This window comes from Arvicola amphibius, chromosome 7 (genome assembly GCF_903992535.2).
Source record: "Arvicola amphibius chromosome 7, mArvAmp1.2, whole genome shotgun sequence".
In the NCBI taxonomy this organism is placed as follows: domain Eukaryota; kingdom Metazoa; phylum Chordata; class Mammalia; order Rodentia; family Cricetidae; genus Arvicola; species Arvicola amphibius.
The window spans coordinates 81071380-81648095 of NC_052053.1; the positions used below are offsets into that span (position 1 = coordinate 81071380).

General features: G+C 45.9%; 1 protein-coding gene across 13 annotated transcripts; it reads left to right on the plus strand.

Annotated features, from left to right (window-relative positions):
- Positions 1-10204: 10204 nt before the first annotated feature.
- On the plus strand, positions 10205-385610 carry Foxn3 (forkhead box N3). 13 transcript variants are annotated; one of them, XM_038338239.1, is made up of 10 exons: positions 10206-10392; positions 23263-23422; positions 119449-119542; positions 181512-181638; positions 181795-182351; positions 232164-232276; positions 286052-286116; positions 358882-358947; positions 367478-367583; positions 378948-385610. In XM_038338239.1, the coding sequence occupies exons 5-10, from the start codon at positions 181809-181811 to the stop codon at positions 379492-379494; spliced, it is 1440 nt and encodes a 479-aa protein (XP_038194167.1). In that variant the 5' UTR covers positions 10206-10392; positions 23263-23422; positions 119449-119542; positions 181512-181638; positions 181795-181808; the 3' UTR covers positions 379495-385610. The 13 variants fall into 13 exon arrangements, with proteins under 13 accessions (XP_038194175.1, XP_038194167.1, XP_038194165.1 ...); XM_038338237.1 differs by lacking the exon at positions 23263-23422 and adding an exon at positions 81611-81675; XM_038338247.1 differs by lacking the exon at positions 23263-23422 and having other exon boundaries at positions 10205-10392; positions 358882-358944.
- Positions 385611-576716: the final 191106 nt, after the last annotated feature.

Sequence of the window (576716 nt, forward strand, 5' to 3'; positions counted from 1 at the left end):
TCCCTTTTGTTTTCCTTCTTGGCCATAACCAGACAGCAGCCAACTGACCCAGGATTCTGGGACATCTACATGGGCAAAAGTAGCTTCAGCAACTCAGAGAAGAAAGCATTTGAGAATGGATCAGATGACAACTGTCCCCAAGACAGGGACAATTAGCACTCAGCGTAGGGCACTAAGGACATTTGTGCTAGTGAGTTTTTATCAACTTGACACAAACCAGAGTCACCTGGGAGGAGGGACCCTCAGTTGAAGAATTGCCTCCATTAGAATGGTCTGTGGGCATATCTGTGGGTCTTTTTTTTTTTCTCATGGTTTATTTTTTTTTTATAAATTTAAAAATTTCCATCTCCTTCCCTCCTCCTCCCCCCTCCCTCCCCTCCTCCTCCCCCTTCCCTCCCCTCCTTCTCCCCCTTCCCTCCCCTCCCCTCCACCCATACCTCCCCTCCCTCCCTTCAAGGCCAAGGAGCCATCAGGGTTCCCCATTCTATGCTAAGACCAGGGTCCTCCCAACTCCCCCCTGGTCCAGGAAGGTGATCGACCAAGCTGAGAAGGCTCCCACAGAGCCCGTCCATGCAGAAGAATCAGAGCCCAGAGCCATTGTCCTTTGCTTCTCAGTCAGCCCCCGCTGTTGGCCACATTCAGAGAGACGGGTTTGGTCGCATGATCCATCAGTCCCATTCCAACTGGAGTTGGTGATCTCCCATTAGTTCTGTCCCACCGTCTCCATGAGTGAACGCACCCCTCTCGTTCCTGACTTTCTCCCTCATGTTCTCGCTCCTTCTGCTCCTCATCAGGACCTTGGGAGCTCAGTCCAGTGCTCCAATGTGGGGCTCAGTCACCTTCCCCATCTGTCGCCAGCTGGAGGTTCCCTCACGGTCCTGACTTTCTTTCTCATGTTCTCTCTCCTTCTGCTCCTCATCAGGACCTTGGGAGCTCAGTCCGGTGCTCCAATGTGGGGCTCTGTCATTTTCTTCATCTATCGTCAGGTGGAGGTTCTTCTTATTATCTTCTCAAGGATCCCAAATTTATAGGCTCGATGTCCTTTAATTATGGCTAGAAACCGATTATGAGTGAGTTCATCCCATGTTCATCTTTTTGGGTCTGGGTTACCTCACTCAGAATAGTGTTTTCTATTTCCATCCATTTGCCTGCAAAATTCAAGATGTCATTGTTTTTTACCGCTGAGTAGTATTCTAGCATGTATATATTCCACAGTTTCTTCATCCATTCTTCCACTGAAGGGCATCTAGGTTGTTTCCAGGATCTGGCTATTACAAATAATGCTGCTATGAACATAGATGAGCATATGCTTTTGTTGTATGATTGGGCATCTCTTGGGTAGATTCCCAATAGTGGAATTGCTGGGTCCTGGGGTAGGTTGATCCCGAATTTCCTGAGAAACCGCCACACTGCTTTCCAAAGTGGTTGCACAAGTGTGCATTCCCACCAGCAATGGATGAGTGTACCCCTTACCCCACAACCTCTCCAGCAAAGGTTATTATTGGTGTTTTGGATTTTAGCCAATCTGACAGGTGTAAGATGATATCTCAAAGTTGTTTTGATTTGCATTTCTCTGATAGCTAGGGAGGTTGAGCATGACCTTAAGTGTCTTTTGGCCATTCGAACTTCTTCTGTTGAGAATTCTCTGTTCAGTTCAGTGCCCCATTTTTTAATTGGGTTAATTGGCATTTTACCGTCTAGTCTCTTGAGTTCCTTATATATTTTAGAGATCAGACCTTTGTCAGTTGCAGGGTTGGTGAAAATCTTTTCCCAGTCAGTAGGCTGCCTTTGTGTCTTAGTGACAATGTCCTTTGCTTTACAGAAACTGCTCAACTTCAGGAGGTCCCATTTATTCAATGTTGCCCTTAAAGTCTGTGCAGCTGGGGTTATGTGTAGGAAACGGTTCCCTGTGCCCATTTGTTGTAGAGTACTTCCCACTTTCTCCTCTATCAAGCTCAATGTGTTCAAATTACTATTGAGGTCTTTAATCCATTTGGACTTGAGTTTTGTGCATGGTGATAGATATGGATCTACTTTCATTCTTCTACAGGTTGACATCCAGTTATGCCAGCACCATTTGTTGAAGATGCCCTCTTTCTTCCATTGTGTACTTTTGGCTCCTTTATCAAAAATCAGGTGTTCATAGGTTTGTGGTTTAAGATCCGGGTCTTCTATACGATTCCATTGGTCAACTTCTCTGTTTTTATGCCAATACCAAGCTGTTTTCAATACTGTAGCTTTGTAATAGAGTTTGAAGTCAGGGATGGTAATGCCTCCAGAAGAACCTTTATTGTATAAGATTTTTTTGGCTATCCTGGGTTTCTTGTTTTTCCATATAAAGTTGATTATTGTCCTCTCAATCTCTGTGAAGAATTTTAATGGGACCTTGATTGGGATTGCATTGAATCTATAGATTGCTTTTGGTAGAATTGCCATTTTTACTATGTTGATCCTCCCAATCCACGAGCAGGGGAGATCCTTCCATTTTCTGGTATCCTCTTCAATTTCTTTCTTCAAAGACTTAAAGTTCTTGTCAAATAAATCCTTCACTTCCTTGGTTAGCGATACTCCCAGATATCTTATGCTATTTGTGGCTATTGTGAAAGGTGATACTTCTTTGATTTCCCTCTCTGCTTCCTTATCCTTTGTGTATAGGAGGGCGACTGATTTTTTGGAGTTGATCTTGTAACCTGCCACGTTACTGAAGGAGTTTATCAGCTGTAAGAGTTCTTTGGTGGAGTTTTTGGGGTCGCTTATGTATACTATCATATCATCTGCAAATAATGAAAGTTTAACTTCTTCCTTTCCAAATTGAATCCCCTTGATTCCCTTATGTTGTCTTATTGCTATTGCTAGAACTTCAAGCACTATATTGAAGAGATAAGGAGAGAGTGGACAGCCTTGTCGTGTTCCTGAATTTAGTGGGATAGCCTTGAGTTTCTCTCCGTTTAGTTTGATGTTAGCTGTCGGCTTGCTGTAAATAGCTTTTATTATATTTAGGAATGACCCTTGTATCCCTAATCTCTCCAAGACCTTTATCATAAAAGGGTGCTGAATTTTGTGAAATGGTTTTTCAGCATCTAATGAGATGACCATATGATTTTTTTCCTTCAGTTTATTTATATGATGGATTACATTGATAGATTTTCGTATGTTGAACCAGCCCTGCATCTCTGGGATGAAGCCTACTTGATCGTAATGGATAATTTTTCTAATGTGTTCTTGGATTCTGTTTGCCAGTATTTTATTGAGAATTTTTGCGTCAATGTTCATGAGTGAGATTGGCCTGTAATTCTCTTTCTTGGTTGAGTCTTTGTGTGGTTTAGGTATCAGGGTGACTGTAGCTTCATAGAAGGAATTTGGCAGTGACTCTTGTGTTTCTATATTATGAAATACCTTAAGGAGTATAGGTATTAGGTCTTCTTGGAAGTTCTGGTAGAATTCCGCATTGAAACCATCTGGTCCTGGGCTCTTTTTGGTAGGGAGGTTTCTGATAACAGTTTCTAATTCTTCGCGACTGACAGGACTATTTAGAGCATTTACCTGGTCCTGGTTTAACTTTGGTATATGGTATTTATCTAAAAAACTGTCCATTTCTTTTACATTTTCCAATTTTGTGGCATACAGGCTTTTGTAGTAAGATCTAATGATTCTCTGAATTTCCTCTGTGTCTGTGGTTATGTCCCCCTTTTCATTTCTGATCTTATTAATTTGCGTGTTCTCCCTCTGCCGTTTGATTATTTTGGCCAAGGGTTTGTCAATCTTGTTGATTTTCTCCAAGAACCAGCTTCTTGTTTCATTGATTCTTTGGATTGTTTTCTGTGTTTCTATTTTGTTGATTTCTGCCCTCAGTTTGATTATTTCCAGTCTTCTACTTCTCCTAGGTGAGTCTGCTTCTTTTTTTTCCAGAGCTTTCAGGTGTGCTGTTAAGTCACCAATGAGTGCTTTCTCCGTTTTCTTTAAGTGGGCACTTAGTGCTATGAACTTTCCTCTTAGCACTGCTTTCATTGTGTCCCATAGGTTTGAGTATGTTGTGTCTTTGTTTTCATTAAATTCAAGAAAGACTTTAATTTCTTTCTTTATTTCTTCCTTGACCCAGGTGTGGGTCAGTAGTTGACTGTTCAGTTTCCATGAGTTTGTGGGCTTTTTGGGGGTAGCATTGTTGTTGAATTCTAATTTTAATCCATGGTGATCCGATAAGACACAGGTGGTTACTAATATTTTTTTGTAACTGTGGAAGTTTGATTTGTTACCAAGTATATGGTCAATTTTCGAAAAGGTTCCATGAGCCGCAGAGAAGAAGGTATATTCTTTCCTATTTGGGTGGAATGTTCTATAGATGTCTGTTAAGTCCATTTGGTTCATTACCTCCATTAAGTCTTTCAATTCTCTGTTAGGTTTCTGTCTGACTGACCTGTCCATTGGTGAGAGAGGAGTGTTGAAGTCTCCAACTATTAGTGTGTGTGGTTTGATGGCTGCCTTGAGTTCTAGAAGTGTTTCTTTTACATAAGTGGGAGCTTTTATATTAGGGGCATAGATATTCAGGATTGAGACTTCATTCTGATGGATTTTTCCTGTTATGAGTATAAAGTGTCCCTTTCCATCTCTTCTGATTGATTTTAGTTTAAAGTCAACTTTGTTGGAAATTAGTATGGCCACACCCGCTTGTTTCTTAGGGCCATTTGCTTGATAAACCTTTTCCCAACCCTTTACTCTGAGTAGGTGTCTGTCTTTGTGGTTGAGGTGTGTTTCTTGTAAACAGCAAAATGTTGGATTCTGTTTTCGTATCCAGTCTCTTAGCCTGTGCCTTTTTATAGGTGAATTGAGTCCATTGATATTAAGTGATATTAATGACCAGTGGTTGTTAACTTCAGTCATTTTTAGTAGTAGAGTTTGTGTGTTTCCCTTCTTCTAGTTGTGCTGGTGAAGGGTCGCTAGAAGCCTGAGTTATTGTGGGCGTTGTTGGACTCCTTGATTTGTGATTTTCCTTCTATTACTTTCTGCAAGGCTGGATTTGTGGCTGCGTATTGTTTAAATCTGTTTTTGTCCTGGAATATCTTGTTTTCTCCATCAATGGTGAATGCAAGCTTTGCTGGGTATAATAGTCTAGGCTTGCATCCATGTTCCCTTAGTGTCTGTAGCACATCTATCCAAGCTCTTCTGGCTTTCATGGTTTCCATTGAGAAATCAGGTGTAATTCTGATAGGTTTCCCTTTATATGTTAATTGACCTTTTTCCTTTGCAGCTCTTAATATCTGTTCTTTATTCTGTATGTTTTGTGTTTTGATTATTATATGGCGTGGGGATGCTTTCTTTTGATCCAGTCTATTTGGTGTTCTGTAGGCTTCTTGTACCTTCATAGGAACATCCTTCTTTAGGTTGGGGAAGTTTTCTTCTATAATTTTGTTGAATATGTTTTCTGGGCCTTTGAGTTGTAATTCTTCTCCTTCTTCTACCCCAATTATTCTTAGGTTTGGTCTTTTCATGGTGTCCCATATTTCCTGAATGTTTTGTGTTAAGAATTTGTTAGATTTGTTTAGTTCTTTAATCTGTGAGTTTATTTCCTCTATTGTATCTTCAGAGTCCGAGATTCTTTCTTCCATCTCTTGTATTCGGTTGGAAATACTTGTCTCTGAAGTTTCTGTTCGTTTACTCAGAGTTTCCATTTCCAGTCGTCCCTCAGATTGTGTTTTCTTCAATACCTCCATTTCATTTATCAGGTCTTGTACTGTTTCCCTTACCTGCTTGATTGCTTTTTCTTGTCTTTCTTGTTTTTCTTGGGTATCTTTGAGAGATTTATTTATTTCCTCTACCTTTTTGTTTGTCATCTCCATTTCTTTATGGCAGTTTTTTACCTCCTGTTTAAGGTCCTCTATTATTTTCATAAAGTACTGTTTAAGGTCGGTTTCTTCTATATCTTCTGAGGTAGGGTATTCAATTCTTGTTGTTTCGGGATGTCTGGCTTGTGGTGATGTCATGTTGCCTTTCATGTTGTTGGAGGAGCTCCTGCATTGGCGCCTGCCCATCTCTTCCTTCAAAAGGAGCCTGGAGGCGTTTGGTGTCCTAGACCAATCTTTGCTGTGACTGAAACTGGTTGGATCTCCCCAGTGCCAGAGGAGGACCTATTCCTTGCGTCACAATCTGAAGAAGCCCGCACTCCCTTGCAGGAATCCTCAGACCTGCCTGGAGGCCAGAGTCTGACTCCTCCGGGTGGATGGCCTTAGAACAGAAGCAGGACACCTGAGAACACTAGGGAAAGCTTGGGAGACACAAGCCTGCAGAGGGAAGTGGGGATAGGGGGTCTGTGCTCTCTTCCAGGGCAGGTTGCCCCAAGGTCCGCATTCACTCACCAGTTCAGATGGAATGTCAGGGCACAGGATCAGGGATTCCAGGCAGCCCAGGGTTGCAGCCCAGACAAAAGGGCCAAGGTGGGGGCAGGGCGGGATGGAATACCACACAGCAAACCTGGCAGCACAATCTGAAGGAGCCCGCACCCCTCCGCAGGAATCCTCAGACCTGCCTGGAGGCCAGAGTCTGACCCCTTTGGGTGGATGGCCTTAGAACAGAAGCAGGACACCTGAGAACACTAGGGAAAGCTTGGGAGACACAAGCCTGCAGAGGGAAGTGGGGGTAGGGGGTCTGTGCTCTCTTCCAGGGCAGGTTGCCCCAGGGTCCGCATTCACTCACCAGTTCAGATGGAATGTCAGGGCACAGGATCAGGGATTCCAGGCAGCCCAGGGTTGCAGCCCAGACAAAAGGGCCAAGGTGGGGGCAGCGCGGGATGGAATACCACACAGCGAACCTGGGAGCACAATCTGAAGGAGCCCGCACCCCTCCGCAGGAATCCTCAGACCTGCCTGGAGGCCAGAGTCTGACCCCTTTGGGTGGATGGCCTTAGAACAGAAGCAGGACACCTGAGAACACTAGGGAAAGCTTGGGAGACACAAGCCTGCAGAGGGAAGTGGGGGTAGGGGGTCTGTGCTCTCTTCCAGGGCAGGTTGCCCCAAGGTCCGCATTCACTCACCAGTTCAGATGGATTGTCAGGGCACAGGATCAGGGATTCCCATATCTGTGGGTCTTTAGGGAAAAAAAAAAGCTGACTGATGTGGGAGGACCCACAATGCCCATTGTGGGCAACACCATCCCTGAGCATGTAGGTATGGCTACATATATATAGTAACTGAGCAAGCCAGAAAGTAGTGTTCCTCTGGTCTCAGCTTCAGTTCCTGCCTCCCAGTTCCTGCCTGACTTCTCAGTGATGGATTAGGGCCTGAGAACTGTAAAGTGAAACCAAAAGCTCTTCTGCAAGCTGCTTTTGGCCAGCGTTCAGTCGCAACCACAGAAAGGCCGACTAGGACCCGATCATTTTCATCCCACAGCCTAGAGTGACGCCTGGCTCAAAGCTGGATCCAGTCACAACTGGACGAATGAGTGAAGTTGAGAATGAATGAATGGATGGATGACAGTTTCTTATCACTGATACCTCTCCTGGTTTGCTTCAGCCTTGCCCTTTGCTTAGTACGGGGGCTGCCTTGCGGCATCACACCGTTTCCTGCCAGTGCTAATGTGGTTTGGATCCAAGCGTTCACACCACTTTAAGGCCACACGGATGGTATAACTATAGAATCGTAAGAGTGTTTCTACAAAGAGGCCAAATAAACCTGTCAAGTGAACTTGACACAAATCCTCCCAAGCAGTCACACCTTCCCATGTCCCTGCCCTGACTAGCACCTTCCTCAGCAAATGGACTCCCTTTTTTTTTTTTTTTTTTTTTTTTTTTTTTTTTTTTTTTTTTTTTTTTTTTTTTTGGTTTTTCGAGACAGGGTTTCTCTGTGGCTTTGGAGCCTGTCCTGGAACTAGCTCTTGTAGACCAGGCTGGTCTCGAACTCACAGAGATCCGCCTGCCTCTGCCTCCCGAGTGCTGGGATTAAAGGCGTGCGCCACCGCCGCCCGGCTAATGGACTCCCTTTTTTTTTTTTTTTTTTTTTTTTTTTTTTTTTTTTTTTTTTTGCTTTTTTTCGAGACAGGGTTTCCCTGTAGTTTCTAGAGCCTGTCCTGGAACTAGCTCTTGTAGACCAGGCTGGCCTCGAACTCAGAGATCCGCCTGCCTCTGCCTCCCGAGTGCTGGGATTAAAGGCGTGCGCCACCATCGCCCGGCTTGGACTCCCTTTTTGATGCTGCTGTCTGTCAGGCTTGAAGTCACTCGGCTATTCACCTGGTTAGCAACAGGTTGGCAGGCATCATCAGGAGTGACAGAGAGGAGGAAGTGGAAAGCCACAACAGATCTGTCTGCTGGCTTCCCCACAGGTGCAGGAGAGCTGAGATGTGACTCCCAGAAGGCCTGTTAGACTCCAGGTGCCACTTAGGTCTGCACCAGGGCATCCTGGATCACATTAATGATCCACCTTATCTAAGATACTACTTGACTCCTTGGGGTTTACAAAGTCTTTCAGAGGGACACTAGAAAGCGATCAGTTTCCACTGAGGAAATGTGCCCCGTGGGTCAACTGGAGTTAGTTCTGTCCCCAACACAGAGCAAAACAGTGCGCGTGGGTGACCGTGGCACTGCCCAGCCTTGAGCTGGAAGCCCCAGGAGGAAAATCTGAACAGCATAGGTTCTGCCAACAAAACATCTCAGCAGAGACTAAAATATTCTCAAGCAGCTTCATGTGGCCCTGCTGTAGGCTGGGGCTCTGCTGTAGGTAGGAAAGGAGGAGGCCATAAACCTACCTGCATTCCCACAGCATTTGCAGAGAAGTAGTTGATGGGGGCAGATGTTTGCTCAGAAGAATAGGACTTGCTGAAAGTGTGGGAGGCTTGACACCGGCATTCCAGCTGCGCTGCTCAGCAGCTGGGTGGCTTCGGATGGGTCCTTACCTGGCCCTCCATTGCCTTCTTCGAAAGCTGGGAATTATGTGTTTTCTATTGGAGATATGGTAAAGGTCACAGAAGTACCTTGAAGATGGATGAAGGTACCATATTACAACAGTAGGCATGAGAAGAGGCGCCTGTGATGTTTAGTTAATAATGTTTAAAAAATCTTTCATTCTATTTAGCTAGCCACCGTCAGAAAGGTGAGGGCAACAACACTTTTCAAAGGGATGCTTTCTGCTCTGAAATTAGAAGTCAGAAGGCACGGTTTTAATTTTCTTCTTGGTGGAAACCATGGCACCATTGCTATTAGCAGTCTGGACAGAATCATGACCTTATAACGGGGTGGTATTGAAGACTGAAAGAATACGTTCAGTTACCAAACCTTTCAAACCGGTTTCCCCAACTAAAGCACTGTTACCGCGAATTGGGAGCTAATGGAATTGTCTTCAAGGAGCACCTGCAAGATTTAAGGTACCTTCCCGGTGGGCCACAGTCAATGCAGAACCAAAGGCTGCTAGAGAGCCCCCAAAGGGGGGAAGAAGGGTGGGGGTGGGACTGGGAACAGAGGTTGGGTGAACTCCTGCAAAGGAACAGCTTTCTCCTGTTGAGAAAGAAAACTAGAATTTTTAGTCCCCCTGATGGCACATGAGCTGATCTGTGAATCAATCTAGGATCATAATTTACTTTTGGTTTATGGGATTTGTGAATTTTCGCATTTGTTTTAATTTGTAATTAAGTTTTCTCTACGAGGCACACCATATGCCACCATTAATTCTCTCTTGTTGATTTCTTAGGAGATACATGAGTGCATATTTTGATGTAATTTTGGAGGTCTTTTGAAAATCAGATGACTACGTGGTGAGCCATATGGGGCTTTGTTATTTAAAACACAAATTATAAAGCTCGAGAAAGCAAAAGAAAAAAAACTGTTAACGGGGAAAAGATTGGGGAAAACTGGTTTCAAGCGCACGAACTGTTCACTTTTCCCCCCTAATATTCTGAAATCTCCGAGGATCCCGCGATGCCTCTTACCTTCTGTGAGCGCACTCTATACCACAGGTGCACGGAGCAAACCTCCCCGGCCACGTTTGTGCTTTCCACCCGGGCTGCAGATTCTAGCATCTGCCTTCTGGGAGTTCGGCTGAAGCCAGCGTCTTTCTTTGCACACCCAGGCTTTGGCACTGAACTCGGTTTTCTCCACACCCACGGCGGCTCGGCTTTCCCACTAGTGCTTTCCCGGGGCTCCCCCTCCCCGGCCGCCCCACAGTACGTGCAGGCTGCAGAGCGGGCCGCGGCCCGGACGGCGAGCGCTAGGACCCAGCAGGACTCCGGGCCCGGGTGGGAGCCGAGCCGCCGACCCCGGGCGGGCGCCGGGCGCTGGAGCCGGGTGTTCCGGCCGCGGTCGGTGCAGCTCGGCTGGGAGACGGCGCGACCCGGCGGCGGGGCCCCCGCGAGTCCAGCGCCGCCGCAGCCCCCCAATGCAGCCGCGAGAAGCAGCGGGGGGGCAGGCGATCGAAGGTAACGAAAATGCGGCTTGCTGGCTGCCTAGCGAGCCTCTGCCCGGGTTAGCATTGTCACCCCGAGCCTCGCTGCCCAGCCTGCCCGCATTTGGGGGGCACTCTTGGCTTTTTATCTTAAGGTGTCCGCCCCCATCTGTGCACCTAGTTTCGGATTGATTTATAGCGTGCAGCCCAGAATGTGAAGGAGCCGGGGATGGCGAGTTGCTTATTTTCATTAGTTTTTGTCTCAGAAGTAAGTTCATTTAAAAAAAAGAAGAAAGAAAGAAAAAGAAAGAAAAGTTTCCTCCCCCCCCCGGAATGTGTAGATAACTGGTTTTACATTTATATTTTAAAAATTGCAGACAATGGATATTTATAAAAATTACCGAATAATTGATGTAATTCTGTTAATGACTTCGGAGGGTGGCGGCTTTGGAGGGGTCCCCAGGCATGACTTGTATTTTCAAGGAACTAACGTGTTCAATGTGGAGTTTGGCTGGGGCAGAGTTACAACACCGCTGTCGTAACTGTTTTGCTATCAATTATAAACAGAGTGTCGGATCTGTGGGCAGTTTAAACCTCTTTTTCAAATACCGGAGCTGTATATCCCGGTGTGACATGGTCAAACCAGAGTATCCGTTGAAGGAAGCAGGAATGTTCCTGGTTTTGGAGAAAAACGTTGCTTTGAGGAGAAAAACCCAGATTCCTAGCCTGGGAGACTATTTTTCATGCTTTGTTTATAGTCTGGGAATGACATTTGGGGAACGGGAACGCGGTCTTTCTTGGGAGCTTTTAATCGTGGGGGTTATTAATTTATTTAATTTATTAGTTTCAATTGGTTGGGCTCCGGGAGCCTTCCGTCACCAGGTTGTGCTAGCGTCGGGACACATGATTGCAAAGACGAAACTGCCAGCTCAGAAAGGACTGGACTCGGCTGGTGGAAGCTCCCCCGTGGCGCTGTCGTAGGCTGGGTGCTACTGGCTCATTGAGGAAAAAGGGAATGGCTTTCCGAGCTGAGGAAGACATCAGTATTTCCCTTTTGTTCCCTGTTTTTCCATTGATCGCCGGCGCTGCCTGAGCCAGGCTGAGCAGCTCTGAGGGTGCAGAGCCCTGAAGACGGCACGAATGTCTGGAGCCCGCTCTAACTCTCACACTGATTGGTCAGTTAGGTGGAGACTTAGGAAAACAGTCACCCGAAACCTTCTTTTAAGACCTCGCTGTAATTTCTGATCTGTCTTCATGTGCATGGGTTTCTGCGAGATTGCTTTTTGATCTGGGTGCATCTGGCTCGCTCGGGGTGTCTTTATGTTTAATTTTTTGTTGTTGTTTCTATCCAGATAAAGTAGGCCATTTTGGGTGACAAATTTCGTTGCAGATGTCAGCTTCTAGCTCGCACTGATAGATGGGGAACTTCACAATACAGTCTCAATGATTTCTGTTCCTAAGTTGTAGAATGCAAAGTTGTTCAACTTGGTATTAATTTTTTCCTAATTTCTTTTTCATCTGAGCATTTAAATAGCAACCCCAGCAGATGGATGCTTAACTGTATCATTACTTTGATAATTTAAGTGCCTTGCGAATTAGCATGTTTCTTGAGCTAAATCTGTCTTTAGACGGTGAAAGAGAAAACAGACAATGAAGAGCAAGCAATCATGACCCGCATGCACACTGCTGCCAGAAATCGTGGCGTCTGTTTGGAGCAGAGCACATTCACATCCAAGGAAAAGGGTGGTTTGTCTTTCCACAGGAGACTGAATTAGTGTGCATGATGACAGGGGACCACTCTAAGACAGCGAGACCCCTGTGGACATCTTCATTTGAGCTCATTAAAGAAGCTGGGCTCCAGAAGTTGTTAACTGTATAAACACTTTTCTGATTGGTTTAAACATTTAGACACAGGAAGTAGATGGTGTCTAGTAACCCAGGAATGGAGACATGGTTGTCATAGAAACTGAGAAGTGTCACCCCCACCCCACCCCCACCACATATGCATTTACTACCATGACCACACTTAAAAAAACAACAAGGACAATAACAAAAAAACCCTGCATATCATCACAGATGCTCCGAGAACATGCTGGCTTCTGTGAGCCTTTCCCCAACATCTGTTGAAACCTGAGACCATGCCTGTCAAACCAAGGTCATTTTACAACATCAACCAAACTGCGCTCTCCTGGATTTCATAACTGTATTTTTATTGAAAATAGTTCAGGGGAAAGCCTGAAAGCCAGGATGTGCGTTCATGCTTACTTAGCATTTTGCAACCTCTGAGTTGTGCAAGGGGAAGGCTGAAAAGAATACATTTGAGCCATTAATTGTGGAATTGTGTGTCTACTATTAGATGTGTGTATCTACCGCTAGAACAAGTCTTTTTAGAGACTTTGAGACCAGAGCACTGCCTATGGAGAAAGGGTCATCTGGGGAAGGCATAATGAAGTCTTTTCCTGCTTGCAAGCGGGTTCCAGGTTGAGCTGAGGCATTTGATCCTGAAGGTCTGTGGTGTTTTGAACAGATTCTCTCGGGCTGCCTGAGCAGAAACACAGACCGCCTGATGCTGGGGGTGGGGTGGGGGGAGAGCAAAGGGCGGGGTGTGCTTGGTAGCTGAGCAGGGAGAGGAAGCACTCCTAAGTGGCCGGGGGACTGTTTCCAGGCTGCCAAGATGACTGCCCAGTTGATTTAGAAACATTTCCTCTCTTGTGAATGGAGAATGGTGCTTTCATTTTGAGGCTATTTTAGAGGTGTCTCCCCTACCCCCGCCACTGCCCCAAACCACCAGCACCTAAGTCAGCTAAATCTGACTCATGGTGAGGAATACCAAGGAGAGAGATTTAGCCCTCTCCCCCATACCCCTATTTTGTTTATTTGCTGGGTGGAAAATAACCACGCATGTGTCTCCCAAATTTTGACTTTGAAGCTCTCCAGTAAAACTTGTCAGTGTAAAAATCAACACATTTGCTAGACTTTGACTCATCTTGTCGATGGCAATCTTGAAATTGTAAGGGTTTTCTTTTTTAAATATTTATTTTATTATGATTAGTTATGTGTATGTGTTTTCTGCATGTGGGTATGGGCACATGAGTGACCATGCCCAGCAAGACCAGAAGGATCCTTTGGAGCTGGCGTTACAGACTGATGTGGGCGCTGGGGATATAACTCAGGTCCTCTGGGAGAGACCTTTTGACTACTGAGCCATCTCTCCAGACCCCTAAATTTTACGTTCTTTATATCTGTGTAGAAGTAACTTCCCTCCATACATGGTGTATTTCGCACTGCACTGGGCTTTCTTAAAACAGTTTGGTCCTTCCAAAAAAAAAAGAAAGAAAGAAAGAAAGAAAGAAAGAAAGAAAGAAAGAAAGAAAGAAAGAAAGAAAGAAAATCACATCTCCCTTGCATTCCCTCAAATGATTGCCTCAAGGAGAGGGAGAGACAGAAGAGCTTCTAAATATGTTTTAATGCTTATTTAATATCCTGCGTCGATGGGGTAGCAAGCAGCTTAGAGCCATGTAGTGTCTATCATTTGATTTTGGATATATTTTCGTGATCCCACACTATCAAATAGTTAGTTCTCCAGGATAGCAAGTTTAGTTTAATGGCACGATTGATCTCTCTCAGCAAAGGATTTCCTGTTGAGAACTTTCTTATCTGCAAGTACGGCAAGGGGCCATTGGCAGGAAACCTGTCAGTTGCTTGTTTTTACAAACTGAAGGAAATGAATGAGACTTGCTGGTTTCTAGAATTTGCCCCTGTTCTCCATAGCCTGCCCTGAAGCTTGCTCGGAACACCTCAAAGAAGGTGACTTTGGGGTCGCACGATGAATTCGCTTCAATTGTTGATGCGTCTGTGAATTTCTTTTTTGACTTTAGAAATTAGAAAAAAAAATTAATCCTTCCAGTGTTGTGTAAGGCTTATTTCACCGATACAAATGAACATGCTGTTCAATAAGGTCCTAACTCATTTTCAGATGTCAGGAAGTCACTCACGTAATTATTGAAGCTGGCTTTTTTTTTTTTTTGATGGCTGTGCCAAATTTTTAACAGTCATTCCAGAATACCAACCAAATGCCAGTCTTAATTTTGGATTAGTGCAGAGAGGTAAAGGAAAGAGAGAGAGAGAGAGGGAGAGGGAGAGAGAGAGCGAGAGAGAGAAACTTCCCTTCTTGCTTGTGAGGGGAAAATGGTTCATGAAGAACAAGCCAGGTATGTGCCAACCTCACAGGTAGCAGAGCGCCAAAGCTAGGGTTGGGTCTGTGAAAGGCACGTGGGAGAAAAACACACCAGAGCTTTGAAAGCATTAACTATCTGAGAGGATTATTTGTTTAATTTTTTTTGACATTGGATATGCATGTGTTTAATTGTTTCATGCGTTGTCTTTAATTGATTCTATTCGTGGATATTTCCAAATTCTGGAAAGGCGGGAGGAAGGGCGAGCCTCTTTATAGGCTGTAAGGATGTAGACGGCCCTCCCATAAGAGAACCATTTATTGGAATGGGCCTCACACAGTTTTGTACACCATTGCTGTTTTATATTTAGCGCCAAGTAGAATCTTACACAAGGCCCTCATACCTGAGTGGAATCAAAGCAGAGATGGCTACTCTAGAGGCACCAGGAGCCCAGGGGTGGTGACTGCCCTCTAGGCAGCACCTGGAGCTAGCCCTAGAGCCCAGAAGTCTGCCAACATAGATGCAAACCTACTGCTTTTAAAATGCCCCCAATATTCCCCTAAGGAGGCCCGAGAATTGCCTTTGGGATCCTGTGTTGGCTCAGCCAAAGAGAACTTTTGCCTTGACAATTTTAGAGGACCCTTGTTCGCAGGGCGTGGAGGGGGAAATGGTAGTAATTAGTTATGCCTTATAACCCAGAGAAACTACCAGGGACACAGAGAAAGGTCTGACCCATCACTGTATGAAGAGTCCTAGGCCCAACGATAATGAGAGAGGCAAAAGGCTGTTCTTAAGGGTGTACACATGGAGGCCTCCCTTATAAGTTACGGGAAAGTCATGTGACATGTCCAAGATGCTAGGAGGCTTGGCGTCAGTCTCTGTGGGTGTTGTCCTATCAGGGGTGGAGATGGCTCATACAGTGTCACCTGTGAAGGGAAGCCTTGCCAAGCTGTGGACGTTGGCTTGGCAGACGCAGGAATGTGGAGTAAAATGATAGCACACAGATGATGTTTGAATATCATCAAATAGACTCAATTATCTCCTCTACTATGAGAATGTTCTAGAACAGCAGCATGAAGGGTGTGCCCAGTTCCCCCTTGTGTTCCAGATGCAACGGGTGTTGAGGACTTTTAGGTATGCCAGACAGGGAAATCCCCTTCTTTCTTGGGTTTTTAATTTTTTTCTTTATTATTATTATTATTATTCGTTATTATTATGTGTGATGTGTGTAATTGCAGCTGTGATTGTGTGGGTCAGAAGACAACTTTTGAGAGTGGAGAGAGAGTTCTAGGTATTGATTCCTGTTTTATATCTAGCACCAAGTAGGACTTTATGCAGGCACTTGCGCCCACTGAACCATCTTGCCAGCCCCACCCTTGATTTTCACAAGTCTGTGAGCTGAGCCAGGGGTCCGGAGAAATCAGCAGAGACCTGGGCAAGCTGGCGGTAGTAGGAATTGTGCTTCTGCGGGGACACAGCCAGACTCTCGGCAGTGATCCTGGGAGGCTGCCCAGCTGGGGAGTCCAGAAGAAGAAAGGCCACCTAGCTCCTACTCCACTTTCTCCCATTACTTGCATTGTGCTGGCCGTGTTCCTACTGTCTGCGTGGGGCTGGAGATCATGATTAAAATAATCAGTGTTTGAGGAAGCCACAGTGCTTCCAACCATTTTTTTAAAGAAAGCATTTCCTCTAAAAGACGAAACTAGGAGAGAGCACAAAATTGTCGGCCGCCGTAGTGGTTGGAAATGATTGTGGGTAACTTTCAGTTATTGAATTGCGCTGAATAAAGCTTTTCATGGGTAGGCTGTTTAAGGCCTCCTGCCTCCTCCCACCTGCGCTTCAAGGAAGAAGTCTGTAGAGGCCTGGAAAACCAGCCAAACCTTCCAAGGCCATTCACCATGACAGAGCCAGTCTGCTTTGAAGCCGAGCGCTGCATCTCAATATTCTTGGTACTCGTTGTTGGCTTTCAATAGTTTGTTCCGTTGTTTTGATTTTGCGACAGGGGCTCATGTATCCTAGGATGTCCTGGCACTTGCTATGTAGTCCAGGATGGGCTTGAACTCTTGACCCAGCTGCGTGGTTACAGGTGGGCACCCTCATGCTTGCTTTGTGTGGCAAGGGCATCGAACCCAGGGTTCTGTGCATGCTAGGCAAGCACTCTATCAAATGAACTGCATACTTAGCCCAGGGGCTTGCTTTTTATGTGGAATGATGTCCACCAGTTACCAGGGTGCTTCTGCGGTTGTCCCTGAAGGGCTTTTCCAAATGTGGTCCAGTGTGTGCCCAGCACAGAAGCATAGATCTCAAGTGGGCAAGTTCTGCTTGGGAAGGGGACTTTAGCATGCCATACTAGGTTGATTCTGGAACCCAGAAAGATTGACATGTTCTGATTCAGCACACTTAATAGTTGTATAGCTTTCGAATGAAATCGGCTACAGAGAGTGAGCTGTCCTCTAGAGCACTGTGCGCATGGAAACTGTGTGGGTACTGGAACTCTTGGCCCCTGGCTCAGGACCACTCTCAGGAGACTCAGATCCTAGCACTCATGGTCTTCACCTAACCTGGCAGAGCAAGCATTACCTGCAGAAGGTACTTGGGTCTGGGCGCTTTTTGAAGGTGGCACTGCCATGCACTGGGATGTCAGGCACAGAGGGGACAAGGACAGGGTCTTAGCAGCTTTCACTGTCACTCTGTATTCATCAGCTCCTTCCCCGCTCTTAGAACTGTTGTGTGTGTGTGTGCGTGCGTGCACATGCACACAAGCACATATGTGCTCATATTCATAGAGACCAGATGTTGGTATCAGGTGTCTACCTCAGTTGCTTTCCACCTTATATTTTGAGATATGGTTTCTCACCAAACCTAGAACTCTTGTTTTTGACTAGACTGGCCGGCCAGCAAGCCCCAGGGATCCTCCTGTCTCTGCCTCCTCGTACCCAGCTTTTCACTTGGGCGGAACAAACTTAGGTCGTCATGTTTTGCACAGCAAGCACTGCAGTGACTGAACCATTCCCTACCCCTGATAGGTGTCTCTTTAGCTACCTTGTGAACTTGTGAATAAGTGACTGTCCCTAGAGAGCAGGACTGTGGTGTGAAGAGTGGGGCTAAGGGATGGGGGCATACGGTTCAGAGTGTTAACATTTCTGCACAAATCTCCAGGAAGGAGGTGTGTCAGTTTTCTCTTCTGTTCCATCCCATTCCTTTCTATTTTTCTGTCTGTCACAACCATGCTCCTCGTTTTCCAGGTTAGGACACTGGGACTTCATGTCTACCACAAGCCTCTGATTTATCCCCCAGGGCTCTGGTGCTGTCTCTGGATTCCCCTTGTCTTGAGTTCTGGTACTTCATTCCATGAATCCCCCAGGTAACCCCAGAGAGGCTCTGTTCGGCTAACTTCTTCCCTTCCTTTGCTCTTGAAGCCTACTACCCCTAAACCACTCTACAGGTCTGCATTTTGAAGTTAGACTTTCTTTTCTGACTTATTTTCTCTATCTCAGCTATGTGCATTGGGAGAGTCACTTAACCTTAGACTCCGGTCTTGGCTACTGTTTCCTTAAGTAACATGGGAATCCTAAAAGGATTATTGGGGATGCCAAATCCTAGAGTCCTTGCAAAGGACTTGTCACGGAGCTTGGCATGTAGTCACCACTCAAATTATTGAGCTAGATTTGTTGTTGTTTTGTTAATGTTACTACAGTCTCTGTTGTCTACTAAGAACCTGCCTGGGCTCCATAATGCCCACAGTGGTGGTTTGAGTGTATGTGACCCCCATAAGCTCATAGGAAGGGGCACTATTAGGAGGTGTGACTTTTTGGAGTAGGTGTGGCCTTGTTAGAAGAAATATGTCACTGTGGGGGAGGGCTTTAAGGTTCCTATGCTCAGGGTACCGCCCAATGAATCAGTCGACTTCCTGTTGCCTCTGAGTCAAGATGTAGGACTCTCAGCTCCAGCACCACATCTGTCTGCATGCAGCCATGCTCTGTGGACTGAACCTCTGAAACTGTAAGCGAGCCCCCTCAATTAAATGTTTCCATTTGTAAGAGTTGCCGTGGTCATAGTGTCTCTTCACAGCGATAATAGCCCTCACTAAGACACATACCTTATCAAACCTGTCCTCTGCCAGACTTTGGGTTCCTTCTGCAATCAGTCCTTACCCATTACTGCTTAGAGAAGGGCCTGGGGTCTTGTTTATTCGACCTCTCTGGGTCCACTGTCACTGTGCTGTCGTGCCCTGGCCACAGCCTTTTTCATTTCCTATGCTGTAGACTGTCTTTTTCATTCACTTAAAACCTCCAGCGTGCAGAGAGAAACAACTCCTTTCTCTTGTCTGGGCAACCGTCCTCTCAGCACACACCCAAGGGTCAAGAGGAACCTTTGATTGCACCCACTTTACAGCTCAGTTGGATCTGATAGTTCCAAAAGTGCCCCCATGCTTAACCTCCCACGTTTTTGCCTGTGATGGCATGTTTGAGAATTGATGTGGAACTTGCTTGTTTTTTTTTTCTTCTTCTCTTGGAGGCAGAGTCAACTCAGGGTCCTGAAGCTGAGTGACCTTGGCTCTCAACCTTGAGTTCACCCAGAACTTTTCTGTGTGATATGAAGAATGCAGGTTCATTTTTCATGCAGCATACATGTACACATACCAGCGATAGTATATAGTAGAATATGTATCTAAATATTGCATCTGCATACCTTATAAATACATATAACTATTGTGCGTCTTACAGCTGTGCCTACAGTTACATCTGTTTTTAGGAGAGCTATAGCCCACCTTTACAGCTGCGGTTCTTTCTATGTTTTTATTTATGGACCTTTATGTTATATACTTAATTGAATTATTCAATTCTTAATTGAATTATACATGTAAATAAGGGCGTAGATCTCTAGCTTGATTTTTTTTAAGTGAACATGCCCACATAACATTTAGACCAACAAATTGAACATTAACTACATCTAAGAATTTAGATGCCCTAAATCACCCTCCCTTGCAAGACGATCCCTTCCCTAATTTTGAGCATCACTGGTTAGTTTTGTCTGTGTGTGAATTTTATATAAAAACCACCAGGTCCATGAGATGGCTTAGTGGGTGTCTTAGGGTTTTACCGCTGTGGAGAGACACCATGCCCATGGCAACTCTTAAGAAGGAAAACATTTAGTTGGGGCTGGTTTACAGTTCAGGATTTTAGTCTGTCATGGTGTGAGTGGCGTGCAGACATGCTGCTGGAGAGGAGCTGAGAGTTCTACATCCAGACAGGCAGGCAGCAGGAAGAGAGAGTATGCCTGAGCCTGGCTTAAGCTTCTGAAACCCCAAAGCCCACCCCCAGTGACACACTTCCTCCTACAAGGCCACACCTCCTAGTAATGCCACTCCCTGTGAGCCTATGGGGGCCATTTTCATTTAAACTCCCCAGTAGGTAAAGGAAGTTGCCACTAAACCTGACAACCGGAGTTCAATTTCCAGGGCCTACATGGTGGAGTGAGTTGTCCGTGATCTACATGCACATGCACACAAACACACATCAAATGATTAAATAAAATGTAACGTAACTTTACAAACCGTGTAGTGTACGATCTTTTGTGTTTGGTTTTCCTCATTATTTAGTTTCTGAGACTTCACGTGGGACCAATGGTTACACATAGCGATCATGTGCTCGTTTATCGCTGTATATGTTTATGGTTTTAGAAATAGTGCCGACACAATCTGTCACACATGATTTTTAGTTAGCATGTGCTGCATTTATGCCTAAGAGCTACTTGCTATGTCCAAGGTTCAGTACCTAGAAATATTAAGTTTATTAATTCTATTGTGTATTGCAAATTCTTTTTAAATATTTTATAGGTAATCAATCACATCATGTGCAAATGGTATCTGTGTTCCTTGCCAGACTTTGTAGCTGTGGTTTCTTTTCCTTGTGCACTGGCTAGATGCCCTCACAGTGTACTGAGGTCGAGAAGTCTCTGCCGGTCCCAATGTCGTGTTGGTGACTTTACCCAGAATGTGCTCACTGTCCTACTCAGAGGGACAGTGTTGATGGGGTGTGTTGTAGACTCCATTGTCCAGTGCAAAAGTTATTCTTACTTTCTGATTTTTAATTTATTTCTTACATCTTGGATAGATGTCAGATTATTTTTCTGCATTCTTTGTGATAGTTATATGTTTTCCCTTTAATACGATGAATTTCGCTAGTTGATTTATAAGATATTAAATTAACCTTACTTTTCTGGAATAAGATCATTGTTTTACATCTTCTGTGTGCACTGATAATATTGATTTGATGGTAATTCTTAGGGTCTTATGGCTGTGTTCAGTTCTATAGTTCTGTCTCTTTTTTTAAACATTTTTATTTTATGTTTCTGAGTGTTTTGCTGCATGTGTGTCTGTGTGTATGCCTACCTAGTGCTTGCCATCTCTCCAGCCCTCGCCTTCTTTTCTTACCGAGTTTTGGCATCGCTATTTTGTGTTTTGGGTTGGTCTTCCCTCTAGAATAAGATCAAGTCCCCTTTTCTGTACTTGGGACTCATTTTCGTAAGATTAACCGATCGTATTTTTTCCTCCTCGTATCTCTAGAGGATCTGCTCCCTAAAAGTGACCTGACTCCATATCCTTTATAGGAAGGCTATTCTGCTATATTCTTTCTTCTTGATTCCATTTTAACAATTCATGACTGTTAAGATCTTTTAGTTACCATACAGAATAATTTGTTTCATCTTGACATACTCATGAGTGTGTGTGTGTGTGCGCGCGCGCGCGCGCGCGCGGCGTGCACGCGTGCTGTGCTCATCCCTGTCCTGTCACCTCCCCCTCCCTCACTCCCACCCCTTGCTGGCCCTTTTCTTCCTGTCCACTTTCATATTACTTATAGTCTTAAATCTCAGTTCTGCTTATGGGAGAAAACCTGTGACTGTCTTTCTCAGTCTGGCTTCCTTCTCTTCACATGGTGGTCCATTTAGTTCCATCCATGTCCCCAGCAAAGAGCATGGTTTCATTCTTTGCAGCCGCATGAAGCTCTCTTGTGTTCTTGTTCTTGTACCACATTTCCTTCTGAGAATTCCTTCATCTTAGCTTGGGCATTTTAGGATATAGTGATTCTGTATAATGTCTGATAGTGTTTTAAACCTTTATGATATCACAATTTATATTCATTCCTAAAATATCACTTGTATGTTTATTTGCTTTTTCTTGATCAATATCACCAAATTTGTTGTTATTATGAGCCTTTCAAAAACAAACAAACAAACAAACAAGCAAGCAAGCAAACAATCTCTTAGCATCTTGCATCTTCTGTATGGTGTCTCTGTTTAGTTTTTGCCTGTGTTTTTATTCTTTTTAATCTTGGAGTTTATTGTTTTGTTACTTTTGCAACTTCCAAATGTTACAGTTTAGTTCATTAACTTTTGAAGTTTTTTTGAACATAAAAACCTAATCTATCAATTAGATTCTTAGAGCTAAATTAGCTTTCAGAAGTTTTAATATGTTTAGCTCTAAATAACTTCTAAGTTTATTATTACATTTCTTTGTTCAATAAGTTACTAAAAAGTTTTTTTTTAGATTTATGGGAATCCCTCCTTTCCTCCCTCCCTTCCTCCCTCCCTCCCTCCCTCCCTTACTCCCTCCCTCCCTCCCTCCCTCCCTCCCTCCCTCCCTCCTTTCCTTCCTTCCTTCCTTCCTTCCTTCCTTCCTTCCTTCCTTCCTTCCTTCCTTATTCTTTGAGACAGGCCCTTTTATTAATAGCTAGGATGCCTGGAATTCACTATACAGTCAGGATATTCTTTGAACTCATGGCAGTCCTCCTGACTCAGTTTACCTAGGGCTGGGATTATGGGCTTAAATCACTATGCCCAGCAGGTATTTATTAGTGGTGTACGTGTTTGTTTGGGGGATGAGGGTTGAGTCTTAAATGCCAGGGCTTACATGTAGAGGTCACAGAGGGACAGCTTTCCAGAGTTGGTTCTGCTCTCCCACTGTGGGATCTGGGGATCAAACTTACCTCATCAGGTTTGAGCATCAAGTGGTTTTACTCAGTCAGCCATCCTGCTGGCACCTGGTAGGTATTTTTTGAAGTTGTATTTCTAAGAAAGGATTTATTTTTATTATTTTAATTGTGTATGGATGTGCGTGCTTACATGTTGGAATACATACGTGTGTGAAGTGCGCATGAAAGCCAGAGGCATCTGATTCCCGAGAGCTGGAGTTACAGGTAGTTGTGAACCACCTGACATGGGTGCTGGGAACTGAACTTGGATCCTCTGGAAGAGCAGCCAGTGCTCTGAATTGCTGAGCTATCTCTCCGTCCCTTGAGTTATCTTTTTGTTAATAATTTAAACAATCGGATTTTGGTTGAAGGTGTGGTGTCCTGTTATTTTCTGGTATCTGCCACTGCTGAGAAATGGTTAAGTCTAACTTTCATTTGTGGTGAACATGCTTCAAGAATACTAGTTTTAGGGCTGGAGAGATGGCTCAGAGGTTAAGAAAACTGACTGCTGTTCTGGAGGTCCTGAGTTCAATTCCCAGCAACCACATGGCAGCTCACACCCATCTATAATGAGATCTGGTGCATAGAACACTATATATGTAATAAATAAATTAAAGAAAAATGAATACTAGTTTTAAATATATCCTGCTTTACTGACTTTAAATATATTCTCTTTATTTAAGTTTGTACAGTTTTATTATAAAGAACCTTGGTGTGAAGGTTTTATTTCTTTTATTTTATTTTTATTTGAGGCAGGGTCTCATGTAGCCCGGATTGGTCTTGAACTTGCTGTGTAGCTGAAGCTGCCTTGACCTCCTGTTCCTCCTACTTTGACAGCACTGGGATCATAGGTGTGCACCCCTGTGACCAGCTACAGTGTTTTTAACATGTATTTTCACTTGGGATTTCCAGAATGGTAAGTTGACTCCCCCCCCCCCCCCACCCCGCATTGGTTCCGGAAGATTTACAGACCATTGTCTTTATGCTGTATTCTTTCTATGCTGGGTCCACTGAACGTCTCTGCTTCTCTGCGTTTTCATTCATCCTCTCTGCTAAGATGCAGAGAGTTCTCCAGTCCTTTTCAGTCTCGTTGATCTTCGTGTTTATTATTTTGTTATTGTTCTAGCTTACTAAGGTTGCTATGTAGTTCAATTATTTTGAAGTTTTTTTTTTCAAATATGAGAGTGTAATCTATCAATTAGATTCCAAGTACAATCTATAATTTATTCTATGTCTTATCTAATCTTGCCTACGGATATTGAACATCATTTAATTGAACACTTATTTTCTATTTCATGTCTGATCGCTGTAAAGTTTGAAGCCTGTGGCTTCAGTTCTGCCCTGCATTGTCTGTGCCGATTGTTGATGGTGCTTTGTTTCCTGGGACATGTTGTATTGTCTGTTGTTTCCTGGGACATGTTGTATTGTCTGTTGTTTCCTGGGACATGTTGTATTGTCTGTTGTTTCCTGGGACATGTTGTATTGTCTGTTGTTTCCTGGGACATGTTGTATTGTCTGTTGTTTCCTGGGACATGTTGTATTGTCTGTTGTTTTGTTTTGTTCTGTTTTCCTGTGATTTTATTATTTATTATTTATTTATTTTTGGAGGCTATCCATGTGAATTCTTTGAATCAAATATGTGTTTCTCTAGCTACAATATTTTCTTTTGCCCATTTGCTGGGATCAGTCTTTAGGATCTAAACCAACCACCCATTCATCTTGAAACCTTTCTTGTGGCTACACATTTTTAGCATAAACCTTTCCCCTCCTACTTCATACTAATTTTTACAACAGGTTCTTGGGCTCTTTCCTCTGGAGTCCTCCTCAGCTCAATGCCTCCTGTCAGCCTCTGTTCTTTGGTGCGTCCTGGATTCATTAATGACACCGAGCTTATCCCCTGGGCCCAGCTACATTATGAAAACAGTTCAAATTCTTCGTGTTTGTTAAATGCCTTCAGGGCAAAAAATAATAATAATACACATGTTCTCTTCTGAGTGTGTCTTAAGATTTTCTTGTTGGTTCACAAATACATGTCAAATTATTTGTGAGGAATTCTTAGCAAAATACGTTTGGGTTATTTTCAACAGGGAGACTGGCCAGGTGCTTGTTCAGCTGGAGAAGAGAGCCCCAGCCTCTTCCTCTTGTGTTCCTGCTTTAGTAGCATTACCGTTCCTCTGGGCAGAGGCCATCTATGGTCTACTAATGACTGTATACAGAAAACAAGAAAGAAGAAACACTGGGCTGGGGGGTTGAGCGTTAAGTGGTAGAGTGCTTGCTTAGACTGCACAAAGCCCGGGGTTCGATCCCCAGCACCTCATAAAACTAAGTGTATCATCGATACTGCCTGTAATCCCCTCAACCGGAGGGAGGACCTGGGGGAAGACAGGTGCAAAAGGATCAGAAGTGTAAGGCTCCTGACTACATAGTGAGTTCACAGTGGGTCCTATAAGACCGGGAGGGGGGGTTGGGGGGAGAGCAAGAAAGAATGCACAGCAAGTATTTTCAAAGCATCACTTCCTTCCACACATCTTCAGGGATATTTTAAGCTCAAACTGATATTTATTTTGGTACAATTTGCTGCTTCAGCAAATGCAAAGCCGTGCAATGAATCAAAACAATAGGAGTTCGTTTCATACCAATCGAAAAGTGGGGGGACCTGGTTAGTAGATGCCTCTCTCTCTAACTGATGATTTAAAGCACTTTTCTTTGAAAAGTACTGCCACTTTCAGCCCTAGGTCACCATGTCTGTTTGGATCCCATCAGCAGGGACAAGAACGTGGTGACCCCTGAATGACTAGCCTTTATTGGCCAGGCCTACATACAGTGCAACCCACTTCCTCCCATTCTATTAGCCATATTTAATAAGATGGCCATATTCAACTGCCAAATGGATTTCTGGGAAATGTAGTCCATTCATTACCCAGGAAGAGGAGAAACAGGTTGTATATATCCTATTTCTTCACTAAACTTCAGCTCCACTTGATTTCTCAGTTCTTTGAACCTGTATTCTACTTGTAATTAGTACCATTTGAGTGTATAATATAATTGCCCCAAATTAGTTAATGTTTGCACAGTCTAAAGCACAAACTGTGTAATATATTCCCTTAAGGGATGACTTCTATTCCCCAGCTTCGTGTAGCCTGGCTGGCTTTGAACTCACTGCGAAACTGAGGATGACCCTGAACTACTGACTCTCACCTGCCCTCCCTAGTACGAGGCTTACAGGTGTCCACCTTCATGCCTGCTCTGTATGGTGCTGTGGCTTGGACCTGGGGATCCATACATTCTAGGTAAACCCGCTACCAACTGAGCCCTGCCCCAGCCAGCATGTGCTAGCCTATTGAACATGTCTTTCACCACTAAGTTTTGAACATACAGGGTGCTCGTAAAAAGCAAAATTTCTCCATGATAGAGAATATTTTTCTTCTTTGGAGATGACTGCTATCGTATTTAAGACTATAGAATTATAGTCACAACTTATTCTCTTATTCCTTCAAGTTTTGTTGAGGCTTAAAATGGGTCAGAATAAGAACCTGGGGGAACGCTAAATCCTTGACGTCTGGAGAGAGTTCTGCAAATCACAGGGGCCCAAATCTGTTTCTGTGGTTTCTTCTTGAGTGCTGTGTTGAAGTGCTGTGCTCTGCTTCCTCTGGATTGCTCTAAGAATTGATCCCTCAGCTGCCAGCATTGGTTGAGGTCTCTGAATGTTGGCACCGTTGAGAAGCAGGACTTGGGAGAGATGAGCTGTCCTGATACAGCCCCGCTAGAGGGAGAGTTAGATAAGGGAGTGTAGGCAGGCCGGCGGCTCCGGGTGTGGAAAGACCTTTGCAGTTGACTTGGATTGAGATCCTGTTGGTCAGACTCTGGGTTGTTTGTAGGACATAAAGGAAAAAGCAGGTGGGCAGAGATGTCGCAGCAGGTAAAAGCAGTAGCTGCTGTGTGAGCCTGGAGCACACGAAGAAGCCGGATGTGGTCCTGTGCATCTGTCGTCCCAACATTCTCAATGGGAGAGGGGAGGCAGAGAGGAAAATCTGCCCGAAACTCACAGGCTGGCGAGCCTGCACGATGCGGCTCAGCAGAAATAAGAGGCCGTGCCTCAACAAGGAGGTAGCAGAGGTCCAGTCCCTGAGGGTCGTTCTCTGACCTCCACACACAGGTACACTGGCACCCACAAACCACACATGGGTGCACATATATGCACACACTAAGTAGAAGAGAGCTAGGCACTGTTTCCGTCTCTTAGAAACCCTGTATCCCTTCACCCTTTTGACTTTAGGCTTTACTTAAGGGGCAAACCTCTGTTGAGGCCAGAGCTGAGCAGATCCACAACAGGACCTTAGCTCATGATTATTCCCCCAGGGACACAGGACGAACTGGCCCCGAGGCTGCTGGCCTCAGGGCTCCCCTGTCCTTGAGTTAACTCATTACTTTGTTGTTAGCCTCAGTGTTTCCAATGCTTCATTTTTATTTTCTGTTGCTTAGTAAATGACAATGGCGTATGGGCCGGAGTTAAATTTTTGGAATCGTGTTCTGTTTTCTTTCCGCTGAGTGGTTTTCTTTTCGCCACTGCCGTGTACTATGGACGGGAAAGTCCCCTGACATCGCTGTACCGCTGATCTATTACCCACCTGCTAGGATGTAAACACCATGCATGTGGCAAATCACTTGATATGCCAATAAAGCCTGTGTTTTGGAAAAAATGTTGGACTGTTTGTATCCAAAACATTGTTTGGAATCAAGTCATCTAAAATACACAGATTAAGAATAGGAAGTAATATCCTGAATAGCATCATTAAAATTCCAGGAAAGGACAGGCTGCAAAATACAAGATGTGGCGAGGCTATAATTAGGCAGCCACACCGCTGTGTCTGATTGAGAATAATACCACTTCTCCTCGGACTCCGTTCCAGTCCAGCCTAGAAGAGTTCTCTGAAAACGATCCAAGAGGCAGGGCTAGCCTCCTCAAAGGCCAGTACACCAGACCCTGCACTACTGTGTTTTCCTTCATGGAATGGGGGATAGAATTTTGTACAGAAGAACAAAATATAATATTTTTAATTATAGAGGAAGAAAAGAGGACACTGGGGCTGGCCATATCCGGATAATCAGTTTCCTCTCAACTCTAAAATTTCACATACGTACATTGGTACACACACACACACACACACACACACACACACACACACACACACACACACACGCTAGCTCACAAGTTCTGTCTTATTTACCAAATCATCTCAGGCATTCATGAAATGCAGGACTCAGGATCTGACAGACTGGTATCATAGTGGGTTCCATCTGCTGATGCGGCAAGGCTCTAGGGAGTCTCTTCCCCAGTGAGTGTTTGCTCATTTTTCTCTTTAATACCACACAACGCAAAGGGAAGAGACAAGAACTCATATGTCTCCCATGGCCACCGTGGTCTTTAACTGTTTATGTTTAGCAGACTCCATTCCTGTCAGTAGCCAGACAGTCTGATTTGTTTGTGGCGATTATGGCCTGTGCCCACAGATGGAGTGAAGACCCCAAGAATTCCTGTTTTCATCTTCAGAGGTGTCCTCGTTTGCACGGTAACGTTTGGTCACCTGGTTTGCGTTGGCTGTCAGTGTCTGACATTAGCAGGTTAGTTTGTTCAGGTCTTTTCTTCCACTGAGAAAAAGTTGCTTAAAATTAGAAGGAAAAAAAACCAAAGAAACAATCCAGAACTCAGTTTGGAGTCCAGGCGCTCCATCAAGGCAGCGAGGAACTGTGGAAACACGGTCGAAGGGGAAATCCAGAGAAGTGAGTTTTTGCGCCTGCCTCCTGTGATTGGTGTGACTTTGTTAATCAATATCTATAATTCCTATGTCCTGAGGGTTAAAAGGTAAGACGAGCAATTGTTCAAAGAACTGAAAGGTAAAAAGAAGAACCAAAGTTACCTGTTAGAATACTTACTGCTGCTAAATCCCAAGGGAGAGAGCTTTTAGGGGTGGTAGAAATGGCCTTGGATTTGATTTGGCGATGCCTATGGTTGTGTGACTGAACTCATTAAAACCTGTAAATGAATACTTGCAGTTGGTGGCTTTAATGGTGTGTGAATGGCATCTTTAAGGGTGTGTAAGTGGTACCCTTAAGGAAGCTGTTTCAAAGACTAAATGGATGGATTCAATTAAAGGAGGTGCCAATGAAGAGAGAATTGGTGAATTAGAAGATAGAGCAGAAGAAAATAAGCCCCGAGGCTGGCGTGTAGTTCTGCGAAGAAGACAAAGAAAAGGAGACAGAAGAAATAATTGGAAGGGGGGGGGAAGGAGATCTGAAAGATTTTGTTGTTTCTGTTTTGTTTTGAGAGAAGTTCTCACTTTGTAGCCCTGGCTGGCCTAGAATTCTCTATGTACGACAGACAAGCTGGATTGAATTCACGGAGATCCAGCTGTCTCTGCCCCCCAAATGCTGAGGTTCAGCACACAAGTCACCATGCCCAGCTCAAAGGTTTCATAACCCTCTTTTATTGCGGGTGTGTATGTGTGTAGGTGCACATGCTGTGATCTGTGTGTGGAAGCTGGAGGAGAGCTTGTGAGAATTGGTTGTCCTTGACCATCTGGGCCCTTAGGATTGAACTAAAGTCGTCAGGCTTGGCAATGTGCAGCCTTATCTGCTGAACCATTCCACGGGCCCAGAGAGTGGCTGAGAAGCTCTAGAATATAGAGCAATGTAAGTAATAATAATTTTAAAAAATCCAACATAGCAACCTTTTTGAAAACAAAACAAAAAGCAAACAGCAGTTAGGATCAGAGAGTCAGACAATCCTTTGCCTTAAGGGAATAGCAGGAAGACTGAGGGCCAACTCTTTAATGGAAGAATAGACATCAGAAGGAAATGGAGCCACTCTCTCTGATTGCTGAGCGAAAACAACTGCTTATCATGTTTTGTATCTAAATTTTTCAAGAATGAAAAAAAATCAATGGTATTAAAGGGTGATTGTGCACTAATCTGTACTAGGGACATAGGAACTGAAGGGTGTCTGTTCCATAGAAGGAATATTGTTCCAGACGAATGCTCAGAGAGGCAGGAAGGAATGAAAGCAACAGAAACTACCATTACTTAAGTAGATATTGACTACATAAATAATGATAATTGAGCCCCATGGAGCTTAAAATAGACAGAGAATAAGATAAATGATCAAGGAGGAAGGAAGTGAGCTCCTTATAGAGGGAGTGATGAAGAACTAATTTGTATTAGCCATTGATAAGGATGCATATTTTAAACTCTAGATAATCATTAAAAGAATGATGAACAAACCTATAAACAACAAGATGAGAGAGAGTGAATAACTAGGTAATTCAAAAGGAGGTTGAGAATGGGAATAGAGTAGGTGATTACAAATTTTCAAGAGGATATATTTAGAACGAAGTATGCCAGAGATTGCCTTAAGTATAAGTAGACTAAATTGCCAGCTGAAAGTCAGAAGATTATCAAATTGGACTTAACTTGGTACTCTGCATTCTGTGACTTATGGAGATACAGAGGGTCAGGGGTAAAGGATGTAGAAACATGTATCACACAAAATAAACCAAAAGGAAGACTATAAAGCTGTGTGATACCAAATGGATTCCCAGTTAAGGCACCTGTAGATATGACGATGTTCCATATAAAAGAATACAATTCACTTTTTAAATGCACACACACATTGAGCTGTAAGACCTACAGGGATAATTAAGGGTATCCATAGAGTTAGAAATTTGAACATCTCTCTCTTGTTGACTGATGTAATCGACAATTAAAAAAAAGCAGTAAGGCTAGACACAGCTTGAACAAAGCTAATTCGCAAATATCATCTAATTATAGCATCTTGCAATGAATAAATGTACACGTTTGTTTCAAGCGCACATAGAATATCTACCAGCATCTTTCACATGCTGAGTCATCAAGCAATTTTTACATTTCAAAGGGTAGAAATCGCAGTCTGTTTCCCAACCATGGCCACTGCTACCGGTCTGCAACAGTTAAAGCGGAAAAGCATCCCGGAATGTTTAGGAATTTAAGTGAGGCTGAAGCCACGCCTCAGAGGCTAGACCAGGTGCTGCTCTCATAGAGGCCAGGGTTCAGTTCCCAGCACCCACATCAAGTAGCTAACGAAGGCCTGTAACTCTAGTCCCAGTGATCTTGATGACCTCTTTCCGCCTCTACATACCCCTTCACACATGAGGTGTGCATAAACTCACACAGGCACACACATGTGAACATAAAAAGGCTTTCTGCGAAGAGAAATGTAAATGATCGTGGATCAAAGGAAGACATGCCAGAGACTGGAAGCTTGTGACAGTGGAGACTGTGACATCAAAATCTGTGAAATACACCTTTAAAAATCTTTATATCCTCAACTGCATATGTGTTAGAAAGGGAGAGAGAGAAAATAAGTCAGCATTCTCCACATTAATTTCAGTAAGTTTAAAAAGGAAAAAAAGCCCCAGCTGGGTCTGGTGGCATGCGCCTATTGTCCCAGCTACTCGTGAGGCTGAGGCAGGGGAATCTTAAGTTAGAGGCTTTCCTGGGCTTACAGAGTTCAAGCTCAGCCTTGTCTCGAGATTGAAAAGTAAGATGGGGACGGGGGAGATAGCTCAGTGATGTGGTTACTTACAACCAGCAATTAAAAAAATACCATAAAACAACATTCCTTGAATTTTTTTTAAAAAATAGGTGGAAGGAAGGATATAAAAGGCAGGAAGTGTGAGAGAGAGCAGACACCAGAACCGAAGAACTAATAAGAACGAGGAAGTCATGATGGTGCCAGTCAAGAAATAGCACCAGCAACGAATGTGCGAGAAGATCAAGAAGACAGGAATGGAGTGTCATGAATAACCCATAGTAATATATTTGAAATTTTAGAAGTAATTGACAATTTTTTTAAATGCTACTTATCCAAACGCGTATAAGAAAAATAACAGTCTGAGTGGTTCCATATCTCCTCGTATGAATATGTAATTAAAAACTTTCCCATAAGGAAAACTTCAGAGCCAGATGGTTTTACTGTTGAATTCACCAAATATTTAAGGAAGAAATAACACACATTTTCCACCAACTCTTCCAGAGAATAGAAAAAGCAGGAATACTCCCAACTTGTTTTAAGAAGCCCACAGCATTTTGATTCTAAAACCTGACAAAATGTTATAAGAAAGGAATATTTCAGGTCAGCTTTTCTTATGTATGTCGATTTCAAACTCTGAATTGGAGAGCACTAGAGAATGGCTTGGCCGTTAACAGCACTTACTGCTCTTGCCGAGGACTGGTTCCCAACAACTACAGCAGGCAGGTCACAACCACCTGGAATTCCAGTTCTGGGGATCTGACACCCTCTTCTGGCCTTCATGAGCATCTGCACTCATGTGATGTGCATACACTCACAAAGGTATCACACATACACAGTGAAAAAATTTGATTTTAGCCACGCAGTGGTGGCACGCGCCTTTAGTTCCAGTACTAATGGGGCAGAGGCAGGTGGCTCTCTGTGAGTTTGAGGCCAGCCTGGTCTACAGAGAGAGTTCTAGGACAGCCAGCTCTACATAGAGGGACCCTGTCTCAAATCCCAAGTAGAATACTAGCCATATGAATGCAGCAAGAGAGTGCTGTACAAAGATCAAGTTGACTGTCTTTTGGAAATACAAACTAATTGTGATTATTTGACTCAGTCAGTGTAGCTATAAACATTAACAGAATGAAGAAAACAACAATATGGTCAGTAGAAAACATAGGTGACATAGTCCAACATTTATTTCTGTTTATTGAAAAAGGAAAATTCTTAGCAATTCTTAGCAACTAGTAGTAGCTTTTTACTCCTAGGAGAAAATCCATGGAGCTGTTTTGAGTTGTTGAAAGGTCGGATGCATCATACTTAGTTGATGACGTGTTAAAACTCTCTGAGACAGAGAGGCGACAGGCACGCTTGCACAGGCGGGTACTCTCCCCACTTCTAATTGTGATCGAGTGGAAACCCTGGCTAGTGTAGTGAGACAAGGAAGAGACAGAACGGCTTTCGGATTAGAAAGAAATGAGTAAGACCGGAGTGACTGTGAGATTAAATTACTGCATATAAAGAAAGCACAGGAGAAACTTTAGTTAAACTGTTAGGGCTGAGAGTGAGTTAGCATGCTTCTAGTTTCGTCGTAAACATGAACAAGTCAGCGGAAGTTTGGCTTTTCACTAATTAATAGAAAATAAATTTATGCTGGAGTTTACACTGGAGGAGAAACGATCAAGTACCTAGGGATAAGTCTAAGACACAAAGACTTGTCTATTAAAGACTCTTAGCTATTATCAAGATTAATTAAAGAAATGGCAGGATGCTTATGAAATGGAAGACACATGTCTTAAAAGATGTCAGTTGATCTTAAACTGATGTAGAGTCTGTAATCCCATCAAAATTTAAAAAGAGTTTGGTGTCTGTGAAAATATATGATAATCCTAAAAGTTAGATGGGAACACAACTCCAAGAATAGACCAGACATTCTTGAAATAGAATAAGAAAGTTTTATTTTCACAGATATTCAAATTCACCATTATGCCTGAATAACTGAAAGAAAGGTGGGATTGGCCCAAAGCTAGACAACACTAGACCAGTGAGAATATACAATCCTAGGGTCAACTTGGGCACATAGGACGCAGTGCTATGACAAACATGGCCCCGCAGGAGAGAACGATGTGATGTCGTTTATCTATTTTTATTTATATGCCTATATGAGACATGTGCACCGTGCGTGTGCAGGTGCCCCAGAGACCAGAGGAGGGTATCAGAGCTTTTGGAAGTAGAGTTATAGGTGGGTGTGAGCTGCCATGTGGATGTTGGGAACTGGCCTTCCACAAGAACAGTAAGTGTTCTTAACTGCGGAGCCATCTCTCCAGCTCAGGACAGTCTTTTAAAGAAATAACCCTGTGATGGTTTGTTATAAGTATAGAAAAATAATACATTTTGACCATGCCTAGATCCATCCCAGCTAAATGTTATATACAAGTGTGAAGAATAAAGAATTAAAACCTTCAGCATTTAATTTAGGATAGTGTAGTCATAATTTTGGTTGGAATGAATTTACAGGATCCAATAAGGCCAAATAAAAGGAAAAATCAGTTAACACTTAATTAATAAGAAGGAAGAATTTAGTCCATCAAAACACAATGAAGACAGTGAAAGGCAAATTAGAGATAGCTTCAGCATGTATATATAAGAGAAAGTTAGATGCCAAGTAGAAAAATGAGGAGGTAGGGGCTGGAGAGATGGCTTGGTGGTTAAGAGCACTTGCTGCTCTTCTAAAAGACCTGGGTTGGATTCTCAGCATCTACATGGCAGCTCACAACCATCTGGAACTCTGGCTCCATGGGGATCTGATGCCGTTTTCTGGCCTCTGTGGGCACTGCACTCGCATGGTACACATGCATGAAAGCAAAATACTTACACACAAAACAAATCTTCGCGAAACATGGGCAAGTGGATTATACAGGGACTACACAGAGAAGGCTGGAAAAGTTCATTAAGCGCAGAAAAAGGTGCTTATGTTTATAAATCTTTAAGGAAATATAATTAAGAAATCACATACAGCTGGGTGGTGGTACACACTTTTAATCCCAGCACTGGGGAGGCAGAGGCATGTTTGAAGCTAACCTGCTGTACAGAACAGAGAAAGAGAGAGAGAGAGAGAGAGAGAGAGAGAGAGAGAGAGGGAGGGAGAGGGAGAGGGAGAGGGAGAGGGAGAGGGGAAAGAGAAAGAAAGAAAGAAAGAAAGAAAGAAAGAAAGAAAGAAAGAAAGAAAGAAAGAAAGAAAGAAAGAAAGAAAAAGAAGTCACAGGCAATGTGACTCAGTGTCTGCCACGATGGCTTCAGACAGGCAGGTTTCAAACCTGCTCTACAGAACAAAGACTCCTCGTCCACTGGTGTTGGCAATGTGCTCTGGTGGCACCACTTTAGAAAATCAGTTGCTACGAGTGAGCAGTTCTGTCCTGGCGCAGACTCAGTGAATAACTGAATGGGAATCTGCCCCAAATTATAGACAGACATGCTCTTAGTAGCCTAAATAGAACATTATCCAGTGTCCATCTGAGTCTAATAAAATGTGAACCTGTGTGCACAACTTTTATGGTATAGTTTTGACAATGAAAATGATATGTCAAACTCACGTCTTTTTTTTTTAAAGATTTATTTATTTATTATGTATACAGTGTTCTGGCATTTAACACTCCAGAAGAATGAACCAAATCTCATTACAGGTGGTTGCGAGCCACCATGTGGTTGCTGGGAATTGAACTCTAGACCTTTGGAAGAGCAGCCAGTGCTCTTAACCTCTGAGCCATCTCTCCAGCCCCTAAACTCATTTCTTATGTGTGCAACCCATATGGGTTTTGCTGGCTTCTGTGTGTGAAAAGTACTCTCCCATAAATATGTTAGGTATACATGCACCTCAGAAGCCAGACAGAATGGAGCTGTGGCTTGCAGACAGCTTGCTTGTTTAGGTTTTGAAGACAGGGTCAGCTGTAAAAGGGAGGGCAGTGCTTTGGAGGGCAGTGTGCTAAGTGGAAAGGGAATGGCCAGGGCCTCAGGGTGCTGGCACCCCATCTTTTTTCTTGCATGATCACATGGGTGTTGGTTTTGCAAGAGGCCATTAAGCTAAGCTTTTCTGTCTTGTGTGCTTTTCCTTTTTATTTATTGTGTAACACAACTATTTATTGTGTAATAAATAGTTCACAGGGGAAACATTTTTAAAAAGAAGAAAGAAAATAACCCAATTTGAAGAGTCTTAATCTAAAATTGTCCATTGATTTTTCTATTCTGAGAGCTTACACCTTTCCCCCTTCTTTTGAATTCACATTCTCATATTATGAGGTGATTTTTACTGATTATAAATCCTATCTTTCTTAGCAAACATTATACTTTGTGGGTTGTGTATACATAAACTCCTTTGTTCCTTCCTTCCTTCTCTGCCTTCTTCCCTCCCTCTCCCTTTCTCCCTGATTTCCCCTGGGCCTCAGACTGATTCTCAGACCAGTTCCACTTTTGTCCAGCTATGTCAGATCATGCATTACTGCCACCTTCTCTGGCTCTTATTTGGCCTGGTTCTGCTCTCATCCTGTTACAGAGCAGCTTTCATGAAGGGATTTATTTTTTTCACATGTCTCTTATGTTTCTCCTGTTTCCTGGATCCTATTTCTTTTTCTGTTTGTTTTCTTTTTGCTTGCCGCCTTTGGTGGCATGCATCCACTGTTAGTGTCTTAAGTGCTGTGGTTTGGAAACCGTTTGCCCTACAGAGGTTCATGTGCTGGTCCCCAGTAGGAACAACACTGAGGTGGGTGGACCTTTAACAGGCCTATCAGAACATGACTAGCTTATGTGACACAGCCAATAGTTGGTGTCGATACCCAGGGAGTGGGTTGAGTCTAATGAGAGTGTGCTGTTATAAAGCAAGGTCACTCATATACTTGGTCTCTTCTGTACCCAGCCTGTTCTTTTCTGTTCCTTTGTCATGCTGCACTGTCACCAGGCCGTTCTTACTAGAAGGCCAGTCCCCTGTTTGGCCCCCTCAGTCCCTCATGAGTCAAATGCCATCTGTAATAAACTATGCAGCCTTGAGTTGTTTTGCTATATTATAGCATGAAGCAGACCAAGATATTACTCATAGGAGTTAAGATTTCCAAGAACTTAATCTCTGATGCCATCGTTAGTCCCTATTAGTTGATTCTCTGTGATAAAACACAATGACCAAAGGCAGCTAGAGGAAGGGAGAGTTTGTTTTGGCTAACAGTTCCAGGGGATAGGGTCCATCGTGATGGGGAAAACATGGCGTGTGAGCAGGGGCAGGAAGCTCCATTGTAAGGGGGAAAATATGGTGTGTGAGCAGGGGCAGGAAGCTCCGTCGTGAGGGGGAAAGAAAACAGAGCGAGAGCAGGAAGTTGGGGTAAGGCTACACACCTTCAACGTTTGTCTTCCCCACTCTCCAATGACATATTTCTTTTGACAAAGCTCCACCTCCTAAAGATTCTATGACCTCCCCACAGTGCTATGACCTGAGGTCCACGTGTTCAAATAAATGCATCTCTCGGGGACATTTCTCATTCTAGCCACCTTAGTCTCTTTTCATAGATGATAATATGTGGAACATCATTTTTGGACCTGCTGAGTCTGAAGTGGCTCTGGTGTTGGCTGGAAAAGACATGTAGCAGGCAGTTGAGAATAGAGACGAGAGAGCATGATTGGAAAGAATAATCCAGACACCTCTCACAGAAAGACAACCTTTGGGACTGTGAGAGCCGCGGATAGCCCGAGCATGGAGAATATGCGGTGTGACACTTGATGAGTGTGTTAGCGTCTTTAGTCTCATTGCCCAGGGCACCCAGAAGAATCTGTTTTCTTTCTTCTGTCCCAAGACACGAGTGGGATGTTTGCGTTCTTGCCTCAGAGAGTTTTTGTGTTTTCCTTGTGACCAAGAGCTGAATGTCAGCTTCAGACAACTAGAAGTCCCCCACACTGATTTTGTTAGGAAACTGTATGATAGTTGGGGGTGTGAGGAAGGAAGATGTTCAGAGTCAGAGACACAAAGTGGCTTTATAGTAATGATGGGAGGTTGATAAAGTGTTCTGATTTTTTTTTTTTTTTTTTTTTTTTTGTCAACTTGACACTAACTACATACAGTTTTCTGGAAAGAGGAACCTGTTGAGAAAATGCCTCTTTCAGATTACAGTAGGTAAGTCTGTGGGACATCTGCTAGACTGCTAATTGATAAGAGGCAGACCCAGCCCTGTGGAGAGTGTGTGAAGTCCTAAGTGAATGGGTCCTGTTGGCTTGAGCATACCCATATCAAGGACCCCAATACCTCAGACCCATGGGAATGGCAGGACTTTCCGCTGCTCTGTGGACCGGTGCTGACAGTGTGAACAGAAAGTATCAGTCAATCACAGTTTCCTCCTCCTGGGTGACTACAGCCTGAGACTGTCCCCTTCCAGAGACCTCCTACCCAGATTAGCTAACCTGCCTCCTCCTTCAGCTGTCTGTGTTATAAAACCCACCCCCTCCTCATTCCTCTGCATATAATAAACAAGGCCAGTTTCTGAGCTGCTAGTGTGTCTCTGTCAAGCACATGGCCCACCCAATCCCAGCTTTTTTGTGTGTCTGTCATTTCTTTATCCCACCACCCTAGTCAGTTCAGTCCCAAAGCATGCAGGCTGTGACACAACCGGCTGAGCATGGTGCCACCTCCGGGCAGGTGGTCCGGCACAGTCTAAAAGAGCAAGCTGAGCAAGCCATGGGAGGCAAGCCAGTAAGCAACACCCCTCCATGACTTCTCCTTCAGTGCCTGCCTCTAGGTTCCTGCCTTGAGTTCCTGCCTGGACTTCTCTTAGAGATGGACCATTACTTGAAGGTATAAGATGAAGGATGCTCTTAACTCCTCCCCAAGTTGTTTTTGGTCATGGTCTTGATCACAGCAACAGAAAAGTAACTAATGCAGAGGCACCGTGGAGCTTCTTTGTATCTAAGAGGGGGAAATGGGGATTTAGAGGAATCTAAAGGGAACAGCAAATGCCGGTGCAGCTGCTGTCCTGTATCATACAGGCATATGCCCTACTCTGTGGTGGAGATCCTGGAGGGACTTAGCCTCAGGTACCATAGCCCTGGAAGCTACACCCAAGGGCAGATCTTGCAGATGACTTATTTTTACTGGTAACTCGGTTGCTCCAGAATAAGGGATAATTAGGGGAGAGATGTCTTGATTCTGAGGAATGCCCCAGATGTTGAAATAGAATCATACAGTTGGGGTTTAGCTAATGGGCAACCGTCTAGAAATCATCTGTTTCCTTCTCTTGCCAAAAAGAAGGTTGGTGTATCTCTTTAAGGGTTTAAGGAAGTAGAATCTGTATTTCAGACTATTGTGGGGTCCTTAGCTCTTAGGCTATTTTGTGGAGTTACTTAGTTTAATTGAGATTCCTGCACTGTGGTTTCCTTTGAGCACAGGAGAGATTTGGGTTAGAGACACTTAATATGTAGTAGTGAAGGTTTACAATGTACTAGGCACTGGACAAAAGTCATTTCTCTTCGGCCTCTCTGTTAGAGACTCACTTTGTTCACTCATGATTCAGGTGAGGATGTAGTTGAAGAAGAGATTCTGAGCCTAAAAGAAGACCCAGGCAACTTGTCCCAGGGGGAAAAAAATCTTAAGAGTAGATTTCCCTCTCTTGACTGATTTTTCTAGACTCTGGAGAAACACTGATTTGGTGTTTGGAAAGATGGATGTCTGAGTCACGTGGGTTGTTCAGTTCAAATTGTGACTTTGTTCTCATGTCCTTTACTCCCTGGATCTTCAATCTTTTTTTTCTTCAAAATAGAGATAACGTATCTCAGGTTAGGAAAAAAATTAAAAGAAAATAGATTTATTTCTGTATGCTGATTGAGTTAAATATTGTTAGGTGTTAGGTGTGTATTCTACAGCAAGGAAAACTATAGTCAGAGTTCTTACTACCATTCGGTTGAAGGGATAGGAAAGCAATGAAAAGCTAAATAGGTAAACATGGCAAGGTTTGTCCATCTTAACTATGATAACATGCAAGGTTCTTCCACGGGTGCAGTAGCCGTGCAGTGTTAAATGACGATGACCACATTGGCTAAAACCAAAGAAGGGTCCTCTGGATCTAAGGGCTCAGCTGGAGAACATGGCATATGCCAAGGGGTGGGTTGGTGGAGTCAAGGGACAGCCTGTGCTTGAGATACCCTTTGTACATGGTCAGAGGGCAGCTGGGTATTTTCTTCCAGGGCTTGGATGGAGAGTCATGGAATTTGAAAGCCCTCACTCTCAAGTGGTGTCTACAGCTATAATAATTGGGTGAAGTCATCCAGAGAGATGGGGTGGGGAGAATAGAAGGGCCTCCAATGCCTGGAGCTAGTATTTACAAGGCTGGACCAAGGACACACTGGCAGAAACAACAAAGGCATTCTCACTGACACCCAGAGATTCGGGCTTGGAGTGTAATGATGAGAAGAATCACATGGCCCAGCCCGTGCTGTGTGCACAGTAGACACTCAGTGAGTATTAATTAGCCTCTCCTTTAATGGAAATAGCATCATTCATTCCTGGTAGGGCTTTTGAACTTTTCATCCTTGTGTAAATTCAGTGTACTGACACCCCTCCCCATTATGTCTTTCAAGATTCAAATATAGAGCCCTTGAAGAGTAGGGTGGGTTCCCCTTCTTTGAATTCTACCATCACCAGCTTGCAAGTCCACCCCAGAAAGATTCCTCTTTTTTCTTTTTAAGTTCACATGATTTAATTTGCCTGAGTAACCTGCTGTCAGGTTCTTGTAGCATCCTGACATCTAACTGAGTAATGAATGCTTTAGGCTTTTAGGAACCATTTCAGGTTTTTATTAATCACTGTTATGATTGCATATATGAATTATGAAGGAGTTATTTTGGTAGTTGGATTTCCTCCTCAAATTTTTTTTTATTTATTCATCACAGGCTGATACCCCAAAGAGAGAAATGGAGGCTGCTCTCCTTGTCCTGGGAAGACACTCCACGATGAGCGTGGGTCACCTCCTAATGCCACCAGTGTGGACGTTTGAAGTTAGCAGTGAATGTTTTTCTCTTTACTCCCTACAGTCTAACTAGAAACTATTCATGCTCCACATTGATGAATTAATGGGAACCACTTAAAGGTGGGGGACCTTCAGAAGGAATTTGTGGGTGTTTGATTCCCCCCTCCATGATTCCCATCATTGGTGGTATCATTCCTAGGATGGCCTCCTGGATAAATGTGTTGGTCTTTTGGAGTTGAACCATCTTAACACCTGGAAAGAGATAGAAACTTAACCCATAAACATCTCAGAAAAGAAAATGTTATGGACTTCCAAAATGGTATGGTTGTTGGAGTCCAGAACAGAATATAGGATGGAGTGCATGCTGTCTGGTCCTTAGGAGTTCATCAAACAGTGAAAATTCAACAGTGTTTTGTTAGCGGCTCCTTCCCAGGGGCCATCCCCAGACTCCTCAGACAGTCACAGGTTCTCTGCATGAAATGTTGGGGGTCCTGCTTTGCCATTTTCCTGGGGCTGAAGGTAGATGTAGACCTCCCTTGCATTACAGAAAATTTTACTCCAAGCTTTTTGTTTTTTGTTTTTTGGTTTTTGGTTTTTTGAGACAGGGTTTCTCTATAGCTTTGGAGCCTGTCCTGGAACTAGCTTTTGTAGACCAGGTTTTCCTCGAACTCAGAGAGATCCACCTGCCTCTGCCTCCCAAGTGGTGGTATTAGAGGCGTGCACCACCACCGCCCAGCCAAAGCTTTTTACAGCTGACAGAAGACTGACTACTTCATCCACTGCCCCCGGCACACTAGGGCAAGATGGATATACTCTTCTATGATTCTTCTACAGGTGGGGAAAGGCTTCCGAGACTGGGACTAAAAGGCAAGGTTCTTAATAAGAAAGGAGGCAGCCAATCAGCTAGGGTCTAGTGCCTTGACAATTGAGTGTTCTTGGTCTCCCAGCCATTTTTAGCCTTCCTAAGTGGCTGGGGGCTGGTGCAGGGAGGTAAAGGGGAAGGTGGGTCGGCCAGGAGGAGGTCCATTTACAGAATCAAGAGCTGAAGGCTCCGGGCCCAGCTGGCACCCGAGCTGACTTTCGAGTGCTCATGGGTGGCGGGCTCAGTACCCAGCAGATGGGCCACTCTTCTCATTTTGCAGTCTTTCCCCACAGACTTCTAATCTGATGGTATTTTGTTTTAATTTACTTGCAACCTGGTTTTCTTCTTGTTGTAACAGCATCCCCGACAAAGGTGATAAAATGGCTTAAGTTAGCATTCAGATCCCCTCCTTGTGTGAGTGTTATATAATTATATATACATTCGGGCTCAAAGGTCCCAGTCTAGCAAATTCCCTTCGCAGGAGTACCATTTGAGGGCCCGTTCTCTCATTAATTTTATTTGACATTTATGTCAACATTACATTCCTAGCCTAAAAAGAGAAATCGCATGAGTACGCAGGGGTGTGCTTTAAAGTGGAGTATTTAGTTTGGCAGTGAAAAGCATCTAGCTCAGTCTGCTGTGGCAAAATGTTCTAAATTAGTCAATAGAAAGTGGTCTAAATGCACTCAAGCTAGATTGTTCTACGAAGTGCTAAATGCCAGAGCACGTGGCTGTTTTGGTATTTCTAAGATCTCCCCCCCTCACCCCAATCTGGGCTCCCAGAGTTGACTGAAATGGGTGTCTGGGAAATTAGCTTGGGAGCCATCAGAGGCGTGAGGAACACACTGAAAATAAGAGTCTTAGGGCATCCGGGGTGCAGTCGTCTTCCGTGAGACTTGGTGAAGAAATCAAAGTCCCGGTTCTTCTGTTTGCTCCACTTCAGAGTCGGGGTCTGGTGAGGCAAACGGAAACAGGTCCCCGTTCCAGGTCTACTAAGGAAGAATTTTCCACACACTGCTGATAAGGGCTGAGGCAGGTTTGAACCCCACCCAAACATCCAAAACGGTGCTGTTTCTCTGCCCATTTGATCCTATGTTCACAACATTGCCTAGGGTTTCCAAAAGTAGACAGAAGCCAGAGCTGGGGGGCTTCTGAACCCCGAGTAAGAACTTACCATTAGTTAACAGTGCTTTTCTCCACATCAGTGTGAAGTCCCAACGTGCCAGGAGAGAAGGAGGAGCTGCTTCTGCTTGGCCCCATGCCAAGGACAGCCATTCCTCAGTGCTGAGTGCTGATTGCCGCATGGCTTGCGATCCCTGTCTCTGGAGCTCTGTGTGTTATTTGGCTCCACCATGAGTTGCATGCTAGGCATTTGCCCTGCAGATTTCACCAGTGCTGGCAAGGAGCTGCCTTTGCCAAATGTGGGGAGTAGACCCCTCCTCACATTCTCTCTCTTATTCCAGAATTTTTATATCTGCTTCCTAAGACTCCCTCTCCCTTCAACCCCCCTCCCCACCTCTAGCTTGGGCCAGACAAGCCTTCCAGTTCTCTTTATGCTTCCTTCAATGGGAAACTGAAAGGTCACGTGGTTGGTCACCAGCTGACCTCTGAGCCCATCCAGATGGCAAGGTCCCTCAGCGTCTTCACTGGAGCGGTTTTTAACGGTGGCCTTCTGGAGTCAGCATCTCTTGGGACCCCTCCGTGGGCTGGTGGAGAGGGAAGGTTTTATCTGAGATGACAGAGGGGGAAGGGTAATATGCTTCATGAAGAAGAAACCGAGTCTCGCTTAGCCTTTTTCCAAGATGGCTCCGACACCTACATCAGCACCTCCCTTTGGCCTTTGAGGCTCCATTCTCCTTGCCTCATCTAAGCTGCTCCAGCTTTTTGGGACTATGTGTATCATTCAATCCGGCTGCCCAAGCTTTTTGGGACTGTGTGTATCATCCAATCCGGCTGCCCAAGCTTTTTGGGACTGTGTATATCATCCAATCCGCTGCCCAATCCTGCTGCCCAAGCTTTTTGGGACTGTATGTATCATCCGATCCAGTTGCCCAAGCTCCTGGCTAGCTATGCTTGTTTGTCTTGTCATCTTGTGTATAGATGCTACTGGTGGGAGGGCATTTTGGTCCTGGATACCCTTCCTGCACTGAAAAGGCAATGCTCAATTTTCTGGGGAAGGACTTTGGAGCTGGGAGAGCCTGGGGCTACCTCACATACATACCTGGGTCCAGGAGGGTAAGAATCAGGTCTCCTGACATGGGTTTATTGGAGAAGCTTCTTTTGGAGATGTAAGTAAAAAGGAGACAGATAGGAAGTCTCCCTGTTGAGAGCCGAAAGCAGGTGTGGGCTCGCCCTGTTGAACAGAAGGGCCTCCTGTGGAGTGCCAATCCTGGGGCTGTAGCTTGGGTTGGCGGAGCTGGAACTGGCAAATGCCTCTCTCCAGACCCTCGTTCACGTGTCCCCTCTGCCCTTTCTGGTAGATGATTGGGGGTGCTCAGAGTTCTCACCCACCAGATACAATCCTATCAGGCTCTTGTCATCTCAAGAGCAACCCCAAAGCTTCACAGGGCTTGTCAGCCTTGCTGCTGATCTGACTGTGTGGAGCCTTGCCTTTGCTGTGAGCTCTGTCCAGTGAAACACATAGTCAGGTGGGGGTCCCAATTCGTTCTTCATCTGTATTGCCTAGGTATGTGGCATATGGTGTCCTGGCTGGAGGAAACCAGAGGAGGGCATGAGTGTCCTCATCTGTCACTCTCTGCCTTCCTCCCTTGAGATAGGGTCTCTGACTGAACCTGGAGCTAGGCTGGGGCCAGCATGCCCCAGTGATCCTCCTGTGGCTGTTCCCAGGCAGGGTTGAAGTTAAAGGGGTATGCATCCATGCCCAGCTTTTTATCTGGGTGCTAGGGATTCGAACCGGCATCCTCACGCTTGCCCACAGAGCACTGTCCCCACTGAATCATCTCTCTAGCTCCTAGGATTCCAAATTCTGGTCTTAGTCCTCACACCTGTGGCATCTGGCATGTTGCCCAGATCGAATGGGGACTCAGGTAACATCTGCACATACTTTCTTTCCTAGGATGATTTAGAAATTGCTTGTGGACTAGCTTCAGGGGCTGAGGGTCCTGTCCCTGCTTTAAGGGACTTCTGGGATGGCCACAAGCACAGCAGGCTTCCTGAACAAGCTTTATTGGCATCTAGCTCTTGCAATATGTTTTTAATATACCATGCATGCTGTATCTGAGTAAATCAGTAAGTATGTTTTGAAATTAAATATTTGCTAAGGGCCAGGCTCTTCTTGTGTTAAATTATTGATAACAAACTTCACAGACACTATATGAGACTTGATGATATATGATTTTTGAGTGACCTGCCATTTATTAGACTTTATCTACCCATGAAATCCATTTCCAATTCCGACCCTATCTACTCTGGGATTGCTTGCCAGGAGCCTATTCCCAAGTTTCTCCTTATTTCTCTGAAATATCTCGGGCTCAGCACCTTTCTCAAGGCGCCTGATCTAATCAGGTCCCGATCACTTATCGCTGCTCATTTCCTTTGGCAGGACCTGTCAGACTGCAGGTGCATCTCAGGGACACTCAGAAGCACACGGAACCACCTCCTCCCACTTCCTGCATGGCAGGAGGTGGAGAGAGGTGACTCCCCCAACCAGAGCCCCTTGTTTAGGGTCAGTAAGCAGAGACAGGAACACCCCAGAAGCAGAAGAAGAAGGGTTCGCTGCCTACCTTCCCTCCCACCGTGGGGAGGGGGTGGGTTATTGGGCATCTCGCCACTTGACCTCTATGCAGTGACCCCTCAGCAATTAGAACCCATTTGCATGGTCCCTGAACTGAGCCCTGGGATCTTTGCAGCTCCCCCTTCCTCCCTGGCTTTTCTGCAGATAGGTCCCTGCTCCTCGCTTCTGCAAGGGCCAGCTGGCTGGAGGGCTCTGACTTCTCACTGCAGAAATAAAATTCGTCACCCCTGCGTTCCCAACCTCGGTTCTTTCATGTTTAAGCGGCACTCTAAATCTTTATAAACATGTCAGCGTTTCTATTTTTATTTCCTAATTAATTCAGAAAAGGAGCAGGAGACCCAAATGAACGGAAAGAATAGGGAGAGGTAGGATGGAGGGTGCATTTGTATTTCAGTTGGAGGAGGCAGCTGAGAGACTGGGAATACCTAGGATTGGAGGAATGACCTGATGCTCTCCAGAGGCTGGGGGATTCCTGAGCTCTTTGTTTTGTTCTGTGGGTTTTAAAAATTATATGTGCACAAACATTAGGCTGCGTGTATGTGTGTACACGGCATGTGTAACAGCTGAGGCTGACATGGAACCCATGGTGTAGCCCAGGCTGGCCCAGAACTTGCAGATATCCTCCTGTAGAATCGCAGGTGTGAACCATGTCAGCTCTTTAGCTGGCCGGGAGATGGTCAGAGTTTATGAATAGAACCAAACTCACCACCAATGTGGCAAGCTTATATTTCTGTCCTAATGGACAGTGTCGCCTCGCTTTCCCACCCATGATAGAGAATGTGAATATCCATAGGTCGGTGACATCGCAACAGGTAAGCGTTCTTGCTGCCAAACCTGATGACCTGAGTTCGATCCTTGGAGCCCACATGATGGAAAGAGACAACTGACTTCTGCAGGTTGCCCTCTGACCTCGACAGGTGCACTATGGCATGTGTGTCTCACCCCCATGCAAAATAAGTCTAAAAAATGGTTTTAAATAGAACTTCCATATATGTTAATTTTAAATTATATTCTGGGTTTATTGGAACTAATTTAACCTTTGTCTTGATCATCTTTACAAACATCTAGAATGATATACATCGATGAGTTCAGAAGCTCAGCAGTCTCAAGGGTGTGTGGTATTGTACTTAAATGGGCTCTTCTATTGTTACAGAAAGGGCTAAGATCACAGACATGGGCAGTCAGGACCCTCGTTCTGATTGTTTAATCGTTAGTTGTGTAATCAATCATTAGCGTCCTGCCTACGCTGTCTGAGAATTCATTTCTTCACCTTGAAGATGAGGATGTCTGTCATCTACGAGGATGAAGATGCTCTGTAATGTCTCCATGAATTCTTCACTTAGATATGGTTGGGACAGTGGTTAAGAGCTCTCAGTGCTCTTGCAGAGGACCCTGGTTCAGTGCTCTTGCAGAGGACCCTGGCTCAGTTCCCAGAAGCCTACGTCTGCCTCACAACCACCCGTAACTTCAGCTCCTAGGATCCTGGCCCTCTTCTGGTCTCAGAGGAACCTGCACTCACTTGTGCAAACACAGACACATACATCAGATTAAAAGGCTGGGGGAATGGAACTATCTATTTAGTATCTGTCTTTAGAGAAAGGGTTTGGAGACATGTGCTTTGCTCTTCCAGGCTCAGTTTTATCACTTTTAATTGCAGCTGCTCGCCCTCCAAAATCTGCTGTAACTTACTATGCCTGCTCATCTAGAACACAAAGATTCAGACATTGAGGGTACTTAGAATTACTCTAGGACAACACGAAGGGATAGTCTTGGGGCCTGGGGACTGAGTATGCGAGCTCGCCGAAATGTCCAGGTCCTTCTTGTTTGAATTTCTGGGTTGTTGAAATCATCATATTTTGAAATTTCTAGAAGCAGTTGTTTTGACTTTGCTGAGAGAATGGATTAAGAGTTTGCTGTGATATATACACCTCGCATGTGGTTCCTTTCTACCAATGAACGAAAGTGGAAGTCAGAAGACACGGGCTTAGACCTTAGAGGTCAGATGACCTCAGATAAGTGGCCCTTCATCTTCCCGAGATGGTTTCTCCATCATTAAAGCAGGGCGTGTTGGGTTTGCTCTTACAGTTCCAGGTGCTTTGGCTTCAACTGTCCTCCACGCCACGGGGCTGGAGCAGTGGGGAGAGTGATCCAAACAGGGAGTGGTGGGCAAAATCCCAACACCTTCCAAGTTACCCGCTGACCCACATGCCTTCTTCCTTCACTGTGGCCAGGCAAGGAAGCCTTATCCAGGGTTGACCTCTGTCTGTTTTGTTGTTGTTGTTTGTTTTGTCTGGTTTGGTTTCAGGTAGCCTTGACTGGCCTCAGACATGGAATTGAAGCTGGCCTTGAACTTCTGGACTTCCTGCTTTACCTGCCCAGTGCTGGGCTTATGGATTTGTGTCACACACACACACACACACACACACACACACACACAACTGTACACCCGTTTGTACAGAGCTGGCGATAGAACCCAGGGCTTCATGATGGCTTGGCAGGCACACCCAAGCTCTAGCCTCAGCCCCTTGACTCTGTTCTTGATAAAGTCAGTCTGGTTTCTTTTAGGTCCCTTAGGTACAGGTCTCTGAGTGCTAAGGGGGGCACTCAGGGTGGTGGATGATGGGACGATGTAGGTGTTCACGGGCTCCTTGTTGGAACTGCACTGTCTTCAATTCCTATCAGTTATGGGTGATAGTGCCATGCGGTAGGTGTGGATTTAAGTCATCTGCATTGGTAGTCTCTGAGTCCCTTTGAGGCAGCAGCAACTTTTAAATTTAATTGCAACTCTCCGATGGCCGGACCAAGACCTGGGTTCAGCTATGTGCTGAATTAATTTGTCATGACTAAGGTTTTGAGGTGACATCGGGGTCCCTTTGAGGTTGAGTGTCCGGGTTAAGCACTTTAATTACTTCTTGTGCTCAGCTTGGAGACACAGCCCACAGAGGAAGCTGTGCTTCCTGGGGAGATGAGATCACAGGGTGGCTCGTGCTGCTTGGCTGAGGGAGGCTGACACTCAGAGGAAGACTTGTCGCAGCTGCCCTGCATCCAAGACCACCCTGACTTCCAAGACCCTACAGCCTCTCCTTTGAGTACAGAGCCCCGCCCCCTCACACCCAGGCTTCTTCTCCCTCTGCCACCAGTAAGGAATTCAGATTATAGTGGGGTTGGGGCAGGTGGTGAAACAAGAGATGATGTCTTTCAGAGAGTATGCAGCTCACTTTGCAGGTTGTCTAGGAAACAGCCAGGTCTGCTTGTTGATACGGCTTGTCTGCCCGTGTTCACGTCTGGGAAGCTAGATCTTCAACATAACAGTGTCTAAGGCGGAAGAGACTTGGCGAAGGCCCTCAGGCCATGACCCTGGGAGGCCCACGTGACTAGGACCCACATCATGCTGTTCTCGATTCTAAGCTACCGAAACCATGAGCAGAAGAACCTCTTTATGTTATAGCTTATTCGGTCTCAGGTGCTTTGTTATAGCAACACAAAACAGACTTAAGAAATCTGTGATTCCATTCTGTGTAAATGCATATAGTAGTCTTTTTTCCCCCTGTTGTTTATGCTTCTTTGGACAATGAATAACAAAACATTCATTCACTTTTTAAAATTGAATTTTCTCAATTGGAGCCAGATATTGTGCTAGTTGTCGGGTTCGCAGTACTTCAGAGGGGCGAAGGGCCCTTGTCAGTGAGGAGATGCTACATAATTAGTAAATAAACAAGAAAGGGTGTGGATTAAGAAGAGCACAAATACTAGTGGCCAGCTTTGAGGACACATATGCAGCCTTACACTTTCAGCAGCTCCCTGTGCAGGTGGCAGAAAGAGGAACTTCTGCCCTGTGAACACAGCAAGCTCAAAGGCCATAGCCAGAGGCATGGGGAGGGATGAGGGACTTAGCCTGTCGATGTGTCTTGAGTGACACAAGAAGTGGGGGACTGTGAACATGGGGTGAGACCACAGAGGTGAGCAGCTCGGCTGGTGCTGGGGGACTTTGGATTTGTTCTGGTTCCCGTGGAAGCCCCCTGGCCAGTTATAGGCACGGGAATGACATGGTCAGGCTTCCTCCTTCAGAGCATCCCTTGGCTGGGCTGCCTTGTGTAGAACGGTTCGGAAGGAGGCTAGACTGTAGTCATGGAGGCCGGAAAACAATGTCCCTAGACTAGAGTTAGGGACAGGGGAACAGCTGAAGTGGGGAAGAGAAAGAGAGCTTCCTAGTAGGCTGGAATGGGAAATGGAGCCTGGGGTGCTGGCATTTAGAAGGCAAATGTTTACTGAGGTGGAAGAAATGAAGACAGGAGGAAGTAGAAGGCAGGTTTGGGTGGGGACAGGTCTCAAGTTCCCTTTGAAATCAGGCTTCTTGGTGGCTCAGAACATCTTTTGGCCCAGCAATCAGGGACCACCTTCGTCATCATGTCCTGCTACCTAGAATTACTCCAAGTCCTGAGAAGTGGCCAGCTTTCTGGCTGTGTAGACATTTGGGCCCCACTCTGTGTCCAGGTCTGTGTGGAGCAGGACCTCAGGAGTAAGCACCGTCGCTTGCTCGCTTGTGCTGCTTAAAAGTCAACAGCTGCCGCTTGTCTGTACCCAGTGTCCCCAGTTTAGCAAAGAGCAGAACTCTGTAGCAGGGAAGAAGGGGCGGGTGGAGTCCTGAAGGGTTTCTAGCCTTGCGCATTTGTAACTCCACAATCTAGACCTAGATGCAGGCAGATCAAGAGTTCAAGGCTAGCTTGGGCTACGTGAAATCCTGTCTCAACAAAATAAAACACAAAATAGAGAAATTTTGCGGAGGTTTTCTTTTCTTGGAGCATTCATGAAATGGCATTTTTTTTTTTTTGTAACAAGAAAGGAAAATGTCCAATTATAAGGAAGGAATTAAAGATGAAAGAGGACCAGAGATAGTTCAGCAGTGAAGAGCAATCCTATGCTGGCAGAGGGCCTGGGTTTAGTTCCCAGAATCCTCATCAGACCAGCACTACCTGTGAGTGCAGCTCAGAGGGTCTGCTGACCCTTTCTGGACATGTGCACACATACTGTCTCCCATATACGTAAGAGGATAACACAGATCTTGGAAGATGAAAGACGCACTCGTTTTAGAGAACATACCCAGATACATGGCCTTTTGACTGCCATGTACTCAGACCTGGCTAACTATTGATTGGCAGTCATATATACATGCCTGCCTTCATCATCCCGCCCCTTTTCCTAATGGAGGGAACTTGGCAAGTTTGTAGGAGGTGAAAATGAGAAGGAAGTGGAGGGGAGCAGAGCTGTCCAGTTCACTCGAAAATCCTGGGGACAGGACTTTGGGGAAGGTCACTATTGTCACAGACATTAATAGGTCCCAAATAACGTCATCTCTCCAAACTAGCACACTCAATAGAATTTTCATGCCATGGTTTCAGTGTGGCAACATTGGAGCTGACACCCCCTGTGACATGCCCATGTCCTGAACCAGCCACTTTTGACAAAGCAAAAATACCAAAGGCGGTGTCTTGTAAGGCTAAAAGCGAAGCGTTTGTTGCTTTTTTTTTTTTTTTCAAATTTAAGTTATTTCTTCCCTGTAGGAAAGTAAAGAAATCATGCTAAAATAATAATTAAATGCTGACAGGACTACGTTTCTCCCCAGCGTGAGCTGGCAGCAGTTTCCTACCACAACATTAGGTCATTTAAAGAAAAAAAAATCTGATTAAATACTTTTGTAGGCTTTTCTGATTAGCCGCTTTTAAATGAACCAGCGACAGAAATGAAAGGGTGCAATTTGACAGCCACAATTTACTTTAGGGGAAAGAAAGGTAAAACGGTAGCCTGTGTCTGCATGAGGTTTGTACGGGGCGGGGTGGGGGGGCTCCTGTTGCTGCTTTGCTAGTGTAGGTTTGTTTACTAGGCTCGAGCTTCTGGACACCCGAGCAATCTTCAGTGGGGAGTGAGCGTGGGTGTCCCCATGCTGGCTGAGCTGGAGGTTGAATTTCAAGGCCAGTCCTTTCTCTCTTTCTTTCTTTCTTTCTTTCTTTCTTTCTTTCTTTCTTTCTTTCTTTCTTTCTTCTCTCTTTCTCCCCCCTTTCTCTGTGCAGGGTCTTTCATCTTTCTCGGATTAAATGACCTTGGACTGTAGCAGGTTTAGGAAAGGAGTGTCCTTGCACGTAGCTCCTCCTCTGCACCCCTCAGCAGTCATTTTCTGCATCTGGCGGCTCCCTGCGTCTCTTTGTATTAACTCGCTGTGGCATGAGGCCTGGAGGCCAGATTTGACGTGAAGATGGAGCTGTTATGTGGCATATGGTAAATGAAGACAGCATTGCTAATTATGCTTTCTTTGCTCTTTCTCCTTGAATTCTGCTGCTTGACCGTGGGTTTCTGGAGCTTGAACCCCATGTCCTTTTTTTTTTCTTTTCTTTTTTTCTTTTTTTTTTTTTTTTTGGCTTTGAGATGATCCCAACTTCAGTGGATATGGAAAAGAGAGGTGTCATTGTCTCCAAAGTGAGAAAACTACAGAGTTTCAACTTCAGGGCTCATGCAGCCCAAATCCTTCATTTCAAAGGTCGGGATGTTGGATCTCAAAGGCTGTTTTTGGAAGGGACTTGCAGAATGAAGCTCAAAGTTCAACTCACCCAAGTATCAGGTGAGCCCAGATTTAGCCTTTAATGCCGCGCTTTGCACAGGTGTGGAGTAATTCATCTCCTAGCACTGCCAGGATAAAGCACTCAGACTGATGGGTATGAACAGTTCAGGAGCCAGAAGCCTAAAGCTAAAGAGCTGGCAGGGTTGCACAGGTGACGAGGGTCCCGTGGAGAATGTTCCGTGCCTCTCTGCATCTGGTTTGGTCAGCAACTCTAGTTTCCTGGGACCCAAATAGGACAACTTAATGAAGGGAAGGCTGGAGTTTCTGGAGGTTTATTCCATGGTCTCGTGTCCCTGTGTCTTGGACAGAGCATCATGGCAGTGAGATTGAGTGGCAGAGGCTGTCCTTTCCTTATTGATGGAAGGGAAGTGGAGAGCAAGGCAGGAGCCCAGGTCGGCTGTAAGCTTCAATGCTCTCCTGAACTGTGACCTATTTCCTTCAGCTGTGTCCAGCCTGAATCTTCCCATCTGTCCCATGTGGGCCAACCATTTAAGTGTAGCGTCCTGCAGGGAACACATTGCGCTCAAACCATAACTCCTCGGCATCCTGTGGCTAATCACTTTGTCCTCCAGTCCCTCCCTTGGTCATCACACGCCCCTCTCCATGTGTGGCTTCTTTTCTCGGAAGGATGCTAAGCATGCAACACTCAGGGCACACCTTACTCCATACGGTCTCACTTCAAGCACATCTCTATGAGCCTGTCGGAAAGCTCACCTTCTGAAGCTCTCCTGTAAGCCTTTGACATAAGCTCTAGGGGAGAGAGAATTCACTTCGTAGCAGCTGGGATCGGTGGAGTCTTTCCATAGAGGGATTTTGGAGACATTTAACCGCAATGAATCATTATCACCTTCAATCGTTCTTTGAGAGAGTGTGTTCTCTCTATAAGCTTTTCCTGTCAAGTGAGGAACCTGAGTCCTTCCATTTATTATTAATGACCGTGATAGGTAGCTTTCCCTTTTAGCACTGAGGGAAAAGTATGTGAGTCAGTCTAGAATTGGCCATTAAAAGAGAAAAAGCTAGATGCATCTCAGAGACCAGATTTGCATTGTGAACCTGTATTGATAGCAATTCCCTGGGTCCTTAGAGAAGCATTTAAGGCCCTTCAATTTGGAGAGTCCATTCTCTCCACTTTTATATTTTTTCTACAGTTGTTTAGAACTTATAATAATTTTGACTATAGAACAATGTATTCTATATTACTTATTCTATAATAACGTATTCAGCAATTAATCAGATCTTATCTTTCTATTAAACTGTTTCTTCCCCTTTAACTCTCATTATGCTAAATCCTGACTGTGCTCAGAGTCCACCAGGCTACCCATCCTTGCCATTTCTGCCTCCCACCGTTGCCAAACTGAGTCTCCCACAGTTCTGTTTCCTAGCCCCTCCACTACATGAGACCTCATACCTGAGTACCCCAGCTCCAGGCTTGCACCTCACACCCTTCCTTCATGGCTTCCCAACAACCCACACAGGAAACCAGCACCTCTGTGCTAGCCTGCTCTAGAACGCCCCAGCACCTCTGTGCTAGCCTGTTCTAGAACGCCCCAGCACCTCTGTGCTAGCCTGCTCTAGAGCGCCCCAGCACCTCTGTGCTAGCCTGCTCTAGAACGCCCCAGCACCTCTGTGCTAGCCTGCTCTAGAACGCCCCAGCACCTCTGTGCTAGCCTGATCTAGAACGCCCCAGCATCTCTGTGCTAGCCTGCTCTAGAGCGCCCCAGCACCTCTGTGCTAGCCTGCTCTAGAGCGCCCCAGCACCTCTGTGCTAGCCTGCTCTAGAACGCCCCAGCACCTCTGTGCTAGCCTGATCTAGAACGCCCAACCAGTGCCTTATTCAAATGTGTAGGCCCTCATGTTTAAACACTCCCTGTCAAAGCAGTGGAGCTGCCTTGTACTCAGGATTCTACCATGGCCGTTTTGTGTGGGATCTTGCCTGGCTCACTGTGGTTCTGAGACTCATTTATGAGAAGTGCTATGAATATGTTTATTATTTCATGTGCCTCCATTTGCCTACCTGTAAAATGGACCTATTCGTCATAGTAACTGGTGAGGGTGAATTAAGTCCCATAGGGCAGTACCTGGCTAATAATGCAGCATCACTAATGGCTCACCTTCTCATAGCTGCAGCAGCATCACCATCAGTATCTTTGTAGATGGGACCAGAAGGCCCTGGAGGACTAGGGTTATGCTTCTGAGTCTCCTCCACGTTGGGGATCCTGATAGGCCTGCTCCATGCAGTACATGCTGGAGACATCCATGTTTCCATTATTGTGTTTTGTCTGTGTCTTTGTCTGTGTGTGTCTGCCTGTCTGTGTGTATGTGTATCTGTGTCTGTCTGTGTCTGTGTCTGTCTGTATGTGTCTGTATGTCTGTGTCTGTGTGTGTATGTCTGTCTGTCTATGTCTGTGTGTGTATCTGTCTGTGTGTGTCTGTCTGTGTCTATGTCTGTGTCAGTCTGTATATCTGTGTCTGTGTGTCTGTCTGTCTGTCTCTGTGTCTGTCTGTCTCTGTGTGTTTGTCTGCCTGTGTCTGTGTGCATGTCTGTGTGTCTGTTTGTCTGTGTCTGTGTGTGTCTCTGTGTGTCTGTCTGTTTCTGTATCTGTCTGTGTCTATGTCTGTCTTCCCCTACCTTATCCTTTTTCCTAAGACCTTAAAATTCCTACTGACTATCCTAGTCTGGAATTCCCTAAATGACTAGCAACAAGCTCTCTGACAGCAGTGTTGATTTTGACTCTCCACCTAATGAGTGTGATAAGTGAATCTCCATGGCGATGCAAATGTCATCACTCAAAAGTGGTCCAAACTCATTTTACTTTGATGCCTCCTCATCAGGATGGAACATAGACATGTTTTCAAATAGAGTATCCTCTCTTAGGTTCATTGAGCCTCTTTTGACAGCTTCAGGGTTTGTGCCATGTCCTTGCAATGACCCCTGGAAGGGCCAGACATGTGCATGTTTTATGGGGTAGAAAATTTCCAAGCTAACTTTCTGTCCCACCATCCTGTGGAGGGGAGCTTACTGAGGGAGTGCAGAGAGGTGAGAAGGGACAGGGCTGCTATCCATGTGACAACTGAAAGTCTAGTGTCAGCACGTGACTTCAAATGATGAGAAGGGAGTAGAAGGCTGTGCCCGTCTTTGCAGTCCTATAATTCCAACTACTCAGGATGCTGAGGCAGGACAGTTACAACTTCAGGACCTGCCTGGGCTCTACCTGCTCTTGTTACAGAGTGAGTTCACCATCAGTTTGGGCAACTTAGTAAGATCTTGCTCAAAAGCAACTTTATTTTTCAGACAAGGGTCTGACTTTGTAGTCCTGACTGTCCTGGAACTCACCTATGTAGAGCACACTAGCCTTAGCCTCGAAGAGATCTTGCCTTTGCATGTGCCTCCCAAGCACTGGGATTAAAGGCATGGGCCACTATGCCGGACTGAAGCCAGTTTTTAATTTACCCAATTTTAAAAACTGGGATGATGGCTCGGTCTTCAGTGTGCTTGCAGACCTGTGTTCTTTCCTTGGACCCCATGTTAAAAGACACAAGTCTGGTGTCATGGCATGTGCTGTGGGTGTGAAAGGAGGTATGACTTTGGCACTCGCTGGCCAACCAACCTTGCCTACTTGGTGAGTTCCAGACTAGTGAAGAGATTCGGTCTTTAAAAAAGAAAAAGTGACCATGTCCGGCACCTGAGGAATGACGTCAGGTTATTCTCTGGACTCCACACAGGAGTGAATACACACGCCGCATCTTCACAGGTGCACATTGAGCTGAGCTCAGTGGGAGAGCACTTTCCCAGCTTGTGTGACACCCTGCATTCAATTCCCAGAACCTCCAGGAAAGACAAGGAAGTAGAAACTCCTAAGCTATGAACAGGCATTGGTAGAAAAAGCTCAAAAAGCTCTTCTTAGGGAGCTTGAGAAGATACTTGTTCTTGCTGAAGAGATCTAAACAGACATCTCTATCCATCACGTTGATGGAACTCAAATACCTGCTGGAGCACTGGTGAGTGAAGCAGGAGACAGAATCGGGGTTTTGCTGATGAGTGCGGTGACCACAACCTCTCTGAAGACCAAACTGACAATGTTAGATGAAATAGAAGTACATGCATCTTGGGTCAAGCAATTCCATTATCAGAGTTTACCCTGCAGATGTATTTACACTTGTATTTTCTTACGTGTATTTGTTTGCTTGTGTATGTGTAGGCGCACACGTGCATGCAGGGAGTCAGCTCTTTCCTTCCACCTTGTGCCTGGAATCAAACTCAGGTTATCAAGCTCAATGACAGACTCCTTTTCCTGATGAGCCTACCACTCAAGAACATTTCTTTAAACAAATAAGAAATGTTTGTCTATAAAAACCAAAAAGGGGGGGGGGAGTGAGTGTGCTGTGGCAGCAGATCTCTGTGAGTTTGAGGCCAGACTCGTCTACATAAGCTTCAGGAGAGCAATGGCTTTGTCCCAACAAACAAGCAACAACAAAACCAATGCTAAAGAAGTGCTGAGAAAGCAGAGGGAGTGGAAGGTGGACCCTGGGCTCGCTGGGCAGCCAGGCTTGGCTACCCGATGAGCAACAGGCCAGTGAAACACCTGTTTCAGAAACCAGGTGTGTTGATGCGTTGTGGGATATTTAACTAGGCCTAGATGTGTTACATTTGTTTATGCCGCTTTTGTTGAATGGTGAAAAGACGCCTTGCTTTGCCTGCCTAAGGCACCTGATTGGTCTAATAAGAAACTGAACGGCCAATAGCTAGACCATAGAGGGATAGGTAGGGCTGCCAGACACAGAATCGGGAGGAATCTAGGCTCTGGAGGATGAGTGAGAAGATTCTCTAATGAGCGAGAAAGAGAGGGAGGTGCTCGGGGCCAGCCAGACACAGAGCAAGCATTGAAAGTAGGACATGCAGAAAGAAAGGTAAAAAATCCCGAGGCAAAATGCAGAAACAGGTTAAGTAAGTTATGAGAGCTAGCAAGAAACGAGCCTGAGCTAAGGCCAAGCATTCATAACTAATAGGTTTCTGTGTCATGATTTGGGAGCTGGTTGGTGGCCCAAAAGAAAGCTTGCTACAGTAATGTCCTAAAGAACTAGGCATGAGGTTGTCCTCTGTCTCAACATGCCTCAACACTTGTAGACATGTTCATGAGCACTCTCTCACACAACCACACACACATATACACACACACTCACACGAATGAGTAAAAATGGAAGGACAAAGGCTACTTACAGATGACTAGTCTGCTCTTTTCTCTCTATTTTCTAGACCGTGTGACTTCTGTTGGTCTCTTTGCTTGTTCAAGTTTTCCCTTCTCCATTTGAGCACGGGAAACATGACGAGCTGGCTCCTTACAGCCGCCGAAAGCGATCTTGTTGCCGTCCTAATGAACCTACCTGCCTTCACCCTGGTCTGCCAGTCTTGATTTCTGAGACCTGGGTAGCCCCTTGAAAAGTTCTGAGCCTGGAACCTACAGGCAATGTTCACGTCCCCTGATTCCCCAGGGAGTGCAGCGCTAAGGTGTTCCGGGTCTGCTGCACAGAGGGTGAGATTCCTGGTAATTAGGTGGCTGTCCTGGGCCAGGGTACCCAACAGGGGTGTTGAACAGTGAGCCGTCACGCCTGCCTTTCTAGGCTATTAGAAACAAAAGCTCCATGTTTGCTCATTTGCCTCATGAGTTTTGCTTTCTAAATTTGTTTTACTTTTGTTTGTACTTTCCTATTGTTTAAGCAGAGGGCGATTTTAATTATGTGTGTCTTTTAACTCAGCTCACAAGCACCACTTGATCGTTCCTTTTCCCAAATTGCCCCTTTTGGGGAAATCCGTGTGGCCTTTTTTGCTATGAAGAGCCAATGCAGTATCTCTACCCTGCCCCCTCAGACTAGTGTGGCTTCCCAGAGATTTCCACATCCAGGGGGCCTCGGAACAGATGCCAAATGGGCTATTTGAAAGCACCCCTTCACGTTGGTTCAGCATTGCCATGCATTAAGAGAATTTACCCCAGTTCCTGTGGAAATGCCCTCCAGCTCCCAGAAGAGAGCTTGCTGTGTAGTGTGGATATATGCAGTTCGGTGTGCACTAAACCAAGGGCTATGTGTGTGTTTCCGTGGTGAACTCACATCCTTTGTTTGAATGGGGTTCAACTTGTCCATTATCCATACACACAGCCGTGTCACATGTGAACCGAGGGCTCGTGTTTGCTGGTAGGGTCTTGAGTTTAACTAATATTTTCAGATGTTTCCCTAAGTACAGTTTCATTTACACAAATGAATGCTTACATCCTTCACAAAATAAACACGCATTCCCGAAAAGCTTTTGTCTCTTTGTGAGGTGCTAGGGGTCAGAGCCAGGGCCTTGCACATGCTGGCAAGTGCTGTGGATCTGAGCTACAGCCCCACTGCTGTGGGTTTCAGACGTACCTTACAGTGCATCACGTACTTTAGAAGTAGCAGTTGAGATGTTTTTTGATGGAAACCGGTAAGTCTCAAGGCAACAGATTTCCTTCTATTTTTATTCACGTGGCTAGCTCCAGCACAGTAATTAATTTTACAGGGATGACTACATTGTAATAACGACCGTTTTCTTAGGTGACTGCCATTGGGCCCTCAATGTTTCCCGATTCCCAGCTCTTTGGGAAGGTGTTGTATTTGGAAACAAATAACACTGGAGAACGCTGCAGGGAGACTTTTACTGCCTGGGGCTGAAAGTCGTGGGGGTTCTAGAAGGAGTGCACCTGTAGATGACTTGGAGACACAGGACCATCACAGGAATAGACACAAGAAAGATGGCCTGAAGACTGGCCTGCGTGGAGGTCATTGCTGGGACAACATCCCCTCATTTCCCCATCTGTGGGAAACCCCGGCGTCACAGAGTCCTGCTTGAGGCACAGCAGTGGAAGGGGCCGAATATGGTGTGCTTGGCGTAGCATGTGAGGCGGAGCATGTGAGGCAGAGCACGTGAGGCGAGCCATAGAGAAGTCATGGCGATGGTGGGAAGGATCGGTGTCGGCAAGGATGGGTATGGATGCAACAGGTGTAAGGACAGATGTCGGTACAACAAATCTTAGAAGGGCACATAGCCAGATGTTGGTAAGAGGGACTGGTGTTTGTAGCACAAATCCCAGCAGGACAGGTGTCGGCAGGACAAGTGTTGATCAGAAACGTAGGTCTTACTAGGAAGGAGAGTTGCTGACGGTGTGAGTCTCAGTAGTCAGGATACATGTTACTAAGGACAGGTGTTGACAGGAAGAATGGTGTTCATAGACAGGACATGCTGGCAGGAAGGACAAGGATTGGCAGAAAGGACACATGTCGGCAGGAAGGACACATGTTGGTAGGGAGGATATATACCGGCAGGAAGGACACGGGTTGTTGGTAGGAAGGCCAAAGGTTGACAGGAAAGACACGGGTTGGTAGGAAAGACACCTGGCAGGAAGGACACAGGTTGTTGGTAGGAAGAACACTTGGCAGACAGGGTTGTTGGTAGGAAGGACACATGTTGGCAGGAAGGGCAGGGGTTGGCATGGCAGGCTGTGTGGAAAAGTTAGAGAAGTTAGGTGTGGGCACACCTGAACTGCTTTCTGTAAGCTGAATGTTCAGAGGACCAAAAAGAAAAGATGGACCTATCCTTCTGTCCCCCTTCTCACAAAGGGCATCTTGTGTATTGGATGTTCCCCCACCTGACCATTGTATCGTTTGCCATTAAAAAAATATCTGTCTTGTGCTGTAGAAAAAAAAATCATTTCTTCAGTTCTTAGTAAGTAAATGGAGTCTTCAAGCTTAAACCTTTGCCCTGGGTAAGGAACCAAAGGATGTCATTGTACATAACTTCAAAGACAGATGTGATGTTTAAGGTCTCTGCTCTCTGAAGGAATTTCTTTTAAGGCCCTCCAGAAACATTCGTGTGTCCATGTCCCTCCAGTGTACCAAGGAACAGCAGAAGACTTAGTCCGCGCCTTGTCCACCCTTCCCTCAGAGGATGTGCTCTGTCTCTGTCTCATACATACTGTGTAGCGTCATAGATCATGGGTGGTCTCTAATGATATTAATACAGTAGTGGGGCTGGGTAGTTCAGTGGTCTTGCTCTTGCCTGCTGGGCAAGAGGCCCTAGGTTTAATCCTCAGCTAAATATGCACGTGCACAACACACACACACACACATCACAGAAACAGACAGACACACAGAGAGAGTGGTATTATTCTCATTTAGGGAAACTGAACTCAATTATACCATCTTTGTGTTTGTATGGGGCAGTCACCTATGACTTCAAGAATTCTTGAGTGTGTGTGTGTGTGTGTGTGTGTGTGTGTGTGTGTGTCGGGGTTATGACTTGTAATGAAATGAACTGATTTCTACCCATCTCTGATCATGAATCCTTTTATGTCTTTGGGTGATAGGTCACACAGGTATAGTATATTGCAGCTGTTGATTAAAGATTCCCACACACACACACCTCTCTTTTCCTTTCCCCAGATTTGGCACAGTGGATGTCCTCTACCTATAGAGGTTTTTCAGTGAATTGTCTAGAAATCAGAGAAATGCTAGTGAGCTGCCCAAATGCTTGCTGCTGACTTGAAATGCCTCCTGGCTACATCCTAATCTTGAACATTTTTATTTTGGAAATGAAGACCTGTGTTGTCAAATCTAGGAGGAACAGACCAAAGGAATAGACAGGTATGGGGTCCTTGGAAAGATTCCATTTACTCCAGACCTGGGCTCGGGACATGGATGCTTTTATAGCCCAAGACTGTGGAGCTTGCCTTCTTCCTAGAAGCCCATGGAGTGCCAGAAATGCCAGTGGGCTGTGGTGCTTTTTTATTGTTCTTTGTCCTTTACCTGAGTCCCTCCTGGTCTAGAGGTCAGAGACACAGGCTCTGGTCCTTCCTTGGGATGCTTGTTTACTTGCTATGGCTCCTGGGAGTCCTCTTGCTGCATTTCACGCAAGGAGCACTAACTAGCCTGCCAGTGGAAAAAAGTAACCACATATAGACTGGGAACCTGACAGTCTGAAGCTCCCATCCTTGCATTCCAAACCTATGCCCTCGGGCAGGCTGGAGATAGCTTAATGCAAGCATATTTGTAACATTCTGGTTCCACCCAGATCAAAAGGCATTGAGCTTACCCGGGCTGCAGCCTCTGAGATGAACACTGGCCCCTGGAAGAGAGTCGATCATGCCTTGACTCCAAAAGGAAATGCCAGCTCTGTTATGGATGTTTGAGCCAACACAGGGACACTTTGAAGTCTCTTTGCCTGTGATGAAACAGTGTCCATCCTTCCTCTGCTCCTGTCTTGTGCTAATGTAAGGTTTGTGAATCCTTCTACAGTGGTGCTTCCATAAGGCTGTGGAGGAATGGAAGTGAAGACACTTCCAAGCTAATACATTTTGGGGGACCAGGAAGGACTTAAGGTGGATGTTTTGATGCCAGTGGGGTTGGAATTGCTTAACGTGAATGGGAGCCTCTGGCATTTATGTGGCCTTGATTAGCTTCCTTCAGAGTTTTAGCTTCGAAAAATAAATTCTTTGTGTGCATGCGTGCGTGTGTGCATGCGTGCGTGTGTGTGTGTGTGTGTGTGTTATTTTAAGGGCTGGGAATGTGCTTTAGCTGGCAGAGTGCTTGCTCTGATTCTCAGCACTGTCTAGACGAGGTGTGGTGGCCCAAGCCTGTAATATCAGCAATCTCATATGTATGTATACACAGCAATACATATGTATGTATACACACTCACACATATATTTTTGTATATCAAGATGATTTCTCTGTATAGCCATGGCTGTCCTGGAACTTGCTCTGTAGATCGAGCTGGCCTCCAACTCACAGAGATCTACCTGCCTCTGCCTCTCCTCCAGAGTGCTGGAATTAGAGGTATTTACCACAATGGGTCATCAGGAGTTTTTTGATTGTTTTGTTTTGTTTTTCAAGACAGAGTCTCACTATGTAGCCCTGACTGTTCCGAAACTCACTATGTAGACCAGACTGGCTTCAAACTGTTATCATTCTAATTTTATAAAACAAAGGACTGGTAATACAGACTTTAAAAATCAGGTAAGCATTTAATAGCAGACTAAAGAAGTCTTTTGAATTAGATAGATAGATAGATGATAGATAGATAGATAGATAGATAGATAGATAGATAGATAGATGAGAGATAGATGGATAGATAGATAGATGATAGATAGATAGATAGATAGATGAGAGATAGATGGATAGATAGATGATAGATAGATAGATAGATAGATAGATAGATAGATAGATAGATAGATGAGAGATAGATGGATAGATAGATAGATAGGTAGATAGATAGGTAGATAGATAGATAGATGAGAGATAGATAATAAAGTGAGCGAGAGGGTAAGCTGAGGCCTGAGATATGGCTCCTTTGGTAGGTTGCTTACCTAACATGTATGAAGGCCTGGGTTAATCCCAAGTACCATAGCACACAGCTGTGATGGTAGCACTCCAGACTCAGAGGCAGGAGATCTGATACCTCCCTGTGCTATGTAGTAGGTTCCTGACTAGTGCTACATGGAAAAAATACTCTCTAAACAAAACAAGGCAATAAAGAAAAACATGTCTATAATCTGGGCATGGTGGCTTATGCCTGTAATCTCCGCCTTCAGGAGGCTGAGGCAGAAGATGACTTTTGAGTTCTAGACTTAGGCTAAGGCCCTGTCTTAGAAAAAGGCAAACCAATTAAACAACCCCTTCTGGTATTTCTCATTTTGAAAGCCTTTGTCACTGATCAGTATTGGGCTGTGATCAAACATTTATAACAATAATGTTAGGTTATGTAGCTTACATCATACATACATCCATATATATACATATAAATTTAAGAGAAAATTATAATTATTATGGCAGTTACATTTACATTAGGCTTTTAATTACAGAATGCTTTTACATACATTATCCCGTGTGATCAGTTAGCACATGCCTTCAAAACATAAATTAGCCTTAATAGCCTAAGCTAAATAGAATTAAGAACAGAAGGGAAGTAGGTCTAGTGTTTAAATAAACTCATGGTGTCTTAGAGTCAAATATGAATAATTTAAAAAATTATCTACTGCTTTGGTTTTTCTTGTCTTGATTACCCTACTACATTAGCAAAAGTCAATAAATATACCATAAGGATATAGATACATCTTTATAGTCATATATATATAGCATAGTTGAGTACTTACCATGCTTTTTCTGAATACAAAATCAGAACATATTTTTGCCATGTGTAAGTCTGTGTATATTAAGTATACAGGAATAATAAGTGAAAATCATTAAAATATAGTAGGAGAAAATCTTAGGGCTGTGAAGGACAGAGAGAAAGGGTAGAGGATGTGTGCACCAGAGAAGAAGCTATTGTGACTTCTTCCATGAGTGCAAATTTGCAACCATTGGATCTCAAAGGAAAGAGAATTTTTACTCTCAGTGAATAGGTGTGTCTCTTGTCCCAAACTTGTAACTTTTTATTCTACCTATCTGTGTGTGTGGTGGTTAGTTATTGTCAACTTGACATAAACCTGGGCATGTCTGGGAAGACAGAGCATCAATTGAGTAATTGCCTCTATTAGAGGCTGTGAATCATTTTCTTAATTGTTCATTGATATAGGAGGGCTCAGGCCACTACGGGTGGTCCCATCCCTAGGTATGTGAGCCTGCACTACAAAAGAAAGGAAGTTGAGCACACCAGAGAAAGCATCCCAGTAAGATGTGCTTCCGTGGTTCATGTCTTCAGGTTGCTGCCTTGAGTTCATGCCCTGACTTCCTTGATGATAAACCGTTCTTTGGCTGTATAAGATGAACTAAATCCTTTTTTTTCTTTTGGTTATGGTGTTTATCATAGTAACAGAAAGAATGGGAGAGGGCAAAGATGCCTGTTCCTGGCACATGTGTAGAAGTCAGAGGACAGCTTGTGGGAGTGGGTTTCTCTCTTTCCATCATGTGGATGCTGGGGATTGAACTCAGGTCTACAGGCTTGGTGGCAGTTGCCTTTACCTACTGAGCTACCTTGATGGCCCATCTAAACTTACATCTTAAAACACACATGATAAGCCAGATGTAGTACATACCTCGAATCTTACTTGGTAGGTGGAGGCACGAGGATCAGAAGTTCAAGGCCATCCTAGGCTCCATGAGATCCTATCACAAACAAACCCTAACCAGCCAACTAACAAAAGCCTATACATGTATGTTTGACTTCAGCTCAAGTGTTTTTATCATGACTCTTTTCATATACATATATTTCATTTAGAATGTTCTTTTTGAACAAGATAAAAATCTTTTCTCTTTTCTAGCTCCTCATTCCTCCTCTTCAATAGAAATAAAGGGTAGCTCCTAGCTCATGTAGTTTCCCCAAAGAGACCATGCTTCAATATTTGAACTGGTAACTGTTTCTCTAAAGAAGAAGTAAAAAGAATCTATGGAGGATCAGTAGCTTAGTTCTAAATCTCAAGCCATGTTTTGAAGCCTTCGAACAAGATAGAGCTTCAATCAAGCATTAAATCATTAATTAGGGAACGTAGGCTGTGATCATTGTACGAATGTTTACTGTGTGTCTCATTCATGTATATGTTGGGGCTAGGCAGTGGGACTATGGTGGTGTTGAGAGCAACAGTTCTTATCCTTGGGGAGCTCAGAGGCTTTTAGGGAGACAGGTACTCTATGTAGTAACAGATAATCACAAATACAGATGAGTTCTGGATACAATACAAATGGATGCTATCATCAACTAACCCAATAGAAGCAACCTTGCAAACTCAAAGAGAACGTCCATTTGAGCAACAATTGACAATTGATATATGTCTCTATGTGTGTATGGATATGATTAGGTGCGTATTTATTTATACATGTATATGTAATAAGGGCAAAAGTTATACAATAAGTATTGCTTTTGTAATACAAACCACATTTTAAGAAAGGAAGCCTCAGGGGAAGATCATCAATTTTCTTGTGGCCTCTTCATACTGAGTACTTCCTGTACAGAAGCATCATCAACAGCTGGGCATGGTAGTGTGCATTTGTAATCTCAGTGCTTGGGAGCAGAGGAAGGAGAAGCAGCAGTTCAGAGCCAGTTTTGGCTACAGGGTGAATTTGAGGATAACTTAGGCTACGTGAGACCCTGCCTTAAACAACAGAAATCATGCAAAACACATCATCCGCAAGAGTATTTAGAGAAAGCCAAACTTCCTTCAAGAGAAAGAGAAAAGACAGTGTTGGTTGGACTGACCTAAAGTTCTTTGGGGCCAAAGAATCTTTTCTCTATGTTATGGAGCAAGTGATTTTAGCCAGACATTCCAGATTGTCTATAAACATACAATCAGAATTTGTTTTTAGGGCTCCCATTGTCATGCATTTTGTTGTCTTCCTTTGAAAGCAACAGTACTCTAATGCAGAGACTCCACCTTCCCAATGAGGTCCTGGCCTTACACACACCTGGGTGCACAAGCCTGGTGGGAGGAAAAGTAGTGAAAAGCAAAGAATTAGTAGAAAGTAGAAAATATTCCATGTTGAGGCTAAGCCACAGGTAATGGGGAGATTAGTTTGGGAATGGGAGAGTTGTCTCAGTAAAGGGTTTCTGGGGTGTCTCTTGAGCTAGACCTTAAAGCATGGGCAAGCCATGGTCTTGAGACTGGTGGTGTCTCTCAGCCACCCTCATAAGCTTATGGGGCTCTTTTGTATGGGAACTCACCACCGTTTGTTTCCTGGGGGTATGTGTCTCGTTAGAGAACAATAATACAAGTCACATTTTATCATCCTAATGGCTCCAAAAAAGCTACTTTTAGCTCCCGCCGTGCATTTTAATGTGTCACAAAAGCATGGAAATTTGCTGGAGACGTAATGGACACACAATAGATGAGGAGCAGGCAGAGCCACGGAAGGCGATGTGTTATGGCTGGAGCATGCAAGTGTTCTCCTGAATGTGTCAACATCCTCTGTATTCGGAGGAGCCGGGGTGCAATTTGCTTTCATTAAACAGCCCTGGGAGATGTGCGGCTAGGATGGATTTTCTTCCTCCGTCTGATTGCATTTGCCTCCTTCCCTCGTCCTGTGGCTCTTGGCCCCAGTAATGATCCTGTGTTCAGGATTGCATGAGAAGAGGAAGTGCTTTTCAGTGCAGGTGTGTGCAGCTTGCCGAAGCTGATGATACATTATGTATGCTGAGAAAGATGTTTTACTTCAAGGGAAGTTGAAGAACAAGGAAGAATGTGGTTTATGACATCCACACCCTGGTAGGTAGGCCTGCTTTATTTGAGAGACCTGGAGAGGGACAGTAGTGACACTGAGCTGTTGACTGAGATTTCTGTCCTGCCCCATCCTGCAGCCATTCAGTCCCAAAGAAACACACAGAAGCTTGCATTAATTATAAATTGGTTGATCTATTAGCTCAGGCTTCTTATTAATTAACTCTTACATCTTAACCCATAACTCTTGTTTGTGTTAGCCACGTGGCTTGGTACCTTATATCAGCGAGGCATTCTTATCTTGCTTCCTCTGTGTCTGGGTGACAACTGTAGACTGAGCCTTTCCTCTTCCCAGAATTCTCCTATTCTTCTCGCCCCACCTATACTTCCTGCCTGGCTATTGGCCAATAAGCATTTTATTAAACCAGTACAAGTGACAAATCTTTACAGGGTTACAGGGTACAAGACCATTGTCCCTCAGCACTTAGCTGTCAACCCACTGTTTTCTGAGTCTTACCTGGTATGGGGTCTATATATATATTGGAAGCAGTTTTCACAAATGAACATAGCCAATGCCAACTGGGTCTTTTGAGGAAAAACTTGGTAAAAAGCAGCCATCTTCCTTTATGTCTTAATACTAGGCAGACCTGACCCGAAGTCATATATTATGTGTGTCCATGTAATTGTGTGCTTGCCAGGTGCCCACAGAAGCCAGAAGAGGGCATCGGATCTCCTGGGACTGGAGCTGGAGACAGTTGTGAGCCTTCATGTGGGTGCTGGGACTTGAACCTGGGTCCTCTGGAAGAGGAAACAGTGTTCTTAACCACCAAACAATCTCTCCAGTCACACTCTTTGGTTTGTTGAGATGGGATCTTGCTAAATATTCCTGGTTGGTCTGGAACTCGCTATGTAGACCAGTCTGGCCTCAGCCTCCTGAATACTGTGACTGCAGGTGAGCACCACCATAGCTGGCTTACTGAACTATTTTTTTTTTTTTTGTCTTCATCGCTTTAGAATATTCTGACCTTAGAATGGCAGGGAATTTATCATCCTGTAGAGCGAACTTCAGTGTATCCTAGTATTTCCGTAAGTTCATCTTTGGCTGGGATTTGGGTATTTTCTGTTCTTCCCTGATTCCTGCATTTGGAATTGAGCACATTACGGTACATTTTGATTCCATTTTAATCCATCAAAATCAAGTTAGTTGTGAGTGATGGAAGAGCTTACTTTGTGGAGTCCGAGCTGCCTGGAGACATCAGCCACATTGCCAAAAGCTTGCTCGTTGCCTGGCAACCTTGCTGGAGGAATAGATTTTGTGCCACTGGCTCCCTTTTTAGTCGAGGCAGAATCTATTAACACTACTGTTCTAGTCCAGAGAGCCAGAGCACACGTTAACAGAAAAGAATAGTTGGAGGGGTTCTTTGTTGTTTGTTTTGTATTGTATTGTTATTGAGTACCCTGCACCATGTTTCTGGCTCCTAAACCCTACTACTAATTTCACTGAGTCCTGCGTAAAGACTAGAAGCATATGAATCACTTACTATTGTTGAAGCAGGAATGATCTCTCTCGCGCATCCTTGGCGCCTAAGGAAGCCCATTGTTTCATTTCCCTTAGAGACTACCGCACAGGGAACGGAGGCTGACCTTGAGTGTCCACGTTGACTGTGGAACACATCAGAGTAGCCCATTTGCTCCCAAACTTTCATTCCCCAGCAGGTATACTTGCTGGCTTGGGCTTTTCTGAGGCAGACTTATCTGCGATATCTTCCAAGGTACCTGCTTTAAACTCTGATTGAAAAGCGCCTGTGTATGCCTTCCTCTTATCCTTCAATCAAAGAATGTCTTTTCCTCTTTTGTAGCTAAATACTTCAGCGACTGGATTGATGGTTTCCATCTACCAGGGGAGTTCACGTCGCTGTCAGACCCATTGTTTTTTTTTTTTTCCTCCTGCTCTTAATGTAATAGCTTTGGGTTGTACTGAGGCAAGATGATGCCGAAGATCCGCATCAGGTGGCTGGAGTTATTTGCTGCCGCGGAAATGCAATTTGAATAATGGACTATATCAGCTGAGTGTGTCTCCCTGCCCCTCTGTAAAACAAAGGACCATCTCAGAGCATTAACCCATGGGAGGCAGGAAAGATCAGAATCCCCTCAGAAAGTCTCAGGAGACGGGAGGGTTGTGCCTTTCAGAGTGAATGGATACTGGCCACTTTCATCAATAAAAGTGTGATTTGTGATGTGGTAAAGAAATCAGTTAGTTGGCAATGCCGTGACTTGGAAAATAATGTCAGAAAACACCTGTTTACTGGTGTTGATTCTTCTGAATTTTGTTAAGTACGATAACTCATGAATTTTGGTACCACCAAAGCTTAGAATATTCCGTATGCAATGGATTTTAGAGATTGTAGTTTAAGTGTCCTGTTTTACAAATAAATAAAAAAAAAAAAAGGTTTGTTCAAGGATACATGGGAGGGAGCCCAAAATGTGAACCCCATTTTCGGAACCATATGTTACAAGAAGCCCACCAGAGATAACCACTCAAGACACAGTCTATAGCCAGTTGAAAGTCTTTATTCCAGCTGTCTGGGACTATGCTTGAGTATTTGGGACCCACGTTTTTTAAAGGTAAAAAAATCATGTGGTGGTATCTTGGTCAACAGGAGGTTTTGTGCAAGCAAAGAGTTTAACAGAAGCTAAAGTAAGCAGTTAGCTGAAGAGGGAAGTTTGCACAAATAGCAAGTTTAACAGAGCATAAGATAAGTAGCTGGGGTGTCTCAAGCTACCTGGGGTTCCTAGAATAGAGTTGGGTAATTTTCCATGGGGTCCTCCATCAAGGAGATCAAACTCTCGTTAAACCTAAACTGGCCTTAGCAAGGACGGAGGAACCTCTGCATTGTCTCGCCCTGTCACACATAGTTCCACCAAAACTAGGGGTTTGCAGTGCACCAAGAAGAGGGAAGTACCTGTTTCCCCCAAATAGGTTCTATTGCTGTCCAACAAATATGGCACACACACCTATGTGGGGACTAGGAACAAGTGAGGTCTGTATTTCCGTGAAGTGATGTTGTTAAAGGTAGGAAGGTCCCCACAGCCCAGCAACAAAGCACGAGCAATACGGTAAGCTACAAGGTGAGCAGAGGCCCATTAGAGACCGTTAGATGACGAAGTTTCATCTGCTGAAGGATGGCCATTACCTCGGGAATGGCTGCATTCTTGCTGCTAACAGAAAACATGCCGAGAAACCAGAAAGTCTGACCCGTTGCTACCAACTGAGCTGTTTTGTAGTTGAGAGACCCGCCTGGTGAGGTGGTGGGCGTTACCTGGCTAAGATCTACCCAGAATCTAGATGGAGGCCTACAAAGGTGTGAAAAGGGTGTGGTCTGAACTCCTGTAACAGAAGGCAGGATTGGGAAAGTGTGATAGGTTGATTTAATCAACATTTTATGTGGCATGGTCACCTTCAGACATGAAGGTGTGGGGGCCCAGGGGAAACCCTCTGTTTCTATGCTGAGAGACACAAAGTGTGGACAGACAGAAATGTAACTGGAAAAACAATATGACCTCAAGGTAATGCCAGGGAGGGGACACCCCTCAGATTCTTAGCTTCTGCCACATTCCTTTCTCCTGGTCCAGGGCAGGATAAAGGTCTTGTGAACAACTATGAGACAAAGCAGGTCAGAGCATTTTTTTTACTGACTATCTCCTACACAGAATATGGAGGTAATATTTTTTAGGTTTTATGGCGGGCTCTGAGAGAAGGATTCTAACTTCTGGGTTTGGTTTGTGCTTTTTTAACCATAGGAAATAGAATATATGGGGGAAGAAGAGGGGCTGGAGGGTCAGGAAAGGGTCAGAAAGAAACTGTGGTCTGAGGCCCTTGCTGTAGCCTGGAGTTCAAAGTGCTCGCCTGCCGAAGAACCGCACTTGGGGTCTTAGCACTCTTGCAGGGCGCAGACACTGACTGGACCGCTTTGCTCGGTCATTTGTTCTTTCATGTACTCTTTGAGTTACTTCACATTATCAAAACTTAGTTCTTCTTATCATCAAAACTCTCTGTATAACATCCCCCCCCCCAAGACCCTGTCTGATTCCCTTACACAGAGAAATGTCCTGGCCGGCCTCTGCATGTAGAAGCATTGTTTGGACACATTCGCCTCCCCAAATTTGATTTTCAAAGGCAGAGGCCTCTTTCGTTCCTTCTAACTGGTTTCTTTAGATTTTCAGGCATCTCTGTATACAAGATTATTTCTCAGTGTGTACTGTGAAAGTCTGGCATGAGGATTTGCTTGAGTTTCAGCTCTGAATTAAAGCATATATTCTAGAAGACAGTGGTAAAATTGATTTGCTTGGTTGGGGCAGCGTCTGTTGCCAGGTCATGATCTAACCACATACCCCACTTTCACGTCTTCCCTGCCTTGGCATCTATCTGATTGTATTTGTTCAGAAGTATCCAAGCTCTTAAAAGCATCACTCACTCACTAACTCTCTCTCACACACACACACACACACACTCACATGTAAACACACACACGCATACTCACACATACATACACACACACACACACACACACACACACACACACACGTGCATGCACGCAGATTTGAGTTTGTGAAGGGGTGGAGCCAGAAAAAGAATTCAAAGTATCCTGCTGTTCTTTGCATTTTCTTTCTTCTGCTGATGCATTGTGATATTTGGATATCAGATTTCATAGAAAAGTACAAACAACCCAGGGCCCTGTTTTTGTAATTTCATATTAATCTCATTTCCTTGGAAATCTGGCTGGAGGGACTTTTCCTACAACCTTTCTTCCATTTTGGCAGGATCTTTTTTTTTCTTTTCCCACTTGGCCAAGTTGCTTGTATTTTTATTTTATTATAAGAATGGGACCTGCAGTGGACTAACCATGGCGGCTCTCCCAGTCCCTGGCGTCGCATGCCACAGTTCCAGAACATGTGGGATGATTTAACTTGCTTCTCTCAGTAAATACACTCACCTTCAGGGCCTGGATATTGCTGTTATTCCCACTTGACAGATAGGGAAACTAAGGCTGATGTTAAACACACCCCTAAATTGTGCTCCCATGACTTCAAGGGCTCCCTGCTGTGAACGGGAGCTACAGTACCCCCTTTATTCTCCATGATAGGAGTCCCCATTGTCTTTTAAGCTGTGACCAAGTCCTCAAAATAACAAGGGAGTGAGTGATTTATATGTTATTTTCACTAGACCAATATTATCTCTGCGTTCGAGAAAGATGCTCCTAAAGGCATAGAAGTTGTTAAATGAGTTCGACCAAACTGTGCATTGTACATCTTTCTAATCCTCACTGTAACATATTAAGGGACCAGTGGTGTCACTGCATGTGCACACACGCATGTATGTAAACATATACATGCACATACTCACACATAGAGAGACACATAGGTACACACAGAGACAGACACACATGCACATACAGAGATACATGCGTGCATACATAGAAACATATAGACACACATACACAGTCACACATATACACACACACTGAGAAACATGTGTATGCACATGCACACAGAGAGAGACAGATATAGATACACATATATATAAACACATATACACAACTGATTTAAATTTTACTATAATACTTTAATTAAATTTTTTCCCCTAATTTCCATGTGACAGAAACTATTCTCTCATCTTAATGCATTTGAAAGCACCATTTCGGGGAGTGGGATGTAACTTCGGGCTAGAGCACTTGCCTAGCATGAGCTAAGGTCTTGGGTTTGTGGCTATAGCTTAGAAAAAAAAAGCTATGAAAGTATAATTTGGAAAAGTCTCAGCTAAAAGTCAAATGAAGAGCTTGGTGCATTCTACTATACAACTAGAAAGAGATTTTTAAAAAAAGAAGAAGGAAAGCAATATTCTCTGGCCTGGGAAGATGACAGCTTCCTGTATCACCATCTTCACTGTATCACCTGAGTTATTATTATTTTATTTATTTTTTGTGGAGTTTTGCTTTTGTTTCTTTTGAGATAGATAGGGTCTCATTCTTTAGCCCATACTACTCTGAAACTCACTGTGTTGTCCGAACTACCATTGTACTTATGGCAATCCTCCTGCATCAGCCTCCCAAATCTTGAGATTATAAGTGTAAGCCACTACAGCAAGCCTCTACTTTAAAACTAATTCCTGCAAGACCTCCTATTCCCCTTAGGTTTTGGGCAGACCATGACTGGATTCCTTACACCTATAGGTGTCTCCATCTTCCTGGGTCCACGGAACACCTCGAATGGGAAAACTGAGCCTGAATGTCTCTGTGGCCTTTTAGTGGCTCACACATTCACACACTGCATAAATGAGCAAGAGCGTCACTCAGACCTGTTTTTCTGGGTTAATTCTAGCCAAGTAAATGACCCCCTCTTTGGGCGGCAGTGAGAAACTGGAGAAGCTGCAGTAACTCATTTATATCACTAGGGTTCCATTTGGAAAATGATACCTCCTGTTGTCTAATTTAATTAGTAATTGCATTTTCCGTTCCAATTGAAAACCTCGGAAGAAAGGATGGTAATAAACTTGGTCTATGGTATTATTATTGTTATCTAATTATATTTACCATTGTGACAGTTTTAGATTAAGGTACCTTTCATAAAGGAACTTCACAGACCTAGCTAATAGATTTTTCGCTTATTCCTCAGTCAGGTGTCTTAGAATCTGGTATTAAACAGGAGCCCAAATTAATGACTCTAGCTTTGGGTTGTTTGCTTTTACACATATGTCTGAAGGCTGTATGGCAGGCCATCTTGGATGCAGAGACTTCATCACCAGTATTTTCTGAGGTGTCACCCATAGCCCAGAAGAGGTAGTGGAGGGCTCTATGGAACATGGCTTAACCAAGAGGTGGAAGGTAATGCAATCTGCCTTGGTTCAGTTGCTGCTTGTTTCATGACTATGGACCATAGCCATCAATCTATCCATCCATGCATCCATCCATCCACCTATCCACCCATCCATCCACCCATCCATCCATCCACCCACCCACCCATCCATCCATCCATCCACCCATCCATCCACCTATCCATCCACCTATCCACCCATCCATCCATCCATCCATCCATCCACCCATCCACCTATCCACCCATCCATCCATGCATCCATCCATCCACCCATCCATCCATGCATCCATCCATCCACTTATCCATCCATCCATCCATCCATCCATCCATCCACCTATCCATCCACCTATCCATCCATCCATCCATCCATCCATCCATCCATCCATCCATCCATCTGTCCACCAAGATTTTAGAGTCTACTGTGTGTTGGGGCATCATTGTCTCTCTTCTTGCCTCTTTTTAAGGACAACATTTGGTGCGTGGAGTCAGACACATGAACAAACACCCTTAGGGAAGTACTTTCTCATACTTTGATAGGAGTGTGTCTGGGCAGAGTGGACCCCAGAGAAGGAAGAGGCACCCTCTGGCTCCTCAGAAAGACTTTATGGGAAAATCAACTCTGTATTAAATGTGAAGGTAGGGAGAACCAAAACTATCAACAAAGGATTAGATCATAATAAAGAGTTTGGTTTAATGCTTGTTTGTGATTCCCTGGTGATGGGAACCACTGGGAAATTTTAAACTGGGAAAGGGCAGCCTTTTTGTATTTCAAATAAAGAAAGCTCAGCTTAATCCCTCTGCGCATGTGTAAAACAGACACCAGTAATACTCCTCTTTCTCCTGGATTTGTTTGGCTGCAGTGTCTCTTTAAAATCCCCTTGGAGCTAGGCATGGCGATACATGCTTTTATTTCCAGCTACTCAGCGAGCTGAGGCAGAAGCTTGGCTTGACTCTGGGAGTTCAAGACCAGCCTGAGCTGGTCCCCACCATACACCAAAAAAAAAAAATTAGTAAATGAATGGTCAAGATCAATTGGAATAATGTGTGTATTCAGTGGCCACTTTGTTCCTCGTGTGTGTGTGTGTGTGTGTGTGCATGTGTGTGCACATGTGTGTGTGTGGTCCTTTTTCCATTTGTTTTTTGAGACGGGGTCTCTCACCAAGCCCAGAGCTTGCCAGTTGGCTCCTTCTGAACCTGCCTCCCCAGCGCCAACGCTTGGGGTTCCAGGCACATACTGTCACAGTGACCATTTCACTTGGGTGCTGAGTACTCAAACTGAAGTCCTCACACTTGGATGGCAGTTACTGTGCCAGCTGAGCCCCACTTCTGCCCCCGCTACTTCACTGCTTTCTAAGTACTTTAATCTTCAGGACCCATGAAAAGCCACCATTACTAGTTACATTTAGCTATTTGACTAATTACAGAGACTATCTGACGCTGACATGAGGAGACAATCAAGGGTTGGGTGATCTTGGGGCCCCACACCATGCTGTGAAATGCCTGGCAGATGTTTGTATCTGTTGGACATTTCCTATCTGAAGTACACTGGCTGGTGGCTGCCCTTTGTCTCTGATGACCTTGGCAAAGACTGTTAATGTATCAGGAAGACATAGGAATAGCTGCAAACACGTGTGTGTGTGTGTGTGTGTGTGTGTGTGTGTGTGTGTGTTTTACAACTCTTTAACCTTCGGCTTTAATGATGTGGTCCTTTATCACAAACACCCAGAATTGTGGAGTAGGGTATGTGACTTGAATTCTTTTGTACTAATAGGTTGTAATAGATAGTGTATGTTTCTAAGGACATGAACATAAATCTACTGGCAATAATCATGATTCCAATTCCATTTGAGGGCTGGGGAGCAGTTCCTTTTGAAGACCCATATTGTGGATAGGGAAAAGGAAAACACATGAGTATTAGAACAGAGAAAAATCTGGAATGGGGTTGGCTGGCTAAGAGGACTTACCAAACAGCAGGGCAGAGGTAGAGAAGGGACTTGGCAAACTCAGCAAGCTGTGTTTGTCGCAAGGCAGCCTGGAAACTTCTAGGAGTTTTGAGCAAAGATGAGTTAACAGCGGGTCTTTCGCCAAGACTTTATTGCTGTATTTTCCCTGTCCGTGCATAATGGAAAAGGCTGTGTTAGCCACTGAGAGTGAGCATTCTGGAGGCTCAGGAATTAAAATGAAATGTTCTTCCGTGTCTTGGGCTCTTCTCAGCCTGCCAAAAAGTAGTCCTGGGTTACGCATTCTGTGGCTTGGGAGGAGCGATCTGATCAGCTTCAGCTGCCATAAAAAGAGAAATACTGTGTTTTTACCGGGACCGCTTTTAGAAAGGTTTTTTTCAGAATGGATTTCCAGCTGTATTGTCACCCCACTTTTAAAAGACAAAAACCAAAATCGGGGAAGCAAAGAAAAGCTGTGCCAGACTCAACACGGTAGTCATGTCATGCCGGAGGAAAGGGGTGGAATCATACAGAAGGAATGTGTCTGAGCCAAAAGTACCGTTCTCCAGCCTGGGCTGGCATGTAATTCCTCTCCTCTTTTCAGGTTGTACTTTAATGGGAAGGGAGTGAGACAGAATTTCTTCATTAAGTAGCAGAGCATTGCCAACAGTGCATCCTGGATCAAAACGACTGTTTTAGATGAGCGAACTCTGGCTGTGGATGAAAACCCCCGAGAGTCCACTCCCCTCTGTGTAGGGAGAGTGTGAATGTTGGGTGAGTGGAGCCATGGGTGGGCGGGGCCTCAAGGCGTCTCTGTGAAGGTGAGTGGTTCTCCAGCTTGGGTATGCACTGGCATCACCTGAAGAGCCTAGAAAAGGGTGATCTCTCTCCTTGTAACACAGCGGAGGGTCTGGCCAAAGAACAGGAGTTTAAAGAAGCTCCCCAGAGGATTTCAATATATAGAAAACTTAGAGAAGTGCTTACCTAAAAGATAATAATGGCTTTCTCTTTATATGTTCTTTATGCTAGGGAAGTTAGAGGAAGCAGATTAGATTGGAAGAGTTGTTCTGCATATACTAGAAGAATGTGGAACAGAAGCCTTTAATTAAATTTATTTACTTACGTATTTATTGATACAGGGTCTCATTGTGTAGCCCTGGGTAGCCTGGAACTCCCATGTAGACCAGGCTGGTCTCCAACTCACAAAATCCACTTGCTTCTGCCTTCTCACTTGAATTAAAGGCAAGTGTCACCACACCCAACCCGACAGAAGCCCTTTAAACACAGACTCAGGGAACTCTTAAGTAAGATTACTTGGATGGTTTCCTCTGTTTAAGGATTAAGAAATAAAGTTCTAGGGGTGCCTTGACAATTGAGCCGGAATTGTTTTCTTTTCTTTTTTTTTCCATTGCAGAGAAAGCATTAAGTGCACGCATACCTTGGAAATATCGTGGGTTCCACTTCAGGGCACCACAATGAAGAACACATTGCAGTGGAATGAGTCACGTGGCATTTTCTTGGTTTTCGCAATGGATATAGAAGTGCTTATGTGCACTATAGTCATCAGCTATGCCCTAGTTTTATGTCTAATAACAACAACAAAATAAAATGCATGAACATGTTCTAGTTTGGACCTGGGGTGTCCCTTAGACACGTGTATGGAGGTATAGTCCCAACTGTTAGTGCTATTGCTAGGTGATTGCATGTGAGTGTGATAGCAACAATAGCTAACCCATTTAGGAGCTCATGGCAGAAAGGTCTCTTAGGATGTGGGACCAAGTTGAAGGATGATCACTCAGGTCATGTCTTTGAGAGTTCTATCTTGACCCTAGAATCAATCTTTCCCCCTCTCCTCTCTCTCTCTCTCTCTCGCTCTCTTCTCTCTCTCTCTCTCTCTCTCTCTCTCTCTCTCTCTCCCCTCTCTCTCTCTCCCCCTCTCTCTCCCTCTCTCTCTCTCGCCACGAGGTGCACAGATTTGCTCTGCCATGCCATCTCTGCTGAGATTCCCTGCCTTACCACAGACCCAGTAACAATAGAGCCACGTGATCATGGGCTCAAACCTCTGAAGCCCTGAACCGAAACAATTGTCTCCTGATTTTGGGGGGTATTTGTCACCGTGATGGAAAGCTGCCATGACACTATAATCAGACACCTCGCTAAGGATGCTAGCCATCAGGCTCGGGAGGTGGTTCAACAGGGAACGCACTTGCTGTGCAAGCATGAAGGCCCCAGTCAGAGCCACAGCCCTCATGTGCAAAAGTGAGGCATGCTAATCCCAGCACTGTGAAGCAGAGGCAGACAGATCTGGGGAGTCTGCTGGCCAGCCTACCTGCACAATCAGAGCGCTCCAGGGTCAGTGAGGGACCCTGTCTTCAGTCGGTGTTCTGTTGCTCTGAAGAGACACCATGACCACGGCAACACTCAGAAGAGGAAACATTTCATTGGGGCTGGCTTACAATTTCAGAGGTTTAATCTATTACCGTCATGACAGGGAGCTTCGTGGCATGCAGGCAAATGTGGTGCCACAGAAGTAGCTGACGGTTCTACTTCTGGATGGGCAGGTGTGGGCTTCTGATACCTCAAAGCCTACTCCCAACGACACTTCCTCCAACAAGGCCCTACCTCCTCCAACAAGGCCACGCCTCCCAATCCTTTCCAAGCAGTGCCACTCTCTGTTGACTAACCATTCAGATATATGAGCCTATGGTGAGCATTCTTATTCAAACCACCACAGGCCCTTTCTGGGGGATAAGGGAGGGGGGAGAGGAGAGGGATGGAGTGATGGCTTAGTGGTTAATAGCACTTGTTTTTGCAGAGGACTTGGGTTCAGTTCCTATCACCCACAACTCTCTCTAAGACCAATTCCAGAGGTCTGAGTCTCTCTTCTGACCCCCACTGGCTTGTGAAACATATACACACATTCATGCAAAGTATTAATATACATAAAATAGAAATGAATAAATATGTTTTTAAAGTAGGGTAGAGAATGTCAGAGTAAGACAGTGTTGATCACTGGTCCTCACATGTACAGAATGGGTGTCTACACCCACACATATGCACACATGCACACACTCACATGTGCATACACACATACACGCATGCATGCATGCATACACACACACATACTCCTCTCCCAGAAGAATGCTAGTGATCCCTGATCCTTTGGTAAGCTATCATCCTTTTGCTGTGAGAGGGACTGACCTTCATACTGATGGCTGCCAACAGAAGCCTGGGGTCAGAAGCAGTGTCTTCAAGGAAAACAGCAATGAAGTTTGTCCCCTTTGTCAACTCCTCCTCTCTTCTTGTGTGCATGTTCTCTGGAGTAGACCTCTGATTCCCTTCCAGAACTTTTCTTTTGCCTTCACGTCTGGCACAAGTAGCCCGGCTTCGGACCTGCCTGCGTTTTTATGTGCCTGTCTCCCTGACCTGAATCATTTCTTGCTTCTCACTGAAATCGAGACACACGACTCACTTCAGCGTGTCTCAGACATTACCCAGCTATTAACGGGCCTGACGTCAGTGCGGTTGTATCTCAGAGAGTAGGGAGCCCTGAGAGAGAGATGGAGGACGCTGGTGGGTGGATCAGTGAGGACACACATGGCATCTGTGGAGCACAGGTGCAGTCCAGGGTGACAGCTACAACAGTGACATCACAGATACGGCTGTAGGTCCCCAGAGTGAATACAACAGCAATGAAAAAAGTTGCAAATATCAAACTGAATGATCAAAGTGTAAGAGTCATGAAGCGGGGCATGCTTTGTGGGAAATGCTGACGACAGGCTTGCAATCTGCTGAAAAAGGACCCCATCTATAAAGCACAGCACAGCAGAGAGTGGTGGAGGGGTCTTCATTGTGTCTTTTATGGTTAACGCTTTTGGTTAGTACGCACAGCAGTGGGTCTTGTGACATGCTCGCAGATGTCTGTCATGCCTTGCTCATCTTTACCCACTCACCCTACCCATCTCCCTTCATTGCCCTTAATCAGTATGGACATTCTGCAGGAAGAAGAGAGAAAAGAGAAAAAACTGTCTACATATAGGCAAAGGAGGGGTCAGGTGCAGGGTCTTGGGGAATGTGAGTCTTGACCCTAACTTACTGCTGTTAAAGGAAAAACTGAGGTGTAGGAGAGAACAAAGGAACGAGGAAAGGAGAGTGCATGGGGAGAACGTTAAACTTATATAAGAACAAACTTATGAAACTATTGCTATTTACAGTGAGTCTATACGCTGATAAAAACCTGAAAACCAGGGCTGCTGAAATGGCGCGGTAGACGAAATGCTTGTTGTACAACCTGAGGACCAGAGTTCCGATCCGCAGAGCCCATGTAAATGCTGGGTGGGCTTGGTGGTCCATCTCTCACTCCAGTGCTGGGAAGGTGGAGATGGGATCCTCAGAGCAGGCCAGCTAGGCTAACCTGTGCTCCTGGACTCTGTGTTCAAATGAGAGACCCTCAGTGAATATGGGGGTGTAGACCAAGGAAGACTCCCGAGGCCAAGACACACACACGCACACACACAAAAGCACATACAGGCACACAACCACATACGTGCACACACTCGCGCACACATGTGCGCACACACACAGGCATGCACACACTCGAACACATATATAGACACACATTCATACTGCACACAAATATAAGAAATGCAAAAACCCACAATCGAATTATTAAAAAGTAAGTTGTGAATAGAGAATAGACTGTCAGAGTCACGTCCTCCACTTTCCCTGGAAGTTTTCCTCTTTCAGGGTTCCCAGGTGGCATGACATGGCCTAACGAAAAAGGAACACTCCTTTTAGTTAAGTCCTTTGCTAACAGTAAGCTTTGCTCTTAAATATTTTGACTTAACTTTTGTTTCCCCCCTCACAGTCTATAAAATAGGAGAAATTCTAAGCCATTCATCCTCTTGTCCAAACTAAGAATGCAGTCGAGGACATTCAGCCATTCGCGCAGAGTGTCTTCATGAGTCCATACGTCAGTCTGGGGTGATCGCGAGTGGACACTCCACCTAAGTGCAAACTCCCACAAAGTGGTAAAGCAGAACCGCAGGGGAGGCTCATGGATTGGAAGACCAGACAGCAAGCCAAAGTCGTGCGGCAGGCGGCTTATAGCCAGAAGACAGGTCTGGGCAGCTTCTCTGACACTCAGCAATGCGGGCGTGTCTCCTGGAGATGCTGCTGTGGTTCTGATTCAATAGCCGAGCCTGGGAGAGTCTGTGTTTGCTGCAAAGTGCCTCTCCACAAGGTGCTGCCCTGAACCCGTGCTGCCCTGAACCCGTGCTGCCCTGAACCCCTTGCTGTGTTTGCCTGGCCATTTTGTAACATTTTCAAGCATTATTTTCAGTGTGCAAAGCTTTGGATGTAGCTTTTCTGCCTTCTCAGTGATGGGTGGGGTTGCTGAGGGAGGGTGGCTTACAAAAATTGCTGTCATGTGTTTGTTGTAAACAGTGAAGATGGAGCTTGTGACTGTGTGGTGTACATTGTACTTGGTCAACAAGAATGCTCTCCTGTTTCTGTAGTGTGGTATGTTCTTTCTGGGGGAAAAAATGAAATTAGAGCTGATGAAGTCTCTTGGAACGCATAAACACATTGTGGTTTAAAATAGCCTAGTGTAACCAGGCTTCCTCCTGACGTCTCCACGGTTTTTTCTTAGACCTTTTGAAATCTGCTTCTCCCCAGCTGTGCTCAGGTAGTCCCCTCTGAGCCAGCCATTCTGGGGTGTGCTGGTATCAGAACCACCTGGAGGACCAGTCTACCAGCGGATGGCTTGGCTACCCCTACCGGGAGGGAGTTCTGATTCAGAAAGTGTGTATAGGGTCCTGTATTAATTGCTTTCTCATTGCTGTGGCAAAGCAAACAACAAACAAAAGCTGGCAGAAGCAGCCTAAGAATGGGAGAATTTATTTTGGCTTGTGGTTTGAGTTTCTCGTCCAGTGGGTCCTCAGTCTGGGGTCATGGCCCCTTTGGGATTGCCTAAGACCACAGCAAACACGGATGGCCAGGAGCCATCCCCAGCAGTGGACAGGTCCCAGCAGAGACTGTAAGGAGTCGGCGGGGGACGAGTGAGCCAAGCATGATGGTCGGGAGGATCCTTCAGCTTCGAATGACTAGCAGCCAGAGTGCTTTCTTATTTATACAAAATTTAGTCAGCAGGGATAGATTCATGTTGTTCCAAAACATAGATCGTATCGTTTTTGGTTTTGGGTACGTGTTTCACTTTTTCTTGCTCGCCTTTTAGTTATCACTAATAAATTATAACAGAACAGAGTTATCATTTTCCCTCAAGTTTTGACATCATTGACGAACAGAGTTATCATTTTCCCTCGTTAACCCCATAACCCAATTTTTAAGAATCTCGAGGTAAGACAGCCTGCTCTCGGGCTGGTAGCTTTGGTTGCTTCAAGGATGCTAGACCAAAACAGAATCTTCAAGCCAGCTTGGGCTTATTGCCATGTCCCAAGCAGTGTGTTTTTATTACCTCTTAAAGGTCAGCGTGCCTAAGAAAAGTCTCAGGCCAAAGCGGCTGCAGTTATTATTCAAATTCTGGTGCAGTAACTTCAGCTAATCTAACTTTGTTGCTGTGTCTGTCACGTAATTGAGTGTATAGTAGGAAGTCTCCCAGGCATGCAACAGGTGGAGATGAAATCAAAGGTGGCACGGCAACCATCATGTGGCTCAGCTTCGCTGGACCCTTGTCAAACAGCTGTGCTGGCTTTGTGATTTTTGCCGTTCCCATCAGATATGGCTGTGCTGACAGATGTTTACATTATGATGCATAACAGTAGCAAAATTACAGTTATGAAGTAGCAATGAAAATAATTTTATGGTTGGGGGGGGTCCCCACAGCATGCGGAACTGTAGTAAAGGGTCGCAGTGTTAGGAAGGTTGAGAACCTCTAGGCTAGTCCACCATGGCAGGAAGTCATGTAGGAGGAGCTTGAGGCCTCTGTAGTCAGGTCATATCACATCTGGAAGCAGAGTTGATGCATGTGGGTACTCTGCTTGTTTTCTGCATGGTGCCAGCCCATGCAATGGTGTCCCCAGCACCATAGTCAGGGTAGATCGCTCACCTCAGTTAACTCCGTCTAGAAACTCCTTCACATACATGCCCCCGAGGTTTGTCTCCTAGGCAACCGTATGCCTTGTCAGGCTGACAGTCAGGGGGGCCCCCAAACTCAAATGCCTCCCAAGTTCCCAAGGTGAAAAGGAGGAAGGGGAGGGGGAGAAGAGGCTGTGCGGGACTGCGGGGAGTGCTGGTGGGATTTGTAGCTGTGCCGCTGAGAAGCCTCTGGGTAGTGAAGCTGCCATCAGGAGGCGCTGTGGAGCAGGCACTTGCTGACCAGATCAATGACCTGTGTTCACTCTCTAGAACCCACGCAGTGAGAGAACCAGCTCCTCGGCCTTGCCCTCTGACCTCCACACACGTGTGTTGTGGTACGTACTTGCCCAAGGAATAAAGAAGTGTGGCACAATTTTAAAAAAGGAAGTCTCAAAGAAAACCGGGTGCATCTTGTATCCATTTGTGTGTGTGCTTGGTATGTGTGTTTGCGTGTGCACACACTGTGTTTCTTGTGTGTGTGGCACTGTTTAAGTGGTAGTATTAGACACTATTATACAGTTAAGACAACACAGCTCATCTGTGGCTAGGAAATAATGTATAGTTTCAGGACACGGCATGTGATTTAAAGGAATTTGGGATCTGTCACTGGCAGTTTATGGGTTCTACAACCAGGCTCCCAGGATTTGACCACCTCCCCCATTTCTTTCATCCAGAGTACAGAAAGATTTGTAAGAGAGTTTAAGGTGCATGTCCATCTCTTAAGATAGCAGGAGTTTTTTAAAGTTTTGTTCTGTCTCCTGGCAGTGAGCTGGGCGGTAGGTAGAGTACCACATCTCATTTTTAGCTCCTTTTTCCTTTTTTTCTAAAATACCACTGCCAGGCTCTAATTGATACAGAATATGCTACACACCTTCAGCGTGTCCATTGGTAATTTTGAACATATGCACACACACCTGTGAATCCTCATAACCGTTAAGGTGAAGAAGCGCCCATCACCCGTGATAAATACAAGGTTGCAAAGGGTCCCTGATGTTGCACAGGACACCTGCACTGGGCCTGGCTGAACACAGCAACAAAGCTTTGGCATGTTCCAGGATTCTTTGTAGCCAGTCAGGTGAACTATTACCAATTGACTGGATGATGAACTAGACCAAGCGCTGGTTTCCAGGTCCCCACGTCTGTGTTTTCTGCAAATGCTGGAGTTTTCAGAGTTAGCCCTGCTTCTGGGAGCTGGCTCAGTGCACGAATGATGTTTTATTTTGTTCAAATACACTGTACTAAGTTCAGCCGGTCTAGTGAACGTTCCTCCTTAATGCATACAGGAGCTTCTTCATTCTATTCTGTCGTCTCTACTTTGTTCTCCTCTGTCCTGAGGTTGGCAAGAGTCAGCAAACCTCCTCTGTCACACAGATTGCTCTGTAGAGTCTAGAATTTCCTGTAAATAGAATCACGCGCTATGTGCTTTTCTGACTGGAGTGTGGATGGCTTCTTTTACTTGGCATAATTATTTTAAGATTCGCCCAGGCTTTAGCATGAGTTAATACTCCCAGCCTCTTTCGCTGAGTGGTATTCCATTGTAGAGACATAAGGCAAGCCATCCATTCACCCGTTGATGGACATTTGAGTTGTTTTCAGATTATGGCTATCCCAAATAAAGCTTCTGGGAGCATTTGTGTACAAATTCCTACATAGACATACGCTTCATTTCCTTTGGATAAACACATAAAAATTGGAATGGCTGGGCCATACAGTAGGCGTATGTTTAACTTTTTTAGAAGCTGCCAGAATGTTGTAATAAAGATTTTTTTTACAACTGTACATTTCTAACCACAGTGGAAAAGAGTTTCCCTAGCTTCATAGCCTCACCCTAATGTGACGCGATCAATCGTGTGTGTACATATGTGTGCAGATGCACATGCCTGTGTATTGGCATGTGGAGGACAGAGGTTGACATTGGGTATTATTTACTGCTTGATTTTTTTTTTTGAGGCAAGGTCTCCCACTGAACCTGGGGCTCATGCTGTACCTAGTGGGAAGTAAACTCTGCCATCGATGTGTATATATGGGGAAACTGTAGTATATGTAGAACTGGGTTTGAGACATCCACTGGGGTCTCAGAACATCTCCCATAGATAGACTACTGTATTATACTTTCAAATATATGGGCATTTTCCAAATATTCTGTTCTTGCAGTGTGATTCGGTTTTATTGTAGTCACAGATGCTTTATAGGACTTGAATCCTTTTCTATGGTAAATGTATTTCATTATTATTTAGATGTTTGAGCTCTTGCACTCGTTTTTTGTAAGCCAGTGAACACTGACAAATTATTTCTCCCACAGAACTGTTTCCAGACAGTGTGCGTGTGTATGTACGTGTGTCATGTATGTGTGGTTGAACTAATTAACACACACCACCATTTCATTGGTTACATAATAAAGCAAATTAGCAAGTATCCAAGTGTTAAGTTACGCAGATCAAAGGCTTCTGGAATATTAGACGTTAGCTCAGTGCCTTCGCAGAAACCTATTTCCCTTTTCACAGAGAGGCTGGGCAGAGGAGAATCATAATTCAAACACAAAATGAATAATCACAGTTCAAACTTTGGTAGGTCTACAAAAAAAAGGACAAGAATTTCAGAAACTTTAATAATTGCCTAGCTCTAAAAGAGCATTGCTATCTCTTAAACATATTGGCTAAATTAAAGAGCATATTTTATGTGGTCTGCAACAGACAAAACATTTTCCTAAAATATTTACAAGCTTCTCCCATTCTTTATTCAGATGCCCCCTCCACTAAGTAGCAACCCCAAGTGCAAACCCTAAATTAACGCTAAGGTTTTTGTTGTTGTTGTTGTTGTTGTTGTTGTTGTTTTGAGGCGGGAATTATCAAAGGCAAGTTTTGCAACTGTAGATTTTCAAAATGGAGATTTCATCTAACAGCACAAAGTGAGAGTAGAAAGACATTAAGTAATCTTAAGACTTGGTAAAAAATTAAAAACAAATCACGGATAAGCAGAGCTGACATGTATGGTAGGAGGGTGGGTGAGGTCGCAACTGGCAAGTTGCTGCAGAAGCCTTGCAGGGCTTGAAGTGACTGGGGACTAGCCACAGATCTAGTTTCTTAGCGTGACATTTGGGTTCCGTGTGACACTAATATACTGGCATTGTGCTAGGTATTTGGGAACCCAGTCGTTCTAAATTCCCCGTACAAGATTTTGGCACAAGAGTAAATTTAAAGACTTAATAGCCTCCTGAGTGATGTTAAAAATGGCTCGTTGGTAGAGAGTAAACACACTTGAGATGCTAGGCAGCGAGAATCCTTTGCTAACTGTCCGCCTCGCTTGATGTGAGTCCGTCACAGAGGCTGCATTCTGTCCGCTTACGGCCTGGGAAAGCCCACTTCGCGGCACTCTGTGGAGGCTTCGTCAAGCCGCAGGTTGGCTAGTTGCACCTGACAAGTTAGGTCCCGTCTCAGGCTTTGCTTCCCCAGGCGGTAGTCCTGGGACCCTCAGGTTTACTGGATGCGGTTGTTTCTGTGGTCATTGGAAACGTCGAAGAGTAGCCCCGATTTAGGGAAAAGACTTTTCCGGATACAAAAGCTACTTGCTGTGGAAAGTTCCATGTGCTTTCCCTCATGAATGGGATGGCATCTCCATCTCCCACTTGAGCTTCCAGCCCTGCCGGGTGATCTCCCGGGGCCTGCAACTCCACGCACAGCAATACGAAAGCCGAGATCTTTGTGATGCTTGCTCGTCATAAGACTCAGCCTGTCCCCTGTGATCGGTTGGTTGGTGGCATGCGGTCCGTGGTCAGGAGGTCAGCGGAGGATACGGTGCCTTATTCCCTGTGAAGGAGGCATCAGAGTTCTCTATGGGCTCCCTCGTCCTAGTTCCCTCTCTGGGGTTCTGATAAAATACTCTGACAAAAAGTAAAAATACTCTTTCATAGTGATGAAAGGTTTTCTTTTAGCTCACAGCTCTAGGATACAGTCCACGTCAGCCGCGCGGTCAGGATACAGTCCACGCCAGCTGCGCACGCGTCTCACTCGGGGTCAAAAGCAGAGAGAAATGGAAGCCTTCATGCTCACTGCTCAGCTTTCTCTGCTGCTAGCCGCTCTAGGGCCCCAAACCAAGGAGTTGTGTCCCCCACTTTCAGCTAGCGTCTTCTCACATCACTCAAGATGATGACGACAACACTCGCAGACCTACCCAAGGGTCGGCATGCCTAGGCAGCCCCTCAGTGGGGCTCTTCTGAGGCGGTGGTAAACCGTGGCAACGTGACCGTCAAAATTAACCACCGTGCTCCTCTATTTCATTCAGAGTGCGCTGGTTGGACCGCGTATGAAAGAGGTGTCTGGTGCTCTCGTACATGACCTCCACAGGAGCAGGGCGGTCCGTTCCAGCCACGTTAATTTAGTTTGAAAACACCCAGCAGTGTTATGAGAGAGTTGGAAAGTTGAATACAGAAATGATGAAAAAAGAAAAAATGTCCTCCGGGGCCCTCGAGGCTCTGAGTGTGAAATTGGGAGAAATGGGAAATGAAATGAAATCCCTAGCTAGACGCTTCAAATCGTTAGTTTGGAAACACTGACGCAATGCAAAGGAAGTGACTTTCACCCCACCCCCACCCCCTCACCCCTTCCCCCCCCACCCCTGCTCACGAAATGTTCCTCAGTTTTCAGTTCAGCACATCGGTGACCAGGCCACTCATCTTTTGCACGGCGGTCCTGGTGGAGCAATGGCTTTCTCCGGGTCAGTCAACTACATGGGTAGGGTCTGTTTTAGTTTGGTTTCTGTTGCTGTGGTAAACACCAGAACCAAAGGCAACTTGGGGAGGAAAGGCTTTACTTAGCTTACTGCTTAGTATAGTCCATCCTCGATGGAAGCCAAGACAGGAACTCAAGGCAGGAACTTGACGCCCAGGCCACAGAGAAACATTGCTTATTGGCTTGTTCCCAGGGTCATGTTCACCTACCTTTCTCACGTAGCTAAGGCCAATCCCGCTGTGGATGGCACAATGGTTGTGTCTTAGCGATTAATAAAATGTCCCGCAGACATGCACACACATGAGGGAGGCTGTTCCTCCGCTGAGGTCCCTCTTTCCAGGTGTGTCAGGGTAACAGCTGACACCAACCATACACCTGGGCCAGCTGCATGGAGTTCTAGCAGCCAGCTCCACCACCCTGCAGAAACATCATTAATCTGTGCCTTAGAGCACCGCAGAAGGAATGTGACTTTATCATTGCAGGTTATAGTCATACCCCTGAAGTTCTGGTCCTAAGGGCAGAGCCAAGAATGCTGGTGTTGTCTTGGGGTGGGATGGCTGCAGGGTACCAGTCTACCATGCAGTGAGCAACTCTGAGGAGAGCGCATTGCCTAGCTGTCCTATGCCCTGGGGAGCCAGTAGGTGCCCTCGAGACTGAGTTCTTTTGCACTTAGTGAAAATTGTTTTATGGCCTGGAGTGATCTCTCTCAGTTCGATGCTCATGTGTATTTAAACATGCGGTCTTCTGTTGAGTGTGTGTTTTTAGCAATAGATCACTTTGGTGCATAGTGTTCAAGCCCTCTGTGCCTTTCCTGATTCTCCTGTCTGAAATCTCAGGCTGTTACTGTGGACTGGCCTGTTTTCCTTGCAGTCCTAGCGGTTTTCCTCATTGTATTGGAGATGTTGTTGGTATCGCGGTATCTGTGATTATTGTATTTGTTTTAGTTTTGGTGCTGGGAATGGAAGCCTGTGCCGTGAAAGCTCTCTGTCACCGAGCCGTAGCCCCAGCTTTTGGTTTCAGAGACAGGATCTTACATAGTTCACGCTGGCCTTGAACATTCGATTCTCTTGCTTTTGCCTCCAGAGATCTGAGTTGCTATGTTCCTATAACTATGTGACGCTTCTGTTATCATGGAATTATCCCCACCACTACAGCAATGCTCTTCAATTTGGAATACGGTTTGACATTAGTGACACCGGTCCAGGTTCCTTTCCTCCCTTCTTCCCTCCCTCCCTCCCTCCCTCCCCCCTTCCCTCCCTCCCTCCCTCCCTCCCCCTTCCCTCCCTCCCTCTCTCCCTCCCTCCTTCCCTCCCTCTTTCCTTCCCTTCCTCCCTCCTTCCCTCCCTTCCTCCCTCCTTCCCTCTCTCCTTTCCTCCCTCCCTCCCTCCCTCCTTCCTTCCCTTCCTCTCTCCTTCCCTCCCTCCCTCCCTCCCTCCCTCCATCCTTCCCTCCCTTCCTCCTTCCCTCCCTCCCTTCCTCCCTCCTTCCCTCCCTTCCTCCCTCCCTTCCTCTCTCCTTCCCTCCTTCCCTCCCTCCTTCCTTCCCTTCCTCTCTCCTTCCCTCCCTTCCTTCCTCCCTCCTTCCCTCCCTCTCTTCCTTCCTTCCTTCCTTCCTTCCTTCCTTTCTTCCTTCCTTCCTTCCCTCCTTCCTTCCATTTCTTTATCTTTTTTTCCTTTTCTTTTTAAAACCTAAATTATTTTAAGTGAGCGGTTGTCTTACCTTCATGGATGTCTGTGCACCACAGGCATGCCAAGTGCTGGAGGAGGCCAGAACGGGAGTAAAGGAGCTACCCTGTGGCTGGGAGTTGAACCTGAGACCCCTGGAAGAGGAGCAAGTATTCTCAGCCACAGAGCCATCTTCCCTACTCCCCCTTCTTCCTGGCTCCCACCAGCACCCCCAGAGTCTCCCCTTCTGCTTTCCTGTCATGTGGAATTCGGAATTCGTCCCTCTGCCTCATCCTCTCTCCTACCCCCATCACTCAAGAGCTTTCCCTCCCATCTCCATCTCCACTCCACTTTTGTGATGTAAAGCCTCATAGGAAAGATTTGCCTTTCTGGGTCTGACTTGTCTCATTTGACATAACAATAGCCAGTTCCTTCCATTTTTTTCTTCAAATATCACGATTTAATTTTTCTTTACAGCTGAGTAAAATTCCCATCATGTGGGCCGGAGAGATGGCTGAAGGGTTAAGGGCACTTGTTGCTCTCGCAGAGGACCCACCTTCTCTTCCCAGCATTCATATGGTGGGTCACAGCCATTGGAGCTGCCGCTCCGGGCTGCAGTGCTCTCTTCGGACCTCTGTGGTCCTCGCACACACTTGGTGCACACACATACATGCAGGCAAAACACTCACACATAAAATGAAAATGAATAAATATAATTAAAAAATATAAACTATAAAGTATTTTTCAAACATCCATTGTGTATTTGTAGCATGTTTTCTATATCCATTCTTTCATAGTTATTGTGAATAGTGGACCCGTAAACATGCATGTCCAAGTGTTGTGCTATGTTGACTTACAGTTTATTTGGCATTGGAGTTACAGTGTAGCCAGCGATAGCTGGTACGTATGTTTAGTCTCCTTTCAGGTTTCTGGTTTTTTCTTTCTTTGTTTTGTTTTTTTTATTTTTATTTTTTTTCAAGACAGGCTTTCTCTGTGTAGCCCTGACCATCCTGGAACTCAGTCTGAAGACTCAGAGATCCTCCTCCCTCTGCCTCGTGAGCACTGGGATTAAACACGGGTGCCACCACTACCTCGTTTCTCTTAGATTTCTTGTGGGATAGCCACACTGGCTTCCATAGTGGCAATACCAGTCCGTCCCCACCAGCAGTGTCACAAGGTCCCTCTTCCCTCACATTTTTGACAAATGTGTTGCTGTTTGCTCTCCTAATGAAACATTATGAACTGGACAGGATGGAATCACAAAGTAGTTTTAATTTTCATTTCCCTAATGGCTAAGGTTGTTGAATACATTTTCAAATATGTATTGACTAAATGTTTCTTCTTTTGAGAACATTTTAGTTAATTAGTTCATTTATTGATTGGATGATTTGGTTTTGCCATTTAATTTTTTAAAGATATTAATTTATTTTCTGGGTTTGGGTGTTTTGCCTACAAGTATGTCTGTACACCCTTTGTGTGCCTGGTGCCCTTGGAAGCCAGAAGAAGGTCTTGGAGTCCCTGGAAATGGAGCTATTAATTGTCGTGAGCTGCCATGTGAGTGCTGAAAATTGAGCCTGAAGAACAATCAGTGTTCTTACCCACTGAGCTTTCTCTCCAAGTCCCCAGTTTCAAGTCTTACATTAGGACTTTGAACCATTTTATATTGCTCTGTGTGTGTGTGTGTGTGTGTGTGTGTGTGTGTGTGTGTGTGTGTAAGTTTCTAGCTGGGATTTTGATGGGTTCCATTAAATCTATAGATCACCATAGCCATTGTTACCCTATTGATACTGCCAGGGTATGAGCATGGAAAGTCTTCCAATTTTATTTTTTTTTCTTGGGCGTCTTAACACGTTCATTGTAGAGATCTTTCACTTTCTTGATAGGTTTATTCCTACGTATTTTACTTTCCTTAAAGCTATTGTGAAATGGGGTTATTTTTCTTGATTTCTTCCTGTACAAATTCATTACTTGTTTACAGAAATGCTACTGGTTCTTTTATGCTGTATCTATGTTGATTTTGTATCTTACTTTATCTGATGTGTTTTCAGAACTAAGAGTTTTCTGGAAAAGAGCACACATTTTGCCTTGTTCCTGATTTTAGAAAAAGGTGTTTCTTTTTTTTTTTTTTTTTTCCATTTAGTATTATGTTGGCCATAGGGTCACTGTATATCACCCTTTTTATGTTAAGGTGTATCCTTCTACTCCTAGTTTCTTTGGGGGCTTTTACTGGAAAAGGAAGTTTAACTTTGTCTTTGTCTGTTGAGATGATCATATAATTGAGTCTGCTTATTTGTTGTTATTTATTGGCTTGCATATATTGAGCAATCTTCTATCACTGTAGTAAAAACAACTTGGTCACGATGCACAATCTTCTTAATGTTTCTTGAATTTAATTTACAAGAATTCTACTGAGAAATTTTTGCACCTATCTTTATGACAGAAAAATGGCCTCTAGTGTGTGTGTGTGTGTGTGTGTGTGTGTGTGGTCAGGATAATACTGGATTCATAGAGTGACTTTGGCACTGCACTTTGCTGTTTTGTAGAACAGTTTGAAGTGTATAGCTGTTCATTACAGGTTTGGTAGAATGCAGCAGTGACTCTTACCTGGCTCTGGACTTTCTTGTGGGAGCCTGTCACTATATATAACTGCTGTAATCACATCGCTTGGTAAGGTTCTCTTGAAGCTGTTTATATCTTTTTTGTTCCGTTTTGATAGGTCATATATGTGTAACAATTCATTCATTCTGGAGTTCCTTGTTTTCTGGAATTTACATTTCAGCATATCCCCAAGTCATTATCTGGATTTCCAGTGGAATACATCATCTCCTTTCTTCATGTCGAATTTTACTAATTTGCTATTTTCTCTCTTTTTCTTTGGGTTAGTTTGACTATGGGTTTGTCAATCTTTCTTGTCTTCCAAGAACCATTTTTTTTAGATAGTCCTATATCCCAAGGTGACCTTGGCCTCACTATGTAGTCAGGGATAGCCCTGAGCTCCTCATCATCTTGCCTCCAACTTTGAAGGGCTGGGTACAGTACCACCATGCCAATAGAACCAACTGGTTCAGTTGTTTGATGGATTGATATATTGATCAGAAGAACCAGCCCTTTGTTTGATTCTATACATTTATTTTCTTTTAGTCTTCATTTCAAAAATGTCTGCCCTGCTATTTATTATTTCTTACTGCCCATTATTTTTGGGATTTGGCTTGTTCTTGATTTTATGAAACCTTACATTGTATCATTAAACTGTTTCTTTGAGAACTTCCTGGTTTTTGTTTAAACTATAAGCAGTTATGGCTATGAACTTACGCTTAGAACTTCTATATCTGTCTCCCAAAGGACCTGGTAAGTCTTGCTTTTATTTCCATTTGAGTCTAGGGATCAAAAAAACTTCCTCCCTGCTTTGTTCAGTGTGTGTCGTTCACGTGTGTGTTGTTCAGTCACTAAGTATTGAATAGTTTCTCTTCCTGTTGATTCCTAATTTTCGTCCACTATAACCTAATAAGCTCCAAGAAATGACTCTGACTCTTTTGTTTTCTTAGACTTGTGTTGTTTTTCTTTAACCAAAAATGCAGTTTGTTTAAGAGAAGGTGTCATGGATGCTGAGAAAAAAAATGTGTGTTCTATTTATTTTGGATGTTATTTCTGTCACTATCTACCAGGTCCATTTGATTGATGGTGTAATTTAACTCTGAGGTTTCTTTGTTGATTTTTTTTTGTTTTGTTTTAGATGACCTACCTAAAGATAAAAGTGGCGTACTGAAGTCACTCACAACTGCTGTAATAGGACCTAGGGTTTCTATCCTGTGATAAAACACCATGACCAACAGCAAGTTGGCGTGGAAGGGGTTTATTTCATTTTACGCTTTCAGGTAACATTCCATCGCTGAAGAAGTAAGGGCAGGAACTCACGCAGGGCAGGAACCTGGAGTCAGGAACTGAAGCAGAAGCCATGGAGGAGTGGTGTTTACTTCCTTATGCTTGTTCTGCCTCTTTTCTCATCGCTCCCAGTACCGCCAGCTCAGGGGTAGCACTGCCCTCGGTGAGCTGGCCTTCCCACATTGATCTTAATCAAGATATGCTCAACAGGCTTGCTTACAGGCTGTTCTCATGGGGATGTTTTCTAAATTGAGATTCTGTCATCTCCAAAGACTCTAGACTGTGTCAGGTTGACAAAAAACAAAAACAAAACGAAACAAAAAGCCAACCAAACACCAATGTTTATTAGTGTTTCTTTTGTGAAACTTGGAACAACTGCATTTGATGCACATGTACAATGGATCCCTTTATGACTATGTAGTCACCTTTTTTGTCTCTTGCTTGAAGTCTACTTTATCTGATATCAGCTGTCAGAATAGCTACACCAACTGTCTTCTGCTTTCATTCACTTAATAGATCGCCTTCCTTCCTTCCTTTGATTCTCAGTCTATTGGTATCTTTACCAGAGAGGTGTGTTCATTAAAGAGAGCTGATAGTGGATTTAGGCTTTTATGTTGTTTTGTTTTTTAATAGAATAAGGAATTTCCTGAGGCATTCAGTTCCAGGACATCATGGTGGGGATCATGTCAGCAGGCCAGCATGGTGCCCGAGGAGTAGCTGAGAACTTACATGTTTTGATCTGGGAGAGGGAGAGAGAATGAACTAACCGGGAATGGGGTGGATTTTTGAAAGCCCACCATCAGTAACACCTTTCTCCAACAAGTACACAGCTCTAAATCCTTCCCAAATAGTTTCATCAACTGGGGACCAAGCATTCAAACATATGAACCTATGAGGGCCATTCTCATTCAGTCCCTCCCATTCCACTCCCTGGCTCACTTAGGCTTGTGGCCATATCATAATGCAAGAAAATATACATAAGTCTAACCTCAAAAATCCCATAGTCTTTCAGAGTTTCAACATAGTTTAAAAGTCTAAAGTCTTTTCAGAGACTCAAGGTAATCTCTTAATTGTAACCCCTGTAAAGTCAGAAGGCAAGTTACATCTATCGTACATACAATGACACAGAATATACATTACCATTCCAAAAGAGAGGAGAGGCATAGCGAGGAAATACTGGACCGAATCAAGATGGATTTAGTTTTTAATGTAGCCAGTTAGCCTTTGTCCCTTTGGTGACGAGTAAAGGGTGTTTATATTTAAGGTTAGTACTGAGAGATGTTTATTAACATCTGTGACTTCATTCACTGTTTTTCTGGTTGGTTAAATTGCTGCCCTTTTTTTTTTTTCTTCTTTCCCTATTAGTATTAGGGGTTTGCTTGTTTACAGTGTTAGACAAGGTACCGGGTTCCTTCCAAGGTCTCCATTGGGGTTTTCTTCTTGCAGTGTTAAACGTGGTAGGTTCCTTCCAGAGTCTCTACTGCTCATCTTTTCTCATGAAGTTTATTCTTCCCCGTCCTCTCGCCGGCCAGCCAACCTAACCAAAGGAACGCATTCCGGGTTCAGTGAGAGAGCCAATCTCACTCTCGCCGGCCAGCCAACCTAACCAAAGGAGCGAATTCCGGGTTCAGTGAGAGAGCCAGTCTCACTCTCGCCGGCCAGCCAACCTAACCAAAGGAGCGCATTCCGGGTTCAGTGAGAGAGCCAATCTCACTCTCGCCGGCCAGCCAACCTAACCAAAGGAACGCATTCCGGGTTCAGTGAGAGAGCCAATCATCATCTCAAACACTGAAGTAGAGCGTACAAGTGAGGAAGACGTCCAGTGTTGACCTCTGCTTTCCACACGTGTCTGTCGTGTGTTCACAGACAGACGTCACACGAAATTCTAGAAATGTCAGTAAGAAGGGAAAAAAAAAAAGCTTTAAAAAGCCCAACGACAAGGTCAGCGGCGAGCGCCACCCTTCTGAAAATACAGCAGGGGGCCGGGGAGAAAGCACAGGGGACCAGAGAGGAAAGAAATGGTAGTGAAATGCAAGAGGACTGGCTAGTAATGAAAAACGTGGCAACGGAATTCGATGAGTATATGAAGACAGAAAACAAAGCAGGTGGCAGCGAGGCGGCGGAGTAATAAAGATGCCGCCGGCTTCCCCAAGCACCTTAGTAGAGCCTGGCACTTCTGAGCATGCCAGCGCCTGGCCCTCCTCCCAACACCCGCCTCCCTGGGCCTCCCTTACCCCAGGGCTGTAACAGGCTCTCCTCAGCATCACTGCGGTTCTTCTCATTTTTTCCATCCTCATGGTGTCTCAGTTTCAAACGCTAGGTCTCTCTCAAGATGCTGACTGACGCTTGCCTGCCCTCCAAGTCATACAGAGTGGCAACATGGGACCCTTCTCTACTGCCGTGACTTCCTGTCAGAGGAATCACTGTGTAAAGCTCACAACTGGTTTGGAGGCTTTTGAGGCTGTGAGCCTGTCCCTAAGGATTCCCTGTCTCCTTCCCTAAGGCTACCTGGTTTGCCTTCTGGAGAAGTGTTCTGCTTCCCTTCTGCAGTCTCAGGCTCCCCGGCAGCTGAGCTGTGTTGGCTCCGCTCCCTGGCCCGCCGAGAGCCACCTTTTTAGGTATCCGACCTCTCCATGTATGGGTTTAGGACTTTCCTCTCTCTCTGTGGAGTGGAGTCTACTTTTCTCTCCCTCTGATTCTTCTTCACCAGTTACATGAGGTATCTTCTAGTTATGCCAGGAAGTCCAGAAATCACTCTTTAAGCTTCAACTCTGGTCCCTCATTCCCTTGCTAGGCCATATCCTCAGCTCTTTTGGAGGGTGGGGTGTGTGTGTGTGTGTGCATGTGTGTGTGTGGATGCCTATAGTATATGCACACGTGTGCACAGATGCATGTACCCGTGCATATGCACGGATCCCATCTGCTCAATGTCCTCATCTGTCACTGTGTGTCTTGTGCATTAAGACTTGGTCTCTAAAAGAACCAGGAGCAGGGCTGGCACCCAGCAAGCCTCAGGCATCCTCTCTGTCACCTCTGTGCTTTGTGTTGCAGGCACACATACTGCCTGCCTGTCCTTCTACTCATACACTGGGGATTCAAAGTCCGCTCATTGTGCCTACACGGGAAGCATACCTACTCCCTCAACCATCTTTCCCACCACGCCCTAGCCATTTGTTTTAAATTTTTTATTTTGAAACGGTGTCTTGTGAAGCTACCTGGGCTGGCTTTGAACTTATGACTTTTCTGTTTTCACCTTCCAAATGACTGTGGTAGTGGTTGAAATTTGTCTTCCCTGGGCTGAGTCCTTTTTATTTATGTTTAAAAGTGGTTAACATGGCTTCATTGCAAGCAACATAGACCTCCTCCCCCCAAATGAACTTAGTGTTCTTGTCAAGAGTAGGTAGGCAGGAAGGAGAACGTAGCATAAGGATACCTCGGTTTCTGACTTATTGCTTCCCACTGTCTAAACTATGTTCCCACAGAAGTAGTTTGATTGGTCTGGTTCTAGCCCTTCCATTAGTCCATCCGTCAATCAACCTTGCTAGGAAAGCAGTCATGTGACTCTAAACACAGTGGCCGGATAGAGGGTGTTCAAGGGATTTGGGACTGATAAAATAACAAGGTAGGACTGGCAAGAGGAAGGGCACACAGAAACTTTGTTGGGCAACACTGAAAGGATTTCAGACATTCAAGCTCCTTAGGGCATGGATCTGTGGAGGAGGAGGGAAAAGGAATGAACGGGGAAGGGGATCCCAGAGGAGGGTCTCTGCGTCAAGTTGCCTCCAAAGCAGTGGGTGCTTAGGGTCTTAGAACCATCTCTACCTCAGTGACCTCAGCAGCTGCCCGATGGCATTTTATGGACATGCAGACTAGGTAGGCTCAAAATGGCTAGGAATCTGCGTGGTTTGGTTGATTGAAAACTAAGTGGCTATGAAAGCAAGTTGAGTTTGATACCATCAAGTTTTAAGCGCCTTCAATGGGACATCTTTGACTCCTATAGGATGTTGACAGTCACCCCCCCCCGGCCCTCCCACCCCCACCTCTCCTCTTCCATTCCATTCTCCCACCAGTTGAAAGCAGATAGTTTTCAAAGGTTGGTGGAACTCCTACCGAGGCCCTTTAAGTTCAGAGGTGTGGGCAAGCTCACCAAGTCTGGCAAACTCCTTGATTACTTACCTCAGTATTACCTAATGTACCTCATACCTTAGCTGTGAAAATGTGACCGTTAAGTGCTGGCTGGCTGGCTGGCTGGCTGGCTGGGAAGATGGATAATGGTTGTGATTCTCCTCTCTGGAGGGTTTGCGTCTGTCTTCAGTTGACATAGACAACAAATCTCCCTGTGACGCTTCCCGTCTCCCTCCCTGTATCATTCCTTTCGTTTTGCTATCTCATGCAGCAATGGTTGTGGCCCAACCAAGGCACTTAGCTTCTGGAAGGCTCAGCACGTGACAGCTTTTTTTCAACATCCCACACCTTGCATGAAGAGTGTGGAACACTAGCCCATTGGTTTTCAGAGGCTGAATGGAAGGATCATGGACCTCGGGTGGAACAGAAAGGGCAGAGTCAAGACCTACTGTTACTAAAAGCCTTGCCAATGACCAAGATACAACTGAATGTGACCAGTCCTAGCGACAGTGCCAGAGAGATCAAGGGAGGACTACGGGGAATGAAGAGAGAACCCCAGCCCCTGGACAGCTAGGTCAAGGTGTGGAACTCGCAGCCGATGTTAAGGAGTAATGACTGACCAGAGCATTTTTTCCAAAGGAAGCCTGGCGCGGTGCCCAGAAGAGCCTCGCCTGAACTGGGGAAGTCACTAAATATTATACGGAGTCCTAAGGGGCATCTTAATCACAGAAGTCAGAACTTACACCACAGAGAGCACTAAATGTCTGCTTATCCATGAAACTTCATCGGTTTCTCTACTTCTAGATCTTCAAAGAATGGGGGCTTCCGTTTCCATGGTCTGTGCGCAGATGTAAAAGATTAAAGTAACCGAGAGCACAGGGAGAAGAGAAACTTTAGCCAGATTCCATTTTTCTTAAAGCTCAAAGTCCCCGCAGCATTTATCTGCACAAATAGCCATCTAAGAACGTACGGTATCTATCTAAAAATCAAATGCTCTTCTGAGGCTTCTTAAGAAATGATACTATGTGTTCCGGGTTCCCATGTTTCACTCGTGGGTATAACAAACCAGTCCTCAACAATTTGAATACTTAATTGCTATTTTTTTAAAAAAAAAAAACTGGATAGCATTTTGAAAATCTACAGCCATTTCAAGTTGTGTGGCTGTTGACCAAGACTCTGGTGGAGATGAGAAACACACCTGCTACTGGGTCCCAGAGGCAACCTTTGTGCACGCCTGAGGCTCCCAGGACTTCAGGAGGGGTCCAGCCTGCAGCTTGGCACCTTGGCATCCATTATTCAGCCGTCTAAAAGCCGGGCTTTCGACTCCTCATTACGTGTGTTATTTTAACAATTGTTCACAATTGAATGCAGTCCAACTGTTTGGTTTCCGCCTAAGCAGTCGGAAGTGTATTTAAGACACTTCTGAAAAGGAAACCCTCCTTTTGTAGATGCCAGTGCATGCCTTAATTGGCAATGGTGGCCTTATTCTTAGTGGCTTGCAAGCCTGGAAGAAACTTTGCCTTTGCCCTTGCTGGAAGTGGGCTGTCGATCTAGACCTGGACCATCGGGAGAAGTCAGGGCCGTCTCTGAACCGTCAACGTGATAAACAGATGGGGATCAGTCTGCATGCCTGGACGTCTCCTCTTCTGGTGAGGACCATGCAACAGATAGAAACCTAGGAGCTGCTGAATGAAGAGGAGCGAGTGGAATGGCAGGAACACAGATGGAGGGACTCTGAAGTTCCTAGAAAGCGCACGCTCAATGTGTGATGAACTAAAATTAAGTGTAGTCGTGCGAGCCAACGCGAGTTGCAGAGAGAGTGTTGTCCTGACAACTGGCACAAGCTTAGTTCCTATGGATGCCAGTGACCTTGACCCATCTTTTGAACTTCATTGTTCGTATCCAGAAAGTCTGATGTCTGTAGAAAGGTGATGTCTGTTTCTGAGGTCTGGGTCTAGGGCTCTGAAATGAAGCGATAAGACAGGTTCCCTGGCAATTTCATTGCATTTAATTGAGGTAACATTGCTGTTGTCTTGGCATGTGATTTACACCACGGCTCACCCGGGGAGCAAGTGAGGACAGCCTTCGGTTTACAGTTGCAGACTCTCAGGTCTTCATTGTAATTGATACAGAGGCCAAGGGTAAACCCATTTACAATGGCTGGTTGCCTTTGAGACCTAAGGCAAGAGAATATACCAGGAGCAAGGAATATACCATTGTTCCAGTGGGCTCTAGCCCTAGCGGTGGGAACTGAGTGCTTGGGGCTTGGTGGCCCAGCCTCTCTCCTCCTCTCTTTCTCTCTCCTTATGCACCCTTATTCTCTGTACGACACCTCCCTCCACCACCCCACTATGTCCTCTTAGTACTGTCTTCTCTCCAAAGATTGGTGTCATTCACTGGTTATAGTCACTGTCTCTCTGTCTGTCTTTCTTTGTATCTATGTGTGTGTCTCAGAGAGAGATTGTATAATAATGGGAAGAGAGCTGGGAATGGAACTTAGTTGTGCTGTATAAAAGCATTAGTATCAAAGCAAATGTGTGCTCCTTCTCTCTTATTGACCTGCCCTTCATCTACTCAGGTCAAAGAGGGCAGAACCTAAAGAAAACGAGTACACACCTAGGCAGCCATTCAGTAGTCCCTCACCGTGGCTTCCACCCTCCTACGAAGACTGGTAGACAAAGTTGTCTCCTTCATGGTAAGCATAAGAGGAGGGAGCCAATCATAAAAGGAGCCACAGCTGTCCTTTTGCGAGTCTACACTGTCATTTCCAGGAAAGCTAAACTTCTTCCTGACTGGGCTAGGACTTCAGTTGTAGTGCTGGTCACTGACCGTGAACTTGGATCTTGCCCACAGCAGTCCTGCTTGTACGTGCCCTGCAGGCGGCCATGGCCAAGCAGAGTGTTGTGTGTCCTGTGTAAGTCTGGGACTCGGCTGCCCTCTAGTCAGGCTCCATGGCAAGCTGCACTTGGAGTGAATAAAAGTTGAACTATGAAATATAAACTAAGCAGGACTTTGTTTTTGAGCCAGACTGGTCTCAAACTTGTTAGGTAGCAAAAGATAAACTTCTGATTACCCGTCCTCCATCTCCTGAGTGTTGGGATTAAACATGTGTGCCACCATGTTTGGGCTTATGCAGTTCTGGAGGTTAAACCCAGGGCATCGTGCGTCCTGGGCAAACACTCCATCAAGCACACCCACTACAGCCTACCAAGAAGAACCCTTGATGATGGGTGTTGTGTGCCCAGTTAGGGTAGAATGGGGACAGGTAGGGGGTGATAGACTTGGTAACTCATTCCCATGAGCTGGGATAGTGCCTCAATGCTTGTGCTCCCGGTTCCAGGGGGGGTAAAGGTGTTGCACCCCACACCCCATGTTGCTCTCATGTGTACCTGGAGATATGTGCAGCCAGTGGAGTAGGAACTAAACCTGAGGTGCTGAACCAGACACACTGCCCTCCTGACTTGATGTAGCTGCTTTCTGGGATGATCCAAACTTCTCCGATTCTGTGAGTGCCATGAGACCTAACTCAGGACCGCTGTCCTGAGTTTTGTAGCTGAAGCCATTCTCCATTCAGATGCAGAGTGACCAAAGAGAAGCCAATGAAGAGTATACGCTACAGGAAGCATGGACTGGCGCCAGCCCTCCAATCAGTTGGCAGTGGGACCCTGGGTGGGTCCCATACACCATGAGGAAATCCCCATCCTGCATCCTGCTTGTCTCTTTGTGTAGCAATGGGAAACCCTCTTGTGGGAGTCCTGCCTGTCAATCTGGATCTGCTTCTCATCTGTGTCGGTCCCCAGAGGGGGAGGAGGAGGAATCACTTCAGGCGGATGGTGAATGAAGAGCTGGGAAACATGGGGAAAGCCTCTCTTCACGAAGCCCAGGCTTGCACGACAGGATAAAAATATCTCCTGCAATCTGCAACACTGAATTCTTTTGAAATCTTGAAGAAGTCGTTTAAAAACAAAACAAAAAAATACCACTCACGTTGGGTGTATGCGAGCAATTCCTCGGAGTCTTTCAAGGTGATGGCTAACTCTTTAAAATATTAATTATAACTCAAATTCTTTCTTCATCCAGCTTATATTCATATGTCAGTGAGGAGCCAGTGAATGGGACACAGAATGCTTGGCCTCTGGGTGGTGAAGTAGGAGTGAGGAGTAGGGAGGTAGGGTGCTAAACAAAATATGATATAATCTTCAGGTGCTGTGGAGAGAGGTAGAGATGGGGTACAGGAGATGTAAGGGGTGCTGAACTATAGAACAGGGGCAGGTGTGGCTTCTCACCGCAGGCAAGAGAGAATGGTGGTAGGTGAATGTTCAGGAAATGGTTCTTCAGGTAGAGGAGACAGCAACTGTGATGTGGCTCCATCTTGGAAAAGCAGGGAAGCCAGGGGAGGTGGCCCAGGGCGATCAAGAGAACTAGGTAGGGAGAAAGAGAGAGAATGGTATAAATGGTGGTTGTGGGTACTGGAGGATGTCACTGTGGGATGCTTTGAAGGATGCGTTATCTCAGGGTAAAGCCCCTTCACAGTGATAGTTTTGTTCTTTGCCATGGGCAAAACCTGCCATATGGAAGGAGGAAAACCTGGAGTCACAGGAGCCCTAACACTGGGATGCTCTAGATTTCGCTTCTCAGAGTGTGGTCTATGGGCCAACAACATTGGCACCCCTGCTCTGCCTGAGCCCTGCTGAAGCAGAGGGTGCCTCTCCTCGGGCCTGTGCATGATCCATGGGCTCACGACTGTCTGAGAACTGCTCGTCTGGAGCGGGGGCTTTGGGCATCAGAAGCCTTAGGGGTTGCCCGAAGCTTGCACACTTGGGGTCCAGCTGCCTTCAGTTGCCTCGTCAGTTTCCCTGCAAGTAGGGTAGGTAGGATGATGTTCACAATCTCTGCTGAGTCCGGGGCCATTTGTTTTTCTATGGGAGTGACTTCCAACACCACTAGAGCAGATTGTTCCTGGGGTTGTGTAGACCGGGAAGGAGCAACCAGCAGCTGATATTCTGGGCTCCGTGGAATCTCCAGGCTGTCTTTCTTCAGTATGCTCAGAAAAGATTCACTTCCCTTTAGCCAAGCATTTTAGATAGATCACGTCTGACCCACAATGGACCTGCTTACTCTGTGCACACATCCCATAATAGCCCTCCCTCTACAGAGGGTATATGCTTTGAACTGCACACCTAGGCATCCACCTAAGCAAGTGCCCATTATCGTCTTGTGGGCTCCTTTATGGGCCTAATAGTAGGCACGCTGGTTGCCTTTGAGGACATGTGACTATCATAATAAGCATAGGTGTTTGGTGGAACTGACTGGTCCATGCTAGGATCAGGCGTCATCTACTTACCTTACCCTCCCCAGATGAAGCGCACGGCTCCGCGGCCTGGGTACAGAGCCTGGAGTCTTACAGTTCTAATTCTGACAACTGTTATTAACACCTGAGGGATTTGAATCTACAAATCACTGCACTGCGTACTGATAAAATGGGAATATAATATGTTTCTTATTTTCACAGGTAGGTTGCTGCAGCTTCATTATCTAAATGCTTTCGAAAGCTATTCTTGAATGTGGTGTGATTCCAAGTTCACGTCACTATATGCTAGCGTAGCTTTGTGTGTGGGCGTATGGATGTATGCACGTGAACATTCATGTGAATGAACGCGGCTGCGTGGGTGGGTGTGTGCCACACTGAGCATGTCGGGGCCAGAGGACAGCCTTGGGTGTGTATTATGCTACTCGCCGATTAGCGGGAGCAGAGGCACTGGCAAAGCACTGGCCTTTCCCTGCAGTTTCTGAATTAGCCACAGCCATCCCATTTATTTGTGTATGTCAGCAGCCTGACCTAAATAAAGTTAGAGTTGATCTCTTTCAGAATGTGTTTAGAATTTCCCCTTACAGTAAAGTTAAGACAAGGTGATGTGTGGTTTATAATCCAATAGAAAGGCCTTTCCGGCAAAGCACTCAGTCCACTCTTGAGTGATTACTGAGCCTTGGTTTCTAGATGTGGTCAAATTCTCCAATTTCTCAAGTGTTTCCTGGCTTGCTAAGGACTGTCGCAGAAGGCGGTCCTCATTTGTCACTGCCGTCTTTCTGCTGGTGGGGCAACTTGATAGTTCTTTCCCTTGCCCAACGGCTTCCTACCTTAACACCCCGAATTCCACAGGAGCTGGCTGTGGTCTGGCATGCTTCATAATCTCACCACTGTGCTTTTCAGGGAGGCCTTCTGGGGTCACCCTGCCGGCTGCTGCATCAGCCACTGCCCAGGCTGCTTGAGGCAGATGGATTTGGGGGGGCAGGGTTTGGTTAAGTGACCCAGACACCAGCAAACACACCATCACAGCAAGAACAGCCTTGGCCGTGCTCTGTTGGGCTGCAGAGAAGAGATCTGGCTATCACCACCCAGCGGGGCCGAAACTCTGCAGGAAGCTAATTCATGCATCACACATCTTCCCCATACCTTATGTTGTGTTCCACTGCCTGAGAAGGAGACCATTCCAGACCTGAGGCTGCCGTCCTGGCAAGGAAGTGCGAGCTTTACCACAAGCTCATTTGTCTGCTTCAGCAGCTCTTGGAGCACTTGGGTGCTGGCTCCAAGAGAGGGACTCTGGGTCAGGAGCCCGAGAAGTCACATGGATTCCTGGCTACAGAGCTATTGGAAAGATAATGCTTTGGTGGGAGTGGCAGGATTCTCATGTGTCATCTTAGGAAAGGGACACACCAAGTGGTCTCTGGGAAACCACAGCTCCCAGACTCCTTCCAGACATGAGGTTCTGGTTAGTTTCAGATGTGGACTGGGGTCAAGGGAAGCAATGTAGTAACCGTTGGTGGCTAGACAGGACCAAAGCAGACATGCCTGCCTTCTCACGTGGAGTTGTGGTCCTGGAATTGTTCTCGTTCATACTTCGGGGATGGAGGTGTTTGCCCACCGAGAACTGTGGCCAAATCAGATCCAAAGCCAATACTATAGCACATTCTTCCTCCTCGTCAACTTGGTGGTCAGGTTGCTTGCCTCTGTCATGAGTCTGCATCCACTTCCTTTCCCAATGCATAGGAGGTAATGCTCAGTGTTTGGACGCACTTTGGTGATGTTGCCAGCCTGTACTTGTTGGTTTGGGTCTCTGACGTGTGGCATGGTTAGTGAGCCAGCATAATGCCATGGAGTTTGCTCTCCTGTGAGTCAGTGTCCTCTGCAAGCACGGAAACGGATTAGCAGTGCACACGACCACATTCTTTTGTGTGTTCTCTGACGGAATGACCCAGTTAGAAGCTTGGCCCGGGGACAGAATGACAAGGCTGATGAGCTCTGTCAGGGAACCGGCCTAGGTCTGTTTTGGGGGTTCCTCCCATCCCTCTCAGGGTGCAAACAAGTGTCAGAGCCAGGGGGAAGAGTCCCTGCCGTGGGCTTGGCTCTGTTCATTTCCTTTGTGGCTGTTCAGATAAACAGAAAGCAGCAAGCAGCGAATCCGATGGGCGTGATAGGAGAGATGATTGATTTCACAGAATTGCTGGTCTTTTTGGAGGCAGCCATTGTGAGTGGTCCTGCAGCTTTTCCTCTATGTTCACCAAACTTGAAGATGACTGAGAAAAATCTCTTCTATGTAAATCACCCAGTGTGGCCAGAGCCACTATCCCTCCCTCAGCAGTGACCAAGAGAACTGCCCAGTTATCTGTCCAGTGACCTGGTGAGACTCACACTTGAACTAACCAGGCTGTGATGGAAGGCCAACCTCTGACTTCCTCCTGCAATTGTCTCACACACGGGGAAGCGGCTCGGTCGCTAAGACGTGTGGTTGCTATGAATGACCGCTGTCGATAAGGAGAACTGGAAGCCATCTCTTTTCTAGATTACCTTTCAAATATTCAGATCCGTGCACTAGCAGCATATGACTAGAATTCCCCCCCCCCCCCGCCAGCGCCCCGCCGCTCAGATGTCTTCCAATGTGCTTCAATGAATTCCAAAACCACATCAGGTTTGCATTTTGAAAATGCCAACTGTATACTAACTGAATGTGAGAGATGAAGAAAACGTTCATAAATGTTGTTGTTTTAAAGAAATGGTGTTCTGTGTTCAGATAGAAACTGGCTGTATGGATTTCTTTCTTTCCCTCCCTCCGTCCCTCCCTCCCTCCCTCCCTCCGTTCCTTCCATCCTTCCGTCTTTCCTTTATTTTTAATCATCGTGGTTCATTTACATTTTGATAATATTGAGGAGATGGTGTTACTGAGGGGTTCTTAGCTAATTTCCATAAGGCAGACCCAAGGCCGCACATGTCAGCCATGAAAGGAAAGATGATACTGGCTGTCTTGGTCGTCTCCCCTGATGGGCAGGACCGTGGCTGAGCTGATGGGTAAGGGAACAACCATGTGTTCCTAGAGGGTGGTATCATGCCACACCCTCTCAGCCTACTCAAATTTGGCTCTAGAAATACAACTTCTTCCTTTTTTTTGGTTGTTCGAGACAGGATTTCTCTAATGTAACTCTGGCTGTCCTGGAACTCACTCTGTAGACCAGGCTGGCCTAGAGCTCAGAGATCCTGCCTGCCTCTGCCTCCTGAGTGCTGGGATTAAAAGTGTGTGCCACTACCTGCAGGACTGCAACTCCATTTTTTTTTTTTTTTTGCTGCTACTGGAGGTTGGGCTTCATTTGTGGGTGCTTAATTTTGTTTCTTGCTGGCTGTATTAATTGCTTTCCTTGTCTCTTGACAAAATACCTCGTGAAAGTAACTTAGGGCAAGAAAGTTTTATTGCAGCTCATGGTTTGAGAGTACAGTCCATTATACTGGGAAAGGCATGAGGGTATGCACAGGTTTAATTGTGGCAGCAGGAATGTGAGGCAACTGGTCACACCGCATCTGTAGTCAGCATACAGAGAGATGGGTGCCGGTGCTCGGCCTTCTTTCTCCTTTTTATTTGGTCTGAGACCCCAGTATTAGTCAGTCTGGGACCCCAGCCCGTGGAGTGGTGCCACTCTTATTCAGGGTAGGTCATCCCTTCTCCGTTAAACCTTTCTGGAAATACCCTCAGAAGCTATATGCCCAGATGTGTGTTTCCATGGTGATTCTAAATCCAGTCAAATTGACAATGAAGAGCAACCATCATGCTGGGTAGATTTCTGAGCATTTTAGAAGGAATAAAAGGAGGCTTTTATCGGATGAATTTTCCTAAGGTTCAGAGGAAGTGAGCCTGAATGAGTCTATTTAGAATGACCTCGGCCAGAGGCATGGACACAGTAAATGTAACCACCTTGACTGTAAGCTGGACCCAGGGAGGGTTTCACCAGGTCACTGGCAGCTCTGAGGGTTTCTTAGACCTTGGGATGCTCTCTTGTGGGGCATTGCCATCCTCAGGTCCCCTCTCCATAGCTCACGTGTTTGCATATATTATTGATATAATGTCTTTGAATCTAAGTCTTTGCCTGTTGTAACATGTAGCAGTCTTGGGTACTGCTGAAGACAAAGAGCTGCTAAGGAATCAGAGGCGCTCATTTCAGAGTTCTTAGCAGGATGTGTATTTCCAGTTGATGGAATACATTTTGGCAGTGCACTGAGTTGCAGGAGGGCAGTTGAGATAGTGCTGAATTTTGCTCCGTTTTAACATGTGGTCTTTCTGACGGAGAGGAGGCAGAGCATGCGTGTCTCTGCCATGCAACTTTGTCAAAGCTCAACTTGCTGCTATGCTTGCCGCAAATAGTTTTGAAGATGTATTTTTAGTTTCTGTGTGTGCGTGTTGTACCTGAACAGATGTCTGTGAACCATACACTTGCACAGTGCCCAAGGAGGCTAGAAGAGGGTATCAGATCTCCTAGAACTGGAGGTACAGAAAGTTGTGAACTGTCATGTGGATGCTGGAAGCCAAGCCCGGGGTCTTCTGCTAGAGCAGCGAGTATGCTTAAACCCGGAGCCTTCTTTCCAGCCTCTGCCTCAAATGCTGTTAGAAAGTAAAACATAGGAAAATACGACCACCAATCCCTGCAGTCTCCTGCCCCCATTGCCAATGCTCCTTGTGCCCTATGGGACCATGCTCCTGAATGCGATGCTCATTGTCTCTGTGGACTTTTATTTGTTTGTTTGTTTTTGAGACAGACTCTCCTATGCTCCGGGCTGGTCTTGAATTCAGAGCTTGGATTCTTCTGATCTTCCTTTCTCCACCTCTCCAGTGCTGGGATTGCAGGTGTGCACCACCACACCTAGTTTACACAAAGCTGAGGGTGGAGCCCAGGGCATTCTGCACGCTAGGCAAGCCTTCCACCCCCTGAGCTCCGTCCCCAGCCCTCATTCTATCTTTGAAGCACACACTTGATATACTTACTGCTAATTGTTCCCTGTGTGCAGCCTCTGCCTTCTCTTTTCACTAGCAGAACCCGCGAGCTTTAAGTGGCCAACTCCTGGTAATGCCAAAGAGATTTTACCTGCTACATGATGAATGGACATGGGAGACATGGGTACAACCTCTGGATTACACCTTGAAGGAGCAAGTTGTTCACATTCCCTTTCCATCCTGCGCTTACTGAGACCAAGGGCCAGCCCTGACTCAGAACAGGAGGGAACTATGGGAACCAGGTAGCTCCACACAAGCTACCTGTAACCATGCGGATATGGGAGATGGCCAGCGGGTTAGTACCTTTGCAGGGCAGAAACTCCTTGATTCCTTCCTTGTCCTAGTGTCCTACATCCCTGAGACTGCCCATCCAGCAGGGCTCATGGGCCAGAAGTAATCATGCACACATTGTGATCTGAGCTGGTACTATTTGGCCTCTATTAAAACATCTCCCAGGCACCTGTGGGAGACACTTTATTTGGTAAGGTGCTTTCTGCACACGTATGACGACCTGAGTTTATCTCCAGCACCCATGTAAAATGACAGATATGGTGGCCTGCTCTTAGGATTCCCACCACTAGAGAGAGGAGACAGGGGGATCTCTAAGGCCTGGCAGCCATCCAGGCTAACCAAATCAGCGAGCCCTAGATCCCAGCGAGAGACCTTTGCTCAAAGACTCAATACGGACAGTGCCGCAAGACACCTGAGGCTGATCTCCGTATGTACACATACACGTGTGCTTGTGTGCTTGCACACATGTGTGCCTCTGTACACCCATGAACGCACGCATCTGCACACACACAAAATCCCATCCATAAAAGCTTCAGAAACCATAAATTAATAAACGGAACAGCTCCGCAAGTGGTCTAACTAACACAGATGGTTAGCGTTGTGAGCTTGCCGGTGGTTCGCTGCCTGGCCCTCTCCATAAGTTGCCTTCATGCTGAAAAGAAATGGCCACAGGAAGCAACGTGACCTCCCTAGTGGCGGCCAGAACTGCAGCTGTGACTGTCCTGTGCTGCCACCAAACAAGAGGAAAGATGTGACACGAGAGTCTGTGTATCCTCGTGTGACTAAATTTCACTTTTTGTGACAGTTTTCACAATCCCCCAAATAAAAACGAGATGTAATAGACCCCTCAAAAGCAGCTGTCGTTTGGGTTTGCCTGTGAAGCAATCCACTGGAAATCCACTTTCAGTGTGAGTGGTTGTGCTTTCAGTGTTGGTATTATCTAAGGGGGAAAAGTGAATTTAGCTCAAATTCTAAGCAAAAACTGAAATTTGAAAACAACCTGGCGTGCCTACAAATGCCAAAGAGACAAGAGGAGAAAAACAAACAAACCAACCAAAATCACTGGCAGACCATTCAAAATAGAGACCATCCAAAAGGCTTAAAAGTACAGCCCAGTTTTACCAGGCAGTGGTGGCATATGCCTTTAATCCCAGCACTTAGGAGGCAGAGAAAGACCAGTCTCCAAGTTCGAAGCTAGCCTGATCTACAGAATGATTTCCAGGACAATCAGGGCTACACCAAGAAGCCCTGTCTCAAAAATAAAATTTAAAAAAATGCTGGCTGATTTCATAGTAAGAGCTGGCTTTAGGCTACTGACCTAGCGTTGGCAGCAGCCAGAAGTCCCAACTTGCATGCACAGAGACACTTCTCAGACCCAGAGTCATCTTTTTTTTTTTTTTTTTTACTCAGCTCCATTATTTGGTTTCTCAGCCCCTGGCATATTAGGTGTGGATCAGAAGAGGAGAGAACCATGGGAGCCAGGCCACTCTGCACAATGACAAGGGCAGCTGAGATTCTGGCAGCCAGTGAAGAGTGAGAGAAACCCCGGGAAAAGGATAGTGTAAAAGGGAGGGCTTCGGAGTCCCCTTGTGGGGCCCTGTCCCTCAGAGTGACTCTTCCACACCCCTTGCTATTTTGTAGATTCTAGGAACACACCTCGGTCTCTGTCAGTATGGAGAGGTTCATGATCCAGCCAAGTCCTGAGCCGTCTTTGTAACAGGCTGACTCAAGAGCCTGACTCCTGATTCTTTTCTGCACTCTCCATTGTCATGGAGGATCCAGGGACTGACCTAGACTGGGGCATCCTTGTGAAGACACCAGGTCTCCACCAGTATCGTGCGTTTCTTCCCGGAATATTACCCATAACCATAACTCTGCTGCTTCATGGACTGACTGACTCAGAAACAGCTCTGTGACCTTCTAAGGAAGGATGCTTGCCACATAAAAATGGCATGGCCAAATCCAGTTGGTAGTTGATGCCCAGGGCAATGTAGTAATGAGTAACCCCATTCATAAGGAAACAGGCTTTTTAGGGTCTGGTGGCCGTGAGTATAGGAAAGAAGCAACCAAGTTAGAAGTCACCCAAGGGACGGGACACACCTGCGGAGCATAGGAAGAGAGGAAAGACCCAGAATATAGAGAGAGCTCTCCAAACTCAGCAACCACAGCAAACTATCTGATTCAAAAAACGGGACTAGTGCCTGGTGAGATCATTCCACGGGGACAGGCATCTGCCAGCAAGCCTGGGTAAATTGAGTTCAATCTCCAGGTCCACATAGATTTTCCCTCCAAGACCCATAACTCCAACATGTTGTCCTCTGACCTAGACATATGAGCCATGAGATGTACAGACACAACACATACATATAAAAATATGGACCTAGTGCATGAGTAGACAGTTCTTCTGAGATATGTAAATAGCCAATAAACACGTGAAAAGGTACAAACGGGGAAATGCAAATCAAAACTCTTAATGCTGGGGCTGGAGAGATGGCTCAGCAGTTAAGAGCACTGACTGCTCTTCCAGAAGACCCGGGTTCAATTCCCAGCACCCACATGGCAGCTCACAACTGTCTGAAAATGCAGTTCCACGAGATCTGACACCTTCACACCAATGTACATAAAGTTAAATAAATCATTTTAAAAAATTTAAAACTTAAAAAAAAAACTCTTAATGCTACCTAACTAACCCCATTAGGGTAGCTACTATTAATGGAACAAAATAAAAATAACTCCAGAGAACAGACACTATCGAATACTGGTGGGGGCATGGCCAGATTAGAGAGCCCTTATGCATTGTTGATGGGGTTATAAAATGGTATAGCTGCCATGGAAAATAAGATAGTGATTGTTCAAAAAAGTGGCAATAGATTTACTATATCAATTTTATTTCTATTATATATCCCAAAGAACTGAAAGCGGGGTCTGAGGAAGATACTTGCATACCCATATGCATACCAGCATGGTCCATAATAATGAGAATGTGGGAGCAACCTAATGTCTACTGACATATAAATTAGTAAGCAAAATGTGGTATGTCCATATGAGGAAATCTTACTCAGTCTTTGAAAGTAGAAGTTCCTGACATTATCTATTTCAGTGGTTCGCACCTTGTGGATTGTAACCCCTTTAGGGGAGGGAGTCTTAGCAACTCTTTCACGGGGGGTCGCACATTAGATATTTACAACACAGTTCATAACAGTAGCAAAATTACAATGATGAAGTAGCAACAAAACAATTTTATGGTTGGCGGTCACCATACATGAGGAGCTTTATTAAAGGGCTGTAGCATTAGGAAGGTTGAGAGCCACTGGTCTACAATATAAACCTAGAATGACATCCCTTTGGGAGCCTGACTGATTCTTCGCTGTTGCTTATTGTCAACCCTCCCTTTGTCTTCATGGTTCCAGGGGTCCCCAAGGCCTTCTCTGAGGACTGGTGTTGGTTCTGAGACTGGCACTCCTGGGAAAGAAGGATTGAAGTTGAGAGCAGACAGAAACTGATTTGCTTAGGTCGGGGAGTACTGTACTCAGCCAATAGCTGAGCCCTATTCCCCAACCCTTAGGGGATGAGAATGGATGAGTAAGGGCCAAGAAGAGTTGAACCTTAACCACCAGCCCCAGGTGACCCCAAATCATTTCATGTGACGCTTGGTATCTCTCCCCCCTTAAAGAGTGTTCCTGTGGCTGTTCTAAGTCTTTCACAACCAACTGCCTGGTTACTGCACTTGGGGCTGCATGACCACGGAGAGAGCATTCGATTAGGTCAGAGAAGATCTAACTAGCTCATGGTCACCTAGGGTATCCCAGACAAAGATGCTTGCTGAGGTCAGAGGAACAGGGACAGCAGTTGCATGGATGTCAGAGGACGATGCTGCTGATTCGTGACTTCTACCTTCTTTGGAGGTAGGATTTCTCTGTTTCTGCCATTTCACCATGTCTTCCAGGCCAGCTGGGCTGTGAGCGTCTGGCTGGTTTTTCTCTTTCTGCTTCCCATCTCACTTACAGATGTGAGCTGCCCCATCTGTCTCTCTCTCTCTCTCTGTGCACTCGGGCTCAGACTCAGGTTTCTGGGCTCACGTAGAAAGTGCTTTTACCCAATGAGCCGTCTCCCCACACCCTTCTTCCCAACATCATCTTAAGATTGCTTTTTTAAAAGTGACATATTCCCTTAACTGGTAAGGTGTATGTATCTGTATCTGTTTTCTGCTTTGCTTTTTATCTTAGGGATGAGTTGATCATTATTATCATAGTAAACAGCCAAGAATGATTCAATTTAGGGAAGTAATGGGAAAATTTGCTCATCTTTTATGGGACCATTTTACCATAATCCCTGCCGATAAAGTAGTGGTTTCTTTCAAATATGCCAGTTCAGGGTCAGGGAGCTACGCTCTTAAAGCCTCCAATTGATTGTTTAGTGAGGAAATGGTATTCAAGTGAGGCGCATCAGCATGCAAATCTAAAATGTGGCCATTTTCATCTAGATTGAATATTATTAACTAGCCCAAGGGATAGGATGTAATTAAGATTTTCAACAGCTTATTTTTGTCTACCGTGATGAGAATAACCCCAATATTTAAAGCAACTGGCCCATTTGAATAATAGGATGGCGGCTCCATGTCCATTTTGGCTTCTAGGTGTAATGAAAGTGTGGGCTTTTTCTCCACGGGTCTGAGCATTGATAAGGACAGGGGTCTGAACCTAAAGCAAGTGAGAGAACTCTCCGATTCCAGGACCATCCCAGCCCGTCGTTTGGGTGACAGGGTTCCAGCTCCTCACGGTCGCCAGTCGCTCTCGTACCTTCTCGCCCGGATTTGGGAACAAAGACTCACCGGAACTAATGAAGTCATTGTCGAGAGTGTCTGCTTTTGCCTAATTAGAACGATGGGACTTAGAGCCTGTTTGTACAAGTTTAGTCAAGGACTATCACTCTTCATTTGAATCTACTTCAGAAAGTTTGCAAGGTCTCGGGGCTGGGGATGTAGCTCACGGGTAGAGTGTTTGCTGCGTGTGTACAAGGCCCTGGGGGTCAATCCCTGATGCTGGGGGGGAAAAGGTGGAAAGAAAGTTTGTGAGGCGTGACACCATCTGACACCCAACTGACCAGACAGGCAAATCTGGTGATATCTTCATTCTAGTACAGTCCCTCAGTCACTGTTTTTAGGTGAAACAAGAGACTCACCCCCACCCCTCACCCCGTGTCATTATAAAAGAAAGAGAAAGTTCCCCTTTCCTCCCAGGAGAAGTGAGGGAAGCGCGGCACCACCTTCGGCAGACACCGGGCAGTCTGGGTTGGTCCCAGGGCTCATTTCAGCCACCCGTATTTCCAGGTGTGCCGTGTGTGTTTAGTACATCATTTGATAATGCCGAAAAAATATATTAAAGCAGTGTGAGACGGCAGGAGAAAGAAGATGAATGTTAGCATTCCCCTGGGGTTCATGGGTGAAGGAATTAACACAGCGTGGCACTCTACCCTAGCTGTGTTTGTTTCCATGGCAACAGCTACGTACATGTTTCAGACTATCTACAGTGACACAGTTGCAGAAATAGTAGCTTGCAGGTTTCTGATATCGCATCGGCGGACAGGCGGGCACGCACTATATTAAGGAAGTGTAAAAGAATTTAAAATATAGGGGGTGGATTCAGACATGTAGAGCTCAGCTGAGCAGCGTGTCAGGGGTTCCGGCTTCTCCCTCTGGCGCGACAGCAAAGTTGAAAGTTGCAGAATCCCAGTCAAACAATTGCCCTTGCATGGGCAAATACCATCCAAGGAAACAAATGTGAGTTCCAGAGGTAAGGCAATGGCTCGGGTGGGTGGTGTGGAAGGATGTGGACACTGAGATGAATACTCTGGAGGGAGGGTGACGTGAGGGCAAGAGTGACAGGCTTGTTTGAAAATAGCTGAGTCTTTAAGCAGACCCGATGGACGACAGATTTTTAGCAGCTGCTGAGTTTACAGCAACTGAGGTCTTGGAACGTCTGGTTGTGGAAATTGCTTTTATATAAAAATGATCAGGTGGGGAGCAGGACGCCTAATCAGAGGTACAGCTAAAGGAAGGTTGGGGCTCCATTGTCTTTCCAGCGTGCTTATATAAAATATCCCTGTTCCTCCCTGGATGATCCTGGCTTGCCTTTGACATTCCCTGTTACTTCTTGGTTCCTTTTGCTGGCTCCTGCGTTTACGTTTACATTATGCTGCCACATTGTAGCCTGAGATGACTCCGGTGCTAGAGAGCAGCCAAGCACAGAAGGGAGACTTTGTGAGCCTGCGACTTTGCGACCAAATTGTACGGTAATTTAGGAGGAGTGTTGGAATGGCCATTTATTTACATCGCCGGAAACCTACTTTTGAATAGCAGCCCAGGTGTTAGGTTAATGGATTTCAGTGTGCACGTTATGGTTACAGGAGCTTTCAAGTACGTTATAGCTAATTTATACTGAATTTTTGATGTCAAAATATTTTCCTCCATGCTAGTTATTCTGCTTAAACTCGCGTTTACCTTATAGAGTAGTTTTATTAATCTTGCATCAGTGGAGAGAAAGCAAAACAGGACGGTCATGTGAGATAATGTATTCATTTGAAGGTTAGTATTCTGACCTGAGGTGGGCTTTTTTAAAAAGTAAAACATTGATGTGTTGGGTCTATATAAGACCTTTTTTTTTTTTTTAATGTTCACAGGAAATGATCTACAGCCCCTACTGCCTGTTATCCCTCTTAGTAATTATTTGAATAGATGCTAAGAGACCACCTCTGGGGGGTTCCCGAGCTTCTGAACACCTGGGCGTGTGGAGAGCTGGGACAGGTTTTGAATTACAAACTAGGGATTTGAAGCCTGGAATGAGCAGCATCCTAGTGAACAGAGAGAGAGGCCTCACCGGCTTAGGCTCCTGAATGGAATGAGTACCAAAGCTGGGTGTGCTCACGCACAGTCTCAGCAGCCCCGAGTGGGAAGGGATGTTCGTGTCTTTCATGGGGAAACTTTTCCACGGTGGTTCGCAGCCCAGGCAGGTTGGCTCTTGCATCAGCCTTCTGCCCGCTCACAGTCTCGCTGAAGTCAAGGATTGCCACACCGCCTGGCTAGGGCGCTGACTTGAGGCTGATTTACCAGGCACTGGGTCTTGAACCATCTCCTTGTGATAGGTGCAGGACACCACTCGCCAGAGGGACTGAATGCCGTTGGTCTGATAGGTCACGTGAGGTTCTGCCTTTGGGTGCGTTCAGTCACTGCGACTCAGAGGTTGCAGATGAACAAAGTCTCAGAGAATAACTTGGGATGACCAGCTCAGTTTTTGTTTGGGAGGAACAGAGCAGACCCATCTAGCATGCGGCGCGGTTACTTTATTTTTAAATCACCTGGAAATATTTATGTAGTATAGAAATTTTTTTAAAAAATATCTATGTCACTTTGTTCTAACTCTTTCATAATAATGTGGAGACACAACCCAGGCATAGTAATTACATGCCTGTAATCCCCAGCTAACGGTTCTCAGGAGGCAGGACAATCAGAAGTTCAAGGTCAGCCTGAGTAACACAGAAATCCATCCCCCCCCTCCCCCGCCCCAGACAGAATTTCTCTGTGGCGTTAGAGCCTGTCCTGGAACTAGCTCTTTTAGACCGGGCTGGCCTCGAACTCACAGAGATCCGCCTGCCTCTGCCTTCCGAGTGCTGGGATTAAAGGCATGCGCCAACACCGCTCGGCTAGAAGGATTTTTGAATGCATTACTTTTCTCTTCGTGGGTACCAGGTGCCCAACAAGAAGGAACCTGAAGGAAATGTGTTTCTGCTCATTGTTTGACAAGGCACAGCCTGTCGCGGCGGGCAAGACAGGAAGGCAGGTAGTTCCACGGTAGTGAGAACTGCTACTTGGATCCCTCATCTGCTCACATCTTCCTGAAAGAGGAAGCAAGAGCGGGCTACAAGCAGGAATGGGCTACTGATCTCGTCTCCCCTTTACTTCCCAGCGACCTCCATCTACGCCCCACCTCCTAAGGGTACTATAACGTCTCCGAAGAGCACCCGCAGCTGGGGACCAAATGTTCAAACACATGCACCTATGGGGGACATTGTGCATTCAACCCCAACAGCATCAGGCCCTTCCGTTACAGCCTGTTGAAAGCCCTGCCTTAACCTACGCTGGCAGGTTTTGCAGTGCCTAGATCCGTATTTCAAACTTTTGCGTTGAACTGAGTTCTTACAACTTAAAGCCGTGCTTCGTGAGACCATCTCCAAGTGCTTGTGTTCTTTGATCAAAGTGAGAATGCCGAACACCAAGGCTCCGTCAGCCTCAGCACCAAGCATCTGGACCCATTTGTTCAAGTTCAGATAATTAGAAATTCCCTACTGCTTGGCTCCAGCTAAACATAGTAACAAGTGGCTGGTCGTTTCTCTTCTTTTCATAAAATCCGAAGACTATAGAGATAAAAGGCCTTCATAGGACAACATTCTTCCTATGAGAGCAGAGAACATTATTTTCTGCTGCTGCTGCTGCTGCTGCTGCTGCTGCTGCTGCTGCTTCTTCTTCTTCTTCTTCTTCTTCTTCTTCTTCTTCTTCTTCTTCTTCTTCTTCTTCTTCTTCTTCTTCTTCTTCTTCTTTTTTGTTGGAGTAGTGACTCACTATGTTGTCCAGACTGACCTTGACCTGATGAGTTTCCTGCCTCTGCCTCTAAGTCCTGGGGTTATAAGTAGGTGTCACCATGCCAGAAGCAGAGAAAAGAATATTCAGCCAAGGCGTTAAGAGAATTTTCCCCAGTAGCAGGGTTCATCAGAGCCCAGCTGACAAGATTCTATCTGTGGAGCCTTTGAAAATGTGGCTTTGGGTTCCATCATGCACTGCGAGTGATTTCTGCATCTGGATTGGCTCCCTCTGCAAACACTGCCATCCAGTTATAACGTTAGTCAACTCTATGCTGAAGGCTGGTATCATTAGGTTAAAATTTAAAACAACAGAAATGAGCCAAGGGGAACAGTCAACATAAGTCCCCTCCATAAGGACACAGCAGCTGTAGGGTTTGGTCAAGTTCAGACCCTTAAAAAGAGTGGAAAAAAGAAAACTCGTACTTCCCAGAGCCTGGGCACTGCTGTGCCAACCAGCTGGGCACAGTGTCATGGCAAAAAAGAGGTTTTCAGTTTCAGAAATCTGAGACCCCGACCTTGCAAACAGGGAGGGACACAAGGTTACCACTGGTGCTGATTGTGGCATTTGGTTTGTTTCTGGGCTTGTGTCTGCCCGTAGTTACATCAGACTTTGCTGCCCTGTGAAGCCCATAAGACTCAAAGAGCCAGGCTTCCAGGTGAACAGGAGTGAGCTGCCTTGGGAAGGGCATGTGTGTGTGTGTGTGTGTGTGTGTGTGTGTGTGTGTGGTGTGTGGTGTGCAGGTATGTATCAACAGCTTTTAAGGAAAATGCTCTGTTTAAACGTGAGTTTCCTCTTGTGCAGTTAGCCTGTTCAGGGAATAGAGCACAATTCAGGTTTCTGAGTTGGAAGCCTGATTAATCTCTCTGTCAGTTACATATGGAAATAAATTAGTAAATGGTCCATCTGGGACCAAAGTACTGCAGAGGCGATAAATTATCACCATCATATATGTCGGTGTTGCTCAAGGCCTGGCTGTGCTCTCAGGAGCTGCTGAAAGATAACTGGATACTTAGCTGTGGTCAGAGGGATAACATTAGTTGGGAAAAAAATTCCTAGGGAAGAATTTACCTTGAAATGTTTCTAGGGGGAATGGCGTGGTTGGTGCCAAGTCTGTTCCTCAGATCTGCTATATCTGCAAACATTTAAAGAGTCTTGGGGGCATATGGAAGATTCAAGCTTTATATTTTCAAAGGCTTGTATAATACCACATTGTTAATTAATACCCAAGGTCTCAATAAAGAGTAGAATTCCACGTGTCTGTGTGAGATTGTGTGCTATGCACCACCAACAGCTCAATCTCTGGTTTTTTTTTTTTTTTTTTTTTTTTTTAATCTCAATTTCAACAAAGGCGGGTCAGGTCAGTGTCTCTCTTTTTTCTTTTTTTAAAAAAATTGTTTGTTTGGCATGTATGTATGTCACAGGACATATCTAGAGGTCAGAGGGCAACTTCCCAGGAGTCAGTTCTCTCCTTCCACCTTGTTTCTGCAGCTGGCTGCCGACTGCTGACTCACTGCCTTCCCATCTCCCTGCAGGAGTGCTGGCCGCATAGGCCTATGCCACCACAGCCGGCTATTTTATGTGGGCTCTCCAGATTGAATTTGTCAGGCTTGGGTGACAAGTGCTTTATCTGCTAATCCTTCTGCCTCAGCTTCCCAGAATTATAAGAGTAAGCCACCACATCCTTCCTAACGCTCTTTTATATAAAAATAAAAAGTGAAGCTTAGGGGATCAGATCTTGCTCATAGCAATTTGCATGGCTAGAAGGATGACTTTTAATGGGCAAGAAGATATTGTTAATTCTGATTTTGAAATTTCAATGGAAGCCTTGGTGTGACATCAAGATCCCACCATTAATAACCAACATCAAGAAATGAAGACACGACACATTCTACTTATGTCCATGTCCTAGAAGCAAGAACAGTATTGGGCATCGAAGTCCCATTTCTCCAATTGGAGAGGCTGGATATAACTTTGCTTTGGCGAAGACATATGGCACACCACAGTCAATCTGAGATATCTTATAATGAATGTTAAAACCAAGAAAGTGTCAGGGCTTTGAGGTGTGCTAATATATTTTGCCCCTTTGCAAAACCGCCCAGGGCTGCAGTGGCATCCAGACTGTTGTACCTGCTGTAACATTTTCTTTTGTGTTCTTCCTCCTGGGCGGACTGTGAGTTGTGAATCCTTAAAGCAGCTGAGAGTCTTCCCTGTGGAAAATGCAGAATAACACATATAAAAAGTAAAATCTAAAAAGTAAGCTGGGTGCAGAAATCTTTAGGTGTCGTGTTCAAAGGATGTGGATTTCTAAGTGCAGGGTATAGGCTGAGTAGCCTTTACACAGGAGTTAGAAGCCATGGTCCCTGTGATCTCACCCCTCAGTATTTGGGATTGACCTTGACCCACTCAGACCATCAAGTTTCTCCTATCAGCCAAACCCGGTTCCTCTGTCTCTCAAACAAGGCTCAGTTAGAGCTTTGCTTGCTTTGACCTGTCCCAATCTAGTTTTCTTTTTTTTTTAATTTAGTTAATTTATTTCTTTGAGACAGAGTCTCATGTATTCCAGGCTAGCCTACAACTTGATATATAGCTAAGGATGACCTTAAAATTCTGGTCTTCTTATGTCGACTTTTTAAGTGTTAGGATTGCAGGTGTGGTCCACCACGTCTGGTTTTACACAGGCAAATACTCTACCCACTGTGCTAACAACCCAGCACCCTGATTCTAATAGTTCAAAAAATATTTATTTGATATTTGTGTGTGTATCTGTGTGCATGCATGTATAGGTGTACGTGTGTACATGGGTGTGTGTGTGGCATAAGTCAAAGAACATTTTTCTGGAGTTGGTTCTTGCCTTTCACCTCTGTTTGTTTGTATCTGTGTGCATGCATGTATAGGTGTACGTGTGTACATGGGTGTGTGTGTGGCATAAGTCAAAGAACATTTTTCTGGAGTTGGTTCTTGCCTTTCACCTCTGTTTGTTTGTTTGTTTGTTTTGAGTCAGGCTTTTACTCTGTAGCCCTGTCCTGGAACTCAAAATGTAGAACAGGCTGGCCTCGAACTCACAATAGATCCTCCTGCCTCTGCCTCCCAAGTGCTGGGACTAAAGGCCTGGGATACCATCACCCAGCTGCCTTAAGGCAGGTTCTCTCTTGTTTCTGCTGTTGTGCTGCCCCACTACAGTCTCCCCAGCCTAAGAGCTGCTGGAGAGGTCTGCTCTCCTGCTTCCATGTCTTAGGAGTGCTGGGAGCACAGATGCCCACCACTGCTTCCTTCTTTTTACATAGATCCTTGCTCTTTACCTGAACTCAGGGCCCCATACTCAAACAGGGGCTCATCAGCCCTCTGAACCATCCCCTGCCACCCACTCTCCTTCTAATCTTAAGGTACAGTTATTATTGTCATTGTCTTAATGATCAATCTGTGACTTCGTCCTAACCCCAATTAGAAACAGATGTCTTCCCTGGAGCCCTCTATCCAACAGAAATAACATTCTAGGGGTATCATGCTTGTGTCTTCCCAAGTGGGTTATGTATTTCGAAGAACCTCCAACCCTTTCTTCTTCCTTCCTCTCCAGTCCCTCCTCAGTGTTCTGCCTTTAATTATGTTTTAAGCATGAAATAGAGTAGGGTAAGGTTTTGGTTTATGACTGGATCAATGTCTTTGTATGAATGACTGAAGGATGGTCTGAGAGCAGAGGCCCTTGAGGGCTCGTGGAAGCCCTGTCCTGTGCCCATCTCCTCCCTGAAGTCCAAGTCTGTGGAACCTGGAGCAGAGCTAAGAGTTCTGTCTTTCTAGCAAAGACCTCAGCTGCTGCTGTTCCAACGCCTGGTTGAGAGCCACTGCTGTAACGACCGTTTCCTAACATACTCACACCAACCCCAACGGGATAATAGCTTTCTTTTCTTAGAGAATCTATTGATTTGTCATTCTTAAGGCCTTCGATGCCAAAAATTATCTTCCAGCAGAAATCATTATGCAGTCTGCCTCATGTGCCAACTTTTCTATTGTCCAGCGTTATTAACCGTGACCCACTAACTTGTGAGTTAAGTGATGTAGAGAGACTGCATCTCACAGCGCCGCCTTGGACTTTGCAGCCTGAACACTGAGTCCACGTGGTAGACGGAGGATGGCCTTGAACTCTCGGTGGCCTCTAGCGCTGAGACAGGTGTTTCAGAAGTAGCTATGGTAAAGGAAAATGATCTCAGGAATGAATGTCTGGGTGGCTTTTCTAGTGAACCAAATAATCTCACAATGTCAATGGCATCTATTTTCAAATCTCTGGGCCCTCTTGTCCCCAGAAGCAGTTTCAAAATCTCTCCATCCTTCCCTGCGTGAGACCTGAGAGGCACTATGGTAACTGGCTTTTCACTGAAATGTGTAGTTTTCAGGGTCGGGCCGGAGAGGGCATGTGCTGTCTGTGAGGGTTGTCTACTGCTTTACCCTAACCCTGGTCCCTTCTGCTCTCCTCCAGCAGCCTCTAGAAGAGTCGTCTAGTGACTATGAAGACACCTCTGTCCTTTCTGGAGCGATGCTGACCTCCGTTTCCTGGACCCATTCTGACTCAGGTAATTGCCCTTCCCCAACCACCAAACCTTTGCAGATTGCCTGGAAATCAATGAAATACCGAAGCTGTATTTAAATGCAAATACAAAGTTGATTGCTTCCCCCCCCTCGGTTGTTACCCTTCCCCCAACCTTCTTAATGATCAATTCATGCAGCTGACCCGACTGACAATGTGGCCAATCCAATTTAGACATTAAGATGATTGGAAAAAAATCTTGATTCACACCTTTATTTAAAATTGACCCTCCAAGGCACCTGAACATTGCTGGGAATTTTCATATGGAGACACACTAGTCCCTAACTAGTGCCACCACATTGCCTTCTTTCCCAGAATGCCTTGCGTAATTGTCGTCATCCTTAGGATGTTGCGCCCCTTGGTTGTGTTCAGAGGAGACTATTGAGTGTCTGTTTTGTGCACTTGAGACGGATGGTGGTGAAGAAATACAAGGCTGTTTTCTATGCGCAGAGATCTTTTGGGATTGCCAGGTTCATGACTCCATCATGAGAGGATGGCAGGCGGTGGGGCTCGGTGTCAAGTTGGGAGCGTTGGCCCCTGCCCCTTGCACCTATCCCAGCCCCCTGGCCTGGTCTGGACTCCAAATCCCAGCAGGCCAGGTCCTGACCCCTACCTGGGGGTGGGGTCAGGACCACTTTCCCCAGGGTGTTTAAGTGATCCCCAAAAGAGGAACACGTGGTCTTCCTTTCTTCCTCCTGGGGGTCGCGTTTCAGTGGCTTCCCGGTTCCCCCTCAGGGCCACCCAAGAGCGCAGAACTCCCTTTAAACCTGGATATTTTTTAATTTGGCTTGTTTTGATTTGGCTTGATTTGGAATTTTTGTGTCGGTGGGGACACAAAATATTAAGAAATATTCCTAACACTCAGTGTGGGGGAGGGGGCTGGGCACTAAGTGTAGGGCTCTGCTTTAGGAAATCCATAGGCTTCCAGATTTGATGTTAAAATAGTTACTGAGGAATTTGTGAACCTAGAGGGGTTTCAGGTAGCTTCATCTCTGAGGTTCTCTTGGGTAGGCCAAGCCAAGAGAGTGACCTAACAGGAAGATGGAACTGAGCCCTCAGTGAGCGCTGTCTCATTCCTGATCCTCTGTCCCAACCAAAGTCAGGCTCCTCCTCAAGGCTCGAGTTGCTTAAGATCCTAGCGTAGAGCCACACGGGGAAACCCCCACCCTGTGACAGAGGGGGCTGGTCTGGCATCATCTCTCCCAGGACCGCGGCCACCATTGCACAGCTCTGGCATGGTGGCCTCTCTGCTTCTCTGTCTGTGTGTATTATTATTTATTCTTCTCTCGCAAACTCACCCCTCCATCCCCCAAGTGCTTGGGGTACCCACAGCTTGATGAGACCCTGGGTGAAATAGACACTGTACGAGGCCAGGGCCTGACCGGCAGAGGTGCCATTTGGAGCTAAGAAGTGAAACGGAGGGGTAGGAAATACAAGGGAAGAACACGAACTTATAACACCTTGGGGGAAGTCTTTAGATGACTCTGAATTCGAGGGCAATCTCAAGGTCAAAATGGGAGCCACAGCTAGGAATGGCGAACCAGATGCCCCAGGTAATGCATGGATTGTGCAATAGGTATGACCCGCGTTCAGATCTTTGCCAGTGCTGCTTGTTTTCCAGATTGAGCCATGGTGTATTTACTACCCTGATGAATTCCTAAGGGTGCCCCTGGGAGCTGCCAACCAAGGTACCTGTTCTTCTACAGAAACACCCGGGTCACCCTGGACCTGCTGAGGTGCACAAGTACCCAGGCCCTGGGTGATGAGGAGCTCCAACCCCCTGGAATCACGGCCAAAATCCGCAGCCAGTGGGACTGAGAAGGGACAAAAGCAGCAGATTTTGTGTCCTCTCTCGGCTGCACTGAACCAGTGGAAGTGACCTTTCTCTGCTCCGCTATGATCCAAAGAAGCTTACTGTGGTGTAGGTTAGACAAGCTAAGAGAGGTTTTCACAGTTTGTGTGATTCCAAAGAAAATAGAAGCAGGCTAAACTCTGTGCCTTATAAGAATGTCATGAAGGACTGGGGGGTATGACTCCGTTAATAGAATGTGTGCCTAGCATACACTAAGCCCTGAGCTCCATCCCTAACACTGCTAACAAGAAGTATGGTGGCCCATGCTGGGAATCCCAGCACCTGGGTGTGGAGAGAGGAGGTCAGAAGTCTAAGATCATTCTCCTTTACATAGCTAATTCGAGGCCAGCTCGCGTTGACACGCTAGTGTCTCTAAGTAGGGTTTTGTTGGGAGCACAGCTCAGTTTGTTCATCTCTGCATGATGAAGAAAGTTTTCGCGCTATGGTAAAAAAGAAAAAAATTGGACAGGGAGGGCAAACACCATAAGGTATTTACCCTCCGATCTTTTGCAGAAGTGTGCCATCTCCTGACCTAAATAATGGTGTGACATACGCATTTGCAAAATTTGAGAGGTGGGACTCCTCCTCCATTGAGAAAATCTGGTCATGAAATGAGTTGATTCAAGTAGGGAAGAGAGGGTGAAAGGAGCTGTCTAGATAGAGACTCTGAGTCAGTCTCACTCTGGTTGGATTTTCCAGGCATCTCTGTAATGTCAGTTAAGCCTAAATACATCATTGAAGCCATTTCACCACGGGAACCTACATGCACTATTAGTCCGGTTTTCAAATAAGGCACCAGGCTTCCTGGAATACCCTAAAACGTTCCACTACATGGGCACCAACCTAAAGCCAACCTTGCATTTGAGATTTTTTTTCTTTTTCTTTGGCACCAGATATCAGCTATTTTATCTTAAAGCAAATAGATATTTGGTTTTAAATCAAGTACGTGGTGTTGGCTTACCACGAGTTAGCTGGTTCATCTTGTCAAATGTTTTCCCAAGCTGGTAGGATTGCACGATACTGGAGTTAAAGTTGCAGATGTGAGCTCCTATCTTACTGGCTGGCTGAGCCAGGGAAGGCTGTAGTGTAGTAAGATTAAAGAGTTGGTTCCTGTGGGGCTTACAAGACGGCTTAGTGGGTAAAGGCACTTGCTGCCAAATGATGTAAGCCCGATGACCCAAATTCAACCCCCAGAACCCAAGGAAGGATGGGAGGAAATACCTGACTCTGCAAAGTTGTTCTGTGCTGCATGCTGTGGGCACAGCCACTCTGCCTCACCTCCACATGCATGCACTAATAGCAACAGCAGCAGCAACAACAACAACAATAATATATGTTTAGCTATGTTGGTGCTAGGGAAATACATGGTTAAGAGCACTTATTGGAGCTAGGTGGCAGTGGCGCACACCTTTAATCCTAGTACTTGGTAGGCAGAGGCGGGTGGATCTCTGTGAGTTCAAGGCCAGCTTGGTCCACAGAGAAAGCCTGGGCTACACAGAGAAACCCTGTCTTGAAGAAAAAAAAAATAAAAACAAGCAAACAAAAAAGAGCACTTACCACTCTTGAACAGAACCTGAATTTGATCTCAACTCCCACATGAAAGCTTGTAATGGCCTATAATTCCAGTTCTGAGGACCTGGATTCGGTTTGCAGCTCCTACATGGAGGTTTATAACAGCCTATAATTCCAGTTCTTTTGCCTCGACATCCTATTCTGACTTCCTGGCTTCTGCACACATATGCACAGACTCTCATGCAGGTTCATACACATGCAAAAGTTTTTTTTTTTCTTAAAACTTTTTTAATGATAAATAAATAAAATGAAAAAGTAGGTCGGGGTGGAGATGCAGCTTGGTTGGTTGAGTGTCTGCCTGACGTGTGCAGTCTTAAATTCAATCTGAAGCTCGCATCAAACTGGGCCTTCTCCTTGGCTACACAGCAAGTTCAAAGCCAGCTTGGACTACAGGAGACCCTATCTGAAAAACAAAGACAAAACCTAATGACAGTCAACATAGACCAAATAGCCTGTAGAATACTGTTGGTCAGAATGTTGCCTATTTGCAAGACTATGTGGTCATTTCCCTGGGTCCTGCCTCACCAGTGTTCAGAACCAAACGCATGGACTCAGAAGGGCCAGGAGCTGGAAAACAAGCTACATGTCTTATATTGCTTGCTTCAAGAAACCCACCCCCAGAAAATCACACATGGGCTTTGTAAATGCACAAAGAAAAAGAAGGACCTCCCATTCTAAAAGACAAATTAGGTAGAAATTTCTAATCTTGTCTCATAAACAATATAGAAATAACTTTAAAATATTCCACTTTAAGCATGCATTTAATTTGTGCTCTGGGAACCAAATAGTGTTGCCAAGATAGAACATTCTAATAATGATTTATGTAAATTTATTTGTACAAAGTAATGGTGTAGTTGCCTATAGCAAATTGCTTAGAATATGAAATGACATTTATGGAGTTTTTTTCCCTCCCTCCCTCCCTCTCTCTCTGAATGAATACAATGGAAAAATGAGAGAGTCCAGAAAGCAAAAAAAAAAAAAAAAAGGAAACTCAAGTTCAAAATGGAGTCTGCTGCCCCAAGAAACAGAAATGGCTGGCCAGGTTACAGGGTGTAAGAGTTGTATCTGGGTGGTTCTCTGTGATATGCTTATTATTGGAGTCGTTTTTAAAGACAAGAGTGAGTTAGGAGGTCAGAGCCCTATGTGTTGGGGATGGTAAAGTATACAGACACCAAAACTCTTAGAACAGTGACAAATCCCTTTCCCTGGTTAGTGCTGGTGGCTAGCTTACAACATGTGGCATGCAAAGCAAATGCAATTAAAATGGGCAATTAATCTTAGCTGCTAGTTACTGATTACCAGAGAAAGTCATGCTTTAGTCATAAGTGGAGCCCACATATTATGAAACGAAAACCAAGCAACAGAACTCCCGCAAGATCCAATCATTGGACTTCTAGGCATGTGCTGCTGTCTGCCCTGTTTGCGCCATTGATGATGGCTCCTGGTGTTCCCTGGGAACATGTGATCAGTAAGAGCCATACACACACCAAACAGTGTCTGGGTGCTTGGACCTGGTGAATCCCCACTACGGTTTCCATGCCCTGCACTGTTTAGAAGAATGAATTGAGCATCATTACTCTGGAAGGTATTTAATTTGCTCAGAAAGTCCTTTTCCTGTTTTACTTGCTGGTCTCAATCACTTGTCAGCCGATTTCAATCAAAGCCCTGGCTTTTGACTTACCCCAGGCGTTTTAGAATTGTGCTCATACTCGGGAGAGGACAGGTAGAGCAGAATGACCAGGCAGTGTGGTCCTCAGCGTTCTGGAGCCACAGGCTGATGACTGACAAGATTAAAGGCCAAGCAGGATCGTCAGCCTAAAAGAAAAGAACCCCAACTTCAAGAAAGGAGGGGATGGCTGAGTTTGAGTGATGTTCCTAACAAATGCAGATCGTGTTTGTTTGTTTGTTTGTTTGTTTTTTCAAGATACAGGTTTTTTTTTTATCACTCCGGTGTTCTGGAACTCACTCTGTAGACCAGACTGGCCTCAAACTCACAGAGATTCACCTGCTTCTGCCTCCTGAGTACTGGTATTAAAGGTGTGTGCCACCACCACTGGGCACAAATGTAGATCTTAAAAGTTGTGCCAAGGGGCTGGAGAGATGGCTCAGGAGTTAAAAGCACTGGCTGCTCTTGTAGAGGTCCTGAGTTTAATTCTGGGCACCTACATGGTAGCTCCCAGCCATCTATAATAAGATCTGATGCCCACTTCTGGCCTGCAGGTGTACATGCAGAACACTCAGACATAAAATATAAATAAATAAGTAGATAAATAAATAGGTAAAAAATAAAATAGGTTGTGCTGAGGTTGGTTTTAATGAATGGTCCCAAGAACCCAGCACTGAGGCAGTGGATTCAGACACAACCCTTAGCTGTTATTCCCTGTGATGACTAATCTAGATTTAGAATCACCATAGAAACCAACCTCTGGTCCTGTCTTCCAGGAAGGTTCTCCATGAGGTTAATTGATGGGGGATAAATATGGAGGATACCATTTTAAGCGCAGGGATGGGGGTGGGGAAGCTGAACAGCAGCATTCTCCTCTCTGCTTCCTGATGTAACTGCGCTCCTGCCCTGGATACAATGTAGCAGTGCTCCTGATGCATGACGTCCATTCCTAAATGGGCTGTGCCCCCACACTGCTAGTGAGATAAATCCTTCCTTCCTTCAGTTACCTTTGCCAGGTATTTTGTCATAGCAACAGACAAGTAACTAATACATCTGCGACTCATCCCTTCTGTTCCCTCCCCCGCCAAATGACATTGGGTACAATTTTCGCAACTTGTTTACTTTATGGAGGCGATAGGAGAATTAAACAACTCTTTAAAGCTTTGGCACTAAATTCTTAGTTTATGGTGACTCCTAAAATTCTTCTAGTTGGGATGACTTGACAGTGTATGGGTCAGACTGAAAATTGTGAGATTAAATATTTATTTAATTTAAATGTGACCTGCTCTAAAAGATGTCGACACCAGTTGTGTGTATGTACAGAAAGATAGCAAATCAAACATGAGAATTCTTTCACGTATTCATTTAACGAATAGCTCTTAGTGTTAAAATTCCTTCTTTGTACGCTGTTTCCAAGGACGGAGAGACCAGATAGCCTGCTCTCAAGCAATAAGGGAGTTCGATTGTTTTCTTTAATATTGTCATAAAGAATGGACTAGATAGCTATTCTCACATGATAAGTGGGCCTGGTGCAGCCACTCCAGTGCACATGGTCTTTATCCAAGAATTTGGAAATTAAGCTGACCCACATCCTCCTTTGTTGTTACAAGTCCTGATTCTGGCAAGGAGCCTGCAAGTTGTTTCCCTTCAGTAGTCCTGGCTAGCTGCGGAGTGGATGAAGACGAATGGATGGGAAGTCTGACTTTTGGCTCTGCTACTGCTGCCTGCAAAAGAAGCCATTGTTTCTCTTTGCTGAAAGGTTCTCAGGCCCTGTTTATATAGAACTAATTTTCATTGGACTTTATAGGGTACATGTTTATCAAGGGTGGAAATGAAATGAATCCTTGGTAAAAAAAATGTGTTGATTTCTGTGTCTTTTGAATGGCTTTGTAACACCCCAGAAAACCCATTTCACAAAAGATTCTCTGGGGGAAAAGAAGGTAAGGAAATATGAGGTCTGAGATTCCTTTTTAGTTTTTTGAGGCATGGTTTTACTAGCCCTGGCTAGCCTGGAACTCAATATTCCAGGTTGGCCTCGAACTCATGGAGTACCACCTGCCTCTACCTCCAGAGAACTAGGGCTAAAAGTTATGTGCTACCACAGCCACAAGGATTCCTTTCTTGTTTGTTTGGTTTTGGTTTTCAAGACAGGGTTTCTCTGTGTATCCCTGGCTGTCGTGGATCTCTTCTGTGGACCAGGCTGACCTCAAACTCAATGAGATCCACCTGCTTCTGCCTCCCCAGTGCTGGGATTAAAGGGGTGTGTCACTACTGCCCAGCTTCCACAACGATTCTGAAGTGAAAGGAGAAATAAATAATAAACCTAACGAGTCTGGGAGTGTATGTAGCTCAGTGGCGAAGCAGTTGAAGAGCATGTGAAAGACCCAAGGAATGATCTCCCAACCCCCCCCCCAAAAAAAGAAACAAGCAGAGAAAAGACACTTCCAAGATCAGATAGCTCATCTTGTCCCAGACACTAGGAGCCTCCTGTGCTGCAAGTAGAGGGAATCTTAAGAGGTCCTGCTTGAGCGAACAGTCCAACAGAAAATAGACTTTGACATACATGCACAGAGTGCTGGAGATAGCCCAGAGGCTAAGAGCACTGGTTGTTCTCGCAGAGGACCCAGGTTTCATTTCCAGCGCCTACAGGGCATCTCACAACTGTTTATACCTCCAGTTCCAGATTATCCGATGCCCTCTTCTAGGCCTCTTGGGTACTGCATGCACATGGTACATAGACATACACGCAAGCGAAGCATCCATAAAAAAATTAAAAATTAAAAAATACATGCATAGAGGTGTTCAAGTATGAGCTCCCTCCTGCCCTGAGGCATCGTGAGAAGAATAAACCCACGATGGTCGAGCTCATTGTCCTTGGTTGGCATAATAAAAAGGTGGTGACTTACACCTGTCCCCTTGACTGTACTCATGTGCTACCTAGTGGCATCTTGGCCACGATGGATTGCCTGTCCCAGAAGGTTATAGTAAAGCTAAGAAGCCTGTTGTCTCTTTTTTTACTGTACTCTTTTAGCTACCTCACATGTATGCAGACTGCTGTGTTGTGCCTGTCTTCAGTGGGACAGCTTCAAGGTTTTCCCCTTATGACCCCTTTTATGGCCTGAGAAACATTATAGCACCCCGGGTATGTAGGCAAACTAAATCAAATCAAACATTTACTGTTCATAAGTCATAAAATTTATTTCAAAATAATTCCTTGGTTATAAGTGGGATTTATCACCTATTAAAGACAAAAGCAGTTTGCATAGTAATTAGAAGGATATGCTTATTTATTTTTATATAACGCATTAAATCTTAGCCAAAAAGAAAAAGAAATTATTGAAAATTCTGCCCTAATCCCAAGGTAAACTCACTTAATATTTTCCCCCTGAAACGCAAGCCAGAAACACAGGCATCAATTTGGAAAGTCAAACATTCTAACTCAGTCCTTCTAGAGGTATAATGATTTGATGCTTAATGCATAAAGCCATGATGGTAGGAAAATATTCAGTCTTTGTTTCCTAGTTAAGCCATTATGTGTCTGCAGTTTAGAGCATCCAGTAGCCTCAAATCCGAGCCGGGACATTGTTTATGGTCTCCATGTGATATGTGATAGTGTGTGAGCTACAAACTGCCTGTTGTGTGTCAGAACCAAGGCTGCACCGAAGTCCTGTGAAACAACAGGGTCCAGCAGTGTCAGGCACACCTTCAATTCACCTTTTACAGTTACCACATTCTCTCCACCCCACCCCACCCCACACACACTTATACAACCTCATATGGAGTCACAGCCTACAGCTTAAGTCGCTGTGGCTTACAGTGTACAGTGTGGCAACGTTCTGTATAGGACTGTAGTGTAGGAATGAGAAGCTAGGCTAGGTGTGTGGCAGGGTGTACCATGTAGGCTTGTGCAGTAACGCTGTGCATGCGTGCGTGCGTGCGTGTGTGTGTATGTGTGTGTGTGTGTACAGAAATGCCCTCCAATGAATGTATTTCTGACGTCAGTCCACGGCTGCCGCTGCGCTTGCCATCTCATTGCTGTGTGAAACCTACATCTGGGGACCCTTGGCTCTTCTCTTGCTTCTACTTCTTGATGCTGCTTTTGTCTCCTCCTCTAGCCTCCTTTTTGTCTCATATTACTGTTTACTGGAGACCCAAAGCCCAGGGTTTATCCTTATTAAAAAGAAGATTAGCAAGTATTAGAGACATACCAGCAATTAAGACTTTCTTCCTGGCTTCAGGAGAGCGGGGAGCATTTGGGAAGACGAGTTGGCATCTGTTCCTAGCACTCTGGGTTAAGACCACGCAGTCACGTGTTTATCTCCCAGGTGACATGTGGACAACCCAGCCTCTGCAGAGGCAGAGAGAAGCTGTTCCTCTGATTGCCGTGAGCAGCGTGATACTGAGCCTGCCGCTCTGTGTTGAACCTGCTACCCTCCTGTGTCCTCGTGTGTCGTTATCCTCACTCTATCTCGTGTGAATGCACACGAAGGCCCCTAGTGGATAATGGAGTCTTAATCTTGGATTGAGTCCTTTGGGCCCAAGCTCAGGACTATGTTCAGTGCTTGGAACTTCACCGATGATGACGTCAACATAGTAAAAGTAAGAACATCTGGAGCTGGGCCTAGAGTTTGACTGGTAGAGTGCTTGCCCAGTGTACAGGGTACCGTGGTTTAGTCACCAACACCACGTAAACCAGCCGTGGCGATGCACGCCTGTAATCCCAGCACTTGGGGAGTAGAAGCGGGAAGGGCAGGAGTTCAAGGTCATTCATGACTGCATAGGAAGACATTCACTGGCCTGAGCTACATGTGATCCTATCTCAAAAAAAATACAACTTGGGTTTAGTAGGGGCACAATTGCAAATCAGAGTGGGGATGTCTTCCTGGGAGTCTGAGTCTTTTTGAAGTAGCCTCCTGTTGCTAGAGAGTGGCCTTCAAACTGACCTGCTTAATATGACAGACAGACCATGGAAGAGGTGAGAGGCATTTGCAAAAGCCTGTCTCCCCAGAACCTAGGTCCAATGGCGTCTGAACAGTTGGACTTTTGACAGTCAGACCCTAGTCCAAAATGTGTTTGCTTGTGAGATCAGCACACTGATAGCAACGAGGGTAAACCCGTTTATCAACTCGGCTCTATTTGTGCTGGAAGCTCAAGGAATTGAACTGCTTTCGGCTGCACCCACCCCCAGTGTCACTGTCTTCGGGTGACATGTAATTTTCCAGGTGAACAAAGAGAGGCAGGGAATTGGTCCAAATAGACACCAAAGGGCTGAATTACTCCCTGGCGATTTGTTGGATCTGACGAATGGGACACGCTATCTCCTTGCCCAGCTCTGGTAAACTGGGAGAGAATGAGGCAGGACTCAGTTCTGTTGGAAGACTAGGTGGTTCTTGAGGGTTCCGTCGGAGCCTGTTTCAGGTAAATAAGGAAATGAGCTGCTGACTCCTCGCCGTGAGTGGCTGTATCATATGTAGCAAGGTGTTTAATAATGACCTCTAACTCCCGAAGACATTGTTTTATTTTTGGAGTTTGCTCTCTTGTGGCCCAGGCAAGAGAACTCACAATGTGGTGAGGGTGACCTTCTGATCAGCCTGCTTCTCCTTCTCAAGTGCTGGGATTGCATGCACCACCACACCCGTTTTATGGGGTGCTAGGGATCAAACTTAGGGCTTTCTGCATGATAGGGAAACATTGTACCAACTGAGTATGTCCCCAGCCTCAGGCTTATTATTATCACATTAAATAACACTATCCCCAATATGAATATAATGGAAGTATTATTACTATTTATTTTAGCTTTCTGATACATGTGAAAATTCATGTAATGTATGTGCATGTAGTACTAGATATTTCTACATGAGTATATATGCATGTGTCCATTAAATAAATGTTATTTTTCAATCTGGGGTACTTTATACCATGCCCAGTCTTCTCTGGATTGGGATATCGCTAAATTAGCACCATCATAACTACATTGTCTTGTATCATCCTATCTCCGTGTCTTTCTCAGTTCTACCTGGGATATAGACTATGTGCTTAACTGAACAAAAATGCCAACAAGCTGCTATTTATTTTATTAAACGGCTCGAGCAGAGATGTTCGGTCTGATTGCTGAAAATTGTTAGCTTATCCCTGAACTGCCCTGATGGTTCTTATTATTCAATTTGCATTGCTTACAATAATAATTATTACTACATAAACGAGCATGGTGCTTTTATTTGTACAGTTCTTTCATTAATAATTTAACTGGCTATTACACACAACATTATCTTGACATATGTCAAGATGCTTAGAGGTCAGCCCTGAGCATCTTCAGGCGTCGGAATACAGGTGTGAGTTGTGCAGTTTGGAGTCGGGATGAGGGTAGGAAGGTCACTCACTGGCCTTGATGTTCAGTTGCCGACACACCTCTCCCTTCTTTGTATTTCTTCCTGAACATTTTAGTGTTTTAGCAATTGTGACTCTGACCTGGTCTTTTTAACACTCCGAGAGAACAGATCACACACAGTGTTGATATTTTGTTGACAAAAATGGTTGACTTGTACTGATTTACAAATGGAAAAAAAAAGTAACAATGGCTAAAACAGTGAATCTGACCCAGACTAGTTGAACCGGTGGGTTTGTAAATAGCCTGTGTATCCAAGAGAAATGTCGGATGTTCTAGAAATGTTCTAGAGAGATGGTGAAGATTTTTCCAGTCACCGCTTAGCTGTCCCCCACCCCATGCATCAGAACTTTATAAAGTATAGATGTTTTATTAATCCATGCTGTATAGAACTGCAGTTTGTGGCCCTTTTTAGTCTAGGCAAATCCTATAGGCCTTGCCTTTTTTAAAACTCATATTTTATATATTAAATAAATCAGTAACTTGAGCTATGCCTCTTGAGGTATGAGATCACAATGCAGGTATGAAGGGTGACCCACCATGAAGGTCAAAGACTCCAGTTTCAAACTGGGTTAAATGGGGGAAAATCAAGCAAATGAATGGTTGCCGTTTGGTCAGCCCAGCCTGCTTTCTGGGTCAAGAGTGTCATGGAGGGTCAGGCGTGATGGTGCACACCTGTAACCACAGCACTGGGGAGGCAGAGGCAGGAGGATCCTGAATTTAAGGCCAACCTGGGCTACATAGCTAGAAAAGAAAGGGACTAGGAGAGGAAGGGAGAGAGAGAGGTGAGGAGGGAGGGAGAGAAGGAGGGAAGGGAAAGAAAGATCCCGTGGAGGAAACCTGCCCTGTCAGAATTGGAGTTTACAAGAGTTACGCTCTTTCTTCCATGAGTGGCCCATGCTTTCCAAGCAGGTTCTGATGAGTGGTCTTTCCCTGGGCCGAGTGCTTGCTCAGCTCAGTAACGAAGTTTCACAAGAGGTATTGGGAGTTTCTGGTATCAGGAGTTTTTCTAGAGCCTCATTTCACGAGCTACCTTTTAAAACAAGTTGAACTGTTCCTAATTAAAATTACACTCACACCTTAAATGAACAGCCGAGACGTTGGCACTGCGAACCCTGGGGGTACATAATCCATATTAATGCCGCTGAGCATATAACAAGGAACTGGTCATTAGAAGAAGGTCACTTCCTGACGGCCGAGTTGTGCATATGCACAGCTCAAGCTTGGCTAGGTCATGAGGTGACAGGCGATGCCCCAAACTCAGTGGGATAAGATAAAAGTTTCCTGCCTTGCACATTCTACTTGTGTGCAATGGTCAAGAATCATCACTTAGAGTTATTCTTTTATTTTTATATTTGTAGAAGGAACGGCGGGCTGTGTCCCGCCACCCGGCTAGCTTTACCCAAAATAATTACACGGAAACTGTATTCATTTAAATACTGCCTGGCCCATTATCTGTAGCCTCTTATTGGCTAATTCTCACATCTTCCTTTAACCCATATTTAGTAATCCGTGTAGCACCACGAGGTGGTAGCTTACCAGGAGAGATCTCAACCTGCGTCCATCTCAGAGAGGAGAAGCATGGAGACTCACTATGGCAACTGCCTGAAGCGTCTCCCCACTCCTGCTACGCAGAATTCTGTTCTGTCTACTCCACCTACATAATTTTCTGTCTCTTAAAGGGCCAAGACAGTTTTCTTTATTAATTAACCAATGAAAGTAACATAGACAGATAACTCTCCTCCATCATATATTTATTTATTTATTTATTATGTATACACTATTCTGTCTGTGTGTATGCCTGCAGGCCAGAAGAGGGCACCAGACCTCATTACAGATGGTTGTGAGCCACCATGTGGTTGCTGGGAATTGAACTCAGGACCTTTGGAAGAGCAGGCAATGCTCTTAACCGCTGAGCCATCTCTCCAGCCCACTTAGAGTTATTCTTAATCTCGGTCCTAGAGCAAGACTTCCTAGCTAGTTTTTACTGACAATTTAACACAACCAAGAGTTGTGGAGGAAGAGGGAGTCTTAATTGAGGGGTTGGCCATGTGAGATTGGCCTGTGGCCAGATGTGGGGGGTATGCCTTGATGGTTGGCTGATGTGGGAGGCCCCAGCCCTCTGTGGACAGGACCACCACTGACGAGGTGGTCCTAGTTGTATAAGAAAGCTGGATGAGCATGGACCAGAGAGAACAAGCCAGTAAGCAGAGTTCTCCCATGGTTCCTGCCTCCGGGTTGTTGCCTTGCATTCCTGTCTGACATTTCTTGAAGGTGGCCTGTGACCTGGAAGTGTAAGATGTGATCAACCCTTTCCTCCTCAAGTTACTCTTGATTACTGTGTCTAAGGCCTGTAGGACAGTCCTCACTAGCGAAGTCTGGTGCTTCTGAAAGTTAGCCGTCTAGTAGTGACAGGCCACTTCCACTCACATTTCACTGATCAAAGCTAGCCGCATGGGCTGACTTAATTTCAGGTAGGGGGAGAAATGTAAGACAACTGAATGCTTTAAGAAAGAGAGAGAGAGAGCTGAAGCCGGGCTGTGGTGGTGCACACCTTAATCCCAGCACTTGGGAAGGCAGAGGCAGGTGGATCTCTGTGATTTTGAGGTCAGCCGGGTCTACAGAATGAGTTCCAGGATGGCCAGAGCTACACAGAGAAACCATGGAGAGAGAGAGAGAGAGAGAGAGAGAGAGAGAGAGAGAGAGAGAGAGAGAGGAGAGGGGGGGAGAGGTATTTCTGAATTCACTTGTGATGACCACAATCTAGGCCTTCAGTGCTCTGCACAGAACTACCTAGAAGGCAATTACAAACTACTCGGAGAACATAGAACAGGGAACCAGCAAGGATCAGCTGAAGTATAGTACAGATGACTGTTCAGTCCCCTGAGACCTCAACCCGCCCCTGGCTATGTTGTAGGTGACCGAATCTTCTGGTGAGGTAAGACCTTCCTGTATAGACAAAAAACCGGTTAGAATTGATGAGAGACTTTGCTGTATCCTTCCAGAGAAAATGGACTAGGTACTTCACTTTTCTGGCACTGCTCTTTCCAAGAATTGAATCAAGGGGTAACCCAGGACTCATCTCTCACACAGGTGTAAGCGCTGAGGTGAGCATGTGGTGTGTTCTGTAACCACATGAAACATCATATGGAGCCCTTTGGCCTTCCCCTTTCAGCCAGCTAGACCGTCCCTCTAAGCTCTGCAGTTCCTCAGTCTCCCCTTGTGAATATCCATGGTGGACTGTCCTGGTGTTTAGTTTTTATACATCTTTTCTGTTTTGTTTTCCTGAGTGGACTTCTCTATATTCCTTTATTTAAGAACAAGCTCCATTTGGCTTGGGAATCAATCAGTCTGTGCTTAATACAGTTGAGTTATGTAGGAGGCTCCGTGAAGTGCCCATCTTCTTATCTCGGTTCCCTTCCTCTCACAGTCCCTTGTATTCCATTTCAGAGGATTGAACCCAGATTTTCACGCACACGTGTCAATCATTGTACCACTGAGGTATATCCCCAGCAATTCTAGCCCCCGTTTCTTTTTGGATGATAGAACCCAGGGCCTTAGTGCACTAGACAATACTCTCCCCTTGTGCCATACCCCTGGCTCAGGTCTGTGAGTTCATGTTCCTCCCAGGCCCTTGGCAAAGTGCCTTGGTTAGGACAGGATGCTTGGGTCTCAGTTCATGTTGCTGGCATAATGAGTTCTATCAAGCCTTTAGTTCTGTCCTTCAAAGGCCTCAAAAGAATTCTGTCCACATAAAATGGCTTTACTTTGACAACTGAGTCTGTCATCATCTAGAAGGAGGCCTGGATTTGGATTAGAAACACAGGGGCCGGGCATGGTGTTATGCACCTTTAATCCCAGAATTGGTAAGCAGGTGGATCTCTGGGTTCAAGGTTAGTCTGGTCTACAGAATAAGTTCCATGACAGTCAGGGATACACTCAGGAACCCTGCTTCAAACAACAACAAGAAAGGAGGGAAGGAAAGAAGGAAGGAAGGAGGGAGGGGAAGGGGAGAGGGAGGGAGGGAGGGAGGGAGGAGGAGGGAAAGAAAGAAGGAAGGGAGGAAAGGAGGGAGGGAGGGAAGCAGAGAATGAGGGAGGAAGGGAGGGAGAGAAAGGAAGGAAGGGGGAGGGAAGGAGGGAGAGAGGGAAGGATGGAGGGTGGAAGGGAGGGATAGAGGGAGGGAGGGAAGGCCCTAGTAGATGCTCTCTGGCTTGGCATTCTTAGGGTAGCCACATCACTAAGTGTTTCCTTTGTAGATGAGAACACCAAACCCAGGGAGCTAAAATCATCTGCCTACAGTCTCAAAGCACAAGTGGTAGAACAGGGACCTTGTGCAGGTGGTGGGACAGTCAGAGAGCAGCGGTTTCTGTGAGCGGAGCAAGGTCTAGCAGCATTTAAGGTGTACTTTCCACAATGTGGTGGAGAAGTGGGTCATAACCGTAGGATGATGTTGAGTTCTAGTGTGTGCCTTGTTTGGTTGTGAAATCCCACTAGGTAGGCCAGCACTTCCTGCTTCTGCCAAGTGAATAAGGAGTTGCAGAATTGGCTGAGATGGTGTGTAAATAGATGCTTGTGAAATGCATTTTACACAATTGAGATAAGCCCACAACTTGTCTGTGTCACGATGATCAATTTGATTCTGGTAATGTTCCTGTAGAAGGTAGATGACCTCAGACCAGGGCAGGCCTCACCTGCATGGCTGAAGATGCAGCTCGAAGCAGGACCAGTCCTGCATGGCAGCCAGTGGCCACCATCACTGGTATTTACTGTGGCTATCCATTTGGTCTGCACTTTACAGTTTATATAGGGCACTTTCATGTGCTCACCAGCCTGGCTCAGAAGAGTCCTGCAGGTACATACAGCAAGGCAGGTGCTACTGTGGTTTGACGTTTTGATCTTTGCCCTTCGCTTTGTTTGATTCGGGATCTTCTTGTTTCTTGTTGTGTATACCAGGCTGGCTGGCCTGAAAGCATCCAAAGATTTTTTTCTGTCTCTGCCTTCTATCATCAAGTGAAGCCAGGCTTATGAATGCACACTGCCATGCCCAGCTTCTCCATGGGTTCTAAGGATGCAGACTCAAGCTCTCATGCTTATGCAGCCAGTGTCTTGCCCACCAAGCCTTCTCTACAGCCTTCGCCAGCCTCCTCTTTTGTACACGCTTGCATTTTCGATTTCCACTGTCATATTATCCCCAGCTACCACCACTGTACTTTTGGCTTTCCCAGCCTCCAGAAACTTGGACGAGAATAAAACTCTATTGCTAAGACAGCACACAGCCTTGGTTACTCTTTCCTTACTGCAGAGACAGACCAGGTACCATTTCCACCACTTAGGAGGAGACAGCGAGTTGTTGGTGAATTTACTTGAGGCCATGGTGCCTTGAGCAGAGAACACTGTAGTCCTTGAGACAGTGCGCGTGCGCGCTCTCGCTCTCTCTCTCTCTCTCTCTCTCTCTCTCTCTCTCTCTCTCTCTCTCTCCCTCTCCCTCTCCCTCTCCCTCTCCCTCTCCCTCTCCCTCTCCCTCTCCCTCTCCCTCTCCCTCTCCCTCTCCCTCTCCCTCTCCTTTCCAGTGCTTCTGTAAACTCCGGCACCACTCACAGCCAGGGAGTAGTTAGAGACCACACTGCAGGTTCTTTACTGTAAGGAACCTTCCTTCCCACTTAGAAAAGTCTAGATTCCCCACAGAGAGGATGAAGAGGAAAGGGAGCCCTCGCCCTTGCCCTCATTCATGGGAGCCACTTGGCTGGGAGTCCAAGTGGAGACCAGATAACAGAAGCAGGAGGAAAATGACCTTGAACCTCCTGCAGTTGGGAGGCAAGGCTTTCTTTATCTGATATCTGCAGAAAGCAACTTTGCTGTCCGGAGGCCCCACAGCCTGGCTTTCTGGGTCAAGGACAGCCTGAGACTTCTAGTTTCCTGGGATTCTGGTGCCTTGGGAGATGGTTGCCTGAACCTGGGCAGAGAAGAACTCCAGGCTTACCCAGCAGGGATGCACCCTGGAGTTAGGAAGAGGATGGGTTAGCTGATGGTCTTTGCTGAGTGGACTCTGGACCTCAATTTTTTTATTACCTGAAAATTAAAAATAAAAAATACCATTTTTTACTTCTTTGAAATTTTTGAGACTATCTAGTTTTCTGGGGGGTGGGGGAGCTGTGGAATGGACCCCCTTACTCAGTACTTGCCGTGGGGCATGCCAGTGAAGTGCCTGGGGCGTGCACACCTACCAGAGTTTATGTTGCACAGGTTCAGCAAGCTCACTCACCCTTAGAGACATACACTATGGATTTTTTCCAAATAAGGTAGTAAGAACTGATGAACGATGTTATCTTAATATTATTTGTAAGAGTGATGGCAAGTGGATGTGGTCTCAGTCTCCATCCGTAGGGACAGCTCAGCTCAGAGCATGGTGCTTTGTCGTGGTCCACTGGGTAGCATTTAGAAGGACAAGATGGAAAGGGTACAAAGACGTAACAGCAATAAATACGAATACTGATCTGCTGACTGCCGTTTATATTCTAAAAATCTTATGTATTGTGTTAGCCGGCATTCCATTACTATAAGAAATCTTTAAGATGTGCTGGGATTTAACTCATTGGAGGAACATTTGCCTGGCATGCGTGAGACCCTGCATGCAGTAACCCCCAGTGCCTGCCAAGAAGGAAATACATGAATATGTAAAAAAAAAAAATGCTTAAGAGAATCAAGTTAGAAAGAAGAAGGTTTTATTTTGGCTCACAGTTTTGGAGGTTGTAATCCATGGTCCATTTGCCATGTTGCTTTTTGTCTGTGGCGAGATGGCATATCACTGTGGGACTGCATGGAGAGGAAGGAAGAGAGAACAAGGGTAGGGTCCCACTGCCTTCCTTCAAGGGCCCTTTCCCAATAGCCTCACTTTCTTCTACTCAGTCCAGCTCTTAAAGGTTCTACCAGCTGTCACTGGTGCCAAGGTCTGGCCATTAGGACATGCTCTTCAAGCCGGGCAGTAGTGGTGCACACCTTTAATCCCAGCACTTGGGAGGCAGAGACAGGCAGATCTCTGTGAGTTCGAGGCCAGCCTGGTCTACAAAGTAAGTTCCAGGACAGCCAGGGCTGTTGCACAGAGAAACCCTGTCTCGAAAATCACCCCTGCCTTCCTCCCCCCAAAAAAGTCACTGAGTTACAGGAGGTTGGAACCGGCCCATTGTGGGTGCTGGGCACTGAACTCAAGTTCTTAGATGTGTTCTTAACTGCAGAGCAATACCATCAGCCTTCTCCTCGTGTGTTTAATGATTATTATTAATGGCAAGGTTCAAGATAGAAAAAGTGGGGCTGAGAGTGTGACTTAGTCTTTAGAATGCTTGCCTAGTACACACAAAACCAGGTATGGTATATAACCCTGTAATCCCAGGACTCTAGAGGTGGAGTCGGAGAATCAGGAGTTCAAGCTCATCTCTAGCTACTGCGGTCCTTTGAATGAAAAACGTATCACCTAGGCTCAGGTACTGAATACTTGGTAGCACTGTTTGTAGAGTCTATGGAGCCATTAAGAGGTAGACCTTGCTAGAGGAAGTTCCTCATGGCCACAGGCTTTGAGAGTCGTAGCCTTGCCCAGTTCTAGTCCATTCTTGAAGCTCTGTGTTTGCGGTTGAAGACGTGTCTCTCGGCTTCCTGCTCTGGGTGCCCGTTGTCACACCTCACCTCTCCCATCATTATGGGCTCTACCTCTGGAGCCCTGAGCCAAAATAAGCTCCTCCTCCTGTAAGTAGCCTTCATTGGTCATGGTATTCGATGAGAGCAGCCAAAAGTAGCTGAAAGAGCCACATGGACAGTTCCAGACCAGCTAAGTTATGACAGACCCTGCGGTAAAAAGGAAGGGGGCATAAGAGGGACTCAGAATTCAAGGCAGGAGGGAAGGAAATCTTTCACACCTTCCTGGCGATGCCCCTTAGTCTAAGGCTGTATGCGTCACTCTTTATTAGACATTGGCATGAGTCTGGTGTTCTTGGACAGTGGGATCAAGGTCTATCAGAACTCACTTTTAATTTTTTTTTGGTTTTAAAAATTATAAGTAAATAATAGTTTTTTGCTTCTTTTTTTTTTTTTTTTAAAGAGATAACGTTGAACATACCCTTCTCAAAGAACTGTTACATGTTAGATGTTCCTCATTGTATTTCTGGAGCATGCACCCAACCCTCTTTCTTATATGATGTAGAATAAAGTCATGTTCCCTGGCCAGTCGGCCCTTGTCATTAGCCCTGGTGTTATATGTACCCAACACCGGCATAACATTGTAACCACACCCTCCTCTGTTGGAAGGTGTCATGTCTCCATGGCTCCCTCTTCACTTACTTCCCCAACACAGTCCTGTCTACATCAGGAGAAGGGAGAGCCAGCCAGAGGAGGAGCAGGTGATGGTTGTCTGTGCTCAGAAGTCCCGAGCAGGCTGCAGAGGGCTCCACCTGGACTCGGTCTTTCTAAACTCATGGTCATTACAGTCACCAGCAATGATGTGTACCGAGTATGAAAGCTAATGCTAATGTGTGCTTTGTGTTGGACTCTGTGCTATGGCTTGGATAGGTTGTATCCCTCCCTTGTGAGGTGGCTTTGACAGCACGAGCCTAGACATACTTGACCTTGGACAACCACTAGTCAACCCTGCTGTGAGAAGGAAGAACGATTTGGCTTCTACCATAATGGGGCTCTCAGTGTGGCAAACCCTGCCTATCCCTTAAAGTCTGCTTTTTGGTATGTTTTATTTAATTTTTACTTTGTTCATTTAGTTAGTTAAAAATAGGATCTCATGTATCCTTAAACTGGCTATTTAGTTAAGTATGGCCTAGATTTTGTCTGTCTGTCTGTTTGTCTGAGAGAGGACCTCACTGTGTGGTCCTAGCTGTCTTAGAACTCATTGTGTAGACCAGGGTGGTCACCAAGTCACAGAAATCAGCCTGCCTCTGTTCTTCTGCTGCTGGGACTAAAGATGTGAGCCCCCATGCCTGTCACCAAGCTCAGCCAAAGGTGCCCTTGATCTGATTGTCCTGCGCCTACCTCCTGAGGGCTGGGATTACAGACATGCGCTACCGTGCCCAATCTGATTAATTTTTAGATAGCCTTCCAACTGTCTAGACTTTCCTCCAGTGATCAAGAATACAGAGTTTCAGCCGGGCGGTGGTGGCGCACGCCTTTAATCCCAGCACTCGGGAGGCAGAGGCAGGCGGATCTCTGTGAGTTCGAGACCAGCCTGGTCTACAAGAGCTAGTTCCAGGACAGGCTCCAAAGCCACAGAGAAACCCTGTCTCGAAAAACCAAAAAAAAAAAAAAAGAATACAGAGTTTCCCACTATATTATCAGGAAACATTTATGAATCCAAACGTTAATGTTTATAACTTTTATTGCACTAGCCAGAAAGCTGGTTACCAGAACTAGTGTCTCATAGGTGTGGGGCACCCTCTGATTCAGTGCTGTGACCCCAGTACCCCGTACCACGCTGGTCACCAGTTTCCTAGGGTTGCAGACATTGTGTGTTACCAGAGTTTCCTGTGTGCTGTCAGCCTCTCATTCCTCTGCCTTAGTACTTCCTCCGTCTAAACTTGACCCACGTTTCAGGGTCTATCCAGACAGCTGCCACGGCACAATCCTTTGATTGCATCAGTATTGGGATGTCACCTTCTCCACCACCTACTCCGGGTACCGGTGTAGGTTTCACACAATTTCCTACCATTCAGAGATAATGAATGATATCAGCGCCACCATCAGTGTTCAGCTGCACTTTCTTTATGATATATCATTAACACATTTGTGATTCATTCCAAAAGTATCTCCGAATCGCTGTGGCCCAAGACATGGTTCCCTGATGTATATCCTGGTGCTGGGGATACGATCGGCTGAGGTCACGATTGGCAGAGGTCACTGTCGCATGGTGTATCGTCAAAGACAGCCAGCAGGTCTCTGGTTGTGACTGGCAGACTGTGGTAGGCAAATAAACCTTGGAGGTGGTTCTTGGTCTGGGAGCTGGTGGTCTGAGAAGACATCCCAGGGTAGGGGGCACACTTCAGTGGAGACCCGAGGAAAGGAGGGTTTGGGAAAGGAAGCATGGTAAATAACCCTACCCCAGAGCGTTCTGGGCAGTGTGGAAACATGAAGATATGGCTAGATGCTCCTCACCTCAGCTATTCCTTTAGTGCTGGGACATCTTGCATTCTTTGTGTGTGTGTATGTGTGTGTGTGTGTGTGTGTGTGTGTGTGTGTGTGTGTTGGTGTTGCTGCTGCTGCTGCTGCTGTTTGTTTTTGAGGCAGGGTAAAGAGACCTGGTCAGTCGTCCTCATCAATTTAGATCATGAAACCTAATATGGACAAGTTCAACAGAACCACCATGTACGGGCTGCCCATGCATGCGTCAGCATTGCCAGGGCATACATTTCATTTCATTCATTTCTCACTATGTGACCCTGGCTAGCCTGGAACTCACTCTGTAGACCAGGCTGGCCTTTAACTCGTAGAGGTCCACCTGCCTCTGCCTCTCGAGTGCTGGGGTTAAAGGTGTGCACTACCACAGCTGGCTTGCCTTCTTTTTGAGAGCATCACATGCAGCCCGGGCTTGAAATTCACTGTGTAGTCAAGGATGACTCTGATCCTCTTGGTTTTACCTTTCAATATCTATCGAGATGTAAATACATGAATACACAGTTCCTTGTATCTTCCACATATTTTTCTGAAATGTTGAACTTTGATCCAGAAGCTCCAAAGACAGCACAGGAGTGCCCCGGTACCCTTCCTCCAGCTTCCTGCAAGGCTAACATCTTATATGACTTTGGTCAGATCCTGAGGCTGACCTTGCTATTCTACTGTGACTAGACTGGAGGCCTATTCTGAGTTTGCCAGTTCTGTCCTTCTAAGCAGTATAGGCAGTGCCCACCTACTATGTGTAGGTCTGCTCTAGGAATGACCCTAGGGCCTAGCTGGGCACTTTTCTCCTCACAGACAGGAGCATGTCCAAAAGCAAGAAGAGGGAAGCCTGGTTTGGCTGTACAGTATCTGTGCTTGCACAGCACTGGCATTTGTTAGGTAAGGAAAATCTAGGTGTGGGGTGCTATTTAGAGCAGGGGTAGGTCAAGACAACCTACTTTGGGGGTCAAACAACCCTTTCAGAGAGGTAGTATATCAGATATCTTGCATATCAGATATTTACATTATGATTCATAACAGTAGAAAAATTTATGGTTATAAAGTAGCAACAAGAATAATTTTGGGGTTTGGGGAACTGTATTAAAGGGTCACAGCATTAGGAAGATTGAGAAACACTGGTTTAGAGCTTCTTTTCAAGTAGCTGAAGAGGGAGTGGGATTTTTATGGGTGTCCAGATCCCAGAAAGACTTGAGCATTCTCAGTCACTAAAAGAGGAATGTTCACTTTTAAGCCCTGTCCACTCTGCCATTTTGGGGCTGCAGCCTGTTGGACCAGTCAATGAAGTTTTCTTGAATGCTTGGGAAAGCAGGTGGCTCTAGATGCCTCTGTCTTTTAGAAAAAAAAAAAAAAAAAAAAAAAAAAACAAGAAAAGAAACCCTCACCTCTTTCCCTACAGAGTAGTGGCCTGTGGTTTTTTTTTTTTTTTTTTTTTTTTTTTGGTTTTTCGAGACAGGGTTTCTCTGTAGCTTTGGAGCCTGTCCTGGAACTAGCTCTTGTAGACCAGGCTGGTCTCGAACTCACAGAGATCCTCCTGCCTCTGCCTCCCGAGAGCTGGGATTAAAGGCGTGAGCCACCGCCGCCTGGCTGTGGCCTGTGTTTTTAAAGGCAAGATTTTACTTTGTATCTTGGCTGGCCTTGAATTCTTAGAGATCCATCTGCCTCCCAAATTTTATCTCTCAGTTTAAAAGTGTGTGTCACCATGCCAAACTAGCCTCCCCTCCTCTCCCCTCCCATCCCCTCCCTTCCCCTCCCCTCCTCTCCTCTCCCCTCCCCTCCTCTCCTCTCCCCTCCTCTCCTCTCCCCTCCTCTCCTCACCTCTCCCCTCCCCTTTCTTCCCCTTCTCTCCTCTCCCCTCCCCTCACCTCCCCTTCTCTTCTCTTTGCTCTTCTCTTGTCTCCTCTCTTGTCCTCCCCTCCCCTCTCCTCATTTCTATCTCTCTCTCTTTCTCTTACCCATCCTCTCTCTCTTGTTTTTCTAGACAGGGTTTCTCTATGTAGTCCTGGATGTCCTGGAACTTGCTCTGTAGACCAGGCTGGCCTCGAACTCAGAGAGCTATCCACCTGCCTCTGCCTCCTGAGTGCTGGGATTAAATAGCCTGGCTTTCTAAAAAAGAAAGAAAGAAAGAAAGAAAGAAAGAAAGAAAGAAAGAAAGAAAGAAAGAAAGAAAGAAAGAAAGGAAAAAAGAAAAGAAAAAAGAAAGAAAAGAAAAGAAGAGAAAGCTGGGAGGCAGAGATAGGCAGATCTCAGTGAGTTTGAGGCCAACCCGGTCCATGTAGAGAGTACAAAGGCAGACAGAGCTAGAGAGACCATGTCTAAAAAAAAAGAGTGGTGGCCTGCTATAATAGTATATAATATAATATAATATAGTATAATAATATATATAACATAGTTTATAATCCCAGCACTTGGGAGACAGAGGCAGGAGGGTCAGGAGTTCAAGGTTATCCTCAGCTACATAGTAAATTTGAGTGGATTATGTGAGACTGTTTAAAATGCACATACACACACATGTACACATACATACACATGCTCGGAATTCAAAAGAATGGAAGGAAAAAGGCATGCCAGGATGTTGCCTAGCAACTGCCAGGCAGACTATGTACAGTCTTCCCCTCCTGCTACAGAGCTAGCTAGCCGTCGTGAGTCATTGTCATCCCAGGCAGATGTGTGCCATGTAGCTCTCTTGAGCTGATAGGCTTTCCTAGCATGGGGTTCCCAATGCATGACTTGGACGGCCTTGCTTTTAGGTGAGCCAAAGTTCCTTCTCACTCCCATATGCTGTCATAGTACCTGAAAAATTACTGGTTTGGGTTACACCTTCCTTTATTTTTAATTTATAAAAATATTTTTTAATTTATGTGTATGAGTGTTTTACCTGCACATATGTGCACCACACATGTTTCTGTGGCTGTCAAAAGAGGACATCCGATCCTCGGCAACTGGTGTTGCAAATTCTTGTGAGCTGCCAAGTGGGTGCTGGGAACTGAACCTAGTTCCTCTGCCAGAGTAGCAAACGCTCTGCTCCTGGGTTGCAGTTTTAAATTCACGTTGACTCTAATAACTTATCATGAATGTGCTCGTTAGTGGGCTGCTAGGTGTGTGATCTTCAGATTCTGAGGCCCCCAATCTTCACTTCTTTGAAACAGTGGTGTCATAACACTGTTATGTTCGTTCATTAGAAAGTCCTTTACACTCTAACTTTAAAGCCCTCTGAGATTTGAAATTTGGAGACCAGTGTGCAGAGGGAGCCTTCTGTGCGGGAGTATTCTAGCTTTCTTAGCCTTCTAGGACAGCAGGCTGTTTTGCTAGGCTCTTTAGAGAGCTAGCGAAAGCATTTGTTGTTTCCTTTTGTTCTGTTCCACTCGGCAAATATCGACTTTGACTTTTGCCTGTGAATGGAGCCGGCCCTAGCGTGGCTAATCTGTACTTAAGGGCTTTATCTTCTCTGGGGCCAGGTCAGCCAAAACCTGTTGCCATCATCCTTGCTGGAATCTGTAGGAGTTTTGACTGCTCCATTGGCTTCCGTGGAAGTAGCCAACCAGGCATCACACCTGGGGCTAAGCAGCTGACAAAGTCTGGACTTGCTCTCCTTGCAACCAGGCTGCCTTTGCAACCTAGATTTTTCACAAACATGACAGCCAACTCCTGGCTAACTAACTGCCTCTCCCTGAGAAGGAATGGGGCCATTTCCTTGAGACATACATTGTAAAAAATACGTGGTTTAGGGGAAGCATTGAGGTGGTATGGTCCATGGCTTACTCCTATGACATTTGGGGGGAATAAAAATATATTCATACATAAAGAATAAAAACATCATTTAGAGCCAGGCAGTGGTGGCTCATGCCTTTATTCCCAGCACTCGGGAGGCAGAGGCAGGCGGATCTCCGTGAGTTTAAGGCCAGCCTGGTCTACAAAGTGAGTTCCAGGATAGCCAGGGCTGTTACACAGAGAAACCCTACATTACAAAACAAACAAAAAAAAAAACAAAAAAGAAAAGTCAGTTAACAGAATGCCTATAACTCATAGGATGGGCCACTCTGTGGTTTTCTCCAAAAGCATACCAGTTTTTCCTGTCATAAGGATAAGGCTTGTGAAGCTGAGCCTACAAAGCCCAGAGAGCCTCGGGTAAGATGGAGGGAAAGATTCAGATGACAGGTGACAATGATAATGATGGATCTTTCCTGGAGGGGAAAAGCGCAGAGGGCTTGGGCGGCAGACACACAGGAGCCACCGTTTACCCTCTCATCTGATATCTGACCAGGATGCCTTCCTCCTCAAACCTCTTCATCACTCTGGCATCGAGAGTGATGTTCACACAAGACAGCTATCCCGATTTATTGCCTCCGGCTCTACGAGGTCACTCAGATCCACTTGCTATTTCTCCCACATTTCTCCAGTAATGAATAAAATGGAAAGAAGGTTCCCCAGAAAAAAATCTTCTTGGTAGGGTTCCTGCGTGTAAACCAACCTGCTTCCATTTCTGCCCACAAAGCAAAAGAAATACAATCTCCTCTACTTTTCTCCATTCCTGGGCTGGGGACTGTTGCTCTGTTCTGTCCATCCAAACAAACACATTGAGGTTTAAGGTGGAGGGATGGCTACTTTTTCAAAGGACCCAGGTTCAATTCCCAGTGTTCACTTGGCAATCCACAACTATTTGTAATTCTGGTTCCAGAGGATCCAGTGCCTTTTTCTGGTCTCTGGGAGCACTACATGTGGGTGATATACCTACATACATAGAGGCAAATACTTGCACAGTCTAAAAAAAAAGGCCCAAACAAACAAACAAAAACAAATAACCCTGGGATTATAGGACATGCATGGACCAGTGTGAATTTGAATATACGTGGGATACATACATACATTCAGATAAGACAGTTATATGCATAAAAATAAAATACATCTATTTTAATGTTTAAAAAAAACAAATTGCATGAGTAATACAAAATTAAATATACAGCCAGAGTTCCGCAAACCAAACATTTGGAAGCTGCACAGTTCAAGATCAAGGTCCTGGTTTGTTGGCTATTTAATGAGGATTCTCACCTTGCTCTGCAGTGGCTGCATAAGTCCTCATGTGGCTGAAAGAGAGGAAGAAGGACACTAATGCCATCACAGGGTCCCCACCCTATCACCCATGTCATCTAAATAGAGTTAACCTCCTGAAGATTGTATATGTAGACACATCTTTACCCTGGGATTAGATCTCAGGGTAGGAATTTGGGGGATCCTAAACAGTCAGGCTATAGCAATGTGCTTCTATACAGGGATTCTACTAGGGTCAAAGCCAGTGGGAGTGATATATTTTAATAGATGCTGCCAAATATATGATGTGAGTCCCAAGATATTCTCATCAATACTGAAGAAGAGCAACTCTATCTTTTGTACTTTTTTTCATTTGGAAATCTGTTTGGTTAGTTTTTGAAACAGGATCTTGCTAGATAAGGCTGTGATGGTCCCCCTGCCCTAGCTGTGAGTGTCAGGATACAGGCACAAACCATCTTGCTGTCCAAATGCATCTTAATTGCTTGTTTGCTTCTTTTCTTTAAGACAGGGTCTCACTGTGTTTACTTGGAACTTGCTGTGGAGACCAGACTGGTCTTGAACTCGTAGAAGTCCATCTGCTTCTGCCTCCCCAGTGGATAGGATTCAAGGTGCGCCACACCAAGCCCGGCTAAGCCCGCCTTTTTTTTTTTCTTCTTCTTCCATTTTTACTCACACTGGATTTTACCATGTTAGAAAAGTTTTCAGCTAAGTGTGTGTGTGCGTGTGTGTATGTGTCTGTTCCTGTGGATACAATGCATATGTGTGCATGTAGATGCCAGAGGTTAATCTCTGTTATCATTTTTTCCCCAGACCCTTCTTTGAGATGGAGTCTTTCACTTGCTGGAGCTTGTTGAGTAAGCTAGTGTTTGGGCAGTGGGTCCTCTGCTTCCATCTCTTCAGTGCTGTAATTACAATCAACACTACACCCAGCATTTTACATGGGTGCTGATGATCAAACTCAGGTTCTCAGACTTGCAAGCTCTGGTTTCCTACCTTCCTTTCTTTTCTTCCTTTGTTCCTTCTGTTCTTCCTCCCTCCCTCCCTCCCTCCTCTCTCTCTCTCTCACTTCTTTTTTCTTTCTCCTTTCCTTTCTTTCTTTTATTTCTCTTTTTTTTTCTTTTTTTTTTGGAGATAGGGCTCTCACGTAGCCCAGGCATGCCTAAAACTCTCTATTAACTAAAACTGGCCTTGGACCCCTCCCAAGTGCTGGGATTAGAGGTGTATACCTTCTTTGTTGTTGTTGTTGTTTTGGCAGGGCTTACATAGCTAAGGATTTTTATTTTATTTTTTTTAATATTTTATTTATTTATTATGTATACAACATTCCTTCCATGTATGGTTGCATGCCAGAAGAGGGCACCAGATCTCATTATAGATGGCTGTGAGCCACCATGTGGTTGCTGGGAATTGAACTCAGGACCTCTGGAAGAACAGTCAGTGCTCTTAACCTCTGAGCCATCTCTCCAGCCCAGCTAAGGATTTTTAAAGAGACAGCATTGCCACTCCGTACAACTCAAGTTCTTTAAAATTCTCGCTGATGCTTACAAGAAGGTGCAGAGTGGTTTGGCGTTCTGGCGGTTGTGTTTTAAATAGGACTTTCTTGGAAAGTTTTTATTTCTGGTTTCTATTTCCAGGTTTTTGGAATGCTGAGTATGCAGGCTAGTCCCTTCCTGTGGCCTTCCAGAGCCTTCCTGGAGCCTTTCTGGACCTTTGGCCGCGGGCTATTGAGTGAGGACAGTATTGAGTGAGTCAGTAGTTACTAAGCCCTGTTGTCTCCGGGGCAGGGAGGGAGATAACTAACTGGCTGCCTGAAACAGCTCCAGTCAGAACAGGCATTCCCAGCAGGCCTTAGAGCTCTGGTTCCTGACCAGATGGCCTCTGACCTGGATACCTAGGCTGCAGCCTGCCCCAACTGAGGCTGCTTTAGTCCGATCCCTGTGGGCAGAATCAGGTTGCTGGTTCCAGCTTTCTCCCACCCCCAGCCTGCTCAGGACTGACTGGGCAAGGAAACCTTCTGCTGAGGCGCCACCCAGGGCAAGACAGATGGTCATCTTTCCTTGGAAGACAGACCCAGCCGAAGAGAGCCCTTGCTTCAAGACCAGAACAGGGGCTCCAAGATGGCTGCTGGTGAAGCCACTTGCCACCAAGCCTGACAACTTGAGTTCCGCACATGGTAGAAAGAGAGAACAGATTCCTGCTAGCATTATACGCTCTCTCTACCTGCAGGCACATGTATGTATGTATGTATGTATGGATGGATGGATGGATGGATGGATGGATGGGTGGATGGATGGGTGGATGGATGGATGGATTAATGAATGAATGTAACCATTTTTAAAGGACCAGATTAGGAAGAAGCAAGATGGGCTCCAGGGAAGATGGCTGCAGTGGCCTCTTTGTTCTCTCTCCCTTCCTGTCTTTTAGGACACACCTCATAGCCCACTTTGACATTATGGGGTATAGGGCTCCCTGTTTTCTCCTACTCTGGTATAGGGAATGACTCCACTATCTGTTATCTGCACAGTAGTATAAATGCAAAATGCTGGACCTTAGACTGGAACGTAGGAGGTGAGGATTGAGCACGATTGAGCTTCAGATAGGACCTTTTTTCTCATTCGGTGCCGGGTTTAGAGCCCAAAATCCTGTGCACCGAGTTACAGTCCCCTCTAGGAACTTTTAAGCCGTGGCCCTTCTCTTTGCGACATCACCATTTGATGCTCTAGAGCATGTGGGGCATTTGGACAGAGTGGAGAGAAAGGGATGGAGAGAGAAGGGCCGTGCTTATGTCTAGAGTTAGAATCCTTCTGTGCACAGAGCAAGGCTCACAAGTTAAAGTATCTAATCTACATCTATTTTGTAGATTAAATTTTTAGTGTGGGGGGGGCATACAAAGAACACACATGCTACATTGCACATGTGGAGGTCAGAGGATAACTTTAAGAAACTGGTCTTGGGCTGGAGAGATGGCTCAGCAGTTAAGAGCACTGATTGTTCTTCCAGAGGACCTGGGTTCAATTCCCAGCAACCACATCGTGGCTCACAACCACCTGTAATAAGACCTGGTGTCAACATGCAGGCAGAATATTGTATACATAATAAATAAATAAATAAATCTTTAAAAAAAAAAAAAAAGAAACTGGTCTTGCCTTTCCCAATAACTTCCAGCTATCAAACTCAGCTGTCTGGCTCACACAGCAAGCTCCTTCACCCGCTGAGCCGTCTTGCTGTCCCATGCCTTTTAAAAGCCTTTTCCACCCAACCCATAAATACACACACACAAGCCTTTGAAATTTTTCAAATTGGTAGTGAGTACAGACAAAGATTTTTTTTTTTTAAGCCAGGCAGGTAGAGTGATGAAGATGCAGCCAGTGGCACTCTCACCCTTGAGCCACACTAATTCTGTAGAATGAACACAGAGACCCGGCAGCATCCCATTCATCCTGGCCGGTTCTCGGGCTGACATCTCAAGGTGACAAGTTACTGACAGGTAACATGAAAAACTGAAAACTTATCAATCCAGGGCCAGCCCAGGGGAAAGCCTGCCCGGTTTCATCATGGTCCGTAGACTCCATCTTGAGGGTTTTGACGAAGGAGTGGTGTGCCCCTGGCCAGCCATCCTATTTCGGCCTAGGACCCACCAAAGAAAATTACATTTCCTGACAGTGAGACGGGATATTCCAGGCATCGTATTAGAAGACTGTTGTTAGCCTTACCTGAAGGCCACCCAGGGCAGGATTCCCCACAGAGAACTGGGTGGCTTGCCCCACACATCTACAGACTTCCCTTTCAGGGAATTGACTCCGTACCAGTCATTTACATTGTATGTCTTTTTTTTTTCCTCAGCTATTATGTGATTCAAAATTCAATCAACACTGGCATCTCGTTCTTCTGCTAGCCCTTGTGGGTTAGCTTGAGGTCTCTGACTGCAGAATCCTGCATCCTTCACTCTGAAAGAGACCTGAACAATTCCACCGTGTGCCTCACTGATAGCAAGCAGGGAACCACCCGAGCCCGTCATTCTTTAAGTGGATGCTGTGAGGGAGGGTACTGTTTCATGGATACCTAGGAGGCAAAGGTCAGCCCTCGGGAGCATCCCTGGTGTGACACACATCCCAGAGGAGTGTATCCAATGAGCCTTGAACATTAATTCTATCTAAGGCCCAAGAAGCATGGTTATAAGAAGCCGAGGTGGACAATGTAGTTTTCTGATCTGGAAGAGACTGTGGAGAAATGCTATCTCTCCCTGTCCTTGATGAAGAAACCCAGGGGCAGAGTGTTTCCAGGGGCACACGAGGGCCCTGCGTTTTAAGGCAGACTCAGCATAGGTCACAGTGAGTCTGTCCTGGAACTTCCTCAGGTGGGAGCAGAGGATAGTAACTCTCCTGGCACAATGGGCTCCTTCCACCAGTCCTGTGGTTCAGGAATCTACAAGTGGGGAGGTCAGAGTTGTCCTGAAGAAGTGGAAAGGAAGTGGGCAGGGGCTATTGGCTCTGCTCCTCGTGTGGAGGCTAGGAACAAGGTGTGTGACTGTGTGACTCAGTGGCAGAGATACCCTTGTGTTGGCTTTATGGTGTGTTCTTGCTAGCCACAGGTTCTTAGCTCTGTGTCCCTCCACCCTCACCTCCTACTCTCAACTGGTCTGTTAATCTGGCCTTTAGATCACCTGGGCAGACTTTCTGGCTCTCCCTATGAGCCTTTAGGTTCCTGAACAAGACTGTCTGGACCCCCACCCCTCCCCGGCACCGCCCCCAAAGGGGAGCTGTCTGACTTGCGTGCATGTGGACTACAGATCTGGCAAATTCCCTAGCCACCCCTCCAGAGGAGAGTACAGAATGTCCTAGGAGCTGATCTCCTGTCCTCATGAATGTGGCAACTCCAGATGTTACCTTGGCATTTTCCTCTCAAATAAATTCTGTATTGTTCATATCATAAGAAACCTTGATGTGTGGGCTTGGGGACTTCTGTGTTGCCGCTCTGATTTCTCTGTCTCCTAGGGATTTCCTAGTAACATGCTGAATCATCATCAGCGTTCACTGTAGACTTTTTATGGGTGACTATGAACAAGGGCTTTGAGATGTGTATGCCTTCAGCTATTAGAGACCAGACATTTGTTTTGAATCAAAAAAAGAATTTGGACCTCTGTGTTATGGGTATATATAGGAAAAGAATAGAAAGTTAAGAATAACTAATATTGATTAATTTTGAAGAGCTATGTGGATTTTTTTTAAAATATTTATTTATTTATTATGGATACAATATTCTGTCTGTGTGTATGCCTGCTGGCCAGAAGAGGGCACCAGACCTCATTACAGATGGTGGTGAGCCACCATGTGGTTGCTGGGAATTGAACTCAGGACCTTTGGAAGAGCAGGCAATGCTCTTAACCTCTGAGCCATTTCTCCAGCCCGTGGATTTTTTTTTTTTTAAATGCAGGGTTCAAAGGTTAGCTGTTCTGACTACATTAGAAACAGGTATGGAGAAGATCTGGTTAGAAAAATGGGGTCTGAGCCGGGTGGGGGTGGTACATAGCTTTAATCCCAGCACTCGGGAGGCAGAGGGAGACAGCTCTCTGTGAGTTCGAGGCCAGTCTGGTCTACAAGAGCTAGTTCCAGGACAGGCTCCAAAGCTTCAGAGACATCCTGTCTTGAAAAACAAACAAATGAGCAAGAGAGAGAGAGAGAGAGAGAGAGAGAGAGAGAGAGAGAGAGAGAGAGAGAGAGAGAGAGGGAGGGAGGGAGGGAGGGAGGGAGGGAGGGAGGGAGGGAGGGAGAGAGGGAGAGAGGGAGAGAGAGAGAGAGAGAGAGAGAGGAAATAAAAAAACTGAGTTTGGACTGGTGCCGATAACACATGCCTTTAATTCTAGCACTGCGGGGGGGGGGGTGCGAGGCAGAGGCAGGAGGATCTCTGAGTTCAAGGCTAACCTCGTCTACAAAGTGAGTTCCAGGATAGCCAGGGCTACACAGAGAAATCCTGTCTCAAAAAAAAGAAGAGGAGGAGGAGGAGGAGAAGGAGGAGGAGGAGGAGGAGGAGGAGGAGGAGGAGGAGGAGGAGGAGGAGGAAAAGAAAGAAAGAAAGGAAGAAAGAAAGAAAGAAAGAAAAGAAAAGAAAAGAAAATTGAAAATGGAAAACTGGGTCTGATCCATAAGGCAAGAAAGCAGGTGTGCTGACAGAGGAGGACCTTGAACTTGGTTCCTTGAAGAACAGGAAGGTCCTTATGGTCTAGCTCCTTAGCTCTGTGTGTGTCTTGCAGAGCACACAGGGCAGTGCAGGGGCCACCTCATTTGGGTTCCTGAGAAGCGGAAGCAGAAGGCAACCTCGACAAAGTCATCTGGGGACAGAGACGGGATTTGAGTTCAGGCTTTCATCTGCAAAGGATATGAGTGATTCTGCATCCTTCCCCTCTGACAAGGCCTTGCAGACAAGCTAGTGGTTTCCCTGGGTGCGCAACTCTCAGCCTTGTGAGGGGACCGAGAGAAGGAGACACGAACTCGTTACATCATATCATGAGTGTTTTAGGGTACGGTGGGGTGGGGTGTAAGGAGAGGCTGTGCATCTGGATAATGCCGCACCTGGTCACCAGTGAGCTCTTTGATTGACATGGAAAAGTCAGTGGAGACACCCATTTGGAATTTAACTTGCTGGTAGAATGTTAAGGGGAATTCTATTCAAGAAAGCAAATGTAAAACATGTGTTTTTGAGGCTAACATTGTATACTTAATGTATGCATGTATGTTTAAAAAAAAGTGTGGAGAATCCACTCTGGACATTGACTTTGAAGTACAGGTATTTATAGACAAGTCAAACCAAACAGACTTGGTGCCAGAGAGACACAGATTTGGTGTGGGCTGCTGTTTGCAGGGACAGAGCTGGCTTTCCATGCTGGACCTAGCAGCTCCTGGGACGTGGGGTGTGTTTCCTCGCACAGTACATTTGGGAAGTGGGAGTTGGTAATTCTCCTCGTGGCTGTGTCAGGTGTCCCCAGTGTTGTGCAAAAGGGAACAGAGGGATGCTGGCAAAGGTGCTTTCTTATATGCTGGGGATTGTTCCACGGCAGACGTCCAGGCCTCCGTTCATCACTAAAGCACCCACTGGAAGGCTACCATCTTCCCCATGACTCAAACTCATAGGGAGCCGGAGCTCTCGGCTGTCCACTGTGCTGGATCGCCCGCGTGGGACATCGAAGAACTGCCAGGCAGCAGTTCCAAGTTGCAAGGCCTTCCTTATTTTCTCAGTGTTATTTCTGTTGCTGTGATGAAATACCCGGGTGCACAGCAACTTAGAGAAGAAAGAGTTCATTTCGGCTCAGCAGCCCAGGATGCAGTCCATCCCTTCAAGGATGTCACTGTGGCAGGAGCTTGAGAGAGCTGTTCGCATCACATCCATGGGCAGGGGCAGAGGAAAATGAAAATGCTTGCTTGCTGGTGGTACCTCACTTTCTCTATTCTGTTTTCCTTAAGAGGACTTAAAAGGATTCAACCAAACCCTATGTGTAAACTCAAAGCAAATAGGAAGTAAATATTCAATAAGTTTAGGTTTACTATTTTTTATTTTTCAATTTATTTATTTGCATGCCACATCCTTTAATGAATCTTTATTATTTTATTTATTTACATCCCACATCCTTTAACGAATCAAAACAATCCCTCAGTCATACCCACGACCCGATCTAGGCAATTCCTCACTGGGAATCTCATCCTACCTGACTTTAGATCATGTCACGTTTATGGCTAACGCTGATCATCATGCCTATGCATACTCACTGGCCCGGCAGCTCCTCCTCCAGGGTTCATTGTGGGGAAATGATGATCTCTGTGTGTGGGGGTTGGGTCATTCATCTGAGTGTGTTGACGGTAGAGACAATTGGAGCTAACGTAAGTACCCGTATGAGAGAAAGAGGTGAAGTCGTTGGCTATTGCTTGTGGCACTGTGCAACTGGCACTCACTGTATGATTGTTTATAGAGGGCCTACTATGTGGTGGGTATAGAGTAGGTGGGAAGCGTATGTACCATTAAGACCGATGCAATCGCCAGGCGGCGGTGGTGCACGCCTTTAGTCTCAGGTCTCTGGAGGCAGAGGCAGGCAGATCTCTGTGAGTTTGAGGCCAGCCTGGTCTACAAGAGCTAACTCCAGGACAGGCTCCAAAGCTACAGAGAAACCCTGTCTCGAAAAAACAAAAATCAAAACAAAACAGAAAAAGACCAATGCAATCTGAACCCTCTCGGAGCTCAGAGTTTTGTCATAGAGACAGATTCTATACCATGGGAAGCAGGTAAAGCAGGCCCAGCATGCTTGTGGTCCACCATCATGTTAAATGCATGGAAAGTCCAGGAAGTTTGAATCCCTCCAAGGGATTTAGAGACCCTGCACGATAGAATATGACTGTCCCTTTGTCTACATTGTGTATGTGGTTTTAAGTATTCCACGATGACCATTATATTGTTGGACTAGAAAAGGGAATTTCTGGGCTGGTGAGATGGCTTGCTAACCTCAGTTTGAGGCTTGAGACACACACGGTAGGACAGCCCTGCCTCCCGCAAGCTGTACTCTGATCTCCACATGTGGACACACACACACACACACACACACACAATAACTGTGGAAAAAATTAGAAGGGTGGCATTCTAGGAAGAAAAGACAGCCGTGAAACTCAAGTTCTAGACCCCATTCTTCCCTTGAATCTTCTAGGAGGCCTTGACTTGGGTGTGAGGGAGAGAGGGCAGGGAGATGCCTGAATCTCCCCTGGCATGACCAACGGACTAGGGGCTGCCAGCTCAGAGTTTCAAGGTTTCTCGCCCTTCCAGTGGTCACTGGGGAACTCTCCCACAGGTTCCATGAAATATAGCTGTAGCCAGGCTACAGTGCTGACATCTGGGTCCCTGAGCACTTTTAGTCTTTAGAGTTGATCCTCTGGGAATCTGCTGATGTAATCTGATGGGAGGAAAAACAGTTTCTGCATTGGGTATATGATAATTAAATTAGGGAAGTGCCTTTTGCCCAGCAAGACTGGTTTCCCTTGAGCAACTCAGCCAGATCTCAGTACAACCCAATAAAGCCAGCTGGCAGCAACTCCATAGAGTTCTACACAGGTGCCTAGCCCTGTAGTCAAGCACTTTGCAGATATCTTTCAGGTGAAGGCTCATGTCACACATACGCGTTTACCATTCCCAGGGTTTGCTTCTGACCCTGAGCTCAGAAGTTGGAAAGCCAGAGCTAGTCACCCATGGTGGTTCACACTGGGGCAGAGACTCCAGACTGTCTACTCGAGAGGCAGTTTTTCAACCTCTGCTCTGTGCTGCCTCCCACTCCGACAAGCCAGCCTGAGCCTGGAAAGCCTGGTGTCAGAAGCCAGGAGTCTGGGGGATTGAGGAGGCCATCAAGCGGGAGAAGGCCGGGAGCCTGGAGAAGGCAGAACAGAGGTGATTTTTACAGGGGAAGAGAGGAGCAAACCCCTTCGTGCTGTAATGGCCATTCTCCTCTGTGGGCAGTCAAAGGGCAGGTCCTCCAGCGTTCCTACACGTGTCTCCCAGAAGAGTAATACTTACACAAAGGCCTGACCTTTACTTCTCTTTTAATCTGAAATATTCTCCTTGTTGGATTCCAGTTTTACTTATTTGTCAGATATTAATATATAAGACACGGGGAAGCATCAAGGATACACAAGGATACCGTAAAGTGAAGACCAAAGTCTTTTCTTTCCATTATTGAAACAGTGCCCCAGTGTGACAGCTACCGTGTTCTTTAAGTCCAATTCCGTAACAGTTCACTTTCTTCCAGTTCTTCCTCTATATTAGTGACCAGATTTATCTTCCGAAGATACTGCTATCATTACGTTCTATCTGTAGAATATTCCTCGGCTCCCCATTGTCCAGGTGAAACCCAAACTTGTAGGTTAGGACTCCAGATTCTTCATGGTCTGGCTCTAACCTTACATTCCCACTGCCCTTCTATGACTCCCTGAATGACTCTTTGCTCAGATACACCAGCCTGTCCCCTGGGCCCCTGTGCTCTTGGCTGCTTAACTCTCAGCGTTTCTTGTCCCCTCTGCCCCTTTCCTTTCTCTGAAGTTCGTTTCCTTCTGGGTACTATTCCTTTGCCCAGGACCTCTATGCTCGGCAGGCACTCTACCACTGAGCTACCGTACCCCGGGCCCTCAACTGAGGATGGAGCTTAGCTGCCTAGAATGTGTGATGTTCTGGGTTTCAACATCAGCACCACATAAGACTATAGGCACAGTGGGGTATGGTGGTGCACACCTTTAACACCAGCACCCAAGAGACAGAGATAGGCAGATCTCTGTGAGTTCAAGGTCTGCATAGAGGCCTATATTGTGAGTCAAGAACTCTACTGAACTACATTCCCATCCTTCTTTGTAAGCTCCCAGCTCTTGTCTTAGGATTATCTTTTTGTTTTAAAATGTATTATTTTTAGTGGTGTGTGTATATGTTTTGTGTGTGCGCGCATGCCCATGCTGATGTACATGCCACAACACACCTGTGGGTCTCTGACTTCTGAGGATGAGCTCAGGCCACCATGATTCCAGGGCAAGAACTTTAGTAGCTGAGCCATCTCATCTGCCACCTTCTAAATCTTTTTAGTTTTGCCATGATCATAGAAAGTGCTAGGATAGCATTTACCAGGTGGAATGCGTTCATTTGGGGTACTTCAAGCAGGGTTTCAATCCTCCGTGTGGTTTCCCTGGGTAGACTGTACAATATTCCCACTTTACAGGTAGCAGCACTAAGCAGCAGAGAGGTCACATGACTTCCCTAAGCCCTGACCGTCCAGCAAGGGCTACCCAGCTGCCTTGACTAGACTTCTTGTCAGTCCTGTGTCTTCTATTTGATTTTGCTTTGAGTGAGAGGTAGCGTCTCCTGTAACCTAGGCTGGCCCCCCTCGAACTTCCTGTGTAGGCAAGGACAGCCTTGACCTTGTGATCCTCCTGCCTCCACCTCCTGAATGCTAGGATTACAGCTGTGTGCCACCTGTGTTTCAATTATGGGATGCTGGGAAATGAACCCAGGGCTTTATGGATAGGCAAGCGCTATACCAAGAGAGTCATAGCCATATTGCCAGCCGTGGTATTTTAAATAGGTGAAATGTCGGTAAAAAAAAAAAAAAAAGTTAAAAGTTGAAGTTGTTGCGTTTGGTGGGGAAGCCATTGGGGGCAGAAGATTTGAGAGTTCAAAGACACCCATAATTAGGTAGGGATACCCTGTCCCCAAACACAAGCGACTGATGTAGCTCAGGAGTAGATCACTTACTTAGAGTGTTTATGTTCCAATCTTGTGCTTGTGAAAATGTCTGGTGCTTCTTCAGTCATCTCAAATGACACTTTGGCTTCCCCATGGTCACTATGGCGAGTGGGGGCAGGGAGGGAGACTTCCTGTGGTCTTCATCTTCACGTCCGGATTTCAGCTCAGAGAGCAGACCCATTGTTTCGTTTCTCAAACCTTGGTTGAGCCGAGGGGCTCATGGTAGTTAATCAAAAGCCTGAGTGTAAATCTACAGTGAGAAACCCAGCTTAGAGAACTGGGAAGGGAAGCAGAGAGCCACAGGAAAAGCCAGCTAGCCTCTGGTCACTGCGTGCACTGTTCAATGTCAATAGCAGGTTTACTGATCTCAAGGTACTAGACAAGACTTGGAAGATTCCCCCACCCCCATCTCCTGTGATCCCAACCCTCAATTCACTGCTACCTCACCTCCGGTTTCAAGGGGACTCTTTAATTCCTTAGAGATGCTAACTCCGCTCTCCCAGCTGGCTGGGAGCCGGGTGGGTTTCCCCCACCTCCACACTTTGCATATCTATACACCATCCTGTACCCAAGGTTTAACTAGGAGCACATTCCAGGGTTGGTAGGCGGAGTGTCTGGGAAGCAGAGCTAGCCCCTGAAGGTTGGTCAGAATGATGAAGTCCAAGGCGAGGTGGCCACTAAGCTCCCTGCTCTACTAACCACCATTCTAAAAAGGTAAGGCACAAACTGCTTTTCAATGTTATCACTGGGAACAAAGTAAATCATGGTGGGGAAAGGAGGCAGGGACCGGGTTCTGCAGGGAGGGTGGATCACACAGAGTATCGGGACTGTGTGAATACTCCATTGACTGGGAGTTTTATGCAGATATAGTGGAAGTGTGAAGGACCAAAGAGCCCGGCAAGCCAGGGAAGTGCAAAGATCCCTGAAGACCAGTCTGGCTACCTGGAATGAGCCCCCTTGGAGGGGGAGGGGCAGGGCCAGGGGAAAAGGATAGCCACACCAGGCTGACTTTAAAGGTTTCACTTTCTGTGTGCCCTCAGGGCTGATCCTCTCTCATAAGTCCTTGAGAGGGCAACCTTCAGGTCCCAGTGTGACCTGAACTTGCACACATACTGTCCCTGTAGTGCCTGTCTTGTTGTAGCCCATAATAATCCCGAAAGAGAGAGTCTACCACCCTGAAAGATGACATGTGAGAGGCTGAACCTTCTGTTCAGAGTGGAAGTGGAAGTAAGACTGTTCTTGCTGGGTCTGAGAGTTCCCTTTACTCCTCTGCCTGCTACCTGAAAAGAACCAATCAGAGAAGGCTGCTCCTTCCCATCTTTAGGGATGGCGAGCTAAGCTAATCACACCTGAGAGCCTGCTGCTCCGTCTCCCTCACTTGAGGCCCAGGTCCCTCATCATAAACTGTACATACTTTGGCAGTCTTACCTAAAGCAATCTACAGATTCAACGCAATGCCCATCAAAATCCCAGCAAAATTCTTTCGAGTACTCAACTTCATATGGAAAAGCAAAAAACCCAGCATAGCCAAAACAATCCTGTACAATAAAAGAACTTCTGGAGGCATCACAATCCCTGACTTCAAACTTTACTACAGAGCTACAGTATTGAAAACAGCCTGGTATTGGCATAAGAACAGACGGGAGGACCAATGGAACCGAATAGAAGACCTGGATATCAACCCACACGTCTTCGAATACCTGACCTCTGACAATGAAGCAAAAAAAAAAATCAAATGGAAAAAAGAAAACATATTTAACAAGTGGTTCTGGTATAACTGGATATCAACATGTAGAAGAATGAAAATAGACCCATATCTATCACCATGCACAAAACTCAAGTCCAAATGGATCAAAGACCTCAGCATAAAGCCAGCCACATTGAACCTTATAGAAAAGAAAATGGAAAGTACACTTGAACGCATTGGCAGTGAATCACTTCCTAAATATAACCAGCAGCACAGACACTGAGAGAAACAATTAATAAATGGGACCTCCTGAAACTGAAAAGCTTCTGTAGGGCTGGAGAGATGGCTCAGTAGTTAAGAGCACTGTCTGCTCTTCCAGAGGTCCTGAATTCAATTCCCAGCAACCACATGGTGGCTCACAAACATCTGTAATGAGATCTGGTACCCTCTTCTGGTGTGCGGGCATACATGGAGGCAGAATGTTGTATACATAATAAATAAATAAAAAATAAATAAAAAAGCTTCTGTAAAGCAAAGGACACGGTCAACAAGATAAAACGACAGTCTACAGAATGGGAAAAGATCTTCACTAACCCCACATCAGACAGAAGTCTGATCTCCAAAATATACAAAGAACTCAAGAAATTGGACACCAAAAGATCACATAATCCAATTTAAAAAAATGAAGTACAGACCTAAACAGAGAACTCTCAACAGAGGAATCTAAAATGGCTAAAAGACGCTTAAGGAAATGTTCAACATCCTTAGTCTTCAGAGAAATGCAAATCAAAACAACTCTGAGATTCCATCTTACACCTGTAAGAATGGCCAAGATGAAAAACACTGATGACAACTTATGCTGTAGAGGATGTGGGGAAAAGGGAACACTTCTGCATTGCTGGTGGGAGTGCAAACTGATACAGCCCCTTTGGATATCAGTGTGGCAATTTCTCAGAAAATTAGGAAACAACCTTCCTCAAGACCCAGTAATACTTTTGGGTGTATATCCAAAGGATACTCAGTTGTGCTACAAGGACATGTGCTCAACTATGTTCATAACAGCTTTGTTTGTCATAGCCAGAACCTGGAAACAACCTAAATGCCCCTCGATCAAAAAATGGATAAGGAAAATGTGGTACATTTACACAACAAAGTACTACACAGCACAAGGTAGGGACTCCTGAGTGTAGTGCTATTTTGTTTATGTTTCAACAAATAAAGTTTGCCTGAAGATCAGAATGCAGAGCTGAAGACCAGGGAGTGGTGGTACACACCTTTAATCTCAGGACTCAGGCAGACTGAGAGGGAACTCCGTTGGTTCAAGGCCACAGTGGGCTACACAAGATTAAATTAGTCTAAAAGGGAAACAGAGTTCACAAAAAGGCAGTTCCAGCATTTGGGATCCTATGCCTTTAATCCCAGCACTAAGGAGGTGGAGACAGGAGTGTGTGGCTGGGTGGAGAGAGGAATATAAGGCGGGAGGAGACAGGAGCCCACAGCAGTCTGAGGTTTGGTACAGACAAAAGGAATCTGGAGACGCAGTCTGAGGATAGGATCGTCCCCTCTGTGTGAGCATCGGTAGAGGTAAAAGAACTCTCTAGTGGCTGGCCTCTCCGCTTCTCTGATCTTTAGCATTAACCCTATGTCTAACTCTGGGTTTTTATTATTGAGACCAACTAGAATTCATGCTACACCTGAGTGATGTGGACTTTGTATGGCTCAAGATCAGTTCAGCTTGGAGAGACCTTCTTCAAGGAAAGAGTGTAAACCGGGTGGTGGTGTCACAGGCCTTTAATCCCAGTACCCGAGAAGTGGAGGCAGGCAGATCTCTGAGTTTGAGGCCAACCTGGTTGGTCTACAGAGAGTTCCAGGAAAGCCAGGGCTACACAGAAAGACCCTGTCTCAGAAAACAAAACAAAAAAACAACAAAAAAAACCTGTTATGCCCAAATCTGCAAAGTCTCCCAAAGTCAATAAGGAGACTGAGTCCCGTATGTAAAAGCAAAAGAACCTTTATGCAAGTCTGCAAACTCGGACTCTCCGCATGTCCAACGTATTGGAGTAAACAGAGAGCCTCGAGCTCAGTTAGAGTTGTTTTTTTTTTTTTTTTTTAAATAGTAGTAAAGGTGGGGGTGAGGGGTTTCTTAGGTTCAGGACCCCTGATTGGCTGATATTTGTCTAGGGGTGTCCTGGTGTGTGTGTGTGTGTGTGTGTGTGTGTGTGTGTGTGTGTGTGCTGGCAGGTGATCCTATCTACACAGCGGTTGGAACCTTAGTCATTTCCTTTGGATGGTCTGTTCTTGGGTGGTGCTCAGGTAATCTTAGTTTATGGTCCTTTCTGCAACCAGGTATTGCTTCAGGGTAAACTGCTGAGACTCAGGCCTCTATTAAACTTATCGATGGCTGAGTCCCACACTGGCAGGTGATAATGGTTGGAAGTAAAGAACTTCCTTTGGGTGGTCTGTTCATATTTAGCTTATCATGGGTGGGTCTTACAAAAACAGCAACAAACAAAAAGTCAAGAGTGTAAAATACCGACAGGAAAGGCGTGGAGCAGTGGAGGAGGGCTTCCTAGAGACTCTCAGGTCTTGGGTTCAATGCGCAATGTGCAGCACCAAAAACCCAAAACAACAAATAAAAACCACAGCAAAGTAGAAGGGTGAGCACTTATTTCAAATGATGAAAGAAAACAAAAAAGTATATGCTTAAAGGCCTGACAGTTGAACTATTGAAAAAAGCCAGACAATAACATGCTATTACCTAATTACCTCCGCATTGGGCTCTGGCATTGCTTTCTCGTGCACATCGTCCTGGACTGTGAACTCTAATTATTTCTCCGTAGACCCTGATTTTGGAATACTATTTTCTGCATGGAGAACTAGGAAGATAATTTGTTCATTGCCCTGACGTGGTTGGTTGGGACATTTTGTTGTTGTTTGAACAACAATAGCTTAGAAAAACATTAAGCATCATAACAGATTATTGCTAATGCCATGTAAGCTTTTAAGGAAACGGTGTCAGTTTTGGCAAAATTTCTTTTTTTTTTTTTTTACAGCACTTTTAAGATGATTTTTTTTTTGTATAGTGACTTGTTTGAAACACAGAAAGCTGAGAGCTTTCTCTGACAGAAAACAGATAAAATGCATAGCACAGTGTCTGTCATGAGTAACTGCTCAGTGAACAGCCATGTGGCTGTCCTCATTTCTTCTTGATCACTGGCCTTAGACTGTATGCTTCAGGGTGCCTGTCTGAGACATTGTGTTCTCCCTTGCCCCCCAGGAATGAGCTCCCTTCCAGTTAAACTGTAGACCTCAGTGAGGGGTCATGCTCACCTCTGGTTAAATGCACAGATGTCTTCTGTTATCCGTGGATTCCCTACAATTCATTTCCCATTTATAATTCCCCAGACCTTGAAAGTGCTTGGTAAAGTTTGCAATTTGGATTTTTTTCTCTTAAGCCATTTTAATCTTAACAAGTCTTGTCGCTAAACCTGTCCAAATGTCATTTTTTTTATTTTATTCTGTTGAAAAGTTTTATTGTAGAAATTTCTATGGGTAGGCAATGAGACGCCATCGATCACTAACTCCGTATGGGTGTCTGTCAAGGTACTTCTGGTCACAAGCAACAGAAAAGTCATGTCAGACTTCTAACCACAGAGATCTGTTGGCTCCTGTATTGAGTTTTCCATCAGGATGGTTCATTCTTAGTTATCTTAGAGCCTTTGTAGTTGATGGTGGGGCTGGATTTTCCTACCCACAGGGCTTGTAGATATCATTTTCTTCTAACATTAGTAGTAGTTTGTTTTGAGGTGGTATATGTGCATGCATGTGCACGCGCGTGCACGTGTGTATGTGTGTGTGTGTGTGTGTGTGTGTGTGCGTGTGTGTGTGTGTGTGTGTGTTTTGAGACAGAGTCACCCCACAGTCCCTCAGACTCAATGCAATTCTCCTACCTCAGCCTTCTAACTCTAGGATTACACAGGTAATCCAGGAGTCACTGAAAATGACCTTATACCCTTCCCCAGGACAATGCCCCCAGTGACCTAAGGATGTGCCGCAAAGCCCTGTCCTTAGCTTCCCATCAGCTCACACCATACCACATTAGGGACTCAGGTTCTAACATGGAGCCACATTTATTTTTTTATATTTTGTCCGTGTGCACCACGTGGCTACAATGCCCACTGAGGATAGAAGAAAGTGTTGGCTTCCCTGGATCAGAGGTGAAGATGGGTGTGAGCTGAGTGCTGGGGTTCAAAGCCTGGTCCTCCAGAAGAGCAGCCAATAGTCTTGACTGCTGAGCTCTAGGCCAGGGTCTTAGCTTTTTATCTTATCCCTTCTCTACCTATGAGAAGTCACTTGACTTCTCTTTAGCCTCAGTGACTGTCCTCTGTCCACAGAGATGGCGGGACCTTCCTCGTGAAAGATGGGCAGTAAACGATGAATTAATAATGCAGGGAGGGTTGCTGGCACAGAGCCTGGCCCGCAGGGAACGCGGAGAGCGGTGCAGCCAGAGCAGCTCTTCCAGCGATTGATTCCTTGGATGGCGTCCTTGAGGACTTGCTCGCCATTGTTTTGACGGCTGTTGTTCTGAAGCACTAACTGTCTTCAGGCAAAACTGACATTGTTCGTGGTTCACCCCAGGGAAACTAGGAGCGGGGGTGGTGTTTAGACAGTCTACCAACACGCCAGGTTTCTCACCAATGGTGGATTGTGTCTGTCAGCTATGCTGCCAGGGGAGACGGCAGGTGAGGCTCGCTTTCGAAGTATAGTTTCCACCCACACCCTTCCACAGAGATGCCCCAGGAGGAGAGCTGTGGAGCAGCTGGCCCTCCAGTGGGACCCTGTTCAGACCTTTCCATTTATTTGGTTGGAATTGGAGTTTTGCATTGTGATGTTAGATTTTTCAAAAGCCTTACGCCATGGACAACAAGATGGCTCATCTCATAAAGGTGCTTGCTGCCAATTGCCGTGACCCAAGTCTGATGCCTGGGACCCGTGTAGTGGAAGAATAGAACTAAATCCTACATGTTGTACTCTGACCTCCACACGTGTCCTCGTATTGTATCACGTGGGAACAGAACTGCTCTGTGAAGTCGGTTGTGTCAGTGCACACCTTCAATCCCAGCACTGGAGAGGCAGAAATGGGTGGATCTCTGTGAGTTTAAGGCCAGCCTGATCTGCATAGGGAGTTTGAAGCCAGCCTGGTCTACATAGTGAGATCCTGTCTCAAAAAAACCCAAAACAAACCTAAGAAGTAAAATTGACCAAAAACTAAAGAAAAGAGACCCAAAGCAACTTCCGGAACTCTGGGGTGGGGGTGTCTTAAAGTTAATAATTCCTGGTAGATCCAGAACCATGGATAAAGCCGTGATAAACACGACAAGGCCCACAGATTGCTATTGGTAGGTGGCAATGGCCTTGCCTGTCAATATTGCCGGACTGCCCTTTCTCCATATGAAACAAAAAACATTTTTTTTTTTTTTGCATCTCAGACAACAGAAATGGTGGACAAGGTATTCATTTAGTTTATGCAAGAAGCTGAAAATATGAAAGATTTTCCTTAAATGGAGACCGGGAACGGCCGGGGCCCAGAGTAAAGCGGACTCGCGTCTTGTCTGTGTTTCTCATTCATCCCCGCAGTGAGCCAGAACCCGAGCATCCAACTTTCCTGCTTTCACTTTTGATTAGTTAGAGCCTCCGTCTGCCCCTCTTTGAGCATGCGTCTTTCCTGTGGCTTCTTTTCAAAGGATCCAAAGCAGTTTAAAACTACATAATGTTCAGATCTCTGACCAGGCTCTAATATGAAGTACTTGTTTGGGGACTTAAAGAGAAATCCCTCAGACAGATTTGAAACTCTAAACTCCTACAATGTCTTGAAAATGATAGTCGGATAAACACAAAGAGAAAGGGGGACCACTTAGCCGCCGTCATCGGGCTTTTAGTGCGGCGGCGGCAGCAAATAGTTCGGTTTGTAAAAACAGAAGAGCGACAATTCTCTATTTAATGTTAAACAGGAAACCGAAAGCAATCTGTAACACTGTGGTGAGTTCGAAGGGACCTGCTCTTTATCAGGGCTGGAAAAAGCCAGCAGACGGTTCATCTATTTGCTTAAGATGATAATGTCTTCGTGAAAACCTGAGCCCAGACCTGACCGCTGGAAGCAGGGTCTGCAGCATCGGGTTTCAAGGCAACCTGTCCACTCCAGGACCAATGGCCATTTAGAAGCAAACTGCAGAGCTCCCCAAGATGGTGCGGGTCACTCGTCCACCATGTGCGTATGAATATTCTTTCTGAAGACCTGGGCTTCATTTTAAGGTCAGCCTTCGGTTTCTAGAGAATATAATTTGCTGTTATTTTTAGGGCTTCATGATTGCTCGTAATAACTAATGAAAAAAATACAGCAGAGAAATAAATGTGTAACAGCTGTGTCTGCTTAACTTGATTAAAGGCAGTAAAAAAAAAAGTAAACAGAAGACGAATGTGACAATAGACAACAGGGACAAGTATCCCTGTCATTCTGAGAAGTCTTACAGACAAAACTTGCCGCACGTTGGAAGGCTGGCCGGGTCTGTGTTTAAAGTTTACTTTACTGTTTGTCTTGAGTGGGATCAGTGTTGTAGTGAATAATTTATAGCCAGCATGAATGAGCTCATTAGTCACCTTTTCAGACTTTAAATGAGTTTTGTGGTTGTCATTACTCGAGCCTTCTGTTCAGCCGCCGAGCAAAATGACAGCTTGGCAGTTGGCTGCCTTGTCGTAGGGGGCCGCCTGTTCCCCTTCAGGTCTGTGCTGGCTTTTGTGTTTCATTGAAACCTTGCCTTTCTTGCCCTGTGCCGGGCCAGAGACTCTCACATTTCAGGGCCTTGAAGGCTCAGAGAGAAGTTTGGAAGGAATTTTTTTTTTAAAAAAATGTTTTGGTGGTATCTGCCAGAGATACTGAAATGGTTGGAAGGCATCCCTTCCCTCCACCCCTGTGTGTGTGCATAGGTGTGCTGTGTGTGCATGTGTGTGTTTCTTTAGCCACTAGTGTGTAGTATTCCCTCTGTGTTTGATGTGATGGTTGAGTTCTTCATAAGCAGAGCGAACTAGAGAGTGTTTTGTAGCAGCTGAGCTGGGCTCTGACCTGGCAGGCATTTTAGGTGGGGGTTGTGGTTGGAGTTTAGGGAGAGAGGTTGTATTGTCTTGTTCCAGTTCTGAATATGAAGGTGGTCTGGATAAAGAACCTTGGCACACAGCAAAGCTACTGTTTTGGATAAGCAGGGGTAATTGAACCTGTATTGTTTCTATGGAGGGGTTGACAGGAAGACCTGTTGAGATCCCAGGAAGGAGCTGGGGAGATGGGTTAATCCTAAAGTGCTTGAAAGCATGAAGAGCTGAGTTGGGATCTCTAGCACAGTTAGGATCTTTGTAACTGGGATACAAAGTTAGGTGTGGTAACACCTATCTGTAATTCCAGTGCTGGGGAGGCAGAGGCAGGCAGATCCCTAGAGTTCACACACACACACACACACACACACACACACACAGACACACACAGAGCTCCCAGGCAACATACAGGCCCAGGAGGATCAGCAGTGACCACCGTTTCTTCCGCAGAACACACCGATAAGAGAAAGTGAACCGTGGAGTTTGCCTTCTTGCCATGCCATTTGAGATATTCTTGCGAGGTTGGTGTGTGTGCAAGCCTAGCCTGGGTATGCAGTGGTAGTGGGGTTTTGAATCAAATATCACAGGCCCGTTTCTCTCCATTTGAACTTGTCCCAGGCAGCTTCTATGGGCTCTGATGGCTCTGATGTCCACTCATTCCCAGACTTGAACTCTACCCTGACTCCAGGACACTGTGATATGTATACATTGGTCTTTGGGTGGCCCCTGCCGGCCAAGAGCCTAGACCCCTGTTCTGAACACACTTTGACATTTCCTCTGAGCAATGAACACTAGTGGCTGCCCTGAGCAGTTTGGGCAGCACCCCTTTCTGGGATCCATATTGTTGGCTCACTGACCCAGCCCTATGTGAGGCACACAGATGCTCGGTGTTCTCTTTGGAAGGAACGCCAACTTAAAAAGGATGTCTGGTTGTTTAGAGGCCAAATCTTTGAAACCAGTCACAGTCACATGACTTGAGTACAGAGATGTGGGGTGCTGTTACCCCCAGACACAGTGGGGTGTTGTTGAACGCACCCCCAGACACAGTGAGCAGGCTGTGTGGTTACTTCCTTCCCAGCCTCCACCGGCTGAGATGAGGTACTACACATGCTGTCGTACCTCACGGTTTATGGGCACCTTTTGCTTGTGCTGACTCACAAGATTAACGGCATGGGGAAGGTTGTGGGTGGCTCGGTGTAAAACACTTGCCTGGCATCCATCAGTTTCTGAAGCGAAAATCCCAGCACCACAGGCAGAAAAGGATCTTAGTGGCATAAAATAGCTAAGAAGATAGATCATTCATGATGTCGTGAATTTTATCCCCAGGACCCCACTCCTTTTAAAGTCAGGTGTGGTAGCACCTGCTTGCAATTCCAGTGCTGGGCAGTAGAGACAGGGGGATCCCTGGGGTTTGCAGGCCAGCCAGTTGAGCTTACTTGGCAGACTAGTGAGAGACCCTGCTTCAAAAAATAGTGTTTGATACCAAAGGAATAGACTATCCTTTGGCCTCCACACACATGTATACACAAGTGCATACCCACCCCCGACACACACACACACACACACACACACACACACACAGGCACAAGAGGCAGCAGGGGGTTCAAAATAGAAAGTATTATTGAACTTCACCATGCAGCAGAGATGGCAGATTTGGATGTTGTGGCAATCTGAGGAAGTCACTAGTCTCTGGTAGGGACTTTGACTGTGGGAGATATGTTGGCTAGTATTTTAAGCTATGTGCCATTTCCCAGAAATCCCACCTGCTTTAGTGTTTTTGCTTTCCTTTAGAGAGAACGTGGTGGATAGAGGAACTGCTTTCTCTCGTATCCCTTTGTAAAAGTAAGGGAGAAGGCATGCCACCCCTTGGGGATGACCAGGCTTGGGAGTGAGCTACAGCAGCCATGTACTCACCAGAGAGAACAGCAAAGGTGCCCATGAGCACCTGAGGAGGGAGGGCCAATGAGGCTGCTTGTCATGGTAGAGCTGGCAGATGAGAGACTAGACACAGGGATATGGTGAAATTTGCTTTTTGCAAGGGAATTGATTAAAATTTCCGAGTAAATTGTGCCACGTGCCGTCTGTCTGTTAGTCAAAGGATTTACAGTCTGTTTGACATTTGGTATCTGTTTATTTATTTACTTTTTAAAAAGATTTATTTATTTAATATATATGTGTGTATGTTTCGGCATACATATTTGCTCTGTGGGCATACAGGTGTCCACAGAGGTCAGAAGAGGGCATCCGATCCCCTGGAACTAGAGTGACAGACAGTTGTGAACCATGCTGGGTACTGGGAACTGAACCCAGACCATCTGAGAGCATCAAGTATTCTTAACCACTGAGCCGTCTCTTCAGTCCCTGGTTGATTGTGTGTGTGTGTGTGTGTGTGTGTGTGTGTGTGTGTGTGTGTGTGTGTGTGAGAGAGAGAGAGAGAGAGAGAGAGAGAGAGAGAGAGAGAGAGAGAGAGAGAGAGAGAGAAACAGAGAAACAGAGAAACAGACTACTATCCTGGGACTCAGCAAGTGAGCTTTCTTTTTGGTTTTGTTTTGTAAGTACTGTCTCTTTTGGTTAAAGGTCCCCTTATTGGTGTTGGTGCACACTTTCAATCCCAGCCTTTGGAGGTAGGGGCAGGCAGTATGATTTCAAGGCTAGCTTGGTCCATAGAGCGATTTTCAGGACAGCCAGGGCTACACAGAGAAACCCTGACTCTAAAAAGCCCCCTTATTTGCTTTTGCTTTGTGTTCTCATCACGAATGTTCTCTCTTTGCCTTCATAGCTTCTGTCTCCTCATGTCCCTCCCCTAGGAAGGTCCCTGAGAACAAGCTAGGTAGTCTGGGTTTCTCTGATGCAGCTTGGATTCCTCTGAATTCTGCAGTCTGTATTGGTTCCCATAGATCCCTTACCAGCTGTATGACCTTGGGTAGGTGGCCAAACCTTTCTGCAACTTGAGGTCTTCATTTAGAAAATAAAATCATATAACTCCTCATATGACTGATATGAGATTAATTTTTTTTTGTGGGAGGGATGTTTTTGAGACAGGGTTCCTCTGTGTAACATTTCTGGCTGTCCTGGAACTCAGTCTGTAGACCAAGTTGGCCTTGACCTCACAGAGATAGTCTGCCCCTGCCTCTCAGGTGCTGTGATTAAAGGCTTGCACCACCAACTGGTTTACTAAAATGATTATTGCAAAGTCTTTGTGTTGGCTAGACTTTTTGTCCCTTTGATTAATCCTTGATAGATAAAATACAATTTGAGAGGAAGCAATCTTTCCAAGTTTACAATCAGAAGGCTTCAGTCCATGGTTACCTGGCTGGAGAGCAGAGCTTCTAACATCCTGGTGGCCAGGAAGCAGACAGGAAAGAGGAAAAAGTGTGTCCCAATTCCTAAAGTTTCCACCACCCTCAAATAGTGCCACCAGCTGGGACTGTACTTGCATCATGAACCTATGGGCACAGTTTCTGCACCGAAGATTCCAATCTTAGGATATGATCTGGCACTGGCTAGTCGCTTCATAAGTATTTGTTGAAAACAGTCAGTTCTCATCGGTGAGTCTGTCCACTTGTCAAACTGCGTTTGTAACCCCTAAATTAATAGTTGGGTATGCTTGTTCATGCTCATTTTCAGATACATGGGGGACAGTGAACAATTTGAGTTCTCAGTTATGCCCGTCCCTGGCTGATTTTGGGGTGATATGCAAACAGGTGTCCTTTTTGTGGTCTATCTAGTATCACAGTTTTTGCACTTTTGTATTTTTGGTTGGTAATTTTGCTGTTTAAAGTCGTGCCAAGGCCGGGTGGTGGTGGCGCACACCTTTAATCCCAGCACTCCCGAGGCAGATCTCTGTGAGTTCGAGGCCTGCCTCGTCTACAGAGCTAGATCCAGGACAAGGCACCCAAGAGGGCAAGCTGGCTGTGATGTGTCTTATGGACAAATGTACTGAGGAGGCACCTTTCAGATGTGCCTCGTGGAGTCTTCAACCTGGAGCTAATCAATAATCAGCTCTTAGCTACTCACTCTTAGGTTTCTTTAAATGGGAACACAAATAATAAGGCCAAGTGTTGATGGAAATATTGTGGCCAGATCTTGCAGGCCCCTAACCATTGCCCCTAGGAACAATGGTTAAGTGTTCCTGCTATTTTGTCCATCATCATGTTCACAAAGAGGACAATCAACAGTAGATAAAGGTGGCCCCAAACCTCAGGATGGACAGCCTCCTGCAGGGCAAGCTCTCAGCTGTAGGCTGCATCCCAGGAGGGTAGGGGAAGCCACTGTCCCACTCCTTTGGTGTGCTTCAGCTCATGCAGAGTACCCTGGGTTTGGGGTTGGAGGGGGGCTCACACATCTCATTTCTTGTAACAACAACAACAATAATAACAAATGTAGAAGAATCCTACAAGTAGATGTTGTCCCTCCCCAACAAATGCACAAGGCTTTGGAACTCTTGGATCTTCACAGAGAAAGTTTGCTACTCAAAGGGCTTAACCTGAGCCCTGGAGGGTAGACTGATCCCATAACTCAGAATAGAGGGTTTGTAACAGGCAGCCGTTCCATTGGCTCCTAGTGCCAGCTTTTGAAAACGGGATCATTTTATTACTGCCCCCCTCATTGAAAAGCTCATGAGATACTTTAGTTTGGGAAAAGCTTTGCCAACATATTTACACTCCTCAACTCCTACATTATGAGCTGTTGGTAAATTGTTTTACATAGTCAATGAAAATATGAAACTCATTAAGGAGAGGGAAAGCCTTGAAAGACTGTTTAAAACTACCAGGAAGATGAGAATCCAAGGGAGCAAAGGGGCCACAGGGCCCAGCTGGTTTATGGATTAATAATACGTCTCCAGCATCCTATTTCCACAATTTCTAAGTTTTCATGATTTTTTTTTCTTTTTTGGTTTTTAAGACAGGGATCCTCTGTATAGCCATGGCTATCCTGGAACCCTGGCTATAGTCCAGGCTAGTCTCGAACTCACAGAGATCCACCTGCCTCTGCTGGGATTAAAGGCATGCACCACTGCCATCAGGCATTTTTCATGATTTTGGATGCACCGCGGGAGCCTTTGGTCCAGCTGTTGGTGCTGGTGCCTGGGACCTCCGGTCATAAGTGTTTACTCTGGAATGCAGCAGCTGGGTGCCAGTGACGCCTGCTTTTCTGGAATTTACCGCCTCGGGGACCAGGAAGTCTGGTGGAATGGAAGTGCCCAGAGACATCCCTATCAGCTGGCAATCTAGGATCAATGGCAGGGCTCCGCAAACACATTTTCTTTTCTCTTTTAAGGTGGCCCTGTCCCGCAGTTATGAGGCCATCTTTCCATCCACACCTGCACCCCTGTTTACACTCTGACGGATGAGCTACTTACAGTTGCTATAGTGTGTGTTTCTTTGACATCACTGAAGTTTAGCCTCTTCATGCGGATGGTACCATTTTTGTTTTTCTTATTTTGTGAATTGGCCCCTTTGATTAAGATGAGTTTTTTTTTTTCCTTTTTAAGTTATAAGAGAGTTGTAAATTGAATACATTGAGCCAGCTGTGGTGGCACATACCTGTAATCCCAGCCTTTGGGAGACATAGCCAGAAGGATCATGAATCCTAGGCCAGTCTAGGCTATATGCCAGACCTGTTATTAAAAAAAAGTATGCTCACATACAAGATTATATATTTGCATATATAGATATTAACTCCCCTTTGTTACTGAAGCTCAGGTAGCCTAACCTCCCTATGTTGTTCAGAATGACCTTTAGCCCTGATCTTTCTGCCTTCACCTCTAGTGCTGGGATTCTAGGCATGCACCATCACGCCCAGTTTCCTCTTTTTATATATAGCAAATATTTACTCTCTTTTTGTCTTTTACAATCCCTGACATAGCATACAAATTATAAATTGTTATGCAAATATGTCAGTGTGAAAACTAAACCTTTCTTTTGATTTATTTACTTAACCAAAATCCTGTACTACATACCTGGCTTCCACTATACATTCCTTACAAATATTAGTTCATTTAACTGTCATTGCAACTCAATCAAAGGCTACTACAGGCTGGGCCTCTCCCAAAGGCTCTTGTATTATAGCGTGGTCCCTAGGGTGGTGGTACGATTGGGAGGTGGAGTCTTTAAGATGTGGAGCCTAGGGGGAAGTCTGGGTCATTGGAGGCACGCCTCCCAGAGGACTGTGGGAAACTGGACTGTGACCTTCCAGTTTCTCTTTAGCTTCCAGGCATGAGGTGGTAACTTGTCCCAGCACATACACTCACCATGATGCATACCTCACCACAGACCCAAAACAACATGGCCGCTGAAGGATAGGAACCTCCAAAACTCAGAGCCAAAAAATGTGGGTTTTCTCTTTATAAATTAATCATTCTGTAATAGTGACCCAAAGCTGGTGTAATTAGTTATTACAATCCCATTGCCCCTTTAAGTTTTATTATTTATTATTATTTGTATGTGTAATACTGTGTGTGTGAGAGAGAGGGGGGGGGGTCAGGATAACACCTAGTTCAGTCCTACCACTGTGTGTTCTGAGGCTCTACCGTGGGTTGTCAGGCCTACCCGGCCAGCTCTTTCACCAGCGTCCTCTTGTCAACCTCCACCCACCCCCAGTCCTTCTTTTTTAAGATAAGGAAACTAGATGGAGGGAAAGGGGATCTGTCCCTCGCCTGGGGTTATCTAGCTGGGAAGTCCTAGCGTGTGTCTGTTTGGCTGCACTTTCTGGTCTTGGCATTAGGCTCGGTATGTTTGTATATTTATGGTTTGCTCTCCAGGGAACAGTAGTTAGGTGCGCTGCTCTTGCAGAGGACCCAGGTTTGGTTCTCAGCACTTACGTGGCAGCTCATAACCATCTACAACCCCAGTTCCAGGGGATCCGATCCAAGGCCTTCATCTGAACACCAAAGGTACCAGGCACATAGGTGATCTGAAGACATACATGCAGGCATAACACCCATGTACATAAAATAAAGTGATTAAAAAAAAACCCTCTACGATAATGTTCATCAGGTCTCCTCCTGTCTTTATGGCTGGTGCCACATGTATTTTTCCTGGGACCATTTTCAAGTCCTCGACAGTCAGCAAAGGGTATGGAGGTGATAGGTATTTAAAGCAAATTCTTGTTGACTGAATGAGTTGACTGACCCTGGTTTCTAGATCACCCATCGCTTTACCTTTTTATTTATGGTTACAGAGGAGCTGAGAGGTTTTATACTTTCATTTTGCCTCTAGCAGGTGACTTCATAGGCTCAGGGTTGGCCGGGGAGCCTGGGCTAATGAATCCCACTCCACCCATCACCTGTACTTTTCCTGATCCCTCACTCCTCCTTCCTTCCTCAACTTAGTCCCCTGGTCTACTCACTCCTGAAGAAATACTAAGAAGCCTTTCCCAGGCTCCACCCTCAAGGTTCTGCCTGGCAAACCTGTGAGGGATTGCACAGACGTTGACAAATGGTGACTAAGTCTTCCACTTCACCTAGGAACTTCCCGGCCTTCCAGCTGAGGGTCTCCTCTCCACAGAAGGGAAAAAAGAGAGGGTTTTTTTTGGGGGGGGGGGAATTATAAACAGTGTACTCATGTGTTATGACTAAGGGATTGTCTCTACCCATGCACTCCTCCTACTCAAAGGACAAACATTCCTTGTCTTTTGGTGACTTTTATAATGACCTCCTCACCCCACCCCCAACCCCATCTGATGTCTGATAGATTCTTCTGGAATTCAGTGATTCTCATAGTGTGGTTCCAAAAGGATGGTTCTTAGGCCCGCGGTGCTTTTTAGGTATGCAAAGATCCCAGGTCTAGCGTAGACCTCTGGAGCCAGAAATTATGGGTGTGGGGAAACAGCTGGCAGCATTTAAATTAGCCCTCTAGGTAATTCTGATGCACACTCAAATAAGAGGAGCACTCTCCTCTTGGAAGCACAGAACACGGCAAATGTAATGGGTATTCCTTACAGAAAACAGAAAATGCAAGTAGAGAAGAAGCCCCAAACCAAAAGTTACTTGTTCTCAGAGGGAACCACTTAGTATTTCCCCCCTAATTAAAAAGAAAGATTTATTCACTTCATGGGCATGTGTGTGTGGTCGAGTGAATGCATGTGTACCATGTGTACATATGCCCACGGAGGCCAGAAAAGGGCACTGGATCCCCTGGAACTAGAATTACAGGCATTGTGTGTTGCTGGATGAGGCTCTAGGAACTGAACCCAAGTCCTACAAGTGCTTCCAACTGCTGAGTCATGTCTCTAGCCCTCTTCCTAAATCTGTAAAACACATTTTTACAAAGTAGTCTTCCTTCCCTTTGTTTCTGGGGCTGGGGATGGGACCCAGGGCTCTATGTATGTTCACGCGTGCTGCAGCACTGAGATACACTCTCAGGTCGGTGACAGTGATTTCTAGCCTGCCTCTGCCAGCGTTTGGTTTTCTGTTTTCTTCTTCCCTCTTGTTTCCAACATCCCATTCATCTTTTGAATCCCGTTTCCCCATAATGCAACTTCTGGGTTGTAAATTGCTAGCTATTTCCCTTACTCTAAGGACAGAGCAAAGGAAACACACCGATATTCCATGAGTGTTGTTATGATGCGTCCACACTTGTTTCCTAATATATAAACCCCGTAGGAACAAGACTTTGGCCCCCTGGCACCTAACACAATGCTCGGTAAATATTTGCTCAACAAACAAGGGCCTTTTGAATACAATCAAGTCATACTCGATAAATCTGCTTGCACCTTTTACGACTCCTGCATGTAGTAGAGGTGGTCAGCTTATCATTCGATGGGGGCTTTTGTCTGCAGCTTTTGGAGCCTGTCTTGGAACTCTCTTTGTAGACCCAGGCTGGCCTCAAACTCACAGAGACCCGCCTATCTCTGCCTCCCTCCTGAGTGCCACCATCGCCCAGCCTGCCTGTGATTTCTTGGCACCCAATCTACAAGAGTATATTTGAAAACCACATGAGGAAAATTGAGCTTGAGGCTATTCCTAAAGGAATTTGGCCCTGCATGCTAATGTCAAGGATACGTGTCCCAGAGCCAGGGATCTGTGTGATCATAGTTGAAAGAGGGCACACCAAGTTCTCTCTGGCTCACAGCAGAGGTCTTACACATCAGATAAGGTCCGCCCACCACTCTGTCTCCAGGATGGCACCACCTGACGTCTCTTAGCACAACTGTAATGGAAAAGGGAAATTAGAAATCAAGTTATGGGGCTGGAGAGATGGTAAAGAGAGATGGTTGAGGGCACCGGCTGCTCTTCCAGAGAGGTCGTGAGTTCAAGTCTTAGCAACCACATGGTGACTCAAACCATCTGTAATGGGATCTGATGCCCTCTTCTGGCATGCAAGGCATACATGCAGACAGAGGACTGGGGAGGCAGAGGCAGACAGATCTCTGAGTTCAAGTCCAGCATGGTCTACAGAGTGAGTTCCAAGACAGCCAGGGCTGTTACACAGAGAAACCCTGTCTCAAAAAACCACCCCTGCCTCCCAAAAAGTCACAAAGTTTGTTGTGCCTTTTATGTCTCCTGCCTGAATTAGAGGTTGTTGGACACCATCTAAGCTATTAGGACTTAGGAGTGGGTTCCCAGGTGGTTCTCATGAACTCCAGACAAGCAACTCAGGTCTGAGAATATAAAACTAAAAACCCTCAGAGGGAAAGGCAAGAAAGGCAAGGCAAGCTCATTAAAGGCAGCTTGCCTCACTCACTGCGCTCCACCCTCCACTGATGGCTTCTTAGAGCCTAAACTAGTTATGTTTGTTCAAATTTTTGTTCATTTGGCATGACCAGCTCACACACTTGGAGGCTAACAGTTGGCCCCGAGTTTTAAGAATGACATGGTTTGGACGTAATCACCTGGGGCTCACATCCTTCTTTCTAGATATAGGAAGAAGGGCTGGGGAGAAAAGAAGGTGTTCTGCCTGTAAAGAGATGCCTAGCTAGAGTGTGAGAGGGGTTGGGAGGGATCGCAGGAGCAGCGGCTGATGGTAGGAGAGCCTGAAAAGTACAGCTTCCCTGAGGTCAGTTCTAACTTGATTCTCTGATGGAGAGTAAACACTGTCAACTGACCTGCTGTTGGAGGCATGGGACCCGCCCTATCCGAGCCACAGGTGACTGACCTTCTCTTGTCCTCTTGTGGTGACCAGTACTGGTCCTCAGGATCACTGGTGTGGGACGCTAGAGATGATCTAATATGTCTGCCACGGGTACCTTCTGCTTAGTCACATTATGTGCTCAATAACATCGGAGGTGGGGCTGGATGACCTCAGGCTACCTTGCAGCCTGCTTCTCCAAGTCTTCTAGTTGCTGGCAAGTAGCAAGGTCTCAGGGAGTCTGAATTGCTGAAGGTTGCCTGCCACCTACCTACTCTTGGAGTTTAGTTAAGGGGGGAGGACTGAATCTCAAATTGTTTGAGTTTTCTTCTTCTCATTTTAAACAAAAACTTCTCAGGAGCATATGGTATTTCACCTTTCTCCCTTCCTGTCCCTGGTCTGGCTAGGTTAAAAGTTAATGCCCGGCTGGAGGGTTTTCAGCCCAGATCTGGTCTGAACAGCTGTCCACTGTTGAGGTGGGCGTGGGAGGATGGCTTTGGGCTTCTCTTTGTAGAACCTGCTCGCCTAGCTACCTGAGAGTGGTGCGCAATCCTATTTTTATTTATGTCACCAGCAGGGTGTCCTGTTGGACTCTGCTTTCATCCTCTCCAAAGGCAGCCGACTGGTGTGTCTTTAGCAGTGGGTGGCCCTTCTCTGGAGGTGCCTGGGGACTGGAGAAGTGGCGGCGCAGTTCCCGGGGGAGGGGGGTTTGCAAATTATCATTTTAATTTATGAAGCTGGAAGTGTGAAGGAGGGGAGACTTGTTTTCCTTCCAGATGTGAAGTCGGATGGGGAACCCACTGACGTTGCATTTGGGGTGTACCTCTCCCTCCGTGGTGGCGGCCATCCTCCCGCCCTCCGCAGCCAAGGCAACCTAGGCTGGAGGTTGGGGATCAGTTTTTCGTCCTCGGCAGGAGGTGCATGGTGGTGGAGGATTGGACCGGCCTCGGGAGTGCTGCAGTAGTAGTTGGAGAAAAGTGGAATCTTCTCTCCTCACCCTCAGAAGCCTCGCTCGCGTCGTAATTCTTTTTATTTTTACTTTCGAGCCTTGTAAGGCAGGCGGCCGGGGTAAAAGCGCTGCGGCGACACGTTGCCAGCTGCGCAGCACCACTCATGTGGCCTGAAGCAGGGGAGGGGGGCCAGCCACGCGCCACCTGCCCTGGTCCCCTCGGTCCTCGGGTGTTGCAGAGGAGCCCAGGGGCCCAGCCTGGCCGAAGGGCCTCCCTAAGGGCCCGCGCCGCAGCCCGGGGTCGCCCGGCCCACGTTTTCCGTCTCTCCCGCTCCCTCCGCCCCTCCCTCCCCGCGCTTCCCCTCCTCCTGCCTGGTCATGTGTCGCCTTTTTTTGTTTGCAGTGGAAACAATTTCTCGCCGCTCGGCGCGCCCCGGACCCGACGCGCCGCAGCGGAGGCGAGCGGGAGGCGGGACGGGGCGTGGAGAGCGGCTGGGCCGGCGGGAGGACGCGGCGCCCGCGGACGCTCGCACGGGGCCCATGCCGCGCCGCCCCCTGCACCCCTGTCGTCCGCATCCGCGGCCGCCCCCCACCGCCCGCCCAGGGCTCGAGCGTCCGCAGCGGGGCCCCGAGCGATGCCCGCTGGGCGCCCGCGAAACTTTGTCGGCTGCACTGAAGGCAGCGGCGGCCCCGCGCCGCGCTTGGCCAGGTGAGTCCGTGCCCTCGTCCTCTCGCGCCACCCAGGCTGGGGTCCTCGCCGGAGAGCCGTCGTGGTGGCCCGCAGCGGTCAGGACTAGGCTCACAGTGCGGGGCGCGGGCCAAGCTGGACCCGGAGTGGGGAGACCCCCCCCCCAGCCCTGAGCCTAGAAGTTACCCGACCAGGAGTTTCCTCCACCGACGAGCTGGCTGCATTCTCGTGCCTCGGTTTCCCCCACAGACCCGGTGAGCGACAGAGTTGGTATTGTTTGCGAAGAAGGCATCCCTAGCAATCCGGGTCGGTCAGAGGGTGCCGATTAACTGGAGACCCCAAGACCGCGAACGGGCGCCTAACAAAGATCCCCTCCCTAACCGAGCACGCTCAGCACCGGCCGCGAGCATCCCGAGACCCGCGGGGCCCTACTCCTCCGCACCCCGATTCTTTGCAAGCCTTTCTGGGCCCCCATGTGAGTTGGGGGAGCGGTGGGTGCTTATTGATTTGTTTTTCGGCTCGCCATGCTGCGGCCAATAAAAGGTTTATGACATCTGACCGGCAGTGAAGGTATGCGAGCTCCCAATTGCCCTGTGTACGCGGAGAAGAGCAGTTTTCTCGTTGCCTGGCAACGCCGCTGATTGATGGAGGGCACAGCCAATCGCTGCTCTCGTTGGTCCCCTTGAAATGTTTTTGACAAGTACAGTAAAAGGGAGTGGAGCGCGTGCGTGTGTGCGCGCGCAAGGAGGGGGAGGTTCCCGGTCCCCCAAACTCGCGAGTGCCCAGCTTCGGTTGAGGAAGATTTCTCAACTTTTTAAAAAGTTCACCGCTAACATCTCTTCAGACCTGGGCCATAATGGCATTGTCAGTTATTTGGAGACGTTCTGCTATTAGCAAAAAAAGTAAGATTTCCTGCTTCATTTTTCTGCGTTGAAAGAAAGAAAGGAAGATAAAACACAGGAAGTCATAAAAAAAGGAGGGTGTGTGAAACGTAACCAATAACTTGAAAAATTTAAAGCGGTCACTGGTGGATAACTATTCAAAGCAACGTTATTAGCAGCAGATTAAGAACATTTGCTTGACTGCAAGCTCCCACTCCCACCCCTCTAAAAGAAGAAAAAGAAGGGAAAAGAGATTTGGAAAATTTCGTAGTTAGGGATAATAATGGAAAAATCCTCAGCTGTGGTTGTTTTAACATAGAAGTACAGTGCTCAGGAGCTTTCCATCCTGTTAAAAAGCGTGGGATTTATAGGGGTGCAGTTAGTAGAGAGTTTGGGGAAGCAAATAATCCAGGGTTTAGGGATTCCTTCAGGCCACCTCTTCTTGGCATTAGCCTTTAGGATTTTTTCTTGCAGGGCCACGTTGCCGGCAGTGTTTGTTGAAAACAAAAGAAAACATGGAGAATAGCATGTTAGTTCCTTGGGGAAGCTGCTGACAAATAAGCAAATTAAAAAGAAAGAGAGCAGTGTGTTGTCATAGCAACAGTGCAATGAAATTACTTTACTGTCAGCCATGATATAATTTTCCTGTTTGGAAGCTCAGGAGACATAAAACTTTCATTTGGGGCTAAAGTTGACTTAACTGGCTGGGTAGTTCTCTTTTGTGTGGCTATGCTGGCAGTTAGACCCTTTTCTAGGGGACTCCGAGAAAGCTCTGAGACAGGCTGGCCCTGATTTTTTTTTTCATGAGGAAGTTAAAAGCAGTATCAGGCTGGATTCAGTAACATCTCCAAAACTGAAGATACAAGCTAATTTTTTTATGACATAGATTAGCTCCCTTATTTGATAGAAATATTTCCGTGGATGAATTGGATTCTTCTCGACTGCCTTGCGTTGTTTGGGCTGTGAAGCCCTGTGGCGATTTTTTTTTCTCTTTAGCGTTTGCATCTTGCATCCACTTAGGAGCTTTGGCCCTTGCATCTCTGTCCAGCTGGTAGGCGAGTGCTGCAGCATGCTGGCACCTTGCCTGGTGTTTGCAGCTCTGCATCATGCTTTCTAGAAGGCAGTTCTAGAACTTCCTGCACTGAAACTTCCTGTGCTGTGTTAGTGGATAGTTAGAGGCTTGGAACGACCGACCATTTGTCTGCCTTCAGTGTATTAATTCTTCTGTAGAAGAATTAATCCCTCACTGAGCCAAAAGAGAGATGCTATATTCTTAAACGAAGGCTGTAGCTGTAGCTCTGCACACATGGAGTGAAAGACCCGTTGTCCTTTTTATCTTGTGTTGTGTTCCAGAGGGTTGTGTCTGTGGGGTTGTTCTGTTTGTGAAGCTGCCATCTCCTTGTATTTTCTTGTCAGATATAGTTTTTCTATCTGTTCTAGGTCACTGATAGGGGATGCTGATGGTGGGGGGAGAGTCTGCTACGTTTTCTGTTGAATTCGCTTTTCTGTTTTGAAGTTTCTAATTGCTCTCTCAACTTTTTCTGCACGAATTCTAGTTCTAGTTAATGTCGTATACTGCCCGAAGTTAGGTGCTTTTTCTGTCTAGGTGTGATGTCCTTAAATTGAAAGTACTTCCTCAAGTTGTAGTCTGAAGAATTCCTTGTTGTCCTTGTTTATACTTTTCAAAAGTAATTAAAGTTGCAGTTTTTCCTTATGATTTTTTTGTAGGACAAAAATAAAACCAACCAATCAAACCAATGGCTTCTGGTTACAGTTTTACCTCCAAGACCCTGAGGTGGGTTTTTTTATGGGATTGGAAGTAATTCTCTTTGCCTTCCCTCCCATCTCTATTATTCTATTATTATACATTGGAAAAGATCACATTTATTATATATGTGCACACGTGTGAATGTATATATGTATATACATATGTGTATGTATGCACATGCATGTTTGTATGTATATATGGGAGTGCGTGATTGCCACAGTGCACACGTGGAACTCAGAGGACAAATTGCTGGAGTTCTCTCTTTGCATCCTGTAGGTCTGGGAGCTTAACCTCAGGCCATCGGGCTCAGCAGCAAGGGCCTTCACCTGCTAAGCTGTCTTGTCAGCACTTTTTTCTCTTTTTGAGACTGGATCTCACATAGCCCAGCTTGGCCTTGAACTCTCAATCTTCCTTTTTGATTTTTCAAGACAGGCTTCCTTCTGTAGCTTTTGAGCCTGGAACTAGCTCTTATAGACTGGCCTGGCCTCGAGCTCACAGAGATCCGCCTGCCTCTGACTCCTAAGTGCTGGGATTAAAAGCGTGTGCCATCCCGCCCAGCTGAACTCTCAAACCTCTTGCCGTAGCCTCCTTGCAGGTGTGCTGGGATTACAGTTGAGCGAACACCTTCAGACGTGGCATTTCTATTTTTCTTTCTGAGGAGGATAAACAATGAGACTGAAAATACAAAACCACAGTAATTGTCTATTACACATATTTTGTTGGGTTTATCATGAGTCTTTAAAGAAATCTGTATGTTATGGATGTGTGTACATTATAATAGAGGATCAGAGATGCCAAATAGTAATGTTCCCTCTCCTCTGGTCACAGGGAGCAATTATAGACCCAAGGAGAAGCTGCTTATGATGAATTTGCGCATTAAAGTCCCACCTATGTCTCCAGTTGTCACCATGCTGCTAACATACTGAGCTCATTTTTCTTCATTGTGTAACTAACGGTATGGTGGGCTTGTGTGACTCCCATGTGGGTGACCTATGAGGCCATCACCATGTAACTGAGACCCGGATGGGGGAGAGGGAGTTAGGCGGGACCTGACTCTGATTTCTGTTCTGCATTTCTCCAGCTCCTCACTTCTCTTTGCTGTCCTTCCTAGGAGCCTTCACGTAAATGGGTCCAGTCATGCCTGCCAGTAAGAAGCCGGAGAGCTCAGGAATCAGTGTGTCCAGTGGACTGAGTCACTGTTACCGGGGCAGCGGATTCTCCAAGGCCCTCCAGGAAGATGATGACCTGGACTTCCCTCTGCCTGACATAAGATTAGAGGAGGGGACCATGGAAGATGAAGAGCTGACCAATCTGAACTGGCTGCATGAGAGCAAGAACTTGCTGAAGAGCTTCGGGGAGTCGGTCCTCAGGAGTGTCAGTCCCGTCCAGGACCTGGATGATGACACTCCCCCCTCCCCCGCCCACTCGGACATGCCCTATGATGCCAGGCAGAACCCCAACTGCAAGCCCCCTTACTCCTTTAGCTGCCTCATATTTATGGCCATTGAGGACTCTCCGACCAAGCGCCTGCCAGTGAAGGATATCTACAACTGGATCTTGGAACATTTCCCGTATTTTGCGAACGCACCTACTGGGTGGAAAAACTCAGTGAGACATAATTTGTCGTTGAATAAGTGTTTCAAGAAAGTGGACAAAGAGAGGAGTCAGGTATGTTGCCTGGGTCACCTGGAACTGGATTTATTTTTTGTTTTAACCTCAAAAGTTTTTTTTTTGGCATTAAAAATGGATGCATAGTCACCATGCTGAAGTAGTTATGAGTGGATAATTTGACACCTTAGATAGTTGTGAAAATCTGTCTTTTCTTACATGTATTGGTTAATGCTTTTTTTTTTTGTTCTTGGGGGATCAGTTTCTTGAGAGGGTCCTGTGATACAATTTCACATAATCTTAGAACTGAGGTTTGTAATTTTACAATTCATTGTCTTCATGTCTTCCTTCCATGTGGTTGGGTCAGTTTGGTTTTAAAGTTCAGAGATTTATGTGGCATTACACAGTCTGTTAATTGGGGGGGGGCTTTATTTAAGGAAAATTAACTCTTTCTGAATATTGGAAAAAGACAGTTTCTCAGGCTTCTGGAATAAGTGGAAGATGATGCATTTTTGAGACTTGAATATACTTATTTATTCTAAGACCAATCAGAGACTGGAGGTTTGGGTGACTTTTATGAAATCCAGTGTGTATGTAAGTGTTTGGCAACATAGAAACTCTACTAGTATGAGTTCTGGCTTCAGTTGAGGTTCCCATTAGAGACTGGCTTTAAAACGTTTGAAGTTTTTGTTTGTTTGTTTGTTTGTTTTTACTTTGTGTGTGCCTGTCTACGAACGTGTACAGAAGAGCAGGGGCTTTCAGAGGCCAGAGGTATCTGAAGTACTTAGCGCTCGATATACAGTTGGTCATGAGCCATTCAGTGTGGGTCCTGGGAACTGAACTTGGGTCTGCTGCCAGGCTGTGGGCAGACCATGGGCACTCTTAACTGCCGAGCCATTGGTCACAATACCAGTGATGTCGGGGTGTGCTCGTCTCTATATTCATGCGCTGCCTTCTTTTCTGGGGCCTCAGCTTTATGTGTATCTGTGATGATCAAGGTGCCTCTCCTATAGTGAAATCTGTTACCCTTGGGAACTCAGTCTCTCCTTTTTCTAAGTGTTTGGAAACCAGTCCCAGTACTTGACTGGGTTCCATTCTTTCAGATAATTTTAAAAACTTAAAAAACTGCTCTCCTTCAAAGAGCCAGGCTGTGACATTAAACACATTTGTTAGGTTACTTGTTAGAGGCAAGAGCAGGAGAGCCTGAACCAACAACAGTTCTAGGCTTAGAATGTGGACCAGGAAGTGCTCAGCAGGCCCCGGGAGCCGCGTGCCACTGAAGAAACCGTGAAAGGGGCCTTTAGCTCCATGTTGTCCTTTCTGCAGGTTACAGCAGCCTGCCTCTCCGTGTTTGACATAGCGCCACTGCACATAAAAGTAATTCAGCTAGTGCGTGCGCAGTCTGAAATGTTACACAGGACCAGCTCTAAGTGTGCAGTGAGACTCGCAAAGACTAGCAAGCACTGGATGGTGTCTGCAGAGCTTACCAGGAGGGTCTGCCGAGCCCCGACGGGATTCTGGGAGACTCATTTTTCCAGGGGTGTTGGCTGTCAGTCTGGGCAGATGCTGATACCTGTTGACAGGGAGTGTTTTGAAGGACCGGAGATTGTTAATCTTCCAAATTGTTGAGTTCTGGCTTTGCAGCCCAGGTGCTGACCTGTATTGACATGTTTTTGATCAAATGCCAGTCAGTTTTGTGGCTGAGAGTTGGTTCCCAGCGTTTTGATGCTGTTAAAACAAAGCTACAGTTGTGAGTTGCTCCCCCAACCCCTGCCAACCTCCCCCACCCCAACTTCTCTTTCCTCGGGTGAGCAGGAGGCCTCTGGTGACTGACTGTTCAAGTGTCAGGCGTACTCAGTACTGCTGGGCCCTAGCCCTGGCCTGTTTCCTGGGGGTTTTCTCCTGGATTTGCTGAGTAAAAGGGAAGGCATCCTTGCTGATACACTGCCCAGTGAGAGTCCCCTGGGCTCTGTAGATACACTTGCTCTATTCTCAGGGAGTTGTACTTTGGCACAAGGTTCAACCTCAGCACAAATGGCTGAGCACACCCAAATGTTTGTGAGGAACTCAGTAGATGAAGGTGAGGCTAGAAGCCAGGCGCATAACGCCCGCCCAGTTAGCCGAGGCACCTTCCTTTCTGTTTGTTTGTTTTTATGTTTTGATATGTTTTGGAAACTGGAGAACACAGTTTTAAGCTTGGCATAGCAGTGGGAATGTGGAATCCAGTGTGATCCTCGTCCCTGTGGGCTTGGACAACTGTTTGGCTGGGCCCCTGGAGCAGGAAGGAACAGAGATTGCATCAGTCACCGAAGGCACTTCAAACTGTTACCATTTCTCAGGCCCCTCCCTGGAGATTTGGTTCTGAGTCTGGGAAAGTTGGTTGTTCTGAGGCTTCCTAGGTGACTTCTCTTAACTTGGGAGGGTAGTTGGGAGCCTAGGTAAGGCCCCTGAACCTGGGAGGGGTCTTTCAGGGCTCACTTTTCACTTGCTGGTTTGTTTGTTTGTTTTTGTTTGTCTTGGGACAGGAACACTAATAGCCTAGGCTGGACTTGAATTCAGCTATGGGTGACCTTGAATCGACCCTTTTGCCAAGTGCTGGGATTACAGGCCTGTGTTTGTTTGTTTGCTTGCTTTTTCTAAGTACTCAGATTTTATCAGGACCCTTGTCCCACAATAAAGTCAAGAGACAATACAGCTTTGCTTCCGTTTTGTTTCTCAGAGTGCTTCAAAAGACACATTAAATTAGTTGTTGTTTAATCATGGATTTCTAGCTGGCAGAGTGGATAGAATAATATGAATTTGTGTTACTGTCACCCCATGATCCATGGCTAGAGTTAGTGTTTAAAGAGAATTGTCTGGTTTCATTCCTTTTCGTTGCTGTTGCTACTACTGAAATACTTTGAAGACAACTGAGATTGTGAGTCATTTTATTTCAACAGGCTATAGTGTGCAGGAGACTAAGCCATAGTTCGTTCCATAGTCGCAATGGTAGTGTGTCTGTCTTGTCCTCATTCCTCCATCCCAGGCTCCCAACTACCCTCCCAGGTATTCAAATATCCAAGATGGTTAAGTGTTTGAATTAGGATCCCAACATGGTTTATGCATGGTTCCACTGGCTGGGATGTTTTGTTCGGGTTTTCATTGGTTTGTTTGATTCTGTTGCACCACCCATTATTTCTTTCCCTGTTTTTGTTTTGTTTTTTTGAGATAGGGTTTCTCTGTGTAGCCTTGGCTGTACCGGAACTCAGGGATCCGCCTGTCTCTGCCTCCAAAGTGCTGGGAATAAAAAAGCCTGGGCCATCACCACCCACCTCTCCCTCCCTCCTGTGTCAAAGACCCCCATCTCTTGGTCTTCAGTGCATCTTGCATCCTGCCTACCTCCTTTTGGTGTCCTTGAATTTGTCTCCATTCTACTGGGAGGGAAGTGAACTCAGACTGTCTGCTGACTCCCAGGCTCCTTCCCTGGGAACTCTGTAGAGGAAGGTCCGTACCCCTGAAACCTGCTTAACTTGCTTGGAGGACGCCGCCGTCAAGCCTGGTTCATGTGGGTTGGCTGTTGCCTGTTCTGTGAACTTCCACATCTGTCTTTCATCCTTCCAGGTTATCAATGGGTGATCTTTGCTCAGATCAATCGAGGTCATATTGTTGTTCTTTTAAAAGTCTGGGATCATGTTCTTTTTTTTTTTTTTCCTTTTTGTTACAAGCTTTAGGACTTGTACTTAGCACGCACTGACTTCTCTGGGGACTTGAAAATGAGAAGTAAAAATGCAGTTAATTTTTATAGATGAGACGAGAATGGAGCAGGTATGTGCGTTTCTGTTTCCGTGCTTTTTATTTGTTTCCCTTCTTGCTGTTTTAACAAAAAAATACTGTCGTCACCAGAAGGTTTATAAAGGAAACACAGTGGTTTATAAACACAGAAGTTTATAAAGGAGTACACAGTGTGCTTGTAATGTATGAGGCTGACTGATTTGAATACAGCTTTGGCCTACAGAGGTGGCTACGTGGCATCGCTGAACAGGACGGAGGAGGGAACAGGACTCGGATTCTGGTGTTGGTGGTTGGCGGTGCCTGGACATCTTGGTACCTCAGTTTTCTTGTGTGTAGAGGCAGTCGTTGGAAGTAGCTCAGTGTTGTTTAACCTTGGGGTCTTTGACGTCTGAGGCACTGTTGATGAATTCATTGGCAACATATTAAGTGCTAATGAATACTGTGTTTATCTAGGGAGATTTCTTTAGATTTTGCTTAGGTCCTTCCCCCCCCCCCCCCCCCCCCCCCGATTCCTTTTCCCTCTGTCTTTCATTCGATTGAGCGTGCTAAGCAAGGTCATCATAATCACAGTGGCATAGCCATACAATGCCTGGAGGGAACACTCGTGCCATTGCATAGGAGACAGGTATAGTCCCGATTAATTCTGGGAATGCAGCATAAAGAACTATAATAGAGTGAGTGTAGAGACTATCTTTTTGTACTCTTGATGGAGCAAATGCTGTCTTTCCCAGTAGATGCAGAGACTTGCCTTTGTACCAAGCATACTGCCTCTTGGCTACTGGTCTCAGTCTGTGTTCCAGCTCCCTTGCCTTTCAAGACCCCTGTATTGGGGTTGGGCCTCCTTAGCCCCCCTGCCTATGTAGGAAGCTTGCATACATACTCTCCTCTTGTCCTTGTCTCTGTGATTATTCTGTCCTCTGAGCACCTCCTAGTGGATATGATTCTTTTGTTTTGTTTTGTTTTTGATTTTTTTTGAGACAGGGTTTCTCTGTGCAGCCCTGGCTGTCCTAGAACACATTCTATAGACCAGGCTGGCCCGCCTGCCCCTGCTTCCTGATTGCTGCGATTAAAGGCATGCAACACCATGAGCTAACACTTAGGATGGTTTCCTTTATGCATAGTGACCTCTTATTTTTGCCTTCTTTTGGAACCCAGAATATTTCTGTTTCCTATGACACTGGTTAGTATATCTGTTTAACTAGTGATCCCTTTAGGAGGAAGACTGCCCAGCCCTGCCTTGCCCTTACTTGCCGTGCCTTCTCTTGCCCTTACTTGCCATGCCCTCCCTTGCCTTGATCTGCCTCTCTTCTTTCTTTGCTCACAGTGCTTTTTGAAGGACAGCATAGACCGGCCCTTACTCATTAGCCGCATTGTCCATTGGAATATGGAGAAATGGGAGGCAGTGTGGGAGATGCTTGTGGAGCCAGTGACGGCCCATCAGTGCCTGTGAGGGGCTGCTATTTCCTGTTGGCTGTCTGATGGAGGTTTTGGCTTGTGAATGTACCATTCTTGCTCAGGACTCTCCTCAGCTCCCTGATCCATGAGTTCTTGATTGAGCTCAGATGAGAGGTGCCGAGTGTTGTTCTTCTTTTCTGGCGTGGGGTGTATCGCGGAGCCGGAGGAAGGGAGACCCAGGACGCGACCACGTGCGTGGGAGAATTATTTATTAAGGGAAGGGTGTGCTCGACAGTGCGGGTCAAGGGAGGGAGGAACAAGAGAGAGAGAGAGAGAAAGAGAGAAAGAGAGAGAGAGAGAGAGAGCAAGAGAACACATGGCGGGGGATTTAAAACTTTTAAAGGGGTACAGTGTTCTTGGGAAATGTAGTTTTTGGGTCCGGCGGGGTGAAACTGCGATCTGCGCTTGCGCGCAGGGGCCTTCTGCTCACAAAGGCCTTCTGGGAGGTGTAGTCCTCATCCCATGAGAATCACACCGAGGATAGTGTAGAAGATAGGTAGAATTTATTTCAGAGTAAAGTGGGGTACCCTCAGGAGTTGAAAGTGGACACTGACCAAAGGTGCCATCACATAGGGAGTAGAGTGGACAATAGCCAGAGAGACCATTGTGCTGAATAAATGGACGATTGTGCACTTTTGGAAGATAATTGAATGTACTTATTTACTCGAAGACCAGTCAGACTCTTCCATGAAATCTGGTGTATTATGGGTTGAGGTAGACTATGCTATTTCTTAGTGTCTGGAGCTGATGGTGTTCCTGGTGGGTATTTCTTCCTAGGCAATTGATAGGCCCATTTGAGTTAAGCGTGTGTGTGTGTGTGTGTGTGTCTGTCCTTCTGTCTTACTTACTGTCTAGCCCTGACTGGTCTTAAAGATGTGTGCCACTGCATCTGACTACATTATTTTTAATTATGTCTGAGTGTGTGCGTATGACTGCAGATGCTGGAGGAGACCAACATCTGATTTCCAGAACCGGAGTTACAGACAGTTGTGAGCTACCCAATAAAGATTCTGGTAACTGAACTCTTTGCAAGAGTGGTATTTGTTCTCTGGAGTCATCTCTCCAACCCCCATTTGGATTAACTCTTAAGGGACAATACTGTGTCTTTGTTCTTTACCGGATGGTCTCTGCCACACTGGAGCCTAGGGATCTTTTAGGCAGTTTGGAATATCACACCAAGTGAGAGATCTTCTTTTTGGATATTAAGTCATGCATGGGACAAAGTAGATTAAAAAATAGGGAAAGAAAATGTAGACCCTTTGAAGTCTGGCCACACTGAAGGAAATATTAACAGCCCTGACCAAAACCATATCTCTCTCCTCGCTGCCATATTTTTTTTTTAAATTGATTTGTGTTTTTTGAGACAGGATCTCACCATGTACCTCTGGCTAGCTCGGAGCTCCCCATATAGACCAGGCTGACCTTGAACTCTGAGAACTCTGCCTCCCTAGTGCCAGGGTGGAAGCCGTGTGCCACCGCACAGCCCTCGCATGGCATTTGACATCTATAGGAGCTGCAGTTACAGTGCCTCCTCCTTTCAGTGGGTGCTTGGCAAGTTTTAAAGGGTACTTTCGGATTCTCTGTAGAGACTGTGATACTCTCCCTTTCTTAAGTCTTCCTCGGCAGGGTGACAGGAGTTGGGGTCCAAAGCTGTTTGTGAAGGAGGAGGGGTGGTCTGTCAGCAACCTCGCGACCTCAGGGAAAGGATGGTTAGTATCTGAAATTGGGAGAAAGTAAACTTAGAGCTCAGAAGCAGGCAGGCCACATGGTAGGGGCCTCTGGACAGCCGTATGAGGGAGGCCTTCTAGTAAGGGTTAGTATAGTACTTCATCAAAGGGATAATTATTCTTCCCCTAGCCTTAGCATATCTTCAGGTGAATCAGCTCCGCTGGGGGTGTGGGTGGAGTAGAGGAGGTGTGGCCAGGTGACTGACAGTCTAGTAGCCAGCTTAGGTGTGTTGGTTAGTTTTCTTTCATCAACCTGGCACAAGCTGAAGTTACCTGAGAAGACGGAGTGACAGCCGAGAAAACATCCCATTAAGAGTCTCTTGTTAGCAAGCCTTTGGGGGCATTTTCTTGATCGCTGATTTGATATGAGAGGTCCAGCCTACTGTGGTCAGTGTCATCCTTGGGCAAGTGGTCCCGGGCTGTATAAGAACTCAGCCTGAGCAAGCCAGGAGGAGCAGGCAGTAAGCAGCATCCCTCCATGTGCTCTGATTCGGCTCCTGCCTGGGCTTCCCCCATGAGGAACTATAACCTATAGGTCAGATGCCCCTCCCTCCCCAAGTTGCTTTGATTTTAGTGTTTATCACAGCAATAGAAAACGAACTAGGACTGGAGGGGATAATAGTAGATAATGCTCTGCTCTACTCTTTGGAGCAGATGAGAAAGTCATGTCTCCACCCGGGGCCATAGTATTTCATTCTTGTGCGCTCCTGGCGTGGAAGGGGCAGTTTCAGTGCTTTCCTGTTACCAGGGCAACAGGAGGCAAAGTCCAAGCAGAACATGAGGGAGAGATCTGTCTTCATTTGCTTCCAAGACTGCCAATCCCTTTCTAGCTATCTCACAGAAATCTTTTTTTTCTTTATATAAAAATTTTGTTATTATTTTATGTGTATAGTGTTTTGTCTGCACACATGTCTGTGCGCCACCCGCATGCCTGGCCCTGAAGGTCAGAAGAAGTTGCTGGATCCCTTGAAACTTGAGTTAAAGGCAGAGGTGAGGCACCATGTGGGTACTGGAAATGAAACCTAAGTCTTCCAGAAGAGCAGCCAGTGCTCTTGATCGCTGAGACGGTGCCCCATTCTCTGATGGAATCTCCAGGCTAGCATCCTCTGTGGTCCCTCCAAATCATCGACTCCTTCTGGCCGTGTTTCCTGGCTGATCCTGTCCATATGTTCCTTCCGTTCCCTGATGGGCTCCTTCCTCATCCTCTGTATAGCACGTGAAGACACATACCTACCTGTTATCCCTCTCAAGTCTAGCTGTTTGTCTGCTTGCTCGCTCGCTCGCTCGCTCGCTCGCTCACTCACCCGCCCACCTGCCCATCCGTCCGTCTGTCTGTCCGTCCGTCCGTCCGTCCATCCATCCATCCATCCATCCATCCATCCAGTAAACTTCAAAGTCCCCAGTTTTCCTTTTTGAAGTCCAATAACTCCAGAGGTATAAAGTGAAATCTATTGTTATTACAGGGGAATTGTACCTTTTTGTGAGTTATTAGCCTCACAAGTAAAATAATTTAGCTGGGATTGTAGCTCAGTAGTATCGCACTTGACCATCATGCATGAAATTCTAGGTTCAACCCCTAGGGGGAGGGGACTTTAGAAAACGCCATCTTAGAAGGAAGCTCAGGGGTAGCTTTATTAGCGTTTGAGAGGACAAGAACAGGGCAGGCAAGTTGTATATCACGGTAGCTGCTGGGGGGCAGGAGATGGGTAGGAGAAAAGAGACATGCCTTGTGAATTAGGGTCCAAGTAAGTAGGAAGGCTCAGCAGTGAGGTTAGTAAGCAACTACACGGGGAAGAGAGAGAGAGAAAAAAAAAATCCAAACTCAGGGCAAGAATGTTTAGGACTTTGACCCATTTCTGAAGAAGAGACAGAAAGGGAAAAGAAAAAGTTGGGCTCTTTGAGTAGAACTTAGAAGAGCAGTCAATCTTGGCAGTGAGGGTGTGTGTAATCGACTGGATGGGGACGGGGCTTCTTGGGCACACATACGTTATCTCATTAAGGGAGTAATTATTTCCGCCACCGTAGTTTGTCTTCGGCTGAATCAGCTTCCCGTGATCTCCTGTCCAGGTGATGGGCAGGCCCTCTTGGATTACCTCTTAAAGGAGTTAATATATAGTATGCAATATTCGGGACAGCCTGGAATGTCGTTTCTGTCCAGAGCCAGAAGCTGCATTCTGTTCTTTTGACCTGGAGGAGGTAGCTGTCCCTTAGTGGGCCTCAACAAAGGCCCCCAAAATCCATCTTTTCATATGGTGTCTTGAATTCTAAGGAGGGGCAAAGCTGATACTCCTCTTTCTATGTTGCCAGGAAACAAGGAAGTGGGGTCCAAAGCTCATTGTGTCTATCCTCAGTGGGCTCGGAGCCTGCTGCCTGCCCAGCTACTGACAATAGTGAGCCCTGCTCACAGGGGTTCCTGGCTTTATGAACTCTACCTACAGAACAGAGCCTTTTAGCTGGTGAAACTTCTCCAGGAAAGCCCTTGGTCTATAATTTCAGTGCTCCATCTCCCTTTAACTCTCTGTGTCCTGCTTGTTCCATTTTCACTTTCCTGGGTCCTCTGTACATGTTCTGTGGGTCCCGCAGTGACCAGGAAGATTCTGATGTCCCCTGGGAAACTTGCCTCTCTTGGGCCGAGGGCCCCATCAGTCTGTATACCAGCATCCCCGACTCCTGGTTGTGGAGAATCAAGGCTTTCTCGAGTCTGAGGCTTCTCCTCAGCAGACTGCCGACAGATTGCTTTTCTGCCCTTCCCTGTCAAGCTGAAAATGCCTTGGGGTTTTTCCCTTTGAAATCATTTTAGCTGCAGGATAGTTCTCACAGTAAGTAATAGGAGGCCAGCACACCTGAAAGGCCTGCGGTTTGCTTCTTTCAAAAGAAGTGATGAGTGCTTAGATTAATCTGTGCTCTTAGATTTCGTGTGATGCTGGGGCTGTACTTGCTCTGTCTGTCGCCGGCCGTGCCCACCCGACTCTCCACTCCGTCATACAAGTCCTGCTCATTTGAATGCTGGCGAGATGGTGGGCAGTGGTAGCCTTCATGGAAAGTTCCACTGCTTTTGACACTTGAAACAGAAAATTTAAAAACCCTTTAAAGGTTGGCCAGGCGCTGTGGGTGTACACCCATAGGCCCAGCACCTGGGAGGTGCAGGCTGGAAGGTCAGCACTGGGAGGGGGGAGAGCAGCCTCTGGTGTGTGGCAAGCTTGGACGCAGCCCAGAGCACTTGAAACCCGGTCTTCAAACAAGACAGAAAGGTCCCCCCCCCCAGCAGAAATATGGAGCACGTGCTGCTACTGTAATGCGCATCTCGTTGCCAGTGGGTTTGTGGGCAGTTTGGCATCACCAGTTTTAATTTATTTGTGATTTCTCTCAGTGCATAATAAATATCTTGACTAGTCAGTCCTTTGTATTTCCTCCCACACTGGCCTCTTTCAGACCGGCAGTGTGTCTTCCAGTTCTACCTTCATGACAACAGGCCATCAGTGTCCTGCATCTTAGTAGCATCTTCAGGAGAAATTATTTGGTGGTGTTGAAGGGCCGGGGAAAAAGTGAGGTTTTGATTCTTGTTGTAGGCACTAACATTCCAAGGAGACAGAATTGTAGAATCAAAATGCACAAGCCACCGGTAGTCCCAGAAGCGTGCTGGACCAGCGCCTGATTGGTGTCAGGCTAAGGCAGCCAGGGAGGTTTTCCTTCGCAGAGCGTGGCCTTAGGAGGTCAGGAAACGTGATGATGGGCAAGTTAATACTCCAGGAGGAAGGAAACAAACGCTCCTGTTGTTAGCAGAGCAGCCCTAGTGTGCCCTGTGATAGGAGCAGATAGGACGAGGCATGGCTGTTAGAGAAAAGGCAAATGCAAGCTAGCCAAGTGTTCCTCTGTCACAGGGACGAGTCTCCTGCTGTTATTTTTAGCGCGTTGCTGGTTTCTGTTCAAGTCTTTCATGGTCCAAGACGGCACCAGCTTGCACAGAGATGAAGGGAAAGACAAAGGGGGTCCTTTGGAATCAGCAGTTGTTAGGGACTTTTCCCATAATGTTGCTTTTTTATCTCATTGGCTATGTTTTGCTCACGTGATCTCTTTTAGCTACAAGGAAGGCTGGGAAATGTAGTTTTGTTGTGACCGTCTTCTCCCCCCCCCCCACGCCCTCATTGATTCTATTTCTAAGGCATATGAGGTCGTCTGTAACAAGGTCTGGATTCTGAGACGCATGCTGCTGGACAAGAGATTTGTTGGGACAGTGTCAGCATGAAAGGAAAGAGTGGCTGGAAGTTTCTGTAAATAACAGTGGGGACGTAGTGGAAGGGTGCAGGTGCAGGGGCTACTTAAAGACGCCAGTGTTTCTTTAAATGGTCCAGTTAACTAGAGTTTTACGTCAAGATATTCTGGTTCAATTGCGTTGACTATCTTCATAAGCAGTAACCTAAGAGAGGTGAAGATGGTAAGTGTGCCAGGATGGCTAAGAAGGAAAGCAAGGAAGTCATCGTTGAGGATGGAGTCATGCCTAACGTCGTTCTTTAATAATAACTTGATGGTTTGCTTCACGAGATTACAGGCAGTTTCCAGAACAGAGTGCAGCCTTTGATTCTGAGCTTGCTCTCCCGCCTGGGCTTGTTTGAGTACCCGCGCCTTGAACTCAGCAGGAGGCAGTAAATACAGGCGGAGCTGCTGGCTGCTCTTGCTTCTCTCCCCTTAGTGCTAGCTCCTAGGGTGTGTGGGCTCTCCTCTGGACCCTAGGGGCTCTAGTCCAGTGTTCCTCTCCACTTACTGGAGCTCTTTGAAGTGTCTCTTGGAAGGCTGTGTCTGTCCTCCTCTAGGGACAAGACCTCTAAGTGACTTAACTAATGTCATTAGCTGGAAGACACCCAGGTAGCAGAACCTTTGTATGTGCTGTTTTTAGACAGAAAGGTCAGATCATGTGAGTGCTGACTTCAGGCTGCCTGGCACAGAGCCAGGATGTAGAGCACCCCCCCCCCCCCCACACACACTGCTGGTATAAGTCCTGAGATGCCGGGTGAATCAGCTGTAGATGATGTCATATAAGGCCATAGATAGTGTTTGCAGCTAAGCTCCGAGGACCTCAAAGAACACTTAGTTTGCAAAGTGAAAATTAGGCTTTGTGTCTGCCAAGGAAAGTAGCCTCCTTCATTTTAGCAATGGTTCAGGCGTGGTTCATGCTGGTGAACTGTCAGGTGCTGGGTGATGAATAACCGGGTGACCTAGACTGTCCCCAGAATGGGGTGGAGACAGGGAGTGTGTGGTAGACAGCGCTTCCGTGTTGTGGGCCAGGCAGGTTGTGTGTCAGGTGAGGACAGCTGAAGAGGCTAGTGCAGTAGAAGGGGGCAGGAAGGAGGGAGTGGGGAGACTCTCCCAAGGAACTGACTGGGCATATGTTGGATGACAAGAGAACGAAAACCCTGCAAAGGTTCCGGGGCAGGAACAGCTGAGATGGCCAAAGAGCAGCAGGAAGGCTTCAGGGAGTGTATTAGAAATAGGAGAATCGGGCATGTAAAGGGACGGGAGCAGAGAATTACCTTTAGAGGCTTCTGAGTGCTCGCTCAGTTGTTCTGGCTTGTTGCAACATCAGAATCTGTAGGCGCAGGTATAGGGAGACACTTGGGTGGGGAGGTGGGGGAGGAGTTTGACAGTGCTCAGTCTGAGATAGGGTTTTGTTGTCAGAAATAGTCTTACCATGTAAACCCTAGCTAGTCTTCACAGCTCACAGAAACCCATCTGCCTCGGCATCCCGAGTGCTGGGATTAAAGGCGTACACTGCCATGCCCAGTGTCAATGTTTGTCTCTCTCTCTTTTTGTCTGTCTGTCTCTCCCTGCCCCGCCTCTCGATAGTTTTTAGATATCTAAGTAGAGCTATCAAGTTGAAAGTTTGATATGTGTACTTGAAGCTCAGTGAGAAGTTGGAGGACTCATTAATGTATAGGTAATGGAAATGAGAATTCCTGGATTACCTCTTTTTTTTTTTTTTTTTTTTTTTTTTTTGGTTTTTCGAGACAGGGTTTCTCTGCAGCTTTTTTAGAGCCTGTCCTGGAACTAGCTCTTGTAGACCAGGCTGGCCTCGAACTCACAGAGATCCGCCTGCCTCTGCCTCCCTAGTACTGGGATTAAAGGCGTGCGCCACCACCGCCCGGCTCCTGGATTACCTCTCAATCAGGAAAAAAAAAGGCAGACCTCTGTTTCAGCTCTTTGCTTTCTGCAGTAAGGATGTGACTTCTTAATGTGTCTAGAGGAGTCCCGTATCTCCGACATGATGAGAAAATGCACTCCAGTACACACCTATTTAGCATCCCATTTAGCAAAGTCCCGTGCCCTAAGACTTCTGTGTTCCCTGGCCAGAGAAGGATTATTCTTGTATACGTGTCTCCATAGCAACGAGTTTGCAGTTGATATGGAAAGTAAGCAGTCGTCCTAGCAACGGAGTTACTGATGTGGTAGCTCCCTTGCTTTCCTGGAGTGGAGGGTGAGCTGACCAAACTAGCACAAATGCATTATGAAAGGCTACACAGACGGGGCCCTACTGGTGTGAAAACCAGCCTAGCTTTAATAGAGATCGCAGCCCTCTCCTCTTCCGGAGGAAGGGCGCTCTTGTAATAAATCAGCCAAAAGTAGTTGCTGAAATCAGACAAAAGCAGTTGCTGTCAGTTGAACTAGATTATAAGAGTTTTCCTAGAGGAGTGGTTTTGTTTGCTTTGACAGAATGCTATAGTCAGAGCCTATTTGGTTGCGATGAAAAGAGAGCCACCTCAGTTGGCTTAAGTAAAAGAACTTCTATCCCAGGGATATAATAATCAGTCCAGCAGCCAGAACCCGAGGGCAGCACAGCTCCCCTCAGGTCTTGTGTGGCTGGAACTGCTGTCCTTCTGTGACCACACGGACACTGTGCACTGCCTCGTCTTTGTGTGGTGCGCTTGTTGTCAGCTCAGATACCACTGAGACTTCCTGTTCTCCTCCTGGGCAGAACAGGGGCAAGTCTATGGACTCAGGATCACTGCTGGGAAGGCCGCCTTTCTGGGGCTCCATAGAGTGAGGCCTGGTATGGTGACACACATTTGTCATGCCAGCCATGAACTCTGGAGGATAAGGCAGGTATCATTTTCGAGGGCTAGCCTGGGCTACAAAGTAAGACCTTATTTCCAAAACCAACCAACCAACCAACCAACCAACCAACAGCAGAACACTCACTCTGCGGCATTAGTGCTCAGGACTTTGGCAGGTGGTAGATATTAGCACACCAGGGTAGGACTGCCCTAAGGACTCCCCTTCTGCTCCTTTACCATTCAGTGATGGTTAGATTTAGTGGTCGGTTTGACAAGATTCAGAAACACATGGGAAGAGAGCCCCAGGAATAGACTGTCTAGTTCAGGTTGCCTATGGGCTTGTGTCTGTGGATTGTCTCGATTACACTCACCCACGGTGGGTGGCACCATTCCCTGGGCTTGGGGTCTGGGGGTTAGACAAAAAGGAGAAGAAAGCTAACTGAACACTCACCCATAGTGGGTGGCGCCATTCCCTGGGCTCGGGGTCTGGGGGTTAGACAAAAAGGAGAAGAAAGCTAACTGAACACTCACCCATAGTGGGTGGCGCCATTCCCTGGGCTCGGGGTCTGGGGGTTAGACGAAAAGGAGAAAGCTAGCTGAACACTCACCCAACATCCGCTCTGTGCTCTTGACTCGGGGTCCCTGTAACAATGGACTGTGACCTGGAATTGGATGGCATGGACCCCCTTCCCCAAAGCCCTTTTCCTCCAATCGTTTAATCACAGCTCCTGGAAAGGAAACTAAGTCACATGCCCATGATGCTGCCACTTCTCTGTCACCCGTTTACGTAGACCCGCGGTGGCTGTCCCCCAGCAACCACAGCTTTCTTTGGTGTCTCCTTCCTCCTGCCAGCTGCCCTCAAATGTCCTAGAGTCACGGGGAACTCGGGGCCTCTGATCCAGGGAGCAGTAAGTGCCAGCTGTCTTAATACACATTGTCCTAATTTTCCAGATCAAGAGATTGAGCAATTGTCTGACCACTGTGTACCAACCCATGTCATCATACTGTTTTCAAAATGGGGAGAAAAGTGATTGATTATTCTCTGCCAGGGACGAGTGATAGAGAAATTTCACAAAAACTCTGGTAGCCAAGACTGGGTGAAAATTAAAACAGACCGGGAAGGCACTGGGCGATTGCCAAGGGGTTGGCCAGTGGCCAGAGTTATGTGGGTTGGTGCTTTGGAGGAGCAAATGGCCCATCCTGGATAGCAGTGTCATTGGAGGGGCCCGAGGAGAAGAAAGGGCTGCATGAGCTGCTGTCTTCTGAGGGTCAGCGCTTGGGGCTGGTGACAGAAGGAGGATGTCCCTCAGGCCATCAGCAGCGGCTTAGCCATAGAGGTGGAAATGACACAGAGTGTGACATGGGAACAGAAATCTCCACAGGGTTTGTTGGGGGCTCTTTGGAACGGTGAGAGCCGTTTGTATTTAGGGTCTCTCAGCTTCCCAGCAACTGCAAATTAGCTAGCGCAGGCTTTCTACACAGGGAGTTGGAGGTTCCGAGAGCATCAGTGACTTGGCCAGGCTCTGGGCCACCATCTGAGACTTTCTTCAGTTTTGAGGCAGATGGTTCCTGTGGGAAAGGAGCCAAAATAGAACCTCTTGAAGGATGTACTGAGGAGCTGGGACGGACTCTATCCTGAAGGGCTGGGACAGGCTCATTGCGGAGCCCATGGCTGTTCCTGAGTGCAGAGTAATGATGGTGATTCTCTGGTGCCTTAGCTACTTCTTCTCCATCAACAGTTTCTATTGCCCAGAAATGCATGGAGAAAAAGACCACAGCTGCCCTGATTGCTGCTGTCCCATCGAGTTAACCAGTATGGACCAGATTTCTTTTCTTTTTTTTCTCTCCTTCCTTCCTTCCTTCCTTCCTTCCTTCCTTCCTTCCTTCCTTCCTTCCTTCCTTCCTTCCTTCCTCCTTTCCTTTCCTTTGCTTTCCTTTCCTTTCTCTCTTCTTCTTCTTCTTCTTCTTCTTCTTCTTCTTCTTCTTCTTCTTCTTCTTCTTCTTCTTCTTCCTCTTCCTCTTCCTCCTCCTCCTCCTCCTCCTCCTCTCCTCCCCTTCCTTCCTTCCTTCCTTCCTTCCTTCCTTCCTTCCTTCCTTCCTTCCTTCCTTCCTTCCTTCCTTCCTTCCTTCCTTCCTTCCTTCTTTCTTCTTCTTGTAAGCTATTTTCCTTCTATTGAAAACAGATTTTTCTCCCACACAACACATCTCCATCAGTCTCCTCTCCTGCCTCCACCCCCTCCAGTCCCTCTCCACCTCCTCTCCCATCGGATCCACTCCTCTTCTGTCTCTCATCAGAAAACAAACAGGCCTCCAAAGGATAATATAAACTACAATAAGATAAAACAAAAAACTAACACATCAGAATTGGGTAGAGCAAGCAAACAGAAGGAAAAGGGAACAAGAGAAGGCTCAGGAAACAAAGACGTACTCATTCATTCACACACCCAGGAAGCCCACAGAAACACCAACTGGAAACTGTGATATGTACACAAACCCTGGAGGGTAAAAGGGGAGAAGGAAAAAATATAAATAAAATAAAATGAAAATACAAAAAATAATAAAGTAATTTAAAAAATGGAAAATTCCTGACATGACATTATGAGACAAAGAACCTCCAAAGATGCCCTTGAGTTTGTTTTCTTAAGAGAAGTTTGTTTCCCTAGTGAGACTCTCATGAGGGAAATCAGATTTTCATGTGTGAGCAGCCTTTGATTGGAGTGGCTTCTGGGTTAGGGGTGGGGCATGTGTCCACTTCTCCTTTCAGCTAGGGCCCCATCTGGTGCAGACCCATGCAGGCCCTGAGCATGCAGCCTCAGCCTCCGTGAGCTGACATGCACGTCAGTCCTGCTGATTTAGACAGCCTTGTTGACTTGGTGTCCTCCGTCTCGTCTGGCTTTTACGCTGTTTTTTGCCTCCTCTTCGAGAGTCTCTGAGCCCCGAGGGAAGGGATTTAATGGCGACATTACATTTTGGGCTGAGCGAATGGACCAGATTTCTATTCAAACAAGGGAAAAGTCTTGGGGAGCTGGTTTCTCATTTTAAATGTCTCGTTCTTAGTTCTCTTTAATGATTCTGTTTTGATGGTTGTGGATTTGTACTGTTGGTGTGAGCCTGTCAACATCCTGACTGCTTTGCTTTTTCTGTGATCTATGGAGCAGTGGAATGAGCCCCTCTCAGCACCGCCGCTGGGTTTAGTAGCTTGTAGGTTCAGGGGTTGGTTTCCTTTGGCATCGTAGGCGAGTACAGTGGCGATAACCATCTTGTTCTTTGGGATTCAACCATGTTTACTGAGCTCTTAGAATATGGAGGTTTTTGTGCTGAGTACTGTGGAGTACACACAGTATGTGACCTGGGTCCCTGTGGGATGCTTTGGGGTGACCTTGGATGCTTCTCTCTTCAGTTCCACAGCTGATCACTGCCACTGCCCTCTGAGTGGCTCTCCATCCAACATCCCTAGTACACCATCTCTCATCTCTTGTTCTTCAAAGCTTGTGTTCTCTGTTGCCTGCAGGGATATGTCTTATACGTCTTGGATCACCAGCTTTTAGAGTAATAGAGCACTGGGATAATCCAGGAAGGCAGGATTCATGGACTTAGGAACTGGAGCTGTTGTGTGGGAATTGAGCATTTTCTGTGTGCGTGCGCTTGAGTGGAGGCCAGAAGTTGACTTCAGGTGTCTTTGACAATTGCTGTCCTACTGTGTTTTGAGACAAGGCCTTTCCCTGAACCTGGAGCTTGCTGGTTCAGCCTACTGGAGAGCCCCAAGGGTCCTCTTGTCTCTGCCTCTGTGATGTAGGGATCACAGACTCATGCCACGCCATCCCTTTTTAACATGGGTGCTGTGGAACTGAACGTGGGTCCTTATGCTTGTGCAGTAAGTGCTTTAGTGACTGAACCACTCCCTGGCCCTAGTGATCTATTTTATAAGCCCCTCAAACGATCACGCTGAAGTTTGAAGAATAAGGAGAAGCTTCAGGGGTTCTGAGTTCTGTCTTTTCACTTTAATTAGGTAAGATTTTAATGATGCACAGGGAGCTGTAAAGTACAGTGTAACTCTCTAAGGATTAATGTGAATATCATATGTATCATCCGCTGTAAGCTATGTGGTTTTACTCGGACTCTCTCGCCCCTCCTCAGCATCATAGTTAGGTTATTTTACAACAAATCAGAGACATCCTGTCCCTGTGTCACAAGCATCTATACCACTAGGGGACTTGGGACTTAAAGACACATGTAGCTTGCAACACCCACCTCCATTCCTGTTTATGACACGAAAGCTTAGTGTCAGAACGTACCCGATCTTTAACAAGCACAAAATACTCAATGCTAAGTTCTTCTGTGGCATTTGATGGATGAGCCTCTTCATCTCTTGCTGGTCAGTGTCCCTTGCTTGCCCCCAGCCCTTGAAGGAAACTTAGCTTCCTGCATGTCTTTCCCAGTCCTTTAGATTTTCCAGGGCTTCTGCTGTGATCAGGTCTCCACAGACACTGACTTCTGGCTGCACTTGCTCTCTCTTGCCTGGGCGTTCTCCCTCCCTTTTCTCCATTGGATGCCATGTCTCTGGAACACTCAGCTGATCCCACACCTCGGCCAGATCTTGCTTAGACCCAGTTTATTTAAGGTTCATTTTATTTTTATTTGTGTGTATGTGTGCATGTATGTAATTACATGTGTGTGTGGCTGTCCGGAAGTCAGAAGAGGCTGTTGGATTCCTTGGAACTGGAGTTACAGGCTTTTGTGAACCCCTGTGGGTACTGGGAACTGAACTCAGGCCTTCTGCAAGAGCAGCGAGTGCTCTCAAGTGCTGAGCCTGCACTCCAGTCCTTGTCTCCCATGCCTGATTTAATCGCTTCCTGCGCAGCCTGTCCATTATTTTGCAGTGAGTTCTCTGTCCCTTCCTGGTACTTCTCTCCCCACCCGAGACTGAGGGTAGGAAATGCATCTGGTTTGGGTCCCTCTTGTGTACGAGACCAAGTATGAAACCTGACACGGTAGGTCCTCATGAAATATGACATCACGGGGAAACTACAGCAGTTAATTCGGGCATTTTCTAAAACCTAAGATGAGCTCTGGAACACTTGAGCGTTGACTGTCACACGGAGGGGTCGGAGGGCTCTGTAGGAGTTTGCTTCCCCTACACAGAACACTGCACCGTTGCCGCTGATCCTGTGGGTCTGCCCAAATCACCTGCCTTTTCCGTCTCGGATGGCCGACAGACACCTTCCTTCCTCTTGCTTCCATTACTGCCACAGCACTGCGTGTGCTGCCGTGAGAGCTTTTTCCTGGTTGGAGAGAAGAGACAGTACACACAGAACTGGCCCTTCCGTGCGCCAGTTTCTTATGTCTGCCCCTTAGAGTGCACTGGTGTGCAGCAAACTCTCTTGGCCGATGACGTTCTCTGTGAGGCTCTATGGAGCTTTGCTGGGCTCCTGGAGGGTGATGTGGGCCAACAGATGCAGAGTCAAGGTCTGTGGAGGAAAAGCAGGTGCTCAGCACCAGCATAGCCGTGCACAGGACCTGCTCGCCTGTCTCAGTCTGATCTTCTCTTCCTTGCTCTAAGGACTCTGATTAACTGGGAAAGGACACGGCCTTATTTTTCCTTTTGTTTGTTTTCCTTTGTATGTCTTTTCATGGAATCGTCAAATGGACTCTTGTTGTAAGTGATTTATCATTTCTGCTGTGACCTCTGAGACTGCTCAAACTTGGGTGACTGTTTGTTTCACTAATTGTACAGAATGTTCCTGGAAGGTTAGTCTTTGGCCCAGTCTGTGTGTGGTGTCATGTCACCTGTGAATTGGCACTTAGGTCCGTACTGTGAGCACAGGGCGTGTTTGTTTCTTCTGATATAAGTGAAGAGTTCTAAAGTTTCTCAGAAGGTAAGGCAAGTGTGACCCATGGAAGCATTTTATTGTTGGTTGTTGTTTTTAAGTTTTACCTAAATATCTGTTTTTATGAAGTCTGTGTTCATTACTTTTGGTCTTTGGCATATTTTTAAGGATTTCCTCCATCTTACATTTGAGAAGATTTCTTCCCTGAAATGAGATTAATAAGTAATAGTACTGGCATCACTCCTAAGTGATACTCTAAACGTCTTAGAATTCATTCATTCACTCATTCATTCAGCCAGTGTGGATCTAATGCACTAGAACAGGCTCATATCAGGCCCAGCGGAGGAAGATGAGGGCATAGACCCTGCCTCAAGAAAACTCCAGCCTGGTAGGAGAGCCCAGTTGGAGGTGGTAGTTGTGTAAGGAATGACGGCCGCCTCTGGGTCTTCATGCAGGCCCGTGAGAGGAAAAGTATAGGCGACTCAGTGTGCTGGCCTGGTGTCCGGAGATCCGGTTCTGGAGCTGACTCAGTGGGACCAGCTAGCTCACTGATCTTGGGCTAGTCCTTGGGGCCACCTTGCTCTCCCGTTGCCTGTGTTGCTCAGTCGGGATGTGGGAGCCAGCTCTTCTGAACTCAAGGTCTTAAGGGACTTCCTTAGATAAGGGTAGACACCAAGTACCTTCCTCTTTTCCTGCTGGGGTTCTAAGGCCAGCCGTCACCACGCAGGCACCATAGCACGCACACACATCTGGCCAGATGTTGTAGTCCTATACATAGACCAACGGCTATGATTTTTGTCATTTCTGCCCCCTCCACTTTCTCTGTACTTCTTAGTGGTGTCTCCCTTATCACAGGTCTGAGGCACGCTAGAGCTAGATAAAGTTCGGCCTCCAAAAGTTCCTGGTCTAGTCAGGTTGGACCCCTGGATTGTCCTTTTGGTAGTTGTCAGTCTGTCCTCCCTGCCTCTCTGAGGCTTTTGTCTCAGCAGGTGTGGTTGACTGGCAGGTGGCTGTTGTGTTACCTACCTTGAGTCTTCTGAAGGCAGTTCTGGCCTATCTCCCCGCTGGGTGAAATCCTTGGCTGATAAGCTTTGTGCTGTCTATTTGCCCTGGAATGGAGGGGTGGAGGCTTGTTGGGGGAGCTCCACCAATGTCAGATGGGCAAAGTCCTGTGCCTCTGGGCCATGGCAGATCACGGGCGACACTTATCCTTCGCATTTTGGAGACAGCCACAGGGGATTACGAATCACATATTCAGGCAGGAGGCTAGTCACGTGATCTCATTGTTGGCGTTCCCAGGGTGCTTTGCATTTATTTTCCTAAGTGGGACTTAAGGGCTAAGTTGAGTTCCTCAGCAAGATGTACTTACTGCCTTCCAAGTCTCTGGTCCCTGTGAATGCGGCCTTCTTTGGAAATAGATCTTCAAAGACGTAATCAAGCTTAAGTGGATTGGGATGGTCCCTACTTGTGTGTAGAGGAGAGACACCTGGATACACGGGGGAATGCCATGGGAGGTTGGGGCAAGCGTCTAGAACTATCAGAAAATGCACCTGAGTAGCCTTGATACCCGGCCTTGGCAGTCTTGTGTGGCTGTGGCCCTAGGAAGCAAATACAGTAGCAAGGTTAAGGTAAGCACAAAGAATCCCCTTCAGGAAAGCTCCTTAGACTTGAAGCCGGTGGGCTTCACAGTAGATGGGAGACCCAGGCTTCGTAGCTTCACAGTGTGACTGGTGGTAGATGTGGGTCTGGACCTCCGTCTGTCTCCTGAGCTTAGATCTTATCCGACTCTTCACACTCTCCACTCAAGGGAGTACATTTGGAACCTGACTGCCTTTGCAGCCATAGAGGGAGGGGCAGAGGGCTTGGGTGTGTTTTCCACAGGCACTGGTGATGAGCAGGGAGGGCTGGAGGGTTCCATTGTACCTGGTGCAAGGTGCACGGTTGTCAGGTTGCTTGGGACCCTTGCTTATATGCCAAGCACTTAAACTGCCCTTTCATTATTGTAAGTGATTTTTCCAGAGTGCTGGCATGCTTTCTTCCTATGTCCTATCCTGTGTCCCCCTTCCGTCCCCCCACCGTGTTCCTCCCTTGCTTTCCTCAAACGAAAGCAGCATTTTTAAAAGACTTTTTTTTAAAGGGCAAGATAGTGGGGGAATAGCTTGTTTTTTGTTTTTGTTTTTTGATTGGTTTGCAGTTTTTAAAAGGAGTTGTCTTATTTTTAAAAACTCAGAAAATTACCTTGCCAAAGTCCAGTGCACTGAATCCTTGGGAAGGAGCCTTTTCACTGTGTACTCACTATGCCCTGGGGTGCTTCTGGGGAGCTTCTAGGCCAAGCTTTGACCTCTGTAGGCATTAGTGCCCCAGAGTGCACTTGCTGCCGGGCATCTGACGAGGTGAATTAATAAGTGTGCCTTGTGTGGAGTCGGGGCAGCGCTGGTTTGGGGAGCATCTTCTTCCAGAGACGATCCTTTTGGTGGGAGTCATGAAGTCATGAGACCCAGCTCTCACAACCGTGAAAGCCGGAGTCAGATGGACTCTTGGTACGGAGTGGAGAGCCTGGCGAGAGTCCTCTGGAGTTTTGAATGTATTGATTACTTTGTTCTTGATGATACAATGTTTGCATGACCTCAGTTTACTGGACATCTGAAGGCGCTTTTGTTGAGTTTAGTAATAGCTTGTTATTTCTGAGAGGTACTTGTGCTCTGGACCCCAGGCTGCCTTTGGAGGATGGGGCTCATTCCTGCCTCGAAGAGGCAAGGCCCAGGCAGAGCTGGGAAGCTGGGGTAAGTTCAGTGTGACCTTGTTAGGTCCCAAACCCAGGACAAATGGCTACTGGCATGCCTATTGACACATCACAGCTGACCTAGCCTCCAGCTTCTCCCAGCACCCCTTAGTCCTTACCTGTCACAGGTCTGCCTGGCTGGCATGCCCCACCCTCTCCTCTGGTCAGCAGCCCCGTTCTTGCTCTTCCTGCTTCTCTCTGCTCTCATGACCTGGCCGCAGTCACCTCGCTCATCCAGTTCTCTCCCTCATCCTCCTCCGCCATTCCTAGGAGCAGCCAGGTCCTTCTTGTTAATTTCTTATTTTTTTTCATTCATGACTCCTTTCTCTTGGGTTTTTTTCTTTTTCTTTTCATTTTTGTTTTTTTTTTCTCAGTTGTGGAGAAGTGTCCCAAAAGACTGAGCATAAGTCAGTACAATTTCCTCCGTACCACCCCCTGGAATATGGCAGCCTGGGTCCGTTGTTCACCCTGAGGGCTGGGGAGAGAACTTTCTGGAAGCAGTGGCGACTTGGGCTCAGCCATTGGGAAGCGTTTGAAGTAGTGAGTACAGGGACTGCTGAGAGCCGCTGGCTCCAGAGGTCTGGATCGGCCGGTGAGAGGGCCCGCTTGCTTCCTCCGCTCGGCTGGCTCGCAGCCTTCAGGTGTCACCTCTCGAAGCAGCACTGAAGGCCCGGGACTCAGGCGGTTTCTAGAGATTTGGTCATGGGAACTGATTCAATTACTCTGGCGCTTCTTTGGACCGTTTTTATTTTCTTTAATACCTGGTGTTTTATTTTGCTAGGCTTTCCCCCTAGAATAAAGGTACATTCAATAATAAGAATTCTCTACCACCTAATACAAAATGATACCACTTGTCAGTTTGAAGAAAAAGCAAATTGTCTGCTCGGTGTTTTGGGATTTCCTCTTTTTTTTTTCTCCTCAAAAAGGAAAAAGAAAAAAAAGCAGCTTAGAGAAAATCCCTGAGCATAGTCTCCCAATTGAAAAATATATTAGTGGATCTCACTGCTCTGTCATTTTCTGTGGTAACAGTTTCCTCATTTACGAGAAAAAAGCAATACCAGAACAGATTTTTTTTTTAGGGTTTACAAATTGGGAAAAGAAATATTATTTTATAAAATTGTATCACTGGAAAGAACTTTGCTTGGACGAGAGCCTCAGCTTGGGTCGCTCTGGGGTCTCTTGTGCGAAGCTTCCATGGCGGATTTGCTGAGGTCGCACACTGATGCTTCAAGCTACACCTGTGTGGCAGAGTTGGCTGTGTCATCAGCAATACCCCTCTACACCTGCCTCCCTTCCCCTTCACCTCGCCCCCCCCCAAAATACCGCATTCTGCCTTGATTCTTGTTTCTCCATAGGAGCCACTGAAGCAGGCAGGTGAGGCCTGGCTCTGCCCCGCAGAGTTCGCCATGTTTACATGGCTTTCCTAGGCCTGACCCCACTCTCCATTCTGTCTGTCCAGGTCATGTCTGTCCTGTGGGCCCCATGTAGAGCTCATCTCTAATCTGTTTCCAGTCTTAAATTCTTTGGAGCTCTGACATTGATCATTGGCTGATCAGTCTGTGACATGCTTTGTCACACGCCACTACCAGACTAAAAGAACATCGCAGATGAGTTTGCGGCAGGCGGACATTTGAGTGCGAGATCGAAGTCTGAATCCTTGGCCCCTTGGTAACTGCGTCCTTGAGCAAGATGGCTGTTTTGCATTTGTGTCTGTGATACAGGGGTGATGATTCTCTCCCATGGTTGTTTAAAGAGTGGCACAATAGTCCAGTCCCTGCACAGCCATAGACATAGTAAGTACCACACTGGTGGCCATTTGTGTATGTGCGTGCTGGTGCTATGGGCCAAATTGTGTCCTTCCAAAGTTTATATGGAGGGTCCCTAAGCTCCTATGTGCATTTGAGGTGGGGCTTTTAGAGGTTAGGTCAAATGAGGCCACAAGAATGGCTGGACTGGTTTTGTAAGAGGTGAGACAACGAAGACTAGTTTCCTTATAAAAAGAGCGAGAGAGAGGGTTCCCTCTCGCCTGTATGGCCTTGTGTGTATACACAGGTAAAGGCCATGTGAGGACAGGAAAATGGCAGGCAGCTGTCTGGGTGTCAGGGCGAGTGTTCTTATCAGCAAGTGGATCCGCCCGCTGGACTTCAGCTTCCAGAAGGGTGAGAAATGCCTGTTGTGTGATCCACCCAGTTAGTCTGTGGCATTTTGTTATGGCAGCCGATATAGTACGACTCACCTTTGCCCGAGTTAGAGGCCGTTTTGTTGAGGTGACTGTTGTCAGGTCTGCATTCTACCAGGGAGCAGGTGACTCCCGATGCCTCAGGGATGCCATCAGTTTCTCCCCTGTGGCCTCAGTGAGAGTTACTTTCATAGGAAACAGCTAAAAGATAAGTCTGGGGTTGGTTATCCCTCCCACACACTCTGCATTTGGAGATCTGAGTGTTTGGCTTGCTCTCAGTGTTGCCTGAAGCTTTCGGGTGGCCAGGGTGTTTTCATGTGAGTCTATAGAAAGGATGGAAGGATATGATTTTCAGTGTTGGGTGTTTGAGCCTCCTTTGAAAAAGACCAGCTATGAGGTTCCAGGTGATAGGATTATAGCTTTTAGACCCAGATCCCTGCATATAGACATTGGCCAATATTCCTGATAGCATGCTTATTACTTTATATTTTATTTCCTTTTATATCTATCGGTCTCTCTCTGTGTGTGTGTGTGTGTGTGTGTGTGTGTGTGTGAGAGAGAGAGAGAGAGAGAGAGAGAGAAAGAGAGGGGAGAAGAGAGGGGGGGTCAACCCTGGATGTTGGTCCTTAACCTTCCACCTTGTTTGAGAAGGTCCCTGTTGTGTGTCTGCTGGGCTGTGTCAGCTAGGGTAGCTGTGTACTTTAGGGTAGCTGTCTCTTAGGCATCCACGGGCTCTCTGTCACTGCCTCCTATCTTCCTGTAGGAGCACTGTGATTACAGATGCTGACACTACACTGCACATCTGGCTTTTACACGGGTTACGGGGATTTGAATTCAGGTCCCCATACGTGCACAGTGCGTGCCTTTTACAAAACCCTTGGGCCATCTCTCCAGTTCTCTACCTCCTTTTAATAAGGATTCCCACATGACATAAAATAAATTGCAAATGGGCCATTGAAAATAGGCAAACCCTATAGAGACAAGGGAAAGCAATGTTCCAGATTCTTAGAAATGGCTTATTTGTTGAGATTGAACATCTTGCCAACCAAGGCAAAGTACGAAGTCATCTTCCCTGGCAAAATGCATGGAATTCACTAATATTTCACAGCTCTCACGGTGCCTTCACTGTTCAGGAAGCGATCAACACCGCCGTTCAGCCGGCCTTGTCCTCTGTCTCTGTGGACCCAGACACAGGCACCTTGTCTGAGAAGCTCCCTGCCCGGGCAGGACTCTGTGCACAGTGGGACCATGGACTGTCTTCCCCTTGTCTCCGTGCCTCCACATTGTCCACACTGTCATTTACAGCTAGGTGAAGCCATTCTGAACTCTTCCTGCCCGGTGCTAGGGGTGTGGCTAATGTTCCTGAAAGGCCGGTTGGTTTGTTTGCTTTGTGCTTTTTAAATCAAGATTAGAAAATGGTTTTCTAAGAGGTCGCATCCTGTTTGTCTAGATGGGAACCTTCAGCTAGTTTTTAGAGTCTGCTCACTACCACTGGCTTGTGTGTAATGAGAGATAGCTGCCCATCTCATGGTACCAGCGGGCAGGGCTGCTCGTCTGGTTTGGCTTAGGAAGACTTGAGTTCTAACCCTGATTCCTCTGCTAGATAGAGGTCTCTGCCTTGAACCCTTGAGAGTCTATTTCTTCATTTGTAAAGTGGACAAATCAGGGAGTGTGAATTGATAGAGTTCATCTCCAGTCCTGCATCCCATTCCCTGTCGGACATCCGTCATAACTCATGAGCCCCTTCTCTTGAGTCTCATTCCTGGGAGCCACCAGTGGTCCTTTAAGATTGGTTTCAGAGAGAAAAAGCATTTGATAGCAGTACAAAGCCTTTGTGGCTCTTTTAGCTTTGATGACTATAGCAATTTTTCAGGTTTTCCTCGACTGTCACTATAGTGGGCTGAGGGGTCACCCACGTCCAACTTCAAATCCACCTGGTGGCTCAGAACGTGTGACCTAATTTCATGAGGTCTTTGCTGATAATGATCAGTTAAAATGAATTAGACTGGGCCCTAAGTTCAATGACTGGTGTTTTTACAAGGCAAAGAAGGCTGACAAGATAACTCGGGGTTAAAAGCATCTGCTGATAAACGACCCAGTTAGATGCCTACAAACCACATGGTGGAAGGAGAGACCCTCCCAGCTCCTCCTCTGACCTATGCACTGCGGTGTGCTTCCTACCCCCAATACATATGTGTAATGGACACAGTGGAAGGTGATGCCACCCACAGAAGGTACAGCCACACATGGAACATCAAGTCTTACAGAGGGCCATCAAGAGCTAGGGACTGTCCAGAAAGACAGGAACATGGCCCTAATGGCTCCCTGATTTCAGATTTCTAGCCTTTGAGAAAGCAAATGTCTGGTTTTAAGCCTCTGAGTTAACACTAATCAGTTACCAAAGTCTACAGAATTCATACATTCAACCTGTATTTTTACATAAAATCCATCATCCCCTTTCCTCTCTGAGGCTCATATGTCACTCCACACATCATCTAGAAAAGCCCCACATGTCTGATGATGTCGTCACTGGGCCACGCATCATGGAAAGAGCACAGCATTTCTCTCACTGTTCGTAAAAATTTAGACATTGATAAAAAAGCCCGCTTTCCCAATTAATAGATGAAAGCTTATGAATCACTTTATGTTTTTGTGAGACATATGTTTAGCTTTGACTCCCTGAGGTCTTATTGAAGTCATCGGGAACCTGGCCTCTGCAGTGTAATTTCACAGATGGCGCGGATTCCAGCCAAAAAAATGAGGAAGAAGGGAGAAAGACAGCATGCTGCACTTACCAGCAATAGGGTGTTCCCAGCAATAGGGCGTTGAGGGGACATTTGGGTGGGCACTGCCAGAACACCTACCCCCACTTCTCCTCTCCTAGACCCAGCAGGCACCTGCCTTTCTCGTGGCAGACTCCCTTTAGCAGCCTTAGATGAATCTTGTTCAAGGTGACCTCTAAGATTTTGCTCATGTTTTCTCTGCAGCAGATGCTGCCATCTTTGTCAGGCATTTCTCCTGTTATTTCCCTTCCCACAAAGTGGGTGATTATTGTCTCACTTTATACACAAAAGAGACTGATGGGGTAATCTGTCACGTGGAAGCTGAACTCCTTCGAAGGCGCAGTGTGCCTCCAGTCCAGCTCCAGAGAACAGCCGTGTCGAGACAGCGGCTTGATCTGAAAGCGCAGATGGACAGAGAGAGATGCCTCCTAGAGAAATAACTGGTGGGAGAGGGAAGGGAAAAGCTTGAAAGAGAATAGGAAAGGTGGAAGGTGCCCTGCTGGGGGAATGGCTCTATTGACATCCAGGCCTGCAATGTTAGGGTATTTTCTGGAAGAGCTTTTGAAAGTCTAGAGCATGAACAGGAATGGAAGGTGGCGGGGTGGTGGTTGGACCATTAGGAAGCCCACGACTGGTTAAGAGTCCAGCTATGGCCAGCGACTCCGTTGATTGTATTAGTAGCTGTGGGGAGGGGCAGGTGGTTTCACCTGCCTTTATAGAGGTTGATGTCCCGGGTGCTGTTGGTGGGGTGGGCAGACAGGGAAGAGGAAGAACGTAGGACCCAGTCTTCTGGTGTGGGTGAGAGTGAGGACACATGGGAGGGAGCAGGAAGAACGTGTTGTGTTCATTTAGGGGGCTCCAGGGAAAGGTGAGGGGTGTGGCTTGGTTGTGGTCAACCAGAACACTAAAGAGGATGACTAAGAGCTAGCAAGGTGTGTGGAAGCTGAGACATACCAGGGAAGGCTTTGGAAATAATGAGGACCATGGAAAGGACTGGATGGAGCTGATTTGACTTTTATTTATGCACGTTTGCAGACTGCGTGTGTCAGCTACACATGTCACATGGTTGGGGTGCTGGGCAGTTGGGGAAAACTGTCTGGTCATGTATGAGATGTTTTGGGGAATGCTTCATGAAGCTAAAAGCAAATATGTTATCTATGTGGCTGTAGGCCTGCAAGGGGCCTGTTCCTTCATCAGTTACCTCAGGACCAAATCATGAGACCCCTGAGAACTGCTACACAGCAGTGTGTCGCGGTGGCAACTCAGATAAGTTTTTGTGATGAGTTCCACAGAAAGGGGGCTTTCTCCTATGGCCGCCAAGTTTGAGTCCAGGCAGGCGTTTGGGGAAATTGGGCAACACTGAAAGTGATTCGGAGGATTAAGGAGGTCCATGATCCTCGGTTGGAGAGCTGTAGAGGAAAGGTGGACAACCTAAGCATGTAGGCTTGTAGGAGCAGGTGACCACCCTGCAGTTCCCAGGAGAGGACAAAGGAAGGGTTTAGTGTGTCACCATAGCATTGGGCACACCAGGGGACAGATGTGTGGATCACTGGGCAGTCTGTCACCAAAGAGCTGTCTGACATTTGTCAGATATTCTCAGGAAGGCTGACCGCTTTCCAGTGCCAGTGTGAGTTTGGAGTTGAGGGTGTTAGTCAGCTCTGTGCCACTGTAACAAATAGCCAAGGAAAGCGTTATCTTGATTGACCATTGGAAGTGTTCGCTCACGATTGCCTGAACCCATTGCTCAGGGTCTGTGGTGAGTGAGGTAGCACCTCTCGCAGCAGGAGTGTGTTGAGATCAAGACTACTCAGAAGGAAGAAAGAAGGAGTCTCCGCCCCCACTCCCAGGGCATGACTTAGTCACCTGACCTCTTACCTGGCACCACCTGTTAAAGATCCTCCAATTTCCCCAGTAACATTGTTCTGAGAGCAAGCTTCAATACCCAGGCCTTAGGGGGAGAGGGGCCGGTATTTAAGATCTAAAAATAAGCCCTTAATGAAGTGCTTTGGTATTCTTGGAAAAATCAGACTTATCCAGAGGGATAGGCTACTGAGAGGAGCCTCAGTTATGTGAGGGGTGTGGAAACAGTGCCGCTCTGCCCTGGAAGTGAGCTGTGATCTGTGTGCAAGTTCCCCTCGCTGCAGAACTGCCTATGCAGTGGCTTCTGCCCTCTTCCGTGCTGTGGAGCAGCTCTTCTTCATGGAAGGTGATCTTGTATCCTGGGACACTTGGGCTGCACAAACGACCACATACTCTTGGGGCAAGCGCTTCCCAGATGGGCTTAGTGCCTTTAAATACCAGGTAGGAAGGCACCTGGGGGATCTGCAAGACCCTCCCCGCCAGTCGCCTTCCCAGAGTCTCTCAGGATGTCGGCATGGTCCCAGTGATGTGAGAAAAGCCAGGGCCTCACTTCTGTGTTGTCCTTACCAGTTTTGTCTTTATTTTCTCCCATTCTCCAAAGGTAGAGCTCTCATGGCATTAAAGAAAGATTCAGCTGGTCCCTCTTCAGTGATAAGCGCGAGAATGCTTCTTTTATTTCAAGAAGAAACGACTTGCGTCTGAAAGGTTGCACTGCAGTGCTGGAAATCTGATGCTGTCTGATCACTCAACAGCAGACAGATTGGTGTGTTTTAAGTGTCTCTCCCAGGATTCCTCCCAGGCTGCTAGGGATGTCCCCAGACATGTCTGGCTCTCAGAGGAGTCCTGTGGGTACACGAGAGGGAGTCTGTAATTGCAGAAGTTGGGGCACTCCCCAGCTAAAGTAGCAGACGTGTTGGCATCCTGCTGGAGTAGCTGTCTCAGCTCCCACCTACAGTGCACACCACACTAGTCGTATCCTGGAGACTCGTGGTAGTCTGTATCAGTGGGTGGATGATGTCACAAGGGAGCTGAGACTGTCCCTCTATTTGTGTCAGGGGCCAGTTCTCTGCTTTGACCTGAAACTCTTTCTTGTTGGTGAGAAAAGAATACTCTTGGTGCCGAACAAAAGAACAAACAGACAATGCTCAAGTAATTTAGCAGGGTGATTTCTTTTTGCAAAAGTGGTGTGCTAGAACCCAGACTGGTTTAGCAAGCAAACACACTCACCAAAATGGCTTCCGTCTTTTCCCCCAATGTAGGTGGTGACTGCCTCTTATCTGGATGGTGGGAGCTCAACTTCACAGTCCAGTGTGGCTGGCTAATTGGCACAAAAGGAAGTGAATTGGTTTCAAGAGATTCAGGGCCCTTCAGATAACCATTTCTCTCGTTATTGTCCAGTTGATTAGGGCGAGCACAGCAAGGTACCCCAAATTGGATGACTTAAACATTAGTTTACACATTTTCCTGTGTGTGTACACATTTTCCTGTGTGTGTACAGTGTCTGAAAGCCAGAGGTTTCCTTTCCTCGGGAACCATCCGTCCGTCTCATGTTTTGAAACAGGATCTCCCACTGGCGTGGGGTTTGCCAGTATGCTGGTCTGGATGGGCAGCAAGCCCCACATGTATGTTTGTACCTCCCTAGGGCTGGGATTGCATGTGTGTGCTTGTGTGTCTCTACAACTGGGTCCTGGGGATGAACTTAGGTCCTCATTGTTGTTTGGTTAATAGCTTTGCCAGCTGAACTATCGTCCCCTTTTTATTATGATAAAAATTTAGATACATAAAAATTTGGAAGAATGACTTCACCCTTAAAAGCTCAGCATGGATATCAGTAACAGATATGTTATGTTGCTCTACTTAACAAGAGCACTCCTGTCCACTCAGGGAAGTTTAAAGTAATTCCACATATGATCTCACCTACATCGTGTTCAGGTTTCTGTAGGTGTCTTCCAAAGTCTTCGATAACTTTCTGTTGGTGTGTGTGTGTTGAATGCCACATGCAAGTGTAGCTGTTTTCTTACATTGTTGAACTTGGCCCTGTGTTCTCTGGAAATCCCAGGTCCCGTTGATTTTGTTTACGTGGTTGACAGGCAGTGCCAGGTGCTAGCCAACCCACCGGATCTCTCTCTGCTGTCCCCACTGGACGATTTGCTTTGCCCTTTACCGTGAGTGTGCACACCACAGGGACCTGACTTGGGACCATGCAGGCAACCATCGAACCACTGCCGAACCATTTCAGTAGCTGCAAGATGGCAACTCAGTGATTCTCTCGCTAGCTGATAGTTCTTAACAAGGCACTGTAATGAGCAGTTTTTACAGAAAAGGGTTAGCGCAATAATTGCTCCTAATGGTGGGAGATGAATCCTTCTCTGTGACTGGGATTGTGGACCCATGGGGCTTTCCTCAGTCAGTGTTTTATAATCAATTGCAACCATTATTTTGATGCTCAGATTATCCCAAATTTGGCCCATGAGACCCTTTCAAGCTGTAGCTTGTGCCCTTTGAACATCCCCCTTTTAGTCTTTAACTACTTCCTTGTGGCCCGAGCTTCTCTTACATTTTCTGTTTCAAGACTTGAAATTGTTCCTTTTCCTAATAAGTCTTGGCTTTTTTTGTTTGTTTGTTTGTTTTTAAAGAAATGTTTCATGTAGCCAAGCTGGTCTTGAACTTCTGATTCTGGGATTATAGGTGTGTGCCACCACACCAGGCTTCATGACTTCATACTCTTAACCACCAAGCCAGCTCTCTAGCCTCTAAAGTTAAAAAAAAAATCACATTGGATTTTGTTGTTCATTTTTTAAATATCACTCTGTTGCGACATAATTTGCATACATATAATTAAGTTACACTCAGGGGAGATGTTTTGACTTAGGCTGGAGAGATGGCTCAGAGGGTAAAGAAGCCTCCCACCAAAGCCTGAGAAAGAGCTCAATTCTGGGACTCACAGACCTGGTGGAAGGAGAAATTAACTCCTGAAAACTGTCCCGTGTGCTCCACAGTATGCGCACGCATGCGCACACTATTTAAACAAAAGAGACTAATAAGGCTACCATGTGTACCTGCAACACCGAACCCTCCTTCGCTCTCCTTCTCCCAGCATTCCTTTTCCCAAATGGCAAATGTTGCCGTGTGGACTTAGAGTTGAGCTCTGCACTTGCCGAGGACTCTGCTTATGCACATATTATGATTCGCCTATCTGCTCACCTCTTGGTAGATCCTGAATTATTTCCAGTTTTAAGATATTATAAGCCGGGCTGGAGAGATGGCTCAGAGGTTAAGAGCACTGATTGCTCTTCCAGAGGTCCTGAGTTCAATTCCCAGCAACCACATGGTGGCTCACAACCATCTGTAATGAGATCTGGTGCCCTCTTCTGGCATGCAAGCATACACGGAAGGAATGTTGTATACATAATAAAAAATATATCTTTAAAAAAATTTCTATAAAAAAAAGATATTATAAGCCAAGCTTCTTGGAGCATTCTTGACCGCGTCTCTCTGTAGACTATGATTTTACTCCCTTGAGGAGGGCCGTAGGGATCTGTTAGGTGGCCCGTGTAGTGAGTATATGTGTAGCTGTTTATGAAATTGGCAGACTTGTTCATAAGCGAGTACATAGCTTTGTGTACTCATTCATTGCTTCATGTCCTGACCAGAGCTTACTGTCAGTAAATACTCATTGTGTCTTATTACCTTCATTTGTGTTGCTTTTCTTTGACTTTCTCTATGGTTTGACTAGTCATACATTTGTGTGTCAAAGTCAAAACATCTTTACCAGGTTTTTATTTCCTTCAGTTCTGCTCTCGAGTATGTGATTTAACTGATTAGAGTCTCTATTACACACCTGCTGTGTGCTAGACTTGGGGCTCACCTGCTACTGTTTATGAGCAAAAATGAAATGGGTGCTAGAGAGATGGCTCAGTGGATAAGAGGCGTAGTCACAAGGACCCAAGTTCAGGTTCCCAGTACCCATCTTAAAAAACCAGGCATGCTCACCTGAGCCTATAACCCCAGTGCAGCAAGGGAGGAGACAGAGGAATGGCCACGCCTTGCTGGCCACCAGCATGGCTCCTGTTTCAGGAAAGAAAAGCCAGCGAGTGATAGAGGAGGGCATCCAGCATCCCTCACCACACACACACACACACACACACACACACACACACACACACACACACACACACACCTGGGGGAAGAAAAGGGAAACCGTTTTCATGAGGCTACAGGTGAGTTGAAGGGATGGTGAGCAATGTCCACACATGGTGTGTCCCTACAGGGAGGCTGTAGGAGGCTAAGGCTGTCCTAAATAGATCTCACCTTGCTTTCCTAAGACAAGCATTCTGCGAACATGCTCCTTCTCTTCATACTGGTTGCAAAATACTTGGGTGTAAAATGCTGTAACTTCAGGGCTTGTACCAACAGGCTCAACCCTGGGAAGCTAACACCACCCACTGCGGGAACCCAGGGTTCCCAGGAAGCCTGCGATAAGCCTGCACTTGATTGTTTGGCTTTAGGTGAAATCTCAGTGCCTTGGTCCTTACAAAGCCGTGACTGAATCATGCCTTCAGTGTCTAAAAAGGAAGCTGGATGTGGTGGTGCATACCTCTATAATCCCAGCCCTGGGGAGGCTGAGACAGGAGGATTGTGGAGAGGGACTGAAGAATATCAGTGCAGGGCTAGAGTGTACCACTCAGTGCTAGAGTATTAGCTTGGCATGCATGTCTCTAGGCACCATTCTTTGCACTGCCAAACAGAACATAAACATATGTTAAGTACCCTCCATAGCTCTTACAGCTTTTATACTCCTTAGAGATACACACACACACACACACACACACACACACACACACACACACACACACCATGAGACAGCTCATACTACTAAACTTAGAGATTTTAGTCTTGTTCCAAGTTCCTGCCAGTTCCCTGACCTGCAGCAGAGCACCCGTGATCTTCAGGATGAGGTGACCAGGTGTTGCAAAGTATTATTGAACACTGGTCTTGTGAAGTATGCTTGAAAAGTGTTTGGCTTCAGGTAAGCTGCCCCGTCAGTGGCTGCCATAGAGTCCCACGCTTGGCTGTTGTGCACTTTGCAGCGTGTTCCCAGCGAGCTCTTTATATGCATTTAGAGCGACTCCGAACCGTAGTAGCGATGGGTGATGCCCTTAGAAAGGAATCCTGTGGAATATTTTTAGCAACAGCATACTTCTTCAATTCTGTAATCGAGTTCTGTGCTCTGCAGCTTACTTCACTTTATAAGAAGACGGTTCTGCTCTTCCAAGGTATGCCGTGTAGTAAATTATTACAGAAGTATGGATGACCTATTTTCCCGCCTGCCCATGACTTAAAGAAATCGCATCGGAATTACTCTGTACCTATTGTGACATGTAGCTTCTCTGAGAAAAACTTGAGGGTAATCAATTCTGTTTTTAGCTTGTCAGTCACAGTCCTGGCAGGAGATTGATGGCTCCCTAAAGTGAAGTAACTGAGGAGAATTTGATAAAGACTGGTTCACAGCTGTGGGCAAGCATATCGGAAAGCAGCTCGGGGTGGCGCGCTCACCCTGGAGGGAAGTGGATGGAGGCTCTGCCAGGGCATGTTCTTACCCTGTGGGTCTGAAGGTATAAAAAAGAAAGGAGTTGGTCTTAGAAACTGGAAGAGACAAAGTAGCTGAGCTTCCCAGTGCTTGCAAGGCACCATAGCTTGGAGAAGCAGATGCAACTAACCCGCTGTATCCAGTAGGACCAAGTATGGGATAATGTCCTGCTTCCTGCCTCCTCCCTTCTCCCACGGCTAATTGGTGCTTTCCTTTAGAGGGGCCAGAGAGGAAGACTCTCAGTGAGAGTGAAAAAGGGAGCCTGTGCGTGGATCATCTTAATGTCAGCTTGGTGAGGGAAGGGAGCCAGTGGCTCTGCTGGGCTCTTTGAGTAAGTTCAGCACAGATGCATCATGGGGGCACGTGGCCACATCCACTGCAGTGGTCCCCATATGCCTTGAGCACTTGGTCACAAGTACAAGTGGGATGAGCGTGGCTCCCAGTGGGCCTTGGTAGGAGGCTTGTAAATATCTAAAGGTCTTTCCTTCATCCATGGTGCTATAGCTCAATTGGTAGAGTGCTCGCCTAGTATACATGAAGCCTCAGGTTTAATCCCTAGCACTATAAACCAGGCATGGTGGTGCACATCTATATTCATGGAGACAGGAGACAAGAGGGTTAAGAGTTCAAAGTCATCATCATCCACATAGCAAGTTCAACCTTTGACTATATGACTATAACACACACACACACACACACACACACACACACAAGCTGCAGAACCCCAAACTCTTTTCAGGTAAGTTCTGATGGTCTTTATTTTTAAACAGTTGATAATTACCTTTCCATGCTTGGAGAGGGTACAAAAATGAGAAGGATCTCTCCCAGAGAAGGGCATCCTGCTCTTCCTTCCTTGCAGGGCCAGCTTTGTAGAGGAAGAGGACAGAGCTAACGTTTGAGAGACATGGGCATCTTACACTCTAGGACGAACTTTCTTGTGCTAGATGACCCTGATCTTGGCTAATATTGGTTGCCAACTTGACAGGATCTCGAACCACTTAGGAGACACACCTCTAGACAGGCCTGTGAGGACCGTCCAGATTGGATGAATCGAGATGAGAAGATTTATCTTAACCGTTGATACGTGTTCCTGGGCTGGGTCTCTGGGCTGCCTGAGGAGAAAGGGAGTTGTTGGCACAGGCATTCCTTCCCTGCTCCCGGACTGTGGTTGCTGTGTGACCTGCCGCCTCAGGTCTCCGCTATGATGACTTTCCCAGCCAATCTAAGTCCCTCCTTCTTTTAGGAAGTATTTCATCCTGGCAATGCATAAAGTAACTAATCCAGACCCTGTCAAATCACCAAGATGAACTGGTCAAAGCAAGCTTTTCTTAATATGGTAAGAAAACTGCATTCCATCCTGGAGTATACCACGTGCTGACGGTTGTTCTCAGGGCTGCCTCGGGAGGAAAAGTCTCCTGAAGTCCACTTGCTATGCTGTTGTTGACGTGGGGGGTTAAGCTGCACAGCCAGGGCACTCCCAGGGTGTTTCTGTCTTTCGTCTTCATACAAGATTGAGAACTGTGCTTCACATACGTAGGCATGTATAAGTGCTGAATTTGTATGTATGAACACTTAAATTGTCATTCCTGTCCTCACTATTGTGCGTGGACTCTGGCTCTGGGTGTGTGTGTGTGTGTATGGTGTGTAGTGTATGTGGGGGGTGTTCAGTGTGTGGTGTGTGTGTGTGTGTGTGTGTACAGTATGTGGGATGTGTCGTGTCGAGTGTATGTGGGGAGTGTTTGGGGGTGTTTGTGTAGTGTGTGTGTGGTGTGTAGTGTATGTGGGTGGAGGTGTTTGGTGTGTGGTATGTGTGTGTGTGTGCACATGCGTGTGCAGGTAAGATGTTAGAGGAGGATGTCAGGTGTCATGTCTATCACTCTCTATCTCAGTCCTTTAAGTCAGGGTCTTCGCTAAACCTCAGGCTGGATGAGCGGACAGCGAAAGCCCCCGTGAGTCTCCTGTCTTCCGCACCCACACCCCAGAGCTGGCCCTGCCTCCCAGCACTAGAATTGTGCTTTGTATGTGGCTGCTGAGGATCAAACGCCGACCTTCATGCTTTGACAGCAAGTATTTTACATCCAGAGCCCCCTCCTCAGCCAATCAGATCTGGTTTAAACAGTTCTAGGTATTTTTGTTGGACTCCCCCTCCCTCCTTTTTTGAGGCAGGCTTTCACGTAGCCTAGGCTAGCCTTAAATTTGATATGTAGCTGAGGATATCTTTGAACTCTTGGTCTTCTAGCTTCTGCCTCCCTAATGTTGATATTACAGGTGAGTTCCACCACCTGTGGTTAGTCTAGATAATTCTGAAATTACCATTGGGCTCTGGCTTCTTTCTCTGGGTATTGCTTTTTTTTTTTTTTTTTTTTTTTTTTTGTAGCACACATTTTTATAAGACATCTTCTTGCCAAGAGAATACAGAAAGCTTGCATCAGGGCAGATGTATACAAGCTGTTCCTACCTTCAGGGATGTGGTTTATCTTGGTTTTGCCCTTTATGCAAATGTGAAGACCTTGGGAACGATATACACATAATTGGAAATGGTTGTGGCAAGGCTGGGTTTTCTCACATTGCTAACCTGGGGGTTGCTGGTTTGAACCCTGTCACTGCCTCTTGCTGACCGTAATCTGGAACCAGGTTTCCCTCCTTACAGAGCCTGACTTTTATGACTATAAATGCTTCAAAAATGTTCTCAGGTTTGCTTCCTGGAGTCCTTGAGGTTCACCTGAGGTATGCAATCACTGTTCAGAGTTTGTCCTCTAAGAGGAGAGGTGACGTTTCTGCAGATAGATGGTCACATGCCAGCAATACAAATAGAATACAGCAGCGAGGAGTAGAATCTTAGGAATTTCTCTTCTCTCTCTCTCTCTCTCTCTCTCTCTCTCTCTCTCTCTCTCTCTCTCTCTCTCTCTCTCTCTGTCTGTCTCTCTCTGTACATGTACCACATAATATAATGGACTTGCGTGACACTCCTATTCTGGGATGTCCATTGTCGATTTGAAAATTAGCTGATTTTAAAATGTGGGGTGCATTTGCAGTGCAGCTCTCTCCTGCCTGACTGTGGTGTCCGCCACAGTGTGTTTTGGTGGGGAGGGTCCACTTCTTGTTACCTACATTGACCTCAGGCGAGTTTGTTAGCCTGTCTGAGCCTTAGTCTCCTTATCCCGTTCCTCCCACCCTCTAGGCTGACGGGGGAATTAAGTAAAATAACCACAGTCAGATGCTTGAGCGCGCTGGGCACACGGGCAGTTAATGTTAATGGAATCGCAGCTGCTGTTCCTTTGAAGCCCCTTTGCCACCCTCATTGAAAGTGTGCGCCTCTGAGTTGGAAGCAGGGCTGAAATTTACTCAGCTTGGCAATCTGCTGAGTGCCTTCAGTATTCTTTGCCTCAAATTCTTTAGACAATCTGAAATGTGGGCCGAGTTTTGGAAACCTTTCTCACCAGCCTTCCATTGGGGCAGCCAGAGTGATTGCCCCCTGTCAGTCAAAGGGATGCACCTGCCTGCAGGACTCTGTTCTTTGTGCCTCAGGTTGCTCTGACAAACTAACTGGCGTGCTGTCCAGCTGGTCTGGCTGTGTGAGGACCTTACGGATTGCACGCCTGTAGTCTAGGGGAATCTCCATGTGACCGGTATGGTTTTCACACCCAACGCTCCCTAAGCATTGGTGCTGGTAGCCCTCAGCAGCACCCACAGGAGTAGCATCTGTGAGAAGGCAAGGGGGTTGTTAATACTGTCAGCTTCCTTGGATCTAATCTCACCTAGAAGACATGCCTCCTGGTACACCCGTGTGAATGTTTAGATTAGGTTAGCCCCGGGGCAAGTTTGTGGGGGATTTCTATCTTTTTGCGTGTTTGTTGTTTGTTTTTAAAGACAGGGTTTCTCCAGGTTGCTCTGGCTGTCCTGGAACTCTCTCTGTAGACCAGGCTGGCCTCAAACTCAGAGAGTCGTCTGCCTCTGCCTCCCTACTTCTGGGGTTAAAGGTGTGTGCCAACACCACCCAGCTGGGGTTATTATCTTGATTAGATTAACGTAGTGGGAAACCCCACCCTGAAAGAGTCAGGCTCTTATAAAAGAGAGGCACCATTTCTAGGAATTGGGTCCTGAATGCTTGAAAAGAAGAAACCAAGCTGGACTCAAATATTCATGGGGCTCTGCTTCCAGACTGTGGACGCAATGTGACAAGCTGCTTCAGACTAATGTGCCCGCCTTGTCTGCTGTCGTGGGTTGTACCCTCAACTGTGAGCCCAGTTTGCCCTGTCTCCTTTAAGTTACTTTTCTCAGAGTATTTTATCACAGGCAAAAGAAAAGTGACTAAAATACTAGGGGCTGTGGCCTATTTGCCCTTTAAGTCCTCCAAAATGGGCCTCTAAGAGAGAAAGCATGCCCCAGACAGAGGAGGTGTCTTTTAAGTCACTGGGTGTAGAAACTCTAGCTAGCTTCTACGCATGGTCACTGCATGGTGAGCTGTTTTAGAGCCACGTGGAGTGGTGTTCTGGGTAGACACTGCCCTTACCATAGAGTTCATCCATTCTCTTCCGTTTCCTTCACCTGTTGGCCATAGATGAGGTTCATGTTCCCCTTGAAGTTTGGGACTGGCTGTTTGCCCCCCTTGGTCTCTGCGTTGGCAGCTCACTCCTTTTTTTGACTTGCCTGTTATTTACCGCTTCAGCTGTTCTCTACTTGGGTCCTGGGTGATTTCAGATCTTTTTGTACAACGTGGTGCTGCACAGGGGAGGGCCATATGCAGACACTGTATTAAATAAAGGCTGTCCTTCACTGTTGGAGTGCCTGGCGTGGAACTTAAAGTCATTCATTGGAAAGGCAGTTTCTCCTTAAAAGTGGGATTAGGAGTTTAGCAGGATGCTGTGGCTGAGAGCTGGATCTCTGCAGAGCTCAGGAAGGTCTTGGCAGAGGTGATGGAGGATGTGTCTGTCTGTGGTTACCAGTGGGCCATGGCCACTCCCTGAAGACAAGCACACAGCCTGATGACTTTGATTCAGAGCTCAGATCCTGTGATTTTATTTATTTATTTATTTTTAAAGCAAAAGGCGCTAAGTGTCCTGCTTCTCCTACCTTGCACGCCCGTCACTGGCCTTCGAACCTGGCCAGGTGCCGCCAGCAACTTTTAGTTTTGGAAATAAGGTGATCAAATTATATGTGCCAATTAGATACGATCACACTGGAACGTTTAAAAATAAATGAGTAACTATGGGTAACCAAAAGATAAAGTGGCCCCGGGAGGGTTAGTTGTAATCTATCCAGGGGTGTCTGTGTTATCCAGGGGTGTCTGTATGTCAGACTCCAGCCGCGGTAATTGCCCTCATAAAATATTATTGCTGTTTCTGAGTCACCTGTAAGCTGGTGGAGGTGCAGGAAAGAGTGCAGTCAGCCAGAGCCCAGCCCCTTCCCACTCCGCTTCATCCGGCTTCGTTATAACATCCCTTCCTGGGTCTCTAAGTTCTAAAATTAGCCAAGAGTTTTATAAGTAAATGGGGCGAGTGCTTATTTACTCTTTGCGTCTCTTAGCCTTAAGTCAGTTTACCTTTTAAGCTGTTAAAAAAAAGCATGAAAAAAGGCAGTCAAATACAGGACTTAAATTTTTTTTGTAGAGCTTATTATTTTATATGTATGTGATATGTGGATGTGTGCGTGCACGTGTATACGTGTTTGTGCGTGTGTGTGTCACAGTGCATGTGTAGAGGTCAGTGAACAGCTTTGTAAGAGTTGGCTCTCTCCTTTTTCTATTTTCAAGGCAGGGTTTCCCTGTGCAGCCTTGGCTTTCCTGGGACTTACTTTGTAGACCAGACTGGTCTCAAACTCAGACATTCAACTGCCTCCACCTCCCAAGTGCTGGGGTTAAAGCCACGTGCAACACCACCATCTGGGTCTGATTGGTTCTCTCCTTTGTGTGTCTTCTGTGGCTTCACTCCATGGTCAACAGGCTTGGGAAGCAAGCCCCTCACTCGCTGACATCGAACAGCCCTCAAACATAATTCCATTCCACCGTGTGTCCTCTTTGTAATTTGCTTGTGGGTTTGAGGCCAGCCTGAGCTACATAGTAAGAAGAACTGTTAAATTTAGTACTGACCAATTTTATTACAAAAGAGAACACCCATACATAGAACAGAACAGTCCATAAAATGTGCATTTTATTACATTTATTTATTGTACACGCATGTGTTGTATGTGAAGGTCAGAGGACACCAAGAGGGAGTCAGTTCTCTCCTTCTACCATGGAGACCCAGGGGTTGAGCTCCGTGTATCAGGTGTGTCAGGAACTACCTTTACCTGTGGAGCCAGCTTGCCAATCTTGATTATTATTATTATTTTATAATTCATTATTGTGTGTGTGTGTGTGTGTGTGTCCGTCCGTTCGTCCGTCCGTCCATCCATGTGTGCAGATGCAGACATGATCTCATAGGTCTGATGTTATTCTGTGGCAGTGACATTCATTGATGGTTGGTAGAGAAATGGCAGGGTGGGATGGGTTCTTGCTAGAGATTAATTTGATTTTAGTCAAATCTTTAAATTATTTTGATGTTACTTAAGTGTTAATACAAGGACACACACACACACACACAACTTCACTAAAGATGAAGAGTTTTCAGTCATCATACTGGGCATGTAAAAGAATTCTTACCCCACCTCTCTCACATAGCCAGGTATGCAGTGAACAGGCGTCCTTTCGGGCTTGAGTGAGCCTCTAAGAGAGCTAGGAGCTAGAGTCTCGCGGAGCTAGCTAGAGGTGATTTCCATCTAAAGTCATGGCATGTCTATTGGCAGGAGTGGCAGCATTTCTTTTCTGCTACCTAGAGGATGCGTGGCCTGACAGTTTGGAATATCCTGCCCTGGGGCTGTCTGCGACCAGATCTCCTGCTTCCCTTGCTGAGAGACAGGTCTTCCCTGCCTACAGAAATATCCTGGCTCTCAGGACAGTGTGTTGAGTGTGAAGAGAGTATTTCTCTTTTTTATCCCTCTGTTTTTGGTTTTAAAAAAAAATACGAACCTCTCCAAACTATTAGAAAGTTTAGATGAATGCTCAAGGGATCTTTGCTTTGCTTTCCTCCCTCTTCCTTTCCTCCCCGTCTCCTCCCTCCCTCCCTCCCTCCCTCCCTCCCTCCCTCCCTCCCTCCCTCCCTCCCTCCCTCCCTCCCTTTTATTCGCCAGAGTCTCTCCACGTAACTATGGCTGCCCTAGAACTTGTTATGTAGACCAGGCTGGTCTCAAACTCAGAGAGTTCCACTTGCTTCTCTGAGTAAAGGTGTGACCCGCTACACTTAGCTGGAATATTTCATCTTTTTTCTTCTGCTTCTAGAACATGAGGGTTTGTTACAGGAAGGGACACTGACTTCAAGAAGAAAATTCTCTGCGGTCATTGTTTTTCTTCCTCCCTCTTTCATGTATTTGCCTAATTTCTGAGAATGGCTTTGAAGTGTAAAGGTTTTCCCCAGCGTCTTGACTACGGCCAGTAGAACTGCAGGTTGACCAAATGCTCCTGGTAGTGCCCCGTGCTGAGTTTTATCTTGGTTCTCCTCTACTCTCTTGAGGCCCACATCTCCATATTATGGCCATTTGTTAGAATGACCTTTCTCTGTTCTACCCCCACCCTCTTCCCCAGTATTGTGTAACTTCTCCTGGCACCGGAGAGGTTAAATGGACTTGCTGCCTCTTATGGGCTGGGTGCGGTTCTTTGTATGCCTTCATAACATTTAGGATCAGGGAAACTATCTCTGAGATGCAGATGAAGAGATGGAATCCAAGAGGACAAATGGTGTCCCCCCCCAACCTCCACCCCGAGTAACCCGGCATATTAACAGCATGGACAGGAACCACACAGGTGTATCCCCTTGCTGTTGGGAGCCTCCTTTCTGGAATGTTCTCCAGAGAAGCTTTGGCCTCACTTTTGGTCCCCTTTTGTGGACCTCTCAGCCTCTTGGAAGATTGTTTCAGCCTCAGAGCTACACTCCATGCTGCAGAGATGTAGTCAGGACATCAATGCTTTGGGGGCAGGGGCTGTGGGTAGCCAGCATTTCACAGGAGGAGTGGGCTGCGCGTGTGCACATGCTCTGTGCATCTTTTCCCTGCTTGATGGGCCTGTAGCCTCCTTTGGCCAGCACAGGCAATCCTTTATGTTTATCGCCTGCCTTTCTCTGGAGGTCCTGCGCTAGGAAAATGGATTCCTCCTTAGGGTCTACACCTTGCCCAGCATCTCCTGCCCTGTTGTCCTGTACAAACCATGTTAAATGTTCTGCTTCCAAAGGAGTCCAAGAAAAACCCACTTTTCTCAGGCCATGGAAGTGTGCGTGCTGGGGATGCGGTTCACTAAAATCCAGATGCAGCGGCAAGCTTGAGTTATGTGGGTTATGGGCTCTGAAGGTACCGCTTCCACCCTCTCACCCCTTCTCCTCCTCGAGTATGAGCTGGGCTGTATGTGAGGGGGGAAGCAGGAGTTGGGGAGAGGCAGCTTCTGGGAAGCTGTCCCCAGAGGTTAGTTAGCTACCAGGATAAAGGGCGCTGAACTGGCCCAGAAGAGAAGACTTTTAGCCGCCGAACCTGGGCAGAGTTTGTGCGTGCTGTAGGGTGTGTCAGCCGATGCCCCTCCAGAAAGTCGAGTGTTCCTTGGTGACAAATGAGTGGACTTTGTGGTTTCCAACTTCTGTGTAAGAACAGAGCCACCCACCTCTACCCTAACCCCTGGCTCTGCCGCCCTTCTCACCTCTTCCCTCTGCGTTATCCTCTGAGACAGGCTTCTCCTCACCCTGTCCAGGAGGGGGTCCTCACGGCCACTCTTGGGAGCAGAGACCTCTGAACTCCCACATGGTCGCCGGGCCCCAAGGATGCATGGCGACAGAGCTTGAGTTCTTTAAAGAACTCGGAACTCCTGACTGTCCTGACTGTGGCTGACTGGTGTTTACGTCTCTTCTACATCGATCGATCCATTTATATTCCCCTCCATCTTCTTAAACACAGTGCTTCTGATAGGCTGATGGAGAGTAACATCAGACAGCTACGTGTGATTGCGTCTTATTTCTCGTGTTTATGTGGATGTGTGTTATGCATGTTGGGATGTGTGTTTGCATATGTTATTTCGTAGTTTTGTTAATTTTTTTTTTTTATTTTATTTTGAGACAGGGTTTCTCTGTGGCTTTGGAGCCTGTCCTGGAACTAGCTCCTGTAGATCAGGCTGGCCTCGAACTTACAGAGATCCGCCTGCCTCTGCCTCCCAAGTGCTAGGATTAAAGGCATACGCCACCACCACCGCCTGGCTTTATTTTACAGTTTTAACAATTGCCTGCTCCTTTTGGGAAGTGTGTTTTTGGAGCACAGTGTTGACAAGATGGTCATTTAGCTTTGCATTGCCTTCCTAGTAACAGGAGCTGATAATTGTTGTGCTGTTGCTACGTGCCAAGCCCTGTATTATCTCATTCATCCTTAACCACAGCCCCTAGAAGCAGATGCTGTTATAGCAGTCCCATTTATAGACCAGGAAATTGAAGCTCAGAGTAGTTAAGTATCTTGCCCAGGGTCACCCAGCTGAGAAGTTGATATAAACTTGGACTCCAGTCTTCAGGACTCCAGTTTCCATGCCAACCAAACTTAAGGGCTACGGAGTGGTTTGTTTCTCACTAACTATGGATCCATGGCCCAGAGAAACCAGTCTTAGTAGTGGCCCTACATGTAACACAAACACAAAACCCAGGGTGATAGGCCCTGTGGGGGACTCAGTTGATCAGCAAGGAGTGGCGATTGCACCATTACACACTGTACACAGTGCAAGGTACAGCCCACTAATGATACGTGGTATCATTACTGACGAACATGACTTTTAGTGTGTGTCTGTACACCTCCCTTCTTTCTCCTCCTTGCAGGTACCCCGTTTTCCTGTCTCGGAGCACCTGACCAATGATTCCCATTGTCCTCCCTCCCCCAAATCCAGAACCTCAGCAGCCCCTCACCTGGGCCTTTCTCTTTCCAGAGCTATAGAGCTTTGAACCTGAATACAAGTCTGGGACTCTTGGGCAGCGGGCAGTCAGCTGTGCGCTGTGGCTTTGCTGTGACTTTGCGCACAAAGCCTCCTGGAAGCATAGCCACTCTTGATGGTTACATCTCTGCTTGCTTTTGTGTTGTCATGGTTGCCAGGGTGGAGCCGCGTTGTCAACAACAGAGACCGTGGACTTCAAAGATGGAAAGATTTCCTCTGGCCCTTTAAGAAAGTTTACCAAGCCCTATTGCAGAGAAGCCAGTTGGCAATATGAACCTCAAAAGCCAGATCACTTCAGACCTGCCTTCTGTGGTCATGGCTTCAGCTACAGAAGTTGGGTCAGTGAGGGTACAGCAGAGGGACGATAGGTGGCTCTTTCCACCTCCTTCCTGCCCTCCCTGCCTTCTGCTCTGTGAGGCGGCCTTTTGTAGCTGTGCTGGTCTCAAGCTTCACCTCCCAGAGCTGGGGTCACAGGTGTGCAGCACCACACCTGCTCTATTTAGTACAGGGGATTGAACCCAGGGCTTCATGAAATCACGAACAAATGTGAGAGACCTCGAAAGCATTCAAGGTCACCGAGCATGCTCAGTTCCCTGACATTATAAAAGCAGGGTCTCTGACCATGCTGTCCAGGCTCAGCCTCCGATACCACATTAAGTATGTCTGTTACTACTGCTAGGAGAGGCCTTTACCCTGGAAAGGGATGAAAAGGACAGAAAATTCCCTGCTGCTGCTGTCTTAGACCCATGTTAGCTGAATGCTGTTGGCCAGCTCCCAGCTAGACCTTTGTATTACCTTGTGACGTAACACACATATGCATTGAACATATATGTACACACAAATCTCTCGCAGCATGTTACTACAGATATTTCTATTCTTTTCTGTTTGATTCCATTCTATTTCTTTAAAACAATCCTAGTTATGACCCGTTACATTGGTTTCATGACCTGTTAAAGCATTGTTGATTACAGTTTGAGAAAACAAACTTTAAAACATGGTGCTCTGGTGCTAGGGAGATGGCCCTGCTGGTCAGAGTATGAAGACCCAAGGTTGTGTCCCCAGCCTGCACGTAAAGATGCTGTGCCTGTGCCCACCAGTGAGCCTGGCTCTGTGGGAATGGAGGAAGGCGGAGCCCTGGGGCTTGCCGACCAATTGCCAGTCTTGATGCTCTGTCTTAGCCCAATGAGGCAGAGTGACTGAGCAGAAGCCTGGCATCCTTGTTCCTTTCTGTCCTCTTTTCACATGCATGTGCTTTTACATATCCTCCCTATCTAGCAACTTGAACCTGAGAAGATGGATCTCAGGCTGACTAAGTGCATTTTACGGATCTGTGGGATGTGTGGTGATGATAAGCTTGCAGAGAAGGTCCCTCCATCCGTCCTTCTCCAGAGATCTGGGGGAGAATGGACTTTTCCTTGTAAATTTCATTCGTTTCCCCCCAAAAATATTTTTGCTTTTCCTGTATGCTGATTTTTTATTGTTATCAATAGAGTTATCAGTGACTCCTCAGATACTTTTAATTAAAAAAAGATATAAAAACTTTATCTTATCCCCCTATTGTTTGTACGTTATTTTTCTCTTGGGTGGGTATGATGTGTATGTGTGTGTATGAGATGGCTCAGATGCTCAGAGCATGCATGCACACACACACACAGATATACACACAATCACATATATATATGCACATGTGTGTATATATATATATAATGAAAATGCATACCTATGTGACATGTCTTATTGTTTTGAATTTTTTAACATTTCATGGTGTATGACCCTCACAGTTATTTCCATTAGGAAGCTCTGCATTCTTGTCTTCAGATGACTTGCAGAGATTTCCACAAATGCTCTGACTCTTATTACACAATATAATCAAATCACATCCCCTTCTGCATGAGGCATTTGGTATAATTTCTCCTGGCCTTCGAAACTTGAGTGCTCTATCCCCTGTACATTTCCGTTTCAGAAGTTTTTAGCTAAAGCACCTGAGTCATCATCACATGAAACCTAAAAGAAGGCGTGGAAATGAGGTGTGCTGTCCTTTCCCACTGCCCTGAACCCCAAGGCCTGTGCTTTTACCCTAAAACCATTAGAGGCTTTCACAGGGGCATACCCAAGCAGCAGTGCATCGAGCTCTTCCTCTTTTGAGTGCCTGCAGTTCTCGGTGTAGGGCACACTGCCTTTTAGCGCACCCTACTCTTCAGTCAGTGCCTGTTTGGTCAGAAAACCAACGACAAAACCTCCTAACCTCTAATGTGCGGAGTTCAAAGGATCCTTACGATTTCTTAGGAACCAAAGCCTGAGATAGTTAATGAGTACTAGTATATGTACTGACTAAATTTGGAAGTGTCAGTTTGATGATCATGATTCTTTTCGCAAAAGGAAAGTTCTAGAAGCTGGTTGTCAGTGGTGTCGGCTTCCAGAATAAAGAAGTTACAGTGGTTAGAGCTTGGTGTATGGGGTGCCTGGGGAGCAGATAGAGTCGTGAACGGGCTTTTGTTAGAATACTAAGACTCTTACCAACATGCTGTTCAGCCAAGTCACGTGAAGATTTTCAATTTTCAAAAACTCCTCCCATGCCAGCATTGGGCTAACAAAACCATCAGATTTAAGGTAGTGAGACATGTCTAGTCAGGTATGTTTTCTCTGTTAGGATCTATTCACTTCTTTCTTGGGTACCTGCAGGCATGGCTTCTGTGTTAGGGTTTGATGTCACACCATCCCTGGGTTTGCCCGTCTCTCTCCAGGCACCATGCTTGTCCATGGCCACACAGGCGTGGTTATGTGGCTGCAGACTGCCCAGTCTCACTTTTCAGCCTTCCTCTCAGGAGCTGGATCACTTACTGGGGGATTGTTCGGCACAGATCTGGGGTTTATTCCATCTCATCTTTAAATAGCATCACAGCCTCATAAACAGGATACTTGAGTTGGGGTTGGGAGAACCACATTCTTGGCATTTGCTTGCTTACCCCAGAAGGCTGGTTGCTCTTTGTTGAGGGTTTTTTCAGGTGAAAGATTAAACTGTCCCTGCCTTGAAAGCCATCTTGATGAGAACAGAGGCCCTTAGGCTCCTGCTGCTGGGATCATCTCCTTGCAGAAGTGTTTCTTCTCTTGCGTGTTGACTATGGCCTTCCCTACACCTGTGCTGGTCCCCTGGCCAAGGGCTTAACTGAGAGAGAGCCTTTGATGAAGAGGGTCAGGCCAGTCCTCCCACCGCAGAAGAGTATAGCTATGTATTTGCTTTTTTTATGTCAGCATAGTTTGGTAACTCATTGTCCTCCCAGCCCTCCCCACACCTCCCCACACCTCACCTTCCTTTAAAGTACACCAGGCAGCTTTTTCCATAGGAAGAGATGGAGGATCGAGGACCCACTCTGCTTGGAAAGGCTGGGTCAAGTCCTTCAAACTCTATCAGACTTAAAATTGTGAGCATGGAAAGAAAGGCTGGGGAAAGCTGATGACTTTCAGGTCTTTACTTGCCCAGGTGATTAAACCCTGCGCGTATGTCTTTAGCATAAATGTTCCGGAACCTGGCGACTGGGCTGGTTCCTGTGGCCTTTGACCATGGCTTTGTAGGCCTCTCCTGTCCCCAGTACACTAGAAAGAGTTCATTCTAGTTGCTCTGATGTTCCTGAGGCTTGAGAATTATTTTAACACACACCATGAATGCACAAGGCTTGTAAGAGAGCTATTCGGTGAAGTGACAACTGAAATACAGAACTAAAAAAAAAACTCTTCAAAGATTTCTGGACTGGCTTGGTTCTTGTGTTAGTTAAAAGGTTTTCTTGTTTGCTTTTCTAAACATTGGAAGACACCACCAGGCTTCCTGGAGGAGAGCAGTGAGGGAAACTCTAAGGGAGGCAGGGTTGGGTGGCTCATTCAGCTTTTTTTCTTTTCAAATCAGCAAATATTTAGAAGTGACCTCATCAAATGATTTGGGTACCCTGGCCCACTTGGAAGCAGGGCAGTGAAAGAGCTGTTCCAGGCACCACTTAAGCCCCCCCCCCCCAACCACTTTTAAAGCAAAATGCTGATCTTTAACCAGTTGTCTCCAGCCCGCCCAAAAGTGGCCTTCAGGGCAGACGCTTCCTTTCCTCCACAGGGAACAGCTTTAGCCAATTGGCACTTTTTAAAGTGTGACCTCTTCTAAAGATTCCTAGAGACTGGAGCAAATTGCTGTGAATGGAAGTGTTCCCCCCCCCCCATTGTCCCTCAGTCCCGTGCCCCCCCTCCCCACCACCCCCAAATAAAAATATAAAAATACATTGGATTCTGGATTAGGTTTGCTTTTGTTGCCTGAAGTCTTTTGTTTCTTGGGGGAAGGAAATTATGAATTCCATTGCAAGCATAAATGTTCTTTTGTGAGCAAGTTTGGGGGGGGGTAAAAACAATGAGTGGCTTACTTTTCTGTTCTTGTAAGATCACGCCAGTGTACTGTGGTTGAAAACAGCTGGGAGCAGAAGAGCAGAGATGGAGCGTGGAGGTCGTCTCAGTGCTCCTAACGTGAATGCCAGCCAAATTATAGAATTTGGAAGAGAATATGTATTTTCTTCCAAATTTATACTGAAAAATAAGAGATTCTTGTATTTGGGTAGTTCAGATGTGGAAATTGTGCTGTTGTATCAGCATGGTCTGGTAGCAACATGTTTCTCTGGTTTGTCCAACTCAGTGAGAAGAAGGTACGAGCCCTTTATGGTGTCCTATTGTCAGAGGACAACATTTACGCCTGGGAAATTGTTAATAAATAACAGGAGGCTTTTAAGAGTAACTATAGTATAGCTATGTATTTGTCTACTACAAAATACCCTGTGCTGTGTTGGTATAATTAATAATATTGTATTAATATGTTTTCATTTTAATTTTTCTTTGCAGAGTATCGGGAAAGGGTCATTGTGGTGCATAGACCCAGAGTATAGACAAAACCTAATTCAGGCTTTGAAAAAGACACCCTACCACCCACCTCCCACCCCTCAGGCTTATCAAAGGTAAGTAAATTGGACTATCTGATTTTTTTTTTTTCAAGTCTCCTGGAATTGTGTTAGTCTAAAGGAGTCAGGCTCTAAAACTAATTTAGTAGGCTGTGTGAGATTTTTAAAAATAACTGCAATAAATGAGAAAAAATATAAGTATGATTAGGAGGTACATCCATTGATGTATTTCCTTCAAACCTTACCCTGTCTCTGCTCCAGGGAGTGTGTCTCCAGGCTTCCCGGTAGGTAGAATAATGTCTTCCTCGGTAGAGACATTTACAGAGGAACGCTGACAGCTTCCATGTTTCTGTATGTCACATTTTGTTGGGGTACAAGCGGCAAGGCATACAGGTGATCCCACCTTTCCACAGCCTGACCATGCAGATGTTGAGAGAGAAGGCTCACTCGCTTGTTGTCACCCCGTTTCCATGTAGACAGGTTCCTGAGTGATGGGTTTGTTGTGGTTACTAAGTGTTTGCCTTGAGAGCGGTGGCCACTTTTCCTCCTCACGTGCCTGTTGTCATGGGATTGGGGTCATGAGTGCATTTTTACAAATAAATATAAAAAGGGGGGTGGTGAAGTAAATTGTCACGGTTTGAAGAAGCCTGTTAATACGAGATTAGAAGAAAAGGCCATACAGAACAAAGAACCAGATTTCAAAGTGTGGCGCCTTAGCTATTCTTGGTGCTTGGATTTGTCATCAACCCTACCAAAAAAGTTTTTGAAATTTATTTTGTTTATTCATGTATATGTGTCTGCGTTTATGTCTGTGTAGCATTTGTGTGCTTGCTGTCTGGAGTCTGGAGGCGGACACTGCATCCTCTGGAACTGGAGTTACAGATGGTTTGAGCCACCGTGTCAGTGCTGGGAATTGAACTTGGGTCCTCTGGAAGAGCAGCTATGCTCTTAATCAGTGATCCATCTTTCTAGTCCCCTACCAAGAAGTTCTAAAAGACATGCAGCAACGTTCCTTTTGTAACTATCCAGTTAAAAGAAATTGCCCCTGGAGTAGACATTATGTTAATTGGCAATGGCCTGATGTCAGAAGCCTGGGGAATTTTACAGTCCACTTGCAGATTTTTCTGTTCTGATGTTTGTTCTGCAGGAGGGCACACAAAGTGAGCCTCTGACGTGGCATTAATGAAGTTCTTGTGCATTCCATCACAGGCCCTAGACAATCAGTCTCCGGCAAGAGACAGGAGAAGCAGCTGGGCTCTATGAGAAGACTGCTGTATGTCTGCCTTTGCTAGGCGATTAGCGTGATGGTAGCCATAGCAACTGGAGTGTCTCCATAGTAACACGTAGCCGAGACAGGTGCACTTGCATCACAAGGCTGTTTGTTGCCTGGCAAAAGGACAGGCCATTAGTACTTAGATATACGCTGTTGCCTTAGAAACAAATAACCCTCCATAGCAACTACAGTTGGTTCACAGGGGTATTTTTTAGGGGCTGGGATGGGGGGGGTTGGACACCAAGGTTGTAGCAGCTTTTGTCTGTGTTCATAAAAATCAGTGGAAGCATCCCTTATTTGAAATGACAACTTGAGGTCATATAGCCGTAGGAGGAAAAAATGGGATTTTCCAGAACATCCTATCTTACATTGTAGAAATGTCCAGAAGGACAGAGCCATATGCTCGGCTTTCTGCTTGTGGTTGTAACCACTCCTGAAATGTAAACTGGGATTGGAGTAGAGAATTGCTCCTCTCTGGTATTGGTGGCGAGCCTAGCACTAATTATTGAAATATTTTCCATATTCACAGTCTCTGATTCCCACTCCACTTGTTTCTCTAGATTCCACCCAAGACGTATGTCACACTCGCTTGCTTCTAGCAGGTTAAAAAATGTGTTATTCACTGGGTCGTTTCATTTGTTCATTTAGGCCAGTGTCTTGTTGCCAAATGTGACCCCAAGGGACACACTGCAATTATTTAATAATATGAAGGATCATAACAGAGTTCTGGGGCTTGCAAGTAGAATATTCTCAGGCCAGAGGTATCGTGATCTGGGCATAGCCTAATGGCTTCACTTGAGTTTTAATAGGGGCATAAAAATGCAGATGAACCAGAGTTTTTATAGTAAAAATAATTTCCCTTTCTCCCAGTTAACTGAGGATAGAGGGCACAGTTACTTTCTGTTAGTTACCCATGCATGGGCTGAGATTTCAAGTCCATCGAGGTCACTGGATGCGGAATGAGGTGACAGGTGAGATTCCTGCCTGTCTCTTCCATGTTTTGATTTCAGAGAGCACCTTGCTCTCTCCATGCCCTTGAGTTTGCTGGAGGAGTCTGGGGTGTGTGAAGTCATACTGAGGCTGCTCCATACCTGACTGGCAAGGGATTTCTATGCACCAGGCTGCTTGTTGATATGACTTTGGGAAGATGGGGTGGGAGCGCCAGTCATAAACAGATACCACAATGCCGAATTCACCTGATCCGGCCAGGTCCACTGTGAGACTCACGGGATCATTTCCCGCCCTGTGTGGAGTCACTGTGAAGGACACCTGAGAAGTGTTTGCCTTCCCCGGAGCTGGTACATGGCATGCTGGGGAGATAGTGATTATACAAGAAGGGCACCATTGCTCTGGCACGCAGGTGTGCTTGGCAGCAGCAGTGGACTGTGCTGCAGGTGGCAGCTTTGTGAGGAAATCAAGGCATCGGAAAACACTGCCCCCAACCTTGTTCACACCCAAATGTAATGCTAAACATTGCATTATGTCGGCTTGCACCTGCTTTCCAAGATTTTGTTAGAATGTTCTACACCCGCTTTCTTTCTTATTTCTAAATACCGTTTTTAACTGAAACGCAGAGAGCTCGGTGATGTTAGCCTTTGTATTAGCTTGCGTAGGCCACCACGACAAAGAGCCACAGCTGAGTGAGTCAGACAGCATAAACGGACTGCCTCAGAGACCTAGCTGCAGGCGTCTAAGGTGTTAGCAGGGCTGGGTTCTTCTGGAGCTGTGGGGGAAGATCTGCCGGCCTTTGCCCTGGTTCTGGTGGCTTCCTGACTCGCGTTAGCAGGACTGGGATCTTCTGGAGCTGTGGGGGAGATCTGCCGGCCTTTGCCCTGGTTCTGGTGGCTTCCTGACTCGCCGTTAGCAGGACTGGGTTCTTCTGGAGCTGTGGGGGGAGATCTGCCGGCCTTTGCCCTGGTTCTGGTGGCTTCCTGACTCACAATGACATTTTGTGACTTGTAGGAGCGTCGACCCCATCTTTGTCTTATACTTCACATGATTTCCTCTAAATCTGTTCGTCTTAGGAGGGACTAAGCATTTTTGATTAAGAGCCCACCTTATTCCAGTGTGACTTTTAACTTCCTCAATGATACAAATTTGAAATATGGTCAATTTCTGAGATACTAGGGCCTAGCACTCTGCAAACAGGAATTTTAGGAAGGTATAGTTCAACCCTTAACATTCTGGAGAAGCAGAAAGTATGGGGTGTGTTGAAAACGCAAAGATGGGTGTGTTTCAGGACACTGGTACCATCCAAAAATTACTTCTGTGAACCAGCTGGGACAATTGGAACAGTGGACTAAATGGTGTTAATTGCATTGTAAACAAAATATAAAACAAGTGTCTGTGATCTTGGATTAATAGAAAAAAATGAGCTAAATTTCTCATAGAGAAAAATCCCATGTCATTGATTGGAATAGTTCTTCATAAGAACTTGTTGCAATGAGTAGGCTATAGAGAGTGGCCCTAAAAGATGTTTATAGTGCGAAAACCTGACAAATGCTACCTGTCAATCAGAGCTCCTCATCTAGGGCCAGAGAGATGGCTCACCAGTTAAGACCACTGGCTGATCTTCCAGAGGACCCAGGTTCACTTCCCAGCAGCTCTCTGGCCTCTGTGGGCACCGAGCACACACGTTGCACAGATATACATGCAGGCATAAACCCATATACATAAAAGTCAATAATTTTTGAACTCCTCTTCCGTGGCAGAAGATAGCAGGCATGCCTAACATGATATCATGTTGTGCGGCCAGTCTCCTGCCTCCGTGACAATACCTCAAGTGAATAAAGGCATAAAAGATGGTTTTGGCTCGCAGTTTCTGTTCGTGTCCCTTGGCCCTATTACTTTATGAAAGTGGCCGCTCATGCACACGTGTGGCAGGAATGCGCGTGTTAGCGGAGGCTGCTTTCCTCACGACAGTAGGGCAGCAGAGTGGGCGAGAAGAGAAAAGACCAAGTTAAGTGCTTGGGTTCCAATAACCCCTTCAAGATGGTGCTCCTCTCCCCCACACCCCTGCCAGTTACCCAACTTCCTTCTAGTGGGCCCCACATCCACTATCTCCCAGCCTCAAGCTAGTGGCTAACCCTTCAGCATGTGGGTCTTTGGGGGTGTAGGGGATGTATAAATTCAAGTGGCGGTCTTCCTGCTGAAACCTGTAAGCTGTTTTAAGCTCAGGGGAAACTCAGCCATCAGCTCTGTCCTCCATCAGGATGGCATTCCTCACAGCTGCTGAGGTCATCAGAAACAAGGGATCTCTAAGAAACCTGTACAGCCAGAGCAGGCTGGGGGGGGGTTGGGGGGACATGGTGACTACACGACTCTGCAGCAGAAAGGGACATCAGACAGAGAAAGTGAATGAATACCAGTTACCTGTGCTCATGTTGATGTCTTAGTCGTGACAGATGTGTCATAGGAATGTAGGATGTTGACATGGCGGGACACCAAATGGGGATATGGGAACTCCCCAAGTTGTAGATCAAAGAACCAGTTCCCCAAACACAGACTAGTTGAATTAGCTCCTTATTTTACACCCAAATCATTCTTGCCATAAGAGGGTGAACTATCCTCGCCTGATCAAGCAGTTGCCCAAGGACTCCTCTGTCATTGTCACGGTATCATTGAAGAGCTGACCATCCGTCAGGGCTTTTACTTCCTCCCACTCCTTGTAGGATCTGCTGAGCCATAAGAGGGATGTCATGTCATTTAGCGTTCGTTCTTGGCCCTTTCTCATTTCAGCTATGGCTTTTTAAAAAATTTGTTTTGGTTTTTCGAGACAGGGTTTCTCTGTTGATTTGGAGCCTGTCCTGGAACTAGCTCTTGTAGACCAGCCTGGCCTCAAACTCACAGAGATCCCCCTGCCTCTGCCTCTTGAGGGTTGGAATTAAAGGTGTGCGCCACCACCGCCCCTGCTTCAGCTGTGCTTTGTAGAGTCCCTGTGGCTGAGTTCAGAGACTAAGGCCAAAGCTTGCATAAGGACTCCACGCTTTTGCCAAGGTCAGGTGCAAGCATGGACTTCAGAGGAGGGAGGACTGGTATTTTTTGGATATCTTGCCTTTTATTCTGGAAAGCACAGTGGACTGATTGTATGGCTACCCTTCCTAAACGGGGCCTTCTCGTGGGAGCATAGGTGCGCTTTTCATGGATGCTGCCAGAGGCCTTCTGAAGCTATACTCTGTGTTCCCACCAACTTTAATTACATTTGCTTATTTTGTGTTTAGCTGTTCATACACGTAGGGGGTCTGAGGACAACTTGCGGGATTCCTTCTACCTATGGCTCCTGGGAATTGAACTCAGGTCCAATTGGTCCAATTGGTGACAAGTGTCTTTCTTTGTCTGTTGAGCCATCTTTTCAGCTTCCTATCAACTTTTAAGTGATATTCCCATTTTTTTCTTTTTGCCTTTCTCCATGTCTGATGGTGAAATTAAAAGGTAGTTCCCCAGTAGAAGAACTAAGTTTTGTCATTTGAGGACCATGTCAGGTGGCATTTAACTGTCTCATTACTAAGTTGATATCCTAGAACCTGTTGACACCGTTAGCCACAGTGTTTGTGACAGCAGATTGCTGTAGCAAGTTCTGTCTGCTATAGTGTTTTTATTAGTAGAGGCATCAGTCCAAACAGTCTGCAGGAAAGTGCTGTGTCCGCCTTCGGCACAGATGAGGAACAGGTTGTGGGATGCACCAGGAAGGCTTAGCGAGTTTCCTGCATGGTCAGTTGTTACAGAATGGAGGTGATTGTTTGTGAGCCAGGCTTAGTGAGCTTGGTAGGGTTTTCTGGTGGATCTACAGAAATCCCTGAGTCTCAGCCATACCGGGCCACTGTGACAGATTGGCCATGTGAGAGTTCTAAGTGGTCAGGAGCATGGATCGAGGGGGCTCCTTGTTTCCCATCAGGCCTCCTGTGGCTTCTTAAGAAACCATCACTTTGAGAAGAATGGCTTCGTATGTTATCATTTGTTTTCATGTAGTGTTTAGAAAACACTTCAAGACATTTTTAGTCTTACTTTAAAAATACATTAAAGAAGCCAGGTGGTGGTGGCATACACCTTTAATCCTAGTACCAGGGAAGCAGAGGCAGGTAGATCTCTGTGAGTTCGTGATCATCCTGGTTTACAGAGTGAGTTTCAAGACAGCCAAGATTACACAGAGAAACCCTGTCTGAACCTGTGTGTGTGTGTGTGTGTGTGTATGTACGTTTGTATATGTAACCCCAGACATGCTCTTTATGTTCTCTCTCTCTCTCTCTCTCTCTCTCTCTCTCTCTCTCTGTCTCTGCAGAAATTTAATTTGGAGCCACCAGTAGGACATTAGTGGCCTTTTCTAAGAATTTGGCTTTTCTGATATTAAGGTCTGTAGTGAAAATGGTTGTTTTAATGTTAACTCAGCAGAGTTTTAGTGGCTCCTTCCTGCTGCCGTGTTCACATGCTTTGTAATTCTTTAGACAGAGTAACCTTGCCAAGTGTGTGGTCATTGTATATCTACCTCAACGTTCATCCATCTGAATATCCCTGACAGGGCCCACCAGGCAAATAGCCTTAGCCTCTGGGGTGAGACTTCACACTGGTAAGGGCTCCTTGGGAAAAGCCTGGGGAAGGGGAAAAAAGCTATTGAGGTGCTTGGGAAACTTATCCTTTTAGACAATTAAGAGATCAGTAGATCCTTAAAATGTTAAGCTTGTTAACACAACAGTGTTAATTCCTCTACTTGAAATGCTGACTTTGCACACAGCAAAAATAGCTTATTCATTGCTTGGATCGGATGATACTGCCCTCCCCCTACCACACACACAACGTCTTTCCTTCCAATTCTGTAAAATATTGTGTGATAGAAGAACCACAAAGCTACCGTGAAACCAGGCTTAACTTTGCAGTGAGGGCATTTGTTAGATGACTGTGCCATTTTGTGTTTGAGTTTGGTCAAGTATCAAGAGCATGGGAAGACTTGGGTAGTGGCTGCAGCATTACCCTTGTATTTCATAGTAAGCACCATACCTGATGGAAATCATAATAATTCTTTGAATGCCCTTTGTTGTCAACACACATATTTGTATTAACTTTATTTTAATGGGTGAGATATTACATATTTGGAAAGATATTTAAACTGATACTTTTTTCTTAGAATCATTTTTAAAGGTATATTAAAAAACAGAAAATCAGTATGAAGCCTCATTGTGCTAAACTGGTGGGCGAGTGTGCTAAGTTAATGTAAAATAGATACGGGATCGGACTGCCGAGTTCTCTGCGCTGGTACTCGAGATGTACATCTCGTTTTGTCAGAAAAATCAGAGCAGAAAGCATTTCAAATATAGGAGTACTCTTTATTTCTAAGAGTTATGCTGCCCAGTATAAGCTTTAAAATCCATTAGTTGACTATAATTTCATTTTCATATCAAATCTCATTATCTGTTGACTTCTGCTATGTTCTGTGAGTTGGTCTCGTAGAATATCTTCGACCTCAGCATTTTGCCTCGGGTGTGCTGTGTGTTGTACATTTCATTCTCATTCAGCGCGGCGGCGTTTTATTTACTTGGAAAACAGCCCGTGCTACCGTGGAGCAGTTAGATTCTAGGTGGATCTCATGAATACTGGGTCCATTCATCGCATCTCATTCTGTCCGTTCATACTTGGAAGTTGAATGTGTAAGCCGTGTGGCTGAGGATGTCTATTTTACTCAGGTACTGAATAAAATTCCTGGCCCAGAGAGCCAAGCTAGTTGGAGTGACTCTCATCTCTGCGCTCTTGGGGACCTGCGGAGCCTGTTAGGAGTCTGCTGAGTTTCTCCTGCTCTGACTCCTGAGCGAGGGAAAACAGAGATGCAGTGTGCTTTTGATGCCTCCCGAGAAGAAAGCTGAGGTGTGGATGGAGCCCGGAGGGGGGCTGGAGTCTTTTCATATTTGCTTAGAGTCTATTTGCTTCTCCTGACAGCCCAGCTGAGGGCCTGGCAGCTTTCGCATCTGAGCACCTGAGGCTTTCAAGTAGGGAGGAGATGACCGCAGATGGGGCTGGCTTCATGGCGGTCGTCAGACCTTTCACTCTCAAAGAGTAAGAGAGGGATCTGTGCTAGAAATGGGAAGCAACTCTAAAGAGAAACATTGCACGAAAACAAATGATACATATATAATACAAAGAAAGACGGCATTTTCTTTGTTTTTACTACAGTGTAACATGAGAAATGATAATCTTCATAAATACAAAACAAACAAAAGAAAAGCTCTCAACCGCTGCCACACCCAAGCCTGCTCTTTCTCCAGCTTCTGGTTACAGCAGTGTTTGGGATGTTAGAGATTGAAAGAGAGGATGAGGACCCGTGAGAATGATGGTTCAGGCGCTGAGGCCCTTGCTGTGGAAGCCTGACCCAAATTCAGTCACCAGAGGCTACATAAAGATGGAAGGAGAGGATCATTTTGAAAGTCGTCCCCTTACCTTCCCATGTGTGGCACACACAGCCGCACACACAACAGTGAAAAGTGAAATATGGAGCAGGGGGGGTGGCTCTTTCTGCTCAAGTGTGAGGGACCTAAATTAGGGTCCCGTCCCCCCCCCCCCCCCCGCGCCGCAAGTAAAAAGCAATGTGTAGTGTCATGTGTCTGTAATTCTAGCACCAGAGAGGAGGAGCCTAGAAGATCCCTGGAGCTCACAGGCCGTGCCAAATATGTTCGCTCCAGATTCAGTGCAAAACCCCCATCTCAGAAATCCAGGGGAGAGTGATGGGGAAGGATGCATGATGTCAGTTTTAGTACCCCCGCATTTATATATGTGAGACATACAGACACAGACAGACAGACAGGCATGCACACACACACACACATGCACACGAGATGGGGCAGTGGGACGCATGGTGCCTAGGAGAACTGAGGAACTTAGGAGAAGGTTTCTTTACTGTATGCAGCAGCGGACTGTGCCAGTCAGAATGGTAGTGAGGTGTAGTCAGTGATCTTAATAAATGCGAAGTGTCTGTGCTGACCTGCTCATCCCCACCACTATCGTCAAAGGCCTCTCTAGGAGATTTCTGCCCATATGGGAGGGGTCCTTTAAGAGAATAGGAAGGCACTGGCTGGGAGATTCTTTGTGACAGCCAGAAATCTGTCAGATGAAGGTGAATATAGCAGCCACCTGTACCAGCAATACAGAGGGATTTGGATCCAAGAGGCAGCCATAATACACAGAACGATCTGGGCTCAAATTTGGAAGAATGGTCTCCTGTCAGAACAGACATATCAAAAGCCGGGTGGATGCTTGGGTTACAGTGCGGATGGATGGACGGAATGGGTGAAGTGACCCTGATGCTGCTGCACAGAGCTGCACAGCTGCCTGGGTCATGCCAAAGGGCTTTGCCATCACTGGAGAACCCATGTCTCCCCTTCTAGATTGAGATCTTAGATCTGCTGAGCTGCCTGTGACGTGCAGTGGGGCGCTATATACTTTCTTGGCATGATGTTTACAGCTGTCCAAAGCCTACCGTGGGAAGCGCAAACCAAACATCAGGCCGGTAGGCTTGCCCTTGCTCCTCAGAAGTGAGGGGTTATGTTTTCTCCTGGGAGTAAGTCCAGCTTTCAGGCCCACAGTGGACCTGAGTCCGTTACTCTTCGTTCCACGTCATCCCGTCCTTTGATTCCTGCCCTGCGGTTACCTCCCCTGTGTAGTGACACTTGCTTCCGTGTGAACAAGATTAGCTTTGCAGTGTTTTGCTAAGCAGAAGATCATTTTCAAAAGCTGTCTATCAAATCATGCAGACCTTCCCCCCATTGTCTATGCCGTGAACTAATGAGAACACCACCCACCCTTTATAGAAATCTTCTCGAAGGAGTCAAACTGCTGTTCTTGCCCCACAGGGTCTTGTGGTTTTTTTTTGTTCGAAGTCTCTGATCACATTCTTTAGCCTCTGGTGTTTTTCAGACACCAAGTTCTGCTCATATTATCTATCAAACCATCTTCAAGACTCTGCAAAACGTCAGGAATTCCAAAGCCCTCGCCAACTGGAGGTGATGCTCCTGTCGTCTGGAGAAAAGCACCCATCAGTCACCAGACATGCCTTCTAATCTTATCTCTGTTTTTTGAGAGCATGTTGCTAATCACAGCAAACCAGGTTGAGACTTGTCGTGTGTTTACTTTGACGTGGAAAGTTCTGGTGGCGATCTGTTCACCAGCTGCTCACTGTACCCTGTGCCTCCGAGGAACTGAGCAGGCCCCTCCCTGGTGGCAGTGCTCTTGAAGAGTAAAGGTGGACACAAAATCCAATCAGAGAAAAAGTCCTCTGTGTTTTGTAGCTTTGCCCACCCCGCTTTGCTCTGCCTTTGTCTTCCTCCTCCCCTTTTGCCCCCTCTTCTCCTTTTCCCCTCTTCCCTCTCCAATTGTGAGCAAAAGGACTTTTGTTTTTAACTATGAGGAAAGTGGCGTTTCCTCCCCCCCAATCTCTGAACTAAAATTATTCCCCCACCTACCTTTTCTTTAAAACCTTTGGGGAAACTGACGCACGTAGATTGGCTTTGCCTCCCTTCACTTTGCAGCAGAGCCTGTAGGACAATGGGCTAGCCTGACCGCAGCCGGTCTGCCCCAGCCCCAGCCCCCAGCCGCAGCACTTGCTGTGGAGGGGACCTGAATTGGGCCTGCAGATGGATGGGCCATCCTCGTTGGGAAGGAACACGGGAGCAGGGAAATGAAAATGATCTAAAGATGTCAAGCTGTCAAGGGGTGAGAGCTGGGTGACAGTGGCCTCCACCAGTGCTGCCCCTTCGTAGGCCAGCAGTCGGAAGCAGGACTCCATCTTGGTCCTACAGCCAGTCAACATGATGTCTTGGCTACTTTGTCAACACATGATGGAGCCCAGGCTGCCTGCTGCCTACTGACAGAGTCTGCCCGCCAGGCTCCCTCCCAGCTTCTGAACGCAGATCTGGGCCAGATTTGGTCTCAGAAAGTGACTCTTGCTTGGTCACTCCATCAGTAAGTGAACGTGGGCCGTCTCAGGCCTAAGGCACCTAACACACATTTGCCCCTCCTATGGCAGCTGCAGAGGCCTATACCGAGAGTATCTGGTACTCACCTCTCTGAGCCTCCCTCTTGTCGTTGCTGCTGTGGTTTAAGACTACCTGTCTCACATGAGAACTTTGGGGATGTTACATCAAATTAATGCATCGGACGCTCAGCTCTCGTGTCTAGTCCTAGAAGGAGCATAGGATTTCTCTTTTTTCGATAATCACGTGGTCTTGTTTTTGCCTGCACTAGGTTTTGGTTGGTTTTGTGTCACCAAGTGTCTTTTTATACTTCAGAATCTGTGCACTCTGCTGGGTTTAAGATCCATGGAAACCGGGGCTCATTGTAAGTGCTCTCTGTTCCTTGGGTATTTAAACAAAGGTTTACATAGAGGTTCTTTGGGAGATATTTACTGGCAGGTGGCTACTCTTACGATGGCCAGCACACATTATGCAAATACCTCAAAGTATTTTCAGCCCCAAGTCCAGCTGTCTTTGGAGGGAAATGAGGAGCTGGCCTCTGCATTTCTTTTTTCTGAGGTACCTGGGTGATTTTGGCAAAGTAGATGTTTCTGCCTCCTGGCCCTGCTGTGCTCTTGTGAGTACTCTTTGGATACTCCTATTTCTGAAGCCCAGGAGACCTGTTACGCTGCCTCTGTGTGGAAGGTTCTTATTTCCAGGCTGTTGACCCCACGGTACCAGATACTCTCAGGGAATAGGCTTGTGCAGCTGCCATAGGAGGGACAAATGTGTGTTAGGTGCCTTAGGCCTAAGATGGCCCAGCCTTGTGGCTTTCCTGTGCCCTTGCTAAGAAGCCTCCCTCTGACGCCTGCTGTGCTGCTGACAGGCACTTGTAAGGTAAGGGCCCTAGCTCCCACCCCCAGCCCCTCATCTTAATGGGAAAAGCTTCCAGTCTATGCTGGCCAAGCTGTCAATTGTGCTCTTTCTCCAGCAGACCCTTAATCCTCCTTACATCTCTCCTCGGTGACTCATTAGCTTCCCCCTCCACTCTTTTCCTCTTTGATGAGAACAAAGCTGGTTCCTCCCTGCTCTCCTGCTTTTCCTTCCCAGGGAATTGCCCTAGCAAGAAAGCCCTCGGAATGGTGTCTGTCCTACCTGCCAACAGAGGGAGCACCTCGTTCCCAGCATTTAAACCTTCTTGTCCCTGGTGCTGCAGACCCTGGATTCTGTTGCTCTGTGTGTGTGTGTGTGTGTGTGTTCGTTCGGGGGGGGGGGTCGTCATCCTCTTCAGTACTGAAGGCCCCTCACTCAGCAGCAGCGCCTCAGCTTTTTAGAGGAAAGAACAGTTGCACATACCACGTTAATGCCGATGGAATTTTATTCTTACTAAAACCCTTTGAAGTCCCTTCTTCTGCCACTGCCCCTCTTGCCCTCAGCTCTTAGATGTGGTGTGCTCTGTCATCGGGTTGGGGAAGTCAAAGTTGCAGGAGAACCATCTGAATTTCTCTAATACAACTCTTTGATGTTGAGTGAAACAAAAATCTATTTCTACTCAATGCCTTAGACGTCTGCGAGATGAACTCTGGACGTCAGCTCTTTTAGCACGGTTAGAATTTCAGATTGACATCCTCTTCTCTTCTGAACCCAAACTGTTCTAAATGTAGGGCAAGAGCACACAAAAAGGCACTGAATGAGCACCTACTGTGTGCCGGGTCCCTCCCAAGAACCAAGTGAGCTAGGCTTTGCTGCGTTTTCCATTTGAGAGGGCTGAGAGGAAGGTTAGCCATGTGCCACAGATGGCTGAGTTGGGACCTTGCCAGCTTGATTGCACTTTTTCTTTCTCCACCGCGATTTGCCACCCCATGGTGGAAACATTGTCCAACGTGTAGAGTTGATGTCATTCTTGGCGAGGAGGAATGGTATAGGAGATGGTTAATATTGTTAACTCGACAGGCTGAGAATCAGCTAGGAGACAAACCTCCAGGCCTGTCTCTAAGGTATTCTCTATATTAGCCTAATTGAATTGAGAACTCCTGCCCTAAAAGTGAGCGGGCCCCATTTCCTGGGCTGGATGTGTCAGACTGAATAAAAAGGAGAAAAATAGGGGCTTGGGAGGTGGCTTGGCTGATAAGAGTCCAAGCTGTACAAGCCTGAGAACCTGAGCTTGACTCCAGGAAGCCATGTAAAAAGCCAGCGATGACAAAGGAAACCATAGCCTCAGCAATCCTAAGGCCAGATGGAAGCCTGGGGCCAGCTAGCCTTATGCAGCACAGCAGGGACAAGAGGGACCCTGCCTCAAAACAAGCTGGATTGAGAGAACTGCCCCCCGCCCCGTCTTTGACATCTATACATGTGCCTGCACATCATACATGCATACATGTTGGACACATATACATGTGTAATGATAATAATAATAAAACAGCCAAACATTTTAATGGGAAAAGGGAGGAATAAGCTGAGCACTGGCCTCAGTCTCTGCTTCCTGACCATGGATGCAGTGCGCCCAAAGCCTGAAGCTCTGTCACTGGGACTTCACCATGGTGGACTGTATGCTGAACTCTGAGCCAAAAATAAGCTCTCCGTTCCTGAAGATACTTTGATCAGGTATTCCGTAGCCAGGATGAGAAAAGTAACTGAGTTAGCATCCTTTTGAAAGGGGGCTGAGGGTGTGAGGCATAGCGAGGGGAGTGGAGACTGGTTTGGACAGCCCAAATGGGGTGGAGCTAAGGGAACAGAAGTACGGGAAGGGAGCCTTGTGAGTCTGTTGGGAAGAGGCCTGAGGAAAGGTGGCAAAGGGATTGTTGAGGGCAAGGGGGAGGGGAGGACAAGCCTCCTTGGTGAGTGGTAGGTGTGCTCATCCAGGAGGGTGGCTTCCAGTTTAGAAAAGATAGGTAGATGCACACGGAGTCAGAACAGAACATACAATATTTTCTCAAACTGATCATTTTGGTTTTATGACCTGCGAGTTACTTGTACTGACTTTAGTAAGAGAAAAAGAATCAAAGTTCACCACATCCAAAGGATTCCTTATCCTTGAACGCCACCATTGGAATCCAGCTTCTTTTCTTCATCCTGGCGAATGAATGTTCATAATTTCTTCTTAAAATTGTATGTGTATGGAAAGCTGATGACAACTAACCACCTTTTGGTTTGGATGAATTTTCTTTTAGAATCGTGGTAGCTAAAGCAATGAGTTTTGTCTACATTCATCAAGAAAGAGTCTTTAGCATGAGTTTGTGAGTCTCCAAACTCAAAAACCACCACAACAACCAAAAAAACCACACAAAAATAAGAAGGCACAAAGCCTCTTCCTGTGCTTTCTATTGGAAGCTCAGGTACAGTGTTCTAGGTCTCTATTGGGTTTGATACTCTTCATTTTATTTTGTTCTGAATATAAATTTGTTCTTAAAATGAAACCGATTAATTTTTAAGCTGTAGGTTGGATTGGATGTTGTGTATCTTATGGGAGCTGTGTTTACTATTTTCACTGTTTGTGTTTCATGCAAAGGAAAGCCCATGTTGAGAATTTCTGTCCCACACCATAGAGTACTGTATTGAAGGGACCTTATAGTCATCCAGTGCAGAGGTCCCTGAATGGCTTGAGGGAACGGTGTTCAGTTGGGATTTTACTTTTGACTGTATATGAAATTTTTCATGGTCAAAAATTTGGGGGGGAATACAGATCACAATAACTTGTTTGTGGTAAGCACATAAAGAATTTTCCACTTTTTATGAAATTGATATTTTAAAAGTGGTGACACGCTGGTGATTAGCATATTTCTAAGGGATACCAATTTAGAGGGGGTGGGGAAATACCTAAAATAGTGTCTCCTGTGTAAGCTCTTACTCAGTGGTGGCAGTGAAATCAATTTAGTGATTGGAACTCTTTCTCTTTCCGAGAAATAGTAGTCGATAGAAGGTGCTGGAGTGATTTATGGGGGAGGGGGGCGCGACTGTTTGTGCAACTTAAGTTTCAGTTACGTCTGTGTGCTTGTGTGAAGTCAGTCAGAACGAAACGTCTATTTCTTACTACAGAGGACAGCCAAAGTTTCTGGAGAATGCTAGTCTAATTCACTTCCTCTTTACAAGTAAAAACACTTAAGTCTCGTATGGGGGTGATGATAACACGCAGAGGTTCGTGGCGGAGTCCGAGACTTTTATCTTCCTTCCCTCACGTCAACACACTGCTAAATACACTTAGCACCTTGTGGTTTTTTTTTTTTTTTTTTTAAATTCGGTGCTTGTGCAAACCACCCAGACGTCCGTCTGCAGGTGGTTAAACAGAACGTGCACAAGGAAGTATTATTTGGCCTTCAAAAGGAATGGCGTTCTGCACGAGCCGTGAGGACGTTACGCTAAGCAGCATCAGTACAGCAGTACAGAAAGCATCTGTACTAATTTTCTATGTGGGATGACAAAAGAGCACTGGACACAGATGGGGCAGAATCGATTAAGCAATAGGAATGTCCCAAATGGCGCTGACGGTAGTTTTGTGTTATGTATATTTTAGCATTCTGCCCAGACTAGGCACAGAAGAAAGGTGAAATGCTTTGTGCATTCTTATTTTTGTGGGGAGCACATTTATTCCGCACTGTAGCATGCGTTCTTTCCTTTGGTTCTGCCCTCTTAGGGGTCAGGTCTGGACAGGAGGACCTAGAGGCAGACAAGACAGGCCCTTTGCTCTGCAGAGCCGTGGCAGCACAGTGGCCAACGGCGGGCTTAGGGCTGGACCACTTTGATCACTTCCACGGCCTGTCAAACCGAGCTGCGGTCTCTGTGGGCTGACAGTCCCGACTTCTTGGTTTCACCCCATCTTCCAGTTGCTGTCTCACCCTACCCTGTAGACAACCAGCCTTAATCTTTTCAGTCTTCCTTCACAAGACTCGAAGGCTCTCAGCAAATCACAGTTTCAGTGACAGGCTGCTCCGCCTGAGCTGGTTGAAGTGATTCACAGGATCCAGCTCTGCTTTTGCCTCACTTTTAGTTTAAGAATCAAAATACCTGGGTTGACCAGAAAGGAGGCAGTGCGGGGAGGCTCATGGAGGTTGGGTGTGTGTCGTTCTTGGAACTGAGTAAGATCTTTGAAACTCTAGTGCAAAGCAGTTTCTGTGTATATAAAGACGCAACAGATTGGAGTCACCTACTGGTTTGAGGACTTTGGCTATTTCTTTTTTGGGGGGTAGGAGGAGTGTTTCTAGACAGGGGTTTCTCTGTGTAGCCCTGGCTGTCCTGGAACCCGCTTTCTAGACCAGGCTGGTCTTGATTGCACTCAGAGATCTCTGCCTCCTGAGTGCTGGCATTAAAGGTGTGCGCCGCCATTTGGATATCCATCATTGCAAGCGCTTCTTTGCTTTTGAGCCCTCCACTGGTGAAGCCAGCCAGATGTGTGCTTCTGGCCATCCTGTCAGAGCCTCTGTGGCTGTCAGAGCTGTGGCCCCAGATCTTCATCCTTAAGGAAATACGGAGAACCTACCTCTGGCTCTGCCAGTGGAAGTATTTGCTGGTAGCCAAGGGGCTTCAGACGTAAGTTGTTATATTGAAATTTCTAGGGGTAAAAGGGGAGTAAAGAGGGCTAGTAGACACTCTGGATTGGGTCAGTTTGTCATGATAGTGACTTTGACTCTTAGCCTGCCTGTTGGGGGTATTGGGCCATCCCTGGTCCTGTCTGCTGTAACACTCAGCCTTTGAAGCTGGAGCATTCTCTAACCTGTTGTGCGTTGTAGGACATTTACAAGCATATGTGGTTTCCACCCATGAGATGCCAGTTGTACTCTTCAAGGTACAGTGATCAAAAGGGTTGTGGGCAGTGGCTCGTGTGCCCAGGAAGACAAAGTCACCCCGATTGAGAACCACTGGGAAACCACACAGCCCTTCTTCATTCTGAGTTGTATTGAACACTTCATCAGTTGTTGTATTTAGGGAAAAAATAAAAGCAAAGGCTCTAGGGTTTTATCTTGAATTTAATTTGTTTAATCCCCACTGCATTCATACAAAATCAACTCTTTAGAGGGCATATACAGTATGGTTTGGGGGAACCAGCCTCCCAACCGTGTCCGGATGATTCCTTTATCCTGTGCTGGGCCTGCCATGTGCACAATGGCGCTCAGTCTTGTCTCCATGATGTGGTTTCTGGTTGGATCTCTATGCTGGAGGATTATATCATAGGGAGGGTTTGTGTCCCCTTTCCTGTTTTGATGGTGTGATTATGAATTGAACAGTATCTGCTAGCTAGATGAATTCTGTATAGGAACACCTAGTAGTACTGTCGACTTCTCTTCCCGCCTGATCCAGCCTCATGGTCACTTGATATGGGGAAGCTATTTGTTTTCATGCCCCATGCTCTCTCTTCCATGTCTGAAAGAGAGTAAAGCCTGCCCTTCCTCTTAAGTGGGTGGCAACGGTACAACCAGACTGACCCATGATTCGTATGTATTGGGATGTAGCATCAGTCACATATTTTAGAATATGTTTTAGATATTTTAGAATCCGTTATGGTGTGGCTACTTCCTCTACAGTCTTAGTGAAATCCCACATGCCACCTTGTAGAAACCAAATCCTCCCGCCCTCCTCCTAGGCTGGGCTAGCAGCGGTGTTTCTTCGTGCATCGGTCCTATGTTTCTGGAGCTCCAGTGAGCCGTTCTTTGTGCGGGTCCCTGGAGAATGTACATGACTAAACCAGGTTTCCTTTTGATCATCAAAGTGCTTACCCCATTAGGAAGATGGACATGCAAATCTCAATCAGATCAACTGAATTGGGGTTAGCTTTCATGGCTGTTTGGAGGTCTGCAAAGCAGGGTGACATTGTAGAAGGCATTAACAATTGTTTTTGGGGAATTCTGCTGGGGATCGGAAAGCTAGGTGTTTTGTGTTGATGCTAGGTAAACTCCAGGCACTTCATCTCAGAACTCAGTTCCTTGCTTTGTAAACTTGAGTGGCTGGGCAGGGCCATCTCTACAGCCCCTTGGACTCTGGGAAACTATGCATGCACTATTGACAGCAAGCAAACTCATGTTTGTCAGGCTTGTGAGGAATTCAAAAGTGGCATCCTTAATCACTTAGAAAACTCTCTGAGTGGTAGGCCCATTGGAGTGGTAGGCCAGTAGTTGGGAGAAGTGAACCTAATGTCTTGCCCTGAAAACCTCCCTAGAGGTATTTTATCTGTAACAGGCCCGTCAATTCCACCATCTATAGTACTGCATCAACCCATTGAGTGAAAGTTACACATTCTACTCTACAAGCCAGGGGTAAGTTGACAGTATAGTGTGAACTTTGACACCATACCTCTTATTTCAATTTCATAAGCTGTGTTATATTCATAAGCTGTATTACAGTGTTCCAGGGTTGGTAATCCCAAAGATGGGCAGTACCCAAGCTCATTGCAGGGGTTCCTAGACAGGGGGCAAGACCTCTAGTTGTGAAGCACGTCATGTATGAAACGAGAGGGAAATATTCAGAGCACCCTTCTTTCTTTCCTCTTGCAACTGAGCATTCCACCTGCTGTTGGGGTTGTTTTGTATGTAGTTTCCCCTGCAAGATCCCATCCTAAGAGCTCACTGCCTGTCGGGTTCAACTTCTCGGTCCACCAGGGCGATTCTTGTCATTGTAGACTTTCTTGTGATCCTCTGAATGGGTCGTTTCTCTTCCAAGTGATTGAGCTCAGCCACTGGAAAGCCCTCCCTGGCGTTGGTCACACTGCCCACACCTCATCTGTGTGTGTACTGAGTGTGCACGGAGTGTTATCGAAGGAGTGTCAGAAGTTGGAGACATTCAGTGTTGAATTGGATCCAGTGCTCGTGGTTAAATATTTCATGGTTCCGCATTCTTCCTTCTTTGTGCCGTTTGTTGTGGGTTCGCGGATGAGCTGGGTTGTGTGCTTTGACGGACGGTACTAAGTGCTTACTGGTTATCTGTTGTTTTACAGCTCTGACTTTTTAGAAAAGCAATGTTTACTATTTCTGGCCATTATGTACACTAATATAAAATTTTAATTAGAGTCTTTCTTTTCAATTAATTATTATAGCCTTGTTTGTTTGCTCTCTCGACAGAGCTTACATTATGGGAACAAGCGAGATCAATTTTCTATCAGAGAATTCATTACTTTTGACTATAGTCCAGTGCGCTGCTGAGTGTGTATCTCACACTCTTGGTGACTTCCCCAGCAGCTGGAGGATTGTGGGATGTGACAAAGATGGGTATTCAGGGGGCCTTAGTGGGAGGACCGTTTGGGACTGAGAAGAATTCTGATAACTGTCCTTCTCAGATCATTATATGAGTGAAGACAAAATTGTGTGATCCCAAACGTGGAAAACCCTTGCGTTTTTTTTTTTTTTTATTATTCCTGTTTGTTTTATGCTCTCCAGACAGTTGAAAATAGGTATGGGCTGATAAAGATTTTACCATTATGGAAATTGTTCCTTTTGACTGCATCCACTAAAGAAGGTGTATTGTTTCAGAAAGTAGGGGCCTGACATTGTACTCACCTCCAGGGTCCACACTGTACCTGGTAGCTGTTGAATGAGACGGCATGGCCTAAACAGCAAGTGTTGCTTTGTATCATTGGTAAGAATGTTTTCTGGATTAAAGATGGTCTGTGCCCATGCCTGTGGTGATTTTTCTATGAGTCATGTCTTAGATATGTCTGGCTTCAGTGCCATATGGTACATGATAGGTGGGCGTGGTTGTTGAATGATGCAGCTATTACCTAGCACAATTCTCGTAGCGCTCAAGGGCAGAGTGTAAACTAGAGTCACCCACACGTACCTGGTGCCGAGCCGCCTACCACTGTAACTAGCCATATGACATTGGGATCTATGATGTCACCTATCTTGCTCTATGTCACCAATCCACCATACAAGGCCAGGAATGCCTGCCACCCAGTGAAGTGACAACTGATATGTCCTAGATCAGTGATTCTCAACCTGTGGGTTATGTCATGACCCCTGTAGTGGTCACATATCAGATATCCTATCTATCAGATATTTATATTATGATTCATAATAGTAACAAAACTACAGTTATGACGTAGCAGTGAAATAGTTTTTTGGCTGAAGGTCACCACAACATGAGAAACTGTATTAAAGGGTCACAGAATTGGGAAGGTTGAGAACCACTGCCCTAGACCAAGATAGTTCAATAAGTGGTGCTGTTTACAAGTGTTTTATGGTCTAGTTTAGCCACACACAGTAACCACACAGACACACAGACACACTTTGAGATATTTGCTACCAAATGTATATGTATGCTGAGGTTCTCTTGATGTGTCCCGCGCAGGGGCTATTTAATAGCCCAGCATCATATGTAGTGTTTTCTCTGCATGAAATTAGAGATGCCCTGTCACCTCCTGACTCCTCCTTCCGTCCCCTGTTCCCTGTCCCCCGTGGTGACGGTTCACTTCCATATCTTGTCTCTGCGGTGGTCTCTAAAGGACTTTGTTAAGCTGCATCTGAGGAACTGTCAAGGGCAGTATGAGAAAATGAGCTACAAAACCCCTTCTGGAACATTCCAAGCTCCTCTAAACCAGGCCCAAGGTCATAGTATTTGTGAGTTGGAACTTGAACACTGGCAGCGTGGTCAAGATACATCTATGTGTCTTCATTCGTGCCTGTATTCGTCCTCTGTCTCTGATGTCTGTTGCGCTGGCCCTAGGGGTGTCTGCCTTCATCACCGTGAAAGACCCCTTTTCAGGTCTTTGCTCAGATTCATCTCCTCATAAATACCTTCCTTGTCTGCCCCATCTAGAAGAGAGACCTTCTGACCCTCTCTCCTTTCTTCCCGTGGCCCCTCTTTGCATTTCTCTTTAGCTTTTGTTACCGCACGCATCTTAGGTATTTCTTTTGTGTGAGTCCCTTGACTGCGCAGGCTTTGTTTTGTTCAGGGCTGTGCTCTTGAGTGCATCCTTTGCTGCTGTATCTTGGGTTTAGAGTGGTACCTGGCCCATTGTTCCACAAAGTATGGCTCATTTTGACTGAATGAGCGAGGGACTTACTACACTCCCAGTGAGCATCCAGCTGATGGTCCTTTCCTTTCCGAGCACCTGTGTGCTCCGATAGTTGCAGGTGGAGACTTCCATTCCATGTTAGGGACTCCTGACTACCAGGCACCCCCTTCTTAGTCCGCTTTTGAATCTTACTGGGATGCTCTTCATTTTTTTGAGTTATACATATCGATCACTTTTCTGGCCTTCCTGTGTCACCTCTTCCAGTTCAGAACACTAGTACTGGATGCGCCCCAGCATCTGTCCTGGCGCTCACACTGGTGGCCACCTTTCCTCAGCAGAGTTTAAACCGAGTGAGGACGGAAACCGTGCCTCTCTTCTCCCCATCCCACCTCCCCTTTAGGCTTGGCATTTATCAGAGAAGAGGCAGGAACACCTTATCGCTAGATGAATGAAGCCAGTTAATGCTATGGTTAGGCCCACTAGAGTACGTTGGAACCGTCTCACCCTGGAATTAAGTGTTTCTTTGGCACTGTGAGATCTTAGTTACTCAAGCTGTGAGATTTAAAGGCAAAATGCTTCCTGTTAATTATTAACAGTTGCCCCGTAAGAACAAAGTCATTATGGGGCCCTGAACCCTGGCAACGTGCCCCCTCCCAGCAGCAAACAATGCCACAGAGTAGGAGGAAAAGCAAAAGCCACTGCAGGCCTGGTGCCCGCCAGACCTCAGATTACCCAAAGAGGATTGCAGTGTCAGGGTCAAAAGAATAGGGGGTGGGTCAAAGGATTTGGAATGAGATTATAGCACCTAAAAGATCCTTGCTTTTGTTCAAGAAATAATTTAGTGTTTCTTGTCAGGACAGCGAGACAATCCAGTTGAGGGCCTGGAGTGTAGATCAGTGTCCTGTGGCTCGTCAGATACGGAGCATAGTTGATCCGAGGTTGAGGGCCTGGAGTGTAGATCAGTGTCCTGTGGCTCGTCAGATACGGAGCATAGTTGATCCGTGGTTGCACTTGTTGTTTCTTGTTGGGGGGAGGAAGAAGAAATGCAGGAATTGAGAGAAAGAAGCTCATGACTGGCTCTGAACGAGTGAACTTGGACATGAGATCTGTTGGGAGAGTGCAGAGGTTTTTTTTAAAGACCCTCTTGTTCTGTCAGTGAATCTTCAAGCCAGAGTCTAGAAAGGGAGTGGGTGGTGTGACCCGAATACAGTTTCATTTTCATCTTGAGGAGAATCCATTTCCCTTGACCCTGACTCCTGCATGTCAGGCTGTTCATAAAAGCTCTGTAAGGACAGTGTCTCGTGTGTGTGTGTGTGTGTGTGTTCCTTTTTTTAAAAAAATTAATTTGTTCTGTGTGTGTGAGTATTTGCCTGTGTGCATGTATGTGAACCGTGTGTGTGTGTGTGTGTGTGTGTGCCTGGTACCTGCAGAGGGCAGAAGATGGGGTCAGAGCCCCTGTAACTGGAATTGTGAATGGTTGTGAGCTACCATGTGGGTGTGGGAACTGAACCCTGTGCGCTCTATATGAGCAGCAAGTGCTCTTAACCAGTGAGCCATCTTTCCAGCCCTTAGAATTTATTTTAAAGATGTATTTTTAAGTCACATATACGTGTGCATATGGGTGTGAGTTTGGTTAAATGCATATGATTGCGGCTGCCTACAGAGACGGGGGCGGGTGGTGGCAGGGGTGTGTTTGACCCCCTGGAACTGAAGTTGCAGGTACTTCTGAGCTACCTGATATGGGTACTGGAAACCGGAACTCTGGTCCTCTGCCAGAGCTTCACTGATGAGCAACTCTCTATCATCCTTTGATGGGTTTATACCTGGCAGTAACAGCTCACCCATTCTCCCAGGTCTCTTTATGTGTAGTAGGTCCTGGAGGGATATCTTGTTTACTCTTAACCCTAGGTCTCAGTTATCATCTTCCGTATGTTAGTGACTGCTCTGTGTGCACGCCCTCTCCTCCCCCCTTGTTTTAATTAATATTAGATCAGGACTTCAGTTCTATCTAAGAGGAGCCCCGAGAGGGAAGTGTCTTACTGCTGACAACAGTTGGATCAGATTCTTATGTGATGGTTGTGTGTTAGTTAACTCACTGAAGTTGTATGAAAACCCACTCAAAAAAACAACCAGGTTTAGAGGCTGGAGAGATGGCTCAGTAGTTAAAATGCTCGCTGGGCAATCATACAGGCCGGCCTTTGGCTCTCAGCACTCACAAACAAGCCAAACATGCCGCAAATGCCTATACTTTCAGCTCCAAGGGATCCAGCATGCCTTTCTGGCTTCCATGTGCATAGTCATGAGGACCGACATACAACACGTGTGTATACACTTGTAGATAGATACACACACATAAAAGTAAATAGGTCTTTAGAAGATGAATACCAGGTTTATTCCATTTGTTGCATTGCATTACTGAGATCTCAGTACCCAACAGACACGACTAAGAAAGGAAAGAAGTTTCAGACCATCATGGTGGGCAAGGATAGAGTAGTCCGTGGCCGTGGGAGGGTGTAGCAGGGGCTGTTTACATGATGGATGACTAGGACCCTAGATCACTAATAATTCCTATAGTAGGAACCTTTTGTTAGTGATTCACACTTCTGCCAGCTGATGCCACTTCCTAAAGGCTCCCCAGCTTCTGCAGCTGGGGTACAAACATTTCAAAATATGAGCCTTTGAGGGACATTTTAGGTTCAGTGACATAAGAGGACTCAGTTTGTGGGTAATCCTGAGATTTCCCATCCCATAAAGCCTTGAGATAACAGAAGGTTTATTATAAACCTACTACCAAATCTTTCGTTTGCCATGGATTTGTCTTCTGTTAGTAGAGAGTGTCTGCTGAGTGATCGAGTGAGACCTGGTGGAGGGGACTTGACTGTACTGGTCACTTTGTGGTTATGATGACGTAAAAATGTACCTACCCTTGGGAGGCTCTAGAAGTTGTTGTTTTTTAATATATTTCTGTTTGGAGGCTCTGTCTTGTTCTTTTCTCTTAAAAATCAGGACTGAGAAGATGACTCACAGTCCCCTGCTGTACAAGTGCCAGGATCTGAATTTGAATCCCCAGCATCTATATAAAAAGCCAGCGGTGACTCTGTGTACCTGAACTAGTGGTTTTTTTGAGGGGCAGAGGAAGGAGGATTGCTGGGACTTTCTGGCTCCCTGCCGAGCCCCTGGTTTCCAGGAGAGCACAGGTAGAGCATCCTCTTGTAGTCTCCGCTCGCCTCAGACACAAGAGCAACAAGGGAAGTAACCCGTCTAAAAATGAAGTGACCTCTACCCTCTTCTTATCCATTCCCTGAAAATGTTTTTTATTTGAAGATGGGGCTGCTTGAGTTTGAGTTAATTAAAGCTTTAATTGTGTTTGATTCTGGAGCAGACCTAATGTTGACTTATCTAAATAATGAAATGCAGATTGCCATCTTCCCAGGGATTCCTTTCTAGGATAGTGAGTAACTGGTAGCAACCTTAAAACCTGCTGGCCCTGCTCTGAGATGTATTTGTGTGTATGTTTGGCAATCTGTTTGGACTGTCATCCCAATGTGACTGAGAACTGCTGTCAGTGGGTAAGTTGAGCACTTGTGTGTTGGACATAAGATGTCACTTTATAACACAAACTCTTCTTAATCTTTGAAGCAATATTATGTAGCAGCCTGAAGCTGTCCATGTCAGAGCTAGCCAACTGGCCTTACAGGGCTGGCCCTGGGCTGGTGTCTGCAAACATGGCATATGGGAAGAGTTCCCCCACCTTTCCAAAACACTAAGAGTAGCTGTCTGTGTCCACACTGTTGTCTATACAGTGTGGTTGATGGAAGCCGTTTGGAATTTTGATGTACTCTGGTGGAGGGCACCTGTGTGAGTTGCCTCCAGTATAACCTGTGGGCTCTGTGCATGACACACCTCTGTGTAGGCGGTATCAACACCTTCCATGTGTTGCCAGGATTTGTTGCTAGAAGGAAAGAGCTCTCCCTGTACGTTCCATGTAGAGAGGACTCTCGGTAGATAGCACCGCAGTTAGTGGTGAACTTGACCTTATGAGCTTCTGCATTGTCTGACTTTGATCTGTGACCTTTTGCTGTGAGCTCTGTGAGTCTTCCTAGTGACTTATTGAACCTGGAAACCCCTTAAATTCCCCGACCACTATATATTCCACTATATTTCAGGCCTGTTCTGCCTTTGAATTGTCTCTCCCTGACTCCCAGTATCCAGAGACACCAACCTGTTGATTTTGCACCGAAAGTGTCTCTGGAATCCAGGTTTCCTGTGACATTGTCTGTCCTGATTCCCCCCACCTTGCCTCTGGATTTACTGCAGTAGCCTGTTTTTAATTGGCTCATTTTCCCTTCTTTCCACCTTAAAATCATTTTGCCTAAAACTGAGCCACCATAGAACCTGGCTAGTGAAATAAAACCCAGATCCATCAGTTCAACAACCCTGTCTATGTTCAGCTCCATCTGGCAGCTGTATGACAGTGTGACAGGTTTGAATCTCAGCTCTGCTCACTATGTAGCACATTCTATTAGCTGTGTGTGTAACATCCTTCAGTCAGTACATCCTAATATTCTTAGCATGTTTGTCACATAGTGCTTCATGTCTCAGTGTCTACTGAGGTTTATGACTGGGTATGACTCTTAAAGAATGAATGAATGAATGAATGAATGAATGAATGGGAATGAGTGAGAAACAGACAGTTGGTTAAGCATAGTTCACTCATACAGTGAACTTAATGGTTTAGTTGTGAGGCTCTAAGACACCCTAACTGGATAAACAGTAGAAGAGATGCCTGGGTCAACTAGTATCAAGCTGAATAGAGGGACCTCTGAATGATATGGAAAAGGAGGTTGACCAGATGGCTGTATCAGAGTTTCCCAGCTCAGGCTTGTCATCTCAGACACATTAAAGAAAGGGGGTAGGGAACTATCGGGATCTGTTGTGCTGCTAAGAAACAATCATAGGTGTGAAGTCTGCCCTCGGGACCCTTAGATTCTATCCCTGCTGAAGCTAGCCTTTTTCCCCAGTGACATTTCAAGCTACTTAATGCAGAGCAGGCACTTTCAAGAGAACAACCATGGTGTAATGGCTTGTGAGCAACTCTCCAGGGTGTCTAGGTTTCCTCCGGTTCCTGTACATGGAAGGAACTCACAGGGAGGAAAACACAGCTCTGTTCTAGAGCTAACTCAGACTGCTGAGGCAGCGGGTAGGACTTCAGGGAGAATTACCAAGTCTTATATATTCCTTAGGCGATAGGAAGGCTTAGGACGGCTGCTGCTGGTAGAAAGTGACTGTGCCATTTGCCACATGCAGACAGCCTTGTCCAAGGAGTTTCGTTAGTAATGCCTACAGGCTTTTGCTGTTTAATATTTAAACAGTAGATAGATGCCCACTAAAACCTCCACATGAAACCTCCCACTAAAACCTATATCTTGAGAATTGCAGTCTTGGGACCATGCTTTTGGGGCATGTTTTTATGAGATAGAACAGTATATTAGTTACCATCTCCTGCATAACAAACACCACAAATGAAGTAATTTACCCTTTGTTTGGTGTGCTGGTAGGCTGGCCTAGGCTCAACTGGAATGTGTATTACTGGTTTCTGTGATTTTTTTTGACTGGGCTCACTTGTGTACTTAGGGTTCTTTGGGGGGTAACTGGAGCCCCTCCAAGGGATCTGAAATCTTTTGAAAAACTACCTCAAGCTTATTTGCGAGGAATTTCCACTAGGGAATAAACAAGCCTGAATATTTAAGGATATCCAGTTTTGGTGTTGTATTTGCTCATATGCCATTGGCCACAATGTCTTCTAGCCAAGCTAGACTCCATGTTGGTATATACCCAGGAGGGTATAGAGGTGGGAGCCTGGTTCAGGTAGTCCATTGCTGCAGTGAATTACAAGCTCATCTAGAGTCTTTCCAAAAACCAAGTTGGCAGAATAATGGCAGTCCCCCTTCGCTGTTGTCCCTCAGACTGAAGGTCAGAGCCAGGGTCTGCCTGGGCCCCTTTAGCACTCCTTCCCTTCCACCTCAGAGATTGATAGGAATCCTTAGTCCCCGAGGGGCCACCAGATGAACGCGCCCAGATTAACCCAAATCTTGTGCTGATGGTCGAAGAGGAGCTCCGGGCTGCTGGCAAGTGGTAGCTCACATGAAGCGTTGTGACAACGTGACATCTCCAGCCCCCTGCGGTTTCTGAGCCTGTCTAAGCCTGGGCTGCGTCTTCACTCCATTCTCGTGCATATATCAGTTCTCCGAGGCCAACAGTTCTGGATCTGCCAGTCGTAAACCGTGTGTGGAAAGCTGTGTCCGGTAGATACGCAGACAGCAGAGCCGTGGCGCACAACTGGGGAAGGAGGAGATACAGAGAAATCTGGGGCCCAGGTTCTCCAGTTGGGTCTGCTTCTTGTTAGCGTTGACATTTGGCAGGTAAAATGGCTGGACTAGATAACATCTGCTTTTATCTGACTTGTAGTAGTTTTATAGTCTATGTATTGGGGAATGTTGATGTTAAATATCTTTGGCAATTAACTGTGCTGCCTCATTAGAACTGTTGTCTTGGGCCCCACTGAGAGACCGAATTGAGGAAAAAGCATCGTACTTAGTTGATATTTAATTAGAGAGCCCACAGTGAGTAGGTGGGGAAGGAGTAAGAAGAGTGGAAAGAAAGCTAGTCTGTGAGGCTTAGGATAAGGCCAGGCATTGGGCGAGCCATGTTTATCATCCCCTCCTTATTTGTCAAAGCCAGATGATGGGGTTAGGGTGGGATGGGTTGGTATCAAGTCCACCAAGGGAAATAACTGAAGGAGATGGCTAGGCCGGCTCCCAGATGTGGTTCCGCCAGGGGACTGTTGGAGGGGTGGCATCTCACCCAAGTAGAGAGGAAGGATCAAATTGGAACAAGAAAGAAATTCTGTCTTTTAGTCTGAGATGATGGCTGTTTCAGGTGGACCACATTTCCTTGCCATGGTACTTAGAAGTCCCTCATTATGGTGCGGTGACACTGGCTCGAGGTGGACTACAGTGTCATCAAATGTGAGATGATTGCAGAAACTGTCAGTCCATGTCTTTGTTTGGGTTGTGTGTATTTGAGGCTTTGCATAGAGCCAGGGCAGTCCCACAGCATCCTGTTCACCTTGGGTCTATCTTACCAGGTACATGGGATCCAGGAACTGACCTTATCCTGGCTACCATGTGTCCCCTATTTTTTTTTTTTTTTTTGCATTGACAAGTATTTTTTAAGAACCTAAGGATAGTTATTGAATGAACAAATTAAGAAAATTTAGGCAGATATCTGAGTGTATAACTTGGTTGTAGAGTACTTACCTACCTAGTGTAGGAAAGAATCTAGGTCCAGCCCCCAGTTGTGGGGGGAAGAGATTTAGAAGGTCTGGGCAAGGATTTATGTTTAAGCATCTTCTCTTGGTAGTTTTTGCGGAGTTAACCTGGGTCACAGAGCAGTGACTGTTGAGTTATTTTGTTGAAGCTCAAGAATTTTGTTTTTAGCCGGGCAGTGGTGGCGCACGCCTTTAATCCCAGCACTAGGGAGGCAGAGGCAGGAGGATCTCTGAGTTCGAGGCCAGCCTGGTCTACAAGAGCTAGTTCCAGGACAGGCTCTAGAAACTACAGGGAAACCCTGTCTCAAAAAAAAACAAAAAACAAAAAACAAAAAAAGAATTTTGTTTTATAAAAAGGAATGAGCTGAGAAGCCCAGACCCACTTATTCTTAAACAAAAGCACCCATGGCGTGCCCCTACCTCCAACCCCAAGCACTAAGGTACTGAGTTTCTTACCCTAGTATAGCCAGACACTGTATTTCTAATCTCCCAGAAATAACATAGATTCACCAAATGGTCTGATCGGTAAGTTAGTGTACACCATGTTAGCAGATTTCATTTCTTTGAGAAATATCTGAAAGAAATAACCCACGAGGATAAATGGTTGCTGATTGTTTTGGCATATCCAGTCCCAGGACTCAGACTTAAGGAGGTCCTGAGTTCAAGGCCAGCATGGACCACTACATAGGAAAACGTAATGGAGGTTCTTCTCATGGCTTCAGAAGTTCCTGTCCATGATAGTTGATTCTGCTGTTTCTGGGCCATGGTCAGGCCAAATATCACACCAAGGGTGTGGTCCGGCATATGCTTACCCCATAGCCAGGAACTGGAGAGGAAGGGTCAGAAAGAGTAGGGGTAAGATAAGTTTTCTCTTTTGGGGTATGCCCCCAGTGATCTACTTTCTCCAGCTAGCCCCCGCCTCCTGAAGTTTCCACCATCTCTCAAAAGAATGCCATTAGCTAAGGACCAGAGTCAACACTTGAGTCTTGGGGAGACATGCTGGAATGGTCAGACGGAAGAACTCTAAAGCTACCCCCATTTCCATGTTGTTTAACATCGCAGAAAAAAATCTGTTAATATCTCCTTATTTTTAAATTGTGGTCGAATAATATATAATAGAATGTGCCATAATCACTTGTGATGATGATGATAATGATGATAATTTTGAGATCAGGTGTCAGATCTTAGCCTGAGTTGGTGTGAGACTCTCTCCAAAGCAGACACTCATAACCTTTATCCTCTGGCTTTTTTTCCCTTTCAAGTGTGGGGATCACGGGTGGAAAACTACCATGTCTGGCTACCTTGGTCATCTGTACCATGTATAGATCTGTCATGTTCAGGGTATTTACAGTATTGTTGACTTTAATCTCCAGAACCTTCCCACTTTTCAGAACTGATGCCATCTAGTTGAGATAGCCACCATTCTGTTTTCTACTTCTGTGACTTTGACCCCAGCAGGCCTCTCGTTGGATCAGACAGTGCTTGCTCTCTCATGCCTGGCTGCTGTCCACTTGCTGTCCCTGAGATCTGACCATGAGATCTGCTGTCCACTTGCTGTCCCTGAGATCTGACCATGCTGTAGCAGCCAGGTGTCAGAATGTCCTTCGCTCTCAAGGCTGATGTTTCCTTGTATGTGTGTTCCGTTTATTTGGTGAGGAACACTCCTTGGGCTGCTCCTGGCTCCAGATAACAGTGATACTAGGGACATGGGTTGTCCCATTGCTGTGAAGAAACTCCGTGACCAAGGCAACTTACAGTTGAAAGCATTTAATTGAGGACTTGCTTACACTTTCAAAGAATTAACAATATACCTGCAGGCATGGTGCTGGAGAAGTAGCTGAGAGTTTATCATCCTGATCTGCAGGTGGGGGGGGTGCAGGAGGGGTGGTGGGCAGCGCATGGGCTTTTGAAACCTCAAGCCTGCCCCTAGCAACATTCTTCCTAATTCTTCCAAAAGAGTTTCACTAACTGGTGTTCAGCTATTGAAACATATGGACCTATGGGGGCCCTTCTCGTCCAAACCAGCACATGGATGTTGGAGTGAGCACCTTTTGTTTTTGAGGCAGGGTCTCTTTAAGTTACCCAGGCTGGCCTTGGACTCGCAGCTTCCTTCCTCAGCCTGCTGGAGTATTGGGAATGCAGGCCTGTGTTACCACACCCAACCTGGACTACTTCTTGACAGGTTCCTGTGCCTATACAGATTTGTTCATGCATTTGATTATATTGTAGGTGGCGCTTTATCATGAGACTATTTCCCTCAGCACCATGCCATGCGCGCCTTCTCTCACCCCCAATATTAATATGCAAGATGCTCTTTTTTTGCACCATGTTTGACGTCCCCTTGTGTAGTTCCAGGTTGCTCTTCATTTCTTGATAATATAGCTGTTCCTTAGTAAACATGCCGAGACTTAGACTTTGGCATCGTCGCCTGATTAAAAAAAGAATCATTACAGTTGGATCTGGGGGTGGATTTTCTAGGAGCAGAGCCTGAGTGGGATTTGCATGTGAGAGATTTGCTGAGGGAGCACGGGGGGGGGGGGGGCAGGGAGGAGTGGGGAACCCCCGCAGATAAGGAGAGACCAAGCAAAGAAGGCCTTAAGTCGAGCTTTGGCCTGACTGGAGTATAATCACACCTCCACGTTCCCCCTTGGAAGCAGGAGGCCAAGCTTTCATACTGTCAACCCTTTTTCTCGGAGCTCCCAGGTCTCTTGGAATCTTCAGCCGAGAGCAGTTTGGTAGAAAGCTGGTGATGTGAGCAGTTAGCCCGCAGGGCAGCTGAGGGGCAGACTGTGGGCCCTGGTACAGAGCATCCTGGCAGATAGCTGCCGCATGTATGCTAGTAACATACATGATCCTGACTTTAAGCTCCGTGCTGTACTAAGTATGTAAATGAAATGTTAACAGTCTTGTGGTCCAGAAGCTGGTGTCTCGGTTGTGCAGGTGAAATAGAAAAGCTGTCTTGGTGTCCTAGGAGCAAGGGGAGCGGTGAGACAGCCTTTGGTGGACTTCAAAGCCTGGGTTCGTTATGGACAAGCTGTGGAAGAGAAACGTTAATTCTTAAAGCTGAGCTGGAGGGTCACAGGTTCGGGCGTGCGTGCGTGCGTGCGTGCGTGCGTGCGTGCGTGCGTGCGTGTGTGTTCTCTACCATCCACCAGATCTAGTCAGTCTCAGGTATCTAGGTAATCTATTTGGTGGGGACTGTTGAGATGCGCTGCTTCCCTGTCATCTTTGCTGGGACTGAGAACCTTCCTCGAGTTTTCCAGCCAGCAGTAATCTTTCACCCTCTCCACAGTCTTTCCCACAAGGGTGTGAACTGCCTGGATGCTGTCACAGTGTAAACTCTGCGCCTGTAGTCTGACTGCTTTACACCAAGGCCTCTTGCTGTTTTCAACTAGGTTTAAACTGCACACCCACAGGAAGCCATCTCCAGACCCATCCCCACCCCTCCCGGCTCAAGTGTGACTCCTTCCTTCCCAGCCTTAAACCAGTTAATGAAGCTTTTTAATTCCTTTTCCATTACCTAAAGCATAGATTGTGTCATGAAATCTGCACACACTCGCACGTGTGCCTACACACACCACACATGCACATGTGTACACACACACACACACTCTCTTTTTTTAATTAAATATTTTTTTAATTTGCCACCAGTATCACCTGTGTGATGGAAAAAGCAGTGTCCTGGATTTTGGTCTTCCCTGCTTCTGTCCCGTGTAGGGAGGGCTGTGGTGAGTCCCAGGACAAATGGAACATGCTAGAGGACTTCCAAAGGACAGAATTGGGGTTCTAGAGCATTGATCCCACAAGGGCTACAGAGCAGTCCCAACCCGCTCACATGGGAGAGACCCAGTGAAGTAGAATGGCCTGATGGGGTGGGGGGCGCAAACCTGGTTTTGAAGTTTGGATTCTTCTGTAAAAAAAAAAAAAGCATATACATATCATAAAGAAAAGAATAGTAAACAGGGTTTGTATATTCATCAGTGAGATTTCTCTCTCTCTCTCTCTCTTTCTCTCTCTCTCTCTCTCTCTCTCTCTCACACACACACACACACACACACACACACACACACACGCACACACACAGTTACAGCTAGGGAACAGGGATCCAGAAACCGCTCAGGTTCCTGTGGCCCCTCAGGGAGTTCAGATACCTGCTCTTGTGTGTCTGTCTTCACCATTTGTCTCCTTACAAGCCAGCCTCTCTGCTTTCACCCAGCTTCCTTCCCACTTCCTTCAGCCTGTTCATGCACACATCCTTTTCCCATCCTGACTGCCTTCTGGCCTCCCAGTGGTCTCTGCTCACCCTGCTTCTTCCTCAGAGTCATGGGAGATGATTGGTCTTCAGCGTTACCTGGTAGGCGGACTCATTCACACACCCACTGTAATTAATCCCGTATTCTTCTCAGCCCTGAAAACAGCACGCGTGTTTTGATTGTAACCATCAGAATTATTCCCATTTAAAGACTGGTGTAGATTTACATAGATGATCTGAGGAGCCCCCCCCCCCCCCGATCATTCCATTCATAACAGCAGCGAGGAGAGAGACAGTTGAAGCAAAAACAGTTTGAATTTGTGTGTGTGGAGGTGGAGAGAGGGTTGAGTTAGCTGAAAGGAGATGGGTTCCAAGTCATAATTATGAAATTTAATAGCAATGACATTAGCATTCCACGGGGACTGTTTTCTGGGAATTCTGGTAGTGCAGTCACTGAATAATCCATTCTCAGAGCAGCCCAGACCCGAGGCCTCACAGTGGCAAATGGGTTATTTGCTGTGTTTCAGTTGTTATGTTTAAAGTTCATCGGAAATCAATTTCTGTCTCCAAGACCTGGCACTTCCCCTCACTGTAGGCTTCTGCAGGCTTTTTCTGTAAAGGGAAAAATAGTAAATGTTTAGCACAAAATTAACACATATATAAATAAACAAGTTTATTGTATCCTGGTAAAGTATTATTTCTGGATACTGAAAATTTAATCTTGTGTAATCTGCAAATACTATTAAATAATGATGTTTTTTTAAAATCTACACTCTGAATCACTGCAAGCCGTCCTTACTTCCTAAGCTGTATAAGATGTCACTGTTGACAGGGGTTTCTGTTCCGCAGTCGTTAAGTCCCAAAGAAATCACACAGAGGTCTACATTAATTATAAACTGATTGGCCTAGTAGCTCAGGCTTCTTATTAACTCTTATAACTTATATTAGCTCATAATATTTGTATGTGTTAGTCAAATGGCTTGGTATCTTTTGGCAAGACTGTCACATCTTGCTTGCTCTGTGTCTGGGTGATGACTGCAGATTGAAACTTCCCTCTTCCAAGAATTCATGTTGCCCTGCCTCTACTTCCTGCCTGGCTACTGGCCAATTCACGTTTATTTAAAATACAAGTGACAGGGTACAGACCATTGTCCCACAGCATTCCCCCCCCCTTTAAACAAGAACTCTGAATCGAATCTTCTTTGTTTAGCTTTTCTACTGACCATTATCCATAACAACTTGTAACCAACATTCTAAACAAAAACAAACATCCATAATCCAGTTTTTTTGGAATGTCGGTGTAGTTTTCCATGCTACTTCCTGTTGATTGGGGGTGCTGATAATCTTATGGGGACCTAAAGAAAATTTAGAATTATGATCAAGTCCTTACTGGAATATTCTGTGCAGCTTGATCATCTCAGACAGCAGTCTTTGGACTGTTCTAGATGTAGAACTCAGAAATCTGGGCCACTCCTTCTATTGGAGATTTTTCAGGGGTCTTCCTTGGTCAAACCTGATTATTCTTAACTCAGAATGAATCCACAGTCCCTCATTTCCTGTGGAAACAAAATCAAAATCTCTTCTCCAAAGTAATATATCTTTTGACTTCAATTTTGAAGTCAAGGTATTTTCAAAATACCTATCTTGGATAAATTTAGCAGCATTTATAAGCAATTTTTTTTAGCAGCTCTTGCTCCTTCCTTAGCCATCAAACTATTTAAAGAAAACACAATAACATACAGTATCCAGACTCTGTATTTTTCATCTTTACATTGCTTTATTTTAAACTCTTATTTTTATTTTTATTTTTTTATTTTTTGGCCTTTTGAGACAGAGTTTCTCAGTGTATCTTTGGCTGCCCTGGAATTTACTCTGTAGACCAGTTGTCCTTGAACTCACAGAGATCTGCCTGCCTCTGCCTCCCAAGTGCTGGGATTAAAGGTGTGTGCCAGCACACCTAACTACTCTCTTTTTCTTCTGTTTTCTTTTAAGGACTTTGTCTTTTTTTTTCCTCCCAAGCCTAAATATATTTTTAAACACACTGTTAATGGTTTAGAGGTGTTCTTTGTCTTTGAGTCTACTGTATCTCTCTCTTTTTCTGATCATATGAGTCCTTAATTTGCTAAGTAATGTGGCTAGAATTAAAGCCATGGTTTTGATGGCTGGATCTAGCCCATTCTTTAGCTTTTTTTTCTGAGAGTCTAGCCTCATGGCAGAGGTACTGGCCAGAGCCACGTTTATTGCCACATCTCTATGGTGTTTCATGGTTCCCGCCACCACCAAATCAACACCATTTAAGTGTTCTGTGGCAGGACCTCTTAAAAGAGCTGCAAGGTTTTGCAGCTAAAGCTGATTCAGGAAGCCTCTCTTAAATGAGAGCTCTTGCCTCTAGCAAGCAGAGCCCACCTGAGAAATTGCTGCTATCAAGAAGCCATGCTTAACTCTATTCTTTTCTATCTAGAATAACTTCCCAAACTCTCTCAGGCTTTTAAGTGGATTTGGTCAGCCCCATGATGGGCACCAGATGATTGTGGAAAATACAAAATAATCCCACACTAGTTCAGAATTACATATAATAAAGGGTTATTTATTTAGGGGAGACTTACAGATCACTGTCCTAGATCACAATCCTGTGCACCAATGGGGAACAGGAACAGAGTCTAGCAGCCAGAAGTGAGAACTAGAAGTGAGAGAGAGCGCAGGCTTTACAGCTTCATTTATAGTATAAGAGACCACGCCCAAGTGGGCTGGTAACTTCAAGGCTATTGGATGAAGGAGTGGAAGGAGCTTCCACAGCAGTATGACTCAGTAGTTTACCAGCTTTGAACATGAATAGTCCCTACCCCAGTTTGGAGAGAACACTATATATTTGCATGGGAAAAGGAGCTGGACTCTGTGTGTGCACAGGCACACACATGCACACAGTCTTCTCAACTCCCCTCATGAAGTTGAAGTGTGTTCTCTAGACCAAGAATGCAGAGAAAGAGAGACTCTGCTCATAAAGCTGCTGAGGTTTGTAAGAGTCATGAAAATGGTAGCACTGGCTCCTGGTTTCTCTGAGCACCATCAGGACTCGCATTCTTTGGCTTCTATGTCCTCACATTTGTCCATCTAGAGAGGGAGGGGGAGTCTATCCTGGTTGCCTCCTGAACATGTACAGACCTTTTCTCTTGTCATTTTTTCCTAAGCATTATGGTATGGTGATCGTTTCCATAGTGTTTGCATTGCATTTGATAACCCAGAGGTGACCACATCCGTGCATGTACTATTGCCGTCTTGTTTAAGGGATGCTGAGCACCTGTGAATTTTAGTGAGTGATCTTGGAACAGGAACCCAGACATACCCAGGGTGACTGTATGCATTTCAAATGCTTGGGTCTCTCGGGTTCTTTTTTTTTTTTTTTCTCACCTTGATTCTTAGAAAAACAGACAAAACGTGTTTCTATGGAAACACAGGTGCAGGGCTAGAGGTGGCTCAGCAGTTGAGCACTTGCTGCTCTTTCAGGGGACCTGACTTTGGTTCCCATGACTCATATTCGGGTTGTTCACAACCACCTCTAACTCCAGCTCCAAGGAACTGATGTCCTCTTCTAGCTCCCTCAAGCACCTACACACATAAGTACATACTAATGTGGTCACACACACACACAGACAGTTTTAAAAATACAGATGCATGGTTTGTTTAGTATAATATTTGTAGGAGTCAGATAGTCACAGAAATTTCTAGGTTTCTAAACCATTCTGTTGCAGCCTGTGATCATAATCCAAAGGCAAATCCACATCGTCAATCTATCTAATATGAATCAGTTTTTCCAGGATTCTCCATCCCAAATCCTTGACAAACATAAAAATTTAAATATTTGTCCATTTTGGAATTAGTCTAGATCTAGCAGTGGCCCTTCCTGGGAGGAAGCTTGCTTGACTGTTGCCAGGCAACAGCTCATCCTGGTGTTGGCTGCCAGCAAGCTGTTTGCAGTAAGTGTAAATTTTTTTGTCTTGTTAACAAAAAATTTAGTGTAAAAAATGCAGTAGTGTATCATGTGCAACTGCTATTCAAATGTCTATGCTATAGGTGATTACTTCCACACTCACATGACCGTGTTGATACTAAGAGTGTGCTAGCCAGCCTGCTCACCCACGTGCTCATGTCGTCAGCTGATAGTCATAAGGGTCGTGGGGGTCACTGCTGTATACGGGTGCAGTTTCCACAAGGTTTCTTCTGAGAAACTAAGGTTTTTGTTAAGTTAGGGTTGTGAAGTGTGTTTTACTCACTGTTCTATTGCTGTGAAAAGGTACCATGACCAAGGCAGCTCATCAAAGAAAGCATTTAATTGAGGGGTTACGGTTTCAGAGGGTTCGCCCATAACCATGATGTTGGGAAACATGGTAGCAGACAGACAGGCGTGGTGCTATAGCTGTGGCTGAGAGCTTATATTGTATCCTCAAGCAGAGTGCAAGGAGGGAGGGAGGGAGGGAGCGAGGGAGGGAGAATGTCATGGACTTTGAAATGGCACAGCCCCCTCCCCCCCCTCCCGCACCCCAGTGACACACCTCCTCCACCAAGGCCACATCTCCTAATCCTCCCAAAACAGTTCCATCACCTGGAGACCAAACATTCAAATATATGAGCCTATGGCGTCATTCTTATTCAAACTACCGCACCATATATGCTAGCTAGCAGTTCATATCTTAAATGTGAGGCCCAGACTCATGAATAGGGCCCACCCCTGGGGTGAGTAAATGTGGTAAATTGTCACCAAGGGATAAGTCCTACTGTAGGCAGGCAGGCCGCTTGTTCCTCCCCTCTTTGGCTCAGCCAGGCACAGCACAAGTTTTTCTAGGACAGAACATCATAGAACAAAATTCTTATTTCCTTGGCAAATGTGATGTGAGTCATCTTGTACCCGCATAGAATTAAGAAGAAAAACATACTGTTTACTTGGTAGGTGCTCTAAGAAACTGCACTGTTGCCAAGTTGTAGTGATGGCACATGCTTTTAATCCCAGCTCTTAGGAGGCAGAGGCAGGCAGATCTTTGTGAGTTCAAGGCCAACCTGTTCTACAGAGACTCCAAAGGATAGGCTCCAAAAAGGTACAGAGAAACCCTCGGAAAAAGAAAGAAAGAAACTATACTGTCTTCCAGACTTGTCCCTGGATGGCGGTCAGCATTTTTTCTCTCAATTACATGTATCGAGAGGACACGTGGGGCCACATAGAGCATCAGACACTTCAGATTATACGTTGTCTAGGTGGCCTCCTCCTTGCAGTTTGGGAGGCGCCAGTGCTCGTACCTTGCAGAAGGTCAGAGGAAGGCAGTGGGTGGACAGCCCCGGTTCCTGGAGACTCCTCTCTGATTCTCTAGCTGCTTTAGCTTCAGTTGGGACCCACTTCGCAGAAGACACCCAGAGTTTTCTAATTGTTCAGTCCTTACATATAAGGCAGCAGATGAGTGGCCAAAATGATGAATGGGCTTGTTGTTGTTGTTGTTGTTTGAGTTTCTATAAACAGCTTTTTTGGTTGCTTTCAATAGGACTTTTAAAGAACCCGGTACCCCTGTTTACAAGTCTTTCTAAGTAATCACTTTTTGTCACCCCTGCTAGCCCTCTCCCAGGCAGTCAGAAATCTCAGCTCTCAGGAATTGTTCCTGGGATCTTCATGACAGCTGTACTCACAGCTGAGGTTCTCAGTCTGGTCTCAAACAGAAGAGACAGACATGACGGTAGTTAAGGCTGCAGACCTGGCACTGTGACTCTGTCCCTTCGTGGTTTTTGTTCGTGTGTTGTCTTGTCTTTTGTGTTTTGCTGTAGGTACACAACTCCTTCAGCACCGTGTAAGCACGTGAGGGAATGTTCACAGCTGCCTGTCTTTCAGGGTTGAACCAGCTCGGACTAAAATGGGATCCGCTTTCAGGTTCTGCTCAAGTTTCCACGCAACAGAATTAGGGCTATTTTTAGTGGAGTGACCACCAGGAAGAGCTGAAAACAGCTGCATTCAGCAGCCGTCAGGGAGGGGGAGGGAGGGAGGGAGGGAGGGAAAGAGAGAGAGAGGGGGGGGGGGAGAAAAATGAGAGCACATGGCTCGAGCCTGTTGATGTGGGAGACAAAGGGGTGTGGCAATCTGGGAATCTGTTCTTCAGAGTTAGGTAGGCATCCCCTGTTCAGAGCCCTTGAACCTTTGCAGCGATGGCTCTGTTAATTTAGTGCTTGACTGCCCTGGCTGAGTCCAGCCGGATGCCGTGATACAAGCAGATCGCAAGACCATCCGTCAGAGTGCCCGTTCCGAAAAGACAGCAGCTCCTTCTCACTCAGAAACAGCTACCAGACTTTTCTATGTGTTTGAGTCATTGCCTTAGGTTTCTTTTCCTTTCTGTAGATGACAAAAGTCAACGGATATTGGGAACTGGGAGGTGTGCATGTGTCTGTGTGTCTGTGTCTTGAGTCCTTTACTAGCTATTCATTCCTGTTAGACACTTTTAAGTGACTTCATCATTTTGAACAAAGTGCACTTAGCAATAAAAAGAGGGTTTTGATAACAGGTCTGTACACCTCATAGAACTAGTTAGCTTTCTTTCTTTTTATGTATTTATTATTTCTTGTTTGTTTTTTGAGGCAGGGTCTTTACATATTCCTGGCTTCTCTGGGACTTAATATGTAGACCAGGCTGACCTCAAACTCACAGAGATCTACCTCAGGAGAGCTGAGGTAAAAAAGTGCACCACACCTGGCCTCTCTCCCCACCCTCCCTCCCTCCCTCCCTCCCTCCCTCCCTCCCTCCCTCCTTCCTTCCTTCATTCTTTCTTTCAGAGGCATTTGCTATACACCTGCAGTTGCCAGCAACTTGGAATGCTTTGATGTGTATAAAGACAGAATCTACTTTGTACACGGAGTGTACAAAGGAGATAGCCTGGAGGGGCAGCATTTTCTAGACTGTACCGAGTTTGCATAAAGGCTGGGGAAGGAAGCTGTCCTGGATGGGGTATCTGCCTAGAGCATTTGCCTGTACCCTGGAGACCCCCTGCAGCTTGGTATCCTGAGAGTAACAGAGCACCAAGTGAGGATGACAGAGGAGGAAAGTAGAGCAGGTGAGGAGCTAAGCAACTTGGAAGTGACACAGATCACAGGGAGCCAGGGGCCAGTGCTTTTTATCACGTGTTAGACTGGACTATATAAAAAGCAAAGACATTGCCAAGTGCGTGCATCCTTGCATAAACATGTGTAAAGTTCAACAGTTCCATGCAATTAAGTAGTGTCTTCCCTGGGAAAGCTAAGGCCAGTGGAGCTGCCCTCAAACTGAGGGGCAGGTGACTCCTTTGGACAGTGCCCATGATGAAGGCAGAAGTGGGTGGAGAGGGAGGGCTGGAGGGCGGGCGGGCCACACCCTGCAGGATCAGTCACAGCAGGGGACACAACAAGAAGGACACATTGCACAGGTGGTTAGTAGCCGAGGCAGAGTCTACTCAACCTGTGCCCAGAAGCAGTCTGTGAAAGGAGCTGCAGGAAGCTAAGGTTTTCCGGAATATGTTGAAGGCTTTAATTATGTGGACTTTGATGCCACAGGAATTAGGCAGTTCTGTGGGCAAAATAACTTTAACGTTCTGCGCACAGTAGAGGAACTGTGATTGACAACAATTAATTGTATGCTTCAAAATAGTAGGGAGGATTTTGACTGTTCCCAACACAAAGAAATGATAATGTGTGAGGTGATGGATATGCCAATTACCTGGATATAATCTTTGCATGTTGTATTTACACATATAAAAATGCATATGTATCACAGTTATAATATATTAATTGAAAGACAGTCAGTCAAAATTGAGGAAGCAGAGTAGAATGTTCAAACCACAGTTTTATTCACACCTAGGAGGAAATGTCTGGGAAAATGTTCATTGTAGAGTCCAACCCATGACCTCGTAAACCTCTGGACATAAGCCAAGCTATAGGCAGGTGCTCTTCCACTGGGCTTTGCATAGAGCCCCCCTTCTCTGTAACCCAGACAGACTTGACCCAGACAGATTTGACAGACTTTGAAGTTACCATCCTCTTGCCTCAGAATTCCAAACCTGCGGCCTCCAAGGCTCAGTTACCATCCTCCTGCCTCAGAATTCCAAGCCCATGCCCCCAGGGCTCAGCTGACTTGACTTTTTTGAATGTTAGTTTTGAGTTTTCTAATGCCATGGAAAAGTAGCAATATCGTCCTCTTGCTTTTCCCTCGGGAGCGACATGATGATTCTCTGTGTTCTCCCTGGGAGAGTCAAATGTGGTTAGGACTGAGGTACACAAGAGTCTTGACCTCACCCCGCGTAACGTTGGATGGGGACCAGTGACTTGGAATCCTCAGGTCTGTTTCCATTTGTTTCCCTCTGCTAAACACCTGGTGTGGGACTGAGAGGCACACCTGAGGCATCTGGGGAAAGAGTTGCAATTGAAGCACTTGTGAGAGTGGCCTGTGAGGAACCAGCCGGAGAGAGAACAGCTGGAGAGGGAAGACAAGAGGGAGGCAGCTCTGGATGTGCAATGGGAGGTATCCAGACAAAGGCAGGTGCCAGTCACAAGTGTTACGCTGGCAGACATCAGAGACTACTTTTGGGGAATTTAAAATAGCTTCGTCCTGCTTTCAATCCAGCTTATAAGAAAGTCTGCTAAGCCATGGAGATGAGCCTCTGCATCTGGTCCTCAGGAATCCACTCTGCAGAGCCTGGACTCTCTTTCCTTGACAAAGACACATTTAGACAGGTCTCCTGCTGTGTCACCAACTTCCCCCAAATGAGCATTTTAATTTCCCTTTTATCTTTGGTGGGGTGTGGAGTAGGAGTGACTTCCAAAGGAAGAATAGGCTGTTTTCTCATCTGACTGGTGTCCGGTATCATGAGGAACACCCAGGGGTATGACAGGTATTAGAGTTCTGGTCTCTTCAGGACTCTGCAGATAGGTGGTAGTGGCTTCTGATGACAAAGTCACTTCTTCCAAGGGGCACATGAAGTGGTGGCACTAATAGTCACATCCAGCATGTCATTGCTTCAAAGTGGTGCTACTGTCAAATCATAGACAGCACCTCTTGCTTCTTAGTTCTAGGACTGGCTCAAGGACTTAGAAAACCCATTGCGGTCAATCAGGGGTGTAACTGTTTGGTGTCTAAAGCCTTGGGCTCTGTCATTCCCCGCCCCACCCCCACCACCATACACAGAAGACTGAACCCTGCCCTTGGATTATTTCCATGCAACAGGCATCTCCTCTTAAAGGGGCGGCGTTTCAGCCACAGCTTTGCTGCTGTCACTTGTGCCTAAGCATTCCCACCCCAGTGACATTGTCAGGAAAACCCAGCTGGTTCCCCTTGGAACCATTGCCAGTATCTCTGTGAGGCCATGGTAGAGAAAGGAGAAGTGTTGAGCTCTTTCCATCCTTCTGGGGTCATAGCGGCCTGTGTGGGAGACATGGGACTGCTCTCTCCATTCCAGGAACTTGGAGCATTTGACAAACGTGCCCATCCTATCCTCTGTGTTTGTGGTTACCGGGGTTTGGCCAAGTGTGTCCATATAGGCACCTCTGTTAAAGGCCTGGTCCCTAGCAGGGTGCCGTTAGGTGAGGTGGTGATACTGGAAGGTAGTGTTCATGAGTAGAATTGATTTAAAAGCCAGAGATCGGTCCCACTAAGCGCTCTCTGCTCTGGTTTGAGATGTAATAGAAAGCTGCCGTTGCCGTTTATACCATGACACAGAATAGCTAAGGGTTGGCACATCCCATTTGGACTTTCAGCCTCACGAACAACGGGCTGACGGTTAGCTGCCTCTGTCTCTCTTCGTCGTGGTTGGTTGTAAGCTGACCACTCCAGTGCTTTATCAGCACAGTATAGAGAGTATGTTGAGGGGCTTCTACTTGGGGTTGTGACAGTAAACCAGAATTTACCAAGCATGTGATGGGGACCAGGCCTGTGCTGAGTACCCAGTGAGGGCGCTGACAGCTTTGCAGCTTCCATAGTATCTCGGGTGGGAGTGAGGGCTTGCAACCAGAGAATGGCTGGGCAGGTGGCATTTGAAATCTGGTGACAACAGCAAAATGGTTGGGGCTCGGAGGAGAGGCCCATGAGGGAAGCTTCAGGTGGAAGGGTTCTTAGTGGCTTCTGCCATACAGAAGAAACAGCCTCGTCATCAAGGGATCTAGAAGCGACAGTCCTTCCAAGCATTCAGAGGTGTCTGCCATTCTTGACACATCTTAGAGTCCCCGATTCTATATATCTGTTTGTGGGACATGTCCACATTCAGTGTAAGGAGATGTTTGGTTCGTGAATGATGAGCAATTGAAGACAGTGTGGAATAGGTCTCATTTCCAGAGCCTAGCAATAGCGGAGCAAAGCTGCCGGCCTTCTTAGGAAGTGGCTGCTTCATTATTTATTGCCTTTTCCCACTATAACAAACAACTTGAAATAATCAGCGTATCAAGAGAGAAGGTTTATTTTGGTTTGGTTTGTGCTTTTATAGGTTCCAGTTCAAGACTGATAGGCCCCTTGCTTTCAGGCCCGAGGAAAGGTAGGGGACAAGTGGCAGAGCAAAAGTTGTCACCTTTGGGCCACGAAGTAGAAAGGACCCCAGGGTTCCATAATTCCAGTGAAGGCACACCGTCACACAGCTCCCTCCTTTAAAGGCTTTGCTAGCCTTCCAAATAGACTCTGGGAACCAAGCCTCTTTGGGGGAGCTGCTCAAGATGTAAATTGTGTCTACCCATCTTCCACTTACCTATCCGTCTAGCTCTGTTCATCTGTCCGTCTGTGTTTACCTTGTATCATCCATCGTCCATCTCTGCCTATCATTGTTTATCTGTAATCTATCATTTGTCATCTATTGAAGCATGGCCAAGTGCACACCGTGTCACGTGACCATCGTGACAGTTTGTAGCTGCTCACTGCTGTGCTGTCATTAGCCGTCTTCTGCCTCTGGAATTACTGTCCCCAGATAGAACTGAAACAGTGGCCACGAACAGCCACTCCCCAGGGCTCTTCCACCTGTCTCCCTTCAGCCAACTGCCATTCCACTTTCTGTCCCTGAATTTGATGACTCCAGGCACCTCAGATACACAGACTCATACAGAATCTGTCTTTCATGTAACTGGTTCATTGCACTTAACAGAATGTCCTCAGGGTTTATCTGTGTTACAGAATGACCTTCCCTTTTCAGACTGAAGATTATTTCTTCATGTATCTACTGCACTTCACTTTTTCATTCATGCATTAGTAAACTTGTCCGTCACCCCCAACTCCCCACTCCCCCCACACACCCCAGGTTACAGGCTCATCTGTCCATAACTGGTGTTTTCCTGGAGTGATGGGGATCCAAACTCAGGCTCTCAATGGCCCTTTCCCCATCGAGCCACCTCCCTAGCCTTTGATTCTTTGAGGAACCCCATGCTGTGTCCATTGTTTTGGACGTGTTAGGAGTGAGACCCACAGGCTGTCTGGAGGCTTTGGTAATAACGTAAACCTTCTTTACCTGTGTGGACCTCGCCTTTTCTCTGTGCTTCCCCTTGGTGTGTTGACATGGATGGGCCTGGCCACATGTGCACAGTGGACTCGCAGAATCTCTTGTCTCTTTTGGAAAACATGGAGTTGATCCCCAAAGTCTGCAGACACATGTCTTCTGGGGGAAATCCCAGGCTGCCCCAGAGCTTAAGCTGGAACCAACTGGCCTTAGACTTGGAGTTCTAGGAACAGCTGCTCCGCTCTCCTCTGCCACCATTTCAGTTGTGATTAGTAGGTTCATTTGCATCTAAAAGGAGTAGTTTTCTTATCAGCACCATTGAGTTGGGAACCAGTGTACTCCATTTATGTAGAGTGGCCCATTTAAACGGGGCCCATTAAGCAGTAAAAGTAAATGTGGGTGTTTTACAAATGCAAATACATCATGCAAATAATGCGCTTTCTGCTGAATGATGCCATGGTTTTCATATGTAAAATTAGAAACGTGTAGCTCTAAGATAATGATAAACACCTTTGCTACTGCTCAGTAAGATGTACACTGAGCTGGCGCTTCTGAAACCTGGCCTCCTGTTTAGACAGGACTTCTTCAGGACGCCCAAACAGGCCTTCCGTATTACCCAAAATATACATGCTCTTATCTAGTTATTTATATATTCCTTAGGTAATCAAGAAATCACAGAAAAGACGAGTTCAAGATCATCTCACTCATTACTTTACCATCAGTGATGAGGTTTATAATTTTCTTTCCGTTTTTCAAAGAATGTTTCTATGACCGTCGGGGAAGAAGACATAGTCTAGGCATGATCCTTTGTAAAAGATTTAATGATAGCACCACTAGAGATTTGTTTTTAATTCTTAAAGTCTGACCATTGTGTTAGGGAGATGCAAGCAGCATTCCTGTTTCCCTTTGTAGCTGTCTTCTGTGTGCAGTGCCCCTAGCCTACCTCTAGGTGGGGAATCACTGTTGGATGATGAGCACACACCTGAAGAGTGAATGAAAGGTATAAAGAAGAGAGACAGTAGGAACTGTGGATTATTCCCTGAGGGGCGGGATAGACTTTTAGTGCCAGAAGAGTTCAGAGAGATTATCTAACGGGTAGAAGTCGTTGGAAAATACCTTGCCGGGGTCTGAGATTGGTTGATCCCTAAAAGGCAAGGGAGCCCTACTGAGAACACAGGACAAGGGCAGACAGAAAAGAAGATGGGCTCGGATGAGTCCTAGATATGGTCTGTGTGCTTTAAAGACCCGCCCAGGCAGCATCTGAAGAATGGCGGAAGATGTTGGGGAAGGATGGCAGGGCTTCTGAGTGGCAGCAGGACACAGCGCTGATGGCACCTCTTGTTTCTGTGTGCACTGAAGTTTTCAGATGAAAAATTACATAGCAATTCATTATATAGAAGACGCACGAAAATGAAATGCCTGTTGACATGAAGCAGGAGTTTTGGGGTGAGAGTGTGCCCACTTGGCTTGGCGAGGATAAGGAGGAGTTTTGGGGTGAGAGTGTGCCCACTTGGCTTGGCGAGGATATAGAAGAGTTATGCAGAGCAAGTGGCTGTGAGGGAGAGCCTGGTGGGGAGGCCTTCTTACTGTTATGGAGAACTTCTCAGGGACACGGAATCATGGGGCTGCAAAGGCAGAGGAAGTGCAGGAGACTTTGGGGAGAGTCGACGGGGTGGGCAGAGGAGACAGTGTCAGACTCCAGGGGTGTGGCCCGGAACATTTCTTAAATAGTCACCAGATGCAGATTTTACTTTCTTCTCTTTTGTTATATGAGGCATGCAGACTTCAAGCTTAAAGTTTCAGCCCCTTAGCCAATATCTGAGTCACCAGCCGAGTTCTCAGTGTTGTAGTGACTCCGTAAAGATTCAAGGCAAGAAAAGCACAAGTGTGCTGTGTTTGGGCGGTGAAGATACCACGTGAAGAACAGCGACAGATCCACAGATTAATGTTCTAACCTTCTAGTCCCTCAGGATATGACTTGGTTTAAGATGAAATTAGCTGTCATGAGGTCCTGTTAGAGTAGGGTAGACCACTAATCCAATGTGGTTGGTGTCCTCACACTCGAGAGGGTTTGGAACAGACATGGAAGTGTGGGGACCTGCTATGTGAACATGAAGGCCGAGGTCACGAGGACACTTCCAGAAGCCAAGGACAACCCGGGGTTCCTAGCAGAGTACCAGAAGACGGCAGAAAGGACTGGAAAGAAAAGGGCTGAGAGTGTTCTGAGGCTAAATTTTAAAGCGACAATGCCCCAGACAGTGGAGAGGTTACATAACCAGAGGCAGAGTGCTGTTAGGTGAGGGATGGGGAAGGAGGGTGGACGGCGGCTGGTTTCCATTTTCTTCCCCTCTCTGAACTGCTCCCACAGAATCTCCTAAGCTAGGCAATTCCAAAACAATAGAAATTTAATTCCAGAGCCCAAAAACCCCAAGAGCAAGGTTTGGGAGATTTCTCTCCTGGTCCCTTGGAACACAGATTCTCACGGTGCCCCAAATAGCATGTTTCAGTGTGGCAGAAGTCTGATGAAGTCATCATAGCAAGACGCTTTTTAAAACATTGGTGGGAATATCAGGGAGGCACATTCCAGCAAACCCTGCTAAGGTCTTAGATGCTACCCACCAAGATTCTGAGACTTTGGGTTGCTGGAAGCAAGTGTTCAGTCTGTTCTTTCCGAAAGGATTTATCAAATAGAAGGGGTCTGACAAGGGATAGCCACTAAGGGACTAAAGAACCAAGAGAATTTGGCTACAGACCTGTAACATCCCAGCTCTCTACCGTCACCAAATCTCTAGTCCATCCATCTGATAGAACTTTAATACAGTGTATCGCCCATCGTCCCTCCCTCCCTCCCTCCCTCCCTCCCTCCCTCCCTCCCTCCCTCCCTCCCTCCCTCCCTCTCTTCTTCTTTCCTCCCCACACCCCCCAAAAAAACCAAAACAAAAAAAAAAAAACCCTTTAATTGATAATCGTGAGCAGGCCGGCCACTGCTGATATAAAAAAAAATGAGAGTTCATCTGGCCCAGGGCCACTGTCACCTGTTGTCATATGAGGGCATGGGCAGTCATGGCACACGGGGCCATCTGTAGGCTGGTCTGTGATGACATTTGCTTAGGTTATAAAGTGATCGGTGCTTTGCCCTCGGAGAATCTTGCTACTCTGTGGCTTATGCTTTCTGGGGTCCCAGATGGTGCTTGTCTGACCACTTCAGTGACTGCGCCCTGACAGTTGTCAACCTCGGAAGACTCACCAGCCCTGGGAGGTCTCCACCTGTCCTGTTTTAAGTTTCTTTGGAGGAGGAGGTGTCTCTCAAGCAGTTCCTATAGCCATCGATATTTTAAAACCATGGGTTGTATCTGGACTAGCATACCAGTTGCATTTGGGAACTCTCAAAACATCCTTCAGGAAGAGAAGAGAAGCGCCCGCATCTGTCACAGGATTGCAGAAAAGAGCCAAATTCAGAGAGCCCAGGGTGCTTGAGGAAGCGTGGGCACCAAGCCACAGCTGTCTCATGTGTCACTGTGTGGCCTTGTGTGGCCTCGAGTGTGTCAGGACACTTCTCCAAACTGCAGATTTCTTGGAATCAGGATGACAGTGGGGACCGCTGTGGTTTACAGAGCCCCTCTCTTTGACGCCTCATCCTGTTTCATTCTTAGATGCTGCAGGTGATCACTTGCCCCATATTTCACAAGCAGACAGTTGAGGCTTGGGCAGGTTAGGAGATCTGCAGGGGCACTTGTCCCCCTGCCCTGCTCACTCCGCCTTAGATAGGACCAGCTGCCTGCCTCGACTCCTTTTAATGTCCAGACACGCCCATTTGATTTACTTTTTTTAGGTTATGTTTCAGTGACTTTACTTTTCTTAAAATCTTTTATTGTTTGATAATTTCTTACATGCATATAAAGTGTTTTTGATTAAGCTTCCTCCCCCATCTCCTTCTTCCAGCTCCTCTTGTATGCTCCCCCCATTTTCCACTCTCCGTCCTGACTTCTTGTGCTCTTTGTTTTTGTTTCCCCCACTGAGCCTGCTCACTTCGTGCTGCCTGCATGCACGGGGTACAGGACTACTGGAGCCTCTCTTGAGGCCACATCTCTGAAGAAAATTGACTCTCTGTACCCCAGTAGCCATCATTGCCTTTCCGTTAGAAGTGGGACTTCATGTGCCCCTCCCTGACCCATCCTGGCACTTTGGCTGGCTTGACCTTGCACACGCAGCCAAGCTGCTGTGAGTCCATGTGTAACAGACCTGTCATGTCCAGCAAATAGTTTTCCTGCAGCTGTCCACTACCTGTGGCTCTTACTAGCTTTCCTCCTATTCTTCTGTGATGACTCCTGAGGCTCCTGTTTTTTATTTTTTACTATTTATTTATTTTCTTCTTCTTCTTCTTCTTCTTCTTCTTCTTCTTCTTATTATTATTATTATTATTATTATTATTATTATTATTAATTATTATTATTTTTGTTTTTCGAGACAGGGTTTCCCTGTAGCTCTGAAGCCTGACCTGAAACTTGCTCTTGTAGACCAGGCTGGCCTGGAACTCACAGAGATCCGCCTATCTCTACCTTCCAATTGCTGGGATTAAAGGCATGTACCAGCACCACCTGGCTGAGGCTCCTGGTTTATAACGAGATATTATAAAGTGTGGAGGGTGCTCTGAGGCTTGTAGACATTTGCGTATGCTTCAAGTGACGATTCTCTGACAGTTGGGGTGATTTTATCCCCAACTTCTGTGTCTGTATCTCTGCCTAGGTCCTCCTAATGACTACGTCATACATTTCAGGTACATCACATCCTTCCCTCAGGGGTTGTGTTAGGGTCTGAACCAGCCTGCCTGCCTGCCTGCCTGCCTGCCTGCCTGCCTGCCTGCCTCCCTCCCTCCCTCCCTCCCTCCCTCCCTCCCTCCCTCCCTCCCTCCCTCCCTCCCTCCCTCCCTCCATTCCTGTCCCCTCCCCCCTTCTTTCTCCTCAGGTAGGTTTGACCTAGCGCATTGCCTGCGCTGGTGTCCCCCTGTATACAACTAATGAATTGTGTGTGTGTGTGTGTGTGTGTACACTCTTGACTCCCCCCCCCCCCAAGGCATTCAATGGAGGATGCACAAACCCTGCGAGTTCTTTCACACGCCCTTCCCAGTGCTGACATCGAGTAGGCATCACTGCTAAGGTGTTTGATGAGCAGGCAAGCTCAGGCCATCATGAGGACTAAAGCTGAGCCGGCCTTTCAGTGTGCTGTGCGCCATTTTGGTGAACAGCACGGGAAGGTCAAACAGAGTGTGAATTACCCTGTCTTCCTGCCCACACGCCAGGCTTCTGGTCAGTCACCCATCCTGGAGCCCCTCTGTGTCCCTCCACATGCCTGGTGTTCTTGCTCTAGCTCCCGTGACTTTTGTACATCAGTTTCTGCAACCTCCAGTAAAGCAGGTGTTGGCATGATGCACCTTCCAGCTTACCCAGTTTTAAGTGTGCGGCACTGTAGTGTTAAGAGTGCTGGAGCCATTGTGTGCTCAGTCTCCAGAACTTTTACCCTGCAAGACCAAAACTCTGCCTATTAAATAACCACAGTCCACACCCCTGGCAACCCACTTCCTGCTCTGTCTCTGAGTGACCGCTCTGAGGACATCACGGAAGCACACTCTCTGCAGTGTTGGTCCTCTTTGCTGGCTTCATTCATTTAACGTTCCTTCGCATTTCCTCCATGGTGAAGCATCCTGTTCTTCGCAGTCGATCATGCTTGGCATCGGGACCTTAGAAGAGCAGGCTTCTCAGTCTGCTTGCCATTGGGCACATAAAAAGCCCGGACTGGTGAATGCAGTGGTGGGTCCTATCAGAGCTGCTTGAGCTTTGGGTTTATAAGATACCCCAGTTTCACAGTGATTGAAGCTCATGTGTGTAGGGCAGATTCCAAGAACTACACCTCAGGGCTCTATCACTGTGGACTCCCAGCATCCTCTTGGGGGTACATAAAAGAACACGAGGTCCAGAAGTGATTGAATACTGTGGGCCTCTGGGGGATACATGGTGTGCTGTTGGGGAGCTGTTGGGCCTCTCTTGGGTTTTGTTGGTTTAGCACCAGGCTCAACATTCAGCAGAACAGTGTTCTGAAATGCTAGTTCAGAGACAGACTTTCTGGCTGGCAGGCAAGGCCCTTCTTAACCTGTTGGCCTGCTTCCTTTGTCACCGGGTTGGTAAGGCTGATAGTGCTGAAGGTCACTGTTTGCACATTATTGAAATGAGACATTTGCAGTGCGGGCTTTGTATTGTTTCTGCTAATAGGAACCCACTGTCTTCCACATATGGTTAGTCAGATTGCTTTTTCTAGCCCGGGCCTTTGCCTGGGAGAGATTCCTAACAAAAGACCTTCCATGGGGAAGGATGGCTAAGACTTCTATGTGGGAAGGTACAAAGCTGGAGGATGAGCAAGGGAGCGAGGCAGACACCGGAAGCCCAGGTCTGCTCTTGTGCTAACCCCGGCTTACAGTCCCTTGAGTCCCAGGACTGTGGTCACTCCCATACGGAAGGTGATCTCCGTTTTGCCCACCACACGGAAAAGTTGGCCACTTGCTATTCCAGTGATCAGCAGTGTGGAAACCATGGTGAGACAATTAGAATTCCCCAAGTTATGGGCCCTTCCTGGCCATTTTGCGTGGCAGCGACATTCGGCAGTCACTTGTATTTACAGGACAAGGTTCAGGAGCCTGTTTTTATCATGTGTGTATCACTCTTCCCCCCACTCTTGATTTGGAAAAGGGGGGTGAGAGGGCACAGCCCCTCACAGATATCACACCACTATTTTCTGTGAATGCTTGCTGTTAATATGCATTTTTAAGTAATTTCATTTGGATGTATTTTTAACTAACTTTGAGCTCTAAAGGCCAATCAGCCAGGGATGTCTCCAGCTGCAGGAATAAAAATCAAGTTTGTGCTTTGCCAGCCTGCAGCTGGAGCCAGGGCCATTAGCTTTCCTACAGGCGTTCCCAGTCTCTCTAGATGGCATCAGAGGGACATATGACAGTTAAGTTCTTAGAGGTCACAGATAGGAGTTTCATTAGGCTTTTTGTTCTTTTCCTTAGCCCTTTGTAACAACAAACACAGCTCTCAATGGGTACTAGACAAACCCTCAAATCCCTAGCAATCATAAAGGGGCCTGTGGAATATGGCACTGGGGAATGCCCAGCTTACTTAACTGCTGGTAATACACACACACACACACACACCGCCTACCTTTTGAATGCACCAGGTACTGACAGCAAGGGGCCACTGCAGGCATTATGCTGGGCCAGACCTCCCTCCACCTCCTGAGGACGACCCAGAAGGACAGCAGAGCCAGTGGCCACAGAATCCCCATCAGTGATTTAAGGTGTTGGAAGAGTGCTATAGAAATCCTCCGGGAGATTTCCATCATACAGCGAATTTTCCTTATCTAAAACCACTGGGTTTATCTGACCTCAGCTCCCCATATTTCCTCTGTCCTGCGTATCTACTCAGTTTTCAGGCAAATCAAGGTCAGGATAAAAAGGAGATTTGGGTGGCAGTAAGCTGGATCTTCAGGCTTCTGCAGTAATACTCAATTATTGAATTCTCCAGAAGCAATGAACTCCTCCATATAATGAAGTCCTCAGTTTTTAAATATCTTTATGGAGCAGCCAGTTCAGTGTTGGCTGCAGCCAGCTTGCTGTTTCCTGCTTTATTATATCTTTATAATAAAGCAGGTGGTGGGTTCTGGGAACTCGCCGGCGTTGCTAAAGGCCAGCTTAAACATTTTAACGCACCTTGTTCGCCCTGACTGAGCCTTAAAAGGCCCCCAAATGCCATAAGAAAGGAATCGCATGGGAGAAAAATCAGCTTGCCATGATGGTCCTGCAGCCCCGTGTCCCCAGCTGGATCTGCTACTGTCCAGTCCACCCCCTTGTGACCCAAAAGCCCCGCCTGCCAGGGCTGACAATCTGGACTGGAGGAAACACACTACTTCTGATTGTTTTTAGTATAGAGGATCCAAAGCAAAATAAAAGAGAAAGGTCTGTGAGCATTCAGGTTTCTGGGCCATGCACTCCTCAGGTCTGCAGGTTCCACTTAGGCCTCCACAGTAAAGCAGGCGCTGCGCTAGAGCCCCAGTGCATATACACGTTAGGTTCATACTGCATATGTGCAGTCAGTTATGTTTGCAGTATTGCTACAGATAGATGTACAAACCTCAATTTAAAGTTCCTTTGTTGCTAAAGAGGCCAAGGATCATTGGAACAGAGGACAGCAGTCCTGATCCAGTCGCTCCACATGGTGCGCAGACCTGTAATTCATTTCAAAAGGAAAACAAAACAAACAGCAACCCGGAGCTTAGCAAGGCGTGCGAAAGTGAAGCGCAGTGAAACAGGAAGTGCCCATGTTTGCAAGCACGTCTGACATTATCATGCTCTTTAATAGCCTTCTTATGTGGTAGCTTTTTTCTCTTTCCTAACTCCTCCTCAATCATGCCCCGTGTCCCTATAGCTATGACAATATTTGTACCTCTGGTAATGAAATTCTGGCAGGCAGAATGCCACTGGCATCTCCTGTCCTTGTTAACAGTATTGTATCCCTTGCAATCAGACTCCAACTGACTACTGAAGCGTTCTTGTATTTATTCAGGGGTGTGTGTGTGTGTGTGTGTGTGTGTGTGTGTGTGTGTATGCGCGCGGGCACACATGTGTGGGATGATGAACTTACAAATGTATTTCTCTGGCCAATTTTAATTTGTTAAATGTTGAATATGATTGATGCTGCTTTAAACAACATCATTTGCCATATACTGTTTTGGTGAGAGTAATTTAAATTGCCCCTTGGCCTGCATGTCTAGCATTGTGAACCGAGGGCTTTCTAACATTAATCTTAAGCTAGTCCTTGATTGAGGATAACCCCTTTCCACTCGAAGGGTTTTTTTACTAAGATTGGGTGGCTATAAAGTTTTTCACTGACTGTCTTTAGACAGTGAAAATGCCCCTCTAGAAATGCAGTGAGCGCCTTAGTGATATATTGATTTCGTTCATGTTCTTGCCTCTGCTGTCACCAGAATGTGGGTGGCAGCGCATCTGCAGAGTGTTTTATGGGGTATGGAGTGCAACATTTTAAGCCAAGAAATTGAAAACAAGATGCAAAACAACAGAAGGGAGGGCAGGAGTGGATCAAAGTCACATCTGTGTGGAGAGAATTTGGTAGGGGAGATGGCAAGAAAAGCCACTGCGGGTATATTGCCGGCCAGTTCTGATGTATAACCAGGAAGCCAGCAGCCATGCTCAGTCACGAGACATGGACAAGGCTTGTTTGCCACGGGCATCCATGGGCACCCATGGGCTCATGAGCAGACACCAACAAGCTTACTGATATCACTAAATCAAATCCCCAACCACATGCATTTGCCGGTGGCCTGTAGATGCTCTCTCAATGGCCAGTTGTGACCCTGTCCAAGACGATAACCAGAACATTTGCACAGATGGTTTTGCTGTGGGGAAAGAAAGCTCGTTTTTAACCTAATTATTTTTAAAGCATGCCTGGGGAAAGGTTCCAAGGCCGCCATGTGTGAAGTTTGGAGAAGGGGCCGCCAAGGAGAGGGCCCCCCCCCCCCCGGGGAGTGAGGTGGATCCTGGTTCTCAAACCTCATGCACATCTGTGTTTTCTTCCAGCACATCAGGTCCACCCATCTGGCCAGGCAGTACCTTCTTCAAGAGAAACGGAGCCCTTCTGCAAGGTAGGTGTCTAGGAACAGCACATCCTGTTCCCTCGTCTCCTTCCCTCCTTCTTTGTGCACGGTGCCTGTCGGGGCGCTCACTTCTGGTTAGTAGTGGCTCTCTGGAGAGGTGTGTGACTGTACCCCGGGTCTGAATGCCTACTTCTTAGTTCTTCCTGCTCAAGTGTCTCGGTGGCTGGGAATTGTGAGTTTGAAACCAGGCCTCTATCCCAGGGCTGTTTCTTTGGTGGAGTTAGAACAGTGACAGTTGGATGTGTCGGTAGTGCACAGTAGTGCACATCAGGTTGATAAAAGCAAACTCTCATGTGTTTCTGATACCTGGGACGATCCCAGCTGGTTTGGGTATATTGACACTTCTGTCGTCATGGAGATACATTTGTTCCCCGTTGTCTCCTAACATTGCCTGCGTACCTGGAAGGTTGGCTGCAGTTTGTTCTGATGCTCTGGGGACAGTTGGTCATCTAGTGTCATCGACCGGGGAACTGTGTTCCAACCTATCCTCAAATGTGGTCTAGATCCTGTCAAGGAATCCAAACTGTCTTTCACCTCCAGTTTTGCTGTGAAATTGCTTTGCACTGTCCAAGTTGGAGAAGGGATGGTTGAAAACGGATGATGTATGCCTGCTTCTTTTAGACGTTACTTTTGGGTTATGGCTGTTGTGGGTGTCTGCTCTGTGTGTAAACTAGGCAGTCCTTGTTGACTATCCCACCCCAACTCATGCAGGAATTGTGGACGAGAGGGAAGCACAGACAGGGAAAGTGAGTAGACTGGTGTGCGCCAAGAGCTTCAGAGCTGTGCCGTTGCAGGATGGGGGATTTGATGCCTTTGGCGGCTGTTCAGCCTGTCTGCGAAAGCGTACACTGAAGCGAGCCTCGTATATGAAGGGGTCAGACACTCCTGTGGTTAAGAAGAGGCGTCTACCATTGATTTTTCTGGAGTAGTTCTAACAATGGTGGGAGATACAGTTCTTGTTTCATGGGCCACACAGCTTTAGGCTTTTCAATAGCACATGAAACTAGGATCCGGAGGGTTTGGGGGTATTTTTCTTAATACAGATACAGTTGAGTAAATTTTACTTTTGTAACCATCATAGGTGCCCTAAATGACTAAGAAAAGGGAAGGAATTGACACACAATTGCTAAGATTAGGAGCAATGGTTGGGCCACCCTTTGGGTTTTTTTCAAGTGAAGTTCACTGTAACCGGTGTCTCTCCTTTTAATGTAGAGCTAAAGTAATTGCATGGGTATCATTAACCTTTGGGTTATTTTTAGAGGTGGGGTTTTGTTTGCTTGGAGCTTTTTCTTACAGGATTCAGTCTGTTCTGTTCCACATTAGGTAAGCTTACTCTGTGGGGATCAGGTTTTTTGATTTGTATCTATGACACAAAACCACGGAGAGGGTCGGTAATGCCTGATAGAGCGTAGTGGGTTCTGTTGCATGGGCGGATGTATCTTCCTGTTTTCTCTTGATGATTTAAAAATGCCCTTATTCCTATATAAACTGGGAATTAAACCACTACAGGTTTCAGATGTACATGGGATCTACATTCAGTTGAATATAATGTGTGCATGTGTTCTATATTGTGCATTTGAAAACCATAAGAATCTTTGTAAATTTGGGGTTGTGGGCAGTGATGTGCTAACATCTTTGTTTCTGTGATGGTTTTACCATTTTGCCCTCTCATCTAGAGTTCTTGAGACCCCCTCTACTCTAAAAGAGTTCTTTCAGACTTTAAGGGAATCTTCCCAAATGATCTTTGTTTTAAAGTTGCTAATGCCAGCAAGTTTACACCTAAAGATACAGGGATGCAAAGAAGTTAGAACCGTGCCCGGCCATGGTGCTGCTTTCTCAGCCATGTGCACACATTTTCCCTCTTCTTTCCATATCAGACCAGGAAGGAATCCAGGCTCAGAGATTCTGTGTAGCCAGGGTGGTGGGTGAGGGACAGGATGCAGGACCCTGAAGACAGGCAGTTGGATCACGTGGAGAAGAGGAGGCTCACTTTTTGGCAGGAAGTGTGTAGAAGAGGGGGCATCACTTCCTTGGGGAAGTGACATTTCAGCAAGGCCTAAACCAGAAAGAGGTGTGCGTGTGTGCGTGCGTGTGCGTGCGTACGTGTGTGTCTGTATGATTCACAGATGTGGCATTTCCAGAGAGGGAAATCCCGAAGGGCAGCACAGTGGGAACATGGTACTGGACATGTGGCACGTCAGGTGCTCCTTGACCATATTCAAATCAACTACTGTAAGGAGGAAATAGCACAGGAATTCACCTAATGCTGTGCGTGCTTGCCAGCACAAGTCACTGTGAAGTGACAGTGGCTTGTCCTTGTGAATATGTGGCCAGTGGCAGCTGCACAGTCATCAGTGCCCAGTGTCATAGTCAAGGCCCTAACCCCCTCGTCTAGAAAGAGTTTCTTTTTCTTTTTTCCTTACGTAGTGTCATGTAGCTCAGGCTAGCTCAAACTTGGTCAGGGACTTAGGTTGCTCTACGGGGGAATAGCTGGGAGTGAGAGCCTGAAGGGATGCTGAAGACTAAACCGACATCACAGTTACGGCAGGGAACCAGCCGCCTTCGGTTGCTTAGCAGTTGTTTGGCTTGTGAGCCGTTGAGCAGTTTATTGGTATTTTCTAGCATAAAACTAATAGGAAGAATTAGCCAGAAGTGCTCAAGGTCTTCCTTGGACCTCGAGTGTGGCACCGTCTTTTGGCTCACAAATCGCAGGCAGTCTGGGCTGTCGAGTCACCTCCCAGTTTGAGGATAATGGGGGAAGATTTGGTTTGGATTACACCAGGCAGGGCTACTTCACATAATTGGTCATTTCATCAATTCACAGTGTTTATTCTGAATGCCATTTAGGCTGCGAGAAATGATTTCAGTGTTCTAGCAGTTTCGACGGACTGGAGAGCCCTTCAGCTTTTGTACAATAGAAACCAAGCAGAGCCGCACAAGGGGACAAGTCTGTTGTCTAACAAGGGACCTGGGGCACATCTAAACACAAGTGGGTCTTGTTCGGAGGCTTGCAGGAGTGGCCAGCTGGCAGGTGTCTCCAAGAGCCTGTATCTAAGTTCCCATGTTACAGTCTGTATGTGTTTGAATTAAAAAAAAAATTAACTTAGAGATGTCTTCTTTTCTTAATAAGCAGAATAAAGTCTTGTTAGAGGTTTCTCCTTTTCCACCCCACCCCAAACACTGCAAGCTTAGATTTAGTTTCTTTCATTTAAATGTCACCATAGCTTGAATTATTTTCATGAGTCTGTGTTTCGTAATTAAGGATATTTCTCACTCTGGTCTGCCCCTTATTCTGGCCTCTGATGTTTTTGCCCTAAGAGGACATAAGACACATCCCCCTCCACCGCCTTTAGCTTCTTGCCTTCTGCTACAACTTGGTACAAGCTGGGCCTGACCTTCCCTGCTGCCATTTCTGTTCCTTTGTCCCTTCTTGAGCCTCATAGCTCCTGAACTTGCCAGAGTTTTGTTCAGGGAGAAGCTGCTGACTTTACAGTTGCACCCAGCTGATCACCCTGGCTTGCTTTAGCGCCGCGTGTCCTTGGAGAAGCGCCTCCTACGCCCGTCCACACACACCCCACGATCTGTGAGCTTCTCTTTTCAGTTTTGTGTCTGGCTAAAGCTGCCCAGGGGAGGCCCAGGGCCTGTCTCAGCCACTCAGCCTATCTAGAGAAGAAGCCAGCAGCTGTCAGCACCGACAAGAACTCCTTCTCAAACTTCCTCTAGCAACAGCTGATACCCTGCCTCCTCTGGTTTCCCCTCACCTTCCTTCTTCAATCTAATAGTGGGTCGCTATTACTATTATTATTATTATCATCAAATATTATTATTATTATTACTACTTCTGTGTCCCTAGCATGCAGTGAATGAAGCAAAGTAAATTCTGTCACACACCGCAGGTTTTTCTTTCCGTTGGCTGCTGACAGCCCACAGGATAAGTTAGTGCAATGGCAAGAAGTCCTTAGAGGCATTTTCAGTGCACGGATCAGGATTAAGCTGCCACAAGCCCAACAGCCAATGGGGAGAAGAGACTGGTTCCCTCGCTGTCAGATGCCTGCTGTGTCTGGGTGTGCACAAGGGCATGTGCCATTAGTAAACCATGCATGAGGACGATCTGCGGGCACTGGAATTTGTCCCGTTCTGTGTTGGCTTCGTGCACGTCTTCCCACCCATCCCACAGCCTTCATCTGCTGCTGTCGCTCCGCCGTGTGTTTTACTGCTGTATCCATGAGGGAGTTCCCATTTGATCTTATCTCATGGCACAAAAGGCGCAGGGGTGACTTACTCAGAAAACTCAGGTTCTGAGTCACATCCCCAGGCTCTGGTCCTCAGTAAACGCCATGGTTTTAGTCAAGACGAAACCCAGACTCCATTTTTCTCTACTGTAGGTTCAGGAACATCCCTCTGGACCAGCTCTGATCTGTCCTAGCCACTTGTCCTGTAAACAATAGATTAAAGTGAACCATGGAAGAAGTGTCTCCCTTGGCCAGACGTCTTCTGTGGGTCCTAGAAGATGGGCACAGTGTGCTTTCAGGCTGCCTGGAGAGTCAGTCATCCAACAACACAGATTTCAAAGCTCTCCCAGCTTGTCAGGAAGCAGTATGGTATAGATTCAGACAACCTGGAAAGACGTCCTGGCTTGGCCTCCTAAGAAAGTAGGCTTAACCCTCATATTAGACCGATTTCTGTTGTTAAAGCAAAATAACCAAGGAAGGCTAAATCAGAGAGAGAGAGAGAGAGAGGGAGGGAGGGAGGGAGGGAGGGAGGGAGAGAGAGAGAGAGAGAGAGAGAGAGAGAGAGAGAGAGAGAGAGAGAGATTGCCCACAACCTCAATCAAAGTCTCAACGTCTCGTGATCCCGCCTTGACAAGGGCTTCGTGACAGTGGTGGCACAGTGATAGGAACACACCATGGAGAAATAAAAACCAGAAAAAGACATTTTCAATTTTACTTGTATGGTGTTTTGCCTGCATGGTATATGTGTACCACATATGTGCAGTGCCCACAGAGGCCAGAAGAGGGTATCCCCTGTAACTGGAGTTACAGATGGTTGTGAGCCACCCTGTTCGTGCTGGGATCAAACCCGGGTCCTGTGTAAGAGCTGCCTTTGCTCTTAACCACCTTTCCACCTTTCCACCACCACTACCACCCCTGAGGGGCTTGTTGTGTTCACCCTTGGCAGCTCTCTCTCCTGTGAACTCACTCTTCAAGACCAGCATCAATCCCTTCCTAGGCCGCTGTCTTTAATGATAGAGCCACCTGCCTGTTGCCTCTGTCTCCCATGGGTTCACTCTCTCCATCCTCAAGGAGAAACATTCTTACAATCAACTCCAGACACTCTACTGCATTTCCATGCTGAGCGCCAGCCTCGCCAGCATCTCCTTCTGCACCCAGGAGGATTTGGGGACCATTTGGTCCAGGGCACTGAGTTCTGTCATTCAAGGGTCCACATCTCAGGTTTTGTCTGGTCCTCCGCCCCCATCACTTTCCCAGCCCTGGGCTTACTGATGTCTTTCATCTCTTCCACAGGCTGACTCTTTAGTTCACAGAGCAAAGGAGGAATTCACCTCTCGAATAAATCTGCTTCTTGCCCCCAGGCACACCCATTAAAAAATCTCCACTCCAACAGAAAGGGGGGCCGGCCCCTCTACATTTGCCCTCCAGTGCTCGCTGCCTTCTGTCCTCTTTGGCCCAGGATAGACTTGGGTTTGGAGGAGGAAGCCCTTTGTTTCTTGGCATTGTTTGTCTTTTGTTCTGTAGTGAGTAAAGATTTTTATGGAGCAGCAGTGATAGTCTGTGGCTGTCCTGCTTAGAGGTGGGGTTAAAGGGGTGCTCTGTGGTGCCCCTAGTTTTTTGTGTATGCTTTAGAGCGTGCTTTTACACTCAGTAAAAAAAACACAAGGAAGTTCCATTTTTCCAAGAGTCTGTTAGTCCATTTTGACCTGCGCCGTTCCCTTTATTTATTTATTCTGGGATGAAGGCTCTTATGCATCCCAGGTCTACCTCAAACACACCGCGTATCTGAGGATGACCTTGAACTTCTAGTCTTTACCCTTTACCCAATCTTGGGATTACAGGTTTGTGTTAGCACGTCCAGTTGATGTGGTGATGCGGACTGAAGGCTCTGTGCACGCTAGGCAGGAGCCGAGCTGTTCGCCCACACCGGATTCCAGTTATTCCAGCTTCCCCAGTGTCTGTAGCCTGTCATGGAATCTAAGACACCTTGAGTTATATATCCTGTATTTTCCTGCTTGACCCTAGCTTTAGCTACTCTCTGACCTCTGTCTCTAATAATTGTCTGCATGGAAATCTCATATTGCTCCTGAAAAAGCAGCCCTGTGAGCAGACAGCAGGGCTAGAAGTTGCTGCCCTCGAGGCCGAGGACATGAAATGGCTGCTGCTGCTGCGTGTGTGTGTGTGTGTGTGTGTGTGTGTGAGTGCGCACACGCTCTCTCCCCCTCCCCCTCTCCCTCCCCCTCCCCCTTCCCCTCCCTCTCCCTCTCCCTCTCCCTCCGTCCCTCCCTCCCTTCCCCTCTCCCCTATGCTATGACCCAAGCTTGAGTGTCAGAGGACAACCGCCATTTTTGATTCTCATTGTTGGCCTTTTTGGGGACAGGGTCTCATTTTCACACAGATACTCTAGATGAACTGGCCTGGGAGTGTTCAGGAATCCTCCTGCCTCTGCTTCTCCTCCCAGTAGGAGCATGTAGTTGCAAACATTTGTGCTAGGCAGCTGACTTGTTGGACTCCTGGGGTTTGAACTCAGATCTCTACACTTGCACAGGAATGACTTTACCCACTGAGCCAACTCCCCAACACACCCTTTATGATTTTAAAGATCGAATAGAGCAGAGGAAACCCTGTTGTTAGCCCCTGAAAGGTTAACACATGAGCAGCACCTACTACTGTGCAATGATTGTACTTGATGTGAATTTTTATGGATGTGTGTTTAATAGGAATGTTTCTTTAGAGCTCTCATAGCATTTAGAAATGTTTTTCGAACTTATTAAATTTTATCTATAACAAGATTATGAAAAGTAGAGATGAAACAACTTTGGATCCTATTGCCATGCATAACATGTGTCTATCAAAGAGCCCGGGCTTTAAGTACAATTGGAAAGGAGAAGCCATTCCCCTTGAAGCTCTATGGAACTGCTTGGTGGTGGTCTAGAAATATTTCTATAAAATTGCCAAAAGGCTTACCAATAATGGAGCTTTTAGGATGTGTTCTGAGCAGGCTGATCATGGGATGCTCTCAGAGCTGGGCTTCACATCACCCACTGTAAGCTTCTGAAGCCAAGTTTGTGTTCTTTCTGCTCGCTGTGCTTTCCTTCCTAAGCCTTTGCCAAGAGATGGGCCTTTGGGTTTTCACATCTGTGCCTTCATGCACACCATTGGGATGTGTGCATACGTTTATGTGCACGTGTCTATGGCCCAGGCGCTTAAGTGTAATGACCGTGTAGGGATCATTACCCTCAGTGGCTCCTGCAGCCTCTAAAAGAATTCCCAACAATCTCTCCCTAGCGTTTGCGTCCACCCAGCTCTCTTCCAGTTGGCTTTATTAAAGGACAGTGTGCACTCCTCCAAAATGAAGAAGCAATAGTCTTGCTAGACTACTGCCCTATGGAAGGGGACTGACGATGATGTGCGTAGCCTCCCTGGTGCTTAGGAGGTGCTCCAAGTGTAGGTACCTGTGCTCCTGGCCTCACTGCAGAGAGTGGAACCTTGGAATTAGCCAAGGCCAATCCTCAGCCACAACCCTCAAGCTGCTCACCTGTCTGATGTGCACCTCCCCTTCCTGCCCAGTCTAAAAAGCAAGAGTCCCAACTTCATGAAATTGGTGAGAATTACAAGGCAGTGTGTGTACGCGCGCGCGCGCCGAGAATTCATTCTGTTCAGGATGACATCTGTGCAGAGTCCTGCAGTTTCGTAAGGTGGCCAGTACCTTCCCCCTCGAGCTACAACAAATAAATAGCAGCAGCAACAAGACCTCTCCCCCAGTTCAGCGGTAGCTCCGCCTTCAGGGATGTTTAAGGCCATTTCAGGCTCTGGTGCATCGAGGCTGGGAAAGACGCAGGCTCTCCTCCTTCCCGAGGACGTTTCATACCATTCTTGCTGTGAAAGACCGTGATCCTGCAGAAATGTAACCAAGGGAAGTCCACTGGGCTGGGATGGAGTTGCCTGTGATGCATATGTCTTGTTCTTCCATGTAGTCTCCTGGTTATGCCAGAATAAAACCAGATTCCCAACACTTGCAGGGATGGGATGGATGGGTGGTGGCAGCTAGCCAGTGTGTGTGTGGTGGTAAGGAACTTAACACTTAAGGCCATCCCCGAAGACCAGGCCCCTCCCCAACAGTTACTGTTCTTCTTGGCCTTTGGATTGTTTGTTTTTGTTTTAGGGGGTTTGGACTGCTTATGTAGCCAAGGCAGGACCGAAACTTCTGAGCCTCTCAAGCCCTGGAATTCCTGCTGTGTGCCATTGTGCCTAGTTCAAACTAAGAGTCTTTATGGGGTGTGCTCAGGTAATCTGATTCTGCTAATTGGACACCAATTACAGGCATGAATTAAGAGGTGCATGTCTCTGCTGTGGTGACATTTGCCACAAGAGACTGTAGTCAGCATCTTAATCATCCTGAGCAAGATTGCGACAGGGTCTTAATAAAGACCAGGAGTGTGAGACCTATGCAGGGGGACGAGTTGATCATGGAGTCATGTTCCAGTTGTGGTCTATGTCAGCTGACTCACAGATGTCACTAGATGCCTACTAGTAATCAGACCGGGACCCATTTCTCCTCCTGTGGGGCCACTGTGTGCATCTACGGCCTACATCAGATTCTTTTGGACACTCTCTGGCCTTGATGACAGGTCGAAGGTGGCCACTTGGCCCAGTCCGGGCCCGGCTTCTCCACTGTGCCTTTTTTCTTGGGTTCTGAATCTCTATAGGATATGCTGGCATCACTCGCAAACCATCCTGGCGTCCTCTGCACTCCAGTTTAGAACCTACCAGTGTGAGAGGAATGGACCCACCCTCCCTGCTCCTGCGTGCATGGTGCCTCTGTTTTACCTAGGCCAGCACAAAGGGAGCTTTTCTTGTGTTCAACCAAAGGGCCTGACCAATCAGGCGCCTGCCTCTAAATCAGTATCCGTTCAACTAATTCATATATGTCACCGATGGCTTCTGCGTGTCATGTTTTGATTATCACCTAGAGTACAACTTAAGCTAGTAGTGCCAGGACCTTTGTCATTTTAATGATGTCTAACATCTGCTAGAGCCGCAGAGCCATTGGTTTGCGCACTCATTCATTGTTTTAGGTACTGTTTACCTGCTCTCACAGATGGAGAGAAACAAGCCCGAATGAAGTATTTGGCCAAAACTTGTTGTGTATGTGTATAACTGAATATGTAGCTGCAGGTATATGCCGGTGTATCGATGCTTAAATGTGTGTGTGTGTGCGTGTGTGTGTGTGTGTGTTTTGAATGATTGCCAAGTTCAAGCCTACTTTTCCAGCAGACTCTGTTCTCTTTCGAGTTCATTCATTGACTACATGTCCGGCAAACGCCATTTGTGGTTGGATGAGCGTTTGTAAGCGAGAGCTATAGCAACCCTCCGCAGACAGGCATGTGAGACGGAACCCATCTTCTCATTTAGCATCTTTTCTTCCCCTTATTGCCATCTGAATTCATTGAGAACACTTTTGAGTCTCATTAGAGGAGTCTTAATTTAAAAATTAAGTTGGGAACTAGCAAGTGAGATTGAAGGGGCAATGCCTTTGGTTCTGAACTGGATTTTCATTACTCAGTTACTCTTCAAATTATACTGATTTCAAGTGTGACTTTTTTCCCTAAATAGATTGGGAAGCCCAAAGCCTTTTTTTTTTTTTTTTTTTTTTAAATCTGCAGCTCCATTTGTCTCATCCTCCTGACCCCAGGGGCACCTCACCTCCACCTGCTGCTTGGTCTCTCTGAAAGTCTCTGCCCACATCCTTGTGGTCCCACTGTCCTTTCCCTCTTCAAGTCCCAGTGAGCACTGCAGTTCAGGTGGGGTGGCCCTGGCAGCCTCTGTGGCCACACCATACAGCAGTTGTCACTGTGTTCCCCGCAGTGTATCTGCGCCCCGCGTGAATTGCCTGTCCACCCCTCTCTGCTCCTGGGACCAAACCACTCACCATGCCCTTGTTCCCTTCTGGGATCGCACTGCTGTCTGCTCTCCTTGACTCCCTCCCTGTGAGGAGTAACGACAGCTCTCTTTTAAAAGGCCAGCGATGTTTCCTGTCCTAGTTCATGGTTTTTGTCTTTGCTTTCCAAGACACACACATGCACGCACACTTGCATGCACACACGTGGTGCTGTGGTCCTAGAGTTTGGTAGGGACTCCTTTACTTTGTGAAATTGGCTAAATGCCTGGTTTTACCATTTCAGCCATCAAAGAAGGATCCATTTTGTTTGGAAACCTGAAGTGCTATTGTGATTGAAATGTGCACCCTTGAACTCGCCCTGCACCTCATGCCCTGCTCCTTGGGAGGGTGGATTTAGGAGATGTGGAGACGCCAACCTCTGCCAAGTCTTGCCTGATCATTCCCTTCTTCTCCAAAACCCACAAAAGGCCCCTTGCCCTCCCATATCTTTCTCCAGCTGGACGATAATCTATTCAAGGCTGGAGGGTTTCTTAGCTCTGTCCCAAGTACCTCCCAGGGAACATTGATTAGAAAAGAAATCACAAGTATTTGTGAAACATGCGTGTGTGTGTAGAGAGAGAGAGAGAGAGAGAGAGAGAGAGAGGAACTGTAGGAACCCCACCTCCGTTCATGTTGAAGCCCCACCTCCAGTGGGGTCTGCATTTGGGTATAGAGCCTTTAAAGAGGCGATTGAAGTTCAGTAAGAGTAAAGGTGAAGACCGTCCAGTAGGACTGATGTCTTTATAAAAAGAGAGAGAGACAGCAGGGCCGTCCTGTGCTGCCTACCTGCAAGCCCCTTGGACTTAGACTTCCGGTGCCCAGGTCTTTGTGCAGCCGAGTTCCTGCTTGCATCACGACATCTGCGGTGTTTGAGTAGTTAATACAGCCACCAGCTGTCCACTACCTTGTTCTGTAAGACTGGAAATCTAAGAATACAATTCAGTGCTCAAGCTTCCCATTTAATGTTAATCCTCAGCAATGGACAGCTGAATTCTAGCCCCCTTCTCCCTTTTATCAGGAAGCAGGGAGCGTGTCCAGATCTCTCTCTCTCTCTCTCTCTCTCTCTCTCTCTCTCTCTCTCTCTCTCTCTCTCTCTCACTCACTCACACACACACACACACACACACACACACACACACCTTGGGAGGGAGAGTAAATGTTCTTTTCTAAGTTCTGGGCCCCTGGGAAATTATCTTAGCCTGACCGACACCATATGACCCTGATGGTTCTGTCTTCTCATAAATAACTGCAATTATCACAAAGGGGACAAAGCGGGAGGAGCCTTGGTAATCTGCATGCTGGCCTTGGACCTTCTGCTGACTAGCTGGGTTTGCTTGCATGTGTAACCTGACCTTTGTGTGCCCATGGCTATGTTTCTCAAAATATCTGTGTTGCTGTAATGGGCAGTTACTTTTTCCTTTCTCAGAAACTGACCCAGACTTGCAAGTGGAAAGACCGTGTCGTGTGTCCCCCCCACCCCCGCTCCCAACTAGCCATCTATGTACTTCTAGGTAATGACTCATTCAACCCTTCCTGTCCTGGCTCCAGTGACCATTCCAGGTGTGCATGTGAATGGGGCTAGTACTGTCACTGTGATTCTTGACCCTTGGTCTTTGTTCATTTGGTTGGTTGGTTGGGGAAGGTTGGGGTGCTTGGGTTTTTTTTTTTTTTTTTTTTTTTGCTTGGTGGTGGTTTTGTTTTGTTTTTGGCATTGGGGAAGGACTAGGTTCAAAGCTAGCAGGTAGACGGAGTGGTGTGGATGGAATACAGAATATCCCCAAAAGGGTCATGTGTTTGTGTACGCATAACTCTCCTCTGGCTGTGCTGTATCTGATGGTCACTGAGCCTTTAGGAGGTGGAGCCGTACTGGAGAAAGTGGGTAGTAGAGGTAAGGTTGAGGTTCTCGACCCCAGCCCTGCTCCCTGTCCTCTCTCTGCTTCCTGTCCAGTCAAGATGTGAGGAGTTCCAAATGAATCCTCCCCCTCTAGTCACATCTTCTCCCGTCCACCATGGGCTATGATCCTCATATAGCCCATAGCGAAGACGAGCCTTTCCTCCTTTTCAGTGGCTTCTTGTCAGGCATTCAGTCACGGCAGCAAGGAAAGCAGCGATTACAGAGAGTTGTTCGAGTCATTTTCACCAGAGATGAGTGAGTATGAAGGACAGGGCCTTCAGGAGACACCACTGGCCGTGGTTTCCCCGTGCTGCCAAGCCATATATCTCCCCATTTTTATGTGTGTGCGTGAGTGCGTGTGCATGTTGTGTGTGTGTACACACTCAGGAGTGAGTGTGTGCAGGTGCACATCTGTGCACATGCTTATAAAGGCCAGGGGTATTGCTCCTCAGATACCATCTCCCTTGTTTTGAGGCAAGGTCTGTCACTGGCCTGAGTCACAAAGTAGGGCTAGCATGGCTGGCTGCTCAGTGAACTCCAGGGCTCTGCCTCCTGACAGCTGACATTAGAAGCACATTATTTCCTCCTAGCTTTCTTTACATGGGTTCTGAAGGTGGAACTCTGGTCTTTGTGTTTGCAAGTCCAAATGCAAGACTGGTCCATCTCGACCCAGACCTTGCAATTCAATTTTAAAGTGTACTCAGTAACACAGAGACCCTGGTGTGCAGTGTGAACTCAGGCAGTTATTTAGAAACCCACTAACTTAGTAGGTAGGCTCTATAGCAGACTCTAAGGACCATAGTTCTGTGTCACTTTCTACACAGTGGCCAAATAGAAGCTGTTGCCATCATCTGTTGTGGGCTTTTTTGTGAGATTGCCCCTGCTCCCCCATAGTCACAGACCTTTGAATATTTGGTCCTCAGCTGGTGGCCCTGTTTGGGGAGATTTAGGAGGTGCTACTTTGATGGAGAAGGTGTGTCATTGGAGGCAGGCTTTGAAAGTTTAAAGATGCACATTGTTTTGAGTTCACACTCTACTTCATGCTTGTGGTTTAAGATAGGAGTCGGCAGCTTCTGCTCCAGCTGCCACACCTGCCTGCTTCCTTACTATGGCGGTAATGGACTCTAATTAGAACTATAAGCCCAAATAACCCCTTCCTTCTATAATACCCTAGCCATGGCTTTTTTATTGCAGTAATAGAAAACTAACCCATCATCATTGATGGGAGTTGTACCATTCTCAGGAGGGTAAGGAAGAGAAGTCTTTGATTGACGTTTTAGGCTTAGGTCCATACCTGTGTGCGTCCTGTTAAGGGAAACACCTTCTGTTTGGGATGTTGAGCACTGGTCTCCTCATGGTTTCAATGGCCCTGGTTTGCTGCAATTGTACAGGGCACACAGCGCCAGTTGTCTGGCTGGACGCTCATGGGGACCCCTTGGCTTGTGAGCCCACCAGTTTTCATCTGATTGTTTCGGCTTGGTGTTGACCACAGCCAGGGTTGGTGTAGAAAGACAAGCCAGGGTTTGGTTAGTTCCGGAGCGCAAGGTAATGTCTGGAGAGACAGAAGATGGGTTCCCCGGGTGCTGGCAGCCTTCTGAGTACTTGGGGCAGTCTCCCCGAATCCATCCATGTATGGCCCATGCTGAGTGTATGCTGCTTCAGGGGATCCCTGTGCAGACCTGGCTTTGTGTACGCTACATCAGAGGGAAATGCTCAGCAATGAATAGCAGCATCCATTTCATTACACTTATTTGATTTTGGTTTTCTATTACACACATGGAGTGAACCTCAGAATTCTCCCATGATTAAAAAATAGGTCTCACAAAGATTTTGTTGAATCAATGTTAATTTAGAGCTGGGAGAAACACAAACTCACAAGAATTTCTTTGACAATTCAAGCATGTTTTAGGTAGGCCCTCTGAACTTGCTTGTATTGATATCATTAGTGTGATATTTAGACTCCATCTTGAACAGGCCCGCTGAGCTGACAAAGATTACAAAAATGTCAGTCTCTCCCCCGGGTAGTTTTTTTTTTTTTCATAACCAGAAAGTTCATTCACAAATGTAGGTTAAGATGAACGTATATGATTATAAATTAATTTTGGCAGAGAAAAAAGTTTATAGCAGAAACTTTGGAAATGTCTGTGCTAAAGCGCATCCCATGGTCTATGTAGACAGAAGCAGTTACCTACCCATCTTGATGGGTCATGGTTGGCAAAGTAATTGGCTTAGAAATTACGATTCAAAACACACCAGGCATTTTGCTACTGAAGAAAACATAGTGCTTGCAAACTTCCAGGATTTTGAAAACACACAGGCCTGATTCACTGGGACTTCTAATTTGCAGCACCATACAGGATAACTGATGTCGTCTTCAGCCAAAGGTAGGGCTAATCACGCTCACACCCTTGGAGGCTGTCAGGAGAAAGAGCATCCTTCCTTTGCAGGTTTTCTCAAAGAGATGTAGGCCAGATCAATGGACCATTTATTATCTTGAATTAAACCAAGGGCTTCCATACCTCAGCCTTTGGTTAATGCTACCGCTTATGTTTTCATATTTCTTAAGAGTGCGTTGCGATTAAAAACAAAAACCTATTATTCTTAAATGATTAAACACGAAGCAATATAACTACCCGTTCCCCAAATTGGGAATATTCTAAAATATGAAACTTTTTGAGTACTTCTCTGCACACCCCCAAGTGGAAGCTCCCACACCTCCGCTCCTAGGTGGTTGGATCCAGTATACTGAAGGCATTGTTCAAAATTACCTTTAGGCTACATGTATAAGAAACATGTTTCCTGTTCAGATCCGTAGTTCATGCTCAAGATAGCTCATTATATATCTGGAAAATTAAAAAAGGGGCAAGCTTTCTTTCTATAATTTCCAGGTAAATGAAACTCAGCCTATATATGGAAGTGGATTTAGTGTTGGGTGTCCTTGGATGTAGATTCTGAAACTGTCTCATTCAGAGATGTTTTCCCAGAAGAACAAACAACATTGCCATCTGTTACAGTTAGGTACCCGAGATCTACACTATGTCTTCTTCCTTAGCCAGCTCTCTCTGTGTTTAGGGTTCGGATCTAACCAGAAGCATTGGCTTTCCTATACCAAGCTCATTTAAACAACATTTCTGATACATATGGGATAATGGTTCTGGTGGCGATGTACCACATGTTACCCTGGCTTCGTGTGTGTGTGTGTGTGTGTGTGTGTGTGTGTGTGAGAGAGAGAGAGAGAGAGAGAGAGAGAGAGAGAGAGAGAGAGAGAGAGAGAGAGAGAGATGCATGTGTTTAGGCATTGACTAATCACAGTCTGAGTAAGGAAAGCCTTCAAGCCCCTGACCATCTACATCCTCAGTGGACAAGCAAGAAAACTGGGCCAGGTATCACACCTTGTCTGCCAAGACAATTTCTCTCCAAGACAATCCAGCCCTCCTTTTCTTCCTTCCTTTCTCGATGGAGCCATCTTCCCTTGTTGTCTTAGTTAGGGCTTCTATTGCTGTGAGGAGACACAATGACCATGGTAACTCTTACAAAGGAAAAGATTTAATTGAGGCGACTTACAGTTTCAGAGATTTAGTTCATTATCATCATAGTGGAACACAGTGGCCTACAGGCAGACATGGTGCTGGAGAAAGAGCTGAGAGTTCTACATATTTTTATTTATTTTTATTTTTTTGAAGCAAGGTTTCACTGTGTGTAGCTCTGGCTGTCTTAGAACTTGCTCTGCTTAAACTGCAGGGTGGGGTGTTGTTATCATACTGTTTATGCCGTTTGGACTATCCAAGACTGTCAACAATTTTATGCCAACAATAATCAGAAAACTCTAGATCTGAAATTCAAACTTACAGGACTTCATTAGTGAGAATTATGTGTTGACTCTTTGTTTCTTACAGAAAATATTTTCTGCAGGTCATATGTAGACAGTGTAAGTGTCACATTATTGAGTTTGGTGTTCATGGATCCTGTCACTACAGCAGGTGTCTCACAATGTATATGCACAAATCCTCAAATCTGAAAAACATGCAGTCATGACCCCTCGTTGTCCCCACATTTTCAGGTAAGGAATATTTAATTCATGTCCATTTTAAACAATGGAAATTGTGATCCAGGTACAGTGTCTGTTGCATCAGACTGCAGGCTTCCAGCCTCTGGTTACTTCTGTATATGAGGTCTGAAGAGCAGCCTAAGAAATTGCCAAAAGCAATACCATTTAAGAAGTTTAGTGGGGCTAGAGAGAGATGGCTCAGAGATGAAGAGCACTGGCTGTTCTCCTAGAGGTCCTGAGTTCAATTCCCAGCAACTACATGGTGACTCGCAACCATCCATAATGAGATCTGGTGCCCTCTTCTGCCTGCAGGCACACATGCAGACAGAACACTGTATACCACTATAAGCAGAAACTGCTCGTTTGTTTCCTGACCACCCACACCCGAATAATAACACAAAACTATATTAATTACAATACTGTTTGGCCTATTAGTTCAGGCTTCTTATTAACTAACTCTTACATCTTAAATTAACCCTTTCTATTAATGTATGTATCACCATGAGGCTGTGGCTTGCTATTAAGGATCTGGCGTCTGTCTCCTTCAGCAGCTACATGGCATCTCCCTGACTCCACCTACTCTCTCTATTTATCTCTGTTCAGATTTCCCACCTGGCTTTACTCTGCTAAGCCATTGGTCGAATCAGCTTTATTTATCAACCAATAAAAGCAACACATATATACAGCAGGACACCTCACATCATACCACTGTATACATAATAAATCTTTAAAGAAATAAATAGAAGAAAAAAAGCTCGGTGTGTGGGTCTGCTGGACTGAGTTACAAGTAGATGCAGAATTGACTGTCACTCCTGACTTGGAATGTATGAGGCTGTCTTTGTGCTTACTTTAAAAGTACTTAACATGCAGGTCACACAGGCTTCCAGATGTTCCATGACAACTGGAGCCGAAAGAAAATGCTTTTGGTGGAGAATTGACCCCAAAGTGGAAAAGTTTCCCAGAGCCCTTGCCTCGACTTTGGCATTTCTTACCATCTGCTTGGCAGCCATTGCTGCAGAGGGCTGCGTGTTGATGACCGGTTTATTAATTTGTCTAACGCATCTCACCATGCTCCCAATAGTATTTGCAGTAGCTTACAAAAAAATGCCTAGAGGTTTTTCACAGAGGAAACATAGAAACCGTAATGAAGGGAGAGAGGAAGCAGGGAACTAAGAGAGCACGGAGGTAGCATGAATATGTAAGATTGATATGTAAGTTCCTTGTATTGGTTCAGAAGACATGCTGGTGTGTTGGTTATGTCCTTTGGCGACAACAAATACCTGGCTTAGCAATTCAAGGATAGGTAGGATTTATTTCGGCTCACAGTTCGAGGGTACTGTCTGTCAAGGTGAGGGCGGCATGGTGCAGGAGCCTGAGGCAGCTGTCACATAACATCTCGGTCAGCTTGCCTATTTTTTTTTAATATAGTCTAGGAGTTCAACCCATGGAGTGATGCCACTTTTGTTAAGATGCGTCTTCCTAGTTTAATTAACCCACTGTAGAGACTCCTAACAGACATCAGGTGTGATTCCACGGAGACTCTAAATCCCATCGAGTTGAAAATCAAGATTACCTATATCAAGGACACTCAGTCACAGATTGAGTTCCAGCCTGCTTATAACTAGGACAACAAAAGAACGTCATCATTTGTATAGTTTAACTGTTGAGACGATTAAAACCGACTCGACGCTAAAATGAGACAAAAGAGGTGCCTTGCTGTAAGACCTGAGAGACATTTGTCCTTTTGCTGCAGAGAGGGTGGGACGGTGACTGGAGGCAACTCTGTCCATCAAATAAGTGAAAGGGTTTGTGTGTGTGGTTTGGTAGGAAGTTCCTGTACCGGTCCTAAGCAGAGCCATGGCCACTTCATTAATAGCTCCGACATTATCCACCTGAGTCTGCCCAGAGGGTCATGGAATCTGGAGCTGATTCGTCTGTACAGACACACAGGGGGACTGCTGCTTCAGGCAGCGAGGAACACACACCCCTCTCCTAGCTAAACTATATGGTGGCCACCCCATGGAGTACTCAGCTGGGATGTTAGTGGGGCACAGGTTACCCGAGTGTGTGCAAGGGTGGGAGAGTGGGGTTCACAGTGATGAGGTGGTTCATTCCCATTGGGGATGCTTCCTACCCTTCACCCCTTTCACGGCGGAGTTTTTAGAAAATGAGATCGTGTAACAGGAAAAAGTGTCATGGGAATGAGACGGCTGAAATGAAGTCTGTTGCATTGATCTTGAAATTATTACTTGGCTATGAAAAGTTGATGAAAGTTGCTTGCATTGTAAAAAGTAGGATTTAGTCAAGTGTTTTCAAGGCTTTTAGGGCCCCCTGCCTTTAACCCAGGATCTGCTGGTGGTGACTCTTGCCCTGAATGCCAGGCCATGCTCCTGGCAGTGTCCTGATTGCTACCACTGTCATTATCCCTGCCTGATTCCAGAAGAAATCACGAACTTAGCACTGCATTGTGAACCACGCTTTCTCTTCTCTTCCTGTCTCCTGAAACCTCCCAAAGGACAGAAATGGCAAAGAACACAATGAATTGTTCTCAGTTCTGGAGGCCAAAGGCATCTGGGGACCAAGACTCACGTAGTTCTCCTTGTCAACCGCAGCAAGGCCATGGAAACACAGCTACCCCCATCTTGCTGCCTCTCCATGCAATGGCCTACAGGGAATCTGTGATGATCTTTAACTTGTGTGTGTGTGTATGTGTGTGTGCGTGCGTGTGCATGTGTGTGCACACACATGCATGCTCATGCATATGTTATATTCATGTTGTGAGATGTTACCGATTTTGGTGGTGCATGGGAGAACAATCTTGATCTCGTTCTTCATGGTGGCTTCTTCACTTCTCCAGATGAGAAAGACAAGCGGAATGCTCTCCCGCACCATTGGGTTCAGTGTCTGAGGTTGGGGACAATTGCACGTACTCTGGGCTTTCCACAGGTGTGTTCTGACGCTCCCAGACCTCTGTCTTCTGTGATATTAGTGGAGAGCTGGACAGCTCACCCCGGGCCCTCAAGCCACAGCCAGCCATCGCATTTCAGACCTCGTAATGACGCTTCACCTGGGAGGGCAGCCCTGCAAGGACCTAGAGAAACACCCTCCCCTGGTGTCTTCCAGGAACATCAGAGTCTACACAGATTGGTAGGGAGGTCGTTTGTTCTTCAACAGTTTCTTCGAAGGAGAATTCTTCAGTAATGAGCTTCAGGTGAAAATTTCTGAGAGTAGTTTCTTCTGCTGCCTTTGAGACTCTTAATGGTTTAAAATCAGTTTCCTTTATCTCTGTCTCCTGCAAAGAGTAAAACAAGTAACCAGCGAAAGCATCCGTTCCCTGCATCTTCGTCTACCACACTGGCAGTGTCCCCTGGACTCTGCATCCTAGGCACTACGGTCACATCCCCTAGCAATGGATGGGTGTGGCTGGTGGCAGTAGCTGACAGAGAGCACCTCCATCTGCCTTCCCTCCGGGAATTGAAGAACACTACATACAAGATGGGTGGCTACCAAGGGGTTCAGTTTTCAAATATTTGTTTCTCAAAAATAAACTAATTTTTTTTTTTTTTGGCCATGATCAAACCTTTGCCATCAAAGCCACTTGGTTTTTTTTTCTTTTCCATTTTCTTTTTCTTTTTGCTAAGTTTCTACGCAGGCAGACATAATCTGTTCTTCAGAAGGACTAGTGTGAAAGTGAGCAGCCTGTAGAGTGGAAATACACAGCTTTGTTTGGGGTCTGACTCTTTGAAGGGTAGACTCGGGGGTCCCACCTGCTCAGGCTCCTGTTGACAGGATACCAACCTCTGGTCTTATGGCCAGATTTTCACTGAATAATGAATGAGCCAGCACCAAGCAGGTCAGAAATAGAAATCAATAAAGATAAACTCTACCAAGAAGAGAGCTGCGCACGAGACTGATGGAGCACAGTGGGGCTGGCGGATGCCAAACACACGAACACAGATGCTTCTATTCTCACAGATAAGGGAATGGAAAAGGAAACCTGTGGCTTAGTTAGGGAAGAGCCGCAAGGACCAGGGCCGATGTGGCTGCCTCCCATGGTTAGAATGAGGAAGAATGAGCGAATAGCCAGACGTTCTGCTCCTTAATGGCTGGTACAGCAGTTGCTTGCTTCTCTCCGCTCCTGGGAGCCAGGCGCCAAGCATCTCCATCAATCATACGTTTGCAGCTGTGTGACCAAAATAGCTCTCCACGCAGCTTGTTTGTCCTGGCCTCGTAGAACGCGACAGGACCACGAGGTCACCGAAGAAGGCTGATTCCTGTCCTGCTTCCCTCATTTTTCGGACTGCCCGTCAGGTCCACCTGCCTGTTTAGGTCTAACTCGCCCCTTTGATCTCTGGCGACACTGTCTTGCCAGCTGATTGATTTTCGTTTGCGGGAGATTGAAGGGCATTATGTGAGAGCCCTCTTTATGCCAATGGTTCCACGAGAAACGCTCTATTTCCCCATTGGAAAGGACAGCAGGTGTCCTTTAAAAGGCAGTGTGGTGTGCGGGAAGGACAGGCTGTTTTCCTAGCCGATGGCAGGACATTGGAGGAAGTGTGTTTATTAAGGACTTCTCAAACGTATGCCTAGGGGAGCAGTTACCTTATCTTCCACGTGGGACTCTGAAGAACTGGTTTCCTTAGGTGTCTTGGGACTCCTTTTTTTTCCCCTGTAAATGAATCATTTGAGACTGCTTTTAGAAGGATGGAGGAATTACTCTGTATAGTGTCACTTCTGTCTTTGATTTCCCCAGAGGCCCCTTTCTTGATAAGAAAATAAAAATGGTGGGTATGCCTGGGGTGTGTTTTGAAAATCAAAGATGACTGACCTCTGTCCGGGCCCAAGGGACTCCTCTAGGTCTCGTTAATGGTCGAGTTAGAATCCTGTTTGTACAGCAGACTTTGAGACGTGCACAGAGCGAGGGTTATGCAGTTGGTGAGGAGCTGCGTGGGCCACACAAGGAAGGCAGCTTTGATGGGACCCTTTCTTAAGCCCACTCTGGGAAGGGGCCAAGGTGGGGAGATGACTCATTTGGTAAAATGCTGCAAACATGAAGCCCGAGTTTGGATACTGAGGTACTTACTCCACACTGAAAACAGATCCAGGAACAGCAATGTAATCTGAGCACTAGGAATGGGTGACGGAGGAGGATCCTGGGAACTCATTGGCCAGCCAGCTGAATCACTAGGCTCCAGGTTCAGTAAGAGAGCCTGTCTCTAAAGGGGTGGTGCGGGGTGTGTGTGTGTGTGTGTGTGTGTGTGTGTGTGTGTGTGTGTGTGCGCGCGCGCGCGTGTGTGTAAGTTCCTGACTTTGACCTTAGGCCTGCACACATGGACCTCCCCCACATCCAACACACGTATATTCACACACAGAAAGACTCCAGCCAGCCTCTGTGTGAGGGAATAGACTTTTGTCCAAAGGCTTTTTACACTTAAAGTTTTCCCCACCCTTAGGATCTAGTGCCCTGTCTGATGTGGAGAGGGAGGGTGGGTGGGGCTCACCTTCAAAGGCAGCCTGTGCCGGGTAGAAACACAGCCCTTGGTCTTCCTGTGTCCAGCTTGAATCTGCACTGGCAGAAACTCAGACTCTGGTAGAATCACCACATTTGTGGAAATGAAAGCAAAACGCAGCAGTGTGGATTTGTTTGTGGCTAGTGACGAAAGTGTCAGTGTGTGAATTTCTTGAGAGATGCTTAACAGTACACTGTGTCCTTAGCTGTCCGTGCCCTCAGGAGGCTCTGATAGGGAGTCACTTGCTTGTCTGGATGCCAGGCAAGTGTTGTGGAGAAGTCTCTGGCCTCCAGAAACTTGGCCCCTGAGGATCTCAACTGCCCCAGATGAGCCAGTGTGGGAAATTCACCTGGGGATAACGGAGTTTCATTGATCCCCACGTGTCAATAGAGCACTCTCGCCGTCTCCGCTAAGTGCCTCTAAGTGCTCATCAGTGGGCGCTGGTCTGCAGAGGGCTGCGTGGGGCTGTGGAGGCCAGGGTGTGATCAGCAAAGGTGGCCTTGGGGGACGCCGGCTCTGAGAAGGTGAGCGGGACACAGCGTTCTTCTGGACACTGGAGGGGCAGTGCATGCTCAGACGTGGAAGTTTCTTGTTCTTTAGTTTGTTCTCTTGAAACACTTTTCATAACCCCGCTTGGCCTCACCCTGGCCTTGAACTCCTGATCTTTCTCCGCTACCTCCTGTACTGGAATTACAGGTGTGTGCCATCATGGCAGGCTCCAGAAGCAGAACGGGGATCCTGCACGCTGGGTGGGGTGCATAGGCTGATAGGGGGGTGGGCAACACTGGGACACTGAAACACAGGTGGCTTTTGTTGACCGGGCAGATTGGTTTTGAAATTTTGAGTTCAGGAAATTTCACAGATACTGGCACGTGTTCCAGAGCAGCTGCAGGCAGATGTGAGCAGCCCCTGCACTATTGCCCAGGTGCCCCGCTTTCCTCAGCCTGCCCACGTCACCGTATCCCCAGTTCACTCAGACCTCTGGGCTGGAATGCTGAGTGGGGAGTGTGCTGGCTGCACTGTGAGTCCTTCCAGGTTTGTGTGGTCAGGCAGTGCCATAGAAAGTCTGATGGCATGAGTCATGGGACCGTGCTGGGAAGTGGCTCTCCCTAGCCCAGACTCGGTTCTCGGCACCTCGGCTCGCTTTTCTCTCCATCCCTGCAAATCCTGGGGAGGGGGTGCTATCAGGACTTTGCTTCCCAGCTGGAGAAACTGAGCAGCCCAAGTTCTATAAGGGCTAGTGAGTGAGTGGCCATGTCATGCAGATCAGCAGGTGACACCCCCGAGGGAAGCAGCCGGCTCCCTTAACTGACACTATAGGGCTGGCACGCTAACAAGTGCTAAGATATTGATGCCCAGAATACCGAGATGGCAGTGCTGGATGCTTTGAGGGGGCTATGACCTTGGATCATTGCAGCCGGCATGGATCCAAACTCAGATACAGAATTTGGCCAGGATAGCTTTTGCTGGGGAATGGAACCAGAGCCTACATGAGGACAGCAGAATCAGGAAGTGGCCAGATTAGGGGTTCCACACTATTGGCTGGCAAGAGAGTACAGAGAAGTTGGTGGGGGTGATGGCAAATATTTCTATTATTTATTAATATTTGGAGGCCTTAGTTGAATGTTGATTCTCTTCTATTCATTGGCAAGTTGGCTTGGTGCTCCAGCCCAAAGGAATTTGTTCCCACTAGCCAGACTTTTTGGACATGACCCTGAGAATAAATATCACACACATACCATTTTTTCCCACCCTGCACTTTAAAAAGAAAGTTATTTTCCTTTTTTTTTTTTTTTTTTTTTGCCTAGGTATGCTAGGGAAGAGTCCTTTATTTTCCCTCCTTGGGGACAACATCTAGCAAAAGGGAGACCATGCCTAACAAGTGATTTGAACTTGACCCAAATCTCCACCTTGAAGCATTGCAAAGATGTGCCGACCTTTGGGAGCCTTCCTTGAAGAAGTCCTCAGGATCACTTGCTTAACAAACCCTAGGCCCAGAGGGAATCCTTAGATCCCTGTTGGAGGCCCTTTCTCCATGCCCATGAATCTTGTGCAGACAGGCTAAAGATGCCGCCAGACGTGCACTCCCCTTGGCCTGTATTCTCCAGACCTAGGGCAGCTTCCATTCTGCCTTTGATGAATACTGACAGCAAGGAAGCCATTCATAGTTGAACTGGTGGCTTCAGGCAGTCCCTGGCTCAGTGCTGCAGGTGCACAGTGCCCTTGATAAACCCACGTAAGCCCTGTCAGCCGTCTGCCTTCCCATTGCTGAACAGAAGCCACCTGTCCTCAGTAAACCTGCTCATCCCGGTGCCTCAGATCTATCCACATGCTAGATAGTGCTGTTTTCCCTCACCCCATGCAAATGCCAAATTCCAGTTTGTATTGTGTCTATTTAGGTAGGCTTTTTTGAGTCAGGGTCTCCTGTAGCCTTAGACTCGGTATGTTCTAGGGGAGAGCCTTGAGCTAGTGTTCCCGCCTCCGTGCTATGATCATAGGTGTGTGCCACCATGCCGGGCTTGTATGTTTTAATGCAACAGTATTTCTGCTTATTTTTCAGTCTTTATCTCCAGAGGTTCGTGGAAAGCTGAGGCTTGGATCAGTGTAGCTGTCAGGCTCCCTGGGTACCTCCACACACCCTAAGGTAGCATGGTTTCCTTCCAGAAGTTGGCGTAACAAAGATTGTCCTAGGCTCTATGCTCCAGGGTTTCCCTGTTGTTTAACTGAATTATTATCCGAGTCAGTTCTTAACCTCTTCATCTGTTGAGTGGGCATTAAGAATCACTCAAAATTAATTTAATTTTGGGTTTGTTATATGCATCCCTCCCTCTCCCCCTCCCACGATGCGCACTTTCTCTCCACGTAAGTGCTTCAAGGTCGTGGACCCTTTGTAAATGATTGCCTTTCATTTCCTACAGCGCGTGGGAAAGGAGTAGCCCATGTGTTGTCTGGACATGGAAATGTTATCGCAGATGCCGAGAAGCATGCTGTATTGTGGGGTATAAAAGGAATAGAATAGCAATGAAGACATAACTTAATAAAGGAGAGAGGGCGAACGTGATATTCATGGGGAAAGACTCTACGATGATTAACTCGATGTGCACTTTATATACACCATGCCGTGTCCTGGTGAACCAAGTAAAGGCCATCCCACAGTCTTCTGTGTAAACTGTGTAGATATTGAGTTGCTCTTGACTAGTTAAGTGTCATGTTCAGACACACGTAACTGAGCTCCTATTTAAAGTATGCACAGTGCTTTGGGAATGAGTTTTGTAGGCCAGTCTTTGAGCCTTCATAGACTGGAAATCTTGGCTTCCCGGGCCTGAGAAGTTGGGGACCTGATAGTGACTCAGGCAGCACAGAGAAGTACTGCATACAGTAAAGGAAGGGGTTTGTGATGTAAGCCAGGCCGCCTGTGGTGATGTCTCACGGACCCGTGAGACCATCAGCGATTACTGTACTGTTCTAGGGGAAGGCGGGACTCTCTGGAGATGGAGGGCAGACAGGGTTGGAGGCCACATGGAGACATGGTGGCTTCAGGGTGACTGTTGCTCATAAGCAGGAGTTTTGTTTGGTTTCCCTTTTGATTAAAGATTTAAACATAAACCCAGAACTTTCTGTCTTGGTCCTGTTTTTTCCCCGTCTAGGCATTTCTGGGTCAACAGCATTTCTTCAGCCAGTGAGCTGAAGTTTTTCTCTCTGACTGCCCCCTTCTCCATGGCCTAAAGGAAACATTTGGCATCTCGAGTCCAGGTTCTTCTCTGTAAAATGGAGACATCAAAGAGCATTTGCCTTTTTAACCAGCAGTTTTTATGGGCTCTCTCTAGAGTGTTCTGTCACTAATTATCACACAGTAAACTGGAGGTTAAATGGTTTCTTATGCATTTATATCCCACTTTGAAAAATGAAACCCCAAGCTTCAGTCGTGTTCTGCTGTATTAATCCAAGGATACACATGCGTGCCTTTTCTGGGAAAGGCCGCCTGGCAAGTGTTGTAGCTTTTCCATGTCATACAATGGCTTTATTCTGCTGCAGCCCGAATTTGTTCAGCCACAGATTAAATGAGCATTAATGATCATGACTCAGTCCAAAAACAATCTTTATTTATGGACATTGATATTTGGATTTCATATAATGTTCATGTGTCGGGAAATATTTTTCTTTTTGATTTTTTTTTCCAAGCAATAAAAATACGTTCAGACCATCAGAAGCTCTGGCTAGGGAAGAACATGCAGGTTTGGCCCATGGGCTGTAATAGGATCGTATCCAAAATTCCTCTTGGAATCCTACACGCTGCTGTGTCTTTGATGGCATTGTCCCATGGCTGGCTTGTGTCTGTTTCTCCTGAATGAACAGGGACCATGAGCCCCTTCTCAGTAGCCAGCGTCCCCGGTGTATAATAGGTGCTTGCTGAATGCCTTCCAAATGAGCAGTGTAGCAATTATCCCCCTTGCAGCATGACCGTGTCTACACGAAAAATTTTGGAAATGATCGTCTCTTTCCTAGAATGCTGTGTCTGTTTGGGTAGATTCATTCCGGAAGGTGTGCCGCTGTGAATACCTGGCGCCACCTTCCAGCACTTCAAAGACTGCGGCAGGTGCTTGCAGAAAGATCCTCTTTCCTGACAGCCTTTGCCCTCAGAGGCCCACCTGAGCCGTAAGGATTGTGTTCCACGAAAGGGAAAGATGGTGACAGTCCTTTCCTGCAGTGGGTGATCCGTGAACATACCATGTGACTCCAGGACTTCCTAGAAGGTTCCTCTCCACTGCTGGCAAGCTTTAGCGAGTAGACCATATCTATGAAGTCCAGACTCTCGGGAGACTCATGTCAACATGCCCCTGAAATACCCCATTTACCCCGTGTTTGTATTTTTAAGATGAGAGCTTTTTATAATTTCAATTATGGAATGATGTTTGGTATTCAGATGGGTTGGTGTTTGTATTGGCCCCGTGGTTTCCCATGAGAGGCTCAAGGTCCTGGGGGAAGATAGCCATGCAGAGTCGGCTATGTGGGAGACACAATGCCAGGACACACAAAGAAGAAATTACAACCATTTGCTTGTGTATTATTTTCTCAATTTGAAGCACTTGAATTCCAGAGCTCTCAAATCAAGAGGTTGAATTCCTGGCATTTTAAAGTATTCCACTCGAATAAGCTGCTTAAACCATTCAAATGGCTTTTTGAAAAATGTTACATACCCCCCCCCCCATTGCCTGTTTCTTAGATCATTTGCTCTTGAGATTACTTAATTGAAGTTTTGCCTTTTCTTTTTACTTCAAATCAAAATCATTTCTGTAGTCAAAGAAGTTTTTATTGTGTTCTTGAGAGCTGTGTGGATTTCATGTTGACTCTGTTTCCTGACAGGTGAAGGGGATTTGCATAGACCTCCTGTAGTGTGTGCGCATGCACGTGTGCGTGTGTGTTTGTACATGCATGTGTTTATCTTACCTTCCAGAAGAAATCCTCCAGCTCTGACAGTCTCTCATTAGAGTCTCTTATCTGTAAATACACCACCACCCACATTTCTCAGGTCTCGGGTCCAGTTAGACTAAATCTAGCCAAGGGAGAAGGGGAGGAGAAGGTATCCCCTGAGTCTGCAGACAGCCCCGCCACACCCTTAACCCCCAGATCACCGGCCTAGCTGCAAGAATGTGAAGAGCAGAACTGAACTGGTAATCGTCAGTTTGCCTTTTTGAAACTATCTGCCAAGAAACTGTGGGCAGGTGGCGAGGTCTTTACCTTGGTGTCATTTCCTATGGCATGAACAGAGCATTGAACATATAATTTGGTTTAGATCTGGCCGGGTGCCCAAAACAAAGAACCAAGTGAGGTAAAGTTCAGATTCTGGTGAGGGTAACGTGTTCGTTTTAGACCAAGTAGCTCAGGAAGGCCTTTTTGAAGAACTGACACAAAGTCCAAAATGTGCTACCGTTGTCAGGGGAAGCTCTGTGAGCAGAGGGCGAATGCCAAGGCCCTGTGGCTGGCTGAAATAGCAGCAGAGGGCTGGACTGGTGGCACACCATTAGTCCCAGCACTCAGGAGGCAAAGGCAGGTGCTCCGAGTTCAAAGACAGCCAGGGCTACACAGGGATACCCTGCCTCAAAACAAACAAACAAACAAACAAGAAATAACCCAACCCAGAGTCAGAGCAATGAGCAACCAGAATGGAAATACAGGGTTTTGGTCTAATTGTGATGGGAAACAGCTAGAAGGGATTGAGATGACTGGAAATATTCTGTCAAATTATAAAAATGTCTTAGCAAGGTAGAAGGGAGACGGGCGGAAGGCTGCTGTCATAATCTAGATAAGGATCATGAGGGGTTTTTTTGTCGTTGTTGTTGTTTGGTTTGCACGTGTTTGTGTGTGTGTGTGTGTGTGTGTGTGTGTGTGTGTTTGTTTGTTTTGAGAGTAGAGATCTACTGGATGGCTGGAAGGATGGATGATGAGTGGAGGGAAGATGTGTGGCTGGCTGGGTGGATAGATGTTTGGATGAATGAATGGATAGATGGTGGGTAGGTGAGTGGGTGGGAGAAGGGAGGATGGACAGGTAGATGGGTGAGTGGATGGCCAGGTAATTGGGTAGATGAATATTCATTAAGAGGAAAGGAAGAAGGAGACGAACCTCTCCCTCACCCCTGTCTTCACATTGGAACAGTGGCTTGGGAGAGGGATTGTTTATTGCTGATTTGATTTGATTTGATTTTCTCTGTAAGATCTGAACTTTTTCAGCTGTGTCCTGGGAAAAGAGGTGTAGAAACTGAGGTTGGGCCTCCAGGACTGGGAGCTCATGGAGGAGCCATTGTCTCAGGCTCTGGGTATTCAACCCCAGCTGGTAGGCCTTTAAGCTGCTGCAGGCCAGGCGCCCAGGTTTGGATGAAGCCCTGTTCCTAAGAAAATGGATCTTTTAATCTACAACCCTGCACTGCAAATGTCAACAGTTTCCTCAGCCTGGCCTCCCCAGTGAGGATAATGTAACGAGAAAGGCCACTGATATTTTAGGGTTGACAGAAACAGTGACTTCAGGGATAATGCTTTATTGAGTTACATTTCACAAATGTGCATGCCGTGTGGTTCACTCATGTGAGCTGCAAACCTGGGGGACCTCAGTAGCATCACGGAGCAGCTGGGCTGGCATTGCCATAATCAATTTGAGAGTATTTTCATCATATCATGGGGGAGGGGAGCTATAAACGACTCAATGAATGGAATTTTGCAAGTCCCACTGGACTGTGAGCCCTGATTCTCCATAGCCTGGGAGGACAACCCAGGCTATGTTCTAGCTGCTGGCATGGGAAGCAGGAGCTCCCATTTAGAGAGTGTCACGTGGAGGTACCACCTCTTTCTTCTGTGTATATTCAGGAGTCTGTCTGTCTGGTTATTTCCAAGGCCATGTACGGAGCACGAACAGAAGCACTCCGCTTCATTAAGGTCAGAGAACTGTGCCGCAAAACATCGCGGTCTGTCTCTGCCGGCTACGGAAATCCCTTCCTGCCCACGGAACCATAGTTCCACATGGCGGTCCTAGTAAGCAGACCTTTATTTTGTGTCATAAATCGTCTATAGCCCAGAGGCTGAGGATCTGGGGTGGGGGCAGGCTATACTGCAAGAAATACTTTTAAAAGGACCCGGCCAAACCAAGCTCTTAATCACCACCCCAGCAAAAGCCAAGGAATTTTAAAATGAGAACCCTAGAGTGAAATGGTTCTCATTTTCAAATAAAACATTTGCTCTGGGAAATTTTCTGCCCAGAAAAGACTTCGTTGTTTGAAGTTCAAGGGTGAGAATGGTGGGCTAGGTCAGTAGACGAGAGGAGGGGCAGGACACAGCGGCTCCCACCGGGTCTCGAATGCACTTCCAACGTTATGATTAGGACTATCCCTCCCACTCGGCTTCTCTTTGTCTTTGTTCCCAGTGTAGCATTTCCTCATCAGGAACAGTAGCAAAGCCCCTGCCTGGTGCCCGCCCCTAGCTGCAAACTCTGGTCCACCTGTTGGTGGGTTTTGTTCAGTGGCATGCACTGCCACAGCGCCTTCCCACAGTGTGGCGACACAGTGCCACTGTTTTCCATACCATCCCCCAGAGTGAAAGCCAGAGGGCAGGGACTTTCACCTTCTTTCCATTGCTCTCTGTGGTATGTGATGTTCTTGCGTGATAGGCATTGAAGACAGGATTCGCACAAAGGTGTCGGGCAGTGCGGACCCCAAAGCTCTTACAGCTCATCGTCCACCCGGGAGCAGATGGGGGCTGATGTGCCTTTGTGTGCCTATGTTTCCCCTTCCCAACGGTCTCCTGAAGCGTGGGGAATCTTCATTCTTGTAGCTGTGTGATGGCAAGGTTAAGTGGCTTTTCTTTAGACTCTTAATGAAAATAAACTTTTTAATTCGCATCTTCTCTTAAAGGGCAAATTTATTTTTGTGCGTACATTCCAGCTTACGTCTTAGCACCGACATGCAGGGAATCAGACAACAGATTTTTTTTTTTTTTTTTTTATGTGCTAGCTTTAGTCTTTTGCTCCCGTCACAAATCACAGGTTTTCATGGCAGTCGGCAGGTGAACCTGGCACACTGTAGCCACAGTCAGATCCCCACACCTCTTTGCTTACTGAGGAGACACTAGAAGGACTGAAGATGACATTTGGCGGTCTGAGTTAGACAGGAGGGACTATCTGAAGATTCCTGGGCTATTTGGGGAACTTGCCTAGGGTTCCATTGTATTATAATGTCACATGTAAAGACAAGAAAGGCCATTTCCAATATTCTTTGGTTATGTCTAAGAAAATACTTGGTTGCTCGAAGAAACTTGATTTTGCTAGGGAAAGAACACTGAATCCACAGGTTCTGGGGTCAACCCCAACCCCGTAAGGAAGCAAATAATGTTTTTTGGGGGAGGATGGAGGGCACTTGGCTTCTCAGGGTGATTTTGCCTCCCTTTCATATAAAAGGCGTTCTAGATAGCTAACATTAAGAGTGTTTGGATTGATGACTGTTGACTTAACCTGTTGACTGTGGATTAAGTTTTTGGGGTGTATTGGTCCATTTTAGCTTTTCTCTCCAGGAGCTTGATTGCCACAAGTGTTGAGAGGCTTTTCCTGTGTAACCCGGACTGAATATACCCAGACTGTGTTCATTCTCCTGTTAGGTGGAATTCGGGGGAGTCCTTCTGAGAACTGATGCATCCTGGGGGAAAGCTCACACGGTTCCCCAGGCTGATGCAGTGCTAACAGTGTTAGCAGTGTTAGCTGTTTTAGCTGTGTTCCTCAGACATGCCACGCGCCCGTCCATGGCATTGGCTCACCTCCACAGGTCATAGAAAGCGGCAAAATAGGGCAGTTGGGGTAATTTGTTTGAAGCCCCATTACTGTAGCTGGCACTGTCATTGGCTGCTTCAGTTATACTTGGTGATGTCAGATTTGCAGTGCTTACCCACAGGAGAAGGAAAATGAGTCTTCTTCAGAGATAAAGGGGCAGCAGCCATGAACTCGTCATATGCCCGGTGACTGTTGGGGTAGCGAACACAGTGTGCTCTTGTGAACTAATACAGCAAAGCTGATGGGTAGGCGGAAAAGGCTTTCCAAAACCACGTCTAAGTTAACGGCTGCCCTTTCTCAGCCCCGCTTAAAGGGAGGGGCAATTACATCCAAGACTGGTCTTGCACGGCTCACATTGGATACCTTCTGAATGATGGGTTAGCTCCTTAAGAAGAATTTTATAAAATAAAACTCATGTCGTAAAACCCGACTTAGCCAACAGGGACAGTGGGCTGTTGTAAGTGAGTGACCGGGTCCTAAGGCTTTTGACTGACTTCCTCTTGGCTGTAAGATGTTTACCTATCTGGCTTGTGCAGATTTTTTTAATTCAGTGTTCTGGATAAGAGTGTATATGCAGGCTCCATAATACCCCTTGGCAGGCTCTTTGAAGACAGGAGTGCCCACCTTCCTGGAGGTCTAGATTGTCTATGATCCTTTCCGAGTTGGCCCTTAAGAGTACTGCCAGATTCTGGCTTCCTGCCTGGACTGTTCCTTTTTCTATCTGCCACCAGGCTCGAAGAAACTCTTGCGTAAAGAAGAAACTGTACCTTAATAAAACTGATAATCTCACCCCCCCCCCCCAGGGACCCTAATTAATGGCCTCTGTCACTGTTAAGCGAAGTGATTTTTAAAAATAGCTGTTTGGCTAGAGTGTTTTGGTTTGAAGTGTGTGCCGCTGGGTTGTTATCTTTACACATAGCAGGGATAGGCAAATGCGGAGCTCTTATCATAACACATGCAATGTTTAGATTGGATCCCTGTCCTCCTGCCCGACACTGATTTCCTGCCTCTTGCCTTTGCCTTTTTCTGATGCTTTTGCATCAAGATTGGGGCATTTTCCCAGAGTAATTGTTGATTAAGTGCTGAACATCCTGCCATGATTATGAGATTACTGTATTCAGCTTTTAATCTTGTGAGTATCAAATATTTTACTTTAATGACATCTTCATTATTATTATTATCATCCACAGCTCTTCCTATTTGAGTAATGTAATCAGGCAAAATAAAGGTTTTGCTGCAGGTTTGACTTTTCCTCCATCACTCTTTGTCTTGAAATGGAAAGTGCCCTCTGCAGGTTGTCTCAACATGCTGTTCAGCTAGGAAAACTCAAGGTTTCCTCTGGTTGCAAGTAGTTGAAGAAGAATAGATAGACTGCCTTGTCGAAGGTAATATCCAGGGCCAGGCATCAGCCGGAAGTCAGCAGGTCTGTCGAGGTGAGTTAGAGCAGCTCCCATGTTTTGTGAGTGTCCTTGTTTTCTATGATGGCACACCCAGAGTGTACTTACTCCATGGTCAGCCCTTAGCTTTGAAGCTAACTCTCTTCACGGGCTGTCTGCCAGCAGAAAGCAATTGGAATAGCACGAGTCAGGCTCATGTCATGGAGGAAGAGCGTCCGCAACAATAGTGTAGTGCCAGTTGTCCAGTTGGATGGAAGAACGAATGTCTCCAGATACAGCCAAGTCTCTGGTTCTCTCCTGAGGTACAGATGACTCCACTTCGTGTATGAGCAAATAAATATGTGATCACCTGACGTCACACAGCCAGAGAACGGAAGCTGGAGCAGCCTGCCGTGGTAGTTCTGGATTGATTGCCCCTTAGTCATCTTGGTATATGTGATAGTGGAGAGTTATAGTTTATAGTTGAGAGTTGGCCTGAGGTGAGACAGCTGATGGAGTCAGTCAACAGACTGAGTGGGATTTGGACTCAAGCTTTGCATGAACTCGCAAAAACCATCTGAATGTATCGAACCAGATTGTCTAACCCTTTGGCGTTTCTGGACCACAATGTTACCTGCAAGGTTTGTGCTTGAGAGCCATGCATTTGAGTTCAACAACAACAATAACAACAACAACAACAACAACAGTATTTTTCAGTGTCTTAAGTGAGTTTACAGTTTTGTGGTGGGCTACAGTCATAGCTGTTTTGAGCTGAGGGTGGTGGTGACCCAGGGCCACAGGCTTGTCCCCTAGTCATTGACCATCAGGGAGCAGTGCTGTTGTTGCCCCGTGGGGAGCTCAACCATCTTCCTCCATCACTCAGAACACTAGTGTCAGTGATAGGGATCGTGGTGCTAATTGGAAAATCGGAGCTTATCAGAATTGTTGTTCATACGCCAAATCGTGGAGCCACGGAGATTCGGCAGTTCTTCCAAGAGTACCTGTGCTACTAAGCAAGGACAGAAGAAAGACAATCAGACGCTCTGCACGCATGCTGCAGAAGTGGAAAGAGCTCCCGGCCAGAAGGCAGGAATCCCAGGAGCCAGCCTACCTTACCTGGCCCCTGTGGCACTCCAGGCATGTCGTGCTGACCTACTCCACTCTGGTCACCTCTGTGTTTCTTTTAGTGTGCTCAAAACCAAACCACCACCAAGTACAGAAACAAACATAGCAGCACACCCGGGGAAAGGCGTGTACATTGACCCTGTGGCACCTATCACATGTGGTGTTCACACCCTTTTTTATTACGAAGATTACTGTCTGTCTTGTTCATCCTTTTAGTCAACACCTGGAGTATTTTATAATCTGTATTAAAGCAATTCTATAATGGGCCATGAACGTGATCATGCCCAAGTGTTTCTGGACGGGTCTCCTCATCAGGCTTGCCTATCTAAAAGTTGAGCAAGTCTGAAAGTCTATTGTGTTTCTCATATTCTCTGCTCATGTCCTATGCCTCATTGCTAATTGCTCTTTTCAGGCCATATCTCATTTTTAAAAAAAGAGATCTAGGTGCTGGCGGGTTCTGCTTTCTCATTGGAGGAGACTGGTGTGTAGATGTTACCTAGGAAGTCTGGGCTCCACACCAGCTACTGCAGCTGCCTAGCTTTGCCACTTGTCACCTCCGTGGAGCTGGGGGTGTGCCAGCTACTCGGTCTTTTGATACCTGTTGGAAATGCCCATGCTCCATTGAGTGGGGATTTGACCAACTTTTGCTGGTTGGGCAAAAGGGAGATCAGGGCCTCATGAATGTGTCTTTGGGGTCTAGACAGAGGTCTCTAGATGTAAGTCTGAGTTTAAGTCCTCTGACTCTGGAATTAGGAACCATGTGACTTTCTCTAGACCCAGTTTCCTCTAAGTGGGATTGATAGTGGTGGACAGTTGAAGGAGCTTACGTTTAAGATAGCCATCCCATAATAGGTCCTTAGCACCATTGCTGCTATTACCGTTGCCGTAGCATAAATCAGATGAATGTTGGCAGGGGTATGAACCAGGCTGCATCCTTGCAGCAGAAGCTGGTCTGCACCCTGAGCCTTGTAGCAAGTCTTCCCTCAGATCCCACAGGACAACACACAGAGAGACTTTTCTTAATTATGAAAGCTCACCCTTTAGCTGAGGCTCATCTTAACTAGCTGTTATAACTTCAATTAACCCATTTATATTAATCTACGTTCTGCCATGTGGCATTACCTCTCTTCCATCTTGTACCTCCTTTTCCCTCTCCAGGTCTCCTGGTGTCTTTCGCACCTAAATTCTCCTCCTCTTCCTCTCTCTGCCCAGAAGAACCACCTATACCTCCTGCCTAGCTATTGGCCATTTAGCTCGCTATCACCAGTCAGAGCAATACACCTTCACACAGTGCACAAATATCCCACAACCCTCCTAGTTTTCTTTCAGGCCTTAAGTCCCAACCAGTTCCTGACTGTAGAAAAGCAGAGAGACTCGAAAGTACTCACTTGAATTCAGAAACTCCACTTGCGGTCCCCCCCCCCCCCCACCCCGCCTACTGCAGGACATCTGAGGGACAAAATACAGGTCTTTCACTCTGGGTCCCTTGAACCCCACTTTTGAGATGAACAAAGGAAGAAAGATGAACTCAAGACTCTCAAAGAAGAGATAGGAACCTCCTAATTGATTCTTACAAAGCGACTGGTTATTTACAACTAGGAAAATTGCCTGCTTGGAGATACCAATTCAGCTCTGTGGATCCGCTGGCTCCACAGGAGACAGACATTCTCTGCACTTCCTGAAAACACTCTTCGGGAGGTGATGCCCAGAGGGAATCATGCCTAGCTGGTGAACACCGGCTCATTCATAGGTTCCTGATCCACCCCGCAGCTGATCATGCAGTCTCTTTCCGTGTGTAATTGTTCATTTTCAAATCTCGTGTTTGCTGTAGCTGGGTGTGTGTTAATTACAGGCAGACAGCAATTATGCTGTCCGTTTGTCACTAGTGTGGCGGCAAGGGTGCGACGCTCGCGTTCTGCCAATAGCAAGAGTTTTGATTTATAATCTCCAGAGCCACGGAGAAATCCACGTTTCATCCACACTGTTGATGAGGTGAGTCAGTGCATTGATGATATTACTGTCATTTTCAGGTTTTAGCCAAGAAATGCCACTGTGCTGAGAGAGATACTCAGTATTTGGGTTTATCCGTTGAATTTACAGCTAGATGGTTAGGTGCCCGATAAATATAAGATATTTGTAATAGATGTCTGAAAGAGTCACAGATAAACATCTGGCAGTTCCTGTAGCTTACAGGACAATCCAGGTGACCTTCAATGCCACTGTCTTCTGAGCGACTTGGATTCATGAGGTTGTCAAACACTCATCAATTGCCATAGTGTAACGATGAGGACTGGTGGGAAGAACCTAGAACTGCTGACAATTAAAGTTATTAGATCACAGTCAAACCCCAATGATATTGTCAGGGAGGCACACTTGGAATGCATATTAATAACAACAAGATACCGGGTTGATCCTAGATGTCTGGGATATGTGTGCAAATTCAAGGCACATCCAAATGATCCAGGCAGGAAGCAGGGCTGGGATCAGAAGACGTGTTCTTGAATGCATAAGGCCTCAAAGGGTGCGTCCAGGGTCCCAAGGCTGCCTCAGTGGTTCACGGCAGTGATCTTTGGAGTTGGGCTCAGTTCTGGTGCTCAAGTACAGAGGGACACAATACCCAGCTCCAGCCACATCTGTTTAAAGTATGTGTATGTATGCATAGCCTTCCATTAATTCTTTTACACATCTATAAAAGAAAATAAGGCTTTTATACAGCCTTAATTACTCTAACCGTGTAAGTCTTGCAATTGGATAAACTGATTCAGAACTTTCAAAATTCATTTATCAAAATTAACTTCTGGTTCCCTTGCCTTCCCATGTAAACATGTGCATTTCAAGGTGGTCTCTTCTGTGTCTCGATAAACACCTTCCTGGGGTTTTGACAGGAATTGCATTATACCTCCAGATCATTGTGAGGAACAACTAACATTGATTGTTGAATTCATCGGCATGGTTCCCTCCCTCTTCCTTTATCTGTCTCTTACTTGATTTTTTTCTTTTGTTAGCACGTAAGCTTTAAACCTGCAAACCTTGTGTATATTTTGTTAGATTTACACTGAGTATTTTATTTTCCTTGAAATGTGTATATATTTTTACTTTTGGTGCCCATCTGTTCATTGCTAGTCTATGGGAATACAACTGATTTTTACTCAGTTCCCTGAGACACTGATAAGTGGGCTTATCAGTTCTGGGGGTTTTGTGACTTCTTTGACATTCCCTACATGAACAGTTTCCAAATGAGAGAAGTTTGTCTCTTCCTCTTAATCTTCGGGCCTTTAATGTATTTTCCTGCTTTATTGCATTGGCTTGAACTTTGAGTACCATATTGAGTAAGACTGGTGAGAGCAACCATCCTTTCTCCACCTTAGGACAAACAGTCTTTTCTCCACCTGGATATTAAATACAGTCATTTTTAATGTTCTTGTGTAAGCTAAGTAGGGTTCCTTCTGTTCCATTTTTATGAGCATCTTTTTAAACAGTGATTGCATATTAGATTTATCCACTGGTTTTTCATCTTCTGTAACTTGATGGCAGCTAACACCACCATCCATATTAAGTGATTCCTAAATATTAAACTTATCTTGGAATAAGTCTAGCTTGTTCATGGTGTTTATTTCTATTTGTATGTTTCTGGATTATATTTGATAATGTTGTCTTAAAGATTTTCATGTATATTTTTGGTTGAGACGGGATCTCTCCGTGTAGCCTTGGCTGTCCTGGAACTCGCTCTGCAGACCAAGCTGACCTCAAACTCACAGAAATCCACCTGCCTCTGCCTCCCGAGTGCTGGGATTAAAGGTGTGTGCCACCACCACCTGGCTTTATGTTTATACTTTTAAGGAATATTTATCTGGAGGGCTCCTTTTGTTCTGTCTTTACTTGTCTGATTTCTGCCCATCTTTAACAGTCTTCTCTCTGTGTGTGTGTCACATGGAAAGCTAAAGTTTTTAGCTGTACTTGGTGGAAAAAGTAGGGGAATACGCATTTGCTTCATTTTCTAGAAACAAGTGTCCTTATGGGTGGTCCGTTTTCAGGTGTGTGTGTGTGTGTGTGTGTGTGTGTGTGTGTGTGTGTGTGTGTGTGTGTGCACGCGCGCATGCGCGCGCGAGCATGCATGTTTGCACATGAGTTTGGATGCCTGTGGAAGCCCATAGTAGGATATCATCAACTCCACTGGATCTGCAGTCACAGGCAGTTGTGAGCCACCCAACATGGGTGCTGATATCCCAAATTCTGGACCTCTGCAAGTTCTCTTAATTGCTCGTCTATCTCTTCAATTCTTGTCTTCAAGTATATTTTTAAGGAATTCTAGAATCAATTTCCAAAAGAAAAACCTGAAATTGAAGTTTCAATAAATTTTAAAAAACAAACTAAATGCCAGGTTATTTATTGCTAAAGCAAGTAAAGCAAAGAAATGTAACTGTGCCCCGTGCTGAGGCTCACCCGCTGAGCTTCCTAGGAGGGGAAAGACTCTCTGTTAAGGTCAGCACAATGTCAGGGGCACTGGGTAGGCCCTTATCTCAGCCGATCATCACGTTCAGCTAGAAACCTTTCACCGAATTCATTCTCCTGCTATGCCAACAGCATTCTTTGACACTTTGACATTTAAGCTGGTACTACCTCAGACACATACAGGACCTCCTAACCACTGATGCAGGCTCTCTGTTGCCTAACAGTTTGCCACCTGACTGTGTGCCTTGGAGGCTAGAAACTTAAGCAAAGGGAGACTTTTCTTTTCTTTTTTTTTTTTTCATGTAGATAGATGGCAGTCAGAGTAGAGAAGGTGGGTTCTCAGATGGCCAATGAGAATCTCTTTCAGGGCTAGAACTGTTTATGATCAGTGGGGGTGGTGTGGCTACAATTTCTGTCTGTTTTAGGAATAAAATGTGGAGTGCTGGAGAGATAACTCAGTGACTGAGAGCCCTAGCTGCTCTTGTAGGGGATCCAGGATCAGTTCCCAGCACCCACATTGTGATTCACAGCTGGTAACTCCAGTTCCAGGGGAGCCCATACACTCTTCTGGCCTCTGCAGGCACTGCAAACACATGCTGCACACCCTCATATTTAAAATAAAAATTTGGTCAACAGGATCATCACAAGGTTGAACTTCTTAAAGGCTCATAACTCTTTGTCCACTGAGTGCACCAGATCAGAAACCAGAATCTGCACACATCCCAAAGCTGCAGCATCAGGGTAATCGAAGGCTTGACCTCTGATCAGTACATACAAATTGGAGACAGATGGGTGGTGTTGCATTGACTTTTCCCGGGGAAGTGTGAACAAGGGTCTATTCACCAGTAACAGACCAAAGTAGTGGTTCTGTCAAACCCCAACTTGATAAACCAGTGAGTTTATTGGGCTTGTTTATAGGGCATGGGTGAGGGGCTACTTACAGGTGATCAAGTGAGCTTCCCAAAACTGTATCACCACAAAGTCCCACTTTATCATGGATGATGAGCACATGGAAGCTGTATCATGGGGTTCCTCTTTCAGTTATTTATATTGAATACTGGAGCATTTCTCAAGATCACAGGTGGCTGGGAGAAGGCAGAGGGGAGTGATGGATGGATCCTGGGTGACATTCCCACAACCTTCTCTTCACTCCACATACTAGGTGGTATCAGTAGCTCTATTACCATAGACCTACTGTATGGCTCTCCACAGTAGTTCCTGAACTTGTCTCCTCCAAAATGACAATGGACCAACTGCCTTATGTCTAGAAAAAGAAAGTCATACTGCAGCAGTGGGAGTCTCTGTCTTCTGTTTGACTGCGACCTCTCTGTGGCTCCTTGGCAGATGTCGGGTCTCTCTGAAGTTTCACTGACAGTGGATGTGCTGGCCACTACTCTCAAGGATTCATGCCATTCCCTGTGTCCTGTCATTCATGTGACCATGGCCAGTCAATAAAGACAGTTTCCAGAGTGGGACACTAGTCCATGATCCTTGTTCTTCTTCCCCTTGCCTGACAGCTAGATCCTCGTGACTCCTAAAGAATGCATCATGCATCAGAAGCATGGATGATAGACCATCCGTTAGTGATACCCTGCCTTTCCTAAGCTCTGTGACCTGGGGCAGAGGACCTGTTGTCCACTGCAGATTCTCCATCTGAAAGAACGGGTGACCAGTATATTCATCACAGCGTGCTATATAATCTAATGTTGTTGCAAGTCCTGCAGGAGAGGCTCTGAGCATCCTTGGGAAGATAGCATTCCTGCTCCAGTCAAGATTTACTGCATGTCCAAAGATCTGGCGACCACTTCACGTTATCATCTAACAGAAACTTCTGGTCACAGTAGTTGATGGCTTCCAAGAGCCGCTGGTGCCCAATGGTGGGGCTTACCTTTTGGATCTTATGTTTTCAAAGAAATATAGCAGAGGGATGGAGGTCACTGGATTCAGTGGGAAAGGACAGAGCACAAGGTTCTAGCAGCCCTTGGTTTCAAAGGTCCCTTGTGGTGACGTTTTCAACATAGCGGTACTTCTTTCTATTTTTATCTTCCTGCCAGTTGACTTCAGCCAGTGTTTACGAGCACCTGCAGGAGACCCAGGAGTAGAGTAAGCAGTAGGCCGTGCTCCCAGGGGGTGGTCTGTAGAGAGAGAAAGAGAGCAAAAATGACCAAAGTTCAAGGCACAAAGTAGATAAAATGCCATTGAAGATCAGAGGCGGGTGACCTCGTGTCTAGCTGGGTGAATGGGAGGCAGTAAGACGGGCTTGAAATTGGATTAGAAAGCTAGAGAGTGAGTAGGATTTCAGTAGCTGAGGTCGGGTTGGTGCTACTACACAGGTAGTAGAAGGTAGGCATGCTGAAGATGATCACAGTCGGGGGCGTGTGAGCCCTTGCTTGGAAAGGGGTGGCCACCATCTCTCATACGTGCCCATCCCATGAAACCGGAGCACCTTCTTCCTCAAACCATAGTGTTCCTCCATTCAAATCCTTCCTTTACCATGGTGAACTCTGGTCACCATTGTGTATCCGTGCATATCTGTTTTGTCTTCAGGGTGTGGTTGCCTAGTATTACGTGTTTATTTATATCCATTGAAATAGCACATTGAATCCATGAAGAAGACTTTATTTGAAAATAGGGTTTTTGCACAGAAAGTCAAGATATGTTTGTATAGGCCCCAATACCAAAGGATTGATGTCCTTGTAAGATTTCCAAGTTGGAACAAGACACAGTGACTGTCGGAGCAGAGACTGTATAACTGCAAGCTAAGGGATGCTGGAGTGGGGCAAGGACGGCTTCTCCACGGGTTACAGGTGGAGCGCAGCCCTGTCAGCACCTTGACTCTATTCCTCTGGCCACTGCAATCATGAGGCAATAAGTCAGCGGTGTCACCTGATCTGTGTGCTGTGTGTGTGCAGCTGTGGGATACACACACCCGTGGTGCATAGGATGCTTGTGGAGGTAAAATTGATTCTACCCAGAGGGCCTTGTTTCTTGGGGCAGACTGGGTATGCCACTAACATTACACAAATGGCGATTAGCTGATCTTGGTCGGTAGTCTGGTCATCGTCTGTACATCTTGGCTTTCTGAGCAGAGTGAACAAGCCCAGCCTCTCTTGGTGCCTCCAGGAATCCCCCAGCACAGCCAGCTATGGTATGATTCCTGTTACAAAATGGGGGGTCACCCTGGGGTTCCAAGGGTTCTAGGCCAAGCAGCTTTAGCTCATTTATTCTAGTCCATTCTCTTGACAAATGGCAGATTGTGCCATCAAACGTTGTGTGACTGAGCCTTGTGATCCTTGTCACTTCGCCTGAAGCATCTGAACTTGAACTCAAGTCTTCGTTCTTCTTTCTTTTTGAATTAATTTTAGTAGAGTCGGGACAAAGCCTTAACAATATTTATTTTATAAGTGTGTGTGTGTGTGTGTGTGTGTTTACACAGGCATGTTTGTACCTTGTACAGATGTGGAGGTCAGAGGACAATATGTAGGAGCTGGTCTGCCCTTCCATTCTATGGCTCCCAAGATCAAACTCAGGTCATCAGGCATGGCAATGAGAGCCTTCACCCACTGAGCCATCTTGCCTGCCCTTGACCTCAAATACTGAATCTTGCATCCAGACGTCTGGAATTTCTAGGGACTCTCAAGGCAGAGAGTATTAACTTGAACTAGCCAAGACTTCTGCATTTGAGGAGTGGGATGAGCAGAGGAGTTATTAAAGAGACAAAACGTGGGGCACGGTGACCCCCGGAAGGGATTTGGAAGAACGACAAGTGCATGGCATTTAGATCACCGTGCGTGATTAGGAAACAGTTGCAGTGAACAATACCTTCCTCCTTCCCGCTTCCATCATTGGCCCATCACACCCGGAGACTATAAATTATAGCATTGATAGCACCGGCAGCCGTCATGTGGTCTCAGATATCACCAAGGCGTCGCTTTGGCCCTGTTCTAGTTTTCCAGCCTTCTTCGGTGGGAAGTAGAGCGGCTAATGTACTCGGATCGGATTTTGGTTTTTCCGACTGTCTTGACATTGTGAATGCGAGCCCATTATGGCAGCAGCAAGGCATCCATGGCATCGTGGTGCCTATAAATCAATATCTCCCCTGCAGGTTCCAAAGAGTGTCATCTACAAGGCTTATAGCCTGCATGTGCATCCTTTGTGTTGGGTGCCCTCAGATGTGCTTTCTGTCGGCAAGACATAAAGGAGACCCAAGGAGGGGTCATTTTGCTTGGCAGCACATACTGAAAGCGGAAGAGAGGCGGTTATTTTTTCTTGTTGTTGTTATTACTGTTATTGTTTCATGGGTTCCTCCGACAAAGAAATGCTGTGTAGTACAAATGCCTCCCTCCCATCATCAGTCATCAGTGTCCTGCCATTTTGAAATGGCAGAGGTGGCTTTAGCGCATGATGCAGTTATTGTCACCGTGCTGGATGCTGGAACCCGCATCCTTACAGAGATTGACATGGTGGTTTTCTCCCCTCGCGCGTGTGCTGCGATTGCTGGCACACTGTCACTTTAACAAACTGTCGCCCTGAGATGGGGCTGCCCCATCCAGTGCTGTGGAAAAGCGAGGTCAAAAGTGCGGGAGACTCATGTGGATGGCGAATCACTAGGATTAGTTAAGCCAGTATTGAAAGAATGCTTGGCACAGCTCTGATGGGCTGTGTTTCTGCAGAGATGTGTTCTTTCGGTCCCCTTAGCACACATGCAGTCAGAGCCACACCAGGACCTCTGTTACGTAACTCTTCCTGGTTATATAATTAAGGGTCCTGTCTTCTCTTGCCCTGGTTTATATCTGTTGAAATGGGAATAGAAGGTACAACAGTTCATAGTCATGTGTACTAACCAAAGTAGTAATTTCATTGATTAAAGTACACGGGGCTCTTCTGATTATAAGTAGTACTGTATACAGCATAACTATGTGCATAGTTTATGCTTATAGGATATAGAAGAGTTTTAGATATATATATGTCATCCGACAGAGCAGTTAAAAAAATAACCGTCATACTTTGGTTTATATGACCCTCCTTATTGCCTTCAGTGCTAGCTAGGTCGAAATCCTGAGTCACAGATACAGAAATGTGTGATCAAGCAGAGCGTTTTATGGTCGCCATGAGGTCACTCCTATAACTTTCCCGAGTCTTGACCCAGACACAATTAGGAAACAGTAATCCCTCAGGACAGGTGGCATACTCAATACTCAGGGCTGTGCTGTGCTGCAAGACTTGAGTCCCCCAGCTCTGCATTGGACGCTGCCTACACCTGCTCCCTCTTAGACCCTTGCAGCTCTTGCAGATGCCAACTGGTAGCCGCAGCGTGCTGCTGTGCCCAGTCTCACTTAGAAACTGTTTACCCCTGTGTTTCCATTGGCCTCGTTATGGAAGCATAGGCACATGTGTCTGTGCTCCAGAGGCCTTCTGGAAAGGCAGACCCTAGCCAGGAGGCCAGTAGCATAGGGCAGCCGTGAAACTGCATGTCCTTTTTTTGTTCCAGATGCGAAGGTTCCATGATTAACTCTTGCAGGACTCTTGGGTCCCTGGCTTGGACCTTCTCAAGAACCAGGTGTAACTAAACAGAGTCCTCAGAGCTGTGGAGGTCACCTCTCTGTGTTTCCTTTTGTACCACCAGTGGATCAGATTAGCCTTCATCTCTGCCTGTCCCAAGTTCTTGGCTTGTTTGTTCCTGTCAGCCCCTTCTCTCCTCAGGCCTGGACTGCTCTGGGCTCTTGGAATTTCCAGTGTGGCCAACGAGCCAATTGACACTTCTTTTGGCAAATTATGTTAATTGGAGCAAATAAAGACATAGTTCCGCCTCTCTGGTGGGGTTTCATCTTGGTAAACTTGTCATAAGCCGAAGATGCCAGGATCTGAAAATGCATTGAGTTTTCCTAGCGCCCTTACTATCTTAGCTTAGCCACACTGCACATTGGAGAGCCAAGTTCTCCCGGTCACAGCTACAGCCCAGGACTGTGAAGGAAGACTGAACCACTGGAGAAGCTTCAAAAAATGTGGCGTCTAGCTGAACGCACGTCACAGTCACATCATCCTATGGTGGGACATGTCAAGTCAACCCATTGTAAGTCAGGGGCCATCTGCAGTGGGACATGTCAAGTCAAACCATTGCAAGCCTATATACTATGTAAAGCAATTCCAACACTAAATGAGATTCTAGGAAATTTTAACTCCTTTCTCTATACTCATTCTTTTCCTTAAGTTTTCTACTAAGGACATGGGCTGTTTTCCTGTGTGTCTGTAGTATGCATGCATGTATGAGTACATGCACACATGTATGTGTGAAGATGGAGGTCAGAGGTTGTCGATGCAGAGGTCTTCCTTAAACTCTCATAATTTTACATACTGAGGCAAGGCCTTATGCTGAGTTCCTGTAGTATAGGCAGTTGATCCTGTGGGTGCTGGGGATCCAAGGTCACAGCTGCATGACAAGTGCTTTGGACATCTTCCCAGTCACCACCATGACACCCCCCTCCTTTTTGTAATTGGAAAGAAAATTATTTAAGAGAGCATTTTGGGACAAAGAAGCAAGAACCAACTCATTTCTTTTGTTTATTAGAACAAGAACAACAAAACCACTCAAGGTAAATCAGTCCCAGAAACATTGTACAGGCTCTCTCAGCAAGAGTAAGTGGCCTTTCACAGGTGTGACGTGGGACACTACCCTTATTATCAGCGGCCCCAAGGCCTGGCTCTTATGCTGGGGCTGTAAGGCTCCAGCGGACACCCGCAGATTTAGTACAGGCCTGGGTTACGCTCACGTGAGGAGCGGGTGTGCACATTCTTTATAAATGAAAGGTATTATTTTCAGGAAAGGTCAGAACTTGCCTGTACATTGAAAACAAGGCAGAGAGCTAAGTTCAGCCATTACGACTTAAGCTAGAAAAATGTAGGGACTGTACTACTACCTACAAAGTCAAGTTCATCTAATCTGTTCACTGAATACATCACCGCCGGTTCTAACACGTGCCTGGTGCCATCTGGAACTTGGAATACTTCAGTAAAGACAACAGACAAGTCTCTGCCCTTCTGGAACCTTGTGTGGAAGACAAGTACTCAGTACTGAGGAGACAGCTCAGTTGGTAAAGTGCTTGCTGTACAAGCAGAAGGACCGAAGTTCCATGTAAAAGCCAGGCATGACAGTGCATCTGTAACCCCAGCAATGCGGAGACAGAGACAGTCGGGTTCATGGGGCTCACTGGGTAGCTAGCCTAGCCATACACATCAAACTCTCAAGTATTTCTGAAAATAATAGTAGCAGTAGCTGATCTGAAGGAATACCTGGTCTGCCAGGGGAGCCCTCAGGAGTGGGGTGATGGCTCACAAGTGCCTCAGCTGGAGTTCTGACCCAGCTGGAGTTCTGACCCAGCCAACTTGGCCTTCCTGGTAGAGGGTGTTAGGAAGAAGGTTGGAGAGGTGCAGAAGTTAGAAACAGAAGCAGCAGAGGAAGGGGACCAGCCACTGGGAAGCTTGGGAGTATTCTGTACCTGCATCTAGCAAAATAAAAAGAGCACTTTGTAGATATTTTCTGTCTCCTTGGATACGCAGACACATGGCCACAGCTCTTTGTTCAGAAACTATGTGATGATGGTGGACCATACCTTGATCCTTGGCTTCACTAGACAGAGACACTTTGGTTTGGACACTCTTTGGTTGTGGCCTTCCCATTTCTGAGGCTCTTGCCATCTCTCATTTCATGGTATTTAAGGGCCACAGCCTGTTAGAGCCTGGAGGCATCCATTTTTTAAGCTGTAGCTCTCACAGTCAGGGTCTCAGCACTCCTGAGCTGGTATCTGCGCAGCTGGGACTGGTCATTTGCAGGTGACATCCTTCTGTCGTGTTGCTGTGTAGGCTAAAGCCCTGTGTGGTTCTCTTGGAATCACCCATCTTCCTTCGCTCTTGTGGTAGCCTCAATGTGTGTTGCATAAACAGATTGACCTTTGCTTCCCCCTGCCCGCATGCAGCCCTCTCCCCCACACAGTTTTCACCTTGTACCCCAGACATGGCAGATCATTGGTCAGAGAAAACATGTCTAAGAAGAAAAAGCCACTAAAGAAGGAAAAAAGCCCCTGGACGTTTATTTCCTGATTTGGGTTAATGGGAAGTGTGGGAGGGGTGCTGGCTTTTGTTCTTGCCCAAACAGCAGTGTGTTTATCCCCATAGTCCATTTGACTGCTGTCACCAGGGTGGCACTGCAGTGTGTAGACCAGCACAAATCCCAGTTGTGTCTCTTTTCTCCGTGTGTATGATTCCTCAGTCTTCTGGTTTCCTCTCAGGCTCCGGAGAGTTTTACTAGTGTGCTGAGACATCAAGCTATCCTTCACCAAAAGAAACCCAGGCCTGTACTGGCTTTTGTTCTAGAAGCCAGTCACACCCATACTGGAGGGCAGGGAGCTAACACAGGGTCCTGTCTCAGGGTTTACCATAGTCACCTTGCAAAGCTCAGAAGGGCTACCACTGTGGAAACCTTTGGAAACCTCACGACAGTATCCTGCACCCATTTTGTCCTTTGCCACCATTTAGCTACCACAGCCATAGAAGATTCCTACAGGACTGAAAGGAAAACTACTTCTGGCTGGTTTTACCTAGATTGGGTGGGTCTGTGCCATGTAGGAGCCTGAGGTGAAGAAGCAGGAGAATAGTTCATCCCCGGCTGTAGAGACACAGACACACAGCAAACACTCGGTGTAGTTCATGTCAATATCACAGCCACACCCGCCTTTTTTTTTTTTTTTTTTTTTTTGAGGCACTGAAAAGCGTGGTTTGGATAAATGGTCGGGCAGACCCTAAAACAGCTTCACACTCTTCATTTTTGGGTGCTGAGGTACACCAGCATGCTGGCCAAGATTGCCCTTGTTTTACTTGGAGTCTAATTCTGGATTCACAAACAGAAGTTAGGAATTGAGTTCCAGTTGGTCTTGGTAGAATTTAATGGATCATCCCGAAAGCTGGGGTTACCTCCAGCCCCATTTGCCTTACTGTGTTGGGTTGCTGGAACGGCTGTAGCAAAGTTCTACAAACCAAGTAGGTTAACAAGCAGGGTTTACTTTTGCACATTCTGGGGACTTAGAAGGCTGGCATCAAGACATGTGTAAGGCCATTGTCCCCAAGCTGATGGGGAAGGACCTGCCGTTGCCCTCCCTCAGCTTCTGGGTCCTCATTTCCCTGATATAGGAGGATGCCGGTCCTGCTGGATTAGTGTTATCTATAATGACCTGGTTTCCACATAAGTGCACATGCTGAGTGCTACCCGGAACATAGCCATAGGGTGAGTTCGAGGGAGAGAACACTTGAACCCATAACACCTAATGGGAACTAGTTCGGAGTTTTCCTAAGAGCCACACTCCTGCCGAGCTGGTGTCTGATGACCAGAAGCAACTGGGTTTCGCCTCCTTTCTGCCGTTTGGGAATTGACTGTGTCCTTACCAGAATGGCATCCTTGCTCTTTGGACTTCATTTTGGAAATCAAATTTCTATCATTCTATATCTAAAATTGGTCAGTCCTAAATTCACTGCTTGTCCAGAGGACAGTTGTCTGCCAGTCTCACCTATAAGAAAGTAGAGAGAGAACCAGGGTAGTCACCAAGGTCCCTGACAGAATTCTCAGAGTGGATTCTTTGGGCTCTGTCTTCATGACCTTTCCGTGTGATTATAACAGATGTGTAGGATAATAGGATCGCAGAAACATGAATACGTGTAGGGCAGAAGAAAGACTCACGAGCCAGAAGAGACATTCTGCGTTAGATTCTGATCTGCCGTTGGCGTCCCACCCTGTCTCTGAATTCCTCTAGCGGTTTGGCTTTCCTGTGTCAGTTGTCATGCTTTCCAATAGAATAGTTACTCTTCCCCACCAGCTTGGAAGAGCCAGGCTGTCCGCTTCTTTTTGGCCAGGATGGGATCTGGGACATAGAAGGCTCATCAGTAAATTATAACTGAAGACTGAATACCTCTAAAACAAAAAGTGCTTTAGGGGCAGGAAACAATATTCTGATATTTACTCATTAAAATTAATTTCTATTGAAGTTAAAATCTAAAGCCTGGCTTTTCTAAGACTCTTAAGAGCTATTCACAGATCCCATTATTTTATTTATAAGCTTAACAGTTTCTAACAATCACTTTTAAAAGAGCCTTTTTACTAATGTTTGGTCTAATTTGCAAACTTAGCTAATTAAACTCCTTTAAACATTTTAAGCAGCATTTGTAAAGGAAATCGAACTTATTAAATTTATAAGTACTCAATTGCCTGACTCAACAAACAAGTCTCCCGGAGCACTTGAGTAATTCGTACAAATCTAATTAAGCCCCTAAGTATATGCTACACCTTAGGGTCTTCTAAGTTTTCTTATGCAGTAAGTGACCTTGGAGAAATTACAGCTTCAAGTTCAAGACCAAGTGTGGTTTTTGGCCCAAATACGCAGTTACTATTTCCCGGCTCTTCTGTTCTGCAGTTGGTGCTACAGATTTGGTTTTCTTAAACATATCTTTGCTTTGTCCTCTCTGTGTCCACATTGTCCAAAGCATCTTCCTCTCACGAGGATGTCCTTCCCCTCTGCCTTCCAGGTCCTTCTGTGTGGAGGAGGACATTGGAAACTTCTTCTCAATGTCCAGCCTGTCCTTGATGTAAAAACCAAACAGGCCTGGAAGGAACATAGATGACAAGCGTTTGTAAGGTGACCAGACAAACAGTTCAGTCTTCATGATTCCTACATTTCCCATACACTAAGCAATTAAAGATGGGCAAAGACTGGGGATGTGGCTCAGCTGGGAGAATGCCCATCCAGCGTGCACAAAGCCCTCTGTGCGGTTTTCAGCACACATAAACTGAGTGCATGCCACCCTCTGGTTCAGTGGGTGTCAACCTAAACTTGGTCAAGCGTCTCTGCCCCTGATTGCTAGGATGAACCCCCTCTTATGGTCATTTTCTACTTAAGGCTTGACTTGACAAGATGGGTTTTAGGTGTCCCAAGTTACTTAGATTTAAGGTAAACATTACTGGAATCTTCTGTCTACCCACAGAACTCTGTCCATCCCTCCTGTTTTCACTAGCTAGAGTCCAGAGACCTTGAAATTCCATGACTATCCTGTCTGATTTTTACATAGTCCCACTCTCTGGGACCAGGCAGGAGTGGCACATGTTAAAGTGAGCTGAAAACACCTAGTGCTGTTTGACTCTGACTAGTGCTACCAAGTACCCAAGTGGGCAGGTTCAGGGAAACCCCTAAGTGCCATCAGCAGTACAGAACATCAGGTGGCCCAGTATTTGGGCGTGGTTTTCTGTGGTGGTAGCTAAATCCTCAAGGAAAAGTTTATAGAGAAGTGCATGATACCGTTTATTGTTTTGTTTAAGTGTTTCTAGTAAAGCAGACAGACATTTCAAGAGGCAGAGTTTATGTACTGAAAAATTCTCTTAAAGGGAATACTTTCCATTCTTACAATGTCACCGCGTGTTCTTGCTTGCAATTGCCTTTGCGTTTGCAGAAGTCTGACAAAGACCTTTGATCCAATGAGGAAGTTGGTGAAAGCAAGTTCTTTGTAACAGCCTCGAAGAAAAACCAGAATAATACAGTTTGGTTATCTATTATTTGTTGTAAAACGTTAAGGGATTTGCAAGGCTTTCTGGCTTTCGCTACCTATATCACACATCTGACTGTAACCAAAGGTTATATATAATGCGGCGTGGTGAATAATGCATGCGGAGTGATAACAGGCTTTAAAAGGGAGAGAGAGAAGGTGGCTTTTAAGTATAGTGTGGCATTTCCCTTTCTGCTATGGTGATACATGATATAGTGCTCCTTGGCGTGCGAAATGTTATTGGTTGTCATAGCAATAGAACACCATCGGGGAGCAAGGAAGAAATGCTCTCCGAGCTACTCCGTTCAAATAGAACGCCAGTTATAACAGAATGATCATTGTTAACACTGTATTTACTGTCAGATAATAAAATCCACGCTGCACCTTTTGTTTTATTCTTCGGTGGCCGCTCTGAGTGTCCCCGCAGCCACACTGGCACTTGCGTTGTACACCCGGGCCTCTGCCTTGGTTATGAGATTTAAACCGATATCTTTTGGCTGTCTCTGTAAAGACAGGCTGTGTGTTTAATGCATCCTCTCCTGTAAGCTTTGGGGTTTGAGCCCTTCCTCTGAGGAACCCTGAAATTAGCTCCGCTTGATTGTCCTCTCCATTGTAGTTACCCCCACTTGGCCAGTCTCTGGGCCCTGTGTTCTGTCCTCTTAGACCTTGAGTGAAGAGTCTCGGTGCAGAACTGCCGAACCCAGGCTCGTCTTCACATCACTGCTCCTGAGCGACTGGTGGGAAGTTTGCCTAGGACTGAATCTCCGATGCATCCATCGCGTCTTAAAGGGTGTGCTTGGGTTGCTGGGCAGGTCAGCTGCAGAGGCTCCTCAGAGCCAAGGCCAGGAGCCCAATTGGTGTCTCAGTCTGCCTTCTTTGCCAGTTGTGGCCACATCCTTTCCCATCATTCATCCTGTGAATACATGTCCTTGACCCAGTTGTGGGATAGGCAGTGGGAGAAAGTGCTCTCTCTCTCTCTCTCTCTCTCTCTCTCTCTCTCTCTCTCTCTCTCTCTCTCTCTCTCTCTCTCTCTCTCTCTCTCTCTCTGTGTGTGTGTGTGTGTGTATGGTGACAGTACTTCAGCTGTGTCCTTCTGATGTGACAGCGTGTTGCTTATTGTGAGTGCCAGGGAGTCTCCTGCCTCCCTCAGTCCTCACTGCGCCCATTTTATAGATGAGAGGACTGCAGCGCAGAAAAGTTGAGCAGCTAAGGCCACACTTGTGGTCAGTGCCTGAGCTAGGGTTTGAGTCCATCTCTCCTGACTCCGGAGCCTGAGTTCTGTTGCTTTGCTACTTTGTATGATCTGAACAGGAATCAACAAAGGCCCCAAAGGAATCCCAGGCTCATCCTGGAAGAAGTTCTGCGGGCTGTCAGTGCAGGGGGAGAGAAAAGCAGGAGGAAGCATCTTAGAAAGCAAACAGGAAAGCATTGCTTCCAAAAAGCAAGACAGAGCAAACCTGCTCTGACGTCAGCTATATGACACTATTGCAATAAAAGCACACAAGTTGTACAGCTGTTAGCAAGGCTGTGAGTAGCATGACCCCCCCTCCCCCCAATCTCATACTTCATTTTAAAGTGTAGCTTTCCAGCATGTATAGCCCAGAGGCCTCTTAGCCCTGCACTCCAGCAATCTCAGGGCTACCGCTGGACACCATATCACATGGATCAAATGGAATAGCCAGCAAGCGTAAGTTCATGATAACTGTCTCCATCTCTGGTACCCATCTCAGGGCTTGGCGAGTGTCACCTGGCCTAATGGGCTCAGCATCCCTGTCAGTGAAGGAGTTTTCATTATCCCACTTCCTAGATGTGGAAACTGAGTCACAGAAGTCAAGTCGTACTACACTAAGCTATACCTGGCAAGAGTAGCCACCTTCAAGGGATAACTTTCTTCTTTTTTTCTTTTTATTTTTTTAATTAATTAATTAATTAATTTTATTTTTCAAAGCAGGGTTTCTCTGTGATGTTGGAGCCTGTCCTGGAACTAGCTCTTGTAGACCAGGCTGGCCTCGAACTCACAGAGATCCACCTGCCTCTGCCTCCCGAGTGCTGGGATTCAAGGCGTGGCCACCATGGCCCGGCCTACAAGGGATAACTTTTGAGAGCTCACCAAGTGTAGCACCTTTTGCTCTTGTGTGTAGCAATGAATGAAGACAGGCCCTTTCCCCTTGGTGGGGCTGACGTGGGTGTGAATTTAGAGCTATCTCTGCGCTTCTCTGCTGAGGCCTGCCAAGTATCCAAGAAGAGTAGGAATTTCGTAAGGAGCTTTACAGTGAGGATTGCAAATGACTCAGTTTGTTAGCTGAAAGCCTCATAGAAATCCTGAGAACGGAATGGAGTTTGAGTGTGGAAGCAAAGTTGGTCTCGAGGCTAGAAAGTCCACAGTGGGAGTAGAGGCACACTGGACGGGTAACAGTTCAGCCCCCATTGTAGAGACCAGGAAAGCAAGGCCCAAGGCATCTTTCTGAGGCCCATTCTGTGGAAGAGCCACCCCACATGTGCAAAAATCAGGCGTGTGCAAGGACACTCACTCATAGCATTCTTTGTGAACAAAAAAATTGGGAACAACTTAGTCCGGGGCCAGGGGAATGCTGGAACGAGCTGATGTTTTCATCTGATGCAGAAATGAAAAGGCATGAGCCACATACCTCCGTTCCCAGATGAGTGAATGCCAAGACTCATGGTTCAGTGGGTAAAAAAAAAAAAAAAAAAAAAGTCAAAATAGAAGTATGTCTCCATTTATGGGGAGCACTCACACGCAGTTGGCGTTGCAGTCTCTCTCTCTCTCTCTCTCTCTCTCTCTCTCTCTCTCTCTCTCTCTCTCTCTCTGTGCGTGTGTGAAGGGGATACACAAACACAGATGTGTACAGGCATATGGAAGCCAGAGGCCAATCTTATTTGCCATCCTTATTGGTTATTCTCTCTGCCTCCCCAGCACTGGGATTATAAGCACATGCCACCCTGCCCAGTGGTGCTGGGAATCAAACTCGGGTCTTCATGTTTGCCAAGACCTGTGTTTTACTGGCCTGAGCCATCTCCCATGACACTATAGTTCTAAATAACACAGGTGCCTGTGTGTATCATCTTGGGGTAAGAGACAAGATGATTGGATTAGATGATTTGTTTTGTAGTGGCTTAGTTTTCACAATGAGTATTCATGGGTTCAAAATTAAATACAATGAAAATGGCCCATGCATTGGCCGGTGTAGTTGTATTCGCTGCATTGGTTGAAGAGGCAAAAGGAATCAGAGCTGAGGCGCCCAGCTCCTGGGGCTCAGCTAGGTATCCAGACACTGCATAGGCAGGTACCAGCACAGATGCAGAACACTAGCACCAGCCCTGTACTACCAGGGAATCCAGGGGCATAACAGTGTCTGTGAACAAGACAGGGTTTGGTGTCAGGGGAAGAAAAAGAACAAAAAGACTCCAATTTCTGATGACATCAGTATTCCAAAGCAGAATCCCAGACTGAAGAAGGGTACAAATGGCGTTGTTCATCAGCAAATAGAATACACATGTCAGGCTCGTTCTGCCTAAATGTAGCAGCATTGTGGGAATGGAAATGGCAGCACTGTGAGCCAGGCTAGGGATGCTGCAAGCTCGGGATGCTGCAAGCTCAGCATAGAGGAGAATCCCCTGAGAGGAGGTTTGTGGCCACTTCCAAGGTTTCAGGGCGTACTTGGCTTCTTCCCTTTCAGCTAATTGTGTTTCATTGGTGAGGGTGGAAAGTTAACATTTCTTTCTTTCTTTCTTTCTTTCTTTCTTTCTTTCTTTCTTTCTTTCTTTCTTTCTTCTCTCTCTCTCTCTCTCTCTCTCTCTCTCTCTCTCTTTCTTTTTTGATTTTTCATATTTCGAGACAGGGTTTCTCTGTGTAACGGTCCTGGTTGTCCTGGAACTAGCCCTTGCAGACCAGGCTGGCCTCAAACTCACAGAGATCCTCTCACTTCTTCTGGGATTAAGGATGTGTGCCACCACTGCCTGGCTGCTAACATTTCTTCAGGACTGGCTAAAGCTAAATTTTCTTAAATATATTTTTATTTTACAAAAAAAAAAAAAACCCAAACACAAAACCCTTAGTCCTGTGACCTAGGATATTTTTGGTCCCCTTTGGAGGAGAAACTGAAGTACGGAGAAGTAAAGTGGCGTGCCCAGCATCACACAGCGTCTAGTGGTGGCTTAGAATGGGCTCAGCAACAGAGCGCTGACGGTCCAGTGTGTTGCTACTGTACTGACTAGCAAATGGGGGGGGGGAAACACTAGACACCCTGAACCACAATCCCTGACCTTTCTTACTATAACTGTTGCACCCCAATCCTTGGGCCTCTGGCTTGGTTGTGGGGGCAGTAAAGGTTGAAAACAAATAGTCAGGAAGATACTCGTGGCTGGGCTCCATAATGAGAAACACCCTGGAGTTTGGGATTGTTAGAGACAGATTTGCATTATACAATATACCTGCCTTCCCTCGGGAGAAGGGGGGAGGTGAAGATGGTGCAAATCAGTGGAGATAGGATAGGAAGCCCCTATGAGGACAGCCAAGGCTGCCCAGGTGAGTGTGGAGCCAGCCACGTGGCTCTGAAGGCCAAAGCTGAGAAGGAGAGAGGTTCCAAACACGGGCCCCCAGGAGAGAGGGTGCAGGGGGGAAAGGTCCATACAGGGAGCCCTGTTGGAAGGTCGTTGCAGAAGTTCTGGTACCAAGTCCTGGCTCCAGGTTGGCCTGTGTGGTACTGGAACACATTTAGCATAGGATTGTATTGTTTACCAGTCTTCACCCGACGGGGCTGATGTTTGTGCCCTGAGTTGAGGTTTGGGGTTTGTCTTTGGATTTTATCAGTGATGCTGGGAAGGTGATAAGAGCAGATAACCTTGTACAGCTATTTTCCCACTGGCCCCTCCCCACCCCCTAGTACCTACTTCTAGCTCTCCTGTGCATTTAGCCACAGTACCTCAGTAAAAGCCTTGGGCAACGGTTGTGTGGAAACAGTCTAACCAGCCCTGGCTCAGGGGTTTGAGCACTCTGGCTGCCCGTTCCCAGTGGGCATCCAAGCTGCTCCACTAACTGCCCATCCTCTGGTGGGATATGCAGGCCTCCGTGGATGGCTGAGTGTTGCCAAGCAACTGCAGGAGTTATTTTCTTTGCTGAGAAGTTGCTGGCCTGTCTGTGTAAGGTGAAGGAGCCCACACATGCCCAGCAGTTACCACAGTGAGACAGCAAAGTCATCACATTCTTCAGCTGTCTGGCCTGTGCCACTGCTGGTCACAGGCCAAAGAGGCACACACACATGCACACGCGTATGCGCACGTGTGTACACACACTGACACCACCAATCGCAGGCCCAGGGTCACACACACACACGTCTTGGTCCAGTTTATTCTTCTGGCTGTTATAAAGCAGAAATTACACCAAGTGGCCACTTTCCTCCTGGGACAGAAAGAGGTTTATGAGTGTCCCACAGAAAACAAACCAGGCTTCCAGAAAATGCCCATGGTTTCTTCTAAAGACCAGAATTCTTGGCTTTGAGCAGGCTGGCTGCCCGTTCCCAGTGGGCATCCAAGCTGCTCCACTAACTGCCCATCCTCTGGTGGGCATCCTCCCCCTCCCCTTGCGTTGAATTCTAGACCTAGCTTGAGTCTCCTACCTTTTTCAAATGGGGAACACTCAGTCCTGGTCAGATACGTTCTGCCTCGAGGGTATAAAATTAATTTAGAAATGACATTTTAAGTAGTGGAAGCCTTTGATACAGCAGTGCAAATGGCTCTGTTTCTGAAAGTCAGCAATCAAACAAGAAAGGGTGTGTGTCTTGTAAGAAGCCACATTGCACACTGAACACTGAGGCAGTACATTGGCTCCCCCACTCCGTTCTAATGCTGAAGAAATGAAGCAAAAAGGTTCATTTTTGAAGAATGGAGGAGGAGGGGTTGTGACTGCTTTATGGAGACCAGCTCTCAGATTTGCGCAGAGGCTCTTTTTTTTTTTTTTTTAAAACTCTAACCCAGTCAAGAAAAATTGGATGCCTTCACCCAATAGAGTCCCTGAACTGTGCGTAATACAAACTTGAATAACTAGTTTGGATTTTGAAAGATAGAAGACCCTGCCCATTGCTGACTACGGTTTAATTGCATAACGAGGCAACCAATCCTGTTCTTATCTGATTTAGACGCCTTGCAAAATAAGCTTCCACAAGCCTCCACCACCCTTGCCTTGCAGGCCCTCTCCTTTTCTGTCAACCGCCTGCCAGCAACTTCTGTTAACGCTCTATGTTTACCAGACAAAGTGGTATCAGAAAGGCCCCTTCATTCATTTTTCATTGTTTTGGTTTTTAAAAACAGTCTCCCATAGCCTAGGCCGATTTAGAATCCACTAAATAGCCAGGGATGACCTTGAACTCTTGGTTCACTGCCTCTGGCTTTTTTGCTGTAGGGAATCGAAGACCAGGACTCCAAACAGGCTAGGCAAGCAAGCACTACCAACTGAGCTACATCCTCAACCCCATGAAGATGTTGTCATTCAAGTTTAACATGAACAGTAGCCACATTCACCCCCTTTATCCTCTCTTGCCCTCTACTGCCCTATCCTGATGATCTCCTTTCCCCAAATAACCCCTCTTATGTTTTCATGTAGCAATATGTGGATACACATATGTAAAACCTGGTTCTGCATGTCAGAGAAAACATATAATATTTATCTTACTGAGTCTGCGCAACTTCTCTAATTCTCCAATTTTTTTTCCCCAAGGGACTTCGCTTCTTTACCCAGGAGCACGTTCAGAGCCAGGCCCTGTGCTACACAACAGAAAATGGAACCATATAGTTCCCAAGGAGCAGGTTCAGCTTGTATTTCTTTTAAGAAAATGTGCCATGTAGCTAGAAGGTGTTCATTCACCTAGTTTAGTTCCTACTGGGCTGAGAAGGGGAAATGAATTGGAAAAGGTGCAGAAAATTTGGTTGGCTCCCGTGAAATCTAACTACCTTCCCAGTCCAGTGCAGTGCAGGGAGATCTGGCTGGGTGGGTCAGGGTGAAGGGCCCTGGAAAGAGCCCTTCAACAGCCTTCACCGTTTCATGGTCCTAATTGAGTAAAGAGTCTCCCCAGCTTGGCTCACAAAAGCTGCTATTTGCTGCCTCCCTTTGCCCCAAAGCTAACAAAATAGGCGGGTTCCCAATTTGGAGCTAGCTGGTGGAAACCCAGGCCTTTGTTTGCTGTGGAGTTGTCTGGGCAGCAGAGCAAAGAGACATAAAGAGATTAGCCAAACCAGAAGGCCCAGAAAGGACAGCCCTCCCATTCAGGCCAAGAGGAGATCCTGTATTGGGTAGAGGAGAACAATCTTATGCCCCAGACCTTGTCCTTCCTAAGATAGGTTGGAGGATGCGACCCTGGATGATAACACGTCTACTTTAAAGATCCATTCCGCCCCATTAATGCAGATAAAGAAATTCCCTCATTTAGCAGACAAGGAAATAGAGGCCATTTGTGCTTTGTAACCTGCCGGGGCTTGTTGGTTGATAATCAGAAAGATACATTATCCAAGTGTGGAGAGAGTGTGCACTCATCTATTTCATCTTTAGCAGTTTTCTCACTTTTTGAGAGACGCTTTGCACGTTTTGTTTGCATATTTGCTCATAAGGGGCTTGGTTAAAAAAAATCTTCAGGGATCCCTGGAAGCACAACACATGTTAACAACATGCATGATAGCACCATCTGTGTTTGCCTGGTGACAACATGCATGTTAGCACCATCTGTGTTTACATGGTAACAACATGCATGATAGCACCATCTGTGTTTTCGTGGTAACAACATGCATGATAGCACCATTTGCATTTACATGGTAACAACATGCATGATAGCACCATCTGTGTTTATGTTGCACATACTTGTTAGTGTGGGTTGTCAATGTGTGTTTGCAGGTGCACATATGTGCGCGTGTGTGTGTGGCATCCCGAGGCCAGCTGACGTCAGGTATCTTTCCCTGGCTGCTCTCTGCCTTTATTCTTTGAGAGAGAGTTTCTCACTGAACCTGGAGCTCACTGTTATGGCTGGACTGGCCTTAGGGCTCCGCCTGTCCCTGACCCTCTAGAGGTGGGGTTTTAGGCACATGCTACCACATGGGTTCTAGAGATCTGACCTCAGAACCTTGTTATTTGGCAGGCCCTTTGCTGGCTGAGTCATCTCTCCAGTCCAGAACCATCTCTGCTGTGTCCAAATAACAAACGTGTTAGGGTTGTGGCCCCACATGAATTCTGGGTAGACACATTTAGTCAAAAACCTCACTGCGTGTAACTGCATGTGTCACTCATGTGAAAACTTCACAAGCACCGGAGGCCTTGGGATCATGTTTCCTATCACCAAAAGAATATGCTGTCCTGTTGCCCTGACACGCTCGGGAGGGAGACCAAACCTCCGCTGCGTGAGTCTAAGCCTAGCTCCTTTCTGTGCGTCTGTCTCTCATGGAGCTGCCTGTGACTTTCAGATCGGCCCCTGAAGCACATACAGGTGCCTCCTGTTTACATGCAGGTCCCACTAAACCTTTCTGTGGACTGAACGCCAGGCCCAGGTCCCTCCTCCTGTGTCCTCTCGCACCCATCTCCAGGTTCTCTCCTCTCTCACACATACACTGCCTTAGTTTGGGTCTCCATCCGTGCTCATGAACAGCAGGTGGAGGGAGCACAGTCCTCACAGCTGCCTGCGATGAAGGGCTGGGCGAGGGCTTTTCTGCCTTCTTAGCAAAGGAGGAACAAACGCGAAGATGGTGGCAACGGTGAGCTCACTGAAAGCTTGGTCTCCAAAATGGCTTCCAGTTTGAGCTCTAGTAGAACGGTTTATGCACAGTGGTGTTAGCTGGCTTAATGGGACAGTAGATGATGAAGAGTACCTATACTTTTTAAAAGAGTCAAATAAATTAACTTTCGGGTTTTTTTTTTATTTGTTTGTTTGTTCATTTGTTTGTTTGAGACAGGGTTTCTTTGTGTAACAGTCCTGGCTGTCCTGGAACTTATAGACCATGCTGGCCTGGAACTCAAAGAGATCTGCCTGTGTCTGCCTCCTGAGTGCTGGGATTAAAGGTGTGCGCCACCATCAACCATGTCCAGCATAAATTAACATTTTCTTAAAGAATTTACTTATGGTCTATATTGGGGCACAAGTGGAGGTCAAAGGACATGTGGAGTTACTTCTCTTCCAGTGCGTGTGTCCCGGAGATCAAACTCAAATCATAGGCCCAAAGGCAAACCCTTTGCTCCCTCAGCCTTCTTCTCCACCCCAAATCTATTTATTTATTCATCTATTCATTATTTATTAATTTATTTATTAAATGGAGTCAATAATTAAATCCATGTTGGAGTCATTAGCTATCTTTTTGTTGTTGTTGTTGGTTTGTTCTTTTGCAAAGTGCTTAGAGAAAATAGACAGCTAGACATTATGGAGAAACAAAAAACCGTGTTTCTGCAGTACCAATTGGACAGGTTATTTGGAGAATAAAACGAAAAACAGGGTGAGCAGAGCACTTCACTCTGCAGATGGCAGCCTTTGTATATGACCAGGATGTTTCCCATAATCCTCTCTCTTTTTCTTTACTTTTCTTCCTTCCCTCCTTCCTTCCCTCCCTCCCTCCTTCCTTCCTTCCTTCCTTCCCTCCCTCCCTCCTTCCTTCCTTCCCTCCTTCCTTCCTTCCCTCCCTCCCTTCTTTCTTTTTTTTTTTTTTTCTTTTTTTTTCTCTTTTTTTTTTTTCTTTTCCCCCCCCCCCCCCAATCTTGCTGTGTAGCAATTCTCCAGCTTCCCACGTTCTGTTGTCTGTCTATGACAGGTTCTCATGTAAGCCCAGGCTGGCACATAACTCTCTATGTAGCCAAGGATGGCCTGGAGCCCCTATACTACCAGAGTTCTGGGATTTCAGGAGAGTGCCGCTACTCTCTCACGGTTGGTTGTTTTTGTTGTGTTGATTTTTGTTGATTTTTGTTTATTTTTTTATTTTTTTGAGTCGTGGGTTTCTCTGTGTAGCCCTAGCTGTCCTAGAACTCTCTAGGGTACGCCAAGATAGACAGAGATCTGTCTGTCTCTGCCTCCCAGTGCAGGGAGGTGCCACCACGCCTGGCATAGATTTACTCTTAAAGGATGGGGCAGCCCAGCAATACTGCTGCTGCTGCTGCTATTTCCTTAGTTATTGTGGACTCAGATGCACATGCCACGGTGCAGGGGTCAGAGGACAACCGTTGAGGCAAGGTCTCTCTTGTTTATGCCACTGTGCCGCATAATCCAGGAAAGCTGACCCAGGACAATTGTCCTATCTTCATGTATCTCCATGGGCGTGCACAGATCACAGACGTGTCCTGCAGCATCTGGCTTCTTATGTACATTCCAGGGATCCAAACACAGGTCACTGGGCTTGTGTGGCAAGTGCTTTCTTTACCCACTGAGTCATCTCCTGGGTCCAGGGTTCCGGGTTGTTTTTTTTTTTTTTTTTAACACTTTATTTCACCAGGTACCACTCAGGAAGCTAATGGAGTCTGCAGTTCGGTTCCGAGCTCTTGATTGAAATGGAAAAGGATGGTGTTTAATCTGTGACTGTCTGTCACTAGAACTCTTGGGATCCATATAGTGGATGCTCCTTTACTGAGCAGTAAGCAAAGCCTGGGGGTTGGGGGCCCATGACCATGGCAACAAAACCTTCCTTTAAAAGGAGGTGAGGTTGTGAGAGTGGCTGTTGGGTAATCTGTGGAGCCCAAGCCCAGGGACCATAGCACAAGAGCCCGTAGTTAGAGAATCCTTGTCATGTGTGGCATTAAACTTCTTGGCCATTAAATAACATGAGAAATGTCCAGTAATTAATGTACATTTGAGAATTTGCCCCTCTAAAAGTTCCTCCTTACGCACCTCCATGGTTGCGCCCCTGGCATTTGATCTGTGCAGTTGGCATTGGTAGCCTTGTGGGGAGCAGGCTTTGAGATGCAAATGAACTGGTCTCCATTAAAAGCCTTTGTTGTGGTGCAGTACACCCAGTCCCTTTGCTTTCTCCTACTGAACCAAAAGAAAACCATGCTGGGGTAGTATATCTCACTGGTGACATGCCTATAGAAGCAAGGAGGCAATTATTCCTCTATTTAAACTCTAGTTTGGGACACCTCTGAGTAGTGGTTTTATTTCTCGTCACTGAATAAAACGTTCATAAATACAGAAAACCATCATTCACTCCCGGGCAGTTCTATTCAGAGAGAAGTGTATGGGTAAAAACTGTATTTCTTGGGACCATTTGTTCCAAGTTCATGCTTCCAAGTGGGAATCGCCTCTGGACTGGGTTTGGGTGTTGACGGGACTTGTCTGGAAAGCCCTCTGCTACTGTTGTTACTGAACTTGGGAGCTTCCCGTTTTTCTTTAAGCTGGGCAGAGGCTAGTGAATCCTGTGATACCTCTTTTTTTTTTTTTTTTTTCTTTTGATTTTCCGAGCAGTTAGCTGAAGATTTAAAGTACTGTTCTGAAGAAGTTGACTCTGTCTGGATTGTGTAAGGGACCACAGTAAAAAGTAAAGGTTCAGATATCCCTGAAAAGGAAAGGGGTGGGGGACTCAGGTGGGATCCTGAAAACAGGAGAGAAATTAACATTCACTAATAAGTCACACTTTGACAGTAAAATGTGTCCAATTTGAGAGCTAAAAGAGACACTCTGGAATGGTCTTTTAGATTTCCTGCCATCATATTTGGACTTGTGGGGTACTAGGAGAAGTCCAAAGCATTTTCCATATATCCCTGGGAGGTATCGTGTTGTTGGGACCCTTGTGTTAAAAAGAGAGCGCTCGGGTCTTCTTTCCTAGGCATGGCTGGGATGGAGAGTCAGTCCTCACCATTCAGGGTGGGTCCTGTGGGCTGCTCTCTCACTTTACCTGGGCCCGCCTCTTCCTTTTCATCCGTGACATGCTTTCAGGGTATCCCTTCACCTCACAAATCCTGTGTTTCTCTGCCCAGAGCTGAAAGCTGCCTGTCCATCTGAAAACCCTCTTTGGCTTTCTGTGGAGTGTTTTGTTCAGTAGCATGATCTGGGCTAAGCTTAGATCTATGGCCGGTTGGGGGCTGATAGGGTATAATAAACTAATAATAAATCGGCATTTTTAAGTGACCTAGAGCCTCCATGACAACTTTTACAAAACACTCAAGCGAAAAGCTGATCAGAAATTGATCTTTTCAACTTAGTCGTTTCATGGGTAATTAGACGGTAGATACACAGTAATTACTGGCATATTAATTTGAATGGCTGTTTGGCCCTTCCCACGTGGCCTGAGAGGCGACAAGGCTCTGGCTTAGTCTGTGTCTGTTTAAAGTAAAATATTTCTCAGTGCAAAGGGATAATTAGGAAACCCCAAACAGATCCCACGTTTGCTCCCCAGAGAGTAAGTGTAGATGCCTGACCTTAGAAGTTTCTGGGGGCCTTGGCTGTCCACGGTGCTAAGGCCATTGGCTAGAGGCTGGATCCTCAATGTTTGTACTTCCCATCCTGGAGGCCAGGCTGCCACCAGAGGTCAATGTGGATACTATGGTCACATTTTAGAAAGAGAGCCATAATTATGACGTCTAATTATGTCCAGTTATGCCTACAGAGTTAAACGTAAGGGCACCTCCTTCTTGGAAATATAGTTAATTGCCTACAGGGGTCAGAAGGGCGCTAAGATTCGTCCCCTCCCCCATCATCTTCCCTCCCAGCCCTAACCAGACAGGCCTGACCTTGGGCCTGCTTGGCTCAGCCTGCTGTTTGATTCTCAGCTTTGACCCTTGGTTAGCACTTCCTACAGGAGAGGTTTACATTAGACTCCTGTTCCAGAGGAAAATAAAATCTGAGCGAGTCGTGACTCAGCCTGCCTGCCCTGGTTGCCTCCTTACTATGCGGAGTGGCCTGGACTTTCATGTCTGGGGCCTTATTTTTGTTGAGAAAGAGTATTACTTACTTCTGGATAGGTAGTCTAGTATTTTATTTTGGTTTGGGGAGGGTTTGTTGTTGTTGTTGTGTGTGAGAAAGAGAGGAGAGATTCACTTGCATATCCATCTGTTTATATCGTTCTTTCTGATCTTTCTAATAAGATACCCCAGACAGGATTTGAACAACCAAGTTTTCATAGTAAATTCTGGGGTCCTGACACCTCCAGGAGTGTGTGACTTGCAGGCTCTGAGCCTTATTCCTCTGGCTCCTGCGCTAGCCAGTGTCAAGCTAAGGATTCACTCCTCCTGCAGAAGTGGCTTTGCACGTACGCCCATTTGAAGCCAGAGCCGCTGAAGATGCCCTGCTTGTGGAATTACTGTTTCGGCAGCCACGAACCCCACCACTCCCAGTGGAGGCCAGGAACTCTGAGCACTTTACAAAAAGAGGAAGTGGTTTCTGGGGTGGGGGGCAGAGCAGTAGCTGGTCTTCCAGTAAATGGGGAGTAGTTGGTTGGGGGAACCGGGAACTGGGCAGGCAAGCTGGCAGCACGGAGGGGGCCAGCAGGTGCCCTACCTGCCAGTTAGCTGCCCAGCTGCCTGGGCATTCAGGTCTTCACCAGGTTTCTGTTTTCATCTCAAGCACCTGGTTATCTCCAGCTTGTGGGCTTGGCTTGGCTTTCCTCCCAGATACTAAGACGGGCAGTCTGTGGGGGCTTCAGAGCTCTTGTAGGCATCCCCATTTCTGTCCCTGGCCCCACAGGAAGCCATCATGCACCAGAGGCTCTAGCTGTGTCCCTCATTGAAAACAAAATAAACAACAAACAAAACTACCAGTAAGCAAGAGGTTTTCAAAGCAGAAACTCCAAGCCCCAAGGGCAGCTCATGGGCTCAACTCTCAACTCCTCTTCCCATGACCCACAGGACAAAACCCTGACCTGTGCCAAGTCTTTTACCACCCTTGTCCTCGTCTTCAAGTCTAGAAGTTCAGATTGTTTTGTACAATCAGTGGGAGCTCGTTTGGCTCCCAGGCAGCTAGTAGAAAGACATCTGTCAGTCAGTCAAAGGCATATCCGAGGCAAACATTCGTGAAGTTTCGAACACCAGACGAAAGGTGTGGAGTGATCCCATGGACTAAAACTGCAGGCACGGGGCTCGCTTGCTTTTGGAAGCAGGTTCAACAAAACAGACAGTGTAGCCTGTAGTACTCCGCCAGAGACATTACACGTGGAGCCCAGAGGACGTCAATGGTAAGGTCTTCATGCTGCCAAGAGCACACGGACGTGTGGAAGCTTCTGCCTGGGAATGGCTGCCATGCTGCTTTTCGTTCTCTAGTACAGAAACAGCAGCAGTGACAGTGTCTGACCCTGAGATCCTCCAGCCCAGACCCATCCGTGCCACCTTACAGATGGGTCGGGTGGACCTAGAGAGACCCCAGCCCTGGCTGGCGTCTGATTTCCAGGCCGGGATGCACTCTGAGCTCAGCAGGGAAGTGGAGTTAGGGTAATAAGTGGGTTTGGTGGCATAGGTGAGAAAGCTGCTTTGGACTTGGGTGTCCCTTAGATCAATGTTTATCTAGTTTTCAGAGTTCCTGGTGATGCTACCACTCGAACCCAGGCGCTTCTTTCTCTAGATTTTCCTGACCAGGTTGGAATCTGAGAAAGACTCAGATGTGGAAATGAGAGCCTCCTAACAGCTAAATTGCAGTGTGGCTCACACCTCCTCTCCCCTGGCCCTAGCAGCTGGCTCTCAGTTTGTTTGTTTATTGTTGGTGTTGAACTTGTGTCATGTCTTCAGAGCAACAAGAGTTTGGGAAGATCCCTTGGATACATCCTGTGTGGAGAATCAGATTCAGGGACCTCTCTGGGTCTCAGATGGGCCACCTCTGAGAGAGCAAGAGTGTGGTGTTTTTAGTGCCTCTGAGTCTCTCTGAAGCCCAAAGACAACCTCTTGGAGCCTTTTAATTTTTTTCTCCATTTTATTTAAGTTTGTGTGTACGCGCACACGTACTTTTTTGTTTATGTGAGTGAGCTTTTATCACAGCGCATGTATTAAGGTCAGAGGACAACTTTCAGGAGGTGGCCTCCCCGCCCCCCCCACCCCCAAGCTTGCCAAGGAAGGGTCTGCCTTGTCTCTGCTCTTGTTTATGCCGGGCTCGTTTGCCCCTTGAGATTCTAGATCTTTCTTCTGTCTCTGCCTCCTAGCTCACTGTGAATGCTGAGATTGCAGGTGTAGGGCCACCACATTCAGCTTTTTAAGGGGCTACAGGATTTGAACTCAGGTCATGGGGCTTGCTCAGTCAGCACTTTTGTCCTCTAAACAATAACCCCACCACCACCACCACTTCCTGCAGAATACTTTTTTTAATCAAGGTGTCCCTATGCATCCATGGCTGGCCTGGAACTTTCTATGTAGATCATGCTGGCCTGAAACACATGGACAATCCCCCTGCTTTTGTTCCCAAGTGGCGAGATACTAGCTTGCCAGGATGTCTGAGCTGTCTAAAGTACCCAACTCCAGGGCTAGAGGCCTGGGCCACCAGCCCAACTGTGGCGTCCTTTCTGATGATGCCCTCCTGCTGCCTCTGTGTCCATCCCCTGTCCTGAAGACAATGTTGAAGTTACACGCTGGCATCAGCTTTTGTGGGAGGCTTTGTGTTCTCCCAGAGCCGGTTGTCCTGCTCTCCCTACCCCATCTCAGTTGCCGTGTCTGTAAGTCCTCCCTCTCGTTCCCGTTTCTTCCCCAGCGCAACCCACTCAAGGCTTCGGTCTTCATAACAGAGGGGAAGTGGAAGTGCTGGTGGCAAGTGACGTCACCGGAGCCGACAGTGCTCCCAACCGCCTTCTGTTGCTGGCCAGACACTTGCAGCTGCTTTGGATATCTTGATTGATTGCAACAGAAGCCAAAGCTTCAGTGATTGCAACAGAAGCCAAAGCTTCAGTGATTTCAAAGCCACAAATGGAGATATCCTAAATCTCTCGCAGAGATTTTGCTTAGGCAAAGGGAAGGCGGGCATCAACAACAAGGTGAAGTTTTATGTGTGCTTGGTGTGCTCTATTCAAGACAATGGTTCAGAAGTTTCTTTTCTCAGCTGTAGCACGCGTACATGTTAACTCAGCCCACCCCGCTTCCCCCTATCATGTATGGACCGGATACTGTTTTATCCTGCGCACCATGGGATGTTAAACACCATCCCATCCAGTCATGCCATTCAAAAAATGTTTCCAGACATTGCCATATGTCCTTGGGCGGGGGCGGGGGAGGAGCAGAATCGCCCCCAGTTGAGAAACACTGGCTTTGCAGTAAGTGAAACTGAGCAGATCTACTCCGCCCCTGGGAAATGGTATGCATCCTTGCGCATATTTTCATTGCTTGTTTTTTTCATGTTCTAGTGTTTCTTGGTTGATCAGGTCCTTTTTCCTTCATATTAACCGATCAAAGCTGACACTGGCCTTCACAGTCTCCCAGCATCCCTCAGTCCCTACCTGTTAAAGGGTTCTCTTGGCTGGCATACCCTATCCCCTAACCTGAACTCTCCAGCCCAGGGCCTGGACTGCTCTTTCCCCCAATTGCTCTTCCCTTTATAACCCAGCCATTTTGTCCTTTCAGCCTCTTGGCAGCCGCTCCAGGTTCCTCTCTCCTCCTCCTCCTGTCCCCTTGCCCCTTATCAGTCTCCTCATGGATGGCCTGGCTCTGCCTGTCAGCCATGTCCACTCCGGACTTGCCCAGACGCCATTGCCTGTTACCTCCCTTCTATCTACAATAAAGCTTCTCCTCAACCCATACCTAGAAGGGTCACATCCTCCTTTTATTTCTTTTCTCCCCTCCCCCATTCACTTATCTTTTTCTGTGCTTTCTGGGGCTACATTCACAGCCTCTTGCTTCTCATTCCTGCTGCAAGGAGCCTTATCTTTCTCGTGTGTGTGTAATTCTGTGCCCCTTGGTTTTTACAAACCGGGGTTTCTATCACTAGGGCCTGTGACTTTGCTGTCCACCCAGAGCCTAGCACCCAGATACCATTCACAGCTGAGAGCTGCATTCTAGATAGCTCTAGTCACCTCAGCAGAGGGTAAGATAAGGTCACCCATTCATTTATCCTGTGCGTGCCTATCTCCACGCTGTTAGGTCCCAAGTATCTTAGGTACTGGGGATACAACAGTGAGTGAGACAGGTAAGGAAGAGCCCCCCCCCCCAGCCCACTCACTGTGTAGAAAGGGCTGTCAGAGGAAGTCAGTGTGTGCATCTGATTGTCCATGCCTGCACTCATATTCAGTATGTGCCATTTTCCCCATACCTTTTGAGGAATTACTTAGAAATTACCTCAAGTAAAACACCTGAGGTATAAGGAGGAGAAGGGAAGGAGAACATATTCGCTGTATAGAAGATCAAATGAGTTCAAGCATAAATAAATCTCCAGGTTGCTGTCTGAAAAATGTTTTGCTGTTGTCATTTTGGCAGGTCTGTCAGCTCTGAGCTTTGTCTTTTCTTTTTTTAAAGTCTGAACTAAGCCAGTGCCTTCTGTTGACCTTTATATTCTGAGGTTGCTTTAAACACACGGTCTTTCCACCCAACAGAAGTCTTACCAAGATCCCACAAAAACGCCCATCCTGATAGGCCACAGCTTTGCAGGGAATAGTTCTTCTCCCAGCCTTGGTGTGATTGTCCTCAGACGCCAGAGGCTTTGGAGCAGATGTCTCATCTGCAAGGGGTCCCTGGGAGTCCATGGTTTTTGTCAGCCACAAGTCAAAAAGGGCAGAAGACGTCAAGTGACGTTACAGGAAGCTAGACCAACGTGGAAACTGGTACCGACTCTGACTCCTCGTGTCCCACACCATTTTAAACTGAGCGAGGTCAGGCCCAGCAGCACCTAAGTTCCGTGTTAACTAGCAGCAGATCCAGGACTTGAACCTGGCAGTCCTCCCGCCACATCTATCTAGTGCTTTTTCCCGTCCTGCCCACGGGGGAAGCCTCCACTACTCCCGAAGGGAACCTTCTCCACGTGCCTGGAAAGCAAGATTCAGTGTTAGCCTGATCCAAGTAGCTGAATCACCGATGGCAGATGCTTAGAAGCCTGTTTTTCTCACTAGCATGATTCGACTTGTGTACATTCAAGAAAAGAGGGTTTGAAAACAAACTGTGCCACCCTTTACTCCAGAGAAGAGGCGGCATGATAAGATAACCACGTCAAAGATAACCAGTTCAGAGAAGTAATGCCCTTACCAAAGCATAATCAAGGGGGGGATCCTTCCAGTACAGGATTGGGATTGGCTCGGCACGGATGAAGGTCAGAACTCCGCTAGGCACCAGCGACAGCATGCTGGGTGCCATACTGAACTAACCTGTAGTAAAATCACTTACTTTCTTGTACTGGGTTGCAGAGCTGCTGGGGAGAATCCCTCATCTCAGAATAAAATCTCATGCTGTTTTATTCTTCTGAACCCCTCTGCTTCACTGTGGCTTTCCAAATACGACATAAATACTTTTCCTGCCAGGGAGGTCCTCATGAGTCCTGAACAAAATACCATCCTCTTTTCTTAGACTGATAAACTGCACTGGATCATGGGAGGAAGTCCCTCACCTCACCTTCAGGACCCCAAGGGAACATTCTACATAGTCCACCCACTTCTAACCTTCCTTAGCTGTCCTCCTAGGGAATCAGGTGTCCCTCTGAAGCAGAAGAATCCCCAAACCCCCAAATAACTCCCCTGGCTTCTAAACTGTTTCCAGCTTACCCTAAATGGATGCTTTCATCAAAAAGTATCTTGGCTTCAGGTAACGGATTTTATTGAATGCAAACCAGAGGGGAAACCCATGAAGGCCCTGTCACCCAAGGGGACCAGAGATAGAGGAAGGGCCGGTGGAATGATGGAAGGGGGCATGTTGAACGAGGGCAGTGGAAAGTAGGCTGACAGAGGCAGCATGTTGGGAGGGGGCTCTCAAGATTTGTGGGGCAGAGCTCAAGCACCTGGCAGATTCCATAGTCTTCTCAGATGCTCCGCCACCCTTCTTGGAAAGACATCGTCTGCTGAGAAGAGAGTACTGTACAGTGAGGTGGTTTTCTCCACATAAAACCATCATTGCAAAAACTTTCAATAATGTTAACAAAAGGTTGCCGAGATACATTATTAAGTGAAAAGCAATTAAGCTACAGCCAGCTATTTTACAGATGTGGGAGTTGCCCCCTTTCAGCAGGAGATTCCTTCTAAGACCTTCAGTGAACTGCAGATACTGCCAGCTCATACACACATGCGTCCAGTACTTGTGGTGGAACCTGCCTATGACAAAGTTTATATTATAAATCGTGTCAGTAGATGATCACAGTAGCAAATATTAAAATAATTTATTGGGGTCAACTTAATATTTTTAGACTGAAGCTACACACACACAGAGAGAGATAGAGAGATAGAGAGAGAGAGAGAGAGAGAGAGAGAGAGAGAGAGACCTTCCTAATGCTGCGACCCTTTAATACAGTTCCTCATACTGTGGTGATCCCAACCACAAAATTAATCCGTTGCTACTCAAAACTGCTAATTTTGCTACTGCTATGACTCGTAATGTAAACATCTGGTATGCAGGCTATGTGATATGCAACTCCTACATAAGGACCATTTAATCCCCAAAGGGGTCATGACCTACAGGTTGAGAACCACTGCTTTAAACCTATATTTTAAAAATAGATTCATGTGTTTGAGTATAAATACATGTTCATATCCCTATGACTATACAGAAATACTTGTTTTTCGCATAGACAGTTTTTAGATATTTTCATATATGTTGATCTTGGAATAGGACCATGGGGAAGACACTCGATTGTAACCCCTGGTTCGTATGTTTTATACTGCCTGATTGCTCCTTCCATTCATGATTGGATAGGAATGAAAGCCGAGACTTTCTGGAGACATCCTGCAGTGTGTGGCTGTCACAGTGGGCCAGGGCCTCCGTGGCAGGCATTGCAACAGAGCTCAGAATTCTTTGCCATAGACACATGTCTGGCAAGGGGTCCTCTGAGGCTGCCTAGTGTTCAGACTAGGGGCACAGAGGCCCCTCTTAACTCTGGTTTGTGCAATGTTGGGGTCTCTGATAGAGTGCATACCAGATGAGGAAGAAGATGGATGCAGTTGTTGCTACCATTTTTATTTACTTGTGAGTGTGGGTATTGACCTCTCATAATTATATACTCATGAACTAATGAATGAAAACAAACAAGGATACCATTTAACAGAATGCCTCAACTATGAGCTGTGGAAGAACAAATTAGTAAATTAGATCTCAGAGAAAGTAAAGACTTGGTTGAAATATACTATCGAGAAGCTGAGTAAGTCATGGGCTTCGAAGAATACACATCTCATCAAAGCTTCAGAATATGTGTGCCGTGTAGCTGAAGAAGTTGCACAACCCAATTTAAAAATGGATAAAAGACTTAAAGTTTTCCCAAAAGAAGATGCACAAAGAACATTTTAACACATGTGAAAACACGGCACAATTTGTCATTAGTAAAATACAAACTCAAAACCGCACCGAAACACCATTACATACTCACCAAATGGCTCATGATTTCGAGTGCTGATAAAATACGGACCAGCTAGAGCTTGTTCCCTGCACAATATCTCTAGAGAATGGCTTCACAGCCACCTATGACAAACATGTCCTAGAAGTTCGGAGCAAGCATTCACAGTAGCTTTTTTTTATAGTACTCAAAGCTAGGGGCGAATCACACGTCACTCTGCAAGAGAATGAATGGATAAACAAATGACCGTGTAGCCATTCAGTGGAATGCCTCAACAGTAGCTGGGAGGCAGGAACTACCAATGCCACGTCATACCACGTTATAGACAAAGAACAGAAAGCAAATCTGTGGTTTCTTGGGGGCACATGCAGTCTAACACCCGGAAACTCGGGGTGGCTGGCAGAAATGGATTTCTCCATTATCTCCTCATCTTGATTGAGGTCACTGTGACTTGGGTACAAATGTATAAAATCATGATTTCATTGCATACAAGCCATCTCCGTACAGTTCACTGCTTAGGAGGAGGCACTCACTGTAGCCGCCTGGAGAAGGGCCGACGGTGGATTCCTGTGTCCATGATCACATACCATTGTGTAGTTATTGTGTTTGGATGACAGTTTGGGGGTGAGGATCCCATGCCCTGGTCTCCATTCGGGACTTGGGCGTGTCCGGTCTTTTCAGAAAGGAGCGTGAGGCCTCAGGCATGCATGGTCTGTTAGATCATGAGAAACCTACCTGTCCTCCCAGAATTCCTGGGGCGGGGACCGCTTGAGTTCTTGATAGCATCAACAACTCCATGGGTAGAGGATCAGACCTGGTCTGTCTGCTCAGTGGAAAATGGGGGAAGAGTGTCAGCTTCCTGTACTTGATTAGTTAGCTTGGTGTGGGTGGGGTAGGGGGCGCCATGGGGAGATGTTGGGTAGACCTTCAAGTTTAGGGTCTCAGTGATGCACGTGAGTGTTGATGCTGCTCGTAGCTCTTCACTCTCTCCATCTTTTGTCTTTCTTCCACCAAGGCTGTGTGGCCCTCAGACCCCCCCCCCCATTGCATATCTTAGCTCCCCCCCTTACCTCTGGACCCTCACCTGGGGAGATAGGGACCTTGTAGTCCGGAGGGCCACCCAGGCCACCTGTTGCATTTGAATCTTCACAAAGATGGAAGCGAAGGTTTGTACGAGGAAAAGAAAAAGCACATGTTTGAGCTCCTCCCTGAAAACAAAGAGTTCTTTTCAAAGAGGTACCGCCCCCAAGCTTGTCCCTTGCCTCCCGTGGGTGCCCAACGCCATCGCTGCTGGAGCATCACTGCCGTGAGCAGAGTAGAACTTGAAGCTTTTCTGTGAATCACTGAACATGTGTCAGTGGGGAAGGACTGACTGTTTGAGCAGAGTCACCCCAGGAGTTGCCAAAGAAGCTAATTTACCTGTTTCTCATACAGTGTGCTTATTAAAATAAACTTTTACTCCATTATGGTGTGTAAGTAACAGGCCTCCTACAGGCAAATAGAAAAGGGCAGAGTGAAGTTTCTTTACCTTCTTTTTTTTTTTTTTTTCTTGAGGCATTGTCTTCTGAAACCAGCATCATCCATATTATTAATCGCTCATGGGGCTTATCATGCATTGCATTGCTCCCTTGGAATTAAACTGCACATATAAAGTATGAAAAATGTACTTTTTTTTTAAACAGTAAAAAAGTAATTTTCTCGCATAATACCCAAAATAAAGTGCCACGGAGCCATTAGTAGTAAATTGAATTTTTTGGTATGTAATTTGTACAAAAACTGACAAGTGTGAGCCCCCCCTCCCCGGTCATTAGTTACTGGGCTTAGCAGACACGGAGGCAGTAATCTGCAAGGGCAGGCATTTTGATGTCGACTTCAATTGCACACTTCATTTATTTAGACAGGGGACAGGCGGCAGCTTCTGTCACAAGGCCTCACTGCACTATTAGCGAATTTCGCCCCAGGGCAGCTGGGATGCTGGGCTGGGGCAGATGTTCTTTTCAGCCTATTCAGTGACCATTCTTGGGGGTTGTTTACCGTTGTCATGGTGACCTCCATTTCCATAGCGGCAGCGCTGCTGTTTCTCAGAGGAAAATGAATTTAGTTCTAAAGGGATAATATTTTTCTCTGTCTCTATATAACCCGCCATCTGTCAACCGGTGGATTGGTAAGGATTCAGAAACCTATTAAGAATTATAGCAATAAAGTGATGAGTATTTGGGGAAGGAGCAGATTAAAAACAATAATAAATGAGAACGTAAGCACTGCGCCTTTGACATCAGAACTTTTTAAATTCTTTTCTTTGTATTTTTATGTGCTTTTTTTAAAAAAATGCCTTCATCACCTCCAACAGCGCTGTGTTCACATGTAGCCTCGTAAAATATGATTTCCATTCTGCTGATGAATGAAAATGACCAAATGTCTTGTTTATATCTGACTGGATGCAGGTGTATTCGGTGCTTTCTCTTCCTGGTGATGCTGTCACGTGCTCTCCCCCCACCTCACACATTTAAGAATCCCAGGCTGACCTTCCTATTGTTACCAGCTCTTCTGCTCCTCCACCCCGGGTAAAAGCTGAGGGCCGCCTAGACCAGCAGCTTATCAGACACCCACAGTGCAGGTCCCGACATTAACAAAGCAAGAAGAAGACATGCTTATAGGTATTTTTTTAAAAAATGCTAGCATGTTTCTTTTATCTCATTCTAGAATAACTTTTCTTTCTCTCAAGTCCAAATGGTACAAAAGTCACCTCTGAGATCCCTCATCTGGTTCCTGGATGTTTTTTTCTTTTTCTCTGTCACATTCATAAGCTGTAACTTTGCAGGGGGAAAGAAAACACACACACACACACCAGCCCCGTTGTAAATAATGTTATTTATTGGTTGATTTTTCCAGATCCTGACATTGATGCTGCCAGTGCCATGATGCTTTTGAATTCTCCCCCTGAGATACAAGCAGGTTGTGAGTAGATATTTCTATAGCATACAGCGCCATAGTTTGTGAACTTAACCTTCTCATTTACATCCCAGACCATAGGAAGAACTAATGCCGACATAGCCCCACACTTGTAACATCCCTTTCACAGCAAGTGTGTGGTCGACATGCGTTATGCTTGTCCACATGCAGCCATGCATATGCGTGAGCCAGTGCAGAGGTGCTTTCGAGGATGAGAGAGTTCTCACACATCATCATCAGAACAAGGAGATGAGAAAGAGAGCCCCTAACTACTTCTTCTGGAGACCTTTCTCCTGCTGAAATCATTCCTATGACTTTGTAGGTGAGGTTCCCTGGGCCAGCTTACTCATGGCGGAGCTAAGCAGTACCCAGTTGTAGACCTTATTTTCCGTGTAGGTCTTCAATAATACATTAGGGTGTGTTATGGAGAGTCTGGCCTGCCCATGTGTGTCTTAGCCTAAAAACGGAACCGCAATATCACATTGGACCATCTGTACCCTATGTGCCAGGTGGGCACAGAGAGAAGGGCAAGGCCGATGCCATTAAGTAGGGCTCACTGAGCAATGTCAGATTAATTGACAGCTCTTTGCTTCGGCTGGACTCTTGTCCACTTCCTGGTGTCTTTCCTTGTCTCATCTTCATAGCTGACCTGAAATGAAGACGTCTGTGCTCTCCTCCCAACTTGAGGCCAGTGCCTCTATGTGTCTACACCCCACAACCAGCCAGAGCCGCACTGAGCAGGGAGGTGGTGTGGTATACACTCGAATCTGTGTGTCTTACTGTCAGGGCACGGCCGTGCCACACGTGTGCAGAAAGTAACTGGCATGGCAGATCCTCCCGTGACACTGTTAGAGACTGGTGCCTACCTGCCCGTCTTGTGCCTGCAACTAGGATTCCAGTTGGTTTGGGGCTCTCTGGCCTTCTGAAAAGCAAGGAGAATTCCCCCACTCTGGAGATGGACATTTCCCACAAGAAAGCACCCTTCCTTAGATCCACAGTAGGTTTATGGTGGACTGATAGGAATTCCAGACCCCACTCATAGCCTTCCTGATAACCTAGGAAGCTTGACATCACCCTTTCTTCTTTGTGTGCATTTTAAAAGATCCAAGAGATACCGCCAAGCATTCTCAGACTAGCTGGCTCTCTGCCTGGGGCTGCCCTTACCTGCCCTGACTGCAGAACTCTCATTCCCCTTGGTTAACCTCCGTTTCCTGGCGTTTGGAATGGGAGGCTGCCCACACCTCCGGCCAGCCTAATCCACTGCTTAGCCGGGAATATGGCTTTCAAGCGATGCTTTACGTTTCAAAGAAATCTATACTTAATATCCATTTTTAGATGGCATTTCAGGAAAAGCTACAGACTCCAGGTGTAATTAAGTCACAGGCTGGAAAGGTCCTTAGGATCAAGTCACATAACCAGCCCATTGTGGTGGAAACATGATCTGATCAGAGCCGGCTAAGATTCAAGCCCCTTCCTCAGCTCCTAGCCACTGTGTGCTGTGCTTACTACTTTACGTGTATATCCTTCTGATGAACTGGTCCCTAGGTCGAGAAGGAGAATGGAGAGTGTGGAAAAGAAAGGCAGGGCATATGGATCGAGCACGTAGAGTCTTCCGTGTCTTTCCTGAAAGGCTCTCATTCTGGACTCTTGGCCATAGGTCAGGTTCTCCTGATTTGCTAACAGGATTGTTTTTAATGTTTTCTTGGCCAAATGAACCACTCCCCTCTCCATCCCTGTAACTCTCCGACTGTAATCCTCTCTCTGGGATAGCCCCAACCCTACTTACATCCGAGTGCTGAGTTGAGTTTTAAAAGTGTTCATGTGTTAAAGGTGTAGATTCTTTTTTATCTTTTTTTTTTTTTAAGGTGGGGTTCCATGTGACCCAAGCTGGCTCCAAGCTTGTTATATAGCCAGAGATGAGATTGAAATGTGGACTTTGGCCTGAGCTGCATTCCCGGCTCTGTAGGATAATTTTAGATAGCTTTTTTTCCCCCCAGTACTTTCAATGTTTCTGTGAGAAACATAGCCACAGCCTTCATGAGGGCCCCAAGCCAAGAAGGGTCTCCAGGGCCCTGGCAGGCACCAACCAGGATGCCAGTGAAGGTCATGGAAGGAGACACAGGCAGGAGCAGCTAATGCAGAGAGAACAAGGAGAGGTGGAGACGCTGGCTTCATGGTCTCCTTCCTCATCTGACCTCCAGTCTTAGTCTGGAGGTCAAATGCAGCACAATCGATGGGCAGGCTACAGAGCCCCTGAAGATCGGAGCAATGTCGTAGTTAGGGATTGTGCCAAGTCCTCCATCTCCTAACAGGCACGATCAGAGGGAAGTCTGTCCATCTGTCTGCCGCTGCTCCCGCCAGCTTCTTTTTCCCACTTCAGCTGCATCTTTACTTTCCTTTACGGGACTTGTTTCTTGCCTGGAGATTGGAGGCAGTGCCTTGCCTCCTCAAGGGAGAAGCCTTGCAGAGACAGGATGCTGAAGCTGCTGTTGTCTGCCCTGCTTGCATTGCCCCAGGTCTAGGTATGGATCTTCAGTCAATGCAGAAAGGCAACAACCAGCCTCCACAACGGAGAGTGGGCAGCACACAGTGGTGTGTGCAGTTGTGTGTCCCAGCATGCTCAGGAGTTGGGCAGCATGGCTTCTGAGAGCTCCATATGTTCCCTGCCTCTACCCCCCCCCCCCCCCCCCCGGGCTGGTCGCTGTGGCCAGGCTCTGTTTATCCAGCCTCCTCATGCCTTGCTATTTATAGCTTCCTGCTTCACCCCTGGGCTGCCCCTCTGAGTGGCAAGCTACCCACTTCATCTCCTGGCACTGTTCATTCTGGGCAATTACAGGCTGGCTTGGTTACTAGAAAGCCCCTCCCCCCACTTTGTCATTGCCCTTTGTAGCCACTGCACCTCAGCACCAGGTGGCAGCCCCTTAGATCTCTTCCTCGTTTGGCATCTCCAGGGCTGGCACATTGGCCGCCACCCAGGCTCTGAAGCCAAGTGAGGTATAGAAGAGACACTAGTGAGAAGCCAGGAGCCCTGTGCACCCTGAAATGGTTGCTCTGGCGTCTCTGAGGGCCCACCACCTCTTGTTTCGATTGCCTACTCCGGTGTGAATGAGGCCGTGGAGTATGGCTGTTAAAAGCTTGGGGTTCTAAGTTGGTCCCCGTGGCATCACCTGCAGTGTACAGGGTATGTTCTGCAAGGAGGGCCCTTATGTCGTGTGCTCAGAATGCCACCTCCAAAACAGCCAGCAGAGAGTGTGGCTGTCTGCTCACCGTCCTGACTTCTGAGATTAAAATCTGTCCACCTTCTCCGGTCTCCCCCTGAAGAGTGGCAGCATAGACTAATTTCAGTGCTGTTGTCTCCTGAATCGCCTGCCTAGTAACTCCCTTGACAATCCTTGTGAGTGATCTTTAACCCCTGTGGAGAAACCAGGTCACCATTACCTATCTCCAGAGGCTTTATATAATCCTTGGCTGGACTGTTCCCAGCGATGGAACTCTGGATAATAAACAAAACAGCAGAATGGACCCAGAGGGAAGGGGATGCAGCCTGGAACTGGGGTATATGTCAACCGTGTCAGGCTCCACCGAAGAAAGCCCACAGGAAACAGGCTGTGTCCTGCCATGGCAGCCCTTGCCCGGTCTGCTTCCAAGCGAGCAGGTGGAAGGGGTGCGGGGAAAGGGGTAGGCATGATGATGACAGGAATGGCCTGCTGCTCGGCTTATGGCCTCTGATGTTGTTAGCCAGGGCTGCCCTCCAATGGCAGAGCCACGAGCTCCCCTCTAAGGTTAATTTTAGACTCGGGGAGGTACGCACCAAGGGGGAGCTGAGGGAGAGCGCAGTGTGCAGCATAGTTTGTTCTATGCCTCGGACTTTTCAAAACAAAAACGAACATTAGACCCCGGGGAAGTGGTTTGGTCAGGAAAGTGCTTCCTGTACAAACAGGAGGACCCAAGTCCCAGAAGTGTGTTTGTGTGTGTGTGGGGGGGTGATACATACCTGTAATTCTGGTGCTGGAGAGGCAGGGACAAATCATAACTCAATGGCCCTAACAATCTAGCTGACATGCTTGGTGATATTTTGCTATAACAAATAAAGCTTGCCTGAAAATCAGAGCGATGAGCTAGCCACTAGTTAACTGTAGAGGCCAGAAAGTGGTGGCCACACCTTTAATCCCAGCACTTGGGAGACAGAGGCAGCTAGCTGGGTCTCTGAATCCAAGGCCACCCTGGTCTACCGGAGATTAATCCAGTCTAAAAGAGAAACAGAACCAGGCGCTGATGGCTCACACCTTTAATCCCATCACTTGGGGGAGGTGGAGAAAGGAAGGGATGTGGCTGGGAGGAGTTGGGACCTCAGCCCTTTCAGTCAGAGGGTTCAGTCAGTCAGGAGCTCTCACCCTTGCTTTCAGTCTGAGGAATCCGTCTGAGGACCGGTAGACAGGATGCCCCATTCAGTCAGAGGATTTCCTAGAGGAGAGAACCAGTGGCTGGCAGCTCTGCTTCTCTGATCTTTCAGCTTTCACCCCCTAATATCTGACTCTGGGTTTTTATTACGAGGACCAATTAGAATTTGTGCTGCAGACATGGCTCAGGCCATTGACAGAGGAAAGCACCCAGTGTCAACCTCGGGTCATCCCAAGACTCTGCACACTTGCGCATGTTCACCTCATGCATGCAGAGACACCTCCTGAGGTTACACTGTCACTCGAGGCCCGAGCATCAGCACTGAGCCATGCTGCTTGATTGCCTCTGTTTAGGTGTGCATGTTACAGTCTAGCTAATTTCAGGAGGCTTAGAGATGGTCCATGGCCAAAGAGAACATAGTTGGCCAGTAAGTGTGGGGGAGTCTGGTGCTGAAGCCTATGGCACCCAGCCCAGCTGCTTGTCTCTTCTCCCAGGTTGCTGGGAGAAAGAATATGTACCTGGTCTACAAGAAAAGCTGGTGCAAGACTCTGACTGAGCTGCAGCCTAACTACACCTCAGAGCAGGAGGTGAGGCAGATGGGCTGTGTGTGGATGTTTTCAGGAGACAGAGCGAGAAAAGGGAAAGAGAAGAGGTGCTTATTTCCGAACAGGGGCGGGGGAATGGACTCACATTCCTGCCTGGTGTCCAGTGGAAAGGGAGTGAATGATGGCCCCCAATGCCTTTTCCACAGAGCCATTGTATATCGGCTCAACAGTTTCCAGAAACCACTTTCCTGACACTTGGGCATGGGGACAGAGAGGAGAAGAGATGGAGGCACAGTGAAGTGTCACAGCTGGCTTTTGGCAGCCATGAGCGAGCTCATCCACATTCACTATCTCAGCATGGCATGTGCTGCCAATGAGGAGGACCGGGAGACGGCAGGAGCTGTAGGCACCATTCAGCAGCTCATTGGAGGAGGAGCTCCGGGTTCAGAGGATGAGCCAGTCTACGCTCCCCAGCAGTCTCGCAGGCTCAGGCGCACACACCTGGTACTGCTGCCAGGTTGCTTTGAAATGAATACAGTTCATGGATTGGGAAAATGTTTGAGTGGGTGAATGTGAGGTTAGAGTTATCTACCAAAGGCAGAGTAGACTGAAAAGAATTGAATTTCCCCCACTGAGTCTTCTTATGCCTTATAGATAATTCATCAGCGCTTTCTTGAGAGGTGATATGGAATGGCCAAAGGATACTGATAACAGATGATATTAATAAGCATACAGCACCAGTCACTAGGCTGAATGGTTTTCATAGCTTACCTTATTTAATTCTCAGAACAACCCTGTAAGATGTTTATGCCACAGAACTGTAAGTGGGATAACCAGTGTTAGCTGAGTCCATGGTCCAAGCACCGCTCAGCCCCTGCCCTGCTCAGTGGGTAGGGAGCATCTCCACTATTAGCCATTCAGCTTCCCAACCTTAGTACTTACCCTAGCGTTTCATGCCCTCTGATTCTCTCTCTTCCATTTAACTATAGTTTTCCTAATACATGGGAAGATGCTAATTAGTTGCTCATATGTAATTTTTACTGACAAGGATTAGAATCATGCTACAGATTTTCAGTATTTAACTCTTTTCCGATGTGGTCCATTATATCAGATCCATTTACTGTTCTCACTGAGATCTTCAGTGACACACTCGCAGTATCGGGATAAAGCTCACCCCGTGGCTACGTGACCTAGGGTATACCATCAGAAGTCCTTGAAAACCTCTTTGCACTCTCTTGATAGGCTAGCAAAAGCCCATATACTCTAGACTGCCGCAGCGAGCTGAAATCTGAGTTCTCCTGATCTTGTGTCTTCCCCTTGTAAATGGTAGATCTGTTTATGTTTAATCTTCACGTGCAGTATAAGGTAAGGGTCAAGGTTTGTTTTGTCATGGGAGGGGTGTGTGTGCTGTGATACGCTGCTTTCTGACACTATTGTCTTGACACCTTGGTTGACCATATTAAGGGTGAGTCTGTTTTCTGGATTCCACTTCGTTCCAGCGATTGGAATATCGAGACTCAGCTCTGTCTCACATTACCTCAGTTTATACAGCTTTATACAGAATCTTGACATCGGGAAATACAAAAGTAGTCTGCCTTCAGGCAGGCAGGACGGCTCAGCTCAGCCAGTAAAGGTGTTAACTGTGCCAGCCTGGCTGCCTGAATTTGACCCCGTATGAAAGTGGAAGGAGAGAACAGACCCCACAGACTTGTCCTCCAACTTCCACACGTGCCGTGATGCGGACATTCCCATGCACATCATGTGCGTACATGTAATCATACAAGTACTTTTAAAAGATTATTTCATATTCAAAGGTGGATGTTGACCATACATCGAGGACTTTCAAACCCCCTCCCCCCAGTCATGTAGCCAGGATGACCGTACCGGCTCGGATCCTCCTGCCTCCATGTACCTCCCGTGTGCCGGGATCACAGGTGGATATCACCATCGCTGGTTTTTTGGATGCTGGGGATCAAGCCTGGGACTTTGTGTATGGTAGGCGAGCATTATGCCAACTGAACAACATTCTCGGTCCTGAAAAAAAAAATTCTTAGAAACCTAAAAATTATGAAACATGTATGCATTAGTAATTTGTTTCATAAAAGTATTTATTGTTTGCAAATAACATGGGTTTTTAATTTCGACATCTAGACTGCTTTTCGTTTTCAAGTGTATAATTTTCTAGTATGTCATTGTTGCTTGTTTGAAAGGGCACTATTTATCCACGTCTTTTTAGTATGGGACTGTGCCAGGGTTTCAGGGAGCAGAAGAGGTCTAGAGTATTCTTTCAAGAGCAGAATAAACATTCAGGAATCTCCATGGTATCCCACGAGAACTAAGGAAGGAGCCTGCCCACTCCGTTTGCAGAGCCCACCTGGCCCTGTAGACATGTAGGTGATGTCTGCAGATGCGGCAGGAGCTAGAGGCTTACCTTGTGCCAGCTGAAGCTACTGTTCAGGAGGTGGATAATGGTCGCATACACAGGACTCCCTGTAGGTACATACTTGAGGACGCGGGGGAGGGAAGCCTGAACCCCATGTCTTAAGATTGCTGGTGGAAAGTTAAGGGCACGTCGAGGAATCGGTGTGTGTAGAAAAAAGCAGAGGGGTCAGGGGACACTAGGAATGCTAGAGAGGGGTGCGGGGAAAGACCAACTGAAGCCAGTCTGTGACAGTGCAGAAGCAAGAACTTGAGGCTAGCCCACCCCTCCAGGCAGCCTCACCCCTGTGTGAGCATAGAATGTAGAGGGTCTAAGCCCCTCGGGGAAGGATTTCACTGTGATTTTTAGCTGCGTTTTGTTTGTCTGTGTTTTGATTGTTTTGGATGAAGGACAAATGCATAGATATTCTCGACCTTTGACCTTAGCAAACGTGAGCAATATGAGGTGATGTGATTGTTGTGCCGTCTGCAGTCCCCCGCCATCTCTGTGACATTAAATGTTCTTAGGAGAAGACCAGAGATGAGAGATTTTACTAATGGGTGTAGGAAATTTTGTTTTGTTCTGTTTTGGGGTGCGCACGTGCGTGCGTGCGTGCGTGCGTGCATTGCGTTGCACAGGTGATATTTGGGCAGGTGTGCCTGTGCACCCTCCTACAGAAGCTAGAGCAGGCCATTAGGTATCTTTGTCTGTCGCTGTCCACCTTACTGCCTTGAGAAGGGGTCTCTTGCCTGATCAGAAGTTCAGTGTGGGTTAGGCTGGCACCCAGCGAGTTCTCAGCTCTCCAGTGTATGCCCAGCTCTTGCTGGTTGTTAGGAATTCATACTGCCATCTCCTTGCTCACAGTGCAAGGACTCTTAACCACTGAGTCTTCTATCCCAACCCGAAGCCCACCCCCTTTTAAACTAATGTTTGATTGATTCTTTTTTTAACAAAAGCATCAATAATTTGTAAACTATTGATGATTTTTTTGCGCATTTTCTTTCTGTCTTATTCTCTGTACTTGTGTGTATGTGTGTGTGTGTGTGTGTGTGTGTGCGTGCGTGCACGTGCGCGTACATGTTCTGTTCCCCCACCTTTTCTCTCTCTCAAAATTGCTAACTCCTTCCCAGTTGAATTCACCTGTGATGTGTCTTTTCTTTTGCTTTCCTAGTTTCTCCGGGAGTGATACAAAACGGAGCGAGGGTTCTGAGCCGAGGGCTGTTTCCTGGCGTCCGCCCACTGCCGATCACTCCCATTGGGATGACTGCGGCCATAAGGTAAGGGAAGAGCTTGCTGAGTGGAGCCTGCCTGCTAAGTAGGAAAAACATCCCTCAATTCCGGGGGGGGGGTGGGGAGGCTCAGAAGGTGGAGAGGGCCAGCTTGAATGTTCACAGCATCAAAGGAACGAGACGCATACCCAGTCCAGATGGCATCATCTCCATGTGCCCTCAGGTTATCCCAGCTCCTTAGGCTTTTCTTAAAGTAGCAGGCAAAAGAGGCCAGAAGGCAAGCGTGAGCAGTTGTTGATTGGGTTTTAGAGCTACTTCTGTCACTCCCCTGCCTGTGACCCTGGGATGCTGTCTCATCCGTTTGAACCTGCCTCAGTTCCCTCATCTGTGAAACTCCATGTCTCCATGGAGGGGTGCATGTGAAATGTGATTTGGTAAGGGGTCTATGGGTAGCAAGGGTATCATTTCCCTGTTACTGAGACTCAAGCCAGAGGAGACTAAATGGGCACTTTTTTGGGTAGTTTCCTCCCCCCCTCCTCCACCTCCTCCTCCTCCTCTTCCTCTTCTTCTTCCTCCTCCTCCTCCTCCCTATCACCAGCCTCTGCAGAGTGTCTACCTCTTGACTTAGGATCCTCACATACAATGTGACAGGATCCTATTTCTCTTTTCCATCTATCAATCACTGCCTTACTAGTTCCCTAAAATGTGACTCTTGGCTACCAGAAACTTTCCACAACTCTCTCCACATCACCCTGGCATCCACCACCCTGCCTTTCTTCTTGAAGCAAATATGTTCAGTGATGGGTTTTTCCCCCTATTTTCATAATAAAATACTCTGACAAATTGTGTAAAAGGGAAAGGCTGGTGGTTCAGGGGTATTGTCAATCATGGTGGGGAAGTCAAAGAGCAGAATCTCAGAGCAACAGGTCACTTAACAGTCAGGATGCCTGGAGGGAGGACTGCAAGCTCGTATTCAGCTCCCTTTCTCCATCCACACAGCCCAGCACCCACTGCCCAAAGAAGGGCACTGCCCACTGTGGACGGGTCATTCCCACTCTGCTCATCTAGATAGTCCACACAGGCGGGTCCACACAGACACCCGGGTCTTCTGGGTTCTGTCAGGTTGACAGCTAGCACTGACTGTCCATGACTTGTGCGTCTCTCCCTTGCGGTGTCTGTCTTCTGTAGAGTCCCTCAGTGTTCATAGGATTCTTGCAGAGCACCTTTCTAAAAGTGAGCTTGCACTGTGGCCTTTTTGGTATGTGGCCGTGCTTGTTAGTGTTCCTCCGGGTCCCCTTTTCTCTTCTAGGTGGTTTGCTTGCCCAGGGTGGGATTAGGTCTTTTTCAGCCGACCAGTCAGGGTCTACACAGGATAGAGCAAGCTGCTTGCTTGCTAAAGAACTGCAGCTCGGCTGCACGCCTCCTCCCCCACTCCCGCCACACACACACACACACACACACACACACACACACACACACACACATTGGGGTCATGGGTGCACCTGTATTACTTCCTTTCCTGTTGTTGTAACATACCATGACCTAAGGTAACTCAGGGAAGAAAGGTTTCATTCTGTTAAGAGTTCTAGAGTCAACACAGTCGGTCCACTGTGGTGGAGAAGCATGACAATTGGAACAGGAAGCTGACTGGTTATCATTTTATCATTACACACACGCACGCACACACACACACACGCACACACCCACACGCACGCACGCACACATGGAGGGGGTTGCATTAGCAGTATTTTCCAAATACTGTCCTCTACCTGCCCAAACTCTGTTTTCCAAAAGAGGTTTCTACTTATTTGTTTGTTTGGAGGGGGTGCTCTGTGAGCCTGGGGACAATTTCTTGTGTTGTCTGCCCTCATTATAGGGCGACCACAAGGCCGTCAGAAGAGTGAGCCACAGCTGCGAAGGCATTCGCAGATTCTACATTGCCTGAGACCCAGTAAGATGTGACTGGGAGGGAAATCCTGTTCTGCTCACCCTATTCATCACACATTTTAAGTTTAGTCACCTGCCCCTCTAACCTGAATTCAGCCACACTTGAGAGAGAAACAGTCCAGTGAAGAATAGAACCCTGAATGGTACCTGCCCGTCCGCAGGACGGTGTGTGCCTGCGGGTCCTGCAGGTGTGCCAGGGTTTGCCCGGGAGAGTCACTGAGCAGCAGTGCAGGCCGGTGTCCGCCTCTCCTCTGTGTGACAGGTTTCCTGTGTTCTTCTAATCCCCTCCCAACTTAAGTGAAAATATTTGTCTTTCGGGATCTCGTTTCCCTCTCTGCTGAGTGGCAAAGGCCATGTTTGTTTGTCTTGAGTCTGAAACTGTTATTGGCATGGCTGAAGTGTTACTTTTATTAGCCGATCATTACAGAGCTTGTATTTGCTGGGTTCCTTTGCATATAATTATGATGCGAAATCTCCTCGTAAGAGCATCTGTCAATAGTGTAATTGACTCGACCGTGTTGACTTTCTACTCAATAACCTCCAAGATTGGCCCATCCTTCGACATCGGAAACCTGCTTATCTTTAAATTCGCCGGGGCGCGGAGTGCTCAGGATGCATCATCCTTACAACTGTTGCTCGTGGCTAAGTGTGTGTTGCTTGCTTCTGCTCCTGCATTCCCAGGGGAAATCCTCTGAAGGTTCCATTGACTGGATGGAGCTGGAAATGTATGTCAGTGGAAGCCTGCCTGCCTGACGGCGTGAGGCCCTAGGTTCAATGCAATCCCTAATATGACTCTAACATGAGGAAGAGATTCCATCAAATGGAACACGTGATCACAGACCTGGGAGAAGAGGGAGAGGGTGTGCCAGAGTTCATCTCTCCTAGTGGTACTGTGTACTGCCTCCCAGGTAGGGAGGTTACAAGTCTAGGATCTGAAACATCTTAATTTTAACTCCGAGATTCTTTTTTCTTTTTAAAGAATTTTTTAGTTTTTACTTTATGTGTCTGTGTTTTAGCGGCGTGTGTTGCCCACTGGAGGCTGAAGGGGGTGTCGTCTCCTGGAACTGGATTTAAGAACAGCTGTGAACCACCTTATTGGTACTAGGAACTGAGCTGTGGTCCCTGACAGAGCGACCAGTGCTCCTAGCCCCTGAACCATCTCTCAGTTCCCAGATATATATAACATATCTGGGGTTCGGGAGCATAAAGGTCAGAGAACCATGCAGGAGTCAGTTTTCTTCCCCATCACGTGATTGAGCTCAGTTTGTCAGGCTTAGCAGCCCGTGCCTTTCCCAGATAAGCCATCTCACTGGACCCTCTGGGCTGGTTTTGATTCCCCATATGTCCATTCCGACAGAAAAGAACTAAATGCCCCAGTTTTCACTGAGGATCGAGAGAGTGGGTATGAGGTGAGTCCTTGTTAGGCGGATAGTGCCCAGAAACTATGCTCAGGAGACAGTCCCCTGGGTCCTTGCTCTGCGGATCAGTGGTTCTAACCATGGCACGCGGGCATCACACACAGAAATCCATGGATTAGTAGACTTAGCACGGCTAAGGATACTCCATGCAGATAGTTAGAAATGACGTGGAAGGCTTGGGCGCTTGCACTTTGTGCCTTCCCCATACTCTCCCGGGCCTTGAACCTTGGGGTTAGGCTGAACCACCGCCACCTTTCCTGCAGGGCAAACTTAGGGCAAGGCCCCGGCTGTAAGTCCAGCCCTCGGCATGTGCCAAAACTGCGAGGAAGAGCCCCGTAATCACCGTGTGCAGCTGCTTGGTTTCGTTTGGGTCTCTAAGAACCTCACTAGCAAACATTTCCCACTGAACAGGAGACAAGCTATTGCTGCCGCTCACAGCACCAGTTCTTATGGGCAGACCATTAGGAGAACTCTCCTGTCCTCGTTCTGCTCCTAGTCACCTGGAGAAGGCCCGCTGAGAGTGCAGCATGGGCGGGGGTGTGTCCTGGCGACAGAAGTAGAGGGAAATGTGCCACCGATCTCTTCCCATGTTGTGTTGGGTTCTTTAAGACCGAGCAGCTGTTGTCTTTTGTCTCTGACACTGTGGCCTTCGAAGGTGGCTTCAGAATGTAGTATTAAATTATTTTATGCTTTGAGGCAGGAGGACAGGAGACGATAGTAAAGGGTGAGGTGGAGAAAGGACCCAAAGAACTCCATCAGAAAGACCGCCCAAGTCCCTCCTGGGCCTCACATCCCTGCAAGAGTCTTTGCTTCTGCCCTGATCTCAGAAGAGGGCATCAGATCCTCTGGAGCTGAAGTTACAGGTGGTTGTGAGCCATTGTGATGGGTCTGGGATGGAACTTGGTTCTTCCGCAGGAGCCGCCAGTGCCCTTAGCAGCTGAGCCTGTTGTCTGACCCCTTCATTGGCTTTTGCTATTTACCTTCTGTTCTTCCCTGCTGTTTGTCTTCGTATAGATGCATACCTTTTAAAAATCCTTTTCCTACAAAGTTTAATGTTTTAATTTCCTTCAAACCACAGCCTTATTGCATCCTTCCTGACGTTTTTTCTCATTATTGCTTCTTCTTTGACCAGTACATATTCTTAGAAGGGCATCTGTGACTTTCGAAACGAAGAAGGAGTAGAAGCTTCTTAATGTTCATCTCCACTTCAGCATTCACCGTGAACTGGGATGCACAGTAACGTGAAACTTCTTCGGCACTTGAGATATTTAGGCCTAGTCTGGATGCCCCAGTGCCCCAGTATATATAGCCAAGTGTAGGTGGATAATAGATAGTTTAATACAATCAATGTTTTTAAAGTGTTCCACATGTGCTTTAAAAAAAGTGCCTTTTCCATTTTCATTATTTATGTTTCTCTCTCTCTCTCTCTCTCTCTCTCTCTCTGTGTGTGTGTGTGTGTGTGTGTGTGTGTGTGTGTGTGTGTGTGTGTGTGTGTGATGTGTGAGAAGTCTGATTGACACTGGGAGTGACATGTTAAACCCATCACACCGTGGGTCTGGCTCTTCCTTCTTGATGCACTCTTGCTGTAGGAGATGTATTTTGGAGCCATCTTTTTTGGAAGAATTCCTGTTGAGAGCAGTTTGATCTCCCTGGCGAACCAAACATTTGTGGGTTAGGACTGCGTCTGTAGTCGTGGCATTTGCCTTGAACCCTGCCTTTCATCCCGGCTGGCTTCCGCAGCTGACACGGCACTTCCGCGATCTTGACCTTCCTTTGTTCTTTTGCTTTAGGCTCACGGTGTATAAGCAGCATACTTTTTTCAATCCCTAGCACTAATGTGTACCTGTCTGGTTGAAGGGGTTTTTGCCCATTTTTATTAGCATCTTTGGATTCATATCCATCTAATTTTGCACAAACTCATGCTTATCCCCAGCTTCCAGACCCTTCTTCTGCCTTCTGAGCATTATTTAAGTTGACTTCTCCCTCTTCTCATTCCATCGCCCCCCAAGTTAAAGCGTCACGTTCCTCTTTCATTGTGAGCCCTAAAACTTTTGACATGAACCTCCTAAAATGTTTGATCGATATCTTCGACCTTGTGATCAATACCAAGCCTTTCGAATATTTTCGCTTCAGTTCTCGCCACTTCCCAAATGGGGAATTAAAAAGTCCAGTGCTTGGCCTCTGTTTTGCTTTTCTTTGTTCTTAAGCCATGGATCATAATTGTGCAGTTCAGTCACCGTTTGCTCGTGTCTCCTTTGCTAATCGTTCCTTCCTGCGTACCAGGCCTTCCCGTTTAGATCACATTCATGCTTCCCAAATAACCTTCTTAGGAAGTTTCTATAGTTTGTGGGTAGTGCCTTGACCTTGTGTCTGTTTCTAGTCTGAAGGCCTTGTCTGGCAGGTGTTCTCTCTTTCGCCTTGAGAGTGTTGTCTGCTCCTGCTGCCTTCACTGGCTGTGATCAGTCAGCTGATGCTTCTCCCTACCCGTTGGCGTTTTCCTTCTTCTACTTTTGTATCTCACCTTTGCCCAGTTCTGGCGTCCGGAGATAGCCAGCAGTCGTCCTGCCTTGTCCTCTGAGGAGCTGGGACTGCCACGATACAGTGCTATGATGTTTTGTGGTTTTGACTGATTGGTTAGGTTGTGATGTTTGTGCCTCGCTATCCTTTGTGATTTTGGTTAACTGGTTAGGTTGTATTGGTTAATTTAGGTTGGTTAATTAGGTTAATTGGTTAATTAAGTTAATTTCTTTGGGTTTTTTTTTTTTGTGACCTGTATTGCTTGTTTCTTGGCTTACCTTTTTATTTGATAGTGATAGGTAGGCATGGATTTCATTGTTTATCCTGATAGCAGGTATTGGCTTTTTTGATCCAAAAATGGGTACCTTTCAGCCAATCTAGAAAGTTTTCAGACATTAATTTGGTTTTGACATCTTGTGCTTTATTACCTATCTAAAAGTCCAGCTCAGTTTATATGAAATTTTCTTGTGTTTGTTTGAGACAGTCTTATAGCACAGACCTTGAGCTCTCTATGTGGGTAGGTACAGATGACCTTGAGCTCTCTATATGGGTGGGTACAGATGACCTTGCGCTCTGACCTCTCTGTCTGCACACAAGTGCTGGAATTGTAGGCAGGCACCACCACACACAGGTATTTTGAAGCCTGGAGCACATGGGTTGGGCTAGACTGTTTAGGAAGCTGGGGTTTCCTCCCATGTCTGCTCTGCCCCCCAGCACCGGGATTATAGACAGACTTCATAGCTCCCAGCTTCTGCGTAGGCGCTGAACAAGCTCTCGTGACTCCTGTCTCCTCGGCACCAATGCTGTTCAGCTTTGATGTTCAGTCCTGCATTCCCACCCCTTAGCCATATTCTGCTGCATGTTGTATAATTTATTTTCCAGTCCATAAGAGAGGGTCTTGTGTATAGCCCAGGCCTCGCGCCCTGAGTGCCAGGGTTACAGGGCTGTTGACCTCCTGGGCCTCGTCGTTGTTTTAAATACTAATCTCATACTCTGTGGTCTCAACATGCGCAGTCTTTGTAGTTTGGGTTCTGTAGCTTTTTCTCTGCCGTCTCTCACTTATAATAGTGTATTTCCCTTGTGCTTAATGGTTCTTAAAATTATGAACCTAGGTTCTGTGCACGCTAATTAGTTGGAATTCTCTGTGGTTGGATTTGAAGTGCATTCTTCCAAAGAAGATTGGCTTTTTCAAACTTCTGGACGCCTGGGGGAATGGTGGGCTTGAATCTATTGTGACTCCCTTGGAGCGACCATAAAATCCATGAAGGTGACAAACCAGTTTCCCATCCTGCTTCTCTTCCTCCTCCATCAGTTTGGGCTCTTGCCCCAGTCCTGGGGTAGGTATTTGTTCCAGGGAAACCCCGGTTTCCTGATTCCCCCATTGCTCACATTTCAAATTAGTTTTAAAATGATAGGTTGGATGGGTGGGTACATGTCTGTCCTTGTGGGACCCTAAGATTGCCTCTTGTGTTGTATGTTATTTTTCTGAATGTGTGTGATGGTGAATGTCCCTGTGTATGACGCCCATTCAGGGCTCAAAGGACAGCTTTGGTTCTGGGGATCAAACTCAGGCTCTGTCTAGTTTGTACAGCCCTCCCCATAGTTCCTAGTGAACTCAGAATGCCTGTAAAATGCATTGCTGCGCCGTATCTGACGTTTTCTGTATTGGAGTCAGGGAAGCCGCTTCTAAATGTGTCTCCCTTGCTACCTGGTCAAAAGATTCGACCAGGAGATGTTTAGAGCAAGCCTCTCTCTCAGCCCTATCTCTCTGCTTGTGGTTACTTTAGTAGAGAGGCATTACACTGCCTCCAGTCCCCCGCTTCGATGATCCTGTCTGCTTTTCATACTTGGCAAGAGGTCAGAATCCTCAGGTCAATGCCTAGTGCAGGCAACTCTTCCAAATGACAGCCAGTAGGTTTAAAACTGTCCATTCCTTAGAGAACCCTTGGGTACCAGGTAACTCAATGGTTCTCAACCTTTGTAATGCTGTGACCCCCTTAATATAGTTCCTAATGTTATGGTGACCCTCCACCATAAAAATTATTTTCATTGCTACTTTACAACTATAATTTTGCTGCTGTTATGACTCATAATATAAATATCAGTGTTTTCTGATGGTCTTTGGTGACCCCCCCCCCCGAAGGGGTCGCGACCCACAGGTTGAGAACCATTGAGATAACCTCTGCCTACCTAAGCAGGATGGAACGTGATAACTGTAAGGAGAGCGGCAGTCAGCATCGGCCTGCACCGCGGCTTCTTAGTTACAAACACTGATCATTTCTGCCTTGAACGACTGCAAGGTCTCACTTCCTGTATTCCCTATGTGAATAAGAAAAGTGGACAGTTTCCAGGTTTGAGATTGAGAGCACATGTCTTTGCTGGACCTACGATTTAAACTCCTAAGGGCCTGGTGAGATCAAGTGGCTTTTGCTGATGCTAATCTGTGATCGCCGTGAAGATCATGATTCACAGACTCAGCCAAGGCTGAGAAGCTGCAGGCATTTCAGCTGTATCGAATGTCAACTGGAATGAATGGTTTCAGGTTTGGGTTTTGGGGTGGAGACGGTAGTTAGAAACACACCTTCCAACGAGTTCAGGATGGCTAATTTCTTCTCAGCATTTGGTGTCCTGGAGTGACAACCCCCTGCAGCAGGAGGCATCTGACACCAGCTCAGTGCAGCTGGCCTACACCAACATGAGCCATTTTGTGCCAAGTTATTAATAATTGAAGGAGCTTGTCACTCCCTGCAGAGTTTGGTGTGTAATTTATGGATTATAAACCCGTGCTGAAATCTCAGAGAAAGTTAATTTCACTAAGTAAGGATGAGATCCGGCTGTATTCCAGTTCTCACGCCCCAGAGGTGCACCAGTGTGCCTGTCTTCGCCAGAAGGTTCTGGCAGGGTCTGCACTGGTTCCCTATCAGCACAGGACACATTCTTTTTAGGGCTTGGGGGAGATGTTTAAAGTTCCAGTTGAATTGTCTAGTTTGGGATTTTTTTTGTTTGTCTGTTTCTGTGACAGGGTTTGTCTATGTTGAACCGGCTACCCTATAACTCTCTCTGTAGACTAGGCTGGCCTCGAACTCAGAGTTCGAACTCCCAGAGCTCTTCCTCTGCCTCCCGAGTGCCGGGATTAAAGGCATGAGCCATCACGAACCATCTAGGTTTGAGTACTAGTAAGAGTAGTCTTGGGATTCCCTGAAGTTTTGTTTATTTGTAGAAGAATGAGCTGGGTGATATTCCAGACTGGGTGAGAATAACAACCGTAGGCAGGCTGGTTCTGGGTCGTCCCTTCTTAAGCACAGGATCCCGGACCATAGCGCACCCCTCTGTTCTGCTCCCCCTATCCATATAGGTTCTCCTTCAGATGTTGGCATCCACTTACAACACTAAATTATCAGACTTGATACCCATCTTTCACGGCTTCCTTTCCATCGGCTTTCAAACTTTTCATTAAAAGGAAAAAGAAGAAAGTATGCCTACAAGGAAATAAAAAGGGAGAGTTTGAAAACTCAGTGAATGAGCACCGCCCCTTACCGGACACACTAACTTAGACAGTGAGCTGGTAGGCTCTTGGCCTGCGTCCTGCCTGTTCTCCTGGTTTTCTCCCTCCCGGGTTTGCTTAGCCAGTGACCACACTCTGCTGACCTCAGCTACTAAAGTTGTCCTTAAGTCCCGGGTTCTTATAAGACATAAGGATTGGAGCTGGGATGGCTGAGCAGGTAAAGGTACTTGCTTGGTAAGCCTGACATGCCGAGCATGATCCCCAGAACCCAGGGAGAGGGAGAGGTCTCCGTAAAATTGCCCTTTGACCTCCACGCTTGTGCCCACACACATCATACATACATACATACATACATACATACATACATACATACATACATATATACTACACACACTCACTCTCTCTCTCTGAATGTTTGAAAATAAGGGTTCAGAATGGAATTGATTTGTTAAAAGCCAGCTGTAACCCAGTTCACTTGTCCAAATGTTCTCTAAGAAACTCCTTCTTTAATAGAATTTTGTTTTTTTTTTTTTCACAATATCTATGCTCAGCAACAAAAGAGCCGGAAAAACATATGAGATATAGGTGTTTATCTGCTTTTGATAGCTATTGGGAGCTAGGTATACAACTAGCCACATTGATCATGTACACTTGGTAATACTCCCAAGTATCCTATGCCAGTCCTGTAGAAAGGAAGTCTACAGGGTGCAGGTGAGAAGGGCAGGCCCTGAAGTTCACAGTGTATCCTGAAGCACGCCCTTGATGGACTCCCATCCTTGACCTTCTCATCTCTGGGCTGGGTCCTGTAGTTCTTCTGACAGAAAGAAAATGAAACTCCCCAGGAGATGTCACAGCGACACTGGGAAGTGGGACCTCTTGACAGGAGAGGAGAGTTAGGGAAAGACAGTAAGTGACCACAGAGTCTTCCTCTGAGCCAGCCTGGTGCACCATCACATCTCATTATGCCCTTTTTTGGTTTTTGTTTGTTTGTTTTGTTTTTTGCCAGAATGTTCCCTGCCCAGCTTCCATTCCTTTTCCCTTTGACTATGGTACCCCAAGCCTTCTGCACTCATCTGTCCCTCAGACTCCCACCCACCCTGGGCACCTGCTGTGTGCCAGGCACATCAGGAAAGCAGCGGAAGGTGGGCACGGTGCCTCTCCCTACCTCCCAACAAGGAGACACAGAATGGCCAATGGCTGACCCAGACATAAATATACACAAGAAGTGACCTGCGGCATGATGGGCGCTGGGAGAGCCATGTGACGTTCTCGCAGGAATTGCAGAACACTGATCCGAATGTAGCTGAGCACTTGTATTTTGGTTTCAGTCGCAGCTCTGCCACTGTCTGTGTGGCTTTAGTCAGGGACCGAACTTTGTGGCACTCACTTCTGACCCATGTGAGAAAGGAGGCTGAGGTCCACTTGATGGTGTTAAACACGCCTATGGGCTCAGCGGGGCGTCCGTTGGTCAGGAGCTCAAGAAACAGTAACTTACCCTCCTCTCCTCCGTGAGCCAGCCCCGACTTACTGTTTCGTTAGATGCTAGAATCTTCGCTAACAGCTCCCCTAGATCTCCTCTCTTAGATACTCGGTGCACATCGGCAGATTGAGTGAGAGAGAGGGCACCTGAGTGAGTAGCTGTCACCACAAGGCGCCGCATGTTGTATTTAGCCCTCTGACAAATGCCACTTCCTGCAGCCGTTCCAGAAGAGAATATGCCTTTGTTTCAGAGGTGCCCAGCCAGCATTAGCTGGTGGTGTCTTACTCCAGCGGTGCTGGGGCTAGTATGTAAAAGAAAGTTTCCTCTGCCATCACCTCAGAGTATTGCTTTGACAACTCAGACGGCGTGGATTAAGTGAACGTGTCTGTTGGGGGTGGGAAGGGATGAGCCGGAAGACAGGGTGGGGACGGGGGCCCTTCTGTAGCGATCATTGCTCCTGTTAGCCATGTTCTGGGATTGCTAGCAGTGCCTGCAGGAGGCTTCACCAGAGAAGATGTAATTTGGTGTTTCCTCTTCCTCTGCAGGAATAGCATCACCAGTTGCCGGATGCGGACTGAGAGTGAGCCGCCGTGTGGCTCCCCGGTGGTCAGTGGCGATCCCAAGGAAGATCACAACTACAGTAGTGCCAAGTCCTCCAATGCTCGAAGCACCTCTCCCGCCAGCGACTCCATCTCCTCTTCCTCTTCCTCGGCTGACGACCACTATGAGTTTGCCACAAAGGGGAGCCAGGAGGGCAGTGAGGGAAGCTTCCAGAGCCACGAGAGCCACAGCGAGACAGAGGAGGAAGACAGGAAGCCCAGCCTGAAGGAGGCCAAGGATGCCCTGGGGGACAGCGGGTACGCATCGCAGCACAAGAAGCGGCAGCACTTCGCCAAGGCCAGGAAGGTCCCCAGCGACACGCTGCCCCTCAAAAAGAGACGCACAGAGAAGCCCCCCGAGAGTGACGATGAGGAGATGAAGGAGGCCGCCGGCTCCCTCCTGCACTTGGCGGGGATCCGGTCCTGTTTGAACAACATCACCAATCGGACGGCCAAAGGGCAAAAAGAACAAAAGGAAACCACAAAAAATTGAAACAAGTCTCTGATTTGTTTTGAACTTATGGCCATTTGGTTTCAGCATGTCAGGAGATTTCTAATGATTTGTGGCAATATCAGCAATTTTTTCTTTTTCTTTTTTTTTTCTTTTGTTGGTTTGGTTTTCTTTCTTTTCTTTTTTTTTTCTTTTTAATTTGCCCCCCACTCCTTTGTTTTTGGACCCTTAAGAATTTTATGTTTAAAGGAGATTGAAGCCATAGAACTCATGTTGACACTCAGCCGTTTTACAAAAGCTTTTCTTTATCTGAAGACAAAAATGGAAAGAAAAAAAAAGCCAAAATTAACCATTGCTTCCTGCAGCCTGTCAGACACCCGTGACTGAACCCACAGGGATGTCAGCATTAATGTCACAGGAGCACTCCTGCGCCACCCAGGAGGCACGCATGCAGAATCATCACGCTCAGGCCAACCCTTAGGTTTAAAAAGTCAATTTTGTTTGGAGTGAAACTGGGGAGCAATCGCAGAGACTGAGGAGCCCCGTGTCCCCCTCGGAACAGCATCCTCTAAGGGTAACATTGTGCTCTGGCCCTGGCATACCAATGTGCCAGAAACGCCAATGGCATTGCCACATAGCAAGCCCAGGGCTCGGCTGCCAGTCTTCTGTACTTCTTAAGCTTGAACCTGGTACCATCTCACAAGTTGACTACCAGACTGTTCAGTACATTGGGCCTCAGTGTCTAAGGGGGAGAGACAGGGAAAATTCTTAGAGCCATTGCTAACCACTGAATTCTGCTCTCTGTTCAATTAAGAAGACTTCCAAAAGCCATAAGCCTGAAGGTTGGCCCTGTGTGCGCCTGTACACACACACACACACACACACACACACACACACACACGAGACTTAAAGCTGATGCAGAAAACAGGCTATATCCTTTTAACTGCCCAAGTGAAAGCAATCATGCCCAAAACGTGACAGCAGCTGTTAAGGAAAAATGGTACAGATTCTTTCCCATTTCCCTTTCAAACAATCTGATCCAAGTTTCGGGGGTGGGGGGGGGGCTACAGAAACTGCCGTTCATATTGTGATGTCTTTTTAAGAGGTTAAAGGCGCACTGATGGACACGAAAAGCAAAAACATGGTAATCAATACAACTCCTATACAGCCCTCAAAAAGGGTTTGCAATTAATGCCAGAACTCATTCTTTGCAAAAATAAAATCAGTGGTTTTCACATTCAGCCAGTGTAGCCAGCAGAAATTTCTGATCCACGATGCATGGATTCCTTTGAAGAAAAAAAAAAAAAGAAAATGAAAAAAAATCACAAAAATAAACTTTTTTTTTATTCAAAAATAACAAAGTTCTTGTAAGGTAAATAATGTATTTAGCATGAAGCATGAATTATTTTCATATAAATATAGAGAATAGAGAGAAGGCTATGCCTCTAATTTTTAAGCCCTTAGGCTTAGAGGTTCTTTTGTTCTTTTTTCCTTTCTTTTTTTTTTCTTTTCCTTTTTTTTTCCCCCTTTTTCTTTTTGTTGTTGTTGTTGTTATTTTGTTTCGGTTTTTTGAAGCAGGTGTTTAAGGTTTAACCTTCTTCAGGGACAAAACTCTGACTGTTGGGGAACTTACTCTGCAATATAAATTATCTCCATACTCTGGTAGGGCTTGGATGGTTGAGCTCTATACTGCCTTGTCCGCACTCAGCCCCGACCCCTCTGATTCTCTACTGAAGAGTGTGTCCTTCCCTTTGTCTGTATGTGTTTAACATGACGCAATAATTCGAGGGCAAACTTAGTAGTGTGTATGATAGAGTCAAGAGAATTATGGGACGCTTACTTGAGAAAAATCATGACCGTGATTTGGTTCTAGGAAAAAGGCAGTGAATAATTATGCAAATTCGCCAGAAGAAGGGGAAACATGCTAATGGGCCTTATTGGGTGAGGGTAAGAGATAGGGTGCATGGGTAGGAGGAAGGAAGTGATTATGGGCTTGGATGGGCCAGCCCTGCCTGTTCTGCTGCCACTGGGAGGTTTCGCAGTAAGAAGGGGGCTGGCTGTCGCTGCCTCTTCAGCTGTAATCGCCCTGGGACTAAGACCACCAAGATAATGAGGGCTGAACGACAAGCAGACCATGTCACACAAGCCAGAAACTCCAGTTACCTTTGCCAAAAAAGAAACCTGTTTTTCCTTGAGGTCTAAAGAGAAATCCCTAAAACAATATGGCCTTCCACCCAAACGGTGGGAACTTTTAAAAACACTACCATGGCTCAGGGTCAGATGTTTGGAAGAGGGAGAAAACTGAGGTGACCTTGGACTTTTGAAACAGGACAGGAGTGGGCCTGTAAAGTTATTTCCACCTGTCGGAACCAGGTACCATGGCAGCTGCAGCCGCCTGGAAGGAAGGAGGTTCTCTGCTGCCTCCCCCTACCTAACCTGAAGGCAGCTCCAGAGAGAACAGGAGTTGGGACTCCCACTTGGGGGCGGGCAAGATTTACCCCGACCTGTCCCTGAACCTGGCCCCTCAACAAGGGGGTTCCGGATTAGATGAGAGCACAGATGTGTTTTCCCAGTGCCCTGATCCCTCTCCCCACAAACCTCTGACACCCTGCAAGCCATCCACGGCTCTGGAACCTGAGCCACACTTTGATTTCTGTTGTTACCTAACCAAGTCCAAAAGACCACCCTCCCCACCCCCAAAAATGGTGAGACTCAGACCTCTACTGAAGGCGAAGGTAAGCACTCGGCACTGTTTCTGGCAGGGGACTTCTTCCGATGAAAACCCCACGTGGGCTGTCTCCCCTCGTTTCAGTTTTCCGAAGGGGCAGAGGCCTCTTTCAGAAATAACAAGATGCAGTGTGTGTGTGATTTACTTTTCTGATCTCCCAGAGATCTAGAAAACTATCTTATACAAGTGTGTTCTGAACCCCAGAACCACTCTTTTTGCATAAATACCTCATCGGGCAGCTTTCTAAGTGTTATTTTCCTGAGCCTCCCTTGGCGCCTTTGTTGGAATTTTCTGGAAGACTTGTTGGGGAAACTTTAGTAAGGGTACTTTTTTCTATTTTCCTTCTGTTTTGGGAGGCATACACATTATGCATAACCAAAACAATGGCTCAATTGTGTTTAACTCTGTATTTTGACTGTTGAGGCGAAAACAAAGTTATCAATGTGTATGTGGACGTTTGTAGCGAAGTCTGCCGAATGAGGCTGTCCGTGTCCTTAACAAGCCAAGGGGCAGGAGGCACCCTCTCTTTCCCCTCCCCCAAGAGCAGTAGAGAATTTAAGCACAAGCCTATTTGTGAAAGAATATTTTGCTTAAGTGTAATTCACTTTAGTCTTGGACTTTCTTCCCAAACGTCAGGTGTTCTTTTAGCTTTCAAACTAGCCTGTGTATCCATTAGTCTGACAGATCGCCTGAGCATCGTTTAAAGGGGTGTGGTGTTCTTTCTTTGTGGTTCATGTGTCATTCCAGGATCTCATGTACTCACATGGGGCAGGGGGGAGGGGGAAATGGGGAACTATAGCAATATTTACAGATGCTTTGGAAACAACAGTGACCACATCAGCACCATGGCATTACAACCACTGGCTGTTGGCCCTCGGACACATTTAAGAGGAGAGACAGTGGCTTTCTTTCCTTAGGTGAAATACGCACCTTTTATCCCCTCTTGGTTGTCTTTCTTCTTTCTCTAGGACTTTGTGGAAAGGGTTTGCATCGTAGATTTTTTTCTGGTTTATCACAAGCGCCCACTTCCCTCCCCCTCTCCAGTCAGTATATTTCTCAAGAGTTCTTTTGGTAAAGCTGGCTGCCTGAAACTAAAGCTGAACCAAACCCACATGTGTAAGGAAACCATGGTCAGGACACCTGAAGCAGGTCTCTATCTTTGCCTGGGTCTTCAAGGAAGAATGGGTTGACACCCTTTCCTAAGAATGGATTTTTCCTGTAGAGTCGTTCACCTTGTCTAGTGCTTTCTGTTCATAGCGGTTCCTATCACGGAACATTCTAGAAGGAGTATTGCATTCAGTGGAGTATTGCCCAGGCAAGAGAGAATGGCTTTGGTGTCCAGCCTGAGAGTTCAACACAGCAGGCCCATGCTCAGCACCCCAAGTCACCAATTTGGGTTTCAGTGGTGCCACTCTGGGACCTCCAGCCTCTTGGGGAGGGGTGGGGGTGGCTATGACATGATGCCAGAGTTAGGGACAAGTGACCTGCATGGGACATTTTCCCAGACATAGGGGTAGACTAAATTCAGGGTGATTCCTCTTCCCCTCTCAAACCTTATTCTCTTTGGGACTCATTTCTTTCTGGTGGATCACAGCTGCCCAGTTGTTGCAACTGATTTCTTTGTTTCTATGAAGAAATCCTTTTCTTTCGTCTTGAGAGGTTTTTTATTTTTAGTAGTATTATTTTTTGCCACCAAAAGAAAACATTGGAACGTATGTCCCCTCTTGATTGTGACTTGCCAGTGTTGACAGTTGAGTCCTTCGTGTTGTAGGTCCCAGCCCACCAGTACCATATCAAACACTGTTAGGCACATGATGCAGCACTGTGATCTAATTTAAATAATACTTTTTTATTATTTATACTACTATATATAATATACATCAACACTTTTGCTATATAACCTACGTGATAAACCCTTTTTAGTTACCTGTCAGACTAGACTTCGGTTTCTATTGCAGTTAACAGTTACAGAATTGTAATGGTGTCTTCTTTTATTTTTTTTCCTTTGTAATGGAATGTGTAAATCAAAGTATATACATTGTGTGGTGTTCCTGTTTCTTGGGATGTCATGAGGAGTTACACACGGCATTCAGTGTTCTGTATAGACCTGCCCACCTTTGTGAATTCATCTGTTAACCCCTCTTCGTTTGAGAGCGCGCCAGCCATGGTGGCTAACTCCCAGCGTCCTCTCCCCCTGCTGGCTATTCTTGAATTAAGCACAGACTTGTCCACTCGGTTGCTTTATCATGAATAATGGGTGTGACTTGGTCACTCTTCCACCCTTCAGCAAACAAGTGCTAGCTTCACTGACCAAAAAATTAAGGAAGGAAAACACCATTTTAAAAACGACCACCTTTTCATGGCCGAAATGGATATGTCTATGGTGCTGCCTCGTGCTGTGGAGCTTCTGGAATCAGACCGCTGTGGAATGCTCATTTCTGATTTGCTGTGGGATGCTCACAAGTACCCTTCCTATCTTGTTAGTATTGAAATCAAGACTCTTTATTTGAGATCTCTCAGCAGTGTTTCTCCGCTGTGTCTCATTTGCAAAAGCGGAGAACATGCCTTCTCCACCCTTTTGCAAATAATCGATGCTCCATATTGGATTCTCAAAAGACTTCGATATGGTGATCCTGTCAAACCTAGAAATTGTATTCTATCTTGGCATACCTGATTTTCCCCCCACTTTCCCTGTTTTAGAGGAAACAGCACACTTTTCTGTTATGGATACATTCACCATTTCTTGAGTGTGTGTGTGTTGAAGCCATCCAAGGCCACAGCTGGCTCAGCCAGTCCCACACCATTGTCCCCACTACCTGCACTGCCATGGTGAACGTGGGGGTAGAAAAAGTATCTGTGAGTGTCTGGGAAACAGCTACATGGACATTTTCTTAATATTCTGACTCTGTAACATTTCCGAGTTTTGTTTTAATTTTACAGAAAACAAAACCGCAGTGGTAAAGCGGTGAGAAGACCTAGAGGATTGTGGCCGAATCTTGGGGTCTCCCCAGCCGAATCTTGGGGTCTCCCCACCATTCCAGGCCAACAGATCTCCAAGGCCAAATTAATTTATAAGAGTAATAATTTCTTCAGAAGCCATTTTTTTTTCCTGTATTTCTGTATGAAACTGCCAATATCATGAACAGAAGGGGAGAATCTTAAAGGAGAAAGAAAATGATGTCCGTTGGGTGGTGCTTGCCTTTGCCTAAAGCAGCGGTGTGGAGCTGGCGCCATCAGCCGAGCTCTGGGGACTTGGTGTTGCTTGGGAGGGATCCATACAGCATTTTGCGTTCTCCATGTGTAATCATATTGCCAAAGACAAACTACTTCATCATTTATTGTAAATAACACTTCCCCAGACCTACCATAAAGTTTCTGTGATGTATTGTCTTCCAGTTGCAATAAAAATTACTGAGTTGCATCAATTGAAGAGGAGCCTTGTGTGTTGTGTAACCACTGAACCGTAGAAGAGGCTGTGTGTGTGTCTGTGTGTGCAGGCGTGTGCTGTGCAGAGGCCAAAGGTTGATGTTTTCCTTGATAAATCTCCACTATTTATTTATTATTAATGTGTATTGTGTTTGTGTTTGTATGCCAGCTATTTGTGGAGGCCAGAAGGGAGCATCAGATCCCCAGGTACTGGAGTAACGGGGTTGTGAGTTGCCTGAAAACCAAAGGTGCTGGAAACCAAACTTGGATCCTCTGGAAGACACTTTACCTTTTGAGACAGGAACTGCCACTGAACTGGAAGGTCACCATTAACTAGGTTGGCTTGCCAGCAAGCTCTAGCAGTCCTCTGTTTCTGCCTGGGGTTAGAAGTGTATGCATGACCATCTGCCCTGCCCTGCCTTTTTTGTTTTGCTTTGTGTTTTTTGTTTGTTTGTTTGTTTGTTTGTTTTTATGTGGATGCTGTTGATCTGAACTTAGGTGTCTAGGTTTGCACAGTAGACCTTTTACCACCTGAGCCATCTCCCCGGTCCCGAGACATCCCATCCTGTTTCTAACCCACAAAAGCATATCTGCACAGTTTTCTTTCTGGTTTTAGAGTCTCAACTGCACGCAATACCCATCTTCACACCTGCCTTCATTTTGATGAGAAATCTCTCACTGTTCTGCAAAGCCACTAGTGTAGGACAGACACAGGGCTCCTGTCACCAGTCACAGAATGTATGACTAAGATTTTGTCTTGTCTGGAACTTGCCAAATACTAAAATAAAGTACTTTGGGATTGGGTCTGCCCACCTGTCCTATATCCTGAGGGTCTCAAGTGATGACATCCCAGCACAAAATGTTACCAGTGCTTAAGTGCCCCCGCCAGTTCCTATACACACGTACCCTGTGAGTCTCCTTTTCTTTTATAATAAAAGAAAATCAGCTGTATGCAGCCAGGATGGCTGTGGATCACATGGCAAGGCCGGAAGGGAGCGATTAAGGGCTAAATTTGTTCTTTTATAACAACCCTTGTCCTGGGAAATAACCAGGTCCTGTGGGAACTACATTAATATCTGCTGAGCATGGTGCCTCTTAGCACCTAATTATCTTCCACTAGGTCTCACCTCTTAAAGGACCTGCCACCATCCTGGGGCCCATGGTTCCAGCAGACGAGTCTCTGTAGCACACACCCAAAGCAGGTGACTAGGCATCTGTCATCTCTGATAGAGAGGAAGCGATGCCCCAAAAGACTTCCTGGTCCCTTTCATGGAGTTCTGACTTTTAGTGGATCAGGTCTTCAGACATGCAGAGTGGGTCTTCTACCCTAAGCCACCCCTGCAATGCTCTAAGATTCCATCCCATTTTGGGGGGTTTTTGTTTTTTTTTTTTAACTTGGGCTTCACCACCTACTAAGACACCTTTGCCAGGCTGTATCCCTTAGCTGCTATCCTGGGTCACAGTGTTATTGTAGCAGTAATAGTCCAACTGTCCCTGATGGATGATAATTCCCAGTGTCCTCCAAGTGTCCCTTTCGATGTCCTGCTTGGCCCATGCTTCTTTGGGTCTTGCTTTCAGGATCACCTTGAAAGTCACGGTATGTCCTCTTGATGCCAAGTCAGTGTTTGAGGAGAGACATTATTGGGAGGAAGGGCAGATGTCATTCACTGAGCCAAATCTGATGAATTATTTAATTTGCCATGTTGAGTAATGCTTGAGGCTCCAAGCAGGTAGCTTCAGAAAATAGCACATACAACTGTGTGTATACGTTTGATTCATGTGTGTATGCACACATGTGTGGGTAAACAAGTAGGTATGCCTGTATGTGAATCAGAGGTCCACAGTTCCTCTATTTTATTTTTATTACTATTAATTTTATTTATGTGTGGAGGTGTTTTGTCTGTTTCTATATGTGTGCACTACATGCGTGCCTGGTACCCACGGAGGCTTGAAGAGTACACTGGATTCCCTAGAATTAGAGTTAACAGTCTTGAGCCTCCATGTGAATGCTGGGAATTGAACACAGGTCCTCTGAAAGAGCATCTAGTGCTCCTAACTGCTGAATCATCTCTCCAGCCTCCATCTTATTTTTTTGAACAAGGTCTCATTGAACCTGGAGCTTATCAATTTGGCCAGGCTGACTGGCCAGAAACCCCCAAGCATCTTGTATCTCACCTCCTTTTCACTGGAATTGCAATACAAACCACTGCATCTGGATTTTTTTTTTTTTTTTTGATGTGGGGATGGGTATTGAACTCAGATTACAGACTGAGTTATCTCCCCAGCTGCCGTACAACCATTTTTGAAATTTTCAAGGCAGCTGGAACTGTGACTTGGACAATCAAAAAAGCTAAGAGAATTCTCAAAAGTATAGCACCTGCAGGCTGCTTCTTTTTTTTTTTTTTTTCTCAACAGGTTCTTGTCTCATACCAAACATCCCCGCCACAGTTTCCCCCCCTCTCCACCTCTCCCGGCATTCCCTGCCCCTACTCTGCCCCCCCCCCGATCCACTCTTTTCCCATTTGAGAAAAGAACAAACCTCCAAGAGACAACTCAAACAGGACAAAACAAGTTGCAATAAGACAAGGCAAAAGCTCTGGTTGAGACTGAACCAGGCAACTTAACAGGGGGAAAGAGTCTCAAGAGCAGGCAGAAGAGTCAGAGTTACACCGGGTACCACTGTTAGGAGTCCCACAAAATCACCAAGCTATGAGCCATAACATATACACGGGGAACCTGGTGCAGACCCATGCAGGCCACAGGCTTGCCACTTCAGTCTCCGTGAGCCCCACGTAGCTGAACAGATAGGCCATGTTCTGCTGGTGTCCTCCATCTCCTCTGACTCCTACAATCTTTCCTCCCCTTCTTCGTGGGGAGGGGGGTTTCCCCAGGCTTCTAATGAGGCATTCCATCCTGTAAATCCTCAGAGCAGTGAAACACCCCCGAGTACTTGTCCCTCTGAGAAGTTGGGGAACACTGGCTACATGAGGTTAGCATGCCAGAATCTCATTCATTAGTGGAATTAACCAGACAGATTGCTCCACCAGCTAAGAATAGCCATGTGTCCCACCCATAGAGATGAGAAAGAGCTATCGCTCTGGCAATGCTGTCTGTGTCCAGGCCAGTGAGGTTTCCTGTGTTGCGTGGGCTTAGGCTGCAGACCCCACCCCTGACGGTGCCCATCTGTCAAATCAGCTTTGCAATCATACACGTGTGCGTGTGTGCTCTTGCACACTCACACAGTACCTCGGATCTTAGGAGCCCCTTTGGTTTGCTGTGTCTTGGAAGGATGTCTATGAGGACCACTGCTATTCTTGGCTTGGCCACTTTCTCCTCTCGTGACCCAGAAAGGATTCTAAACTAAGAATTTACAACCTCTTAGAAGGTTGAGGGTGTTTCGGAGGGAACCTGGTTGACTAGGAGACTTTTATTTATGAGTTGAAAGCCCATGTTCTGTGACTTTGCAGACACCCCGTGTAAGATCGATGAAGTGTGAATGTTGTTTGAGACAGTCTCTGGAAACCCAGGCCAGCCTTGAACTTGCGCAAAGCCTGCCCCCCCCCCCCCCCCGTGCTGGGATCACAAGTATGTCTCATCATGCCCAGCTACTGTGTGCTTCGACCTTTCTCCGCCTCATCATTAGAAATACAAAATCAGAGAGAGGCCTGTGAACTGGATAAGTTTTAAGTTTGGAGAGAGGACAGGTCTTGTTTTGTTTTCTCACCCAAGCAGAAGGGAACGAATCAGGGTGTTGAGCGTTCGCCCCCTGCATGAAAATCAGCCGTCCCGGGAGGGGTATGTGTGAATAGTGCTCAGAGCGGTCCTACCTTAATTTGAAATCATTCCTGGGCATCTGTGGATAAAGCACCCTAATGACTTGAGAACTGTTTTATGTTACTCCATAATAAAGTGCTTTGGGAGCAGACAGCTAAATCTCCCTCAAATACAGCAACTCATTTGAGGGGGATTGAGGATTCCACTTTTCTCCCCATCTGCTACACATTTCCATACTGGCTTCTAAAAATATGTAATCTGGAAGCGCCGTCTGATGGGGAGGGCTTGAAAATCTGATAGCGGCTGCCTCTGTAAATCCCCAGGACACAGGTTCTTCATTCAAGGGGCCCGTTCTGTCACATCAGAAAACTAGGAAGATGTGTGCATTTCTTTTACATCAGCCATAAATATTGTCAACAAAGCAGGGAACATCAAGAGGTCATTGAATCCAAACTCCCCAACTCACAGGCCAGGTATCTGAGGCACAGGGAAGTTAAGGGATTTGTCCCAAATGACCCCGCTTGCTGATGACAGAATAGGACTTAAAGGAGTGGGGATGTTCTGCCCTTTAGCCTTGTTCATAGGATCACTGTGCGGATGAGATGTGCTCACCTCACGTGATGTCCTGTGCATTTCCCATTTAGCTGCGGTGAAAATGACACTCTTCTGGAATGACACAAAAATGCCACCTCGCTTCTCGTGTCTGTTGTCTGCGGTGTCTCCACATAAGCACTATTAAAATGGACATCGTCAGACAGGGTTTTATCCTTATTTTTGTTCGGTTTCACCTTATCGTTGGTTCTCACTGTCTGAACCCAGGTCGGATTGACAGAGGAGTAACAGGTAGGAAGGCATTGCTTTTTGTCAGCCAGAGCATGTGTTGCCTTAAATCCGTTTTCTGTTCCTAGTAACAGTGTCACAGAGCTGGGTGTGGGGCACTCACTTGTGATCCCCGCACTAGGAGAGTATGAGGAGCAGGATACAAAGCCATCCTGGACTGAGCAAAACTGTCTCAAAGGGGAGGGGGTAGAGAGCAATTCCACAGACAGGGTGAGAGTTACTTTAGCCAACAACTCCGGTTCAAGGTCAGGGGCCGCACATGGGATAGCCTTCTGGCAGAATATGAAGCAGTACAGGGCACCACACTGCAGGCAACGAGCATGCAGGAGACCTAACCATCCTAGGTTCCAGATCCTCCTCAAGTTCATTCGCTAGTCTCTTAGTCATGGGTGGACTAATGTTCTCGTGAGGGCTGAACCGTAATCACCTCCTGGAGGGCCCTCTTGGAACTGGACCTTCTTGGTTATATTTCTGTTGCTGTGATAAAAAAAAAAAATACCCCAACAAAAATCAACTTAGGGGAGAATTGAGTTTATTTCACCCTAATGTCCTAGGTTACAGTCCATCACAGCAGAAGAGAAACGAAACTGTCAGGAGCTTGGAGCAGCCGGTCCCATCATATCGACAGTGAAGAGCAGGGAGGAGGAAATGCATGCATTCTCACTTGCTTGGTTCTTTCTAGTCAGCCTGAGTTCTCCACTCTTAACGCAGCTCAGGATCCCCTGCCTAGGGAATTGATTCTGCCCACCCTGGGCTGCGTCTTCCCACATCAATTAATTAACAGTCCCCTAGAGACAAGCCCAATGTGGAAAATCCTTCACTGAGACTCTCATCCCAGGTGAATCTAAGTATGTTGTGTTGGCAGTTAAAGTTAACATCACAGGGATCAGCTTCCAACGTTGTTTTCAAAGACACAAGTCACATCCAAGAACACGTTTGCGAGCTGGGTGTCATTCAATCAGAAATTTGGGAGTACCCTTCATATACTGACTAGGGCAAAGTCATCTGTTCTAGAGGCCCTTCTGCAGTTCTGCTTGGCATACTCATCACTTCAAAGATTCTTTGTTCAGCTATCCAGGGACCTAGCATTCTGAAGATGTTAGCTACATTTTTTTCCTCTTCAATCCATCAAAGGTTTATCCTAGGGTAGAGGAAGGGATGACTCAATCGTTAAGAGCACCTGCTGCTCTTGTGAAGGATCCAGGTTCAGTTCCCAACACCCATGTGGTGGCTCACAACCATCTGTAACCCCAGTTCCAGTGGATACAGCACCCTCTTCTGACCTCTGCAGGAACTACATGCATGTGGTTCATATCATACAGGTGGGCAAAACACACACATACAATAAAAATAAATATTTTGTTGGTTCTTTTTGATACAGTATGTAACCCAGACTGGCTTCAAACTTCAGTTGCCTGCCTCTGCCTCCCAAGTACTGGGACTAAAATCACATGCCATCCATCACTCCTAGCCAAATACATAGTTTTTAAAAGTTTGTCCAACTATTAAAATAAATACGCTCTTGATATGGTTTAGATATGAAGGGTCTCCCACTAAATCTTACATTAAAGACTTAGTCCACAGCTGGTAGATTGAACAGTCTAGAAGTACTGGATTACCAGGGCTCTGATACTTAAATAGCATTCTTGGGGGTGATAGAAAGCCCTGGCCTTCTATATGCATGCATAGAAGCACACATGAACCTGAGCACACACACATAACATACACCCCCCCCACATACCACATATACCACACACGCACGCACACACACCACATACACTACACTCACACATCCTATGCTTTGTGACCACAGCACAGATCCACATCCTTTCCCTGTTAACCCTTTCTGTCCCTCTTCTCTCGTTTTTTCCCTCCTCACCATTTCCTCTCTTCCTTTCCTCCATCCTTCCCTCCCCACTCCCCTGTTCCCCCCTCTGTCTTTCTCTTTGACTCTTTATCTCTCTATGTCTGTTTCTCTGTCTCTCTGTGTGTCTCCCTCTCTCTCCCTTCTTCTCTCCCTCCCTTCCCCCCACCAACCCACTGGCAGTGAGCTAGGCAACCATGGACAAAAACCTTGGTAACTGTAAATCAAAATGAACCTCTCCCTCCCCCTTTAAGCTGCTTCCCCTGATGTTTGTCACAGTCACCGAAAGTGACTAACCCAACCCCAGAGCTCCAGATCCACAGCCTTCCCTTAAAAGGAGAGGTATGAAGTCATGCTCCCTGCTGCTGCGAATTCCACAAAGTAGAAATGAGGGAAAGGGAAAGAGCCAACCTTGCATACTGTACAACACGGGAGGTAACGCCAGTCCTGACTTCATTCCTGTGGGGGAATTAGTCTTGACTTATTCAGGTATTAGAAATGAGTTCTTCGGGGACGCATCCCTCAGAGAAAAAGAGTTTGTGTCCAGCCACTGGCTGTGGCTTAGCCTACGCTGCCACCCATGCCAAGACTTACGAAGCGTTCTCACAGCATTCGGAATATGCTTCCATTCATAAAGAGATGGCCATGCACACATGAAGACCTGAGCTGGATCCCCAGCGCCCTCGGAAAATGCTGAGTCAGCAGCCTATATTTGTACTCTGAGAACTGTGACGGAGAAAACCAGAAGATCCCTGGAGCTTGGTGACCTGCCGTCCTACCTCTATGTTCAGTAAGGCCCCATCTCAAAAACTAAAGGTGTGATGTGACTGAGAAAGACACCCTTGGTTGCCACATACACATGCACACATGCCCCATGCATGCACACATACATACACATGGGAACACACACGAGCAACAACAGAAATCCTCCTGTCTCCTATGCAGGGTTGGGCACTGCAGGCACAGGTCCACAGTGCACAGCCCTCATCTGCTCTTGATTACAACCAGAAAGCTTCAACATTGTGCTTTGTAGGATTCTCTCTTCGTGCAATACAATTTACAGAACTGGCGTATCTCGTGTGCCATGGGCCTTTAAATATACTTACATGCACCCAAAATAATTGGCTTTCTTAAAAAATAAATAAATAAACTCAGAAATGGAGTTAGGTTACTTCTGGTACCTATTTATTTTTAAGCACTCGCCCTTGACTCAGCATGGATATATAGTTAAACTTCTGAAGCTTCCATCATCTGAAAAACTGTCCAAAATCAGCAAAGACAGTGAAAATGATAGAGAAGAAATAGATGGAGAAGGTTCTTGTCATAGTCAACTCCCTAGATTTTTTTTCTTTTGTTTTGTTTTTGGTATGCGCCAATCCTACTAGTTGCTGGGAATATTAATTATAAAATCTGGCTTGAGGCAGGAAAGTGTCCAAATATTCACTGATGAATAGGCAGCTGGCATCTCACTCCTCAAACTTCTCAGTGGTTGCTGATCTTTTCTAGACTCAGCCGGTGTCTTCTTCTCTTTCCAGTTTCTCCTCTTACCCCCATCAGCCAAGGAGGAGTTGAAGAAGAGCCTGCTTGCCCTCTGCAGATATGTCCAGCCTTTCCCATGGGCAATCACTTTCCAATGAACTAACTGCTGTGCTGTGACTGAATGTGACAATGGGATATTCCCTCACAGGTTCATGTGTTTGAGCACTTGGTCCCCAGTTTGTGACACTGGGAAGATTGTGGAGGCTTTAGAGGGTGAAGCTTCACTAGAGGAAATGGATCCCACTTTGAGTAGATACTGTCCATCATGACAAGGATGGGAGCCAAGTGGAAATTCTCAGATCATCATGGGGTTGGGGGAGTGGCAATTGATGATCTTGTCTTGCTTTTAACGGTGGCCAGTTCTCTGTGGCTTTTTGCTAAGTGTCCCTGAGAACAATTGCATCTTTTGAACCTGGTCTCCAGCCTTGGGTTTGCAGCTGTCTCCAGTTTCTCAAGGTTGCCCTGGTCTCAGTCACTTTCATAGTGGGCCTGGCTGTACAATGAATGTTCATTCTGGTCTGTTTTAGTATAGCAGTTCAGCTAACTAGACAATAGAATGAACCCTGGTGCACAGCCTCTCTGGGATAGCAGGCCTCTTTGTTAGTCAAAGCTATTGCGACAGAATGGTTGACAATAGATGCTTGCTGCCTGTGTGACCTTGACCAAGTTACTCTCTCTCCCTGATGCTGTTCCTGCATCTGTAGGATGTGAATATAACAGTCCCCACCATGCAATTTTAATACCAAGAGGATTAGTGAAATGAGAGGGGATTGCACCACCCACATCTAAGAGACCCAGCAAGTGACTGTTGTCGTTACTGTTGTTACTAATCTTAGCATGTGTCTGTCTGTGTGTGTGTGTGTGTGTGTATGTGCACATTGTGTGTGGGTATGCACAAATGTGTTGAGCTCAGAGGACCTCAGGTGTCATTCCTCAAGTGTCACACAATTATTTTTTTTGAGATAGGGTCTTTCAATGGGCCTGGAACTCGCCATGTAGGCTAGGCTGGCTGACTGGTGAGCCCCAGAGATCCACTTGTCTCTGCCTCCCCACCACGGGGCTTACAGATGCATACCATCATGCTCAGAATTTCTATGTGGACTCTAAAGGTTGAACTCAGTTCCTTGTGCTTGCAAAGTAAGCACTTTACCTACTGAGTAGGCTTCAGACTTACTGTGAAAGGGGGGAGTATGGAGTATTTTATTCAAGCATTTTAATTATAGGATAGATACAGAAATATTTTGGATATATTGGGCTAATATATATCATTAAAATTAATTGCATCTGTTTCGTTTTACTTTTTATAAATTGGCTGTTAGAAAAGTTCAGAGTATATCTGTGACTCTTCCTGTGAGCCAGACTGTTTTATGTGGTGTCAGTTTCAAAGAAACCCCATCTACAGCCAAAACGATCAACTACAAAAAGCAGGTGTGGTGGTTCAAGTGAGAATGGCCCCCATAGGCTCATATATTTGAATACTTAGTCATCAGGGAATGGCACTATTTGAAAAGATTAGAAGGATTAGGAAGTATATCTTTGTTGGAGGAGGTGTGTCACTGGTGTGGGCTCTGAGGTTTCAAAAGCCAGGCCCGGTCTCTCTCTCTCTCTCTCTCTCTCTCTCTCTCGTCCAGATCGCTATCTCGTCCTCAGCTCTCCAGATCTTAGTCATCAACAAGTCGCCACTAAACCGCATGCCTTACAATAATCGTTCACGCTTCTCTACTCTCTCTCCCTCCCTCTCTCTCCCTCTCTCTCACTCTCTCTCCCTCTCTCTCCCTCTCTCTCTCTCTCTCTCTCTCTCTCCCTCTCTCTTTCTCTCTCTGCCTGAAGATTGGGATGTAGAATGTAGAACCCTCAACTACTTCTCCAGCACCGTACCTGGCCACACCTGCCACCATGCTCTCCATCACGACCATGGACTAAGCCTCTGAAAACGTAAGCCAGCCCTCAATTAAACGCCTTCTTTAACAAGAATTGCCTTGGTCGTGTGGCTCTCCACGGCAACATGACAGTGGTGAGGCCAGCAAAAGACAAACCAAACCTGCAAGAATCCCGATCTGTGTCTTTTAAAATAGCAGAAGGGGCCGGGGAGATGGCTCAGCGCTTAAGAGCACTTTCTGTGATTGCAGAGGACCTGAGCTGGGTCCCCAGCACCCACATTAGCAACTCACACGCGCCTGTAACTCCAGTTCCAGGGGATCTGATGCCCTCTTCTGTAGTTAACGATGGCCTTGAACTGATCCTCCTGTCCTTGCCACTCACAATAACCATCCACCAAGCTCTGCTTGTTTTCTCATGGTTCTCCATGGTTTATGATTGGAAATCTTCCTCCATATTTATTTTCTTTCTTTTCTTTTCTTTTTTTTTAAAACATATTTATTTATTTATTATGTATACAATATTCTTTCTGCGTGTATGCCTGAAGGCCAGAAGAGGGCAGCAGACCTCATTACAGATGGTTGTGAGCCACCATGTGGTTGCTGGGAATTGAACTCAGGACCTTTGGAAGAGCAGGTAATGCTCTTAACCGCTGAGCCATCTCTCCAGCCCCTCTTTATTTTCTTATATCATTGTTTGAGGCAGGAGAATAAATTCAATACTTATTATTTCACTATAGAAACTTCTTTCTCTTTGCACTTACGTGTGTGTGTGATATGCATTCATGTACATATATATGTTCACATTTGTATGGGCACATATGTGTGTAGTAGTACACACCAGAGGCTGATGTCAGGTTGGTGCTATCAACATTATACATTGAGGCAGGGTATCTCACTGCAACCCAGAGTTTGCCTATTCAGCTAGTTTAGCTAGCCACCCTGCTTCAAAAATACCCTGCCTCCTCTGCTTCCCAAGTGTGTTGTGGACTGTATAACTGGGCAAAGGTGTGTCACATTTGTTTATACTGCATTTATTTAATCATGTAAAACTGCATTACATTTTTTATCCCGCATTTGTTTAATTCTGTAAAAATGTGTTGCTGTTTTACCTTGCCTGCCTAAGGCACCTGATTAGTCTAATAAAAAGCTGAATGGCCAATAGCTAGGCCATATAGGGATAGGCGGGGCTAGCGGGCAGAGAGATTTAGAGGAGGAATCCAGGCTTGTGAGGAAAGAAGAGAGAATGAAGGAGAAAGAGAGGGAGATAGTCAGGGCTATCCAGGAAGTCACCAGCCAGCCCAACACAGAGTAGGACATACAGAATGACAGAAAGGTAAGAAGCCCTGAGGTAAAACATAGATGAAGAGAAGCAGGTTGAGTTATAAGAGCTTGTGGGATAAGCATAAGCTAAGGCTGAGGGTTCAAAATTAATAAGAAGTCTCTGTGCCTTCGAGAGCTGATTGGTGGCCCAAAGGAAAGTCTGTTACACAGACACTGGGACTACAGGTGGGCTGCTGCACCTGCCTGGAGTTCACTTGGGTTCTGGAGAGCTGAACGCTGGTTCTTATGCTTGTACAACAATGGCTTTACCCACTGAGTTGTTTCCATGGCTTCTGTAGCCCAGGCTGGCCTTGACCTGACATGTAGTCGTGCTGTCTTCACCTCCTGATTCTCCTGCTTCTACTTCCTGAGTGCTGAGATTGCCAGTGTGTATCACTGTGCCCGGCTGAGGTTATGATTTCCCAGACTTTCTTATTTAAAAAAATATATGGTAGTAGTATCTATTGGATGCACAATTCATCCTTTTCACCATTTCAAATGTATAGTTCAGTGTATAAAGCCCCTCCCTCCTGCTTTAAGCATTATGAAGCAGTCACCATGTGCTGAACACTGAAGTGATGTTACTTGCCCACCTGTGTTACTGGCAAGGAGCATGACGCAGGAGTGTAACTTGTTCAAGGCCTCGAGGCATTGGAGAGTGGATGTAGTTCTCCAATGATAGCCAATGGACTTCATCACAGGGAAATTAATTATGCTGCCTTCACCGTCTGCCCTGGAATGCTCCTTGGGGCTGATCAGCAATCCCAGGACCCCTTCCAGCTCGGCTGCAGGAGTATACCCATCTAGACACCAGAGCAACACTGGGTTTGGAGACATACCAGTATTGGAGTGGCAGTGTCTCCCACCCGTAAGGCAGAACAGACTGGGACCAGGGAGGGGGTCCATTCAAAAGTGTTATGCAGAGCAGGGAAGCACTCAGGGACCAAGAGACCACAATTCTCAGCCAGCCACTTGAAGTTAAATGTCAGCTTCATTTGAACTCCTGGCTTACCTTAAATTACAATTACAAATCTTTGAAATCCCCGTTCGGCTTCTTACCAGCTCAGAACAGACGGGCTGGCAACCATTGATCCTGCGCACCAGGGACTGCTGGCTTCAAGGAGCGGATCCCTTTTCTGTATGTGAACAAAAGCAAGACTCTTGTCTCAGAAATATTCTGGCAGCCTCTTGGCAAAGGCTGCGGGTCATTCACTCCCGGTCCTTCTCGAGCAGACCTTAGAAGCACATGCCTTTGTATGATTTCGGTTTGTGTCAAATGCACTTTAAGCGTCACAAGTGGGTTTTATTATCTGTTTCTCACTGGCGACCTATCCAGCTTGAACATTTTACAGCTGCTCCTTTGGCAGACAGGAGTTGTCAAGGGCAAGGGACGCTCACTCTCTCACAGCCTCTTTTGTCAAATTGGGACGGTGTGAAGGCCACGGAACCTCTCCTCCCTCTCCATTCTCCCCCGAATCTCTGCTTGCTCCTGAGGTGAGCTGCCTCTCCCACTGTGTAGAGGCCTCTCAACCATGGACAGGGCTGTACTGATTATAACCCCCCACTACACACACCTCTCTCTCTCCATGTAGCCTAGACTGGCCCCAAACACCCAAGCAGAGGGTGACTCTGAACCGCTGATTCCCTTACCTTCACCGCTAGAGCACTAGAATTATGGTCATGTCTGGTGGATGTGGTGTTGGGGATGGAACCCAGAGCCTCATGCATGCTAGGCTCTTCCAAGTGACTCACACCACAGCCCCACTGATTCTTTATGTCTGGACATTGCATTATTGGTCAGCTTTCCCCCGCTAGAACGAGCTATCTGGTACAGATAACTCTGAAAGGGAAAAACGGTTATGTAGTTCTTAGTTCCAGGGTTTCAAAGGCTGGTGCTCAACACTGGTGAGACCCTTGTGACAAGTGGCGGGTGGCAGTGATGTAAAGTACTTCATCCTGTTTGAAAAGGGTCCCTGTGCTGGGGCTGGTTCTGAAATGATACAGCCAGTCCTGCCTCTTACTTCCCTCTCACCTCGGTATGATAAAAGTATTCCCATAAATAATCAGGAAATGAAACCAACAGACCAAAACAAATGACAGTGGCATAGCGGGGCATTGTGGGGTGCACATTTCATCCCAGCACTTGGGCGGCAGAAGCAGATAAATCTCTGAGTCTTGGGCCAGTTTGGTCACCATAGTAAGCCTGAGCTATACACTGAGACCTTGCAGAAAAGCACAAACGAACAACAAAAGGTCAATGGTCAGAGGGTGAATGCAGGCTCGAACTTTTCTGTTAATGGGCTTTTAAAGTTATATAAGAACTTTTAAAACCTGTTTGAACCTTTGAAATGTGTGTGTTTGTTTTCATTTGTAGGCATAGAGCATGCCTGATGTCCACAGAGGCCAACAGAAGGCATCAGCTCCCCGGAACATGAGTTAAGGATGACCGTGAGTCCCCATTGCGGGCGCTTGCTTGGAAACAAACCCGGATCCTTGACAAGAGCAGCCATTGGCTTAACCTCTGAGCCATCTTTCCAGCACTATGAATTTTTTCATGATAAAAATAACTACGAGAACACTAAATGAGGAGTGGATAAGATTGTCCAACTGCACGGCGAGCAGTCTTTTACCCAAGCTTGAATTTGGTCTCTTTGTTTATAATCTTTTTAAATTTATTTTTATTTTATATTTATATGTGTGTGTGTGTACTATGTGCATACCTGGTGCCTTGGGAGGCCCGGAGAGCACATTAGATTCCTTGGAACTAGAGTTAAAGACCATTGTAAGCCAACATGTGGGTGCTGGAAATTGAACCCAGGTCTTCTGAAATAACAGTCAGTACTCTTAGCCACCAAGCCATCTCTCCAGCACCTTAATCTTTATTTTTTTAAATTATTTTTCCTTTAATTTCATTTTACGTGTATGGGTGCTTTGCCTGCATGTTAGCCTGTGTATCGTGTGTATACAGTGCCCACAGAGGCCAGAAGAGTGTGACAGATCCTCTGACACTGGAGTTACAGGTGATTGTGAGCTGCCATGTGGATGCTGGAAATTGAACCTGGATCCTCTCTGCAAGAGCAGCCGAGGCTCTTAACTGCTGAGTCATCTCTCCAGCCTCCAAAGAAGCAATTCGAAAACAAAAACAAAAACAAAACAAAAACCTTTTACCTTTATTTTCTGTGTGTGGGTGTTGTTCTATGGGTATGTGTTATGCATATCTATACACCGCGTGCATGCAGTGCCTATGGAGACCAGAAGAGGGTGTTGGATTCCCTAGGGCTGACTGGAGTAATAGACAGTTGTGAGCCATTGTGTGGTGCTGGGAATCAAACCCAGGTCCTCTGGAAGAGCAGCCAGTGTCAACCTTTGAATCTGTCTCTCCAGTCCCAAGAACTTTCTTATAATAAAAATATCTTAGCACAGAATGGGGATGGCAGGAGAGGAAGTTCAACCATACACTGAACAATTATTTACATTTACTTAGTGTGAATTTGGTCCCTTTGCTGTCAACCATATTATTGCAGTCTGTTCAGAACTCTAACGGCGTTCCTTAGACCGGATGGTTGTAACAAATACTAGTAATTTTGCACAGTACTAAAGGCTGAGACGTCCAAGCTCAAGGCGCTGTAGATTTAACGTTTTGGTTGAAGCTCATTTCTTCGTCTGGGATAACATTCATTACTGTATCATCACTTGGTAGAAAGAGGCAGTGAAGCTCTCTCTGGAGCCTCTTTTATGGAGCCACAAATCACATTCATACAGGTTCCTGTGACCTAACTCCCTCCCAAAGCAGCCACCTCTTTTCTTCCATCACTTCGTAGTCAAGATTCCAGCATCTGAATTTTAGGGAAACCCAAGCTTTCAGACCACAGCACCAATGTGATAATATTTTATGACAGTAATGATATAGCAATTATATAGTACCTAGTAATTGCTGAATAGTGCTTTAGTCCCCGGACTGATTCTTTAGGTTTTGAACACTCAACAAGTTTAGAGGAAGAACACATATCAGCCTTAAAGACTTCATGTAAACCTGGTGAGTACTTTAGTAAAGCAGGCATAAGCAGAACAGTTAACATTCAAAACGAAACTTCTGCCCACCCCCACCCCCAGACTGCACTACGTTGTTTTAAATTTAGCAATAAATAAAAACTACAAGTGGTCACACAGAGCGAAACCATGCGTGTTCTGTTTTCATTGTTGAGATCACCATGCTATTCTTATTTATGTCTAATCATTATTTGTTTCAATTTTCTGTTTAAATATTATCATCTGTGGTTCTGTGGTGAGCAGAGGTGCAAACTGTGCCCCCTATAAACCTGAATACTCTCATGAACTTGAAAGGAATCTAAGTGACTGCCCCACTCGTGCCCTGTACTGGAGGCAACCAAAGGGCTGGAATTGGCAAATTCATGTCCATGTGAAGTAAAGTAATAAAAGTTCACCACGCTTAAAGCTATAGCTCTTGATAAAGCCCAGCCACGACAGCTGTTTAGAACCAGCAGCCAACAAACACGTGTTTGAGTGTTTCTCACCAACAGTGTTTAATGATGCCAATGACACATGGGACAAATACAAAGCAGAAATGCTCTGTAGATTTCATGCCTGGATTTGAATTCTATACAGAAAATATACACCCTTTAGTTGCCAGCATTCAATTCAAGCAAGTGTGCATTCCTGCCTGGATGCTGATGGTTTCTTTCTTGTCTATTCTTGCTTTGTTCAGAGGGACGTTTAGGTAGGTGAGGAGGAAGGAGAAGGAGGAGGGAGGGAGGGAGTAGGGAGGGGGGGAGGGAGAGGGAGAGGTAGAGAAAAGAAAGATAGAAAGAAAGAAAAGACAATCAAACTCCCCTCCCCTCACTCCTCATGTCTCCCTCATCCTTCCCCCTCCCTCCTTCCTTACTCCATACATCCTCCCTCTCTCTGTCTCTCTCTCTTTCGTTCTCTTCCTTCCTACTCTTTCTCCAACTCAAGCTCCCTTTCTTCCTTTTTTCTTTTAGATTTATTTTTTAAATTTTGTGTGTGTATATGTGTTGTGTGTGTATGTGTTATGTGTGTATGTGCCTGTGTGTATATGTAGGTTTGTGTGTGTGTGTGTGCGCGCACACATGTGCATACACAAGTGCCTGCAAAAGCCAGAAGAGGACATTGGATCCCTTGGAGCTGGACTTACAGGTGGCTGTGTGCCACCTAATGTGGGCGCTGGGAACTGAACTCCTCTGCACAAGCTGTAAGTGCTTAGCCGGATGTTGTAGCACACACTTTTAATTCCATTTCTTAGAAGCAGAAGCAGGTGGATGTCTGTGAATTCTAGGTCATCCTGGTTGACATAGAATGTTCAGGTCTAAGTACACGGTAGTGGGAGAACCTAAAGATTTCAGAATAAAACGGCCTAGTTAGATTTGGCAATGAGGAGATTTATCACGGTACCACTTCCAACAATAACTGGGTATCCTTGGTTAATCTGAGTTAGGGAACATGTGTTAGAACGTAGCAGGAAATCAAAGTTAGGGGAGTTTATTCTACAGACAAAATTTCGCAATATATTCTTATCTAAAACAATGGGGCTACAAAACACAATGTATCATATGCCATCTCCTCTTTTCTAAAATATGAATATGCATATTATTAGCACATGCCACCCACTTCCCAGATGGAACGCCAATGAGTTTGTTTTCTTTTGTATCCAAATTACATTGATTCCAGATCCTCCCACCCCACAGATCCCAGGAAACCCGTTTCTCTAGTGCTGTCTGCGATGGTTTGTACTGATTGTCACATAGACAGGATCTAGAATCATTTTGGAGACAGGCCCCTGGGTATGTGTGTAAGAAGAGTTTCTAGGGGCTTGAGAGATGACTCAGCAGTTAAGAGCACTGGCTGCTCTTCCAGAGGACCCAGGTTCAATTCCCGGCACCCACCTGGCAGCTCTCAACCGTCTGTAACTCCAGTTTCAGAGGATCTGACACCCTCACACAGACAAACATGCAGGCAAAACACCAATGCACATGAAATAAATTGATAGAGTTTCTGATATAGTTTATCCAAGGGCTAAGACTCGCTCTAAAAGTTGGTGACCTCTATCCCATGGGGTTAGGTCCCAAATGGAAGAGAAAGGGGAACTGAGTACCCAGGATGCATTGCTCTCTGTTTCCTGACTACAGATGTGCTGCAGATGAAATGCGAGCAGCTACCTCAAGCTCCCGCCGCCAGCCCTTCCCTGCCTCAGTGAAACACCCTTTTCTCCCTTAAGTTGCTTGGTGTCAGGCATTTTGTCACCATAATGAGAAAAGTAACGAATACACCATCCGTGGTCATTCTGGGAAGCACTGGTCAATGCTAAGCAATTTCCCTTCTTCTAGCAGCTGCTGCTCTGCGTGCATTAAAGCTCAGAATCCCCATGGGTCACCTCAGGCAATCTTGGGAGCAACTCTTTGCCAGACCACTGGCTCTATAATAGACTTAAACTTCTCAGAATTCCAGCTCAGAGCAGGCACAAATGTTTGAAAGAATGACCCAGAGTCAAACGTACTTACTGCCTTCCTAACTAGGGGCTTTTCATATTTCAGGGACTCATGAGTTCAAAGCCACCCTCACCAAGCTCTGTGTTTGGAGCCATGGAAGGTACTTTGAGTCGGTCTGGGCCAGCTCTCTTCTAGATCTCATGAGGAACTTCCTTGGTTCAAGAGCTGAGCCTCACCCCCACCCAGGATGACTGAGAAAAGGAAGATTATGTTTATTTCAGGGAAACATCTCCCAACTCAGAGACAGACCCTCTCAATGAATCAGAGCATAAGGTTTGTGTCTGACCTCTGTGGTTGAGGACACACCAAAAGCCCAGCTCTCCACGGCCGTTCCAGCAGAAGGATGGACAGCAGTCCCACCCAATCTGTGTTCAGATAAAAACTTCTCCAACTCATGAAAGGCACAATCCAGGGAAAGAACAGCCCACTTCCCATCGGCAACACCATCACTGACAGGCCAGGCAGCTGAGGTCGTGTTTGCAATGACAGCCATTTTCTCCCAGCATTGCAGATTTTACATTCGTGTTTTTGAGACCAAAGCTTTCTCCTGAAACAAAAGAAATCCGCTCCAAAGGAGAAAAATGCCTCCACCTCCAGAAACTGCAAATTGCAAGCACATTTTCCGTGTTATTTCTGCAGTAACCAGCTTCCAGGTGAGGAGGAGTGGACCCCACAATGGTAACCCTGTGTGTGTGTTGTGGGGTGGGGCGTGCACCCTCACACAAGTGTATGCACAAACTGTAGCTAATCAAACGTGACGAGACTATGGGGGATATTAATTTCCATTTGCACTTTAGGGTTCCTTTTCCTTGCATTTTAAAGATAATCTGAAAGCAGAAGAGTGAGAAAGCACACACAGAAGTTTAATAATAATGACTTTTGCTTGATTTCTATTCTCGAGACAGGCCCGAGCTGGTTTTAAATTCCTTCCTCAATCTCTCAGATGCTGTGGTTACCGTGTGTGTCACCACACCTGGCTTTGTATTGGTTTTAAGTCCCTCATATTTTATTTTCCTTTGTTTTTACCCCTAAAAAGAAAGTGCCCGCCTCATCTGAATGGTTTTCAGCTAATCAGGCTTTATTTGATGGTTTTACAAATTTTATAGACAATTGTCTACCAGCCAGCTTGATTCAAAGCAGCCGATGGGGCCTGTCTGACCAGAGGGGAGCCCGCTGACAGGGAAAGACTGAAAAAGCAAAGGTGTTTGCTTATTTGATATGAACTGACATCTGAAGGGCTCGTTATTTTAGCTGGGTGTGGCTGTGTACACCTGTAATACCAGCCCTTGGCAGATGGAGGCAGGAGAATCAGGAACTGGTCAAAGTCTTCTATACAGAAAGTTCGAGACCAGCCTGGGCTACATGCAACCCTGTCTTTAAAAACAAACTAACAAAAAAAAAAAACCCACCACTCATTTTAACAATATGTTAAATTTTAGTGAGATTTATTTCATACTACCTAGATATTTTTTGTTGTTTGACTTTTTTTTTTTTTTTTTTGAAACAGAGTCACTATGTAGTTTCAGCTGGCCTGCAACTCACCATATAGACAAGGGTGGCCTCGAACTCACAAAATTCTGCCTGCTTCTACCTCCTAAGTGCTGGTATTAAAAGTGTATGCTACTATGTCCAGCTTACCATAGACTTTTTAAATCTCAGAGACACCTTTATTAACTTGCCTATAGCTCACTTTTTAGACTCAAATCTGATTCTTTTTTTTTCTTAAAAAAAAAACAATATGAAGTTTGCTTTTGAAGTTTTGAAGCAATTGTTTTTCTCTGTGTGTGAGCAGCTTCCCATCTGCCAGGTGACAAATGGGCTGGTGCTTTTTAAGACGCCTTTAAAATTTCAAATTACCAAAGTAATACATATTCATCAATGAATAAATGGTAAATACAGAAGAGCCCAAAGAAAAACAGTCGCCGGGAATCTTACCATGCTGTTCATGTAGAAGTTGCTCATTTGAGAACTGTACCTCCAGCCTTAGGCATGCACGCGTGCACACACACACACACACACACACACACACACATGCACACACAACAGGCTCTGACCCAGTCACATTCGTGAGCATGCAATGACAGCTTTATCCTGGCCACACCGCTTGGAAATCTGCATAGTGTTACTTTACCAGGTGTAGTCAGCGTGGATCTTGAGCTGATGTCAGGTGATCATCTTAACGTAGTGAGAAAACACTCTGACAGAAGCAATTTGATTGCATTTATTTTGACTTACAGTCCCAGAAGGACACAGTCCATCACGGTGGGGAAGAAGTGAGAGTGGGCACTGAAAGCGTGGTAGCAAGAAAAGGAGGCTGTCTGGCCACCATTGTTGTGGTACATTCCACTCACCCTACGCTCTCTCTCTCTCTCTCTCTCTCTCTCTCTCTCTCTCTCTCTCTGTGTGTGTGTGTGTGTGTGTGTGTGTGTGTGCATGCGTAGATCTGCACACACGAAGCAGAGAGCAAGGAATGTGTGCTAATGTTCAGCTTGCTTACTCTATTTTATACAGCCTAGGTTCCTCATTTAGGGAATGTCCCACCTATAATTAAGATGGGTCTTCTCATATCAATTAAAGTAATCCCTCCCAGGCATGCACTCTCCAGTGATCTTGGAGTCTGTCAAGCTGACAATAAACACTATTCATCATGCTACTAGGTTTTTGGAGACAAAGTCTCATTATGGAGCCCTTAACAAGCCGGACATGAAATCTGGATCTTCCTGCCTCAGCCTCTGGAGTGCTGGCATTTGCCACCACATCTGGCTTCTGTTTAATAAATTCACTGGGGGCATGGTTCTCTAGGACATCGTCGGTCTTTTAAATGAGTCCTCATTCTTTGCTATCCTAGTAAATGCTCCTGCATGCACATTGCTGTACACTCCTAATTTCCCTAAAACAATTTCCTCGACCGGAATTGCTAAAGCAAAGGAAATGTGTGCACTCTCTCGTCTCTCTCTGTGTTCAAAGTCTTCAGCTTCCTGCTCTGCAGATGCCAGGCAGCTCAGCTCACTGCCTGCTTAGTCTCTGCCTTCCCTGGTCAGAGGTCTCTGCCTTCTCTTCTCGGCCCTCCCCCAACCCCTTTTTAACTTTCAACAAATTCACACATGTATAAAACACACGTGATCATATCCACCCCCTCCCCATTACTCTCTTTTGCTCTTTCCAGTCCTGTTGACCCTACTTTTTGTCCCAACTAGTCTCCTTCCTATTCACCCCTACTGTCTGTGTGTGTGTGTGTGTGTGTGTGTGTGTGTGTGTGTATGTAGATCTTTCACAGGTTATATCTAGATGACCATGTTTTGCAGCATGTACCCCATCCCCCAACTCTTACATTCTTCCCACCCCCTCTTTCGCAGTATTTCTTGGGTCTAGGAGGGAACAGCTATAGATGTCCTGTTTAGAGCTGGGCACTCAGCAGTCACTTCTTCTCAGGACTCTGGCCAGTCTTCTCTGGTCAAGGCTGAGAACACTCTTCTATGAGTATAAGCAGATCTACTCAGAAGGCAGTTAAGACTACGTATCCAATTACTAAAACATCAGAAGAATCCTCCCCTAGCGCCTGTACTTTCCCAGCTACATGCTTTTGACCAGTTTTTCTATACCAGGCATGGATACTCTCCTGTGGAACAGGCCTCAAATCTAGGGAGAAAGCCATTTGTTATCCCCCTGGACAACCACGCCACTATTGCACCAGTGGTGTCTCTTGCCTGGCAGGTTAGGAGTACAGCACACAGTCAGTCAGATGGTTGATAGCATCTCTCCCTAGCTGCCTGTATAGTCGTTCCCAGCACTATGTGCTTGCCAGCAGAGAGAACGCTTCCAGCTCAGTCCCAGCTTGGGGTCTCTGTGCCCTGCAACTAAAGTGTGCAGTGTATTCAGAAATTGTCTCTTAACTAGTTCTGGTGAGTAACCAGAAGTAATGACAATAGCCTGAGTGGTTTGGGGAGCCCCTTGGACCTCCCTGGCCAACAACTCACTCTTCATGTTTCTGGTCTGCATTACTGAAAGTGGTCAAGCGAATACTCTGGGGAGCCTTTTACTGGATCTACTGTTGCAGCCCCAGGAGAGGCAGTGGATGAGGCCATTCCCTATCAGGCTTGGAAGTATGTATTTCTGGTTTTGAATACACATGGACAGACATCTAAAAATGTTGTAGTAACTGGGCTTAGGGGGATGACCCTATCAGTAACATGCTTGTCATGCAAGCATAAAGACCTAAGTTCAGATCCCCAGAACCCAGGTAGAAAAGCCAGGCACAGCTCTGCCTATCTGCAATCCCAGCACTAGAGAGGCGGAGGCAGGGGGATCCCACCATCCACTGGCCAGCCAATTAGACAAATCAATGAGCTCATGGTTCAGAGAGAACATATCTCAAAAAATAAGCTGAAGAGCAATTGAGGAGGACATCTGGTATGAATAGGAGAACACCTGGTGTGATAGGAGGACACTTGGTGTGATAGGAGGACAGCTGGTGTGATAGGAGGACACCTGGTGTGATAGGAGGACAGCTGGTATGAATAGGAGGACACCTGGTATGATAGGATGACATCTGGTGTGATAGGAGGACACCTGGTGTGATAGGAGGACACCTGGTATGAATAGGAGGACACCTGGTATGAATAGGAGGGCACCTGGTGTGAACCCCTGGCCTCCACCTAATGTGTACCTGTACCTAATGTGTACCTGTACCACGCACACACTCCTACACAAACACACAATGTTGAACTAGCATATACTTTTCCCAACCAATGAAAGAGCATGGGATCCCCTTACCACAGCACGCATGCAGCAGTGGCTATGCTGGTACAACCATCAATGCAGTCAGTCCTCAGTATCACTGGGCTCCACAGTCACAGACTCCACCAGGTCACACATATTTGAGATGACATGTACAGACTTTGTCCTTGTCATTGGTACCTAAACTACCCAGTTTAGAACCCATATAGTGTTTGCATTGTGTTAGGTATCATAATGCAGAAATGACTTAAAGCAGCACATTGGGGGGGGGTACATGCAGGCTTTATGCAAATATTATGCTATTTTATGTAAGATACTACAGCATGTGTGGATTTTGATATCCAAGGAGATCCTGGAGCCATGAACATCAAGTGATGGTTGTGTGTGGGCTGAAACAGTAATATGTTAAGACAATTCTGGCTCAATGGCTGTATCAAGGGAATTCCAACAAGGTCAAAGGTCCAGATGGCAACACGTGCCTGCTTCCCTGGCACGTGTGTGACGCTGCCTCTCCTTACCACAGCCCCTTTTATATATTTGGCAGTGTTGAGCACATCCTAAAAACCTGAAAAATAAAGCTATGTATGTATGTGATGGAGCACCCATGTGTGTATAGACATACATATACACTGGTTTTAGTAAAATATGTATGTGTGTGTGCACACACACTTGTGCACACCTGCCTTCTAGGGATAGGCAACCTGTATTCCAAAATGTTCACATAGGTTATCTTTGGGAGATAGAATTGCAGAAGGCTTTGATTTTCTTCCATGCGTTTTCAGATGGCTTTGAATTTTCTGCAGAAACCTGCCATTGCTTTTGAAAAACATACTACAACCAAACAACAGATGTGAATTTTTTGCTTCCTTTTTTCTCCTCTTGAAAATAAACTTGGTTGTGTATGTTCAAGGTTTGCAACATGGCATTATAGAACGCATCTAGAGGGTTGTGATTTTTTTTTTTTCAAAAGTAAACCAAAGTCACCCTGGTGATCTCTGCACCAACAGCTTAGCAGCTGCTATCGTCCCTCCCTCTAACCCCTGTCTGCACTCTACAAGGCTCTCAAGTTTGGGGACCATGGTGGAGAGTTGAAGCTCAAGCCTCAGTAGATCTGAATACTGGGGTCAACCTGCAAATGATCGTTTGAAAGGACACAGAGGACACCAGTTTCCTCGTCAAGTAATTCAGAATGGTGTTAGGTCCTAGCTCACACGGCAGCTCCGCTGGGGTAGGGCGTCGTGTAGAGGACTTTGGAAGTCCAGAACTAACTTTAGATAGTTGGAAAGATTTCTTTAATTGACTTGTAATGTCTTCCAGAAGAAAGCCAGTTGTTGACTATTAATGTCTATCAAGGGGATGGGAACAGAAATAAACCCATTGCGTACATATACACATAGTTGCTGTGCCTGGACTAGCACTGACAACATCCTAATTCCTAATCTTATGTTATTCTTTCTCATGCTTCTTCATTCATCTTGACTTTTCCCAGATTCAATATTGTCCTTTTTAAATGTCCTTTTTAAATACTATAAAAACTCATTTGATAGTCAAATTAAATTTGATGGATATTTGTTTTAAGAAATGAAAGGTGAGTAGAAATTGGTCTGTACCCCTAAAGAATCTGAAACTACTTTTCACTGAAGATTTTCTTAGGTTCTGGAGGAGCCTTATTTTAGTGATGGCCATGGGGTTTATCCCCACAGAGAGACAGCACTTTCCACTGTGTTGGAAAGAAAGGTAACCATTCTGAGGAGGGAGCTAATGTGCCGAGAGTCAGGCTGGCTCAATCCACTCTTGCAAGTGTTCCGCTTCTGCCTTGTCTTCTCTATTCGCCTGCATAAGATCTTGGGGCTGTGAGGAGCCTGCTGGCTGCCCATTGGGCTGATATCTGCAGGCTTGCTGTCCTCCCTAGTAACAGACTGGAGTGGAAGGCAGATCAAGGATTAGGAGGAGCAGCAGGCTCCTTTCAGTGCACAGCAACAGGTAATCAGTCTTGAGTTAAAGTATGGGCTTTGACACAGGGACACATGCTGTCTTATTTAGGGTTCCTCTTGCTGTTGAAGAGACACCATGATCATGACAACTCTTTCTTTCCTTTGGTTCTTTTTTATTGATTTTATTGAGCTATACATTTTTCTCTGCTCCCATCCTTTTCCCTCTCCTCCCCTTCAACCCTCTCCCATGCTCCCAATTTACTCAGAAGATCTTGTCTTTTTCTATTTCCCTTGTAGATTAGATCCAGATCATGGCAACTCTTATAAGGAAAACATTTAATTAGGGTTTCTTGCTTACAGTTCAGAGGTTTAGTATTTTATCATCATGATAGGAAGAAAGGCAGCATACAGGCAGTCACAGTGCTGGAGAAGCAGCAGAGAGTTCTTACACCTTGACCCATTGGCCACTGGAAGTGGTCTGAGTGTCACACTGAGTGCAGCTTGAGCAAAGGAGACCTCAAAGCCTGCCCCCACAGTGACACACTTCTGTCAACAAGGTCAAACCTACTCCAGCAAAGCCACACCTAATAGTGCCTACCCCTATGAGTTTGTGGGGGGCCAATTACATTCAAATTACCTCATCTGCCCTGCAGGCAGGTGCTACAAGAGGAGCCAAAGATTCAGAGTTCTTGCTGGGAGTTGGCCTCAGGCCTGCTAACTCGGTGCCTTCCTACTTTGGCCGTGTTTACTAGCCTATATGTTTCCCTTGGCAGGGGACAGACCTGCACTCAACAGAAGGCAGGAATGCTTGACACATAAAGACATATGAGATGGGACTTGGAGCCCAAGAAGAAAACAAGTCCAGGTATTTTCATAGTGTCCCAAGTTCCTCCTGTTGGAGTCTGCAGTCCTGGGACTCTGTCCCCTCTAACCTCTAAGTGTTAATACTTAGAAGTCAATACTTGCTTCTTGAGAAGACTGTTCATATGAGGGTTCCCTCTTCTAACTTCAGCTTCTCCACTTACCATCAATATAGTTTTTAGAAATCTGAAAATCCCCCTCCCCCATCCCGGTCTCAGCTTCTTTGGCTACTAAATGAGGAGAACATATCAAGAAAGCAAATGATGAATACTAGTGAGGACATGCACAAAAGGGAACATTTTTACTGCCAATGTCAGCTAGTCCAATCAGCAGGGACAACCGACTCAGGATTTCCTCAAAAACTAAGGCTAGATCTACCATGTGACCTAGCTGCACCATTCCTGGGTAATCAGTCAATGGAGTTCAACTTAACATGTCACAGTGATACTTAAACATCAATGCTTATAGACGCACTAACCACAACGGATGAGTTACAGAAGCACCCGGATGTCCAACAGCAGAACAGATAAAGAGAATCTTGTGCATATACTCAGTAGAAGTTTTCCAATCATAAAGAAGGTTGGCCTTATGTTCTTTTCAGGGAAATGTATGCAACTGGAGCAAAGTAAGCCAGTCTCAGATAAGTTATGTTTTCTCTCATAAATGGTTCCTAGATTTATATAGATATGTCAAGTCATTGAGGGAGTTTGAATGTAATTGGATCCCATGATCTCATAGGGAGTGGCACTCTTAGGAGATGTGGCTTTGTTGGGGGTAGGTATGGCCTTGTTGGGTAGGCTTTGAGGTTTCCTGTGCTCAGAATACCATCCAGTGAATCAGTTGACTTCCCGTGGCCTGTGAGATGTAGCACTCCAGCTCCAGTACCATGTCGGCCTGCATGCTGCCAGGCTCCCCGTCATAATAACAGACTGAACCTCTGAAACTGTAAGTGAGCCACCCCAGTTAAATGGTTTCTTTATACGAGCTGCTGTGGTCATGGTGTCTCTTCATATCAGTATAAAACCCAAACTAAGAGACAGTCATATATGCATGAATGGCATGAAGCTGCATGATGTGTGTGTGTGTGTGTGTGTGTGTGTGTGTGTGTGTGTTTGTGATTATAGCAGTGGTATTCAAAATAGCCAGAATATGGAAACACCAATGAACAGAGATCAAATTGTAAAATATATGTGCAAAGGACAATTATTCAGCCATAAAAATGAAATAAATCATGGTATAATATGAATAAACCTACAAAAACATGCTAAGGGAAAGAAGCCTGGCAAACATGGTTTCATGAATGATCTCACTCCTATGCACAGAATCTGTAAACGCACAATGGCACAAAGCAGACTGGCATTTGCTTTGAACTGAGGAAGGGAAGAACGGGAGTGTTAAGTTGGAATCTTCCATGTCTTCTAAAGACCTTTATGCAAGAAGCTTGGCTGCCATCCTGCAGTACCATGGGGAGGTGTGGAGCCTTAGAAGGAGGTGAAGGAGGGGAAGTCAGATAACTGAGGCTGTACAGCTGAAAGGGGACCCTGACCTCTTCTCCTTTTTCTCTTGCTCCTGTGACACAATGATGCTGTTAAACCTCCTCGCCCACACGCTCCCCCATAACGCTATGCTTCCACGAGTGTGGAACAGGCCAAGGACCAGCTGCCCAGGAGTTCAGGCTCTTCCCAAAAGACTGAAAAAGAATCGAACACCCAGAGGCTAAAGAAATAAAGGCACAGAAATGGTGAAAGCTGGTGTTCACTGAAGCAGAAAGCAAAGGCGGAGAGCACCCTCGGAGGGTGAAGTCCCTAAAGTTGGGAGACCACCACCAAGTGATCCCTAAATTGGTCCTTTCACAGCACCCCCAGGACATTCCTTCCCTTGATCCCCACTCCCCGCTTCCTGCTTTTCACCAGCCAGGACAGAAATAACCAAAAGCATATGGCCCTGTTCGATGGATGGTCCTGATGACTGGGCGACCTTGTTGGTTAGGGACGTCCCAGGTGTGATGTTGGGAGCGTCATCTTTCTTCCTCTGACACTTTCCCTCGCTGCCCACTCCTTACCAGCACAGGGCCAAAGCCGTGTGGCCAAGTGAGCATGCGCCGAAGCTGCCAACACTGTGAGCCAGAGCAAACCTTCCTTCCTTACGAGTATGACTGTCTCGGGAAACTGTGTTTCACAGCAGACAGCCGCTGACACTGGCAGGAACTCTTAAATGGGACAGGTCCTTTTTTGGAGGTGATTGGCAGAGGATACATTAAGGGAGAAGAGACGTTTCCCATTGTTGAAGTGGGGTGTATCTGCCGCTCAATGCAGGGTCCCGGGATACTCGATGCATTGTTAGGAGACAGGTGAGTGCAGAGCCTGAGCCAAGTAGACTCCTCGGTTGCTAAGATACCTCCAAGCTTGCCTGCTTCAAGGACACTAGGAGGAGGAAAGATGTCCCTTCCCTCCGATGGGACTCCATCTGGAATGTGACCGTGGGAGGAAGATACCTTCTAGAATGTTTGGATCACAATGAAGCAGAGGCCAGGAAGCTATGGTGTGGGCACAGGTCCTTGCAGACGCAATACCGAATCTTGGCAAATCGTGAGACATGCCAGGCATCCCTGCTTCCCTCTTGATAATGGGAGGGGAATGTGAACTCGACTGCAGACGGTCCATCTAGTTCAGGCAGTCTAGGGAGGGCCGAGGTTAAAAAGTAACTGCGGCTGACTTCTAGGGGAGGTGGCAAGGGACGCCCTCCATCAAGGGGATAATAGGGGAATTTGGAGAAAGAAGTGAGGCTTAAGGAAACGAGGGGGGTGGGGGGGCTTCAGGACAGCTGGAGCCTGGGGACTTGGACAGCTCTTGCTCCAGTTTTCCTTTCTTTTCTTTCTTTTCCTTTTTCTCCTGGAGGCTACCACTTAGTTTGTAAGGCAGAACATGGCGGTGGAGGCAGCTTTCTTTCCTCCTCCAGGGTTCGCAGAGCTGGTGATGTTACCATGGTAATGGGAGGGCGGTTTGATGTGTGCCTTTGTTCTGGAACTCCCTCCAGCTTTGTTCTCATCCCAGCTATAGGTGTTTCCTCCGCAGCTATAAGAAAGGGCCGAGTAGGGGATTTCTGTGCCTCTTTGACTTAACCCCAAGAGCGAATGTTCTTCTCCCCTGTCAACCTTTCCATCCTGTGAGAGATTTAGTCCCCTGATTATAAGTTCTGAGGCGCCTGGTTCCTGGTTCTTGGGGGACGTAGAGACCAAAACCTTTGAAATATAAGACATACTAAATGAGAACAGAACAAAGTTGGGTCTGTCCCTTTCGTCTGTTGCTGACAGTCCTAGGGAAAGATGCTTTCTGGGAAGAACACAGTGGTTGCCTCTGCTGAAGTCAATTTCTGAAGGTTAGGGATCTGAGCCTTTTTGACTCACCCTGTAATAACTCATTCTGGATGTATCATTCATGTGAGCTCCTTAAAGCCTTTCTGGATCCCATTTATTCTCTCAGACTCTATTGAATTCCAAAGGGTAGAGGCAACCCCAAAGATGTGCAGTTGAGTTCTGCCCCCATCCATCAGCCATGGACTCCAATGGGGAAGTAATGGTCTCTGTAGACATTCCTCTGCTGGAGCGCTTTCCTTGGCTCTGCTATGCGAATCTACAACCCTGGACAAGTATCCAGTTTCTCTGAGTGTAGGTTTCCTAGACTAACAGACAGAAACAGAGGCATCTGTCCGGCCCCAGCTCATGGGGCAATAGGTTCTGAAGGCTGGGACTGTACCCCATTCATCATTGCCCCTCCAGAACCTGACATGGTCCTCTGTACACCACAATAAGTCAGAAAATGGCTGTCTAATGGAAGAGAGAAATAGAGACAATGGGGCCACCAAGCCTGGTGACCTAGGTTGGGCACCCAGAACCAAATACAGTGGAAAAAGAGAATCAGTTCTTGCAGGTTGTCCTTTGACCTCTAATGTGGCACGGCACATGCACACACACTAACTATAGCTTCAAAAATAGTTTCTAAAGGAGAAAATATTAGTGGTTATACTTCCCTGCCAGCTGGAAATCTTGACAAGTGACAGACACCGACTCAAATGAGCAAACAGGGACTCTGCAGCTCCCATCACTGGGACGTCTTCAGCGCAGCTGTCTTTAGTGTGGCTGGATTCCAAGGGCTCCGGGAAGTCCCCAGGGCAGAGACCATAGGAGTCAGTTAGGGACTCACAATTCATCAGGGATGGATGGGAGCTCTAGTTCAATATATATCAATATATAGATAACACCTGGTGGGGTGGGGCCGGAGTTGGTGCTGTGGCTTAGTTGGTGGAGTCCCTGCCCAGCATGCACAAAGCCCCGGGTCTGATCCCCAGCACAGCATACACCAGACATGATGGTGCACACCTCTAATTCTAGCACTAGACGGGTGAGGGCAGGATGATGAGAAGTTTAAAAGACAGCCTTAGGTACCCAGCAAGTTCAGGGCCTCGGCTTTTTAAGACCCTGTCTCATAAACAACAAACAAACAAACAAACATAAATACGCTTGTGTTTCTAATCATGCCCTGGTCTCCAAGTTATTTGGCCTTGTGTAACTCACTTTGATTAAGCTCTGATGGCACATCTAGTGTTTTTGTTTGTTTGTTTCCTTTAAGGTAGACTCTGGGGCTTGGGCTCTGGTCCTCAGGTTTGCAGGACAAGGACTCTAACACCCAGACCATCTCCTCAGTCCTATAGTATTGCTCACTCATGTCCTTTGGTCTTGATTCAAAGTCTGGTTGGGTGCCTCTGACGAATACAACTTATGTATGATACGTAGCCATGTTCTAGCTGCAAAGGAGGCTGGGAAAGGTGTCAGTGTCCAGTTTTAGAGAAGCAGCAGAACCATTGTTTACAAAGGTAGTGAGTTTCCCAACCTGAAAGGGGATTTAGATATTCGATGGGGCCAAAATGAGCACTCCTGAAGCAATGAACGAGCTCAGTGAAGTTTTGGAGAAATGATGGTTTGCTTCCCTGCCTCCTTCCTGAGAAGCAGAGGAACAGATTCATTGAGTTCTTTACCTGCTCCCTGAGTCCAGGGTGCATCCTTCTCCATTTTCTGACACACATCCTTCCCTGAGTTGAATATGTATCCTCTGTCTCAGAGGCCGTGTTCTGTTCAGCTCCCCTGGGAGGCAACTCTGCAGACTCTCCTGGGTCTGATTCATGGGCATAAGGTACTGTGTCATTGTTGTAACATAAATAAAGACAGTTCATATGAAACTCAGGGAATAGAGGCTCTGGAACCCCTGGGTTCTATCAGCAGCCACAAACTGGGAGGGTAGGATGTGGTGGCATACACACAGCCTGTGCGGTGGACAGGTGACAAGAGGCCATATCTCTTCCCCACTTGTAGGTGACATCCTTGGGATGTCAGCACTGCTTGCTTGTAACTCCAGCATTTGGGAAGCATAGGCAGGAGGATCAGAAGTCCAAGTTCATCTTTGACTACCTAGCAAGTCTGAGGGCAGCTTGGGCTACAAGAGGCTGTTTCTCAAGCCAAACACACTGAGTTCCCGCAGCAGCAGCCAGCACACAGTAGGCATGCTGTTCAGGTTCTTTCCTCTCTTCTTAGTCATTCTGGATGCCTCTCCAGTCCCCCACAGCTGACTCACCTGACTGTCCCTTCTATTAGAGAAGTTGTCATCTCCTGCCTCTAGGGCCCCGGCAGGTCAACCTCCTCATTAATCACAATGACTTTGATGAAGTGCCAGCCTGTCATCCTAAATATGTCATACCATCAGGACCTAACAGTCTCCCTCCATTGCAACCCAGGGATCCACCTTCGAGAGAGACAAGAAAACCCCAGGTGCCTTCCACACGAAGACTGTATTGGCAGTCATTGCCACCTTCATTTGCCCCAATTTCCCATTTTTCAGGGGTTCTTTATGCACATGGCCTGTAAGCCTGCATCCCAGGCTTTCCCAGGGTGTTGTCTTGAATGACTGCCCCTTCTCTTGCCACCTTCATTTGTCCCAATTTCCCATTTTCAGGGGTTCTTTATGCATATGGCCTGCAAGCCTGCATCCCAGGCTTTCCCAGGGTGTTGTCTTGAATGATTGCCCCTTCTCTCTCCCCTCTCCCTCCCGCCCTCTGCTTTTGAGCTCCTGTAATATTGCATTATATTCTACAGAGCTATCCAAAGTACAAGGCACCATGGAGGCAATGAAATCTGCCTCTGTAGCAACACTGCTCCTAAGCAAAAACTATATCGATCGCTGAAGCTCTGGACCCACTTTAATCAAGTAATCTAAACAGGGCTTAAGCTTCAAAAGCCAAGCAATGTGCCCAGCTTCAAAGTGCTTACTTATACACTGAATTAATTTATCCCGGATATACTAATGCGCCTTTCGGCCCTATGGATTATAATGTTAGAGGTTGCAATCCCGGCTTTGATAATAGCCCTGAAGTCCATCCTCTATTGATTGTCATGTAAAAATGCACAAAGAGGAGTGGATGGGGAGGGGAGTGGACAAGTGGATTGGGATAGACTGGGAGGACTGACACAGCCCTGTGCAAGCAGAGCTCTGCCGGGCAGTAGATGATGTGGAGCTGTGTGGTCTTGTTTCAGGCCCATTGAGCTGGGGGTGGAGGCAGAAAGAGTCTACACAGACCAGAGAACTGCTTTAGGAAGCCCCAACTGTGACTGAGAGGTATGGCCAGAGTAGTCAGCTTGTGTGTTACAAAGGTTGGACATTTGCGTTGGAGGCCAAGGGGCCAATGGCATACCTCATTGCTCATTCTTCCAACAATGTATTGAGCACCTGCTATGTAACAGGCATTATTCTAGGACCTGGGTTTTAGACAGTGAACAGGATGGGGAAGGCTCTGATGTTGTGGGATTTGTTTTGTACTTGTGAAAGAAGAGGAAGACCAACGCATTGTCTCATTGCCTAAATGATTATTGTCTAGTGGTGAAATGTGCTCTAAATAAAATTTTTAAAAAGGAGAAAGTGTTAGGGATCATGTGAATAAGCACAGAGAAGGTAGCATCAGTATGAGGTCACTTTTAAGGTTCTATTTTTGTTTTCTGTGTATGAGTGTTTATCTGCATGTGTGTAAGTACACACTGTGCTTGCAGTGCTTGTAAAGGCCAGAAGAGGGCACCAGAGCCACTGGAACTGGAGTTACAGGCAGTTAGTTGTGAGCTGCCCTTTGGATGCTGGGAACTAAACCCAGGTCCTCTGTAAGACCAGCTGGTGTTCTTAACCACAAAGCCGTCCCTGTGAGTTTAATTTTAAGTGCAGTGCCTGGAAGAGGTAACATTTGATAAAAACCTCGGGGAAGCATGCAAGAGGGCTGCCCAGAGTTCTACAATGAAGAGCCAGTGCAAAGGCCCTGAGGCTGAACACATCTGGAATGTCTGAGAAACAAGGAGATGCATGTGTCTGGGGCAAGGCGAGCAAGAGGACAGGTGAACTGATGTAAAACCAAAGGATATAAGGATCAGAAGAACTTCAAAGTCAAAAGAAACTCAAAGTGTGTTTAGTGTATTTTGTTTTCCTGGTCACAGTGACTAGTTTGGGGATGGGCCAGTGACATGACATGAAGGATACAGAGCCAGTTTGTCACCATGAAGAGCCCAAAGTTAAAGCCAAAATAGAGGACAGTGGAACCCAGAGATGATGGGTAAGACTTGAGATGCTGAATCCTAAAAGCCTCATCCCTCAGTACTTGGGTTTATGGGGTCCAATAAATTCTCCTTTTTGACTAGAGTATTTTTTTAATTTCTTCAGAAAATAAATGCTACAACCACTGAAGTCCTACCTCTTGACACCAACTTCAGAGGTAGAGAGCATGGAGCCCAATCATCTGCTTTCTCTCTGTGAGGCGCTGGAGCCCATTTGGTGCTCAGTAAGTGAGAGCAGACTCCTAAGGTCATAATGCCGTCTCCCTTTCCTCCATCCCCGAAATGCACTTGGGTGAGTCGGGAATGGAGGATTGCAAACTCGGAAGGCCCTTCAAATTCCTGCTTGCCTTCTCTCCACCTATCTGTCTCCTCCAAGTGACTCAGCCCTGTTGGTCCTCCTCCCCTTGAGAACCAATGAGTCCTCGCAGGAGAGCCCACGAATGTTTATTGAGACCTACAAGGGAAGGCATTGGCAGCTCTGTCATGCATCCTGCCATGATGCTATACAGAGGAAATCCAGCTCTCATGGTTTGTACCCATGTCTAGGTGTGGTGGCTGCTCTTGATGGTCATCTTGATGGAATTTAGAACCATCATGGAAACAAACCTCTGGCGGGTCTTTCTGTGAGGGATTTTTTTCTGGACTATGTTAATTGAAGTGGGAAGGTCTAAAGCAGAAGGCACCATCCCACCAGCTATGGTCTCTGAGGAAAGGAAGGTAAGCTGAGTACCAGGATTCACCTCCCTTTGCTTCCCCACTGAGGATGCAATGTGGCCACCTGCTTCAAGACCCTGCTGCCATGATTTCCTCTCCATGATAGACTGTATCTGCCAACTGCCAGCAAAAACAAACTCTTCCTTCAGTTGCCTTTTGTTGGGTATTTTTTTTTATCATACCAACAATACATAAGATACAATTCCTTCAGGACTTTTTTTGGTGGGGGGTACAGGTATATTTCTGCAGCAACGAGACAAGTAACTAATAAAGTTAACGGCAGGAGTGGGCTTGTGGCTGTAATAAGTCTGGGAATGCAGTTGTTAGGCTTTTGGAACTGGTTTTTAGGAGGAATGTGGAACAGTTTGTGATTTGGGGCAACCAAAACCCTAAAGTCTTGTAAGTATGCCTTAATTGGCCATTCTGGTGAGAGCTTGGAAGACAGAACTGGTGAGAGAAACATGGGGATTGGGGGGGCTCACTAAGAAGGGCTTCAGATGCGAATCAAGTTCCACTGGGACCTGGGTTATATCCTGACCCAATCTCACTGCATTCTGCCTATGCCCTGAGAACTTGATTGAGGCTGGAATTAAAAAGTAACGCTATTTTGAGGCAGGACAGCATGCAGGTTGTGCCATGGCTAACACCCGCCGCTCTCATTCTGGTCTGCAGTGACGCTCTTAAAGGGAGAGGTCCCATCCTGCATGGGACAACAGGAAAGGGTGCTTTTAGGGCAAGACCCCACCCATCAAAAGCTGCACCTTGTCAAAATGCAAATTTGAGAGCCCTGGAAGAGAGAATGCAGCTGAAAGGATTCCCTACTCAGAGACAGGTGCCTAGGAACACAGGGCAAGACTGGAGGCTTTGCCAGTGGCTAAACCTGAGAGTTCTCCAATGAAATAAACATAAAAATACCCTACACTATAACCCAAGTAATCACCACTTATATAGCAAACACCTAAGGGGAAAGAAACACTTGCCTAGGCAAGGGATTGTACAAATTCAAGGCAAACGGAGGCCACTTCATCTATGGTCCAAAGGGGCCAGGACCCATCTGTAGCTGGCAGCGGAAGTTGGCCGCAGCATCTATATGGCACTGGTTTTGCAGGCACGGAGAATGTAAGAGTGAGGGGTTGTGGTATCTTGGTCCATGGCTCTAGAGGGCATCTGAGGCCAGGCATGTGGTACAGGGTCAGTCTTAGGATGACTTGGATCCATGTAAACCTGTGTTCTGGGGTACAGCTCAAACCTTGTGTGAACATGTCAATGAAAAGAATGGCGAAGGGCTGGGAAGCTGGCTCAGTGGGGTGCATATTTGAAGGCCTGGTCCTTAGGGAGTGGCACTACTTGACAGGGATTAGGAGGTGTAGCCTTGTTGGAGTAGGTGTGGCCTCGTTGGGGAATGTGCGTCATTTTGGGGTTCCAAATGCTCAAGCCCAGGCCCAGCGTCCTCTCTTTCTGCTGCCTGATGATCTGGCTTCTCCAGCACCACATCTGCCTGTGTGCTGTCATGGTAACAGACTAAACCTCTGGACCTGTAAGCCTGTCCCAACCAAACGTTTTCCTTTTATCAGGGTGCCAGTGGCCATGATGGCCCTTCACAGCAAAAAGAACGGTGACTAAGACGGTGGGGAAAGAGCTCTTGTTGCACAAACTTGAAGACCTGAGTTGGGATCTCCTGCATCGCTGTATAAAGTCAAGTGTGGCCCTGTGAGCCTGTATGTACCAGTGCCATAGGAGGAGGAAATGGGAGGCTCCCTGAGGTTCGCTGGCCAGTCAGCCCAGAAAACAAAAAAAGACAAACAGTGGTCAGCGTCGGGTTCAGAGAAGACCCTGTGGGATACGGTAGAAAGCAATAGCTGATTTTCTCCTTTGGCCTATACACCCCCCCACCCCCGCCACACACACAAAACATACAGGGTGGTAGGCAAGTTTTAGTTGATGAAAGAGCTAGAGATGAGAGAGTATTGTGGTAAGATCCAGGGCGTCCCAAGAGAGTGGTCCCACCGCGCAGTAATCAAGGCCTAAACTTAGGAGAGAGATGGAAATATGTCTGATACATAGAACCACAAATTCCTGTTGACTGACCTCAGAAAGGAAGAATGCCAGCACAGCCCTGAGGTATTCTGGAGGTCCTTGAGGAGGTCCAGAAAGATCTGCCTGTGCCTGTGTGCCGGCTGTTGTTGATTCTATGCTAGAGAGACCTTGGCGGGGGCGGGCGAGAGTCAGAGGCCTCACGGCTGCCAGAGACAAATACATCATGCAGGCAAAGCTCAAGTGAAGAGTTTTATTGAGATAAAGGGAAGGAGTGGGGGGAGAGAGGGGGAGGGAAAAGGAGAGGAGAGAGAGAGAGAGAGAGAGAGGAGAGAGAGAGGAGAGAGAGAGAGAGAGAGAGAGAGAGAAGCAGAGACAGAGATCAGCTTGCCTCTTCAGAGAAACAGCAGGAAGAGAGTAGGAATGGGCAGAGCTTGTCTCTTCAAGGTATCTTTTGCACCTGCGTACAGACTACTAGTGACTTAGCCATGGGACCCTGGGCTGGCCAGGGTCCTACCTGAATGCATCCTGCCAGGGGCCAGGGGCCAGGGGCCAGCATAATGCCTGAATCCTAACACCAGCCACAACCTCGCAGGAAAAGAGGGATACCCGAAAGCGGGGTGTTGGAAGAGACAGACATAAAGAGATCCTTTACGAAGGTGTAGCAGAGTGAGGACTCAGAACACAAAACCCAGTCTGGGATGAGGTAGCTGAGGAGGCAGCAGCTGCCCCTTCTGCCAGGCTTCAAGGGGAGACAGCCAACAGTGACCAGAACGCAGATTCCAAGGCACACTCCTGAGACTTGGCCAAGAAGGTCATCCAACAGGAATGCGGCTGAAGTCCCTACAGGGAGCGAGCTGGGAAACAAATACCCTGGCTTCACTCTCCTCCCACGGCACCCCCCACCTCGTGCTTCCCCTCCCAGGATTCAAACTCCAGAGGAGGCAGAAGACTATGGCAAAGCCGAGGAGAGGGCCGAGATCGTGTTACCCACCCAGCCGCTCAATTTTCACCTTGTTTCTTCGTTAGCCAAGGATTTGTAGGCTCCCAATGTGACTGCAAACTAGAAGGCCACAGACTCCCTCCCAGCCACCACTTGACTGAAAATTAGACCCGCCAGTAGCTAGGCGGGCAGGCGTACTCTCACCTGGGGCGGGGGAGGAGCCAGAGGTTCTGTCTGTGCTGGCCAAGTGCCAGGCTCTCTTTGCCTACTCGTTTTTCTTCCCCTGTTGTCCTTGCCAGAGTACTGCCATCTGGCCTCAGCCTGTCTAAGGAAGGTATCGGTGAGGCAGAGAACCTGGGGTCTGTTCCCTGCTGCCTTAAGAGATGACTAGTGGCTGCCTGTCTGGCAGATGTAGCTCCGTGGCATTTTAATATCCAAATGTCCTTCCCGCCTTAGGAGGGCGGCCACGGACTATTGAAGGCGGTTCCCACAGAGAGCCCTGATTGCTGCGGCAATAATTTCCTTCAACAGCCATTAAAACACTTCTGAATGTGTGTGTGTGGTTTTTTTTAAATAAAAAGCAGGGAAAGGTGGCGTGGGGGGGGGGTGTGTGTGATGAGACTAACATCCTTCCGATTTCCTACATTAGTGTTCATGGGGTGAACTTTAACTAATCGGGTGTTAATATCAGCTGCTCCCAGTTATTAACGGGCTGTCAGCAATTCTGTGCAACCTCAGCTTTGTCTAGCAATGTGGGCAGGGTGACTTGGTCCTTAGCAAGGGCCTCGAAGCTGCCCTGAAACCCAGAGTCTGGACTTGGGGTAGTTTGTGCCTGGCTTGCCCACTGACGTCCTCTAGTTTAAGAGAGATGCTCTCTCCAGGCCTTGTGAGTCACTGGGCTTTCTCTACTCCGTCTCCTCCCTCTACAGAATAGTCAGTTCTTCAGCCAGGGCCTGGCTCATCCTGGGGCTCTCTTTAACCGAACAGTGGTTAGAATATGCCCGCATCCTTCACTCCGTGTACACTCACTCAGCAAATATAACTGGAAGGGCTGCATGTATCAAACACAACCCAAGGGTATGAGGTGGTGGGGGGAGGGTTAGGTGTTTCTCAGCGACACCTTGAGTTTGAGGCTAGACCGGAATGCATGAGAGCCTGTATTAAAAGAAACAAAACAAACAAAAGCAAAACCAGTGTTGCTGGGTTCCCCATCACATTGGGATTGTTCCAGGCCCCTGGTCTTCGCTGAAACAAGGCTGAGGAGCGACAGTCAAAAGTTTTTGCACTCTTTCCCAATTCCTATTGGTAACTAATGTTCTGCTCAAGAAGGGAGGAAAGAGGGGGTTGTTTTACAGACACACTGGGATGGGGAGCAACCGCATCAAAGGAGGACACATTCTGTCTGCAAGATTCCCGGTGCTACCCTGGCAGGTCCCATGGCAGGTGGGAGACCGCGGGGGGTGAGAGACAGATATGCCATGCAGAGAGAACTTGGGTATAGAGTTTATTTAATGGGTACTGGAAAGGGTATAAGGGTTAGAGAATTATGGAGGGAAGAGTTAAATAGAGATAGATAGATGATAGATAGGAGATAGATAGATAGATAGATAGATAGATAGATAGATAGATAGATAGAGGAAGGGGGAGGGGAGCAGTAGTTACCTCTTCAGAAGAGAGAGAGAGAGGGCAGAGAGAGAGAGAGAGAAGAGAGAGAGAGATGAGAGAGACGAGAGAGAGAGAGAGAGAGATTCTGTGGGACAATGGTCTTGTACCCTGTAAAGGTTTGTCCAGTTGTACTAGTTTAATAAAAATTGCTGATTGGCCAGTAGCCAGGACAGGAAGTATAGGCAGGGCAACCAAGCAGCCCAGACTGTCAGAATTTGGGGGTGGGATGCACTGAGATGTCCCTTGCCTCTGTTGCAGCCCTATATCTGACATCTCTTGATTTGCTCTGTTTGTTGTTGTTTTGTGGGGGAAGATTTTTGGATTTTTTGTTTTGGGTTTGGTTTTGGTCTTTTTTTTTTTTGAGACAGGGTTTCTGTGTTGTAGCCCTGGCTATCTTGGAACTCACTCTGTAGACCAGGCTGGCCTTGGACTCATAGAGATCCTCCTGCCTCTATCTCCCAAGTGCTGGGATTAAAGGCATGCACCACCACTGCCTGGTTGTTGTCTTTAAATGACTTGTTTACATTAACCTTTTATGTGATTCTTATTAACATAGGATCTTCTACTCGGTATTATTTATTATTGTAAATCACCTTAAGTCCTGTTGGAAGTAAATATGATGTGCAGAAATTTTTTCCTAAAAAATGGCCATCTGTTTTGGGTTTCTCGTCAGTCAAATCTGATACATGCAAGTTAAAAAAAAATCACTTTTTTTTGTTAATGTTAAGCTGTGCTTAGCCATGTGACATTCAGAGTGTGACTGCCTGATTTCAGCATCTGGGAAGAAGATTCTCCACGGAGGACAGGACGGGCAGGAGGTGAGACTGGACGGTGGGAGGGCCGACTTATGTCTGCTCATGAACCCTAGCTTGGGACTGTTTGTGTGGCCTTCAGTGGACTGGAAGGTTCCCTGGTTGGAGAATTCCAATTCTGTATGAATTGTTCTGTATGAACAGATTCCAGGACATCTCTCAGTCTTTGTCTTGATCATGTGAGCGAACCTGGGCGTGTGCTGAGTAAGCTTTGGTGCCGGAGGAGCACAGACAGATCTCCCTCCCACTGGAATTGCCAGAATTGTCTTGATGGGAATCTAAGTCCGTTCCTGAGTGACCACGAGGTGGCGCTAGTCATAGGGTAAGAGGAGGAGAGCGCGCACTTCCTCCCCCTAATCATATTGCCCCTTTTGAATTTGTGCCCTTTACTTTTCTGCCTCTGGCTCTCTTTAATAGTTCATTGCCTGTGTATAAGTGGAGCCAGAGCAGGTGGCCAGAAGACTGGGTTTTGTTTGAAACACCAGTTAGAAATTCAAACGTTGATGGAGACAGAAAGGAAGAAAGACCCGCAAAGCCTGGAAGAGGAACAGGGAACGGTAGAGACCGCGCAGTGTGGTGCAGAGAGCAGTCGAGGGTTTGGACACTGGAGGTGGTGTGAGTGAGGAGTGTGACAGTAACAAACCGAGGTGCTGGGGAGAAGAAGATCCAGAGGAAAAAGGCTCCCTAAATGGTGCCTCTAATGGATGACCTTATCTACTTTGAAATTTTGAGCAGGGGCTTCAACCTTCACCTGGTTCAAATTGAACCTTCAAACTTAGTCTCATTGTACTCATGTGGACCAGGTAATGGCATGCTGGCTAATAGCAAACAGTATTTAATGAGAAAGTCAAGTATCATGCTAACACTTTTACCTTGTTGTTGTTTTTAAATGACTTGTTATGTTAACCTTATATGTGTTCTTATTTCCATGGGATCTTTCTGTAGTGGTCTGTCTTGTCCCTTTAAGAGACAAGCCCCGCCCACTCCCTCCCCTGTCTGCCATCTTCCTTCCACCTCCAGCCTGAATTCCTTTTTTTTCCATCTCTCTCCTGAAGAGGTAGCTGTTGCCGTGACTTCTCTCCATCTCCCACATCCTCTCTCCCTCTCTCTCCCTCCACCCTTCTCTCTGCCTCTCTCTCCTCATCCCCCTTCTCTCCCTCACTGTCCCCTTTCCTCTTCCCTTCCATAACCCATTAAATAAAAACCCACTTTCTCTGCATGGTGTGCCTATCCATCTCTGTCTCTCGTCTGCCATGGCTCCTCATGGGACCAGCTGCTCTTGTGGCCTGCCGTGGTCTCCCACCCACCGCTGCCCTAAACCACCCGCAGTGGCCAGCTGCACCCCTTGGGGAATTGCACCACCATTACATACACTTGGTATTATTTATTATTGTAAATCACCTCAAGTCTTCTTGGAGCAAGATACCTGTTGAGACCCCCAAATACCCTAACAAAACACAGTTTAGAGGGAAAAGAGTTTATTTCAGCTCACACTTTCAGGTTATAATCCACTGCTGCAGGAACGTCCCAGCATCAGGAGCTTGAAACCGCTGATCATAATCACATCCACAGTTGTGAGTAGAGAGAGAATGACTGTGTGCGTGCCTAGTGCCCAGTAGCATTCTCTGCTCTCATTAGCCAGGGCCTGCTGCCTAAGGAATGGTGTCGCCCAAAGTGGGCTGGGTGGTGGTGGTTTGACTGAACTGTCCCCCCCCCCCCCATAGTCTGAAGTGTTGGAATACTTGGTCCCCAGTAAGTGATACTATTTGGTTTGGTTTGGGAGGTGTGCCCTTGTTGGAGGAAGTATGTCACAAGAGGCAGACTTTGAAGATTCAGAGACTGGTACCCTTCCAAGTTTTCTCTCTTTGTTTCATGCTTGCAGTTCAAGATGTGAAGACTTCTGCTTCCTGATCCTGGCTCCACATTTCACTTTGCCACCAGGGACTCTAACCTTCTGGAACCATAAGCCAAAGTAACCTTGGTCATGGTATTGTATCACAGCTTTAGAAAGGCAGTTAATACAAGGGTCTTCCCACATCAAGTGACAACCAAGAAAGGTGTCCCCCTCCCCCCCACCCCTGACATGCCCACAGGCCAACCTGACTCTCTTCCCAAGCCATCCCAGGTAGTGTCAAGCTGACAATTAAAATCTGCAGGCACAATGCTTTACCTTGATTTTGTTCAGACCTGAGAACCGCACCTCAGATTAGGAGTGCCTCATCACCTCATCCCTCATGCCCATGTGAAGAATGACTCCCTATTTGGCATCCCGCTTTGGCTAAGTCCTAGGCACAAGCTCCCAGAGATACCTGAACAAATCAAAGCTCACTCATAATGGTGGAATAGAAGTTTCTGGAATCTGTGCAGCTGATATTAGCCAGCTCACTGCTCAGGCAACTATACAATAGAACTTAAAAATAGCATTTCCTATAATTGCCCGAGTCTCTGGGTGTTTAGTAACCATGTCTGGCAGCCTATACCCTAGACAGACTGGCTGTGTGGGAAGGAAGGCCATTGTTAAGATACGATCATTAGCTTAATAGGCCTGATGAAAAGGGTGGCGAGATGGGAATTTCCCCTCACAATATGTTCTCCTCTCAAAACAATCGCTGGAACCAGCAGGGCATGCTAATAATTGACAGAGTTGCCCCGGTATCTCTCTTTCCCTTATAGATGGAACAAACGTTGGCTATAAAGACAGGAGTTCTAGAATTTGCTATGTCAGATAGAACCTAGCCCTCAGATGATTCCTTTTTTGTTTCACTTTGTTCTCCAGCGACTATATTTACACACTTGCACACGTGCACACACACATGTGCACACATGCACACACATATATACATGGGCATACACACACAGATGTGTAAATAGATACACATGTAATGCATGCATTTTGCCTTCCATCAAGAAGTGGCAGCAAACGAACCGAAAGCTGGAGCATTGACAATGGCCAGCAAGGCCAAGTGCTCAGCCATGGCCACAACACTAGAGGGCCAAGAAAGAGAACACAACCAATAGAAATGTGCTTGAGCAACAAGGGAACAGGGTGAGTGAATTCTGAAATAATTCCTCCCAAGTCCTCCCTGTGGAGGACCAATGCTGGTTAGAGCAGGTGTGGTGGTACATGCCTGCTGTCTCCTGCATGCCTGCTGTCTCTTGCATGCCTGCTGTCTCCTGCATGCCTGCTGTCTCAGTGCTCAAGAAACTGAGGCAAATTTGAGGTTTGAGGCCCACTTGGGGTGCAGAGTAAGACCTTGTCTCAAAAAGCCTAAACAACAATAATAGCAACAATAACAACAACAATAACAAGAAGTTGAAGTTATTTGACCACAAGACCTGCAGAAGCCTGGGCATGCCGGTAGCCCATCATAGGTGGGTGGGGGAGGGGTTGTGCTGGTTGGGTTTTTTTCAACTTAAACTAGAGTCCTATGGGAAGAGGGGACGCAATTGAGAAATCGCCTTATTTGGATTAGTCTATCGGATCATCTATGGGACATTTTCTTGGCTGATGATTGGTGTGGGAGGGCCTAGCCCACCTTGGGTGGTACCAGCCCTAGGTAGGATGAGCAAGCCTGGGTGGATAAGAAAGCAGGCTGAACAAGCCATGCAGATCAAGCCAGCCAGCTGCACCCCTCTGTGGTCACTGCTTCAGTTCCTGCTTCTGGGTTGGTGCCTTGAGTTCGAGTCTCTGCCCTGGCTTCCCTCGGTGGTGGACTATAACCTGTAAGACTGTAAGAATAAAAGCCCCTTCCTCCCCAGGTTGTTTCTGGTCAGTGTTCTATCACAGCGGTAGAGAAGCTAATGAGGTCAGGGTGCTTTGGTGTGAGAGGAGCGGAAGGGAGGATGGGCGGGTAGGTGCCTTCAAATTATGCTCTGCACATGCATGAAATTATCAGTGGGGAAGAAAGGAAAAGAACCCCTTAAAAGGACCAGATAAGGACAGCTGGAGCCTCTTTACCTGTCCCCCCTCCTCATTCCTCCAGCATGGCCCTAGAGGCCGGAAAGTTCCAGATCAAAGCAACAAGCCACTAAATGAGGACCCTTCCTGCTCTTAGGTGGACTCAGCCCATGCGAAGGGAACATACCACTGGAGAGGGGCGCTGTGTCATAAGGGAAGGGGTCTTTCCCCACAGGCCTCCCATGTCCTACCATGGCATTGGGATTGGGGTTTCACACACATGCCTTGGGGGAGCATCAAACTTTTGATCACAGTGGGAAGTACCTCATTCTGCTTCCCTCAGGCCCTAACCGACCAAGGCATTAGTCTGGCTACCTTGCTGGGGAGACCCAGTAGGAAGAAGGCCCCAGGCTCAGTGGAGGGGAAGGAAGCTCAGTGTTCTGTGGACATCCAGTTGATTTTTCGGCTTCCTGACTGCAAACATGGTCAGGAGAGAGCCGCTTACTGCCTGGTCCCTCCGCAAAACAGAGAAAAAAGTGATGGTTGCTGTGTTCGGCTGACACATTTGGGGTGTTGGTTGTGTAGAAAGAGTTGTCTAAAACCCCAGTCTTGCCGAGGTAGAGGCTGCCTGCTACAGAAAGCGGCTTGCCCAGCAAAGGCATCTTACAAAGGTAACTTGGTTCCTTTGGTGGTTCTTCTGCGAACTTTGGATCGTTTTTTGCTGGCCAGTGTCTCAAGACAGAATTGCGTGGCCTAATACAAGTGTCTTCCGAAAGGGAAAGGAACCTCATGGAACCGTTTATGGAGTGAAGTATGGGAGCCGCCTTCCTCCGTACATAGTCTATTGACCTTCTACAGAGAAGATGCTGGACCATGAAGGTCAGCTCTTGCATGCTTGAACGCTTTACTTTTTACCTATAGTTGTTAGCATGAGCCTTGAGTCTCATGTTATATTCATTCTTCATTCAGTCGGTTTAATAAACTTAAGATATGGAAAAAAATATGTCAGAAATCATGCAAAGACAACTTCAAGAATGGGAGAATCCATGTAGAGTCTTATTGCCTTTGGTTAGAGCGGCCCTGCAGCCACATAAATGTTTGAACGAGCCACATTTTCCCCTTTTCTAATATGAATGATCCACGAGGCATTGAAAATACCCTCTCTTCTTGATTTTTGACTCACATTTCACCCTGACATCTGCATAGCGGCAGAGTCAGATCACAGTAAGCTGTCCCCTTCTTACTTCCTAAGTCAGGGCTTACGGCATCAATTGTATCCGAATACACGGAAAGCTTGCAAGGGGATGGAGCGAAGAGAGAGGGTGACTTCTCAACCCTTGCTGGTTGTCGGTCTATGGAGGAATCGGGCGTCTGTCACTCATGAGGCACATAAAGCTGGTTTGAAGGAAATGTCTGCTGTAAGGGCGCCTGTTGTTTCCCGTGTCTCCTGGGAAAGATGTAAACTGCTGAGAGATGAGACGCCTTCTCATCTCTGAGACTTGTTAAGCACTAGCCCCGCACTTGACTGGGAACCAAACGCTCATGGGCATAGCGTGTGTTTTCTAGAATGGTTTGAGCATGGTACTAGTTGAAGGCAACAAGCCTCAGCTTTGTTATTCCTGCTACACTTACTAATGACTCTCTTAGTGTTGAGAGGAACTATAAATAAAGCTGGGACCTGGCTCCGACGCCTTTTAGATGGAAAAATCTTCTTTTTATAAATCTCTGCAACAATCAGTAAAGTATCCTACATGCTCTGGACTCCATATGCAGGCAATCTCCCTCGCTCTAACTTGAAATATTCTACCTTTGAAGGGCAGTATGATTGAACACACACACACACACACACACACACACACACACACAGAGTATAACGTCAGGATGTGATAGATTGTCTTAGTTAAAACAATAACGATTCCTTCACCTTCTCACATTTGCACCCGGACTTTCCAGAATAGAACCGTTCCCTGTCTAATGTAACCACATTGGCCAAGAAAGTTGGAGTGCTAGAGGTGTCCCTGTGAAGATGTGGATGGCTTTGCCCAGTTGCTTCTGTCAGAACTGTAAGACTCCAGCTGAAATAGCTGATCTTTTAGATTGGCATAGGCAAAGATATATAAGGAATATCTAGTCACGAAGTAACTGCAGATGGACACCAAGGCACAGAAGCCAACTCAAAAGCCCTTGAGTGAAGCATTACAAGTCATTCAGATTTGGGGCGAGGATGCTTGTTACTAATATAATTACTAACACAAATGAATTATTAACAATTATGAAAATAAATATGGTGTTAAAAACTCTCTTCTTATGTACAGGTGCAAACACTATAGCCTGCGCTGGACAGGAAACTCACTCTGTAGCCCAGGCTGGCCTCGGACTCTCAGCTGTCTTCCTGTTTCAAGCTCCCGAGTGCTGGAATTACAGACGTGAGCAGCCGTGCTCAGGTCATTCTCTTTCTCTAGATCTACACTGTCATTTTCTTTTCTACCACGGAGACATCTTTGTTTACTCAGCCAGGGCTTGTGTACAGAGACCCTACTGTACAATTATCCCTGTGCCGGATTTAGTGATTAAGGTAGAGGGAAAAGTGGTTGGTTTCCCTACACGTAGGGATCTAAGAGGCAAACAGGAGAGATGGACGATCATGCGATCATCAGTCTTGTGTGAGACCACAGTTGCGGTGAGGGTTGTGAACAGGAGGTGTGTGGGGGCTAGAAGTGGGTACAGAATGGACTGCAATGTCAGGAAAGACTCCGCTGAGGACAGAATGGTGACCCGAGACCTGGAGAGTGACAAGGAGCTCCCCGGGCAGAGTGTCATGAGAGAAAGTGCTCGGGAAATTTGCTTAGTTTCTGTTTTTAAAAATTGATCCGTGTGTATATGTGTGTTTGTGTGCGCGCGCACGTGCATATGCTTGTCTTTGTATGCATGTGTGTACTTATGTGCCCTAAGGGGTCAGAAGGAGGTATATGGGCTCCTGGAGCTGGAGTTAGCTGGCTGATAGGGGTTTTGGGAACCAGAAGTGGGTCCTTTGGAAGAGCAGCAGTCGTTCATAGTCTCTGGGCTATCTCTTCAGCCTCCTGTTTCTATTTTTCTTTGTTTAATTTTCTACCTGACTGCCACACTTGAGTGGATTATATTTAGACTGAGAACGAAGTTACCAATACTTGATATTGACTGTCCATGTATTAAGGAAACCTGGCTGTCTATTGCTTCCCTTGCTTCCTCTTTAAGCCATTCTGGAGAAATGGCTGCCTAACTGGAGACTCACTTTCTAGGCTCCCAAGATAGTGTTAATTGTTAGCCTGACAGAATCTAGAGTCACCTGGGATATGGGATGTTGGGCACACTTGTGAGAGATTATCTTGATTGCACTGATTGATACGGTAAGACTCATCTTGATTGGGCTCCCTAGACAGGAGATAGAGAATTGTGAGGGAAGAGAGGGGCTGAGCAGTGGTGTGACACCATTTATTATAGCTCTTCTGCTTCTTGCCTGGGGATACACCATGGCCACCTCCTGCATCCATGACCTCCCCGCCATGATGAACTGTACTGCCGACGTGAGTTAAAACAAATCCTTTCTTTTTGATTTGCTTTTGTGAGAGTATTTTATCACAGCTACCTGGGAAGAAACTAAGACAGCCACCTTGTCTCAAAGTCCTATTGTTCAGGCTCAGGGATGAACTTGAATGGCGGATGTTCTTCCTTGACTGGGTTCACTAAGAAGCAAGTATGCCAGCAGGCAGTGGTGGTGCACGCTTTTAATCCCAGAACTTGGGAGACAGAGGCCGGTGGATCTCTGAGTTTGAGGCCAGCCTGGTCTACAAATCGAGTTCCAGGACAGGCAGGGATACACAGAGAAACCTTGTCTCGAAAAAACAAACAAACCAAAACCAAAACAACAACAACAACAAAAGGAAGCAGGTATGCCACCCCACATCAACAACGCTTCCTGTCAGTTGATTAATCAGACAGCAATGGAGTCCCCTCATGATGAACTTAAGGCTCACTCAACACGTGGGAAGCCATGCCTGGAAGTGGACTGTAGCCAATTACCTATAGCTAGACAGGTTGTGGATCTCAGAGTGCTGCTACCACCACTTTCCTAAAGCAGTATAATTCCTAGCTGTATATTTACCCTTCTATACAGAGAAGTGTAGCTCTCACCCCGTCACGGAAGCTTCTCTCTGCATTAAAGACCAGCACAGAAGGTCACGACTGGTCCAAGTGCAGAGAGCAACTGATCGTCGCATGCCTGGTCCCAGCTGACACATCTACAATATAACAGCCACACCAGAGTTTCATGGAAATGTCACAGAAGAGGAGGTGGAAAGATTTTAAGAGCCTCAGTACCGGGAGGTTTGTTGTGAGATTGTGTTTCCTAGGAACAGTGGGGAAGGTGCACCTGTGAAATCTCAACAACATGGCTGCCTAAGCAAGACCTGAGCAATGATAGCATCAACAGACACAGGAATGTGGAAGAGGGAAATTTCATGGGACGCCAACCCTAGATGAAGAGCTTCAGGAAACTAATGAAGATGGAGAATTAGTCTTCCCCAAGGATGAGCCTCTGACTGGTTACCCAATATCAGATGGTCAGCCCTGGAAACATGTGCATATAGAAACACTGAATGGACTCAGAGGTTGTATTTATGTATTTGTGTGTGTGTGTGTGTGTGTGTGTAAAACAATAAAACAGGACCATAAAGGCTAGTCCTCTGAGAGAAGGATCCAGTTCTATTCCTCTGGAGCCCTGTGTAGAAAAATAGTCCAGTGGATTCCTCTGCAATGTGTAGTGTCTTTGGCAATAGGAACTTACCTTTTGTTTCCAGGAAGCAACCAAGGGCAACATCAATAGATAGCCTCTGTTTTGCGAGTCTTTTGGACTCCCCTGGCCAACAGCTGGAAACGGGGTCTTATGCCTGATACTATTTAGGTAGTCCATGGCTCTTGAGTGAACATTATTACCCCCTGTAGCATAACTTTTCCTAAACTTTCTGCATACTTACACATATAAACTTATATGTATTTTTAAGTTAATATAAAATAATATGATCCCGTATGGCTTTTCAAACACCCTTACTGTGATTTAACTCTCCTTTCTCCCTTCTGTATTGACTGCCCTCCTCCTTCCCCAATTAAGACATCCCCTCATTTTTCCCATTTTTATCCCTTCATTAATGGAGGACTCTCATTGGTTAATAAAGAAACTGCCTTGGCTTTTTGATAGGGCAGGATTTAGATAGATGGAGTAGACAGAACAGAATGCTGGGAAGAAGGGAAGTGAGGCAACCGCCTCAAGCAGTCACCATGACTCTCCTCTCTGAGATGGATGCAGGCTAGAATCTTCCTGGTAAGCCACCCCTCGTGGTGCTACAAACATTACTAAATATGGGTTAATCAAGATGTGAGAGAATTAGTTAATAAGAGGCTGAAACTAATGGGCCAGGCAGTGTTTAAATGAATACAGTTTGTGTGTTGTTATTTCAGGCATAAGCTAGCCAGGTGGCCGGGAGCCGGGCGGGAATGCAGCCTGCCGCTCTCCACACTACACTTCATGACCTGTCTATCATGTGAGTTCCCTTTCTAGCCCTTCTCTCTACTCCATGGTCCCTTTTGACTGTTCTGGTTTTAATAGAACACATATTAAAAAAAACAACCCAGTGCTTCCCAGTTCATGCATACACAGGTAACATTTTTATGAAGTGGAATATTTCATTTGCATGAATATTTCATTTGCATTTGTGTTCAATTTTCCTTTGGTCTCACCTAGAAGGAAGGACCTTTGTTGTGTGTCCTACCTGATTGGTGGGTTTGGCAGAACTGCTCATGTCTCTATGCTGCCAGTTTTCTTGCTTCTCCACTTTCATGGGATCTCGTGGGTGACGCTGACATTTCTGGCAGGAGAAATGCTCTACACAAATCAGCGGTGTTCTGCTGGAACTCCAAACACATTTGCCTTGAAAGAGACGCCCAATTTATTCACATCAATCTAAAAGACCATTTTGTCAAGGGTGGAGGCCAGACCGAGGAGCCTGATTTGGGGGGCAACAGGGAGCCATTGGTGGGTCTCCAGCAGTGGAACAATTATGACTGAAGAGCAGCACGAGGAAGATAGATCTGAGAGCAGCATGCAAAAGCAATGAGAAATAAAATAGCTCTGAGGCATGGGGACCAACTGTTGCAGCGATCCAGTCATGAAATAAAGAGGACTGGCCTCAATGGGACCAGTGGGAGCAGGAACAGGTGAATACGGGAGGTGGAAGAACTAACGGATACCGCTTGACCACTGTTCACGGCTCATCAGCTGCCCCAATCAAGGCGGGGACATTTACTCAGCTGGCCCCACTGGCCCGGGGACAATAATAATATTGACAGGATTATTAAGGTTATGGCTTGAATAAAGATGTGCCAATGATTAGAAAGGAGACAGATGAACAAGTCTCTAAAATGATTTTCAGTAGTTGACCACAGTCCAGGGAAGAAGGATGTCTTAGTTGGAAGGGAAATTTATTTAAATGCCGGAGAGGGAGGTTGTATTAAAGGAGAGAGACTAGTATGAGAGGAAAGAAGTCCGATGATGTCCTTTAGCAGTCCTGGGACATCCCCTCCCCGTGTGCTTTGTTAGAGCCACAGTCAGACTGTCGGGGCTGTGCCTGGCTCTGCAAAGAGCCAGCTGTGCACGTTGGGGCGAGTTGGCTCGCAAGCTTTATTCCGTTTTGTTTTCTGTGACACGGAGTTGAAAACAGTAAATCGGATTGTTGGGACTAAGTAGGAGAATTCACATAAAGTAATTAATTAACACAATGGTTGGTACACACTTGTAAATACATGAGTTTTTCTTTTTAGCCCTAAGTTCACAAAACAAAAGCAAAATTCTTATGGAGAAAGACATGTAGACTTCCAAACAGCCCAGCCTGTGTAGTGCTAGAGATGAGGCAGCATCTTTGTTGGACAGGGTTTAGCAAACTGTTGACCACAATTCATTCATTCTGCTCACTGGTGAGCTTCACTTTTGAACAGGCTTCACTGGAACACACACTTACTTGGTGGTGTGTTGCCTATGGCTGCTTCTGTGTGACAGTTCTTGGGCTGAGTTGACAAATCAGAGATTCTCTTGACTACAGAATCTAGATTACCCGCTCTTTTTGGGGGGGGGGACCTTTCTACATAGTCACAGTCATCATGGAACTCACTCTGCAGACCAGGCTGGCCTCAACTCACAGAGATCCCCCTGCCTCCTGCCCCTGCCTTTTGAGTGCTGGGATTAAAGGTGTGCACCACTATATCTGTCTTAACATCTATTTGGAACACACTAGTAGTTTGCGCACATGTCTATAGCGAGGTTCTGCAGAGACGTGCCATAACCAACGGAAACCTAGTGTCTCAAAGTTCTGAAGTCTGGAAGGCTGAACTTCCTGAGGCTCAGAGGGAGAATCTGTCCAGGTCTTTCTTCTGGCTTCTGGAAGCTTGCTGACCACCACTCTCTTTGGCCTTGCTTTCAGTTCGAAGTGAGTAAGGTAACACCATTTTGTCCTGACTTCATTTTGTGTCCACTTGGAGCAGTGGTTCTCAACCCTCCTAATGCTGTGACCCTTTAACACAATTCCTCATGTTTTGGTGACCCCTCCCTATGCCATGAAATTATCTCATTGCTATTTCATACCTGCAAATGTTGCTATTCTTATGAATTGTACTATACATATCTGATGTACAAGATATCTGGATGCAGCCCCCAGAGGGGTCATGGCCCACAGGTTGAGAACCACTGACTTAGCCACTTCTCAGCCCTCTACTCCCCACAATAGCCAGATCTGCCTTGGCAGCACAGTTGAGATTTCCTAACCCCGATCATGGTCCAGATGTAGCAACCAAAGTAATTCGTGTTGAAATCCTAATTAATTGTCATGCTGTGGCTGAAATAACAAGTGTGTTCTGTCAAAACAAATGTTACAAGGTCCCACTGACCTTCATCTACCCTTGTTGTAGTTGTGGAGTTTAAAATGCTGTATCCCTGAGCTTGGACACCAAGAGACTGTGATCACGCGTCCAAATAAAGGACGCATATACTCTTAATTGACTTGATTATCATGGTTGGCTGTACCTTTCTCATACTGGATTATTCCAATCTCTGTCTTCATCCTTACATGTTGTGTGTGTCTGTGTCTGAATCCACACTTTTATTTCTCAGAACCCTTGTGGTACTGGGTTAGGGGTCCACCCTATTCGAGGACAATGTGTCTACTAAGTATATCTAAAATGACCCTATTTCCAAATCACATTCTGAGGTATCTGGGGTTAAGATTTCAGAACACCATTTTAGAAGGGTCACAGCACTCAGTAATGGCCCTTCAGAGACAAAAGGCCTGCCAGCTCCTCTTGTGGAGATACCACACAGCTTGGTGATTTATCTGACGAGGTGAACTTGGCTTTAAGGTACAGAAATCGAACTTGGAGAGATGGTGCAAAGCCTCTCATCTGGTAAGGTTACCAAGCTTTGGAGCCAGGCAGAAGTACTCTTTAGCTCACACAGGTCAGCATTACTGAACAAGATGGCATCACACTTCTTACCCACCCTTCATCCGCACTCTAGAGCTCCAGTGTTTCTCCTCATGCTTGTGTAGGCCCCCATCTAACCCGAGCTACAAGGCCTCTTGTGTGCTCTGGCCTGATCTTTATCTATGTCCTCACCCAGCATGCCCTCCTCTGCCTCTAGTCTATTACACGGGCCTGCTTTCTGTCCTTTGGGCTTACATGTTCAGTCACATCCTGGAGGTCTGCCTCACGTCTCACCTTGAACTTGAAAGGCAAACCATTCCAAGGTGGGCTTCTTATGGTTGAGTGTGAGCTAGCCTTCCAAAAGGCTGCTGAACTGAAGTTTTGGTATCCATTGTAGACAGCGCTCAGTTGGGGCTTCGGAGAAGTGTTGGATGGAGGACTGTACCTCCATCAGTGACTTAACCCATGTGTAGATTCAAAACGTGAAGAAATTTTTCGAAAGCAGTGGACTGTGTAAAGTGGAGTCTAGTTACGGGAAGTGGGTCATTGGGGGTGTGCCCTGACAGGATATACCTTGTCCCCAGCCCTTTCTTGTCACCCTCTCTGCTTTCTGTCTAGCCTAAGGGGAGCAGCTTTGCTGAACCATATGCTCCCTTCTAGGATGATCAGCTTCACTTTGGGCCCAGAGTATGGACTAAAATCTCAGAAAAATGTGAGCCAAAATCGGTCTTAATTTCAAAGTGTTGCAGCTATTGGCATGGCTGTGAAGAAACCACCACAGGGCCTAGGGGAAGGGATGAACGATGAGGCCCTGCCTTCCGAAGGGACGAAGCCTGGTCTTGTGGCATGTGTTAATGCTCAGGATAAGGTGTTGCTATGGAGACAGTTCAGCATTTTGGACTCCATCTTGCTTCTCAGATAACTATATGACTTTTTTTTTTCTTGGAAGCGTTCTGTAATGAGGTCATTTGCTGTGTTGTGACACAACCAGATGCCACATTCTTAGTGTGTATTCTTTAGCTCCAGTGTTGTGAGCTAAATAAACTGTAGCACCCCTGGGAAGCCCGGGAAGCCTTTCCCTCCCTCCAGACTGAACCGAACAATTCCTTTCTCTGCTCTGGCGGTCAGTTCACTTGACTCATTCATGGCTCCATGATCCCCACTTGAAACATTTCATAGTTCCTCAATTAAATGGATGTCCAAGCGAATAAAATTAAAATGAAAGCAAGCTCTTTAAAAACACCGGTGAGAATTTTGACTAACCTTAGTGGTCAGCTCTCCTGCCATGTGTCCCAAATTCAGGTATGTGTCTCCCATCACAATTTTGATATACTATTAATTCTTATGCTTTTCTCTACAAGTCGGCCTGTCTACTGCATTTGTACATTTAAAGTCCATGAAAAATTTACATCACAATTATAACCCAAATCTACCAAGGATCACTTAAAGCAGAAAGCAACAGCTGCCCCTCCAAAAACAAGTACAAACCTAAGAATGTCCTAAAATTTCAGCTGAGTATTAGGAACCCAATCATGCCCCTTTAAAATTCATATGTTGAAGCCCTACCCTTCCCCCCTGTGCTCCAGAATGTGACTGTGTTTGCATGTAGGAGCTTTTTCTTTTTTTCAAGACAGGGTGCCTCTGTGTAACTGTCCTGGCTGTCCTCTGTAGACCTGTTAGAAGTCACTCTGTAGGACCAGGCTGGCCCTCAAACTCACAGAGATCTGCCTGCCTCTGCCTCCTGAGTGCTGGGATGAAAGGCGTGCGCCACCACCATCCAGCTTGCATGTAGCCATGGCAGCAGGGCTCCTAATTTGATCAGACCAGTGTCTTTACAGAACAGGTTCGGATGCAGAGGAAGGACTCCGCAAAGACATGGGGAGGGGCTGAAGAGATGGCTCAGCGGGTAAAGAGGCTTGTCACAAGTCTGGTGACATGATTAATGATTTAAAAATAATCAGTGTCTTTCCCTGTTAAAAGTTTGTTTCTCACTCAAGATATGGGCTGGCAGGAACTTTGCACCACCCAGTCACTGAGGACGGGGACAGCCTGGTAAAGCTGCCGTCACCTCGGACATTCACCATCTGGAATGTGCCCACGTGCGAGGAAGAGTTTGATACGTTGCCTCTTGGATTTCCCACCATCTCAAACTGGAAATGACACGGTACACAATCTTCTTTCCTTGGGCAGAACTAGCCACTTGTCACCAATATAAACATCCAGAAAAATGCAAACCTGGCTCCGCCCCTTGGGGACCTAGCAGAGCCAGAGTGGTCACCCCTGTATACACTCAGGCAGGACCCTAGCCAGCTCAGGATCCTATGGCTGTTCCGTCACTGCGTAGTCTGTATGCAGGTGTAAAGTATCTCTTTCTTTCTCTCTTCTTTGTCCCCTCACTCCTCTGTCTTCCCAAGAAACTTCCTTCCCATGTAAGTTCTGCCTGATGGCGTGTTTTTCGTCCACTCCCCTCCTGCCATGGGATCCGTGGTCCCACCTCACACCACATACCATTATAATAACGAGAGCTAGGAAATGAGAAAATGGATTCTTTGGGGGCTTGTTTATCTTTTCTAGGACATCCAATGCTATTCAATGCCATAGTACTCTTAAAACCTTGAGTGTATCTCAAAGACACATTCCATAATTTACCGGAACAAATAGGTATGTGCTGAGCTCTCTCTCTCTCTCTCTCTCTCTCTCTCTCTCTCTCTCTCTCTCTCTCTCTCTCTCTCTCTCTCTCCTTCCCTCCTCTCCCCTTCCCTCCCTCTCTCTTCCTTCTTCCCTCTCTCTCTCTCCCTGCCTCCCTCCCCCCTTTGTTTCTCTTTCTCTGTCTCTCTCTCTCTTCTCTCTCCCCACTCCCCAGCTCTGGCAGACTTGGAATTCACTCCCTACATCAGGCTAGCCTCAGATTCACAGGGATCCACCTGCTTTGCCTCCCAGGTGCTAGGATTAAAGATGGGACTGGATTCCAACCCCCTCCCTTTTCTCTTGCTTGCTCTCTCAGTCTCTCTTGCTTTTTTCCTCCAAACAATCATTTTGTATTAGGTTTCACAGATTATCATTTAAGGAACGTAACACAAGTCAAGCCTCTAACAGCTTGTTATCTGAGACAAATTTAAATCTACGATCACATGACTTGACAAGTAATGTACAAATATTTGTTAAGAACTTACCAATCCATCAATCATTTTAAAGTTCTTAATTGCCTAGCCGAGAATCCTGACTTTGGCGGTGTGAGCACCCCTACATACTATTGCACGCCCTCCTTCTCGTGTAAAGTCCCATCAGGTTCTGGCTCTGAGCCTCTTTCCACTCCATGCTACGAGCACAAATGGCCCAGCAACCCAGATAATTGGGGGAATGTCTATTTCTGGCGTTAAGAACTTTCATTGTCATTTCCAGGAAGATCCTAGCGGGGAGAACGTTCTAAAGGCCAACACCCATTCCGGAAGAACATCATGGCAACTTGTCCCCACTTAACATTTACTCCAGAAACACGAAGGGACCTTTTCTGCTTGGTCGGAGGCGACTACATCTGCAGAATCAATGAAAAAAAAAAAGGTCTGATTGCTCAGTGTTGTCTGGTTAGCATCCAATTATGTACAGTGTATTTATTTTAAATTTAGAAGACGCACACAAGAGATTTTCCAGGAAACAAAACAAGAAGAACTTGGCAGTGCACTGAATGGAAAAAATTAATGACTTGAATTACACAGCCCGTGAATCGAAGCTGACAAGAGGGGGAGAGAGGAGAGTGGGGGTTGCCGTTACTCACACTGGGTTGCTGTTACTCACACTGAGCTGCGCCGAATGTCCTAGGCAGTGCCTGCGATGCGGTCACCATCCACTCCACTGTCACATCCTTTATCTTCATGGCAAGGCCCAGCTCTGCAGGTCACCAGTGCGTCAGTGTCAGGAGCACAGAAGCAATGCCCCTAATCTGACTTCAACAGCAAACGTCCTCTTAGAGAATGCATTCGGTTCTTAGGTTGGAGCCTAATCACTTTGTCAACTGTAGTGGGCATGGGGGAGAAATGGGGAGGGGGGAGAGTCAAGAAGGAGGCTTGGGACTTGAGCCATCTCTGCTGATGGCTCCCGAGGACAAGGTTCAGTATCTGTTGAGCTCCTCTGTTCAAGGTCTTCCCTTACGTTGTCTTGATTATTCTTCATACTTATCTCCAAGACACTAAGGTCTAAGATGTTGACTGTTGGGTCAGTCACTTAGGCAAGGGTTAAACTGTGTCCCCTGAAAGTTCATATGACATCTCAACTCTCAGGACTGTAGTGTGTTCTAGAGACCTTCCTCTCAGTTTCTTGGAAAGCCCCAAGGTGAATATTCAGGTTTGACCTTCGAAGGATTTATAGTTTCAGCCTTTGATAGACACATAACTGTACGAACACACCAGCAGTTGCCTGTGATCTCCTCACTGAAGATCTAAATAAGATTTGTTTCAAGTTCTCAGTCATAGTCCAAGCAAGTCCAGAGATGTATGTGGTTTCAATGTGATTGTGCAACACAGGTCCATGGATCTGAACAGCTGGTTCCCAGCTCATAGTGCTGTTTGGGAAACTTGGTGGGACCTTAGGACATTGAACTTTTGCTAGAGGGAAGTGGGTCGCTAGTGGGCTGGCCCTCGGTGTTTTTATAGTCCCGCCCTACTTGCGCTCTACTTCCTGCCTGGTGGATACAATGTGCTCAACAGTTTCCTGGCGCCAAGCACTTCCTGTAAGGTGAACAGCAAGCTAAAATAAAGCCTCCCTGGAGTTGCTCCTGTCAGATATTTTGCCACAGCAACACAAAAACCACCTATAAGTAAGGAGACTTCTGGAAGCATCAGAGACCCACAGTGTCAGGCCCATCTTCACCATTCTTGTTGGCCCCATCTCCTCCTGGATTCCCAAATGGAAATGCTATCTGGACAGGGCACGTGTTTGCAGGCAGAAGGACTTAATAGAGGCTCTGGGAGAAGGAGATGCAGGGGATAACTGCAGAGTTAGTATTTCTATTGCACGTCATGGTTACTTGTTTGTTTGCTTGTTTTTGAAGGGTTGTTATTGTGTACCCTAAACTGGCTTTGAACTGTTCCCCTGACTCAGTTTCCTGATGGCTGAAAACACAGATGAGTCACTACACCCAGGTCTGCCCTGCTTGTTACAGCTCAATCACTCTGTCCTTCTTCACTCCCCCACCCCAGGGTCCTCTCTTACCTCCTAGCTCAGTGAAGGTGAATTGAATCAATGGAATTCTTTTTTTTTTTGTTGTTGTTGTGTTGTTAGATTTATTTATTTCATTATAGGTTCTGCGCAGCTATGCCTGCAGGCCAGAAGAGGGCAACCAGATCTCATTACAGATGGTTGTGAGCCACCATTGTGGTTGCTGGAATTGAACTCAGGAACCCTTTGGAAGAGCAGACAGTGCTATTCATCCTCTCCAGGCCCCGGGGTGGAATCTTCAGTGTCGTGTTGCCCTCATGTCTGTGTTGCTTGAGGCAGGCCTTCAGTGGAGAAGAGAAACTAAGCTAACTGATTCCCAATTAGCAGTGGTTCTACAATCTGTGGGTCATGTCCCCTTTTGCGGAGTCACGTAATCAGATATCCTGCATATTAGATACTTACATTACGATTCATAACAGTAGCAAAATTAGAGTTGTTAAGTAAGCAAGAATTTATGGTTGGGGATACCACAACATGATGAAACCGTATTAAAGGGTCACAGGATTTGGAAGGTGGAGAACCACGGCAGTAGAGGATATGCAGGGAGAAGGGATATGTAAACTCGGGCAGCCTGCCACAGTCAAGGGAGCTGCACGGATTCCAGTTCTCCCCAGTGCTACACCAGCCTCTATCTTTTTGTTTGTTTTACTGTGTGTGTGGTGTGTGTGTGTGTGTGTGTGTGTGTGTTGTGTGTGAGAGAGAGAGAGAGAAGAGGGGCGGGGGGGAATCTCCACTGTGTGCTCTTGTGAACCCTGACTTAGAACTCAGGCTATGTAGACCAAACTGACTTTAACTCACATAGATCTGTCTGCCTCTGTCTAACTCTGGAATGCTGGTAGTAAAGACATGAGCTATCATGCCTGGCTTGTTTGTTTGTTTGTTTAAATGAACTCTAATATAACACACAAAAAATGTACCCTACTATAGATGTAAAGCTACTCAAAAAAAAAAAATCCTCATGGCCTAAGCAGGCTGCATTAGCCAGCACCAGACACCGAGGAGCAAAGTAGGCTCACTACCCCAGAAGCCCTTCCTGTCACTCACTTCCCCAACAAGGTAGAACACTACACTCTTGACTGCATGCATTTACCTTACTTGGTTTCCAACTTTATTAAACAGACTCCTTTAAACTAATAATAATAATAAACAGACTCCCTTCCTCTATGGCATCATTTGTTAAGTGTTTTGAGAAATGCACCTACTTTTTTTGGGTTTAATTCCAGATATTTTGTTTTGTAGGACACAGGCAAAGTTCATTAGAGTAAGCTGACAACCATCAGATTAACAGGGAAAAAGGACACAGATTTATTAATGTATGTGCCAGGAACAGGAGGGCAGTGGAGAATTGTGAGAGAGTCTTACCCATAAACCCAATAAGGTCTTGGTGCTATGTCCTCCTCCTAGGGGTAAGGGGAGGGGGAAAGAGGCCATTCTGAGGAATCATAAAGGATTATTAGGGGAATGAATGGGCCCAGACAGAAATTAGCTTGTGAAACGATTATCGCTAGATCTGAATGAGCTTGAAGAGGTGAACATTTTCTTATGACAAAGCCCATCTGTGTGTGCTTACAGCCTTCTATTCGCTTTTCTGTGCACAGTGAGGAAATTTCAGTGTGAGACGCAGACAAGTTTGAACTCTTTGTGCAGGACTGACGGATACCACGGTGGAAGCATATAAATGACCTCCAAGGGCCTTTAATTTAAGACAATTAGCATAGCATGCTTCTGGGCTGTGAGGTGAAATTCCCCAGCACCTTCCATCTCTTTATTGTTTTTATCATGTGACTGTGCTCCAGTTGATTTATTGACTGAATTATCCATGAATATTTGAGTTGTTTTCCAGTGTAGGACTACAGTGTGGTCTCTGCTTCCAAACTAGATGTTGACAAAGCATCAGTCCTCTTGAAAGAGAAGTTAAATAAAACAGAGTATATTCATCCGTCTGTCTGTCTGTCTGTCTGTCTGTCTGTCCGTCTATCCATCTGTCTGTTGAAGGAGGCCACTTGTTTGTTTTCCCAGCTGCTCAGCCCCCTAAATAATCACACAGATACTATATCAATTAAATCACTGCTAGGCCCATTAGCTCTAGCTTATTTTTGGCTAACTCTTACATCATAATTTAACCCATCTACATAATCTGTGCATCACCACAAGGTCGTGGCCTTCCAGCAAAGTTTTAGCGCATCTGTATCTGAGGCAGCTCCATGGCTTCTCTCTCACTCCACCTCCTTTCTCCCAGCATTCAGTTTAGTTTTCCCCGCCTACCTAAGTTCTGCCCTATCAATAGGCCAAGGCAGTTTCTTTATTCACCAATGGTATTCACAGCATACAGCGGGGAATCCCACATCATCTGTCTGTCCATCTGTCCATTCATCAAGCATCAGTGGAGTGCCAATGATATGCCAGACACAGGCAAGTACCAGCATGGAATGGTGTACAAAAATGATATGTCCTGGCCCTCATGGATCATCTCTCAGAGAGATAACAGGTAGACATTAGGGTACAGACAACTAGGAACTACCAAGGGAGAAGAGGAAACTAGCAAAGTTGAGGTTTGAAGCTGTAAGCAGTAGGAGCTGCAGGGAGAGAGTTCAAGGTAGCAGGAATATGCTGAGCAAATGGCACATTGCAGAACTCAAACAGTCCTGTGAGCGGGGCCCTGAGAATGGGGGCAGATGGTGTGAGATGGTGCTGCAGAGGCAAGGGCTGCAACTTCATGGGCTAGAGCTAGGACTCGCGAGTTCTTTTGGAAACATTACTGGTTATCTAGAGGAGTGATTTGAACTGTTTGGCCATTAGAAAGACCCCTCTGGCTGCAGAGTGGGTGGTTGGAATGGGGTGACCCAAGAGCAGAAGTTCAGGAGGTGCTATAAAGTACCATGTGTGACCGGTGTAGAGGTGCAGTACCTGAGAGCCCTCACAATTGTCCCTGTTGGTGTGAACCTCACACCACACCACACCACACCACATCACACCACACCACAGGAAAGGAGTAGCTTGTCATTCAGCAAGTCTGTGACCTTCTTTGGGCCTCTTTGCTTAGGGAACCCTGTATTATTTCACTTCCACTACCTTTCTACGCTGATTAAATGTGAACCCACACTTGACTCAACATCTACCAGATCCCAACCCCATGATCCATGTTATCCTGTATCACTTCTGGCTTTACAATCTGCTTCCATGCTCTTCCCAAACGGCATGGTGCTATGGTTTGGGTGTAGTCTATTCTCCAAGGTTCATGTGGTAGACTCTTAGTCACCAATATGGACCATGATGCCAGATATTCAGAGCAATCCAGCGCATAAGAACCAAGGTACTGTAAGATAGAGGAGAGGCAGACAGAGTCAGGGATATTCAGAGTCCCATTTACAGAAAGTCTATAGACAGAAGCATGGTCCTGCCATCAGGCAAGACCAAATGGGTCTCTAGAGTTTGGGTCACAGTGAGGAACACATGCCATGGGACGTGTGGAGGTCAGACGGAGTGTTTTTGGGGGAGCTGGGAGTGGGGTGGCTTTCTCCTTCTACTATGTGGGTCCTGGGTATTGAATTCAGGTCACTAGGCTTGGCAGCAAGAGTTCTTTGCCAGCTGAGCCGTCTCCATGGCCCACAAGAGGCTAGGACAAAAGGAACTTCATCCTAGCGTGTAATATGTTTGTCTTATCTAAAGTTAATGTCAAAGAAGCCAGCTTATCCCTGGAGCCCGGGTCAGGTATACGGGCTTTCACATAGTAGTCTAATGGTTTGGGGCAATTGCAGTGTGCTGGGAATCTGTGTAGGAAAACAAACAAAGCAACAACAAAAACAAGCAAACAGGCAAAATCAAGGTCACAGAGTGCTGGTCCAGAGGACTGTAGACGCGTCACGGGGAATCCATTCAAGATGTCAGAACCTTTAAAAGCAGGACCTAGAGGAAGGTATTAGGGATTTTGTCATCATCATAAATTAATGCTGTCGTAGGGTTGGATCAGTCTTGTGTGGGATTGTACTGTCATGAGTGAAACTTTGTCATAAGGTAAGGCCACCCCAATGCCCTCTCTTCTGCATGTGGTCATTTTCTTTCTCAGAAGGATGCTGCCTTAGGGTTTCTATTGCTGTGAAGAGACACCATGACCACAGCAACTCTTATAAAGGGAAACATTTAACTGGGGCGGTTTGCTTAGAGTTTCAGAGGCTCCGTCCATTATCATCACTGTGGGGAGTACAGACATGGTACTTGAGTCATAGATCTTGTAGGCAACAAGAACTGAGACACCGGGCCATCTCCTGAGCACAGGAAGCTTCAAAGCCCACCCCCACAGTGGCACGCTTCCTCCAACAAGGCCATGCCCACTCCAACAAAGGCCACATCTCTTTTTTTTTTTTTTTGTTTTTTCGAGACGAGGGTTTCTCTGTGGCTTTGGAGCCTGTCCTGGAACTAGCTCTTGTAGACCAGGCTGGTCTCGAACTCACAGAGATCCACCTGCCTCTGCCTCCCGAGTGCTGGGATTAAAGGCGTGCGCCACCACCGCCCGGCTTGGCCACATCTCTTAATAGTGCTACTCCGTATGAGATTATGGGGGCCAATTACATTCAAACTCCCACAGATGCTGGGTCATGCTACTCGGCCCCTCCAGCCACCAAAAGCATGAACCACATAAACATTTTACAAGTTACCCAGCTTTGGCTATTTTGTTATAGAAGACCAAAAATGCCTGAGCATGGTAACACTCATCTTAATACTAGCACGTTGGAAGCAGAGGCAGGTGGAAGCTTCTAGAGTTCAAGGCCAGCCTGAGCTACTAGCCAGTTACAGGTTATCGTCGTTACACATATTTACAAAGGAAAGAAAAGAGTTGGATGGGGTGATGCACACTTGCAATCCTAGCAAAGGTGGTGGGGAGTTCTGAGTTTTAGAACAGTCAGAGTTACACAGAGAAAGCCTGTCTTGGAAAAAGACTCCCCTTTCCTCCCCCCCACCAAAAAAAAGAAGAAAGGAAGGAAGGAAGGAAGAAAGAAGGAAGGAAGGCAGGAAGGAAGAAAGAAAGGAAGAAGAAAAAAGAAAAACAAAAATGGAGCAAGACAGGAATCAGGCAGCATCTGATAGGGTGAGATGGGAAGACCTCTGTCTGATGCCCAGTGCCCTATGACCTCTGACCTCATCAATGCCAAGGTATTTCCTGGGAAGAACAGATTTTTCATGAGGTATTTTTTCATGAAGTCGATTTCCTGCATTCACGGCCTCCTTGTTTCCACACATCCTTTCCACCCTTTCACCTGCGTTTCAGTCTTTCTGTCTAGCGCTCCACAGCAGGTTCCCAATAGACCCGAAAGCTGTCTACCCACTCAGCTGAGCCTGACTCATGCGCCATATGTGCCCCAGTTTATCCACGTGGCTGCAGACACACACGTTTCCTCAGGTCTCCTCCGCAGGCCTCCTGAGTCGCCTGAGCGGTATCCTGAATTCCCCTAGCAGCGCCGCGGCGGCCTCCACCCACTTCCCTGCTCACAGCGCTCAGCCTGCTATAATTAAACAAACAGGGTTATTTGTGACATCCTGGTTTACACATCAACAAGTTATTTTCTCTGATTTTGCTATGGATGGATTTGCTCTGCTTACATTAAACAAAAACAGCTCACCCAAAAATGCAGAATAAGCAAGGCAGAGGGAAAAACATGGCCCTGCAGCTGCCTCTTCCCCAGGAGGCAAGACTGTCTTCCCCTTCTTTAACTCCTGGCTTTGTGGAGCTGGGGCCAGGAGGTCCCCAAAGCCATAGCCAAGAGCCTAGACCCCTGTTCCATCAACTTTTCCCTGGGCAGTTGTGAATGACAACTCAAAGGAGCAATTCCACTCAAGTCTCTCCGGGTGAGCCAATGAGTTGTCAGCTTCCTTGCAGAAGCATCATCAGTAAGGGTGACTTGCAAGGTTGTCTTGGACCCTCACTGCATCGTGAAAAAGCCCCAACTCCAGCATGGATGTCATCTTCCCCAACAGCTGCACAGATGGCACCCACAACCCTCAATTCAACCGTCTATCTCCAGAGACCATGTCCAGCCAAGACAGGGCTGCACACGGCTCAGAGGGAACGCAGGAGGAAGTGGCTAGAATCTCAGGTGAGGGTCTCTTACTTTCACCTCAATAAGGGAGCACCAACAGGCCAGACCTTGTTGCGGCTCGGTGCAGATAACTAGCTGCTCTGATTAAGATGATAATGATGTCACACTCAAAGGACTGCCATTCCTACAACAACTCCCAGCACAGCCACAGGAAGGTTAAAACCTGGAACGGGAATAGAGAAGTGAGGTCAAGTGGGAGGTTTATTGGGCACAGGGTGAGGGGTGTGTGTTCCAGATTATTAAAAGCATAAGGAAGTAGCTGTTCTGGCTGGTTCTTTCTGCATAGTTCTGACTGCCAACTGGCCGTCCTAGAATCACTCGGGATGAAAGTTTTGACAGAGGGACTGTCTAGATGAGGCTGGCCTGGCTGTGGAGGATTATCTCAGTGGCTAATTGATTTAGGAGGAGCCAACCCACTGTAGGCAACATCATTCCCTGGTTTTGGGTCCTGGACTACATAAAAGTAGAGAAGGCTATCAGAGTACCAAGCAAGCAAAGACTGGTGCCTTGTTTCTCTCTGCTCTTGGCCGTGGATGTGATGTGATTAGCTGCTTGAGTTCCTGCCTTGACTTGTTCCCGCGGATGGGCTGCGATCTAGAGCGGGAAGTGTAGTAGACCCTTGCTCCCCAAAGCTGTATTTGGTCAGGATATTTTCTCATAGCAGCAGCAACGAAGCTAGAAAGGAAGAAGGGATGTAAATGTGGGAAAGTGATGTGTCCCTCCTGGGCACTCTGACTTGTTTACTAGCACATCAACCAGCTGCCACATCAGCAGGCAGAGGTGTGGGGGGTGCTGAGATGAACCGCCTCTACCCTGGTCACCAGTCTTCCTTGACAAGCCTTGCTTGAAGTCCTGCATAAAGGTGTACCCCATTCTAGCTGCTTACTCTGTGGCCAAAGGGGCTTCATAGTGCCCCCTAAGTGGTTAGACTCTGACTTTAAGAGAACCCCAACATCTTTATTATTATTTTTTATTATTCTTATTTATTCTTATTCTTATTATTTTATTCTTCCCACATATATTACATCCTGACCAGTTTCCCCTCCCTCAGTATTTCCCCTCCCTTTCCCCCAGGACCCCCCATCTCCCCTCAGAAAAGAGCAGGCCTCCCAGGGACATCAACAAACATGGCATGATATGTAATAATAAGACCAGGCACATACCATCATATTGCAGCTGGATGAGGCGACCCAGTAGGAGGGAAAGGGCCCCACAAGCAGACAAAAGAGTCGGGGACAGCTCCTACTCTCACAGTTAGGAATCTCTGAGCACCCAGGTCAGACTCCTGATCTCTGCGAATCCTGGTCAGTTGGAGAATCCCCAGCTTCATAAAGATCTGCCTGGTCCACAAAGCTCCTGCCCCTGCTGACCTCTGCAGAGGCGTCTCCTCTCTCCTTAGCCCCTTCTCACACTTTCCCACGGGAGTCATTCCTGCCCCCTTAGGCATTCCAGTGGTTACCAGGTACTGTCTGAGCCACCTGGAGAAGCACAGACAAGCTTACAGCACCACACCCCCTTAACAAGACAACTAAGAGCCGATTCCTTCCAGAACACACCTGAAGTCTCTCACCTGCCTCATTTCCCAGAAGCCTCCTCAATGCATTTTCTCAGTTACATTTCCTCAGGAAATGGTTTGTTTCCTAGCTTGAGGCTCTCCTTTCTCAGGAAACAATGCAGTGATAACCACAAAAAAAAAAAAAAAAAAAAAAAAACCTGAGCTTTTCTGCAGGAGTTCAAACATTCACCCCCAGATTGAAGAGAAGGATTTGGGGGAAAGAGATGGAGATGGAACTACCTGAAAATTTTTTTATAATGGGAAAATTGGCTTGAGTCAGTTTTGCTGGTGTCTTCCCACTACTAAAATCATGCTGTATAGCTGTAAAAAGATGTGACATTTTTATTGTTATTAAGAAAGTCCTTATTGGGTGGTGGTGGCAGAGGCAGGCAGATCTCTGTGAAAAACAAAAAGCAAACAAAAACAGAAGAAAGAAAGAAGAAAGAAAGAAATAAGGAAAGGAAGGAAGAAAGAAAGAAAGAAGGAAAGAAAGTAATTTCCCCCCTGCTTTTACATTTTATTTTTATTTTATGTGTATGAGTGTTTGCCTACACATATGTCTGTTTGTGTATCACATGTGTGTCTGGTACCTGTGGAAGCCAGAGGAAGTATAGATGCCCTGGAACTGGAGTTACAGATGGTTACGAGCAGTTATGTAGATGCTGGGAATTGAACCTGGGTCCTCTTCAAGAGCAGCAACAATTTAGACATCTCTCCACTCCTTTACTATGATTTTAAAGTAAATTTATATTAAAATATGTTTGTTTTCCTTAGGCACTGTTGTTTTTATCTTGGATAAAACATTTTATTTGCATTTTTTATTGTTTTGGTGTGTGCAGGTGCGCATGCACATATCTGTGCTTGTAGAAGCCAGAGGTAGATGTTAGGTGTCTGAAGTTGCTCTCCACCTTGTGTTTTGAGACAGTGTCTGTCCCCGAGCCTAGAGCTATCACATGTGTCAAGACTACTGTCCAGCAAGCTCTAGTCATCCTCCTGCCTCTGCCTGCCAGGAACCAGGATGACAGGTGCGTGCCACAACCCCTGACTTTGTCGTGGGCATTGGGGATCTGAACGTAAGAAACAAAGAAGGAAAGAAGGAAAGAAAGAGAGAGAGAGAGAGAAAGAAGGAAAAAAGGAAGAAGGAAAGCATATATATATAATATATATATATATATATATATATAATCTTTTTTCACTATACATACCAATCTAAGTTCCTGTTCCCTCCCTTCACCACACTTCCTTCACATTCCTTCCTACCCCACCCCTATTCAATCCTCAGAGAGGGCAAGGCACACTGCCCTGTAGAAGGTCCAAGGCCCTCCCCACTACATCCAGGCCGAGCAAGGCATCCATCCAAAGAGAATAGGTTCCCCAAAAGCCAAAAAGCCAGTACATGCAGTAGGGATAAATTCTAGTGCCACTGCCAGTGGTCCCTTAGTCTGCCCCAGCCATACAACTGTCAACCACACTCAGAGAGACCAGTTTGGTCCCATGTTTGGTCCTCCCCAGTCCAGCTGGAGTTGGTGAACTCCCATTAGTTCAGGTAAACTGTTTCAGTGGGTGAACCCATCATGGCCTTGACTTCTTTGCTCAAATTCTCATTCCTCCCACTCTTCAACTGAACCTCAGGAGCTCAGTCTAGTGCTCCGATGTCTCTACCTCTGTTTCTATCAGTTGCTGGATTAAGGTTCTATGGTGATATTTAAGATATTCATCAGTCTGACTACAGAGCAAGTCAAAATTAGGGTCCCTCTCCCCTATTGCTTAGGGTCTTAGGTGGGGTCATCCTTGTAGATTCCTGGGAATTTCTCTAGAGCCAGGTTTCCGCTAATCCTATAATGGCTCCTTCAATCAAGATATCTCTTTCCTTGCTCTCATCTCTGTCCTTCTTCCATCTCAACTATCCCCTTCCCTCAAGTTCTCCTCAACTCTCCCCTTCTCCCCTCTTCTTCCCCTTCCACCCTCCCTTCCCTCCTACCCCCATGCTCCCAGCTTTGTCAGGTGATCTTGTCTGTTTCTAATTTCCAGGTGGATCTATATAATTTTTGATTCACCTTATTACTTAGCTTCTCTAGGATCATGAACTCTAGGCTCAAAATTGTTTATAGCTAATTTTCACTTACGAGTGAGTACATACCATATTCATCTTTTTGGGTCTGCGTTACCTCACTCAGGATAGTGTTTTCTAATTTTATCCATTTGCTTGCAAAATTCAAGACATCATTGTTTTTTTTTTTTTTTTTTTTTTTTTTTTTTTTTTTTTTTTACCACTGAGTAGTACTGTAATGTGTAGATGTGCCACACTTTCTTTATCCATTCTTCCATTGAGGGGCATCTAGGTTGTTTCCAGGTTCTGGCTATTACAAATAATGCTGCTATGAACATAGTTGAACAAATGCCTTTGTAGTTTGACTGAACATATTTTGGATATATGCCCAAGAGTGGTATTGCTGGATCCTGGGATAGGTTGATTCCCAATTTTCTGAGAAACCACCATACTGATTTCCAAAGTGGTTATACAAGTTTGCATTCCTACCAGCAATAGAGGAGTGTTCCCCTTACTCCATATCCTCTCCAGCATAAACTATCATTGGTGTTTTTGATCTTAGCCATTCTGACAGGTGTAAGATGGTATTTCAGAGTTGTTTTGATGTGCATTTCCCTGATGGCTAAGGATGATGAACATTTCCTTAAGTATCTTTTGGCCATTTGAGATTCTTCTGTTGAGAATTCTCTGTTTAGTACTATACCCCAGTTTTTAATTGGATTGTTTAGAATTTTGATGTCTAATTTCTTTAGTTCTTTATATATTTTGGAGATCAGTCCTTTGTCTGATGTGGGGTTGGTGAAGATCTTTTCCCATTCAGTAGGTTGCTTTTTTGTCTTAATGACTGTGTCATTTGCTTTACAGAAGCATCCCATTTATTTATTGTTGCTCTCAGTATCTGCTACTGGGGTTATATTTAGGAAGTGGTCTCCTGTGCCCATGCACATACTTCCCACTTTCTCTTCTATCAGGTTCAGTGTGGTCAGATTTATATTGAGGTCTTTAATCCATTTGGACAAGTTTTGTGCATGGGGACAGATATGGATCTATTTTCATTCTTCTAGAAAGAAAGCCTTTTATTCAGCTAGCCTTCTGTCAGGTAGCTGTGGGCTTAAGAGTGAATCATTATTGGTGGCAACAGCCATTTTCAAGTTTTTGCACAGTAACCCAGGCACCTGTTGTCAGAGCTCACACATCAGGGGAGTTGTTACAAGGTAGTAGAAAGCTTAGATTGTACGGCTCAGCTGTGGGACCTCGGAAATTGATTTTCCAAAGTCTGCTAAGAATAAAGGAAGCTTGAGGGCTTATTTAGGATCTTTTGGTATCAACTTCCCCTCCCCACTGGCTTTTGTTTGGCATTTGTCCACGTCAACCCACAAGCCATAGACATACGAGGCTCCTGGTTTATATTCATTTCAGCCTTGTGGCCTGATCTGGCATTTTAATGCAAAGCTGTTGGAAATATACCTACAGTGGGCAATGGGTTAAAGGTTCAGAGTTTGCCTCTGTCTATTCATCGTGATCCTTACGAGTTTCAGGTTGGCTTTCTTTCTTCCCTGGCTCCTGGTTTATGCTGTCATTAAGTTTTCATAGGAGGAATGATGTGGGATTCCCCTCTGTATGCTGTAAAACGTTTTATTGCCTTTGGTTAATAAGGATGTTTAGGCCAATGGCTTACAAAGTAAAGCCAGGTGGAAAATCCAAACAGATATGTAGAGACTAGGTGGAGTGGAGGAATTGCCATGTAGCTGCCAAAGGGGAAAGACGCCAGCTGCCAGTCAAAACCTTACCGGTATGCTGCAGCCTCATGGTAATTCACAGATTAATAGAAATGGGTTAATTTAAGATGTAAGAGTTAGCTTACAAATATGCATAAGCTATTGGCCAAACAGCGTTGTAATTAATATAGTTTCTGTGTTATTATTCGGGTCTGGGTGACCAGGAAGCGAGCAAGCAGTCTCCACATAAAGAAGTGTACAAGCACACACGGGTGTTGGTGGATATGCTGACTTAGTCTCCACCTACAGAGGCGTACAAGCACACACGGGTATTGATGGGTATTCTGTCTTAGTCCAGATGGTTGTGCCTGCCACTATTGTCCTCGGGAACTTGTTAGAAAGCCTTGTCCCAATTCAGATCTATCAAGTCATGAACTCTTAGGTAGAACCAGCAGCAACTATTTTTCCAGATGCAGGAAATTCTGGAGCAGGGAGTTATTCTACTGTTCTGGGAAGTCTGAGGACCAATGGCATAGGTGATTCCTCTCAGGGTCATCTGAAAAGGCAAGCTAGGGTTGCCATAGGCAGTCACTCTGAGTTGGAACATTTGCTTTTGCCCTTGGAGAAAGGGAGATCTGTATGAGGACAAAGCTGGTAGTGGACATTCCCTGCTTTCTACTCTACAGGAGTCAGAGCATCCATTCAGTCCTTTCCCTCCCCCCTCTCTCTTTCCCTCCCTCCCCTCTTCTCCTCCCTCCCTTCCTCCCTTTTGTGGTGTGTGCATGTATACTTTCTTGAGTACTTAGAAGAATGGTTATAATTCTTGGAGTTTCTTGGCTGAGCTGGTCTTCTTTCCTTCTGTGAGTTGTTCACTCATTAGGATGTGTTTTATAGACTTAAGTAAAAGTTGCTGATTTATATGTTTTATAACTACTGCAAAATTTACAGTTTTATTTGTCTCTACCTTTTATTTTGAATTGTTTGGAGCAGGCTTTTCAGCACACACATTTTAAATTGCATGTAGATAAACTTTTTGACCTTTATGGTACTTGGATTTTAGGCTTAGAAAGCTACCTCTTGCCAATTAAAAAGCAAGCAAGTATTCTACTGCAATTATTTTCTTTTTTTATTTGCTACTTCTTAAAGTCTTGGATCTTAGCCCAGAATTCATTTCTACCTGTGATACAAAAAGGACAACGTATATTTTCTTCAAGTAGATAATCAGTTCCTCAAGTTCTAAACAATGCACAGATCCTGTTTCTTTTCCTGTTGCTATGCTAACATATTCTGACCAGTGCAACTTGAGGGAGAAAGGGTTTGTTTCAGCTCAAAGTTCAAGACATAATCCATCATTTTAGGGACTTCAAGGCTGCAGGAGCTGGGAGCAGCTGGCCACATTGCCTCTGCTATCCAGGGAAGAGGGCAATGAGTGCATTCTAGTGCTCAGCGCATGTCTCCCATCTTATGCAGTTCAGAATCCCCTGCCCAGGGGCGGTCTCACCACAGCTAAGACGGCTCTTCCCACATCAGTATCATGTTCATTTTATACCCAGAGCCCGAGTCCAGCTTTTGTCAAGTTGACACTCAACACTAACCATCAGAAGTGTCTGGGAAATGAGTTCCTTACTGGGCACAACATCTCTACTCATTTTAAATGCCATCTTTGTCAAATATTGGATTCCAGACGCTAATTCATCCTCTAGAACGATCACTTCTGCAGTAATTTTCCTTTGTATAGTTTCTCATAGGGTTGAGTGTCTGGTAGGGCTCTTAGAATTAAATTGTCTCCTGCATTTGTTTTCCCAGATGAAATTTAGAATCAGCTTTTAAAATTCCATAAAAATTTGTATTAAACATGGACAGATTTATAGGAGAGGACCGGACAGTTGACAAATTTGCATCCATATGCAGAGTTTAGACCAATTTGTTCACTCTTCCTAAACAAATGTTAGTTTTCCTTGGGAAACTCTTACACATTTTTGTTAGTTACTCTTAGGTATTAAATAATTTCATAGCTGCTAACATGATTGCTGTTCTACGTTTCTCATTGATTAGTGCTGCCGTGACGGGAACCTATTCCCTTTGACATGATCAGGTTGTATCTTGCTGACTTCTGCTGTGACTGTCTATGAGTTTTCAGTTGACCGCCTTGGATTTTCTAGGTAGACCCTCGTATTTTTCTAGGTCTATCTTCATATCCATATTTTCTGCTTGCATACATTCGAAGAACTAGATTCTCAACCAATTCTGCTTTTTAAAACTCCAATTTTTTAAAAAAATTTATGCTTTATTTAACTTTATTTTTTATTTTTTTAATGATTTATTTAACTTTATGTACATTGGTGTGAAGGTGTCAGATCTCGTGACAGTTGTGAGCTGCCATGTGGGTGCTGGGAATTGAACTCGGGTCCTCTGGAAGAGCAGTCAGTGCTCTTAACCGCTGAGCCATCTCTCCAGCCCCTATTTAACTTTATTTTATATGCATTGGTGGTAAAGGTGTCAGATCCCCTGGAACTGGATTTTCAGACAGTTGTGAGCTGACATGTGGGTGCTGGGAATCGAACCACTGAGCCATCTCTCCAGCCCCTAAAGCTCCCATTTTTAGTGTCTAATTTTATCTTTATTAGTTACTTTCTTAAAACTCCCTGAGATTTACTTTCTTCTTGTTTCCGTGTTCTAGAGTCTGCCGGCTTATCAATTTGTCTGTGGTTTACAAATCTCATTTCTTTCTTTTTCTGTGTGGATTAGGTATGGGAGAGGGCACACCACACAGCACCTGTGGAAATTAGAGAACACACAACTCTTGGCCCTCAAGTTTGTCCTTCCCTGGAGTTAAACTCCAGTCTGCAGGTTCAGTGGTAAGTGTTAAATTTAACCTAAGTGGAGCCATCTTGCCAGCCTCACACTGTCATTTTCTGAGAAGCGAATTTGAACCTCTGAAGTTTCCCTTGGATTCTGCTCTGACTAGGGGGTTTATCTGCCATAGGGTTGATTACAGAGTGCTCTTGTTTCTGTTCACATCTGTGTCTGTCTTCCACCGTCCCTCGTCGTTCGTAGCTTTCCTTTTTAACATTTCCAGCATAAATAGTATCACACTAGAATGTTCTGACTGAAATGGACTCTTTTCACTCATTGGCAAATTGTGTGACACTTGCTTAGATTGTTGTATATCTGGTTCATTCATTTTAGCTATCTTGGAACAGGTCATTTCAGGAATATGCTCAATGCCTCTATCCCTCCCGTGGATAGATATTGAAATTGCAAACTCTTTTGCTATCAGCAGCAGTAGTGTAGAGAATGCAATGTGCACATGCTTCTTTCTGGTCATGATACTTCCAAAAAAAATGAGAGAGAACCTATTGGGCTTGCAGCAAGCAAACACAGTGGCGCCAAAGTGCCGATTGCTCAGCGGCATTGTGTTTTAAAGAGACATGTATGAATGATGTGCTGTGTGGCAATTTGTTACAATGGTCGGGTGCTTTCCAACTCCAGCTGTCCATTAGAATTGTCTGGAAATGTGTTTTTAAAAAAATACTGCACTCTGGATCTGTTCCAGATCAGCTAAATCTGAATCTCTGGAGCTGGGATTCAGCATTTGTACCTTTACAAATCTCCTTAGTCATTTAAATGTGTGGCTTGCTTTGGAAACCACTGGTCTTGAAATGGAGTCATTTTGATCACCTCGGTTCTATTCAGATTTGCAGAGTGAGTTTGGGTTGGTGGGGGGGCTTCAATTTAGACCCACTTCATTATTTGCAATAATAAAAATACAATATAGACAAAAAACTATTTTTTAGCCAGGCTGGAAAGATGGCTCAGCAGCTAAGAGCGCACCCTCCAGAGAATTGGGACCAATACCCATGCCTCAGATCTTTTGTGGGACAAAATCTGCTTCTCATTTATAAAGCCAATCTTCCTTTGGAAAAACTGGCTGCTCGTAGGGCAGAAAAAGAAAGAAAAATTTATCTACTTTATTGCTTAAAGGAGCAAGGGATGTAAGGCACTTATCAAAACTCTGCTGGAGAGAGTGTCTTAATACATTCATTTAAAAGAATAGGTGGACTTTAAACAAATATTAGGCCACATTAACTTGCCAAGAGGGCAAAAAGGACTCATGACCCTCCTGGATTGATGATGTTATCTTTGCTGTTTCAATTAACATGCCAAGTGTGGGAGAGCAAGTAATGGAATTCCTGCCACCCTTAGCAGAAAGGCTGCTGGAGCAGCCAACTGTGGACATGCTCTCAGGCACCGGAGCTGCCTTGGAGCAATGGCTTTATACCCTGCTTTTCCTCTCCAGTGCCAGCAGTGTTGACTGCAGGTAGATGCCTATCGCTGTTGCTGGGGTACAGGGGAGGCCAGCATCATTATATGCCACTAATTCTCAATGGAATTGAGCATCAGTGCCCTAAGGCAGTTCCCATCACCCTCCTGATTACACACGGGGTGACAGTCATTTAAACAACCCTCCCTCCTATGTCTCATCCATGTCTGACTGTCTGGCAATCTGAAATTCCTCTGTGACTTCTAACTAAAGCCCTAGGGGAGAGGGCGATGGGGTCCAGGGCTTGGTGGATGTGGATGTGTGTGTTTGTATTTATGCCATTGTTCCTCTTTAGCTGGTATGGTAGGAAGATGAATGACTCTCAAGATACCAAATACTAATCCCTGGAAGCTGTATGCAGTGTCTTCATATGACTTTGAAAGAATGAAAAAGGAGTAAGATAGAATCTCAGTGAGGTTCTGGTTTGCATTTCTCTGATGGCCAGGGAGATTTATATAGTCACATAAAATAATGCATGTATATGTCAGATGAAAGAGGTGAATCTGTGCTGGGGAACCAAGGAGACGAACAGGACTGGAAGGGAGAGAAAGGGGAGGGTCAGGAGGAGCGAGGCTGGAGCAGGGAACATGTTCAACAGACAACAGAGACTGTTATGAAAAATTATATAAATGAATAAGGGGATGGGGGAGGGGGAATGACTTAGCTGCTAAAGAGCTTGGTGTGCAAGTGTGAGGATCCGAGTTCAGATCCCTAATGTCTCTGCAAGAAACTGCGGCAGCAGAGACTGGTGGGTTCCTAGAGTTCTCTGGCCTGCCACTCTGAATGAGCCAGTGAGCTCTGGGCTCTGTGGAAGATTCTGTCTCAAAGAAAGATGTAGAGAGAAACAGAGGGAGACGCCTGCTGCTGGCCTCTGTCCTCCAGCACATGGGTGTACCTGCACACACATATGTACATGTACACACACACACACACACGTATCTGTCACATATGCATCCTCCATATATAAGCATATATAGATATCATTTAGGAAATCGCCAAGTGAGTCTTCAAGGGGAACTGTAAAAGTCACGGGTACAGCTTCAGAGAGCAAGAGCCAAGAAAACAGTGTGGAGTCTGGAATACTGCAGCTCAGAAAACATCACCCGAAGTGTGGAGCTTCACTGTGAAAGTACTTTGAACTAAAAGGCATTGGAAGGCCTTGAAGCCAGGCTCAGAACCAAAGCCTTCCTGACCTACGCTCCCTCCCCCTCCCTCTCCCCTCCCCCTCATTTTCCTTTCAAAGTGAATCATAGCCACTAGGATTCCTCTTGGCTAAGGTGGGTCATAGGAACAAGAACACTTCCCCCTGCCCCCCCCCCAGAGTCGGCCCAACTAGAATGATCTTTTCTAACCCTCTTCTTCCGCAGTGCTTTCCTGTCCAGCCATAAAGAGATTCTGGTCTAGTAGTAGATCATTATTCTGGTGGGTTTTTGCCAACCTGAAGCAAACCTAGACATATCTTAAATGAGAAAATGTTTCTGTAAGACTGGCCTATAGGTGAGTCTCTAGGCCACTCTCTTGATTAATGATTGATGGGGGAGGGCCCATCCCACCGTGGGCGATACCATCCCTGGGCAGGAGGTCCTGGCATATGTAAGAAAGCAGGCTGAGCAAGCTATGGGAAGCAAGCCAGAAAGCAGCATTGTTTTGTTGTCTGCTTTAGTTTCTACCTCCAGGTCCCTGCTTTGAATTCCTGCCCAGACTTCCTTCTATGATGGACTGTCATGTGACTCTGTAAGCTCAAATAAACCCTTTCCTCTCCAAATTGCTTTGGTTATGGTGTTTTGTCGCTAGAACAGAAACTCCCTGAGACAGTTGCAGGCTCTTGTTGCAGAGGGCTTGTGCCCCATTGGGGAGGAAGAAGCCCAGGCACAGGCAGGAAAGAAAGAATTGGAATAGATTGGGCCTGCTGGCATTTCCTTCCAGATTGCTTTCCGTTTCCGCATACCTTCTTGTCTAATCATATTTCTATACAGCTGTCCTTTTTTTTTTAAACAAAGATTTTTGGAGATTTATTTATTTTTTTCATTTTTTGGGTTTATTTTTTTATATTTAAAAATTTCCATCTCCTACCCTCTTCCTCCCCCTTCCCTCCCCTCCCCTCCACCCATACCCCCCTCCCTCCCTCTTCAGGCCAAGGAGACATCGGGGTTCCCTACTCTATGTTAAGACCAAGGTCCTCCCAGCTCCCCTCATGTCCAGGAAGGTGATCAACCAAGCTGAGAAGGCTCCCACAGAGCCCGTCCATGCAGAAGAGTCAAAGCTCAGTGCTTTTGTCCTTGGCTTCTCAGTCAGCCTCCACCGTAGGCCACATTCAGAGAGTCTGGTTTGGTCTCATGTTCTCCATCAGTCCCAATCCAACTGGAGTTGGTGATCTCCCGTTAGTTCTGTCCCACCGTCTCCATGAGTGAACGAACCCCTCACGGTCCTGACTTTCTTTCTCATGTTTTCTCTCCTTCTGCTCCTCATCAGGACCTTGGGAGCTCAGTCCGGCGCTCCAATGTGGGGCTCTGTCATTTTCTTCATGCTGTCCTTTTTTTAAACCTAAACTTGTACTGCTTATTGAACCTTATCTTGAATTCTTACTTCTGATGGTTTCTGTGCCATCTAGAACTATGATTAAATACTTTTAAAAGTTTTTTTAAATTTATGTTTTGTGTGTTATGTATGTGTGATGTACATATGTATATGGATGTATGTGAATGCATGTCTAGAGGCCCAGAACTGACTTTGTGACGTTGTGTGTCTTACTTGATCGCCCTCCACATTTCTTACTGCGGCAGGGTCTCTCACTGAATCCAGAATTCGTGCTCACGGCTGGTGTAGCTACCTAACCAGTCCCAGGGTTTTCTTCACCCTGCCGTGAGTCCTGAGCCTGCAGGCAGGCCACAGCTCCGGTGGCTTTTCCGTTGGTTCTAGGGATCCTGGATTCCTTAGCTGACAAGCATTTTACTCACGGAGCCATCCCCCCAGCCCACTTTTCTCTTGTCAGCCTTTGTTATGGGAGTGTGCGATGTGACCCCGGTAAAGGGGAGAGGAAGAACCAGGAGTGATGTGGCTAAGGACGGCCCGAACCTCCAGTGGCAGAAAGCAACAAGGCCTGAATGTCCCCTTAGAGCCTCTAGAGAGGACATGTCTGTGACGACACTGTGATGTCAGCCCAGAAGCATGGGTTTGGACATCTGGCCTGCAGAATTGTCAGAGAATGAATCTCCATATTTTAAGCCACTGAGTGTGTGGCGATTTGTTATAGCAGCCTTAGGAAATTGAACCCATTTGTCACATGGCTGAGGAATAATGACATACGCTATTCATTCGCCTGACGAACATTTACTGTAAAGTGACTACACCGGAATCAGAAAGGCAGCCAGGAGAGAGAGAGCACTCACGTCCCTCCCGCTAGCACATGCAAATGTTTGAAATATTCATACTTTTTCCCAAGGAAAATTTTAGACTCTGAACCATGTTGGGTGGAGAGGCGTACACTACAAATATTGAGACTCCATGTAAATGTTAATACCGAAAGTTTCTTCCTGGGCCGAGTGACTTCTCTGCGTAAAACCTCAAGGCAGCATTGGCAAAGTAAGACAAGAAAAGCAGTAGCATGAAGCGAAAACTTGTCAGTTGCTGTTTTGGAAGTTCAGGCAGAGATAGTGATCTGAATCTTGAATCTTACTGGCCAAGCTTTAGAGACCACATATTTTCACAAGTGCTGGCAGAGCTCTTGGTATAAACCAGCTCCTAGTCAACCTACTGGGAAGACCATGGGGAAGCAAACACCCCAAATTCTTGCCCTCTTGGAGCATGAATTCTAGCAAAGGGGACAGAAAGAAGACAAATCAGTTTTTGGCCACTCAGGTGGCACTGATGGGGAGGCTAAGCAGACGAGGCTGGTGGTTGGCTTTGGGGGCATCAGGAGCATTGATGGGGAAATTAAGGGGATGATGCTGGTGGTGGGTTTTGGGGGATGTGATTTCTTGGTGGAATGGTCAGAGATGCTCTGCTCACGTGAGCTGAGATCTGGAAGATGAAAAGAACGAACCATTCAAAATCCACAGGACAAGAGAGTTCCAGGTGGAAGGAAAGCCAGTCAAAGGCTTGGTGAGAAGCAAGGGTCTGCCTGGGGACCAGCAAGTGGCAAACTGGCTTAGCTGGCTTAGCTTAGCTGGCCAAGGCATTAGCAATCAGCAGAGGGAGGACGACCTACTGTTCTACTGGTGACAGATATTGGTCGCATTCCCTACAGCAAGGGACGGTTGTTATCCTAAGCCGTGTAGAATCTTTCTTGGAGAAGGAAGACACACAGAGGTGCACATGAACACAAGCACACACATGTACTCACAATGACAAAATGGACTAGCACAATCCAGAAATCACGACAGAACTTGAGCTTTTAGGCCAGTGGAAGATGGCTTGATACAGTGGCTTGATACAAGAGGTAGGCAGGCTAGGGTTAGGTGGGTGGATTTGTTGGGATTTTTTGGACTTTAGTTTTTGTACTGGGACGTCTGCACTCATTCCAATTTGCCTGTTAAACATACACACATTGACAATATGACATTGTTGAAATTTTGGGATGTGTGAGAGAGGCCAGGTTCTTGGAGAAGGACACAAGAATGGTACTACTCGGCCCTGGGTTGGGTACCACTTCACCATAGGCTGGCATTAGACAGTCAGTCCCAGTGATGGAAAAGAGTGTGAAAGATGTTGGTCCCTGGAGGCCCTGGGCCAGCAGAAATGAGATTTCCAGGGCTCTGGTCCCGAAATGCTGTTAGGATGCTTGTGCCCAGGAATTTGAAGGTAATAAAACTCTGATTCAATTCCACAAATGGAGACAACCGAGAGGCAGTGAAGGAAGGTAATAGACCATGCTTCAAGCAGAACAAGCCTGAGCTTGAGTCCCCCTCCTCCCCTTACTCTGCGACCTTGAGAGCATTGCTCTTCCTGCCTTAGTGTCTGTGGTGGGGTGAAGTGTAGCCCCAAACTCATGTCCACCCAGATCCTCAGGCCCTGACCCTATGTGGACCCATTTAGTTAAGATGAGGCCACGCGGGATTAAGGTGAGCCATTTGTTCGGTGGCTTGTGTCACACAAAGGAAGGGATTTAGATACAGAGCCCCAGATAGACACATGGGAAAGAGGAAGAACTGAAGTGACCGCAGCTAGGAGCCAAGCTACTAGCATACTAACCAGTTTTCTGTCGCTATGACAAAATGCTCGAGAAAATCAGCCGAAGAAAGGAAGAGGCCTACATAACACTCCAATGTCTCTTTCAATGGCAATCCAGAGACCTACCTTCCTTCCACTAAGTCCCAGTCACTAAAGGTTCTGGTGTCTCCCAACAGCGCCACAGCCTGAGGGCCAGGCCTTTGTTCGGCATCTGGGCCCTTGGGTGAGGTATAAGAAGCTATAGCAAGGCGTGGAGGGAGCCTTTCCTCACACCATCAGTGTTCCCTGCTGACCTTCCTCTTGGAGTGCTAGCTTCCACCACTCTGGGAGAAGACATGCTTTAGGCTACTCTGTTGTCCTAGTGGCCAGCCTATCGATGTGATGAAACACATGTCTAAAAGCCACTTGGAGAGGAAAGGGTTAATTTGGCTCCCCCCAATCCATGGTCTGTCATGAAGGCAGGAAGTGCTGGAGGGATGGCTTGGTGCTTAACAACACCGGTCCCAGATTCCATTCCCAATACTCACATGACAGCTCATTCCAGTTCCGGGGTATCCAGTTTCCTCTTTTGACCTCAGTGGGTCCTGCATGCATGTGGTACACAGACACACATGCAGGCAAAATACCGGTAAACAGAAATATAATAAAATAGAAATAACTTTTAAAAAGAGAAAAGAAAGAAAAGAAAAAAAAAACTATTTAGCCAGAGGTGGTAGTACATGTGTCTAATCCCAGCACTCTGGAACCAGAGGCAGGTGGATTTATAGTTTTAAGGTCAGTTTGGTCTACACAGTGAGTTCCAGAACAGCCAGGGCTACACAGAAAGACCCCTGCCTTGAAAAACCAATAAATAACAATTAATGTATTATTCTTTTTGTTGTTATGATATGAATTTCTATCATTGTATGAATATAAAATGGGCTTAGGTAGAGATTAGTACTGTGTGAGAAATAAAGGTTTAGTAAGGAATAGAGGGGAAGGAGAACAGAGACTGTAAGCTGTGGAGTGCGCACATGTGTGTGTGTGTGTGTGTGTGTGTGTGTGTGTGTGTGCCTCAGACGCACACATATGAAGGTCAGATGTCAATCTCAAGTGTCATTCCTCAAGAACAACCCACCTTATTTTCTACCAACAGGATCTTTCAGTGGCCTAGAACTTGTCAATTTGGCTAGACAGGGTCTAGAGTCCTAGAGAGCCACATGACTCCGCTCTCCCAATGCTGGGATGACAAATAGATGTTAGCACATCTGGATTTTAGTCCAATGCTCTAGGCATTGGACTAAGACCCTTATGCTTGCACAGCAAGCATTTATACGGCCTGAGCTATCTCATTAGCCTCATAAGCTATTTTTAAGTAAACTGATTAGGGAAAAGGGGGCTCTCTGGAAAGGTGGCTGAGGACCTAAAAATCAAGTGGGGGGCTTCTATGGATATCAGTCTTTTTTAAAAAAGATTTATTTCTTATGGATACAACATTCTGCCTCCATATATGCCTGCATGCCAGAAGAGGGCGCCAGATCTTATTACAGATGGCTGTGAGCCACCATGTGGTTGTTGGGAATTGAACTCAGGACCTCTGGAAGAGCAGCCAGTGCTCTTAACCACTGAGCTATCTCTCCAGCCCATAGATTTCAGTCTTATGATTGTTATCGCTTTGGTTGTTATTATGAAACAGGTGGGCGTAATATACAATGTGTTCCAGTCCGTTCTTTGTACACAAAGAATGTTGTGGTCCTCCCCAAGTCTCCTGAGGGAAAAAAAAATGAGTATTATGGTATGTCCCCACCAAAACTTAGGGTTTGGTCCTCAGTGTGGCAGAGCTCAAAAGTGGTGCCATTTTTTAGGAGACAAATGACTCATGGGACTCCACCATTATGAGAACTGATGCTTCTCACCAAAGTGAGTTAGCTGTGCTAAGAATGGCTTCTATGAGGTCATCTGAGCCACCCCCACTGTCTCTTGCCACAAGATCTCTGTTCACATCCCCCTTTCCCATTTCCTCCTCTGTTCCTCCTGAGGCCGTCAGCAGGAAGCCAGAGAGACACAAGTGCCACACTCCTGTATCTCCATCATGGGTGTTTAATAAACGGCTTCCTTTTATAAAGTTTCCAGCCCAAAGTATTTTCTTACGGCAACAGAAAACTAAGATAGTACTGATACCTCATAATTGAAGATAAACAGCCAAGGCAGTTTGCCTGTGGCCAAAAGGTTTCCTGGGATTACAAACGTGGGGGCTCTCAGGCTGATATATAGGAGCGATGAACTGGGATAGTAAATAGTGCGGTTAGATGCTTAGTTGAATTTTGTTGTTAATATTTTATATGTCGGGGCCGGAGAGAGGACTTACAAGCAGTTACAAGTGCATGCAGCTCTTGCAGAGGGGTCTGGGTTCTATTCCTAGCACCCACCTTACATAGCTTTAGCTTCAACTTCAGGGAGATCTGATACCACTGACCTCCGGGGACATCAGCCTTCATGTGCACATGCGCGTGCACACATGTGAATGCAATTTAAAATAATAACAGCAAATCTTGAAAAGATAGGCTCTGGGTCATATTTCCAGATTTCCCGTTAAACACCCATCCACCAGTGGCAAGCCACTGTTCCTATTTGGGTCTGTGAGCTGTACTGACCAAGGGCAGACTGAAGCCTCACCCCCTGCTCCCCCACCCCACTGCAGCACAGCATCCTGACACCATCGCTATGAAGAATAGATGAGGTGGTCCATGTCATAATCCTACTCCACACTGCCCCAGCCTCACCACAGGAGCCTAGCAGATGCTCCTTGATTCTGAGAAGCATGGGGAAGAACCTAGGAGAAGTGAGAGAGCTTGGGGAATTTATTTCCCCGACCTCTAGCCAATGGACATTGCTGCAGGGTTCTGAAGTGCTACTTTGGGAGACAGTTTCTCAAAGGAATCTGGAGAGGGAAACCCATTACCACCAAGAGTGCTCAGCAGCCTTCCGCCATCTTGGAGCCGATCCCCAGGTGGCTGACTGTCCGAAAGCCTGCAAGCTTTCCCAAGCCCTCGGTTACTCATGCAAACAGAGAGCGTGATGGCCCACCTCTTTTGGTAGGGAGTTTAGATAAGGACAAATATTTATTAAGCACCATAATGTGCCTGGTGTTACTTATACTAGTTGGGCACATAGGTTGAACCAATTCACATACCCTTGCCCTAGAAGAGTATATTACAAGCCAAAGTTAGTGTAGGGAAGGGCAAGTGACAAGAGTCTGACTGACTCTTTGTGTGCCTTGCAGGAGAAGCCTCTCCAAGGACTGAAAGGTGTAAATGAGCCAGCATTCACTACTGTAATTATTAAATATGCAAGTTATTGGACAATTGACTTCTTTATGATGCCAATTTTTGCTCTGCAAAAACAGAACAAGATTTATTATGAACTCAGACTTATTCTCAAAGAGACTGTTTTCTGACCTATGCTTGTTTGTTATGCTTTAACTTTTGTTTATTATTATCTTTTCTGCGAATGAAATAGTTGCAGGTCCACAAGCATGGCAGTATTTCATTCGTGTAAGAGAAAACAAAACAATCAAGCACCCCCATCACTTCTGGACACCTGTTACAGGCCCCTACTAAGTATCAAAGCCCCTGTTTCCTAATTATATATCAAGGAAGTGATGCTATGATTATAATCTTTGTCTATTTGTTTGCTTTGAGACAGGGTCTTACTATGTAGCCCTGGATGGCTGGAATTTGCTAGAGAGATCAAGCTGTCTTAGCCTCCTGAGTGCCAGGGTTAAAGGCATACACCATCATGACCAGTACAGTTTGAGTCTTAAATGCCCCTCACAGGCCTGTGTTTGGATGCACAGTGTCTTAGGGTTTCTATTTCTGTGAAGAGACACCATGGCCACAGCAACTCTTATAAAGGAAAATCCTTTGATTGGTATGGCTTACATTTCCAGAGATTTGGTATGTTCTCATCATGGCGGGACACAGCAGTGTGCAGGTAGACACGGTGCTGAAGAAGGAGCTGAGGATTCTACATCTTGTAAGCACCAGGAACTGAACTGTCTCACTGGAAGTGGCTTGAGCACACATGACCTCAAAGCCCGCCTCCACAGTGGCATGCTTCCTCCAATAAGACCACTCCTACTCCAACAAGGCCACACCTCCTAATAGTGTCACTCCCTTTGGGTGCCATTTTCTTTCAAACCACCAAACTTGGTCTCCAACTGACAGTGCCATTTTGAGAGAGTCTGAAACTCTGGAGAGGTCAGACCTAGAAGGAGAAAGTAGGTCTGTGGGAGCTTACTTAGGGGTGTATTATAGCTGGCTACTTTCTACTGCTCTCTGCTTCTTGCCAGCTGTGACATAAACAGTTCTTCTCTGTCACATACTCCTGCCTTCCAGTGCTCAGGTGCACGAGGCCAAGACGTCACAAGCTGAACTCTTGAAAGCACAAGCAAAAACCCTTCCTTATTTTTTATCTGCCAGGTTTTGCTCCCAGTAGTGCAAACAATGCTGATATAGAAAGTAGGCGCTGAGATTCAGGGTCACTGCTTTGACTAACATTGACCACATGGGGCTCGAGCCTTTGCAACTGATTTAGATTTATGAGCGGTATTTGGAAGTTTGGCCATGCAGTCTTGGGGAGCCCCAAAATGCTGTAACCAGAGCTGCATGGACAGTTCTCGTGGGGGCTCAGAAGTCAATATGCCGGAAGAAACGCAGACAGAAAAGACCTCTCATGAGGTTTCAGATGGCAACAAAGACCTATGGTTGCGGCACTACAGGTCACTTGTATGACATCCTGGCAGAGAATTTGACTGTAGTTTGCTGGTGTCCCGCAAAGCTGAATGAAGCTGAAATCAAAGTAAAATGGATCCCAATTTGGCAGAGGAACTCTAAAGACAGTCTAACCTGCACTCTGCGAGATGCTTATCATCATGCGCGTTTAGTCAGCTTTGTAGTGAGAATGAGAAGTTAGAAGAAAGACGCCTCGAGGGAATGCCAGGGACTTGGCAAGATCCCGCCCATCAGAGGCTCCAAGGTGTAAAATGTCAAACTCGTTTCAAATATTTTCCTTTGAATGAGAGATTCCCAGGTAACCAGCTCCTAGAAGGGTCATTGTAATGAATGCATTTCTCCAGGTTCAGCTCCCTGGGCACAGAGGCTGCCGCAACTGTGGTCCACAAAGTCCTGGATATTGCTCAACCTGGCAATCGAATTTGGCATCAGCCACTTGATGGTTTGGTTTTGCAGACGTGCAGAGTGCAAGAGTTACAAGGTCATGGAAGTGTCTCCCAAGATTCTAGAGGAGAAGTCCGTGAGGCTAGGCCATGTGTAGCAGGATTGAATCCCTGCAGGGAGCCGCTAAGAGGATGATGCATGAAGCCATAACAATGAAGACTAAACCCTAATAGAGACCTCAGGATACTGAAAAGGTCAAGAATGCAGAGTGTCTGCTGAGGAATCTATGAGCCATAAATGGAAGCAACTATGTTCAACAGACAGCAAGGTCACAGGGTGGGGAACACCAAAGTGTAGTGGTTTGAGTGAGAAATGTCCCCCACAGGCTCTGGCATTTGAATATCTGGTCCCCATTTGGTGGCACTGTTTGGGGAGACTTAGGAGGTGTGACCCTGTTGAAGGAAGTATGTCATTGGAGGTGGGCTTTGAGAGGTTAAAGACCCATACCATTCCCAGTTAGTCTGCTTTGTGCTTTCATTTGAAGAGGTGAGCTGTCAGCTTCTGTTTCTGCCACCATGTCTGCAGCTTTCTTCCGGGATGGACTCTTATCCCTTTGGCATCAAAGTAATGCTACTATTTCACCAGCGACTCCCATACCTCCACATCCTGTGGCATTGGGATTGCTAGTGTTTTGCACTTGGCCTGTCTAACAGAGCTGTGTCTTGGGTGTTTTTCCCTTGTGATTCCCTGATGAGATCTGATGTGTGGTGTCTCATAGGCTGGTATGCCATCTAAATATCTTCTCTGATGAGTTGTTTTGGTTGTGTGGCCCTTTTTAATTGGGTCCTTTGCATTCTTCTACTTGAATTATACATTTTCTTTGCAGGTGGCTTGACAGTCCTTTTTCAGACATGTCTTTTGCAAAATGCTTTCTTCTCATTTGTGACTCGTGTTATCATTCTCCTGACAGTAACACTCCCAGGAAAAGTTTTTAGTTTTAATGAAGCCCAATGTACCAGTTCTTTCTTTGTTGGATCATGCCTTTGATCTGTTACTGAAACATTAGCACCAAACCAAAGTTATCTGCATTTTATCCATCCAAGGTGTCTTAGGCTTCCTAATACTGCCATAAAATGCCATGACAAAAGCAAGCTGGGAAGACAAGGGTTTATTTGGCTTGTATATCCTGCCTGAATCACGGTTCACTGAGGGAAACCAAGAGAGGACTCAAACCGGAAGGAAGCTGGAGGTAGAAGCTGATGCGGAAGCCACGGAAGAGTGCTGCATGACAGCTTGCTCTTTGTGACTTGCTCAGCCTGCTTTCTCATAGATCTCAGGGCCACCAGTCCTCACCCACAGTTGCCTGGGCCATCCTTCATTAATCGCTAATTAAGAAACTAATTAAGTCCTATAGGCCTGTGTGCTTACAACCTGGTCTTGTGAAGGCGTTTTCTCAGTTGAAGTTCCCTCCTCTCAAATGACCAAAGCTTGTGTCAGGTTGATATAAAACTCACCAGCATACTGAGATTTTAGAGTTTTTCACTTTTGTGCTTTAATCTGTGGCCCATTTTTGAATTAATTTTCATGAAGGACTGAGTAAATTCTGTGTCTAGACTCCGTTTATCTTCCAGCGTCCCATTATTCAAGGGCCATTTTGTAAAGATTATTCTTCCTCCATTGTGTGGTCCTTATTGTTGTTGTTAAGCACTGGTTGATTATAATGAAGTGAATCATTTTCTGAGAATTCTATCCTGTGCACTTGATTTATTGATCTATTTATCTGTGTATTTCTTTTATTATTTTTTTAGAAATGGAAATAGAAGTAGTTTATCATGAAAGGGAAGTACTTCTGAGAACAGGCATGGGCCCATGAACTGAGATAAAGGCCCCCAAAGGTCTTTTCTAGTTATCGATTTGGCCACTGTCACTGTCCTAATCACCATAGCTCTCTAAGTCTTGAAACAAGGTAATGTTGGTCCTCCAACTCCACTCTTCACACTTTAGGATTGTGTTGGTAACTATTCTGGGTTCTTTGTCTCTCCACGTAAACGTCTTTTAAAATTTAATTTAACTTACTTATTTATTTTACATCCGGACCCTAGTTTTCCCTCCCTCCTCTCCTCCCCTTCCCTTCTCTCCTTCCTCTCCTCCCCTTCCCTTCCCTCCCCTCCCCTCTGTCCCTCACCTCAATCTACTCCTCCTCTGTTCAGAAAGGGCAGACTTCCCATGGATATCAACAGAGCAAGGCATGTTAAGTTGTGGTAAGACTAAACACCTCCCCTTGTTTTAAGGCTGCCCAAGGCGACCCAGTATAAGGAATGGGATCTCAAAGGCCAGCCTAAGCATTAGGGACAGCCCCTGCTCCCATTAGGAGTCCCACAAGTAGCCCAAACTACACAATTGTCAGTCCCATCTAACTTCCCTGGTTGTTGGTTCAGACTCAGTGAGTTCCTATGAGCCAAGTTAGTCTGTGGGTTTTCTTGTGATGTTCTTGACCCTTCTGGTTCATATGATTCTTCCTCTCTCTTTTCAGGAGTATTCCCTTCTATTTCTCCTTCCCAGAGAGATCTATGAGTCCCCTCTTGGGCCCTCCTTCTTACCTAGCCTCTCTGGGGCTGTTGTAGCCTGATTATCCTTTACTTTCCACTTAATATCGACTTATGAGTGAGTACATACCATGTGTGTTTTTCTGGGTCCTGGTTACCTCACTTAGGATGATTTTTTTCTAGTTCCATCCAATTGAAAACTTCAATTTTTTATATTATTGCTTTCAACAACTGAGTAACAATCCATTGTGTAAATGTACCATATTTTCTTTATCCATTCTTTGGTTGAGGGACATCTAGGTTGTTTCCAAGTTCTGGCTATTATGAATAAAACTGCTATGAACATAGTTGAACACATGTAAACTTTTAGAATAACTTGGTGTCTAGAAATGGCTTGCTGGGAATTTGATGGGCACTACAGTGACTGCATGGTTTGAGTTGGGAAGATATGACAACTTGGCAAGACTGAATGTTCCTATCCATCAGCATTTACTATTGTTCCATTTAGTTCACTTGTAAAATTCATTCATTGGGGTTTCATAGATTTCTTCATAAAGGCCTTATACACATTTTGTTAGATTCATACACAGAAATGTGTGTGTGTGTGTGTGTGGCAACACTGATTTGGCATCACATTTTAAAGATCAGATTGTACTTATTTATTGCTGATATAAAGGAGGACAGTTAATTCTTGTATTAACTTTGTGTCCTGCCACCTACTGTAGTCACTTGTTAGTTCCCGGAAGGGTTTTACTTTTTGTTTTCCTTTGAATTTTCTACATAGACAATGAAGCCATCAAAGAGTAAAGACCTGTCTATTTCTTCCTTCCTACCCCATCAGGCTGTCCTTTATTTTCTTTCCTAGTCTTACTGAATCTGACAGTACTTTCAGTATGACATTTGAGAGGAGGGATATGAAGGAGTACCTTTAATCTTGTGAGAAAGTTTCTGGCTTCTCAGCATTGAGAATGATGCCCTTAGTACCTGTACATTTTTGTGTAGCTGTTCTGACCAAGTAAAGAAAGCACTCTGGTGTGGGAAGTCTTTCTGTCTATGTGTTGCTTTATTGGTTAATGGATAAGGAAGCTGCTTTGGCCTGTGATAGGGCAGAGTAGAGCTAGGTGGGTGGGGGTAGGAAACTAAACTGAATGCTGGGAGAAAGAAGGTGGAGTCAGGAGAAGTCATGTAGCTGCCAGAGGAGAAAGATGCAGAGCGACCAGCTGGAACCTTGCTGGTAGGCCATGAGCCTCGTGGTAAAATATAAAATAATAGAAATGGGTTAATTTAAGATATAAGAGTAAACTAAAGATATGCATAAGCTAATAGGCCAAGCAGTGTTGTAAATAATATAGTTTGGGTGTGATTATTTCTGGTAGTCTGTGCGGCCGAGACAAACAAGTGACCTCCAACAACAGCACTCTGTTCCTAATTTACTGAGTTACCACTATCAGCAGTGTTGGATTTTGTCAAATGCTTATTTCAAATGTGTGTGTGAGAGACGTGTGCAAATGCCTGCCGAGTTTAGAAGAAAGCATTGGATTTCATGGAGCTGAAGTCACAGACAGTTGCAAGTTGCCCAACGTGGGTGCTGGGAACCAAACTCTGGTCCTCTGGAGGAGCAGAAGTGCTCTCTCCAGCCCTTGCCTTGTCTGAACCTATCAACATTATTACGTGATTTATCCTTTTTGACAAGCTAATGTGATGGACAACAATAATTAATTTTATGTTGAACCAGCCTTGGAGACTCAGGATCTAAGTTTCATTTGGTTGTGACATATTATCCTTTTAAAGTGATGTTAGATTGGACTTGTTAATATTTAGTTGAAGATTTTGAATCTGTGTTCATGGGCACTATTGGTGTATCCTTTTTTTTTTTTTTTTTTTTTTTTGGTTTTTCGAGACAGGGTTTCCCTGTAGTTTCTAGAGCCTGTCCTGGAGCTAGCTCTTGTAGACCAGGCTGGCCTCGAACTCAGAGATCCGCCTGCCTCTGCCTCCCGAGTGCTGGGATTAAAGGCGTGCACCACCACCGCCCGGCCTGGTGTATCCTTTTTTTGATATTAAGGTTTTGGTTTGGTATTAAGGTGATGCTGAAATTACAAATCGAGTTTGGAAGTGGTCCCTCTGCTTCTATATTGAGAGATATAGTAAAATAAAAACTCGCATAATTTCCTCCTCAAGTGTTTTATAGAATTTGCAAATGAGTCATTTGGGCTTGGCTCAATCTGTTTTGAACCACAGTAATTCAACTGTTTAAGCGTTATTAAATGACTTGTTTCTTTTTATGTGATTCTGACAGACTGTATTGTTTAAGGAATTAGTCCAGTTAACCTATATTAAAAATGTTATTGGTGAAGAATTACTTATATTATTGTCTGCTATCCTTTTAATGTCTGTGGGTTCTGTAGTGATGTCATTTTTCAATTCTGATATAAGGAAATTGTGCACTTTCTCTTTTTCTTAGTTTAACTGGCTGGAGGATGGTCAATTTTATGGCTCTTTTCAGAGAGTGTACATTCGGAGTCATTTTTTTTTATTGATTTCTACCCTAATTTCTTTTTTGTTTTTCTTTTTTTAAGTGTACTTCAGATTTAATTTGTTCTCCTCTTTCTAATTTCCAAAGGTAGAGGTACAAGTTATTGATTTTCACATCTTTCTTCCTTTCTAATATATCCACTAAGTGCAAAAATTTCCATACAAGCTCTGCTTCTACTACTCAACTGTTTGGTAAAGTCTGTTTCCATTTTCATCACATTAACTGCATCTTATTTTTTAACATTTCCTCTTCGCGCCCCATGTTCTTTAGTAGTGTCTGGCTTAATTGCCATAGAATTTTAAAATTGTAAGTTAAGTGCAGTTTTTCCTGTCTTCCTGTAGGATAGTTTCTTACCTTTGACTTTCTATAGTTGGAAAGTGATAAGCTTATGTTGCTGGAGAGAGCTGTTTTACTGCTTTGGTTGCTTCTTTTGCTTTGTGTTGACATTTATCCGCTGTGGGACAATGGTTTGTACCCTGTCAATTGTATTTTAATAAAATGCTGATTGGCCAGTAGCCAGGTAGGAAGTAAAGGTGAAACAACCAGACAGGAAGTAGAGGTGGGTCAATGAGAACAGGAGAATTCTGGGAAAAAGAAAGCTTAGTCCTCAGTCGTGAACCAGCCACAGAAGAAGTAAGATGTGATTGCCTCTCTGAATAAGGTATTAAGCCACATAGCTAGCATAGATAAGAATAATGGGCTAATATAAGTTATAAGAGTTAATAAGAAGCCTGAGCTAATGGAACAATCAGTTTATAACTAACGTAGACTTCTGTGTGATTTCTTTGGGACTTAACAATTACGGGAACTGGGCAGGACAGAACCCCTGACAACATTTATCCTGCCTGATTTTTGCTGAGAGTCCTGGATTTGTCTGCAGGTCCTATTATATCTAGTTACACACTGCTTAATTGCCTACAGTTCTCGGAATTCTGCTCTTTTTTTGGTATGTTGCGTGCTTGCTTATTTTGTTTTGTTTTGTTTCAGTTTTTGAGATTTCTATGGCTATGTAGATGTTTTATGGTAACTATAAAGTACATTCCAGGACTTATTTTTTATTGTTTTTATTGAGCTATATGTTTTTATCTGCTCCTCTCCCTTTCCCTCCTTTCCCCTTCTGCCCTCTCCCTTGATGCCCACACTCCCAATTTTACTCAGGAGATCTTGTCTTTTTCTACTTCCCACATAGATTATATCCATCTATGTTTCTTTTAGGGTGCTCTTAGTTGTCTAGGTTCTCTGGGATTATGAATTGTAGGCTGGTTTTCTTTGCTTTGTGTCTAAAGGTCATTTATGAGTGAGTAAATATTGTATTTGTCTTTCTGGGTCTGGGTTACCTCACTCAATATGATGTTTTCTAGATCCATCCATTTGCCCCAAAATTTCAAGATGTCATTATTTCTTTTCTGCTGTGCAGTACTCCATTGTGTAAATGTACCACATCTTATTTTAACAAGTAGAAAGATTTTAAAATTATTTCTGTATTTGTTCCTGTATTTCTTTTTTTCTTTCTTTAATTGATTTTATTGAGCTATACATTTTTCTCTGCTCCCCTTACTTCCTCTCCCATCCTCTTCAACCCTCTTCCAGTCACCATGCTCCAAATTTACTCGAGAGATCTTGTCTTTTTCTACTTCCCATGTAGATTAGATCCATGTATGTCTCTCTTAAGGTCCTCATTGTTGTCTAATAATCACTTTTGAGTACATACCCAAAGGATGCTCAATCGTACCACAAGGACATGTGCTCAGCTATGTTCATAACAGCTTTGTTTGTCATACCCAGAACCTGGAAACAGCCTAAATGCCCCAAGACTGAAAAATGGATAAGGAAAATGTAGTAATTTACATTTACCCAGAAAAATAATTATCATATGTGCTCACTCATAAGTGTTTTTTAAACATAAAGCAAAGAAAGCCAGCCTACAAACCACAATCCCAGAATACCATATCTTCTTTATCCATCTTTTAATCAAGAGGCATTTGGGTTGTTTCCAGGTTCTGGCTATAACAAATAATGCTGCTATGAACATAATTTAGCACATGTCCTTGAGGTATGATTGAGCATCCTTCTGGGTATATACCCAAAAGTGGTATTGTTGGGTCTTGAGGTAGGTTGTTTCCTAATTTTCTGAAAATCACTATACTGATTTCCAAAGCAGCTGTACCAGTTGGCACTCCCATCATCAATGGAGGAGTGCTCCCTTTACCCCACATCTTCTCCAGGATAATCGGTGTTTTTGATCTTGGCCATTCTTTTAGGTATAAGATGGAATCTCAGAATTATTTTGATTTGCATTTCTCTGATGGCTAAGGAGGTTGAACATTTCCTTAAGTGTCTTTCAGCCATTTTAGATTCACCAGTTGAGAGTTCTCTGTTTAGGTCTCTACCCCATTTTTTATTGGATTATTTGTTCTTTCGATGACCAATTTCTTGAGTTCTTTGTGTATTTTGGAGATCAGCCCTCTGTCCATTGTGGGGTTGGTGAAGATCTTTTCCCATCTGTGGGTAGCTGTTTTGTCTTATTGACCGTGTTGTCCTTTGCTTTACAGAAGCTTCTCAGTTTCAGGAGGTCCCATTTATTAATTGTTTCTCTCAGTGTCTGTGCTGCTGGGATTATATTTAGGAAGTGGTCTCCTGTGCCAGTGAATTCAAGTGTACTTCCCACTTTCTCTTCTATGAGGTTCAGTGTGGTTGGATTTATGTTGAGGTCTTTGACCCATTTGGACTTGGATTTTGTGCATGGTGATAGATATGGGTCTATTTTCATTCTTCTCCATGTTGATATCCAGTTATGCCAGCACCATTTGTTAAATATGCTTTCTTTTTTCCATTTGATATATTTTGCTTCTTTGTCAAAAATCAGGTGTTCAAAGGTATGTGGATTGATATCCGGGTCTTCTATTCGGTTCCATTGGTCCCCCATCTGTTCTTATACTAATACCAGGCTGTTTTCCATACTGTAACTCTGTAATAGAGTTTGAAGTCAGGGATTGTGATGTCTCCAGAAGTTCTTTTATTGTACAGGATTGTTTTGGCTATCCTTTGTTTTTTGGCTTTTCCATATGAAGCTGAGTACCATTTTTTTGAGGTCTTTGAAGAATTTTGCTGGGATTTTGATGCGCATTGGATTGAATCTGTAGATTGCTTTTGGTAAGATTGCCATTTTTACTATGTTAATTCTACCTACCCAAGAGCATGGGAGATCTTTCCATTTTCTGGTGTCTTCTTCATTTTCTTTCTTCAAAGACTTAAAGTTCTTGTCATACAGGTCTTTTACTTGTCTGGTTAACAAAATAGACAAACTTTTATCCAAACTAACCAAAAGGCAGAGAGAGAATATCCAAATTAACAAAATCAGAAATGAAAAGGGGACATAACAGCAGACACAGAGGAAATGCAGGGAATCATCAGGTCATACTTCGAAAACCTGTACTCCACAAAATTGAAAAACTTAAAGGAAATGGACAATTTTCTGGATAAATATCACTTGCCAAAATTAAATCAAGACCAGATAAACAAATTAAATGACCTATAACTGCTAAAGAAATAGAAACAGTCATCAAAAGTCTCCCAACCAGCCGGGCGGTGGTGGCGCACGCCTTTAATCCCAGCACTCGGGAGGCAGAGGCAGGCGGATCTCTGAGTTCGAGGCCAGCCTGGTCTACAAGAGCTAGTTCCAGGACAGGCTCTAGAAACTACAAGGAAACCCTGTCTCGAAAAACCAAAAAAAAAAAAAGTCTCCCAACCAGAAAAAGGCCAGGACCAGATGGTTTCAGCACAGAATTCTAAATTTTCAAAGAAGAACTCATACCAATACTCCTCAAATTGTTTAACACAATAGAAACAGAAGGAACATTGCCAAACTTTTTTTTATGAGGCTAGAATTACCCTGATACCCAAACCACACAAAGACATTACCAAGGAAGAATTACAGACCAATCTCACTCATGAACATTATGCAAAAATAACTCAGTAAAATACTGGGAAACAGAATCCAAGAACATATCAGAAAAATCATACACCATAACCAAGTAGGCTTCATCCCAGGGATGCAGGGATGGTTCAACATATGAAAATCTGTCAGTGTAATCCACCATATAAACAAACTAAAAAAAAGGGCCACATGATCATTTCTTTAGATGCTGAGAAAGCCTTCAACAAAATACAACATCCCTTCATGATAAAGGTCTTGGAGAGAGTAGAGATACAAGGAACATACCTAAACTTAATAAAGGAAATATACAGTAAACCAACAGCTAGCATCAAACTAAATGGAGAGAAACTCCCAGCCATTCCACTAAAATCAGGAACAAACAAGGTTGTACACTCTCTCCATATCTATCAAATATAGTACTTGAGGTCCTAGCTAGATCAATAAGACAACAAAAGGAGATCAAGGGATACAAATCGGGAAAGAAGAAGTCAAACTCTATTTGCTGATGATATGATAGTTTACATAAGTGACACCAAAAGTTCTACCAAGGAACTTCTGCAACTCATAAACACCTTCAGTGATGTAGCAGGATACAAGATTAACTCAAAAAATCAGTAACTGTCCTGTACACAGATGATAAAAGGGCCAAGAAAGAAATCAGAGAAACATTCCAGGACTTCTTATGGAAAACACCGTCTACAGATGCTTTCTATTTGCATATAACCAGTTCACTCAGCTATTAAATCCTCTCTGGGTGGTACCTACAACAGCCTAAAAGCAATAATTGTATGTAACATTGTTGAAGGAATAATGACTAAGAAAAAAGTCTTCATTTCAGTACAGATGCAATTTTCTCCAGTAGGTTCAATCCACAGCTGGTTAAATCTATGGACACAGAGCCATTGATATAGGAGGCTGGCCACACTCAAGCCCAGAAATTCTTCCTTCAGCCATGTCTAGTCTATGAACAAACCCAGTTATTAAAGGCATTCTTTGTTTATGTTACAGTGGCTTTCCTCTCTAGTAGTCCTTTAACCCTTAGGATTCCCATCATTCTGCTCATAATGCCATCCGTTTTTTAATTTTCTACTTACCCATCCATGATCTTAGCTATTGACCATAGTTGTTTTAAATCCTAATAGCACCAATAGCCTGATCAGGTCTGACTTTTGTTTTGCTTCTTCAGACTGTTTCTTTATCTCTTAATCTGTTCTGGTTTTCCTTTGGGTGTCCATTTATAGTGTACCCAACACTGGTTCCTATGGAAGGTCTTTTCTGACCTGCTGTTGGGTTGATGGGAATAACAGTTTGCCTTGGGCCTCCACTCCAACTGCAATGGAAGAAATCACTGTTCAGAGTGTCTCTAGTTTGTTTCCCCCTTGCCATTACATTGACATATTATTTCAAGATGCTCACATGCAAAACTGGAGGTCTTCCCATTTACCTGTTGTCTGAACTTCATATAAATGCTAATAGGACAATAATGCTTTCCTTGACATTTGATTTCTATAGATGAAACCCACAAATGGGTATAGCTGTAGCTCCTCTATTTTCCACAGCTGCATAATATTATGCTTTGAGACTGTACCACAGGCTTTCTATTCTCTACTGATAGTAGCTTGAGTCGGACAAAGACTCCCGGTGAATATACGTTATGCATATTTTTCAAACACCTCCCTCTTTGACTTATAATCTCGGCATTCAACCAATCAGGCTTCTAGAGAATGGGTCCAAGTATCCCTCGGCTCTGTCTTATACTCTATTGATCTGGTTATTGATCTGCATAAACAACATGTTTTCTTAACTACTCTGACTGTGAGACATCTAACAGACAAGTCTCCTTGCTTTTTGTTGGCTCCCCTTGGCCCTTGGCTTTTTTTTCCTCCAAGTTTCAGAGATTTATTGATCAGTACAAAAAAAATCCCCAAATCAACCTGATTTCATGCATTCAGAGGAGAAGTGTTTCCTGGTTAGGTGGGGAACTGTGTGGATGTCTTTTAAAAGACCTTGGCCACAAGCAGCTCTGTAGAGAACTTGGTAACTTAGACGTCGGGGGCCATCTTTCTTCCACTGCAGCCCATGTATACTGGGTAGAACCTGCTCATTGGGACCCAGTTTGTTCCAAGCGCTGGGTTATTCTTCCTGTCCCAGCTGACATCTGGATTGTACAGTGCCAGACACATCATGTCGAGTGCTGCTCCAGTCCCTCCTGCTCTGATAAGTATGACAAGAGGAAGGACTCAAGCTGGGCTGCTTCTTGGCCTGCCTGATGATCTGGCAGAGTGTGTTTGTGGCAGAGGACTGACTACCTCCACAGAGACGGGAAAACAGGCCCCAGACACACACTGAGCAGCTTCTGGCCCTTGGCATTCAAAGAAAATTATCCTGAATAACCACTTATTGAATCCCATGAATAAGTTTATTGGGATGTTGGTTGGAACTGTATTGGATCTATAAGCTATTTACTGATACTTTTTAATAAATGCTATAATTTTTCCATGAAAATTTTGTTTATTGTTAGAGCTACTTTTAGAGTTTTTTTTTTCCATCACACTCTCCCTGCCATTATTTTATAGAATTACAGTTGAAAAACTGTGTTTTAAATTTTATTTTATAGCTTTTTGTTAATGTATAGGCAATCACTCATTTTATAGCATTGTTCTTCTGCCCTCAGCCTTCCTAAACCCGTTACCTTTAGTTCCTGTCTACTTTGCCTCTTTGCTTTTCTGACGTCAGTGTCTACTTGACAGGCTCCATCTAGGAGACAAGTCTCTGGGAACCTTCGAGGGATTGCTTCGGTTAGGTGAGCCTGGAGGTACGCCTGTGAGGGAGTATCTTGAGTGGGTTCACCGAGGTGGGGGACCCAGAGTTAGGAAGGGCAGTATTGCTCCCTGAGCAATTGGGTTCTGGGTGGTATAGAAAGGAGAAAGCAAATTGGGCACTGGCACTCACCTCCTTCTGCTTCCTGACGGCAGATGCCGTGTGACCAGCTGCCTCAGGCTCCTGCCACTCTGGCATCCTTGCCACAGTGGATTTTATTCTTGAAGTGAGCCCATAAACCCTCCCCTTTAAGTCCCATAAACCCTCCCCTTTAAGTCCCATAAACCCTCCCCTTTAAGTCCCATAAACCCTCCCCTTTAAGTCGCATTTGTCGGAGTATTTTGTCACAGAGCCAGGAAAAGCGATTAATTCAGATCCCTACCCTTGTACCTTTGATTTCATTTTTCCCCCCGATTTTATTGCATAAGTAGTACCTCCAATGCAATATGGAATGAAAGCAAGGATTCTTAAAAATGTTTAAGCCTTTAAATATGGTGTTTATTATGCACCGTTGGGAGATATCTCATGTTTTGTTAAAGAAATTTCCTTGTGCCCCTAGTTCACCAGAATTTTTTTTCATCGTACGTGAATGTTAGGAGAGGTTGTTGTTTTTATTCCTTAATGCGTTATACATAGGAGAGCATGTATACATGTTAGTAGAAATGACCCGCCAAGCAGAGGTTGAGAATGGGGAAGAGAGAACAGTCTCAGTTTTCATCTTCTAGAAGGCCAAGAGTGGGTTTTTTTTTTATCTACTTCTTTGGAGACATGAGCAACACCAGTCTGTTAGTGCCTATCCCTATTCTTGCCATAGCAAATTAGCACAACATCCATGCCTTAGAACGTCATAGATTGCGTCTCTTGCTGTTCTGGAAGTCAGAGTTCTACGTTCCTTCTCTTAGTCAGGATGCGGGAAAAAATGCCTTTGTTGTGGAAGCTCCCTGAGCAAATGCCTTTCTGACGTCCTGGGTTTGGAGATTGCTACAGTCCTTGGCTCCTGCCTCCTCATTCTGGTTTTAAAGCCAGTATCCCAGTGTCTTCCGTTCTTTCTCTGCCTCCCTTGTAACATGGCCTTCTTTCTCCATAAGGACCATTGTCAACAACTGGGCTACCCTGGATAGCCCAGGATTTAGACTTCAGAATCTTTTATCTTATCTGCAAGATCTTATTGTTGTGTAAGGTCATAGTGATATGTTCTAGGAAGGACGATGTGGACATCTTTAGGGGTCATCATTTATCCTGGTGTGCTTGGCATGCATTGAATTCAACCATGTGTGTTGGATTTTCAGTTTTAAAAGAATTGCTATCAGCAACTCCATGTGATTCCATCTGAAACTTCTCAAGTTACCATGAATGCCTGTGAGAAAAGGGACACTCAGGAGTGGTGGCCCACACCTATAATTCCAGCAGTCAGAAGGTTGGAGCAGGAGGATAGTGAGTTGGAGGTCTGCCCCAGCTCCACAGAGAGTCCTTGTTCAGAAAGAGTAGGGAGGGGATGGTTTTGCCATCAGCTGCCAACCCTGGACCCAGCCTGGTGTTTTAGGAACAGTGTGTCTGGCAATTTCCAGCTGACCGTGTCTGTCTGTCAACAGAGACTAAGGTCTTTTCTCTGTTACTGCCCTGGAAGTGGTCAGTGGGTTTCTGTCACCAAAGCCACTTACCTGACTGTAGTCTCGGGAAAGGTAAGCGCAAGGACTGCAGATAGAGACCCTCCCCACAGAAGAATTTTGATTTTTCTGCAATGATGCCTTTTATCTACAAATCAACACACATGGTCTAATCCAGTGCCAACCACAGAGCCTAAAGATATCTATGTTTAAAACATTGCATTCAATTATGTATCCTGATTAGTGGGCTTTGGGGGTATCCCTAACCTTTCTGTTTCTAAGACTTCATTCTCCTCTACCTCATTTCTACCCTACCCTGGGTTTGTAATTGTTGGTATTTTCTCTGATGACAACTTTGGTGGGACACTCCCAGTCAAAATTCCAACTTTATCTGTGGAAGAAAATCCAAGGCCAGTCAAGCTCGGCTGAGATAGAGAAGGAAAACCACCCTCCTCCTGCAACCCCTGCAGGGCCCCTCATCCAAGACATTCTCTTTGCTGCCAATTGCCTTCTCCAAGTGAGAAAGAATAAACTAATTTTATACCTATTCAGTCCAATAAAGCTCATTGTCCCACCTCCACCTCTAGTGATAAGAGGCACGAACAGTTCATTTTTCCATTGCTAAGCAACGGCAAAAACAGAGCCTGGTATCTGTGCCCGGCCTCACCGACTGATAGGAATCGCTGTCTAAAGTTCTTGTTTGTGCTCTGAAGTCAACAATAATTGTAATTCTCTATTAGTGTTCATTAGGATGGTTTATGGCTGGCCTATCTCCAATCTCCACTCAGTGGTTTGAATGTACTGTCTTCCTAGGGAAAGAAATATTTGGCAGTAAAAACCTTGTGCGGATTTCCTCCGCTCATTTCCCTTCCATAGGCTGGGAAAGTATGGCCCCCACCCGTAGTTCCCTAGCCTGGGACAACAAGGCCACTCACTGTTGAAGGCTTTGGGGGAGCTGATTGGAAAGGAAGGCTGTGTACTCCCGGGCTGGCTTCCGTCTACTGCACGGAAAAAGTAGGTCACTGGTGCACAGATCTGTTTGGTCAGAGAGTTCTTGCTATTTGGGGGCCGAGAGCGCGGCCCTTCTTCCCAGAGCCTTTTGCCATAGACTCAGGGTGGTACTACTAGCCAGGGACAGGGTTAGCTCCTGCCTGCCTGTCTCAGGAATGGGTGAAACAGTGGCTTTAGTGTAGTGGTGCAGTCTCAGCCAGCTTGAAAGAGCCGCCCTGGGCCACCAGCTCCCAGGTGTTGACTCACCCTGAGGCGGAGAGCCTGCCAGCCCAGCCCAGGAGCGGCCCAGGAGCAGCCCCGGACCTTACATAATTTGCCCTTTAGGCCCAGCTCCGAGTTCCAAGGCTGTTCTGAAAACAAACACAGAAAACAGCTTCGGGCAGTTACTAAGAATGTTTTTCTCCATTTTAGACCCCATCCCCAAATATCTGTCTACCCTCAGTACTTTTCAGAGGGATCCTGGCTCCTGACAACCCTCCAACACCCTACTCTCCCTGTTGGTTGCTGAGGATTTCTTGGGGCCGTCCTGGAAAACAAGCCCGCTTGCGCCCCCTAGTGTTCGTGCCAATCAAAGCATTGCAAGTTGAGTACCTGAGCGTTTCTGGCCTGCTGAAGATTTGGGGAATCCCATTCCCTAAAGTCTGGGGCAGGGAGTAAAACCTATAATTACGTCCGGTTCTCCACCCCACTCTCAGCCAGTTTTGCTCTTCTTGAGTCCTCCCCTGTACTTCCTTCTGCTTGCAATCTAAACCAAGTAGTCGAAATACCCCAAGCTCATCAAGGGCTGAAAAATGACCCTTCTAGAGGCGAACAAGCACAGAGGCCCAATGACATAAACAGACACCATTAAAGTCCAAGCCGGATTGTTTGCTACAGTTGTTAAGTTGTGCCATTGCCTCTCTTGAGTGACACCCTTGGACGATGACTCCCCAGCAGACAAACCTGGAAGTCAAAACTCTGAACAGCTGGTTTCTTGGATCCTGATTGTCTCGTACTTCTGTCTCTTCCTGTCTTTTTCTGGACCCAAAAGAAGCCCGGAGAAAGTACAAGAAAACACAGTTGCCAGAAGCTAAGGCAGGGGCCCTGAGGTGTGAGGTATGTGCCAGACGCCGGGCAAACACTAAGAAAAACTGAAAATGACCTTCTGAGGGTAAGTAGGAAGGTTGCCCCCTGGAAAGGTACTTAAACACTTGTCCCAGGTTGGCTCGCTTGATTGCAGTCAAACACAAGCTGGCAAATATATTTCGGGTTCTGTACCAACCTTAGTGAGGTGAAGCCTACAGTACTGAATTTAGAGTGTTCCTGAAGGCTAGGTTTGAGAGAAAGTATGGTCATTGATTAGTAATGTCTGCTGTGAGCATAGAACACATGAGTACCGGTATACATGGCGACCAAGCAAGGAAATAAAAAGTGTGTGGCGTATATATGAAGAATATCCCACAGTATCCTTCAGTGGTGTTGGACTAAACTGATGGAGCGGCTTCTTCCAGATTCTCAAGTTTCCTGGGGTCCAAGGAACTCTTTCCCCTCCTTACTTTGCAGAACAGTATGACTGACCGGAAGGCTGATGTGGGAGCAAAACAGAATGGAGATAAGAATATGTGGCAATTTCTCCACTCCTAAGACCCAGTTATGGCTCCATATGGGGACTAAGTGAGTGTGCCTAAGTGCCCAGGGAGCTAGTAGATGCTCTGAGCACATGGAGAAAAGAGAGGGACTGTCCAAAACATTTCTAAGTCTAGACTCTTGCTGGTGACTCAATCCAGAAGAGATGCTGGAGGACAAGGTCCTGGCTTGAATATCATGAACACAGGGATAGAAAAGGGAGAGGTGGCTCCCAGGGAAAATGGTCTCCTTCTGATGATGTCCACTTTCATACAGCCACAGGTCATGGGGGAGGCCACTGCAGTCTAGCTTGTCTCTAAGACTGTCCATCACATCCTGAGGACCCCTGCAGGTGGCCACAAAGCACCTGAATCTCAATATGTGCCCCTCCCAAATGCACACAGAACCTTTCTGCTTGTCTTCTATGCCATTTCTTCTGTTCAGTCCTTGTCACCTCTTCCTAGAGAAAGCACATGGGCCCCTGCAGTAATGAGGGGTCGTGACAAACGGGGTCTCGCTGTGTACCCTGGCTAGCCTGGAATTCGTAATGTAAGGCAGGCTGCCTTCAAACTCATGGTTGTCCTCCTGCCTAAGTGCTGGAATTCTAGGCATTAGCCACCACAGTTGGCCGTCCTGACCTCTTGACAGCCTCCGAGGTTCTTCCCTTCTGTCCAGCCCTTCTGTCTCTCCTGAAATCTGGAGTCCCCTCTTCAAGCAATAGTCAGCATCGGCATGCTCTCCCTACAGACATCTCCCTTCTCTTAAATGCTCCCTGAGCACCCGTAGCTTCTCCAGCTAATCCCTCTTCATCACCACACCCCTTGCCTCATATAGCTGCATTGTACGTCAGAGGGAGTGCTCCCACCCCAGACCCTCAAGAAGGCCCTGAGGCCTGAATCTCTCTTTCCTTTTCTACTTGGTTGACACCATCTCGTTGTTTGGATGCCACATCTTTAGGGATCTCACATAGCAGCTTAGACTCTCCTTAAGGCCCATAATGCCATCATAACTAGGAATTTGTAAAAATGATTTGCACATCAGCTATTCCCTGCTGGCTTAGAAGCCTCAAGAGAGATCCAAAACTTTATTTGCCACACTGACTTAAGGTCTTCCCAGAGCTCTAGTACACTTGCCAGTACAGAGCAGATTCTAGTCAAATTAATAAATGGGGAGGGGGAGAGTGGGAGGCATGGATGGATGAACGGATGGGTGGGTGGAGCCTTTAGAAATTAAAGACGGCTTTTACTACTTGCCAACCTCACTGGAAGAGCTAGCGCCTGTGGATGTGGTCTTCCCCAACAAGGGAGAGGTGAGAGACGGCCAGACTGACCAGAGCAGAGGGGTGGGAGGGCAGCATGAGGTCACAGCTCCGTTTCCCAGGGATCTCGGGTTTGTATTTCCAAGACAACCAGAAATGCATGCCCAGAATCCTACTTCCCAAAATGTAATTTGAAAGAAGGAAAATCTAACAAGAACTGGCTAGATCAGAGGGGAGGAAGTTAGACTTCAAGCCTCTATTCCTGTTGCTGGGAAAACCATATAAAAAGTAGGCTGCATTTTTGTACTTTTGTGGCGACTTTGAGCCACCCTTGCCAGCTGCAGTAACCTCGTAGCCAAACAGTGTGCTGCTTTGCCACGGGACCATCTGAAATCTAAGAAAGTTGACATGCCGAGCAGATTCCCAAAGCTTGTTTCTGTTTATAAGGCAGACTCCAAATAGTTTTACCCACTAATTGGCCATGTAAATTGCTACCTCGTGAGTCAGTTGCGGCACAAGGGAAATAATATTGGTTTTGGGCTCCCTGACGTCTGTTTAGGGATCTGCGCTACCAGCTCCTTTGGGGGAGGGAGGTTAGGAAGCAGTGCTGGAATGACCGAAAGCCTTGCAAGGTCATCCAAAGACTAACCTGGAGGTTAGACAGGTTCCAGGCCTCAGCCACAGGGCTGGAGAAATGGCTCAAAGGACAAAATGCTTGCCTTGACAGTATGAAGACCCGAGTCTGAACCCTGAAACACTTGTGAAAAACCAAGTGGATGAGATGGCCTGCACTTATAATCTCAGCCTCAAGGGGGTGGCAAATCGCTGGGGCTCCCTGGCCCATCGGCCTAGTCTAGTCTGCAAGCTCCAGGGTCATGAGGGGCCCTGCCTCAAAAAACAAGGTGAACAGTTCCGAAGGAATGATACCTACTGTTGGCCTTTGGACTCCACACGCATGCGCAGACCTGCACATACGTATGCACAGCTGTCCTCGGGGCTCCACACGCATGCGCACACCTGCGCATATTATGCACAGTTGTCCTCGGGGCTCTATACGCATGCACACACCTGCACATATGTATGTACACACATGGTCAGAGGCAGGGGCTCCTAGTATGATCTCCCTAATGCCCCAGTCTGAGTCTACGGTATCTCTGTTGGCTTCTTTTCTCAACCTGATTAGGGAACGTGGGCTCCATTCCCTCACTGAGGCCCATCCAAAGGTGTGCTGATGGCATGAAGAACACAGGACTTAGTAAAATACCTTCTGTCGTCAGGGACTGTAATTTAGAGGCGGAGCAGCCTATTTCCAGTCACCACAGAGGATAGCTCTCTGGGAGAGGTGCCCACAGAACATTCCCATAGCACCCTGCAGGTCCCTACCCCACCAGGTGCTCTAGGGCCAAGGAAACGGCTAGGAGTCCTGGCTCTGCCACATAGGGCAGTCACGCTTCAAGGCAACTTGCTGGCGTCTGCATCTGTAAGATGTGGTCACAGTGCAGTTTGATGTCAGCTGAAGAAAGAACCCTCATGAGGCAAGGGTATGGTTTGTGGGTAGGGTGGGGTGGGGCAGTGTGGGGTCGTGGCAATTTAGGAAGAGGGAAACAGCAAGAGGCGTACAAAGAATGGACAAACTCCACAGAGGGGCTGTCAAGCCATGCACTCCTGACTCCCGAGGGAGCGTCTTGAGGAGCAGTATGACCCGTGCCCCACAACTGTTTGTGTGAAGTGTGAAAGGCCAGGAACACTCCCCTACCTCGGTCCCCATTCTTCAGTGCAAACAATCCTGGCCCTTGCCTGCACTTGCTGGTAAAAGAACCCTCCCAGTCAGAGGATTCTTTATTCATTTTTAGCAGAGAGGGGTGTTTTCCATTTCTGCTATAGCTACCGACATGGTTGGTGAAGGTGACCAGGCCCTACGTGTCTTCCTATAATGGCTCCATGGTTTTACAATGAAACGGAAGCATCCTGTCGATTCAGAGTCACTCAAGAAATAGATTTGAAATGACTAGGAAAGGATTAAATAAAATAACATCCTAAAATGTTTAATCCAGAACCTTGGAGTGCCAGATGCTGCTTCCATTATTAGTAATTGCTCTTTATTAATAGACACTGATCTGCTTTAAGGGACACAGGGCTCATGTGGGGTAAACAATTCTGGGCTTGCCTGGAGGTTTGGCTGATCAGAGAAAGGAAGGAGTTTTCACCTTGACCCATAGTGGGGAAGCTTCGGAGGGGACACACCCTCCTTTCAGATGTCTGGGCACAGTTTTTGACTTACAGTCTGGCCCTTTTCTGAGTGGGACTGATGGGTTGTGAAGCAAGAACCAAAGGCTTGTGACAGGGAGAATCACCTGGTGACCCCATATGTCACCATCTGGTTTAGCTGGGAGGTGGGGGATTCATGCAAAACTTTCTGCAGAAACCTCCATGGCTTGAGCTCAGGCTGGACCTCAAGGCGCACAAAGAATGATTATATAAAGGTTTTTACCTTATGGTTTTGCTCCTGTGACTCTAGGACCAGTTTGAGCATCCCAGGGGAAGGCCCAGCCTGGCAATAGGAACACAGGAGAGATGAGGGTTAAGCAGGGGACTTTTTGTTAGACAAGGCCCGTGGCGTAGTCACCTTTGTAAGTCCTTGGTTCTGAGGCGAAAGTGTCCCTGAAGGGAGGCCTGTCTTCACCATGAATAGAGTCTGCCTTGTGGAAAGAAAGCAGAGCTGGACCCCGGGGGACTCACAGACCCACGATCTGATGAGGAGAGGAATCCAAAGATGTTGACTTACATCACTCAGGCAGGACAGCTCGTAACTCCCTTAGCCTGACTTTCACCAGATTTGGGATTCTTGATTGACAGTAGCCTTGCTTCAAAATCAGTGGTGTGAGTTTGAGCCCTTCCTCCCTACTATTTTCTAGTTTCAACCATCACCCAGCTGGGCACCTGTCCACCTCCGCTAAGTGGCCACCCTGAATGCTGAAGGTTTTTTTCCTCGGACATCTGATTTCAAGCCTGGAGAGCTGGGTGCAGGAAGTCAGAGTGTTAGTTTCGCCATGTCATGAGGTGTAGAGTCCCCCTCCCTCAGTCACAACAGATGCGCCAGGCTCTCACAGGCACCGTGCAGCCCAAGGAAGCAGCTTAAAAATACATTGCTCGAGCCGCCTTGTCAAAGCTAATATATTCGGAAGCTGAAGGCGGCTCCCAGGACAGCTATGTCGGGTCTAGCATTCAAACATTTAGTGGCCGAGTAATTACTGTAATAATTAATTTCTGTTGCTTAATCTAGCAATCAGGCATGTCTCTTTACACATGGGAAAATGCTGGTCCCCGTAGGTAGGGGTGTGTGTGTGTGTGTGTGTGTGTGTGTGTGTGTGTGTGTGTAAAATACAGAGCAGCAAGTGCAAGGTAATTTAGGTTTGGAGATCAGTTTATGGAATAAATAAGATGCTTCAGGGGCTGGGAATGTTTCTCGGAGGTGGGACATGTGATTAGCATGCTTGAGGCCTCTGAGTTCTATCCCCAGTGTGCACAGACATTTTTTAAATGCCGCTTTTTATTTTGTTTGTAGTCATAAGTTTGGGAGAAAAGGCAAAAAAAAAGCAAATATCGAGAAACAAAAATTAAACATGCCTAACTTGAAATGCCAACTTTGTGCAAACTTTCCTGGATAGGATTTGGTCAAATGCTATAATTTGCAGCTTTGTCAGTGAGATGTATGAGCAGCTAATCTTACCCAAATCCACCCGAGGCTTTCAGAGCCGTGCATCGGAATCTGCTGTAATCCATAGGTTAGCTTAAATTTTTCTAGTAACCACATTTCTTAAAAGTCAAAAGAGATGGTAGAATTATTTTCAAAGAAGATTCTTTACTTAACGCAATGTATTAGAGACACGGATTTCAAATGCTAATCAACAGAGGAACATTAACAAGATATTTTGCATATTTTTCTCTCTCCAATCTTGGAAATCTGATGTATGTTTTGTATTGATAGCATGTCTCAATTTAATTACAATTCCAGTTCTTAAGCTGTGCAGTGGTGCATGCCTGTAATTCCAGTTGAGGGATGCTGAAACCGGATGACCACAGGTTCCAGGTCAGCCTGGGCAAGGACAGCAAGACACTGCCTACACTAGAATCAATTCAGATCTTTGGTTTCAGAAGCTGTGTTTTACGTGCTGATGGTCACAGGTGACTACCGATGTCTATATTAGCCAGTGCAGAGGCACAGGGCTATGCCTTAACCAGAGGTGATAACATGGTCATCAGACAAACAGAGGTGTTCCTTCAGGTGTCATGGCATTGCTGAGAAAATCCTAATCCAACCCTCTAGAATCACAGCTCTGGGTTCACTTAGCGTCAATCATGTTGGAGACCCACTCCACGGGGCAACACGTAATTAGTCTCCCGCTAGTTCTGCTGTGGGTAACACCTCTCGTGTATTGACAGTGACCATGATGCTTGTCTGGCTTACTGTTCAAGGACTTGAAGCTCACTCTTCCTGAAAGTACCAAGTCTTCCCTTGCATCTACAACATATTGCCTGGGTAACTGGAATAGGATAGGAAGATCAATCATCTTGCTCTTCAGATTATGCCTGCTCCTTTGCTCTCGAAGTCTTAGGGCCTACTCAGCCATGTGCTTGGACATGCTGATAATTGGGGGGAGGTTTTGTACAGAATTATAATACAGGATTAACCTGTCCTAGACTCACCTTCTCTCTCTCTCTCTCTCCCTCTCTCTCTCTCTCTCTCTCTCTCTCTCCTCTCTCTCTCTTGCTCGCTCACTCTCTGTCTCTTTCTCTCTCCTCTTTTAACAGAAAAGATACTATGAGCTATCATCACCATAAATAGCAGACCATGAAAATAGTAAAGCAGTCAGAAGGTTGCCACCCAATTCTAGAAAGACACAAATGTCCCTCCCTTCTTTAATCCCGCCTCTCATTCCTATTGTACCTCTGCAATCCTAGCTTCCCTAGCTTGGAGAAGCCGATGTGTGAATGTGAGTGGAGCCCCCTTTTTTCTTTCGCCATTGACAACTCCTTTCTTTTCCCCCATAACTCATCTCTCAGGCATTGAATTTTCCTTGGAAGGAGCTTGCAGGATGGTTTGGCTCAACATAAACATTTATTGGATACTGTGATAGACTCAAGATTGGACTGCTTCTTCTTCCCCTTCTACCTCTTCTTGCATCCTTTTTTGTGTGCTGGCTTTTGTCTTCCAGGGTGGAGTACCTTGTAAGGACCCAGTAAATACTGGGTCCCATGATGAGCCCATGCAATAGGGAATGCAGGGAAAGAGTTTAGGTTGGCTGTGAACTCAAAGGACTTGTCACCGGATGGAGAGGTGACATCAACCCGAAAGCTTAATTTTGTAAAATGGAAAATACGATTTCATGCCTAGAGGAAAGGGAACAGAAATGTCCCTGCTGGCTGTACTTGGCATGGATGGATTTTATAGAGCATTAAGGCTGGGTGGGGTTTGGTAGCCACGGAGGCAAGGTGCCTAGAGGAGAGGAAAGAGTCTGGGGCTAGTGAGAATCCCCTTTCCCCACATTCTTTCCACCTGTGTTCACTCTGGGGCTGCTGTGATAGTTAATATTGATGGCCAATTGACAGGATCCACAATCACCTAGGAGACACGCTTGGGTATGTGTGCGAGGGATCATCTAGTTCAGGCTAAGTGGGATAGAAAGACCCATCTTAACTGCTGGACCGAATAAAAAGAAAGGGGAGGGGTGCTGGGAGGATGGCTTAGTAGTTAAAAATATTTGCTATGTAAATATGGGGAGCAGAGCTTTGATCCCCAACACCCACATAAATAAATGCTGGGCAGGCATGGTGGCTTCTGCAATCCCAGTTTCTGGGAGGTGTGGTAGGGTGAATGAACTGGCCAGTTAGACTAGGCAAATCTGGGTTCAAATGAGAGAGTAATCAGGGGAGAAATGCAATATCAACCGATACCCATGTGTGTACAGATGCATGAGCACCTACACACATGCATGTGCCCACATACATGTAAACACATGTACATGCCTGCACCCTGTACACACATACACATAATTTTTTTTAATATAAAAAAGGAGAAAGCAGGCTGATAATGAGTACCCAGAACTCTCTGCTTCCTGACTTTGGATGCAACGTGACCCAAGTTCAACCAGCCATGACCTCCTCATGACGGACTGTGTTCTTGAACTGTGAGTCACACAAGCCCCCCTTTCTCTAAGTGCCTTTGTCATGTCCTTTGTCCCAGCAGTGGGACAAGTGGTTAAAACGGGGTGGGGGGTTGCTCTCTTCAAGGCCAGCCGAGAGTCAGAGCCGTTGGGTTTGAAGGGCAGTCAGTGTCGCCTCATTCTCAGAAAGCCGCCTTTTCCCCGTCACGGCAGACTTTCCTGGTCTCCAGTGAATTAGTCCTAAGTGCCATGCCTAACTAAGGATCCTAAGTTCCCACCTTCTGCCAGGATTGTACTTCCTAGGACCCTCGTATCTGGTGAGACCATATGGCTGGTAGCAGCCAATTAGTTTGGAGTAGTCATGAAGTGAGTCCTAGACCAGAGCATTCCATATTCAGCCCCAGACCCTAAGAGATTTCTCTGGAGGACTGGCTGCTCCATCCACCTGAGCTGCCATAGTAATCAGAGCCTTTCCACTAGCTGGCATGGGCAGCGGCAGGAGACATGATGAGTTTAGCCAAAGCACTGGAAAGCTATGTGGTTTTCATCCTCAGTATACGTGCCCTCCTTGGCTGACGGACAAATAGACACACCAACGGGTGTCTTGGCCGCCCATAGACCTGCTCCTCTGATGTTCTTTCTCTTCGATAGCTCTGCAGTTTCAGGATGTTTCTGAGATCTTCATTCCCTTCCTTTGACCCTTCCAAGCTAATTTCCCTGCTTATTTGTTTCCTGTGGTGCCGGTGTGGAAATGCACACGGGGCCTCACACTTGCCGAACACAGTCTACTGCTGTTATTTCCTTAGTCCCCAAATGCTTTTTAGGGTCGGCTCGCGAGATTCCACCATTTAGCCAAACACTGGAAGCCAGCCTCCCGTGTGCTCAGTCGGTGAGAAAACTGCCCTGCATTTATTCTTGCCCCAAAGGAGTGCCATCCAGTGGTGTAGGAGCCCCTCAGTGTGACAGTCCTTATGAAAAGCAAGAGATGGCTCCAAGCCTAGAGAATCAGCAGCCACTGGGCAGAATGAAGAAAGGGGCAGGAGGACAGAAGCAAGAAAGAGCAACACAGACAAGGAGCCCAGCTGGACCATTCAGGGTACCCCAAGTGGCTGTGTATGAATAGCTGGGGTGGTAGTGTGGGCATGTGGCAGACATGTATAAAATGGAGGGGCAGAGGCAGGTCCCCAAGAGCCTAGTAACCATAGCAACAGAGATGTGCACAGGCCAGTAAAGAGATGCTCAGAGATTTCACCAGGCTTGTGTGTGGTTGGAGAGGAAAAAGGAGCTTTTTTTCTCCACTTGTTTCCTTTCCTTTCCTTTTTATTTTAAATGCGTTGGCCAGACAAGAGAAGACTTTCTGTGTGCTCCCTTGTATATTGATGTGTTTGTGTATGTTAGACACAATTCTCCGGGGATGAAAAGGGCATGTGTTAAAAAGAAAAAAACAAAAGCTCAAGGGCATTGGTTCTCAACCCTTCTAACGCCGTGACTCTTTAATACAGTTTCTCATGCTGTGGGGACCCCAACCATAACATTATTTCATTGCTACTTCGTAACTGTAATTTTGCTCCTGTTATGAATCGTAGTGTAAATATTGGATATGCAACCCTGGCGGCGTCATGACTCACAGGTTGAGAACATCTGATCTAGAGCAAAGCCCAGAGTGGGTAGAGCAATGGGGTGCAGACATTGGCTAACAACTTGGCACCACCTGGTGAGGTGAAGACCTGGCAGCTGGTGGAGGTGGGGGATGATGGAGGGAAGGACAAGGTAGACAGTACCAGCGGGTGAGAGACATCAGCTAGGAGGCAGAGGGCCTAGCTAAGACAGACACAGCCTCAGACTCAGGCAGTGTCCTGGAGTGAAGGTCTTCCAGAAACAGCACAGCGCCATAACAAAGTTTTAAGCAATCAGCAGCATCGTTGAGCAAGAGCGTCCCACCCACTTTGGCTCTTACCAGTCCTCACCAGAAGGGACTTGGGTATAGGTTCAGGTCAGAGAGTGGGACTGTCATGAGGCATGAGCTCCAGAGTGGAACTGAGTACGTCAGCAATAGGAACCCCGGGTCTGTGGTGACAAGAGCACAGCAGGTCCCCTCAAGGGATTCTCGGAGATGTGATCAGGAGTGAAGTTTGAGCCTAACCTCCTTGATGCGATAAAGCCAGGGTTCAAGAACAGAGGGTACAGTGGCCATGTAGATGCTGACAGTTCTCTGAGAAAATGCATGGCAAGATGCTGTCCTTGGTTACCTGAGGGTAGTGCAGCACAGAGAGATGTGTGTTTGCACACACGCCTGTGTGTGTGGACATGCATAAGGTAGCTTTAATGGTGTCCAATCCATAGGAAAGTAAGCTTATGACAGACCCCAAGCTTTGAAAATTGCTTTCTATGCCCTCCCCAGACTCTATGCTAAAAAGTATCCAAGCTGATTTTTCTTGATGAAGTCGGCGTTGCTAGTTGTGTGTGGACAGCCATACACACAGGTCTACACATGCAGAAAAGCAGCCTCAGAGTCTAGTGCCTCGGGTTTAGAACTTGGGTCCTCGTGTCCTCTCCCTCCTTCCCTGCAACCCCTTCTCCTACTGTGTCAGTCACTTTCCTCTTGCTGTGATGAAATGCCACCAAGAAAAATAACTCAAGGGAGGGAGAAAAGGGTCTGTCTTGGCTCACAGTTTCAGGGTACAGCCTGTCTTGGCAGAGAAGTCATGGCGGCGAGGGCTTGAGGTCCTGGTCATGTTGCATCTGCAGGCAGGAAGCAGAGGAGTGGGATGATTCTGCTCAGCTACCTATCTCCTTTTTCTGCAACCCAGGACCTAAGGCCGAGGAATGGTGCCGCCTACTTTGGGGCCGTTCTTCCCACCCCAATTGATGTAATTAAGATGAGCCCTTGCAAGTGTGCTCGGATGCCGGTTCCTAAGGCTTCTACATCCTGTCAAGTTGACAGTAGACATTACTCATTGTACCTACTTAACCAAGGATTCTATTACCTAATCAGATGCCTTAGGGTTCTGCATCTTGCTGCCCTCACCTCCAAAGTCATTCCCCGAGATCAGAACTAAATTAAAGGCATTTCAGCATTCCTCCTTGTTTGTTTGTTTACTTTTGTTTTTCGAGACAGGGCTCCTCTGTAGCTTTGGAGCCTGTCCTGGAACTAGCTCTTGTAGACCAGGCTGGCCTCAAACTCACAGAGATCCACCTGCCTCTGCCTCCTGAGTGCTGGGATTAAAGGCGTGCGCCACCACTGCCTGGCCAACATCCCTACCCATAAGGAGGGGAAGAAGGAGGGTCCCGCCCGACCCCCATGGGTTCTTTTCCTTCTTATACGGTGGCTGAAGGCATGGAAGTAAGGGACTATTGTGGGATGTCCACAGACGCCGATGCCCACAGCCCTGCTCCTAAGGCCAGTATTGAGCCTCCCATATTCTGTGCGAAATGGTTTAACTTTGACCTCCTAGGTTGTGGCAGTTTCTAGAAACCACTGAGAATAAATTCTAATGGCTTTCCCTTTACAGCTCTCTTCTATTCCTATCAGGGAAGTGCCTTGCCAGAAGCTTCGCCACTGAAGCTAAACCCAGGAGTCTTAATTCTTTCCAATTCAGCTTTCCCATTAGTAAAGGAGGCCCCTTTGCCTATATGACCTCCAATAGGCTCAAGTGCAGGGTGGCGAGTGTGTCCTAAGACATGAAGATGGATACCGCTTCTCATTCCTAGACTGGCTGCCAAGGTGTGAGTGGAGGCCCCTGCTCTGTACCCAGGTCGGTCCCCTGCCCCGGACATTCCTAGCCCTCTGTCGTCTGCCGGAGGGTGGTGCGGCAGCGCCACCGTGTGGCCGCACGACATCAAAGCGCCGTGGCTCCGCCCGCTGGGGTATCTCTATCTGCTCAGCCTGATTAGTGTGGTTGGCTTAGGAACTTGGCTTGGCAGGGAGGGTCCTCATCTCGTTTTTTCTTGCATTGCCCCCAGGTGGAGCTATTTCCATCCCGAGGTGCAGAGGGCATTTGCAGACGGACCGTTGACGTTAGAGGCAACTATCTAGTTCCTAGAGTGTACCTCAGTGGTTTAAGCGCCCTGGTCTCAAAAAATATGAGCAAAACAAAAAGCAAACAAAAATTCCTCGAGAGCTCACGGCCAGGCTATGTGTTTCCCTCAGAGTCGGGGGAGGAAATGATTATAACCCGCAGTCTCTGAGGAGGGTGCCCAGACAGACATGGTTACAGGTGAGAGCAGCAAGAAGCATCCTGATTTAGGGGTCTTTGGCCACCCAACGTGGCACTCTGTTCCAAGTTTGGCGATTCCGAGAATCACTCCAGGGGCCTCAGTCCCAGCATGAACATTCCCCAGATTCAGGAGGTCCCTATGTAGGCCAGGTCCTGGATGCTGGAAAGGGAGACTTAACAAAACCCTGGCACCTCTGTCGCTATGGAAACGCTCCCTGACTTAAAGCGGGTTAGGCATATGCTAAACTCCCGCGCTAAAAGAGCTATAGGGACCTTTAACTTACAGTGGGAGGAAAATTGCTCAATGTCACCTGGTTAACAAAGGCAGGAACCCAAGCCATTCTCCCTTAGGATCAGATGCAGCCTTGAGTCCTTTTTGCTCTCCACCTAGAGATTTCTCCACAGAGTGAGGAGCTTACACTGACAGGACCCAGGAAATACGGGGATTTGGGGAAAGAATTCATATTCAATCGGAGAACCTTGATCGTCCCACTTCTTGCTCAAGCCAGCTGCCCCCATTTCTGCAGAGTCTAGAGGGCTACTGGCACCTGTCTGTGACATTAAAGAAGAGACAGCTTTCTAGTCACAGCCCAGTCTTAAGGCTCTGCCTGGGTCAAGGTGTGAGTAGAGGTCCCTGCTCTGTACCCTGGTCATCCCGGCCCCGGACATCCCTAGATCCCTGTCATCTGCGGGAGGGTGGCGCGGGTGTTCATGGGATAGCGATCACAAGTAAAGCTAGACCTGGTGCAAGTCACTTCCAGCTTTCTGAATTCGTTCTGCCTTGTAGTTGCTGACAGCCAATGATTTTTAAAGCACTTATCGAGTGTAAGGGAGCTCCACGAATTAACACATTTGCTACTTACAAAATATCGCGTGTGTTGTGATGAGCCTCCTTGTTTGTATAAGACAACGGAAGCACAGTGAAGTACGTCACCAAAGGTCGCTCAGAGAACACCCAACCTCCTCAAGTCTAGGTGCTCCATCAGCCACCATGCTGCTGATGAAGAGGAGACATTCGGAACTTCGCAGTGGCGCTCAGAAGCCTAGAGACAGCGAACACGCAACCCCAACCACACAGAGTTCTGTAATCAAAGTCCTGGGATAGCAGAACCAGGTTTTTTTTTTCCCTCTTTATGAGAAAGAAAGATGTTAAGATCTTGTGTGCTAGTTCCTTGTCATTCTGTCTAGGAGGAAGATGTTCACTGCATCTGGGAGAAATAGCATCTGATCAAACACAGAAACCCACGTGAAGTCCCTCTGGTATCCTCTTAGACACACCGTTTCTCACTGTCTGGAGTTGTACTTCTTTTTGGAGAAAAGATACTTGCCACTTTACAGCTTTTTTAAAAAAATGACAACAACAGATAATCCAACGTGTGTGTGTGTGTGTGTGTGTGTGTGTGTGTGTGTATGTATCCTAGTCTTTGGATTGTGGAGTGGCAGATTAGGTTTTCTAGAAGCAGCTGGCCCAAATCCACTCTGTCTCACGCTCTTGTGTAACTGAGGCGCTCTCTTTGAACATTTCTAAGCGAACTTCAGATCCTTCTTCCATGCTGCCTCTCCCAAGCCTGACATTTGTGCTGGTTCAGTTGGTGGACTGGAACTCCACAGAATGCACACAACTTCTGAGATGGATCGTGAAACTCCTTGTCCTTCTACCTTGCTGTCTTCGGACATTTGCTGCCATGCTTTCAGGTACTCAAATGGCTGCAGGAGAGAAACACACACACACACACACACACACACACACACACACACGTAAGTGACCTAGCCTCCAGCTTCTTCAACTATAGCTGAATGTAGGTATGACAAAAGATTTTGGTAACAATAAAAGGTTTCTGAACGCACAACGACCTGAAATCAGTTCAAACACGCAATGAATATGAAGCGTCCTGGGCATTGCTCGCCTGTGTTGCATTGTGAGACTTCACTGCAGCCTTGGCTCTGCTGATGCAACGTGAGCACAGAGCACTACGCATTCCCGCACACAATGCACTGCCAGTGAATGCATCCAGAGACCTCAGGGCTGATTCCAGATCTGTGGCGTGAAGGGCAGCGTTTTGGGTTTTGTTGTAGCTTTTACTCTACGTATACTGTTTTCTTCTCCTGTGGAGACATAATGGTTTAATTATGGAAAAAAGGCTTTTCTGCCATTGTTCCTCAAGAGGTTAAGTATTAACTTAGTACCCTTTAGGTTGTGTTGTGTTCGAGTGTTTGATTTTAAATTTTGATTTTTGAGCTGTTGACTTGAGTCGCATTAAAAAAAATCTTTAGATGGAGCTTTGTTTGGGATTAGGATATAATTTCTGAGATGGCCCTGCGTATCCTCCATATCACACGCACTGCATAGGTGAAGCAGCGGTCTCAACACTGATACTTCTAACACCAAAGTATCAGTCAACTCTGGAAAGCTTTGAAAAAACTCTGTATCTTGCGGTTTCAAGATTTCGTTCTTTATATAAAAATAAGCAAACACGTTCATCTCAGTGTGCAAAACTGCTTTCATATTTTCTAAGTGGTAAAACTGCATAGCCACATCTCTCAAAGAATTGTTTTTAAGATGAATTTCTCTATGATTTGTTGTCAGTAAATGCTTGATTTATAAGTCTGTCTCCTAGAGCTATACACCTAGGGTTGTAAAATTATCTTGGGTGGGAAGGGACATAAGTGACTATAGATCATTTGGGGGAACAAGCTGTTGACCACTTCAGCTGATGCTGTAGGGGACAGAGCCGGACTCTGCCATAATGGAAGATTCGGGGTCAGAGTAATTTCTAACCAGTGATTTGAGGCCTTAAGTTTGGGTGGTTTGTAAGTAGGAATAAATGATTGCAATGATTCTGGATACTTTTATTTTACCATTATCACCTGTCCTTCAGTGAAGTTCAGGCAAATCCACTTCCAAGCATATAGAAAGATTTGCCTGGTGGTGGGGACCTCTAGAGGCAGAATCACTAGGCCTAAATCTCAGTTTCAAGGGGGAGGGGGGGTCCTACCAAAGCGTAAGAAGGAACCTCCAGCAATGGAGATGCACCTTGGAAATATACTAAGCAAAGTGTGTGAGGCATAAAATGGCATGGTGCAGGATCAGTTCCCCAAAATCCGAAGGACACCGCCTAAGTAAACGGTGAGAAGGAATGGTCTGTGACGGGAAGGGAGAGACGTTTGAATGGAATGGTGAGTCCTTCAAGGGCAAAGGGCCTCGTGTGTGAGTCCAGCCTCTGCCTAGGACCCAGAGTCTCCAGCCGCAGGATACTCACAAATACAGGCATCCTCCTCAGACATTGCCTGAGTCCCGACCTGACAGACATCAGGGCCAGGGTTTCTCACTTGGGAAGTGAGCTAACAACAATGGGGTATGTACTAGACTCTTTCTGGACCACCAACCAGCTCCCAAATCATGACCCAGAGACTTACTATTAGTTCTGAATGCTTGGCGTAGCTTAGGCTTGTTTCTTGCTTAGCTTATCTGCCTTTTGCCTGGGGGCTTATTACCTGTCTTACTTCTGTATATTCACTGCTTCTCTATGTCTGTCTGGCATCTGCCTGGCTTCTTGCCTCGGAAGTGTTGCTCATTTTACTCCTCCTGTTTGTCCTTCTGAGCCTAGATTTCTCATCATATTTATTCCCTCTCTCTGCTAGCGCTGCATATCCTTTCTCCAGTCTAGCTATTGGCCATTCAGCTCTTTATTAGACCAATCAGGTGCCTTAGGCAGGTAAGATGAAAAAGATGCAACATCTTTACATAATTAAACACACACCCTCACATCATTAAACAAATGAAGCATAAACGAAAGTAACACACCTTGACACAGTTAAAGTAATAGTCCACAGCTTAAACAAATGTAACACATCTTTACAGAGTTAAAATAATGTACCACAGCAGGGGTATTGGTACCACACAGACTGCCTGCCTGCTCGTGTGTGAAACATCCCCCATCCTCAGAAAGGTATCAAAAAGAGATCCTATTTCTGCCATGGTGCTCTGATTCCTCTGTCCAGAGCCCCTGCCATACCGACTGTCTTTCTGTCTGTCTGTCTACAGTGTTCATAACTTTTCTAATAAGCTTATTCCCCAGTGACCTGTCTCAGTGTTCTCTCGAACACTGAGAACCTAGTTTCACACACCCTGAAACCAAGCTTTTGTTTAGGAGACTTTGTGTGTAGCCAAAGTGTACAGTCTCCAGGGAAGTGAAGCTGATGGGTGTTGGGGGAACTGTGAAACCTCAGCACCATCTGTAACATCTTGTTAGAAAGAAGAAAGAAGCATCCCAAACTCAAGGTTCAAAGAAAAGCCTATGATATTGACCTCTATTAGAGTGTGGGGAATATATGAACATTGTTATTTAATTTAAAAAATATTCATTGTATATGCTATGTATTAATACTGTTATTATAATTATGAGAATATTTCTTCTTTTTTGTTCGTTTTTTGAGGTAGGGTCTCTCTACAAAGCCTACATAGCCCTGGCTATCCTATGTAGACTAGGCTGGCTTCAAACTCAAAGAGATGTACCTGCCTCTGCCTCCTGAGTGCTATAATTTAAGGTATGCACCACCATGCCTGGCTTTGAATGTTTCATTATTAAGTGTGAAACTCGCAACTCAGAGTTTTAGGTCAGAGTCATTACGGCTTTTGTGATTTTCTGTGCTTCAGTGAGTTTGAGCACATAACCGGCTAATTAAAGCAAGGCCTTTGGCCTTTGAGGGGCTGATCTCTCCGTTCAAATCCCTCCCTCCCCATGGCGCATCCCTTACTACACACACCAGGACTTCCCCTTTAAGAAACAGTCAGGAGGGCGCTGGCTGTAACTCAGCAGTGGAGCCCTTGCCCAGCCTGTGCTAGGGTATGGGTTTAATTCCAGACCCTGCCTGCACCAAGGATGGAAGGATCCTGTGTTCTTTAGTTCTCCGTCCTCACACAGGTGCCTCCTCCTGGAGGATGGGTCCCAGAGATTTAGTTTTGGAAATCATTCCCTTGTCCCTTTTTATTCCCACACTCTTTTTAAAAAAAATATTTATTTATTTATTATGAATACAATATTCTGTCTGTGTGTATGTCTGCAGGCCAGAAGAGGGCACCAGACCTCATTACAGATGGTTGTGAGCCACCATGTGGTTGCCGGGAATTGAACTCAGGACCTTTGGAAGAGCAGGCAATGCTCTTAACCACTGAGCCATCTCTCTAGCCCTGATCCCATACTCTTCAGGCTATGGGTCATCCTCTGCCTTGGGCTGAGTACAGGAAGCACGCCAAGGATCACTCCAAATACCTTCTCTTATAAACGAGTTCTGCTATAATTGCCATCTTGAAGACATTTTAAAAAAATCTACTCTGACTCAAGTTATTTGTTATTATTTTAACGATATAATTTCTATTCTTTTTCCTCAAAACTTTCAGGGCAGAGTGAGACTGAAACAACTCATGTTAGAACTATAACCTTGGCCCCGAGGCCATTCTGCTAACTGTGAGAAAGGTGTTTCTTTGTTGTTGTTGTTGGTGGTGGTGGTGTTTTTTTTTTTTTTGTTGTTGTTGTCCGTTTGTTTGTTTTGTTTTATTCCAAGTTACAGGTAAAGAAACAGACTCCAAGAGTGTTTCTCTCCTCTCCTGGTGAGTCGTTCATTCTTCTAGGTCCACGTGAATGCCACTTACACGGGAGCCTTTCTCTGATGCTCCCGGAGAGCAGTTGCATTCCCCCACCTGTAGGGATGGTCCTCCTCCCTTCTGTGCTGTGGAGAGCCAAGCCTGGAGGCAGAGAGGGGCTTCTGCTTCTGCTCGTTCGCATTAGTAGAACCATGGCCACCTGCAGGGGCTCCTGACTAAAACCTGCCTCGCTGGAGGCATTCCTGAGCCATCCATGCCCATCAATGCCACGAGCAGAGCATCTCACCTGAGTGTATAATGGTACCCTCTGTGTGAAATGGCTCACAGCTGTCCAGTCAAAAACAGGGAGTCCCACCCACTTTACAGAAGCATCTCAGCCCAGGGACTGCCTGACCTGAGTGCCTGGATTCATAGTTAGGACACCGGACCTCTGTTACCAATAGCAGCAGCAGAACAAAAACATTGGGTGCACAACTTGTGGCGGTCTATTTTCTCACCCGCCATGTAGGCTCCAGGGACTGAACTCAGGTCACCCGTGTGAACAAGAATCCCTAGGAAGGATCTGGGTCTGCGAAGGTGGACTGGTTAGAACAGTAGTGATATAGAGAAACTGGAATGTTGTAGGTCTGGAGCCGAATTACTCTTTATATTTAGTTTAGGGTAGTCTTAGTCCCCTAAATAACAACTCCATGCCCACCTCTTTGTCTGACCTAACATCCTATGGTTGACAGATAGATAAATAACTGTAAGCCACTAGCCTCCACCGACTGAAGAGCTAAGAATATCATCAGATAACACAGGAGTACTATAGAAGAGACTCCCCAGTCTTTCTGTAGCAACCCCTCTGATGTTTCCAACAATGGAGTGGTAAACTATCTTGACTGATAACGGTCTTGGTTCTGTTGCTTTAAACCGTTCATGCAATGAAACATCATATTCCGGGAACTCTGAATGGTTCCTGGGCCCTGCGCTCTCATGGTTTTGCCTCCGGAATAAACTGCATCTCATTCCTTTGAGACAAGGGACATTCCTTATCTGCACAGCCATCTCATCGGCCTGAATATAGCGTCTTAGCTTAAAAGCCTTGTCACATTACCACTGGCCTTTCTGAGACAAGGGTTGTCAGAGGAGGTACATGACAGTGTCAGCGAAGGATGTATCAAGGTGTACGTTGTCAATATCTCTTTCAAACTGCATCAGGGAGGGAGAGGCAATACTGTGCGGAGTGATCGGCATTGTGACATGAGACACCAGCCAGGGCTCTAGGATCAACCCAGCTCTTCCCAGGAAATAGCGACCGAGCGTTGTCACGGCAGCGTTCCTTCTCTTTCAATGCCACATTTGATTAATTGAAACCCTCCTGCTGCACCGGACAGCCGAAACCAGGCATACCAAGCCCACCTAGGATGTGCGTCTCAGTTTCTTGTCTTACCTGAGTGTTGGCATCATTCTGTCCTGCTGCTCAGTCTCCTGCAAACCCTTAGGGATGCGGTGATGACAGGCCACGTCCCACACATTACTATTTTGTTGAAATGTAGATGTTAACCAGTCAAGTGTGTGTGTTGAGTCTGTGCCGTGGGGTGAACATGTTATTTGTCTTTCTGGATGGCTCAAGAGAAATTTAATACTCTTAATCATCAGCTGTATGGGTGAAATTATGAAAAATCATGTGAAATTATTATTATTATTAAAATCATATAAATTATCACACTTACAAAAAACCTCACAAAACAGCTAAGATTTTTTTTTATGCTTGGGTTCAAATGTCTGTGAATAGAAACAAGAGGAAAATCATCTTCAAGATGAGAAAAAAAAAACCTTCCTATTCTGGCCCCAAACCCTAAGGGACAAAGGAAGATTGCAATCAGGTTGTCACGAAACTCAACTTTTGGGTTGTGGACCCTGTCAGTCAAGGTGCCAGGAGCCAGCCTTGAGCCTTTGAAGCCACTGGAAGGTGGTTCAGCTGGGTCCCAGGTGGGAACTCTGCTGGAGTTAGGGTGTGAAGGAAGGGGCTGCGCATTTCCTTTTGGATCTTCTAAAGTCAGTAGCAGGTAGGTGTTCCTTGCTTGAGGCTGGAGCTAAAATCGGTGAAGCAGTCCAGGGACATTTTTCCTTAAGAGGAACAATGAAAGCATCCTCAGAAATGGTGCCATTAAGTTCACTGTAAAGCACCTGACAAAATTCAGCATCTTTTCATGAGGTGTGCAGGTCAGTGAATGAATGACTTATAAATTTCAATTAAGGAAGAAGATGCATACAGCATGATCTTGTGAGGAAAAAAAAATCCTAAACAATCCACAAAGAACATTAGAACAACAAAAGACTTTACCTGTGCCCAAATACAGCAATGTTTCATTTGTAGATAAGCCACACATGAAAACCGTTCGCATTTCTGTGGACTAGCAATGGACTTTGAAAACAAATCAGGAAAACAATCTTATTTACAATAGCACAAAATAGGAGCAAATTTAAAAGAATATACCTTATAAGGATGAAATGGATGAATACTTTCTGAAAGAAATTAAATATAGAATTAAACGGGAACTGTGCCCTGTGCCGAAGGCCTTGACATCACCCAGATGACAATATTCACTAGGTTGACCTACAGATTCAGTGCACACCCTGCTGAATCTCTAATGTCTCTTTTGAGGTATTGGGAAACAGATCCTAAAATTCCAAAGGGAAATTAAGGGGCCCAGAATAAATAAATATTCTCAGGAACGAAAACAAAGTAGAAAGACTCTTAATTTCTGATTTTAGAAGACAGGGTAATTGAAGTGTGACACTGTCTATATGAAGAGAAGTCTATAGGAGGGAAGAGAATAGAGGGTCCCTAAAGAAACTGTCATATATGTGGTAAACTAAAAGTCAAAAGAGTCCTGAGACAATTCACCTGTAACAATTGAATATTCACTGAGAATGGCGATGTTGGGCCCCTACCTCACACTATTTAAGAGTCTCATGCTCTACCGACTGAGCTAGCCGGGCGTTAACCTCACACTATTTAAAAATATGAACTCGAAGTGGTCATTAGCATAGACACTAGGATGAAAACCCTAAGAGTCTTAGACTAAAAGTAATTGTCATAATGTTGGGTCAGAAAATGCTTTCTTCATTATGACATTAAAGGCAAAAGCAATAAACAGAAAAAGAAGTGAGTTGGACCACATCAGAATTAGCATTTGTGATTCAGAGGACATCGTTAAGAAAAAGAAAAGCCAGGCCATAGGATGGGAGAGAAAAAAAAAACATTGTTGTCATTTATCGGGTAAGATGTTGAGGGCTGTACTGAGCCAAGGCTTTCCCTGAGGCTCGGATCTGTGGAGAATGTAGATCCTTCTCTAAACCAGGAACACGCTTAGCAGAGTAAGTAATAGCCTGGGGCCAGGGCCTTGGGAGCTTTTCCCCGAGGCCCTGATGTATAGAGAAGGAACACAGTTTTTTCTCTAAAACCTGGAATATACTTGGCAGAGTCAGCAATGGACTAGTGAAAGGGCCTTGGGGGAGTTGCAGCTTTAGTTTTTGGTTGCTAAGAACTGGACTCCTCTTCCACTAAGGGCTATTGTTGTCAGTCCTGAGACGGCTGTGTGTTGTCTGTGCTGGATACCCTGTGTTCCCTTTCTGCAGTATGCTTGGTTAGCTCCCTGCTTACTTTGTCCCTTTGTATAATAGCTTTCTGCTGACACGGTCCCACTTCTCCCCTAAAAGCTGCATATAAGATGCTGTACTGCTTAATAAGCTTGCTTGGCAGAAGATACAGCTTGTTCAAGACCTCCCCATCCCAAACTTGTCTCCTTATCTCCTGACTTCCTGGTCCTCTCTCTCAGGAATCTGTCACTGAAGAACATTCTGCCAGTCCAGGTCTTTAAGGCACTTCAATCTAGACGATATAATGAACTCTTATAATTAAACAATAAATAATGCTATTCCAACTATAAATGGCAAAGGATTTGAATAAGACATTTTCCCAAATAAGATGTATCAGTTGCCAACAGGCAAAGATGGTCAGCATCGCTGGCATCCGGAAAGTGATATCCAAGGCACAGAAGGATACCTATTCACTCTCAGTAGGATGGCTATAATAGAAAAAGCAAGATGACAATGGCCATTGACAAGGATACGGAGAAATTAGAGCCACCATGCACAACAGACAGCACTGTAGGATGGGGCAGTCACTTGAGATGAGCCTGGAGTTGTTCGAGGTGATCTGACTGTAGATCGTGTAGTTGCTTGATAAAATACTCTTGCAGAGCTGCAGCAATCTGTAAGTGCAGCATCCAAACTAACACGTGAGCCAATGACTCTACCTCTAGCTACACAGCCAACAGAAAAGAAAATGCAGACCCCGAGACACTGTTCATGGCAGTTTGAGTCATATAACAAATACAAGGATCATGGGATTTTTTTTCCTGGGGAGGTATGGACAAATGTCTTTTCATCTCAGATTAGGGTGTTGGTGAGAGATCAAAGAAAGAATTACAGCTAAGTGTAGAATGAGTTTATTGGTACTTCTTTTAGGGATATAGGTGATGGGTTACTAAGGGACATAGGTGATGGGTTACTAGGGGGTGCAGGGTATTACCAAGAAACCCACGCCTGCATGGACAGTGACTCATTAGAGCTCAGGGCCTGGAGCTCGTGTATGACCTGTGAGACTTGTATGCAGCTCCCTGGTCGGAGAGCCTCCTCTGCCCAGCATTTGTTTCTGCTTATATAATCTTGGGGAGAGGCTTTGTGAATCTTTTGTTTTGGTTTGTTTTGGTTTGGTTTTTCGAGACAGGGTTTCCCTGTGTCACAGCCTTAGCTGTCTTGGAACTAGCTCTTCTAGACCAGGCTGACCTCAAACTCATAGAGATCCTCCTGCCTCTGCCTCCTGAGTGTTGACCGAGGTTTCTGTCCACCTGGTCCCACAGCCCATCAGTCCCAAAGAAACTCATAGAGCTCTACATTAATTATAAACTAGTTGGCCTAATAGCTCAGGCTTTTCTTATTAACTCTTATAACTTATATTAGCCCATAATTTTTGTCTGTGTTAGCCACATGGCTTGGTACCTTTTATTAGTGAGGCCTTCTCATCTTGCTTCCTCTGCATGTGGGTGATGACTGCAGACTGAGCTTTCCTCTTCCCAGAACTCTCCTATTCTCATTGCCCCACCTCTACTTCCTGCCTGCCTGGTTGCCCCGCCTATACTTCCTTCCTGGATATTGGCCAATCAGCATTTTGTTAAACAAGTACAAGAAACAAATCTTTACAGGGTAAAACCATTGTCCCACAGCACATGAGTGCTGGGATTAAAGACATGCACCACCACCGCCCAGCTTGTGAATCTTTTACATTTCTGGAGCTTTCTGAGAATGTAAGGTTTGTTTACTTCCTGAGCCTTGTAAATTTCATTTACTTCCTAAGTCTTCAGGAGGGAGTGTTTCAACACAGAGAAAATAACTACACAACAGAAAGGTAGAACAGCGACCAGTGAATGGATGGATAGATAAAGTGACTCACATTCAGATGTAGAGTATCAGCCAGGCCAAAAAAGAAGTGAATCCATGATACCTGCTCTAACATGGGAGGGCCTTGAAACCATGGTGCTAAGCAAAATAAGTAGATCGCAGATATGGTTCACGATTCCATTTGTATGGCATACACAGAACAGGCACAGTTAAGGAAGACAAGGACTGACAGCTAATGGGCACGGGGCTATTATGAAAGTGATTGTAGTGATGGATGTGCATTTCTGGGACTATGTTAAAAACCACTGAACTGTGATATTTAAATTGGTGAATTATTTAAACCTCGTGGCTGAAGCGGCGACTATTAATAACGGCATTAAAAATATCAGCCATCTTTCCACAGCCTTCCAGGAGAGAAGAGGTGACAAGAGGAGTCTGCGCTCAAATCATCGTCCAGAATACAGGGAAGACATGGTCAAAATATATGGAAAAAGCTAATTGTAAAAAATATGCTGTGTGGAATTCTTAGGGCTAAGCTGATGAATCCTTAAGAGGAAAAATATAGTTTACTTCCAATGGAGATTGTGAAGTGTTCCTGGATTAAGCAGAGCTCTTCCTATCAGGCTGTGTGCCTGTTTCCAAGGGTCCATAAACACGACATCACTTCCCAGTCTGTATTAGGATGTGCTGTGGGCTGTGGATGACTCTTAAAGACACCAGATCCAAGTATCAGTAACCTATTAATGCTATCTGATAAGGAGGACAGAACTTTGCAGATGTTTACAAAATAAGGAATGGGTGAATTATCCGTGTGGGCCCAATAGCACCCATGTCCTCATGAGACAGAAGGAATCTGACAGACTCCTCCATGAAAGACCCGAATAGGGGCACAGAAAGAAGGAAGATGCTGGGTTTGGAGAGGTGGCTTGGTGGTTAAGAGCTGGGTTTGATTCCCAGCTCCCATATGGCAGCTTACAGTCATTTGTAACTCCAGTCCCAGGGGATCCCCCATCCTCTTCTGGTCTTTCTGTGCACCAGGTGTACAAGTGGCGCACAAACATGCATGCAGACAAGCAACATCAACAAAAACAAAACAGAACAAACACACACACATAAAGTAAAGATAATACTTTAAAATTTTTGAATAATTCTTTTAAAGGAAGATGCTATAATGCTAGCTTGGGAGGTAGAGGTGAGGCCATGAACCAAGCAAGGAACATAGCTCAAGAAGCTGGAGAAAGGGATAGAAACAAACTGTCCTTGAGACTTTCTGAGGGGGCATAGCCCTGCCAACATTCACACGTTGGATTTAACTCTGTAAGAGTCTGGCTTTTAGAACTGTGAGAGAAAGCAAACCCACCGCAAGCCTCTCGGACTATCGCTAATAGTTCCTTACGGTGGCAATAGCCAGTGCAAGAGAGAGGAAGGTCCTCATGCTGTGGGGGAGGGCGGCTATTTCCACTCAGCCTCCACGTCTGCCATCGTGTGATGCTGTCTCCCTCCGTCCTGGGCTTGGACCTCTCACCTGCAGTGGAAGAGCCTTAGTGCTCGCTGGGCCTCCCATTCCTGGGAAGGTGGCTGCTTCTATCACAGGCAGCAAGCTGGTTGCTAAAATATTGTCTCTAACCCCCCACAGATCTCTCCAACAAGGTGCCAGCGAATAGCATTTTCTTTATCTCGGTTTGCTTCCAGCAGACTTATTGTGTCATATAGATTGCCTCGGGGACCTCATGTGTATATAAACATTTTTATAGTGTTATTCTGCAGCTCTCACAGTAGAGCACTGAGGGCCCTCTTCTCCAAGGAGGGCGTGGGCAGGAGGGCCCAATTCTCTACAAATTAGGCATAGCTTTTCAGTTGGGTCTCTGAGAGCACAGCAGCATCTTTCATTGGTACCCTCTTGACATCCGGGATGAGGACGGCAATCAGTGTTCATTGAAGATCTCTGCTCCTAGAAAAGAGTTTAGAGAAGAATAAAATCTGAAGCTTAATTCATAGACTCAAAAGTTCAGGTCTGGAGGGAAGACAAGGAAGTTTACTAGACAAAGTCTCTAGATCAGTGGTTCTCAACCTTCCCAACGCTGCTACCCTTTAATACAGTTCCTCATGTTGTGGTGGCCCCAACCATATAATTATTGTGTTGCTACTTCATTACTGTTTTCGCTACTGTTGTGAACCATAGTGTAAATATTTGATATACAGAATATCTGGTATGTAACTCCCAAAGGGGTCTTGACTCACAGGTTGAGAACCACACTGGTCTAAAGCCTTTTGGGGATAGATGTATTGTTGGAGGGGGGCCTGAGGTTTACAAACATATGAGGTTGCATGATGGATGCTCACCTTGGCCATCTTTAGACATTGAAAACACACACACGCACTCACACACACACACACACACACACCCCAACCCACACAGTCACTTACATACTTACACATACAAACACACAAACATATATACATAGATACCCACACATACACAGACAGACACACACACCCCTTACTCCACAGTGTCCATGTTCTGGACCAAGCAGGTGAGAGCTCAGTGTATCTACTCCCAAAATCACCTGTTCAAATCATCCTGGACTCCCCCACATTCTGGCAAGCAGAACTGGCCAGGAAGCAGGTGACAGGCTAATTATCCCAACTATCAGAGACTTCCTCTGTGTCTTTAACGCACCTTGACGATCCGGTGGCTTGTCATTTCGGAGGCCTCTTAATTGGCTACGTGATTGACACACGTGTGGGGATTTTTATTTTAAGAACGGAGGCAAGCCTACGCCTTCAGAGTGAGGTCAGTTACAGGATGCCAAGAGACCTAGTTTGCTCCCACCATGGCTAGAATATGAATTTTGCAGTGACTCTGATCCTATGTAGCTAACAAGAATGACGGCAAGAAAGTAGCGTCTCTTCTGGGTTTAATATTGATCTCTCACCAAATGCTCGCCCAGCCCCAGGCTGTCCTGAATTCCCCTTGTGAGGAATGACACGGGAAAAGACCTCTTTTGTCTCTTGGGCAGATGTGACCCTGACACTTTGCTTTGTCTGAACTTAATGAGTCAGGTCTTTTTGGGTAGCAAGTCATAGAAATTTCATTTTAATACAAGTCCAAGAGTAGAGCTGTTTAAGTTCTAGCTGTCCACGGGTGCACAGACAGTGGTGGCAGCCCCTGTCATGGTCTTTCTTACTCTTCTGACTTACTGGGAAGTTCTCTTCCTGGGTTGGTAAAGTTGGCCATCTTTACAGGACCCTAATTACCCATCAGGCAAGAGGATCAGCATCTCTCTCAGGGCTCTAGAGATCTCTGTATCCGTGGAAGGCTCTTCTTGGTCCTGCATGGGCCCTTGTTCTTGTCTTGGCTCAGTCACTGGAGGCAGGAGAATGGAGTGAGTCCTCTGGTCGTCCAGGCCCCAGTCATGGGATCAGGAGAACCTGAGGTAGTTGTGATCTGCAGTCCCAACAGACCACATAAAATGGGAAAATATCCTCTCTTGGTGGGCAGCCAGCTCAAGGAATCATCTTCACAGACACTAGAACTGAAAGACAGCCCTTGGTAGATCCTGCGTCTACTCTTTTCCCTCTGGAACCTCTTCTCTTGATCTGGCAGCGTGGCCAGCTAGGACACAAAGCTTTGAGTTGCCATGTACTGGTTCCGAATGTGTGGAAAGCTGGGGCTACTTTGGTGTAGGGTAGCCTGCTGGGGAGGGCGTCGCCAGCTTCTTTGGACTCCAGCTGATGAATGGAGCGGAAAGCAGACATTTTCTGAGCTTCAAAGAGGACCCTTTCTCCCCTTTCCAAGCAGGGGCCACTCTGCTGAGGGTGCCAGCGGACTCTGAATTGAAGGAGGTATGAATAGCCTTTGGAAACTTGCCTTTTAGTTAAAATGGGTCCTTCATTGCTGGCCTACCAGAGCTCTGAAGTCCTCAAAGATCACTTGGCTGCTCACTTGCAGCTTCCTTTCTTTTGCTGGAAAGACGCTGGCAAGTAACTGATCTGGATCCCCACTTGAAGCTGGAGGTCTCAGTCTGAAGGCCTGAAAGAGTGCTGTCTCTCACCCGACTCCGCCCCCTTCAGCAGAATCCATTGCTAGAATTGCTAGAAGACAGTCTAGAGGGCAGAATGCTCTTTATTTGGAGCATAAGTCTGTCCTTAGCTCTGGTGTGCAGAATTTGCCTCACGTCCTCTGTGGCCATTTAAACACTACGACTGTTTTTAGATTCTCTCACCCTCCTTTCTCCTCCTCTGCTTCCCACCCCTCAGGTAATATTCCTTAGTTCTGTGCTAATGTCTTTGCCTGCTGTGTTCACCTACTCATTCCAACAGCCTAGGATGTAGGCAGCAGCATCACACACATTGTGTAGGTGAGGAAATAGTGGCACAGAGTTATGGTCTGGGAGGGTTGCCGGGGTGCTCGTCAGAGTGGGCTGAAACCAGAGCTCATGCTTACAACCTCAGTGGATCCACGATTTCTTTACCAGAAATGAACCATATAAATTCAGTATTCGGAATAACCTGGAGACAGCTGATATGGCCCTGATAAAGCAGACCAGCATTTTAGGGACAGAGAAGAGGAAATGTGGGGCACCATCGCAGAGAGGATAAGAAGGCAGAGGCCTAACTGAACCCCTGTGGACCTGGTCCTAGCTCTAAGGGTGATGCTGAATGTCTGGCCTGAGAAGAGGGTTCTGGGATGCAGTGGTCATAAGGAAGAGCTCAGGGGACACGTCTGTGTTTTATTCTAGACTGGACCAAAGAATCAAGGTGTAGGCATTGTATCTTCTGAAAACTGGGGATACACCGTCAGTCCCACCCATCTTAAAGTAAAGTTATAAGAACTAGATGAGATGACAAAATATGGATTTTTGAAGTCTGTGGAAAACATCACTAATAGAAAATGCCCGGTTTAGCTTCTAGCTAAACAATCCACATTTCCCAGTTTCTGTGGGCAACGCAGACTTTGGGGACTTCTACATTCAAACCGGAAATCCGTGTGATGACAGCTATCTGCCAAGACATCCCATAAGGCCACAAGGGTGACAAGCTGAGAGAAGGATCATTTTAGCTAGCGAGGAACTCCTGGCTTTCCACATTCGTGTGAACAGATGCGTTTAGATCCCGTCACTTTCTTTGCGATTCTCAGGGGCTCTACTCCAGGAGTGCTGGGTGTGAATTAATCTCTGTGTCTGGAACAGCTCAATGTATGTGTAGTCTCTTCTCCCATTGAGGAAATTTAGTTTGCCGTAATCTAACCACTTACTATTGCATATGTACAGATGAATCTTTGCCAAGGATTCCTTCATTTCCCATGGCTTTCCCCCATGCAGAAAAAAATTTTCAGCATCTAATAATCCCTTCTCTGATGGTTTATATCGACTGACAATTTGATAGGATCGAGAACTGACCAGGAGACAAGTCTCTGGGAATGCCTTGAGGGATTCTCTAGGTTGTTAGTTGATCTGAGAAGACCCACTCTAAATGTGGGTGTCATCAGTGTATGGACTAGGTTCATGCTAGGAAGGATGCTAGTGGATCACCAGCCTCCACCTGCTCTGCTTCCTGACTGCTGCTGACACAATGTGACCTCATGCTCCTGACACCGTGACATCACCACCATGGACTATACCCTTGAACTGTGAGCCTCATGCTCCTGACGCCATGATGTTACCACCATGGACTATACCCTTGAACTGTAAGCCAAGTCACTTTTTGTCAGCAAATGCCTGTTTTTGATTGATGTCACCATCCTCTTTTTTTTTTTTCTGTAGAGACTCTTTACACTAGGTTTTTTTTTTTTTTTTTTTGTTTTTTTTTTTTTTTTTTTATTGAGTTCTGGGGCTGGCTTCCCAGGGCTTGTTGCACACATAATTCAGACAGTCTTGTTTTCTGAATTTATGAAATGACTTCCTTATTTTTGGACCCAAAAGGTCTTTACTCTATAGAATGTCAACATACTGTGAGAGAAAAGAAAAGGGCTTTGGGTATTGGCTCTGCAAAACATAATTTTAGCTACAGAGGATTACACTGTCCATTTAAAGGAAAATTAAAAATAGCAGGAACTTAAACAAGATAGAAGTTTGTCATTAATCTAAGAAGCCTAAGGCCAGATGCTGTGGTGTAGGTTTACACACCCAGCACTCCGGAGGCAGAGGAAGACAGGTTGCTACAAGTCTGAGTCAGCCCCAGCTACCCTGTTTCCAGCAACAACAATAAACAAAAAGACGTTGGGGGCTGAGGAGATGGTTTAGTGGGTGACTGCAAGCACAAGGCCCTGAGCCCCAGTACCATGTAAAAGCTGAATGTTGTGGCATGTCCCTGTAACCCAGCTGGGGACGAACACAGTGGCTCTCAGGAGCTCACTGGGCAGCCTGCCTAGCTAAAACAGTGAGCTCCGTGTTCAGGGAGAGACCATTAATAAATAAATAAATAAATAAATAAATAAATAAATAAATAAATAGTGAGAAGCAATCAAGGAAGATTTCCAACAGCCAACATTGACCTTTGTTCTTTGCACATGCACGCACACACACACACACACACGCATGCACCCACGCATGGAGGCAAGCAGTCAATGAATGTTGTAGTAAGGCCCCCCAGGGGCATAGGACCCAAGCTCCTAATTTTCCTTCTCTTTCTCAGCATGTGGTTTCCAGCTTCAAAGTCAGCTCAAGTCCCTAAATAGTTGCTAGTCATTGATATGAGTTTTAGGCCAATTATAGAAACTAAAAAAAGACCAAAAGGCAATTCTCTTTCAATTGCTTCTAGGAAGTTCCAGACAAAACACTTGCTCTCATCTTGTTGACTGAACTAATTCCAATAACCATACTTGGTAGTTCTGTAGTGGAGTACCTAGAATCAAATTAGTGTTGTATTGTTAGAGAAAAATGTTTTATTGAGACAATCCATACACTATACAGCTCACCCACTTAGTATATATGATTTCATGGTTCTGATGAATTCACATATTACTTGATGGAGTGAATGGCAATTTTTCATGACCTCTGCACCAATATGACATGTGGACCCTGTAGCCATTCTTGTACTGCCACCCCTCTCTCTTTTCTTCCCCATATGTTCTCCAGCCTTGGGCAGCCCCTTGTCCATATGCTGGCTATAGATTTGCCTACTCAGGACATTACAGTATAAGTAGAATCAAATAAATTGTGACCCATCATGACTGGTTTCTTCCGCAGTATGATCTCACCAAAGTTCATGCTTGTTGTAGGGTGCATCTCTAAATTCTTCATTTCCTTATTTTTTAAAGTCAATACTCCAAAGTGTGAATATGCCTCATTGGTTTCCACACTTCTTAGCTGATGGGCTATTACAAGCAAGGGAGCAATGACCATTTGTGAACAAATTTGAATGTGAACATATGCTTTATTTCTCTTGGGAGTTGAGTTTTGGAGTTATGTGGCAACTGAACACCAACCTTTTGATCAACTGTTGGGCTTTTCTGAAGCATCTGTGCCACTTTATGTCACCAGCAGCAGTACCAGAAGGCTCCCCATTTTGCCATATCCTTGCCCCACATATTGTTATTAGTCATTTATATGGCAATGGATGTGGAATTATACCTGATCTACCTGTGGACAAATGATGCTGAACCTCCCTGATTGTTGACAAAAGTTTCTGTCCTGCCTGGTCCCTCAGCCATTCAATTCCAAGGAAACACACAGAGAGTCCTACATTAGTTATAAACTAACACTTACATCTTAAATTAACCCATAATTCTTGTCTGTGTTAGTCACATGGCTTGGAACTTTTATCAGTGAGGCATTCTCATCCTGCTTCCTCTGCATCTGAGTGATGACTACAGACTGAGACTTTCTTCTTCCCAGAATTCTCCTGTTCTGGTCACCCCACCTCCACTTCCTGCCTGGTTACTGGCCAATCAGCATTCTACTAAACCAATATGAGTGACAAATCTTTACAGGGTACAAGATTGTTGTCCTACAGTACCTGGTATGGTAGTACATGCACTTTAATCCCAGAACTCAGGTGGCAGAAGCAGACAGAGATTTGTGAGTATGAGCTGGCCCATAGCCTGGTCTATGTAGAGAGTTCCAGGATAGCCAGGGGCTACACAGAGTGATGCAGGATGTCTCTCTATAAGCTGGGAGTATGTTTTATTTGACAAATAGCCAGGGAGAATAGAGCCAGGTGAGAAATCCAAGCAGAGATACAGGGAGAAAGAATGTGGAGTCTGGGAGATGCCAGCAGCCACTGGAGAAGCAAGATGTGAAGTAATAAGCCACAAGCCTCGTGGTAAAATATAGAATAATAGAAATGAATTAATTTAAGTTGTAAGAGCTAGTTAATAATAACCCTGAGCTAATAGGCCAAACAGTTTGTAATTAATATTAAGCCTCTGCATGTTTAGTCGGGAAATGGTGGGTGAGAGAGAAACCTCCAGTTACAACAGAGAGATCTTATCTCAAATGAAAGAAAGAAAAGAACAAAGGATGAAAGGAAGAAGAAAGAAAGAAAGAAAGAAAGAAAGAAAGAAAGAAAGAAAGAAAGAAAGAAAGAAAGAGAGGGAAGGAGGGAGGGAGGGGGGAGGGAGGGAGGGAGGAAGGAAGGAAGGAAGGAAGGAAGGAAGGAAGGAAGGAAGGAAGGAAAAACAAGGCAAGCAATACCTAGTGACAGAGGGTCTCTGGTTTCAATATGTACATATGTGCATTTGTACCCACATACACAAAAACACCTGCACATACACATTCACATACATGAATGTACACATACATGAAATGGATTATGTATATTCCACTTTTTAGCCTTGAGTTCTCATAGCTAAATGTCCTTGCTTGTTGAATCTCACTCACACAGTATAGTATTGCTGTGCCACAGGTCTTGACGCGTGGGTCAGGATGGCTCTGGCTCCATTAAAAAGGCATAAAAGGCCCAGAGTCCCTCCTATGTGTGCTGCAGAGTTACAGCAGGGGCAGGGGTCCTGGAGAGGAAAAAAAAGGGAGGAGAGTAAAGTTGGATGAGAAATAGTGAGGCAGGAATGAAAGAGAGGAAAACGTTGTTGAGGAGACTGTGAACTGTAATGTGTCCCAGAATTGCTCAGTTTCATTGCTGACTTACTTCCTGGGAGGCCCTGGTTGGCATTCTCTCTGCAGGAACCTGATGAGTAACACCAGCTAGACAAGGTGTGGGAAAGTCTCTGCCTTGCTTCTGCAGTCTGGAGATAGCTGCTAGGCATTGTCAAGTCCAAGCTGTGCAAACCACCCCTTCCTGCCTGGCTCAGTGCTGGGATGTAGGAACATGGACGCTCTGAGACCCCACCCTCAAGGAGCCAGTGTTCATTTTGGAAAGGGACAGAAATACTCTGTCATTGTATTTTCTTCACGGAAGACCTAAGCTAAGATATAGGTAGAAGTTCTCAAATGCTCTCTCTCTCTCTCTCTCTCTCTCTCTCTCTCTCTCTCTCTCTCTCTCTCTCTCTCTCTCTCTCTCTCTCTCTGTGTGTGTGTGTGTGTGTGTGTGTGTGTGTGTGTGTTTGGTGGTATTATAGGGAGGAGGAACCTTACTGTGTGGATTTAATTAAAACCAAAATATTGCCTTTCATTTTTATTTTGAAAGCACTTGGCTGATGTTAATGAACCATCTGGGACTAATTTGATGGTTACTTCAGGGACTTTGGCAAATTAAATGGGGGGGGGGTTGTCCAAATGAATGTCTTTAAACTTTAAACCATGATAGCTGGACTTTAGTTAGAACAAAGTTCACTGAAAGCAACTCAGATTGGCTTCAGGAAAAGAACTTTGTGGACAGACATAATTGAAAAGGATGGGTCTGGATTCAGACATAGATCCAGGTTTAGACATCCTCGCAGCGACACAGATCCAGGTTTAGACACCCTTGCGGAGTCTTGGGTTCTGTCCTTTCCAGCTTTGTCTTCCACCAGGTTAGTTTTGTTCTCACACTTCCCACAAGGGCTCTAAAGGTTCCAAGTTCTCTCCTCACAGTGGTGACGTGGCTGCCAAGCTCCAAGTCTTTGTACTCCCAGTCACTCTGCATCAGGGGCCGGGAGGATGCAGACTCGGCTGAAGTCTTGACTGAGGGGTGCATCCAATGCAAAACTCTTCACTCTCTTTAGGAATGGCGCTAATCCAAACTGACCATATAGAAAGGGGGAGGGGCTGGGGGCTGAAAGGGTGGCAGATCGGATATCTACACAAAACTGGAATCTCTCATTAGAAGGAAAAATTAAAAAGAAGTTCTAGTGAATAAGTTTAATGGCCTCAAAATGGCCCAGAGGCAATAATAGGACAAATTAGGAGATGGAAGGGCACTGAAGGAAGTCAGGCCCACTGTGTTTCTGGGGTCAGATGTCAAATCCGGTGTTGACAACTCTGAGAGGAAGTTTGCTGGCCACCATTTTCTCTCCCATTGTAACATATTTATGGTATATCTTTCATGAAAAAAAAATGACTGTCCAGCGTCAAAGCCTGCCAGCAATTCCTATGGCTCCAGGTTGGCTTCTGAACCACATTCCTTCAGGGAGCTGGGAGCCAGGCACTCAGTATGCCCACCCTGGCTGTCTGCCTCTGCTCAGGGTGGCCCTCCTCTGGTAGACAGTGTTTCTCTGCACCTGTCTGAACTGGCTGAGGTTTCACCAGATCCTGGTTTCTAGTCCCGGGTTGAATCTCCCAGTCACTGCCCGGGAAGTCATGCTGGGGATTGTTCGCAAGTCACAGGCTCTTTCTATGTGACAGGTCCAGTGCGTCCACACCCAGTAGTGAGAACGTTAGATGTTAGGGAGAGATGCTCACCAGAAGTGTTTAGCCACCCTTAAATGATGGTGCAACCCCGGAAACCCAGCCCTGTTTGGTAAAATTTTTATATTATATAAAATTATATAATATTTTCATGGGATCGTAGCTCATGTACGGAAAGATACACAAAACATAAAATGCATGAAGCCAATGGATTTTAATTACGATATCTTTTCACTTAGTGCCCAGATGGAAAAAAAGAGATCTCTCTCCCACATAAATCCTTTCAAAGTTCTCCACGTTCTCAGTCCAAGTTTAATGGAGGAAGCAAATGTGTCCATCCCTTCTCGTCAATGAGCCAATAGACTGGAAAAGGCTTCTTTGGAATCGGTCTGTTTGTTTGCCTTAAATGCAATGAGCAAAATTTATCTTTAAGCTGGTTTCAAATCCCTGAATATTTTTGAGGCACTGACTAGGGGAAGGAAATAGAGAAAAGGCAGAAGTTAAATTTTGTTCTATCCTTGTTTGGAAGTCTAATCTTGATAAGCAAAGAATGTAATTAAAATGGATTACAGACTATTAAACACACACAAGAACAAAATGATTGCAGTGTGTGCAAGCCAGTAATTAAAGCTTTAGAGGAGGAAAAAGTCACCATCACTTCAAATGATTATTTGTCAAGGTTAGTAACAAATATTGACATGCGAGCTTTCTTCCCCCTCCTTGTTCCTGCTTCTTAGAGGCAGGCACTCAGCAATTAGTGGCGTATATTCAAGAATCAATATGGCCTTGGGTCTGAAGCAGAGAGATCCATACATTTTAAAATAAGCGGGCAGAATGGCAGACAGGCTCCAAAAAATAGAACTGATTCCAGGATCATTCAATTAGTGCTTCAGAGACAAAGAGGAACCAGTCAGGACGGCAGCCCCTTAAGTGGGTTTATCTTAGAGATGCTCTGATAACCGCGGGGCAAGCGTTCTTCCACGTCAGTGGGATTTTATGCTTTATCTGTTCTATGGAGACAACTGAAGGCATGAAATGGAATGTTGCTTAAATGTGTGGTTCAGTGATTAGAAGCCTGAACTCTGAGGTCAGACTGCCCGGATTCAGATTTTAGAATCTTCCATTTTGTCTAAGAGGTTTTGGGCAAGTTGTTCACTCTTTTGTAAATCTCTTTGTTCCCTTATCTGTAATGAGAATAATCATGTCTACGTTATGTAACACTGAAAAGAACAAATGAGATCAGGTGGGCAAAAGTCTTGGAATTCAGTAAGGTTCAAAATGTATATGCTGTTACCTTAGTGAAGACAGGCTGGGTTATGGCACGGTGACATGTAAGCCCCCAAGTCCCGATGGTTTTATTTAAGGAACTAAATTTTGCCCTTGGGCTATCTTCTTCCCAGAGGGCAAGGCTTGGGGAACAGACTATGACTATGCTTCTCATAGCTACTCTGAAGCCCAGCACTTTATCAGTGGGCCATGTGGAGCATCCACAGAAACAAGAGAAGCCCACCTATGTGTTTCATTGACACCCCCTAAGAGAGACAAATATGACTTATAACTTATCTCACTGGGCAGAGTTAGTTGGCTGAGCATCAACTAGTTTACAAAACATTAATAGCAGAAGGAATATTGTTTAGGGAGGGCTTTTTCTCTGCTATATGTGTTTTTACCACACCAGCACCACAACCACCACCACCACCACCACCTCCACCACCACCACCACCTCCACCTCCTCCACCTCCACCACCACCTTGGCCTCCTCCACCACCACCACCACAACCACCACCACCACCACCTCCACCTCCACCACCACCATCACCACCACCACCACCACCACCACCACCACCACCACCACCTCCACCACCTCCACCTCCACCACCACCTTGGCCTCCTCCACCACCTCTACCACCACCACCACCACCATAACCACCACTACCACCACCACCACCACCACCACCACCTCCACCACCACCACCACCTTGGCCTCCTCCACCACCTCTACCACCACCACCACCACCACAACCACCACTACCATCACCACCACCACCATATTAATTTGAAGACCATCTAAACCTATTATACAGCTGAATCCCCAAAGAAATTGATCACCACATCACCCAGCACTCATGATGAAGTAACATTATTCATGATGAAGTAACACAAGGATGAAGTTAACCAAGTAAGGGCTTTCCTTCCATGGACCTTCCAGTACAATAATGATGCAACCGGATAAGTAGAGCAGACCATCTCTGTAGCGGGAGGCTCTAGCAATGGACAGCTAGTGGGTGTTTGAGACTGATGTTTGTTCACGTGGTGAGATGGTATCAGTTTCAGTAGAGCGGCAAAAATTTCTGGGCAGAGGGAAATCTCAATGGATTCCAGGGACTGGAAACACAGGCAATTTGGCCGGAGGGTTGGGAATGAGAGGAGAAGGTTACAGGGGAAAGGTGATAGAGGGACCAGGAGCCAGTTCAGTGACCACGAGAAGAGGCTTGGAGTTAAATTGCAGAGGTGCAGGTATGGGGGATGGGATGGAGGGATAAGGGGAGACTTAGAGATTTGTAGCAAGGAAAAGCAGCAACCCAACTTAAGTATTTTCAAAGATCTCTGTGCTGACGGTGAAAGGAAGGGATGGAAGGAAGGCAACAAATGGGAGGAGACTGAGGAAGTCCTCCAAGTGGGAGATGGCGGTGGCTTGAATTGCCCTGGAGCAAGAGAGAGACGAGGTCACATCTGGGGTCATTTTGTTTGTAGAGCAGTTGGTAATGGAGTCAGCTTCAGGACTCGCCCGCTTTACTCTGACTTGTTCTCCAGTGTCCAAACCGTCATTCCAAGGATCCACGGAAACCACCCATCCTTGGGGGCGGGGGCATGGGATCAGCGATGCCCCTTGACCTCTTGCTCCTCAGAGTCCCCACAGACCTCTATACAAAGGTGTGAAAGGCTCCCTGAGAACCTCATTCTACAGTGAAATCAAGTCAACGCTTATTCAATGGACAAGATGCCTGGTACGAATTTCTCAAACTTCAGATTTACTTCCCAAACTTCAGTAGCGTCCTGCCATGTGGCAATAGCCTCATGTTCAAAGCTAGTGGACTCTTGGGATTAGACTCTTCCGTAGAAGCATATGTGAAGCTCAGGTTTTCGCAGAGGCAAGGGTGGGCATTCAGGCCCAGCCCCAACCTGGCACTGGGACGTCACTCTCACTGGTTGTGAGTAGCCCGGATGACATTCCTGAATTCCTTGTAACAGCTATTGTTCCAGAGCTTGGGTGCCAGGCACAGGGAAACAAAAGATCCTGCGACAATCAGTTTATAAGTTAGTGGAAAGGACCGCACTCCCTACACCCTGTCCCCAGACATTACTTCTAGGTCTAGCCTTTGTGATTATTCTCCATGACTTTAGAGACCTTCCCCTTTTCCAGCTTCATGTGGGGGTGGATGATGGTACCAGAACACCTGCCACTTTGTAGACCTGAACCCTGAACTCTGGTTTTCACATGTTATTCATCCACCCTTGCAGTAAGATACCTGTGGGCTACAAATTCTCCTGCAGTCCACAGAGGTCATGAATAAATCCTCTCTGAGGTTGTAATGAAAATCAGTGTGGCTCAGTGGCTGTAACGTTCTACCAGGCAAGCGTCAGGCAATCACAAATGCTCATGAATCAAAAAAAAAAATCATGTTTGTTGTGAATAATCTCTTTGTATCACCAGGGCAAAGAGTCATAACCTTAAGTGGTAGAAGAGGATTCTGTGGTGGCATCATCTGAACTCCATTGGGCTTAGATAATCCCATGTGTCAGTTCTGCCACCTGCTACACACGTAGACTCTCTTAGGCTGGCTCCACTCTGTGCCTGTAGCTTTTCTCAGCGCTTGTCCCATGGTCCCAGTGTTTCCAACATGGGTGGCCAATGAAACCAGTTTCACTTTCACTAGTTTTTACACAATAGGCTCTAGGGCAGAGGCTCTCAACCTTCCTAGTACTGTGACCCCTTACTACAGTTCCTTATATTATGGTGACCCCCAACCATAAAATTATTTTCATTGCTACCCCATAACTGTAATTTTGCCACTGTTATGAATCGTAATGTAAATATCTGCTATGCAGATGGTCTTAGGTGACCCCTATGAAAGGGTCAGTCAACCCTCAAATGGGTTGTGAACCATAGGCTGCTCTAGGGCCTCATTGCAGGAAACCCAACTATGCCATATATTGCCTGGTCTCGGCAGCTTTCAGAAACCTGAGCGCAGTCTTTCATGACCTCATAATTTTTGCATTTTGCATTGCTGTAAACCCAGAACCACGTGTACCATTCTGCCAAAATTTGTTCCTAGCCTAATCATGTAAAGTAGCAGGTTTTTGTGTTTCCCCAACTGGGGCTTTGGGATTGCTTTGGTCTGATGTCCCCTTGGTATCCTCTCTTTGGAATGGGGATGTTTACCCCATGCCATTGTAAACAGGAAGGATGCATACTGTGCTATAGGGGCTTACAGTCGGGAGATTACCTTGTGTCTCAAGGCATGCTTTGGATTTTGGCCCTTTAAATAATGTTGGAACTACTAAGACTCAGTGGACTTCTACAGATGAACTAAATTTGCATTATGAGGTGGCTAAATTTTGGCCAAGAATTGGGGAGGGGGAGTCACATGCATATTCTAGCCATGGAGGGGTCTGAGGAAGAAAACCCCTTATGTCTGGCATCTACAGCCTTTACAGTCGGAGGTGGATCTGCAGCCCAGACAGAGGGTAGGTAGGAACATTCCAGAAGGTAAAGCATGCTGCATTGCCTGTGCCATCTGGAGTGCCTGGGGAGTTACCTTTCTTGGTCACCATCTTATCTCACCGTTACACACCCACCACATCATCCACATTTCTCTTCAACTAACAACCAGCAACACTTGAGACCCAGAGAAAATGGCCTCAGGTATTTGGCATCCTCTATCCCCTTGAGGGATGCTAAGGACATGTGGAGGATGCTAGGCAGCTTCACCCTGATGAACGCTACCCAGAAACAACTTGTCTCCAGCAATGAAGCAATGGGACATCGTTGTCACCTGCATCCTTGGGGCAGACAGGCCACCTGGATAGTGCCTACCTGCCAAGGTGACTGGCGTGCTCATTACTGAAGCTTGACAGAGCGGTAATGAACCACTCTCCTGTGAGGTCACACCCTACCCCCAACTAGGAACACATAGGTCAAATCGCATCAGGGGCAACTTGGGGGCACCTTCAGAATCATTGCTCCTAGAGCAATTCCTTTGCAATGTAGGTTGAAATAAGTCATCTTAGGGCTGGGAGCTGAAAGAGCATGTCACTTCTACTTTTAAAACAGTGGTTGTGGTATTTTAAAATGTTTTTGACGGTCTCATAGATGAATGCGAGGCGTTATGGTCACAGTCATGTTCATCATTCTCCCGTATCTTTCTCCCACTCCTGCTGACCCTTTCGCTCTTCCCAACTAGCTTTCCTCCTACATTCATAATTATTTTTGTGACCCATGGGGTTTAATTACAGTTGACTGTGTAAACCTGGGCAGGGGGTTATTTGCCGGAGTGTGGACAACTTTTTTTGGCTATACCACAGAAAGAGAGCCTCCTCCCCTGGTTACCCTTGGCGACTGCAGGTGGAGTGGGGCTCATATGCCCTTCCTGCGTTCATGATGGAATGTGGAAGGACCCAGTGTGTACAGGGCTTGTTCAGGCCACCGTAGCTGCCATGTGCTCATGACTGCCATGGTCATGTCATATTTAGAAGGTAGCACCTCATAGCTCCCCTCCTCATCCTCCAGGTATCACACATCTGCTTTAAACCACACTTCTAAAAGGTCTAAAATTGAGAGGCTATGCACTGATGCCACAGATGCACAGCCAATAGAGACCAGATGAGGAAAACCATACCTAACCTTCATGCGAACACTTGTGATTTTGGTCTCATTTCCTCATGACACTTTCTGAGTGTCTTAAAGATTTATAACCATACACCGTATTTCATATTATTTTTTTCAACATAGATTTAAGAAGCCTCTAGTGGGTATTCATTTCCAGACTAAATTTACTGTTAAATGCTAAGGATTCAGAAGAAGGCTAGAGAGATGACTCTTTGGGTAACATATTGTCCTTCCAGAGATCTTGCGTTTGGATCCCTCACCCACATCAGGTGGCTCACAATCACATTCAACTCCTCTTCAGGGGATCTGACTCCTCTTCTGGCTTCCACGGGCACCTGCACACACACACACACACACACACACACACACACACACACACACAAGATTTAAAAAAATAAAATAGTTTTTAAAAATAATTCAATGGAAAATGAGACAGGATGTTAAACAACCAGGAGGAACAAAGACAAAGACCAGGGCTATGTGAGTGTAAGTTTAAGGCAGAGATTGTAGAAACTCCTTAGAATAACCCTCAGCCTAGGCTTGGAGAAGGTACTCAAGGAAGGCTTTCTGGAGGACGGATCTCTTGGACCTAGAGAGGCTCAGCCGTGAATTTAACAAAGAAGAATTGGGAAGGATGTTCTATATGGAGGGAGGAGTATGGTTCGTGATATGGGAAGGACCACAGGAAGCCAGTTCAGCACAGTGGGAGCCTAGATTATGTCGTGGACTGAATTATGTTCTCTCTGAACCTATGCACTGAAGCTCTAATTTTCAGCCCTATTTGGAAACAAGCTGTTAGGGATGCGATTAATTACGGTCAAATGAGATGTTAGGGAGAGAACCCTACTCCAGCAAGACCCAAGGTAAGGAAAGATCATGGCAGGGTGCCAGGATCAGGTGGCTAGCTATATAAGCCAGGATGAACCTTAGCAGACACCAGCCCCATTCACACCTCAATTCTGCTTTTCCAGCCTGCAGGTACCAAAATCAGGTGGCCAGCTATCAGCCAGGATGGGCTTCTCCAGATGCCAGCCCCACTCACACCTTGCTTTTGCATTTTCAGCCTGCAGAGCTGTGAGAGAAAGCAGTCCAACTCACCCAGCCTGTGGCATCCTATGTTGGTACTGGGCACCTCTCCCTCCTGATCCCCAAAGTCCATGTGAGCCAGGGCTCTTCAGAGAAACAGAACCAATTGGATTAATACTGGGGGAGATGTTTATTACATGGAAATGACTCACGTAATCCCAGAGGCTGGCAAATTCAAGACCAGAAGGGCTTATGTCCCAGCTCGGAGGCTGTCGAGCAAGTAAATTCTCTCACCACAAGGTAAGGTCGACCTCTTGTTCCATTCAGGCCTTTGAGTGACTGGATAGCATGCATCTGAGAGTCCACGAATTTAAAGGGTAATTACATTCCAAAATCCATTCCTAGAAATAATCAGAACCATGTTTGGTCAGCCGGGGCACCCCATTATCCAGTCAGGATGACACATAGGATTAACCACCACACACTCTGATAAGGAAAGGAAAGGAGATGGGGTGAGGCAAGGGCCAAAGATCATCATAAAACTCCCTTTGAGCAAAACTAACAAGTTTGAGTTTAATCCTAAAGTCAAGGGGGAGGCACTGGATGGATTTACTCAGGCAATGACAAATACAGTGTGCCCACTGTAAGAATAAATATCGAGAGCTGAGTATGCTATGCATGCCTATAATCCCAGCAGCACACAGAAGGCAGAGGCAGGAGTATATCCAGCTCAGGGCCAGCCTGGGCAACACAGAAAGATGCTATCTCAAAACTAAGAATAAAGAAACATTGGGGCTGCTGCGTGGAAACACATGTAGAGCTGCCCTTCACAGCTGGACACAGCTGGACACAGCTGGACAGCACACACGCCTAGTGCAGGCTCCATTCCCATCTTGGTGTGTGTGGCAATGGCATCTCAGGGAGATCCTCAGTGCACTCAAAGGCCCCTCATGCACTGGAAGGACAGGAGTGGAGGCAAGGAGAGCGTGAAGCTGTGGGAGTACTAGGAGTCTTGCAATGGCCATCCCTTTGTGGCTTCCACCTTACTGGTCAAAGGATGCCTTTTTATTGATGAATTTTGTTATTAGACACGTTCCTACATGCATGTAATGTTCTCTGCTTCATTTTCTCTTACCTCCCTCCTGTTTCTATTGACCTTCCTCATTCGTCCCTTGACCATCCTTTCTCCAGAGTGTGACTCTGGGTTTGTTTTATGACCTGTTTAGTTTAACCAGGGCCATCTGTGTGGCTATTGGGTCAGGTTATCAGTGGGTGTGCAGCTGAAGGCAATAGCTCCCTCTCCCTGCATCTACGAGAAGCAAATAGAGCAGCAGTGTGTGGTAGGTCTCCCCAAACCCCTCCTCCACCCATGCCTGGTTATTGACAGGTCCATTCTTTTGCCGACCCAGTGTAGGTGTGGTGGTTTGAAGTTTAACTAGACCCCATAATCTCATAGTGAGTGGCACTATTAGGAGGTGTGACTTTGTTGGAGTGGGTGTGGCCTTGTTGGAGAAGGTGTGTCAGTGTGGGGGCAGGCTTTGAGATTTCCATTGCTCAGGATGCTGCCCAGTGCAAGATGGGGGACTCTCAGCTCCAGCACCACGTCTGCCTGCATGCTGGCATGCTCCCCGCCATGATGACAATGAACTGAGACTCTGAAACTGTAAGCAAGACCCCTCAGTGAAATGCTTTCCTTGTAAGTGTTGCCATGAGCTGGTGTTTCTTCACAACAATAGGAACCCTCACTAACCCAGTAGGTAAGGATGTGACTTTTCAACCATTTCCCTGATGTCATTTGTAGGTTTGCTCTTGCCATCGTGTATCAGATGTAAACAAATTTGTTCTGTAGTCAAAACACCTCCCACATGGCCATACAGATCACTATAATGCTGGAAGAAAATAGCTCAAAGCAATTGCCCTGGAAAGTAAGCATGACCCATGGTTGTCCTGGGCTGACAAAGAAGGTCCTCTTTGCTTGTCCCCATCTTGGTCTGGATACCAAGCCCACTCTTCAGGGAGTTTCATTTCTTGGGGACACAGCGACCAACGGAACATGATGTACTCACCTAGTGTCAACAAACCCTTCAGCTTCTATCTGCAGATGGAAATGCAGGAATTTTATGCTTCAGTGAAATGAACTGCGCTGTCTATGCTTAGTTCTGTTCTCGTCACATCTTCAGTAGCAAGGGATGGTAGGAAACATTCCCTTCTCCCCTGACAAAGCGGCTGTGATCTCACATGGGCTTTTTTGTTTCTGTTTTTATCTCGATGTGATTATAGTCTCTTCTAAAGCTTTGAAGATAAGACTTCCAGACACAAGAGAGCTGAGAGCACAGAAAACTCACTGTTTGTCTGCTGTGTTTGGAGGAAAACAGAAAGAATGGACTAAAATGCCAAGCTTTCAAAGAGTCCCGTGCCCTGCCATATTTAAGTTTTCTGAAGCAGAGAATTATCCAATGGCCTTTGTTCTAACACTGAGATATTTGCTATCTGCCTGCTGCTATGTCTGAATCCAATGCGATCATCCAGAACAAAGAGTCACAAGGCCTCAGATTTATGATGAGTCTTATATTAGAGGAAGATTCCTGGGTTTCTCTTCAGATATTTTGGATGGACCATGAACTGGGACTGCAAAGTAGAGTCAAGGTGAGCTTGACCCCACTTTGACAATGAACATGAGATGAACTCCTTCCTTCAAACATACCAGGGAAGAGTGACTTGCATAAGGGTTGCTGATCTCAAGAGTCCATGAAACAAGAGCCATAGGATGTGTAAAGAAGGATAAAGGGACTTCCTTGTCTCGCTAGAAGGCCCTTCTCATGCAAACCTGCCCAGAGAACTAACTTAACAGGGCTGTGTATCAGCATGCCAGCATGCCAGATGTACACAGGAAGGGACATGGGAAGGTGTCATATAAATGGGATGGACTCTCTATCCAGAGGTCATGCTGGCCACTGGTCAAGATGCTTCACAAGATTAGGAACCAAGTATATAAGCCTGTTGGGAAAGATGGACCATGGGTCAGCTTTAGGTTGTCCTTGAGAGCAATTAGTGACTTTCTGTAGGGGAGGGAGGAGAGATTGCATCTCTGCCAGAGTCTGCTGCTCTTGTCACGAGGAAAGGGGGCACCATCTTGGCTAAAATTAAATCAGGCCTTTCCTTACTCAGTCCACCATGAAGGCTGGGCACAAACTGGGCCAAGGTGCTAATATAATTAGGACCGTCAACTGGTGCCCAGCCACCCGCCCCCTCTGACTCATCTGCTGCCATGCCCTCCAGGTGACCCATGGCATCCTCCCTGCTTGTCCTTGATTCTCTCCTTGGAGCTTTGCCAGCAGGAGAGGAAAATTCCCATGATAACTGGTGAAAGAGATCATGACTCACGAAGAAAAGAAAGCCTTAACTTCATTATTTTCCCAGTCTCTTTGGGATATCCTGGGGCCCATGATTTCCTTAGGTCCTGGCTCCATGGGGGTCCCTATGTGGCTGCTATTAGGCAGCCACTGTTAGGCAGGCTGGCAAGACCTTTGCCTCATTGTTCTTTCTTTGAGGCCTATGCACACGCTGTCCTTCTGGGATGTGTCCTTCTTCCAGAGTGCTCAACTGCCCTCCAGCTATCAAGAGGTCCTGCTAATTCCCTAGCCTGGCTGTTTGTAGACCTCCTTGGTGGGACAAACATAGACTGCCTTGAGGTGGCAGCTCTTTTGCAGGTGGTTATTATTGCTACCTGGGGTTGGGTTTTTAGAACCAGATTCTCACGGGGTCACCCTTTGTTTCCCGACTTTGAGCCTAGGTCTATGTGCTTTGGTTTTAGAGAGCTATGCACTGAGTATGGGACCTCAGGAATTCTCATCCTCTGAGGAGGATCATGTGTGTCCGAGGAAAAAGGAGGAAGGAGGTAGGACACCGAGAACCCAAGGATGCGGAAGGGTCGGGCCTTTGACCCACTTCTCCCGTCATGCCACAGGCATTCTATTTTAAGAATCTCTGGGTTTTGTCTGGCATTGTTGACTTGAAGTTTGTATTTCTCTTCTCTGCTTCTAGGGTTGTGCTGTAGCCGACTTGTATCAAAGAGCTTCTTAAAGATTTAGGAAATTGAAAGCAATTTTTAAACCATTGGTGAGCTAAAATCAGCCACAGGGGCCATGTTTACAGCAGGGAAATTGGAAAACACTAACATCACAGTGTTTTTCTCTGGGGACAAGGCTGGTCTGACCCAATAGATGGTTTCTTTCCTGAACCCTAGCTATTCATAGCCCAGTGAACATATAGGACTGACCCAGAGGTACCCTACATACAGCCAACTCCAAATTGAATTCAAATGTGCTCCCTCCACTAACATGATTATCTTCTTATATAGCATCTGTTTTAGTCACTGGTACCAAAAGATGTCAAGAGTCAAGGAATTCTGATAGTAAAGGGATGAGTCACAGACTTCAGCAGAGAGATGACTTAGTCACAGAGGGGAATGCTTCCCCTCTCTGTAGCCAGATGCTGAACTGACAGTCCCTGAGCCCATTGGTAAATGCTCTGAGGTTTAGGGGTAAAGTCTCCTTTCTCTGAGTAAACATGGAGACCACTCTTTAGAGAAAGGTGCAAACCAGTACTCCAACAATACTCCACGGATGCAGAGAAGGTCTGGAGAGGACTTGGTCGTCTATGCAACAGGTGGGCAGTCAGATGTAAAACGTGCGCATTTCCATGTCCTCATTTGTTTTCAAATTGAAGCTGCTAAGCATTTCACCCTTCCCTGATGTGCTAAAGGGAGACAGGCAGAGGTATCAGAATCTCTGCAATGAAGTTTACAAATACCCCTGAGACAATGGGGCATTGCCTTCTTATAATAGAACAATGAGAAGCAGGGGACATAGAAGGGGAGGGGATCATCTCAGGGGTCCTTCTGGACCAGGTGCCACAGGTGCAGCCAGCCCTGTGATGTGCTGCTTACTCCCAAAGCTTGCTTGCTGCCTCTGTTTCCCTCTCTGTGCTGATAGCCAGGCTGACAATGCTCATCATCTACAATACTTTCCTGATGACCCTGTGTAGACCCCAGAGCTCTTTCGCACACCATTGCTGGTCAATGAAGGTGACTCACAAGATGAGAATCATGTGCCATTCCTGCCCTCATTCAAAAGAATTGAGTAGTAAAAGTGAAAGTCTTGAGAATTCATACAGTATGCTTACCTACATCATTTGCTTATATTGGTTTTCTTAAGTGTTTAGGGGTGAAGCTCAGTTGATAGAGTACATGCCTAATGTGCCCAAAGTCCTGAGTTCAGTTGAAGTGGGATTCCCATCTGTATGCTGTGAATATGCTTTATTACCATTGGCTAATGAAGAAGCTACTTTGGCCTATGGCAGGGGCAGAATAAAGTCAGGTGTGAAATATATCTGCTTGGGATATATATATATATATATATATATATATTAGGAGATTCCATGTAACTGCCAAAGGAGAAGGATGCTGGGATCTTACTGATAGGCCACAGCCTTGTGGTGATACACAAATTAATAGAAATGGGTTAATTTAAGATGTAAGAGCTAGCTAGAAATACACCTAAGTCATTGGCCAAACAGTGTTTTAATTAATATAGTTTCTGTGTGATTATTTGGGTCTGAGTGGCAGGGAAACAAAGATCAATCTCCAATTACATTCAATCTCCAGCACAGCATAAACTAGGTGTGGTGGCATCACTTCCAACCCCAGCACTCAGGAGAAAGAGGCACAATATTGTGGTGATTTAAATAGGAATGGCCCCATAGAGTAGTGCATTTGAATACTTGGTACTATTAGGAGTGGTACTATTAGGAGGTGTGGTCTTGTTGGAGTAGGTATGATTTGTTGGAGGAAGTGTACCACTAGGGGGTGGGCTTTGAGGTCTCAGAAGCTCAACCCAGCTCACTTTCTGCTGCTTACCAATCAAGATGCAGAACTCTCTGTTCTTTCTCCAGCACCATATCTGCCTGTGGGCCTCCATGCTTCTCACCACGATAATGGACTAAACCTCTGAAACTGTAAGTCAGCCTCAATTAAATGTTTTCCTTAATAAGAGTTGCCATTGTTATGGTGTCTCTTCACAGCAATACAACCCTAACTAAGACAGATCAGAAGTTCAACATTAATTGGATCTGGATTTGCTAAAGATCAGTGAAGAAGTCTGTTAACCAAAACGTGACTCTCCAGACAAGTGGTGGGGAGGGTAGGGGAGGGGAGGGAAGAGGAACAGACCTGTCATCCCAGCACTCAGGAGGAAAGAGTGAAAGTTCCAGGCCAACCTGAATTATATACGAGATCCTGTTTCAAAAACCAAACCAAAACTGTAATTTTTTTAGAAGGAAAAAAGTAACAATTCGTAATCAAGCACAATTTAGCCTAGAGTCCATCAAGCAAGACTAAAGAGGTATTTTTTTCTAAATGTACTTTATCCCTTAAATCATCACATAGGTATTAGATATCATTAAAGAATTTTCAGATAAAATATGTTTTAATAAATTCTCTTCCCCAACACCCATCAATCCTTATAACCTTATAAGCACCCGCCACAGTTTCCTTTCCACTCTGGAGTCACAGGTGTCCTCTTGTCCTCCCTGCCACCTTGTTTATTAGTATTGTTCTTTCCAAACCCACGTGGTTTCTTGTACACATCATGATTTAATTTTCTTGACGGATGAGTGAAATTCCACCACATATGCGCAGCGCATGTTCGATATCCGGCCATCTGGTGATGGACATCTAGGCTGGTTCTGTTTCCCAGCTGTTGTGAATGTGGCAGCAGTGAACATGGATGTACGAGTGTTTCTGTTGTAGGACATGAAGTGCTTTGGGTCTATGCCCCAGGAGTGGTCTTGCTGGTTCATAGGATAACTCTGTGTTGAATATTTTAAAAAGTCTGATTTTCGTAATGGCCGTGCTAGCCTGTACTCTTGCCAGCAGCAAAGAAGGCATGCTTGTTGTTGCTGATGTGTGATAGATTTACAAAACTGAATGAGATGCTTTGCAACCCTCCCACTGCCTCCTTCTTAAACATAACCGTTTGATATCAGAGATTCTGCTCTTACCCTTCTCTGTTCACAGACTCCACTTGGATGAACCAATTATCCTTTTATAGTCTGAAATGTAGGACAGCATGCCAAATCATATCCTCTAATTCTTGCAATGAATTAGCCAACTGACATCTCTAATATCCTATGGGCACCTGTCACTAAACCTGTCCATAATTGAGCCAGTTATGTTGGTACCAATTTAAAATATAAAGCCTTCCCCTTGGAGTAGTTTAGATCAGGAGAAAGTCCAAATTAGAGTTCTCTACTTCTCTCCGTGTGTCTTCTCTCCATCAGTTGTTTGTCTTTTTGTGTCTGAAGTCTGCTGCTCCCCATTGTCTATCATCGACAAAGGGCTTTGTTCTGTATTTATTGAACAACACAGCAAACATCAAAAGAGAAGGGAATAAGGTTTTTTTTTTTCAACAGAAATCTTTAACAAGTTTTACAGGGGAAAACGTTATTTTCTTCACCCCAGCTGACCCAGAATAGTACTTGAAACCGCACACAGATGTAATTAATCTATATCCCCACGTCACTTCCAATGTTTGTGGTGGATAGTTGTTTTGTTTAAGGTTTCTTTTAGCCTGTTTACAGCTTTCAGTTACACACACACACACACACACACACACACACACACACACACTATTCTGAGTCAGGGGCAGGGAAAAGTTCAGAGGTTATGTTTAAAGTTATGCATTTAGAGTTAGAGAGCTGGCTCAGAAGTTAAAAGCACTTGTACCTGCGAAGGACCCATGATTCATTCCAAGCACCCACATGCTGAGTCACAACCAACCAATTGTAGTTCCAGTAACAGGAGATCTGATGCTCTCTTGTGACTTCTGCGGGCACCAGTGCACATACATACGTACAAGCACATTTTTAAAAAGTAAATTAAAGCTCTGTATTTAGCTTAAAATTATAAAAGCCCGTTGGGGTAATCTTTTTTGTAAAGTGTGAAGGTGAGTCTCTGTCTTTCTTTACCTGCCTAGGGCACCTTTTGATTGGTGTAATGAAGAGCTGAGTGGCCAATAGCTATGCAGGAGAGGATAGGCGAGACTTCTAGGCAGAGTTAGGAACTTTGGAAAAAAATTGAGAGGCAGGAGATTTGCCAGCCAGACTTGGAAGAAGTTGGCAGTACAATATTGAGGAGAGGTGACAGGTCACATGGCAGAACATAGATTAGTATAAACAGTTTAATATAAGTTCTAAGAGCTAGTTGGGAACAAGCCTAAGCTAAGGTCACATTTTCATAATTAATAAAATGTTTTTGGTCATTATTCAGGGTCTGGCAGTCCACAGCAAGACCCACTACAAGAACCTAACACAGGCGGTGTAAGGAACAGCGAGGGTAGTTACATAGTTTTCTTGCAGATAAGTCACATTTAAATGGATGAACACCCAGGAGCGCAGCAGACTGAGCACATAGTTTTAAATGGTCTCAAGGCTTATTAATTTAGTTACATGGTCTAACAAAAGCTCAGTTTCTGAAGGTTTCAGAAAAGGCTGTTCCCAAAAAGTGTCTCCCTTCCTGGTGGCCACTGTTGCTTCTATCTTCCATTGCGCAGGCTGGGCTTCAGGGTACTCCTAGATCTTAGCTTTCCTCCCATAACAACTCAAGAGCTGGTTCTTGCTCTCTGATTTCATGTATATTTCCCAATTCCAACCCCTCCTCTCCAGTCCAGCCATACCTAGTCATTAGAGTAGCTTCCCGCAGTCCCCTTGCGCTTAGGTCAGCTTCTGTCCCTTTTTGCATATCGTTGATGAACTTGGCCTCCAAATGTGCAAATTTCCCCAGCTCATTGCCCAACTTATAGCACTTCAGTGATGTCTGGTGCCAGTAAAGCAAAAATGGTATCTCTTATTGAAGCAAAGTTCATCAGTTCCCATCCCATCTTTCATATTCTAGAGCCTGGAGATGCTGCACATGGCTGTCTACCGAGCCTTGTCCCAAGCCTGGAGATGCTGCACATTGCTGTTTACAGTGCCTTGTCCCAAGTCTGGAGATGCTGCACATGACTGTTTAGAGAGCATTGCTCCCTCTGGACCCCCTTATAGAGAACACCTTTTTCTCTAAGCTGTCACTTCACCTCCCATCTGCCTAAATTTTCCCCCTTTTCTACAGAGTGTCCCCAAAACTGCCCATGTCTGTCTCTATGGGGTATATCTCTGGAATAGGGATATGAATTGATATATAGTGACTATTCATTTTTCCCCCTCTGGAGACATCTAGTTTCTGAATTCCCTTCCTAGATGTGGAATACCTTGAACGCCTTATAAGCATTGCCTGCTTTCTTCAAGAAAAATGGAAAAAGTCAGCTATCAACACTTCTGGTCTCCTTCCAGTTAAAGTGAGAGTTGCTTGTATTCTCCCCCAGATAGATATTCTGGGTCAATGAAAGGATGCTTGGGGCCTCACTTTGAGGAGGGTGACTAAAGTAGCTGCATCTATGTTGGTGCCCAAAAGGGGAGGACCACATTAGCAACACCAGCGGTGCCAGCTGTGTAAAACGCAATAGTTATTTCTCAACACACTCAGTTTCAGGTCCTGATTCTAGAACCTATCTTCATATCTTTTAAAAATCAATTCATAGTTATGTATAGACATTTAAGGGGAAACAGCCTCATTGTATGATGTTGTGTCTGTAAATAAGATACAATTTATATACTATAAAGTTTACCTGTCATTAACACACAGTTCAATAGCTTCTAGTAAATCCATGGAAGTGTACAGTCATCACCAGCATTCAGCCGCTCAAAGACATTCATTCTTTCTACTGGCTGTTAGCATCACTCAGGCCTCTAACCCTACACAGCTACTGTCTTTCCTCCTTCCAAACAGCCTCAATCACAGGGTGATCTTGGCCGTCTGCGGTTTCCTACAAGGTTTCCTTGATATTTTTAGGTTCAGAGATGTCATTTCATGGAGCAGTGTTTGTTCCTTTTTATTGTCAAATAATACTCCATCATCTGGGGCTATCACATTTGACTGACCCACTGCCAGCCAATATCTTTCTAACTTAGCCTGAAGTCGGTCCAGCTGCCACCAAGAATTCAAACCACATTTATACTCGCTGAGAGTGTGAGCTCCTCAGTGGCAGAAGTACCTTCACGGTTTGTGAGTTTGCAGGCCCTGGAGCTACTTCTGGCAACCTGATTGCTCATTAATCATTTTATTGGTATGTGGACTATCAATAATATTGGAGGCAGGAAAAATTAACATTTTTACTCAACTTGGTCTACAGAAGAAATGACTGGGCTAGATAACAATTTTCTGTGTCTTGTATGCATAGATGTTCCTCTATGCCCCAAAGAAGCTAGCCCTGGTCCCTCACTGCTCCACCCTGAATCCTCTTCTGGGCTCGATGCTTTCTTGTCACACCATCTGGACCTTTCACCTTGGCTGCATTGCCCACCCCCATTTTCCCTGCAATGGAAGGCTAAGATTCCCTTCCTTGGGAGACCTGGATAATGCATCTCATGCAGTATTTATGCCCTGCATGCGCCTGGACTTCCTAAGAGGTGCCCTGTTTATGAATTCACGAGGACCTTCTCGGGAACATTATCTCCCCAAATGGAGCCGAACGGTGGCTCCCCTTTATGAGGAATCACAGGTTGTGTTTCTTCTTTATTTGTAAATGCAACAGCCAAGAAAACACCGTATTTTGTGAGAGACAGCTGATTAAACACCTTTGAATATTTGTCTGTGCAAACTGCGGCCTCATTAATTTGTGCCATAGAAAGAATAGCTGAAGAAATGTGATTCAGGCCGCCGTTGCTCGCTTCCCTTGTCTGAAACAAGTAATATTTATGCCTTTGGCGGGCACGTTGTGAAGAGTCACCCGAATGGATCCGTGTTTTCCAGCGTGACATCAGTGGGGTCACTTTGTACTCATCTATTTAAAGCCTCAGAGCAGATATTTTAGTCTTACATAGCTATTGTCTCACAATGAGCAAAAGCCTCTAAATTTCCCAGTGTCTCTCTCCCATTCCTTCCCTGTCTTTCTCCATGCTACTTCCTCACCAGCCACTACAGTCTCACGTTTATCACACAGCTTTGAAATGACCTCAGCATCTTGTGATATCTTTGCCCGGATTTGAAGAGCAAGGGATTTCTCCGAGTGGACTTTCCAAACAAATGGAAAATTCATTCAGGAGCTGGGGAAATGAGCTCGTTGGCTAAAGTGCTTGTTGTACAAGCGTGAGGACCTGGGTGTGATCCCCAGCACTCATGTTAAAAAGTGGGAATGAAGATGTGTGCTCATTGCCCCAGCTCTGGGGAGGGAAAGACAGGAGGAACCCTAAAGCTGCCTGGCCAGCCAGCCAAGCCTAACTGGTGAGGTCCTGGTCCCAGTGAGACATCCTGTCTCAAAAGCCAGGATAGATTACTCCAGAGAAACAATATAACCTGGGTTGAACTCTGGCCTCTACACACATGCACATACATGCACCCACATGAATATACACATAACTCATAGCTTTCCTTTTAAAAGCATACAGGCGGGCTGGAGAGATGGCTCAGAAGTTAAGAGCACTGGCTGCTCTCCCAGAGGTCCTGAGTTCAATCCCAGCAACCACATGGTAGCTCACAACCATCTATGATGAAATCGGGTGCTCTCTTCTGGTGTGTAGGCATACATGCGGACAGAATGTTGTAAACATACTAAATAAATACATCTTTTAAAAAAGCATACAGGTTATAGTAACTGCTAAACAGGGTACTTCTAAAAGAAAATTTGTTTATCCCTTGTTAATTATTTTTTTTAAACATGTCATGGAAATATTAAAAAGAAAAGATTTTTTTTTTATGAATCCTGCTTTTTTATGGTATAGAATTCTGGGACCATGCAGAATTATATTGGCAGTCTTTTAAATCTGCTTCTGTTTCCAAAAACCGCATCACGTGGTTTCCAGCATATGACTAACTCCAAAGCTAAAGCCAGGAACTGTTGAGCTTGCATCAAGACTGTTATTATTTAGCACTTTGCATAATAAAAGCCGGTCTTCCTGATTCTTTAACTCGGTCCTCACAACAACTTTATGAAGAAAGCAGGATCCTAGCCAGGCACGTGTCTGATTCCTGTTGTACCTCGTCTGCAGCTACTGACATCCAGAGTCATTTTGAACCTTTAGATCATGGCCTAGAGGAACCAGGTAATCACCGATAGCCTTACACCAGATTGCTCAGCTTGGCCGTCAAAACCTACCTTCCTCCTCTTCTACAGGCCATGGCCAATGGCAGGGCACCAAGCAGAATTCACAGTAGTAAAGGTATGTTGCCTTGTGTCTTGGAGTAGGTGGTGACGGTCATGGCAGCCTTGGGGGTGGGAGGAGAGGTTTCCTGTCCATGGTCCTGAACAAGCAACTATACGATGGGGACATTGTGTGGTCTTTAACTGGGTCTCCAGCTGTTCTTTCTGATGCACTGAACTATTCATAGGCTTTTCATTTCCTCTGGATAAAGTTTCCCCAACTTTTAATACAGGTACAACACAAATAAGCCCCAGGACTTGCACATCACAGTGCACGAAGGAGACTGGAGTTGGCAGCCTAGGTTTGACTCTCAGACCCAACATTGGCTAGTGAGATCTTGGCGGTGGTGGGGGTGGGGTGCATCACTCAGCCTCTCTGACTTTACCGTCTTCATTTTAAAGTGAGACTAAGAGTAAGAGAAAGCTTGTGGGATGACTTTAGTGTTAAAACAAGGTAGTTCATGCAAAGTACCTGAAGCGTGTGTGCTGTTAGGAGGAAGAAATTTGACACTCCAGAAGTAGAGATGGTAACAGTTTTGGGTATAATAAGTACCATAACTTTAGGAATCACATTATTCTATTTTCAATAGGGAACTTACTAACCATTGGAAAAAAACAAGGAATGATGACAGAGATGGCTCAACAGTTAAGAGCACTTACTGATCTTGTAGAGAATTGGAATATGGTCCCAAGCACTCAGTTAAGCAGGTCACAACTGCCTATAACTCTAGATCCAAGGGCGCTGATGCCTTTTTCTGACCTGCATGGGTACTTGTACACATATGGGCACACACAGATGCACACACACACACACACACACACACACACACACAAATAAACAATAAAGTAAATACTTTTTAATAAATTAAGTATACTCATTTTCCAGTTGTAATTGTTTGAGTCAAACCAGTGATGTGGGATTCCCCTCTGTATACTGTGAATATGCTTTATTACCATTGGTTAATAAAGAAGCTGCTTTGGCCTATGGCAGGGCAGAATATAACAAGGTGGGAAATCCAAGTAGAGACAGAAAAGAAGATGGAGTCAGGCAGTCACTATGTAGCTGCTGAAGGAGAAAGACACCAGAACCTTACCAGTAGGCCACACTCTCATGGTGATACACAGATTAATAGAAATGGGTTAATTTAAGATGTAAGAGTTAGCTAGAAATATGCCTGGGCCACTGGCCAAACAATGTTGCAATTAATATAGTTTCTGCATGATTATTTGGGTCTGGGTGGCCAGAGAACGTAAGTACAGTCTCCGTCTACAAGTCAGGAAAACAAATACCACAGTTAGTATTTTAGTGCAGAGTGTCACCTATGAGTTTATGAAGCAGAAAGCTAAAAGGATAACTTTGAAGTGACTCTGAGACAGTGTGCTGGATAGTTTTATATCAGCTTGACAAAAGTTTGAGTCATCTGGAAGGAGAGAACCTCCATTAAGAAATGCCTCCATAAGATCAAGGTGTGGGGCATTTTCTTAATTAGCAATTGCTGGGGGAGAGCCCAGTCCATTGAGGGTGGTGCTATCCCTGGTCTGGTGATCAAGGTTTCCGTAAGAAAGTAGGCTGAGCAAGCCATGAGGAGCAAGCCAGTAAGTAGCATTCATCCATTGCCTCTGCATCAGCTCTTGCCTTCAAATTTCTGCCCTGTTTGGAGTTCCTGTCCTGATTTCCTTTGGTGATGAACAGTGAATGGAAGAGTAAGCCAAATAAACCTTTTGCTCCCCAAGTTGCTTTGGTCATGGTGTTTCATCCCAGCAATAGTAACCTTGACTAAGAGAGACAGTAATAGCAGGAAACATCTACAAAGTGTCAGGGCTGGATCAAAAAGAGAGGAGGTTCGTGTCTCCAAAGCCATGAAAGACATGAATGGTTCACCATCATGTTCATGATGCTGTTAAGATTCAAGATGGAACCAGTGAGTAGATGTAGCTTGGTAAACTATCAGTCTAGTACAACACAGAAAGAGGACCCTGTGACTCAATATTCTCCCCTATGTATGCTGTGCAATGTGTCTTTGTATATTCTTCATGTAAGAAAAATAGTTAAGGATTATTCAGAATGGGAAAAAGTGAAAGAATATTAGGCATCTTTTAGTATTAGGCCAGGGCACTGTCTAACAGACATCCACAAATGAAGTGCCAAAGACTCTAGGAAAGAGGAACTTTACTTAATATAACCTTTTGCCTTTTATTTTGAGTTGGAATTTGGTGAAACATTCATAAATGGCAAATGATTTTATCCAAAGGAGATGTAAATGGAAAAGGTAGCACCCCAAATTCCAGTGTAGCTGCCCTATATGACACTCATCAGTTTCACATCTCATTTTGTAGGACTTTTTACGGTATTCTTTTTCTAAAAGATTTCCTATCTGCTACTAAATATCTTGGATAAATGCCTGTTTTTCAATGCTATTTGAATGAGACTCTTCCATTGTACAGATTCCGTCCTTAGCAAGTTAAATAAATCTTAAATATTTGTTCAATGGATTGTTACATGAGAATCTTTTTAAAACACTGATGATGATGATGATGATGATGATGGCAAGGATGATGATGACGATGATGATGATGATGATGATGATGGCAAGGATGATGATGACGGTGATGATGATGATGATGATGATGGCAAGGATGATGATGACGGTGATGATGATGATGATGATGGCAAGGATGATGATGACGATGATGATGATGATGATGATGATGGCAAGGATGATGATGACGGTGATGATGATGATGTTGATGATGATGACGATGATAGTGTTTGTATGTGATGTGTGTGTGAGGGCACATGCATGTCACGGTGAGCTTGTAGAGGTCAGAGACCACTTTCAGGAGCTGCTTCTCTCCTTTCACCACAGGCTCCAGGCATCAGACTCAGTTTACCAGCCTCATGCAGTAAGTGCTTTTCCCTACTGAGCCATTTTTGAATACAGGTTTCATTATGTAGCCCAGACTGACTTTGAACTTGAAACCTTTTTGCCTCCGCCTCTTGAATGCTGGGCTTAAAGAAACAGAGTTTTAAAATCATTCTTTGATGAGCATTGTCATCAGAGAGGATACTTCATTTAATCAAAGCCACATAGAAAGCACTGGACTCAGATTCCCACCCAGGTCTGATGGACCTCAAAGTTTGCCTTACGACTTTTACTATCTTTCTCCAAAATGATCTGCTGCATCAAGAGGTCACACATAGAATGGCTGCCAAGTTCCTGAAACAATCTGACAAAACTGGACTCAGTTTTATATTGATAGAACTTAGTCTAAAATATGCAGGGTAGATTTATAGACCAGACAGGTCAGAAAAGGTCAAGGGCTCGGGTAAAGCTTGACTGATCACGGACACAACAATGAGGGTCTTAGAAGATGGCGAATGCTGAGACAAACGCTCCAACTGCTTAAGGCCTGAACTGGTGGCTGTGGTGTTGGCTGAGACCATGACGTCCCTTCCCTTTCCCTTTCCGTCTCCGCTCCCCTCCCCTCCTCAACCTTCAGACTTGGGCTCCCAGACCTGGCTACAACTGGCAGGAAGTGTTTGACTGTTCAGCCAGGCTCTGTGACAAATTCCGAAGGGAATTCGTGCAGAGTGCAGAAGAAAGGGGCTATTTGGGAAGAAAGAGAAACAGCAACCACTTCACAGGGGGCTAATGCAAGCTTACAGGTTCCATTTCAGAGTTTTAGCGTGGAGAATTTAGCCCTCAGTTAACTTTACAAATATTTAAAGGCCTCCAGGTCAACAGCACTGTGGGGAGTGCCGAAGCAAGAAAAGAGTCTCTGATCAATCTGCCCACTCACTCCTTTGGTCAATATTTTCACTGACTGCTCTGCGCCCTGGTCCTGGAAGTACAACAGAAACCAAAGCAAGCGGCCCCTGCATGGGGCTCATAAGTAGTAAGAGAAACGGACAATACAGCAATCAAGATTGCACACTCACGCACCACATTTTGGACAATGATGGACTCTGTGGATAATGATGGCCCCATAAAACCTGAATGGGCCGGGCGGTGGTGGCGCACGCCTTTAATCCCAGCACTCGGGAGGCAGAGGCAGGCGGATCTATGTGAGTTCGAGACCAGCCTGGTCTACAGAGCTAGTTCCAGGACAGGCTCCAAAGCCACAGAGAAACCCTGTCTTGAAAAACCAAAAAAAAAAAAAAAAAAAAAAAAACCTGAATGGGACTGAACATTTCCTCTCACTGAGTGACTTCATAATAGAGCTTCATGCCAGAGGCTTGCCTCTTCAGTGTTTCTAACTCCTGGCAAGTTGACAGTCAATATTACCTGTCACAGGAACTGCTCAGTGCTGCAGGGGTTGTGAGGAGCTTACACAGGGACAGAGGTACAGGGGGCAACAGGGTTTGTTTCTGAGACAGAAGGAAAGGCATCTCAGAGGGACCGTCTGAAGCGAGGGAGAACGCTGCTTCAGATATAAGGGCAGAATGAGAGGACAAGGTCTCCCTGGCAGAGGGAACTGCTGATTCACAGGCTCTAAGGATGGGGTGAGTCTGGATTTTGAAAGTCAAGAGGCTGGTGTGGCTAGAATGAGCTCATTGCAGAAGAAGCAGCAATGGGAGGTCAATGGCAGTGATGCCGGGTCTTGCTGGCCAACAGGAGTTTGGATTTTACTCCAGTGACGTCATCTTGCTCAGTTGTTCTGCACACTTAGCAAATGAGGACATGCTTCCTTTCTTATTAAACAAACTCCACACAATGCCTGCATGTTCTGCTCCCCTATGGCTGGCACAGTAGGGCTACCTACCCGCCTGGTCCTCAGCACTCACTCAGGGAAGCGGGTCACAAACCTTATTCTCTTCCTCTGCTAAGGGTAGCCCTCTCTATTCTTTCGTTAGTCAATTAGAAACTTCAACCAGCGGTCAAGGGCTACTCTGTGTAATTAAACAGGTCCTTAATGCCTCCCCCCTCCATCTTCAGGGCCTCAAACTCTACCTCCATTTCAGTAAATAGCATTGCTATAGTTCTCAGGGGCTCTCTCTACCTCTGGAGCCACCCAACCTCCAATCTAGTCACCATACAGATTCATCTTCCTAATGTGTAAATTCAGCGATGTCTCCCATGGTTTGGATATGAAGAATCCTCCCGAAGAGCTTGTTTTGAAGATCTTATCCCCAGGTAATGGTGCTAATGAGAAGACATTGTTACATCATAAAGGTGCTAACTTCATTGATGGGTAAATTGATGAGTTCATACTGAATGGATTATTGGGTTGTGGGGGCTGGCTGGAGGAATTCGGTCATTGGAGCCATATGTTTCTGAGGTATACATTTGTCCCTGTTCTCCCTCTCCTCTGTTTTTAGGCATCATGAGTAACAGCTCTACTCTACCATGCTCCCTATGCTCTCCCCACCATGATGCTTTGCCTCTTCATAGGCTCATATAACAATGGAACTAACTCAGTATGTGCTGAACCCTCTAAAACGATGAGCCCAAATAAACCCTTCCTCTTGAAGTTACTTTCTTGTGTTTCTTGTCGTGATAATGAAAAGCAACCAAAGCCTCTCCCCTGATTAAAACAAACAAAAAACAAAACAAAACAAAAATACAACTTAGTGATTTCATATCAAGCAAGGTTTGTGAAAGCCCGAACTCCTACAGGTCTATCACCCCTTGGGCTCAGCTTGTTCATTTATAAAGGGTGCCACAAGCTGTCCCCAAGCTCCGTTACTCTTAGCCTTAGTAGTGACCCCCTCATCAAAGTGCCTGCTCTCCTAAAGCTCATCCAGGCCCAGAAGGGAAAAGGGGTGCCACAGATCCAGGCATGGTGGCACATATCTGTAATCTTGGAATTCAGGAGACTGAGGGATCAAAATTGTGATATTGAGACCAATCCAAACTACATAGAGCCCTAGGCTGCCTGAACTGTATAGTACTGCCTATCTCTACATAAATAAAGAGCCATACAAATCATTACCCTGGGATATAATTGCACACTGTTGTAAAAGATATGCCTAGGTGCGGGAGAATCTTCTTATCTATGTATGAAAGGGGGACCAGGGGTCATGAGGTTTCCCTCAAACTCTTGGTAATCTATAGCTGCTGTAACAAACCATCACGTAAAACAACACAGGTTTACTCTGCTACGGTTCTGGAGGTGAGGAGTCTAACACAGTCTCAGTGGGTTGAAACCAATGTTTGGGCATAGCTGCATCTTCTCTGAAGGTTGTAGGGGAGGCTCTGTTCCTTATTGTTTTCCAGTATCCAAGGCTACTTGTGTCCCTTGACTCTTTCCATCTCCAAAGTTGGCAATTCCTCTGCTTCTGCTGTCACATTTTCTTGGACCCTGATTCTCTAGCTGTCTCTTATAAGGATCTTTGTGATAATGTTGGACCCACCAGGTAGCCCAGGATTATCTCCTTATCCCAGGAACCTACCTTAAATCCCAATGAGTACCTCCTTTGTCATATAAGATGCAGTCTTTGGAGGATTAAGATGTGGCCATCACTGGACCATCCTCTGCCTATCACAATGAGGTTTGAAAGTAGCTTTGGTACACAAAGGAAGCAAAGGGAGTTGATTGAACAAGGAATAGTAGGAGAATGTTCTTGAAGGGAAAATAGCAGGAACAGGGGTCCTGGGCCATGAAGGAGGAGGAGGAGCTGGGGAACTTTAGAGAAGGGTGATGTTGTGGAACCCAGTGCAGGAAAGAAATGTGGAGGAAGGGGAATGGTAAGATTGGGTTGAAGAGATGGAAGGTGGAGGAGCTTCCTCAGCCTTGGCACTGTAGGAAAGTGTAATCAATCGCACGTGTATTTTGTACACGTGGAAGCAGGAGTGGCCACTGGGAAAGAGGAATTGGAATCCATTTGAAGAATTGACTGACAGTCTCCCAACACCTCTTGTGGTATCTACGAATCACATGTACACCTTGCCCAGGAGCTTCCATGTTCATTTTAATAAAAGAAATTCTGAATGCATAAAAGTAGAAGACCAGCAAGAAGGCCCAGCAGGTAAAAGCTCTTGCCCTGCAAGTCTGAAGACACGAGTTCAAAGCCCAGTCAGTGCCTGTGGAAAGGTGGACGGAGAGAACCAACTCCAGAAGGTTGCACTGTAGCATGAGGATACCCATAATTACACACCAAACACACAGGAGTGAGTGCCCATGCCTGCGCACACATGTATATGTATAAGCACACACTCTAATAACAAAATGAAAAAAGATAAGGGAAGAGTGAAGGTCATGGATCTGCCCATCCTGGGCAGTGAAAGCTGATTAGTTCATGCCCACTCTTCTGCCGTCTAGACAGTCCCTCATCCCAGCATTATTTTGAGGCAAGTCCAAAATAGCCATAATTTATCCAAATTATAGATTCAATCTGTTTATATATGGACATATTTATTTAACTAACTCTGTGTGTATGCATGTGTGTGTATATATGTGTGTGTGTGTGTGTGATGTATATGTGTGTGGTGCATGTGATATTGTGATGTGTGTGTGGTGTGTGTGCAGTGTATGTGGTGTGTGTGTGTGTGTGCAGTGTATGTAGTATGTGTGGTGTGTGTGTGTGGTGTATGTGTGTGGTATATGTGGTGTGTGTGGTGTATGTGATATGTGTGTGTGTGTACAGTGGTGTGTGTGGTGTGTATGCAATGTGTTTGTGTGTGTGGTGTATGTGGTGTGTGTGTGTGGTGTATGTGGTGTGTGTGTGTGTGTGGTGTGTATGGTGTGTATGGTGTGTGTGCATTGTGTGTGTTGTGTGTTTGTGTGTGTGTGTGGTTTCACACATGGAGGTTAGAAGACAACTGAAAATCAGCCCTCAGCTTCCACCATTGAGGCAGAGTCTCTGTTTCTGCAGCAGCAGTGAGTATTTCAGGCCATGGCCCGCAGACTTTCAGGTAATTCTGTCTACACCTCTGAATTGATCAGAGGTGTACTGGCATTACAGATACATACAACCACATCCAGCTTTTCACTTGGGTCCTAGGATGGCACTCAGGCAGGAATGTGTGACTAGCACTTTTATCCACCGAGCAATCTACCTATCCTCAAGGCTTTACATTAAAAAAAAAAAAAAACCAGAATATTTTAACATCTAAGAAGTTCTTCGTGGTACATTTGTGGAAATAATCAGTGCACGCATTTAGCCAGCCACGTAGAAGCAATATTTCTTTTCTTTTTCTGCTCACGACTTCAAAGCACGTTCCGTAATAAAATCCACATCCTCCTGGGGCAGAGGATTTCTCTTCTGCCTTGGTTATTGCATCCTCACCTGAACCTTCTTTGAATGCTTTTTGCAGATGATGGGAACCTGGGAGAGATGGATCCCATTCATCAGATGGGACAATGAGGCCCCTGGGAACCTGAGGGAGATGGAGCCCATTCATCAGATGGGACAATGAGGCCCCCTTGGAACCTGGGAGAGATGGATCCCATTCATCAGATGGGACAATGAGGCCCCCTGGGAACCTGAGGGAGATGGAGCCCATTCATCAGATGGGACAATGAGGCCCCCTGAGAACCTAGGAGAGATGGATCCTATTCATCAGATGGGACAATGAGGCCCCCTGAGAACCTAGGAGAGATGGATCCCATTCATCAGATGGGACAATGAGGCCCCCTTGGAACCTGGGGGAGATGGATCCCACAATGAGGCCTCTGCTCCTGCTCTACTCACAAGGCTGAGAATCCAGTTGAGATGAGTGCCCCATCCAGCCATTCCCATGGCACTGAGGGAGAAGGCCTTTCCAGCTGAGGCAAGAAGTTTCCGCAGCCCACGCTACTCAAGTCAAGGGCACCTGCAGCTAAGCGCCTCCCTTCCCCGTTCCTCTGTGTGGTTGGATGTGAGGGTGGGAGGAGGAGAAGGCTCTAATTACACCTTTCTTACAGGCCTTTGGTTTTGTGACTATTCAAGGCGGAGGTTGACATCTCTCCTCTCAAATAAAGACACGCCTCAAAGGTTTCTGCTCTGTCTCCTCTCCAGTGGGGTCTTCGCTGTCTGGTTAGGTTCTGTTATCGTTATCTACTGCCCTGACACACAACCTACAAATGTTCTGGCTCAAAGATGCAATCATTTAAATATGAGAATAGATTGATGCAGTGAGTTCGGGGATTAGTCTCGGATGTTGTCTTAGTTAGGGATTCTGCTGCTGTGAAGAGATACCACGACCAGGGCAACTCATAAAGGAAAACATTTAATTGGGGTGGCTTACAGCTCAGAAATTTAGTCCATTATCATCATGGTGGGAAGCATGGCAGTGTGCAGGCAGATATGGTACTGAAGAAAGAGCTGAGGGTTCTTACATCTTGATCCTGCAGGCAACAGGAAGTGGTCAGAGACACTGGGCCTGGCTTGAGCATATATGAGACCTCAAAACCTGCCTCTACAGTGACACACTTCCTCCAACAAAACCACACCTCCTAATAGTGCCACTCCCTTTGAGAGCCATTTTCTTTCACACTATCATAGACATATCCCTAATACTCTGTGCAATGGCACATCAGTACTTTCTCCTATCCTTGGTTCTTCCCGGCCCAGACTTCTGAGTATCCTTCTGGCCCCTCTTCTTTAGTTCACCCTCTGTAGTTCTGGAGATCTGGTCAGCATGTTTTTTTCTTGGAGACGTCTGACATCATAGGATTGGGCTATGGACACTGATAATATAAAAGTAAACACATGCGCTACAGTCAACCCCATGGATGTTTTTCTTCAATACAAATGTCTTCCCATAAACCCATATGCAGAAATATCATGCCAACATGATGTAACTAGCCAATATACAGCACTAAATACAGTCACCTCAATATTGAGAGAGCAAGAGCCCAACGTCTTGTCTCTTTACTGCATCCTGCAAGTCCAGGCTTTATTTGGATACATATTCCCAACAACATTGGATTGATCACGGCTCTAAATGATGTCATATTTTAGTCAATGGCATCCAGCCACTTCACCAATATACAAGATACTTGCTATTTAAACACTTACTTGAGAAAAGAGAGAAGCAGAAGTGTTGGCTAAGAATCCACACATGTGTTCTGTGTTGTCAGGTAGGTTGGGGAGCTCCCTATTCTTGGCAGAAGGATAAACCCTTGATCCAGCTAGCTCAGATTTCTTGGGCTTTCTTCTTGCTGCCCTCCATTGATGGAGGAGAGATAGGCATGGGAACCAGTTCCTTAGGAGATTATTTCCTGTTGGTGATATACTGTGGGTATCAGAAACGCACTCACCTGAACATTACCCAGCTACTAATGGATTAGGAAAGGTTCACATAATGTGTGAGCTTATATTTCTCACACATTACGTATCTGGAGATACAATTGTCTGCTTAAAATTGGTGACTCAACAACATTAAGTGTCTCCAAACTGTGGATCTGTTGGCTGCAATTCCAGCCATCATATCTGAATTCAAGGGAGCAGTGAGGGGAAGCAGCAGCTTCAGCAGGTGCACTTCCTCCTCTGTTTTTGTCTTTGAGTCAGGTTTGACCCAAGCCTGACCTTGAACTTACTCTTGCCCTAGGCTGGCTATGAACTCCTGGTCCTCCTGTCTCCAAGTCCTAGGAGAACAAGCACGTACCACCAGGTACACTGGCTCATGTGTCTCCTTTTATCATGTACTTCCAAAAATCTGCCAGAAGTCTCCAGGCAGCTCTCTTTTAGATCTGAGGGAGTGAAATGATGTCTCAAGTCCACCTCCAGCAGCAAAGAAGACTGGGAAAGCTAGTACCTTGCCTGCTGTCCCCCAAACAGAATAGAGACTTAGCAGTTGATCATAGGGACACGCAGGGTGATACTGCTTTCCAGAGGGATGCAGGTTATCAACTACAAGAGGCAGGAAGGGATGCCAAGTAACAGAAAACAACAGTTTGTTATTGTGATCCAAGACAGACTATTTCTGGATCTAAATGAGTTTTGGTCCTAAGGGGAAAAACTGTGTCTAGACTTGAAGTAATAATAGATACCTCAAAGGGGTTTCAGAAAATAAAGTCAACGGCTATTTATTTTTTCAGAATAACATCTTCCTGAGATAACAGACAATGACAACCTGTGATTTCATCAGCAGTTTCAGAAAGGACGCAAAGAGCTTTCAAGCAAGCTGATAGGAGCTTTGCAGCATAAGATAGTGCATATGAGATTTCTCGCAGGCATCAGAGAAGCGGAACCCCCCTTCACAAGCCCCCCAACTCCTTCTGCCAGCCTCGGAGAATGCTGGGCTGTCTCCCTTTCTGATTTACATAACCACCGAGACTAACCAGCAGGGTTAATATCTGTGGGTCCAGAGCTAAGAAGGCTTACAGGAGATTTTTAGATGAGTCACAGGAGCCAAGTTTCATTATACCCAGGCAGGATTAGTCCCCAAGCCATATAAGCTTAATGGCTCCCTCCAAGCCTCCAAGCAGGGGCTCTTGGTGTAGTGAGACTAGGGGAGCCAGTGCAAGGTGGCATTCAACAGTGTGGGTCCAGCAAGATGGAGGCAGCAGCACCACGGAGGCTGTAAGTGTTCCCAGGAACGGAAAGGAGATGCTGCCATTCCAAGCATGCCCCCGAGGGTTGGCATCTTTACTAGGATCCAAGTTAGCTTGGAAGCCCTGTCTAACCTAGACATCTCCTCTTCTTTCTCCCTATCCCCATCCCCAGATAGCCTGAATTAATACTAGAAGTGATTCAAAGCATATCTTCTCTGCAGAACAGAATGGATGTGATGAGCAGCAATGACCCATTCTGCAAAAGAGCACATGGCTGTGTGGCTATGTGACTGTGTGACTGTGTATTCGCCTGTTGGCACCACTGAAAAAAGAAGGCCCCTCGCAGCTGAAACCACGCATTACTTAGGCAGTTTCTGGATCATTACTCAGGCAGTTTCGAGATCCCAGGGCTCTTTAAACTTTCCACTCCATGGGGAGGGACTGGAAACCCTTTTTAGGATTCAATTTTAATCTATCTCCTATTTTTAACCTTTGGAAGCAAAGATGACACCGTAAAAACTAAAAGAAGCTATTGTCTTTGCTAAGGTAACTCAACTCCGAGAGAGTCTAATCTAGGTTCTTCTTTTTTTAGGTTTTCCAATTCCTTTCAAATTAGAGCAGATGATGGCACGAAGAGCTGGGAACCTGGGGAAAAGATTCTGAGTGCCAAGAAACAGAGCCAGATACGTCAGTGGGGCTCCTTTAAATCACACAGCACTCACGCTTTCCCCAGTGACTTCAGCTACCCCATCCAGCACAACTGAAGGCTGCGTTCCTCTCTTTAATATGCCCTCTATAGCTCTGTTGGTGTCTCCACAACTCCTGTATTTAACTCTCAGGACCACAGTGAACTCCGCACTGTCTTTAGAAATCCAGGCAAACTCAAACACGGTGATGCACAAGCCTTCCAGGTCCTGCCCTGGCTCTAGCCTTCCTTCCCAAGTCACCTCTGTTCCTCACAGCCAGTGGCTATGGCCCAGCACAGCATCTGCTACACGTTCTGGGTTATTTCTTCAGCAAATGTTGCTCAGCCACGCCAGTCACTCTGTCTCCCATGTAGGCCACACTTATACTTCCCCGTATTTTGTACATTCAGGCCAACCCCTCTGCCAGGTTGCTTTTCTCATTCCAACCACTTGAGGGAAGGGGTGTTCATGCCTAGTCTGCTCACACATCAGTCTTCGTCCCCATAGCCTGTCTGACACTCAACTCTCTACCCACACAAAAACACTTGGGGTTCCTCTCCAGGGCTCTGTGTTTCTCGGGTGCAGCAGCTCCTGCTTGGATATTCATACAATCTCCCATGCTACAAAGAGATAATCGGGTTCTCAAGGAAACTTGCTTTATCAAAATGGAGTTATGAAGCCATCGATGGAGGGAGAAATGAAAAGAGTCAAGACTAAGGTGTTCAGGGCTCACTGTGACAGCATTGGCTTTCCTGTGGGAGTTTCAGTAATTCTACGATGCTTTGGAGCTCCCAGAGTATTAAAATGCACTCTAAAATATCAAACTACTGGATCTAGAAAAACCACCTCAGAAAACACATACCCATGAGCCTTCCAGGTTATCTATGGCCTTGAGCTTCCAACATTGCTGGCATCACAATTCTGAACACATAGAAAACAAAAGAACACTAAGCACAAACAAGTATACTTATAATTCTTATTACCATGGGTCCTGATGTCGTGTCCATGGCAATTATCCACCTGCCAACTGCGAACGACTTTCTAGTGACTCACCTATTGTGACAACTACAAATTGTTTTTGTTAATTCAATATCCAATTTAATTAATACAGTTCTTCCAGTAGGAGAATGGCCACCATCTACCTATATTGGTCAAGTATTTTCTTCCATCTAGATGAGAAAGAAGGAAATGCAGAAACAGGGCTGCTGTTTGTGATCCTTAATCTTTGTTATCAAATTGCTTGGAGTGAGATACACTTGGGAGGTTAGTAGAGAAGTCTCAGGGTGTTTGCGTGTTTCTGAGAGAACTAACTAATCTGTGGAGATGTGGGGGTTTCAATAATACTACTGTATCATAGGGTGGTGCTGTATCGTTGGGTGGGGGCCTGGGTGGAATAGAAGAGAAAGAGGAATACTTGAGAATAGTACCAGCCTTTGGGCTAGGGACTGAGATAATCAATAGAAAACATGAGCACAGGGCATTCATCGCTCTGCTTTCTGACAGAAGACACAATGTTTCCTGACACTGGATGCTTCCATTGCTCTGGTTTCCCCCACTAAGGTGGACTGTATCCCTTAAAACTGGGAGCCAAATTAAATTCTTTCTTTCTTTTGCTTTTGTCAGATATTGTCTCACAGCGATGAGAACAATATCTCGTACAATAAATAACACTTAACATTTTTGGGAATCATATTGTGTTCTTGCTTGATGGTCATCTGTCATCTATCTCTTATTTCACACCTACCCTTCTTGCGGAAGCTCCAGATAGGGAGTTATTACACTTGTCTTCTTCATTCCTTCTTCACCAGCACCAAGGATGGGGCTTTGCCCTAAGACAAACTTCATGTATATTTCATGAATAAATGTATTCTTATCGTGCTATCAGCAAATGCTCTATGCCAGTTTGGTCCCTGGGTAGTGCTGAGTTGGGTTTCTGTCTGGGCTGGGAGGAATCACAGCACTGGTGAACAGAGAAAGACTACAGCTGAAAAAGGGATCAAGAGCTCAAGAGCAGACCAACAAGCGGAGCCAAAGGGACCTAGCAAGTAATCTCTCAGAACCTACAGAAGGGGAGGTACCCTGAGACATCAGCTACCCTTGAAACATGTGGGTATTCATCCCTCCAGTTTTCCATTGTCTAGGTTACAGTGCTTGGACCCACTTCTAAGACACATTCTCTGAGCACTACATCTCAATCTCAAGTACAGTGACAATATTCTCTGAACCAAAATTCAAAATGCACAGCTTGACAAATATGGGGAAGACAGGACGTGCTGTTCAAGTTAAATTTGCTCCCAAATTTTAGTGACAAAGTCTGGTGTCCCTCCATTCCAAGTCAGCTGGGAAACATTCATCCTTGAGTCTTGACCCTATGGATGGCATTGACATAGGTAAGGGTTGGTGTTGACTCCTACACATCGTTCCCAGTCTCGCTTGCTTCTGGCACGCTGCAGTGAATCCAATTTCCCTTAACCACTTGGAAAAGCGGCAAATTGTGGAGAACAAATGTCCTTTCCAGCAGAAGGAGGGACACCTGCCTAATGAATCAGCAGTCATGCAGATGGTGAGCCGTAGAAGCCAAGTCGGAACTGGAGCCTGCTTGTCCTGATGGATGGTTATCACCAGAATATCATCCCCCTCACTAATCCCACTCGACTGGACCACGTGGCTTTCCACACAAATGTAGGTCACTTAAAATGCCACCCCGTATGGGTGAGACACCGGGAAACCTATCATGACAAGGAGGAATTGTTTCTAGGCTAGTGATTCTCATTTAAAACAGAGAATCCAGATTTTGAGAAGCTGCATTCTGCCATTTTATACTGTGCCATAATTATCTGTCAGTGATGACCAAATAGCAATTGAGTTTATGTTATGTGAAGAAAGGTTTGAATCCTGCTTTTAAAAGCAGGGGTTACACAATTCACGTTTGAAGGTATTAAAAAGCCCGTTATTCACTTATATAAAGACTTAGAATGTTATTATCTATGTCAAGTCTGGGGGAAACATTTGTCCCTTAATTTGGCTAAGAAAGAAAACTATCCATTCTACTGATTGAATTTACCATTTTTCAAAAGTATGTCTGTTTAATTCATGAAATTTAATCAAGATCACACTGAGATTTATTGCTTCTCATTAATGTTTCCTTTGAAGATGAGTGGCAAGACCTAGGGTTGAGAGGAAAGAAAGATTCTTTCAAGGTACTGTAAGACTTAATTTGGACTTCATTAAACCTCATTATTTCACTAACACAGGATTTATGACATTATGACAGGGAGTGGGGTGGTTTTTATCTTGGTTTAATCTATGAAAAAGTGATTTTTCTCTGCAGGTGAATGATATGAAAAAAAGTCATATGGGAAGAATCTGTTCACGGGATATAATAAATATTCATTATTACTCTCTTTTACACACAAGCACTCAGTTGATTTCAAGATTTTTAATAGTTTGTTTAACTCACTGGAGTCTCCCACTCAACAGTGTTTTTCTAGTTGCTTGCTATTGTTGTTTGTGTATTTGTTCTCCATCCACTTCCAGAGCAGGCCCAGGCCTTCCTACAGCAAAGGATTATTTTTATAGGTAAAGTTGAGCAGTTTTCTGATTACCAAATCACACGAGATACAGAAACAGATTTTAACTAGATTCAGAGGGACTCTGTCTAAAAATATGCGATAAACACGAAATTCATTTTGAAGAGTCCAGAGAAGTATTGCAGAAAGATAGTGTGGCAATTTTACTAGCAATCCCAAAATAACAGTGACTTCCAAACTACAAACACTTATTTCTGACTAACCTAAGAGAAACCTCCAGCTACGCAGTCTATGGCTGATTAGGGGCTCTTTCCAGTGAGCTCATCTTTTTCTTCCATCTTCAGGACACTTCATGGTTCGAGCCAACCACCATATGCCATGTCATGCTCCAGCCAACAGACGAGAAGAAGAAAGGGGGAACCAGAGTCCTCCTCCAGTGCACGGGTGAGCATACTTCAGCGACTCTTGGAAATCGCAGACAAAATTTTCCATGTCTTTGGTCCAAACACACTGTTCCTCAGGGAAGCTTCTATGAGTAAGGGAAAAGTAGAGACTTGGTGGTTTTTCACTGTTTACTCTTTTGTGGGGGCCACCCAGCTCTCAAATCGAGACACGGAGGCTTGTTATTATGTACAAATGCCTGGCCCGAGCTTGGCTTGTTTCTAGCCAGCTTTTTAAAACTTAAATTATCCCATCTACCCTTCTGCCTCTGGGCTTTTATCACATTCTATTCTGTCTATCTTTCTTTACTTCTTACTCCATGATTGGTTGAAGCACAATTAATAGAAGCTCAGGGGCAGTTATTGGGGTTCAACCTGAAGATCTGGAAAGCAAGGTAGCCAGCCACCGGCTCTTACCTCAACCTTAGTCTGAAATGGTGGTCCTGCCTCCAAGAGTCCCAGCATGAGACTGAGTCTGAGAGCTGTCTCTCATAATTCCACAAGAATCTCAGGAGGTAGAAGCAACCGGTACCTGTTATGTATGGATGTTCTCCGACACAGCTGGCCATGGAGTAAAATAACAGGGAAATAAATGGGCAATCAGAAGCTAAAGAATAGAAGAATGTATCCAGCCACGCTGGTCGAGTAACAGATTGACAATGAGCTTCTTGATAGCTGAGGTAGAAAAGAATTATTGTTACAAGAGGACCAAATTCATCAGTGTCTCAGGAGGGGCACGGCTCATCCCAGAACGAAATCCTCTGTTGTTTCTCACGCAAGTACTATGTGATAGTCATGTGTTCTGAATTTTTAAAAAACGACTTTCATTACTGAATATTCTATGCCTTTGTTCTGATACATACTCACCCATGCATGTACCATTTCCATATCAGGATACAGAATCGCCAAGGGTATGGGAAACAAAAGGAGGTATAATTAAAAGTTCCTGATAAAGATTGTTTTTCAGGGACTATTAAAAGTGGTTTTGTGGGAATTCGGGAGAAGGGACGAGGCAGAAATGTCTTAGCGGTGTCATCTGTGTTACCTTTGTGTAAGAGGCTTGGGGGCCTTGTCATTGCCATGCCTGACTAAGTCCTGGGAGATACAAGACATGCATCTGTGACAGGCTGACTGTTGGGAAGATACAGAGTGCTTTTACTGTCATCTCCCTGGTTAAGATTCACGACTAACTGTGAATAGATGCCATACTTTGGGTTGGTCATAAAAATCTCTAAGACAGGATCAAAACTTGCTGTGGAATAATCCTCTCGTACTCTGTAAAGATTTGTCACTCAAACTGGTCTAATAAAGTGCTGACCAGTAGCCAGGCAGGAAGTATAGGCAGAGTGAACAAACTAAGGCTGATGGGAAGGAAAAGGGCGGAGTCTGAGGAGTCACCAGCCAGATGCAGAGGGAGCAGGAGATGAATGTGCTGTGCTGATAAAGGTACCAGCATGTGGCAGAGTGTAAATAAAGAATATGGGTTAACTTAAAATGTAAAAGCTAGTTAGTAATAAACCTGAGCAATTGGCTGGGCATTTACAATTAATTAATATAAGTCTTTGTGTGGTAATTTGGGAAGCGGCTGCCAGTTATTGGTAACTGGAAAGCGGGAAAGAAACATCTATTTACATTTTCCTCTGCAGGCAGATTTACCTACAAACCCAAAGTATGCTACAAAAACAAGGAACCAGGGGCAGCGTGCTATAACTTGACTGTGAAATGCTCCGAGAAGCTTGTGTAGCAGTGGCTTGATTGGGGTCTCATGGCACTATTTTAACACACTGAAAACCTTCAGAGGTGAGTCTAGTTGGAGGAAGTAGATCTCTGGAGATCTACCTTGGAGGGGACATTGTCACCCAGCCTTCTCCATGCTCTCTGCTTCCTGTCCACCATGAGATGAACTCTGCGCATGCTCCCACTGCTATGATGTTTTAACTCATCTCTGGCCCAAGAAATGGAGCCACTCAACCATCGACTAATACCCCCCATCTCTCATTTAGTTTTCTCAAATATTTTGTCACACACACACACAAATCTGACTAACACAGTGTGACGCGCTATACATCCGTGGCAGCAAGTTAGCCTATGAGATAGTTTAACTAGAGATTGGAAGACAGGGGAATAATTTGGCTTAGATTTTTGTCCCCAGAAGTATAATGGATGAGGGCAACATCTCCTCACTCTATTTTCTATGCTCTTTTGGCAGCCCCCACCTGTTTTGTATCATACTATTCTCTCTCTCTCTCTCTCTCTCTCTCTCTCTCTCTCTCTCTCTCTCTCTCTCTTTCTTTGTGTGTGTATGTGTTATATGAATGTGTGTGCATATGTCCATGTGTGTGCACTTACCCCCACACAAGTACAAGTGGAAGTCCTTCCTCTATTGCCCTCTACCCCATCTTTTGAGGCAGAGTCTCTCACCAAACTTGAAGCCTTCCATTTCAGTTATTCTGGCTGGCCAGCAAAGCCCCAGGACCTGCCTCTCTCTGCCCCCCAGCACTGGGGCTACCTATTAATGCAGCCATTCCCAGTTTTTCTGTGGGTTCTGAGGATCTGGACTCATGTGCTCACTTTGTCCACTGAACCATCTCTCTAGCCCACTTTCTCATGGTGTTCTTTAGTAATGGTCCCACGATCGATCAACACAGTGTGTCCTGCTTATCTAAGATAGTTGTCTCTTAGGTGACCTTTCATTTCTTCGTCCTTCTTCAAGTGCTTCTCTCCTATCTTAACTCCAAGAGGGCAATCCAAGGGGAGGCACCATACAGACATCTCCAAGTGTTGGTCTTCAAATGACCTTCCATACATGCCAAAAGTACAGGGTGAGAATCTAGCACTTACCACTTACTGAGGGCTAATATGAATAATTTTCCTACAGTTTCTCATTACATCCATGTAGTATGTGTTGGGAAATTGCTATTCCTGTTTTACAGATAAGAAAACAAGTCTTGCAGAGTGTATTCATTTCCTGGGTTTGCCATAGCCAAATAACCATGAAGTTGATAAATTAAGAACAGGACTGTATTATCGCACCCTGGATGCCAGAAGTCCAGCACAAGGCACTGGCTGGGCTGTGCTACCACCGTAGGCTCTTGAGACTGCTTGCTGTCTCTTGCAGTTTCTGGTGCAGCTGCAGTGTTCCAATTTCTGTCTCCAGTTTTGTGCCATCCTCTCCCTGCTTCTTTTCTGTTATAAACTCACATGTCATCGGATCTAGGAAATCCTTAGTAGTCTAGGATGGTCTCCTCTCAGGAACTTTAACCATAATTCCCAAGATCCATTTTCCAAATAAGGCCTTGTTCTAGGTTAGAATATTGGCCTAGTGTTTAGAAGACATTTTTCTATGCACTACAGAGAAATTATATGTCACAGTCTGGGGATGTCACTGCATGGGCATGGATGGGGATGTAAAGGTTGGCTTCTTTTGTTTAGAGAATAATCTCATAAGTCTTAAAAATAGGACAGAGCCTCACACAAACTCAGCCACACGTATCTCTGCTAGCATACAATGATAAAATAGAGAGGAGGGCAATAAGTAGTGAATTTTTTTGTTCATTATAACCCCTTGTTGCCCAGGTCAAGTGTCTTTGGATGGACTGGGCAGAAACTAACCCTGAGAATCATATCATAAGCGAGTTAAAGGAAGGTAGATGTGAAACATATCTCTGGATGATAGGGTCAAGACTAGAAGTTAGTTCTGCTTCCAAGCTTCCTGTCATGTTAGCCTCTATCTACATGGTCTGATGGCATGAGCAGCCATGTCATAGTCTGAGGGCCCAGGGAGTGTGTTGTCTGGCAGATGTAATGGCTGCTACAGAGTACAGATGTGTCTCTATCACATCCGCCAAGCACCACGCTCTGTCACGGACATACAGGTACCATTCAGTCATGCTCTCCACAGCCAAAGGGCAAGAGATGACACCACACAGCATGGTAAGACACATATGCTGTTATGGAAAGTTTGTTTACATTGTAGAGATGTGTCTCTGTCTAAGGAGCCTTCTCATTGGTGAGCTAAATAGCCAATAGCTAGTCAGGAGAGAATATGTATGACTTTAGGGCAGAAAGAGAAACTGGGAGGAGGAATTTAGGTGAGCAATTTCTCCAGCAGACTCAGAGCAAGTCAGATGTGCCCATGCTAAGAAGTAACCAAGCCACATAGCAGAACATAGATTTAAAAATTATGGGATAATAAAGTTATAAGAGCTAGTTGGGGGAAAAGCCTAAGCTAAGGCTAAACTTTCATAATAAATATTAAGTCTCTGCATCATTATTTGCAGGCTGGTGGTCCAAAGATAGTGTCCAACAAGAACATTTGCTACAGCGCACTACAGGAACACAAATGTCAACAAGGAGGCCAAGGCTCACTTACGGCAGAGATGAGACTTGGGGATGTTTTCACAAAGAGGTATTGAGTTTTTTGTCTAAGACTGTACAGCAGATGGAATTAGAGATCAGGCTAGCCCAACTCCAGCACCATTCCCAATGTTCTTTCCATTCCATAAAGACACTGGAGCAAGAACAAAGCTAATGAAGTAGGAGAATCCCCCCTAGATAGTCTGACCTTGTCCTAGTCTGAGCTTTTGGGGGCTTTGAGGGGTGGATGCAATGTTTGTCTGAGTCTTCCTTTCTGACACATCACCTGTTTCATCTGACTGCTACAGATGGAAGACAAAATGAAGAAAAATAAAACCTTTAAAGTTTCCCTCCTAGAAGATATTCTATAGGTTAGGTGGCTGTTTCCCTGACTGCAGAAGCAGGCAATCCAATGATCACACTTTATTTTTAAAGTATTTTAATTCATTACTTTCTCCTCAACCTTCGTGCGTTATCTTTTAATAGTTTTAACTGACTTTTCCCAATCTCAACAGTAAAATGGATTTGTATGCTGCTCAGGAGGAAGGTGATTTTGTTTTCCTTTTAGTGGCCCCAGCGGGTCTGGCCCAGATTCCTCAATAGAGTTGGTGGTCGTAGAATATTTTAAGTTTTTACTTGATTTTATGTGCATGGGTATCTTGTCTGCATGTGTGTCTGTGCACCACATGCCTGCAGTGCCTGCAGAGGCCAGAGGAGGATGTCAGGTCCCCCAGAGCTGGGGTTACAGGTAGTTGTGAGCCACCCTGTGGCTGCTAGGAATTGAATCCTGGTCCTCTGTAAGAGCAACCAGTGTACTTAATCGCTCTTCCACGGCTCGAGCCCTGGCAGTAGAATATTGTTGAATCCAATAGTTTTATTCAGCTTCTTCCTTAAGAGACATTTTAACCACTAAGGATTTGTGATAAATTTATCACATTTTAGAATCAGTAGAGCCCATATGTAACATAATTTGCTGGGTAATAATTATCTAAATGTAAGATCGCTTTACATACTCTCCTAAATGTATTTTAGGCATTGAATATAATAGGTTTCAAGTGATAATAGAGTTAACACTGTGGCCTTCCATGAAAACCCTAAATGTTCTCAAAGAGTGAGGCACATCTGCAATGTGCTGTGAGACATGAGATGTAGGGCAGAACGATTTAATCTTAATAGCTTCTTTGTCTTGATATTCTCTTTTGTCGTTCTTCCCATTCAATTGTCTAAGGGTGTTAATAAAGTTCTGACCAAATCTTAAAAGAATTTACCTAAAGATGGATCAAGAATTAGTGGGAAGAAAAGACAGTGAAGTCACATATGCCACTTCTAGATTCTAGAATGTTCTCAAACAAGGAACCCAATTATCAGCTTCCTGGTAGATACAGCAGGCTCCAGAGAGTTGGCAGGTCTGTAACCTTTTGTTGTAGAGAGAGTACCTAGACCCAAAGGAGCACCGTGGAGAGGAACAGGGCACTTTAGTGGGACCTGCCCAAATTCCTTACTGCTGATCCCTCTCAGGAAATCTTATACGCCGTCTCTCCAACGGGTTGAAACACAGTTGAAGACGAACTTGGATTAAAAGTCTATGTATGTTTGCTTGCTTGTGGAAAGATTGTTAGACAAGGCCCCCTATTTACTACTCAGGGATTCCTTTTGTGGGTGTAGGAGGAGGATAAATTGTTGCTAAGCAGAATGTGGGTGATTTTCTGTTTTGATTGATAGGCTTCAGTTATGTAAGCCTTTGCTCGTTAAGCATATAATTAATTTCCCAAGATGCATCTGGTCTTACTCTCATTTATACACAGGTGAAAGATGATAAATAGGCCTTTCCCCTGAATATTCATTTTGAGGACACAATTCACTTTACTGTGCATACACCCCAAAACAGTCTGGGTTAGATTGGACCATTACCTGTAGCTTTAGGATTTGGTAACAAACATCTTGAAAGGGCAGTGTTCACAATATTAAATAAAATAGAAAACAACCAAATTCTCCAATCTCAAGGCCAAATCAGTCACAGGAAGGTTAGGAGTCTCCAAGAACTGACCTGACTGAACTGGACTCCTTCCCTTCACACCCATAGATGACAGAGTGATTCTGTAGGTGGTCGGTGGACTCCTCAGATGAGCATGGACTGCCCTGGGTACTCCTGCAACCACCAGGGGAGATGGGTGCTCAGGAAGAGTCAGTTGGGATTGACTCTAAAGTGATCTATGCCTCTGTGTCCATGAATGTGATCTTGTAATATGACGAAATATTATGCACACTGATACATCCTGAGGCAGAAGAAGAGTGTTTCTTTGAAAACAATGTTAAGAGCTGGAGAAATGGCTCAGAGGTTAAGAGCACTGGGTGCTCTTCCAGAGGTCCAGAGTTCAATTCCCATCAACCACATTGGCAACTCACAACCATCTGTAATGAGATCTTATGCCCTCTTCTGGCCTGCAGGCATACATGTAAGCAGAATATTGTATGTATAATTAAACAAATCTTTAAAAAAATCTTTCGTATAAGATTACATTTAAAAAACAAAGAAAAAGAAAACAATGTTAAGTGTCTAGGAAGAATTTTCTAGATGGAATTGAAGGGAAAGCTGGTAAAGGAGACGTAGGTGAGACCGCTGTGGAGGATTTCTCCCAGGATTGCTTGGCTGATTCATAAGTTCTCATTCCACATTGAAGACATAAAAAAGAAATGTTGAAGGCATTATGAGTGTGGTTTAAGTAAAACAAAGGGCTGTGCATCTAGCTGGTACAATCTGAAAGAACATTCTTTCAAAAAAAAAAAAAAAGAAACAGCAAGGAGGTGGGTCAGTATAGGTAAGACATTTGTTGGGCAGCGTGAAGACTGAGTTCAGATCCCCAGGACTCATGAAAAAGTTCAAGCACGGTGGTACAGGCCTATAATTCCAGTGCTGGGGGTGAGAGACTGGAGGAATCCAGGACCTTACTGGTCAGTCAGCATAGACAGTAAGTGAGCATTAGGTTCAGTGAGAGACCCTGTTTCAGGGATTGAGGAAGACATTCAATGCATCTCTCTCTCTCTCTCTCTCTCTCTCTCTCTCTCTCTCTCTCTCTCACACACACACACACACACACACACACACACACACAGAGAGAGAGAGAGAGAGAGAGAGAGAGAGAGAGAAAGGTCCTGTTCTCTAGGAAAATATTTGTGATTTCATATGTGTGTGTGTGTGTGTGTGTGTGTGTGCTTGCATTTGTGTGTGTGTGTTGTTCGAACTAAAATCCGAAAGCTTCCGTGTGTAGAATATTCTAGAGTGTCACCATCTCATTGGTTTTCTATTAATGATGCAGAGTAATGTTCATCTGCGGAAAGGGGTGGGCTCTTCTGCTGCTCGAAAAGGAAAGTGAAGAATATTTTTATATGTAAAGCTCTTCGCAATATATCATTGCAATAAAAATCATGTTTAAAATATACACAGTGTAATTCCATTCACGTCAAAAATACTTATGCCAGAATAAAAACTACATTTTTAGGAGCTGGAGAGATGGCTCAGCAGTTAAGAGCACCGGCTGCTCCTGCAGAGGGCCTGGGTTTGGTTTCCAGGATCCACATCAGACGACTCTCAACACCTGTGACCCCGATTCCAGGGCATCTAATGCCCTCATCTGTTCTCCATGCACATGGCACACGTGTGGTGCATGTGTAGAGAAATGAACCAACATTCATACACGTAAAATAAAAATAAATGAAATAAAAACATTAAATAAACATATAATCAATGGGAATACGAGTGACGTGTGATTTGCTTGTGTTTTTCATATTTTCTTCTCTGCCTATGATAAATATCATGTGAAAAAAGAATATTAAAATAACGACATCTTTGCTTGGATTCGATACCTGTCTGCACCTAGAGACTTAAGACAGTTGGAATGTCTACCTCCAAACATTCTCTTTTTATGGTGCTGAAATTTGAAGGCTTCTTCCCCAGAAATCGGGTGTTAGAAACAAAATCCTCCAAGTGGTAAGTTAGAGGCATTCAGAGGTGGAGATCCTCGGGGTGGGGGCGTGGTCATAGAACTGGATGAGATCTAGAGAGTGAGGTCTTCATGATGGCATTAGTGGCTTTAGAAGAAGAGAGACCTCTTTGCTCTGTCTGGTCACATGACGCCTTCTGTCACATGAGACTGAAGCAAGAAAGTCCTCACCAGATATTGAACACTGTGGTTCCTTGCTCTTAGACTTCCCAGACTCCAGAATCATAAGCCTTTTTTTTAAAAATCACCAAATCTCCAGTGATGTGTTACAGAGAGCAGACTATGACAACGAAGTCACCAGGCACATAGAAAGAAGGGCTACCCTACTCTGCTGTGACTCAACTTCATTAATTACATCTATAACACCTCTTTCCCAAAGAAAGTCACATCTGAGGTATTGGGGGTCAGGACTTTCCAGGATATGGATGCTACAAACTCACCTCCTACAAACCTGCTTGGTTTGTCTCTATCCCTGGGGCCATTCTGCCCGTTGGACTTTATTCAGGGAGGTTTCTTCAGTGTGCCCCATTTATTATGTCCCAGGAAACAGGACAGAAGAAGGTGGCAGAACCCAGAAGATGCTCACAAGATCCATCATGGGACTTTGTCTCAGCAACACCCCAGAGCAGCAAGCTTTGGACAGGCTCAACACTCTCAAGTGGAAATGTCCCGCCTTGTAGGGGAAGCCCTTCTTCAAGTCTGACTCAGGAGGACAGCACCTGGGGTTTCCTGGCTCCACTACCTTGGGTCCCTCTTCTCTTCTGAGAATGACCCCCAGCTGCCTCTGACCCTGGGCTCCTCGGTGCTCAGTCTGCTCATGTATCTATTCCCTCCCCACTTCTGACCTAAACAGAAGAGCCTCTGTCCAAACCTGAGGGTTGACAGTCTGACCTAGGTCATTCTCTTTCTTCTGACTAGCTGTGACATCTGGGACCATCAGGAAGGCAATCACAGTGGCCTGTGGTCTGAACTTGGAAGCCAACCCAGCCCCAGCTGGCTCACAAGGATGCCATGTTCCTGCAGCCTGCTGTTAGGACTCCCGTCCCCCCCTCTGGGATAAAGCCCTGTGTTTTATGGTGAGTGGATAGGGGGCAATGGTATAGTGAATGTCTCCCCAGAAATACCAGCAAGAAGCCTCATTTTAGCACCCTATGCTCAACCAAGAGAACTGTGGATGCTTCTATCATAAGAGTTGGTCCAGAGAGTGGCAATCTTGAGAATTCCTTCAATAAGAGGGGAATCCTTACCCGCTGCCCCTCCTCCCAAAAAAAAAAAAAAAACAAAAACAAAAAAAAAAACCATGAAGACAGTGACTTAAGAGGAGAGGAGGACATACTACCAAGGAGTCTGGCACCAAAGGCCAAGTACAAACTGCAGCTGAGGGCCACCTTCAGGTCACCTCATCACCAAGTAGCTGTGCAGTAGCAGCAATTGAGATAACATCCTTCCCCTTAATACTTCAGAGAGCTGAACGTCCAATGAATAGCCAAGTTCTAGGTCTCGGGATTTATTTCTCCTCTTAGTTTTCTCAAGTTAAGTGGGTTGGGTCTGAAAGACAGTTTACATATTCTCTGTATCTCCCGGTCTTTCTATATCTATCTATCTGTCTGTCTGTCTGTCTGTCTGTCGGTCGGTCGGTCTGTCTGTCTGTCTATTTCTCCTCTCTATCTCTCTTCTTTCTCTGTTGCAGTACTGGGGCTTGCGTCTAGAATCTTGCACACATGAGACAAGTGTTTGGCCACTTACTAATATCTCTAGCCCCTTAAAATATATTAAGACAAGAGCTCATTAAGTTGCATAGGTTGGCCTTGAATTAACTCTGTAGCCTGGGCTGGCCTTGGATTTCTGATCTTTCTGCCTCTGCCTCAGGAATAGCAGGGATTATGAGCTTGAGCCAACAGGTTTGTTTTAGGACATGGCTTTTCAGGGTGGGGGTTACAAATGAGAGTGAGATCAGAGATTAAGGATAGGGAAACAGGACTAGACATACTTGACTAATCTTAAATCCAGAAGCGATTCATCATCTTAAAGGCTACCATTTCCTCAGATGGTACCTGTCCCACACTAACAATGGGGCTTCATTAGCAGAAATGAATCCTATCTCTCAGACTTTTGTTTTTACCTAAAACTCATGATGTGGTATCTCTTGTTCCGTTGGTGTCCCACTCAAGTATTTTGGGCATCTCTGTGACTGCATAAATGGTTCTCTCTGCTTCGAAAGGATAGCTGCTGCTGTGGGTAGCCTAAAAAAAAAGATGCTAGGAAGCCAAGTGAGCCCACATTAGCAAACACCTACCTCCGGCACTTTTTATATTTGAAAGTTGGAGAAGCCAACTCCAGAGGTAACTGTCACTCTGATGTCTATAACCATAAAAATCCTTTGCCTTAGCCCTAGTCCTTTAAAAATAGCTTTGAGACAGGAGATACTTCAAACTGTACAGGTTGGCTTTGAGTTTACTTGATGGCCTAGGCTGTTCTTGAAGGACAGGCGTATCAACAGAACCAGTGTGCTGATACTCACGATGACTTCTGCTTGTCCTTATCCGAAGAGACTCGTCTGTGTTGTTCATGGAACACCACTCCGTGTCTTCCTCGTTGCCCTTCAGAGAGCTATCAGAGGGTTATGTATCTGAGAAGCCCCCCTGGTGTTCCATGACCATCCATGTCAGTGTGGAGGAAAGCGCTGTCCTCCATCCAGTGATAGCTGGTGACAGCTTCAATAAGACCCTGGAGCTAGAGGGAGAGAGCCCCACCCACATAGCTAAGGAGGTGGGACTAGCCGATGAATAGGAAGCTGTCTTAGGGGCAGATCACAGGCCACCAACAGCAAATAATGATACTACTGGTAGAATCTTAACACAACAGGATGGAGGAGCTAAGGGGAGGGATGAGCAAAATGTGGTAGTTGTCCTAAAACCTGCGCTCTATAGTCTTCTTCCATGGAAAGGATACCACTTGCGGTTGTTTGAATGAGGATGTCTCCATAGGCTCATATATTGGAATATCTGGTCCCCAGTTGGTAGGACTGCTTGGGAAGGACCAGGAGGTGTGACCTTGTTGGAGGTAGTCTGTCATTGGGGATGGGCTTTGAGGTTCCAGAGGTCCACACCGTTCCTAGTTCTCTCTCTCTCTCTCTCTCTCTCTCTCTCTCTCTCTCTCTCTCTAAGTTAAACTTTCAAGAGAGCACAGAAATTTGAGCATTTTGTACTCAAGCCATTAGCAATCTATTCATTGGGTCATCTAGCTTAATTCGAAAGCCTTGATGTCACCTTCTTTATGACGTCACGTCACCTTCAGTATCTCTTCCCTTTCCAAAAGAGAATTCCGGGTTCTCAAGCCTTGCACCTGGGTCCACTGCCGTCGGCTTGATTTTTAAAGCACAATTAGGAGTGGTGAAGGAAGACAAAATGCAACCCTCATGCAGCATGAACCTTTGTGCAGAACATGAAGATTGGTTTTTGAGCGGATTGCAGGGCCATGGAGCAGGGAGCCTGGAAAATGGCTGTAAAAAGGCAGTGGGACGAATGTGAGACATTGTTCCTGGACAGCCTTTCTATTTCCCTCTGTATTTTCTCAGAAAGTCACCAAGGAATCCATTCCGCAAAAGCTGGGCCTATGGAATATAGGCAGTGCTCTGTTGCTGTGGCAACCATTATCTGCTCCTAATTCCTTTTCTTTTCTAAAAATAAAGTGTTCTTTCTCAAAGCACCCCCTGGCCCCGCCTGCTTTTTATTTAAATCTCACTCTCTGCAGCAGCTTCACGGCTCCCTCTTGACCTGGTGCTGCCTTTCTTTTGCTTGAGGAGAGCCACCCAGGGTGCCCCTGGTGAACTGACTTCTCTGCTGGCCATCTCCGAGTGTTAAATTAGAAGACCAACGAAAGCTGCAGACACAGGGCCCTGAAGCAGCCCCAGAGGTCTCCTATAGGGGGTGATGGTTCCTGTGCTAAAGAACAGAAGCCACTTGGAACCTGGTATCTCCAGCTCATTATTTTATCTGCTACTTCCAAGGAACTGCATTTCCATGACAAAAAGAACAGCTGGAAAGCTGAAACCCTGGGTGGAGGGCGGAGGGTGGAGGGCCAAGGCCCAGCTTCTGATGAGTCTTGAAGCCTTGGACCTCACTCATGCTTTTGATCCCTAACTAAAAATGCCCCTTCCCTTGGTTTCTTGGCATTGTCCTGGGCTTCCTCTTGCCTGCAGAGGATGATCTGCTTCTGAGGCATTTGGAATGTTCAGCATCGACCTAAATTTCACAGCCTTTGTACATCAAAGACGGAGTCACGATCAGTACAACCATTTGAAAGTGATTGCTTTGGGCTTCTTGAACCAAAAGAGACAGCCCATAGCTGGTGTCCTTTCTGAGACCATCCGCCATGCTGAGATCGTATAAAATAATGGGTCTCGTCATGAGTCAAGACTGAAGAATGCATCTGCCAGAGATAAATAAGGCAGATAGCTGTGACCCCTGCCCTCTAAGAGTCCAGATGAAGCCACGTTCATGTGTCCAAGCAGATGAGATGTTGGTGAAGTGGCAGAGACAGCCCTGGCTCTGGGCAGAATGTGCCCTTTAAGTTTTCTCCATTCGCACTCCTCCCTCTCCAGCCCTACAGGGCCAGGCGGCTTCACAACAGCCAGGCTTCTCTAGCAAGTCCGTGTTGACAAAAAGGCATGCTCTTCCATGCCACGCTAAGAGGCCCAGGCAGAAACAGACAATATTAACTTTGACTTATAAACATCTGTGTTTGGAGCCCAGCATGTTTAAGGGGAACCTTAAGATTTTCCCATCATAAATATGGTTAGGCAAAAAAAAAAAAAACACATTATTTTCATTATCTTCTTATGGTTTCAAGTATGTGTGTGTGTGCACAAGTGTGTTCTTGCACATGCATATTCACATATTTGAGGGCAAGCGTACATGTGCCACAAGTACATGAAAGCAGAGGACAGCCTTGGGTGTCAGATTTTGCCTTCCACAAGGTCTCTTACTTGCCATTGCATATAGTGAGGTAGCTGGCCCACAAGCCTCCGGGAGTCCCCTGTCCGGTCTCCCATCTTCTAGAGGCACACTACTATGAGCTGTGAAAGTTATCCTTAATGGCTGTCCCCACACAGCTTAGAATCAATGAAGGATTATCTACTGGGGTTAGCCTGTGAGCATGTCTCTGGAGGGGCATATCTTGAGGAATAGCTGGCCCACTATGGACGGCACTGTTTCCTAGGCGTGGGGGGGTGTCATATGTAAGTAAGTGTAGAGAGAAATCAGGCTGAGCACAAACCAGTGAGCTTGTATGCCTTCCTTTCTCTCTGCTCTTGACTCTGGATGTGACAGGACCAATTGAAGTTCCTGCCTTGACGTCTTCACAATGATGGGTTGTAACTGGAAACAGAAGATGAAATAAACTCCTTTCTCCCTAAAGCTGCTTTTTGTCAGATTTTTTTCAGAACAACAGAAATAAAACCAGAACACATGGGTTCTGGGGATCTGAACTCGTGCTTTTCTGGTGAGCGCTTTATGAGTTGAGCCATCACCTAAGTTTTCACCCAATACTGTTTCTTACTATAACATTGTTGCTGTGGACAGCGGCCCTTCAGCACTGCCAATCTGGAGCCTGAGCTTTGAGATCTTTGCCTCTTCCCAAACCCCCTTCCTACTTGGTATTGTGTGTGTGTGTGTGTGTGTGTGTGTGTGTGTGTGGTCGCCTTTTTGAGCACGGGCTAAAGGTTCCTTATTTGAAGAATGGGGAGGGGCAGTGGCTATACCTCTGAGAAACAGGATTCCTCCTTTCCCTCATCTTTGCAATCTGGAGATCAAACACAAACTATGTTGTTTAGGCTGTCCTTGAACACAAGACACTCAAATAATTCTCCTGCCTCAGCCTCCTCAGTAACCAGGCTTACAGGTGTTGCTGCCATGCCTAGTCTACGGTAACTTCACAAAACCAAAATCATTTATGAAATGAGCTCTGTCTTCTCCCTGCCACTGGATTTAATTGAAGTCTCACAAGCCGTGTGACCTCGGAAACCCATGATATCTTTCCGAGCCTAAATTTGCAGGAATCGGGACTAGTCATAGTAACCCGGAGGATCATGGGAGATATGAATTAAAACAGACAGCACTTAGTCCACAGTGCTCAACATGTCCTTTAGAGTCCTTCTATTTGGTAGGTGCTCAGACATTAGGGAAGGAGGGGTAAGGAAATGTGCCCCTGGGAGTGGAGAGATGGCTCAGTTAGCGAAGTGCTTGCAATGCAAACCGGAGGACCTGGATTCAGATAAAATTTGGGTGTGGTGATGCTGTGTGGGGCGGTAACAACAGGAAGATGGGTCTAGCTGAGTCAGTGAACTCCAGGTTCAGTAAGAGAACAAAAGAATGTGAAGAACATTAAAGAAGGGTCACCTACATCCTGCTTGACTTCCACGTGTTCACCCATACGCTCATATGCATGCATCGCATACACACACACACATGCATGCACACACACAAAGAGGATGACGGTAATTCTGCCTGCTTCACAGGCTTCTTGGAAGGGTTAAACAATTCATTATTTATGGAGTGAGCACTTACCGGGTTAGACATGTAAATATAACCTTATAAATATTTGCTTAATAACTCCTCCAACATTTCAATCCCCTAGATATATGTGCTGCCCCCTCCGCTTGATCTTCTCCTTCTGAGTTAGCATCCAAATTCCCTGTGAGGAAAGCTCCTCCAGACCCAAGCCCCGGCCGTGGATATGTCCTTGGGGAAGAAGCCTGACTGCTACTAAAACTGGCTTTCAGACCTCATTTTCTAGTTAGTTGCCTAATTTAGAGACCTTGTCAATTTGCATTACATAGAAATACTGCGATCAGACTTCAAAGCTGCTTAGAACTGTGCCCTGCAGCCCATTGCTCTGAACTTCCCAAAGTAGGTTGGAGCAAGCATAAATTATTCCACAGCATGACACTTCTATGATCACAGGGGTACTTTGGGGAAAAACAATAGCAACAAAATGGCCAAATAAATGTGCCATCTCCTTCCTGAAGATGGAAGCTAGCTGAAACGAAATCTCTTCATAGTAATCATGTGGATGAATCCTCATTGCCACTTTTATTTCTTTTCTTCTACTCCTTACTAGTAATCTAATAGATCCCCCAATCAATTAGCTTAAAAAGAATGTACAAAGGCTATCAATACCAAGATTTTCAAACAAAAGCATGAGGAGGCCCGGAAGATCCTCCCAGTGGCTGCTCTTCCCACCCCTAAGCATTAACTTACTTTTAAGGGCCCGGAAGAGTTCTATTTTTGATACTTAACATAAAAGGAATCCTCCAGAATGTGTGGTCTGGGATCTTGTACTGTTAATTTTTGTCAACTTGACACAAAGTAGAACCACCTGGGAAGAGGAAACCTCACTTGAAGAACTGCTTCCATCGGATTGGCCCGCGGGGCATTTTTTCTGATGAGTGTTTGATGTGGAAGTGCCTAGTCCACTGTGGGTGGTGCCACCCCCAGGCAGGTGGTCCGAGGTGTGTGAGAAAGCAGACTGAGCAAGCCAGTAAGTAGTATTCTCCCATATGGCTGAGTAAAAGGTGGACAGTTCTCTCTTTGGTATTTGTGTTTTCTTAAAACTTCACACACACACACCACAGTATCTTAAAACATCCTAGTTTTAAACAATGGGAAGGAAATCAGATTAGCGGACTGGCTATCTGAGGGTGGAATTGGGAACTGGTTTGTTATTTGCTCCAGCTTTTCGCTTGATACGACAAAATGTAGTGTGTGGGGGAAATGTATTTGTTACACCGGTGATTTAATTAGTTGCTTTTGGGTACTTGTAGCATTTGACAGAAAGGGAACAAATATAATGAGCCCAGTGCCTAAGAATATGACGACTAGGGCAAGAGCCCTCAAGGTGCACGTCTGGGTCACTCTTAACAGTCGGGTCCTTCAGAGCAGGTGCTCACCAGGGATGCAGAGTCTGTGATGGATGGTAGATGAGGGAGGTGATACAGGACCAGCTGTGTTCCCAGTGAAGACTATGAAAGCAGGGGCTGTAGCTGATCTTACTTACTTCCTCTTCTGGGATCTCCCATCCCCACCAAAGAGGCAGCAGACTATGCTTCCCAGGGGTATTTTAATCTGAGTCTATGTACACAGAGATGTTATGACGGACACTGGTACTCCACCTAGATCCCCTTTTAGGCAGAGCTGGTGACAGCCAGAAGCACTGTTGGTGACTGTATCCATCCACCAGCACTGCAGGTTAGTCATGTGGTGTGACCAAACGTATGATCTAGAAAGTTTTTTCTGACTGTTATTAAAGGGAATGGACCAGATAAAATACTCCAACTTTTTTTTTATGTGTAGCAGATAACTCCAGTACGTTAAGTGAATTACAATATCAGGCACTTGGTGTTATTTGCATTACATGAGGGCTATAGATCAGAAGTTATAGAATTAGCTCCACCCTGTCAGGATCTTCTCAAAGAACTGCGGTGGGTTTTAGAGAAGTTCAGCATCACCTGGGACTGGAGGAGCAGCCCCTGTGTGTGATATACTTTGACGGCAGCAATTCCATGGGCTGGGGAGTGAGAGCATACGGCTAATACCCTTCACGTATTGTTGGACCATGAAGCAGAAAGGGGGGAATGTTGGCATTTTTCTGATACTTCCCTTTTTCATTCAGTCCAGTTCCCCAGCCCCTGGAATTAGTGCCATTCACATTCAGTACGTGTCTGTCTTCCCCCCTCAGGTGTACCTCTTTGGAAATTCAAAGATATCCCCAGCGGTTGCATTTCCCACTGCGTCTCTAGGCATTTTTAATCAAATCCAATCAACAAAATTAACCAGCTCACCTTCACTCATCCCAAATACCCTCAGAAATATGAAAGGATCCACACTGCGTGACCCCACGTGTGCAAGCAATGTGGGAAAGGCTTCATTTCTTAGAATTGCTTTCACAGACATGAGAGGACTCTGAAAAGAAATCGCATGGCGCAGCCATATCTGATGAGAACGGCAAAAGTCATAAAGCAAGCACAGCCGCTTGACAAAGATCCAGCGAAGCTGAGCCACATAATGTCCGTCATGCCCCTTTTGGTTTTTATCTCCGCATGCTGCATGCCTGGGGGGCTTTTAATATTTGTATACTTTGGGATATCAGATTGATGGAAATTTTGTATGAATCATTTGTGCCTCTCCCAGGAGTACTGCTGCTTAACTTCCCCTGGAACGTCCTGAGCACACTACCCCTCCCACTTTGGGGGAGATATCCTTATCTACTTGAAAGTCTTCCTTAGGCCTTAGGGGCTGTGATGCACTAAAGAAGCCAGAGATCTCTTTATGAGGCTCTGAGATGTTATTAAAACATCCACCTCTGTACTTACTCAGGAACAAGATAATCAAAACTAAGTAGATTTATAAAGGTCAACAAGATTCTGTGGGCTAGAGGAGTTGGCCACAGCTCAGATTGCAAACCTCTTCCCACTCTACACTCAGGTGGTTATGTGGCAAATACAACAAGGACATTAGATTAGCTGAAGTTAGCTCAGACCTAGACAGAGACTTATATTGATGGGCAAAGAATGGAATGGAAGGATAAGAGAATGAGGTGTCAGGACCTCCCTTTCTTAGAAAAGTTAACTTGCACAGAACCACTGTGGTGTCATATGACCAAGGAACAAAAGAATTCCAGGATTAGACATATAAATAAATTCTATAAAGATACAAAATGTAAATGTTGTATTATGCCAGAATTTGAATAATAACTGCAGCAGTTTTGGCCTGAAGATTTTTCTTGGGCACTCTGACAATAAAGAGCTAATCCGCTGCTCAGGACATGGCAAACTGTATGGGCTGCCTTGGAGATTATTTTTTTCTGTCTAGCATCTTTGAAGCTACAAGAACTGCCAGCCTGTGAATTCAAAATAGAATTATGGGGTTGATGAGTAAAAATGATTATAAAAGGTACCTCTGTTGACTAAACTTGGGGCAAAATGATTGTAAAAGATAACTCTATTCTACCATGGTTTATCAATGATGACTAAACTTTATTCTCCAGACATATAAAAGGAAAAAGTTGAACACATCCGGAAACAAAAATGATGTGGTCTATGTTTTGGAACAATATGAATCTATCCCTGCTTATTGAATTCTGTATAAATAAAGAAGCACTCTGATTGCTAGTCAGTCAGCCTGCAAGATTCTCCTGACCATCATGCCTGGCTAATCCTTCCCCTGCCAACTCCTTGTATCCTCTCTGGGGACCTGGCCACCACTAAGGCTGGCCCTGGCAATCTGATAAATGCAACCAATATCAGATAGGATTCATTTGTTGCAGGTTCTTCACCTATATGATAAAAGTCACAATGGAGAGAGATGTACATACATAATCAATGTGGGAAAGCCTTCATTGATCCCAGTTACCTTCAAATTCATAAAAGGGCATATATTGCAGAGATAGCCTATACATGGAGACAGCGTGGGAAAGCCTTAATTCTATCTAGTCACCTTATGGCATCAAAGTATTCACACAAGAGAAAACCTGTGGGGTCCTGGGCAACCTGGCCACACATAATGGGGCTCAGGTCATGTGGGACCAGGGCAGCTTGGCCATACATGGGGCCCGGACCCCACAGGTGCTGCCAAAGTAGGCAGCACCGGGTTCTAGGAAAAAAAATGGTAAGCTGACACCACCCAGGGAAGGCAAATATCTAAAGGGAAGTACCTGACATTCCAACCATAAGACCACCAGATGTCCCTGAGCCCAGGACTCACACACTCTCCTTTTGCTAAGACTTCTGGACAAATGTCAGCCAATCAGGGTCCTGAACCCTGGAAATCCCTTCACCCCAACCTCTACCATGATAGAAAACCCTATCTGGGCTGGGCTTGGGACTCTCTGATCTCAGCCACTGTGCAGGGCAGACTGAGAGTCCAAGCTTAAGCTTAAATAGAAGGCTCTTTACTTTTACATACAGGACTCAGTCTCCTAGTTGGTTTTTGGGGGATTCCATGATCTGGGCATAACAGAAACCTTACCTATGCAAAATCTGTTGGAAAGCCTTCATCATCCTATTTCTATATACCAACTCAATCCTGGATAAATTTATATCAATGAGAAATATGAAATTGCTTGTAGTCAGCTTGTTTTCCAGTCACTGATGTGAAAAAAGTATGGAAAAATATTAACTGTAGGTGATATACAAACATGATTATTTTTCCAATTCAAATGCATATTGAATGGAAATTATTCATTATGTGCATGTATAGTGGTACACGAGGACACTCCCAGCACTTGGGAGGTAGGTAAGTTACACGCTTAAACTAGCATGGACTGTAATGGATTAAGTAAAATGCTGCAGGAGCCCCTGCGGCTGCAGTGGCAGAAATGCTGCAAATGCTGCAGGATCCCCTGCGGCTGCAGTGGCAGAAATGCCACAGGTCCCGAGTGGTGGCAGTGGGCAGCGGGTCCTGAAAGCAGCCATTCCCAGGCAGGGAGCCACATGGTGGATGAGAGACCTCGATGGGGCAGCCAGACTCACGAGGAGAGACAGACAGATGGGCACGCCATGAGAACAAGCCGCAGGTCTCCTGGGCAGGGAGCCATGCAGCAGGTGAGAGACAGGCATGGATAGGCACACCATGCAGAGTGAGGTTGAATATTTATTTAGTGGGTTATGGAGGGGAAAGGGAGAAGGGAGAAGAGCAGAGAGGGAGAGGGGCAGGGAGAAAGAAGGGGGAAGGGGAAAAGTGGGGAGAATGGAGAGAGGCAGAAGCTGCCTCTTTGGGGGAGAGACAGAAAAGGAAGAGAGTCAGGCTGCAAGCAGAAAGGAAGATCTGCCTGCCTCAGCAGATGGGGGAGGGAGTGGGCAGGGCTTGTCTCTCAAAGGGACAGAATAGATCATTTCATGGACTACATGGTGAGAGCCTATGTTAAACAGACATGAAAAAGAAAAGAAACTTGTGTGTTATGACAAAGTGTCAAAACGCTGTGAAAACTCCTCATGTATTTAAATGAAGGTAAAAAATATGTTATAATAAATACAGACTTTAAAAAATACCTTAAAAGTTTCAATGGTTTTGCTTATGAAAGGCTTATTCTTAAAGAATGATACGTCTGCATTTTTAATTTTTACCCTTTAAAATAATCTTTAAGCTTGATGTTGTTGGTAGTGGCTTATTGTCAGAGCTTTGTGGGAGGCTGAGGTTAGAGAATTGCTTCATCTTACACCCTGGAGATCAGAAAGTCCCTATCTCAAACACTGATAAATACAGTAATAATAAAATAAATCAAGTATATTACAGTGACTTATTTCTATCTTTTGTGAAAGCAGTTGTATTAGAGTCCATGGGGGTAATATCTTTTAATCAAATCATGTAATCATCTTCCTTTACAAAAGAGTTGGATTATTTGATGAATGCAATATATTTGTAATTTTCCAGTTGGCTTTTTAATGGAGACTTTTAGAAATTGTAGTTAATATATAATCGGAATTCATGTCTATTAACTGTTGCCATTTTCCTACATGCCTACAAGATAAGTTATTACCAGTTATATGTAAACCATTTCTTTAGAGAACAAATGACATTTCTTATGTAAATTATTCATTTTTTTTACCTTTTTATGTATACCTTTAAATAAATTTTCTGTACATTATTTTGTAGAATTTGAAATATTCCCAAACTTGGAGATTAGCAAATGTCGATTTTCTTTTATTTAGAACACATCGTCAGCCATCCCATTGCCAACATAAACACGGTCTGTTTTATAATTGCTAAGTTTTTTCTTTCATGTAAAGAGTAGTACAATCAAATTTTCTTCTTCTGTTAAAAAATAATATATGTGTTGGGAAGTCGGTTCAGTCAGAAAAGTACTTTCTGTTCAAGCATGAGGACTTGAGTTCAGATCCCCAGTACCTAAGCAAAAAGTCAAATGTGGTAGCATGTTCCTGGTAGGCAGAGACAGGAGGCTCCTGGAGCTTGCTGGCCAGCTAGTCTTGATAAATTGGTGAGGCTCAGGTTCAAAGAGGTCTTAAAAAAACAACATGGAAGCCGGGCGGTGGTGGCGCACGCCTTTAATCCCAGCACTCGGGAGGCAGAGGCAGGCAGATCTCTGTGAGTTCGAGGCCAGCCTGGTCTACAAGAGCTAGTTCCAGGACAGGCTCTAAAAAAGCTGCAGAGAAACCCTGTCTCGAAAAACAAAAAAAAAGAAAAAAAAAGAAAAGAAAAGAAGAAAAAAAACAACGTGGAAAACAATAGAAGAAACTACTCAGTCAACCTCTGAACTTCACATGTATACACACACGCATGTGCATACACATGTACATGAATATGTTGCACACATGCACACATCATCACATATACCAAAATAAAATACAATCCACCATATGCATGCTATCCAAATGGTGACTACTTCTGAGGGAATAGAAAGGGGAATGAGAAGAGGAGCCCAATGAACAAAAGAAATGTTGTCTAGAACTAAGCCAGGGCTACATAGTGAAAACATCTCAAAATAAAACAAAACATAACAAAACAAGAACAAAAATGGTATTGGAAGGGGATTGTCAGGAGGTATATCCATAACTCCAGACAAAATGATAAAGATATGATCTATAGGGGGCTGGAAAGATGGCTCAGAGGTTAAGAGCCTGGCTGTTCCTCAAGGGGTCCTGAGTTCAATTCCCAGCAACCATATAGTGGCTCACATCCATCTATAATGAGATCTGGTGTCCTCTTCTGGTATACAGCCATACATGCAGACAGAACACTGTATACATAATAAATAAGTAAATTTTTAAAAAGATATGATCTACAATCCTAGGACAGAAATAGTGTAAGGGAATTATTAAAATGCTATAGTTATCCAGATTTGACTATTAGTTTATAAACTAGGACTACATACACCTAGATTCACTGTTTCATTCCTTGGGTGTGTGTGTGTGTGTGTGTGTGTGTGTGTGTGTTTTGTTTGGTTGGATGGTTGGTCCATGTATTACAGAAAGTCCCTTCATTTGAGAGCTTTATTTCTGCAAAGATAAGGACAATTCAGTGGTGAAGGTTAGTCAGGGAGGGAGTGTCTGTAGAAGGTGCCCACACTGACTGGGCAGTACATATTTATTACAGATTTCTCCTCAACTTTGCTTTGGATAATAACTTGCCATCACTAAACTCATTTATTAATGTAGTTAATATGAATCTGAGTGATGCTGTCATGCAAGCCTGGTAGACAGCAGAGGAAGTCTTAGGATTGTGCATCTCAGTCCCTGTGACCTTTCTTTGATTGGAATTCATATTGAAGCTACTGCTTATTTCTCTCCAACCTTTTCATCTAACCTTCAGTCATTTTGGAGAGAGTCCTTCCTTCACCCCAGGGACCTTCCTAAAGGGAATTCTTAATAGAATTTCTATTCTAGTGTTATAGTTCAGACCATTATAACTTTACCTGGGAGTCTGAGGTTGTTTCCTAACTATCCATCTCCAATATCGTCTTTATTCTTACTCCTCGCTAATCCATTATTTCTGTGAAAACAAGAGAGAGCTAAGTGCCAAAGGGAATAAGCCAAGCAAATACAATCCACAATTTGTTAGAAAAAAATCATTCCAATCTTTTCAAATGATGAAATCACATTTTTAAGAAAACACATATACACAAGCAAGAAAGAGACCACATTTTCTAGTTAAAAGGAATGCCGTCATTATGTCTGGGTCATGTCTTAATTCCTTCTCTCGGTTATGCTTGAGGAGGCTGGAAGCTAATTGCCAAGTTTCTACCTGCCTCTATAATCCTATCCCATTCTATCCCCTCTATAATTCTAACCCATCTCTGCTATCGGTTACACCTGCAGCTCATGTTTCCAGCAGGAAGGAGTGGAGATATTATTCCATTTAGAGCAGCACCAAAAGAAACGGTGGTGCTGAAATCACCTGGGTCCCACTGACTGGACAGTGCCGAGTGAGAACCTAACAGAAGCAAGCCTGGCTCTTGGGGCAATTTCCCCTTTCCATTTTGTGGCTTTAAGAAAATAACATATTCATCCAGTGTTTCAACTGCTTCATCTATAAAGTAGGAAGAGCGATACCATGGTGTGTATTTTTTTTTTAAAGAGGATCAGATGCAATAAGAAAGGCAAAGGTGCCAAAGCTACAGAAAACTTCTTAGACTTTTTAAAAAATACAATATGTTTTGATCATAAGAGCTTCACAGACTCTGGTGAGTATATACACATATGGAAGAGAAATA

Coding starts and splice junctions, on each gene's coding strand:
- Foxn3 (XM_038338239.1), top strand. CDS start 181,809: ATGGGTCCAGTCATGCCTGCCAGTAAGAAGCCGGAGAGCTCAGGAATC. Junction 286,117..358,881: donor AAACGGAGCCCTTCTGCAAG/GTAGGTGTCTAG, acceptor TGATTTTTCCAG/ATCCTGACATTGATGCTGCC. Junction 367,584..378,947: donor GGGATGACTGCGGCCATAAG/GTAAGGGAAGAG, acceptor CTTCCTCTGCAG/GAATAGCATCACCAGTTGCC.